Consider the following 475,000-nt stretch of genomic DNA (forward strand, 5'->3'; position numbering starts at 1 on the left):
CCCAACAGATGGGCAGTGGGGAGCCTCTCAGGGGACCCTGCTAGGAGAGCCAGACACATGGGAGAAAGAAACCAAGGACCCTAACTGGTCTCCTGGACCAGGCTGAAGCAGGCAGGGTACCTGAGACCTCTTTCTCCTTGGCTGTGGCCAAGCCGAACTTCTCAGCCCTATGACAGTCCTAAGGAAGCCAGCTCTAAAGCTCCCCACCCTTCCTCAGCAAATCTCTGCTTCTCTCTGGTGGCAGCCACAGGAGGGTCCAGCATCAGAAGGTCCTGGCTGGAGACTCAATGGCTTCCAGGTGTGGGGGAGGCCCAGCTGGCAGGGCAGGTGTGGGGAGGGCCCAGCAGCTGTGGGGTATCTGGAAGGCATTTGAGCGTCTAATGAGCGCGGGATCTAATTAAAATGTTGGAGGAGGAATAAGTGTCCACACCATGTGGCACAGGAAGTGTAGCGGGGGCTGCCTGAACAGCAGGGTTCTGTGGGAGGGGCACCTGGCTAAAGAGCTGGGGTCAGCCCCTAGTCCTTCCCCTCCAGCCATGCCTCCAGTAGGTGCTAAAGGGCAGAGACTTCCAGGCCAGACACCGGCCTTCCTGGCTGTCCTGCTAGCCACTTCCTGGACAGATGTGTAGGCAAGTGGGTCCCACACTCTGCTGAACCCTCGAGAGCAATAGCAGGGGCTGGGGTACCCTTATTGGACTGTGACCCAGAATTCAACAGCTTCTAAACAAGATCTCCAATGTAAGCTCTTCCCCAAAGCCAGGGTGTTTCTGAGGGCGGGAGATGAGCCATCGTGGATCTTCTTCAACTTGACACCCCCCTGGACTCTGTAAAAGTGAGTTTGGCAAGACATCCGCCAACACTGCTGTCACATGAGGTCACTGGGAGCTTGATCACCCCTCCAGCAACTTGCGATCAGCAAGGCTGTAAGAATGCCCCTCTGTCTTGGTACTCTCTTCTGTTCCCATCACGCGCTGTGTCAACTCTGGTTCAGCAGACACTGGCCTCCGCATGTCTGATCTAGGCTCAAATGTGCCTCCCACACTTGGCTCCCCCTGCAGTGTCCTTGGCAGTGCCCTCAGGCCCAGAGCTTTTCTGTGAAGGGATCAGGATGCCAGAGGATGGGAAGAGGGTCTGCTAGCCCTCTAGTGCCCTACCCACCAGACCCGCTGCCCTGCCACCCCACAACCCCCCAGCTCTGTCTCTCTGCCCTGCCCCCTCCCATCTGCTCCCAATAACAAAGCTTTGTCTCCCAGCATGCCCTGCCCCTCCCAGTCCCTGTGGGAGGACAGGGAGGCGAGACACCCCCATGCTGGTCCCTGACTAGGGTGTTAATGAGAACCAGCTTTCCACCCAGCTGTGGGCTCAGTCCTGTGAAGGCAGTTTCCTTTCTCTGGCCTTAACCTTGTTCCTTCAAGTGTCTCCCCACATGCTGGGATTGGGGTGAGTAGCAGGTGAGGGGAAGAGGGAAGAGAAGGGAAAGGAGAAGGAAGCTGGACTGGAAGCCCGTGTGAATGGAGGATACAAAGGAAGCCTCTGAGGGGGTCCTTAAGCTGGGGGAGCCCTTCAAGGTCAACAGAAGTCAGACCCACAGCCCTAGGAGCAGTTCAAGGAGAGCTGGGCACTGGGTACCCTTACTCACACAAGCATACACAGGCCTCTTCATGTTAGCCTCAGTGGCTGGCTGTCTCACATTTGTTCCCCTGGGCCTGAGCAGTTCAAGAGCTCCCCATCACTCCCCATGATGAGCCTTCCTAGGGACTGCATCCTCCAGCAGGACTGACCACCCTCCTCTGAAGGTCACAAGGACACCTGCTGGCTCAGCCCCATCCTCTCTGCTTCCTGCTGCCCACACTTAACTCACCTTCTGCTGACCCAGTGAGTAACCTCATGTCCTCACAAGCAGGGCAGTCCAGAGAGGCAAGTGTCAGGTCTGTTGCCTGCCTGCCCACTTAACCATGCAGGCCTAGGCAATTTTCTTGGAGTCTCTGGCCTCAGGGGTCCCAGTAGATGAGGTATGGTGCCGCTCTCCCCACATGCAAGGTGCACCCAAGAACTGCTTCTCACAGGATAAGAACGATGAGTATTTTAGTGGGGCTGCAGAGGTTGGACCCCTAAAGCCAGAAGCCAGGGTGAAGGAGAGGACTCTGCCTTGCCCTGAGGGGATGTCACCGAGACCATAAAGCTTTAAACATGGTCAGGGATTGCCCCATTCTCACTACCCAGGAATGAGAGAGTTGACACAGGCCTACATTTCTTGGGCAGGATTTTTTATCGGTGGTACTGTTCAGTTTTTGCTACTGGGATGTATTCCCTATCTCTGCCTGACCCCAAAGTTGCAGCCCAGGGCATCAGCCAAGGACAATTATTGGCCCTGGTGCATGCCTTTGTCCACCCCTACTTTATTAATGTTGGACACATGACCCACCACTCCAGCAGACACAGGGATGTGCACAACACAGGTCCCGCCCTGGGTTCTGGCTGAAGGATACTATCTGCTTAGAGCAGGAGTCCTAAGAGACTGAGACCATTAGTTCTACTTCCTTGGACGGAAACTGACACTCCGCTAACATATACTGTTGTTTTAAGCACCACACTGAGCCCTGGCTTCTCTCGACCGACATCCCTCCAGCCCTCCTCCTCAGCAGCCAGACTGGTGAAAAATACCATAGGTTCACCCCACTGGTGTCCAGTCCGCACTCTAAGCCCTGTGCCCTAAATAAAGCTCTCCCCACACACTTACGAGCTCCACCATTCCATCCTGTGGCCTCTCACTGACTTCGCAGGGGTAGAAGGTTGTGGGCTGGCTGAGGAAGGCAGCGAGCTGCTCACAGCCCTGGCCAACACAGATGTGGATGGCCTCTGACCATAACGCAGTATGTTCTTTCCAGACCACCTGGAAAAAGGGTGCTCCCTCAAGATTCTGGCCAGCATTCTCACGGTGAAAGGATTGTGGGAAGCTTCCCCAAAGCCTGGTTGCCTCTGGCATGAGCACCAGCCAGCTGAGTGCCTCAGCCAGCCAAAGAGAAGGAGAGTCAGGAGGCATCCACACAGCCCATCCTCCAGTTCCATGCAGAGGCCTCCAGAGTGGAACACACACACCCACGCAGGAAGACTGGCTTCAGAACACCTAAATCCACCACTTCTTGTGGTCAGCTTATCAGTGGGTGGGGCAGCCCCTCATCTACCCGACAGACCTCTCACTATTTCCACTCTTGGGGTTTACCTCACCAGAAAGACTCTTCAGAGGACTCAGAAGGAATGGCACTGGCAGGAATGACCAGCAGGAGTCCTCTCAGAGCCTTTGGCAGCTCAGCTCTTAGCTTGTCATCTCCTGGAAGCCTCCTGTGTTGAGGCCCCTGGTACTTAAGGGTTCAGATGGGGCTGCTCCCATCCCGCCTGCCTTCCTTGGGCAGGCTGCCAATCAGAGCCTAGCTCTGAAGACCCCGGCACCACACTGCAGGGGAGGCCAAGGAAGGCCAGCAGGGGCTCTATCCTGAGACTTGCTGTGTTCCCCACCTTTGCCTTGACCCTGGCTATAGGCTGCTCTGCCTTTCTAGGACGGCCGGTGTTGAGCATCCAAGTACATTAAGAGTCTCCCGGTTGTCCCAGCACTGCTCCCTGTCCAGGCTGTCCCTGGTAAGGGCAACATGGCTGCTTTCCTCTCTTCTATCTTCTTCCCTTCCTGCCAGGCCTCACCGAAGCTCTTTCTTCCAGCTCCTAGGGGAGCCAAGCCTGCTGAGACTTCCCACCACACAAGCACCTATCTAGCCATTTGTCTTAAGGGTCCCCGGCATCCTACTGCATGCAGGCTCACTGAGAGCTCTGTCCTTCGTCAGAATACACATTCTCTGAGGAAAATACCCATGTCTTATTTCTGTTGAGATGCCCAGTTCTGAGAGCTGCGTGTGGCTGCCTTCAGATAGAGGGTCCTTTAGGATCCAGGAGGAAGCCTCATGCCACCCAGGGATTCATAGGAGATATGGCTCTGTCTTCCCACCAATGCAGATTTATTCAAAGGGCTATCATGCCTTTATCTCCAACCTAGAGGTTCTATCTACCCTATCAGACCCAGGATTCTGCAGAAGCAAAGTCTGCCTCCTCCATCAGACTATAGCTATGTAAGTCACAAAGTCTAGGACAAAATAAAATGTAAGGGCTTTTATTAAAGATGGTTATAGCTGAGTGTAGAGAGAGCATGGGATCCCAGCCTACTTTTCAAAGCATAAACCCATGAAGGCCCACACGCCTCCCAGTGGGATAGAAGTTGGCGTCCCAAGCAACAGGCAGACCACAGAGCAAAGAGAATGGTCAGAGACCTGGAAGTGAGCAGAGGCAGGACACCCAGGGTCACCTTCCTGAACAACGAGGCATTCATGAACAGCCTGGCTCCCGGCAAGGCAAGCTGTCATGCTAGGCCCAGCCCTGCAATCTGTGCTCTGTGTTCTGAGCCCAGCACTGGCTGGTACTCAAGTGGGAGAAAGTTGATGCTGCTGAGGTAACTGCGTGGAAACATCTATTTTTACCCTGACAGACAAGGAACGGGTCAGAGTACAGTGAGTTGTGGAACAGCCAGCACAGGGCCTAGAGAGGGCCTAGGCGGGAGCAGCCGTGATAACGTGAGGGTTGTAGGGGCACAGGCCAGAGCAGCCATCCAGGCAGCCTACTTCACCACAGTGCGCTGGTCCTGCTAGGACCCAGCAAAGACATCCCAGGGGCTGACCCTAGCAGGGTCACTGGTGTTTCTTTCCCCAGCTAAGGCTCTCTGACACACACACTGGTCCTTGCTGTGTGGGCAGGGTCAGTCTGGACCAGAATTGGAGACACATGAAACTCTGTCCACCATTTCTAGTTACAGACCAGCTCCTCTTTCTTCTTCCCTGAGGATGCTATGGGTATTAAAATTTAGGGAAGATCCCACTGACCTCACAGGACCTGCTCAGGGTCCCTGTTTGGGTAGCCTTTAAGTGAGAAGCTGGGAGAGAATTGCAAAGCCACCTCTCCTTGCCTCCAGCAGCCAGCAAGGCCCCCACCTGTCCCCACAGTACATAGAACACTCTGTGCCTAGGTGCTTATGTTACATAAGCCCAGCCACACTCACCAAGACCATTTGTGGCTCTCCCTGACTAATAAAAAAGCAAATGCCTCCTCCAGCCGGGCTCCTTGCCACCAACCTCTATTCTTCCTGACTTCTGGCTTCCTTCGGTCCCCTTGCCAGCATAAGACCACTCACCTCTGCCTGCCCTGCTGAGAGGGAGGGAGGGAGGGAGGGAGGAGGAGGGAGGAGGAGGAGGAGGGAGGAGCCAGGCTACCAACCCTTTCAGGATGGAAGCCAAGAGAGAGTGAGGCCCAGTGACCCACTCCGTGTGGCCTTCAGGAGCCCTGGGCGGTAGAGGAGGATGCCTGCCTTCCCATGGTCGGTTTGCATCACTCTGGGAAGGCCTTCTCTTCAAAGGACACGCTCTACTCAGAGGTTCTGCCCCCCCCCATCACTTGCCTCATCTACCACATACTTAGCATCTAAACATTTCTGTGTGATTCTGAACCTGTGACACTTAGCAAATTTAACCCAGATCCAAGCTCCCCTTCTCCCTTCCTGTCAAGGGTCCCCTTCCCTTTAATCCACCCTTTAAGATAGGAAGGTGGGGTCAGAGATCCTGGAGACAGGAACACCATGGAGGGTGGCACTGAGCATAAGAGGAGGGAGACAGAGAAGATAACTGTCCATCAACTCCTAGCTTGGATTCTGTCCTATACAGTCATTCACCTCATTGTCCCTAAGACTAGGGCCCTTCTGGTGAGGCAGTGGACAACCTGTACCACCTTATAGGGGAGTCCTTCTGGCTTCAGAGGGAGAAGGGGGAAGAACTGGGCTTTCCAGGAAAGCACTCACTCTTTATAGGGCTTCTGAAGAGCCTTGGGGCTATCCCCTAACAAGCCCAGCCTGTTCTCTGCGGCCCAGCCATTTGATTTTCTATCATAAACCACAGAGCTCTGAATTTCCATGGGAGAGAAGGGCCTGGCCCCTGCCCCCACCTTTCATCTAGGGTAGGGGGCTGCAGACAGATTTTATACTTTGAGTTAATGAGGGTCAGGCAGGACACCCACAGACAGGAGAGGAAGGGGAGGTGGAGGGCTACAAGGGCTCTGGACGGGGTGGGGGTGTTGAACAATTAGTCATAAAAATCCCTTGCAGACGTGCACACTCACATTCACACGGGTTGCGTCATGCAGGCTTCCCGGGTCCTGCAGTGGAGTCACATTAAAGCTGGGAAGGGGTCCTGGGTATAATGGTTTACACCTGTCCAACCAGGGCTCAGGAGGGGCACCTGGGCTATCTATATATGAGGGTCTAGGCCTGTATTCCCCGCAGACATCTTCTGACCGCTCCAAATGGACTAGTGACCATAGAGAAGGGTGGCTCACAGGAAGAGCAAGAACGCGAGGAGAGCCATCGTGGACAGGATGGTGGTGGTGCAGAGGAGAAGAGCCTGCAGAGAAAGCCCCAGAACAAAGGCAAACACCTGCCTCTCACAGCCTGTCAGGGCATGGTGGAAATCCCCACATCGTGCGATTGACTCAGGGCTAGCCCACAGGACAAGAAGCAGGAAAGAGACAGGTAGGGCCTGTTAGGGGCTGTGATAGGTACATCAGGGCCAGCACATCACACTTCTTAATTTTCTGCCCAAAGGGGGTGAGGCAGTATGTTTGGGGGTGGGGGTGAGTCCTGGTTTCTCCGGGCTATGAGATTTGACCAGCTTACAGTGACCAGCATCCTAAAGGGCCTATGATGTAGCATGTGTATGTTCACATGGGCGTGTATGAACAGGTATGGAAGCCGAGGTTGACATTCACTATCTTTCTCAACCACTTTCCACCTTGCCTTTAGAGACAGAGTCTCTCTCTGAATCTGGAATTCAGTGATTGGCTAGACCGGCTGAGTAATGGGCTCCAACCATCCTCCTGTCTGCCTCCCTGCTCCAGCCCTGAGTGCTGGGATTACAAGTGCTTACTGCCGTGCCTGACTTTTACACTGGGATCCAAACTTAGGTTCTTATGATTGTACAGCAAGCACCTTCTCAGCTGAGCCATCTCACCAGCCCCTGCTTTCGTTAATTTGTATCCCCTGTAGGTAGCACTAGGCTTCAGAGACATGTTCAAACACAATGTATAATGTGTTTTGACCATGTTCCCCTCTACCCTCCCCCACCCTCTTTTTTCTGCAGTCCCATTGGTCTCCTATATCTACTATTCAGTGTCACTTTCGCATTATGTATACACATGATTCAATATAAAATCCAGAAAGAACAAATGAGAGAAAACATGAAGCCCTTGTCTTTCTGAGTCTGACGTAATTTGCTTAATATGACTGTCTCTGGTTGCATCCATAAATGGATAAAAATGGCATAAATTCATTCATTATGACCAAATAAAATTGTGAAAATGTACTGCTAATTTTTTTTTGAGACAGGGTTTCTCTGTGTAATGGAGCCCTGACTATCCTGGAGTTGCTTTGTAGACCAGGCTAGCCTGAACTCATAAAGATCCACCTGCCTCTGCTGGGCTTAAAAGTGTGTACCACTATGTTGCCACACCCACTTAAGTATTTAATAAAGCAACTTTCAGGGGAAAACATGGCCCCCCCCAGCACACCCTACCCCACGAAGCCCACACTAGCCTTAAACTCAAAACTTTCTGTCTCTGACACCAGAACATGGGGTTGCAGGTGGGTGCCGCCATAGCAGGCTTGCTACCATGTACTTGATATATGAAAAGTTTAGAATTACGTGCCAGCCGGGTTCTCTCTAGCTGCCCTTTGCTAGCTGTTTTCTCAAAGTTCTATAATGAACATATATTGCTTTTATAATAAGACAAAAACCAATAAAAACTATTTTTAAAAATAAGATAAATGATCCCTTTGCCCATCTGGAAAGAGTATGTTGTCCAAATCCCTGTTGAGAGTTAGGAGTAGGCAGTGAAGAACATCAACTTCTAAAGCGCCTCCCAGAGCCCAGGCTGGGTTCCAGGCAGTCAGGTATGGGAAAGGAGACAGCCAAGGGCCTCTGTGCCCACGTCCCCAGTCTAGCCTATGGTAGATCAGGGCATCCACACCAGTCACAGCAAAGACTAAGCCAGCAGAAACTCCCTCTCTGACTGAACTGGTTACTTTGTGCATTGCTGAGACAAAGTATCTAACAGGAATATCTCAGGGGAGGGTTGATTTTAGCTCACTGCTCAGGGGCACAAGTCCATCTCTGTGGGGAAGTCATAGCAGCCCAGCGGGAGCCTGGGGCAGCCGGTCACATTGCTTCGACATCAGGAAGGGGAGAGGTGAAAGTGTCCAGATCTCTTCCTTCTTATTCAGTCTGAGACCCCAGGACATTGAATGGTATGTCACACTCAGGATGGGTCTTCCTACCTCAGTGAACGGAATCTAGACAATTCCTCATAGGCTTAGCCAAAGATCTGTTCCCACAGTGATTAACCCCATCGAGTTAACGATCAAGACCAATGGGTCACACGGGCCCAGAAGTTTAAGGTGAGTCACAGAAGAGACAGAGGCCATCACCCATGCCTATTCTTTCCTTGGGTTCTTTGGACATGCTGTGGCCTCTGCTGCGTAGACTCACCCCAGTTTTACGTGGCTACCTCTCATTTCAGTCTCCCCTCTGTAAAGGGCAGACACTTTAACATCTCCCCTCCCTTCATTTTTAGAGCCATTCAGTCAGTGGCCACCTGAAGTCCTCATTCTCAGGCACCATGACCAGAGGCTAGACCTCACTCAGGCAAGTCTCCCATGTTTAACTCCTAGCCAGAGCGTGGCAGCCACTCCATAAACATTGTCAAGTAAAAGCAAACACTGCCTATTTCATGGGGCCAGTGCCACTTCTGCACAGTGGGTCCCTGCCTCCCACTTCTACCCCCCAGCAGAGCTCTAGGAGCATCTGGGAGCCACGGTATGAAAGCGGCTGAGGCACCACACAGGGGCCGGTTCCTTTACGTGTGCTTCTGAGACATCTCCAAGTTTAACATTTGTCATCTGAAAACTGGGGCTCAAAACAGCTCCTTCAAAACTGGGTGTGGAGGCACAAGGCTGTGATCTCTGCCCTTAGGCAGCAGAGACAGGAGTTCCGGAGGATCAAGGACATCTTCAGCCACATAGTGAGTTTGAAGCTAACTCATTGGGCTAGAGATCTTGTCTCTGAAACAACTAATTAAAACAATGGCCAATGCCAATTAAGTAGTCGATGTGCCTAGTGCAGTGCTGGCTCAAGGGAGCCAAGGCTCCTTCTAAGACCTCCTGCCTTGCAGGGAAACTGCCCTTCAGCTTCAGCCTCACCCCTAGATAAAACAGCTCTGCAGGTGAAGGAGGCTGGGTTTCTGGAAGCTCACTGGCCTCTTCTCTTTGCTGAGGTTGCCCACCTCACACAGACAGAAGAGAGGGGGATAGAAGGTGGAGCTGGCCTTCTCTTAGCACTGGGACTAAGGGCTGTTGCAGCTACCGGATACTCACACACTCCCTGGATCACAGCCTCTATTCCTCCACTCTCCCCTCCTCCCGTCCTCCATGTTTGGAAATGTCCCTCAGGCGCTGGTCTCATTCTTGGGGCAATCACCCTCAAGGGGTGAGGCCAAATTTAAGGGCAAGGCCCCCAAGTCCCTACCTCAATCTGCAGAGGAACTTACGAGACCTCCCCAGCACGAACTCTACTCGAGTTGAGGTCACCAAGTCCGCTCCTCCCTCACATTCCTTTCTCCGAACTTTGCTGTCTCTAATGATCACACAAAACCTACACTCTCTCCACTCACAAAAACGATTTCCACCACAAACTCCATTGTTATGAAGAGACATCATGACCAAGGCAACTCATAAAAGAAAACATTTAATTGGTTCAGTCCATTATCATCATGGTGGGAAGCATGGCGGCGTGCAGGCAGACAGTGCTGAATGTTCTACGTCTTGATCTGAAGGCAGTCAGGTGAGAGTCTTGTGCAGGCAACCAAGAGGAAGGGCTCTCCTGCCCTGGGCAATGCTTGAGCAGGAGGAGCTCTCAAAGTCTGCCTCCACAGTGACACACTTATTCCAACAAAGCCACACCTCCTAATAGGGCCATTTCCCATGGGCCAATCATATTCTAACTACATACTTGCTCTGAGCCAGCCACGGCCGTTCTCATCACATTGTTTGGTCCAGTCCGGAAGATTTCACATGTCTGTCTGCTGGAGAGGGAATGCAGCCACCTGATGGGTGCACTCCTATCCTAGTCTAAGGAAGGCATGAACACAACACAGCAAGGGGATCCTCAAAGACAGTTTGACCTCTGAGGGACACTCTTGTGCTAAGAAGCTTCCCCAGACCTGTCTACAGACCTTGGTTTAGAGGAATCTAAAGACAATCAGACTCTCCTCAGCCCACTCAGGGATGCCCATGGAAAGCTCTGCAGAGATAATATAAACCATCTAAGAGACCCACGTTTTCCTCCCTGGTGGGTGAGCACATGAGCACTGAGGCCTCCCTGGACCCTGGGGCCCCTTAGCCTGTCTCTGCCACTCCCACACCTCCCCCATGCCTCCAGGCCAGCGTGTATGAGCTGACTGGGGAACTAGGGAATGTCTGCCACTCTTTCCTGGATCTGGGACAACAAGGGGGGGGGGGATGAGGAAGTAGATCCAGAAGGGTCCCCTGCCCCACCCCATTTTCCAGACCCAGCCACGTACTTCCTTGTCCCCTCATTTCAGTAGCTGGCAAGGAGTAGTAATTGAATTTGCAGCTGAGCTGAGAATGAAGAAAGCAAGCGCTTTACATGTCTGGGATTAATTTATCCCCGATGACGGCCACATCCATGCACTACTCTTTTCTCTGCACTTCCAGCATGTGCTCTGGCTGACAGTGGGAAACATACGTGCACGCACACTCAGAGAGAAAGCACACTCAGGCTGCCTGTCCCTCTTCTGTGTGCCCATGGCTGTCTGTGGCCAGGTCTAAGGTAAGAGGACCAGGTTGTGAGCAGACATAGCCGGGTCCACAAGTGAGTCTGTCTACATCAGCGGTTCTCAAGCTCCCTAACGCTGAGGCCCTCACATTGTGGTGACCCCTCAGCCACAAAAGTATTTGATGCTATTTCATAACTGTGATTTTGCTACTGTCATGAGTTGTAATGTAAATATCTGTGCTTTCTGATGGTCTTAGGGGATCCCTGTGAGAGTCCATTTGGCCCCAAAGGGGTCACAACCCACAGGATGAGAACTACTGGTCTACAGGCTCTGCAGCACATTTGAGGCCAGATGGTAGATGAAACTCAAGTGTCGGGAGGCGCCCTTGCTCCTTATCCACATCTAGCACTTCCTGGCACCTGCATCACCTACCCCCCAAGAGAGGACCACCATCATTCCCAAGGGCTGTTGGTTGGAGACACAGAATACTGTGTCTGGGGTTCTAGACACCCCAACTTTAACCTCCATACCTCAAAAGCTCTATGACCAGCTAGTGAATCTGCCAGCTAGTGAGCTCTGGCCCTGGGAGAACTGTGCCACACTGCTCTGGGTTGGGTCCCTGCAGTACTATGCTCTCGCAAAGTGGATACCAGTGGGGGTGCTCCCAAGCCACCCATCCCCAGTGGCTATGTTCCTAAGCCAGCTAGCTGTATCTTCACTTCTGGGTAGGTCCAAGAGGGTGCTGTCCCTGAAGAGTGCTGTCCTTTCTTACTCCCTTTGCCTGAGGCATCTTTGATCCCTTCCTCGTCTTCTCTGGCAATAGCCTGGTAGAGAGAACCAAGCAGGTCAGGGTGAGAGTGATATAGAAAGCATTTAGTCTCACTGTATGAGTCTAAATTTAGATTCACTGTGTGAATGGTGTGTGTGTGTGTGTGTGTGTGTGTGTGTGTGTGTGTGTGTGTGTACGTGTGTGTGTGTACCTGCGTGTATGGTTCTGTTCTAAGGGTTGGGGGAACAGACTTATTCATGTGAATGATTTCCTTCTAGACTTTGGCCTTTTACCATTTGTTCTTGGTCAAACTTGAAAAGTGATCTTTCGAAAGTTCCCAGGATTTCCGCAAATGCTGAAGCAGCAGGGAAGCAGTTTCCTCTCTAGGCCTAAGCCAGGCAAGAGCACAAGTGGGTCCAAGGCTAGCAGGAGAATGAGGGTTGGGGCAGCTCCTTCCTTCTCCTAGAGCAGAACCTGCCTCCCTTCCCCCCTACACCCACAGAGAGATAGACACAGACAGACAGACAGACACAGAGAGAGAGAGACAGAGACAGAGACAGAGAGACAGACACAGACACAGAGAGATAGACACAGAGAAACAGACAGACACACACACACAGAGAAAGAGAGAGAGAGACAGAGATAGAAACAGACACAGAGAGAGACACACAGAGAGAGAAAGAAACAGACACAGAGAAAGACAGACAGAGAGAGAGACAGAGACAGACAGACAGACACAGACGGGAGAGAGCTCAAAGGAAGAAAGTGGAGACCTAGGGAAGCCCTGGACCTACAGCCAGCTGGTTAGAGAAGCTGGGTGCCAGGCCAGTCTGGCTGAGCCTGGGCCTGCACAGGGCATGCCCCTGGCTTTCTCCTTTTCTCCCATATTATGAGTAAGTGGAGAGGGCAGAGTGGAGCAGCTCTGCCCACCAGCAGGACAAGCCACCTGAGGATAGCTCCAGCTTGCAGGCATTTGGACTCCCTCTGGCATGCTGTCACTGTCCCTTTGCCTGTCTGCCTCTGCCTCTCTCAGTTTCTGCCCACATTTACCTCAGTTGCCAGCTGTATGTGTGGTGGGGCACCCCGGAGCAAAGGCAAGGAAATGAAATGAACCCAGAGGCTGGGTCACAGGAAAGAGCTGGTGTAGGCACAATTTCCCCCAGAGAACAAGTCAGGAAAGTCACCACCATATCTTCAGTACCTCTCTGTAAGGAGGGAACTGGTGATCCAGGTGAACCTTTGCAACACCCTGGCTGTCACCAGCTCCCAGGCAGGGGCACTCACCTGGCTCCTCTGGAAATCCCATAATCCCACATTTATGAAACACATGAAGAGAGGATTGAGACAAACGTGAGGTTCCTAGAGTCGGGGCACACAGGGGAGGGGCAGAGCAATCACTCTGTGTATGTAGTGCTTTCCTGGTCTGCCCCCCTTCCTGTCTGCCCAGCCAGGACTGTCACACCAGACTAGAAGGAAGAAAACAATGTGTGTTTCAATGCTTACCTATGTGCAGTATGTGCATCTGCTTCTCTGTGTCTGTGTGATGTGCATTCACATGGGCACACGTTTGTATGTACATGTGTCTGCAAGAACAATGTTTTGCATATAACCTTTTGTGTATATTTGCATATATACGTTTGTGTGTGAATACATTTGTATGTATGTATGTATGTGGATACAAATGTGTTTCACATTTGTAGGGAGTGTACCCATCTGCATGTCTATGTATATGCATGTGTGGTGTTTTTTGTGTTTGTATATGTGTTTGTGCATGAGTTTAAGTATATATTTGTGTCTATATGATTTTGCTAATGTATGTGCAATTATGAGTTTATGTAGGTATGCTTGTGTGTCTATATGTGTAGAATCTCTCTTGAAAATCTTTAGAAATAGCTGAAGCAGAATTGAGTTTTGGGGATACAAGAGGCCATACCTTTGACTGAGCTGGTTTTAAAAGTGAGAATTTTCCCCCCTCACTTGGGTCCCAGAATGGTCTCTAATGCAGTAGACAGACAGAATTTCAGAACATAAAGTCCTCTTGAGTGGGTTCTGAGGGCCTGGCTGTTGAGAGGACTTGAGTCAGCCCTGAGCGAAATCCCTTCCATGAAAGGAGAACCCATTGCAAACCAAGACGTGCATCCAGCCCTGGAGACATGTCAGGGATCAACACACTCCAGCCATCTCAGGGCAGCACTGAGGAGCTCAGAACCAGGCTGCACAGAGCAGCAGGGGCAGGGGGAGGTGAGTCTTACTCCCTTCTGGGGCAGTAAGGGACGCTCAGTGGAACTGGATGCCAAGGGCGGGGAGTAGAGGACTAAGAGGATACAGCAAAAGCCAGGGCTCTGGGCTTCAGGGGGGCTGGCGGCTGGACATGTGAGTGAGGCCCTGACACTGGGCTGAGAAGATGTGTAATGCTGAGTATGTGTATCTTGTGAAACAGGGCTTTCATACACTTCCACATGCAACCTCAGGCCTGAGCGGTGGACATAGAGCAGAATGGGAACCTTGGTCAGCACCATGCAGGGGAAAGTAAGAGCGTAGGAGCGCCCACCACCTCCCTCTGGGTATAAGGAATCTCTTCTGACTTCCTTTCTGTCACTGTGACAAAACACTCTGATGAAAAAGAAACATAGAGGAGAAATGGGTTTACTTGGCTTACACTCTCAGGTCAGAGCCCATCACTGAGGGCTCTTGGGGCAGGGACTAAAGCAGAAAGCACGGGAAAATGGCACTTCCTGGCTCACAGGCTGGCTTATACTCAGCTAGTTTTCTTACACAGCTGAAGACCACCTGCTCGGGGAGTGTCCCTGTCCTTGATGAGCTCCTGTATCAATTGACAGTCGAGACAATCCCCCACAGGCCAAGCTAATTAAGATGATTACTCAGTTGAGACTCTTTGGGGTGATTTTAGGTTGTGTCAAGTCAACAGTTCCACTAAGACCTCATCTCAGAGAGAAGCTGGGCTATGCAGGCTTGTTGTATCAGTCACTCTAGTCAAGAAAAGTCAGAGAGGTTGCTTTGGACGTCTCAGTGGGAGAACAGAAGCCATAAAGGACCCTGGGGACATCCTAGACTCTCAGGGAAGCCAGGCCAGAAAGAGGAAGATGCTGTGGGTGCTGTAGACGCTCTGGACAAAAAGCCTGGGGAACCCTAAGCTCTGAGAGCCAGGAAAGGTGGCAGAGGCCTGGGTAGGGTAAGGCATGAATTCCTTGCATGAATTGGCAGGAAAGGTAACACTTCCTGAAGTATGACTTGTGTTACCAGGAAGCTACTATAAAATCTACTGATTTTGATTAGAATAAAACACTTGGTTACATTTGTGGGGAAAGTGTTATAATAAACAGTCTATATGATATGAACTGGGAAGATGGCACAGTGAGTAAAGACCCTGCCACATGAACACAAGGATCTGAGTTCAGAGCTCCATGGGAAAGCAGAGATAGGCAGGTCCCTGGAGCTGCCGCTCACTGGCTAGCTAGCCCAGCCAATCAGAGAGCTCCGGGTTCCGTGAGCAACCCTGTCTCAAGTAAAGAAAAAGAAAAAAAAAGGAGGAAAGAAGGAAGGAAGGAAGGAAGGGAGGGGGAGGGAGGGAAGGAAGGAATGAGGGAGAGAAAGAGGGCAGGAGGGAGGGAAGGAAGGAAGGAAGGAAGGAAGGAAGGAAGGAAGGAAGGAAGGAAGGAAGGCAGGGGAGAGGAGAGGGGTTACCCTCTGGCTGTATGTCCACACACTCCCACAGCAAGCTCATGGTGTTGTACCCACACACCTTATTCAGGGTGGTGGGAGAGTCTCAGGTCTCAGAGAGTGAGTGGAACTCTGCAGCCAGGAAACACAACCAACAGGGGCTTGAGTTGTAGGGAACTGTGCCCTGCATCTGGCCTAGAGCCAGGCAGCTAAGGCCTTGGCTCCTTCCCCTCCATTCTGCCATCCTCCCTGGGTCAGTTCACTTCCCTGTCCAGCCCAGTTCAGTCACAGGGCACAGCCACTGATGCCATCACTCCACTTCCCACAGGAGCAAGAGCATAAAAATGAAGGGGTGTGTGTGTGTGTGTGTGTGTGTGTGTGTGCATGTATGTGCATGTGTGTGTCTGTGCATGTGTGTGTGTTTGTGTATATGTGTCTGTGTTTGTATGTACATGTATGTGTGTGTCTGTATGTGTGTGTTTGTGTGTATATGTGCGTGCATGTGTGTGCATGTGTTTGTGCGTATGTATGTGCATGTATGTGTGTGTCTGTGTATGTGTGTGTTTGTGCATGTATGTGTGTATGTGTATGTATGTGCCTATGTATGTATGTGTATGTATGTGCATGTGTGTGTGTCAGTGTGTTTGTGTGTGTATGTATGTGCATGTATGTGTGTGTCAGTGTATGTGTGTGTGTTTGTGCATGTATGTGTGTATGTGCACGTGTGTGCCTATGTATGTGTGTGTATGTATGTGCATGTGTGTGTGTTTTATTTGGTAGAAATACATTTACTTGGTTCTAGAAATGCCCAGGCCTCCTTCATCTCCACAGCACCAACGCTTTCCCTAATTACAATGCTTCTTCCCAAAGCTCCCGTAGTCAAGGACAGTGGCTTTAGTTTGACTTTTCTGATCTTAACAGGTAAACAAGGAAGGATGAAGTGAGGGTACAGAGAAGAGGCTTTCTAGAACTTTCTATAAGGGGAGGAGACAGAGCCCAGCTGCAGATACCTGGATGTATTTGAATCCACTTTCGATTCAAAAGTGATTGGATAAAAGTCCCACTGTCTGCTGGTGACAAAACCTGACAGTATAAGGTGGCTTGGGACTTGTCTGCCATGCCACAGTGCCAGAACCTCAGGCCATCGGTGGATTGCCCTGATTCTATTCATCCCCGAGGTCCTGGGGCAGGCACCGTACCAGCCCAGCCTCTGTATGGCGTGCCCTGCTCTCCCCACAGCAGTTCAAGCCATCTGTGCCATATTCAGACCTGCCATGGAGCAGGATGAGGAAGGAAGAGCACCCTGGCTGAGAACCTGTGCCTGAGCCTGTCTGTGTGGGGACCCCATTTCCTGAGAGGCTCTGTCTTTGTAAACCTTTCCTCTTTCTCCTTCCCTTTTGTCTCATGATAGCCCTTCCCTCGATGTGCTGCGCCTCCTTCTCCAAGTGCAGGGCTTATCCTATAAAACCTCCCTCCTTGCCCTGCACCACCCCGTATATGACCTCTTATATGCACAAGTGAGTGAGTTACCTTTGACTTCTGATTACTGAGCCAGCCTCAGGACCAGCCTTCAGACGCCCGCTGCCCAGCATCCTGCTTCGCCTCTGTGACCTCAGGCCACACTGAAACTGGGGTCAGCTCCAGCAGGGCAGTCTTCCAGGGTGGTTACTTATTAGCTGCTCCTCTGTCCCTACAGAATTCTCATCTCCCAGAAAAAAACCTAGACTAGAATTATTTTTTAAAAAACACAGGGCTCTGACCAAAGTCAGCCAGTCTTTGCACTCTCCTGTGTTCTCTTGTTCTCTAAAGTTCAGTCTCCTTCATATGTTAGGGTCTTCATACGTTCTTTCTGGTCCATCCCTCTGTCTCTCTGTGTCTGTGTCCCCACCCCACCCCCTGCCGTGTGTGTGTGTGTGTGTGTGTGTGTGTGTGTGTGTGTGTGTGTGTTCGCTCATGTGCATATGCGAGTGCTGGGAACAACTTCCTGTTGGTCAAGGACACAGTTCAGAACATTGTGCCCCAAAGAAGGCCTCCCACCCTCCCAGTCCTGTAGAAGCCATGTTCGACTCACTGGGGACAGCTGTGGAGCCCACCCTAGGCCTGCCACATGAAGCATCTCAATATCATACAAGTTGGCCAGACATTGCCCCCTGGCCATCCATGCCACAGTCCCATTCTCACGTTTGAGGTTTGCTTAGTGGCTAGTGTTGTCTCAGGAAGCTGCTTCAAGCTTAATTCTAGCTACAGGGATGAGTGTAACGGAAAACAACCCAAGAAGGGCTGAGTAGAGAAAGATCACAAGTCCTTAGGTGTGAAGCTGGATCAATCCTTGCCCGAAGCCAGTCCTTTGGTCTGTTTCTATGTTGTTTCTATTTCAATGAAATCGTTGAGTGCTTTTTACTCGTCTGAGTAGATTTCCTATTACCTATCAACCAGAATAGAAAAACAGTGTTCACAGTAGCCCTCCTGGTGCTTTCAAAGCAACCAGGAGATTGCAGGGGTTTCTCTTACATTCTAGCTCCTAGGGAAAACATAGACTTCCTTCCTTCCTTCCTTCCTTCCTTCCTTCCTTCCTTCCTTCCTTCCTTCCTTCCTTCCTTCCTTTCCAAGCTAACATTTTCCGTCTACAGAAACCAGCTGTACTCCACTGTATCTTCCACTGTGTCTCTGATTCTTCCTCGCTTCCTCCTCCCTATCTTCAGAAATCCTAGGGCATCCCACCAAGAAAGTTCCCTGACTCCTCCTGAGGCTGGGCAATCCCTGCTTCCTCCAAAGGCTACCGTTGGACACAGCATAGACCCAACAAGGCTCCCTCATTGGGTGGGAACCTTCCGAAGAGCTTGCAGCCCCGCCCCTGCTCTGCTTTCTGGGTGAGGTGTGCTCCTGCCTCCTGGACTCAGACAGCAAGCCTTCCCCGTCTGGCTGCCACGTCCTCTTGGCCCAACATGAAGCAAGACGAACTGGGTACCAGCTCCAGAGTGTCAATCAGGTGGTGCCTCAGCCTGAATCCCACAGCCCTGGGAGGGAGGAGATAATGGAGAGGCTGAGGGGGAGAATTCCTCCAGGGCCCAGGGACCTGGGCCAGGGGAACCAGCTCACAGTAGGAAATAAGAGAAGCCTCCTGGTGACAGGGAAGAGACAGCCAGCACTCCAGGCCCTGAGGCAGAGGCCTCTCTTTTGGAAGCCTCAGAGCAGAGTCTTCCAGCTCTGCGTTTTCTGAGTGCAGTCCTGCTGCTTCTGAGGATTAAGTCTGGTTCCCGCAGGAAATTTCAGAGCAAGGCTGAGGCCAAGCTTCAGACCACAAGGAAAAGGTGTCTTGATTCAGCCAGATATTTAAAGCAGGGTACAAAGGCAGAGCAGAGGGATTGCAGAACTGTGTGTGACAAGGTCAAAGCCACAAGTCAGGCCATCCTCCCAGTCTGAGGCTCTTACCTGAACAGGATAACCTTCCCAGAAAGGAAGGTGGAGGTTCGAGTTGGGAACAGGGAGAAGGTGGTCACTGGGCCTGATATCAAGCCTCAAAGCCTCCTGCTTCTGCCTCCAAACACAGGCCCAGAAATGACAGCACCCCCACCAGCACCTGATCTCCCCAGACAACCCCCTCCCACCCACACAGACTCTCACTCAGGGACTGGAGACACATAGTGATATATTCTCTGGTTCTGTCTGCTTTATACTGAGATAGTCAAGCGTTTATCCAGAGGAGAGTTGGGTTAGGGGAGAAAGAGAAGATGAAAACGGTGTGATCCCAAGAACTCCGTGGACATGCGCAAGACCACCAGGCCCCAGAGCAATGGAGGAGCAGCTAGTCCTGGGCCAGGAGGCAGCCTGCGCCCCCTTCTCCACAGCAGATGTCTTCATCTAAAGGGCTTTACCAGCTTCATGGCAGCATAGTTCTAGGAGGAAGAGACACGGATGGAGACACATGGTAAGCCCTTCGGGGAAAGCGTGGTGGGAGTAAAGCTGTAGGTAGGAGGTTGGGCTCCTGGGTCCTGCTACCTCCCAGCCCACGGCAGGGGCCACACTCTATCGTAATGACATTCCTTATCCATCAAGCAAAGCTAAGCTGGCCCTGTCCTTTTCCATGGCTCCTAGCCCCCTACTGTCATACCCACAAACAGGAGACCCAGGGCTAACCCATCAGCAAGCCTCTGTTCAGAAAGACAGAGAGCGGGGTGTTGATATATAGGACAACCCATAATGGGATCCAGCATCAGAGACAAGTCACCCTCCACAAAGCCCTCACTGCTGCAGGCCTGACAGAAGCCTCCCCTCCCCACCACTCCCCCCAAACACCATGAAAACACACAACACAACACAGGGCTCCTAATTGGGACAGTATGTTCTCTAGCGCCGGCCTGGAAACAAAGCCGGCCCTCCTTCCCGGCCAAATCGCTTCTGCCGCCCCAACCTGGCCCTGCTCCCAGCAGGCTCAGAGGGGCCAGAGGAGTCAGAAGGGCCCCCCTCACTCCTCCTATGGGGACAGTGGGGGTGGTCCAACCAAGGCTGGAGCAACTTGGGTACTCCTCGCTGGCCAGAGTAGGCCCTCTGCCCCACCTGGCTCAAAGCAGGTGAACTGACAGGCCCAGGGACAAGACACCAAGCGACTAGAAACTTGGATAGACAGAGATGGGATTCTAGGCTGTAGCCAGGCCTGCAAGCAGAAGGTGTGCAGCCTAATCCTGCTGGCCTCTGGAGCCTGAAGGCCTGGCCTGGATCCACCTGTGCTCTGTGCTGCTCTGGGAGGTCAGTACATAAAGAAGACACCCTAGGAAAATGGGAAGGATGTAACTTAGCCACTGGAGCCAGGCACCAGAGGAGACTCTCTGCTCACTCAGTTCCAAAAGTGCTCTTCAGCCGTCTCAGGAACACAACAGTCCCCAGTCTGGAAGGGACCGGCCTTTCTTCCAGTCACAGCCCTGAGACTTAGGACAGCCATTCGTGGGCCTCACAGAGCTGGGCCCAGCTGGGCAGGGACTGGGTAAGCTCTGAAACAGCCATGGTGACTGGTACTTGGGACATGCGCCTGCCCTCTAGGCCCTTAAATAAGGGACTCTGTTTAACATGTGGCAGTTTGAGAGGACAAACAGAGCCTGACCTGAGCCCCTCAGAAGTCAGTGGAGCCCATGTTCCTAGATTCAAGAGCAATGCTCTGTCTCCTACAACAGCAGGTTACTCCATCCTTACAGGGAGAAAGGGCAGCGTCCTGCTGAGTCAGCTTAGAACTCTTGTGTCCTAGAATCTTCCTAGTGACACTGAGGCTGATGGTCCCTGGGCCATCCCTGGAGGACCAGAGTGCATACCGGCCCTGCTTTCTAACTGTCAACCACAGTCTTCAGTGGCCTTAGGGTATCTCCTCACACCTTCTCCCTTGTGGCTCCAAGGCCCTCCCCTCCTGGGCACTGACACCTACTTACTCAAGCCACCCCATTCTCTGAGTAGAAGCTGATCATACCACCTGAGAGAAGGTGACCTAAGCCAGGCCAGAAGCACAGGCTGTCCCTACCTGAGTTTCCACTACCTTAGATGGTCCAACCACCAGGCACCAATCCAAGGTCACCTTTGGCAGCTTGGCCCATAGGGAATTATGCTTGTAAGACTATGTCACCCGCAACCCACAGGAGACTTGACCCTGATGCTGTATTTATTGTCCTCATTTCCTTAATGTCCCCTTACACGGCACAAACTTCAGTCCTCAAAGCCTGGACCCACTCAGGACCCAAACCAGTCTGGCCAGTTGACTTCAGCTCCCTGACAGCATTGCAAAGGGAGTAAGGTGACCACAGCCAGTGTACAATGCTCAGCCTGTAACCATAGCCATCAGCCATGCTATTATAGGCTTTCCTGACACTGTGGCCGTAAAGACAGCTGGTGCCTGAACAGCCAAACTGGGAAGTCCTTTCTGCTGGTACTCAAGGTTTGATGTCATGCAGGATGATCTGTGGCCATGACTTTGCCTCCTCGTGGAGGCAAGATACACTGACCAGGCAGCCCAGTGCTTGGCTCTCAGTGGAAGGGGCCTTTCTACCCATCTCTTCCTCCTGTGAGAAGTCCCAGAGCACACAGTATACCTGAGGATGATTTTCCAAGCAGCTTCTCTAGTCTGAGGTGGTGACCAGGATGCTGCATGGTTCTCAGTGACAACCATATCAAGCCATGGTCATGAATCACACATGGATGCTGTGCAGTCTACCACAAGTCCCTTCCCCTCTCTGAGCCTGATGTGGCTGTGAAGTGTTGATGGTAAAAGTTTGTGGGCTGGAGATTTGGCTCAGCAGTGAAGAGAACTGCAAATTCTGTTCCCAATATTCATGTCAGGAAACTCATGGCTACCTCTAACTGGAGCTCCAAGAGAGCCAATGATGCCCTCTTTTGGCCTTCATGGGCGTCTGCACACAGGTGGCACACATTCACATAAAACACACACGTACACATTCATAAAAATAAATCTTCAGAAAGAAGGAAAGGAAGGAAGGAAGGAAGGAAGGGGAAGGAAGGAAGGAAGGGAAGGGAAGGGAAGGGAAGGAAGGAAGGAAGGAAGGAAGGAAGGAAGGAAGGAAGGAAGGAAGGGAAGGAAGAAAGGGAAGGAAGGAAGAAAAGAAAGAAAGAAAAGAAAGGAAAGAAAGAAAGAAAGAAAGAAAGAAAGAAAGAAAGAAAGAAAGAAAGAAAGAAAGGTTTTCCCCATTTAAAAATACCACAAAAAAGATAGCCCAACAGTACTTCAACACTTTAAAGTATCAAGAGACCCTGGAGGGCTAGGCATTTTCAAGGGCCTTTAGGAGCTGTGAAAGCCAGAAGCAGGGACAAAGAACAGAGGCTGTCCCACAGGCAGAACCAGAGAGCCAAAGACCCAGCTCACCCCTGGTGGCCTGACTGTCTCTTTGTCAGATGCTAATTGACTTCTTATCAGATAAAAGGAACCCCAAGTATGCAGTCTACCACTGAGGGGCTCCTGGGCCAGCCCCTGTTCATTCCTACTTTCTCTAAGCCCCCACACTACCAAGGGCCTAAGAGGACCTAGCAGATGCTGTTCCCTGCTCCATCACCTCACCTCATACCTTCCCTTCCACCACCACTATCCCTTGTACAGCTCTATTCCACCCTTCAACAGGCTCCTAGGCCACTCTAGCTAGGCTCAATTGTGCGAATTTCCTCCAAACTTATCTTGTTAAGGCTTGGGAAGCAAACAAAATTTACAAGTCTCAGGATGCTCCTGAAATTTACATGATTTAAGTCTCTCCAAGAAGAGAGTCTCCAAGCAGAGCAGCTTCCTGTGCAAGTCATGCAGAAAGCTCCAGGGCTGCAGTTTCTGCGAGTTTCCAGCCATGCCGGAGTGGGCTTTTCAGGGGTGCAGCAACTGCTATTGAGTCTAACCAGTGACATGGCTGCCACCAGGTTCTTAGAGCATATGAAAAGGAAGGGACTTCCCCAGGGCAGCGTCTCCCCACATAGGCCTGCTCACCGGGAAGGCATAGACAAAGACACCCAGGAAGAGCAGGAGGATGAAGAGGATGATGAAGAGGATGATGGCACACCGGAATCGTCGCCACAAGATGAACTTCATGGTCTTGTATGGTGAGGTGAACCACAGGAAAGAGGTGTCAGGGCGCCTGGAAGTAAGATCCCAGGGGTCAGCTGAGCACCTCTGTAGAACTGATCCCTCCAGACACTGCTTCCAGGCCCTCAGCCCCTCCTCCCAGAGCCCCTGACTAGGTGACGCTTGCCTGCACCACCTGCATTCTTGGTGCTGTTGAGCTCCATCTTCAGGACCCCTTCCTCATGGCCCTCTCTCCTTCTGAACCCATACTCAGTCACAGGTGACATGCTTGGGAGTGGGGCTGAGCTTCCGGGATGCCTTGTCTTGGTGACTGAGGATACACTGGTCCCCTGATAAACCAGGCAGATTGCTCCTCTAGTAACACCACAACTCAAAGAACACAGAGGGTGTTGTGTCTCGATCACAGTCATCTTTAACATCTACTAGCTAGCCCTGGGGCTTGGGACTTCCAGATCCCAACAGCCTGGGACAAAGTTGCCTCTCCACATTCTCTAACCCCACATCCTGAGGACAGCATCCTGATAAAGGGGGGCACCTAGGATCACTTTTAAGAGCACCAAGGTGGGTGGAGCCAAACACGGCCTTGAACTGAGTCCCAAAAGCATCTGCAGCAACTGTCCAGGAAGCTGGAGAACTTCAGATCCCCTCTCCTATTTCTTAGCTAGAATGACCGCATTTCCCATCAGTGAGCCAGTCTCATCTGTGAAATGGAGGTAACTTCCCAGCAGGGAGGAGTCCAGGACCCTGGACACCAATGCAGTATAATTTGCTTGATGCAAAACCCACAGGGAACCACTTCTATGAGGCCTACTTCTGTCTGCTTTGTTTGTTTTTGTGTTTTGGATTTTGAGACAGTGTCTTGCTATGGAACCCAGGTTGGCCTGGACCCCACTATTCTCCTGCCTCAGCCTCTCAACTGCCAGGAAAACAGACCTGCACCCTGTGCCTGGCTTTGCACCTGCCTCATGAATTAGTTGAAGAGCCCAGTGTCCACTGAGTCTGTGCCCATGGTCTGTGTCTCTTAAACCACGAAGACTATGCAACCTCTTTAAAGCTGTACCGGATGCCTCGTAAATGGCTGTGGCCTGCTTCCGACAGTCAACTAACCTGGGATCTTCTAGCTTCGGATTCATGTTGGGTTCATCCCGACCCTGGCCAGCAGGCCGCTCCTCATGTTCACTTTCTGCAACGATCTCCAAGGTCATTTCCAGCTTCCCCTGTGAACATCAATGGAGCCTGATTGGGGCCTTTAGCCAGTGACAAAGAGCAGAGCCAGGCCAGGACAAACAGAAAGGCTACATTGTTATTTTTATTTTCATTTTTTAATTGCAGGGTTGTGGTGAACCATCCAGAGTGATGGTTCAGCAGTTAAGAGTGCTTACCACCATTGGAGAGGAACCTGGTTGAATTCCCCAGAAAGATGGACATTCACTATCACCAAACATACACATCAAATAAAATAAGCACGTACCATACTTAGCCTCAATTGCCTACATGACACAAATCGGCAGAGAGATTCAGTTGAGGAATTGCCTAGACAAGATGGCCCTGTGAGCATAGCTGTGCATTATTTTCTTAATCGTCTATTGACACGGGCAATGCTGGCCCTGGGCAGGTGGCCCTGGGTTGTATAAGAAAGTTAGCTGAGCAAGCCAGGAGAGGCAAGTAAGCAGCACCCTTCCATGGCCACTGCTATGGTTCCTGTCCCTGAGTTCCTGGCTGTAGTTCTGCTTTGGCTCCCCTCCGTGATGGGCTGGGACCTGTAAGCCAAGTAAACAAATCCTTTCCTCCTCGAGCTGAACTTGCTCCTGGTGTTCTATGGTAGCAACAGAAAAAGCAACTATGACAGTGTATGCTTCTAAAACATTGGGTTGTAGTAATCACAGAAGCACTCAGACATTACAGAACTATAATGGAGAAGTCACCTGTATTCTATATGTAGACAGGTGTTCCCAGTGCTATTTATCTATCTATTATTTGTTTGTTTGTTTGTTTCAAATCATTTTAACCTTCCTAATGTTTTATTTATCTTATCTTATTAATATATCTTTAATTGAGTGACAGAGTGTGAGCGTGTGTGCTCATGCACATGCAGGCAGGTGCACAGGTGACTGAGGAAGCCAGGAGAGGACGTTGGATCCCCCTTGAGCTAGAGTCACAGGCTACCTGTGAGCCAACCAGTGTAGGTGCTGGGAACTGAACTGGGGTCCGTAGAAAAGGACCAAGCCATCCCTGCAGCCCCATTCCCAATACTCATCGGAGCTGCGAGTGTGTGAGGCGTGGCACTGTGTGTGCAGCTCCATAGCGTTGCACTGGGGAGGCGTCTCATGACACAATTGCATATCACTCAAAGCTTCGTTTCCAACAATCGCGAAGCAGCCTGTGGTTGGTTGACCATAATTGATTCAGTGCCTACTTATTTTGGGTTATTTTATGTTGTTTCCAGCTCTTTAGAATGAGTAAATAATAACGCAGCAAACATCTCAGAACCTAGATTTTTAATTTTATCTGGTTATGTCTTGAGACCAGAGTTTAGAAGTGGGACCAAGGGCAGAGACCAAGGGCATAGACGTTGTTAAATCCTGCGCTGCACGGTACCTAATTGCTTCCCCACTCGCTGAAACAAACCCTGCAACCCCAGCAGAGGGGACCGAGGTTTGTCTCCTGAAACTTTACCAGCACGAACATTTCTAACTTTCTGAGGTTTTTTTTTTTTTAAGTTAATTTGATAGATCAAAAGCGTTTTTTAAAATAGTTATTCAGTTCCTAGGAACGGAACTCTCTTCTGTAATGAGTCACTATCTGTGCATGTACCTTGCTGGTTTTCCCTCTGGGATGTGTTTCTTATTGGTTATGACAACCAGGATATTTTACTTCAAGGGCCACTTGAGGGCTGGCCCAACTACTCTTTCTAAGGAACCAGAGAGGGATCAACTTCCTCCCTAGGGCTGCTTTGGACTTCAGGGAAGGACTGTTCATCCTGGTCCTCTGGCCACCCCTCCCTCACCTGCCAAAGCAGAGCTCTTGTCCGGCAAGAATGATCCCTGAGAAAGTGCTGCGTGAACAGGAGAGACATGGCCTCTGTCCACCCAGCAGGAAGCCCCCGTCATATGGACAGTATCCTTACTCTGTAAGGCCATTTGTTTGACTTTACAGGTCTCTCTATAATAGGAGCCTGGAGAAAGAAAGGCTGGAATAGGAACAGGGGAAACATATTGGAAAATAGAGACAGAGAAGAGGGCCTTGGAGAGGCCTCAGTCAGGAAAGTGCTTATCACACAAGCCTTTGGGCCTCAGATAGAGCCTCAAAACCCACAGAGAAACCCAGAGACAGTGATGCACGTGAAATTCCAGGACTTAGGAAGCAGAGACAGACAGTGGCCGTCTGGCCAGACAGCTAGCCTGAGTGAGCCGGAAGCCAATGAGAGAACCTATCTCGAAAATCAAAGTAGAAGGCACCCGAGGATGACTTGAGCATGCGTATGTGTGTCCCTAGGTTCCATGGAAGAGACAGCCCATGCCCTCCACTGAGCTAGAGAGAACAGACTCACCGCCAGGATCTTCTTCTCGCCCTCCTCTGTCACACAAGGCCACCATCCTTTCACTGTCTTCTGCTCAAAAAGGGACACAAACCATTCTGGGTGGAAGGTGTCATCCAGCTGGTCCAAGGAGCACTTCTCAGCCGTCTTGGCTGGCTTGGGCATTCGGTTGAGATCCAGCTGCAGGGAGCCTGTGGCAGAGTGATGCTCTTAGAGGATGCGGCAATCCCTGTTCATTTAGGGCCACTCTGGGTAGGCAGATTTGAGAGCTCACTGCCACTCTTCAGCTTGTACTCATGGGTTAGCCAAGGGTCAGTGTCATCAGCCTCCCAGCTCCTGTCTACTGCCTCTTGCTCTCTCTATAGCTCCCACCATACATCCATTCATAAGTGTGTGATCTACCCATTCTGTTTCCTCACGCCGAGTACAGATGCCCACTTCTGCAATACAAACCCTCCATACGCCCATCCATTCATTGGCATAATAACTTTTATCATGGTAAAAATACACACACACACCTACACTTTATGAATCTGTATATTATATATTACACATATATCCATATACATACATACATATATATATATATATATATATATATATATATATATATATATACACACACACACATATATACCATTTGTTGGTGGGCATAAGTCACCCCCCACTCTGTGATGACTGCAGACATCTGCAGGGGGCAGCAGGGGGTGGGGGTGAATACTGGCATACATGAGCCAATTTCTCTGTTTCTCTTTCAAGATATGAAAAGTGTGATTAGAAAACATAGTCTAGGGTGAAGAAGAGAATCTGAGGTAGTCCAAAGGCAGTATTTATTAATAGTTAAGCTTCCTTAAAACAAAACAAAACAAAAAACTCAATAAAACCTGTTTATCACTTTGAATGTTGTTTTCTCAGTAAAAATGAAATTTTCTTTCGAAATAAATTTTCTAAAGCCTCATTTGTAAAGGATAGGTTGATGTCAAAAAATTTTAAAAACATTTAATTTCATGCAAAATTTAAAGGCAGGGTCTGGAGAGAGTGACTCATTGGTTACAACCATGTATTACGCTTGCTTAGGATCCTCCCAACACCCATGTTGGCCAACTCACAACCACCTATAATCCTATTTCCAGAGGAAGCAGATGCCTCTGAACCCCACGGGCACCTACGCTCGTGTGTATGGAACCTACAGAGACACTTATAATATTAAAAAACTAAATATTTTTAAAAACTAAGAAACTTAAAATGGTAGAAAGTATATGCAATGTACCCTGTAGCCTTAATACATAAAAATCTCTGAAGAGCAAAAATTTTAAAAATGAACACATCCCGAAACCATGAAAAGGAATCGCCGGCAGCGGGTGTTGGATAACTCATACAATGAATCACACACAACCTTCTGTGACTCTAGTTACAAGGGATCTGATGCCCTCTTCTGGCCTCTGTGAGCACTGGCCATGGACATGGTACACATACATGCAGACAAAATACTCATATGTGTAACATAAAAACAAACCTTCAATTAAAAAAATTCACCACTCTGAGCAAGTCTAGGGTCAAGAGCTGTGTAACCACAGATTCCCCTAATTCTAGAGCATTTCCCATACTTAGAGGGAAACCTATCTTTCTTTCTATTAGACACTGCCTCCCCATGTGTCCCATTAATCTACTCTTCCCTGTTTGGGGTGTGTGTGTGTGTGTGTGTGTGTGTGTGTGTGTGTGTGTGTGTGTATCCCTGTAAAGGACAGAAGTCAACCTTGGAATTGTTCTTCCAGTGCTGATCATCTTGTTTTCTTTGAGACAGTCTTTCACTGGCCTGGACCTGGCCATGTAGACTAGGCTGGCTGACTAATGAGTATCAAGATTCCCGTCTTATCTCCCAAGCTCTGAGACCACAAGTAAATGCCACCACATCTGGCTATTGCCTTGGATGTAGGCTTGGTTTGTTTTGTTTTAAAACGTAAGTTTTGGGCTTGAAGCCAGGTCTGCGTGCTCAGACACCAGGCGCTTTCCTGACAAAGCCACCTCCACGGCCCTCTCTAGATCTGTCAGGTGTGGGCACCTCCACAGCCCTCTCTAGATCTGTCAGGTATGGGCACCTCCACAGCCCTCTTTAGATCTGTCAGGTATGGGCACCTCCACAGCCCTCTTTAGATCTGTCAGGTATGGGCACCTCCACAGCCCTCTTTAGATCTGTCAGGTATGGGCATCCCACAGATGTGGGCTTGTGTAGTGCTTGTCTTTCCTCTGCTGGCTTCTGTCACTTAGCATGTTTTCAAGGTCGACCAGATGGAGTCAAGAGCAGCACCTCTTCCTTTCTTTGTATGTATGAACAATATCCCATGTGTGGACGGCCTGTGTATCAGCCCTAATTTTCCTACTTTACTAAGGGTAAGACTGTTTCCCCCTCAGCACTCCCTGCTGCACACATACAATGCCCTCCTTGTCTTCCCTCCTACCCAGCAGCCCAGCTCTCCATGCCCCCGTATGGCTTCTCAGGCTCAGTTCTGTTCATTAGGATAGTCCCTGGGGCACAAAGATAAGAAGTGACCTGATCCCCACCATTTTGGACTCTGTCTTGCTAGACTGTTATAATTTGGGAACTTCCTGTTAGAAATGAGGCCAGGCAGCTGTGAGGGCCAGCATAACCCTTCCCTGGCTTCTGCCTATGTCCCCATTCTTCTTGAGTCCCACTATTTCACATGACTCATGGATCACCTCTGCTGAAGACCCGCTCCAGGACCGCCCTGATCTCTTTAACTTGCTCTGTTTTATGCTTCACTTATGCTGAGGGCCCAGTGACCCTGAACGTCTCCTTAGAAGCTCAGAATGATAGACATGAGGCTTACCCAGAAAGTCATCAAAGGAGAACTTGTCATTGTCCCAAATCTGGAAGACCACACGTGCTGGGATCTTGCTCTCTGTCTTGTCGAGTCTCCAGAAAGCATCCTGACCCAGGGGAAGGAAGATCAGAGAAGCAAGGTTAGAAAGGTTTGTCCAAGGCTGCAAACAGGAAAGCCCCTCTAGCCTGTAAGGCTACAAGGAAGAGGCCATGGATCAGTGTATCGCTGATGGTCAAACCCAAGTCAGGTCCTATCAGGAAGACTAGAAGTTGCTTGGCACTGTTCAGGGGTGTGATGGCTGGTTTTCATGGCAACTTGCCACAACTGAGAATCACCTGAAATGGAAGCCTGTAGTTGAGGAACTACTGTCTAGATGAGGTTGGCCTGTGGGCGTGTCTGTTGGGAGTTATCTTAATTGTTCATTGATATAGGAAGGACCCAGTCCACTGTGGGTGGCACCACTTCCTAAGCTGAGTCCTGAACTGTCTTCCAACAACCTAAGAGAGAGGCAAACTTTCATCTGAGAAATCAAAGCACACAGAGTGTCCAAGGGTACAGAATACAGAGTAGCAAGTGGAGATTCAAACCCAGATGGTCAGGTCCCAGGGTCCTGCTCTCAGTCCTAAAGTGAGCTTAGCACATGTGGTCCCTGGGACATGTGGGCTGACAGAGATCACCAGGCTGCAACCCCAGCTGTCACTGGAAGGAAGCAAGGCACACCACTCTAGAAGCTGGCACTGAGGCAGGTCCCTAGATCCTCCTTCTCACTTCTCCGGCCCACCTCCAGCCCCAGAGCCTGCAAAGATGTTTCCCTTTCCTGCTGGAGAGAAGGGCAGTCCCCTTCATGGTGTGTCTCCCCTAGCCCACAGGTCAGCCCCTTCTGAAACCAGGCTATCTTGGAGGTGTATGGGTGAGTTTGCCTATAGGTCTAACCACTCTCAACTTGAGGGAAAACCACTGGAGTTCTCTGTTCACTGTGGCTCTACCTGAGCAGGTGGCATGTATAGGAAATACCTTGTGGGGCCAACCTGAGGCCTGGACCCATATCTCCTGGTACAACTGTGGTGTGAGAGCTGGGTAGCCCAATTAACCACAGAAGTGTCTGGCTCCAATGCCATGGAGATGGTTGATTCTTCACTGTTAACTTGGCAATATTTAGAATAACCTAGGAAACACACCTAAAAGGGTGTCTGGGAGGGTGTTGCCAGCAAGGCTAAACAGAGGGAAACCCCACCCTCATTGCAGGAGACATCATGCCATGGACTGGGTTCTTAGAATGAATAAATATATAGGGAGAAATTAGAACAGGTAAGTGCTAGCGTTCCCCCACTCCCTGCTTCCTGTCCTGTGGAGATATTAGCAGTCACCTCACATTCCCCATGTGACTATGGAGTTCCAGCACTGTGCCTTCCCACCACGGTGGACTGTGTCCCTTTAAACCAGGAGCCAAGAAAAACCTTCCATCCCTTACATTTCTACCTGGTACTGAGTCACAGCAGCTACAACAAACAGTACTCGTTAAACCTGCCACAAACACCCTGGCTGCCACAGTTACAAACACATCACCAAGCTTCCTGAGGGGAGAGCATGGCCACTGTCTTCAAAGGGTGGCCATCACGCACAGCCCCATAGCCTAGGTTTCAGCCTGCATTGAAGGAAAGCAGCCCGAGGCTGGCCCAGCCACCCCTCTCTGTGGCTCAGCTGCCTGCCCCAGCCTCCTGCAGGTGCCTGCTTCCTCTAAGCAGCTTTTACAGCCTGCTCCAGGCTGCCTGCAGGGCCGCCAGCAGCCCCCATTCCTCAGCAGGCTGGTTTATGGGCTCAGTAATGAGCCCAAGGTTCAAACAGCCCCTGGTGGGAGCAGCTGGTCAGGGGCTCAGCCTGGGGAATGAGCCCCCCAGGTCCCAGGCGCTCATTATGCTCCCGGCCTGGGCCCTTTTACTAGCTGTTTATTTGCAGGGTGGGGGCCTGCCTGCATGGCTGGGCCCAGTGGGTGTGCTGGGCTCCAGGTGGGGAACAAGGCTGAAGAACCAACGGTGGTTCAAAAAGGGGGATGAAAGGAAACCTTGTACTTTATGACAGTCTCGTCTGGTTAATGGGGTCCCTGGAGGGCCTCCCTGCCTGCCAGGAGCCCCAAACCTCATGGCAGAGGGCTGCCTCTGCAGCAGACAGAGCCTGGGAACCCACAGCCTTTGCAGCCCCTGCTCTCAGCTACCCCATCCTGCCCTTCAGACCAGCGAGTCAGAGCCCACTGCGGGCAGGCTCCACCTGCCTCTCAGGACCCAACCCCTAGGAGTTCCTACTAACCCTGCTAACTCATAGCTGTATCTGCTTGATCCCGCCCTCCTGCCCAAAGCCGTCCTTTGCCTGGGGATGTCTTCTCTTCTTCCCCAGATGTGTGTCACCTTACTCCCCTGTACCCTACACGCCCTTTGTGGACTCTTCCTTCTTCTACCAGGCCAACCACTCTCTTTGCCTGTAACCTCAACAAGTCATTCTGTTTGGACCCCACCCTAACCCCAACACAAGCCACCCAGCTTACTATGGGTGCCAGAGCAGTGCTGCCCCAGTTAATAACCAGCACCTGCAACCGGACTCTCAGAGCTGCCAGGTGAAAATTCTCAGCTACCAACTACCATTCCCTCACCCTGCCCCTCCTCCACTCCCTGTGTATGTGCCACATGTGTGTATTGGGGGTGTGCATGGAGCATGTGTGCATGGGCATGTGTGCATGAAGCATGTGTGCATGGGCATGTGTGCATGGGTATGTTGCATGGATATGTGTTCATGGATGTGTGTGCATGGGTGTGTGTACATGAAGCATTGTGCATGGGCATGTGTGCATAGGTGTGTGTACATGCATGTGTGCATGGGCATGTGTGCATGGGCATGGGTGTATAGGTGTGTGTACATGGGTGTGTGTGCATGGATGTGTGTGCACGGGTGTGTGTGCATGGATGTGTGTGCATGGGTGTGTGTGCATGGGTGTATGTACATGGATGTGTGTACATGGGTGTGTGTGCATAGGTGCATGTGCATGGGCATGTGTATATGGGCATGTGTGCATGGGTATGTGTGCATATGTGCCTGTCTCTCATCATCATTAGAGTTCCTCCCCATTCTCCCATCTACCTCAAATCACTTGTCATAGTGATCTTCTTCCTTCACCCAAGGAAACAGGAAGTCCCTGCACCAGACATGCCTGGCCATGTCCCCCATTGATGTAAAAATGCTGTGGCCCCTCCCATTCAAGCAACCAACATGTATCTCTGCTTCAATTTCCCCACCCAGGCCTACCCTCTTTCTAGGGCTCACTGAGCCCTGGAGATGATACTCTGCCCCTAGCCTCACCCTCCCTGCCGTGGCTAAGGAGAGATGCTTTTGCATTTGATGAGGCCTCTCAGATAGGCACTGTATCCACTTATTAGGAAAATAGGCTTATAATAGACAAACCTGGAGGAAAGGCAAGATCAAAGCTTATAGAGAATCTAGGCACTGCTGGTACTATATACAACTTGGCCACTAAGTTTGGCTTTCTTTTCTGGTGGGCCCTACTGCCATCTCTGGGTGGGAAAATCTACCCTTTAACCCTAATAAAGTTATATTTTTCCCTTTGACGGATCCTGGGTGTTTGGTGGGACACTCTGGTTTCTCCGACGTTCAGATGAGCCTGTGTGTTGGGCACAGAGATGAGATGAAGAGAATTCAGAGGGTAAGGAAGCCAAGCGCATTTTGACTTCCCTTCAAGGTGAAGCCACACTACAACCTAGAGAGAGGTGTCACCGAGGCTGTGATGCTGGATACATGAGCTGCCTCTGGATAGAAACCAGACCCATAGGACCTAATCCCATTCCGGGATGTACTCTGGGAGCAGGGGAACACCTCTGAGTAGCCGTTAGTGTCAGGAAGGAAGAAGGGCATTGAAAGCATCGTTGGGCCTTCCTGGAACCAGCATAGTTGGAGACCCACACCCATTTATTCTGCTCTGCTGGCCTCAGAGGGTAACCAGGTGTGGGGAAGATGCTGCCACCCTTGGACTTTGACCATTTCCAGCCTGCAGAGACTAACGCTCAGACGAGACCTAAACTTGGAACTGCTAAGAATCCAAGTACCGCCTCTACACCCAACCCCAGGCTAGGCCTGTCCTCAGGAGTACAGAACTGTCTCAATCCTCTGCCTCTGCAATGGCTATGCTGGGTCTCAAGATTCTTCTGCCTCAGACTCCAGGTCCTTCCATGCTGCTAGGTGTGTTTGGGGGATGGTAATATAGGCCGTGGCATCAGGTCTTGCACTTGGCTATGCAGTAGATGTGTGCTGTGTAGTTACGGATCATCCTGGAAGGTAGAGACACTGGCCACAGTAATACTAGCAGAAAAGGAAAAAGAAGTAGGATGCAGAGATGGTGGTGATGACCCTGTGGGTAACAGAGAAAAGGGTCACAGCTGCAGGAATAGAGAGAGAATGTCACAGTACCAGCTGTAGTGCTAAAGGTAGGGGGATCACATTAGGAATGTGACGCCCTAGAGCCTGGCACCCTGGGGCCAAGGGCCACTCACCTTCTTGGCAACAGCACAGACTTGCTCAGCGGGCAGATAGTCGAAGGGAAACACGAACCTCCAGTTGAAGTTGCCCTCCCCGCCCAGGGAGCGGTAGTGCACATCTGTCTTCTGTTTGTGTTCTTCGAATCCCACCATCCAACTGGCCACACATAAAAGAGATCAGTCCTCATTAGTTCAGAGGCCACAGACTACAGGACATTTCCCACATGCACCACCAGATGGACAACCTGTACTTGGACCAGTGAAGAGTTGTGGAGGTGAAGGAACTTGGTAAGGGCATTCCAAGGAAACCCCACCACATACCACAGAGTGGGACAATCTAAAGCCTCAGCTGGTCCCCAAGAGCATCCTAGTCCTTGCCACTTTAGCTCAAAGAAATTTGAGGAAAATGAGTCCCCAAAGGTGAAGACTCCACCCGGAGTCCCTCCTTGGAAGGTGTCTTCTCCACCTCCACGCCACAGCTCTGCCTGAGAGAACATCCTATCCCCCAACCTGTGGGAGCTAGGGAGGTGGCAGGAGCTGGTCCAGGTGGAAAACGACGATCACCTACCCTTTCACATAGATGTCACTCATCTTCTCCCCCGTGAGGCTGAGGTCATCCAAGATCACATCTTTTGTGTTCCAAATAATACAACGCAGAAAAAACCTGGCGAAGGGAAATTACTTGTATCTGCATAGATATTCCAGTAAAGGACATGACGTCCCCAGCTGACAGGCCAACTCATCCAAGGAGTTCTTCTTGGACACTTAGCCAGACTCAAACAAGCTGTGTCCCAAGATTCCAGTGGCCTGAAATCTGTTCAGTAGGCATACTCTTCCCCCTCTCCCACAGTTGCTATAACCCTACGGCCTGGGCCCAGCTAGAGCCTGTGACCAAGCCTGTTTGCTACCTTCGAGCTTTCCGTGGGGTGATGTTGAAGGGAGGTCCAGGCCGGCCCAGCACCTTTGGAAATATGTCAATCCACATCTGTAGCTTCCCCTGTAAAGACACAAGCAGTTCATTCATGTTCTATGCACACGCACACACACTGACACGCACACCTCATTGCATCCATAGTATCTTTACACCTGCCCAGAGTACACACCTGGGGACCAGGCCAAAGGAGATGAAACTCAGACCTGCCTGCTTGCCCACCAGAAAGAGGCTCAGCACTCAGGAATGGAGGAAGCCTAAATAGACCGATGTAGGACCCACTACAGAGGTACCCAGGCAGAATGGTGCCACAGAGGGCCAGGGAGCTGGGGTTTAATCATAAGGACTCAGATCTCTTTGACAGAAGTCACTTTCCCTGTCCTCTGGCCCCTGTAAACCCTAGGGAGACCTCTCTCTCTCTCTCTCTCTCTCTCTCTCTCTCTCTCTCTCTCTCTCTCTCTCTCTCTCTCAAAATCCAAGAACCAAAGTACCTTACATTCAGTAAGATCTGTAAGAGGATTTAACCTGGGCTGCTTTGCGGGGTTTGCAGGGGCTGGAACCCAGCCTAAGAAAGTGCCTGTTTCTCTCAAAGGCACCCTCAGAGCTTCCCCTGGCTTTTGTCCCCTCCCCCATCCTGCTAAGTCTGCTTCCTCCAACCAGCCTAGCTTGGCTGCCAGTCTTAAGCTTGCTGCCTGTGCTTGCCTGTCTCCCTAAAGGGAAGCCCCACAGCCTTCCTAACTACTCTCTGTGGGTCTCTACCATTGTGGAGTGCCTGGATCTAGTCTGAGCCCTCAACTGGAGCTCAGTATAGGATGACCTTCTGGGACTAAACCAGTAACGATGGCAGAGACAGAGGAACCCTTAGGTCAGGCTGAAATGGAAAGGCCCAGGCAAGTCAGAAGCCAGGCCTACGTGCACCTAAGGCAAGAACTGTCTTTGGCTTCTCTGGCAGTAAGGGCTAGGCCCCGAGAGCCCATGTGCACCACGCTATAAAGACATGAGCCATGGGGGGAGGGGTGACCATGAGGAGGTGGCTCCCCTAAGACGACTCTCCAGCCCAGGGGCAAGGACTTACCTGCTCAATATCTGGCTGCAGAGGACTGTACAGAGGCCGAGACTCCACATGCTCAGGGACCAAGCCTTGTTGTTGAAGGACATGCAGGGCTAAGCGTTCCTCCACCGGGCCCAGGTGTGGGTTTGGGAGTCTGCCAGCCTCTGCCCCAGGGGAGGAAGTGGATGAGGATGTGAGAGACAAGATACCAGGGCTGCCTTCCTCTGAAGGTTACGTAGAACTCTCCAGAGGGAGTCTTTCCTCACCACAGACCATCCCACGGGTGCACTGTGCTGGTCCTTAGGCCTCAATTGCTATGAGGGAAACATCAATGCCTACAGACTCCAGGCCCCGAGTACAGATTCCCTGTTACCGTCCTTTCTTACCAAGCCTCTCCTGGGAAATTCTTCCTTTCCATCCACACTAACCTTCCTCGTTGGCAAAGCCCACTTATCCCTCTGTTCTTAACTACTCCCAACTCGGAGCCCCAGCAACCCCTGTCCACAAATGTGGCGTCTTAGTGTGGCCAGAGGGACGACCTGGCCCACATTAGCTGTTCTATGAATGGCAGCAGCTACACCGAGAAATCACAGTGAACACATCCATAGGGGACCCATAGGCCATGCACGGCTCACATAAATGTGAGCATGTCTGTCCCCTAGAAGGGCCCTAGCAGCTGGGTATCGCCACCATCCCCATTTCACAGACATGGACCTGCACAGGCCCTACACCAGGGTACCCGGGCAGCAAGGTGGACACATGCTTCTTCTGCTCCTGCCTCTTGTGGGACAAGCTCCTCCACTGCCAGGAGATGACTTGGAGACAGGTAGCATGGAGACAGGTAGCATGGCTGGGAGGAAACCCACTCACCTGGGTACCGGGTCACTGTTCTTTTGAGCCAAGCACACTGTCAATATGATGTGTGCTGCAGAGCCAGGAGTGTGGCCTGCACCCAGCTGGCTGGTAGCTTCGGGCAGGTCATTAAGTACCCCTAGCCCCAACAGCTTCATATATAAGATGAGGCAGATGCTGGACCTCAGGATTTAATGACCTAGAGCCCCTGTGCTAAAGTTGCTAGCAGAGCAGCGGGTGCCCCCGGAGGAAATGAGACTCCCCCCTCAACCAGATGCACATTCTTAATGGCTGAGCCTGGCTCAAGCCCTGGGAGAGTCAGGAACACAGACCAAGGAGGAGGGGATGGGGCCCAGGCATCAAAGCCGTCATTTCCTTTTATAACCTCAGCACCAGCCCTGACATCAAACATCTTTGCAACAAGCAGGAGGCGCAGGACCAGCTGGGCCTGTAAACACCTCAGGGAGTTGGAACTGCTCTGGGTGGGCGATGTGGGAGTGTGGGCACCTCAGACACATGGAGAGCATGTGCCAGGGCATCTCAGCTACTACACTGGGCAGAGCCAAGGGCGGGGATGGGGTGTGGCAAGGCTGTTAGCTGCCCCCTGGATGCTTACGTGCAGGGGGTTGGAAGTGTTCTCCAAGGTCAAGCAAGGAGGTTAGCACATCTCAGTGAGAGGAGCTCCTCAGGATGGATATACTACAAACTCCAACCAAAGTCTCACCACCAAAGCCAAAAGAAGACAGGCCCCTGACCTCAACCTGCTGCATGGGTGCCTGAACGCTTCCCTTCTACTGTAGTTTGCTTCCTTTTGATGTGATAAAGCACTCTGGCCAAAAGCAACACGGCAGAGGAAAAGGCTGATTTGGCTTACACCTCCAGGTTATAATCTATCATGGAGGGGCAGTCAGCGCAGGAACTGTACAGAAACCACAGAGGTTTCTGCTTATTGGTTCACTCACCAGCTCAAGCCGGCTTGCTTGCTTTCACAGCCCAGGTCCACCTATCTAGACGTGGTGCCGCCCACAGTGGGCTGATCCCTCACACATCAATCGAGACAATCTCCATTGACATCCCATAGACCAACCTGATCTAGACGATTCTTAATTGAGGCTCCTCTCAGATCACTCTGGGCCATGACAAGTTGGCGATCAAGGCTAAAAGACATCCTTGGATGACCTCACCATGGTTCTGGACAGAGTTCTGATTCTGGCCCCACCCTGACCTCTGACCCACAAACAGGTACTCCTTTACTCTGCTGATGGGGGGCTGTGTGCACCCAGGCCTTTAGGATGAGCCCTCCATGGATTGGGGCCAAAGGGCAGCTCACCTATCTCCTGGATGGTGTATTCCTTATCCTGAAACGTCACTCGGTCCGTCCGGTACACGGGGGCCTTGACCCTGTGCTGCTGGCAGAAGAGGTGGAGGAGCTGGGAAGGGCGGAGTTGATCTCTCCACTGATTTGGTCCAGAGCTGAGAACCAAGTACAAGACTAAGATGAGACACCCCAAGGTCACAGAGTGAGGGGTTTTCAGGAGCTTTTGTACCCCAACACTCACACAGCATTGCCCACACGCCACTGTCACAGCCGGTGCCCTGTCTGAAAGCTCAGCATCCCCATTTCACTGATGAGGGAACAGAGTCCCAAAGAGCAAAGGAGTGAAGCACGCATGAAACTGGAACTCAAACTCCACACGCAATTGCCCCTGGCAGCCGCAGGACTCCCTCAGACCCCGCTGAAGCTTAGTTTTATACTGTCTTCTCCTCTCCTTCTTTCTGTCCTCCCCCTTCTCTCCTTCCAGGTACCCAGTGCCCTGTAGACCTCAGGGTGTGTCCCAAGAGACTGAAGCCAGGCATGGTGGTGCACACCTTTAATCTCACACTCAGGGGGCAAAGGTAGGTGGATCTCTAAGTCCAAGGCCAGCCTGGTCTACAGAGTGAGTTCTGGGACAGCCAGGGATACACTGTGACCCTGTCTCAAACGGGGGGGGGGGACAAGCTTCTGTCTCCTCATCTGTGGAGGGGAAATAACTGGGCTCCACATTAGGCTCTAGGGGAGAACACCTGGGCTGGCCCCTAGTGCTAAGAATCAGGGTAACCGACTGGCCATTGGGAAGCAGCCAGCTCTGGGCACTTACACACAGTAAATCTGTGGGAGCCCACAGCCAACCTTGGACACTTACACACAGTAGGTCTGTGGAAGGCCACAGCGAGCCCCAAACTTGGACACTTACACACAGTAGGTCTGTGGGAGCCCACAGCCAACCTTGGACACTTACACACAGTAGGTCTGTGGAAGGCCACAGCGAGCCCCAAACTTGGACAGCAGCCTATTCTCCAGATCAATGACTGTCTCCCCAATCTTCTCATCCTTGGAGAGCAGGTCATAGTCATAGAGAGTGATCTTCAAGTCCTTCTCCAGAGGTAGAGTGCAGGTGAGTTCAAACATCCTGCAGGAGGGCCGGTGGTGTCAAGGACACTGCAAACCCGATGGCATCCACCCAGTGGGGAGTCAAGGGGCAGGAGGGTAAGGGCAGGGGATTGAAAGCTGTCCTAGGGAGGTAACCCTCCTTGGGTCTCCTGTTATTCCTAGTACAACCCACCCACAGTGCAGCTGTATTGGGCATGCCTCTATGTATCCTACCCCTTGTCTGTCTGTCTGTCCATCTGTCTGTCTCTATTTCTGTCTCCCTCTCCCCCTCCCTCCCCCTCCCTATCCCTCTTTCCTCCCCCTCTGTGTGTGTGTGTGTGTGTGTGTGTGTGTGTGTGTGTGTGTGTGTGTGTGTGTGTGTGTGAGCATTATGAAATCTGAGCTGACTATCTGGTTCATGCACCCCATAACGAATAGACAGTGACATGGAGCACAACTTTGACATCTGTTTCTACCATGGCACCAGGAGACAGAGATATAAAACTCTGCTACTGAGGGTATGGCTGGGACCTACTTTCAGGAACTCCTTTGGACAGCTTCCAAGATGGAATAGAAGGCTTATGGGAAGGGTTCTTGGGAACGAGCTCCTGTGAAGTCTACACACAGGTGAGCATGTGCACTCATGTGTGTGCTCACACCCACACCAACAGACACAGACACCCTCCACATAACTACAAGCCCTGTACCAGCTGTCAGAGCTCATCAAACCTCTTCCACCTACCGTCCCTCATCTCCTAACCATGGTGGAAAACTGATTCTGGCTGGAACTCTCACCAAAGTCTAAAGGCAAAGTGACCTCAACTTAGCAAAGAGAGGCCAGCCAACGAATGCAACGTGTCACTTGCTACATGGGGAGACCAGGATTCCACAGATGCTAGAGAAACAACAGCCAAAGGCCTCCCTCACCCCAAAACACTCATGATCAAACAGAACCCAGAAGTTACCCACAAACCACAGCACTTAGCCCTCTTCCATGGCTCTGAGTCGTGTGCCCTGGCCGTCGTGGTCTACCTTCATCCCCTAGATGCCTACCACAGAAGCATGTGGGACACTAAGAGAGTGACTGTTGGTGACTTGGCATCTGGGATAGATGGGGACAGTAAGGGACACTGGTGGAAAATGGGTAAGTCCTCATAAACTCTCTCAACGACAACGTCCTCCTTTGGACAAATGTACCAGTCAGTTAAGTCAGTGGAAAGTGGGATGAGGCACTGATGGGAAATCTCTGCTATAAGAAGTGCATATTCTCAGTGCTCGTGTAGGCCTCTAGTCTTTGAGGTAACTGTTTCTGTGCTTAGCAAGAAGCTCCCGATAGGGTTCAATCCTGCACTCACAGACATAAAAGATCCAAGATCAAATTCTGCCCAAGGAAATAGACACTTCCCAAGTGATGGCAACCACATCTGTGAGTTGTCCATGGCAGCCCCTCTGCCCAAGGTGCTTCCCACTTACTTTCCAAATACAGGCTCCAAGGTGCAAGGGATGTAGTTATCCTGGTCACTCACTGATTTCTTCCCTATAGAGATTTTGATGTAAGGGTCGCACTGGAAGATACAGAAATGCACAAGTAAAACCACTGGGTCAAGGTGTCTTTGGGGCCTTCTGGCTTCCAATGGCCATCAGCCATCAGGGAGCTGTGATACAGATTGTCCTGTCAGGCCAGAGCCCATCTCCAAACCACACCGCGCTATAACATACCACACTGCACCACATAACATAACATCCTAACATACCTTATCATACAGACCTCTCAGCATACCTCACCCTGTCACACATTATGGTTAGACATGTCTTCTAGCCTCATCCCTAGCAGTGTGAAGGGCACCCGAGTGCCCTGGCACACAAGGAAAGCTAGATGTTGCTGGAGCCCTTCCCTCACACATACAGGACCATATTATTCCTTGGCCAGGTTGGGATCCTCTTTATTTTTAAGTGCCTTATTTCCAAAGGTGAAAGGAGACAGACAGGGCCACATTTTGCCCACCTAGAATAGCCTGGGCCTGTCTTCTGGAGGTCACCTCTAAGCAGCAGCGGACTTCCCACCAGCCTGCAAGGGTATAGCATGATAGAGAAACAAGGGCTACCACCGTGCATTGAAGGCTTCAAGAGCACAAGCCAGAGTCAGCGCCGTGTCCTGGAGGCCATCTGTGCCGTCCAGGCTAAGCAGAAATCGGCAGTGCCCTTAGGAGCACACAGCTCGTTGCTGCAAGGCAGGGCCATGGTGGGTTATGGGACACCAAACTTCTACCCTCAGCCTTGGGGACACATATGGGGCCTAAACCTATCGAAGGGGACAAGGAAGTGTCCAGGCTTATACCTCTAAACTCCAACTGCCCACGCCTGCCCCATTGTTCTCCCTCCCTTTCCAACTCTCCTGTATGCCAACTCTTCTCATTTAGCCCTCCCTCCTCCATTTCTGGCCAGAACTAAGCTCTTTCTCTTGCTTTAGACATGAAATTTAAGGGAAGATCTAAAACTCAGTGATTCAGGTAAATGATATTTTATTATAGTATTTTGTGAGCAGGAGAGATGGCTCAGAAGTCAAAAATTGTCTGCTCTTCCAGAGGACCTAGTTTCTAATCCCAGCACCCGCATAACAGCTCACAACTGTCTCTAACTCCAGTTCCAGAGGATCCAATGATACATTCTTCTGGCCTCTGTGGACACCAGGCACGTATGTGGTCCATACACACAAAATACCCATACACATAAAATAATAATAAAAATATTTTTTTACAAAATCAGTACCAACAGACCACTCTTGTCAGCAGAGCAGGCCTCCCTCGTTACCCACATAAGTCAGCAGTTCTGTGCCTCCTCCTGGTACTTCTTCCCATTTCAACCTTACCAGGCTCAGCCTGAACCTCTGCCCCACTTTACCATGTGCCATAGCCCAGTTCTACCTGATAGTTGAACAATCAGCTTACAGACCTCCATCTATGCTCCAGGCCCCCTTTAAAGTCCAGCTTTTTCCCAACCTACAAACATTCATGTGCCCATAAGACCTCTTTTCCTTCCTTCCTTCCTTCCTTTCTTCCTTCCTTCCTTCCTCTCTTCCTTCCTTCCTTCCTTCAAGGCCACCCCATTTTTCCAGAAGCCCAAAACACAAATCCCCCAGCTCCCACTCAGCACTACAAATGTCTTTGGGTCCCCTGGTTTACTTGTCCTCCTGGGGACAGAAACTCTGTCTGCCTTCTGCAAGACAGGCTCACCACGGTTCTCAGAGGATCAAGGGCTCCAAGAATATTTACCTTGCCATTGGGGTCCTTGGGCTGTAAGCCAAATGCTCGGATGATGTAAATCCGGACCAAGCATTCCTGGGGACCCTGAGCAGCCAGCTGATGGAATTGTCTCGGGGGCATAGGGATGGCTGGATCTTCTGGGAGGGGATAAATTTTGAAGAGACCCTAAAGAAATGGAGACTCGATTTTTATTTCTGTCACCATGGTCAATAACACAGTAACCAACATGGCCATCCCTCTCATTTCTGAGCACCATCACCATGAAGACCATGTAGTCTCACAAACCGTCCCACACCACCATCCAATTCTGCATCAGCCACAAGGTCACCCCCCAAGGACAGCAACAGCAGTACCATGGTCCCTGTTGCCACACCCCCTTTCTTGTTCAGCTATTGCTGAACCCTCACAGCCATAGGCCAAGCCAGAGACAGACCTTAAATTCTCCGATGACAGACGGATCTTCTGTGTCCTCCTGAGTCTTGCCCCGGTAGAGCTTGAAGGTATTACAAAAGTCGGACAGGCCTCCAAAAGCCTCCACATTCTCCAGCTGTGTGTCATAGACCTGTTATGGGGATGAGAGAAAGCTCAAGAGAGAGATAGTAGGGGGACAGAACCAGAAGAACGAGAGAGAAACAAGGCAGTGTAAGGGAAAGGGGGGAACAGAGGAGGAAATGGTGCATTTGACAGGCTCAAAAATTAACAGAGGGACAAAAGCAAACAGAAGGGTGGGGTTGGAGGGTGGAGGAGGGAAGAAAAGAGAGAAAGAAATGGAAAGAAAACCCCAGGGAAGGCAGAGAGGGAAGACATCTATTAGTCTATTAGGGTGTGAGGTTTCAGATTAATCAAAATTTCAAGTTATCTGACACTCACAAAAGTGAACATTTTTAAGGGATTAAACCTTAATCCCTTAAAAGGCAGGGCAGGGGTGGTGCATGCCTTTAATCACACTACTCAGAAGGTAGAGGCAGGCATATATGTCCATGAGTTCCAGGACAGCCAGGGCTACACAGAGAAACCCTGTCCCAAACAAACAAACAAACAAAACAAACAAAACCCTACTATTTGGTCTCAGACTTCACTGCTTAATTGACTTCCAGTCTCCTATAATTAGCATGAGTTCTTAAGGCTAAAAATGGCTGCTTTGGCTCTAAGTTCGAAGTCTAGTGTTGTATTGCTGCCTCCTGAATGCTCAACAAAGTTGAGTTTATTTCCTTCTCTGGTCAAATTTTGTGTTTTGTTTGTTTGTTAAGTGCAAGCTGGGTGACAATAGTGTACGCCTTCAATCCCGCACTGGGGAGGCAGAGAGGCAGGGGAATCTTCGTGAGTTTGAGGCCAGCTTGATCTACATTGGGAATTTCCAGGCCAGCCAGGTCTCTACAAGGAAGGAAAGAAGGGGAGGGAGGAGCAGCAGTAGAAGAAAAACGTAATGAACATCGCATGTATTGATAAGACAGATTGGGTCTAAGGTTGACGTACAGTTTAGATTCAGATAGTCATGTGACTTTCTAGTTTCATGTTTGCTTTCCTAAAATTTCTTCGTGGTGCACTCCCCCACCTCATCCCAATTCTCCTTCTCCTTCTCCTTCTCCTCCTCCTCCTCTTCTTCCTCTTCCTCCTCCTCCTCTTCCTCCTCCTCTTCCTCCTCTTCCTCTTCCCCGTTCCCCAGTTTTAGGTAAAATTCTCCTTCCCAGTACCATACATTCAAGTGTTGTTTCAGAATGATAACATTTGACTAAATGACTACGTGTTTCTCTGTTTACCTCGATACTGTTTGCTTAGAATCTACTCACATAATTTTCCATCTTGACCAAAGATCTGCCAACTCCATTTATTCTACAACAGGACAGTTACTGTGCCTGAGCCTCTCCCCTTTCTAACTTCTATCATTGCTACTCTCTACATCTTCAGTGAGAATGATGTCTACATGGTCTTGTTAACCTTAACCTCGCATGTCTTCAGTTCCAGGGGACAATGTGGACACAACTTCCTCCGCTGTGCTCTTTCCAAGTCCCAGTTGGTTGGCCCTGGGATCCATGTGTGGGAGGTGCTGAACCTCTTCACCAGTTGGCTCTTCCCAAGCACTTGACAGACAGCATGGCTGACCGTGAGATCCATCCCCTGTGGGTCACTGACAATCCTGTGTGCACTGTCTCGGGGTCTCTGGCCTTTTACAGTCACTGAAGTCACCTTGATGTGTTTTCTATTTTAAATGGCTTTGGTATTTTTGGGTGCGCGGGAACAATAGGTATGACTACCTAAAGAACTCCTTCTCATCTTTGATGTATAATAGTCCTAGTCTAGACTATGTCTGAAGCTGACCAATCTGGGTCAACTGTCCTCACTCACAATGGACCTTTCAAACCATATATTCATTCACTGTTTCAGAATGGTGAAATCTGACTAAATGATTCAATGCTTCTCTGTCTAATTTCACTGTCTGGGTGTCATCCTCAAAGACTCTGATCATAGCAGTGTCTGGTCTCCTGTCCCTGGCTAATATGTCTGTCACTTTCTCTGTATTCCTCAGGACTTTTTCTCCCTGTTTTCTTTTCCTCATATCTATGCCCAAATGTGTGCTCTGTGTGGTCATTCTGTCCTGCCTACATTTTCAAGATTATGCTTTCTTCTCTCCTGACAGAGTCCTTCCAGTGCATGGACCTTGTCCATTCTTGGCTTCCTTCCTTCCTTCATGCTTCACATTCTGAAATTTCCCTTCTAAAACGTTCACAGCAAAACCTTTCTTTTCCTCTGCTCCCAGGGAAAGACAGGTCTGGTAGGCACGTGTCCTCTTTTACTGGTTTGATTTCTACTTTCTCTTCTCTTTTTCCACTTTGTAGTTTTGGATTAATGCTATTCAATTACATTTACTAACCACTAAGTGAGTTGGCTTTCCCCAGCCTGGCTATTTCCTTCCTTCCCACTATGGAGGCGCATGGCCTCCTACAGACATGGCTCCTCTATGGCGCTCCACCTTCCCAGCTCCAGTGAATCAAATCAGGCTTAGGCTTCTGTAGTCAGCTTGACCTGCCTCCAAAGCTTCTGCAGCTCTGGAAACAAGGGCTACACTCTTTACTTCACGTTGCAAGCACTTTGTTCCGAAACTATTATGAAAACTTCCAAGTAATAGGAAAGTAAAGAGAGACAGCAGCAGACACCACCATCACACCACCCCTCTCCCCGTGCATCCACCTCCTGTCTGACACAGTTACCAACATTCTCCCATTTGATAGAACAGCTTCACCGGACTTTGTGAGCGCCCCAGTCCCCACCGGCTACCATCATCCTTCATGTCCTGTGGCCTCTGCCCAATCTCAATTGTCCTTGAGCAGCCCTTACTTATATTTTGGAGTCTGTGGCTTTTATTTGTTTCCAGCTTTCCTGAAAAATGGATTTTGTGGGTTTGAATGATTTCCAAGAGAAAAGGGGAGAAATGCTGACTTATGCAGCCGTGCTCATACTGGGAGTGCGAATGAAATACTTTGTAGATTTCCAACTGGATGGACTTTTTGTTTAAATTTATTAATTTCTCAATTTATTGCACTTTAATATGTCCTGACTGACTTCTGTCCTGGGTAACTTATTACCTAATTTGAGATCAGGCTCTGTAAATGTTCTCTGAGCATGAGGAAGAAAATGTATTCTTTATTTTTCATTACTTTTGCCTTCCCTCTTTTATCATTTTTGTTCCCCGTTCCAAGGCTGCAAACTCATGGTTATGTTGAGCTGCAACCTAACTAGTGTAGCTTTAGAAAGCCTTCGCTTGGCTCTATTAGTTACTAGTATCTATTGTCTGTTGGCCAAAGGGGTAGCAGCATTCAGATTTCCTCTTCCACCTTAATGTCTGTCATTTTGAGATGCTACTTTGTTTCCGTATTCCTAACTGGTTTCCCCCTGAGCATTTCAAAGTTCTGGGAGTCTTTACTTGGGAAAGACATCTTCAATTAAAGAAAAAAAAAAAAGCACTGTTTTGTTCTTTGCTTTTTACTTTAAATTCTACCAGATTCCTCTTTATTTACACTTACCTGATTATGTCTACCAAAATGCTGCTTCCTGAAATGCTTAGGTTTTTTTTTTCCATTCTGTTCTTTTTTATAAAGACTCTTTTAGGAGAGTACAGTGAATTTTGACTCTTAATGTAGATAGAAGTCTTTATCTCTCAGCATGAGAATTTGATCCATTCTTGTTCATTAGGAAAGCTAATATGGTCTCCACTTTTCCTGTGTTCTTTCTGGTTTCTGATTTTAACGCATTTCTGCTGTGCACTACAATTCCTTTACTTTGCTACTTAGGCTCTGAGCTTTCACCCCCTCGATAGTGATTGCAGGGTACAGGTGGGTGCGCGGGGACAGGGTGGTGTCTGTTGCCGTCGCCCTCCACCTCTGTGTCCTCCTCGCTCCTGCATACCATAAGCCGGTGCTGTTGGTAGTGGCGATTTTCCTCCATTTGCTGATATTAAAGGACCAGCATTCCTTCCAGGTCTAGTTTTCCCCCAGAAATAGTTTGGATGCCTTTGTTCTGGACGAGCCTCCGCTCACTTGGCAGCTGTTGGAGACCTCCTCGGAGAGGTCAAGCCGGAGGCCAAGTGCCAGCTCTGTATCCGGCATCCTCCTGAGGAACGAGGGGCTGGGGCCTCTGGCCACCCTGGCAGATACCCTCACCCTTGCCTCTTCTGTCACATTTCTTGGCATGGCCACAGTACCACATGCCAGACCTTAGTGGCCAAACCTTCTTCCTGGTGTGCAAATAGTTCTGTCCGTCTGCCCAGCCTCATACACCCAACCACAGAGCCAGAAGTGCTTGCTGCCTGAGGTGCTGCTGGGCTCCTGCAGCTTCCAGGAAGGCCAGCCAGGACATCGGGTACAGCACACCAGGCAGACTCCAGTGGACCGGAGGCTCATGGCCACTTTGTAAAACTACCCCAAGAGTCCCCACCCAGGGGACTCCGAAGGCAGAGGGCCCAGCCCACCCCACCCCAACTAGCTGAATCTTTTCCCAGTCCGGCCTCTTGACAACACCCCCATCTCCTAGCCTGTGCCCTGTGCTTGAAGAAGCCATGAAGAAGCTCTGGGGTACAAACTCACTCTCATTTACAGTCCAAGAGAGATGCTATAAATCATACGATTGTACTCAAGTCTCAGATAAAAAGAAATAATTCAGGTAAGTGTGTCCCATCCCATATTTAACCATAGTCAACATTAAAAAAAAATTATATATTGTATCTGACACTGGATGTAACTGGCCACCCTACAGTGGAGGCCACATAACACCTTGGGGAACAATTTTTTGAGTCATCTTTAACTATCTTTCTAAAAACTAATCTACCTTGAAAAGATATAATTATATTTGTAGAGTTTTCTCAAAATACCAGAAATTGGAGGACACATCTCTGTTTTTATCCACAGAAACAAAGTTTAGCTTCTTAATTATTGTGGGGGTCAAAGCTTGGAGGTCAGAGGTATATTCTCAATTGGACTTTACATTTGATGTCACTACAGAGTCTCTACTGCAGAATTGTTTCCCAAAACCCCACAAATCAAGAGAAGGGTACCACAAACCCCTCAGCACCACCATGGTCACAAACATCCCATGATTCTCCATTTCAGATTCTTCACTCTGAAAATCTGTGGAAGGAAGCCCTTACTTGCCTTTTTGTGTGGGGAGAGAAAGTTGAAGCGGCATTTTAAACCAAAAACTAAACATTACTTCACCTATAAGTGCTTCAACATTTTCTCCCTTTTCAGTCTTTTTAGATTTATTTATATGTAGTGTGCAAGCGCGTGCGCGTGTGCGTGTGTTTGTGTGTGTGTGTGTGTGGTGTGTGTGTGTGTGGTGAGTGTGTATACACACTCATGCACTCATGCCACAGGACACACATGGACTTCTTTCTATGCTGTGGGCCCAGGGTCAGCCTTGGTGGTAACCTCTTTGACCCATGAGCCATCTCATGACGTGTTCTATTTCTCTCTCACCCCTTGCTACCAAGGTCCCCACAAATGCTGACCAGCCCTCTACAGAGCTCCTGCCACAGGCATTGCTATAGTATTGTCAGGCTCAGGCTCACGGAAACATCTCTGTCTCTCCCACTATAGCCCCTGACGCTCATCCTGAACCTGACAGCTGCTAGTGCTGGGGGTGCATTCTGGAGAGAGGTCTTACCTTCAGGGTGTCAAAATCCTTCTCCAGGTAGGAACCACACTTTTCCCTCTCCCCGATAGAAGCAAAGAATTTGCTCCACCAGTCAATGAACTCCTCCTCCTGAGCAAAGAGAAAGACAGAAAGGGTTTAGGAGATCATCTGCCAACCAAAGCCTTCTGAGTAGGATTTTCCCTCTTAAGGCTTCAGGCTGACCTGGATCCCAAGACTTGCCTGCAAGTAATTATGATTAGGAGGTGAGTTCCAGGACAGCCAGGGCTGTTACAAAAAAAAACCCTGTCTTAAAAAAAAAAAAAAAAAAAAGCAAACAAACAGGGCTGGAGAGATGGCTCAGTGGTTAAGAGCACTGACTGCTCTTCCAGAATCCTGGGTTCAAATCCCAGCTACCACATGGTGGCTCACAACCATCTGTAATGGGATCCCATGCCCTCTTCTGGTGTCTGAAGACAGCTACAGGGTATGCAGATAAATAAAAATAAAAATAAATAACTCTTTAAAAAAAAACAGCAGGGGGCATGGAAAACAGGAAGCCAGAAACCTCTGCTTCTCTGGGGCAAAGGTCACGCGGACATTTTTTAATGGTACTGAGCAGTTAAGGCTCAGGCCTTGCTCCACGTCTCCTCCTGCTTCCCATCAGGCACTCAGGCCTCTCTTGTCTTTCTGTGAAGCAGGCAAAACCACAGTGGCATCCCAGGGATAACTGGCTGAGGCCCAGGATCTGCAGAGTTCTCTGCAGGGAAGATGTCAAGAATACATTGCCTAGATAAGGTAGATCCAGGGTAGCTCAAGAGCCAGTCCACCACTCCGCTTGCTGCAGTGGGAACCAGAACATAGACTTCTCAAGGTGGAATCCACCTCGAAGGTCGGCAAGCATTTGCTACATGACTTCATTCATGAGACTCTGTTAAGTGTGGGGAGCTAGGCTGGCAGGCAGGGAGCTGTGACAACTCACTCTGCCCTTTCTGTCCTTCATCAGTCATATTCCCCGGGGAGGGGCCCACTGCCTGCCCCACAAACCTCCATCCGCACCTTCCAGCTCAGCTCTTGCTTCAGGCCCTCCCCGGCTGTGTCCTACGATGGGCCTCTCAGAGAATCAGCAAGTGCCCCAAGGGTCTGCCCCAGAAACCTGCCTCTCCTGATTGAAACCCATCCAGTCTAGTGAGCTAAGAGAAAGATGTACATGGAGAACATTCTGGAACCATGATGGAAAGTTGAGTAGCACATTTCCCAGAAGCTGCATTCATCTATGCGGTGAACTGAGCCTCTATCGTTAAACATGAAAATGCTTGGTTCTCCTCTAAGCCAAACCCCTTGAGTTCCCTCCTTTGAATGAGCCAGGCCAAGGGCCCAAGAAGGCAGTGAGGATCCCAGGGCACCCAGAAGTCTGTCCTGGAAGTTCGGTCCTAGTGACCCCAGTGCTACCCTAGACAGCAGAGGATGAGTGTCAGCATGGGGCTGTCACTTACCAGGAGGATCTTCTGCAGCCATGAAAGAGAAAACACGGTCAGACGGAAGAAAGTGCAAGGAGGCAGAACTTCAGGACTTAGAATGCACCAGAAGACAAAGGCACAGAGCGATAGGAAGAATGCTGTAGTGTGCACACGTGTACACTCGAGTGCACATGCACAACGCATGCACACGGGTGCACTCAGACTCTCACTGAACACACACAATGACCAGCACACAGGAGACAACGTTTATACGGTCACATCTGATGGAGACAGACGTGCTGAACCATCCATGTACTCCTCAGAAACCACAGAGAACATTCAGGAACACAGAGACAAGCACCCTGATTTAGGTACGAGAGGTTGGAATGGAACCCTGTTCCTAAAGCTCATTTTCTTTCCCACCTATTCCAGGTTCGTAAAATTTTGACTTAAGTCAGGCAGGACAGGCAGCCAAACAGTATCTTTTGTACAAAGCAAAGACAGAAACACAAGAATTGTAGAAAAGAGAGTATGTGTTTCTCTATCTTTAAACACACACGCACATACACACGCACGCACACACGCACACACGCATGCACACACACGGTAGGGGTGGAGAAGCTAGGAGACAGAGGGTAATAATACCAACAGTAGTGACACCCAAGTAGACAGGCTTTGTGAAAACTGAAGACAGGAAGTATACCTTCATTTCTGGCAATTCTTGCAGCACTTAGGAGGGAAAAGGCCAAAAGCAGAGCTCAATAAAAACTCAGAAATAAACTCATGGTGGTCACCTCTCTGACCATCCAATAAAGCTTAAAGTTAATAAGAAACGATAAAATGAAAATCCCAGGCTGTTAGACATTTAAAGACACGTTCTTACAACCCCACCGAGGCAGAGAAAGCCAAGACTAAATCCAAGACACCCAGGTTGCAGACAGACCCTTATGCATGGGAAACTCGGGCTGAAATGCTCTCACTTCTGTACAAAAAGGATGAAAATAAATAACCTGATAATTTATGAAATGGGGGAAAGCAGGAAAATTGTTAAGTAAAACATAAAAAATTGAAAGTACAGCTATGAGGGATGAGCTATCAGACAGGGGGATGTCACCATTAATAATTAACCCTTCACAAAGGAGATGTGCATTCACCAAACTAATGTCAAGGAGTAGATGCATGCTGGCAACTGGAAAGGTGAAATAAAAAGACATTATGGGGAAGAATGAAGTGGGCCTAAATCCATGACAAAATCCTGAAAAATCCAGAAAGAAAAAGGAGATTTTCTAGAAAAATATGAATGCCAGCATCAATGCAAAAATAATAGGAAACAGGAAAAGTTTGGTGGCTCCGAAAGTGAGTGCAGTTTCAAAAAATACCTTCCAAGGAAGCTATCAAGCCAGGAGGGCTGTCTTTTGGAAGAAAGTTCTACCAGTCTTTAAAGAATAAATTATTCTTTGCTGCACAGCACAGAAGAAGAAAGAGAGGGAAAAAATTTCCCATTCATTTTAGGAAACAAGGCCTGACAGAGAAGTGCAGAGGCGGGAAGGAGAGGAGAGAGGTATGAATAACTCATTCCTGAGCCCACATACAAAGACTCCCAGTGAGCAGGCTGCCCCAGCAGGCCTGGTGAGTCCCTCTGGGTCATTCTAGAACATGAGAATGTCTCACTGGAGATGGCTAACGGTCCTGAGTCAGGGAAGCTGGTGTAATTCCAGCCTTCTAGAGACTGAAGCAGAAGCATTCCCACCGCTGTGATGACAACCTGGGCTACATGAGAGCCTGGCTCAGGGGAAAACAGAACTCAGGGGGTGGAGTGATGGTTCAAAGGTGAGGAGCCCTTGCTGCTCTTGAAGATGACCCTGGTTGGGTTCCCATCACCCACACATTAGCTTACAACCATTTATAATACTATTTCCTGGGTATCTACCGCCCTCTTCTGGCCTCTTCAGGCACTGCAAACATGTGGTGCACATGCAGACATCCAGGCAAACACTCATATACATAAAAAATAAATAAATCTTTCTAAAATAATATGTAATAAAACATGAATTATATGACCTTGTTTTAGCGTAAAGACCAAACACAAAATATTCAAAGTTATTGCTTCTGAATGAACAGACTATAAGTATTTTTGTTTATTTCTTATGTGCTTTTGTGGAACACACAAAGAATTTTGACTTTTGTTGCTGTTGTTGTTGTTGTTGTGTAGAAATATTCCTTGCATAACTTTTTGAAAATTGTTTTTGAGAGCTTTTTAGATGTTTTTTAGTGTGTGTGTGTGTGTGTGTGTGTGTGTGTGAGAGAGAGAGAGAGAGAGAGAGAGAGAGAGAGAGAGAGAGAGAGAGAGATGTTCAAGGCAACATTGCTAAGTTGGTTCTCTCCTTCCACCTCTACCTACATAGGTTACAGTTCCCCAGGACGGTGCATCAAGTGCTTTACCACTGAGCCATCTCACTGACCCCCCACAAAACACTGTTTTCAACTGATATAAAGAATAGTAGTGGACTGGAGAGATGGCTCAGAGGTTAAGAGCACTGACTGCTCTTCCAGAGGTCCTGAGTTCAAATCCCAGCAACCACAAGGTGGCTCACAACCATCTGTAATGGGATCTGATGCCCTCTCTGGTGTGTCTGAAGACAGCTACAGTGTAATCATATAACTAAAATAAGTACATCTTTAAAAAAAAAAAAAAAAAAAGAATAGTAGCGTGCTTCCAAAGACACTATGGAGACTGGGAGGAGAACACTGGGCAGGATGGGAGGAAGTGTGCACAAATCACATATCTGATAAGAAACTGTATCTAGAGTTTGTAGAGAACTCACACAGCTCAATGATTTTTTTAATACAAAAGTGGGCAAAGAGGGCTGGAGAGATGGTTCAGCAGTTAAAATTTTCAGACAACAACCAGGCAGGTGTTAAATGCCTTTAATCCCAGCACTCGGGAGGCTGAATTGGAGGCCAGCCTGGTCTACAGAGTGAGTTTCAGGAAAGCCAGGGCTACACAGAGAAACTCTGTCTCAGGAAAAAACTACTCTTGCAGAGAACTCAGGTCCAGACCCCAACCCGTGCATGGTCCCTCAGAACCACCTGTGACTCCAGCTCCAGGGAATGAATTCGGTGCCTTCCTCTGATCTCCAAAGACTGTTACAAATAATATAGATGCTGCACACGAGTTCACACAGAGATACGTAAATAAAACAATAAAATAAATCTTTAGAAGTGGGCGATGGTCTTAAGGTCACATCCCTCCAGGAAAAACACACAGCAGCCAATCAGAAATAAAAACATGGCCACTGTCCACTCTGTTACCAGGGAAATGCAAACCAAAGCCACAATGAGAAACAGATAACACACTGGGGTGGCGGTCCCCATAGACATGGGTAAGACAGAGCCGGTGGGGATGGGAGAAGCTGGCAAGAATGTAAAACATGGCAGTCACTGTGGAACGCCCTCGCCATCCTGAGAAGTGGCAAGCAGTGCATTCCATGGGACGCCATTCTGCTCCCGGGACACATCCTGGAGACATGGAGAGGACACAAAAACGTGGACTTGAAAGCTCAGTGCAAACTTTTTCATAATGGCCGCCGGGTGGGCATGACCCAAAAGCCTGTCTCCTGAAGAATGTTAGCTGCACAACGTATGGCAACAAAAAGAAATGAAAGACTGATGCATGCTGCAGCCTGGACTGAACCCTGAAAACGTGCTAAGCAAAAGAAGCTAATCGCCAAAGCCCACACGGTGCAGGATCTCATCTGTGTGAAACGGAACCCAAAAGTAGAGCAGTGGCTGCCAGAGCTGGAGACGGTTGGAGGCCTCAAGGAGCCGGTGTCTTTCCTGCAGTGAGCAAAGTATTCTAAAATGGACTGTGGGGACGACTGTACAGCTCTTTTAGTACACAGGGGGAAGGAGATGGGGACTCACCGAGCTGTACACTTTACGTAAGGGCTTGTGTTGACACAGGCATCTCAACAAAGCTGTTAGAAAAAGGACAACTGACCAACCACAAGCTTAGAAGCTCACACTAAAGACAAAAGTAAAAATCACAAGGACTTGTTCTAAGCAAGGAAGAACTGGGCAGCGTGAGACCTGACAGCTGGCTCAGTGGCTATAGGTGCTGTCCTGGACCTCACTATAACTCCCTAAGTTCAATTCCCAAAACCGCATGAAAAGCCAATAGAGTGGTGGGTGTCTGCAAACACAGCCGTCCAATGGAGAGGTGGGAGACAAGAGACAGGAGAATGACTCCTTGGACTGGCTAGCCAGCCTAGAGCTCACAGTGAGGCAGAAACAAGAGAGATTCTGATTCAGCAAGGTGAAGAGCAGGAAACGACTCCAAAGGTTGTCCTTTGACCTCCACGTATATGCTTCAGTACTCATGTGTCATGCTACACACGTGCACACACATTTTAAGAATTAAAATGGACATTGTTAATGAACAAGGAGTTGTCTAAAGCTTGCTGCATGGTCAGCTTTTTCTTAAGAACAACTTTTTGCTCATTTTGCTTTGTTGTGTTTGAGACAGGACCACTCCATGTAGCCCTGACTGTCCTGGACCTCACTATGACCAGGATAGCCTTGAACTCACAGAGATCTGCCTGCCTCTGCCTCTCCAGAGCCAGGATTAAAGGGATATGCTACCGGGCTCAGCAAGACCATCTTTTGTTGCTGTTACTGTTGTTGTTTTGAGACAGAATCCCATGTCTAGTAGGCTGACCGTAAACTTGCTATGGACCAGAAGTTAACCTGGAACCCCTGAGGTCCTCTGAGAATGCCCACATCAGTTATCCAACCCCCTTCTCTTCCATGGGTGCTCCTCTGGTCCTACATCCTTAAATAAAGTGGACACTAGTGGGTCACACGGGCCTAAATGACTCCTCCAACATCCAGCTGCCTGGCATTCACCTGCCAGCGAATCACTAATAAGCCTCTTTAATGATCTGTCATGTCCAGTTATCAGTAGGCCACTGGCTCCTCCTGTAAAAGAGCCACGTCCCTCCTTCCAGGTGCTCACAAAGCTTTAGACTTCTCTCTCCATGCCCACAGGCACCCCTCAGCATCTCTCAGACCCACCTCTAGGGCATATTTAGAATCTGCCGTTCCCCACCCCCATCCCATTGCTGCTTCTCTGGTCCAGCCTTGTCCCCTCATACTGGTGTCTACTGGCCTCCCATCTCTCCTCTCACTGCCCTGTCTCTAAATCCACTCTGACCACCACAGCCCCATAATCTGTGAATGGATCCTGACACTCTCAGTGCAAAGCCTTCAGATGTCTTATCATAGAAGCTAAGAAAGATAAAGCCTTTCCAAGAAGCTGACAGGACTCAGAGCCTACAGCTCTCTCACTCCCATCTTCTGCCCTCTTACCAGCTCATCCTCTTTGAGCCATACTAGTCTTCTTTGTCCTAGGCTGTTCTAGCACTCTCTTGTCTTTCTCTGCAAGAACCTCTATCAACCTGAGAAGAGGAATCAGCAATGTCTACCACCTCCTCAGAAGACCCCAACTACAAACCAAAGTATGTTTCCATAGGAATTCGCCCTGCGGAGCCAGCAATTACTGGGATTACTCACAGAGCAAGAGTGGGAGGCTAATCCATATCCAGAAGCATGGGTGACCTCAAAGCAGTCACACTACAAAGTCGTCACCCAGTGTGGATGATGACTTCCTCGTGGCCACATAGCCCTTTCCACTAAACTTCATCAACGTATATACTCTAGCACCTCTCAAGACCCCCACAAATTGTGTAATTAGGGTTCCGAGGATTGTGTTCTACAATGTGGATGCATGACCACTTCCTTCCCCTTCAAGCCTCCAATGCATTCTCTTCTGTCCTCTCTGTTTCAAACTACAGCTTCCTCCCTGCAATTTCTACCCCATTCAAACCCCTTTGTCTACACAGCAGTAATCCCCATCAGACATTAGCCAGACCTAACTTAGGTCTTTATTGTTGGATGTCTTCTCCTTGAGGACAGAGTCCCATAACCTGTGATCACATGATCAATCTCAATTCTTAGATCAGGCCCTGGTCATAACTTGTATCTCGGCAAATATTTGACAGGTATATGAATTCTCAGACATCGGTGGGAGCAAGTGACAATCTTTGGTTTCAAGTACCCAAGAACAGATAATGTGGTATCAAATTAATTTAAGGGTCTGGAGATGTGGCTCTGTTGATACAGTGCTTGCTTGGTTCTGCATGAAGGTTTAGGTTTGCCCCCCAGCACTGAACAAACCAGGTATGGTGCTGCACACCTGTAATCCCAGCAGTTGGGAGGCCAAGGAAGGAGGATCAGGAGCTCAAGATTATCCTCAGTTCCATAGTGAGTTTGAAGCTAGCCTGGGATCTATGAGACCTATCTCAAAAACAACAGTAAAAATAGGTTTAAGGAAGCATTTTGTCTGGCCAGCTCTTCCCCATCAAATAAGATGGGCATGCGGAGGGGGGGTGGGGAGCAGAAGCAAGAACCAGAGAGGTGTGGTGGTTTCAGACGAGCCATCCTAACTCCAGATTCCTCCTCCATGAACTACAGGACTGGGAATATATAGCTAGACAGATGTCCCCAGAGGGACTGTACCAGGGCACTGGACAGGGAGCTGCATGGATAGAATAAAAGAGTCTTTGACACTTCTTGTAGACCTCAGAGTGGCAAGGGACATTAAAGTGTCATACATTCCACACCTAAACCTGCAGGTTAAGAGAAGAGGGAGAATCGGGTGAGAGGGAAAAAAAGAGAGAGAGAGAGAGAGAGAGAGAGAGAGAGAGAGAGAGAGAGAGAGAGAGAGAGACCTGACCAGACTATGGGGCACTAAGAGTAGATGTCAGCAAACACAATCTGATCCATGAGTCCCAAAGTCAGAGTCCAGAGACGCCAGGGTGGACTTGCACTGGGAACCAGGCCACCCTCCCTGGAGAAATAACAACATTAAGGAAGTCCAAACCAGAATTTAGCCACCACCCCCCACTCTAGGGTGTGGAGAGGAATAGTAAGCCCAAAGTGACTAAGTTTAAACCTAAAATGCCTAAGATTACCAGGGATTTTCTGCCATTAGGAAAAAATGAGAGCTCAAAGGGGGATTAAGTTGACTTACAGAAAATAAAGTGATATTTTTAACACACATTCATGGCCATGGCTTGAAAATATCATTCCTGCCATTACCCCAACCTGGCTTCTGATGGAGTCATCCTAAGCCCACTTCTCCCTTCACCGGCAAAGGAAGTTCCACGATAAGTTAGCACATCCTTGAGACGAGCCTTGCAGGTCTCAGCCAGATGTCCTCACCCACACCCCCAGGAGCTGAGTCTCCAAACACCCCTCCCCTAAAGAGAGGGAACTCGACCCGGGCCCTCCAGCCAAGTGTGTCTTTGACCTCGTCTGGTAGTAGCCAAGCGCACCAACCTAGGACCAGAGCAAAGAGGAGCAGAAACGCAAAGACTGGCTCTAAAGCATCATCTGAAGCTCGAGGCAGAAGTCTGGCCATGGCCTCAGGGTTTTCCCAGGCCCAAAGCTCAAGGCCGTTCATCTTTCCACCAGCCAGAAAAGTCGGTCTGATCCAGGCACAGACTGAAGTCTCTTGCATCTCAAGTATTAGTCAACCTTCAGTTGTGGAGCAAACACAGCCAGTCTAACAGGCACCCTAATCCTCCGAGACCTGAGTCAGCACGGCGAAGTCCAAACACACACTCCCCATCATCACCCCAGGGCAGTGCCTGACACCTCTCATGGCCATAGAGAGAAAAACTGGCTGCGAAAATCCGAACTCTCCTTGGATGGTCAAGAAGTGGGAACTGGGGCAGAACCCTGGATACTAGGGATGGCACCCAGAGTCTTGCACATGCTAAGTGCCCTAGTACTGAACCACACCTCCTCACACACCTTTCAGGCTCTCACTAAGTTGCCCAGGCTACTCTAGAATTCTCGATGCGGATACCTCAAGCTCCCAAGTGGCTGGACTGACAGGCTTGTGCCTACGGCCGCAGCTCATGGACAGAGCTTCTCTCCCCAGGAAATCCACTTGGATCAAAGAGAAAAGCTATTGGCCCAGCTCACTCACCTCCGAGGCTATAAAGTAAATCTGAAGGTCACTATGTAGAAGCACATAACCTCTTCTCAGTGAAGCAAAGGGCTGCCGTTTATGAGCTTAAGTGAACATCCCAGAGTCCAGAGAGAGCTATTCCTCTTAGAGAAATGGATTCCAGTCAACCGGACAACAGGGAAGTGTGAGGCTCTGTGTTGATGTCTGAGAAATACTATGAGCCTGGTGTTGGTTACCATGGTAACTGTTACTGTTGCCAGGGCCAACACCCTCGGCGTTGATACCCAATTTTGCTAACTCAGGTTATCTATGACATCTTCATAGCTCAAATGATGACAGGGTGTCAATTAATTTCCTGAGGTTCAAAGAATACAAAACAAAAAAAAAAAAATGTGCTCCTGACCCAGAAGCACAAACACACATGTAACATACGTGTCCTCCTTAGGCTGACAGCCTAGATATGACTTCAAATCTACCTCACCCCGTGCACACTAAACCACTCAATACCCCCCAAACCACAGACAGATGGTACCAATGACTCAGAAGAATTCTACACGCTCACGGCAAATATCAAGTAAAAGGCTGGGTTTCTAGCCTCTTCCTGACACTTCCTGGATAGTAGCCTTCTTGTCTGTAGAAAGGTTGCAACATCATACACCCTGCCTTTAAGCTGAATCAGTGGAGGGTGGGAAAAGGAAAGCCTTTAGCTCAAGAGCTGAATTGCTTTTGGAGGCCCAGGAAATATGCACGCATGCGCTTCAGCAGAGACAGGACCTGGCCACCTGTCAGTCTCTGATAGACATGGCCCCACATGAGCGTTCTGAGGAACCCAGGATTTCTGACCATATCCCTATGAGATTACAGGGTACTGGACTTGCTAAGCACATAAGTATGGCTCAGTAGGGAGCCCGGGCTCACTATGCACCCACATACACACTCTTTAGCTTGTTTTTATTTTGAGACATGGGCCCCACATGGATCAGGGGCCTTCATGGAACTCAGGCTGCTGGCCACACGAGTAAGGGGCTGGAGGGAATCAAGGCGGCCGGCCACACCAGTGAGAAAGCTGAGGGTACCTGGCTGCCGGCCACGTGGGTGAGGGATCAGGGAGAAGTTGGGTTTCTGGCCACATGCGTGAAGAGTCTGAGGAAACCGAGGTTTCTGGACACATGGGCGAGGGGGCTGAGGGAACTGGGCTGTTAGCCATTTCCAGACTCAGAAGAGTAAATTGGGCATTTGGCCTACAACTTGGCTCCCTGAGGGTATCATGCAGAACGCCTGAGAGAATGGAATCTATTCAGTGGGCTTCGAGAAAGAAGATTCCAGATGAGTCTTCAATCCTCTGAAGAAAGCAATGTAACATCTCTAATTTGGAATCTGTGATGGTTCCAGAAGGGCCTGGGGGACGTGGGAGCTTACCTAACCTTCATTCTGCTTATGGGTACAGTTTTGCTTAACAAGAGTTCCAGCGATCTACTTAAGAGAAAAACTATTTTTTGAAGGCCTTCCCGGGACTGCAGAAGCATCCGTCAAACTACAGACACTAATATTAGCCATCTTAAATTCAATTTAAAAGGGATTTGGGGGGAGCTTGCTCTGTGCCAAAGTCAACCCACTTTCTAGTTACCGTGTGCGTTTTCATACGCAAAATCACGTTAACTTTTCAAATCTTTGTCGAACTTGTTACTCGTTCTGATTTCCTCGGCTCCTGTAGAGCTGTGCCAGAGACAAGAGGTGAGGGATGAGGCTTCACCAAGAGCTCCCGAAGGAACCTTGTGTTCAGAACAAAGGGCTGCATAATTTCCAAGAGCCCAGGCTAGGGACTAGGCTATTTGCAGGATGAAGAAGGATAAGAAGGCATTATGCTAAATACTGGTGTACATTTTCTGGCCAGTTGGTTGTCAGGGAAAGATGCGGACATCCCCTTATGAGGGAGAAGAACCGTTTTCTATTGAGGGCATGTAGGTCCTTCATGCCAGGGGAAATACCCCTTTGGGGAAAAGGGTGTTAGCACAGTGAGAGCCGGCTGGAAGGAGCTAGGGCCGCCTCCTCCCTGATGGGGGCCTGGAGTCTGCCAGACGTTTCACCCCAGGCTGTCCCCCCTGCAGTGTGCATCGAGGGAGGAGGGGTGCACCCCCGAGGAGACCACAGGAATGCCAAGCAGGGGAAAGGCGCCCCGAGCCAAGGGCTCCGGCAACCAGGATCCAATATCGGTGGGTGACTCCAGCCCCCGTAACAGGAGAGACCGTAAAGTATGTGCTGGGCTTCCCAACCCGCACACACAGCAAATAACCAATTACTCCAAATAGCTAACAGATTGCGGCTCCGACTTCCCTCCCCTGGCCCCCACCCCACCCATGCCTTCACTTGTCATTTGATGGGCGATTTGTATTTGCTCAGAGAAAATGAGAGAATGAGTCACAAGGAAGACCCAAATGACACCAAGAACAGGCATCAAACACCTAAACAGAACTCATGGGATTAAGGAGAGCAGGCTGCATCTGGACCATGGACAAAGGAGATATGGTTAATGGCAGGAGACTTTCAAATGTCTGTAGTGGCCTGCAACTCCAATACCATGAGTACATGTCCTTAGGAAATCTACATCTATCTTCCTAAGCTGATAGCTATGGGAATAAGGTAAATACCATGAAGGTGGGGGCTGGAGACATGGCCAACCAGAAAAGGACTTGTCTTGCAAGCATGAAGATCTGAGTCCAGTCCCTAGAACCCATGTAAGAGGCTGGGCATGGTAGGGTGTCGGTAGTGTGCACACACACACACACACACACACACACACACACACACACACACACACACACGCTAAACATGGTTAAAGTTGGCTCTCAATGTCAGAGGCATGGCCTTGTAGCTTGCAGCTCGGAGACAAACTGTGGAAATGCTCCTTGCTTGTGAGCGACGCCCCGTAACTGATTGCTTTGGTCAGAAAACTTCTACTTCAAAGTCGTGGGATAAATGGCTGTCGAGACTCATGAAGCACAATAAGGGATTCTCTCCACACTTGGAATAGAGGGAATAAATGCAGGATGTCCCTGGAGAAAGCGAACTTGATCGAAACGAGTGCTAGGTCAGGACAAGGACAGGCAAACATCACCTCAATAGGAAAGAATGTCCTCTCTGGGAGGACTTGCTGCTGAGTGAGAAGAATGTGGGGATAGAGAATGAGAGAAGCAAGTGAGCTATTCTGAAAGAGTTGGGAACGAACTAGGCCTTGAATACTGATCGTGTTTATACACGCATCATCAGGCAAGCGAGGCTCCAAGCAATAAAGCTGTCCCCACTTTTGAAGATAGATGTGCCTGTCATTCTTGGTCAGCTACCATTAAATTTCTGCCTACGCCTACACACAAGTTGTCTTTCTACTTGCTGACCCTACAGGGAGGCCATGAGCTAGACCAATGTCCAGAGTCTGCTGATCCAAAAGCCATTGTTCTCTCTGCAAATGCAAGTGGCATTCATCATATAGATGCTTGAACACTACACACTTTAGAGTCTACTTGACTAACACGGGGAGTTTCCCCGAGTAAGATCCCCACCCAGACGGCCTAGTGCAGGTCAATCTGCTTCAGTGGGAACCTCTTCCCCTAAAGTGCATTACGAGGACCTGTGGCTCCGACTGTGCTTGATACAGCTGGCAACATGGTGAACACGGTAGTCTCCAATTCACAGAAAAGCCCATGGTAGGTGCTTAGAGTTCTGGGTTCCTCCTCATTTCTCCCAGGCTGTTAGACTCCCAACTGGCAAAGTAAAAGTCTAGCAACGCTAAACATCTCCTTCTTTCTTGGATCTGAGACGGCTCTTTATAAAAGTCTGTGCATTCATAGGCAGAACTTGCCTTAGGTTCTCGCTTGACAAGCAAGAATCCCCACCCCGCCAAGGCTAAGCAAATGGCAGGACCTTTTTGACCCTTGGGGGTCAAAAGAAGGAAACAATCTGAGGGAGAAAAAAAATGCAGAAGAAAACAAATGGCTTTGTTGGAAGATGGGAGAAGATACCACAGACAGGAAGTCAGAGCGAGGAGTCCTGAAGGAGATAATAGCCTGCTTGGGGGAAAACAGGACTGTCAGACTTAAAACTGAAACAGATTTCAATTTCCAACTAAAGGACAGGGTAGACAACACCAACAGGCCTCTCTGAAACCTGGGGCCACTCTGGAGATGACGAGGGTGTGAGGAAAATCTTCCAAGGCAAACAAGAAAGGAAGAATCTGGAAACGTGAAGAGCCAAACGCATACTGACTATGGGACCCCAAAAGCCACGGCTGAACATTTAGTTTTAAGTGAATCTGGGTTTGTAGTGTCTCCAGACTTCTGGTAAAAGTAAACACACATCGTCTCTGGAAGAATGTGACTTCCATCCAGGCCTCAAAGAATTCTCAGATAAAGTTCCAAAGAGCATGAGTTCACAATCGAAAAATAGTGAACACATGAGGAACAGACACCGCAAGCCAGCGCCAGTGGGGATCAACCCGCTGCAGAAGCAGACCCGTGAGAACAGAAGGCAGAAGTGTCAGAAACAACATGTGAACCAAAGGGCTCTCCAGGAAACAAAAGACAGACCGAGATTCAAAACTAAACAGGCTGAAGAAGAAATAACATCCAAAAATAAAAAATGTAAGCCTTGGATGACAAACTTAGCAAACTGGGTTAAATATCAGATCAGAAACGAAGAACATTGAGCAAACCTAGGACGCATCGTCAGGAATCAGCCTAAGGATAATACCAAGAAACGAGCATCAGTGCTGGGAAGATGGCTCAGCGGTTAGAAACTCACACTGAGGACTCCAGTTCAGTTTCCAGCACGCAATAACCCAGACCTCCCAAATCAGGGGGTCCAGTCCCTCTGGCCTTCTTAGGCACCTGCACTGCCATGCACATAACACATACCGAAACATATATAACATATATAAAAAAATACATTAAATCATTTTTTAAAGGAGTGAACCCTCTTCTTTTTTTTTTAGATTTATTTATTTTATTTATATGTTAGTACACTGTAGTTCTCTTCAGACACTTCAGAAGAGAGCATCCCATTACAGATGGTTGTGAGCCACCATGTGACTGCTGGGAATTGAACTCAGGACCTCTGGAAGAACAGTGCTCTTAACTGCTGAGCCATCTCTCCAGCCCCAATAAATCATTTTTTAAAAACGAATTCCCAGGGCTGGGGAGATGCTCAGCAGTTAACGCTTGCTGCTATGCCAGGGGAACCAAGTTTGGTTCCCAGCACACACATGAGATGCCTATAACTCCAGTGCCCACTCTATTGGCCTATGTGGGCACTTGCTTGCATGCAGACACACATGCACGCACATACATAAGTAATTTTAAATAACTTTTTAAAAAAGAAGAAATTAACAGAGTAAACCCCAGTTTCTGCCAGACCCCTGGGTGATCACAAACTGAAGAAGCTTAGGCCCTTATCCATGATTATGCACAATTTGCATATAACCTACACACACCCCTGCATGTTGTCCATCACCTCTAGATTACTCGTGATACTCAGGGTGAGGCAAATGCCACATAAACCATTATTACACCGCACTGAGTGGGGGAAACGCCTCTGTGTGTTTGCATGGCAAAGTCATTTCTTAAGTATTTTCAACCTTTGTTATTTGTACCTGTGAACGCAGACGCCACAGATAAAGTATTGGATGTAACATGCAAATTCATTTGGCATGGAGGATCGAAACGGCCGGTGGTGTGTCCCCTCAGAGCTGCAGAGGGAATGTTGGGAAGAATAGAAATAGCATTTGAAGAGATGACAACTGAGGACTACCCAAAACCAACGAAAATGGAAACATCTTCAGAGTTAGAATGACAGGGTCGCAGCTGACGCCAGTCATGGTGTTGACAGAAATAATGTCAGGGAAATGGAGTCTTCAAAACGGGGTGAAATAAAAGCATCTTCAGACAATTAGAAAGTGGAAAAGCCCAAAAATAAACTGACTCCCACATAAGAATTGCAACAGATTCTACTTAAAGAAAAAGTAAAATAGGAGGGCAGAGGCTGCCACACGGAGGGACGGTAAATGTGAACTTGGCTACGAGACAGCTGATTATGCAATAAAGAAAAAGCAAGCTAAAGTGCAACTTACAGGATGGAACTAAAATGCCCCCACGAAGCAGTGAAACTACTGAGAGAGCAGTCGAAGTCCGGAGTCAGACTCTGGAAGAAGCTGTACACGGGAACTACATTTAGACCTTGCTACGTCAGAGATGCACACTACTATTAAGATAAAGTGGGTGTGGTGCACACTTATAATCCCTTTATTCAGGAGGCTGTGGCAGGAAGATCTCAAGCTAGGGCTAGCCTGGGTCACCTAGGGATAGCCTGTCCCAAAAAATAAATAGAAAGAACTCTACACCAGTCACTAAAGGAATAAAAGTGACACACGACGTGACAAGGGCAAGTGAGAGGGGACGTGAAAGGAGGCTTCTTACATATTGAGAGAGAAAGAGAAGGGGGGGAGTGTGTGTCTGTCTGTCTGTCTGTGTGTCTATCTGTCTCTCTGTCCATCTGTCCATCCTGGAAATGTCACTCATTTGTAGAGTGCCTGTTTGGCTTGGTCAAGGCCCTAAATTCAATCCTCAATACCATGGGAGAGAGGAATGGATGAATGTAGATGAATGGAGGAGGTGGGGGATAAAGCCAATTCAAAAACAGAGAATCCAAGAAGTTTGGTGATACAATTCTTTACTCCCAGCTTTTAGGAAGCAGAGGCATGTAACTGTGAGCTTGAAGCCAACCAGGTCAGCCAGGCCTATAGCCTTGTGTGCTGTGTACAGTAAACCTTGTGTGAAAAGAAAAAGCACCAAGTGCTCTTGGGATCCAAGTTAAGTTCAGGTGGCTCACAACCTCTGTAACTACAGCTTCTGGAGATCAGACGCCCTCTGCTGGCCTTCATAGGCACCTGCAGGTGTGTGCACGTACATACACACACACACACACACACAGGTGGCAGAGAGGAGGAGGGGAAGGGGGAGAGGGGGAAGCAAAACTAAGTAATCCAAGTTTGAATATCACATTAACAAAGTGTTCTAAGTGGATCTGTGGCCTGTAAAACGCATTTGAAGAATACACATTCTTCAGGCTTCCACAAGACAGTTATAAAAACGGACCTTTTTCTGGGCTATAAAGGTCATTTCTAAGTATTATTACACGCAGACTCTGGACCCTAGGAGAGCTAAGCCAAGCCAGTATCAACAAAAACAACAGGAAGATAACTTAAAATATAATTTAGGGACTTCCAAAGTATTTTTAGACAACTCAGGTGTCAAAATGAAATAACAGAAATACGAAAATATTCAGAACAGAAAAATGGCAAAAATACAGCTTGCCAAGTCCTGTGGGAAGCATAACACAATAGTTAACAGAGAGTTTTATAGCTTTCAATGTTTACATAGAGGTTAAAAATATAATAAACACCCCCAAACGGGAGGAAGGAAATAATAATAACAGTAAACTAATCAGCTACGAAACAAGGAATCAAAACAGAAGAGCGGCTGGGAAATTAATTCTTTGAAAATGATGAAAACAATCTGACAAAGTCTGACTAGAATAATAAAATCCTGAAAATGAAGGAGACACGGGTAGATGGAGGAGGAAAAAAAAACTAGAAAAATCACCCAAAAAATGTTATGCCAATATTTGGGGAGGGAATGGATACATTCCTATAAAATATAAATCACTAAAAGTGACTCACCTAGAAGGAGAAAATCTCAAAGGTCCTATAAAGATTCTTAAAATTACAGCAGCAATTTAAAATATCCCAAGCAGAAGGCCGGGCCTAGACAGCTTTACAAGTGGGTTTGTCAAACACAGGCAAATGGTGACGCCAGGCTCGCTCTGTCTTCTTAGAAGACAGTGAAAGCTCATTGTCACCCAGGCTTTATGTGGTGACTGCTACCTAGAGGCTAAGACCTGGAAGGCAATAAAAGGAGACGTTCCAAGCTGTTATCGATCCCCAAAACTGGTGCAAAAAGAAATCCTGGCAGAGCACATGCCTTAAGTCTCAGCACTCAGGAGGAAGAAACAGGCGGGTCTCTGTGAGTCCAGGATATGGAAGGGATACAGCCAGGGCTATGTAAGAAAAAGAAAGAAGGACGACGGACAGACAGACAGACCTAAATCTCTGCAAATGGAATTTGGCAAGGGAGGAAACACAAATGTCTTGACCATGTTGGTTTGTTTCGGAACTGAGAGAAAAGGAAAGCAAGTGAAAGTGAGTGAATCACATTAATAGATGGAAGGAGAAAAGTCACATGACCATGAAAAAAATCACATGACCAGTTCATGCGATACGCAAAAAGCCTTCAGTGAAACAGCATTCCGGATAACACGCACATTGCTCACCTCGTAAGTTTCATACTCCCTGATGAGCCAAAAATATTCATTTTTTTAAAAAATAAGAACAGAAATAATACTTTCAAAAATGAATCGCATAACACATCCAACTATAGGCCTAGCCAGTACAATAAGGCAAGGAAGAAAACAATAAAGATTAAAAAAGGCAGAACGGATCAATCACAAGTTATGTAACTGCCTAAGTGAGACTTGAATCAGTAGGATGAATGAGAGTCCTAGGAAAGGTTTTGGAAACCAGACCAGCATAAGCGAGTACTGATTGTCACACACAAGTCACAGCTAACTGGAAATGCACCTCTAAAGAACAAGGAACAGAACCAGCCGAGATGGTCATTGGCGGATGAATCGGTAATGCAAATGTGGTTCATCTGCACAGTAGCGTTTTATTCAGCTAGCTATAAAAAAAAAAAAAATCACAACACTTGCAGGAAAGAGGACAGATCAGAAACATACAACACCAAGCAAGCTTCAGAGAAACAAGAACCGCATGTTCTCCCTCATATGCAGATCTAGCCCATAATGCATGGGAGTGCATGGGAGCACACGTGAGCACACACTCGAGCACACACGTGAGCACACACACACAGTGGGTCGGGCCTAGAGATTAAGAAGTAGTCGACCCATCAGAGAAAGAACTGAAGAGCTTGAAGGGGCCGAGACCCTTATGAACAACAATGCCAAGCAACCAGAGCTTCCAGTGACTAAGTCACTACCTAAAGACTATACATGGACTGACCCTGGACTCTGACCTCATAGGTAGCAATGAATATCCTAGTAAGATCACCAGTGGAAGGGGAAGCCCTTGGTCCTGCTAAGACTGAACCCCCAGTGAACATGATTGTTGGGGGGAGGGCGGCAATGGGGGGAGGATGGGGAGGGAAACACCCATAAAGAAGGGGAGGAGGAAGGATTAGGCGGATGTTTGCCCGGAAACCGGGAAAGTGAATAACATTCGAAATGTAAATAAGAAATACTCAAGTTAATAAAAAAAATAAAATAATAAAAAAAGAAGAAGTCAACCCTCATGTTGCAGTGACCACTCAATGACAGAGGCAGGGGGTTGGCAGTGGAGGATACACTGGGAGCTAGTGCAACTCCGGCATCGAAGCCTAGTCAAGACAGTGCAGGGTAACACGCAGAAACTCAGTATCCGCAAGTCTAACTCAGATGATATGATAGAACGTCTCTTTCCAAATGTCCCCTTGACCCAGATAGATAAATGCCGGAGCCACCTATAGCTGCTCTCCCACACCCTCGGCAGCACCCAGCAAGCAAGCTGCGCTTGTGACCATAGTCAGATGTGTCTGCATCCAACCTCCTCGTGCCAGCTGCACTCATAACGTAATGACATAAACATGACAAGAACTATAACATTTGAATTTAATACTTTCAGCTTTCTTTAAGTACAAACAAAATGGCACAAAAACGGCAGTCAGATCTTAAATTTTCAAAGGACTTTACACTCAGATGTTGACACACCATTCCATTCTTCTCAAACATTAATAAATAAAAGGCTTCTTCACAGATAGTGCATGCTGGCTGTGGTTTTAAGTGAAAAGAGGGCATTTGGCACATCCAGATCCAAAGGGAGCTTGGCTTGTGTCACTAGACTGGGAGATGGGCATACACAATCGTGGGGAACCTGCATGTCAGTGTTCGATGTGAGGAGCAGTAATGACCCAGTCTCTCCCACCTTCCCCACAGCCAGCTGACCACCTGTTTGGGTTAGAGAGGAAGGTTTCAGCCTTAGTGAGCTATGGACCCTTGACAGACTGAGAGACCTGGGCTTACCCTAAGAACATGGGACAGTGATGCTTTATATTGTCAGAAATAATGTAAAGGAAAGTATCATCTTGGTAGACACCAAATGACACCGATAAGATTGAATCTATACCTACTATGCCTTTGTGTGTGGGGAGGGACAGGTCATACACACATGTATGTGTGAGTATGCCAGCCATGTGCTCATGTGAAGGCTGAAGAAAGACATCATGTCCTGCTCTACCTCTCTGTACCTTGACACAGGATCTCTCACTGAAGCTGGAGCTAAGACAGTCTCCAGACAACCTGAGGGAGCCTGCCTTCTCTGCTTACCACACCCTCCACACAGGTTATAGGCTCCCATGGCTGCACCTGGATTTTTATGAGGGCGCTGAGGATTTGAACTTGGATCCTCGAGCTTGTGCAGCAAGCACTCTTATCCACTGAGCCATCTCCCCAGTCCTCATCAAAATTTTAAGCTATTAAAAAATCTATCAGTGGGGTTGGGGATTTAGCTCAGTGGTAGAGCGCTTGCCTAGCAAGCTCAAGGCCCTGGCTTCAGTCCTCAGCTCCGAAAAAAAAAAAAATCTATCAGTAAAAGACAAAATCTTGACAAAGCCAAGGCTATCGGTATGAAGCAGCTTGTTGTCACCACTATTACAAGAAAATAATAAACAATTCTCATTACTTAATTAATCACCAAATAACTTTGCTCAATGGCACCTCTACTGTCAAGTATTACTCTGAAGTGAGTAATAATAAAATCCCAGCTATGAGGAATAAAGCCATGCTTGTTTGAAAAGTCTTACCCATCTAGAAGTTTTCTTAATGAGGGTTAAGGAAAGGGGCTTAATAGTGAGACAGTCGCACTGTGGCTGTAAGAGCACTGCTTCCTGAGCACTGTGGCTGTAAGAGCACTGCTTCCTGAACTAGGGCTGTAGCTCAGAGGTACAGTGCTTCGTGCACAAGGCCCTGGGTTTAATTCCTGGCATGGAAGAGAGAGAAAGGGGGAGAAAGAGAGGGCAAAAGAAAGAAGAGTAGAGGAGGGAGGCAAGGAGAGGAAAGGAGAGGGGAAGGGAGGGGGCAGGAGGGGAGGGGGTATTTCCTAGTAAAAATTATAATAATAAAAAAAGAGGTATTCCACTGATAATAGTAACAAAGGCTACGAAGCACCTAGGAATAAATTAAGTGGCTGGACCTATAGACAGGGAACAAAGCCCAGCGACAAAAAGGGGGACAGTGGTGGGAATTAGTAAATCAAATGTTGAGTATGTAGTACTTTGAGATGCCCTGTGCTACACTCAGCCATGCTTTCCTTTTTCATCTTTATTAAATTGGGTATTTCTTATTTACATTTTAAATGTTATTCCCTTTCCCGGTTTCCAGGCTAACATCCCCCTAACTCCTCTCCCTCCCCTTCTCTATGGGTGTTCCTCTCCCCATCCTCCCCCCATTACCGCCTTCCCCTCAACAATCACGTTCACAGGGGGTTCAGTCTTGGCAGGACCCAGGGCTTCCCCTTCCACTGGTGCTCTTACTAGGCTATTCATTGCTACCTAGGAGGTCAGAGCCCAGGGTCAGTCCATGTATAGTCTTTGGGTAGTTCAGCCATGCTTTTAAAAATAGTGGGAGAGCATTTGCAGCTTCTCTTTGAGCGCTGTAATGCATATCGTAAGAAAAGACAAAGATTCCAACATTGTAAAACGCAAAGTCTAAACAAGTACAAAACAGTACAAAGTCTAAACAGCTTTGGCATCGAATGGAGATGCTGGTACTGTTTTCTGTATGTTCGCAAAAGGTAATTCAGAGAGAAGCCTGAACCCGGTAGATGAGCAGACAGAAAGTAGCCCTCTAGGTACCTTGGTGCTGGCATTGTCCCAACCATCTGGACTCAGAATATATCAGGACCCACCGGGAGTCCTCAGCCACACCCACACTCATGTGGGAGGAACAGAGAAGGCTAGCCTGCTGCCACGTGAAGAGCCTCCTTAGGCCCAGGTCCCAGAGGGCAGAGTTGACACTAGGGACCTGCCTGCTTCCTCTGGCCCTAGCAGCCACACTCAACCCCAACCCACACAGGTAACCAGGACTGCAGTAAGGTTCAGGAGGGCAGGAGACTAGTCAGAGCCAGAGATTTCTAGGTTTGCACCCCAGAGCTTCCTCCCACCCCTCCAAGACCGCACCAGGATCAGGAAGGTCTCCTCTCCTCTCTCCCCTTCGTCCTTATTCCCAGATATGCAAAGAAAATTGAGCCAACAAATAGCGAGCAATACATACATGAGGACTGGACGGAGAAGGCATCAGGTTAGTGGGGCCCAAGCTTGACAGCCCATCTGCAAGCTACAAATTAAACATGCCAGTTAGCGACAGAATTCAAGACTGAGCGCTGAGGAGCTGTGAGAGGGGAGGTTGGCCAGTTCTAAGGGAGTAGGGTTCTCCCTCCCTCCCGCCCTCTCCAGGCACCCTCTGCACCAGTTGTGGGAAGAGTGTGCTATCCCCAGTTGGACATGCCTGGCTCCATGACCTTGGACCATTTCTGTGACCTTGAATAGTTCCAAAACCTCCCAGAATCACAGTGACCCAGAGCAACGGTGAGTGGTAAGGCAGAGTTTGAATGCTGCTGTTTTATTTTACAGCCTTTGCTGCCACACTCGAAGGTGCCACCCACTCAGCTGCTCTTTCTGCCTTTCTCAAATCTTTCCAGCCCCACCATCCCTCCATTTGCACCCTCTGTCACTAACATGCCCATACCTACTGGGCAGGGTAGCCAAAAAGGGGCAAAGCCCTCAGCTCCCATCTCCCAGAAGCAGGGGACCACATGGCTCCCCGGGCCTACACAAAGAAGCTGAAGGAGTCTCAGTACAACCTTGCCGCCTGTCCTATGGTTCCCTACCATAAATCTTCACTTGGCATCTCGAGGACTGTAATTTGATGTCTTATAGGAGAGCCTCGGACATGCTTAAAAGCCAAGGCAATGAGAGGATAGGGCTTAGGTGGGTGAACATCAGAATAGCAGGAGGATAAAGCTGGACAGGGGGCAGAGAAAAAAGGAACTGCAGATGAGACGGGAGAGGGAGAGGAGAGGAGAGGGAGAGGGAGAGGGAGAGGGAGAGGGAGGAGAGGGAGAGGGAGAGGAGAGAGCAGAAACAGGCCCTGCAACAAGGTATATGGGAGGTGAGACCGGAAAAGCCAGGGAGCACTGGGGACCCACAGCCACCAACCTCCCTCCCTCTTCAGTGATCCAAAGGCTCCAAAAAGACCCTGAAGAAGGTGACTCTCAGGCCAGACTGCCTTCCTGTATGAAGGAAAAGCTTGGGGGCAGAAGTGTAGGAGAAGCCCTGTTGAGACCTGAAGTGGACTTTAGATGCTTCTTTTCCTACTGTAGAGGAAGCATTACTGAAGAGCTCCAGAGCCCAAGTCTAGGAAGGCAGGCAGGTTAAATGGCAAGCTGCCACCAGCCAGGGCTGCTAGCCAATCCTAGGTACAGCAAAACCTTCTAGAAGACTGGTGCATGCCACCAGCAGACCCCAGTTGGCCAAAGATGGCCCTGTCCCTCCCCTTCTTGCCCTGACCCTTCAGAGATCTCGGCGTTATTTTGAAATTGTTCCTTTTTAGAAAAGGTGAGAGGGGGACAGGCAGGTCACCAGAGCAAAAGGAACACATGTGGCTAAACATAGCGCCAAAGCCCTGTGCAGCTGCAGAAATTACACGTTCCCCTGAGGCTGTGGCCATAATTTGCTGCTCCAATTCTGGGACTATGTTTCCACCTTCATGGCAGCCTGAAGACTATAAGTGGAGCAGTGAGCTCCAAATTAGCCTGAGCCTGAGAGCTGCCCACACCTCAGCCCACCATGGGAGAGAAGGTCCTCGCCACCTTCTCAGGGATCCTCCATGCCACCCTCCAGGTGTATTCTCAGTAATGCACATACCACACAAGTGCACACACATAGTGCCTTACCACATGCATACACACACACACACACACACACACACACACACACACCACTGACATATTAACATACATCTACACTAAGCATACATACTACCAAACCACATGCAAACACACCACCTTACCACATGTATACACCACTTCATCACACACATACCAACCTCACCACATGTATACACATACTACCTCACTTCATCTCACACATGCATACATCACCTCACCACATACATGCTACTTCGTCACATACACACACACACACAGCCTTACCACATATACACCTCATTAATGCACACATATACACATACCACCTCACCACACACACATCTTATGTGTGTGTGTGTACATACCACACCCCCAGCTACCAATCTAAAAACCTGCAATGGAATACACACACACACACACACACACACACACACACACAACTTTGCTATGTAAACACATATATTATCTCCCCCAGATGGTATGTTCCTTCCAGATGGTATATTTAGCAAGAATAGAGCCCAGGCCTCTTCCATCAAATCAAGCTGGTGCCTCCTCCTCTTCCTCCTCCTCCTCCTCCTCCTCCTCCTCTTCTTCCTCCTCCTCCTCCTCTCCTCCTCCTCCTCCTCCTCCTCCTCCTCCTCCTCCTCCTCCTCCTCCTCCTCCTCCTCCTCCACCACCACCACCAGCACCACCAGCGCCTTTCTCCTCCCATCTTCTAACCTAGGCAAGGCCAGCCTCACCTATGTGTCACATCTCCAGGAGCCCAGCTCCTCGCACCCACCTCTCTGTCCACTGCTCCAGAGTGTCCATGTGCTCACACAGAGCACAGGCCTAGGTCTGATTCTTGCTTAGGCCCAGCCCTGGTCTGCTTATGTCAGGGCCAGGAGGCAGTCTAGCCTTGGCCTCTTCACGCTCTATCTCTGGCTGTGCTTGTAGCCAACAGGACTAAAACAGTCCCTCCTTATCTAAGCCTGTGGACACTGAAGGTGGCACACAGAGAGCTCCAACCTTGTTGGGAAGCTCTGCACATAGTTGTAGCTTAGACGGGCTGTGAAGGGGGCAGAAAATAGGAGCCGGGGGTTGGGACTCTCTTAGCTACAAATACCCATCAACGAAGACAGCAAAACACAAACTAATACTGACATCATTGTAGAGCCGTCTCCAATTTTCACTCAGGTTTTCCTTAGGAGACATTCTTCCTCAGATTCATGCAATGGACAAGTTTTCTGACTATTCATTCATTCATTCATACATACATACACACGTACACACATACACACATACATACACCTATACACCCATCTGTTCACATATCCATCCATCTACCTACCTATCTATCCAGCCACCCATCTGTTCACCAATCCTTCTACCTGTCCATGCAGGCACCTACCCACCCATTAACTTACTTACCTATTCATACATCTACTCATCGATCCATCCACCCATACATATTTCTATGCACTCATCCACTTACCCATCTACCCACCCATCTGTTCACCATCCACATATCCATTCATTCATCCTCTCATTGGCTCATCCATCCCTTATTTTATCTACCCACCTGTCTATCTCTATTCATCCATCCGTCTATCCATCTATCTAGCCATCCATCTATGCATCCATTCATTCATCCACCCACTGGCCATCTAGACAGATTCTCATTGAATACATCCTCTAAATCAGGTCCTGGTTGCTGTCCTGCATTTAGTCCAGAGAAGATGCTGAGAGCCAGAGAGACATGCAGGATCTAGAGCTGATGTGGGAGCCAAGATCCTTCCAGAGAAGTGAGACCAAGTTGAGTCTCAAATAATGAACTGAGCAAGAGAACAGGAACAAAGACAGTCTCAGCAGACCGAATGCAGGTGAGTATTAGAAGCTGAGAGATAGGGGTTGGGGCTTCTGGCAACTTCTGAGCATCTGTGAAAACACAGAGCAAGACTTCCTGCCTCCACAGTAGCATGGCTTCTGGAAGTAGCAAGAAGATGGGAGACTGAGAAAGAGGCAGAAAATGGTACTCAGTATCTCCAGGAAAAGCCTCAGAGCTAAGCTCTGGGGAACTTGAGGCCATCTCAGCACTCAGCTTTGCTCTCATGTGCAAGGCTAAGATTTAATAGGTGGCTTGCTGAATGTCACCTATCCCCCCATCCATCTATCCATCCATCTATCCATCCATCTACCCAACCATCCACCACCTACCTATCCACTGCAGTCTGAGGACAGGAACCATCATACAGGCTGGGAGGCTCTGCCTCAGGTACCCTGAAGTTCTAAGAGCACCCAAGACATTAGGTGTGTGAGTCTGCAGGCACAGTCACAGAGGAAGGTAATATCCTGAACAAGTTCAAAGCCAGTCTTCATAGTGGGGCTTTTTTGCCTCTCTTGAGGTAAGTATGGGGTGGGACGCAGAACATCCAAGCCCAAGACAGGAATGCTACTCCCTTCAGTAAAATATGTCATAGGCTTCTTAACATTTGCCTTCGTATGTCATGTGGTCTCCAGCAGGCCCTAGGTTGCAGAGTGCCCAGCAAAAGGATGACTGACTACCTGCCCCTCCCTCAAACCCTCCTTCTTGGTCCTAGAAGTGGGGATAAGAAAGATATACTATGGTCCTAAACACAAGCTGCTCTCTCTAAGCTACCTCCAAGGCACCGCCAAACATGAGATCAGGGACTAATCTTCCCTCAAATAAGAGACACTCTCTTCCATCTCCCTTCTCACTGAGGGATCTGAGGCAGAAAGCCTTCAATGTAACCACAAGGTAGATGTTCCATTTTCCACATGTTTCTAGAAAAAAAGTTTAGATCTAAGGACTACGCAACTCTTCCCCCATCACAATGAAAACTCCCACTTATGACCTTCCATCAAACAGCACCCAGCCACCAGGGTATAGAGGGGTGAGTGTAATGGCTTTATCATAGCAAAGAGTAGGGGAGGAGCTAGAGGAGATGAGGAAGGGAAATAAAGGCTAGCTTGCTGGGCATGGGGCACAAGGGAGCTGACATCCCATTTATCCTACCTGGACAGGAATGAGAGGCTCCTTGTCATCAATGTCAATGAGCACGTCTTCCCCAGGGCTGAGTAAGCTCACGTCATCTGCAGGAAGAGCAAGTCCACACCCATGAGAGACTCAGCCAGGAGACTGTCACTAAACTCCACAATCTCACCTCCCCTCACACTGGAAGAGGTGTTTCTGTCCCCAGCCCTTCTCTTTCCTGATTCTATCTCTCCCATCTTCCCACATCCCCCTCCCATTCCCTTCCCTCTACTTCTTTCCCCCATTTTGAACCATGCTTCCCACCCACTAGTAGGAGGTCACTTGGTCCAAGTATGCCAACCTGAGGAAAAAATGACCCCTAGCTTTGGGCCAGCTTAGCAAAGGCTACTTTCCAGCTCCTTACCTGGGCCACCTTGCGGGGATGGACTCTCTGCTGAGTACGGGTCACACAAGAAGTTCTCCAGGGAGCGAATGGTGCACTGACCCACAACTGGCCTACGGCCAAACTGGCGATTATCAATGACCTTGACCACAATAGGGGGACAGTAGAGGTCCTCTCTGGGTAACATCTGGGCAGAGGAGAAGAGGGAAACTCTAAATATGAGCCCCAGCTCATTTCTGGGAATTCTCAGGGGAAGGAGTAAGGGAGAGAGTTCTCATAGGCAGGACCAAGGAGCAGAGAGTGACTCTGAACCCACAAGAGAGTCCACAAGAGTCCAAAATCCAAAGGTGGCCAGCAGCCCAGATGCTGGCCAGTGGGACAGAAGCCACACACCTTTCTGTCTGCCCTCAGCTGCTATGTGTCAAAGCTGGTTTTCCCATAGCTTTACCTCCAAACACACCCAGGTCAGCCTCAAGTCTGAGTAAGTCTATTTTCTCTGAACCTGTACTGCCTGGGAAGGGGGAAGGTGGGAGGGGGGGTGGGCTGCAGTTCAACATTTCTTACAGACAGTCCCCCCCAAGTGGATACTCAGGAGTTGGCTTGCAGACCTAGATTCTTCTCCCCCACCCCAAAAGCACTTTGAACACAACTTGAAATAATTTATATGCACTCCTTCAGTGGCGTCTTGGCTGCGCCAAGAGAAGGCTCCCGTTGACAGCCACTGGGCCTGGAATTTCTAGTGTGCTTTCATCTTGCAAACCATTTTCCTTTTCTCAGACTTGACTTACACCGGCCACTGGGCCCCAGCAGCCCAGGGAGCTGAAGAGGGCTGAGGAGTGAGGACTAGAGGGTTAAGAGGTGGAAAACTCATGGTTCAGAACTTAGGACTGGGGGCGGGGCTAGGGACTAAAGGTCTGAAAACTGGGAGGCCAGATTGGGAGTCCAGCGCCAATTGCAGATGACTGGGAGTGGTGGGGGTTGGGGGGCAGTGACTGGGAGGGGCCAGGGACTGGGGCCTGAGAACTGGGGGCTGGGGTTGGAAGCTGGGGCCTGAGAGGTCAGAAGCTAGAAGACCAGCGAGGACAGGGGCAAGGGGTGAGAGACCCTTGACTGAGACCACAATGGGGACGGGGTCAGATTTGAGGGCTATGGGGGATGGGAGCTGAGTAACCAGGTGCTAGGACCCTGAGAGTTGCAGAGTAGCCTGAGAAAAGGGAGGCTGGGGCTGAAAACCTGGTAGCTGTCCAGAAAGGTTTGGAGCCAGGGCTGGGAACTGGGAGACAAGGGTAAGAACTAAGGGGCCGGGCACTGAGGACATGGGGATGAACATTAAGGGATCAGAGGCAAGAAGAGGACTCAAGCCTGGGAGCTATGGCTGGAGATTAAGGACTGCAGTATCAAAAGCTGAAAAGCCAAGGGCTTGGGGCAGGGGGTTGATGGTTGAAAACCCACTGGCTACAAGACTAGGGCTCAGGGGCCAGAGTCTGGAGGTTTGGGGGCTGAAAGCTGAGAACTTGGGGAGCAATGAGAGCTAGGGGTTTGAAGGCCAGGGCCTGAAAGTTTGGGCTAAAGAAAAGGAAACTGAAAGCTGAGATGGAGCTGACAGCTGGGGGCCCAGTGGCTGGGGATGGAGGCTGAGGAACAAGAACTGGGCAGCTGGGGACTAGAGGTTGAAGTTTCCCTCAGGGCTCAAGGTAAGAGAGAACCAGGCAGGGGAAGAATGGCTGGAGGTCAGCCCTGGAGGGTCCCAGGAGAAGCCTGGCAGTGAAAGCCTTCCCCTAAGGAGACTACTGAGAATGGCTTCTGCGGGCCCAGAGTCAGGCAAAAGGGCAAGGTACCCATGTGTGCTGCACACAGGACAAGGGACTTCAATGAGGCAAGAAGTGATTCCTCTATCCATAGGAAAGTGGAGTGTAGAGATATCTCACACACACACACACACACACACACACACACACACACACACACACACACACACCTGGGCCCTTCTGGGTGCTGGAGCTGAACCCCAGGGGTGCTGGGATCACGAGGTCACTCTACCCCTCAGGACTCTGGAAGGGAACAGTGAGGAGGTAAGGCTCACCACTTCCATGAACAGAGTACAGACGTCAAAGTTGGGGTTCTTCCGAAGGTTTCTGATGACACAGGACTGCACTGTCTGCCCACCACACTCCACCACGAGGCTAGGGGAAGACACGCTGGCCATCTGATAGCTCTTTATGTTCCGAAGGCCCCAGGCCAGGATCTAGGGGCAGAGGAAGGGGAGAGAGAGCCGCTGAGCAAGTCTGAGGCAGGAAGTGGGAAGACCAGGCTGGCGGCTCCTGTCCCACAGTCAGGTTCACCTCACCTCGATGGCTGTACGCTGGAGAGCTGGCTTGATGTTCTGGGGAACCATGTAGATGTTGGCCTCCCTTTGAGGTGGTGGGTAAGGCAAGTCTGTGTCCTCCGTCTGCAGGGGACAGCAAGTGGAAAAAAGACCACAGTGTTGGGGAAGGCCAAGTCAGTGGAATAAGAACGGACAGGCAGGCAAAAAGTAACGGCATGCATTGAGAGACACAGGGAGGGAGGAGGTCAGAGCTGGAGGTGGGCAAACGGGTAGTAGAAATGAGGGTGCAGGATTAGCCTCGGCGGGGTGCCATCCTGTCCAGGATCAGAATGAACACATCTTTGCACAAGGGCAAGTCAGTCCTCCTACAACACAGGCTCCAGAACACCACAGAGCTACTAGTTATGTGTTCCTGTCTTCGGCACACACGTGTGTGCTCCTATGAATGCATTCATGCTGGCATAAGCATGCACTCCCTCCCGCTCCATCCTGCCCCATCTACTTCAGTCTCTCAGTCACTTCCCCCCAACTCTGGCTCTCCTGCCCCCAACCCCAGCTGAGACGCACCCTGGTTTCCACCCAGACGTCCTCCAACCCCCAACCCCACAGCCACATCTGTATCCCACAAGAACAGAGCATCGTCACAGGAAGCCAGGAAGAACAGAGCAATGGCCAATGAGACACAGGGATGTGTGGCCGCTATCCTTATATGACATGGAGGCGCCATTACCAGCACAGACCAGGGGGGTGTGAGGCGTATGGCTGCTACTGGCCTGCTCAGGGGTTCCAAAAAAGAGTCGGGCAGGAATCACCGAGAGCTTATGTGGGGAGCAGAACAAGGCAATAGGGAGAAGTGTGATCGTAGGTTTGGGAACTCAGAGCATGGTGGCTTTGGGTGTGAACTCGAGCTCTGCCACTCACTAGGTGAGGAAGGCTATCCCTCCTTTCTCTCACTCAGCTCCTCAGCATGGGCTGTCATTAGCAGAGGTTAATCTCTAGCCAGACACTAGCGTGAGAGCTGAGAAGTCTGCACCACACAACCAGAAGAGTGTCCGCAGCACGGAAATGCTCACTCGCTGCACTACAAGGCCAATTAGAGTAAAGCGCCCTTTTCTCAAGACTTTTGACTCCATGCGTCTTATAAGTTTATTAGGTCAAGACGCTTCACTGCCACCTAGTGGGAAACCTTTAGAATGAACACGAATGCAGGTTGTACTAGAAACTGTCCCTCCTTGGATATACCACCACTGTGCGTTGCCCATACAGCACGTCCACACATGGAAGTCTTGATGTTACGACTATCAGCAGACGGGCTGTGCTTTAATAAGCATTGCAATCACCTGACTTACTCCCCAACAGTCTCGTTTCGGAAAGAACGTCAAATCGACAGACATTTGCTAACAGAGACAAGAGCCACAGGAACGGAGAAAAAGGACCAGCCTCCTCCAGCCTACATCAGACGTCACAGCACCTCCAGCCACCTCCTGCCCGGTGGTCCACTAACAATGCCACATCGCCCAGAGTCACGGTAATGAGGACCTCGGGTCCAGGAGCAGAGAGCCTTGGACTCCACTGCCAGCTCTGTTCCTTCCTAGCTGTGTGGGCAGGTTACTCAGCAGCAGTGACTCAGTGTCCTCATAAAGACAGGGAACAACAATACGCTGAACAAAGTCACTCTGAGGATTAAACGAGGAGATGAACAAGAGGAGTCTCTGGCAGCAGACAGCACTCAGAGAGTGGTGTGACTGTAATTACGGCTGCCATTGCTGTTGGCACCATGGGTTTCACCACCAAGTTCCTATTGTTCTTCCAAGGGTCACTTGAGGAGCGCCTCACAGAACAACGTTGGCTTTGTAACTGCCCTTAAATCACCAGGACGGAGGTAGAAGCCGACTAGTTTACTCCGAGCACACACAGAAGGTGACATGGTCATAGGAAGAGTGACAGTCAGAGCTGCCTCTGTGCCCACCACACAGCCCAAGACAGATGCCCCCAGAGACCCTGTGCAACCACCATAGAAGCTGGCTGTTAACAGAGCCCCGGGTGGCACTATGACACCAGCCAGGAGCTGCAGGTGGCTATGCAGCAGGGTGGCCTATTTTAAGGGCCAAGCTTTCTGTGGTGTATTCTTTAGCCTCTAATGGCTGATGCCCAACCTGCTGTGGGACCAAGGCCAAAAGGTAGGGGGTGGCAACAGAAGTGTTAGCCTCTAAGCTTTGCCAAAGGAGGAGGCAGAACAATCTTCCTCCCTCAGCTACCATTTCTTTGATAATCACCAAAGAAAGCCATAAGCTAGCTGTGGGCTAGGCTCCGCCTTCCCTCCTAGCTCCCCAGAGCATTGTAGTGATGTCATCCTCCGTAAGGCCTGAGAACCAGACTCGCCACAATGGGAGCTCACGTCTCGAGCAGGATGGAGGCAAGGAGGCCCAGGCAGGTTAAGTGCTAGGACAGTACCGTCTGGAGTAGGCCCTGCAGGAAGAAGGCAGGAGCGCACAGCTGAGGAGCCAGCCCAGTGGAGGCAGGAGGGAGAGAAGCAGAGACAGAGGTTAGAAGACACCCAGGGACCCCCTTCCTTAGTGTGAGGACACCACTCTCATCCCTATTCTGTCCTCGGGCCTCCCATAACATCCCTGCCCGATGCCATTTGGCTGCAGATGCTCCAGATCCCGCTCCTGATTGCCTTCTCTGCCCAGCTTGTCAGACACCATCCAGGTCCAGTCCTTCAGTACAGTGCTGTGTCATGAGCGCCACACTACCCAGAGCTGGGTACATGGAACTACGATTGTGTTCTCCAGGTCCCTGACCCCATCTCACCCCAACCTTCCAGTCCTTCACTCTTCCTTCCATATCTGCCTTTCCACCAGAGTTCTCTCTCCATCACCCCACTGTTTCTCTGAGTCCTCTCCCCTGCTTCCATCATCATCATCATCGCCGCCGCCATCGCCCTTCCTCCTCCTCCTCCTCCTCCTCCTCCTCCTCCTCCTCCTCCTCCTCCTCCCTGCCCTCTGCCTTTGCTCCAGCACCTCTTCCCTGGAAACTTCTCTCCCAAGTCAAGGTCGGCAGCCCAAGGTCACTTGTAGAGTCTCACCTCTCCCATCCCTTGTCAACACTTGCCAGCTAAACTTGGTGTCTCTTCTAAAGCCACCTACTCAGTTCCCTCTTCCTCTCAAGGATGAACCTGCCAGGCCTCCTCCACCCCTTCCTCTCTGAGCCCTGAAGAGCCATCTTTTCTCGGAGGCATTCTGTCCCTCATGACCTCCCTAAGCCCACAGCCCCCTTCCTAGCATCTTTCTATTCAGTTGGCCCAAGCCTCCTGGTGGCCTCTGACACTTGTCCACGGTAACAGTTTTATCCATCTCCCCCACACCTGCTCCCTTTAATGTCATCGCATACATCAACCCCAGCATCCACATCTATATATCACCCCAGCATCCACCACAACAGCCGGGGCCACCCTTGGCTTCCCCTTCCTGCCTTACTATGTCTTATTGGTTACCAAGTACTGCTGGCCCTGTCCCTAAATCTCTATCCTGTGTGTTCTCTTTTCTACCCCTCCCCTCCCTCAACTTCTCCCCTCTCTCTTCCTTCCACCCACCCCCCCATCCATATGTTTCCTTTCTCCTGCCCCGATGTCCAATGACCCACTCTGTGGTCTCTTTGCTTCTAGTTCCGCACACACCCTCAGCTAACAAAGCCTCTGTGGGCATGAAGTTAGGATATGTCACTCAAGGGACCCTGTCCTCAAGATACTTGAAAAGCCTGAAGAGGCCCCCCCCCAAGACCTCTCATCTTCCAGCCACTGTTGATGTCTCTCACCCTCAGGATTCCCAAAGAGTGACTAGCCACCTCTGGAATATTGCCCCTCTCTTTAACCTTAGGACTCAGCACTCACTATCCATCTGTCTGGAATACAGTCTGTCCCTCTTCATCTGGCCACTTCCTGCTGGGACTTTACATCATTTAAATTTTCCTCGGTGACCTAAGTTTATTATGTTGCAGTGTCTCCATGGCCTCCCATATCCTCTGTCCACCCCAACCTTCATCACACTGAATGACACAGCAATTACCCTGAGCCATTTCTCTGTCTGTCACTGTCCCTAGCCAACCAGCAACCCTGAATAAGCAATGATACCAGGAGTGAGGGAGGGATTAAGCAGATAGGAGGAGTTAACAAAGTGACTTTCTTTGACTATATTGCCACCTGCTCTGCCACCACCACCACCACCATCATCATCATCATCGTCGTCATCATCATCAGGTAGGTCCTCTCTGGGCCCTTGCTAGGTGTGCCTACTCATGGCTGAGGCAGCTCCCTTCACCACCTTCTAGAACCTGGTACAGTCTTCAGGGCCTAACTCACCTTCCCCCCAATTCCTCCAAACACTCCAGAAACTTCTTATAGCCTTGCTTTCTGACATCTGTTATACCTAAATGATTCCTATAACACAAACACACACACACACACACACACACACACACACACACACACACACACACACACACATGCACACAGTTCTAATGAACCTATTCATCCTTTGTTTATCTCGCTCCAGGTAAAAGTGAACCTATTGCCCGCTTCTATGCCTCAATTTCTTCCTGGTTCTGCCTACCTAGGGGACCCAAAGCTGTCTCTCCAGGACAGTATGAGTATTGTGACACTTATCAGAACATGACAACCTGTCTCCACCACCAGGAAGGGAGGGCCAGACTGCAAAAGCAAGCAAAATGTCTGATTGGCTGCCTCACGGGTGACAGGGACTGAGGAGTCCAGGCCCCAAGGACAAGGCGATAATACCATAAACCTGGGCAGAGACAGCCATATTAACCCAACTCCTGTGCCTGCCCTGGAAGCAGAATGAACCTGGGACCACCTACTAGTGGGTGTTCACAGGTGGGCAAGGTGTCGATCAAGCCAACTCAGACCCAGATAACCAGGATCAGCTGAGGGTTTCCTCAAGCCACTTTAGATTCTTCTCAATCCATTATCCCCCATGGCCAATTCAGCACAGATTGCTGAAGCCCCAGATACACTCCCAGTCCTAGGTGACAGCACACTAGACCATGTTCCTTTCCAGGGCAGTGCAGGTGTTGACAACCCTCTGCAGCCAACTAGACTGCCCTGTCCCCAGTAGCCCTCAGACTCCCACCTCACCCAAGAAGGACACATTCTGGTTCCTTGGGGAGCTGCAGGCAGGGGCCAGCCAGGCAGCGGGAGGCTCCATTGTCTGTCGGCCCCACCCAGCTCATTAGGAACAACATGCTGGTCTAATTACACTACCCAGGAAAATAGTGTTTCAAATTAAGGCCTTGGGGGAGGAGGAGAGGGATGGGGGGCACTGGGCTTATTTTCCTGATTGCAAAACACCAAATGTTTCCCTTCTAGTGGATGCTGGGGTGCAGGAATGAAACCGGGGTAAGTCTCAGTGTAAGCTGCATACCCTGCCACCTCCAAGATTTGGAAAGGTGTCGAAGGGTAACTAGTTGGCCCACCATTTTGTTACTACAAGGAGCCAAAAAGCATATGCAGCGCTCTACCAAGGTATCCCTTACCTCCGAGCAGAAGAGAAGAGGGACAACTAGCAATGTCCCTTGAACAGTCAAATCCTCCAGCCGCTGGATAAGGTCTTCCTCTATACATGTTCCCAGTCTAGAGTCCCACTAGCAAGAAACCCCAACACCTCGCCTGCCATGTGTGTGTACGCGTGCATGCGTTCTCGTTAACATGCGCCCATGCGCACTGCCAGTTCTCGGGAAATCTAAAATTGCAGTCTCTTTGAACTCATTCCCCTTGGCAGCCTGAATTGTCTTTGTTCTCCAGACCAAAAAAAAAAAAAAAAAAAAAAAAGGGAGGGGGGAGGGAGAAGAGGACTCAGAAGAGGTGGGGGTGGGGGAGATGAGCCAAGTTGGGCACAGCGGAAGGGTGAGACAAGAAGGGGGTAAGAAGCTTAAAAAAAGAGGGAGAGCAAAGGCCAAAAGACACCTGGCACACAAGGCAGCCTGGCTTCCCACCTGGAACTCACAGAGCGGTGATCCCCTGCAGAGAGCCTGGGAGAGGGGCTATTGCTGTTACTGCAATGTCCCTAAACCCCACAGCTGCTCCAACCCAAGGCACTGCTTCCAAAACATTCCTGACCCTCCCTTGCTTCAGATACTAGTTCAGTGTCTCCTCTTCCAGGGTTGCCATCTTCCCTCCTGCTTCAGAAGCCACTCACATCGACAGCCAACCCCATGCCTCACTTAAAGGCCTTCATAGCCTCAAGGGCATGTGTGGCTCCCCCCTACCTCACTGTGCTAGCAGTAACGCGCCTGGACCTAACCACTCTGCTGCTGCCTCTCTATTCCTCCCGGCCTGTCTCCCACCCGACCCCCACAACAGCTGTCTCAGAGGCCTCCCCACCAGTCTCTCTTCTAAGGCCTGACTTTACAGCCTCTGCTCTGGAGGCCAGCACCCCCATCACACCTCTACTTCTGTTCTGCTCCCAGACTCACGGGAGAGTGAGCCCAATGTGCACAGGGATAGGACTGGGAGGTTGGAGAAAGTTAACAGGGGGCACAAGCAGGTGCTGGACCACTACACAGAAAAGACAGAAAACCTCTGCTGGGTCAGCAGGCTTCCTGCAGGAGCAGAACGGCATGGGGAGTGACCTGCCTCCTCTCTGCCTCAGGGGAACCTTAAAACTGAATAAGTCCCAAGCTCTTGTCAGGAGACTCAGCCTTCAGTCAGGGGAAGTGTGTTGAGCTCAGGGCTGAGGGTTGCACTGTCAATGCTCTGGGACAAAGAACATCACAAGTCATCTCATAGGATGGGTGTCCTTGGGCCTCGAACCCTTTGGACCTGCTGGGCTAGCCCTGTCTGTGTCCAGCAGACTCCTAAGGATCATTCTCCCCTGGCCCTGCTGACCACAGGACGCCTCAGCAGGGGACCTTGCCAACCACTTTGCTCAGCCCTTCAGGGCCTGGCCTTAGCTGCAATTTTGATTTGCTTCCTGACAGCCAGGCCACAGCCGCATCCTTGCCCTGAGTCCGAGCCCTGGCTATTCCATATGGCACATCCGGTCATGAAGGACTGAGTCTGTCATAACTCATCCCTAGGCTGGGTCCTCTTCAGCACAGGCTGTGGGTTTTGGCTTGGGTTCTATGTTGCCTTCCAAATCGGCAGTCTCTCCGCATGGCCGCCAGAAGCAGGAGGCCGCCTGTCAGGCGCGAAGAGGGCCAGCAGCTGGCAGGCCCCCACCTCTGCCTGGGAGTGAAAGGAAGTGAGGGAATGGGGTGGGGTGGGGGGGACTACAATCCCACATCCTGACTGATCCTGCGCTTCAAGTCCAAATTGCACCGAAAATGTCAAGTGGTATCCGCTCTCAACCCAGCCCAGGGAGTCCCTGACTCCCCAACTGGAGGACATGGACAGCCTTTTCCTGCTCAGCCTCCACCCAGAGCTCTCCTTCCCGTCCATCTCCATACTGTACCTAGGCCCCCTGTACCAGAGACGTGTGCCTCCCACTTCTTCAGGGCTTTGTCAAAGTCTCCTAATACTGTGTCTACCACCAGAAAGGTTCCCTTGGCTACTCTGGCACCTGCCCAACATTTTATTCTTGAAAATATGCCATCTGCTACTCAACCAGACAAAACTCAGCATTGCCGTTCAAGTGATCTGTATATATGTCTGGACTACTAAGAGAGTATCAAGACCCTGGGGCTAGAGTCACCTCACAGGACGGACCTTAGCTGGCTGTGGCTCCATTCCAAGCCAAAGGACTAAAATCTAAATCAGCTACCCTATAGCACAAGCTTGGAAGTTTGGCTTCTACCACCCTCCTTCCGGATCTACCGCCACCCTTCCACCCCATCCTTGGGTTCAGCTTACCTCATCCAAAATCCTTGAAGTTTCGTGCATCTGTGATGGGCCACATCCGGGAAACAGCGGGAGAGCCGAGGGAGCAAAGGGTCTCCATTAGTATCCAGAAGCACTGGCTGAGACAGAGATGGCTCCCACAGAAAGCCCTCCCGCCAAGGGTGAGCACGCTGGCTACCTCACCACACCCTCCCATATGATAAGGGACAATGGACTATGAGAAAGTCAGATCCTCTCCAGAAGTGACAGGAGGGAGAACATCAGACGGGAGGTGGGAGGGACCTGGGACTCTGTGTAGCAGCCCCTGGAAGAGTGTCAGGTAAAGCTGTGGAATTGAACTAGGGACTTGGGGACCCACAGAAAGTCACTTGGAATCCGCAGGACTAGCAGAACTGAGAGCCCTTCTCTGACAGGACATGGGGGAAGATTGGCAGGAAAAGATGGGAAGAAGCAAGAGTGTGGGAGGGGCTTGTGTGGTGACAACCATCCAGACCCTGTGTGTCCCAACAGCCCAAGCAGCTCCAGCTGAGCCCGGTCTAACATGGAACAAGGAAGGAAATAAACCTGAGACCCAACAGAGGTTTTTCTACTGGGACTTCCAGAGGCAGGAAGAGGACCAAGGAGGCATTGCCAGCAGAGAGGACATGGTCACATGAGCTAAGCCAATGGGGCTAACTGAAATTCTCTAAGCATCAGAAACGCCATGGGCTGGGTGAAGTGTGGCCACTGGACCTCTACCCTCAGACGGATGGAAGTGGATGCAGAAATTGGCATTTCTAACAATACTGGGCTGCTCTCACTTTCTTGTCATGGCCTGGGCCCGGGATCCTCAACCTAGGCTGCATGTTAAGGGCTTTAGATGGTATTGGGAAGCCCTGAGCCTGGGTCACACCCCCAGAGGCTGTGGTGAAACTTGCACTCTGATGAACATTAAATCCATCATGGTGAGTCTAATGCCCAGTCCAGCCTAGAGACCCTAGATAGAAGGCTCTGAGCTCTCTGCGGTCTGGAACTCGTGATACTCAGCTCCCTCCAGGCAGGTGGTACCCATGCTGGTCGTGGAGCCACTGAGTAAGATGAGGACTTCTAAGACGTGAACTCTAGATTCACAACGGGCACAACTCTGCCTGCCCTGGGGTCACACTGAGCCATCTTCTACCTGAAGGCGCTTCCTGGCGGGCCAAGGCAGGACCTGATAACTGGCCCTGTAAATGCAGAAGGGTCTGCAAACACAGGGAGGCTGGAAACACAGAAACAAGACTTACCTCAAAGCCAGGGATGTGATGGATGGCTGGCTAGAGAAGAGAGAAGACGGTGTCAATCACGTGCACCCATCCCAGCCCCTCATCTTCCCTCATTTCCACACCCACAGCCTGCGTCAAGTAGCAGACAAGCCAGGGATATGGGATGCCCCAAGCTAACGGGCAGTAGTCTGTGTCCTCCAGACACCCAGAGATGCTGTCAGAGCAGTCAACAAACAAGGTTCACATGGAATCCACAGCAAACCCAAAGACAGCACTCAAAACAGCCTGGTGTTTTTGAGTGTGGCCCTGGTTACAAGATCCAGAGCCAGGATCCTGCCCTTACTTGCTCCCAGCACCCATTCACTACACATGAAGCCCCTTGCCCCAACTATACGGGCTCCAGGAAAACACATGGGGAGTGACCCAGGAAGGAAAACTGCAGTCATCCCTGAAGCCAACAGTCTACCCTCAGATGGACTCTGATCTGTGAAGATCAGAGAGGACGAACAGTGTACGTGTTAGTCTGAGGTCTCACTTCAGTTCCTACTGAGTTCAGCATGTGGACAGCCCCGCCACCCTTGGCCTGTGCCCTAGCTGGGCCTCCCAGGCCTGGATGGTGGCCAGCCTTACCTTCTCTCTCTGGATAAGCTCGAACGCTGCCAGCAGCTCTCCGGCAGGCTGGCTGCCCCTGGTCAGTGGAAACCAGGCCAGGCGGGGCATCCGTTCCAGGCTTGGCTGACAAATACAGCGGCCCATGAACTCGTCAGCGCCCTAGACCCGTGTGAGAAAAGAAGAGTCCGCGTCTTCCTTCACCCTCCTAAGAGACTAGGCCTGCATGCCACCTCCTGGACTAGGGAGGGGGCCCCGGAAGTCAGGGCAGCCTCTTGTGCGGAGGGCAAGCACTGCCCTCTTGGCGGGAACTTTGAGGACAAGATGTTAGCAGCCTCAAGCCGCAGCACTAGGATGGGATTCCTGCAAGAATTGGGAAGTCCTTCTACATGTCCAACTAGTAGTCCCCATGCTTTTGCTTAATCCATCTCTGAGGTCATCAGAGACCAGGGAGAAACAGGCTGCCTAGCCTTCCTTAACAACCTCATTTGACATGTCAAGGGTTCTCATATCACTTAACTGTTTCACCCCTAACTTCTCCATTTTTCGGATTTAAAAAAAAGGGGGGGGGATCTTGCTTACCAAAGTGAATCTTACTAAAATGATGTCTTTACCTCTAAGTCTTGAACCAGGATTCGTCCTTCACTTCAGCTGCCCATAAGACAGCGTCCAACCCCCAGCCACTGTATTATCTGTTCTTCCTCCTCCCCTGCAGCCCCTCGGCCTTGCCCAACTCTTGCTCCCATGCCTTTGTGGTGGTGCCCACCTCTCCCCACCTCAGGAACAGTAGACAGACTACCCATAGCTCACAGGGCAATCGGCAGAGCCAGGCCTCAGACAGATGGTGCTGTGGGCATCACAAGCCCTCAGCTCTTGCCCAGGGGAGGAGTTGGGAGATAGCCCTGACTGTTCTCATGCTCCAGGAGGGCCTCTTCTCCATGAGCTATCCTGGAATGGGTACCAGCGCCAGCACTCTCCCCACACTAATGACAATGCAGAATTGTCATTCAGAGTAGAGAGTAGTCACAGCACTGGGAAGGGTCTGGGACTCTCAGGGCCAGGTGTGGCCCCCTTAGCTGCTTAGTCCTGCAGAGAGTTGGGGCTGACAAGACAGCAGGGATCGGGATAATGGTTATTCTACAATCACAGTGGGCACAACTTCATCTCATCCCTGGAACCACGACTACCCCAGGATAGACCACTTGCCTCCCTCATAGCCTAGCAAGCATGAGAAGGGCAGCTTGAAGCAACATTTCCAGAAGATTCTTCTCAATGAGTCTTTGTGGCTAGCCAGCCAGGGACACCAAAGAGGACCCTGCCTGAGTAGGGAGCAGCAGTGAGATAGAGGGAGAGGCACAGTTCAGAAGACATTTCTAGAAAACATTGCCATGGTGTGGTGTGGGTGAGCAGGCCTCCAAAAAGCTCTGGCTCAGCCTGGGAACCTACCAGCTTGCCTTGCACCAGATCAGTGCCTTCCCTCCTCCTGCTGCCCCCACAAGCACCAGGACCCACATGCTTCCTTCCCCTTATGGGGGAAGTCATTCCCCAGTGACACCATCCAGTCACTCTCTATCCTTGAGCTCAGTTTTCTCAAGAGCTCCCAGGTCAGAATCCCCAAATCAGACCCACACTGCCCATTGCCAGCCTCTGTCATCATTGGGTGGGGGGCACCTTACACAGCATCACCTTCCCCCTCACCCCTGGCTGCAATGCCTTCTCAGGACCGATGATATGTAGTCATGGCGACTCTTACTGGAAACATCTTCCAACCACTCCCCCTTGCCACTGCTCCGCTTACCATACCTGGCCTTGTCCCCAGTCCACTTTTTCTGGTACCACATGGCCTCCCTTACTTAAAGCAGCATTCTGCCCCCAACCCCCCAGCTTGTCTCATTCTTCCTCTTCCTCCTCCAGCAGCCCCCACATTTGATAGGATGTCCACATGGCTTCGGGACTTTGTCTTCAGCACAGCTTGCCCTGATATTTTGCACAGTACTGCCTGGAGCATAAGCTACCTTGTTTTGTTTTGCTTTTAAGCGAGGTAACCCAGGTTACCCTCACATTTGACAGGTAGCCAAAGAGGACCTTGAACTTGTGATCCTCCTGCTCTACCTCCTAAATGCTGAGGTTACAGGTCTGTGCCACTACGACCAGTTTATGCACTGCTGGGGCTTTGTCCATGCTAAGCAAGGACTCGACCAGTTCTGTTCCATACACAGCACACACCCGTTTCTGTTACTTCAACAGAATTTAAAACTCATTTTCCCCATTGGCACAACTGCATTTCAAGTGCTTTCCAGTCACATGAGGCTAGCAGCTCCCAGACAGCACAGCCAGAGCACCATGAAGAGGTCCTGCCTGTACCCCAGGATCATATAGTGCTCCAGATACTTTGTCTCAACCTGGGGGTGTCTTCACATTCCGAGTGCCTCTGGTCCCACCTAGACAGCAAACTTCAGGCAAGGGGCCACTCAGCCCAGTTCAGCAAAGTGCTTGATTAGTAATTGTGTGGAGAAAGGACAGGATAGAGCCGGAGAAATGCTAACTGCCGATCCACAACTCTGAGTGCTTTCAGGGTCTCTCTGTTTGATTAGCCATGTCTTCCAAGGGTCATGGGACATGGGCCAGCCATCTATTCTCAGCTCCTCTACAATCGTTTCAGTCAGGGGGAAGGCCACCGGTCTACTAAGGCTGGGGGACCCAACACTCATAGCACAGCATTCCCCAGGGTCCTGGAGATGGACAGCAAAGGGGAGAAGTAGCAGGTGAGCATACTCACATAGGTGTCATGGTCATACAGCTCCACCACAATGCTGGGTGGCTGCTCGGCGACACTGGCCGGCTCGCCAAAGATCTCTATCTCATAGAAGATGAGGGTTTGATCCCAGGTGGGGTTCAGGGTGTTCTTCTCCACCACCGTCTTCTGGCTTTGATGCAGGAAGGAGACAATGGCATAGGGATCTGGGTGGGGCAGGTGAGGAAAAAGATAAGACTCGGCTGGTAGTTCGGGAGTTCTACAGCCTCAAGGCCAGAGCATGGTTGTGGCTGCCATTCTGGAATAATAAGACGCAGGCCAGATGCCATTTCTGAGGCCAGCTACAGCCATGCAGAGATGGAGACGGCCTGAAATGTCAAACCTTTCCTTTCCCATTCCTATCTGGCCCCAGTGGGGAGGTGTACCAGAGAAAGTGGGTTCCTGAATGGCCCATTCAAAGCTTGTTATCCAACAAGCATTTCCAGAGTGCCTCTGCATGCCACACTAGGGACTGGGAGCTGGGGACACAACTGAAACAAAACACAACCAGCGACAATTGAACGAGAACATGGAAGGATAGATGCAAAGGGCAGGAAGTGTGTTCGTGGCAGATCTGGATTATTTGAAGAGGGAGGAGGGCAGAGGTATGAAGTTTAGGGTCCCTAAGATGCCATTGGTCAGACAGGACCAGTTTCTTTCTTCAGCAGTTCACCCCAGTTGCCACCCCGAGAACAGACAGGGGACGCACGCGTGATAGCATGGACCAGTGATGAGGCTAAGGAACCGTTACAGGCAGAACTGACACCATCTCAGGTGGATACAGAGTCAAGAGCTGCCAGGCGTTGCATGGTGTGAGCTCCTGGCTGACCCAAAATTCCTGAGCATCCTGCCAGCCCCAACGGCCTGGGATCCAGCCAGTCATTTTCTCTGCCTTATCCAAAGGCAAGTCGGTATGACTGGAGCAGATTCTAGAATGGTGGCCCTCAAATGTGAAGGCACCATGGAATCACCTACAATGTTTTCACAGTTCTCTTGCATGTGTGATGCAGCAGAATTGGGTAGGGTCTTTCTAGCAAGTCCCAGGCAACATTGTGGGAAAACAGCATGAGGTCTATGGGATGTGTGAGCATTGGGAAAGGGTCAGAGGGCTTGAGGGTATCAGTTTAGGCTCCTGTTCATTGCAGATGACAATCGCTTAGGGCATGTGAACAGAGAGCTTGAGCTGGGTCTGAGGAGACCAAGCACCAGGCCCTAACACAGCTGATACCTTCATCCCCAGCCCTTTCCAAAATGCCAAGCCCCCAGGCCAGCCCCAACACAGTCATTAACTTCCTATGTGACCAAAGAGAGCTCCAGTGGCCTCAAAAGGCTCAGAACTGTCAAAACGGGGAGACTGGGAATTGGGCCAGGCTTTCTGGCTATAAGGAAACCGAGAGACAAACCAAAAGCCTCTGCACGAGAGGTGACAGAGAGCGGGGCTGGCACCGAGTGACTATAGAAGCTGGAGGAAGGTGAGGCAACAGTGGAGCTTCCTTCCTCTCAGGGGAGACAGAAGGTCTGACGCTGTGACTCCTCTCGGGAGCCAGATGTAAGATGAGGGCATCTAGATCACAGTTGGAAGCGCTAGGCACCTGTGGCAGAGCCACACTGGATACGCTGATGGGCACTGAACCTGAGCCCAGCCTGCTAGCTCAGGAACTGAGGGGCAGTAGAACTGTGGAGGGCATCCCCTGGGATACTGGCTTTGAACCTGACTCTGTGGTTGGAAGAGGGTGATGGGACGTCCTTAGCGGAGAGAGAGAGACTTCCCCGGGGGAGTGCCTCCCTGGCATAGGTCTCCCACACTCACACACAGGTCCTGGCAGGCTGGCCCCAAGCCCTCTTCCTTCTGCCCCTGGCAAGGCCTGGCGGCGTCTGTGCGTTTAATGAAACCGTCTGGCTGTGATACCATCAGCTCCAAGCTCGGCAGAGAACCTCTCCCAGTTCCAGTAAGGGAAGGAGGGCGCGTTCCGATAAATAAAACCATATTAGAGAGCAGGCGAAAAGGCCTCTTTTGTTCCCACCCCCCACCCCCCTATGCTCCCCAACGCTTTATTTTTATAAGCGTGCGGGCCCCAGACCGACCGCGTTTACACAAAGGTCACAATTGCACATTGTAGCGGCCACGCTCGTTGTATTGCTGTTGGCACACCCCCCCACGCTGGCCTCCTAGCAGGCTGGTTCTTTCCAGCAGCTCCGGCAGCTCAGGCAATGAGCTCAGGGCTGGGGGGACAGAGAGGGCGCAGCTCACAAACAAAACTCACCCAGACCCACACGCATGCACCCCACCCACCCATGGGAGGGACAAGGACAACAAAAGCATTGTAAAGAACAGGCCTGGAGGCCTTGAGCCTCAGACACTGGGCTACTGTGTGCCCAGGGCCCAGCCTCCACTACCACCCCCTCCCGCCCATCTCCCCATTCCCACCCCTGCAAAAGACATAAGCAGCAGCAAGGTGGCCAGATCACAGACACATCCTTTGTCAGGAGGTAGGGTCAGAGGGGAAGGGTCAGAGGGGCCGGGTCCCCATGTTCAGAATCCAATCAGACTGAAGGCTGCAGGACCCAAAAGCTACAACAACCCCCACCCCTGCCAAAGATGGGCGAGTTTGAGCAGAGTTCTCTGAGGACCACATGCTGCCTTTGGAAGGATCCAGACATAGCCACTCGAGGATACCACCGGCTTCTCTCAGGAACCTGTCACCAAGCCCCAAACAGGACAGTTTTTGTATGGGGTCCAGAGCTTTGCACCAGGTGTTGGGCCAGGTCTGCTGGTCAGACCTTCCTGGGGCGGCTGACACTTACATCCCCATCAGCCAGCCAGAGTACCAGAGCAGAGACTGTGAGTGATGGACGGAGTACCCCTCTGCCACAGATGGTGCCTGACGTCCTAAGTGGCTGGGGTTGGCCTGAGTCCTAGTCAGGTCCTCTATGCCAACCTCATAGGAAAGGAAGGGGGTGTACCCCAGAAATCAAGACAATGCAAGTTCAAATTTGCCAGAGCCATGTTGCTACTACAAAATCGGAAAGGACGGGTGCGATGGTGCTGGCCTGTGATCCTAGGATACTGCAGACAGGGGAATTGGGAGTTCGAGGCCATCTTTAGCCACACAGTGAGTTCCAGACCAGTCTGGGCAACAGAAATCCCTATCGCAAGATAAAATAAAATTTTAAAAAATAAATTAAAATAAGATTAAAAATGTTTAAAAGTATAAAACTCGGTGTTGGCAAGCAGTGGGTAAAGTGAGTTCTTCCTTACTGGGAGCTACATAGACCCTTTAGGAAGCAGATGGGCAAGGTGCCCTGAAAACATAAAACTGTAGCCTTTTCCTCACATTCCTGGGCATCTGCTAACACACCCCTCATTCGGTACTCATGGCTGCTACATGGTAGCAATGGGCAAGGTAGCTCAGTGGCCAGGATGCAGATGGAGGAGACACCAACCAAGCTTTTGAATATGACTCCTGGGTGAGGACGGTCACTGCCCACATCAAGAGTGACCCAGTTTAAGCAGGGGACATTTAAGAGTGGGGGTCAGTGTCACCTGGCTGCACAAATGCCAGCCATGCACAGGCAAAGCAGCTAACGTGGGCGGCAGGGTGAAGCCAGCACCAGAGCCAGCCAGGGTTCTGCTCTGGGCAGATAGCAAAGAGGCCTAGACCAGATTGCTGAGCAATCTGGCTTGAGTCCCTCATGCCCCGGGTTCTTGGGAAGGCCTTGAGGAGTGCTGAACAGGTTAGACAGCTCCTCCTCCTGCTGCTGCCTAGCCCCTGCTGCGCATTGTAAAGCCTGGATCCCTTCCCGGTCTCTTTCCCAGGGACCCTTTCTAAGTGAAGCGTTTCACAGGCCTCCAATGCAGTCTGGAAAACCCCTTCCCATGCCTGTCGGGCGGATGCCTCACCTCCCCACCCCGCCCCACCAGAGCCAACCTGAACAAAGGGCCTGGTTTAGAAGAGGGAGGGCCAAGCAGCATCCAGACATCAGAAGTCCAAGAGCAGGGAGTCCCTAAAGACGTCCAAATTCAGGAGTCCCTTGGCACGGGTGAGCTGAGGTTCAACAGACCCCACTGTGACCTGTCCTAGAGGAATACCTCTCAGAACCACATTACTGCAGCTTCACTAGACCACAGGCCTCAGAGAGATGTGGACTTCATAAGGAGATCCTCTCAGCTCATAGGTCACTACATCATGTAGCATCTGGCCTAAGGGCCAGCTCTCTTTAACTGGGTTAGCCAAGGAATACTCCTTTGATTCCACTGACCTGTGAGGCCTTCAAAGACTTTACATAGTAAACATATCCAGGCTCCCAGAATGTTGTAAGACAACCTTTCCCAAAGATCCTCTGTATGGAGTAGCAGCTGTCAGCAGAGCCAAGGCTCCACCCAACACAGAAGTTCTCAGTGGAGATGGGGCAAAGCAGACAGCTTCTATCCTTCAATAGCATGGGTGTATACAGAGCTAGAAACATGTAGGCTTGGACTGTGTTGGGAGATGTCATGGTGCCATCACTTTGAAGGGTCAGGCAAGATGGAGCCAGGAACAGAGCTGATCATGCTTTCAGCTCGGAGCAAAGCATGTCGACATCAGAGAGGTCAACAGGGATTAGATGCATCATATCTTATACATTCTCTGTCTGATCTCTCCTGCACACACACACACACACACACATGACTCCAGCACACTCCGCAAACACCTTCCATGGGTCTGGAGAGTGGATGTGGCAAGCCCCACCGAAAAATAGTCCTTCCTCAGGCTGCCTGAACAGAAACAGCCCACCAGCGTCTCCTCCAAACTCGGCATCCACGGGCTGCTGGTGGGAAGCAGAAGATTGCTAGGCCCTGGACAGCTCTAGGCAACTGAAAGGTGCTCCCAGCAGGAGCAGTCACAGCTGAACCCTACCCTGGCCTCAGACAGTCAAACACCAGTTTCCTCCGAAATGCCAGCCAGTGGCTGGCATAGCACTGAGCAGCCAGCCGTCACAAGGTCAGTTCCCGGGGAGAAATCGCTTTGGTTTAGGGTTTGGGAGTGAAAATAAACACTCGGAGTTTTATGGGCTCCCCCGTGTTGGCTGCTGTTTTCCTTTCCAGCTGCTGCTCAATCGAGCCTTTCATTCAGAAGCCTCTGAGGAAGCCCTGGGCAGCACCCTCAAAGCTCAAGGGACGTTTATCTGGGTGGAAAGTATGACGTCTCCCAGACCAGTGCCTGCTGACCCCACTGCATGATCCACATGCGGAGCTCTGGTTCCCTGGGCTGCCATCCTGGGGGAGCTCCTGCCCCTCGGAGTCCTTAACCAGCTCAGTTCATAGAGGACAACTGGCCTTCCACCCTCACCCACAGACCCCCACTAAAAGGAAAAGGCTGGGCTGGGAATAAGCCCATGTCAGAATCCTAGACACAGCCACTGTAGAAGTCTAACTGCCCCCATCCTGTTAATGTCCTTGTACAGGGGGCTGTCAGGACCCAAAGCCCAGAAGGGAAGGACTCCAGCCATGGTGGTGCTTAGCTGAGTGGGGCTGGAGAGCAGGTCATTGGGAGCACAGGAACCTGGACATGAACTACAGTGGCCAGGAGGAAGGAAAGCAAAGTTGGGCTTGGAAGGGCAGGCATGTGGCTACAAGCAACACAGCCACTCTGACTAGAAGGCCACTCTCCGGGAGCCCAATTCTCCTTAGCCACAGGTAGGTTCTTACAGGGGAACAACCTTGGACTTATTTCCCAACTCTATCATCTGTCAGCTATTTCAACTCGAGCAATTTACAGAACCCACCTGAGCCTGTATTTCCTTACCCATAAAATAAGGAGTTAGGACACCTAGCTGCCAGTATCTGCCTAGGTACACATGGGGAGGAGCTTATGTAAATGTCTCTTCCTTAGGTGTATGGTGCTGAAGGTTCACAGCAGGGAAACAAGGCATCTCCTGAGTGAGCTCCCAGCTGATGGGAAGATTACAGCAGACGAACCATAACCAAGAGCCATAGTGGATAGGGGCTCAGAAAAATGCACTGGAGTGTCAGGGCTGGGGTGATCAGCTCAGTTCAGGGCAGTCAGGGAGGTGTGATCTGGGTCTGAAACTGAAATTGAGGAAGAACTGCTTTCCAGGCTGAGAAAACACTAAATGCACATGCAGGGGGTTGGCAATTGTGGATCAAGGCTGGTGGGGGCAGGGCTACTGGATGAAAGGTACAGAGATGACACAGTCACCCCATCCCAGAGGCTTGTCTGACAAGGGCCAATGTGGCAGGTTCATCTGTCAGGACCTATGCTTCAGAACCAGAGAGCAGTAAGTGCGGTTATGTCTAGGGCAGTATGGAAGGAAGCAAAGTGAGCAGGGAACCGAGAAGGAGCAGGGCCAATACGCTGCTGAAGCCAGAGTGCACGGCGCTGTATGTGAAGTCTTCTATATAAGACCCCAGGCCAGGCGGGCAAGAGCTGAGTCTAGGAGTATCAGGGCCTGGGAGCTGGACCTAAGATGGGTCTGGGAGGGTAGGGGCCTAAGGAAACTGGGTCTTCACCGAGTGACCTGAACAGAGAAAGACACTGCTAGCAATCCAACAAAGAATGGCCCCTGGGAAGGAAGGGACAGTCAGCCAAGGCAAATCCTGCTACAATCTCACATGAGGAGCAGCAGGCCTGAGACCAGGAGGCATTGGGACCTGAAACAGTATCCGGCACTCAGAGAAGACAGCCACTCAAGGATCCTGCTAGAGACGGCAAACGCTCTCCGCCCTCCCCTGGGATCCTGGATCCTCTCCTCCTCCCACCTACCAGAGAAGGAGTCTTTGTCCATGGCGGGCAGGTCCCGGGCCTGGTACAGGTAGCAACGCAGATGGTAGCGGTTCCCATCTTCACTCAGGAGGAAAGAGAGATGTCATGTGATGAGTAGGGTTGCTAAGGGCTGGAGCTACAGGAAGAGGAGGGTCTGCCCCAGGAAGGGCAGCAGGCTCTGGCTGTTGTCCTCTCCATGTTCCACATATGGAATATGAAACATATTGTTCATACAGTCCATGTTGTCATACGGAGAGGACAGCAGCCATTGTGAAGAGTGAGCCTCCTCTCGTTAGGAAGACAGATGCCAGCTCAGAGGCAGTGCTTTGCATCCTTTGAGGCTACCCAATCCCAGGGAGAGAGACAGGGAAGGAGGGAGGGCGAGACCAGACTCATGATTACAGGAACTTGAATGCACACCTCCCATCTCTAACACACAGATATGAATGCTCACATGCACATGGGCACACATGCCATAAGACCCAACTGGCTTGAAAGCACACAAAGTCAGGTCTCTAGAGCCTCAACGCGCTCTCTCTCTCTCTCTCTCTCTCTCTCTCTCTCTCTCCCTCTCTCCCCCACTCCCCTCCTCCCCCCTCTCTCCCTCCCCCCTTTCTCTCCCTTGACTATGGAATCCCACTCCCAAGTGTGAGGTCATGCATATACCCATCAGATGCCACCCACCAAACGTCACTTACAGTCAAAGATGCATGAGATTGTGGGTCTGTTAACGCCAAAGCTCAGGGTAGACACAGACATGGAATCTTCACTCTTGTCATCCACCATGCCACCCTGGAGACACAAAGTTTATCAGGGAACACTAGAAAACTGACCCTGGATCCCTGCTCCCAGCAACCCCTGGATGCCAGTCTTCTGGACAGACACATCTCCAAGCCAGAACCTGTTGTGGGTCCGAATCTTTCAGAGGCTCTTAGACCTGAGGGGCAGCGTCCTTCTGCTCAGACCCAGTGATTTGTCCCATCTCTCCCTTGACACCAAGGCCTGCTGCCCTTAACCCAGCCCTGGGCTTCAGGCAGGCCATGGTCCCCAAAGCTGCCCTTAGCAGACCTCAGAACAAGGTCTTTCCATCTTCTGTCCTTGCAAAGGAACCATACTACACACGCAGGAGGGGCATTTCCTCTGCTATGCACCTGAGTCCTGCTGCAGCTGCATGGGCTCTGGCTCCCACCGCAGGCCTCCTCCCTGCAGACAGGAGAGGAGCACAGTGGCACCCCTCCACTTCCTTTGGCCACAGTTTCATCACGGCTCTAAAACTGAATGACTTGAGTTCTGATGCTGCCTGTCACTAACTGTTCCTCTAACTTCAGACAAGTTGTTTAACTTCTCTGAATCATTGTTTGTATATCAGAGGTAATTATACAGTGTCCAGCTCAGAAAGTTGCTGTGTCTATAAAAGAGAGATGAGTAGTTCTTAGGAAACTGCCTGGCACCCAGTACATGCTCAAAGGTTAACAATCCCAGTGTTCACACAATCCCAATCTTAATAAAATAAGGCACAGAAATGAGGCTGAAGGGATGGATGTCAGTAACTATGCACTACACACACACACTCACACACACACACACACACGCATGCACACACACTCACACACACACTCACACACCCATTCCTATGTGTTCAGAGTGGCTACAAATGTGACTTAGTTAAGTGCTTGCCTCACATGCATGAAGATGTGAATTTAATAATCAGAATCCATGTAAAAATGCCAGATGTGGTAGCCCGCACCTGTAACCCCAATGCTGGGGAGGCAAAGACAGGCAGCCTAACCTAATTGCAAGCCCCAGGCTAATGAAAAACTGTCTTAAAAAACAAGATAGGTGGCTTCTGTAGAACCTGCTGCCTGAGGTTGATTTCCAGAGTACGCGAACTCAAGAATACGTGTGTGCGCGCACAGACAGACAGACAGACACACACACACACACACACACACACACACACACGGTATACACTGCATGTACCACACACACCACTCCCACACATACACATACCACCTCAACACACACCACATACACCACTACCACACATATACTATCCAACACATCACACACCTACCACCCCAACACACATATGACTCCCACACACACACACACACACACACACACACACACACACACACACACACACATTAAGAAAGTGCTGGACGTAGTGTCACACTCCTTTAGTTTCTGCACTTGGAAGGCAGAGACAGGTGGATCTCTGAGATCAAGGATGGGCTGGTGCACATAGTAAGCTCCAGACCAGTGCCTTCCTGGTGCCTTTGAGAAATGTAGCCTATTGTTCGCATGCTCTCTCTGTATTTATGTCTCTGTCTGTCTGTCTACCTGTCTCTCTCACACAGAGAAAGAGAGAGATGGGGAAGGGAAGGAGAGAGAGGGGAAGAGACAGAGAGGGGTAAAGGAGGAAGGGAAGGAGGGAAGGAGGGAGGAAGGAGAGAGGGAGGGGAAGGGGTAATGAATGTCTTTATAAACCCTGGCCACTGACTCTCCCAGGGGGTCTGGATGTCACCCTAAACAGACCCCATTAATGTCTCAGAGCAGGAGAGAAATCCCTCCCTCCTGAATGTCTGTGACACTGAATTGGGGCTTTAGGGTAGGGACATCCTAACACCAGCACCTCACTTATATCCAAACATCAGGTGTACCCTGAGACCCCTTTGTCACCTCATAGATACCATCCATTCTAAAACACAGCCTTCCAGTACCCTCATGCACCCTAAAGGGATCTCACAGGTCTCACAGATGGTCTTGCTCCTTTCCATGACATTGATGTGTGATATGCTGGTTAATATCCCAAATATTCTGATCAAGGCTGGCTGGTGTGGGCTCCAGGTGGGTACCACAATAACCAGGCACCTCCAACCGTGCTTGGCACAACAAGGCCTCAGGAACATTCACTGAGCTGGTGGATCTAACCCAGGACAAGGCCTGCCCTATCTGAAAGTATCTTTCTCCAGAAGAAAGACTAGGGCTAAACCAATTCTCAGGGATAAGCTGAGGAAAGGAGCCCAGAGAGACGACACCTACATCAGCATGTGAAAGGAGGCCTGGTAATGTTGGTACCAGTCAGTCAATTGGCCACTCCCCACCTTCTCCACCATCCCTGTGTAGTAATCAAATCCAGGGACCATCCCCAAAGCTGGACCCTGGAACTTTCAAGGTAGAAGACAGAAACCAGGGTTCAAACAAAGGAAGCCCCCAGAGAATGCAGAACAAAGACTGAAACGAGCAGCCACATCTCAAAAGCAGAAACCAGGGCAAAGTTTCATGTTCTAATTGGTGGTGTTCACTGCCACGCCATGTGTAGTTACAGTGAAGCAGGAGGACCAGCCCTGGGCCTGGAGTTCCCAGAGTGGATAGAGGAAAGGTGGCCGGCATGGCTGACGGCAAGTGCCTGAAACCCTGGTTCTCATCTGTGGACATGTGAACGATCTGCACTGGGCTAGCCCAGTGGTAAGGCTGCTGACACCCTAAACATGTTGGACACACCCTTGTCACCTAGCTAGATATCAGTAGCATCCCCTTAGTTACGACTGCCAAGATGTCTCCAGACACTGTCAGGTGTCACCTAAGGGAAGAACATTCATAAAAACTGGATGACCCACAGCCCTCAGCACCTGCTCCTCAGTGTGTCTATTTAACTATGTCACTCCTCAGTCCTGTGGTAAGCAATTCCTCACCCAAAGCCCCACTTCTTCCCCTCTAGTTTTCTTAAATGTCTTACATCTACCTTCCTCCTTCTGTCACAAGGCTTTGCACAGGCTGTCCTTACCACAGCACACCCTTTCTGTCTGCTATATTAACTTTAGCTCTTCCCTCAGCTAGGTCATTGCAAAGCACGGGCACTTTTTGTCTGCCTGTTTGTCAGCAGCTTGCTACTTCTCCAGTTTGTCTCCTGAAGGGAACCAGGAAAGGCATGCACAGACAACCTTGATATCACACACACACACACACACACACACACACACACACACACACACACACACACATACATACACACACACACACACACACACACACACACCACAGAGTCATATCCCTGACCCAGAGGTGGCTCCAGTAAAGAATTCCCTTACCCTGGGCAATATGGGCAGTTCAGGGACCAAAGATCTCAGACAGGGGGAAGTTAATGGTGTGGATAGCAATGTTCCCCTCACCTCAGGAGGCCAGGGTCTGACTCTGCCACAGGAGGAACCCCCAGGATGCCTTGGTAACCAACAGGCTGCTCTGTATGTCAGAAGGGCAGAGCAGGAGTTTTGTGGCTTCCCTCTTGGGAAAATTTCCTGCAACAGGTATGGTGTGATCATGGAGCAAAGGAGGGGTGAGGTGGCAGGTGGAAAAAACCGGAGTGGGGATGCCTAGTGTCATTCTGTGAACAGCCAGGTGTCATGGGATGCCGCCGCTGGCTGGGGTCTCTGCCCATCCACCCCTCACCCACTCCTGCCCAGCCTTGTTGGCCTAGGGCATTGGGTTTCCCACAGTCACATTCTTCACTCCATAGCTCATGCGGAGACTCCCAGGCTGGGGCTGGCAGCCATGCCGTCTGTGGCCACACACTGTGTCCTAGGGCAAGCTGTAGATGGGATCCTGTGGCTCCCTCAGTGGGGGACTGGGCGGCCTCCAACCCACTGCTGCCCGGCAGGAGGCCATGGATCCCTGAAGGAGCCCGAGGCAGGAAGGAATAGAAAGTGGGCCTCCGAGATGCTATGGAGTGCCCCCAAATGTCCCCAAAGCTGAAGCCAGCCAAGCCTAGTTGGGCCTGCCCAGTACTGACCTCCAAATCCTTCAACAAAAAGGAGGTGGGCAGCCTCTGGGTGCCTTACAAAAGGGGCCCCTCTTTCATCCAGATGAGGTGGGGACCTAGAAAAGGCCCAACAGCATGTTTGAGGTTCTTTGAGAGCTATACGCCACCCACCAGGAAGGTTGCTCCAGTCTCAAAGGGGAGCTCTGAATGGCCCATATTCCAGGGGACCCTATCAGCACCCATTTGGGGAGGTAGGAGGAAGACAGTGAGGAAAAGGTGAGCAGAATAATCACAAGCTTAGAAGTCTGGGGACAGTGCCTCCGATGCCACACCGTGGCTTGGGGGAGGAATCAGCAAGATTCCTGGAATCCTCCCTGCACTGGCCAGGTCAAGCAGAGAGCCATAGCCTAGCACAAGTGGGCTCCCTTTTCCTTCTTCCAGGGAAGATCACTCCACCACAGGACAGGAAGAGGCAAGAGGAGCCTGGTGTCCGGGCCACTGGGAAAGATTACTAGCGGGAACTCAGCATCACCCGTCGTTCCGTTCTGTTCCTACAAATAGGGCTGGAGAGCCCAGGGCGGTAAGTGCGGGAGCTGCTGCATAGCCACAGAGTAGAGCATAGACTCGGGTCTCTGTGAGGCCATTATTTAGGCAGACGAGCAAACTGTCTTCACTTACAACTCAAGAAAAGGTATTTCAAAGCAGAGGCGGTAGCACAAGCCTATAGCCCTGGCACTTAGGATCCTGTGGCATGAGAGAGCAAGAAGTTCTAGGGCAGCCTGAGTTATAGAGTGAGTTCTAGGACAGCCTAGGTTATCGTGAGACACTGTCTAAAAAAGAAAAAAAAGAAGAGAAGAGAAGAGAAGAGAAGAGAAGAGAAAAGAAAAGAAAAGAAAAGAAAAGAAAAGAAAAGAAAAGAAAAGAACCCACACACATCTGGGAAATGCCCCACATGCTCCAAGCCTGAACTGGGGACTCTGTCTGGGCCTCATCTGGAGAGCTGGCAGTTGGCTGGCACAACCCTCAGATGACCCTCCAGATCTCTGACCGTCAGCAGCTCTGCAGGGGCGTCGGGGTAACAGAAATGGGCAGCTTTCTTTGGTGCCCATCTATAATCAGTTCAACTGAAACAAATTGTCTTCAAACTGGGTTCCTAATGGAGCCTGCCTCCTAGGGCTGGTTAGACATCATCTCTAAACAAAGTCGGTGGCCACAGACGCCTGTGGTGCATGACAGGACATGAACGACCCCCCACAAGCAGCCAGGCTGTTCACACCTTCACCACGGTGGGCTGTGCAGGGTCTATCACAGATGGGCCTATCACCCATCAGGGCACAATGTAGTGACAGGCCATCCAGGGCTGACATTGGCTCTGTGCCAACAGAGGTTGATTTGCCAAAACAGGTCACAGGCCAGATTCGGCTGGTGGCCCACAGTGTGTTGGCCCTGTTCTATTCTTATTTTGCAATGCCATTGTCTTCTCTGTCTGATGGGTGAGAAAACCAAGATTTAAGAGGGGCTCATCTGAAGTTAAACAGTTGATTGTCTATCAAGACCAAGGTTTCTCTCCCAGAAACCATCCGCTCAGAGCATCTAAGCAACGTTCTGGATAACTACAGAGGGCTGCATGCCAGGCTGGGGCCAGAAGTCATACCCAGGACCCAGGGCACCATCCTGGCTGCCCCACACGAGCCCCACACAAGACAGCAGGCCAGACCAAGGCAAGAAAGCCCTTTAAAAGAGGGAGTGGACTGGAGACCTCCCTTCCCAATCCGGTTTTAAGTAGAATAACAGGCAAGGGTGCAACCCCATTTAATTCGCAGCTGGAACCAGGGTTTGGAATCAGCCGCTAAAGTCTTCACTGAAGTCTTTGCAAAACTACCGCCAGAGAGAGAGAGAGAGAGAGAGAGAGAGAGAGAGAGAGAGAGAGAGAGAGAGAGAGAGAGAGATCTATGGAGCCGGGAAGGCACCAGGCAACCTGGAGAGTGCACAGTGCCACGTGTGGGCTGATTCAGGCTGAGTCTCCTTCCTCCGTGCGCATGTGCAGGCTGCAGAGCCATCCAGGGCAGGTTCTTTCCTGTGCCAGCTCCCTCAAGAATTTCAACAAGTGTCTGTCCCACTTTGCCTGGAAGTGCCCTGACTCTTCACATCTGTTTTCTTAGAATGACTGTTAATAATGCCCCGGGCCAGTCTTTTTTTTTTTTAAATTAGGACTAGAAGAGCATAGACCCTCAGGTGTGACATCATACTCAGCGCTCCAACTGCGCAGGCACACACGCTCCGAGTCCTAGCAACGTAAAACCCAGGATGGAGCAAGACAGGGCCCATGCATTTAGGGGAATTATCAAACTGTCCTCTCCAGCAGGCAAACAGGAGGCATAGAAGACCTCTGTCTGAATGGGGTACCAGCCCTCAAGCCCCATGTCAGAGGCTAGCACAATGTCAGGTAGGGAACAAGCGCTTGTTTCAGATGGTCAAGAGCCCATAGGCTCTGGGGATAGGGCTCAATGGGTGGGATGCTTGGCTAGCATGAGCAAGGCCCTGGGTTCAAGCTACAGCACTGTGCAAAACCATAATGGGCAGTGCACACCTGTAATCCCAACCTTGAAGCGGTGGGGAAGATCAGAAGTTCTAGGTCACCCTAGGCTACATAGTGAGATCCAGATCAATCTGGGATACATGAAACCTTATCTCAAGAAAGAAACCTGGGGGCCGATATACAAAGTAGTCCTCCAAGAAGTCAGTCACCTCCTGCCATAGCTACTCAGGAGACAAATCTCTGAAGGATGCCTTGCTCAGGGGGAACAGATCTGAGAACTTGACTGGGGGTACAGCATGGCTTCATCCAGATTCAGAGACGGCCCCACCCTGGCTAAACCACATGAGACCCCATTTCTGGCCAGCTCAAGTATTGAGTTACTTCCCACTGGCACTGGCACTAGGCTTTCCTCGCCCCCCCCCCGCCGCCAGCCCTTACAACTCACAGCTGCCCTTCCCTGCCAATGGCCCAGGGTGGTGACACCTATCTCTAAGGGTTCTCATGACTTTGGTCTCAGCCAACCTACTGCAGACACTGCAGGCTTCCTGGGTGGCAGCTTCCCTGGGTGGTAAGATGGATTTATCACATCTGGCTGCCCAAAGGAACTGAGTTGCCTGTCTGACTTAGTATCCTCTCTGGGAGCAAGGATAACCAAGGATGCTAGCCTAGCCAAGTGCCAGCCTTCTGATGCTTCAGATCCTTTCTGTCTAGGGCCACCCCAAAGCACCCTGGGCAGAGGGTGGTGCGGTGTTGGGGGGGGGGGGGAGACCAGTGAAAGTGAAGATGAACATAGCAGTTGGTGGTCTAGCCAAGAGTCAGAAAGTGCCTGAGGAGGGGAAAGGGCAGCTGTCTGCCCTAGATAGGTTCTGGAACAGATGCAGATCTATTTCTTCTGTAGTAACATGCAGGGCTCAAAGAGCCATCTATAATGACATCACCAAACCATAGCTGCACCAGCAGTGTGACAGGAACTGCACTTCCTTATTCTGGTTACTTTAGAGAAGAATTTAAAGAGTCACGTGTGGAGAGTTGCCCCCAACTCTAAAATGAGCTAATGTCAGCATACAAGGCAACACGTAAACCTACAGTAATTCTTTCTTAGGGACTTGGATGTCCTAGAGGAGTAGATAATGCCAAGGGCCTGACACTAGAATTTAACCATCATACAGACACATGTGCAGGCATCAGAACTGCCAAAGGGCAGGAGAACACACACACACACACACACACACACACACACACACACACACACACACACACACACACGGGGGTACGGTGGGGGGGAGGGAGAAAGATGCATTCAACTTCCCAAGACTCCTGCAGCTCCAAGGCTCACATGCACCTTTGACCATGGAAGTCTTTCTCAGCTCTAGAAGGCACCAGCTGTCTCCTCCCTCCCTCCTAGCCAGGCTGCCTCTGAGGCTCAGGAAGTTTGCCCCTCTTTGCAAGGCCAAGTGCAGAGGCAGGGCTTGGAAAAATCCTTGTGCCCAGAGGGCAGGCCTAGGGCAAGGGCGACAGGACAGATTCCGTGAGCTCATCCTCAGCAGCCGTCACCAGAGTTCCCAGAGAGGCCGGTGGCGTCAGGAGGGGGGGTGACTGGGTGGGAGCCGGGTGGTGGTGGTTGTGGCGGCAGCAAGGGGTGTGGGGTAAGGAGGAGGCTGATGGAACGCGCTATAATAGCAGCTTTGTACTCGGATTCCCAGCTCCCTGGGAACGCCAGGAAGATTATGAAACCCGGTGTCTTTGGGAATGCCAGGATATTAGCTGGAAAAAGAATAATACGAAAATAAAATAATGCTCGGGATGGAGACAGCAGACGCTTAGCAGACTGAGCCAGGGCCTCCCGCTCTGAGGAGGGAGCCAGGCTTGGCCCCTGCTGCTGGTGCTAACGAGCAGACAGGGCCTGCCTTCCAAAGAGACGATTTCCAGAGGGAGCTGGCAGACCAGGCCCAGCCCTGCTGAGGATGCACAGGCCAGGGGAGGGGTAGTAGAAAGCAAGGCATAACCAGGCCTGGTCCTGGAGCCCAGACATTCAAACCCATCAGATTCCCAAGAGGTTCCCTTAACCCTACCCACAGTCCTTCCCTGACTCTTTCAAGATCTCTATAACCTTCCCCAAACGCCCTCCCCTCAGCATGGTCACTCTGGAATAACTATAGAATAGCAAAGATACAGAAGGCAGCAGGTTTATTCACGCTCACACGTAAGTATCTCTCTTTCAGACCTAAATCACACAGGAGCTCCTCACGGACCAAGCTACTAGCACTGGATCCACCAAAGGGCAGCAGAACAAGCTATCTTATCCTGTCCCACCATTCATGACTCTGGTCATCCACCCAGCCTCTCTCAGAAAAGCATCCAAGCGGAGGCCATTGCATGCTATTTTCTGTTCTTGTTACTCAAAGATGGCCCTGGATCCAGCAGCAACAGCAGCAGCAGCAGCAGCAGCAGCAGCAGCAGCAGCAGCAGCCCTTAGGACCTTGTTAGATGCAGAGATTCTGGGTACCCCACCCAGACACTGCATGAGAGCCGGCATTGTAACCAGTCCTCAGTTGACTTCTATGCTCATTAGCCTGCACAGTCACTGCTAACCTTCCAGGGCCGCTGAGATACAATCTCTTCCATGAGTGATATAACAGAGTCCCTGAGGCATGGGGGTAGAAGCAACAGGATCCAGAGCACCCCTGAAGCCTGTCACCCTATCACACTTACACCAAGTTCAGGGCAGACATCAGGGACCAGCAGTGGTGTCCTGGTAACTGGTGTCCTGAGACACAGAACGAGCGTGACTTCTGGTCCCTGGGCCAAGACACCGGAATGCTCCAGGGCAAGTCCAGTAAGCTTAGAGATGGAGGCCTGGCCCGGTCCTCTGACCAGACTAGAAGCATGTGAAGGTGACTGCAGAAAGGGAGTGTGGTATGGGGCATGTGGGATATGATCGTGAGCATGAGTGCTCACGTCTCCTAAGTGTGTGGGGCTGAAGGGATTCCATGTGCACAGTTACAAAGTGATTCAGGCAGTAACTACCAAAAAGGGTAATGGCTGTCCAGACACTGAGCTCCTAAGGACACTGCAGAACTCCATGTGACACACCATAGCAATCAGATTATCTCCCTCAGATTCTCCTGCAGTCACGTCCCCAGAGATGCAGAGGGATTCCTGGGGCTGGTTCCTTCCACGTGTCATAAGCTGATCACAAATGAATTGAAATCCACCAACCCTCCCATGTCTGTCAGTTTGACATGTGACTTCAGTGATTCTCCCACATGTTCCTCTATAAACGACAGACTAGTCAACGCCTCTGCTTCTGGGAAATCCCATGACCACCCTGCCCCAGTCCTCCGGTCATTACCTCAACAATCTTGGGCCCACATCTCCTAACCTTGCTTGACTTCCTTCACCTAGCTCCACCCTGCTTTGGTACCTGCCTTCATGTGCACATCTCTGGGTACCTTTAGCCATGGGCCCCATCCCTCCCAGCTGACGCTCAACTCCAGCTCCTCCTAGTTCTCTGCCCTGGTGGCCTGTCAGGTAGCCACTACATCTGCTTTCCCCAACCAGCTACACCGAATGTCAGACTTGCCAGAGCAGCAGTGAACTCATAGCACACTGGGCTCACCCTGTGGCCTGGCACCCTTGGCTCCCTTCCCATCTAACATTACTGAGCCTCTGACACCCCTGCGTGTCCCTCTGCCATTCCCGATACCACCTTGGTCCTTGGGTTCCTTCTTCATGGGGTTGCCTCATCCCTGGATCTTCTGACAGGATATTATCTCCCTCGATTACTTTCCATAGCCACTTTACTAATGGTCCCCAATCCCTATGCTCAACATTACCCCAGCTCCCTGGTGCCCATAAGAGTCCTGGACCTGCCCTCCAGAACTCTCTACTCACCATTATTTCTGGCTCCTTTTCCTTTTCAGAACGTTCTCTATTGAACCTACCAATGCTGCCAATCACAGAGCCCAAGTGTGGTCACCCAGAACCTCCCACCTGCCGTCGCAGGCCCAGGGCCCAGCACAGACACCCAACCAGCTCAGGCCATTCACTTGCCAGAGTTGAGCTAGTCTGGGCCTACCATATGGGAGGAAGGCAGCATGACTTTGCCTGGCTGTGGCCATTAGGATGTGGCATGTCTTCTGCCACCGGTGTCATTGTTGCTACCAAGAAAGCCAGCCCTGAAAACCTCAATTTCCTGCCGCCTAATACCTGGCCCCACTCCAGCACTTTTCAGCTAAGTGAGGCCCAAAGCCCGAAGCCCCCTTGCTCATCAGCCCATAAGAATGGAGTCTCTCTGTAGAACCCACGCTACTCACTGAGCCGTCTCCCCAGCCTACTTGGAATGAATCTTCTCCCTTCGGTGATTGCCCAGCCTTCCTCAAGCTCTTCCTCCTCTACTTCCAGCCTCAGCCACAGGACCATCCCAAGACCCTGCCAAGTGCCCAAACCAGGCCACCACAGGACAAGACAGCCGCCACAGCCTGCTTCATGGAAACCACAGATCTATCTCGTCTGTTCCTGTCCTAGCTGACAGCCGTTTAGTGGCTGAGAGCTCGCCGAGGATTGTACTTCTCTCCCTGCAGTACTATGGTGGAGGGCCTCTCTGGCCAGCTTTTGGGGGCCACCACTGGCTGCCACCTCCTTCTCTGCTTCCATGCATCACATCCCAGACCCACCCCACTAGACTCTCACAGGCCTTACAGCTGCCCTGACCCACAGATACGCACATACACATTGATGCAGACAGCCTTGTGTACAGAGGCTAATAGGGCCTGCTTCCCACGTTCACACCCCAGAGCACTCACAAAGAATGCACACATAATGCCGGCTGTATGTCAGAAGTTCAATCAAGCCTTTCAGCCTGTCTCGGTGAGTCTCTAGTCCAGCAGAACAGAGAGCAGAGGACGGGCTGTGTACCACCATCTCTTCCTGGTCCCCGTCACCCAGATCTTGAGTAACTGGAGCCAACCTCAGTACTACTAACTATGGAAACGCCGCAGGGGACAGGGAGCCCTCCAAGATTTCCCTTTCACAGGTACATTGCTTCCCCTAAACCCTAGCAAGTCTCTGCCTGGGGAGAACTGTGTCCAGCCAAGGATACACCAGGGTCACCAGACCTCTCTGGTCCCTCCCAGACTTCTCCCATCTATCCCAGCCCATCTCTGCAGGAAGCTCCAAGTCCCCCGGGCTTTGCTGTCTGGGTGAGCCACTCAGAGGCCCAGGCCTCCTGCCTCTCTGCACTCATCCTCACACTCAGAGTACCAGTGGATCTTCCAGTGTCAGGAAAGAGGCTCTCTTATTTAAGGAAGACACCCAAAAGGCTGTTCACCCTCCCCACACGCCACCCCACGGGGACCAAAGCCAGGATGGCTGGCCAATGTTACTCCTAAAAGCCATGACCCTGGAGGCTACATGCCTGTCCCACATCACCCTTGGAAAGGCATGCTATACCCCACCCAAGCCCAGCCAGATGCAACCCAATGTACCAGGGCCCCCTCAAGGGCAAACACTGCTGCAGGTCCCGTCTTCTCCAGTGGCTCCATGCGGCGGCGCCAGCGGCGGCGGCGAAAGGCATCTGTCTTGCGGTACTCCAGGTGGAACTTCCAGCCAAAGAGAGAGGCGTATTCCCAGCCCTCGCCCTCAGCCTCTGCCTGCCTGTGCTGCAGGAGAAAGGAGGCAGTTAAGAGGGAGAGACAGGGCAGGATTCCAAGAGGTAAGCCTGGAAGAGCCACCTGGAAGAAGGTGGCTTTGAGCAGCCTTGAGTAGGAAACCCAAGAGGGAAAGGAGGCTCCTAGGCCACAAGGTAGCCAAGGAGGCCAGTGGGGAAGGTAGACAGCAGCTGGGCTAGACACTGGCTTCTTTGGGGCTGTTTATTTGAACAAGAGGTGGACTGCCCAGATCCAAGCTGTCTTTCTCATTTCCTTCTTATCCTTCACAACCCAGCTTCTAAACACAGAAATGGGTCTACAGTTCAGAGGCACAATGTAGAGCCCGCGTCCTAAACTCAGACTACTTCTCACCAGGATGTGGACCTAGGCCAACTGTGAGGGGCACCTGCCTATCCTCTAAAGGGATCCCTTCCCACAGGAAGCCTGGAAATGCCTGGCCCTGGGCCCTGTGAGAGAGTGCCGTAACACTGCTGTTAGATATCAGCTCAGTCTGGGCCCCTAAGCAAAGCCCACACCTCTAACAACTGGATGTCCTCCACGGGGAGAAACAGCTGTCAGCTTGGTCCACAGCAGCTCGACCAGCACACTTACCTCTCCTCAGACCTCAGAGATCCCTCTCAAAAGCCTCTACTAAAGCTGGCTCTCCTAAAGACTACACTTAGAGAGGAAGAGGCCTGGTTCTGCTACCAAAACCCAAATCTGTTCTTAGGAACGGAGAGCAGATGCCAAGAGGATCCAAGGAAGGCAGGTGCTGAGTCTGGGTTGAGCATAGGCATCCCCAAACTCTGGGACAACCTGACTCTGGCCATGTGTGCTCACAAGGAAGTACTGTGTGCCTGTCCTGTGTTCCATGGCATGTCCCAGGTAAACATTGATGGCTCTTACTTGGTCCTCTGCAAGCCAACACGTTCACACTGTGGCCTATCCCCAGCAGACAGAAGTGTGGGCTCAGGACACAGCCCATCATAGTAAACCACCTCCCCGTGGAGACGTGTGTGTCACAGGATATCCCTCCAGACGGTAGCCAATGGCGAACAACTCAGATGGTGTAGACCCCACCCCCTGCCTCCAGGTGAGGTATCTGTGAGGTTCAAAGGCCCCTGCCAGGCCACAACCTTGCTTGCTATAGCGTAGCCTCCATGCTATGGAGTCCACCTCTAGGAAGCCAAAATCTAAGGCAGTTCCTTTGACGTCCTTGAGCCTCGTGGGACTGTAAGTGAAGGCTGCGGTAAATTCCACAGCACTCATAGCTACTCTATGCGTTGTGGGCATCCGTGAGTACCATGTGTGACCTGGGGAGCCTGGTATGACCTACATGTTTTGAGTGTGGTCTGTGTTGTAGGGGTGTGACCTGTGTGCAGAGTGTGAGCCCTATTTTCAGTGTGAAGTGTACATATGCTAAATTGATCCAGGTGTGACCTGTCGATGAATTCACCGGGTCTTACGGTGTTTTGAATGGGAAAGTCCCCCAGAAATTTGAATACTTGGTCCCCGGCTGATGGCACTGTTTGGGGAGGTTTAGGTGGTATAGCCTTGCTACAGAAACTGCGTCTCCGGGAGTGGGCTTCGAAATTTAAATCCCCGGCCACTTCCAGTTCTCTCTCTGCTTCGTGCTTATGTTTCAAGGTATGAGCTCTGGGCTTCCTTCCAGCTGCCGTGCCTACGAAGTGCGGCTATGCCTCTCAAATCTGCTAGACTCTCACCCTCTGGAACTGTAAGGCCAAATGAGCCCCTTTTCTGTGTTGCCTTGGTCATAATGCTTCAACCCAGCAACATATCTACATAACTATAACTCACGCAGGTCTATAGTGCGTGCCACAAGCACACTCACATGATTGTTAATGCGTCCAGGTCTACCCCATGGCCTCCTCCCTCTGGAAGCCCCACTCCATCACCTCCCATTGTCTTACCTTCTTCAGCGCCTCCATCTGGCTGAGGTCCCTCCTGCGCAGTCGGACCCAGCGTCGCCGCCTGTGAGTGTAATACATCTTCTCAACAGGGACCCAGTGTTTGGGCTTTCGGTCTGGGGGTATGGTGATGCTGTACTCCCAGCCTAGGAGGTGGGGTAAAACATGTCAGTCACTGTCAGCAAATCTCCATCGCTTCTCAGCCACCTCTCTTTGTGGAGCACACTCAGATCCTGAGCAGCTAAAACCTCTGGGCCTAACTGATAGCTTGAAGCAGAGGTGCGTTCAGCAAGTTTCCCGGGTGAATTAGCCCACTGAACGCTGGGCATCTGCCTGGGGCCTTCAGCTGTCTCACTGGCATGCAAGGGGTGGGATGGGCCCCCAGGTTCTATGTTCCCACCTTGTTCATCGACAGCCCGATTGAGGTCTGTGGACCATTCTTCATCTTCCCACTTCCAACCCAGCGGGCATTCAATATCGTCCTTCGGAAGCACCTTCTCCCCATTCTAGAGACGCAATAGGCAAGCGTGAGGAGATAGAAGGGGCACCCATGTCATTCAAAGTCAACATTCTCCTGGAGCACAGAGCAATCGTCTCAGCAAGTAGGGGCAGGAGAGAAAACACCCAGCTTTTTGAGTCACAGGCTCTTCATGGGACCCAACACCCAGGACCCCAGAAAGAGCATACACTGCCCACCTGCAGCAACCCCTTACCACGTCGGTGTAGTTGTCACTCATGTAGATCCACTGGCCTCCAGGTAGCCGAGTCTGGTTCTCAAACACCTCCTCCACGAAGCTCAGATGACCGGCGTCAGCATCATGGAGCAGGCTATGGGGGGAGGGGGGGATGGGGAGTAACAGGGTCACCCCACTGTCCTCTACCTCCAGGATGGCACCAAACTTCAGTCCACCTGCACTGTCAACCTCGCTTTGACACAGGCGGAGGGGTAGTGCAGAGAAACTGGAGCAGGGAATGGAAAGAACTCCCAGAACAGGAAGAGATGGTCACAAGCCACAAAAAAGTGCCACCCGAGATACAAGAAGAAAAGAGGGACCAATAGGAGACACCAAAGCCCAGTGGATAGCACTAAGAAAATGTCATCAAGCCATACATTGAAAACTTAATGCTTGATTCTGTGTTATACTTCAAGCTTAAGCAAAAGTTGCTGGATGTCACTCAACTATAAAAGAGAGAATGGAGTGACATTCCATTATCAGGGGGTAAGGGAGCTGGATCAGGAAGCGTCATGTATGTGCAATGGCAGGGCATCGTTATATCATGGAGGACAAGGCACATGACTTGGTGCCAACTCCAAGGTATGCTCAATAATAAAGGACTCTGGGGTTGGGGATTTAGCTCAGTGGTAGAGCGCTTGCCTAGCAAGCTCGAGGCCCTGGGTTCGGTCCCCAGCTCCGAAAAAAAGAAAAAGAAAAAAAAAATAATAAAGGACTCCGTGCAAACATGCGAACATGGCTGTGTGCACGCATGCACACGGCGGGTGCAGGTTTGTGGAGGGAAGGCTATGCACACATACTATGGTGTGCACGCGGAGGTGAGGGGACAATCCTGGGTGTCAGTCCTCACCACCCATCTGTTTGAGTCAAGGTCTCTTGGTTGTTTACTGCTCAGTATGCCAGGCCAGTTGGCCCAAAGACCTCAGGGATTCTCCTGTCCCTGCTCTCATCTCCTCATAGGAGGGCTATAGACAGGCACTACAGACAGGCACTACACTGGGCTTTATCATGGGTTCTAAGGAACTAAGCTCCCCAAGTCCTCACTTTAGTGTCAAGTGCTCTGCCACCTGAACCATCCCCAGACACAGTGCTTTATTTCTGAGTGTTTGAGCTATTCCTGGTAAGCCTCAGCCACAGGAGGGTGCAAACCGCAGTCTCCGTGACCAGCAATGAGCAGGCAGAAGGATTCACTGGGATCAAGACTTGGGAAGAAGGACTGGGCAGAAGCGGGAGCAATGGTTGGGCATCCTGGCCTAGCCCTCCACACCCTGGGACTACCACTCACGTCTTCTCTGGACACACGAACCAGTCTCCTGCCCAGGCCCAGCCAGCTGAGGGGCGGAAGCTATCCTTCGGTAGTTTGATCTTGCCTGTGACGTCAGAAAACTTGGGGTAGGTGAGGCCCGTCGTGCCCCAGTTCCCGACCAGCGCCAGCTTTGTCTGGTTCTCATACTGCAGACCAAGGAAGGAGGAGAGGTGAGGGGGTCGCACACCTTTAGAACCCACGGGCCAGTAGGCTGGCAGGTACTCACCGTTTCGGCAAAGACAGAGAGCTTCCCCTCTGCAAACTGATTGAATTCCTTCTCATCCACAGAGAGTCCAAACCAGAGCTTGATCCGGATCTGCACGGGCATCCGGGCCCCAGGCACGCCTTCCATAGGATACTGGGATCAAAAAGACACAAACACACACAGCCCCTAAGGTCTGGGCATACCAACGCAACACCCAGTCAGCTTACTCTATTAGGGGACCACACCAATGCCATAGAAGTTTTCCTCCCCTAGAGTCCTGTTCATCAGAAAAGACAATAGCAGCCATGTAGGAGTTCTCTACAGATGGGTCATGCCTACAACAGGGTCTCTGATATCCCCTCTCCCCTCCACCTTCTTACATCTGTCATTGCAGGGAACTCTTTTATTACTGTGGAAAAGGCTCATCTTTGCAAGGTCCAGTAGGGCACCCGAGAGCCATCCGAGAAGCGGCTCGTTGTAACCAGGGAAATGGAGTTTTCGTTATTTGATGTTAACCAATTTCAATAGCTCTGTGTGACCGCTGCGCTGGACAGCACCATCCTAGTAACTGCCGAGCCCCGGGACAGGAGCAAGTAAAGCCACTTCGTTTCATTCTCAGTGCTTCACGCTCTGGCGAGACGCGAGCACTGCCTGCAATGTCACCACAATTTCAAGTGCTTATCAGCACGTTAACCACTCTTCGCTGTTCAGCTGGTTTTTATCCCGAAGGCCTCAGAAGCTCTGCCAAGTGGAATAACCACAACAACCCAACATTTAAAAACACATATATGTTCCCTACGATTACTTCACCGTTCGACTAAAACCAAAGGTCAGATTCGGCCTCGGGGAGCAGAGTTCCGCCCTCTTGAAATGACACCCTGTCCCCTAGCAGAGACAGAGTGGTGAGAGATACCTCACTGAATGAGAGAGCAGAGGGGAGTCTGGGTGGGTTCAAAAGAGGCTGAGAAGCCAGGGTGTGGGTTCCCAAGCTGGTGGGGAAGCCTGGACCCCTGGAGGTAGGTAGAGCCTATGTGGAGAGAAGGCTTGGGAAGTGGTATAGACCATTGCTGGCTGACCCTCTCCCGTTCCTCATGTCCACCTCCTCTCAGTTGTCCCTTGAAGAAATGTGGAGACATTTCTTACCCCGGAACTCCCTGTGGTCTTCACTTCAGCCGTCTCCTCCCTCAGGGTGGCTAGCTGTCCTTTTCCCTCCAAGCCACCAGCCCTTGGGACATGGCAGGAATTCCTGCCCCCCCCTTCCTCCACCTCGGGCTCCCCACCACCAGCCTCCCCCAGACGGGGCCAGCCTGCCCAACCCAAAATAGCAACAGCAAATAAAGAAATGTCTAGTTTGGGGCTCCTCTCCTCTGCTAGTGCTCACTTTTTCCAGCCTGGGTTTAAGTTAAGGAACACCAGTGTTTGCTTGGTCTCTGCCCGCTGCCAACATTTTTGTAACGCTTGCTCAGGAGCTACTGGCAGGCTCATGAACTCCGTGGGGAAGACTTCGAGAAACAATTCTATATCCTTTTTTTCCCCACTTCACTTGGAATCAGGGAACATTTTCAGCTCACATTCTCCTGGAGGCTTCAGGGCCAAGAGGTCAGGATGGAGGTAGAAATGCCCTAGAGCCTACCAGCCCATTCCCACACTGTCTCCCCCTCCACACGCCACATACACAAGGGAAGGGGCAGCATATGAGAGCAATGGGGGTACAGAACCCGAGGTTAGTATCAAAGAATGTCCCTCAGATTGTCTGGGAGCAGGTGGGAAATTCATGAGGTTGTGGTTCCTACCCAACACACACACACACACACACACACACACACACACACACACACACACACACCTTCCCCTCTAAAGACCAACGTCCCAGTATACCAATTATCTCAGTCTTGGCTGTCTGAGTTAAGGTTATCATTGCTGTGATGAAACACCATGACCAAAAGCAACTTGGAGAGGGAAGGGTTTATTTAGCTCACACTTGAATATTGTTCATCATTGAAGGAGGTCGGGAACTCAAACAGAGCAGGAACCTGAAGGCTGATACAGAGGCCATGGAGGGGGTGCTACTTACTGGTTTGTTCCTCATGGCTTACTTAGCCTGCTTTCTTATAGCACCCAGGACCACCAGCTCAGGGGTGGCGCCATCTACAATGGGCTGGGCCCTCCCCATCAATCACTGATTAAGAAAATGTACTACAGGCTTGCCTACAACCCAATCCAATGGAGGCATTTTTAAAACTAAAGTTCACTCCTCTCAAATGACTTTAGTTTGTGTCAAGTTGACATAAAACTATCCGGCACACTAGCCTAGGATGGATCTCCAAGTGCGCCATATGTAGAGCAAGGGGCAGCCCCAAAAGGAAGTAGAGAGCAGAGGGAGAAAGGAACCAGTATCCACTGACCGCCTAGTCCACCAAGTCCTACCAGCATTGTCTAATTCAGTCCTCAACTGAATCAGTAAGGTGGGCAGCCTCATTCTCATTTAAAAGGTGGGAAGAAAGTAGACTATTCAGAGAGCTTTGGTGAGCTCCCCAAGGCCAGACAGAACTCCAACCAGCATTGACAATCCATGCATGCAGACCGAGCAGCTGAAACCAACCCTCTCTTCCTACCCTAAGGGGCAAGAAGAACGGCTGGACAACAACACAACAACAACAACAACAATAACAACAACAACAACAACAACAACAACAACGGCTCTGCTCAGAAGAGTCAAGGCTGAGATGTGGTCAATGATGACCTCCTGGAAGCTTGGAGGCATGAGGTAAGAAGGGAACAGCTGCAAGAAAGGCTTTGGGGAAATGGTCTGGGATGGAGACAAGGCTGAGGAGGCATTGATGGCAGAGCCATTAGGAGCAACTAGAAGCCAACAGCTGGCTTCCTGGCCACTAAGAATAGCAGTATACAGAGAAGGCATCTCTTGAAGTGCACACTGTGCTCTGATCATCTGGCCACAGCCATGACCAAAGCCACTCTGTATCCTAATGTTTGCCCAGAGAAAAAGATGGGGAGCCCCCCCACAAGCACCCACTCACTTTCCCTTCATCAGTAGTAGCTAAGGTCACTGGGGAAGGGCTGGAGGCCATCTCAGAAGCCAGGAAGGATTCTTGAAAGAGACCAGCCCCAGTAAGCAATAGGCTTGGATACACACTTAAACATACACAAGCGCACACACAGAGCCCTTAATTTGCTACTCTTTCTACTACTTCCTCTTCTTCCTTCTCTTCCTCCTCCTCTTCTTTTCTTCTTTTTTTTTCCTTCTTCTTCTAACTGCATCTTATGCCCAGGATGTTCTGAAACTCATTGTATAGCCAAGGATGATCTTGAACTCCTGGTCCTCCTGCCTCTACTCCCCAAATGCTAGGATTACAGGCAAGTGCCATTGCACTTTGCTTTTCTAGTTTATTCCAGCCACACATTCCGGCACCCACCAGCAAGCTTCCTAGACTCACTGCATGGGATCTGGAGAGTTTGGAGGGAACTGAAGAAAAGGAAAGTTATTTCACTCAAATACTCCTTCCAGAACAGGACTGGATGGGGGATCAGGGGAAGCTGAAGAAAGGTCTTGTGTTGAGAAAATCCTACGGGGACCCCAGCAGAGAAAACACTCACTTTCAGGAAGATGGTCTGCAGATTCCCACAGCTCCTGCCGCAGTGGCTGGGGCCCCGCCGGGAGAAGAGGACTTCATGGGCAGGCACCCGTTGGTAGGCCACACGCTTGTCACCCTGCAGCATCCAGATGATGATATCTGGCAGGCTGTTCTGGGGCTGGAGAGAGGGTGGCATCAAGGTGGGGATGGTGACATGTACAGAGTCATGTCTGATCTCTGACTCAAAGGCCACCAAGGTCTGGTCTCACTCAGCCAGCTCCCATCCCACACTGCCCACTCAGGGCCCTGCCTTTGGCCCGCTGCTTGGAGAGGAGTCCCCACCAATGTCTCTGAGATGCCCATGCATTTCTGGGAAGACGCTCCTATACAGAACAGGGAAGATGTAGTCTGCTAGATGTTCCTCCCTCTTCCTCCTGCTGACCCTAGGACCCTAAGGTCTGCAGGCTTAGAGGAGTAGATGCCACCCCAACAGGGGTTCCTCGCCACCTTCCCAGGGCTTTTCAGAGAGACTATGAGACCTAGAGCCACATACTACCACAGGGTAAACATTTGGTCTACATTCCAAGAGGCAGGAAGGCTGAAGAAAGGCCCCACGGGATTCACTACCTCCTCAGCCAGGGCACGGAGATGCAGAAGCCAGTCCTCGGCCTGCTCCAGGGCAGTGGAGAGCTCACTGTGGCCAAGCTTCAAGGCCAGGGCAGCTTCTTTGATCTGGCTCAGGTGACGGGAGCGGAGGCGGAACAGGTACTGATCAAGGTGGGTGGCAGAAGGTATTTCATGGATGTCACACAGGGGCTGGCTATGAGAGAGAGGCGGAATGTGCTTGTTCACCGGGGCTCCACACAACACAGAGGCAGGTGCATGTGTACATAAATATGTGCATGTATAGGGACTCTACCCACTGCCGGCCTGCTGGGTGCTCACCTCAGTGTGGCCTGCCTGCTCCAGAAAGCCTTCCTCACACACGCCCTCTGGCCCTCCTACTCCTGCTCTGAAACGTGCCTCCTTTTGGGATAACCCTCAACCTCCAGTCTAGTGGGTTCCTTTGTATGAGTATTCCCCATCCCATCCCACCTCACCCCACCCCACTGACTGCAAGCTCTCCGAGGACCTAGAGGGTCTCTTTCCTGTCCCCTTGTGTAGTCTAGGACAGAGGCCAGAGGCTAAGTTGTCCCACACTAAAATAAATCCCTTCTGTGTTGGGCGCACACTCTCTCCAAGAAGGAAATTTATGGACCCCTGACTAGCTACTGCAGACGCTGTGGGGAGGCCAGCAGCCATGAATACAGAAGCATACACCCTGGCTGCCCGGAGTCGGCCCTCCCAGAATCCTGAGCTTTGGAAAGCCTTCTGAGCACAGCTAGGGTACCGGCGGCCTTCAAATAACAGTGCTGAAGCCCAAGTGAGGAGTTAAGTTAAACTCCATCATGTGTGGGGTCAAACATCTCTGATCCCAGACTCATTACACAGGGGCTCTCTAAAAGCTCCGCAGATAGAGGCTCCACAGCATCCCAGGACTGGATGTGCACACCCAAGGGAAATGCTAGAAAAGAATAGGCGACCTCCAGTTCTCCCTCCCCAAGCAGGACCCTCCAGCTGGCCCAGCCCTTGCCCTCAAACAGGACATTCGTCAACGCTGAGCCAGGTCTGCTCTGCGCTGCAGCCCCCGCCCCCTCCCCGCAGCGTCTGGACTCCGGGCTCCCGGCTGATTTATTTTTTCTGCCAATTTCCCCGAGCTATGCAGAACCAATTACCGCCGGAGCGCCGCGGCACCGCTCTGGCAGGCCCTCGGCGCGCTGCGTCTTTCCTGTTATTTTTTTTAATTGAATTTTTAGGGTGGGGGGAGCGGGTGCGCGAGCTCCATCTCGGGGAAACTTAAGCCCCGGGGCCCGTCTCAGGTCACGTACTGCACACCCTGTGGTAATATAATATTTACTGCCCCGAGGGTGCCGCGGACGGCAGCCCCGGGCCGCCGGCAGCAGCGGGCGGAGGCCGTGCATGGTGGGTGAGGGGCCCTGGCGCACAGTGGAGCCGAGGGCTGGAGAAGCCCAGCCAAGGTCAGAAACTACAGAGGACCCTCCAGCAGACCACCCAACCAAGACTCCCCAAGAAAAGTTCTCATTAGTCAAGGATGCCCTGGCTCTTTCTCATCCCCCAGAAAGGTCCAATACTGGGGTACAGAAAGGGAGTCTGAAGAGAAAACTGCACCCCAAGCCCTCCCTACGAAAGAAGGTGGGCCATAGCCACAGGGCTCATTAACACCAGGGAGCAGATCTATGGGTGAATGGATCACGGGCCAGTCCCTTGGAGAATGAGCTGGCCAAAGAGATGACCATCCCCCAATTTGCTCTCTCATGAGGAAAAACTGAGGCAGCCTGCCATTCCCCACAGGAGCAGGCTTGGAATGTTTCCCAGAAAGAAGTGGCCCTGATCTGCACCTGCAGGGCTGACAGGAACTTTGCTGTGCAGAATGCTAGGAAGGGCTTTGTAGCTGCTGGAAGGGCATGGTGGCAGAAAGTAATACACAGAGGCAAGCGGTGCACGATGGGATGGGGAGAGTCCAGCGAGCCAGCAATGACTCAGAAGGGATGAGGGTTACTAGGCATCCTGTGGGAAATACAGTCCTCTCCAGGGAAAGAAGGAGAGGGGGAAGGGGGAAAGAAGGAAAGAAGAAGGAGGAGGAGGAAGAGGAGGAGGAGAGGAGGAGGAGGAGGAGAAAAGGAGGGAGGGAGGGATGGAGGGAAGGAAGGAAAAAAGAAAAGAGGGAGAGAGGGAAGGGGAGGGAGGGGAGGGGGGAGGGGGGAAGGAAGGAAAGAAGACAGAGAAAGGGGGAGGGAGGGAGGAAAGGAAGAAGGAAGGGGGAGGGAGGAAAGGAAGGAGGAAGGGAGGGGAGGGAAGGAAGGAAGGAGGGAGGGGAGGGAAGGAAGGAGGGAGGGAGAGAGGGAGGGAGGAAAGGAGGAAGAGAGGGAAGGAAGGAAGGAGGGAGGGGAGGGAAGGAAGGATGGAAGAAGGGAGAGGGAGGGAGGGAAGGAAGAAGGAAGGGAAAGAAGGAAGGAGGGAGGGAGGGAAGGAAGAAAGGAAGAAGGGAGGGAAAGAAGGAAGGAGGGAGACTGGGCTGGGGAGGGGAGAGGAAATGAAGGCTGTGAGAGCTGCTAGGTTCTGTGCTGTGACCTCCTTAGGTGGTGAAGCCATTCATTCAAGAGGAGACAGGAGATGGTGATGGTGTGTATGGGGGCATGTGTGGCCTTAGACACAGCCTGGCCCAGGCCATACGGATGGACACATGGAGAGGAGACCCAGTGAGCTCAGAGTTAGAGAACAGGGCTTTGGTACTTTGGTGGTGGTGTCGGGAGCAGGAGAGGAGGGCGCCTCAGGGTGAGCTAGGGAAGGGTTCTAGCTGGAGACAATAAGGCTGATAGCAGGTAGTCAGCCATGGCCGGCCATGACACCTGCTTATGCTGATGCCTCAGGCAACATGGTGGCAGCCTCAGGTGGTGCTTGGAGAGATGGATCTGAAGTCCCTTCTCTAAAGATCCTGTCATATCTCCTGAGAGAATAACCCATTCCCACTCCCGGCTCCTATCCTAGGATTGATGCCCCACAGAGGCCTGGGCATCCTCCTGCCCCAGGACAGTGACAGAAAAGCCTGGCTTGACAGAGTGTTTCAGATACACCCTCCCTAAGATTTGCCAGGGTCCTACCAGCCTCATAGACTTGCCTATTCCACCCCACGATTGCCAGAAGCAGTACTGCAGAAATCCATTTTCTGCCAGCCACTGTCCAGAAGTGGCATCACTGGGCACTGGGCACAGCAGCCTTTCTGTAGACACACCCAAGGCATAGGATGCTGAGAAGACGCCTCACCCTGCAGCTCCTGCAAGCCGATTGTGCCCTGCGTGCCCCTCCAGCACCACAGTCCCTCCACATCCAGTCCAAGAGCATTTCCTGATACCTCATCGCATGGCTCCCACTCTGCTTCCCTCCTGCTAAGCCTCTCAGGGAGTAGCCCCAAAGCCTACCCAGCTGCTGCAGCCATAGCTACAGAATCATCCTAAGCCTTTCCAAGGGCCCCTAGTCCTGACAGAGTAGCAGAGGGATATTCTTCCACATACTTCACATGTGGGTCTGGGTGTGTCAATCAGTCTCTGTGTGCCTCAGTTTCCTTATTCAGCCCTCTGAGAATGGTATGGTCAGAGTTTTATGCTTGGTGACTAGAACACACACAAACTCCCCACCTAGAGTCTGTCACAAACTCTGTACTGCCCTCGGTTCCCTCCACATCCCCCAGCTGCCTGAATCTTTGATCACTTCACAGCCCTGTGTTTCCTCTTTTATCCTGAAGCCACGGCAAGCTTCTGACCCAGGAGTCTCCCTCCTCAGCATACCCAAGACTCAGCTCTCCTTGGCTGAGCCCCTAAAGCCTGCCTAGCTAGGAATCAACTGTCCTTGGTAGCCCTGAAGATAGCAGGCATTTTAGGGCTACCTGCCTTGGTCTGGGAAATATCTCCTCCACTTCCGACATTAACATTTCCACCAGGCACCCTTGGGAAGATTGCCTGCGTCCTGCTGTCTGCCTTGGCTAGGGCTGAGCCTGATTTCAGGAAGGTATGGGGAATGAAGGAATGACTTACTTAGGGTGGGGCAGAGGCGGGGGCAGAGTCATTCATTAAGGATCACTTCCTAACCAGGGTGTGCAAGCACTTATTCACCAGTTCCACTAGTCTCTCATGGTGAGGGCATTTCTCTGATGCCCTTCAATGGTGCTCTCCAGCTAGCCTGAGAAAGGAGAAGATAGGGTTGGGGAAGATGGCTACCTTCATACTGAACCCCAGAGAGGGCAGGAGAGTGGCTATGACCAAGTTCATTCTACAGCTCAGAAACCAGGACCCTCCAAGGCAGAGCTACTGAAAGCCAGCAGACAGCAGTGAGGGGAAGGTTTCCTGCTTCCTTGCATTTGTCCTTGCAGTAATCACAAGCCTCCTGACGGTGCCAGTCCTTTGTTGATTAGATATTATTAAGGAGTCATTCTTCATGCCAAGTTCAACTTCAAAGCTTCCATCGCAACACTACCCCTAGCCCTCCTGGGTGTGGAGGAGATGTTGAGGTGAGCCCCCTCCACTGACCCGCACTCCCTTTCCTCCTCACTCCCAGGCCTCCTTTTCCAGAAGCTGACAATCATCCGTGTGCAGTGAAAGCCTAAACAGAAACCATGGTCCCCGACAACATGGCCTTGGGGGAAGGAGGGGTGCCCCCACCCCAGCTTCTCCTGGAGATTCCATCAGGGAGCTATGAGGTCGGGGATCAGACACACAATGCTTCCCATTCAGGTGAGCCGGTCGCCCAGCCCACAGCTGCTGCTGCTGCTACAGAGAGATTTATGACCTGTTCTAAACGTCACCTTTTCAACTCCCGGTGCAGGCTCCACCACCTCTGGGCTCAGCACTGGCCAGACTGCTGGCCAAGCGTGGCTGGGAGACGTGCTTCTGCTCACCACCACACACGAACACTCCTGAGGAGACAGCCTTGGCTGAGCCAGGACAGGCATTTGAAGGTGCCAAGTACCCCCTACCTGCAGTCTGCAAGGAGCTCATCTGTCAACTGAGCCACCAGGGCTTCCACATCCTCAGAGGAACACTGTGCCTTCAGAGCCAGGTGGACTTGCTCCAGGTTAGCTTCCTGAGGAACGAGAAACCCTAGGTCAGGAGTATCACCACAGAGTGGGACCCAACCCCCAGGCCCTGTCACTCAGCCAGAAAGGAATAGATAGTAGGAGCAGAAAACGGCAAAGCCACACTCAATCTGCCAACAAGGTCCTGGCTCCAGAACCTTCCCGGATGCCCCAACTCTCAAGCCAGATCTCCAGGCTCGCACATGGACACGAGGCGGTCCTTTGCTAACTGGAGATTCTTCACAGCCTGAATGCATCCTCTCCCACTTGCCACCCCAATGCCAGGCCTGATTCCCCCACAAGGGACATCACTGGTCAGTTTTCTGGAATCACCCGCACTGCCAGATCCAGATCTAGCCAGTCTCCCCCAGCAGCCATGAAGCCACCAAAGGGCATGAAGACCAGACTCCCAGAGCTGGCTCTCTTGGAGTTTCATCTGATCCCCTTTTCTGAGGTCTTGTCCTAGGGCAAGGTCCTGGGCTGGAAGGTCAACCTCAGAATACCTGTCAGCTGCCTCAATCTCCTTAGTAGCCCTCTCCACGAGTCAGGGCATGTGATGTGTGCTCCACCCTGGGGGCAAACCCTAGGAAGACAACTCAGCCCTAGCTCCCTGGGAATTGTGGGTAGGATAATGTGGAGCCCAGAGGACGGCGATTTTGCAGTCTCAACTCCAAGTTCTCCCACAGGCGTTAGCTGCCCACCACCACCAGCCGCCAATTTCAAAGTCACCACCCCTTCCTTGCCTTTCTGCTTCCCTTCCTGCTGCGCTCATCAGCCGTCCCTAGGTCTCTCCAGCCCTTCGCCCGCCCCTGTGCTGTCCCTCATTCCTACGTAGCCACACTTTTCCCACCCGGGTGATGCTCCCTGGAAGGAAGCCTGAACTAGCCAGAGCCAGCCAGCAGCTTCCCAGCAGCCTTCTCCCCTCCCTTGTGTGCCCTTTCAAGGTTCTCCTGCATGCCCTGTCTAAACATAAGGCAGCCTAAAGGGGCTCCCGGAAGCCTCTCCTCACTCCCAAAGCAGAATATCCCTCACATTCAAACACTCCGCCCCTCTCCTCAGGTTCCCAGCTTTGGACCCCAGGTCGTTTCTCTCAGGGCACCTCATCTCCCCAAGACAAGTGTACCAAGGCCTGGTGCCTGAGTTCCACAAGCTCCTCAGAACGCCATTTTCCTCCCAAGACCATCTCACCCTCCCCTGAGTCCTTGCCACAATAAGCTAGATGGTGGTCCTCCTCTCCCGCATTCCCCAAGGCCCCCATGGTGTCCTCTTGATGCCCCTTAGCAGGTCTCTCCTCCATACTCCGCACCTCTCCCTCAGCAGCCATGAAGGCCCCCTGGATCTATGTTTGGAGCCCTAGCTTCTGCCCAATGGCTGCTGGCTGGAAGTTTCTGGCACAACTAGAGAACGCCAAGCATACCCTGACACTTGAGTTTTATCTCTCAACCCTCTGTCTGTCAGTCTTTCCCACATGCACCTGGGGCATCCCCAGCACCCTTGAGGCCCCATCTCTGCAAGTCTGCAGACCCTCCGGGCACCGTGTCGGGACAGGATCCCACTCACCAGCCGGTCAGCGATCCTGAGGAGCTGGTTCTGAGTCTCGACTCGATGGCTGATGTCTTCCCAGTATGAGGACAGGACTACCACAGGCTTCACGTTGCCCCAGGGCAAGTAATAGTAGTGGCATCCTGCGGGGAGGGGAGCAGGACCGGACCTGAGCACCGGGCAGAGGTCCGGGGCACTGAGCACCACTCTGCAGAGCACAGAACTCAGGCCATGGAGCTTTCAGAACTGGCCCAGCTTGAGAGAGGACTCAAGACAGGAGACAGACCCTGTTCTGCTTTCTCCTTAAGTGCTTGTGGTCTGACTGGCAGTATCCAAACAAGGTGTCTGAGCACACTTGGGGGCTGGGGGTTGGGGGGGGTGCAGAGCTGACAGAATGTCTCTGGAAGACCCAAGCTCACATCGCTAAGGTCTCCAAGCCAAGCCCCCAGGCCCCATGGGTTAACAGCAATAGCTCAGGACCAAGGCCACCACAGAACACTGATGATCAGGCCTGCAGGAATCCAAACTGTGGGTACAGTGCCCCCCCAAAGAGGAGTATGAGGGACAATACAAGAATTACAGGAGAGGAACACCCCCACGAGGTTTGCTGTGGTTTCCACAGGAGGCAAGGGTGGACATTTACCCTATACCCAGGTCCCTTCCAGCCTCACCCACCATCAAAGACTGCCCGGCTGTATTGGGTGGTAGAGGCCAACGGCAGGCAGGTGGTGTCAAACTTGTTTCCGTAGTTCCCAATGCTGACCTCGAACTGGATGGCATCATCCACATCCTGCAGCATTGTGGCTGAGTAGAAGGCAGCAAAGAGGGAATATTTGCGCCTCCGCAGGTACTTCTGCAGGCAGAGTGAGCAGGCCAGAGATCACAGGAGGAGACAAACAAGACCCCCAGCAGTGTGGATCCCATAGACCGCAGACCTTCGCCATCACCAGAGCCCAGAAACTCCTTCTGGCTGGGCAGAGAGTGACAGATGGTCCAAGGAGCAACCTCCAGACTTGGTTACTGAATGAACAGACTCTTTCCAGGTCCGGGCACATTCGCTCCTATTTCCTAATACAATCCGCTCCTCCAAGGTCAGGCTGCTCCGTAATCCAAACCAGCATCAATGGCACCACCATGTCCACAGAGCAGAGTCTCCCGCAGTGTCCCTCAGGGCATCCTACACCTCTCTGCCCCTTAAAGGGGCTGAAAACTCTCAGTGATCACGCCCTACCCCCTGCCCTAACGTATACACACACACACACACACACACACACACACACACACACACACACACACATGCATACATCAGGCAGCCCTGCAGTCTGCATAGGCAGCCTCAGCCATATGCTCATAATGTGTAGCTCAAGTTGGCCCCTCCAGGCCCAAGGCACAGGGCTGAACCAATGTAAAACATTCGCATATCTTGACATGAAACAACACAATTTTGCTATAGTCCCCTCTTCGGAAAGCTGGGGGAAGGAACTGAACAGGTGAGGTTTGGCTCATGCGAACGGTGTGATGTAACACTTACTGAGCCCCTACTGTATGCACACTTCAAGTCTCATCTTACCACCATCTCCAAAGGTGACTACAGACAGGGGAAATGAGGCATCTGGCAGATGGGAGGGCCAGCAATGGATACCAGAAGTAGCTAAACACAGTGTTCAAATGCTCCTGGAGACCAGGCATGGCTCTGCTATTTCTGGGGCCTTAGAGTCTTCATCTGTAAATTGGGTTAACAACAGCCACCTTGCAGCTGGATTTGAAGACGTCAGTGGTGAATGGTGTCTCACTGACCTCACTGTTAGCTGCATCAAGTTCTGAGGTTCTATAATACTTTCATTTATCTCCTTTAAACCTCAGAGCATCCCTGGGGTGGGATATTACACTATTCTCCCTTATAACTGATACGCAAGGGCCCGAGCAGTGCCACTGTAGTAAATGCGAGTCAGAACTAAAGAAGACCTCTACCATGGGACTTAGCTCCCTTGTTCCTGTTCCCAAGCCAACTCTCTCCCAGAGTATGTCCTCACCTCCACTCTCAAGATGTCATCAGCAGGAAGGTCTTCCACCTTCTGTTCACTGTGCTCCACCAGTTTGGTCTCCAGGGACAATAGAACCCTGCCCCTATATGCCACACCTTCTCCCTGCAAGAGAAAGTCACAGTCACAAGCAAAGGGGTAAGAGGGCAGGAAAACACATGACAACATAATATAATTCACCCCCCTACAGACTGGGTGAATCCAATCCTTGGGCCCTGTCCAAGGGCACGAAAGCTGAGGGAGATAGACCTGGATGTCTTGGAGTGCAGACAGTGAACAGGTCCAACTGGCCCAGGAGAAAGAAGCCAGAAGGCCAAACAGAAGGGAGTGCTCTGAGAGGGCTGTTCAGGGCTCACAAGGCTCCTGGAATATCATCAGGGCCCACGTGCTGACAGGCCAGGCTAGAGGCCCTTAGAGGCTCTGTGTGGCTGCTCACCTTTCCTGTGTTGAGCTCCACATAAGGATCTGGGAAGCCCGTGAACTCTCGGGGACTGCCGTAGAGGTTCACATAGCAGGGCCCAAAAGTGGGGAGGAAGCCCAGGTTGTCATCCACTGGAAGATACAAGAAGGTATCAGAGAGGTGGCCCTGTGGATCCTTTCAGGGTTCAACCTATCCACCTTCAGATGGGATCCCATCTGTATCCCTCAGATTCCCCCATATGTATCATATGTGGCCCCTGTACATGTATAACTAATAATACACTAGCAATGACTAGAATCAACTCCCCTCTGTTCCTGAGTCCTCGGCATGCTGAAATGAGACTATTTCCACTATCTTCTTAGTCCCATTTGACAGATGAGGAAACTGAGTCTCAGAGATGTAGTCGAGCATGGGATAGCAAGATGCAGCACACTTAGCTGGCCACACACAAGCTGGAGCTCAGACCATGGGGAAGGGCGAACAGAGGTAGTTTCAGAGCCACGTGACCAGAGAAGCCATGTCCCAGGGATCCTCCCTCCTCACACACACATTTGTTGGAGAAGTTGGAAAATGGATAGAGGGTCATCATCACCTCTTCTGGCGTATGTTCTCTTGACAGTGCCACAGCTGCCCTTCCTGGGACAGGACCTAACAGGCTAAACTCTGAAACCCTACAAAGGCAGGGCATTCAGAACACTCAAGGGAGAACCATCACCAGGGCCATCTGGGTGTCTCTGTCCACATAAGGCGAAGCCAGGGCAGGCACAGGGAAAGCAGCCTCCACACAGACCTGAGACCTGCTCAGCCAGATATGAGGCTGTCTAACCTAAGCCATGCTGCTGAGACAGTGCAGGGGCGAGCGGGAGTCAGGGGCAGCCAGAGCTACCCCGCCTATCACCTTTCCACACGCTTCCTCCTCCAGACCCCAGTGCAGACAGGACTTGGCTTTGGGAAGCAAGGAGGTGGCGGGGAGCCTTGGAATGATCAGACTCAGGCAGGGGACTGCTACTAACTGCTTGTGTCAGTCATCACGGTTATGATTTATCTCACGAATTATGCTTCAAGCATTTCTCATTCTCCTGGCCACCTCCGGATCCCCAAGATGCCTCACAACCCCCCTGGCCCACTACGCCCCCCATGTGGGAAGCATCAGCCAAGGCAATGATCTTAGGAAGGGTCTGGGAGAACTAGAGGAAACGTTGGCCTTAAAGTACCACAAGTAATTCGTATCAGTTACCCAGTGGCTGCGACTCAGAGACCTGGCTGTGGCTCAGTCCCCTTCATGCAAGTCAGAAAATTCCCCTCCAGCAGAAACCCCAATGTCCCATCCCCTCGTGGATCCCTAGGTGACAGCAACGTACGGTCAGTGGCTGGACTCTTGAGTACACCTGCAGGCTCTTCTGAAGCATAAAGAAATGGAAGAGGGGTTAGGATGGGTGTGGCTGGGTGGAGAATGGTTACATGAACAGGAGTCGGGATGGAGAGCTGGCAGACAGGCTCTGAGAGTGTACAACAAAGGAAGGCACACACCCTGCCCCCCAACTCCAACCAGACAGCCCTCCGCACCTCTGGGACCCGAACCTCCATTCAATATACTCAAGAAACAACACCCAGGAGAAAATGTACTTTTTCTTCATTATACACAGGTAGATTAGGAGGAATGACGCAGAGAAAGAAACAAAAGGGGGGACCGCAAAAGAGCCATTGTGGACAAGAGAATACCCTGGGCTCCAAACCCAAACATCAGATTGACACTTGGGGCCCGCACACCGAGCCAAGGCCATTTAAGGCACAACATCTCCACCTAGTGGGTACTTCTAGTATTGCTGCAGACGGCAACACTATTTTCTCAACTGAGCCACCTGGGTCTGGTTCCTACCACCAGCCTCTCTTCCAGGGAAGTTAAGAGACAAATGCTAGCATAGGCACATGGACCTATACATGCACATTCATTCATTAAAATAAATGTCGTAAGAATAGTCTAGCCATTTTTTCTCGTAGATTCATGGTGGTTGCTAGGAACGGCCAGAGGATATCCAATGAGCAGTCTACAGGTCACACACAGCCCATAATGGCAGGTCTTGCTCCAGTGACACTCAGAATAAATATGTGTATTCTCTTATAGCCCTCAGGATGTGGCTTGGACAGCCTAGATGTAATGTGGCCCAAGACAATTCTTCATCCATTGTGGCCCAGAGAATCCAGGTTGGACAGCTCTGGAAGGCTCACAAAAGCCACAAATATGGTAGTCTAGAGGTAAAGATGGGGATAGAGGATTGAGGCCAAAGACCTAAAGAGGGCAAGGCCCTGGGCTGCCCTTCAGATCTCTGCAGCCAAGTCTCGGCCCCCAGTGCTAGCTGGCAGGAATCAGTGTGGCTGAGAGTGTACCTTGTGAAGATTTTCCTATCTACAGGAGCTGAGCTGGGCCCTAGCACAGGAGAGTTCTCAGCCTGGAAGACTGACAGGCACAGCTGTGGTCCCCAGATTCTACTTTAGGCTCCTCCCAAATGACGCTTAGCAGGAGGAGCCTGCTATCTTGGACTAATGAAAGCAGAGACATAGATGGGACCCCGGTGTACTTCTTGCCAGCCGGAGTCCCACCAGCAAGCTCGCCACCTGCTGGTAGTGGCTGGAATTGCACGGGCCTCCTTGTTCATTTGTACATTCACTCGTTCATTTAGGAGCCATAAGCAGATATGACCGTAGGCATGGGCATGCTGACGTCTTGGGCCGATGCTTCCCAACTTGAGAACAGGTCACAAGTCTCTGATGCCGAGGTTCACCCCAGGTTCTCGCCCCTGTGTCTGCAGACAGCTCATAAAGTCAAGGGCAGGGAGAGCAAAGAAGCCACCCAACACAAAGCCGCTATTTAGTCCTGGCCGTCTTTCTGCCAAAACACAAGTGTTTCGCTGTGTTTTCCCTGGGCCTGGAGAGCTGGGCCCAAGGAAGCCCCAAGCCCCAGATGAACACGCCTAGCTCTTTACTGTGAGAGTGAAGCCCAGCTCCCTCACCTGGAGGAACTGGAAGGGACAGAGCAGGCTGCCAGCCACAAGTCACAGCTCAGCAGGCAGTCCCTGGGGACACGAGTGTACCCTGGAGAGGCCAAGCCATTACCTCCAGCCATCCTTGCCAGCTCCCAAGACTCGGCAGAGCCCCAAGCCCACGGCTTTGGCTGCCTGACACCCGCCCGGGCAGGAGGGAAAAGGGGAGACTGCTGGGAAATTCACTGTCATCCACAATCCAAAGACAACTCTGGTTTCCTCAGTGCTGAGGCACAATGTCCATATGGGTGAAGGCCTCACAGATGCCTGCAAGTATTCACAGGGCCCACGAGCTCCCTACCTTTCAAAAGAACGGCCACATCTAAGAGGACATACTCCTTTAAAAAAAAAAAAAGTCTTCCCTTAATGCATTGTGCACGGGGTCTGAAGGATATCTCCGTATTCCCAGGCAAACTGTGGCTTAAGAGGTTAGTGTTAGGTCTTGTCCTTTCTGGGGACAAAAACAAGACCACAAAAACAAAACTCCAAGCGGAGCCAAATCTTCAGGACCTCAAGGCAGAAAGAAGTGGTTTCAATTGATTGGGTTGTTGTTGTTGTTGTTGTTGTTGTTGTTGTTGTTGTTGTTGCTGTTGTTGTTGTTGCTGCTGCTGCTGCTGCTGCTGCTGCTGTTGTTTTGAGATAGTCTCAGCCCCACAGCTGTTTTACTCACTATATAAACAGGGTGCCCTCAAACTTGTGATCCCTTTGCCTCTACCATTCAAGTGCTGGGCTGCCAGACACCACACCCTGTTTACATGGTGCTGGACGTGGAACCCAGGGCTTCTTCACGCTGGGCAAGCTCTCTACCATAGTGCTTAGAACACATAGAACAGTTTGTGTTGTGTTCTGGGAGAAGCAAGAAAATAAAGTAGTATGGCTTCCCAGAACAATGAGAAGAAATACAAAAGAGGGGGAGAAATATGGCAGGGATATGTTCCAAGCAAGGGCTTTCAGGCTAGGGAAAGAAACTTAGCCAAAGGCAAAGGAAGTGACAACCTTCAGACCAGACAGCTGTGTCCACCTGAGAAAGGACCCATCTCTACAGGAAGGGACCTCAGAGAACCCAGGAAGCCCCAAAGATAAAGTCCCAGTTTGATCAATAAATTTAGTTCCATTGTCATATTGATCTAGCTATTTTGCTGCGCATTCCAGAAGTCATTAGCTGGTTGCAAGAATAATCTGTGGTCCAGCCCTTGACTCCATCCCTGAGCAAACTGGGTTGCTCGTGACTTGAGCGCCATCTAGTGACCATAGAGACAACTTTCTCAACTCATTAAAACCAGGGTGCTAAGAAGCAGGATATATGGCACAGTGGTGGGGTGTTTGCCAAGCATGTCCAAGGCCATAAATTTAATTTCCAGTACAATAAGTAAGTGAGCAAATAAATAAATTATAAAAGAAATAACTATGTAATAAAAAGAGTGCATCAAAAATAAAGGGCGATGGGGCTGGGGGAAAGCCTGAACTCGCATCAGATGACTGAGTACAGAGACCAGTGTGCCATATCAGAAACCTCCCCCAAAACACACTCAAAATGCCATACTGTGCCTTGACTGTCAGAGAGGGTACCCAGTCTGAAAACTGAAACAAAACTCGTTACATACAGATTAGCCACAGCTGCCTCAGGGTTACTCACATAAGATGCTGTCCCTGGCTCTCGATGCTACCTGTATGTGCAACACAGCAGTTCACCAACCCCCCTGAGCAGCTCACTGTGGGGAGGGGGTACACTCTGGGACAGGGTCCTCACTCCTGGCAGGGAAAGACACCCCATAGTAGCATACCTTCCAGAAGTATGTCTGTACGTGCTGGACTGCTCAAAGTCTCGTTGATGGGCTCGGAATGGCAGATCAATGACTAAGGGGATCAGCAGATAAGTCTCTGGTGTGTATTTGAGATTTTCTGTAACCAGAAGCCTTTGAGGTTGGGGATATAACTCAGCTGGTAGAGTACCTGCCTAGCATGCGCGAAAGCCTGTGTTCAATTTCCCATACTACATAAATCAGGCATGATAGCACATGTCTGTAATCCCAGCACTTGAGGGAGTGGAGACAGGGGGATCAAAAGTTGAAGGTCATTCTAGGCTTGATCTCACACAATAAGATCATGGACAGTTTGAAATACAAGAGATCCTACCTTTAAAAAAAAAAGTAAAACACGAAAAACAAAAACAAAAACAAAACAAAACTCCTCCAAATGTGCAACATATACCTTTAATCCAGACACTTGAACCACAAGCAGGCAGAGTTCTATGAGTTCAAGGCCAGGCTACCTTCCTCCAACCACTGTACACCAGACACCAGAAAAGCTGCAAGTTCTAGGCCAGCCAGGGCTACTTAGTGTTACTCTGACTCAAAAATATATTTTATTTCAAAACATGTCTCAGAGGAGTTAAAAAGAGGGGATGAGAGATCAGTAGGGATGAGGCACATGAACCAGCAAAGCGCGGAGGGGCAGAGATACAGAGACACCCCACACTCTCTATGCAGACACCGCTACAGAGCATGCATCAATAGGAAGTGAATGGCATTGGGGGGTGGGTATCAAGTGGGCTTTGCTAAGCATGAAAGCCTCCATCTTGGAGGGGTACACACATTCGTAAAGTTCAGGAGAGCCTCCACCTGAGTGCCACAAGAAATAGTTTGGGGTTCTTAAGTTCGGGCAAGTTTGGGGATAACTTCTGTGGGGAGATGGACCAGAGCTGAGAGGACCAGAACTAATGCAGGGGGAAAAAAAGATCAGGGCACCCACTGAAGGTGAGGTGCATGAACACCAGACACCAGCGGAGCTGGGGTAATCCACCCGGTCCCTAAGAGAAAGATGAGAAGCCCCACTTTGTAGAGAGGAGACTGAGTAACCCTCTGATTATAAAGAACTTAAGCCCCGGCTGGCTGCGAAGCCAGGGTTCTCAACACTACCCCATCCTGCCTTCAGCTGTTCGGGGCAGAGAATAAGAGTCGTTCAACTGAAGATGCTTATCTCAGATAAAATTCAAGCAAGAATCTAGAGAAGGGGTCCTAGCTAACCATAGGCTTCCAGCACAATGGTGGCCACCCAGCAAAATCACGGCGTCTCTGTCTGAGTGAGCACACTCAGCGGTGTTCACGCAACAGGAGCACCCAACAAGCTGTTTCTTGTAAGTTACACAGAAATTCTGCATGACCAGCACCTTCTAGATTCATTCAGCATCTAGTCAGATTCCCACACAGGAAACCGATCGGACATTTCTCAGCAAATACATCAAAACAAATTCAAAGTGCGTTACGCATTGAAGGGGGAAATAGGTTTTAAGGATAAATCTGACTAAGGTTGGAGGGTTGCTTGCACAGAGCTCTGGGTTCCTTCAGGGGCATCACGTAAACCAGGTATGATGGTGCACACTTGTGTCCCAGCACTTCAGCTCTCGAAAGGTGGCAGCAGAGACAGAGAACACTGGGAAGGAGGCACGGGAGCCACCAAATCTGCAGAGCGGCAGAGACTTACAATGCCCTGCCCTACACACAAAGCTCTGGGATCAAAGTTCAAGGCCACCCTTGCAAACATAACAAGTTCAAGGCCAGTCTGGACTACAGAAGACTCCGACTCAAAACAAGGGGGAAAAAAAGTTTAAATAAAACCTAGATGTTTGCCAAATATTTATACGTGGCCTGTAAGAGGGAAACCATATTTTTGTTATTTAATAAGAAAAATTTAAAAAACATAAGCTAGTTAGAAAACTTGAGAAGGAAATAGTAAAAAAAAGAAAGCTGAAACAGAGCTAAGGAATCCAGAACTGAAATCCCCAATAAGGATTTTTTGTTTTAGAGGCTGAGAGGCTAATTGAGGGGAAAAGAAGAAAATTCAAACATAATAAAGAAGAAAGAAACAGCACAGGTAGAAGAAAGTGCCTAAATTCTAGAAGTCACCGTGAGAAACGCTGTACACGTATTTTAAAGCCTCAACATAAGGGATGTTTTTCTAGGAAAATATAAATTATCAAAATTGACAAAAGCAAGAAATAACAACCTAAAAATAGCAATGATCACAGGAGAAGCTGAAAAGTTTATAAAGAGCCATCAGTGAGTACACCCACTCAGAAAGGGCACCAGGCCCACGTGGTTTTATGGGTGAATTATTTCAAACCCTCAAAAGACTATATTCTATGTTATACAAACTGTTCCCAGATGTTAGAAGACTTTAAATCTTTCCGATTAATTTTACAGAGCCGGCATAACCATTTACCAAAAGCAAGCAGTAAGAAGAAGACCAAGAAGACAGAAAACCAAGGGCTGAGCTCGAGACACTGCCTGAGTTCAGGAAGTTCAGAAAGACAGCATTTGGAGATGTCAGAAACAGATCAGCCAATGCGCACTGCTGACATCACTGAAGATCAGTTTTGAGGAAGCGATGGTGGTGCACGGTCTTACTCACTAAGGAGGAGATTAACAGGTTGGGCAGCATGTAAATTTAATTTTCATCTCTCAGAAAGTATTCACGTATGACTGACAAATTACGAGCAAGCTCAAAGTTAATGCCCATGGTCATAGAGAATAGCAAGAAAAAGACAAACAGCATCAGAAATACATCCTAGAAGAATGTATTTGTAGCAAAATAACTATATATATATTATATATAATATTGTAATCATATATATAACATATAACATACACACCTATGTATACAAAGTTCTGTTATTGTTTTCAGAGTTTGGTTTGATTTGGTTGGTTTGATCTTCAGGGTGAGGGTCTCTTGCAGCCCAGGCTGCCATCTAATTCACCTTGTCACTGAGGAAGCTCTACCTGCGTCTACACACGTCCCAAGTGCTGGGCTTACAGGGTGCAGCACCAGCCCACCTCCAGTATTGTCTTAGCCATGTAGGATCAGTGTCATATCAATTGAAGGGAAGTCTCTGAGCATAACGTAGTTCAAACTCTGGATGGATGACGTCAGTACTGAGAGGAAGCCTTCAAGTGCCAGAATCCTTGGACAGCTTTGACTTTAGACCTACATGTGAGAGGGCACTCACGAGCTGGGTACAGCACAGGGGTCGAGCACTTGCCTAGCATCTGAGGCACTGAGCTTTATCCCCAACAGCACAAATCTGTTTTTACTTTTTTTATTTATTTTACTTTATTTTGTGTTTTCTTGCATGTATGTATGGACACCAAGTGCATGCAGGCACCCTCAAAGGTCGGAAGGCGGTGTCAGAACCCCTGGAACTGGAGTTACAGACAGTTGTGAGAATTCTAATGTGGGTGCTGGGAACTGAACCCTGGCCCTCTGCAAAAGCAGAGGATGCTCTTAACATCTCTGCCATCTTTCCAGCCCTGTGCTGTTGTTGTTGCTGCTGTTGTTGCTGTTGTTGCTGTTGCTATTGCTGTAACTATGCACAACATGAAACTTAGCTATAAAAAGCATTCATTGCAAAGTTGTTTATAAGAAAGAAACCACTCTGGAAATCAGTCTGGAGGTTCCTCAGAAAATTGGACATAGTACTACCTGACGACCCAGCTATACCTCTCTTGGGCATATACCCAAAAGATGCTCCAACATACAACAAAGATACATGCTCCACTATGTTCATAGCAGTCTTATTTATAATAGCCAGAAGCTGGAAAGAACCCAGATGCCCTTCAACAGAGGAATGGATACAGAAAATTTGGTACATCTACACAATGGAGTACTACTCAGCTATCAAAAACAATGACTTTATGAAATTCATAGGCAAATGGATTGAACTAGAAATATCATCCTAAGTGAGATAACCCAATCACAGAAAAACACACATGGTATGCACTCACTGATAAGTGGATATTAGCTCAAAAGCTCGAATTACCCAAGATACAATCCACAGACCACATGAAATGCAAGAAGGATGATCACACGTGGATGCTTCACTCCTTCTTAATAGGGAAAACAAAAATATTCATAGGAGGGGATATGGAGGCAAAGTTTGGAGCAGAGACTAAAGGAATGGCCATTCAGAGCCTGCCCCACCTGGGTATACAGCCTATATATATACAGCCACCAAAACTAGATAATATTGATGAAGCCAAGAAGTGCATGCTGACAGGAACCAGATATAGATGTCTCCTAAGAGGCACAGTCAGAGCATGTCCATATAGAGGCGAATGCTAGCAGCAAACCACTGAACTGAGAACAGGATCCCTGATGGAGGAGTTAGAGAAAGGATTGAAAGAGCTGAAGGGGCTTCCAACCCCATAAGAACTACAATGCCAACCAACCAGAGCTCCCACGGACTAAGCCACTACCCAAAGAGTACACATGGTCTGACCCTGGGCTCCAACCTCATAGGTAGCAATGAATAGCCTAGTAAGAGCACCAGTGGAAGGGGAAGCCCTTGGTCCTGCCAAGGTTGGACCCCCAGTGTAGGGGAATGTTGGGTGTAGGGCAGGAAGGGGGGTGGATGGGGAGGGGAACACCCTTATAGAAGAAGGGGAGGGAGATGGAATAGGGGGCTTATGTCCAGGAAACCTGGAAAGGGAATAACATTCAAAATGTAAATAAAAAAATCCAATAAAAGAAAAAAAAGTAAATGGTAAGGCAACTAGGTGTTGTCACAGAAGTTTGCAACTCCAACTTTTGTTTTCTTCAGTAAACTCATTTTAAAAACTCAAAAAAAAGAGAAAGAAAGAAAAAGAAAGAAACATCAGAAGATCAACTAGCTCATTTGACTGTGTTTACTCACAATGAAATATATATTTATCACAATTGTATCCTAAAAGATAGGGGGTGTAACTCAGTTTGTAGACTCAGTTAGAATCTACAAGGCCCTGGGTTCAATCCCCAGTACTTCCAAAAAACGGCGTACTAGAAAAATACTTAATCATAAGACCTAAGTCTAATATTGCCAAGTGACAAGAAGCAATGACCAAACAACTCATTTTAGTGGGTATAGGTGTGTATCATACGTGTGTGTGTGCATGTGCGCATGTGCGTGTGTGTATCATATGTGCCTGTGTGCATGTGCGCATGTGCGCATGTGTGTGTGCGCGCGTGCGTGTTCGTGTGTGTGTGCGCGCGCGCGCGTTTGTGTGTGTGTGTGTGTGTGTGTGTGTGTGTGCATGTGCGAGTGCGTCTCAGATGGCTTGGGATCTGGTCTTGCCTGCAGTGACGGATTTAAGGGTAGCTCATAGGTAAATATCATGGTCCTCTTTCAGGTCAGTAGTTAATGGGTTACATTCTACTAAACCAACAAAATCCATTGCGAAATAGGAATCACTGGGGCACTCAGGGTCAGGGTGGAGCCCAGCACAGAGTGCCCTACCCGCTACCCCTAGGACTATCCAGTATGTACCCACCATTCAGTGTGCAGCACTAAGTATCTGTGAGTGAGTTCTCACTGGAATCTCCCTGAGCCTTCGGGCTCTCAGACCTTGAGGTATACGACAGAGTGAGGAGGGACGGGGCAAGCCAGGGACCGGTGGGACATACCTTCTATTTCTCCTCCAGTGGCAGAGATTTTCGACATACCCAAGTAGGTAGTGGCCACGGTGTCATTGTGAGTGAGGCGGTCCCTAGAACAAGGATGGGAAGAGGGCATGAACATTAGAGGCAGACACAGAACACAGGCAGAAGTGACCTTCGTGACAGATTTGCTAGGGGTCCAGTCCTCTGCTGAGGCCTGGGAAGCTCATGGGAGAAGAGACTAGAAAGGGAGTGAGCGTGCTTAGGACACGTCAAGGGGCAGCTTGTTCATCCCGACGCCTTGTACTCTGTATCTGTGGACTTGCATGGGCCACATCCCAGGTTGACAGGGAGGAGCAGGAGGCTGCTGAGAAAGAGCAGTCTCCAGACCCAAAAGGTTCTGGGAGCCCAAGAAATGCCTAGATGCAGAGGAGTTCCGGGAAGCTATCTCCGAGGTCTCGGCCTCGGCAGGGGCCAGTGCTGGTGTGCCGTGCCTGGTACGGAGACTTCCGCTGTGCCAAAGCACGTTCAACCCTTATCCCACGGGAGCTGCACAGCTGATTAGGGACCAAGGACCCTTTAACATCGCCATGGACTGAGGGAACAGCAGCAGAGGCATGCAGGCCCCGTCAGCAGGGAGGGAGGAGCAGAGCCAGGTGTGGCAGTGCATGCCTGAGAGGATTCCAGGGCTCACCCGCCAGCCGGCCAGCCGGTGTAGCCTAAATCACAGGCTGCGGGATCAATAAGAGACCTTATCTCAAAAAAGAAGGTAAAGTTGAGGATTTGATACCTGGCCTCCACATGCAGGTGTACACATATGCACGCATATACCACACACACGCATGCGCAAACACACACATATACACATCTCACAGACAGTTCTGAGGCAAGATACTCACTCCTGGTATGGAATCCAGGGCCTTAACCACCCCTACCCACCCCCTCCTCTGGATAATAGACCCAGGATTCTCCACCTGTGGTTCTAACCCCAGAGCATATATGGCCGTGTCTGGAAACATTTTTGTATGAGGCGAGAAGGCTCCAGCCTTCCAGAGAGCAGAAGCCAGAGGCAATGAACAACTTTTGACTCAAGAGTCAGATCCACAGTCAAGACCTCTGTCCCAGAGGTCTGCAGTGCCAGCTTGGGCAGGCCCTGGGCCCCTCAGGAAGGTTCTCTAGCTCACCCCCTATCCCTTTTCTTAGTTTTCCCCAGGGCTTCCTCCCCACTGTGAGCACTTTGACCATAGCAGACTCATCCAGCACCATTCCCAAAGATGGGGCATGCTGACTTCATAGTCCTTTAACCCTAACCCCACAAGACACCCCAGTCTCTCTCTTCCTTCCTCTTCAGATTTCCCAGGAAAGGGAGGAAGTTAGACGTTTGACGTTTCCCTTGGGACAGGGACGGCATGAGGAAGAGTGAGTGGCCTGGCACTCCGGGTCCAAGTCATGGTTTCTGGTGAGCTGAATCATGAGGAAACTTCCGGAGGTGAGCCTGACACCACACACCCTTCTCTTGGCTTCTTCTTACACTGACGGGAATTGAACCCAATGCCTCAAAGATGCTAAGCAAGCTGGAGGTATTTTTAAAACATTGTTGGGGGTTGGGGAGATGGCTCAGTGGTTAAGAGCACTGATTGTTCTACCAGAGGTCCTGAGTTCAATTCCCAGAAACCACATTGTGGCTCACAACCATCTGTAATAAGATCTGATGCCCTCTTCTGGTGTGTCTGAAGACAAGAGACAGTGTACTCACATGCATAAAATAAGTAAATATATATTTTTAAAAAAATTGTTAAGCCCACTCCTTTAGAGGGGGCTGGGCTTCTGACTTCTGGCCTTGTCTAAACAGAAAGGAGAGTAAGGGTGGGTGGGGCTTGTTGTTTCCATGGAGATGGGTTTTGAAAGCTTTTTTTTTTTAAAACATCTGTGTGTGTTTGCCTGAACAAGTTTATGATGTAGGTACCCACAGAGGCAAAAAGAAAAAAAAAGGTGTTGAATCTTCTGGAACTGGAGTTACCGGCAATCATGAGTTGCACATAGTGGGTGCTGGGAACGGAACCCTAGTCCTTTGCAAGAGCAGTAAGTACTCTTAACCACCAAGCCATCTCTTCAGCCCCGAGGGATTTGTTTTTCAGTGAAAAAGGAATTCTTAAAGACTTGAATGAAAGCATAAGTTACAGGGCCACATGGGCTGTGTCATGTCTAAGATTCAGGTGACAGGAGATGCTCCTCTGTGTGTTCTAAGAAGAAGGACTTTCTGGACAGAAACTTCCAGCAGTGGCATGCTTTCCGGCCAAGAGCTGGGTTTGGGGGTTTAGGGCTTTTGGAAAACAGTGAGTCCCAAAATAGACTCACAATAAAAGTGCCACTTCAACCCAAGCCAGAGACGCAGCCACCAGATTCCGTAATGTGTTTGGATTGTACAGTATGCGATAGCTTTGACACGGCTCCAAGGGAGCCAGGCCAGGCACAGCCGCAATCCAAGGGGCTAACCGCACCCACACACATCCACACAGATGTATGCACGCACACACATGCACACTGGGGTGTCCCAGTTGACACAGCACAGTCATTTCCAGCCGACACGCAGAGATGGCTCTGGGAATGCAAAGTGTACCTTTCCACCAAACCGCTTCCCCTTCCCCGAGGCTCGTACCAGCTGTGGCGGACCTCAGGACCTCTCCCTGCCCCCTGCCCACACTTCTCTCCCTCTAATTCTCTCAATCTGTTTTCTTTAGGCCCGGGGAACTGGCACACACTTTAATGGCTCTGTGGCCTGGGGTTTTTCCCCTGGTCTCTCATTATCCTCCTAGTTGGGGGTGCCATGGGCCTGCAACCAAAGGAGAATGGCCATGGAGCCACATGACCAGCACTTCTGGGGGCAGGAAAAGGACAGCTTGCTCTTGGTGGAAAGCCTAATGTTCCAGAGCTCTCGGAGCTTAGGCCCTGATGTCCCCTCAAGTGTGAGAAAGGCCACCACCTCTCTGCTGCTTTGAGAGACATATGGCCGGGCAAAGAGCACCAGCTCCAGCTGGCATTCACATTGGTCCTCTGAGCTGTCACTGCACATTTGGCCTTTCCTCCCTGTCGCCTCTGTGAAGTAGTCCCACGCCGCCTTGTCAAGGGTCAGGGAAACTCATATGTGTGGAAAGTGCTCACTGGACACAGCCCTGGCCTGCAAGTTGGTGTTCACCACGTGGTAAGATTCTAAAACACTCACGGGCTACTGTCCTGACCTGCTTGACACACCTGCAATGATGACCTCTGTTCAGGAAATATAACCCCCATTTCCAGCTTGGGGGGGGCTCTTCTTTCATTCTGTCTTAAAGGGACACAGCAACCGGCTTAGCTTCCACACCTTGCATGTGGCCCTTACCAATGACAAATCAAAGCAACTCCTCAGGACGCCTCCAAGATGGGCTCCTCACTGCCTCCTGGCTGTGCTCTTCTTACCTCTGTCAGCACAGCATCTCAGCTCCAGGTTGCCCCATAACTGCCCACAGCCCTCATATCCTGCCTTGATACATGCACCCTCTGTCACCTCGGCAGCTTGAGTGCAGGAAAATAGGCCCGAGGACCTTGGAGACACCCTTCAAGCACCCAGAACTCACCAGTCCATGACACGAATCCTCATTTTTTCACACATAGAGGGAAACTAGGGAAGGAAAGGAGCTAGGTGAGAACAGAGCTCTTAAGAAAGCAACCCCCTCACTGGGCAGAAGTCAAGGATGCCAGCAGGATTCAGGGACCAAGAAGTGTTGCGTCCTCCGAGGGACCACTCACCATCGCAGGCAATGTGATGTTCTGGTTCCACTGAGGGTTAGCAGTCTTCTCCAGGATCTTGCTGCAAAGCTAGGAGACACAAAAGATTGGGGCATGGAACGCTATGTGGAATCTGAGCTTTGTGGTAACCATATAACCCAGAAGCCATCCTCTGCCATGCTGGCTGCTCTTAGAGCTGAGCCTGAAACCCTAGGTCTCAGGGCCACAAAGAGCAAGCTCAGATGCTGGGAGTCTCTGCAGAGACAAGGCTCAATGGAAGATAAGATCCAGAATGGGGTGGCTAGTGCAAATGCACAGCCCCATTGCCCTAAACCCACAGCTGTAGATGGAGGCACCCCAACCCTAACTCCCATTAAGGCCAGGTGCCCAGGCCCACAAACCAGTACCCGCATAGAATTCAGTGGAGATACTGGGGAGGAGGGGGATGTACATGTAGGACCACTCACCCCACATGAACAAGACCCTACATTCAATTCCCAGTAGGTCAAAAGAAGGGAAGGGAAGATTGGAGGAAGGGAAGGAGGGAGGGAGGGAGGGAAGGAGGGAGAAAGAGAGGGAAAGAGGGAAGGAGGGAGAGAAAGAGGGAAGGTGGAAGGAAGGAAGGAAGGAAGGAAGGAAGGAAGGAAGGAAGGAAGGAAGGAAGGAAGCTTTGAAGCCACAGCTTCCCTCGGACAAGAGCTGCCTGAAGGCTTCTTACAAACAAGAAACAGACCAAGAATGGAAAGTGTTCTAAGCCGAGGGCCCCATGTTGTATCCATGAAGCCCCAGGACAGCCTATACCCACAAGCATGGAAGAAGGCAAAGAGTCAGTTTCCAGGGCTGGGGAAACGACTTCATGAGTAAATCCTTGCCACAGAAGCATGGAGACTCAAGTTCTACATTCAGAAAACCACGAAGAAGCCAGGCGTGGTGGCACACGCTTGTATCATGGCTCCCAGGAGGATCCCTAGGGCTCCCTGGCCAGGCAGTCTAACCAGTTCCAGGTTCAGTGGGGATCCTGTCTCAGAAAATAAGGTGAAAGACTGGGAGGTCGTGGTGCACACCTTTAATCCCAGCACTCAGGAGGCAGAGGCAGGTGGAGCTCTGTGAGTTCTAGGCCAGTCTGGTCTACATAGCAAGCTCCATGACTGCCAGAGCTACATAATAGAGAGACTCCATCTTGAAAATAAATAAATAAACAAACAAATAAATAAATAAATAAATAAAGTGAAGCATTACTGAGGGTGACCCCAGCACGCACACACACACACACACACACACACACACACACACGCATGTGCAAGAGCTTGAGCACGAATGGACACACACATACACACAGAGAGAGAAATAAGACAATTTTAAGAGACTCAGCCTTGATTATGCAGTTTCTGGAAGGCAGATGAGTCCACCCCTAACAATAGTGAACAGGCTTCTCCTGTAGGCCTGTCCCGTGCTAAGCCAGAGTTTTATTAAGTGCATTATCCTAATAATGAGCATTTGAATTAGATCCAGAACTTCATCCCAGCTTCGTCTCTGCTCCCGACCATCCAGTTTCAACACCCATTCTCATTTCCCCTCCTCCCTGTAGAAAGAGCCCTGCCAAAGACTGCCAGGTGGGGCAGAAGACGGTGTTAGCAGAGAAAAGGGGGTTGGGTGGGAGAGCAGCAGGGAGGCTGGCATTGCAGGGGTGCAGCCACCATTGTTTGGGAGCATGTGAAGGGCTGGAGCAGGAGTAGGCCAAAGAGTTTCTACTCCCACCCAGATCTATAAATGCTCTATAGCCCAACACCCACTGTCAGCAAGGCAGCAGGGAAACCACACTCTTGATGTTGCTAGTGAAGGAAAATTAAATAGTTTGACTCCTATGAGGAGGGAGCAAGGACTACCAAACTTAGAAAGTCATATTCCTTTTTACCTGGCAGTCCTTCCCCAGATATTCTCTACAGAAATACCTGTATGACCAGAGTGACATTGTTTACCACAGGATGGCTAGAGCTAGCAAGGATCTGGAACAAGCCAGGTATCCACCAACAAACGATGGGTTAAAGAAAGTATTGTCCAGCCACAGTAGCTTGCAGCTTCAAAGAAGAGGAGACCCTGTGCGTACAGAAGTGAAGCAAGCTCTGGGTTGTGCCACAGGGTAGAAAAGTAAGGGCAGAGAAGTGAGCACTGTGTGCAAATGCTTGAACTGGAATGGTAGACGCCGAGAATCCACAGTCCTGCTTGCTGACACATACATAAGGAAACCAAAACATTATAAGGAAAATTGACTTGCAAGGGAAGACAGGAGAAGATTGTTGAGCAGGGACCAGAGCAGATAGATAGATGGGTGGGTGGGTGGGTGGATGGATGGAGGGATGGATGGATGGATGGATGAATGGATAGATGGATGGATGGATGGATAAGATGGATGGATGGATAGATAGATAGACAGACAGACAGACAGATAGATAGATAGATAGATAGATAGATAGGTAGATAGATAGGTAGATAGATAGATAGTAGATAGTAGATAGATAGATAGATAGATAGATAGATAGATAGATAGATAGATAGTAGATAGATAGTAGATAGTAGATAGATAGGCAGATAGATGATTAGATAGATAGGCAGATAGATGATTAGATAGATAGGCAGATAGATGGATAGATAGATAGATAGATAGATAGATAGATAGATAGATAGATAGATAGATAGATAGATAGATAGATAGGTCAACCACGGATAGTAGTTGCATGCAGTATGAACCTAAAATTAAATGAAAACATTATTATAAAATAGAAGGAATTGTTCTAGCATCTACAGAGAGGAGGTTCTGCCAACACAGCTTCTTGCTTCAACCTCTATCAAGAGAGTCCATGACCTCTAACCTAATAATCCTGGTTCTAGAAGTTTTTCTATGGAAAGCAGCACATGGACAAAGATTTCTGTATGCTGACTGAGTTAGAAAGAAAAAAGCTGAAATCACATCCATCCACATAATAGGATACACTTTGTTGTGTATTTGTCTAATGGGGTAGCAAGCTGGGCTGTGCATTAACCTGAGGAAATGCTAGATAGTACAGGCTGTCCCAAGCTGCTCACAGAGTGATTCTCATTACTCATGGCCTCTACCGAGTCACGTCGAACAATGAATCAGCGTCATCATCTAAAGGAAATGGGCAAGGTCATTACCGTCCGCCCATCACATTTTTCTCTGAGATCTCACAGAACCCGCTTCTGCAGGGCTCTGCTGCAGCACCCCTGGCTTAACACACATCGCTGACTCCCCGACACCAGGCTCACCGCCCACAGCACTTCTGACTTAAGCTCACACAGCACCGTTTCACACTTGGGGAACAGACAGGCTGTCATCATGACCCTAACAAAAGGCAGGAAGTACCCCTCCGTAAAACCGATCAAGGAAAAGCCTGGAGTATAGCTCAGGAACTGAGATGCCAAGGCTCCGTGCTGCCCCACCCTTTAGCCAGATTACAGTCACAGAGCTGTGAAGGGGAAATGAGAGCCACGGAGAAGACAGACGAAACAAGCTTTGCTGGGCACAAGGACACTTCTTTTTTCTTTTTCTTCATTTTTTTATATTCTTTAAATTTTACAATAAATGGGTCTCATTCTTGGATTCAAAAAGTCTAAAGCATCTATCCTGCCCTGAAGTACACCCCTTTCCTTGTCCTGGACACAGTGTGCACACACGTACCTCCTGTAGCCACTGTGTTGTTGGATATATCTTGAGTAACAGTGCCCCCAAGTGTTCATAAGCAAAAGCGCAGAAACATCCAAGTGAGGCTAGGCAGACACTGGCCAGGCCCTAGGGCTCTCCAGATGTTAAGTAGGTGTAAAGAGAAAACAAAATAAAATAAACAGAGAGCTAGAGCCAGAGAGGGGGATGGGTAGAATGGAGTGAGAGTTGGGGAAGACATGACAGGATGAGGACAGGGCTCAGGGCAGAAAAGAAGACAGAGGCCTAAGGACCATCCCAGCTCACTCCTCAGCCCCACCCTCTCAAGCAGGACCAAGGGGTGGCTTAAGCTTAATCTCTCAAGTCACCTCCTCTAGACGCCGGTGCTGTAGGAAAATCTCCAAGGCCAGATGAGGGTGTCAGAGAAGTGAAGACCCAGAGCAACCTCAGGTGTGGGCGCTGGCGGGATGCAGGGGACAGTGGGTGTGGGCGCTGGCGGGATGCAGGGGACAGTGGGGCCACAGTGCACTCGCCTGTGATGGCGTCAGTTAGGTTTGGTTGTTTTTATCACAGCTCTAGCGTGCTTCAGTAGTGGCTTCACCATCTCCCAACACAACTTTCCACGGCTCAGGGAGCATTGCAGGAGAGGTGGAAAGACGAAGAACCAGAAGAACGGGGATTTTGCTTCTGTCTTCTAGAAGAGTCAGGAGCCACACCCGTGCAGTCTCACCAATATGGCTGTCTGAACAAGACCTGAATAAGGGCAGCACCACTATGCTAAGATGGGAAGGGGAAAGCCGTGAGTCCTCAACCCTAGGCAAAGAACCACAGGCAACTAAGGAATGCTGAGATTGGATTAATAGTTTTCCCGGGGAAGAGCATAGATTTGCTATCCCAAATCGAGGCCATGAATTTGAAAGAGGGGTGAGGGGAAGGGAAAAGAAAGGGAGAAAATGATGTAATTATAGTATAATCCTAAAATGTTTTAAAATATTTTTAAGTCCAAAGAGAGCTGGGAAGATGGCTCGGAAGGAAAAGAGGGCTCTCTGAACGATTGTAAGACCCTGAGTTAAAATCCCCAGCACTGAAAGCACCTATGACCCTGCAGAGTCCCTGGGCTCACGACTACCAGCCTTTCAGGGAGAGAGCCTGTCTGTCACAGCTCTACTCCTGTGACAGAGTGAACGGGATACCCAACATCTTCCTCCAGCCTCTGTGCATGTTTAAGGATGGGACACACACACACACTCATTCATACATTCAAAAACAAATTAAGAATGTTTAAATTAAATAGAGGGCTAGAAATGAGAAAATGAGCACTGTGTAACCCCAAGCAGTGTCATATTCAGGCAGAAGTCAGTGGACACTCAGTGTATTGGGTCACAAGACACATTGAACATCCTCAGGAAATCATGATGTCATCCAGGGAGTAGCTGCCGATTGTGAAGGGAATCATTTACTTTTATAACGGTTAGGGCAGAAGGTAGAGAATCAACCAAGGGGGAAGGGGACACCTGGTGTTGGGTCATGTTGCAACACAACATGGGGAACATGGTCAGTGGTAAGCTCCAGGCAAAATCCTCTGAATGTAACAGCCCCCATTCAGTGCCCAGGAAATATGGGAGCCAAAGAAGTAAGGAAATACCAGAGAAAACAACCCAAGAACTCAGGAATTTGGACAAATGACCTAGGTTCTCCAAAAGTCCTGAGACAGAGAAAGGCGATGAAGAGACTCCTGTGTGAGCCTGGGAGGAAACTGCAGTGGTTTGGGGGACACAGTAGCTAGCAAATGCTGGTCCTTGGGGAAATTTGAGGTTGAGAGCAGACTCATGTTGGATGTGAAAGAGGAGAGAGTAAATGCAGGCCCACATACTCCTCCTTGGATGATGGCATCTTTAAGATGGACACTCCTCTGAAAAAGACACCTGAGGAGAAAGTTGCTCCAAAGAGCCACAGGTAGAGCAGGACTGAGGCATGAGGAAGTCTGATGGGGAAGAGAAGAGTCAGAGCCAAAGAGAGCTGTGTGGAGTCCCTTGCAGCTAGGCAGCTAGCACCTGGGGTGGCCATGGCTACAGGAGAGAACCTTTGACACATACAAATAAAATGCTGGGGGTGTGGGTTGGGGGACCGAAATTAACGTGGACAGGAACCACTACCCTACCCTATGCTAGGCAGGAAGGTGAGCTGCAAAGAGGGAGAGATGACAAAGTGACCCCTTGGATGAGCAACAGGTGCCTCTGTGTGTGTGTGTCTGCCTTCTGCCACAACTGTGTAAAAATAATTATTAAGCTCCTCACATTTTGAAGGAAATGGTTTCCCTGTCTTAACAGAGGAATGGAAAAGGGAATATTGTGCCTGCCCACTGGAGTTCTGTGCAACCATAAAGAAAATGAAACCGGGACTGGAGAGATGGCTCAGCGGTTAAGAGCACTGACTGCTCTTCCAGAGGTCCTGAGTTCAATTCCCAGCAACCACATGGTGGCTCACAACCATCTGTAATAGGATCTGATGCCCTCCTCTGGTGTGTCTGAAGACAGCTACAGTGTACTTACATATAATAAATAAATAAATCTTAAAAAAAAAAAAAAAGAAAGAAAAGAAAAGAAAATGAAACCATACATTCAATGGTGGAAATGGTGTGGCCAGACAGGTGAAATTAGCCAGCCTCACTCAGAAAGCCAAGCCATGTGTTATGTTCAAGTTTTAAAATGTGTGTGTGTGTGTGTGCGTGTGTGTGTGTGTGTGTGTGTGTGTGTGTGTGTGTATGTGAGCGTGTGTGTGTGAGCGTGTGTGTGCGAGTGCGCGCGCGCTTTTCAGGTGGGGGTGCGTAAAGTCGGGGGCCGACAAGCTGACTCACAACATAAAGACGTTTGACTCGATTACCTGGTAAACCTTTTCCATTCTCAGAACCCACAGTGGAAGAAGAGAGCCGACTCTCCACAAAGATGTCTTTGATTTCACACACACACACACACACACACACACACACAAACACACACCATGGCATGCCTGCCCCATACACACATCATACACATAAATAATTTTTTTACAGACCAGACAACCTGAGTTCAACCAAAAAAAAAAAAAGAGAGAGAGAACTAACTCCCATAAGTTACCCTATGACCTCCACATGTACTCCGTGGTTGTACCCATCCTAGCAACACATACACATGAATTAGTTTAATCTCTTGTTTCGGGTTTTATGCATCTCACCTCTTGTCCCACAGTATTGTTTAATACTCCCCAGTACTCCCCCTACCCACTTCCCACCCCTCCTCCCTATCCAGTCACAACTACTTCCAGACTGGGCATCTGGGTATGCCTGTCCATTTTCAGGTGTAGCACCCCAGACAGCCAACCTGAGTATGTTGCTTCCAGAGGCCCCTCTATGTGCACTCCTGCCAGGGGTTCCCCGCTCTGTATGGACCCTCCCCCCCATGACCTTCTCCCTCCGCCAACCCCCTCCCTGATGCCTGCTCCTCACCATTTTCCCAGCAAAGCTGACTTCCACAAAGGGGTCCACCAGGTTCTTCTTGTTGCTATCAAAGCCAAAGATTTGCTTGACGTTGTCCATCACAGCATCGTCCACTGGGGAAGATACATGCCTGTCACTGCTTGCCAATGTCCCCTCTACACCTGACTATTCCCATGATACACTGGTCATTGCCTGCCTGCTGTCTCTGCTCCAGAATCAGTTGCCTTGTGTCATACCTGTCTCTGGCCTCCTCCTAAACCCTCCAGACCCCTCTGTCTCTCACGCCAGCCTCTATAGCTCTCCAGACCCAACTGTCCCTGCATCTCCAGGCAGTATCACGACTACAAAAGTAGCATGCCATGGTCCCTCATGAGGGAGTTAGCTCGGGCTCTCCACGAAGAAGGGACTCAGAACAGCAGCTAAGAGTCATTGCCCCTCCCCATACACATACATCTGCCACTGCCCCCTCACATCCCAAGCTTAGGGCCTGTCCACGTGTGGGACCGATCCAAACTCCATACCATTAAGAGCAGCAAGCATCCAGAAAACGTGCCTGGTGGCATTCCCTTAATACCGTGGGCACGGTGATCCACCTGTAGGTGATCCCGTAAGCCAGTCTTGCTTTAAATAGAAAATCAGAGAGGCCCAGCATACAGTCTAAGATTTTCCATTCCCATAAGACTGCCAGACCAGGCTAGGGGAAGCTGGAGCAGAGCCGTGGGGCAGTCATTGTCCTCAAGACTCCTTCATCTATCTAAGTTACCTCCATGTGTTACTTTCCATTAAAATCCGATTGCTCTGCTGAGGGTGGCACTCATTGTGGAGAGCAAGCATGGGGCACCAGAAAAAGGGAAAAAAAAGTCCCTGGATGTTTTTCTGCTGTTGCTGGGAAGGGCGGTATCAAATAAAGGCTTGCAACAACAGCCAGACGCAGAAAATGGGCACTGACAGCACTAACAGACCCTTGAGTGGGTGGGGGGAGGGGAACCCACATCAAAAAGAGGAAAGGAATGAGCAGGGGTGGTCCCTGGGAACAAAAGCACTGAGAAAAGGTCTAGGCCAGGCCTCTCCCTCTCCCCCTTTCCCTCCCCCTTCTCCCTAGTGGCTGGAGGCCCAGGGTCCATGCTTTCAACAGCCTAGCAAGAGACTCTTGTAAGCATCCAGAAGGGGGCGCCACACTCACTCTGTGGTAAGTCCTCAGCCCGGAAGAGCTTCAGGCAAAAATGGGCACCACGAAGGGCCACACCAGTGGGCCTAAGCAGGTTGCCTTCAATGTCCTCTTTGTCTTCAGAAGGGTCTTTCTTGTCCAGCTGCAAAGAAAACACATGGGATTCCTCACCAGTCCCTCATTGGAAGGGTGTGTCCTGAACTCTGGCACCTGCAGCAGCTTGGTCCCTCACTTGGTTAAACTCTCAATGGAGCAGTGTGGACAAGGGGACACACATTCCCTAGCTACATGGAGGATCACCTCCAACAGTGAAAATCTTATCTGGCCCAGCATTCATCCAAGCCAACCAATCTGGTGGGGTCCCCTTTCCCATAAGTTCCCCATTCACCCCCCACCCCCATTAGAAACTAGCATGGTAGTTGAGGGGATCTAAGCTTGACAGTCAATCTTTAGGGACATGTCCCCACACACAAGTATTAGCATAGTGACTCCAGAGTCAGAGTCAGAATGGTGCCAACGGGTGAGAGGCACCTCTGCTAAGATAGACCGAGGCCCTGATCCACAGAGCTCACTCTTCCAGAAAGAACAGGCCTCTTTGCACATGAAGGCAGTACCACTGTGTAATCATAAACACAGTGTCCGACACCACAGGAACGAACACACAAGCCATCTAGTGGCTTCTTGGGGCAGGAGAGCAGTGGAAGGTCAGGAGAGAGTGAGGTCATGCTGGTCGTGTTACTCCTTAGCAAGCTTAACAGAAAGAGCTTACTCAGCCTGTACCCCAAGGGGAACCCCACTTCTGCATCTGCAGCAAGACATTCGATCCCAGCACATTCAGGAGCAAGTGTCCTGAGACAGTCAGAAGCCCTTCATCTCCTCTAATTCCATGTCTACAAGGAGATGAGCGTGTGAGGGAGGAGAGAGCCCAATAGAAGAGTGGGGCTGGCTGTGTGGTTCCAGGGAAGGAGAAGGAAGCTGGAGGACAAAACCAGGGAGATGAAGAAGGGATGGCGGCACATGGTGGAAGAGAGAGGCACAAGCAACAGGGGAAGAGAGAGGTACCTGAGGAACCTCTTCCTAATGTCAGGTGTACGCTGCCATCTCCATTTCCAGAAGTATTTCCAGACTAGCCCAGGCTCCTTGGCAACCTTCAAGAGGCTGAGCTATCCTCCACCCATCTCCCTTCCTTCTTCCCTCCCGTCCTCAGTGTCAGGATGCTTGACCACTTCACTTCTGCCTCCTGCCACTCCTGACCTGCCTGCCTGCCACTCCTGCACCGCCCACGGGCTGCCTCTTGGGTTACAGCTACAAAGTGTTTCGACAAAACGGTCTAAGCACAAGTCGTCAGCACCTTGATGTGGCAGCCTGTATGTGCTACTGCGGTGGTGCTTGGCTTTAATCCCAGCACTTGGGAAGCAAAGGCAGGTGAATCTCTGTGAGTTCAAGGCCAGCCTGGTCTACAGAGGGAGTTTGAGGACAGCCGGATTACACAGAGAGACTCAGGCTGGTTAAAAAACAAAAAAACAAACAAACAAACAAACAAACAAATCCCCAAATCCCTGATTCTTTCTCTTGCAGCCCCACCATCCCAGCGTAGAATTTCGTGTGCTTTGTTTGTTATTCATATTTTCTGCTTGTTATGCAGTTCTCATAATTACTACATACCCCATTAAGACAAGAAAACACCAAGCTAGGGGGTTTATATGGAGTTACACTAGGTACTGAGAGGAGGGCACTCACGGGAGCTTCGTCTCCAGGCCCCAGCACACACAGGCTGGCTTTGAGGTAGCCTCTGGCCCCTGCAGAGAAGTCATCGGGATCGGAGAGCAGCAGCCACTTCCGGAGATAAGCGTGTCCTGCAGGAGAGAGAGGAAGGTCAGATCTACAGACAGGAGCTTAGGGTGGACCCTTTAAGGTGAGACAGAAAACCTAGCAACCAGGCAAAGGAAGCAGGTTTAAACCTCGTGGATGTATGGAGCCCACTGGACACCCCTGTTCCTTAGCAGAGCCAATTTCCTGAAGTATGGAAGACTGACAATCACGCCATCCATGACTACTGATATTGGACAATGAGTAAAAAGTACTCTGAAGATTTGTGTGTCAGAGAAGGATTAGCAGAAACTTCTAAAAGAGGTGATAAGAGCCTAACTCGGGCCCATTTTTCCACTTCCTTAGTAAATCGCCCAGACCACAGCAAGGGAAAGTCACTCCTAAAGTGACTCAGAAGGAGCACGGCTCCAGCTACCCTGGCCATTCCTCCCACAATAATCATCCCTGAAGAAGCACCTGACAGTGTGCCTGGGGATTTGCTTTGCATGGAAGGAAGAGCCCTGCCTTCTCTTCCAAGTGTAGACCCCACCTCCAAGTTCTAATGCACCAAGAAGAAAAAAGGAGTCCACCCCCCACCCCACATGAGTGCCTCCAAGAATGTCAGGCTGTGGCCAAGGGGTTACGAACTCACGGGGCTCTCTGTACACGGTGCCCACATCCATCTGAAATAGAGAGGAAACACAGTCAAACAAAGGATTTTTGGTTTCCTGAGACCCTCCTCTACTCTGCCAAGAGCTGTTTTCTCTGCACCTGGTGTGTGTGTGTGTGTGTGTGTGTGTGTGTGTGTGTGTGTGTGTGTGTGTGTGTGTGTGTGTGTGTGTGTGTGTGTGTGTGTGTCCTTACTCCAGATAAACATCTCTTTTCAACTGCTAAAACAAACAAATAAATAAGCAAAACAAAGCATTCGTATCAATAAGTACAGACTACGTACAGGTCAAACACCCATATACATAAAATGAAAATAAATATTTAAGAGACTAAGATATCTACCGAGTGGCTGAATGGATAGCCACATAGTACCCCTTGACATACTTTTTAAGATTTATTTGCTTTTGTTATCTGTGCACGAGTGTTTGGCTTGATGTTTGCCTGTGACCCACGAATGTGCCTTGTGCTTGTAGAGCTCAGAAGAAGGTGTCAGGTCCCCTGGTACGGCACTGTAAAAAGCTGTAAGTCGCCATGTAGATGCTAGACACTAAACCCAGATCCTCTGGAAGAGCAGCAAGTGCTTTTAACCACTGAGCCCTCCCTCTAGCCCTGGTTTTACAGTTTGTAAGATATACTCAATCCACCCTGCGGTCTCAGGACTCAGTAATTTAGAAGTGGGGCATTTATCCATTCCCCACTTCTGGCCACCAGGAAAAGTAAGCAGGTCAGAGCACCTCTCCTGGGTGCACCTCTCCTGGGTGTATATCAGAACTCCACGGGGTTGGGGATTTAGCTCAGTGGTAGAGTGCTTGCCTAGGCAGCGCAAGGCCCTGGGTTCGGTCCCCAGTCCGGGGGGGAAAAAAAAAAAAAGAACTCCACCCACGCCCACAGAGACGATGCCTTCAGGGAGCAGAGCACCACCTCACAGGATGTGGTGGTTTGAATGAGAATGGCCCCCATAGGTGCATATATTTGAATACTTGGTCCGCAGCTGGTGGAATTGCTTGGGAAGGTGTGGCTTTGTGGAAAGAGGTGTGTCACTGGAGGTGCGATTTGAGGTTTCAAAACCTCAGGCCATTCCCTGTCTCTGCCTCACGCTCATGAATCGGATGTAAGGGTCTCAGCCACAGCTACAGCGCCATGCCTGCCTGCTGCCTGCCTGCCTGCCTGCCTGCCTGCTGCCTGCCTGCCTGCTGCCTGCCTGCCTGCTGCCTGCCTGCTGCCTGCCTGCCTGCCTGCCTGCCTGCTGCCTGCCTGCCTGCCTGCCCTGCTGCCTGCCTGCCTGCCTGCCTGCTGCCTGCCTGCCTGCCTGCCTGCCTGCCTGCCTGCCTGCCTGCCCCGCCTGCCTGCCTGCCTGCCTGCCTGCTGCCTGCCTGCCTGCTGCCTGCCTGCCTGCCTGCTGCCTGCCTGCTACCATGCTTCCCACCATGATGGTCATGGAACAGCCCTCTGGAACTGTGAGCCCCAAGTTAAATGCTTTCTTTTATAAGTTGCCTTGGGGGGCTGGAGAGATGGCTCAGTGGTTAAGAGCACTGACTGCTCTTCCAGAGGTCCTGAGTTCAAATCCCAGCAACCACATGGTGGCTCACAACCATCTGTAATGGGATCCGATGCCCTCTTCTGGTGCATCTGAAGACAGAGACAATGTAATTAATATATAACAAATAAATCTTTAAAAAAAAAAAAATAAGTTGCCTTGGTCACACAGTCTTATCACAGCAATAAAAACTAACCAAGACATACAAGATAGCCAAAAATGAGTAAGGACCGCTTCCCTTCCAGAGTACACAGGCAGAGAGAAATGTAAAGAGAGATTTTGATTCACTCTAGTGGAAACAAGGATAAGTTCACTCCCTCTCTTTCTGTCATACCCTGACTCTGGGAAATGAGAAAGTATAAGTACTTTCTCCTGCTCGTTTTCTCAGAAAGGAACTAAGCTTGAAGCTGTGGGGTGCCATTCAAGGACCCAGGCTCCACCTTCAAAAGGTGAACATGGAGGAAAGCCAGAGGTGTGTAGGAGCCTGACCTCGGAGGGAACCAAGCTTCAGGATGTCAAACAACCTGTCTGTCGTAGAGGCCAAAGTTTTGTGGATTTTTGTTCCCTCTGAATAAAGAAAACTAACTTACGTTGATGGCCACTCTAATCGTCATAGGAACCCAGGAGAGACCCAGTGCCGGGGTTGGGGGTGGAGGTGCTCTCCAGCCTCTGCCCTGACTATAGGCATGTGGTGGGAAACGTGTGCCCTGCCCACGTTGGCTTCCGTCTGTCTAGTCCCAGAGATCGCCTATGACACACAACCCGTCCTGGCAAACTCAACAGTAAAAGTGAGCCCAGATATTTCTCTGTACATCCAGAATGCAGGAGGCCAAGACAGCAGGACCACCATAAATTTGAGGCCAGCCTGAACTATAAGATAAGAATTCTGACTGCAGTAGATAATAATTGCTTTATTTTTCTACTGTTGGTGAGAGGTTTCCCGAGTTGGGAGATTTTATGGAGTTTTTAGGGAGATGGAGTGAAATTAGATTTTCCGGGGCATTCCCTGCCCCCACCCGGAAGGGGAAGTGAGAAGTAACTACTTCCAAGTAAACAAACAATTACCCGGAACTCGCCAAGGAGGGCATCTGTCCTGAGGGAGCGTGAGTCCACCACCTGAAAGGAAAGACCATCTTCCCATGACAACAGCCAACAGCTGGCACCGTCTCCATTCCAGAGATGGCGCTAAGCAATGTCTCACCTCACAGAACCCTGCGAATAGATGCTAACATGGTGCCCACCTCACAAGCAAGGGGACAAAGGCACAGGGAGATCACACAGCATGTGCAGAATCACACGGGCACACAACAGAGGTGGGACCCACACATCTACTGCACACCCATTCCCAGCAGCCGAGAGCAATCTGAGGCCTCAGGGCATTTTTCTGCCACTGGCTGGCAGAGTTGCTGTGAGTCCTTCAGTCACCCAGAGTCAAGTTTCAACCCACCTCTCTCTCGCAGACACATACACAGGCTTACAGACACCATGGCAGACATATCTGTGTCTATCACCTCCCACATGACTAGCATGCGTACCCATGACCCACGGAGAACACCTGAGACATACCGTGATGAAGATGGGCTCATCAAACAGTTCCAAGGGAGAGTCAAATACGTTGAAGAAAAGAGTCTGTTGATCCAGAATGGGGAAGGGGGAGAAAAAATCAGTGTCTCTGACCCATAGGCTAGGTGGAGGGGCATGGCCACCCACCAGGGTTGAGGAGAGTGGTGGAGTTCAGTTGCCCAGTGACAAAGTCTAGGGATCTAACAAGATGAGCCGTCCCATCTCTGCCTCACAGAGGTTAGCATTTCAAAGACAAGGATTCGGAGATTTCTGGGAGCGGGGCTCTCCAAGTCCTCTGATAATCTACACTGGTCTTGGCTCACAATGCAAAGTTGGTGCCCCAAGAGCACACCCTTGGATCAATGTCCTGGTATCTACCCTCTTGAGAATCATTCTCAGGGGCTATCAATGTCCTTCCTGATGCCTGAAGCCACTCACCTCATTGAAAAATGGGCTATTTCCCTTCTGGATTCGAGTCCGCTTGGTCTGCCCAGCAGCTGTGACCTTGACCACAGGCTTGATGTTCACCCCAGGCAGTTGACGCCCCTCAATCACCTGGACTCTGATCTGAAACCCAAGAGAAGGGATAAGCTAATGGACAGGACACCTGCTGGCCCCAAGTCTCAGAAACTCCAAAACCATCTCACTGACGACTTTAGGGAGAAGTATGAAAAGAGACTAGAAAGAGTACTACAAAAACAAACTTACATTTCCCATCGAGCTCCCCCTTGCATCTAGAAAATTCCACAGCTTCCCAGAAGACCTGTTTCACCTGCATAAAATCTTCCAGGATAAGGACAAATCCAGCCCTGCCTTCCTTTAGAACAGACCCCATTGAGACCTCTTTAACACCCACTCTGTTATTGTTACTGATTTTCTAAATAAGTAACTCTGTAGCTAGACTGGCCTGTCATTCACTAGGTAGCCCAGGCTGGCCTCAAACTTGGGTAATCTTTCTTCTTCCACTGTTGGACACAGTTCCTCAGACTCTGGCCGTTGATTCAGCAGCTCTGAGTAGGGGCAGAGATCTACTTTTCTAATGACCTTGGCTGGGCATGATGGCCATTCAGGCCTAATTCCAGCACTTTAGAAATAGAGCTGGAGGATCAGGAGTTCAATGTCATCCTCAGCTATATAGTGAGTTTGAGGCCAGCCTGAGTACAAGACCCAGTCTCAAAAACAAAACAAACAAAAAACACAAACAGGGCCAGGGAGACGGTAGAAGAGAATGAGCAGAAAGTTGTCCCCCAGCCTCTGTACACATGCTGTGGCACATACATGCACTACACGCAGAAACATCACCTATGAACATAAATGTAATTTTAAAATGTTTTAAACAATAGGCCAGCAAGGTGACTCTGTGGGGAAAAGCACTTGCTGCCGAGTTCGACAATCTGAGTTTATACCCCAGGATCTACATGGTGGGGAAAAAAGAGCCAACTCCCACAAGTTTTCCTCTGACCTCCACACAGTGATCTCTCACAGTGAGTGGCACTTGTACACCCCATGCTACACACACAATAAATAGTCACTGGTTTTTAGAAAAGCTCAGAGGACCCTGCTGCTGCTGCTGCAGTCCCTAGAGAGCAAGGAGCTCTCTAGGACAAAGGCCAGTTACTACAAGGAAGGAGATGTAGGGCCAGGTTGCTCCATTCATTGTTTAAACAGCAGACCCCTTGGGACTGACTAGGCAGACGCATGCTTTGAGATCCCAAAACACAAACTTTCAGTTCAGCTGTCAGGGTCCAGGGCAGCCTAGCTTCCCCATGGGAGGCCTCCTGAACGCCTGAGGCTCACAACGCAGCCAGGCACAACACTAGTAACTGCTGACGAACTCTAGGGACAGTCCCCACTGTCACCTGGAAGTCCTGTGGCTTGTCTGACAGCAGCTTTCTAGGCGGAGCAGAGCTTCTTTTCCTTTTCCCCCCTGGATAGTGGGGAGGAGGATGGGAAGGTGGCTTCTTGGGCGTCATTGGTCCCCCTGGGCCGACAGCAACACTGGGATCTGGGAAGAGCTCAGCTTCATCTCCAGTCAGGCCCTGGTCTTCCGTGTCTTCCTCTCCTCCTGTGTCTGTGGGCACAGGTCCCTCTTGAGCACTGTGTGCCTTTGGTCCTGCCCTGAGGTCTCAGTCCAGCAGGGAGAGGATCAAAGAGCATGCATGCTGCAGTACCACGCCCTAGGCCTGCCCACCCATCCCAAGATGGTTGGAATCAAAGAGGGGCAGCTGCCACAGCTGGCCCTTGAAGACAGTCAATAGTCAGTTAGTCAGCAAGAAGAAGACAGGATGGCCCTGACCCACCCACCCCAGCCCTAACAGACAGGTCCTTCTGGCCACCTTGCCAAGTGAGACAGTTACAGGTGGTGGGATCTGGCTGCATCTCACCCGTGGGGACTGGCCACTTCTTCCCAGAATATCTCGTGTCCATGGTGCTGTCACTGAGCAGGGACCAAGTCTCAGCCCGGCTCTGTCCCCCACCTGGCATGCATCAGGGCAGAGCCCAAGTGGGGAGGGGTGGGAGGGAACTGGGATGAGCGAAGCCCACCTTCCCCAGGCCCACCCTCACCTCCGATATCCACACAGCCTGGGTACCATGCTCAGAGGCGACCGTTCCTTCCCATTGCCGACCAGCAGAGCTGGGAGCCTCCTTTTGTTGGTCAAGCTCAGAGCATGTGGGGACCTCTGCCCACTCTCCCTCCCCAGCAGCCTTTCCTCCCTGAGCCTAGCTTAGCTATCTCTCCCCAGCTCAGGATTCCCATCTCCAGGGCTGGATGTGCTGAGCCAACAACGCTTCCCTCAGCCTCCCTCTCCACAGAAACCCACACGGAGCTGGCCAACAAGACAGGCTTACCCAGGGAGGGCAAGGGCTTCTCAAGATTTGACAACTTGGTTCTCTCCCCCACACCACCCCCGCCACACCTCCTTCACCGAAAGGTAAACTCAGAAATCTCCCCCTAAGCAAATGCACTGTCCTGCCTCAGCGGCTTTCTACCCAGACGGCCTAGCGGCCAAGCCACCGATCCTTAGCACCACCAGCAAGTCGGCCTCCTCGGCCTGCACCTTCACTCAACAAGCCTAGCAGAAGCCTGAGGCCGGCACAGGGCATAGTCTACCCACTGTCTGCTCACTTCATGTATGGCCATCCCTGTGCCCAGAATGACCAGCCCAAAGCCATACAGCTACTCAGTGTCAAAGGCAAGATGGAAACTCCCAACTTTGGCTCAAAACTCTTTTACCCGGGTAGGAGGTGGGACGGGGCAGGGCGAGTAGCTCTTTTGTTACATTGTATCACTGCTTAGGGAAGCACTAAGCCTCAGCTCACACACTAGTCTCCACAGCTAGGAAACAGAGAGTACAGTTGGACCCCACCCTTCTCAGACATCTGGGATTCAGGGACCTTCATTAGGGAGCCATCTCCATGTCTTCTTTTCTACCCACCCACAATTTCTGTCCCCACACTGGCGCTTTCTTAACCCCAGGAATAAGGAGACATGATGGCCATCTTCCAGGGACGGTGCCCTATTAAGACATGGGGGGGGCTCCTCACCAGCCACCAGGTCCATGTCAGGCAGTGTTGGAGATGGTGCCAGGGAAGCGGGTGGTGGGAACAAGGGCGCAGCTCCTGGGGGCGGTGTGTAGGACACCTGCAGGACCAGAGAGGCCTAGAAGAGATGAGTTGGTAACAGGTAAGTATAAAGGAGAGACAACACCTTCCCTGTAGTGTCCTTTCCGGCCTCCCATCCCTCTCCAAGGCATTTGGCTCTGACAGGGTCAGGGCTACAGGAGGCTGTAGTGAAGCCACCCAGGAACCTGAAAGCACAGCCAGGCAGGTACTGGTGCATTGTCTTGGGTCAGGTGTCCCCATTCAGGAGCTGTGTGACACTGGACAAGTCGTGTAATCTCACTCAAGCTGTTTCCTGCTTGTTAAAGGGAGGTCACCAGGGCGACAGGTCTCATGAGGCTGAAATTGGGTGAGGGATGCCATCTCTCTGACAGGATTTGTCTAGTTCTTAGAGGAAGTCCCTCAACTTTTCTTCTGGCCAAGCCGCACGCCATGCAGACAGTTCAGCTTGGTTCTGCTCTAGCTGCACTTACACCTGAGAAGCCTGTGGGAGCCACTCATCTTCCCCTCCCCCCTCCTGGAAGCCCTGCCGCTACCACATCTTCACACAAGAGGGAGACAATGGTCACACTTTTCACCTTTTCTCATGGGCAGGGAAGGCTGCCTGGGGTCACACTTCACCTCCTCCCTGGCAACTCCACTTTCCAGAGGAGAGGAGGATCTGAGTCCAAGAGAAGCCAGAAGCTCAAGGGACTCCAGTCTGGCAGCTGAGGCCGTCAGAGGCCTGGCTGAGTCTTTCCCAGGGTCAAAGGAAGACTTTTTGGAAAAGCCCAAGTAAAAGCAGAGTGTGCTGGTAGATGCCTGCAATACCAGGACTTGAGAGGGGGAGCTGCAGAGCCAAGAGTCCAAGGTCATCCTCCGAGACTGTAAGGAGTTCAAACCCAGCCTGTATATACAAGAATTTATCTCTCACCTTCCCACCCACCCCAGATCCAAATGATAAGTGCTCCATTGTACAAAACCTCTTTCAATGGTATCGCCCAGGAGACAAGCCTTAGGCACGCCTGGGAGGGGGAATTGCCACTCTGGGCATGTCTGAGATGGACTAGGTTAAGTTGACTCAGTGCAAAGACACACTCTAAAAGTGGACGGCACCGTTCAATGAGATTGTGTCCAAGAAAGAAAAAAAAAAGCTGAGCACAGTATCCACCCATCTCTGCTTCTTGTGGATTTTGTTGTGAGCAGCAGGGGCTGTTGTGCCCTGAGGAACTGCCTCTTTACCAAGCCCTTCTTCCCTTACGTTGCTTTTCCTCAGAGTCATTTATCACAGCACCAGGAAAAGAAACTAAGACAACCCCAGGAGGAAAAATGTCACAGAGAAAAACAATGTCAGTGTCCTTCTGCTCTTCTTCCTGTGTGGATATAATCCCCTTTCTAAGATTTATTCTGTTTTACTTTATATGTACAGCTGTTTGCCTGTGTGTGTGTCTGTGCCTCTGTGTGTTCAGTGCCCACAGAAGGGGACATTGGAATCCCGGGACTGGAGTTACGATGCACATGAGTTGCCACGTGGGTACAAGGCTCCCTGGGAGAGCAGACAGTGCTCTTAACCACTGAGCCATCTCTCCAGTCCCTCCACCTTCATCTTTTAAACAAGTTGTTAGCTCAGTACTAGCCAGCAAGCATTTTCCATAGTTTAGGCAAATCCTTTACAAATGTTTGCTAACAATCTTCATCTGAGTGACCGAGCAGGAAGTGCTGGCCATACCAGCAGAGACATCAGTAATGAGGGGGGTATTCTGACTCCTGGGGCAAACCCTGCCCTGGGGTTGAGAAGCTGCCAGCTCCCACTGTATCTCAGACTTGTATCCTGCAGACTGGGGACCAAGGAGGGAAAACAGACTAACAAAGGCAGGACCTACCACAATTCAGGCTCAGAACACTGAGGAAGGAGCCCAGAGGCAACTGGCACCTCTTTAATACCCCACTCAAGGATTGGCTGTAAATGGCCCTGCGTGACTAGAAGCTACCACCAGGTGTCGACACTTGAGCAGTGAGTATTAAAATTGTCAGTTGGTAATCTGAAGGGAACAGGCTTCCTAGTCAGGCCCCAAAGCCCTCCCTCCCTCCTATGACTGATGAACCACTGGGGCGCTTTGGAGAAATAACTAATTATACAAGATAAGCCTGGACTTTTTGTTCCAGGAAAGTCTACATAAATTACAGAAACACATCAAAGGGACAAGAAGGAGCTGAAGAAATGGCTCAGAGGTTAAGAGCCCTCACCGATCTTCCAGAAGACTAGGGTTCAGGTCCCAGTAACATGCATGAAGCCCTGAGTTCAATCCGCAGCAGCACATAAACCAGGTATGGTGGCACATGCCTATATTACCACGGCAGCAGTAGGGTGGACACAGGCAAACCCCTGAAGCCCTTAGTCAGCCAGCTGCATCCATGCTCTCCAGATTCAGCAAGAGACCCTGACTCAAAATGTCAGATGGAGAGCGATGGAGGAAAATATTTCAGCCTCAACCTGGCCTCCATTGCTATGTGCAGACACATAAGAACAAGTAGATACAACACACACACACACACACACACACACACAATGATGCATCCAGGAGGTCTGTGTACAGCACACACACACCACACACACACACACACACACACACACACACACACACACACACAACTGACGAGCCTCTAGGAGGTCTGTGTACAGCACACACACACACCACACACACACACACACATACACACACACACATACACACACACATACACACAGACACATACAGACACACAGACACATACACACACACATCACACACAGACACATACACACACACACACTCCACACACACACAAACATACACACAGACACACACACACACCACACACACACACACACACACACACACACACACACACACACACACACACACACACACACCACACACACACATACACAACTGACGAGCCTCTAGGAGGACTGTGTACAACACACACACACACACACACACACACACACACAATACTAAATGAGCCTCCAGAAGGTCTGTGGCTGGATGATTTCTATGTTGAGATTGCTTTCATCCCTTTGAAAACGATGCTACGGAGACGGTCTTTAACTCAAAGTACACACTCTGGCATCCAGGGTGATGGCTAGGCAATGGTACCATGGCCTCAAGTGGCCCAGGACACAGAGTGGTTTGGACTACACTTAGAAGCTTCCCTTTCCCACTCTCTGACAGAATCTTTATGTTGCTCTGTATTCTATGCTGGCCTTGATTTCACTAAATCTTCTAGGCTGGCCTCAAATTCATAGAGTGATCCTCCTGCTTCAGGCTCCCAAGTGCTGGAATTACAGGTATAAACCATCAAACCCAGCTTCTTTGTAGTTGTTGTTGGTGGTGGTGGTGGTGGTGGTGGTGGTGATGATGATGATAGTGATGTGTGTGTGCATATGAATGTGCACATGCATGCATGCATGCATGCGTGCGTGCATGCGTGTCTGTGTGTGTGTGTAGGTCAAAGTCAATCTAAAGTATCATGCCTTCAGATCCATCAATCTTGTTTCTTAAGACAGTCTCTCATTGGCCTGGGGTTCACCCACTAGGCTAACAGGTCAGTAAGCCCCAGGGATCCACTGTCCCCATGCTGGAGTTACTGTCACGTAGCACCTATCTTATTCAATGTTGGTGTGGGGATCGGAACTCAGGACCTCGAGATTGCAAGGCAACCATTTTACTGACTGTGCCAGCCCTGCGTCTACACTTAAATCATTTCAAGATAAAAAAATCCGAGACACCTTCTAGCCCAGCACTGGGGAGACAGAGGCAGGCAGATTTCTTTGAGTTTGAGGCCAGCCTGATCTACATATTGAATTCCAGATCAGCCGGGGCTACATAGAGAGACCACAGCTACATAGGGACACCCCTCCCCCCATGGTGGGGGTGGGATAAAAAAGTGGTGAAGGAAGATTGCCTCTGCTATTGCCATAGGCTCTGAACTCAGTAGAGGTAAACAAAGCCTACACCTCACGCTGGCTCCAGGGTCAGGCCTGGTGCAAAATGAAATATAAAGGTATTTATTAAAATGTAGAATTTCAAGACAGTAGCAGCAGAGAATTAAATCAAGCTCAGGGCCCTTTGGAGCCATGCCTGGGAGGGACGCCTGCTTGGGCCAGATCAGACCAGCTCACATCCGACAATCCTGCCTGATGTATTTTGCTTGTCCACTCTTCCATTAATTTAAGCATTCATTTTAAAAATTAGATATTGCACAACTGCTGAAGGCTAACAGTGCTAGAGATGCTGGGGATGTCCCCCCAGAAGCAAAAGGCTTCTGTAGAGCAGCACAGGTCCCAACAGGAACCCCCAGCTCAGAGGTTCTTTCCACCTACCTATGCTGTCCTGGGACTGAAGGGAGACACAAGTAAGCCTGTTCCTGAACCTGCAGGAAGTGAGGACTGAATCCCAGGCAGAGGGGAGGGGGATACCCACTCCTGCACTCCTTGCCTCTCCCCACCTCTGTGTAGACCTGGCTGGTGGCTCACTGAGCAGGGCCCAGCCCTCCTCTCCCATTCACCACATTCTGACTCTCATGGATTCATTTTAGAGTCACTGTGAAGAACTGTCAGGTTCCACAGGCAGCCCAAGGTCTCAGGGCCATGGAGAGGACGCAGAGGGTTCCCAGCAGCGGGTTCCCAGCAGCGGGTTCCCAGCTAGTGAGTAGGAAGCGCAAACAGAATACAGAAGCCAGGCCAAGGACAGGGAATACCGGTGATTTCCAGTCCTCCTCAGCCCAGTTCTCAGGAACCAGGCTGAAAGGTTCCATCCCAGGGCACAGTGAGTTTGTGGGGAGCAAATACAGAAAACATCAGTACCACAGACGCCGGAGGTTGGAGTAAAGAAGCATGGATGTCTTGGCAGGAAGTGAGACCCTTTGGTTGAAGGCTATAGGGAAGAGGCCGCTTCAACCTGGGGAGTAACAGGAAAGCACCAGACAGGTCTCCTCACTCCAAGAACTGCTCCGACAAAACACTTGATATCGGTAGCAACTCTGGAGCGCCAGGCTGCAGAGCAAACTAGGAGTCTCCTCAGGGTCCCGGAAGAGTCAACTGCAAATGCCACTGTAAGCCTCCTAGACTAGGTAAGCGTTGGCTGACTGCAGAGCTCAAACAGGAGGCAAGAGGTGACACAGGAGGTGACTGAGACCAGTTGAGAAAAGCAACCCTAGATGCTCTCTTTTCCCAGTGAGGACCCATTCAGCCAAGCCCAAATTAATCCCAACTTCACTTTCCTAACCAAAGGCCCAAATACACACACACACACACACACACACACACACACACACACACACACACACACACACACACACACAACCTGTCTATGAGGGCTGAAATCCCACAACACTGCAGACTTCACTGGGAAGAAGTATGTCGGGACCAGCAACAGCCCTGTGCGTCCTGTCTTGTAGGCAGACCCAGAATTCTAGTGACCAGGAAGAAAGAACCCTGAAGGGTATATTTAGACCACTAAAAATAACAGGAGGCTAGCAAGGAGGATTGAGAATGGGTTGTATGGACTAGGAGAGCATGGGAAAGCTGGGGGAGGGGCTAGACAGACAAGAGAGGAAAAGGAAGGGGTCCTGACTGGCCCCAGGTGGGCAGGGGAGAGTTGTCTGCCTCCCTCCCCTGGCGACCTGTGACCCAAATGACTCAGATATTCCCTATCTGGAGAATGGAGCTGGCAGTGAAGAAGGGCAGTCTGCCAGGCAGACTAAGGAAGCCAGTCAAGGCTGACTAGAACACAGGACAGGAGGTGACCAAGTGGGCTAGACTCAGAAGTAGCCAAGTAGGGGCGTGGCAGGCTTCACAGAGCCCTGCAGGTCCCAACCATGAATCTCTTCTAGCACCCTAACCCATAGCCAAGGATAGCCAAGCTTGGCTCCCAGGAGCTGGCCCCTGGCATAAGAAACAGGGTCCCAAAGAAAAGTTGGCTATGGGCAGAAAAGTCCAGACATTTACCCCTGTGGGTTGCTGCTTGGAGTCCAGCAGAGGTGCGTTGAAGCTGGCGGATAGGCTGGGGGTGGCAAGGACCTCCTGGAGTGGGATCTTGGCTTCTCCCAGGAACCTGAGAAGACAGAGACATCCAATGGTGAGAACCAGCCTAATGTGCCTGGCTCTTCTCTTACCTCCTCCACCACCCAGTTAGAGTCCATCTACCTAGGACCATCAGTTCCTTCAGAGTTCTCTAAGGTTTCCCTGCACTCATGGTACCATGAATGCCATGTACCATGAAACGGTTTCCATAGTAACACATTCCCATGTAAGATGGTTCCCATAGTAACATGTACCCATGTGAGATGGTCCCATAGTAACATATTCCCATGTAAGATGGTTCCCATGGTAACATGTTTCTATGTAAGATGGTTCCCATGGTAATATGTTCCCATGTAAGTTCATCCCCATAGTAGCATGTACTCATGTGAGATGGTCTCATGGTAGCATGCACCCATGTAAGATAGTTCCCATGGGACCATCTTAGGGAGAAGAGAGAGATCAGAGACCTTTCCTTCCCCAAGTTCAACCTTAACCGCTTTCTATCCAGTCTTAGAGGCCTAGCCATGCTGCTGCCATGTGGAGGGGCATAATCTCATCAGAAAGATTATTTACTTACATACTTATTTACTTAGAGACAGGATCACATGTTGCCCAGGCTACTTCAAACTGGCTATGTAACTGAGGATAATCTTGAACTTGTGACTCTCCTGCCTTTATCTCCCAAGTGCTGGGATTACAGGTGTCCCCCCACCACACCCTATTTATACAGTGCTGGAGATCAAGTCCAGGGCTTCATGCATACTTTACAAAGCACCCCCTCAACTGAGCCACACCCCTAGTGCTGCCATCAGATCTTAACAATGAACCATGCCAGCATCACCAGAAGACAGAGGTGCTTTCTTCGTTTTACACCTTTGGTGCCCCCATGCCTCAGCTGGCTGCAACCCACATCACAGAGTGTCTACATGAGTTTCCCGGGAAGCACAGCTCCAATTACAAATCAGATGCAAGGACCCTTCCTGTCCTCGGACCCAGGGAGAAAACAAATGTTGGTCTAGGAGACAGACCCCTTCATCAGACATCCAGCACACATACCTGAGACCACACTTGTCACTGACTGAAGAGACCAGGTCTTGGGAAAGTGGACCACTGGCCGGATGGCCAAGGAAGGCCTTTCAAAGGATCCAGAGGAGTAAGTCCTGTCCTGTGGGTCCTAAACCACACACCATGCACTCTGTGTCTCTGTGGTGGCAGCAAGTGGCCTGTGTCACCTGAACCCTGTCAGTGGAGTCTGCCTCAGCCTTTGCTTGCTCCCTGGGAACCAGGCTGAGGATAGCCATCAGAGCACAAGTCCTCATTGGTCATAGCTGTTCCTATGGGGACACATTGCCATGGCTTGTTTCTCCTAATGAACAAAACTAACCCAGTATCGGAGACGATCCTCGCCCTGGTCTCTGTAACAGTGGTCTGCACATGCATGGGTTCAAATGGACCCGTGGAATAGAACTTCAACCTTGACCTAATGAATTGGGTTTACAAACACTACTCCAGTAAGACACCACCTCATCTCCACTAGGATGGTGCTAAAAACTAGGAGGACTTCTGAGGTCAGACTGAATGCATTATGAAAAGACTATGAGCCTATAGGGACAAGAGTTAGAAGGCTCTGGCTTAAGAGGGGTATGTGTCAGTGTCAGGTTGACAGGGATGGACTTGCAATGGTTAGTGTTGATTGACAACTTAACACCATCCAGAGTCATTCAGTAGACATACCTAGGAGTAGATCTGTGAGGACATTTCTAGACTGAGTTAATTGAAAAAGGTCTTGAAGAGCCACTGCAAATGTAGGTGATTTCATCCCAAGGGTTGGGGTCCTGCTACACAAAAAGGGAAAAGTGAGCTGAGCACCATCGTCGATGTCCCTCTGCTTCCTCACTATGAATGCAATGTGAGCATCCTCACGCTGCTGAACCATGACTTCCTGCCATGACGGACTGTGTACCCTCAAACCAAGAGCCAACACAAATCTTTCTTTCCTTAAGTTGTTTTTGTCAGGCATTTTGTCATAGCAACAATAAAAGAAACTAAAAAGAAACTTATGAAGAAGTAGGAAGAGAGAGAAGAAAAGAGGAGGGGGATATGGAGAAATTGGAATCCCACAGAGCACGCTGCTGGTCAGAATGGAGGGGATACTACAGGAACATTAAACGTAGACAGGCAATCCAATCTTCAGTCCCACTTCTGACTCCAGACATCTACACAACAGGTTCAAGCAGCAAATCCTCAAACGTCAGAAGACGAGAGGGGCTCAGTGTCCATTGATAGGGAAATTGCCTAGCATGCACAAAGCCCTGGGTTCCACCCCTAGCATCACATAAACCAGGCATGGTTGCTAATACTTACAACCCTAGTAATCAGAGTGCAGGCAGGAGAATCAGGAGCTCAAAGTTATACTCAGTTACAGAGTAAATCTGGGGCCAGCCTGGGATACCCAAAACATTGTCTTTAAAAGGCTAAAGATAGTGGAGTGGGGTTGGAGCTAGAGAAATGGCTCAGAGATTAAGAGCTCTGGTTGCTCTACCAGAAGACCTGGGTTCAAGTTTGTTTTTTGTTTTTTTTTTTGGAAGAGGGAAAAGGTCTAAAGATGGATGGGTGCAATGATTGAACAGAAAATATGCACTTAAAATTGTTAAAATCCAATGTTCCTCCTGAGAATGACACCAGGGTGGACTTCTACATCCCACCCATAAGTGCACACATGTGCATGCTCCTCCTCCCCACGTATACATTAAATAAATTAATTAAAAACAAATAAACAACTTATAAACTTATTAAACTCTACAATAAAATACATCTATTTACACCCTCTTGAGGCAGTCAGGTTCTCAGTCACCTTACAGTTTCCCTTGCTAGAAAGACAATAAGCACTATGTGCTTAAATGTATACTTGTGTGCATATTTGTATGTTTGTATAAGTATGTATTGTATGTGTATTTGTGGGTACATGTTTGTATGTGGATGTATGTATGCACGTGTGTGCATCTGTGTTTGTGTGTATGTGTGTATATACATATATATGTATGTATGTATGTTCGTGTGTGTGTGTGTGTGCGTGTGTGTGCATGTGCATGTGTGTTGCAGAAGACAACTGTATTGTTGGTCCTCACCTCCCACCTCATTTGAGGCAGGGTCTCTTTACTGTTTTTCTGCTCCATACTTCATGCCAACTACCTCTCATACTCCTGGGGATTCTGCTGCCTCTCCCTCCCATGTTCCTGTAGGAGAGCTAAAATCACAGATGCCCCAAATAAGGATCTATCCTTTATGTGGATGTTGATGATTTGAACTCAGGTCTTCACACTAACACAGCACATGCTTTTACCACTGAGCCATCCTCCAGCCCTTCTCTTTCATTTATTTTGTTTTGTTTTGTTTTGTTTTGTTTGAGACAGGGTCTCATTGTATGGTCCTAGCTATCCAGGAACTCTGCAGACCAGACTGGCCTTGAACTCACAAAGATCTGCTTGCTTCTCCCTCCCGAATTCTGGGATTAAAGGTGTGCATTGTCACACCTGGCTTGGCATTTATTTCTTTAAAGAAGAGCAAAGGAAGGTTATTACAGGGTTTTTAAGTCCCACGAAGGTCAAGACTTCTAGAATGTGGGCTTCTCTGTCCCCTAGCACCGACAGGAAGCTTTGCACTATGGTTTCCTAAGCAGGGGCTCTTGTCTAAAGACTGTCAAGGGAATAGTCCCCAGTATTGTGAACAGAGTGTCCTCAAACAGGATTCCCTGTGACATAAGAGATCAGAGTCTTTATGGGAATCCTTGGCAGCAGACCAGAGCGATTGGATCAAAAACCTACCCCATGGAGTGAGGGCAGTGTCTGCAATTGAGGCTTCTGGCCTTGGCAGCAGATAGGCCAGGCTCAACAGAAGAATGGTAACAACAGACGGCAGTCTAGTGGACCAAATAGCTCAGTGTGGCTGAAGCTGGTCTGAGGAGCCCTGGCCAGAGGCCCAGAGTAAAGGTGGACCACCTGAGCCTGGTTCGCTGGCAAACCGTCCCAGACAGCAGGGAGAATTCCAGGAAGTGGGGTGGTGAACAATGGCAGGAAATGCAGAAGGAAGGGCTGGCTCCACCTCTGCCAGCCCTAGCCCTTCCGGCTGCCCCCAGAGCTGCCGAGGAGTGACTGTTATTTCCTCCCTGACACTTCTGTGGGGGCTGTCGAATGTGTCCCCACAGGGACGAGGACTAGTCCCTGCAAGTTACTAGGTTGTCCTATGTCCTGAGGGAAAAGGACTGGAGGCCACCTGTCCAAAGACCCACGGGCAAGGCTGTGGTGACACATTTGGAAGAGTCACAGAGACAGAGCCTCCTGTACGGGTGAGGGATGTAGAAGTACGGCTCAGCAGGAAAGGACAAATTGCAGAGACTTAAGGAGGTGGGCTAATGAGGTCTGAGGCTCCATCACTGAGTTGTGGAGAAAGCCACAAATTCATCCTTTTCAATCTGCAAAGTAAATAGGACATTAAAGCCCCTCCCCAAACTCCCTTCCCCTGTCTTGCGAGAACCCTGGTCTGACCCATCTGAAGACAGACACTGAAATACAAGCTCTGGGGTAAGGTGTCTGCTAAGCTTGGCTCTTTGGACAGTCAGTGGTCTGGCAGGTGCCCTGTGGCATCAACAAGAGTCCAGTGAATCAAGGAGGGACCTGGAACCCTGCAAGGGCCAAGGCTGTGGGAGCCAGCAGAGTATGGCAGAGCCTAGCCATCAGGGTATGGCAGACCCTATCAAGCCAGAAGCAGCCCCGTGGGCCTGCCCCCACCTCAACACCACAGACCCTCCCAGCTTTCCTCCTCTGGTCATTTCTCTTAGCTTTATTGTTTCAGAACCACAGGATCATGGGAACAGAAACATGGGGGCTTAAAGAGACTCTGCCATCCCAAAAGAAAGAGAAGGCAGGAATGGGCATCGCTGAGGGAGAGCAGCTGAGACTGGACAGGACACACATTTCCCCCCAGGAAGAGAGAGTTCATTCCCTAACTCATCTGCGCATGTCAATGCCCTGTCAGACGGATGCGCGTGGGAGCCTCCAGGCCTAGGCTTGTGCAGTATGTGTGAAGGCGGAGGGCACGGGGCTAAGTTTATGCTAATGAAGTCTGAAAAGATGGAAACAATTTTGTTTAAAAAACACTCAGTCTTACTACATCATTGTTTGTAAGAACAAAGCACAAAAGCAACCCAGCTGTCTGCCGCCCAAGACCGTGTTAGATACAGCACAGCACCTCTGCGCTATGAAATTCTGCTATGAAATAATACATGTCTACCGAAAGCTCTCAAGACTTGGTCAAGCGCTAAGACAAAGTCTAGATCATACTATCTACTGCCTAAGAAAAGGGGAAAGCTCGAGACCATCTTGGTGATGGAGCAATAAAGGCTGTGGAATCATCTACGCCACGCTAAGGCCAGTGGAATGAAAACTCAGGACTGCGTTAACGGAGAACCATACGGAGGTTCCTCAAGAAACTAAAACTGGATCTGTCATAGCACCCAGCTTCACGTTTCTAGGTCTAGACCTCCAGTGAAATGCCAGCGTGCAAAAGACGTGCTTGATGTACTTGTTTGCAAAGAACTAAGCATGGACCCCACCTAGGTGCCCATCTGTTGGTGAATGCATAATTATGTGGTGTCTACACACATACGTTCTGGAATATTAGGCTACATTAATGGAATGCTACTCAGCCATGAAGGTTAATACTCTCATTCCCTAACTCATCTGCACCTCATGTCAGCAGAACGGATGCACCCGGGGAATACTATGTTAAGCGAGATAGAGGCAGACAAGTTTTGAATATTCCCTTTCATATGTGGGTGTTCCACGATTGATTGTGGGAGGCCGGAGAGATGACTCATCCGTTAAGAGCACTTGCTGCTTTTGCAGAGGACCTAGGTTTGGTCTCCCAGCACCCACATCATGGTTAACCACTGTTCATAACTCCAGCTCCAGGAACTGAGGTACTTTCTTTTAGTCTCCATAGGCTTGGTACCCGTGCAGGGCATATATACACATGCAGGCAAAATGCCCACACATCCAAAATAGTCTTTTAAATTGATTCTGAGCCTATGCTGAGAGGGCAACATGCTTGCCTAGCATGCTGGTTGCCCTGAGTTTGATCTCCTGCACCATACAAACTAGATATGGTGGTACAGACCTGTAATCCCATCACTTGGGAGGTACAAGCAGGGGATCTGGAGCTCAAGGTCATCTTTGGCAAAAATGAAAAAAGGACTGGAATGTATAAGAGTGATTACTAGTAGCATGATGGGGGTGGGGTGCTGGGTGAGGCAGCCTGGATAGCAGGTACTTAAACACACGTGGATGTAATAAGTCCATAGCACAGGAGGGCTTTCGAAGAGAGGGGCTTGAAGGCAAGATAAGGAGGGGGCACTGTTCATCGCCTCAGTGTGGTGGATCAAAATACCACACTGGACTCCGCAAACATGTGTAATTATAGCGGGTCAGTGGTGGGAAGGGTACAGCTCATTAATTTAATCTAATTCAACTCAAAACAAAGCAAAAACCCTGCAAAACCCTTAGTCTGAACTGTATTCACCCAGCTTTTGTTTTCTGGTGACTTTCGTTTTGCTTTGTTTTATTTGAGTTAAGGTCTTATTATGTAGCTCAAACAGACCCTGAACTCATGATCCTCCTGCTTTAGCCTCCTCAGGGCTGGTATTTCAGGCACAAGCTATGTCTGCTCAGTGCTTTCCTGTGTTCTGATGCTCTAACATCCAGAGCCTTGTTGACCTGGAGCACTGACCCTCCCAGTTAGCCAGTCCCTGGAGACGGTAAGGAAGGTCCCCGCAGCAGGCAGGGCGTAGCCTGGAGTTTGGCTAGCTGAGTAAATTCTGCTACTGATTCCCGCCTGCTTGCCCTTTTGATGTCCTCTACAGGTTCTCAATTATGAAATAAATGGCTTTGAGGCTCCGATGAGGTCTGACCTCTGAAGGGAGAATAAGGATAAATCTCAAAAGTCCATGCAGGATAGACTACGAGCATGGCTCAGTTGGCAAAGCGGTGCTGCCCAGGCATCAGGACAGAACCTGAGTTTGATCCTCAGTATCCACGTAAGAAACCAGGCATGGTGGTATTCTCCCGTACCAGCGGGGCAAAGCTTGCTGGACAGTCAGTGTAGCCAATATGAGGGGCCCCTGTCTCAAAGAACAAGGTGAAAAAATGCCTAAGGTTTAATACCCCAAATTACCCTCAGACTTACACATACACCCGCGACACAGGGAGACTGTGGCCCAGCAATGGGAGACTTCAACAAAACAGCCTGGTTACGGAATGGCTTCTTCCTCCCTCCAGAACATCTTCCATGATAGAGACATGGAAGCAAAGGACCAGAGCCAGGGTGAGCTCCCCCACCCCCACCCTGGGTGGACAAAGCACAGTTGGTGCTCAGAACTGACACCCCACTGTGACTTCAAGAGTGTGGTGGGGGTAGATAAGCTCCCATGGGCCAGTTGGACACAAGCGGAAGGAGTGCTGGAGACCAGTCTGCAGCATCCTGGGGAGGTTGATCAGGGAAGACGCTCCACAGGTGCTGGGTGAGGTAGACATCCTGAGGAGAAGCACATTTACCCAGAGCACAGCTTTAACCCTGAGAGGAAGAATGCACAGCAATGCACAGTGGGAAATAAGCCCCAGGTCAGGCCACGGAGAGCCGCATGCATACCCAGGGAGACGCCCGTTTCCCCAGAACCTAAGACAACCACAGCACCTCAGCAGCATACAGTGATCTAATCCTGAGCAAGCATCGACGATTTCCAATGGAGGGAAAGTGAAGAGCGGGCTTCATTCCCAGTAATGCCAGTGCCAGTGTCAGTGGACCTGAGGCCCTCGTCTGATCTCTGTGGGCACCAGGCCCACAGACGGATAGAGAGATAAATGTAGACAAACACCCAAACACACAAAATATATGGACTTTTAAAGTAAAGACGTTTTAAATGAAAATGAACTGTCCTGAGAGATAAAGAGGGTGGGATTAAAGGAGGCTAGGCTAGCAGCCCCTGCCAGCACACACCCACAAGACCAGCCCTCGGGGGATGGAGGCAAGAAGACTGGGGCCTCAAGGTCAGCCCCAGCTACCCTGCAAGCAGGCCATCCTGAGCCAAGTGAGATTCTCTTAAAAAATCCAACAAACAAACAAACAAAATCTAGAAAGCTAAAAAAACATCACTCGATATGAGACTCTAGATTGGATCTGGTTCTGGGGGAGGGGCGGGCACTGTTTGGAAAAGCATTCTTCATCAGTTAATAGGATAATATAAAGCGTAGATTCCATCCATCAAGTTCATCCATATAACAGATCTACTGAAGCTAATATGTGCCTGGCTATGGAAAGAAATAGCCCTCGTCTTAAGAAATCTGCCCTGGAATATTTAGGGTCAGACAACTGTGAAGATTATGACTTACCTTCAAATAGGAAGAAGAAGAGGGAGGGAGGGAGGGAGGGAGGGAGGGAAGGAGGGAGGGAGGCATAGTAAGAGAAAATGAGAATCAACAGAAGTAGAAAGCAGGTAATACTAGTAATACTAGGACGGTCACTATGGGTCAGTTTCATATATATATATATATATATATATATATATATATATATATCACATTTCAATCTCCAGTGACTTGGTTGCATCCTGTCTTCATGAGTCAGCGCCCCTCTCCATCCTGGGGTGCACACACACACACACACACACACACACACACGCACACACACACACACACACACACACACACACTCACTCCAGGGAAGAAACACTCATGATCTGAGCCTCCTGGGCCCTGAACTATATTTGCCTGGCAGGGAAAGGCAGGAAATGAGAGGTGGTATGACCTTCCCCAGTCCCCTGAACCCTCCTGGCCTCAGGCAGCTTCCTTCCGGGATCTGACTCCCTAGAGGCTGTCCAGAGGTTACTCTAAATAGTTTTCCACTTCAGTCCAGAGAAAGACAAAAGAAATATTACCCTGAAGTCCAGGGATGTCCTGGACAGAATCCAAGGCAAAATATAGTTTTTAAAGTCCTTGAAAATGTGCCCAGCACCTTTTCGAGCCCACAGAGAACAATGGAATGGTGCACTGTAAGTATTTGGGCCCCAGACTGCCTCCTGGGAAGTCCAGAAATCAGCCTGCACAATAGAGGCTGATCCTACTATGCCTGCTCTTCCCAACCCTACATCAGCACCCTGAAGTTCTGCCTTCCAAAATACCTTCCTGAGTACCCCTATCTGAGAGAGAATGCCCTAAGCTCCTGAAAAGGCCCTCCATGCTCCGAATGGACCAAGAGCTTCAATCACTAGTAAGAGCCCAAGTGTACAGAGTTAGGATGAAGCCGGAAGAGGAGGCCACGGAAACTAAAATCTCATGCAGACAATCACTCCACGATCCCACCACTTCTGAGGCAGAGGATAACAGAGGTCAAGGCCAGCCTGGGCTACAAAGAAAGACATTGTCTAGACAGACAGACAGACAGACAGACAGACAGACAGACAGATAAGCCAGCCAGTTGTGGTGGTCTGCAATCCCAGCATTCAGGTGAAGCAAGAGGATCAGGAATTTGAGACTAGCCTGGGCTACATAGCTACGCTCTGTCTCAATAATATATATATTATTATATATTGATTGATATATGATACATAGATGGATAGACAGACAGATGATAGGTAGGTAGGTAGATAGATAGATAGACAGACAGACATACAGACAGACAGACAGATGATACATAGGTGGATGGATGGATGGACAGATGGACAGACAGATGATAGATAGATAGATAGATAGATAGATAGATAGATAGATAGATAGATAGATAGATAGGAAGTAAGGATAAATTCACAGAAGAATAAAAACAGAGAGGGCAATAATCATACGAATAGTCCTGAACTGTCAGCCACAGAAACACAAGTTATCATATATCTCCTCCTGACTGCCACACTGCCAAAAGGAAAAAGATTGGCACCCACCTCCCCTAACACTGTTGGCAGACATAAGTTTAATTATTTTTGAAAAGGAACTTGGAAGAGTCTCCAAGCTTCTTTGTGCAAAGGTACATGTGTGTGCATGTCTGTGTGTTGCGGAGAGGGTGCACGCGTGTTTACCCTATGTGCTCAGGAGCCTTTGCCTTGGACTCAGAGATCGATCCAACTGTGTCTGCCTTCCCTGGGCTAGATTAGGTGTATGTCGCCACATCTGAATCTTTTTATGGGTTCTGGGCATCAAGCTTAGGATCTATCCTCGGGATGGAGCAGCAAACAGTCCCCAGCCCTCCAAACATCTTAAATGCACATTCTCTTTATTCCAACAAACCCACTTCTAGGGATCAATACAAAAAAAAAAAAAAAACAGTCAAGCAAATAAACAAAAACCAACCATCCCCACAAAACAAAACAACAAAAGACAAACTTTGACACATTAAAACATTGGAATTGGAATAAAATTGTTCACTGGATAATCAGTTGAAACAAGAAATTGGGAGGAACCCAAACTCCAGGCAGTAAGGGTAGGGTAAGACAGATACGGAGCGCACAGTAACAGATTTCCTAGTAAAGAGCCCGTGGTTATCTCTATCACTGTGTGGTAAGGCAGCTTAATAGAGGTGTTTCCACGTCAGAATAACACATGAAAACTGAGAAATGATCTTACGTACTGAGGGGTGACACAAAAGAAGGTGTGTGTGTGTGTGTGTTAGAGGGGGAGAGAGGGGAGAGAGAGAGAGGAGGGGGGAGAAAGGGGGGAGAGAGAGAACATGTTCCATGCTCCATAGTTCAGGAAGTGGAACAGAATCTAAACCAAGTTGCTAATGATAAATGTCATGGGAACGAGGGAAGAATTGGATGAATGAAAGAATTGTCACTTTCCTCTTACGCCTCCTTAGTAATAGAGCTTGTGTATATATACACACACACAGACACAGAGAGAGACACACACACACACACACATGCACAGGCACACAAGTATGCTCAGAAACATACGTGCATACACACATACAAACATACACCCACATATACGCATACGCACGTTTGTGGAGGTTTTAAAGTTTATGATATATGCATATATATCCTTATGTGTATAAATATTCATGTTTGACATTCCTCAGGACACCTTGGTTTTTGTGGCAGGGTTTCTCACTAGGACCTGGGACTCATTAATTAGGTAGGGCTGGCTGGCCATAGTACACACCCATCTCTTGTGCCCCAGCACTGGATTAGAGGCATATACCTACACCCAGCTTTTACATGAGCTCTGGGGACTGAACTCGGCCACACGCTACGTTATCTCAGTAGTCAATTTCTTTTAATGAAAGAGCATGTATGTGTTTATGTAAGGAACATATGAAGGCATGCGGAGCATGCTCATGTACTGTGGGACTGATGTATGTGCATCCGTGTGCATCCCACTATGGCCAGGGGCCCCTGTACTTAACCTCCTCAGTGTTTACATCCATGGGCTTTTGACAGACACTGTCATTCAGGGAGCAGCACACAGGTTATGTTATTCCAGTGTCCCAATGGGAAAACAGTTTGAGGGCTCCAGGTCCCAGACGGAACTAGGCTGGGACTCACTGCTAATAATGGAGTTAAAGTTCTTTTCTTCTTTCATACTCTCTCTCTCTCTCTCTCTCTCTCTCTCTCTCTCTCTCTCTCTGTGTGTGTGTGTCTGTTTCTGTATGTGTGTGTGTGCATGTGTGCGTGCGTGTGTTCTCTTAAAAAATACAGACAAAACAAAACAATAACGATAAAAAAAAAAGAAATATACACACACAAAACCACAAAACCACAAAAATCAAAATAAGCAAGCAAAAGACTGAAAAGAAAAAAAGACAAGAAAAATAGCCAAGAAAAGCAAAATAAGACAAAAGGTCTACAAGAATATTATAAAATTCATTTTGTGTTGCCCAACTACTCCTGGGCCTGGAGCCTGTCCTGGAAAGTGGCCAAGGTACCAGTGAGACCCCATTGAAGAAAACTGACTTTTTCCTTGCCAGCAGTTCAGTTGCAGGGAGCCTGTTGGTTAGGAGATGGAGTCAGAAGTTTGTTTGTTTTGTTTTTTTTTTCTCCTTAATCTTTACGGTTCAGGGCTGAGACCTGGTTCAGGTGTTTAAGAGACAGCCAGGGTTGGAACAATGTAACAATCTAGAGCTGTCTGTCTGTTACAAGAAGCCACTAATCTCTGGGAGCTGCTTCCATTTAAACACTAAACTGAAATAAAGAACTGGGTGTGGCGCTGCACACCTGAATGCTCAACATTCAGAAAACAGAAGAGGCAAGTCCAGGAGCTCCAGGCCTCCCCGGGCCTGGGGAGGGAGAGGGAGGGAGAGGGAGGAGAAAGAGAGGAACCAAGCAACGGACTTGTGAGCAGAGGTGCAGGAATGCCGGTTATGCAGGATGAAGGAAGCCTTGAGGGATTCTAGATGCAGATAGAAGGAAACAGAGCCTCTGGATTGGTAGAGGGAGCAAAGGTGAGAGAGGAAGAGAGAGAGACTGGGAGACAGAAGCCCCACTTATGAGTAAGAGTTACCTGGTTGGAAGAAGGTCCCAAGAGGACAATGGTGAACTCACAGAAGATAGCCAGGAATCCCAGGCTGTGGCTGCAACAAGACCCCTCAGGATTTTGCTGACAGCAGAGGACTCAGAGCAACAGGACAACAACAGTCACCATCCACTCAGGACCAGGCTGTGTGGCTGGCCAGTGTTGAGGAGGTGTTCTGTAGAAACAGTCACTGAACTTGTCTTAGTTACTTTTCTACTGCTGAAGAGCCACCATGACCAAGGCAACTTGTAGAAGGAAGTGTTTAAGCTGGGCCTTATGGTCTAGAAGGTCGGAGTCCATGACCATCATGGTGGGAAGTATGGTAGCAGGCAGGCATGGTGCTAGAGCAGAAGCTGAGAGCTCACATCTCAATCAATAAGCAGGAGGCAGAGAGAGCTAACTGGGAATGGTGTGGGCTTGTGAGACATCAAAGCCCACCTCCAGTGGCTCGCCCTGGCCACATCCCTAATGCTTCCCAAAGAGTTCCACCAACTGGGGACCAATTATTTAAATATATGAGCCTGGGGGGGTGCGTCTTCACTCAGACTGTACGGAATTACAAAAAGTTTTTGTCTTTCCAATTTTTTTTTAAAACCACAACTCTTTTAAAGATTACATATATATACGCCACCATGTGGTTGCTGGGAATTGAACTCAGGACCTCTGGAAGAACAGTCAGTGTCCTTCCACTGAACCACCCCGTCTTTCCAATTTTTAATGTCACATGGCTTCCCTGGACACTGCTTAGTATGTTTCCTATTTTTGCCTTGGGATTTTGAATTCTGTTTTTCTTTCTTCACTGTATGTGTGTGTGCTCATGTGTGGGTGTGGGTGTGGGTGTAGATGTGGGTGCCCTGGCTGGGGGTTGGGGGGTTGGGAGGGAAGGCCAGAGGTCGATTTCTTCACTCATTCTCTCACTGAACATGGGGCTCCCTGTTTCACCTAGATTGGCTAGCTGGTGAGTAGCAGAGAGTCAGAGCCCTATCTCTGTGCCCCCAGCACTGGCATTGCAATTGTGGGCTGTCACGCCCAGATTTTATATGGGTTCTGGAGAGCTAATACAACCTCATGCTTGCACAGCAAGAACTCAGTCAGTGGAGCCATCTCCATAGCCTTCTTTCCTTCTTTTTAATTCTATTCTTATACAAGCTTGTGAGTATGGATTACAGCATTCAGGCATTACAGGATTACCATGCAGGGACCCTGTCCCCTTTGCCGCTTTAAATAGGGTCACCCCATTTAAGCTAGCTGTTGTGAAGACCAAGGACCTGCTTGCTCTGATCATTCCCTCACAGAATAGGGTGTTTGGGTAGCTCTGTCCTTTCGCAGGTATTTATGAATGTGGGCTTAAACTTAAACTCGGTCTATTACAGTTTAATTCTTAAATTGCCAGAACTGCTAAATTAAGGTAAATGCTTGGAAAACTTAAAAAAAAAAAAATCACATTGGAGTATCTGTAAGACAGAAAGCTCTGTGGAGTGAACTGGCTATTCTGGGTGGGGAGGTTTGAGGAACTACTTTCCCAGTATGCTGGCCTACAGTGACCTGCTCACACGGAAGCCACTGAACCAGAGTTCACCAACAGGGACTAGTGGTAAAAACATATGACCCCTCTACAAAACATACGACCCACAGAGCTGTACCCTAGAGGTCCAGCCAGGCCCCAAACTAACCAAAATCGTCAAAACTATGTCCACAGTCCCTGCTGCCTCTGGGGTCTCAGACACCTCCCACAGCTCCTAGGAAAGGGCTGAATACGGTAAGGAAAATGAAACCTGCATTTCCTCGTGGCCTGCAGTGCCCAGCCTGTCTACCTTTGCCTCACTAAACTCTCAACTTCTGCGTCATCAGAGGAACTGAGCTCTGCAGAGCTCCCAGAGCCCAGCTGCTGGGGGCCTTGGGAGCCTCAGGAACGCAGAGATAACAGAGCTAGGAAAATAACATAAATACCTGCCCTCCAGCCACACACAGCTCCAGCATGGCCTTTGGGAACATCACCAGTCTGATCTTTGAGCCTCTGTTTCCTGCCTGTGAGGACAGCAACAGCATCTGCTAGTGAAAGATCGCCTCATAGACCGGGCTCCACAGCACCAGAAACCTAGCTAAGCTAGGTGAGGTGCCAGCTGGGGGTTTCTCTATTGCTACTGCTACCCTGGACTGGCCCTGAGGCTCCATTCCCAACCAGGCTGTGCCTAGCACAACTCTGAATTCCCACAAGAACTCACTGCCCTCCACTCCCACACCTGGAACTACTTTCCCCTCCAAAACCTGGCCCTGGGTAAGTGAAGGCCCTTCTCCAAAAAGCCTTCTCAGACTGCCCCATGTCCAGAGCTGTCCCTTTATGGACTACTGGTCCACCTTCAAACTCTCTGAGGTGCCTGCCTCTCCACAAAGGCCACAGCTTTTATTTTATTGCTGTTGTTGTTGTTGAGTACTGTGTGTACGTATGAAGGGAAGATACCACGTGTCCCCTGGTCAGGCCCTTACCGAGTGAGCCAGCTCTTAACAGCTGTGGGCCACAGCTTCTTATACCTTGGGTTAGATATTATCTCGTGACGTAATATGGGCATTGCAAAAACACTTAGCAATGGTAAAAATTTCTAAACCCAGCCAGTTGTGGTGGGGCACATCTTTAAATCTGGCACCCTGGAGGCAGAGGCAGGCAGATCTGTGTGTGAAATCAAGGCTAGCCTGGTCTACATAGTGAGTTCTAGAACAGCCAGGTCTATGTAGAGAAACTCTATCGGAAGGAAGGAAGGAAGGAAGGAAGGAAGGAAGGAAAAGAAAGGAGAGAAGAATGGAAGAAAGGAAAGAAGGAAAAGAATGAAAAGGTTTCTAAGCCCACCTTGACCAAAAAATAATTTAAAATAAAAGAGATAGTGGCAGTGCTCACCCTATCCCCTCCAGAGACCCCCTTCACTACAGCTTTGGCTCTGAGCACATAACACACATACCTTGCACCATGCGTGCCATCGTGCCAAGCTAAACTCACAAACTCTGCCTCAAACATCTGGGCTGAGGTTCAAGACTACTGTGTGCTAGGGATGCCAGGGCTGTTTAAATGTACGTACAGACTCCTGGTCTTGTAGAAAACGTTAATATTTCCTATTACTTCCTCACTCTCACGCCTCAGCATGCAAGTGCGGTGGAGCATCCACCAGAGACCGCTCAGACACGGGGTCTTTATTAGCCGGCGGCCGCCACACTGGGTGTCTAGGATCCCAGGGTAGCACCAAGCCTTTCTCAGGTTGAGAAAGGAAGCTTTTAAGTACAGAAACCATGATCTGAGCTGGGCCGCAGTGGCGTGTGCCTTTAGTCCCAGCACGTGGGAGGCAGAGGGAGGTGAATATCTGAACTCGAGGCCAGTTTGGCCTACTTCTGTTAACAGAACAGTTAGCCAGAGGCAGAACTACAGAAGGCAAAAGGCAGGGTTAGTCCATTTCGAGACTTTCCCAGAGCTGTGGACTCTGCTGGACTAGGTCTTTGCTTTCCTCTCGGCTGGTGCTGCTGTCCAATGCTGAGGTTCACAGTCGGATTGTCACTTCCATCATGGAGTCGGCTGTGCTAAGGTCTGCCCTGTTACAGTAAGTGCCGGGTCAGTACATCTTTAGATGGCGGTATGCTCATGCTTCGTTCTAATAACTGCAGCTTGGGTTGCTGACTTGAACTTCATCTTTAAGATGTTTGATTTTGATTTAAGATTAGGACAGAATTTCCTACAGTTTCTAAAGTGGCCTCAGACATCCTTCTGTCATTTCACACTGTGTACTTAAGTGAAATAAAATTCTCCATGTTGATGGTTCTAAAATCAAATTGTAGAACAACTCTGCAAACTGATGTTCTCTATTGTGCAGTTATCAAATCTCAGCCCAGCCTTAATGATCCAGGTAAAACTAATACACGTCCACTTCAGGAGGCAAACTTCCTTCCATCTTCAATAAATGGAAAATTACATGTAAAACACTAAAAATAAAAATGCAAAAAAAATTCTTTTTCGATCTCACTGTGTAGCTCTGGCTAGCCTGGAACTTGCTGTATAGACCAGGCTGGATTCCTACTCACAGAGCTCTGCCTGCCTTTGCCTCTGCCCCCCAAGTGCTGAGATTAAAGACCCCTATGTTTAGTTAAAGTAAGTTCCTTTATGAATTATTATCAACAAATATTTGATTTACCTACTTTTATATACTTATATGCCCAAAGTCATGTATAATTTTCAGAGGCAAAAGAGGGTCATAACTAGAGATGCACCAGTGCCCTCAGGCACAAACTGGCTCTCCACCCTACAGTGCCACTTGAGAGGCACAGGGACAAAGCCCTGTCCTTCCTCAGGGATGCCAGACCACATACCCAGGACCAGCCTGAACCACAAGGAAGCAGTAAGGGCTCAGTTTCTTACTCCAAGCTTTTAAGACTTCAACCTTGGCAGGTTTCAAAGCCTGAGCACCTCCTGGCTTCCTGATCCTCCCACCCCTTCCCAGCTTCCCCCAGTCCAGGTTCACATAACCAAGACTCCCTGCCTCAGATACAGCTGACCCAGTTCCCAAACAAAGGCTCCCCTGTGGGCAGGTCTGTGTGCAGCCGCCCGTGCTCCTCAGGCCAGATTTCAGTGAATAGCACCACGCCCTTGAGCCCACCCAACACAGCTGCACCCTGCTGTACCCGCCAGGGACCACTGACCCCCTCTCTCCTTATCTAAGTTCTCTAAGTTCGGTCACTATAGATCCTCCTAGGCTATGTCTCATGGCCACAACACCCACATCCAACTGGCCCATTGAGCTTTAGAGGTCTCATCCACCATTATTTACAAGGTTCGGATCACCCACAACAAAGAAACAGCCCATCACCTGCCTTTGCCAGAAAGATTTTGCTTCTGAGGATTCTCTATTTATCAACCCAACCAAAGTCTAGACACGCACAGAGAGAGAGAGAGAGAGAGAGAGAGAGAGAGAGAGACAGAGACAGAGACAGAGACAGAGACAGACAGAGAGAGACAGAGAGAGACAGAGAGAGACAGAGAGAGAGACAGAGACAGAGACAGAGAGAGACAGAGAGAGACAGAGAGACGGACAGGTGGACAGACGGACAGAGACAGAGAGACAGAGAGCAGACTAGTCAGCCTGCTCCCTGATGTTACTGTTCTGGCTTCAGCATCACAGTTCTTACCTTAGGTTCTGCTTCTTTCATGCAGCCCTCCTCGACTGCTCCCTGCCAGCTGCCGCTTCTCTTTGTGTACCCCCCTCCTGGAGTGTGTGTATAGCCACCCTCACCAGTTAGGAAAAGGCAAGGAGTATCCCCTCCCAAAGAGAGGCTACAGAGAGAGATAGGGAACCTGCTCCTACCAGTTCCCCATACAAAAAAAAAAAAAACCAAAAAAACAAAAAACTCCTGGACACTTGATCCTAGCACACCTCCCCTCCCCTGCAGCTTGTGCAGCTCTCAAGAGCACTGACAGTCAAGTTCCTTAGGCTACAGAAAGATTTTTGTCCCAGCATCCACCGCTGGACTAGGCCTGTGAACAGCAATCTTCAGAAAGTGTGAAACAAAGAATTAGACCTCAGTAGCTCTGATTCCAGGGTCCAAATTCATCAAAACTCACCTGTACCTTTAAGTTATGAGGTCTCTCTTGGGCCCACTCACCTGTTTCTCCCCATCGTCTCATGGTCCTTGACCACCACGAGAAGTTCTGAGCTCTGGTCTAGAGGAATACCTTTGAGGTCCCACTCAAAGCCCTGGAAAAGAAAAGAAGGCAATTTAGCCTGTGGCCCCAGGACACTGAGCAGACATCCAGAATGGTTCTAAGATATGAGCATATAGATTGGTAGGTAGGCTGGAGGATAAATGAATGGAATGATGGATGGATGGATGGATGGATGGATGGATGGATGGATGGATGGATGGATGGATGGATGGATGAGGGAGTAGGTGGGTGAGTGGATGGATGGGTGGGTGGATGAATGAGTGATTAGATGAATAAATGGATGGATGGGTGGGTGGATGAATGAGTGGGTGGGTGGGTGGATGGTTGGAGTGGATAATGGATGTTGTACTGGTTAGTTTTATATCAACTTGACACAAGCTAAAGTAATTGGAGAGGAAGGAGCCTTGATTTAAAAATGTCTCCATGAGATCTGGCTGTAGAAAAGCCTGTAGGGCATTTTATTAATTAGTGACTGATGTGGGAGGGCCCAGACCATTGTGGGTGGGGCCACTGGTAGTCCTGGGTTCTATAAGACAGCAGGCTGAGCAAGTCAGTAGCAGCACTCACTCCTCCTTAACCTCTGCGTCAGCTCCTGCCTCTAGGTTCCTGCCCTTAATGAATTCTGACTTCCTTCGATGATGAACAGCGATGTGGAATTATATACCAAATAAATCCTTTCCTCCCCAAGTTGTTTTTGGTGTTTCATCTCAGCGACAGTAACCCTGATTAGTTACTAGTCACTAGCTACTAGTAACTATAGTTGCATAGATGAGTGAGTGTGTAGATGGTTGTGTGGGTGAGTGAATTAGTAGGTGAGTAGATAGAAGGGCAGATGACAGAGTATGGGTGGAATGGAGGGAGGATGAATGGCTGGATACTTGGATAAGTGGGTAGGTGGTTGGATGCATGGATGGGTGGACACTTGGATAAAGGGTAGATAGCTAAGTGAGTATGGATGATAGGTGGGTAGATGGATGGGTAAGTACATGGATAGATAGATGGATGGATAGGTAAGTGGATAGATTAGTGAATAGGTGGGTGTGTGAGTGGATGGACAGATTGATGGATCTGTCTGTGGGTAGGTGCATGAATGGGTGAATGGATGGGTGGGTGAAAGGGTGGATAGATGAATAAAGAATAGATAGGGGGGTTGGGGATTTGGCTCAGTGGTAGAGCTCTTGCCTAGCAAGCGCAAGGCCCTGGGTTTGGTCCCCAGCTCAAAAAAAAAAAGAATAGATAGTTGGGTGGATGTGTGGTTGTGTGGAAAGATTGGTTGTGTTTGTGGGTGGGTAGATGCTTGGATGGGTGGGAAGGTAGATATATGAATGGGATGGATGGATGGATGGATGGATGGATGGATGGATGGATGGATGGATACCAGAATTCCAGAGCTTTGGAGGTGAGGGTAAGAACTAGAGACAACAAAAAGAAGAGGAAGCCACACTGCAGTGGCCTCCCCTCCCAACTCGTCCCAGAACACCAGAACAAAAGCACAACAAAAAAAGTGCCAGGAGATCCCTCAGGGTCCTCACACACCAAGATCATATGGTCATCCAAAAGCTAGATCCCTGGTGGTCAGGAGGCATAAGGGGTAAGTTAAGGAAGGCCAGCCGGAGGCCGCTCAACCCCCCTAGAGCAAACATGCACCCTGCAGTCTGACTCTTGTTCTTAACCCTGCTTCAGATGGACCTCATAGAAGCCACATCTACAGAAAGCTCCTGAGGGGACAGAACAATGGGAGGACTTGGTTAATGAGGGAGTACTATGGAGTGAGGTAGCTTTGGTCTGTGAGAGGAGATCAGGCAGGCAAGGGAGAGTTGAACATCAGAGAAAAACAAAACAAAACAAAACAAGCATCTGTCCTGTTAGCATACGCTGTGGGGCAGGGTCTCAGGATGGAGCTGGACCCCTACCCTTCTGAGAAAGCTGCGTCAGCCCCCGCAGAGGCAGAAGGGACAGAGAGAGGAGGGAAAAGAAACTGATGCGTGTACCTCATTCCACACGGGGTTCACACTGTTCTTGATGACTTTGGTTCTCTTCTTTACCCCTGCGGGAGACAAGGAAGACAAGAGTGGATACTCATTGCACTGGGCCCATCCACCCTGCTGGGCTCGCTGCAGAGACCTCCCTCTGGACTCAGCTCCAAAGGAGAGTGCACAAAACCAGCCTGGCCTTTGAACCCTACCAGGAATGCCCAATGGCTGCCATTCTTCTCTCTTGGCTTTGGGGGCCACAAAACAACAATGTGACCAGAAGAATGTTTTTTGAAAGAAAATGTCCAACCATGAGGTGGTGGTGTGTGCCTTTAATCCGAGTACCTGGGAAGCAAACTGGTGAACTTCTGTGAGTTTAAGGCTAGTTTGGTCTTTAGAGAGTTCCAAGTCAGTCAGAAAACTGTTTCAAAGAAGAGGAAGAAGAGAAAGTGATGGTGGTGGTGGATGAGGAAGAAGAGAAGGAAGTGAAAAGGAGAGGGAGGAATAAGGGGAGGGGGAAGGATGAAAAGGAGGAGATAGTAGAGAAAGAAAAGAAAATGTTGGAGCCAACTCCTCGTTAGTTGTGCCATCTTGGCCATTGTCTTTCCTCCCCGTTTTTCTCACAGCTCCGCCATCCCCAACACCACCCTGTGCTGCAGGTTAACCCAGGCCCTACCATATTAGGCAAGCACTCTACCAATTTGCTGCATCTCCAGCTTCTTTCTGACTTTTCCGACCTCTTGTGAAAATGAACCCTTCCTTGGGGCTGGGGATGTAGCTCAGTTGGCAGAGTGTTTACCTAGTATGCACAAGGCCCTGAGCTTAACCCCAAGCTCAGCACACAGTAGGTATGGTGGTGTTTACTTAGTATGCACAAGGCCCTGAGCTTAACCCCAAGCTCAGCACACAGTAGGTGTGGTGGTGCACTAATGCTCAGGAGATGGAGGCAGGAGCATGGGCAGTTCAAGGTCATCCTTAGCTTATATGGTGAGTTTGAGGCTAGCCTGGGCTACCTGGGAGACTGTCTCAAACAGTACCTCTATGTATAATGTTATTGTATTTACATAAAGTTCCCTAAGCAAGCAAATCCATAGATTTGGGGTTTCCAGGGGTAAAGTATGGAGAAGGTAAACTGGGAGTGATTGATAGCTATGAGTTTGGGGGACAATGTTCTTGAATTAGACCATAATTGATGTTCAATATTTAACCCCAAACCACCTAGCGCCCACTTTCTTTGTCCTGTGACTCTAAGAATTGCACTCAGAGTTGTCCTAATGTTAGGTGAGTGCCCTATTTGTGGGGCTACAACAGAGCCACATCCCCAGCCTGTTTTTCTATTGTTCTTTATTTTGAGATAACTCCCTCTAGAATTTTAGATCCTCCTGCCTCAGCTTCTCATTACAGATCTATGCCACCAGGCCCTTTAACCTCCATTGGTTAAAATGATGGATTTGATTGTTTGCCTTCCACTCTGAGACCTAGAAAGGGTTTATGGGGAAACAAGCAGACCTAGATAATCCTATCTGAATCATGAAGCTGAAGGAAAGCAGGTGGCTTCAGGGTAGACAACTAGAAGAACTAACACTGTGACATCTGAGAACTGACCCATGTGATCATAGGAGGCAGGCAGCTGCGGCAATTACGGAGCAGGGACCACTAAGGTCTGGACGCCTATTCCTAGTGCAGTGGGTGACTGAGCCTTGAAGGAAAGACGGCATAGAAGATGCCCAGGGAGAACTGCTTTTAGGGATGGACACTAGACTATATAAGCAGGCTGTGTTCATACCAAAGTTGAACCTGACTTGCAACCCTAGTCTCTACTGGGGCAGGCAGGTCTGCTCCTCTCTCAGAGTGATCCCCAGAAAGAAGTCACAGTGGGTTGATAGCGTCAGAGTGAGCCCCACCAAGCGGTCCCACAAAAGCATCTGGAACTACAGAGAAGAGCAGCTCTGGAGGGAAGGGCCATAGGAACTGATGAAGCTAGGCGTGGCCACTCTGCTCAGACAGGTGCATGGACCGCTACACCTGCTCCAGGTGTAGCAGAAACAGTGTCTGACTGCACAACAGTGGGAGGGAAGGGGTCAGCCAGTCAAGGAACCCTGGCCTCAGTCAGGTCTTCAGTCCTTCCTGCATAAACACACAGATTCTCTATTCAGAAGCCTGTGGTCTCCACCAGACGGCATGGACCAAGAAAGCTCCGCTAACACCTCGAGTGTCTCCTGGAGCTGGAGCCCTGTATCCTCCAGAGTTGAGCTGTGTCTGGGCTTAGCCAGGTTCCTAGTTGTTTAGCCTGCTCTTAAACCGGGAAAGGGGATAACATTTGCGATGTAAACTTTGAGATATTTTTGTTCAATCTCAAGTTTCCGGGTCCCAGAATGTCATTCTTCTAAGTAACAGAGGATTTAAAAGCTGAAACTGAAGCAGTTAAACTATTATTCAGTAATCAAGTTAGCTGAGCAAGACTGCCATCCCAGTACTCTGGAGGCTGAAGCAGAAAAATCAGTTCTAGACAGCCTGAGCTTGTCTCAAAGCAAAACTGATAAGCAATCTAAAATAATGGTAACGCTCCTCCATTGTTGGTGGGATTGCAAGCTGGTACAGCCACTCTGGAAGTCAGTCTGGAGGTTCCTCAGAAAATTGGACATAGAATTACCTGAGGACCCAGCTATACCACTCCTGGGCATACACCCAAAGATGCCCCAACATATTACAAGAACACGTGCTCCACTATGTTCATAGCAGCCTTATTTATAATAGCCAGAAGCTGGAAAGAACCCAGATGCCCTTCAACAGAGGAATGGATACAGAAAATGTGGTACATCTACACAATGGAATATTACTCAGCTATCAAAAACAATGAATTCATGAAATTCACAGGCAAATGGATTGAACCAGAAAATATCAATCATAGAAAAACACATATGAGGGTTGGGGATTTAGCTCAGTGGTAGAGCGCTTGCCTAGCAAGCACAAGGCCCTGGGTTTGGTGCCCAGCTCCAAAAAAAAAACAAAACAAAACAAAACAAAAAACCACATATGGTATGCACTCACTGATAAGTGAATATTAGTCCAAAAGCTCGAATTGCCTAAGATACAATCCAGAGACCACATGAAACTAAAGAAGACAGACAACTAAAGTGTGGATGCTTCAGTCCTTTTTAAAAGGGGGAACAAAAATATTCATAGGAGGAGATATGGAGACAAAGTTTGGAATAGAGACTGAAGGAATGGCCATTCAGAGCCTGCCCCACCTAGGGATTCAGCCCATATACACACAGCCATCAAACCCAGACAACATTGCTGATGCCAAGAAGTGCATACCTGATATAGCTGTCTCCTGAGAGGCTCAGCCAGAACATGACAAATACTGAGGCGAATGCTAGCAGCCAACCATTGAACTGAGAACAGTGTCCCAATTGGAGGAGTTAGAGAAAGGATTGAAGGAACTGAAGGGGCTTGCAACCCCGTAAGAACAACAATACCAACCAACCAGAGCTCCCAGAGACTAAACCATTACCCAAAGAGTACACATGGCACGGCTCCATGTGTATAGCAGAGGATGGCTTTGTTGGGCACCAATGGGAGGAGAAGACCTTGGTACCACCAAGGCTGGACTCCCCCAGTGTACAGGAATATTAGGGTGGGAAGGCAGGAAGGGGTGGATCGATGGATGGGAGAACATCCTCATAGAAGGAGAAAGGAGGATGGGATAGGAGGTTTATAGAGAGAAAACTAGGAAAGGGGATAACATTTGCAATGTAAATTTTTAAAATACAATAAAAAAATGTTTAAAAAAAAAAAAAAAAAAGGAAGACCAAAGTGTGGATACTTCAGTCCTTCTTAGAGGGGGAAACACAGGAGGAAATATGGAGACAAAGTGTGGAGCAGAGACTGAAGGAAAGGAAAAAAATTAAAATATCTCAGTGGTAGAGCGCTTGCCTAGGAAGCGCAAGGTCCTGGGTTGGTCCCCAGCTCCAAAAAAAAAAAAAAAAAACCAAAAAAGAAAAAACATAAAATAATGGTAAAGAGCTGGAGCGATTGCTCAGCAGTTCAAAGCATGAACTGCTCTTTCCGAGGACCTAAGTTCTGTTCCCAGCACCCACATCAGGCAGCTCACAACCACCTGTAACTCCAGCTGCAGAGGATAGGATGCCCCCTTCTGGTCATTAAGCACAACTGCATTCACATGCATGTACTCCCATACAGACACACACTGGAGAAACATGTAATCAAAATAAATGAAAATAATAAGAATAAAAATAAATACTTAATAAGAAGCCCAATACGCATTAGCATCAGTGGTATATTTATGTGGAAGATAACTTGCAATACAAGGAAAAACTGAAAGTGTGACTTTTGCATTTTTGCAAACCTCTGTAATGCTTGGCAGATCTACTCCTGTATACATTGTATGTATACATTGATGGTTTGTTTTGGTTAATATCTGTGGAGGAAATCCAGCCAGGTAGGCAGCTGGAAGTAAAGGAGGAAAATGTTTTAGTGAACTCGCAGGTGATTATAAACAATCCTTGAAATTACATGTGTACTCAACAGATGGTAGGTCTTAAACTTTTTTGAAAAGTTGCAATGTATATCCTAAAATTAGATAAATAAACATCTCTGCTTTGTTACATTACACTTAGTTATTGTGTCTCGCTCTTTGAAATCAATCTCTTACCTACTCATGATTCTGTAACGGCTACATTTGAAAATTTTGATGCAAGGAGTTAAACAGATCTTCCAAATGTTGATGTATTTCTTATATAATAACCCCCAATTTATTCATAGCGCCATCAGTCTCATCAGAAAAAAACTACAGAATGGGAAGCTGAGAGAGATAGGTTTTCTAAAATTTCATCTTATCTTTGCTTGAAAATCATTCTTCCAAATTGTCAACTAATGATAAATGTTAGGCACTATCCGTGAACGGGGCAGGCTGGCTCAGTCACAAAACTGCCCAAATCCCCAGGCTAAACAACCAATTTGCCAGTCTCTCCTTCCATTAAAATAATATCTTGTGAACATAACTAACCAATGGCTGGTGTCGCTTGCGTCTTAGTTAGACTTTCTATACCTAAAACGCCATGACCAAAAGCAGTTTGGGGAGGAAGGGTTTACCAGCCCACAGCTCTCGGGTCACATTCCATCACTGAGGGAAGTCAGGTCAGGCACCTGGAGGCAGGACCTACAGCAGAGACCATGGAGGAGCACTGCTTGCTGGCTTGCTTCCTGGGGCTTGCTCATTCTACTTCCTAATCCAGCCAGGATCATCTGTCCAGGGGTGTCACCACCCTCAGGGAGCCAGGCCCTCCCACATCAACCACTAATGAAGAAAATGCACTCTCAGACTTGCCAACCTTGTCCATCTGTTGAAGGCATTTTCTGAATTAATATTACCTTCCCAGCTATGTTCAGGTTTGTGTCAATCTGATGAAAGCCAAGCAGGACAGTTTATAATGCAAGTGGCCATGTCACGCTCTGCTTGCTTTCCCATAGTCACCACTTGTAGGGTATGAAAAATGTCCTAAACAACCGTTCTACTTCATGTCACAAGACATGATAGTGTGTAAAATTATGAACCATTATTAAAATATATACACGTCTATTTATATTGTGTGTATTTGAAGATTAAGGGCCTCCTTTAATGCTGCTCTGAGTACACGGACATAAAGAATGCAGCAGGTAAGGCTGGAGCGATGGCTCAGCAGTGAAGAGACCTGGCTACTCTTGTGAACGACCGGAATTCAGGTCCCAACACCCACATGGCAGCCACAGACATTTTTAACTCCAGTTCCAGGTCATCCAAAACCCTCATTGGCTCTGAAGGCACCAAACACATGTGTGGCACTCTTCCATACATGCAGGCAAAGAGTCATTCACACACGAACAACTATCGAAGAAACCAGGGGGATACCCTAGATAGATGTGAGCATCCGAACCTGGAGTAATGTCAAGGAATCGCAGAGGTAGCTTCCCCTGAGTGCAATCAACAAGACCAGTGCCAACTCGGTGACAAGGGTGAACTGTTTAACATGACAGCGGATATTGTTCTGACCTTGCCAATTGATTCCAAGAGTCTTGGAAAATTCATTAAGATTTCAGCCTCAAAGGGGGGGGGGCAGGCAGCAGGTGGTGGTTCACACCTTTAATCCCAACATTTGGGAGGCAGAGACAGGAGAAGCTCTGAGTTCAAAACTAGCCTGGTGTACAGAGCAAGTTCCAGGACAGCCAGGGCTACACAGAGAAACCCTGTTTTGAAAAAAAAAGAGGGGTTGGGGATTTGGCTCAGTGGGAGGGGGCTTGCCTAGGAAGCGCAAGGTCCTGGGTTCGGTCCCCAGCCCCAAAAAAAAGAAAAAAAAAAAAGAAAAAAAGAAAATGTCAGCCTCACTTTGCTCATTTGTAAGACCACAATAACAACTCTACAATAATTAAATAAGGCTGCATATATGGGGTACCCGCTGCCCTCAGCTCATAAAGTTACTTTCCCCCCTTCCCCACCCTCCCCTCCATGGCTATTCTAATGCACCTATCCAAGTCTGTGAACTGTCTAGTGACCTCCTATTGGTCACCCCTCAGACGAACTTCCTGGGTGCCCTGTCTTCCCTGAGGATGACAGAGATAGCTGCTCTGTCTGAGGCTCCCAAGACAGCTGGGACCCCAGCCTGGGACAGCATCTCACAGTGTGCTTCTCTATCCATATGGTGGACCAATGATTAAGCTGTGGTTTTCTTTTTCAGAGAACAGCCACTACACCTCTGTCATATTAGCAACCCTTGTTCGTAATGAATGTCCTAGTAACTGGGCATTAGCAAACAGACCCTTTTCTTCCTGAAGTTGCTGTGAGTGAACTTCCTCACTAGGGAATAGAAGCACTGTTTTTGAGTTCACCATAAACTTTCTTACTGGCATGGGATAGTTCGGGTAAATGGAGAGATCAAAGAAGGCACCACGGGGCCAGAGATATGATGGAAAGGGCACCAGTTGTCTTCTCAGTGTTGGCCCAGGCCTGCCTGCATAAACTGCTGTGTCTCTTCTCTGATTCCGTGATGCTATGGCTTCCAAGGGAGCGGTACAGTTCTTGAAGTCACTTGATAAGGACCCCTGGAGGCTATGAAGATGGTTCAGGGCAAAGAACTTGTCACACAAGCCTAAAGACACGTGTTTGACTCTGCAGCATCCATGGGGAAAGGCTGGATACAGTAATGTCAATCCCAGCACCCCTACCAGGAGATGGATGGTGGACACAGAAGAATTGTCAGATGCTCATAGGCAGGTAGCCTGGTATATGTAACAGTAGACGAGATAGACCCTGTCCCAAACAAGGTGGCATGTGAAGACTGACACCTGGGCTGTCCTCTGACATCTACATGCATGTGGCCTTGTGGTCTTAAAGATCTGGGCACCTTCTAGGCCTCAGCTGCCCAGCAGTGCACTGACCTATGTCCACTGTAGGGTTTTGATGAGACAGGAGATGAAGGATAAGTATCCATTCCCCTCCCCTATCACAAATCTGCTTCCTGTGGTTCCAGAAGTAACATGGAACATTCCACATACTGCCCTTCTTGAATGGCCTACTAGAAAACTCATTTCCTGGTGCTCTCTGCTAACATAATTAGGCAATATTCCTGACAGCCCTGGGCTAAGTGCCTTTCTAAGCACTTTCTACTTCCTGTACTCCCCGAAGATGAAGACTACAGAGGACCACAGTGGAATGTTATTAAGTCTTGACTACAAGGAGGGTAAGCCCAGACAATCCTGGTGAGCTTGGGAGGAGCCACTTATGGGACTACAACTCCAAAGAAGAACAAAGGAAAGGAGACACTGAGGCTCAACAATAACATGCTTGCTGCCCAAGCAGAAGGACTTGAGTTCTACACATAGAAAAAGCCAGATATGGTAGCTTGTGCTTGTAAACTTAGTGCTAGGGAGACAGAGACAGATTTCCCTAGGCCTCCTGGCCAGCCAGCCAAACAGAATAGGTGAGTTCTAGGTTCTAGTGCAAGAGACCCTGTCTCAAAAAACTAGGTGAACGGTTCCTGAGGAACGTTACGAAAGGCTGACCTACAACCTACACGTGTGTCTGTGTGTGTTTGTGATTGTGTTTGTATGAGTAACATACATAGAAATGCAAACTTTTGTTTAAAAGGAAAGGAACGTCCAGTTCATCCTGTGACTTACAGGCACCTAAATAAGAGAAGGCACCTTGACAATCGCATGCCTGGTCATTGACTCTGGCCTTGGGAAATGTGTCCTTTCATCTAGCAATCTCCAAAGTGCACAGGGATCCTGCTGTGGGGATAGTGGTGGGGGGCCCCATAGATGCTCTGTAGATGTGCTCAGTACTCACCATAACTGTAGGGAAGCCTGGGTTTCATTCATTCACTGCATAGCTCTGCTAATACACACACACACACACACACACACACACGAAGGAAGGGAGGAAGGAAGGAAGGAAGGAAGGAAGGAAGGAAGGAAGAGAAGAGGAAGAAAGAAGAAGGAAGGAAGGGAAGGGAAGGAGGGAGGGAGGGAGGGAGGAGGGAGGGGAGGGAGGGAGGGGGAATGACTCTGAGTGCAGGGAACCTGGATCAATCAGGATCACAGAAGCAGAGGAAGAACGTAGCTGCCAGGGCTGGGGACAAGGAAGTGGAAGTACTTCCTTAGTCTGGAAGGTATACAATCGCACAACTGCCTGGTAGGGTTTCTTTGTTTTGTCAGGGCTTAGTTTTTGTTTGTGGGTAGAACTCGCATTTCTTTTTTAGGAGAGTGCATGCTAAGGAAGACACTGGGAACTGACTTTGGTAAGCACACACTATCCACCTGAGCTATACTCCTAGACCCATGGATATACTTAATAATACCACCTGACTTTGAACTCAGAGATCAGCCTGCCTCTGCCCCTGAATGCTGGGATTAAGAAATATGTTTCTCTCTAGAACCCCACCTAGAGAGAAAGTCAGGGATATAGGCCATGAATATATTTAATACCACCAAAATTGTTTAATTAGTTATTTAATTAATTTAATTCAAATTTTCGAGACAGGGTTTCTCTGTGTAACAGAGCGCCCTGGTTGTTCTGGACTTGCTTTGTAGGTCAGGCTGGCTTTGAACTCACAGAGAGATTAAAGAGGTATGTCACTACTCCAAGCCTTTAATATCACCAGATTTAACACTTAAAATGGTTAAAATGGCTGTATGGTGCTACACGCCTTTAATTCCAGCACTAAGGAGCCAGAGGCAGTGGATCTCTGTGAATGAGAGTCCAGTCTGATCTACAAAGCAAGTTCCCGGAAAGCCAAGGCTGTTAAACAGAAAAACCCTGTCTTGAAAAACATAATAAAACAAAACAAAACAAAAATTGGTTAAGATTGGTGTGGTGGTTTGAATAGGTATGGCTCTCATAGACTCGTGTTTTGGAATGCTTGGCCCATAGGGTGTGGCTTTACTGGAGTAGGTGTGGCCTTGTTGGAGGGAGTGTGTCACTGTGGAAGCAGCGTTTGAGGTCTTATATATGCTCAAGTTACGCCCAGTGTGACAGACGGTCTCCTTGTTGCCTGTGTATTAGGATATAGGACTCTCAGTTTCTTCTCCAGCACCATGTCTGCCTGCACACTGCCCTGCTTCCTGCCATGGTGATACTGGACTAAACCTCTAACACCGTAAGCCAGCCACAATTAAATGTTTTCTTTTATAAGAATTCCATGGTTATGTTATCTCTTTGCAGCTCTAAAATCCGAAAACAGATCTTAAATTAAGCCAGGTATGATATCACACACCTATAATCCCAGAATTTAGGGAGCAGAGACAGAGGGATTACTGTAAATTCAGAACTATCCTGAGTTGGAAACAGCCAAATCTACCTAGCTAAACCTTGTCCCCACCTCCCCCCAAAAATGAGGAAGAGATAAACTTTATAGAATACGTATCTTATCACAATCTCTCTAAAGTCCGTGGGGAAGATGGTGAGGATGGAAGCAGTAGGCCTGGGACCACAGGCCAGTGTCAGGGTGGAGAGAGGGAGGGAGAAGTAAAGGTTCTGACCAAGAGAACGCATGGGTAGCTACTGAGAACCCCACCTAGAGAGAAAGTCAAGACCAGCAAGGACAGGAAGACTGTATTGATTTATATTTACTGTCAAACTGACAAGGTCTAGAATCACCGTGGATACAAATTTCTGGACCTGTCCTAGTATTTTCTGGATTAGACGGATCAAAGAAGACCTACCCTAGCTGCCCAACTGAATGAAAAGGAGACTGCTAGTTCAACATTTTATCTCTCTCTCTCTACTTCCTAATTTCTAACACAGTATGGCCAACCACCTCAAGACCTTGTGGCCACGACTTCTCTGCTGTGGTAGATTGTAGCCTCAAGTAGTGAGCTGAAACTTCCTTAAATTGCCACTTCAAGGGAGGGTCATGGCTGCTGTTTCCCCTGGTCAGGTGACAGAACTTTGTGGCTCAGAAGCTGCAGAGGAGCCTCTCGATTCATCTCACGAGTATCTGCTTGGGCTTGCTACACGTCACAAGTCAAAGAAATCCTAAGAATCCCAGGATCGGTAGACCACTGACAATAGAGGCGAGAAAGGTAACCCTGACCTGATGAGGAACAGCCATCGCCTGTCTACAGACTCAGGCCTTGGCATCATTGGAAGACCTGTATATGTCTGTCACGGCTCTTGCCATCTTCAATCTCCCTCATGGGTCTAACCATACAGCTCAGGAAAGAGGTGGCCAGGAAGAACACTGGGTGATGGTTACCATGGCTGCCATGGAGTGCACTCAGAGAGAGATGCTCTTCAAAGTAAGATGTCCACTTGGAACTGAAGATATTTTTATACACAATGTCTTGTTGTTGCTTCTTCAAGACAGCCTCTTATAGTCCAGGCTGGCCTTGAACCCTTGAGCTCCTGCTGCCTCTGCTCTCCACTTACAAACAAGGGGCTTGGTGGTTAAGAGCCTTGGTTGCTCTTTCAGAGGACATGGGTTTGATTCTTAGTACCCAAGCAATGACTCACAACATCTTTTACTCCAGATCCAGAAGAGCCAACGTCTACCTCTGGCCTCCAGGAAAACCAGACACGCATATGACTGACGAACATATTTTCAGGGGAAACACACATAAACAGTTTTTAAATGAAACGCCCGTGACAAAATGTTATTGTTCTTAATATGTAAAGAGTACTTGTAACTAACTTAAAAAACAAATACCACCCACCTCCAAAGGAGCAAAGCAAAACTCAGTAAGAAATAAATGTTGGGCTGGAGAGATGGCTCAGTGATTAAGAGCACTGGCTGCTCTTCCAGAGGTCCTGAGTTCAATCCCCAACAACCACATGGTGGCTCACAACCATCTGTGATGGGATCTGATGCCCTCTTCTGGTGTGTCTGAAGACAGATACAGTGTACTCATATAAATAAAAATTTTTTTTAAATTTAAAAAAAAGAAAGAAATGTTAATATTTAATCTTGAAATGGCATTAACACTACTTCTAAAACAGGATCTCAGGTAATGCAAACTAACTTTCAACTCTCCATGTAACCTAGAATGCCCTGGAACTTCTGATCCTCCTGCCTCTCCCTCCTAATACCTAGGATTATAAAACCACCACTCCTGGTTTTATGTAGTGATGGGTATTGGAACCCCACACGTCATACACACTAGGCAAGCACTTCACCACCTAAGTTATATCCCCCAGCTCAACAATTACTATTTGAACTTCAAGAGATAGTTAGAGATTTGCAGATATTAAAAAGATAAGCCCTCAAACATGGCTGATAGAAGGTAGTGATGGTATAGACTTTCAGAAGGGCAAGTGGGAAACTCAGCAAAGCTTCAGATGTGACCACAGCAACACTGCCTCTGGAACTCACCCAAAGAAAGTAGGTAAGCATGTAGGCAAAGATCACCCATTGGGATAGTCCTCAGGTTGACGGTAGAATTTAAGAATTGGCTATAAATATTTTAATGTGATAAAGAGCCAGGCATGGTAAAAAAAAAAAATGCCTGTAATACCAGCAAATGGGAAACTGAGACAGAAGACTCATAAGAGTTCAAGGACAGCCTGGGCTACATAGCAAGACCCTATCTCAAAAAAGAAGAAGAAGAAGAAGAAGAAGAAGAAGAAGAAGAAGAGGAGGAGGAGGAGGAGGAGGAGGAGGAGGAGGAGGAGGAGGAGGAGGAGGAGGAGGAGGAGGAGGAGGAGGAGGAGGAGGAGGAGGAGGAGGAGGAGGGGAGGGGAGGGGAGGGGGGAGGGGAGGGGAGGGAGGGGAGGGAGGGGAGGGGGAGGAGGAGATGATCTACTAAATGCTAATCAGAAGAGAATTGGTTGAATTAATTATTGCATATCCACCAAATAAAACACTCCACATAGGCTGGAGATATGGCTCAGTGGTTAAGAGCACTGACTGCTCTTCCAAAGCTCCTTCAATTGCTTCAGTTGCTGGGAAGAGTTCAATTCCCAGCAACCACATGGTGGCTCACAACCACCTGTAATGGGATCCGATGCCCTCTTCTGGTGTGCCTGAAGACAGCTGCAGTGTACTCACATACATAAAATAAATAATAATTCTTTAAAAAAAGAAAACAGTCCACAGACTTTCTGAAGAGCTATGTAGAAGAATAAGTATCAACAGAAAATACTCTTGGCTTATTTCTTTTGTTTTTTAATTACTTATTTTTTTAATTGAAGATGGAGTTGAGGGGGCGGTGACTGGAGAGATGGCTCAGTGGTTAAGAGAGCTGACTGCTCTCACATAGGACCCAGGTTCAATACCCAGCACTCACTCACATGGCAGCTCATACTGTCAGTAACTCCAGTTCCAGGGCATCCGACACCCTCACACAGATATACATGCAGGCAAAACGCCAATGCACATGAAATATAAATGAATAAAACAGGTGTTTTTATACAATATATTTTGCCTACGGTTTTCACTACCCCCAACCCCTCCGGATCCTCCACACTTCCCCGCCCACCTGTCCTGGCTAGGTTATGTCAGGTTAATAGAAGCTAGAGTTGTCCGCAAGGAGGAAACTTAATAAAAATGCCTCCATAAGATCCAGCTGTAGGGCATTTTCTTAATTAGAGATTGATGTGGGAGGGTCCAACCCATGATGGATAGTGCCATTCTTGGGCTGGTGGTCCTGGACTCTATAAGGAAGCAGGCTGAACAAGCCATGATGAGTAAGCCAGTAAGCAGCACTCCTCCATGACCTCTGCACCAGCTCCTGCCTCCAGGTGCCTGCCCTGTTTGAGTTCCTGTCCTGACTTCCTTCAGTGATGGGCTACAACTTGGAAATGTAACCCTTTCCTTCCCAACTTGCCTTTCGTCATAGTATTTCACCACAGCAACAAAAGCACTAAGATGCTACCCAAATCCACAGCCTTTTTCTCTCTCCCTCGTTATAAAATAAACAGGAATTTAAAAAAGTAAAATACAATACAGTGAACAAACCAGATAGAATAAGGCAAAACAAATAGGATAAAAAGAGCCAAAGAAAACACACAAGAAACACATAAAGACACAGACACTCACACTCACATACATAGAAATCTCATAAAAACACAAAACTGGAAACCACAGGTTTCCTGAGGAACCAAATCACCTCAGTGGCCTTCCTGCCCTTCTTCCCTGACAGGTGAGGCAGACTGGGGACAGATGGTCCTGTAAGACCCCCAGGATCCTGCCTGGGCAACAGAGGGGATACAGTTGCCTAGAGGGAACCCAATCAATAACCAAGAGAGGGGTAGGGAAGGGGAACAAGGCCTCCTGGGTTTAGCCAGGAATTCACCAGGGCTGTGGCAAATCCAGGGGCGTTTGAACTCCAAAGGAGCAGGGGAGTGATTTTTTTTGTCCTCGGATGCATCTCCAGCATCTAGGATGGCAAAGGGTACATAATATGTGCTCAACAAATGTTTGGTCAACGAAAAAAACACATGAATAGAGGGATATAAATAATTGCATTACAGGATGGAAAACGGTCAGGGCAGAAGAGAGACATCAAACGCTGTATTAAAGGAAGCTGCAACCACTCCTCACACAAATGATGGTCACAAAAGGTCTGTGCGGGCACAGCTACTCACAGCAACCCTGGCTGAGTAATTAATCAGTGAATACAAGAACAAGGACATGACTAACATTAATTAATAGTCTGTATAATGGCCTCAGATGGGGAAGCCAGAGAGCTCGGAGTCCGATCTCCCAAAGCCCAGAATCTATTTCTGGAGGCAGGTCCTGAAATTACATCTGAAGATGGAATGCCCAGGCAACAACTGCAGGGCGAGGCCAGTCCAGGCCCACATACCTCGGCTACACTCTGGAGACAAGCACAGCACCTGGCATAGGCCACTTTCTCAGCAAGCAGGCCACAGTCCCTCTGCGACTCACTGCTTATCAACCCTGACTGCGCCTGGTCAGGAACTGACCCGGGGGCCGGTGAGCTTTGGGCAATGGCTCTAGGTCTTTCCACCATCCTGGTGTACTGTAGATGGAGAGCCCCAAACTGGGTGCTTCATAAACCCTGGGTCTGATTCTAACAGCCAGGCATCAACTCAACCGCACACTCCATGAACAAGCATGCTTATTTTATCCCTGGGGTCAACTCCATCTCCGAAATGGCTTGCACCCATCAGATACATGTTAGTAGGTGATCATAGATCACCCCCTGAAAGTTCTTGGGTGGCATACTCTGCAAGTGACTCTTGCAGAATGAAGACCATACCCAAACTGAAGGAGGCTAGGGGCCAGAAGTAGAAAGTCATATCTTGCTCAAAAGAGGACATTCCAGTGAATTGTCAAGGAGTCCTGGCATCTGATGAAGGGCTGGGGAGATGTGCTAGCAGACCCAACAAGGTTCTGCTGCAGCTAGATGGGGGCCTACTGAAAACCAGGGGACTCTTGAGAGCCTTCTTGGAGATAGTGGCAGTACAGACCCTGAGGTTAACACTCATCTCTGCTGGAGCCATTACATGCTATCAATAAACAGCAAGGCTTCAAACGAGTGGGAAGGACCACAGGTGGGCATAGTCAGGATACCTGAACTAGGGCAACAGCCAACCAGGGCCTCGACAGCTCTGGCTACCTATCTGAAGCAAGAGCAGAGCCCATTCTCAGTGTGAGAAGTTTTATCTGGTGATTTGTTCTGGTTTGGTTTAGGCAAGGGACAAAGAACAAAGACCAAGGGCTTCTCTTCTTCATTCATGTTGGAAGAATGCTCTAACAGTGGCCCAGGATCCTGATAAAGGAAAGTGGTTGCCTAGCAAGCAGAAGGACCAAAGCTCAATGTTAAAATAAACAAACAAACACAGCCTAGCTGTGGCGCTATATTTTTGTAAGCCCAGCACTGAGGGGAGGCGGAGTCAAGTAAAATCCTAGGGCTCAATGGCCAGCCAGTTTCATTGACTTGGGAAATTCTAAGCCAATGAGATGTCTCAGAATCTCTCCCACCTCCCCCCCCCAAAAAAAAAGGAAAAGAAAGAAAGAAAGGAAGAAAGGAAGAAAAGGAAATAGCACCTTCGATCAGAGGTTATCCTCCAACCTCCTATACATGTATGTACACATATGTATACACACACCACTGAGGTATACCCAACTGCCCCAACAATTTCAGTATACTGAAAGTCTGGGCAACCTCTGAGAGACAGGGTCAGGAGGGAAAGAAGAAAGAACCTTGTCTGAAAGTTACCTGGACATCAAGAACACCTCGGCAAGCCTAATCAATGGAAACACCACGGTGGCCTAAGATATTTCAAATCACACTTAGCAAAAGAATCAGCCTGTTAGTCACCTATAACCAAGAATAAACAATCTGGAGCTCGATTTGTTCCCTGCATTGTTCATCTCTCATATTATTTGGGAGTGGAGGCTGCATGTAGAGTGGACAAAACCTTGGGTCAATGGTCTCCCCACTGTTGTCACAAAGGTTAACACTTTTTGTGACAAGCCCTCAGTTTCTCTACATGTGACTATCTTTTTAAAAGTCTTTCCCACAGAGCCCCAGAGTATAGATCCTGATGACAGGAAGCCCTCTCTCCTCTCCTTATTTATCTTTCTCTGCAGAACTGGGGTCCTGACTCACCGCTATTGTTCCTTCTCTCATTTTGACAGGTCCTTCCTCTTCCCCTTCCCCTCCTGAGACACCCCTCCCTCGGGAATCTGCCTGAAGCCATGGTGAAGGAGCCTGATATGTAGAGGAAGGAGCAATCTCAATGGAGAAACCCTTTCTGGTCTGAGCAGCACATAGTCTAAGACTCAGCTCCTTGAATTTGGAAAACATCCCACATCCCAGACAGCCCTCAGACTTCCTGAGTCAAAGCCACAGCCATAGTATTCAGTTCCTCTTCCTTCTGGCTGAGATTTTGGCCATTCAAACGGACAGTGTTCAGTCACCATTCATGGATAGATGGATGGGACATAACTTTCAAAGAGCATACTAAAACGCTCACAAACCAGTTATGTGGCCCTGATTACACGTGTCTTCCAACCCACCCTCTGTGCCCAGTACTCAGGAAGTACCAGCCTTTCTTCCTTCTAGGTACCCACTTAGGAAAGCACTAACTCCTGGCCTAGCACAGTACTTCCAATTTTCTTAAGCTCTGTAGCATTTGCAGTTATGTTTCCTCGCTGTCATCCCCGGGCAGGATTTCTGGTCTGATCTGGCTTCACAGACCCCGAAGCTGGATGTAGAGAAACGGATGGTGCCCAAGCGTGAATGAAGTGGCTTCAGGGCTCTCACCTCGAAAAATCAGGCTGGCAACAGGGTCACTGCGCCGGTCCTTCTTCACATTGGGGAGGTTGCTGGCCCTTGCCAGCAGGCAGCAGAGCATGGCTCTGCAGCCCAGGCGCGCGGGGCAGAGAGGGAGTAGAAGCTCAGGACTCAGTCACTACTACCCGGCCAGAATTCAGATCCAGGATGGTGCCAAGAGAGCAGTTAACTCCGCTGCGCCTCCGCGGAGACTTGATCAGCCTAGAATGCGAGGCTGCGCGTGGGACAAGGTACACCCATGGGGCGGATCCTCCCTTCCAGCCCGGCCTGGGTCCGCCCTCAGGGCGGTGGCTGGGGAGGAGCAAGAATGAGACCAGGCACTGGTGTCTTGTTCTGAGGGTCTCCTGGAAAGGAAACGCTGCTGCGAGGCACTGGAAGAATGTCCAAGGCAAGGACAGGGCAGAGTCATCGCCTGGGGCAGCACGGGTCCAAAGAGTCTGGCACTAAACGCCGAAGGAGTGTGCACTGTGTGCCCAGTGACCCAGGCGCAGCTCCTAGTGGGCTGCTACGGGGATCTCCCGGTAACACCTAGAGTTGTCGAGGTCTAACTCGAATCATGCTATGTTGCCAGTCGTTACCCATTCGATACCTGCAGTTCTCCACTACAACAATCTCTGCACTCTTCACGCTTAATAGTGGAGAAAGTTGCTTAAGTCATGAGCCTTAAGTCATCCCAGTCCCGAGCACGTTTCTGTGTGTTGTTTGATCCTCTAACAGCTTAGAAAGATGCTCCCCATCAGGACCTTAGCCTCTCTTCCCAACCCCCACCCCCACACACTTCAGCAGGTAAGTGGAGGTGGGGGTGTGTATGGTCCCTACCCTTTTCATCTTGAGGGACACAGCACTTTCTGAGGGGATATCCTGCTCCTGCACCCCGTGTTTCTTGTCAGGGATGACAATCAATGCTTAGCAGTCAGACTGTAATTCTCAAGTTCCCAGGTCTCCCTCTCTCTTGACAGCACACACGTGCTGGGGACCGTACCATTCAGCCCAAATCCCAACCACATGCTCTTTTTTTCTTTCCTTTTTTTTTTTTCAATACTTTTTTGAAAGAGCCTTCAAACTTTCTGTCTCCATATTCTCCTCTCCTGAACCACCCAGTCATGTTTCCAAATCTAATCACACCTCTAAAACGACAGATCCTATGGGCTCTGGTTGAAAATATGACCACGAGAAGAAAAAGAAGAGGAAGAGGAAGAGGAGGAGGAAGAGGAGGAGGGAGGGGAGGAGGAGAAGGAGGAGAAAAGAAGAAAATAAAAAGATGCTTATGGAGCAAGTTCTCCATAAATAATTATTAATAAAAGAAATGGTTTAGGCCAGGCAGTGGTGGCACACACCTTTAATCCCAGCACTTAGGAGGTAGAGGCCAGTCAGGTCTACAGAACCAGTTCCAGAACAGCCAAGGCTACACAGAGAAATCCTATCTTGGGGGAAAAAAATGGTTTAAAAAACAGACCCGGGGTTGGGGATTTAGCTCAGTGGTAGAGCGTTTGCCTAGCAAGCGCAAGGCCCTGGGTTCGGTCCCCAGCTCTGAAAAAAAAGAAAAAAGAAAAAAAAAAAAAACAGACCCTTCTCTGCTTTCTTTGTCACCACCCTGGTTGAAGCCACTGTTTGTTTTTGCCTATGCTACAGTGCCCGACTCATTCCAGTCTCTGGTCTTCTGCCTCTGCCCTTGCTGCCACCTCCACCCTGCCATATTCTCTGCCCAGCAGCACCTGTATCACTCCATCACTCAAAAGCTTCCCACAGCTCCCACCTCACTAAAGTAGAGAACGAAGCCCCTAGAGCCCTCTAACCTGGCCCACCCTTCCTCAGGTTTATGGTCCTCCTCGGGCTCCTCAAACACTCCAGGGCAGCACCCTTTGGGTTCCGATGAGCTGTTCTCTCTGACTGTAGTGTTTACTCCTGCCCTTCCTTGGCAGATCCTCTCTAGAAGCACCTCCTTTGGCTACCAATTTAACCTGCAACACATGCCCTCTCTCCTCTTTCATGATCTGTCATGGTTTGTTGGTTGTTTGTTGTCATATAACCCGGGCAAGCCTTGAGCACTCTTCGTAGGCAAAGAATGACCTTGAACTTCTGATCTTTTTGCCACTCCTTCCTCAGTGTCCAGATTGTATTTCTTTCCTACGTTTTCCATTAGAATATTGGGTGGTCTCTGAGAAATTAGGGGAGTTTTGTTTAGCGACTGTAGCCTTTGTAACACCTGAAACAGGGTTCTGCACACAGCACAGACAAATGTCTTCTAAACAGTTCACCGAGAGGACATTGAACTCCACGCTCCGCATTGGTCACTTCTAGCTGATGATGCTCCACGTCAGGCAACACAGACAGCAGATGGCAGCAGTTACATATCTAGGCACTGTGGGACATGCTCTCAAGAAGAGAAAGGCCCCTAAAAGAGCCAGCAATTCCCACTGGGTGCTGCATGATGAAAGGATGTGGGGGTTGGGGATTTAGCTCAGTGGTAGAGCGCTTGCCTAGCAAGCGCAAGGCCCTGGGTTTGATCCTCAGCTCCAGGAAAACAAAAAGAAAAAAAGAAAAAAGAAAAAGAAAAAGAAAGGATGTGTAGGAAGGAGAATCTAGAATCTTCTCCGGCGGCTAGGACCCTCTCTTACTCTCCCTGACTCTACTCCTCTCCCTTGGTACCCACTTCTCTCCTAGCAGAACCGTTGTAGATTGCTGTCTGTCTTTTCTGCCCCCTCAAAAGGGGTGCCTGTACTCAGGTGAGGTCGGGTGGAATCTTAATTAGTAAGGTAAGGCAGCCTGTGATTGGGCAGTGGAAGAAGGCGGAGCTGAACATTTTAGAGAGGGGACAGAGAGAGACAGACAGACAGAAATGGAGACAGAGATGGAAGAGACAAAGAGGGACCCGGAGAAGAAGATGATGAGCCGGAACCATGTGGTCCTAGGAGTCATAAGTAGCTGGGGATACCATAGATAGACGACTGAGTGATGTATGGTACATTTGTCCGATCTAGGTGGGCAGCTGGCATTCATATCAATTGAGTTTTACGTTCTTTGTGTGTATTTTGGGGTGGAGGATTTGCTGATATAAATCTGTCTGGTAAACTACAAACCTCTGGAGTTGTCATTTTATGGGGCACATAAAACCTAGCTGATTAGGTGCACATCTTTGGCTCCATGCTGGACCCTGCTCTGTCTCCTGTTGATGGCAGAGTTGTCATGGGCCTGCATCCTAAGTTGTTCTTGTGCGACCACAGACTTATACGTCCTACACCAAGAAACACAACTGCCACTCCTGCTTCCTGTAAACAAGGTAGCATAGAGCCAATTGCCAATGAGACCCAAATGTTCAGGGACCCTGGACAGCAGAGAGGAGAAAGCAGTGAATCAGCCTGCTTCAGGGTAACGCTTTGGGGGTGGACAGTGTCCATGCATATTCAGAACTCAAAGTCATAGTCAAGTGAGTGACTGATCACTTTAGAACTGTCATTTAAGTCTACTTGAGCCTAGAATGTTGGTTAATTGTAATTTAGGTTACTCTTCTGAATACTTATGGTGTCAGTACTTGGGTGTCCCAGGTTCCTGATGCCTCCTACTGACATCTGCCTGCTCACTGACAGCATTTCCTAACTGACCATGCCATAGTCACCCCAGCCACATACGGTCCATTACTCATATTGCAGTCATGAGATCTTCAAGCATAGTTGGGGTCATTTCCCTGATGAAGATCCCTCAAGGGCCTCCTCGTCCCCTGGGATAAAGCCTGCATTCCTTTTCTCTGCCAGAGGTTAAGCCCACTCAGGCTTTTAACCGCAGAGTTCCAATTCCAGAGAATTTTCAGTTTCTCATACAGCCCAAGCTCCCCTCCAGATTGGAAATCTACTTGTTGCTGCTCTCCGGCTACCTCTGCAACACCACCTCCATCCACCCCTGGGGTCTCAGTTCCTAGGGAAGAAGGCCCTGACCTTCCTCTAGGTTGGGTCATTCCGGGAAGTAAACACGTCAGCAGAGACACTGCTCCTTAGTGCTCATGGCAATTGTAAGGAAGGCCTAGCTGCGAAATTGCTTGCTCATTGTTAGAGACCAGGACTGGCTCAGTGCCCTGGTATTCCCAGTGTGTAGGTCAGGGCTGGCCTGGAGTTGAGGCAGTGGACACTGCCCAGGGCTCTCCGACATGGGCTCCACCTCCTGAGGCACTCACTGCTTTTTGGAGAAGGCAGCATTGCCCCCTAGGGGAAATTTTAGATATTGTGAGCTTTATCTTTCTTTTTTTTTTTTTTTTTTTTTTTTTGACTCCCAAATTTGTCCCCACCTCCTCTGCAAGCCCTAACATGCATGTGCATGCACACAATCTCTACTCCTGGCCCCATTCCAGGCCAACATAGTCCGCATTGGAAATCTGCAAGAGATATGTCTAATATTTTCAGAGACTATTCCAAAGGGCTTTAGCAAACCCTTGGCCGGTGTCCAAGAAACAGGGACTCCATATACCTTTCCATAAACCAGAAAAGCAACAGCTGTTGACCCAAACCCTGAGCACATCCTGAGGCCTTTTCCCATCTGAACCTCCAGGTTCTTCCTGGTCTTACTTTTGTTCATTACTCAGACCTTTCCTTCTTCCCCTAAACACACTTGTAGACTTCAGAATGGGGCCTAGAAACTCAATGGGGCCTCCTCTCAAGGGAATTTGTCTCACTGATAAAGCCTTAACAGAGCTATGGAAGTAACTTAAAGTGCTTGCTGTGAAAGCATGAAGAGAGGAGTTCCAGCCCCAGAACTGGTGTTTAAAAGCCAGGTATGGTAGATCACATTTGTAATCCCAGTACTAGAAGGCAGGCTTGACTTTTTATTCATGAATATGTACCCATATACATATATACAGAATTAAGCTGAAATGGAGAATGAGGCTTACCCTCCATATCTGTTCTTCTTTCTTCTACTGATATCTCCTACAGTTTTACCTGGCACTTGGTATCCAACTTGAAAACTATATTTCCTGGACTCCCTTGCAGCTAGATTTGAGATCAATGAGCTAGAAGGAGGAAGTATGTATGTAATTGTCCATGTGTCTTTATGGAGAAAACGTGTGTTTCTCCAGTACCTTTTCCTTCTTTTAGTTATTGTGAAAGTGAATTATGATGCTGTGCTATCACAAACCATACTCCCTGGAGAGAACAGAGCAAGAACCAGGATGATCTTGGACCACCTGATGCATCAGGAGCTTTTGAACTAGGATGCCAATAAGTCAATGATTACCATGGTTTATCATGGAGGCATCAGAGGTCTCACAATAGTGGTATGCATGGATCTGCATCTACAGAGAGAGCAAACTATTCACCAGTAGGAAGGTAAGAGGGTCATCCGGAAGTCCAATGGGAATGAGATCAATTGTGAAGCAGTTTGTAGTACTCCAGGTAGGGTTTCTGTTTGTTTGTTTGTTTGTTTGTTTGTTTTGCTGAGACTTCATGTTTCCAGACTGATAGAGGTAAGAAAAAAGGAAATTAAAAGTCTTCATTGGCTTTAATGATGTCACCACTCACTGGTGATGATGAATAAGGGAATATGCTATCCTGTAGGTGACACTGTGCATCAGAGAATACACTGGTGTTCCAAAGAGATGTATTGTGGAACAATATGATGTTTCATAGCAAAATTGTGCCCAAGTTAAGCCATGGAAGATTTCTCATACCAATCTCCCCTTATAGCTTCCTTTGAAAAAGCAGAGAATCTGATTTTTTACCACACCTGGCTTTTTAACATGGACCCCGTTTAAGATAAATCTAACACCTGTGTATAGATAGATTGGGAGTGCATGACCCCACTTACCCAGTGAGCACATGTCTTTTTCTCTATAGCCTATCCTAGGTGGCAACACTGGCCACAAGACACAGGAACATTTATAGTCCTGTTCTCTATAATCTGGTAGCCATATTGCCTAACCATGAATAAAGACTGAACACATTCTCATAAGGTCTGGAGTTTTGTTTCCCCAGGACCTAAAACCAAACACTTTGAGGCAAAGACCTTGACTTCTGCTCAGTGACACCACTCTTCAGAGGGATGCTCTGCATGAGTTTGCAGAATTCCTTTAAGACACATTTGCCAGTCCCTAAACCCCCATGTATCCCCTCTGATACCTTCACCTCTCTCTGGATGCCCCAATCTAGTTACTACCTTCTTGTTGCTAAGGATGTAAACACTCATGTAGTCCAACTACAGCCATAATCATGTGACCTCCAGGAAGCGCCTGCTATGGTGGAAATGGTGCAGGCTCCTGGCTGGCCACCTTTTCCTCATGGGGTGACTGATTTAGCATCTGTGAAAACAAGAGGATGACACTCTGCAAAGGTGTTGCCTTCAGCACAGTGCTGATCCCCCTCCAAGGGAGTCATGTGACAGATGTAAGCTTCCTCCCCACCAGCTAGGACTTCCTCTAAGAGACAAAGGTGGATAGAAGCCAGCAGGCAAGCAGTGAGAAAGGGAGAGCACGGGGAAGGGAAGGTCGGAGAAGGGTTAAAGGCTCCAGTTGGGGGGTGGGGTGGGGTGGGTCTCTACAGAGCATTCAGAGAAGCATAGCAGCATCATGAGGCCATGGCCTGCCATTGGGCAGGCAGACAGTGCCTCAGTTCAGAAGGGCTGATGAAGGAATGGCAGACAGAGGAGACAAGGGTCGCTACAGACTGGCAAACAGATACCAGCCATGAAGCTGGTTTTGTCAGTTTGAGAGGTCATTGGACAGACAAACGGAGCCAATGATAGAACTAATTTAGTTGAAAAAAATACTGAAAGTTTTCTTAGGTTAGTACAATAGTGACTTGATATATTACATGGTAATTATAATAGTAATTATAGATAATAACTATAGTTAACATGCGTTCATTTTCGCTAGTTTGTTGAGACAGTCTTATGTAGCCCAGGTCAACCTGGAGCTCTGTGTACTTGATGATGACGTTGAGTTTCTGATCCTCCTGCCTCCGTCTCCCAAGTGCTAAGATCACACCTATGCATCTCCCAACCTGCCTTTATGCAGAGGGAGAGAATAAACCCATCGTCCCTTCCTATTAGGCAAACATTCTTCCAACCAAGCTATATTCCCAGCCCTATAGTTAAAAAGTATTGGAGCTGTTGAAAGTGCTTTGTCTGGTCTGCAGCACTTCACCGTGGAGGGAACTCAGACACAGAGGAGTTGAGTGGCTTGTCCAAGGACACACAGCTGAAATGTGGCAGAGCTGGAATGTAAAGCTCAAGATTCCAAATCCTAAGTAAGCAGTTTATGTGTAGGAAGCTGGAGATCTCGGCCGCTCCTCCTCCTTCTCTCCTCTTCCTTCCCTCCCTCTCTCAACAGTTTTATGACACACCAGGTTGTGACCAAGGCTGCCAGTTGTCTGCATTCCTTTGTCCCCTTCTCAGCTTTTATTCCATTAAAAAAACAAAAAGGCCCACAGTGACGTCACTGCCCCCTCCCCTAGAGGCCCTGCTATAATCATGTCATCCTGAGAGACGTATGACCCTTCATCCTGGGCCTAGGGTATCAGATCCTAAGCATGTACCCTCCACAGGTTTGTGAGAACTCTGTGGTAAGGGCTGGGATACCGGAAAATCATACTAAATAGTATCTAATTGGCCCATCAGACACGGAGAAGGTGATTCAAGGCAGAAGCTTTCTGAGATGAGAAGGCACCCTCAAGGCCACACGGCAAGAGCCGAGGCCCTCAGGACCTAGGTGAGTAAGGAGTAAAAGCCGTGTGTGTGATGTGTCAAGGAGTCAGGGTGGTGTGTATATAAATAAACTTGCAGATAGGCACCAGAGCCTGAATTCCCCCTTCTGCCTGAGTCAGACCTAAAGCTAGAAGAAGAGAGAGTAAAGCTGGTGCAGAGGTGGCTAGATCCAGGATGCCTGGGCATGAAACCCCAAATCCAGTCCTTACTGGAGCAAAGGTCAGGCTTGTCACTGTTATCTTTGTGCCTCGGTTTCCCCTTCTGTAAAGTGGGACGATGAGAGTTGCTACCAGCTGTGCTTGCTATTGGACTAGGATGCAGCTTGTGTTACATGTTCTACTCAGAAGCATGCCAGGTATAATAAGTGTGGGTCTTCTGCATAGGATTTTTGTGGCCTTTTACAGAAACAGTTTCTGGAAATGATGTATTGCTTATGTTTAGCCAATGCCCACTCCCCTTCCTTGTGATAAAGACATTTTAAGGAGTCAGAACTGGGTAGTGGTAGTAGGCACCTTTAATCCCAGCACTGAAGAGGCAGAGGCAGGTGAATCTCTGTGAGTTTGTAGCCATCCTGGTCTACACAGTGAGTTCCAGGACAGCCAGGGCTCCACAGAGAAACCCTGTCTTGAAGCAGAAGTTAGACCCCTCCACCTTTGGGTTATTTGTCCTATCCTGTGCTCCTTACAACCCTATGTTCCCTCTCCTAGACTCAGCCCTCCACTGGGCAGGCACCCAGCCTGGTTGGTGTGGGTGGCACATGGCATGCATTCCATGTATCCTTTCTTACCCATGGGCCCCTGGGAATTCTCTGACAAGTGTACCACCTTGGCAAAGCCCCTTGGCAAAAATCTCTCTGGGCTGAATCTTAGTGAAGAGGATAATACCCTTGCCTTTTGACCTTATAGACCTGACTGAATTTATTTTCTCACAGAGGATCGTGACCATGTCACCGGGAAGGCAGGTTTAGGTCAGCCAGGGAAAGTAGGCTTCCCAGAAGGGCGTTTCGCATTTCTCTGTTCCGGGCCAGAGCCTGTTCTGTAATCATTCACCAGCCTGGCCCTGACTGAGAAGGGTAGAAGAGTGAGTGAGCTTAAACACTGCAAGGCACCCAAATTTAGACATGGTTAAGAGTTTGGCTAATGCAGGACGTGGAAGGTGGCCAGGGCCTGGGGGAGGGGAAAGACTGCATTCTCCACTGCCTGACAATGACATCCTGGGTTATGAGTTCCAGACAGCCTGCTTCTCAGGTTGAGAGCACAGACAATATACTTCCTTTCTATACAGTGAGCTCTGGGCTCCAGGAAAGGGGAACATACCCAGAGGAGCCAGGCAGCAGCAAACAGGAGGACTATGGATTCCCCCACCCCCACCCCCACCCCAAACCCCACCCCATCCCACCCCTCCTGGTGAGGTGGAGGGAAGACTCCAGACAGGTCCCTGGGGCTAAATGAAGACTGTAACTACTAGCTGTGCTTCTGGTGAGCTAGAAAGCACTCCCATTCATTATCCTCTCCAACCCCCACCCCACCACCACCACATACACACAAACCCCAGCCTTTCTCCTGAGCCTGCCCTGGGGGAGGGGTGGACAGGAGAAGGAGCATGCAATGAACCTTTGCAGAGAAGGGGGGAGGTAAGGGGAAGCTGGAAGGAAATCAGGGGCTGGCGGGGCACTAGGAGAGACAACAGCCCTGAGAATGGAATCAGCTCTAGACCACACACTGCCCTTCCAAGACGCTGAGCGCAGAGGTGTGACTTTACAAAGCCTGTTCAGGCTTCCAGGCAGAGAATGAGGAAGGGGCACAGGAACTAGCTTAACACCCAAGGAGCTTGGCTGGTCTCTCAGGATGGTATCCTCCCTTCCGTCAGCCAGGGAGCAAAAGTGGAGGAGCTAGAGCACCAGGGATAGCCTTTTGAACAGTCGTTCTGAGCCTTCCCAGTGCTGTGACCCTTCTATATAATCCCTCGTGTAATGACCCCTATCCAGAAAAGTATTTCGTTGCTACTTCATAACTGAAAATTTACTACTGTTATGAATCCTAATGTAAACATCCGGTGTACAGGACATCTGATATGGGACTCTTGTAAAAGGGTCATCAGACCCCAAAGGGATTTTAACCCACTGGTTGAAAAACACATAGTCCAGAGCCCTTAGCCAGGCAGCTAACCCAGGCCATTGGTTGGCCTGCCCAGAGCTGAGGATACAAAGTAAACATGAAAATCTCCTCCCCCAAACACATGGGAAGATGTCCTTGTCCTGTCTGCTGGAAACACACTGATAAAGCTCATTTCCAAGGCTTCTATGGGAAGCTGGTGGACCAAGAGGAAGCTGGTGAGGAGTAGGAGAAACACACAGACAAGGTGCTCCAAGTTCTTCACTTCCTTCTCTTAGTGCAGGCGGCTTTCCAGGTTGCTCACCCTGGGTCTCTGTCCAAATCCCACACTGAGCACTGGGTGCTCCCAACACGCCTGTGTGTGCCAAGCTTGCCTCAAGCCTTCAGATGTCCCGTGGAGTGCAGGGTGTGCACACGCCTGCTAGTTCATGTGCATACTTCATGACACCAAAAAGGGATGACTCTGGATGGTCAGGGATTGACAGCTGTTCTAATCTCCTGGGCCAGGTATGAAGGGAAAAGAGGACTAGCCGGGAAGGAAGGCAGAGAAACATATAGAGTGGGTAGTGAAATTGGGCCCAAACCCTTGCCCTCTACTCTTGATCCAGGTTATGTCTCAAAGCTGGAAGACAAACTGTGAAGATCCCAGTCCTGGTCTGGTTCTGGGTTGGGGAAGGGTTGTTCTGGGAAAGCAAACATAGCCAAAGAAAAGCACAAGCACAGCTCTGCAAAGCTTGCTGTGGAAAGTCAAGGACTGAAGAGGAAGGAGCTGGCGGCCTAGCATTAGGGGACCCCAGTCTAAGAAAGCCTAAATACCACCCCAACAGGTGTTATTCTATTGAGAGTAACAGAGACTCCAAAAGATTGTTAATGGTGACAGCTAAACTTCTCCCACCATTGGGGTGTGTGTGTGTGTGTGTGTGTGTGTGTGTGTGTGTGTGAGAGAGAGAGAGAGAGAGAGAGAGAGAGAGAGAGAGAGAGAGAGAGAGAGAGAGAATAGGATTCCCAGAGGCGTGGCTATGCTTGCTTCAGTGGCAGCCAGTCTGCTAGCCTAGCTTCTGATAGTGAGCAAAGGCCCCAGGGAAGTTAAAAATAGGCAAAGGCCAGGGCCTTCCGGGGAGAGGAGCTGAGACCTGCTACACAGGGTTTGTGCAGCCAAGAGTGGAAAGACATCTTTTAAGGGATCCAGAGGAAAGGAGTAGTAGCCCTGCCCTCACCCGGTCCAGCTGAAGCGCAGTTGGGCCACTTCTATCTCACAGCCTCAGTTTCCCCTGTGGTGCCCCACCCCTCTCCTCTGTGTCATATCAATATCCAACATTAGTCTGACATTGCTAGGGAGTCTTTTTCCTGGCTTTCAAGAACTCCCCGGCGGTCGTACCTGCAAACACCGCGGAGCAGTAAGCATCGCTGATGTCGGAGTCCGGGGTGTGGACATTCTCTGCAAAGAGAATGAAGACTCGCAGCATCGCGAAACTGGAGGGGCAGGGTCAAGGCGCAGGCGGAGGGGCCCCCTCAGGAGGGAGGCCGACTTGGATGAATGGCTGCCGGCTCACAGGTGTTGTCCTGAAGAGGAACAGGCTAGTCCAGGCGGCCCCAGTGGGCTAGGCTAGGACCCCGCCTCCGGACGGCCTCACCCTGCTAGTCAGAGTGCGTTGCGAGGAGAACAGGGGCTTCTGTTCATTTCCCACCCCCGCAGTTGTACTCCAGCTCCATGGAACTGTAATTCAATGCCCCGCCACCAGCTTTCCCAATGACACGGCACTTTGCATTAGACCCTGAGCTGCGGACTGGGCGGTGGCCGCAATGGCCTGAAGAAAGACGAGGGCTTCAGGCACGCAGTGCAGCCCAAATCTCGCTCCCGGACAGAAGAAAGTTGGGCTCCACCCCTGACCTTCCACCTCTCGCCAGGAGCTGTGATTTGCTTGGCTACGCTTGGCTCTTGCAGTGGCCACGGGGACGTGATAGCTCCTCAGAAGCCGGTCAGACAGCCCCAGGGAGGAAGAGAGATCCAGGACTTAGAGCTGGGAGCAAAAGCACCTCTGGCGCTTTCGCTGAGAGCTCAGAATTTCATTGGTGAACAGCGGCTTTAAAAAAGTTTGCCTCCTTTCCCGACTGTAAAAGTAACAAATGCTTTAACCCAGTGGCTCTCAACCTTCCTAATGCTGCGATCCTTTAATACTAATAATATAATTAATAATAATAATCCTCATGTTGTGGTGACCCCCAATCATAAAATTATTTTCATTGCTACTTCATAACTGTAATTTTGCTACTGTTATGAATTGTAAACATCTGATAAACAAGTTATATGATATTCGACCACTGTGGAATGATTGCCCCCCCTTCAAAGGGGTCAGGACCCACAGGTTCAGAAGCACTTTTACACAAAGGAAGATAGACGTTTTACCTATGGTTCTTTAAAACAAAACAAAACTGTGTTAAAATAGGATTCAGATATTTACCAATCCAGGCTCCCCTCTGAACTTGTGACATGTAAGTGACAATTTTCATGGACTACTTGAGTCAAAGGATCTGTGCCATGTCTTACTGCCTCATCTAACTTTTCCCTTGTATCATTACAATTTCGTCCCAAACAGTATTGGAGAGATGAAACAGCTCAGTTGTTACGAGCACTTGCTGCTCTTGTAAGAGAACTTGGGTTTGATTCCCAGAACCTATCTGCTGTACCCCAAAGTATTGAAGTTCAGTTGGGGGGCCGGATGCGTCTTATGGGCCCTTCTGGCACTGCATGCACATACACATGCTGGCAGAACACCCATACATATAAAATAAGTCTAAAAACACAACATTTTCAAGACCAGTGAGATAGTTCATCGGGTAAATATATACCTGCTAGCAAACCTGAGTCCAGTTTCTAAGACCAATATGGTGGAAGGAAAGACAGGGCTCAGCCAGTTCTCTGACCTCCACAGGTCAGTCTTTCTCCCTCTCCTCCTCCCCTCCCCCATTCTCTCATTTGTTGTTTTGTTTGCTTCTAGTACTCATTCCTGAGCTGCTTTTCTACACCTGACCAGATCCATCCTCCCACCAGCTCATCTGTGACTCATCTTCTAAGGATGGCCACTGGGGTGAGCCATCAGCTGTCAGTAGAACCTTCCCGGCAGTGCATCAGTGTGGTCAACAAACCAAGGCAGAAGAGCCAATCAACTATAGTTGACTGATTGGGCTCCCAACTGTGACTTGATTGTGACAATGAAATTTCCTGTGCCCACTGAGGGCCCTTCTGATTTTCTTTGCCTCTAACACAATATATGATTGTGGGGAAGAGCAAAGTGAGAGTTGGGAATGTAATAATTTATACAAGGGGTATGACTCAAGTCTCAAGTCCAGCACTGTGCTGGATGATGGGGTACAAGCAGAAGTGATACAGTCCCTGTTATGTGTCCAATTGCACTCCTGCCCGAGGATTGATATCTCAAAAACTTAACCCCTAGTACTTTTGTCTTTGACACAGGGTATCATGTATTTCTGGATGGCCTCAAATTAATCAAGTAACCAAGGGAGGTGATTAAGTCAAAATGAGGCCATTGCAGTGAGCTCTAATCTAAGTGGTTTTTTCTTTCTTAAGATTTGCTTTTTGGGCTGGAGAGATGGCTCAGTGGTTAAGAGCACCGACTGCTCTTCCAGAGGTCCTGAGTTCAAATCACAAATCCCAACAACCACATGGTGGCTCACAACCATCTGTAATGAGATCCGGTGCCCTCTTCTGGTGTATCTGAAGACAGCTACAGTGTACATATATAAAATACATAAATAAATTAAAAAAAAAAGATTTGCTTTTAATTTTAAGTGTGTGTGTGTGTGTGTGTGTGTGTGTGTGTGTGTGTGTGTGTGTGTTACATACACACAGATGCCCAAGGAGGCCATAAGAGGGTATCAGATTCCCTGAGGCTGGAAATACAGGAGTCAGTTCTCTGCCTCTACCATGTGGATTCACATGCCATCAAGCTTAGTGTAAAAAAGCACCTTTGTCCTATGAACCATTTTGTTGGCCCCTTAGTCTATTTTTGAAGAAGTACAGCTTGACTCTGCAGATGCTCAATGTAACATGAACTGACATGATGGAGTAGCTAAAACTGGATCTGAGAGACATTCAACTAGCTGCCTCAAATACAGTGTGTCTTACTTTTCTACCGCTGTGACAATTTATATGAGTTCATTGGTGGCTTACATTTTCAGCAGGTAAGTATACAGCAGGCAGACACGGTGCTGGAGCTAGAGCAATAGCTTGAGAGCCGGTCTGGATCCACAGAAAAAGCTAACTGGGAATGGTATTGGCATTTGAAACAGCAGAATCTACACACCTCCTCGACAAGGCCACACCTCCTAATCTTGCCCAAACAGTTCCACCAGCTGGGAACCAAGCATTCAAACATATAGTCCTATGGGGGACGTTCAAACCAGCACAGCATGACTAAAGAAATTTGAAAAGAATTGTAAGACATCCTCAACTCCTCTACTTTATACAGCAGGCATTATTCAAACTTCCTACTCAGTCTAACTTTATTCCCCAGTATATAGGATTTGCTTAATGTTTTCTTTCTAAAAAGAAACACCACATTCTCTGAAACTACTCAAGTTAAACAGAAAAGATTGTTTTGTGAATTTGGAGGGAGCATACATTATGGGCTATTTTTATTCTTAAATTATTTAACTCTCTCTCTCTCTCTCTCTGTGTGTGTGTGTGTGTGTGTGTGTGTGTGTGTGTGTGTGTATGTGTTACAGCACATATGTTAAGATAGGAGGACAACTTCCAGGAATCAGTTCTTTTTCTCTATTATGTGGACCCTTCTAAGTCATTGATCCTGGGTTCCAGTTTTTATTCCTTCTTGCCCATGAGTGCAGAGGTGGTCCTCGGAGAAGTTATCTGCCATTTCTGGCTCTCACTTTTCGCCCTAACCTTCATAAACACCCTTTCCAACACCTTAATGAATGGAAACTTCTGTCTCTCTTCTGAAGCTTCAGGTCCAGGGTTTCCTTGTCACTGTGTAGGGGTACCCATGCACAGAGAAGGAGATGATCTATCCTAAGATTTGAATTCAATTCCTTGAGGAACTTTAGGAAGTCAGTGGTGGACACTACTTGACAGCAAAAGGTTAGCCTTTTCCTGATGGGAGTTGGATATCACAGTTGTGATCTTGTTGGCTGAATCCCATCCATTTCCTAAGTTGAGGCCTCTCAACCTCTTGCTTTCAGTTCCCAAGCTTGGTTTCCATGGCTTCAGCCAGCAATCCCAACAATACTGTTTTTGTGAGTCCTTGCACACTTTGCTTAGGGTGAGAAAACACTTCTATTTTTTGATGTACTTTGGTTATGAAAGTCAAGACGTACCAAGCAAGCTGGTATTCAATATTTCTATTTTCTCTCCTTTGGAGTTATTAGAATAAAGGCAGAAGTGAAGAGGGTGGGAAGTATGGAGCTTAAGAGTGGTGATGGAGCCCACAAAACTCTCCAGAGGAGGCATGCCTGTCTGTATGACCAGGATTTTTGTGGATTGAGGGTTTATCTAGGAAATGAAAAAAAATAACTATCCCATTTCCACATTAGGCTAGAGAGAGTATACTGAACAATTTAATTTCCTACCCCATAACCCTGTAGAGGCAAGAAGGTGATCTCCTTCCTCTCCTCACCATAAAGGGTCATAGTAGACACCCCTATCCCAAAGACTAGGTTAACAAGAGAAGAACACAACTTTATTTGATCATAGTTTGATACAAGAGACTTCAAAACAAAGACCAAAATCAGGTTTGATCCAAACCTATTTTAATGTTTGAATTCAATGATACATTAACAGCTGTGTAGAGATGGGATTGAATTGTGTAAATGTGATGAAATATTTGATACAAGCAGTTTAAGCAAAGGTGAAGAAGGCTGGAGAGATGGCTTAGCAGTTGTGGGCACTTGTTCTTGTAGAGAGTAGACCTGTGTTTGATTTCCAAAACCAACATGGCAGCTCACAACTGTCCAAAACTCCAGTTCCAGGGGATCCAATATTTTCTTACCTCTGCAGTCATAAGGAACAGATGTGGTACACAGACATACACATAATTTTTTTTTAACTGGAAAGGGTGGATGTTCATTTTTTATTACATTTATTTGTTGTGGTTATGTGGGTATGAATTCCCTTGGCACCCCTGTGGAGGTCACAAGACAATTCAGGAGTCAGTTCTCTCAGGAAGGATTTGGCTCACAGTTTTGGAGGTTAGTCCACTATGGTGAGGAGGGTGCACCACAATAGAGCAACTCACATCTGGTCCTCTGCTTATGAGATGGTACTGTCCACTTACAGGGCAGATCTTGGGTCCATCAGTTAATCGTCCCTGTACATCAGTCACCTGCACATATGATTTACTTTCTAGGTACATGTCAATTCAATCAAGTTGATAGGATTAACCACCACAAACAGTAAGAGCATAATATAATTCTGAGAGACTATAGGGCAACACCCAGGAAGGCCTGCTCACTCAGGTTCCTCTCATCTGTTCTATATCACATTCCTCCCTGTAGCCCTTTCTTTTTTTTTTTTTTTTTTTTTTTTTTTTTTTTTTTTTTTTTGGAGCTGGGGACCGAACCCAGGGCCTTGCGCTTGCTAGGCAAGCGCTCTACCACTGAGCTAAATCCCCAACCCCCCTGTAGCCCTTTCTAAACATTCTTTTTTTTTTTTTTCCAGAGCTGGGAACCGAACCCAGGGCCTTGCACTTGCTAGGCAAGCGCTCTACCACTGAGCTAAATCCCCAACCCCGCTGTAGCCCTTTCTAAAATGAGAGTCTTACAACTGTCTATAAAAGTAGGCCAGGGAATTTAAAATTTTATTTAAAACTTAATTTTAGTGTGTGGATGTGTTTGTGGGGGGCAGGTATGAACATACAACAGTGCACAGGTAGAGGCTAGAGGACAATTTTGTGGAGTCTGTTCTCTCCTTCCACTTTTATTTGAGCTCTGGGGATTGAACTCCTGTCACCAGGCTTACACAGCATTTGCCTTTACCTGCTCAGCCATCTCACCAGCCCCAAAGAGTTACTCTATGATTAGGTCTATGGTAGTTTTCTCATTCTATGATGAAAGTAACTTAAGAGTTATGTAGTGGTTTGAATAAGAATGACCATCATAGGTTCATATATTTGAGTACTTGGTTCCCATTGGTGGAACCATTTGGGAAGGATTAGGAGGTGTGGCCTAGTTGGAGGTGTGTCACTGGGGATGGATTGAGGTTTCAAAAATGATTGCAAAACAGAAAGGATAGGAAGATTAAAGTGATCTTTTAGGGCTTTATGATTGGCTTTGTGGAGGAGGGGTTCTTATTTCTTTGACCTACATTGGAGAAGAGGAAGTCATATGGCTTGTCTTAGAGAAGAGTGTGAGGTGAAAGACAGGAAGATAGAAGGTGCTCACTTGTGCACCATTAAGATTTTTAGAGCTGGCAAGATAGTTCAACACATAAAAGTGCTTACTGTGCAAACCTGGTGATCTGAATTAAATCCCCAAAATCTATGGTGAAAGGTGAGAATCAACTCCCCCAAATTGTCATCTGACATCCATACTCACATCAAAATGCATACACAGAGAAGGGGGGGGAGAAGAGGGAAGTGGTGGGGGAGAATGGGAGGGAGATGCATTTATTTCCAGCACTTGGGAGGCAAAAGCAGAGACCTCTGAGTTTGAGGCCAGCCTGGTCTACAGAACAAGTTCCAGGGCAGCCAGAGCTACACAGAGAAACCCTGTCTCGAAAAACCAAACCAAACAAATCAAACCATAAAACAAATAAAAAAAGATCTTTGCCAAAGATTTTGCAATATTTACTTTGATATACAGCTTTTTAAGTTAGCATGCAAGAACAAGGTTTTCTTACGGCATTTTCACACTAAGCCATCCTGTGTCATTCGTTCTTCTCTCCTTGGTCCTCTCTCATGCCCACTCTGTCTGGTTCTCTTCTTTTTTAAGTCACATGTATCACATTACCTTCTCCTCTTCTGCCTCAAAATTTCTTCCTCCTCTTTTACATTTGTTCAATTCTTAAATCTCTTCCTGGAGTTAACAGTTTCAGGTTTTCCTTTGGGAGAGAAAATTAACAGAGCTCCCAAGTTGACCATTTTAAAAGACAGTCCAAATCAAGGCTAATCATTTTCACTCATATGAATTCAAGACTTCTAGGACCATGTGCCCTGGTCTGTAATAAGAATAAGATATACTAGGAGAAGAGAGGAAGGTATATACAATAATACCAGATGGATCCCTGTTAACACAGGATCACAGATATTTTGTTTCTCTAGAGTTTTAGTTTACCCATTTGTAAGGTAGTATAGTTGTGATGAAGATAGTGAGAATAAATTATAAAGTACTATTTTAGGCTCACCCAAAATTAGGACTGTTTTACTTCTTCTGCCTATATGGGATTTTTTTTTTTTCAGCTTTGGTTGTTGTTGCTGACCATAGTAGGTGCAGAAAAAACGAGTGTGTTCAGAATTGAGTGTGGTAAGAACCTCTGTTCTGAAAGGACTCATGATCCCTTACCAAGTAGAGAGAAGGTTCTCTGTTGAGCTGTGAGAGCACAGCTCTAGGACTAAGACACTAAGTGGGTCACTATATATGCACAGGTTTTGAACTTATTCCAGAGGCTGTGTCTCTAGATAAGATGAAGCTTCCCCTCACACACATACATATACCAATCACCAATTCATATACACTCTGTGGTAGTAATGTGTATCAATTGCACAGACACATACACATATGAATGGTTACATGTGAAAAATTAGACTAAAGAATGTCTTGATAGCTTGTAAGCATTATCTAGTTTCTATGTAGTTAGTTCTAGGAAAGGTAAGTGCTTGGGTAAGTAGACAAAGATCTACCTTTTGAGGGTGGGCAGGCACCATACTGTTAAAGGTCTATGCAGAACAAAAAGGGGAAGGCCAATGTATTCTCTTCATGAGCTTACATATCCACCCTTTCCTCCAGCCTTCAGTAGCCCTTTCTCCAGGCCTTTGGATATTAGCTCTCTTGCTTCTTCAGTTTGGAAGTAGCATGTTGTAAGACTTCTTGGACTCATAATAGTGCAAATCAACTTCTAGAATAACTGTTTATTATCTCTCAGTTGCTTTCTCCACATCCCATTGGTACTTTTTCCTCCAGAATACCAAATATCACACAGGGAAATCTTCTAAGGATGAAGGTAGGAGGCAAAGTTGATAATGAGGGTCCAAACTTATTTTCCTCAAAGTGGTATTATCCCACTTGATGGAAGAGGCCATGTCATCCTATAACAAACCAACTTTAACAAATATAAAGAAATGTTTCAGGTCCCAGTAGTGAGAGGTCAGGTACAGGTGCTAACTAGGCCCCTTGCTAAGATGCAGAATAAGGGCACAGAGAGAACGGATGTGGTTGAAGAGCTTACATATGGCTGTTAGGCTGTGTCCCTGAGCACAGACGAACCAGCGAGCTTTCTAAAATTCATATACCAAAGACTCTGTTTGACTGCTGGAGATACACAACCAGAAAGGCCTAGTGAGCATCTCAAGAGGAGGAACAAGTGAGGACACTTTTGCCCCTCCTTGGCTAAAAGTTAAGGCTTTGGAATAGAAAAGGTACTAAAGACTGTAAATAGCTGGGCACTGTGATGTGCACACCTGCACTAAGCCTCAGGAGTTGAATGAGGCAGGATTTAAAAAAAAAAAAAAGTACTTTATCACGACAGCAGGAAAGATGCCTTGAAATGGTCTCAGGAGTCTTTCGATTCAACCTCAATGCAAAAGTTAAAATTCCATTACCTTGGTATTCTCATGAAGCTGGCCTGACAGGCATGCAGAATGTTAAGAATTTACAGGGTCATAGAGGCTTCTGCCCAGACTTCAAAGGATAGCCCAGAAGGCAGCCAACAGTTGGAAGGGCTGTTTAATTCCTGTAGGATTTTCTCAAGGAAGGTGCAAGGAGGTGAAACTCGAGAAACAGCAGGAACTGCAGAAATGTGGAAATACCAGGCATGAAACGCCTAAGGCCACAGGGAGCAAGCAGCACTACCCTACAAGACAAGGTGTATGGACCATGACTAGCAGGGCCAAGGTCATGGGACCGACCAAGATTTTTGGTACTTACGTCATGTCACTGTGTTTCCAAATACCTGACATGTGGCTATAGGAATTAATGTTTGCTTGCTGAGTTTTGGACCTGTTTGAGACTTAGCCTTCCTTGCTAATCACCCACTTTTTCCCTCTTGGATTGTTTTCCCTGTGCCACTGTGTAAAGAATGTAACTACTTGATTTTAGTAGCTTAATAAGTATTTGCCATCTGTCAGAGATGACTCTGAGCCCTTGGAGGACTATTGAAATGAACTAAATACACAATGCATTAGGATGAACATGACCCTATAAGGGCCCAGGAGGAGAGCGTTATATTTGAGTATGAAATGTTTCCACAGGCTCTTATTTTGAAAACTTAAGTCACAAAAAATAACAAACAAAAAAGGAATAAGACTGATCACTTACTCACGTGTGCTCACATCACTTGCCTTAGGAGAACTGAGTGGGGATCTGTGTTATGACCTTGAGTCTCCAGAACTATGAGCTAATATGTCTATTTTCTTTATAAGGCAGCCAGACTCAGGAGACTTTTTATAACAGAAATATATAATGCAGCTTTTCATTTTTTGTTTTTACTATCAAGTTGCCAGAGTATTGCTCCATTTTATATGCACATCAGCATAAGTAAGAGTAATCTAGGAGCTCAACAGTTAAGAACACTGGCTGCTCTATCAGAGAACCTGCTTTGTTCCCAGAATTTATATAGTGGTTCATAACCATCCTTAACTTCAGTTCCAGGGGATTAGCTGACGCTTTTGGCATCTGTGGTGCCAGGCAAAGTACATGAATGCAAATATATACTGGAATACGAAGAATGATTTAGTTTCTCCATTCATTGTCAGCACTTTTTTCTTATCAATAATTTATTCTCACAGGTGTGTAAGGATAGGTCACCATGGGTTTGCTTAATTTTTTATTTTTTTTAAGATTTATTATTTATTATATATAAGTACACTGTAGTTGTCTTCAGAAACCAGAAGAGGGCATCAGATCGCATTACAGATGGTTGTGAGCCACCATGTGGTTGCTGGAAATTGGACTCAGGACCTCTGGAAGAGCAGTCAGTGCTCTTAACCCCTGAGCCATCTCTCCAGCCCTTAATGTTTTGTTTTGTTTTTTTTTTTTTTTTTTTTGTTTCAGAGCTGGGGACTGAACCCAGGGCCTTGCGCTTCCTAGGCAAGGGCTCTACCACTGAGCTAAATCCCCAACCCCCCTTAATGTTTTTTACATTGTTTTTTTATGCATACGTTTTCCAGCCTGTATTGATTCCCAGGAACTGAAGTTAAAGACAAGCTGTGAGCCACTATGTAAGTGGGTGACAGAGCAAAGACCGAGTCATCCGTAAGAACAGCAAATACTCATAGCCACAGTGCCATTTCTCCAGACTAGTACAGTTTTTTCAATGACTAACAATATTGTTTAGTGTTAATTTATATATCCACCTTTGCAAACTGTATGTCTGATGATTGCTAATATGCCACTTAAAAGTATTGTTTTAAAACCCACCCCTTTGGATTTTTGACTGATCTGAAACTCACTGGGCAGACCAGGCTGGCCTGCTCAGCCTCTATAGTGTTGGGATTAATGGTGTCACCTTGTGGGGAAGACTATATATATATTCTAACCTTTGTTAGAATTTATATTAACTCTAGAGAGCATTTTGTTTCATTAACTTTTCTATTGTTCGCCTAATTTCACTACTTAACTATTTTGCTTCCTTTGGGTTTAGTTTGCTCTATTTTCTAGCTACCCCCACCCACTTTGTACTGGAACCTTAAGGTAGGTGCTTACCTAGTTATTTTGGGATCTCTTTTCTCATTTAAGCATTTCACTATTGGCATGGGCTATTTGTGTGTGATCTAATCGTCAAATGTTTAGTAGTTGTTTGTTATTCTGCTGCAGGTTTCTAGTTTTAACTCTACTACACCCCAAGAACATGATTTATATCAGCGTTCCTCAGGCACTTGAAAAGAATGTGCATTTTAAAACACATTGTGTTGTGTGAAATGTGCTATAAATACCCATTAGATATTGTTAATTGGTAGAGTTGCTTTTGGTATAGACCTGAATTTATTACATGCAACTTCTAAAAGCTTATGGTACTGTAACCTGGCTTTACTTTGAGGCCCCTCTTTAACAGTTATTTCTTCCTTTTGTGTTTAACTCTTCATATCTAAGCTACCCAGAGAGCACTTAGCACAAGCTATATAGTCATGCAGTGCTTCATGCTCACGTTCTCAAGTAAGTCTCTCAGAAGGACAAAGCATGTTTTATAGACAGATGGTCAATCAATATGCACACTCACATACACACTTCTAAGTTCAGCACTTACCTCAGAAACCTAAACAGAGATGTTGTACACCGTTTTCGTTATGAAGATTTAAGTAACTCAGAGCTAAGAAGTAACTACAAAGCTCTGGATGTCCTAGAACTCACTGTGGAGCCCAAGCTGGACTTGAATACAGAGATCTGCCTGCCTCTACCTCCTTGACTGCTGGGTTTATAGGTATGTGCCACCATGCCCAACCTCCCTTTTCTGTTTTGAGATAATATTTCTCTATGTATTATTTACCAAGCTTGCCTGGAAATTTATAGTCAAGATGGGCTTGCAATTAACAATCTTTCTGCCTTAGCCTCTAAGTGACAAGATCACAGATTTGTGTCAACACCCCAGCATGCAAATAATTCCAATAAAACCTCCCCTTAAAAAAGAAAAAAACTTTAAAATTTTCCCAAAACGTAGCCCTCTCCCAAAGAAAATGATAAAATTAACAAAGAAAGTTACCTGATTCCAAGAAAGGTAATATAAATTGAACAGGAAAAACATAGACATTTAAAAATATACTAATATACTTTTAAAGTCAGTTCAGAGGAATTGAAATATTTTATAAAATCGTTAACACAAGATTTAAAAATGTAATCATGGTAAGTGAAACTAAATATAATTTTGGATTTATCTAGATGGTGGTAAAACTACTACAACTCCCAGTGAAAAGTGCATATACATTGACTGACAAGGTAGATAATTTAGCCCTGGTACAGTGTATTTCTGGCCGTGATGCCTAAAGCAACATCAAAGTAAACAATCTGACGGGCTGTCTATCATCCCACAGTTCCTAAACTGTAATTCTTTTTGTCTGTTTGAGTCAGGGACCTACTATGTAGCCATGACTGGCTTGGAACTTGCTTATGTAGACCAGGTTGGCTTTAAGCTCAAAAAAGATCCACCTGCCTCTGCCTCCATAGTAATAATTTATAAACAGTAGATTGTTCCAGAAATTTGAGAATTATAACATCAGAATTTAAATGGCTCCAAGCTGAGGAACAAGTCTCACTAAAGTCAGGGAGGGAGGGAAAGAAAGAGGGGAGAGAAATCAGGTATTTTTCTGACTCTGATGAGGCACACAGCACTGTCCATAGCAGTTTTAACAGACAGAAGCAATCAAATTATAAGGTCTCTAGGACCAGGGATGTGCTGTAAACTTGGTTTAATGCTTGCATTATGGGTTCCCTTGTCTAGGAAACCCAAAGTCCTACCCATTTCCCTGCAGGCGCCCACCAGGCAATTAGAGTATGTGATGGTTTGCATATGCTTAGCCCAGGGAGTGGCACTATTAGGTGTGGCCTTGTTGGAGGAAGTGTGTCCTCTGGGAGTGGGCTTGGAGACCCTCCTCCTAGCTGCCTGAGGATGCTCAGGTTATTCCTGGCTTCCTTTGTAGAACTCAGTTCCTCTTGCACCATGCCTGCCTGGATTCTGCAATGCTGCCATGTTCCCGCCAAATGGTAATGGACTGAACCTCTGAACCTATAAGCCAGCCCCAATTAAATGTTGTCTTTTATAAAACTTACATTGGTCATGGTGTCTGTTCACAGCAATAAGACCCTAGCTAAGACAGGGTGGATTATGCAACTAGTGCTACGGGGATTGGAGCTCAGAACAAAGCACCAGTCTGACACATAAAGGGCCCTGGGTTTCCTGTGCGAAAGAGCCTGAGGAAAAGGCAAAACCAAAACCAATAAACATATAGAACTTCCAATTTATAAACTGACAACATACAACTGGTCTGCAATCAATAAAATCTAGATCAAGTGAAATACTTCTCAAACTATGTATTAGATTATTTTTTTCAACTGCAGATGAGTACTTTTCCAAAACATACAAAAATAAAATATAAATATCTAGACAAAACACCGAATCCAATAAAACCCCTAGTTTACCAAAGAAATTACAAAAAAATATATTTCATATGTTTATATTACATATAATCCTGGATGGGAAGTGGTGGCAATCACCTTTAACCCTAGCACTTAGGAGGCAGAGGCAGGTTGATCTCAATGAGTTCAAGGCCAGAGGGGTCTACTTGAGGAGTCTACAGATCAAGTTCCAGAAAAGACAGGGCTATGCAGAGAAACCCTGTCTTAAAGAACAAAACATTTAAGCCAGGCACTCAACTAAGTGCCTCATGTGTATGTATTAGGCAAATGTCCTATCTCTGAATCAAATGCAGCCCTGAAAAACTATTAATAATTATATAAAGGCCCACCATACAATCACAATGTATAGAACTTATTTGGATTTGGGTTCAGACATAGCTTTAAAAAGAATAATGTATGCATCTGTAACCTGGGAGGGTAAAGAAACAAGAGGATCCCTCTGTTTGTTAGCCAGTCAGTCTAGCTAAGATAGAAAGCTTTGGGTTTAATGAAAGAACAATCTCAAAAATTAAGGTGGAGGGGGCAGAGACTGCTCTAACAGAGAAAGCAGGTTTGATTCCCACACCCACACGGCAGCTCACAATGCCTGTTACTCTGGCTCCAGGGGATCTAATACCTTCTTCTGGCCTCTGGGGCCATCAAGGCATGCTTGTCATGCAGATGCATTTTTTTTTTCAAAAGGCAAGTTTCTGTAACATTCATTAACAGAGAATGAAGTAAAAATCTAAAATTTTATAGCAAGATGGCTCAGTTAATAAGGGGTACCTCTGGGGGCTGGGGATTTAGCTCAGTGGTAGAGCGCTTGCCTAGGAAGCACAAGGCCCTGGGTTGGGTCCCCAGCTCGAAAAAAAAAAAAAAGAAAAAAAAAAAAAATAAGGGTACCTGCTGCCAAGCCTGATGACATGGATTTCATTCCTAGAACCCACATGTAAGCCATGATACTAACGCACGCACGCACGCACGCACGCACGCACATGCATGCACACAAGAATAAAAGTACTTCTTATAAAGGCCAAGGTGAATGTGGCCTACTTTTGCTTTAATGTCTACTGGTAAAATGACAGAAACTTCTACAAAGTGAGCATCAATCTAAAGTCAACTCTCCACCAGTAAGCAGAATCTGTTATGAACATGTACTTCACAGCAGCAAGATTAAAGAAAGGTAAACATACTTCTGAAAACATCAAGAACACTTTTATTAAAAAAAAAAAAAAACTCAATAAAAATCTGCTGCTACGAGAGTCTCACAAGGGAAAATTATTTGTGACACAATTGTCATTATTGGTCATTGGAATGAAACAACCCCTTATCACTTTCATGCTTTAGCAGTTCCTTTTACACTAACTTTCAAATCCTGACACATTAAGAAAGTAGCCTTTTCCCAGATAATTAAAAGGAAATAAGACTTTCCTACTAGGTGCTAAGAATAAGGACCAACACTGACCCAGACAATGTCTAGGCTGATGAAATCTAAAGCTTCCTTGGTTGCAAATATTGGCCTATTTTTCTCCTACTATTTAGAATCTTTTCTTGTTACTTCTTTTTTTTTTTTTAAAGATTTATTCATTTATTATATATAAGTACACTGTAGCTGTCTTCAGATACACCAGAAGAGGGCATCGGATCTCTTTACAGATGGTTGTGAGCCACCATGTGGTTGTTGGGAATTGACCTCTGGAAGAGTAGTCGGGTGCTCTTAACCGCTGAGCCATCTCTGCAGCCCTTCTTGTTACTTCTTAACTCCAAGAGCCTTGACAGGCACAAGCCAACATTTTCCCCTTCACTTCCCTAGTTAGTTGCCTGTATTCTGTAATGTATCGTGGGCTGAACAGAGTATGCAATTAGTTTGAATGGCAGAGGAAAACAAAAGGTAGTATAATCTTCACTTTAAAAACATTTAAAAAGTATTCTAGCATAATTTTATGTGTATAGGTATTCTCTGTCTCTCTCTCTCTCTCTCTGTGTGTGTGTGTGTGTGTGTGTGTGTGTGTGTGTGTGTGTGTGTGTGTGTGTGTGTGTCTGTGTCTGTGTCTGTGTAGTACCACAAGCATTCCTGGCACCATGAAGACCAAAAAAGGATGTCAGATTTTCTGCAACTGGCGTTAAGATGATTGTGGGCCACCATGTAGGTGGCTAAATATCAAACATATATATATATATATAAAAGCAGCCGGTGCTCTTAACCTCTGAGCCATTACTCAAGCCCCAGAACTTCACTTTCTGTTGGCTGTATAGCAGAACCTTCTGTGCTGTGGTGGGCTGCACCTAAAGTGAGATTTTCTGAGTTGCCGCTTCTTTCTATTATTAGTTATACAGAAATGCCGAGGGGTCAGAAATGAAACCTACTTAAGTTAGCAGATATGTCTGAAGTATTGACTGATCAGGAAGGATGGGGTCTAGCCTCTATTTAGAAAACATTCAGTTATTTTTTTTTTTTGAGGCTTTTCCAACTTCTTACACACTAAATTATTTAGATGTCTTAAAATCATATTTGGAAATCCATAAAAAGTAGAAACTGCTCTGTATATCTAAACTAGTACTTCCATGATCTGGCAGGTCCTTTCTACAAACAGATAAAAAATAAAGCTTTCCTAACACATATAAAAGTTAAGCAATATTTCACTCAAACTTACCTTGGCCAAACATGATGTTATCTCATTATGCAGAAAAATTGAGCACGTAAGAATCAGACCTATATACATGAATAGCTGAGACAAAGTAACACATCATGCTATTACTTCCAGTAACACATGGACTGCCAAATACTCTACATCCCGGGGATGCAAAGAAGAGCCTTGCCTGTATCCAGAGGCAAGCAAACCTTTACAAATCAATACAAACACAACAGTGTTGAAATATACAGTAGGAACATTTATTTTAACACTTCTAAAAGGTATTTCCATGCCTGATGATTTGATATAAAAATCAAACCCATCATATTTTCCCATCAGTTTCTCTACATCAAGGGCAATCAGAAATTTGTACAACATGAATATGTTTCTGAAACAAAAATTACAAATTAAATGATAACAAAAATACACAAATCAACTGGACCCTAAATGAATCTCTACTGAGTTCTTCCCTCCTCTCCTCCATCACCTAGAGCTTCTTTCTTCAGTCTCATTCTGCTCCTTTTCCTTCCTTTGCTTGGCCATGAACTTCTGTTAAAAGCAATTTCAATATGAAACATTTGTTAGATGTTGTTTGCTATGTATGCAATCCTAAGAGTATTTCATTATATTTATTTTAATTTAAAATTTAAATTTAAAGCAGTATCTTCATTACATTCATTCCTTGCCCTAATAATCCTTCTGATATTCCATGATATGCCAGGCATTATGCTTGGGGCTTGGGACTTAGTAGTAGATAAGAAAAATAATGCATTTGTCCAAGTGCTTATCCTATAAAGAAGGAACCAAAGAAAAGCAAAACGGAAATCACTGTAGGTGGTGGTAATTAATATACCAAATATAACCAGAACAAAGCAGTAGTGTAGGGTATAACCTAGTGTTAGAAGTCCTTGCTGAGCCTGTCCTTATTCTTGGGTTAAATCCCTAGCACCACAAAATTAAAATATTAACAAAGAAATTATGTAAAGTTGATCTTTTTGTGGATGTAAGATCAAGTTTGCTTTCTTTTCCTTAATTTTGGTTTTATGGGACAGGTTATTCTATGTAGTCCTGGCTGTCCTGAATTCACTATATAGATCAGGCTATCTTTAAACTAAAGAGATCTGCCTGCCTTTGCCCGCCAAGTGCTGAAACTGGAGGCTTGTGCCACCCCAGGTGGGTTTTGGAGCTTGGTTTTTGTTTTTTGTTTTTTTTTTGAGCAAAGGCCGTTCTTAGTAGTTAATATTTGAGTAGAGACCAAAAGACAGGAAAGGATTAGTAATTAAAGGAATGGCATAATGACATCTGAGGTGTCAGGTACAAGGAAGGAAACGAGTAACAAGACAGAGGTAAAGACACAGACCAGGCAGGTTATGCAGTATCACAGAGAACCAGTCAGTATGTATATTACTCCAAGTGTGATAATATGAAGCAGTTGCAAGATTTTAACTAATTTCTTTCTTTTTAAAGCAAAGTTCCCTGATTAGCCTTCAACTCTATGAGTAGATTATTCTCAAACTCAAAATATTCACCTGCCTCTGCCACCAGAGTAACAGGATTAAAGGTGTATGACACCACATCTGGCCTCAGTCAAAAGACTTCAAATGGGAAAAAAAGCAAGATATAATAGGTTAAAAGCATAAGGAGAATAGTAAATTTAATAAAATGTGTGATGGAGGGGTTAGACATAGAAGTAAACAAATCTGGGTGAAACTCTAGGTTCAAGGTCTGTTACTAACTAGCTTGGTTTTAAAAGTTCAATACACAGAATGTATGAAACAGCCTCAGACAATCAGGAGCAGAACTACTGCTTCAGCCATGGCTAAAGTAACTCTCTAGAGCAGCACCTTCTCAGAACATACATAACAAAAAAGAAACTAACATTTTTCTTCTAACTAGAAATTGAGAAATACTAACATGTACAGGCATTTGCAACAGAACATTAGGATAAGCGGAGTCTTATAAAGGAGGTCTACAAGACACTACTGGCTTACACAGTCTGTTCTAGACAATGATATTGCTCTAGGAGAAAGATAAGGGCTAGAGACCACAGTAACATACAGTGACACAGAAAAACAGGGACTTTTCAACTTAGGAGCAATGAACTGGGATAAATACTCAAGTTCTCACAAAAAGTATATACTTTAGGCAGACTCATTTTAAATCAAAAGATGGTGACAACACTTGAAGATTTGTATGTGTTACCTCTGTATTTTGTTTGTGACGTGTGCTCTTGCAGTGATTTGCCATTGCTTTTTCACCTGAGTAGAAGAGGGAGCAAATTGGGCAGAAAAATCCAGCCTTCGGAACAAGAAAGTCTAAATCTAGAAGACAGGAAGAAAGAGACAGAGAAATCCATCAACAGTGTGTCAATCAATCACTTTATCCAAATCTGGCAAGCACACTTAACACATAGTACACCCCCCCACACACACACAGAGTACATACTGCTGTATACTTAGAACAGCAATGAAGCCATAAAACATGGATTTATTTTATTTGAAGATCTTGAACCTAGGACACTCTACTACTAAGCTCTATCTCCTAGCAGTTCAAAACATGCATCTTTATTCCAGAATCTCCAGAGAAGCCACAATGCTAATGGCTTCGATTGTAGGTTAAAGAATGAGAGAGTAGTTGGGGATTTAGCTCAGTGGTAGAGCACTTGCCTAGCAAGAGCAAGGCCCTGGGTTCAGTCCCCAGCTCTGAAAAAAAAAAAAAAAAAAAAAAAAGAATGAGAGACTAGAAAACAAACATCTCAAAAACACCCTGTTAATGGTTAAAGATGGAAAAGCTGCACAATGCTGGGCTGCTAAACAAGTAAAAACCCTTCAATTCAGCATAGTGGTTACAAGCAAAGTTTCCTATTAGTAACTAGAGTTTTTGCTTGGGGACATATAACCCAGTTTTTACCATAGCAGCAAACAGTACAACAAGAAAAAAAGCATAAAAAAAAAAAAAGCATAAAAAGTAGGATTAAATAAAAAATACCCTAGATAAGTTGTATTCAGGAACACCAGGCAAGGTTAACCTGCTCACTTTTGACTTCACAGGTATTAAAAAGCAAATGTCATTTTTTACTTTACCTCCAGAGACATCAGATGTCACTGATTTGCCTATAGAAGAGTCTTCAATCTTCCTGCGTTTTTCATCAGGTTCTAAATCCTTTAGTTCAGCTTCATCAACTAAAGTCATTAAAAGTTCAAGGAAAAACATGAAGTTATTTAAAATAGATTTGTCAAATTAACATTAGATATTTTCTAAATTTCAAAACTAATTTAAAATTCATTGAACTTTGAATATGCCTTAGTTAATGATTCCCTGATCCGAGAAGCAAATATAGATATATTCAATGGATGTAGGAGAAATAAGGCTAAAACCTATGTAAAATTTTATTGGTATAGCTTCAGAAAAGATAAGGGTGACAATCAGTATTATTTTTAGTTAAATTAGGAAACAGCGAGTCTCATGATATCTTTGTAATCTTCACATCATTGTGAAATACATTGTATTTGCTCCCACACAATAGTCTTGTTTTCATGCTATATATTTGTGTGTATGCGTGTGTGTATATATATATATGTATATATATATACACACATACATACACACATACATATATATACACATATATATATCTATATATGATCTAAATTCTGCACGAAACACTGTCCTTTCCTCAACCCTGTCACTTTCTTGTTCTCCCTTTCTTTTAGCCCTCACAGTCCTCTTCTATTTTTTTTTCCTTGATGTGTGTGACTAAATTCATCCTGAATCTGGCATGGGAACAGGTCTCAGGAGTCACAGTTTCTATGGCAGCCTTCTGGGACAGTGCATGCCATCATTAGGACAGGCACTGAATTTGACACAGCTACACACAGTCCTCCTTTTAAGAGTCAAGTTCTGTAGCCTTGGCAAGAGTTAATTTTAATTTGGATATTCCAAATTGGAGGGAAAGTATGAGATCAATGGAAATAAGCACAAGGAAAGAGTAATTCTGTCCTAAAGTTGTTCCTACCCAGAAACTTTAATCTTACCCATCAAATCTTAAAAGTCTATTGAGGGCGTATACATCCTTTCCTTGACTTGATGGTCAAACAACTCATTCTTTCTGCTTCTGATCTCTTATTTTCTTTACTAATGTAATAAATTTTAACTTATTTATTACTTTATCTGCTCCTGCCACTCCAAAGGCACATGTGCTTTAATAATGGACTGATTACACACTACAGTATTATATTATATAAAAGCTATATAATAATTAAGAGTAGACTAAAATAAATCATTTAAGTTTAAAATTGAGTTGCAAATGACTTTCTGAAGCTATTAGGTCTTTTGAGGAAATTAATAGAAAAACAATTATTAAAAGAACCATAAATCTTTGACAAAAAAACGAAACAAAAATACTAAGGAACTCACATTAGGAGCTACTGGTACAATACAACTATTAACTACAGCTTAGTGTAAAATTTTGTTATAGAAAAGGGATACCAATTTGGTCATGAGACATGATAAACAGTAACAAACAATGCCAAGAACTCAAGACTAAAATAAGAGGGGAAACATTTTAAAAATGTCTGGATCAGTGCTTCTCAACCTTCCTAATGCTCTGACCCTTGAATACAGTTCCTCCTGTTGTGATGACCCCAACCATAAAATTTTGTTGCTATTTCATAACTATAATCTTGCTACTGTTATGAATCAGAACCTAAATATTTTTTGGAGACAGAGGTATGTATACCACAGGGGTAGTGACCCACAGGTGAAAACCACTACTCTAGATGCTGTATTTTGTTGCTAGGGGGTATTCCAAAGGCAACACTGACTTTTGTCCCTTAATGACAGAAAGTTTAGTGTAGTTTATGTGTAAGGAGTCGATAAAGGTAAAACTCAAGGTGGCCATCAGAGAAGATTCATTCTCTTTGGTAAATAGAGAAGAAAGTAGTGAGGAGTTAGCTAGGTAATAGAAAAGGAAATGTTATCATCATTGGTTAGCAAATAAAATAAAAAGGTATGGAGGATGCAAGGAAGATAGAGGGATCAGATTCAAAGAACTTTTCCTCCAACCAGAGGGTAAAGACGGACTACAACGAAGATGGTGAAGGGACACTGTCATACTGGAAGAGGCTTCCTTTACCATTCCTAATCAACAAACCCTTTGAAATCAGGAATTACCTTAGCACTTTACTGCCAACAAAAGGAAGGATATTGGATATAATGACATATTAAATACAATGACAAGTTATCTGTTGGTGACAATGTTTATAATCCTTATTTGTATCAACTTAAATATTATTAATGCTGTTTAAGCATTCTGTTTAATTTATTGGCTGGATGCCTGGAAGCAACTGTAAGTAACAGATAGATTTGTTCTAGTGTCACTGTTCCAAAACCTCTCTAAATTATGAAGAAAGAAGTTTACAGGGCTCTTCTATGCCTGCCTGATGCCTTTCTAGTTTCTAGCTGGTTATACGTGAAAGCTCCATCATGATCTCATGCTGTGTGTTTTTTTTCCCCACCCAAATAGCCCCTTTACCTCCTTCACTCATTTGGAAGGCCTCTTCGCCTTTTGCTGCTTCTGCCACTTTTTGTGAGAGTGATGCTTTCCCAAGTCTAACTCTCTTCAATGGTGTTTTAGCTTTAAAAAGAAAGCCTAATTTATTGCTTCATTAACAGTATTTAAATTGCTTTAAATTTAACATATTAAACTAACTAGAGATTCTAATATTTTTTTGCAAAAAAACAAAAAACAAAAAACAAAAAAACCTTACATTTGGGGAGATTGACTTTTTGTTTCTGAGACTTTCTTATGTCTCTAAAGCTGAGTGCTAGATTTCGGGCATGTGCCAGCACACATGGCAAGGAAATAGTACTAAATAAAAATCTATGTTAAAAAGCAGTTTAGTTAGAATAACATCTCATGTTTTTCCTTTTGTGTTTTGAACAATTATTCCTTTCACGGGATGGCTTTATACTTTCCCTGGCCAATCCAAGGAGATATTCCTGATATTCCATTCTTACTTTAGTTAAAAATTTCAAGGTTTTCTTTCATTTAAAACAAAAACAAAAACAAAGACAGGGTTTCTCTGTGTAACAGCCCTGGCTGTCCTGAAACTGCTCTACAGACCAGGCTGGCCTTGAACTCAAGAGATCTGCCTGCCTCTGCCTCCTAAGTGCTGAGATTAAAGGTCCACACTACCACTACCTGGCTTACTTTTTTTTTTAACCTTTACAAAGTAAACATTTATTAACACATGAAATAGTTTCAATTATAACATCTAAGGAAACAAAATAAACTACTATTTGAATTCCCTCTCACCAAGGTGACTTTATTCTGTAATATAGTATGTCAACTGGGTTCAAAGTTTTCTAAATGGAAATTAATTTTGTCCTGCAAGCAAGCAAGCTGCTCTATTATTCTATACCATCAAAATCATTGTGCCATGTGTGGTGACTCTCACCTGTAATCTTGGCACTTGGGAAGCAAGAATATTCTGAGTTCAATTCTGTATTTTGAGTTCTAGGCCAACATGGGCTACAGAGTCAGACCTCATCTCAAAAGACCAAAATCTGCCAGGTGTGGTTATTCACATCTTTAATTCCAGTACACAAGAAGCAGAAACAGAGATAGCTGATCTCTGTGAGTTCAAAGCTGCCTGGTTCACAAACAGATTTCCAGGTCAGAAAGGTTCACACAGTGAGAACCTGTCTTTACAAAAAAAGCTGAACAACACCTCCATGATTTTTCCTCCTGCTTTTTCTAAACCTCAATTTAAGCCACAAGTGGGAGGCACCGTAATGTGAACACTGTTCACTTTAAAAACTCGTTCCCCCAATCCATAATACAATCTATTCACTGAAGCTCTACACTGGCTGCTTCACTTTGTCTCCCGGTTTTGACATCCTTTCTTGAGGTTTAACAACTTGGTATAACCTGTGCTCTGTAAACTAAATGTGTGCAACCCGTACCTGTTTCTGTGGAAAGCCTGAGTGGTTGTCACTGCCAGCTTACAGAAAACCAACAGCATGACATTATTCCCACTGTGGCACTGTGTTACCACCAGTTTTAAATATAATCTCATGAAACAGAAAAGAAATGAACACTTTCAAGTATCTACCTGCCAAATGTCTTTCAGTCATGGTTTTCAGATCTTTCTGTGTAACAGTCTCACTTCCTGGACCTACTTGGGAGAAGGGATCAAGTTTTGTCTTCTTTGGGTCCACAGCTCTCCTCTTTCTAGTTCCTTTTTTATCTGTACGGTGGTCAATTTTGCCTTGTGCTAACTCAACTTTTGAATCATTGTCTCCATCCTCTTCATCTCCAACTTCATCCACAGTAACAAAATTCAGTTCTTCTTTAAGGTTGTTAAAATCAGCCAGAGAGTCTTCATCTTCTTCAGTTACTTCATCCAAAGTCATTAAATGAAAATCACTGCTATCATCCTGTATTTCATCTACAGTAACTAAAGTAGAAGGGTCTTCAGGCATCTGGGAAGAAATGAACCCAATAGAATCCCTTTTATCTCTTTTAGCATTCAAAGTAGCAAAGGTTATGTCTGCTGACTCTTCTACTTCTCCAATTTCATCAACAGTTACCAAGCGTTCCTGTTGAAGATCTCGCTCTTCAGCCATGGACAGGACAGTAACATCTTTAGGTCCACTGTGGGGAATGCAATCATCTTGGTCAATTAGTTCATCTAAGGTAAGAAGGGAGTTAGAATTTTTTACCATTTCTTCCATATTGAGCTCTTCTTCATCAATGACTTCATCCACAGTGACTAGAGCTTGCGCAGTTGAATCTTCTTCCTCCCCTATTTCATCTAATGTTACAAAGGACAATTCTCCCTCAACACTGTGAGGAACAGAAGTTTTCCCCTTTTTCTTTTTTAAGTTAAGTTCAGGGGAAGGAGAGATTTTGAGGGCTTCCTTTCTTTTTCCTTTTAATGGATTCTGCTTGGCTTGAGAAGGATTTACTTCTTCTATGACTTCATCCACAGTAACAAATTCATCCAAATTAAATGTAAATAATGGTTCCTGTTAGAGAGTTAAGAATCAGCACTGTCAACTATGACTGACCACTGGCTAGTCACAGTAAACTAATATGCAGATCATCTGTGAGAATTTCACTGTAAAGACATTCCCTGATACTAAAACAAAATTAATGTTTTATCTTAAAAAGGTTCCAAAGTGATAAGGCTAGAAAGATGGCTAAGTGGGTAAAAGTGCCTGGCACCAAGTGCACTGGAGTTTAATACCCAGGTCTAATGGTAAAAAGAGAGAAGTCCTCTAACCTCCGTGTATGTAAGAGTATATACATTCAAGAATATACACACACAGCACACAATTAATTTTAAAAGTAATAATTTATACTTTAAAACTACATTTCAAACACTTATCAAAACAACTGTCATACAAAGAATCTACTCTTCCATATGTTAAGTATCTAGCAAATGTTAACTTACTAGACACCTAAAAGTATCTCAAAAATAAAAAGTTTACTATATTAATTAATTTACATGTATTTTTTAACTCATATAATACTAAGGAAGTTTGAAGTTCATATTGATAAAACTCTGAGACGATTACTAAAACTTAATAGCTAATATAATTGTATTTGAAAACATTATTTTAAAATTGGTACCATAGTAAAGAAATTTCTAACAGGTTTTTGGCATTTAATATGCTGTCAATGAACCACAGCTAGCACACAGAGTATATAAAACTATTTGGTCTACCACAGCAACAGCACCAAAGAATTAGTGGAAAGCATTTCATTCCTATATACCTTTCACTCTCTTAAAACCCACATTACATTAACTATGAAAAGGTGAGGGCAAGTGTATTAAGACAGATGGGTACTGCTGTGGAAGAATGTATATAGAGAATGCAGATAGTCTCATTTTACCTCTTTCGATTTGGAACTTCTATCAGTAGTACTTTTAGAATTCTTAGTGTTCTGCAAAGCCAATGCCTAAAATATTAAGAAATACAGAAAAAAAGAATTTATACCCAGGTTATTACTGTTCTTTAAGAAAAAAGAAAAAACTTAATTAGCAAATGGTCAATTATGCAAACAGTTTTAACAAATATACCAAACTAAATCAATAATCATTTAATGGTATATGAAGTCTCTAAAAGCTATAGCTAAATTCAGTTTCTAAGATCTTTTTTCCTCTTTGCCCACAATATCTAAGTTTAGGCAATTAGTGAACTGATAAAAGAAGTTTTAATTTCAGAGGAACAAGAATGCCAATGATCATCCTAGGAGCTACTACAGACCCATCCTTTAAAGCAGTTATTGTTCGGACCAAAGTTTAATTCAGCTACATTTGTGACCATGTAATACTTTCCAAGTGTGTGAGTAAATGGGAACTTTGAGCTCAATACTCTAAATGTCTACCAGCTTTTTTATCAATGGAACTGTTTTAGACAGGGAATTGGGAGCTTGGGGCTAGAGTGAAGAGATGAAAACATGAACCAAAACTACACTTCCTACTTTAAAGTTACAGCGCTATGCACTTCAAAGGTACACCGAGCCATTCTTCTACTCTCCTCACCTTATTGTTGCTGTCATCCCGTTTCATGATGGGAGGTTTAGTCTCTGTTTCCTGAGACTGTTTTGTTATGTCCTTGTAATCCACTTTAGAATCCTTGCACTGAAGGGCTGAGATCCTTCCACTGCACCCTCTGTTAACACCAATCTGAGTGGGTTTGGATTTACTGTTGCTTTCTGCCAAGCCTGATCTGGTATTTTTAAGCAGACCAAATTCCTTGGCTGAAACTTTCTTTTCAGCATTTATTTGCTCTCTAAGCACAGGTTTTGGAAAGATGTTCTGACTTTCAGTTTTTGAAGGTGTACTTTTTGCTTTAGGAGAAGAGACCACAGTAGCCTTGATGCTTGACTTACTACTGTACACACTTGATACAGTCAGCACACTAGTTTTACCAGTTTCATCAGGCTTACTGCTCTGCTCCACTCCTTTAGTTGGGTCTGCCTTGATTACAGCACTTTCAATTGGCTTTTCTCTTATGGCTGCAATAATCTTCTCCAGTTTTTCTGCAAATATGTTAGCTTCACTCTCCTCAGCCTTCTCCATTTTCACTTGTAAATCCATTCTGGTCTCTGTAGTACTAAATTCATTTTCCTCCTTTTCATCCACACTACCTTTTTCAGTAATATCCTTTTTGCTCACAGACTTCTCATCTTCGAAACCTCCTTGTACTTGGGTCACAATACAAGCAGATGGCAGTACTTCTGAAACAGTTTCATGTTTATCCACTTCAGCTATGGCTTCTACCATAGGCTGTGCACTTCCAGAAAATATATCTTCTGTTTCAGATGGAGACTCTTCTAGAATTCCCTTGATGTTCCTTTCTTCTATGAAGACACTGTCGGATCCTGGTAATTCTGTTTCAAGGTTTGTAACTTCCGCCTCTTCCTTTTCAAAGTCACTGGCGTACATCTGCTGCTTTAAAGCAGACTCATCTATATTTTCACTGAATAACTCAATATTGGCTGGAGTGGATGCTACAAGAGGAATTTCTATGCTGACCTCTGCTCCTTGAGCTTCAAGTTCTAGTGTTTGAATTGCAAAGTCAGACTCACACAAGGCTTGTTTGGGTTCTTCCTTACCAAGTTCTTCCTGATGCACTGAAGGTTCTGTTCCAATATTGGAAGTGGTTTCTTCTTCAACCTCACTAGGTTTAACAGAGGGACTATCAGCTGCTGTTTGTACCTCACTTTCATCAACAGGACTGTTTTTCAAGTCAGGGCTAAAAGTATTTAAAAACAAACAAAAAAGAACACAAAACAAACAAAAATCAAACTATGATGAGAATTCAATCATTGTAAATAACCTTGTTGATGCCAACTGTACAGGTTTCCTAATGCACAAATGATAAGCACTGGGAAATCCAGCCAATCAGCATTAAAGTGGCCAAGATGTTCTGATGGAAATACACAAGGTGAACAATATAGAGAGCTTCTATCTTTTTAATTCAAAGGAAACAACAGAAAAACTAGGAGTGTTAATATCTTCCTTTTACTTGTGTGAGTTAACAATTTTTCACTCCTGCTTCAGGTTTGTACCTAAAAAGACTGAACAAAAATTTGAGACATCTCAGATTATTATTAGCCCTTTACTCATGACACAGGTAGCTAAACAAAGTGTGTACAGTTTTACAATAAAGTTAGTGACCATACATGTAAACTTAAAATGGATACTGAACTTCCGTAAAAACAACATGAAACTGGCATGGAGAGAAATGCCATTTAACCATTTTATCTCCTTTTTGAATGCAAAAGACCTACTTTAAATTTTCTAAAAAAAAAATGTATTTATGAATGATAACATTTAAAAGAAACCTTTCTTTAGAATCATCTAGGTAACTTTTGAAGATTTAAAATTCTAAGTAAAACTGTTAGAACCACCTAAATATAACATACACTCTTACTATAAACAAACCACTCATTTAGTTATCATATATTTTGATTATCTAGATAAACTAAAGAAAATGCATGGCTAATTGTATATAAAAGGATCATGTCTAACACAGTCATGTAATTTTGTTACAAATGGAAAGTTAGAGAAAGACACCAGAAAGGGATCAAACATTATAATATAGTTAGTATTATTAACTCTTTGTTTCCAAGGAGAGGATAAACTGTCATTTCTGACATGCTTTTCAGAAGATGGCCACATGTGCTTTACTTGACAATACTAGATAATGTCTATCTCTGTCATAAGATGCTATTTTTATTTCAGAGATTTCAAAAAGGTGCTATATGCCCTGGCCAGGGTCTAATTGTTAAATTAAATAAATTGGTTCCCCCAGAAGAATAACCGGAAGTTTAAAATAAACATACTGTTCCCTGTGAAGCATAAGAAGTTTAAGATGAACATCTAGGAACCGTAGGTCTTAATAACAATATATAGTAATTTCTGTATGAGCTATTTAGTATATTCAAGTGCTCCCATCTTAAATTATTGCTATTTCTAACACCGAAGATACCAAGGGCTGATATTAGGTATTCAAAACTCTTGGAACTAGAGTAGAATCTGTGGTCAAGCACAAATATGACGAAAAAACAACTGTGACATTCAGAGTTACATGGATATTCCTCAAAGTACAAGCATTTTGAAATTACAAGATTCATATCTATAATAAAGAATAAACTCAAATTCCTGCCTCATTAGTGAGCTATATATTGATCCTAACGATTTATAAATTGAACTATATAGAAACATTTATAAGTCTGAACAAACATGAAGACTTTTTAAATATCATCTGAAAGATATAACAAGGCTTTCTCGATTACCATATTTAAAATGTTTAAAAAGTTACCATTTACATTAAGAAAACTACACAATTCCAAACATGAAACACAGGTCTGTTAGTAAAGATAGCTCAGTTACATATTTTGCTTCTGTGACGGTCATTTTAAAGTTTATATTTATTTGTGTGTGTGTGTTTGTGTGCGTGCACACGCACACGCGCCTGTGTGAATCTATGTACACTGTGTAAGCACATGAATCTTTGGAGGTCAGAAGAAGGCACTGAACATTTGGAGCTAGAACTGCACAAAGTTGTGAGCCTCCATGTGGCTGCGAGAAATTGAACTTAGGTTCTCCCAAAGAACAACAAGTACTCTTACTGTTAAGATGTCTCTCCAGCACTTAAAGACTGTGTAAATCTTTCAGAATTATAGTGTTTTCTTAGACATTATTTTAAAAGTGAGTATCTGTTCATTAGCTATAATGAAGGAAAGTTTCAATGTTAATGATCAATTTAGTTTGGAATACCAGTGAGATGTCAAATAAATGACAATATTAAGACCAGAGTTAAAAGAACAGTTTTGTTTGCTTGTATTTGTTTTTAAGGAAATGAAAGGAAAACAGTCACATTCAGAGTAACAGCATGAAAAAAATTCCAGAAAGGCAACCAATTAGTATACGGTGATCCTACTTCCCAACCTTACCAATTAAGAATTTCCCAAAAAGGAATACTATAAAAGCTAGACATGAGGGTAGAAGATGACACCATAATGCACACATCTCAAGACAGTTTAGAATAAGATTTAACAGAGAAAAGTAATTGCAAAGTTTCACCAGGTATTCCCCAATATTATTTTAAAAAAGGGAAATTTCATCTAGCATCCTTATTTAAAGTCATAATCAAATGACACATAAATAGGATATATTTAGGGAGGATTAATGAAGGATAATTTAAGTTACTATTAAACTATAAATATAAAATTTCCTCAAAGCAATCTGTGATTAGAATTCACATTAATTAGAAACAAAAAAATTATGCTTTAAGGTAAATGGGCAACCATATTTACTTCTAAAAGACTCTATTTAAAACAAATAACACCAGTACAGTTTTTTGGTTTTTTGGTTTTTGTTTTGGTTTTTGGGGGGAGGGTGTTATAGGTTTACTCCAAAAGTAATGTTAAATACTCTAGCCATACCCCACATTTTTCTCTCTGTAATACATGTCAGAAAAAAATGAAATTGGAAGCACTTTTAAAAACAACAATTTAAGAAGACTAGAAACTATCTGTAAACATATCAATATTGAGTTTCTAAGAGGAAAGCAAAACCAATAAAAAGACAATAACCCACTGTTTCTGATAAAAACAAGTTTTTTGCAGATTAAAAAATTACAAAACAGAATACACAAAAATAAATTTTGGGGGAAATCTATTTCTTACTACCAATAGAGCAAAACTGTAGGTCTGCCCATACGACCACGTATGACATTGTAATTATTAAGCTTTCTACGGACTTTCACATGACTATTATTGGTTGAGGGTAAACTTTCTTTTAAAAAGATATGTGGTGACACACAGTAACCTCAAATGGGGCTTATGAGTTACCAATGTATTTTAATATGCTCATGATCATTTTAACAACCCCAAATAGTCCGATTTTATAAAAAACTAGTTAATGAGAAGAATTTTATAAGACATTGTAAAGTATCAAATAATTACTTTTCTATTTAAACATTTTCAAATTATTAAACTTATAAGATTTTTAAAAACAGACTAATAAATAGTAAACATCATAGCTAAAACAAATGTTTTTGTTGGTAGTTTGAAGAGATTGAAAATCAGGCTTCATTTGTGGATACGAAGTAGTAAATTTTGGACAAATACTCCCATTCTATACTTTCAAACAGTCTTAAATTGTACCAACTTAAAAAAATACACTGGGGGTTGGGGATTTAGCTCAGTGGTAGAGCGCTTGCCTAGCAAGCTCAAGGCCCTGGGTTCGGTCCCCAGCTCCAAAAAAAAGAAAAGAAAGAAAAAAAAAATACACTGAACATTCTATTTTTATTTTAAGCTAATGAAATTTTAAGATCGAAAATATAAAACTGTATTTAGCTATTTTGGAACAGAACAATCTAGTGAAGGGCATATCATACCTATCACAGATTGAACTGCTCCAGATGGTTTACAAAGCATAAAGAATCAATATTTTTATACCAGTTTCTCTAAATAGTCAATAAACACCTGAATGAGTTTAAATATAGCCATCAACCAAAACAATCCCAAGGGCCAAACAGAACCCAAAAGTAAAAGGACAACAAGCTTACACATAACCAACAGGAACAGTCAGGTAGGAACTTTCAGTACATAATAGTTACTCTAAGATCCAGAAATACTTAAACAATACACAAAAATCAAGAAGAAAAAAACCTTAAAGCAACATACCTTTCTTTTCCAAGTTCTGGATCATTCTTCTTTTGAACCTATAATATAATTCACATTTTATTAGAGGTTATTCTAGTGGATCTTTAGTATTTAATAAAATACAGATAATAAAAGTAAAAAGAAGTAGAAAACGTTAGTTTTCTGTGTCTAAACAATCTAGATATTCCAAAAAAATTTTTTTCTTATTAAAACCTGCTGCTACACTACAGAGTAAGTCCAATTACCAATTTATGAGATATTGACAGATATGACAAACCTTTATAAAATCTAAAAGTCTGAAAGCACATCTTTTACTTAGAAGGAAACCAATAAACATGACATAAACACATTCCTTGTAGATTTGGTTTTAAAGATTTGTATTTATAAGGAAAACTTAAAAGTGTTCCACTAAATTGGGCATAGTTCAGGCCTATAACCCTAGCTACTTGGAAGGTGTGTGAATTCAGGAACTTAAGACCAGCCTGGGCAACTTAAGGCAAATCTTCAAAGCAATATGGAGTAGTGGGGCTGATGGCTAGGTTAAAAAATTATTTGTCATGCAAGTACAAGGATGTTGATTCATACTCCCAGCACAAATCTGAAAAAACTGGGGAGCAGTAACATGCTTATAATCTCAGTGCTGAGTGGATGGGGGGAACAGAGATAGTAAGACTCCTGGGTCATGTTGTCTAACTTGTCAGTCTAACTCCAACAGTGAGCTCTAGCTCAGTGAGACAATTTATGTCAAAAAGTAAGCTGGAAAAGCAATTGAGGAAGAAACTCAGTATCTACCTCTAGCCTCTACACAGATGTATACACATAAATGCACACCTACAAATGCTACAGCAATAATCCTTTTAAATATTATGAGTGTCCCACCCCTCCCCAAAGCAATGTAATGGAGGACCAAAATGAAGGGCTCAATGAGCTGTCTAAAAAAATGAAAACTAATATGTTTAAAAAGGTTGCAGGGACACTAGGAAGGTAGGAGTCAACGTGGAAGAAGTTAAGAGAAGAAATAATGCAGATGTAATCAAAACACATTTATGAAATTCAAAAGGATTAACAATAGCCTTTAGATTTAAAAAAAATAATCACTTCAATGATTTTCACAGTAGGACTATTGAAGCCTCTTTAAAACTCTTAAAACTTTGTGTTATTATATTCAAGGGAAAAGAACAGTGTGAGAGAACAACCTGAATGAGAATGCAACCCAGGAACTGAACTCAGGTGGACTGAACTCAAGTGGTCAGGTTTGGGAATAATAAGTAATAAATTTCCTTTATTCAAGAACCTTGCTGGCCCAGAAATTCTCCCATCACCAGAAATATACTAAGGTCTTTGTCATTGCCTGTCTGCATAAAAATATCTTCTTCCTATATTTATACAGTTTTCTTCCTATTTCCTTCAAGTCGTCCAAATGATTCTTCTGCAGGGGGTTATAACTTACCATTTTAATATATAGAATTCCCCATTCATTTGTGTCTGTCCCTTTATGTGGGGAGTTGGGTGGGTTGAGGCAGGATTTCATGTAGTCTAGGCAAACCCTGAACTAATACTATCCCCTTGTAAGTGTTGGAACACCAGGTATGTGTCACCTTATCTGACTTTTTAATCCTTTTTATCTTTTTTTTTAAAGATTTATTTATTTATTATATATAAGTACACTATAGCTGTCTTCAGACACACCAGAGGAGGGCATCAGATCTCATTACAGATGGCTGTGAGCCACCACGTGGTTGCTGGGATTTGAACTCAGGACCTCTGGAAGAGCAGTCTGTGCTCTTAACCGCTGAGCCGTCTCTCCAGCCCTAATCCTTTTTATCTTGACTTGTCTTCAAAGTACTTTTTATCCTCTGATATTTTATTACTTGATATCTCACACACACTCTCACACACACACACACACACACACACACACACACACACACACACACAGAGATCTTTCCTTAGTTAATGCAAGAATTTAGAAAGATTAGCAAAAAGCACAGATATTAAGTATAAGTCTCTATTATTTATCTCTGCTACTGAAACACAATGAAACCATTAAAAAAACACAATCTAAATTGGATTGAATTTAATTTTGTTTTGTTTTTTGTTTTTCAAGCCAGTTTCTCTGTGTAGTCCTGTCTGTCATGGAATTTGCTCTATAATAAGGCCTGCCTCTGACTCCCAAGTACTACGTGTATCACCAAACTCACCCTGATTTCTTTTAAAGATGTATTTATATTACTTTTCTACTTATATTCTATTATACAGTCATGTAAACTAAGAACATGTAAGATTTTTCTTATTTAATACATCTTCTAATAAACATAATAAAACACAATTTTTTTTTCCTTCCAGAAAGCAATAATGGATCAATAGCACCTGCTTCTACAGAAACTCATAGTAGTTCTACCAAGTCTCTTTTTCTTTTTTTCCTGAGAAAAGGTTTCTCTGTGTAGCACTGGCTATCCTGGAACTTGATCTGTAGACCAGGCTGGCTTCTAACTCAGAGATCCACCTGCCTCTGCCTTCTGAGTGCTGGTTTAAAGGCGTGAGCCACCAACGTCTCCACCCAGTTTATACAAAGTCTCTTTACAAGTCAGTATCCCAACGAAGCTACAAATTTCAAAATTACTAATTTATATCATGTATTGTTCTCATAATAATCAAAACTGTAAGAGATTAAAACAATTTTTAAAATAACCAAAATAATGAAGTATCTAAACTCAGGAGAAGTCTGATCACTATCTGAGACTATTCTTGAGATCACACTCATGATGTATCTTGAGCTTTCATAAAATTCCTTTATGCCTTCTCAATTTCTTACAAATTTTTTGTAGAAGAGGAGGAGACAGAAAGGTGGAGACAGGAGAGAGGAGAGGGTGAGAAGCCATGGCAGGTGATGTTAAGATTCTGCTCTGTGTATTTACAGGTTGTTATTAATGTTCCTAAGGGATGGATGGTACCGGGCTTTGTATGATTAAGTGGGCAATTATATCTTATCAACTGGATCTAAGATTATCGTGTTGTGTGTTCTTTTATCTGACAGTTTGAGTGTAGGAAAGTGTGCAGCTGGGATGTGTTTCCGCCAAGCTATCTAGCAGATATCTTGGGGCACCACGGTGCAGGACCTAGGGGGTAAAAGACAACCCATACTTTTTTATTCTTACATTTTTACAACAACAGATGGCGAACCAAGGTGATGGGCAAGAATCCACTAGTAATCCTAAGAGAAAGTTTTTATTTTCTAAGACGAGGCCAGCACCATGTTAATTAAGTCATGTGATATCTTAAGCACGGGAATTCAAACAAGAAACGGGGAAGCCACCTGGGCTGGCAGGCTGTAGGTCTCCTATTGTGTGATAAGTGATGGCAGCTCAGAGAGTTAGAGATTAAAAGCTGCTTTTTAAAGAAAGTTGTTTAGAAAGTCTTTCAGGATACTCAAATTCTTTTTAACGTAGGCTCCATGGGAATTTTGGGTTGAAATCCTAGTTAGACAAGCTACTTCTTAATTACAGGTATTATTAAAAGGTGATTGCGTTTGTTTTTTTTAGAAAGAAGAGAGTAAAGAGATTACCTGAATCAGGTGGGGATTTTCATCCATGGTTCAGAACTTAGATAGGGAAAAATTAGTCACTACCTCCAAGTAGAGAATTGTGATTGAATGTCTGTAACACCAGGGAGAGTGAATGCAGGCATATATTGTAGAAGTTATTGAGGTTAAAGAAAAATCTGTGGCTCCGGGTACAGACCTTAACAGATGGATATATTTTGGGCTAAAGTCCTGAGTTTTAAGTTGCTTATTGGTTTTAGAATTGATAGAAGGTGTTTAGGTTTGTTTTAAGGAGAGTAAAGAGATTACCCAAATCACGTGGTGATTTTCATCTATGGTTCGGAACTTAGGGAAAAACTGGTCACAAACTCCAAGTAGAGAGTTGTGATAAATGTCTGTAACACCAAGGAGAGTGAATGCAGACATATATTATAGAAGTTATTAAGGTTAAATAAAAATCTGTGGCTCCGGGTTGGGGATTTAGCTCAGTGGTAGAGTGCTTGCCTAGGAAGCATAAGGCCCTGGTTGGTCCCCAGCTCGGGACGAAAAATCTGTGGCTCGGGTAGAGAGCTTAACAGACTGAGATATTTTGGGCAAAAGTCCTGATTTGATATGTTGTTTATTGATATTGGAATTGATAGAAGGTATTTGGTTTGTTTTATGAATTACCCCACTAAAGGCCATATGGCTCGTTGATGCCGGCTAGCGAGGGTTTGTGGTTACTTCTGATTATTTACCACAACAGGAAGCTCGAATTCTCTTAACGTGGGCTCCGCGGGAATTTTGGGTTCATTTCCTGATATCATAGAGTACAAAAGCCTATCAGGCTCATTGTTTAGCTTACTTCCTTTTTAAAAAATGGTTTAGTCTTCATGATGGGTGTGACTTTGAGTTTTATGGTTATATTATTACTCTGAGAGAGAATGCAATATACAAGCTTTTCTGATTTCAGACTAAGGAACACAGTATTTTGGGAGAAAGATTTTGTCTTTGTGCTTTGTGCTTTGTGATTAGGTAGACCGCCTGAAAAATTTATTCAGAAGAATCAAACAAATAGATATCTCAATTCTAAACTTTTGTCTTGAGAGTTGTATTTTACAGAGTCTGCCTACTTGGAATCCTGGTCTCAAGGACTTTCAGCCGGGTCCAGTCAGGACACATCGGCTACAGCATTTGCTTCATTCTTCCTACCCCCTAACCTCCAAGGATATCTCAACACCCATGTACAGCTTGAAGAAGTTATAGAGGAGTCATCACCCCAATTCCCTGGACTTTGGGGGGCTGAAAGTGGTTATTCTAAAGTTGTTTTTATGAGGAATTTAAAACTGCTTGTAATTTGACAGGGAGGAATTAGTTAGATTGAATTGTACAGTCATAATCTCATTTGATAACTAAGCTAAAATCATAACTTTGCTTTGATATAGAATTTATTTGTTAAAAGTTCAAAAGTACAAGGTTTAGAGCCAGTCCCTCTATTAATGTCATTACAAACTTCTGAGTTGATTATACATGTGAGTTAAGGGCCAAATAGCAAACATATTGCTGACTTTGTGAGAGAACTTTCAAGATATTATTAAGATATAAAGACAACAGTCCAGATTGTCTTATATACATAGATGGTTTTCAAAAACGTCAGAAATCCACAAAATTTGAGATTTAAAGTAATTTATCTTTTGTTGAGACATATCTGTTCCTAACAGTTCCCCTTTGGCAGATTTAATGAAGAATTTGAACATCTCTACCTCCAGATGAGTCAATACTTTGTGGCTAGGCAGCCACTGTACAAAACTGCCTGTTTCATCTGCAGACTAATACTGTCCAGAGAATGACAAATTATACAGAATAGTTGACTGATAAACCCTACAAAGACAGGGTGATCAGCCCTTCAAAATCTGCATTTCAAGAGTCTGTCCGTTGATTTTGGGCCAGAAGGCTGATGACTTGCGCTCACATGTTGCTAACAGGGGACTGTGCTAGTGGAGATTTGTCTCTACAACCTCTCAGTTTTGGAAGCCGTGTTAGGCTTCCTTTGTGTATAGATATTTGGTCATTCACAGATTTCTAACGGGGTTGAAGACATTATAGTCTCATAGCCTATCAGGCTGTTTAACTCTAAATATACATATTTTATTGGATAGTTATCAGATAGTATATAAGCTAGCCAAGATATAATACAGATTTTAAGCTTTTCTTAAGCTGGAATGGATAACGAAATGTTCTGTTTAACTGATAGAGTGTTGGACTGGGTGTTAGATATATTTTATGCTCTTAATTACAAAATGATAATAGTTGTGCTCAGCTTATATTTGAGAGAAAAGTTTTTTTTTTTAATTAGACAAAAAGGGTAAAATGTAGGATGATGTCACAGGTGAGGCAGGCACAAGATAGAAGGAGGCCTGTCATTGGGAGAAGGAAGGATGGGCGGGAGAGAAGTTTGAAGGAAGAGGAGGAGACTGGAGGAAAAAGGAAGAGACAGGAGAGAGGAGAGGGTGAGAAGCCATGGCAGGTGATGTTAAGATTCTGCTCTGTGTATTTACAGGTTGTTATTAATGTTCCTAAGGGATGGATGGTACCAGGCTTTGTATGTTTAAGTGGGCAGTTATATCTTATCAATTGGATCTAAAAAAATTTTTTTTATAGATTTATTTTATGTATATGAGTGTTTTGCCTAAATGTATGAGTCTGTACCATGTGTGTTCCTAGTGCCCACTGAGGTCAAAGGCAGCCCTACACTCCCTGGAATTTGATTACAGATGGTTGTGAGTCACTCGGATGCTAGATACCAAACCTGGGTGCTCTGTAAGAACAGCCAATGCTCTTGACTGCTGAACCATTTTTCCAGCCCAACCTTTTGAACTTCTAAAAAGAACAAAAGCTGATTTAAAAACAACAACAACAACAAAAAACCACTTACCTCTGAGTCCATCTTTGGAGATAACGTGCAGCTCAACACATGGTCACCTATGTTTTGTGGATTTTGTTTCAGAAAATTGTACATTGACAGAGCAGATTCAGGACTTTCTAATTGAAGAATCACCTTTAGAAAGTATGAATTTAAAAATTACAAGTAGAATTAGGATGTCATCTAACAAATTACACTTTTTAATATACACCCAGAAGAACTGAAACCAGGGACCCAAAACATTTATTTACTCACTTACATTTCAAGGAATATTAGGCACAACAGTTAAAAAAGATGTCTACCAACTGATGAATAAATTTTAAAAATATAGACTAAGTACGCAATAGAATGCTGTTTAGTCTTAAAAAAGAAACTGATATATGCCAGGTCAATGAGCCTGGAACACACGCCAAGTAAAGTAAACAACTGCAAAACAGGAAATACAATTAAAATTCCTGATGGCATCAGATGTTATTTTTATTTTTAGAAACAGACACAAGGTGCCAGTTGAATGGTCTGGATGTTAAAGAGTTATTGTTTAATGAACAAGAAGTGAGAGTTTGAGAAAACAGGAAAAGGTATAGAATTGTATGGTGGTGCGATAGTTGCACAAAGTATGTCCAATGCAGCTGAACTGACAACTAAGGTTTAAATGGTAAATACATAATTTAAAAATGCATTAAAAATACTAAGCAAAACAAAGGGATATTAAAACTCCTTTCTTTCAAACAGAAGACTAGTGTCTGGGGCTGGAAAGAGGGCTCAGGAGTTAGTGCTCTTCCAGAAGACCTGAGTTTAGTTCCCAGTACCCACACTGAGTGGCTCATTAACTTTTGGTAACCCCAGCTCCAGGGAATCTGACACCCTTTTCTATCCTCGTACACACAAAGACACAGGCACACATGGCAATACACACAAATCCATAAAAATTAGAACATATACACCCCAACCCCTCAACCAACAAAACAAACAAGCAAACAAACAAACAAAACCCCAAGGCCATACAAACAACCAAAACCCCATACAGGACTAATGTGCAAAGTTTTAGAGTTCAGATTGCTTATGTGGCACCTGTGCGCTGTCTTTCCATCCTATGCCATGCCTTATCTAGAGTACCAGACAGGCTCTATTTATCAAAGAAAATCAGTAGCTGCCTGTTACTTAATCGGCTTATAAGGCACATTTGGTCACTACTATACCATCGCATCATTTGCAACATACTTATAAGATAAATTATTATTATTTTGTTATTACGAAGTAGTTTTGATACAAAGTATTGCCTTTTAAAATAATATACTACTGACAAAAAAAAAATTTTTTTAGATAGGAGTATCACCCGCTAGCCCAGAGATTCAGGGGGAAGAAACAATACTGTAGAAAGTTAAATATTAGCATGGGCTATACAAGAGAACACTGACCCCATAAAAGAAAACTAATTATAATAGATATATAGCTGCAATACATACTAAATATAGAAGGCAGGTTAAATATAAAAAATCAACAATTTTAGTTTGAAATTTTAAGTACAGAAGCCAAATCATGAAATAAAATTGACAAGTAGATCAAAATCAGTGTTTTACAGTTAGAAGGAGGTTTTTAAAAAACCGATGTAACATGCCCTTCACTTTATGAGGGTAAAAAAGCTTTGCCATGGTTATATAACTAATGTATGTAGCACTCTGGTAAGACATGCTCCTTTGCTCTCTCTGTGAATCTTATTTCTCTTTAAAAACTAAAGAGAGACCTTTTCTTTTTTTGAATTACAGTCCAAAAAAATTGTTCTAATGTATTATAATGGTTGAATAATGTTTACAGACGCTTCTACTCAAAAGACAAGTTAGAAGCTGCAGACTGTAACATGCATACAGGCTTTAATTACCTTGTTTCTGTTACTCATGAACACATAGCGATCCACTTTCCCAAACTGATGTCCAACACAAAGCACACACTGAAGTCCGTCTTCAGGTAAATTGTCAAGATGTACAAATCGGTTGTAAATTTCATCAATATTTGCCTGTATTTTATTGGAGTTTTTTTTAAATAATGTAGAAAAAAAGGATAAAAATTAAACCATAATTCACTGATTAGCATTAATTTAACACTACAGTGGTCTTCCCATTCCCAGTGTGGGGATTAAACCTAGAGCATCATGTGGCCCAGAAAAGACCTTTATATCTGATTCATAAATAAGAGAATCTCTTATAAACCTCGACTGTCAATTAATAAAGACAATGGCCAATAAGCTGAGGTGTAGGAAATAAGAGGGAGCCAGAGAAACACATGGACTGAGGAAACTGACATAAACCAACAGGTAAATAAAGGAAGAAGACGGCCAAAACTAAAGAGGGGTAACTAATCAAGCACTAAACATAGGAAAATAGTTTAACTAGTTTATTAAGTTAAGAGCTAGTCAGGGAATGAGCCAAAGCTTATGGCCTAGGCATTTAGTAATAAAGGGATCTGTATTTCCTCTATGCTCATTAAAAAAATCCTCAAATATCACCTATATGGCTACTATAATGCATTTCAGTGTATAAAAAAATGTTTGTATCAAGGACTATGGTACCCTTTTTCCATTTTTACCAAGAGCCATCTGATATCTTAGTCAACTTTACTTCTTAAAAAGAAAAAAAACCCTTTCAAATAAACCAGTCAACAAAAGCATTTAAATGTGAAACTTACCTCCGGGTCACTTTCTTGAATCAAAGTTGTAAAGAGAGCTTCCTAGAAAGCCAAACATTCAAAAGTAAAAGGTAAAAGCTCTGACTCATCCACAAGCTACTACTCAATCATAATCTGATACACAAAGAGCCACACAGATAGGTGTTATCCAGTCTTCCATAAAATCAGGTAGCATAAGTCCTACTCCTTTAAAATATAGTTCTTGGGGTTGGGGATTTAGCTCAGTGGCAGAGCACTTGCCTAGCAAGCGCAAGGCCCTGAGTTTGGTCCCCAGCTCCGAAAAAAGAATAAAAAAAAAAATTATTTAAAATATAGTTCTTAAACCTTTTCTCTTTGATACTACTGACACGTATAACAATCCAACTATTGCCAACAGGTTAGGATGACTATCAGGAAAAGGTTTCCTAAATTTTCATTTCTCCCAGCTTCTATGAGATTCTATCTCCTTTTAGGATGTACGGACACCGAAATGTTTTTTTGCATCAGTCAAAGCTGAATTTGAACAGATTTGACTTTCATGTTGGGATCATGGCTTTGTGGTCAAAGTACCTGAAGGAAGCAAAACACACAGTAGCATAAGGAGTGATTCTAGGACTTTGGCAGCTTTAAAAGACTAAACAATGAGGAACAGGGAACAAGCTTCATATGCCTAAAACACAGAAGGTTTATTGATTGACTAAGTCTGACAAATGAGGAGGAAAAATTAAAGACAATTGCCAATATTCTGCTTTGATTGTCGGCCAAAGTGGCAGTCAAGAACAATTTCCTTTATTTAATTTTTTTTTTATGTAGGATTCTGTCTTGGCTCAGTGGTCAGAAAAAGGAGACTTTTACAGCTTGAAAACACTGTGACTCTCCCCCCACCCCCCAATAAACTAGATAATAAAAAATAAATTTGATCTTAAAATTTAGTAAAATCTAGGAATAATGATGGTTTACGTCTATTACTTACCTCATCTTTTAAATCTACATCCTCAGGAGCCATGCTTATGGAGAGTTGATTTCCATCCATGCATATTGGGAAGCACGTGTAAAACTTTACCATAGAATCTGCAGATTTTTTGTTTATTTCTATATATGCCTTTAAATATAAAAATTATAAAAATTAAAAATTGATTCTTTCTTAGAGTTAAAGGACTTATAGCAAAGTCCACAGGCTAAAATTAACATAACAATAAGCAGGAAATAAGTGAATCTATATGCAATATTAAAAAGAGAAGCAAAACACATTATAAAACTGATACTGAAAAAGCCTTGTCTATTTAGCTGTGTTTTATTTCTTTGAGACAGGGTTTCTCTGTGTAACAGCCAAACAGAGGTCCTCCTATGCCTCCATGTGCTGGGATTAAAGGTGGTGCCACCATGCCCACCGATTGTTTATTTTTAACACAGGGTTTTATTCCAGACCCTGGGACACTGGAATTAAAACCAGGAACTATTTCAATGCAATAAAAAGTCTTATGTTTTGCATTCACAACAGTACTTAGCATAAGCAAACATTTTTGTTTTATTATTTTTTAAATATTTAAGATATTTAAATAAGTCCTTAGCTTTAAATTACTTGTCATTTTTTTTTTTTTTTCGGAGCTGGGGACTGAACCCAGGGCCTTGTGGTTGCTAGGCAAGCGCTCTACCACTGAGCCAAATCCCCAACCCCTAAATTACTTGTCATAAGTGGTGTAATGGTATTTCTAGTTACTGTGCCTGGGACAACTATATGCCCTTCATCCAGTGAGTCCACACTATATTACCTGGCCATTAGTGATTTAATGATCATTTGTTATCAACTTGTGCAGCAACCTGTGTTCAAGGACCCTTTATTTTAATCATGGCCACAAAGTACAATAACAGTGATGCTAACAATTATAACCACCAAGGAGAAGCCCTCAAAGGTACTTCCTGTAAATGAAAAAGCAAAAGTGATCAGCATAACAGACTGAGGAAAAAAAATGCATGGAGCCTGTATGAGTACTCAGTGAGTAAAGATTCTTGTGGCCAAGCTTAACCACCACAATTCAATTGCCCTCTGGCTTGCATGCATATACTGTAGTACATACATGGTCACATATTAAACACAAATAAATATATCTCAAAAACAAAAAGAAAAATTATATGCTGATTTTGGTAAAAAAAAATTATGGTAAGAAAAAAAAATCCTTGAGATTATAAAGTTGAGGAAAGAAATGTGTGCTAGCTTTGCATTAGTCCTTTAAACTGCCACAATTAAAGTATGTGGGACAGAAATGCTTCATTATCAAGAAAGAGATGTTAAATCTGTGTATGCATGAAATATGAAGAATACCGAATACCTAGGGTTCAGTACCTCTCAACTTCAAACATACACAGGGGTCTTGAAACACAATTCTCATAGACAAGGGGAAACAACTAGTAGGAAAGTCTGGTATTTATCTATATAATTTTAGAAAAGTATTTTATCTCCAAGTATTTAATAATTCTACTCAATACTAAACAAATCTGGGCAGATAATACCTTGGTTTGCTGGCTTAGATTTTTAGACATATCTAGTAGATATTTATTACATGTTTTGGTATTACAATATAAACTTATCAATTTGAATTCTTTTTAAAAGCTCAAAATTTCTCATTTTACTTTATCATATGAAACAATTGTGCAGCAAAATAATACAGTGCTTTCTATTTTTTTCTTCCTTTAAACATTACAAATAACCTGTATTTAAAATAAGCTTTAGGGGGCTGGAGAGATGGCTCAGTGGTTAAGAGTACAGGCTGCTCTTACAGAAGATCCAGTTTTGATTCCCAATACCCACACAATAGCTCACAGCCTCCTTTAACTCCTGTTGCAGAGAATCTGATGCATTCTGCTGACCTCCAAAAGGACCAGGCACACATGTGACAAACAACCATACATGAAAGCAAAACATTCATACAATAACAATAAAGGCATAAAACTATAAAAAGAAAGCTATGATCCATATCCTATGTTTCCCCTCTTTTAAAGTGTGTACAATTCAGTAGTCTACATAGAGAGCTGTGTAACCATTACACTTAATTTAAAACTGCATATAACTCACCTTGTATTCGCCACTGTTCTGTAAACACACTAGCTGATGGTCCTGATCCATGTATCCCACTACTTTAAAAAATTGAGTGACTGCCAACTTGGCTGGGTCATAAGACTTCCACTGCCCAAAGAGTAATACTTTTAGATTCTTTCCAGAAATCTCCCCTCCTGTAAGGTTATTACAGCACCTCCCACAGTTGTTTATTAACAAGAAATTTTGTTGAGCTATTTTTAAAACAATAGTTTTATATTATCTATGTGTATGTATGTGTGCTTGTATGAGTTTAAGTGCACCGTATGAAGAATACAGGATCCCATATGGGTTAGAAAGGGTATTTATTGTATCTTTTGGAACTGGATAGGTAGCTGCCAATATTTATTAATCTTTCTGTTGTCCTACTAGTGATATTTAATAGGCATTAAACAGTTTCTAGACTCAAATTGATGTCAAAATAAAAATAAATCCTAAAAAAAATTAAATAGTGTGTATGGGGGTCTTGCTGCATGTGCAACACACATGCCCTTGGAGATCAGAAGAGGGCATCAGATCCACTAGGACTGTAGCTATAGGCTGTTGTGAGCTGTCTTGTAGATGCTAGGTATCAAGCCTGGGTCCTCTGGAAGAGACGCTCGAACACTTAACTGCTAAGTTACCACCCCAGCTTTCCAAATAAATTGTAAAAAGAAAAAGAAAAGCAAACAATCAAACCAAAACCAATTATACTTAATTAGGACAATACTGAAGTAGAAGATACTTAAGTTTTTCATTTCAAGTCCCTTAGTTAGGCTAGGGCTATACTTCAGCAGTAAAGCATGTACCTAGCCCTACGTCCAATTCCCAACACCCCACCCCGACCCCTGAGATAGATAGGAAAGAAGAGTGGAGGGAAAGAGGGAGATTGAGACTGGCTGATTATAAAGCCAGGCTGGGATAGAGGACCATGAGTTTAAAGCCAGTACAAGTAAAACCCTGTTTCAAAATCACAACACAACACATAAAAAGGTTGGGTTTTTTTTTCTTTTTCTTTAAATCACTTGCTTAAAAAGAGATTTTCAGATAATCCCTAAAATTTTTTAGTATTTTTTAAATTTTAGTGTTATCAAAATACTGATAATATAAAGTTATCATAAATTCTTACCTTTTTATGAGATGATAAAACCAAAATATCCTTCAAAGCACCAAATGGTTTTGCTAAGTTGTAAATTTCTTCTGTAGAATATCCTTTATTAGGCAAATTAGAAATAAAAACTACACTCATTTCCTCCATTTCCTTCAAAACAAATTAAGAAAGTGATTACTATTTCCTACTGGAAGAAAAGCCAAATACATCAGGAGACTGATAAGATCTCAAATTAATGGTGGTTTTTTTTTTTTTTTTGAATGAGAAAGGCCCCATAAGGCTTATACATTTGAATGTTTGATATCGAAGGTGAGGTGTGTCCTTATTGGAGTGGTTGTGATCCTGTTGGAGGGGTTAATGCCAGGTCCATTTTTAGTCTCTCTGCTTCCTGTTTGTGGTGGTAGGGGTGGGAGTGCGTGCATGCCTGCCAACTGCCATCCTTCCTAACCTGATGAAAACAGACTAGCCTCTGAAACTGTAAGCAAGCCCCCCAGTTAAATACTTTCCTTTGTAAGTTGACTGGTCATAATGTCTCAGTCACAGCAATAGAACAGTAACTTAGACACCCTTAGAACTTGAAAATTTACAATTTTCAATTACATAGAATTACAGACATACCATTTCTCATCTAGTCCAGGTCATCAGTCTCCTTTTGGCTTACTGTTTTCAAATAGAAATTCGTATCCCCCTATCTCTGACCACAGCTCCTTCCTTCACATATGCTGTGCCTTACAATGCCATATGTAGATCTAACATCTAAACCAGTGTCTTCTCATCTTCCTGAACATCAATCTCTCCGAGGCAGTATTTTTTAAGTTCATCTATTCCCTTTATGATCCTTATACCAACAAGTAAGCATTTTTCTGCTTTATTTTGTTCTACAGCTATTTATTCTCTAAATTGATTTTCTCATTACACTCGCTTTTCCTTTTGTAGAAATTGGGAAAATTCCAGAGCCTCTATGGTAAACTTGGCATATTTTGACTGTAGGGGGTAGAAAGGAAAACAAAACAAAAAAACCTGTGTGATGGTTTTTATATGCTTGGCCCAGAGAGTGGCACTATTTAGAGGTGTGGCCTTGTTGGAATAGGTGTATCACTATGGGCATGGGCTTTAAAACCCTACTCCTAGCTGCCTAGAGGTCAGTCTTCCAGTAGCTACCTCAGATGAAGATGTTGAACCCTCAGCTCCTCCTGCACCATGCCTGCCTGGATGCTGCTATGCTCCTGTCTTGATGATAAAGAACTGACTCTCTGAACCTGTAAGCCAGACAGACCCAATTAAATGTTGTCCTTATAGGAGTTGCCTTGGTCATGGTGTCTGTTCATAGCAGTAAAACCCTAACTAAAACAACCTACAAAAAGCCAGAGCTTTAAAAAAAACAAGTGACTAACAACCAGCCTCTCATGTTTGTTTATATATGGCTCCTTCTAAAGAGCTTTATGGGAATGCTGTACCACACTGACCCCATTACACCAGTGCTTTAAAATACTTTTGTGTATTTCTTTTTAAAGATTTATTTATTATATATAAGTACACTGTAGCTGTCTTCAGACACACCAGAACAGGGCATTGGATCACATTACAGATGGTTGTGAGTCACCATGTGGTTGCTGGGATTTGAACTCAGGACCTCTGGAGGAGCAGGCAGTACCCTTAACCACTGAGCCATCTCTCTAGCCCTAAAATACTTTTCTTAAACTAAGACATCCTATTCGGTGATTTCTTACTCAGTGGATTATTAAATAAAAATGAATTAGGGCAAAGCATATGAGCAACCTTAAATTCTAACAATTGAAATCTAGATGAATGAAATTTTAATATACTGTTAAATATAAGAAAATAAAGTGAAATTTGTGCCCTTCAAATAAATAATCACTTGTTTCTCTAAAAAAAAATGCAGTACAAACAATAAGCCTTGGTAATCAAAATATTCACAGATCTCACATTTTAAGGCTAGAAAAAAATGAAATGTCAAAAAGGATTATTAGAAACTGTCTCAGCTAGTGATGTACTTGCAAAACATGTACAAAACCCTACATTTTAAGCCAATGAAAGAATAAACTGAGTAAATAATAAACACACTTCAGTAATAACCACACTAAAAAAGTTGAAGCAGGAAATGAAAGTTCCAGGTCTCTCCTTGCAACATAGCATGTTCAAGCTCAGTCCAGGATACAAAGAAAGCCTATCTCAAACAAATATCACCTAATGAAACAAAACGAAACAAATTTCCAATGTGTACAGGTTCTAGTTTTTTCAGTTCCAAAATAGTTATCTGTTCCAAACTAAATTTGCCTTAACATGTTCTCAGAGGAAAGTAACCTTCATAAACACATATACATTTATTCAAGGTTTTTAAACCAACATCATATCTAAGGAGTTTAAAAATGACTAAAATATTTTGCCATGCCAAAAAGTGAATATAGTTGCTTTAAGAATTCTATGTAAATAAAATAAAAAAACTGACCTTGCTCACTGGTTCATTTTCTGTGGCCTCCAAAGTACCTTAATACCCCAAAAAAAAAAAAAAAAAAAAAAACAATAAAAAACACAATTTTTTAAAAGTTCACGCAATCTTCAAGGTTCCCCTTTATTCCACAGTAAGTTAAATAAGTTATCTGGACATATGTGACTGACAAATGGGTAAGAAACAGTAGGAAAGAAGTATAAGAGGAACACCAAATCTTCCCTCTTTTATTGAAAAATGATTTAGTTTCTACTTCTTCCAGTTGCTTCCCACATCCCCCACTCTCCCATCCAGATTCACTCCCTTTCGGTCTCTCATTAGAAAGCCAGCTTCTAACATATAACAACAAAATGCTAGCAAAATAAAATATAGTAAGGTAAAACAAAAATATATGCAAGTTTGTACAAGGCAAAGAAACAGCTGAAAATCACAATGTACACTCGGAAGACACTGGTGTACACTCATGCAGGCCATGTGCTTCCTGCTTCAGTCTCAGTCCACAGGAGCTCTGCTCAGTTGAGTTTAGAGGGCCTTGTTTTCCTAGGATACCAGCCTTTAAGTACACTGTAATGATAACTTCGGAATTTTGGTTTCCTCACACACCCATACCCAGAAAGACAGACAGACAGACAGACAGAGACAGAGACAGACATTGTAAGAATATGTTTTCATTTTAATCAAAGGTGTGGGAGATGAGGCTGTTTCAGACTGTCCACAGCAGCTGACTATGATTGGCCTCATGCTCTAGCAGGGGCATGATTTTGCCAGCTGCAGATAATTTCTGCTGCTGTGTGAACTCCGTTTGGAATTGTGGGGATTTTTTTAGAGGGTATATAAATGCTAGGGTCCCAAGAGGCAGAGTGGACTGCTGGTTGGTTATTGTTTGAGGCTTGTTAAACTATCATGCACAAAGAAGAAATAAGAAGAAATTGAATATCCTGACAGTGAAGATGAGGAGATCAAACTTGTCCAAAGAAACTTGACCCCCACTAAATTACCAGGTGGTAGTCTAAGGACAACATCAATGCCTTTCTGGCCTCTGACTTTTATTCAGGGATCTTTCCTTTTCTTTCTATCCTTTTATCTCTCTTATGTAGTGTTAGGGGTCGAAAGGGTGAAAAAAGGGTGGAAGAAAAAACCCACAAAGAAGCACTAGCTACAATACATCTTGGATATAGTGACAAGAGTATAAACTGAATCCTAATTTGACTTAAGATTTTACCCCAGTACTAGAAAAATATACACATGTATCTCTTTTCTTAAAAGTACTTTCTTTCAATTTTAAATATAAAGCACAAAATAAAATTTCTACTGGCCTACCTGAAGTAGTTTCCTCAGCACTCTTTCCAGTGGCTTTGTCTTCTCTACTAGCCTTGACTTCAGAGTTTGCTGCATAAAACAGACTACTTTAATTTTCAAGAAAATAATACTATAATTAAACTAATGAATCTGAACTGGAATCTAAGCTAGTAATTTCATCACTTTAGATTCTCAAATGCTAATGAAACGTCTTTGAAAAACAAAATAATCCCTTTGAGGCTGTGTGGTTCTATGTGTGCAAACATACATGTGCATATGTGTCATACATATGAGAGTCAGAGGACAACATATCCACGGCTATCTCCATTGCTCTCAAACCTTAATTTTTTGAGATAGGGTCTTACTAACTGACCCTAGAAATAGACATTCAGCAAAGTTGGCTGGCTAATGAACTCCAGAATTTGCCTATGTTGTCTGTCCCCACCCCAACCCAGCACTGGGATTACAGGTGTGTGCTATGCCTGGCTTTTATGTGGGTTGCTGGGAGCCAAATACAAGTTTTCATGCTTGCATACTCAACAACATTTTAATAACTGAGATATCTCACAGGCCTTTAGGAATTTTAAAGAAAATTTTCAAAATATATCTTGAATATAAAGCAAGAGAATCCAAAAAAAAAAAAAAACCACTGAGTGATAGCACATGGTTACCTGATACAGTCACGGGTTTATTGGAGTCTTTGTTTTTGATATTCCCAGACTTTTTAGCTTCTAGAGACTTCTTTCCAGATTTTGCTTTTAAAAGTAGAATTAAACCATTACTCTAAGATTAAAAGCCTACTCGTTTTGCATATTTCATCTTAATATATCAGAAATAAATAGCTCAACCTTATCTGAAAAGCAATTTATTACATATTTATGTTCAAATTTTTATAAGTAATATTAAAACCAAATTTAAGTTGAAACATTTTTTGTTGGTCTTAAATTAGTCCCAAGTTTAATTCTTATTCTCATGTGAAATAAAGAATTAAAAATATGTATTTTGAAATGTCTACAAAAGCTTCTTGATATTCAGTATTAGAAAAGATACTATTAATAGGACTATGCTAATGTCAATGTACAACATTTATGTTAAAAAGTGTTTTCTTTATCAGGGAAAGTAATCTGTTTTAAATTAACAAGCATCAAATTAACTGTTTAAGCTGTGGAAAGGAGAATGAAATAACAATTAGAACAAGAGCAAAAGAGGGAAGATTAAACCATTTAAAGGGGACAATGACAGAGAAACCTATGAACATATTACTGCTGATCCATATAGTCATATACTTGCATATATAGTATATAACCATAATATATACTGCTACAGAATATAGACTGGTACAGAAATGTATTTTTTGTTAAAGAACATAGTACCAACAAATAAAAAATCCTATATTGTAAAATTTAAATACTGAAGACTGCTAAATTCTTCAATGTGTTATCAGATACTAGAAATTATTGAATAAATTCTAAACTTGCTTTCAATAATGTATTCATTAAATTCATAAAATAAATTTAATAAGCCTCTCTCCCTCAGTTGTCTTACCTGTTTTGATAGAAGCTTTACCTTTCGCAGCTACCGTAACCACAGATTTTACAGAACCCGCTGATTTCCCTAAATCACAAAAGCTATAGTCAAAACTGTTTTTATTTGATACAAAACTAGTATCAATCTCCAAAGAACCTCATTAAAAAACGACATAAGAATAACAATATTTTATTCAAAACATAAAATGGTATCATAATTTGGAACCTCTAGCTATAATTTCTTTAAGAGAGAGATATTGGTTACTAGAAAGTAGGATAGTTAAATATATCTCCCTGAATGAATCAGCTAAAAACTAAAATACAATGGGTGAGGACACAAAGCAATCTCATGTGTTCACTGGTTCCAAAAGCAACTATACAAAGGCTCTCAATGTATGATTCTCTGGGTCACAGTTCATGAAATGCATTTAAAAATACATGAAGGTCACATAAAGACTGTTCACATAAGCTCAATGTTTATTTTTTACTGTGTCTAATTTACAAATTAAACTTTATCATAGCCAGGTGTGGCACACCCCTTTAATCCCAACACTCAACAAGCCAGAGGCAGGCTGATCTCTTCAGTTTGAGACTAGCCCTGGGCTACTTAGGAGTTCCAAGCCATCCTGGGAAACATAGTAAGACCCTGTCTCAAAATCTTAATATATATATATTTGGACTTTTTCAATATCAGACATTTACTGTATGTCTTAAAATATATGAATGTATCCCTGTCCATAATTGATAAATTATGCACCAATCCCTAAGAGTTCAGCACTTAACTAGTCAATTGCTAGCAATTTACAAGTTTGCTATTCTGGATAAACTGAACCTCAGTAAGCCTCAGTAAACCTCAGTAAGTTAAGAGATTTCTTTACGTATACATGTTATCATGGACAAATCACTTTACCACTTAGATGAGGACTCGAGAAACTTAAGGAAATAATGCCCAGCTAGCATTTATCCCCAGCAGTTAATGGATGGCTAGCAGTTTTAGTTCCCAACCTAATGACTCCCACAAACTTTAAATAAAATTGTTTGTTAAATAAATGAAATTTCAAAACGTTTCCTAAAACTTTATGATGACCTCAGAAGACCACTTTAGACTACATGAAAATTCCAAATCTGCCAGTTACAATGGCATTTCCCTTTTTAACACAAAGACAATTTAATATACTACTCTTTATCCTGAATATCTCTAATATAACCGGTACTTAGCAAAAATAGGAAGAAAAGGAGAATAGTGGAATGCACCAGGGTAAAGGGAAAGAAATTTTATTACTTAAAAACCCACTACAGTAAGCCAGGCATGGTGGTACACACCTGTAATTCTAGCACTCAGGAGGTTGAAGCAGGAGGATCAAGATTCAAGATCAACCTCAACTACATGGCAAGTTCAGGGCCCATTTGGGATACATGGGATGCGGTTTCAAACAACAAAAAAGAACTATAGCTTATAAAAATTGTATGTGCATTATCCAGACAACTATATAATATAAAAATCAGTCATGAATGAAAGAGGAAGGAAAAAACTATGATATTCATTCCCTAAAATGCTTCTCTAGTTATCTTCGATAATATCAGAGTACTCTATATTAAATTTTATTCTGACAACTAAATAACTATAGTTCTCAAAGATTAATATATATTACTGAATATATACTTTATCTTATGAAACACATGCCTATGTAGTTCTTCAGCAATTTAGTAACTAAAATCCTAATAAAAATAAACCATTAGGACACGCAGTGTAGTTCAGTAGAAGAGGCACCTGCCTAGAACACATAAAACCGACATACCTGCAGATTTGTTCACCTTGACTGTAGATGACTTTATTTGTCCAGATTTGGCTAAAATAATGAAAAAAAAAAAAAGTATTTCTATAGCACATTACAAATAACATTCAGATTTAGGTAAGAGCCAACCTTGGAGTAATTTTCAAAGAGCATTGTAGCCTCCATTCCCTTTTGTCCTGGGAGTTATTACTTTAAAAAATTCATAGATGTAGACTTGACCAAGTCAAAATGCATACTTTTAGGTTTGGGGGTGTCTCAGTTAATGTACTTGCTCATGCAATATGAGGATTTGAGTTAGATTCCTAAAAAAAAAAAAAATCATATAAAAAGTCTGAGTATGGCAGCCCACACACATAATCCCAGCATTGGGGACTAAGTTAACTGGTGAGCTCAAAGTCAACAAGTGACACTGTCTCAAAGGAGGAGGACAGTACTTCTGAGAATAAAAGTGAAATTGTCAAGAGTCCACAAACATCAATTTTTAATTCCTTCTTTCATTTAGTAAAATTTATTAATATTGAACTTTCCATCAGAAAGATTGTACAAATAGTTTCATTAATATTAATTGATAGTTAAGTGGCCTCTATTTCCATACTAGAAAAGTTTTATCAAGTCATCAGCCTGTCCTGGTAGGAAAAGATACCATCTTTTACTCTGAATGGAAGTCTACGATTCATTCACCTTTTCTTTAATTATGGAGAAGTATATAAATTTTCATGATTAAAAGTCTCCTGAAAGCCAAGTGTAGTAGCTCACAACTTTAAATCTCTGCACAAGGGAAGCAGAGGCAAGAGGGTCTCTGTGAGCTTGAGGTCAACCTGGTCTACAAAGTGAGTTCTACGGTAGGCAAGGCTGTGTAGAAAGATCACTGTTTGGGACTTCACTATTTAAGGCTCAGTAAGTATCTTCCTAACATTATTTTGCAAGAAGTTTTTAGTAAACTGACAAAATACATTCATTTGAGCGAGTTTTAAAAGCTAAAGTCTGGGGAGTTGGCTTAGTGGATAGTGTTTGCCTTTACAAACATAAGGACCGGAGTTCACATTCCAGGATCCATGTAAAGTTAAATGCAGTAGCATTAATCTGTAACCCCAACATGCCTAAGGCAAACTGGTAGAAAGAGACAGAAGAATCCTAAGACAGTTAAGGATCAGCTACTCTGAAACACACAAACAGTGAACAATAAGAGATCCTGACAAGTGGAAAGCAAGGACGGACATCTGAGGACGTCTATTGACCTCTACACACAAAGATTACAACTTACCAGTAGAAGCTGAAGTGACATTTTCAATGACTTTTGAAGCATCTGTCTCTTTTCTATTTAAAAGGAAAAAAAATTAGAAAACACAAAAAACTAGTTTTAAGTTCTATAAATGTCTAAAACTGAAATGTTTGTGAATATTTAAATTCATAATTTTATAATTATGTTTAAAGATACAGCCTTAAAAATTAAACGTGGACACATTAATTTTTCATATGAAAACATGAATTCACTTACTTTAAAGCAGATGCAGATTTCTTAAGATCTAAAGGTTTCTTCTTCATTTCTTTGTTCTAAGAAAATATATTTACAAAAAAAAATTAGCTTTCTCCAATTAGAAAAGGCAGTTTAGACAACATAGAAATATGCAAAGTTCAACAATGAAAACATACAAAATCTTCCTCCTCTGAAGTATAAATGCCTATTACCCTTTCCTGTTTATACTTTCTTTGTGAACACAACGTTTTAGTCACTACAAGAGCTTCAGATGGGCCTCTGATTCTGTCCTCCCTTTCCATATGCCCATATTCTTTCAACAGCATAAAATGAGATTGAACTTGCCACTGTACTCTTAGAACTTTTCATCAGACCCAAGGAAATATCAGTACAGTATTTCCACCTATATGTGTGATGTGCCCTCAAAGAGCTCTAATAGATCAAACTAGGCACAGGATGAAACCAGAAGTATATAGTTTTTCCCTACACATATATATCTATAATAGCTGAATGTTTAAATTAGGTACAATAAAACATTAATGATAGTAAAAGAACATAATAAACCGTGATTATAGTTACATGGTTTGGTCTCTCAAAACATCATACCATCCTTTTCACTTCAGAGAAGTATCTCAGGCTGGAGAGATGGCTCGGTGGTTAAAGAGCAATGACTGCTCTTCCAAAGGACCTGAGTTCAATTCCCAGCAACCATGTGGTGGCTCACAACCATCTACAATGAGATCTGATGCCCTCTTCTGGTATGTCTGAACACAGTGACAGTGCACTCACATACATGGAATAAATAAATCAATCTTAAAAAAAAAAAAAAAGTGGGTTGGGGATTTAGCTCAGTGGTAGAGCGCTTGCCTAGCAAGCGCAAGGCCCTGGGTTCAGTCCCCAGCTCCGAAAAAAAAAAAAAAGTATCTCATGGTTTCTTTGGCATGCATATGCATACATATATATATACACACACACACACACACACTGACCATCAACATACACCCTAAGAACAAGGTTGAGCAAAGTAAGAATTACTTGAATAAAAGCAAAATAGGATTTTGGAAGGGTGGTGCATGCCTTTAATCCCAGCACTCACAGGAGGCAGGGGACAGGAGGCAGGAAGCAGAGGTGGGCTGATTTCTGTGAACTGAAGGCCAGACTGGTCTACACTGGAACTTATGAGACTTATGTTTTAGTCTCATTATGTTTAACATGATGAAATCCTATCTGTAAAGGTACAAGACGGTGTCATACAAGCTTCCAAAGGAAAGAAGCAACCAACAGTTAGTTCTACTGAGGTATGATGCCCATGAACCACAATAATAAACAGCCTGGCACAATAACCCTAAGAGTGCAGTAGTGCATGCATTTCTATGCAGTAACTAACAGTTCTCCAACTGGACATAGACGCATTCCACAAGAGAGAAACCATGCCTAATGCCGAGTACTGGAAACCTAACCAACTACTCTGAGTTAGTGACGGTCACTGATCTTCAACAGCATAATCCCTAACAACAATCTAAACATCTGCCCTTCTACCCTCAATCCCTCATCAAGGAAACTTCATTTTGCAGCAAGACCATTACAGAAAACCACAACCAATCAAAATGTAGAATCGTGAAGCTAAATCCCAATGGGGAAATCTATAAACATTCCCCAAGCTAAGGACTGGAGAACATATCAGAAGAGGAAGTGGAAGGAAAAATTCTAAGAGTTAGAAGAACAGGGAGCTTGCTGTGAGATTATGTTGTCTAGTAAGGTCAGAAGCTACACTCAGAAAGTTTCACGAGCATTACACTAATAGACATGCTCAAGTGGAGGCTTGGGAGGTGTGCTCACAAGATCACATCCTTACACAAGGAACTATAGGCAACTAAGGAATGCTGAGAGTGGAAGAAATAGTCTTCTCTGGAAAGAGTACACCAACTGGTTATCCAATACCAATACCTGAAACACAGATGAGTAACATTGGCTGGTTTTGTGTGTCAATTTGACACAAAAGAGCCTCCCTTGAGGAAATACCTCCATGAGATCCCGCTTTAAGGCATTTTCTAAATTAGTGATCAAGGGTGGGAGGGCCCACTGTGGGTGGTGCCATCCCTGAGTTGGTAGTCCTGGGTTCTAAGAGAAAGCAAGCTGAGCAAGCCAGGGGAAGCAACCTAGTAAGCAGCACTCCTCCATAGCTTTTGCATCAGCTCCTGCCTACAGGTTCCTACCCTGTGTGAGTTCCTGTCCTGACTTCCTTTGGTGATGAACCCTACTATGGAAGTGTAAACCCTTTCCTCCCCAACTTGCTTCTGACTCATGATGTTCTGTGCAGGAATACAAACCATGACTAAGACAAACATTATACAGACTGAGCAGGGTATATGTAGGGATATATATGTATATACATATATGGATATACCTGCAGTGAAAGAAAAAAGTGGGCATGAATTGGAGACAGCAAGGGGTTTGAAGGGAAGAAAGAAATTATGTAACTATATTGTAATCTAAAAAAATGAAAACAAGAGTTTTCAACAGTCAATAGAAACCAGAGACCATTACTGAGTAACTGAAGGGCAGGTATACACATCACGCATATACTAGACAGTTAGCAGGATAAAGCCAGAGAGTTGTGGATTTCTTCACGCTATTCAATCGGAAACATATGGAATATCTATTTCAGAATTTTCCATAATACTTTTATACAAAAGCAGACCCAGTGAAACTACAGAAAATGATATTCAAAATAAAAGAGTACAAATAATGAACTCTTAAGAGTTTATATTATATAAATCACTAATTTGGGTAAACAAGATGGACTAGTAGGTAAAGGTACTTGCTGAACAAATCCAACTAATTTGATGTTCAGATTCTAGGGAGAAAAAAAGAGAACCAATTCCTAAGAACTGTTGGTTGTCCTCCATATGTACACTACAGTACGCATGTGCCTGTATCTGTATGTTTTTCAGACACACAAAACGATAAGTAAAATTTAAATTTACAAAATAAAATTTGGGGCTCAGTGGTCACTGGCTGCTCTTCTAGAAGATGTAAGTTTGATGCCCAGCACCCACATGGCAGTTCACAACTGTTTGTAACTCCAGTTGCAGAGGATCTGATAGCCTCCTGTGACTCCCAAGTGCAGCAGGTATGGACACGGTGCACATACATACAAAGAGCAACCAATAAAATAAAAAGTAATACACACACAATTGTTAAAGAGCACAAAATGTAAATAAATAGAATGACAAATTGTATTTCTGAATAGATGTAATGTAAAATCATCAATATAAGCAAGTCAAATCTCAGTATTTATTAGAGACACTAAATGAATGATAAAATTAGCTCCCGATTAAACGAAAATGGGACATTATGAAAGACTCACTGGCTAAGAGAACTAACTCACTGCCAACCCTGAAGCCTAAGTTTGAACCTCAGAATCCACAAAATAAGAAAGGACTGAACCCCACAAGTTGTTTTTTATCTTCACGCATGTGTTGTTTACACGTACAAACGCACTCAAACAGACTTATTAACATCAATTTAAATAGAAAACAAAGAAAAAGAACTCTACCAGAAAAACAAGGAATTATAACAATTGAAAACTATATAGTAATACCATTCAATAACTCTATTTATGCAAAAGAATAATTTCAAACAGATCTATGCATGTAGAGTAGTTTGTACACAAGCAGCTTTCAAACTGTTGAGAAAGGAGAGGTTTTGGGTTTAGGTCCCTACCTGTTTTGGAAATAATACTGACCCCAACCAGATTATACATTTTATAATATATTTATTATATATTATAACATAAATAATATATTATTTATATAATATAAATATTATTATAATATTTATAATATTTATAATATTTATAATATTATAATATAATAAATATTATAATATTGATATAAATATAATAATATTATATAATTCATATATATATTTATGAATTATATAATATAATTATATATATAATTTTATATATATAATATTATATATATAATTTTATATATATTATATAATATTATATATTATTTATATAATATTATATATATAATTTTAGGAATTTGAGGTCAGTCTGGCCTATATAGTGACTCCCTTCAAATCAACAAAAATACCAATAGAAAGTGGAAAAGATATAGACAACTCAACAAAGGAGGTTTAACATAGATAACTAATAATTATTTTTAAAATAATACAGCATATTTCCACTAGATTTCTGAATTGAAGAAATTCATAAATACAAAATGGTGGCCAATAAAAGTCATGAGGAGTTAATATAATATAATTATATAATATTATATAATATAATATTATAATATAATATAATTATATATATAATTATATAATATTATATAATTCATATTGATATATATATATCAATAATATAAATATAATATTTATAATATTTATAAATATTATTATAATATAATATTTATATGTATATATGTATAATTTTTTAACAGCAAGAAAACAGACTATATTTTTGGCCCTGAACTAGAGATGATCTTATAAAACATGACAAATGAGAAAAGCAAAATCCACATTAGAAAATATAAATGCATCGCTTCTCGGCCTTTTGGCTAAGATCAAGTGTAGAAAATATAAATGCATTCAAGCATATGGAAATGAAAAATATTCTTTACATTTATCTTATTTATTGCGCACCTTCTTATTTATGAGTGTTCTATAATAGAAGTGTAGTATTCACAGAACCACCTCCACAGGCTGGTTGCTGCTCTCCTTTTACCACGTGGTTAGGTCATCAGAGTCAGTGGCAAGTGCCTTACTTCACTGAGCCATCAATCATACTGGCTCATTTCTAGTATATGGAAATTTAAAATATTTTATAGATATATATTCATATATATTTTTATATTGCTTAGATATATATGAAGCAACATACCAAAGACAATGCTTTCTACATTGTCAGAATTCCAAGATTACAGAATACTAAGTTAGTATGAAGGATAGAACAACACCTATAAATGCATTCATATGAAGATAAAAATACCATAGAAAGCTGCATGTAATGGTTCATGCCTATATTACAGCAGGGAAGCTGAAGCAGGGTTAGGAATTTGAGGTCAGTCTGGCCTATATAGTGACTCCCTTCAAATCAACAAAAATACCAATAGAAAGTGGAAAAGATATAGACAACTCAACAAAGGAGGTTTAACATAGATAACTAATAATTATTTTTAAAATAATACAGCATATTTCCACTAGATTTCTGAATTGAAGAAATTCATAAATACAAAATGGTGGCCAATAAAAGTCATGAGGAGTTAACTAAAGTCTTGCTTTTGGAAAGAAAAAAAAAAAAAGGAATAATTCAAGTATCTATAAGGAACTGTCAAGATAAACATAATCACAACATAAAAGTCACAAAAAATTAGAAAAGACTCAATCACTTTTAAGATTAAATTAATACTGATTAAGGAATTATATATTAATGAATCTCTAAAGAAGGCATTCTATAGCAAATAAAAAGGTAAACTGTCAAACATATATAACCAAAGCAAAACTTACTGGAAATTTCTTTCTTTCTTTCTAAAGATTTTTATTTATTTTACGTATGTGAGTACACTGTAGAGTAAGTACACTGTAGCTGTCTTCAGAAACACCAGAAGAAGGTTTTGGATACATTACAAATGGTTGTGAGCCAACATGTGGTTGCTGGGAATTTAACTCAGAACCTCTGGAAGAACAGTCGGAGCTCTTAACCACTGAGCCATCTCTCTAGACCCCTGAAAATTTCTAAATAATTCTATAGATATTATCTATGGACATTACAACATAGGAAATGGTCTAGAAAAACTAAACTCAAATATTGGTATGTCTAAAAAAACAAAAGGCTTCAGTGAACATGTGGATGTAAAGTTCAAAACCTGTAAGCATAATTATGGTTTCATAAACAAAGGATGGGCAGAAGAGAAAGTTTAAGAACTGGAGCAAAGTAGTTATGGGGACTTCTACGGTGCCGTCAATATTCTACTTGGCAACCCAGGTGGCCGTTTCAGCGTCTGTTACCCTGGTACTTACTATACTGCCTTGTCTGCTGTTCATCACTTAACATTATACTAGTTGTGGTGGTACATACGTAGACAAATAAAAAAGGTTTTAATTCTTTGGACTAAGATTTATGTACTTTTTTTTTTTCCTGATCTGGGGACCAAACCCAGGGCCTCAAGCGCTCTACCGCTGAGCTAAATCCCCAACCCCTTATGTACTTTTCTACATGTATCCCTTACATTTAAAAAGTTAAAGTAACAAAAACATCTAAATTCAATTTACCTGTGGCTTTTTCTTTCCTGGAACACATACTTTCACACTTTTCCCTTTTATCACAAGAGGCATTGTTTCAATGTACTTCATGATTGAAGTAACTGCTTTTTTAAACTCCATCTCCAAGTAAGCCTAAAATAAAATTTGTGTGTGAATGAAAAATCTATTTTAAAAGCATTGATTTTATTTATATTCATTCTTTTTATGACAGTCTCATCCAGGCTGGCCTTGCTTTGCTATGTAGTCAACGCTGTCCTTCAAATTTTGACCCTCCTGTCGCTACCATCCATGTGCCACCTCACTAGACTTATGGTTCTGCATTTTAAAATAGACTTAATGCTCTCTGTGGAACATAAGAACTGGTGCTTTTATCATTTTGTTTTGCTAACTTATAATATGATCTTAAGGATGTTTCTCATACGATATATAATTTAAATAAGTTCTACGTCATTACCAAGATAAGAGTCCATAGCAGGCTCCTGGGACAGGAAGAAATGGGAAGGCATGGCTAATTTGGAGGAGAGCCAAGATCTAGTCTAGTTTACTTTGAGTCTGGTTTTTTGTTTTGTTTTTTTTTTTATAAGCAAGTTTTTAAAAATATATATTATTTCACTAAGGTTTGGAACTACCAAACAAATGTTACTTATTTCTACTGAACGTTCATCCATATTAAGCAAATAATATTTTTAAGTGATAAGAAATGAGGAAAGGAGCTAGAGAGATGGTTCAGTAGTTAAAAGCATTGGGTACTTTTCCAGAACTCTTATGGTCGCTGCAGCACCAGGCAGGTATGTGGTCTACAGACTACATGTAGATAATACACCCATATACATAAACTTAAAAAATGTGGAATAAATTATAGACTTTTAGTTTCCATAAAACCCTGTAGGATATATTCTGGGTTGGTCAGTTTTATCTAGTGAAACTATAGACTTGGTTTTGATCTACAGATATCACATCTAAGATGATCACCATAGTCTTTTCTTACCCACTCCCTTCCCTGAATCCTTCATCTGCTGAGCAAGCCTCTCTTTTATATTGTATTTCATTTCTTTTCTGGTTTGTGACCCACTGTATTTAATTGAAATCGCATGCATGACCATAAGCCTGATATGCATGCGTAATTTGTATTTTTGAGCTGAGGACCATATCCAGAGCCTAGCAAGCACTCTATCATGAGATAAATGCCAACCTCAAAATATTTAAAGCCTCTTGCTTTAAGGCAACTATCATGTCTTCACTTTGCCTTAACTCACACTAGTCTATTATCCTTAGTCTAGGGTTGGTCCCTAATTCTCAAACTTTATCATGAATATAACATGCATGTAAACAATACAAACTGTACAAAAAAGATTTATTTTCTAACTTTCACCTTTATTTTTAGAATTTTTAGAAGCATAGCAATGCTTCCTTATTTATATATCCATACCTACTTCTACAGCACAAAGGCAAAATAACTGTGATCCTATGACCAGCCTATGAAACCTTAAGTATTTATCATCTGGCACTTTATTATGTAAATAAGTCAATTCCCTGGAACCTTGTTCATTCCTGGGTACTCTTCCTGTCAATACAAATACTATGAATAGTTAATTATGACACACAGATAGCACAAAGCAGCTAGGATATCAACAATAGCAACAAGTCTGCATGAATTTTCACAACTGACTAAATGACTCACCTCATTTCTACAAGGAACAAGGAGGACATCACTAATTTTCCCAAACGGCTGAAATGCTTTTCTAATATCTTCTTCAGTAAAGCCATCCTCTGGAAGTTCAGACACAAGAAGAATTGAGTTGGAACTCAAAGATTGATCTTTCCGTGGCTGATTTTGGAATGAAAAAAAATTAAAAAGAAAGCACATAAGCCATAAGGTACAGTAGTCATAACTTCACATATAATTTCTACTATTCAATTTAATACTTTTATGGATCTCTTTTGGATAGTACATTTCTGTTTCATTCTCCATTCCAGTAATTCAAGGGATGGTAACAGAACATGTAAGAACTCATACAGGCCAGGTACACACTGCTAATGCATTGTAACAAGACACTGTCTTTAAAAAGAATCGAGGGCAAGTTGCTTGTCAGCACTGCCCCAAGACTAGGCCAGTGTGGCAGAGCAGACAGCTATGAGTTCAGAAAGGTGAGTAAGTCATCATCTGTAACTCATATAATAAAGGTGTTGACTGTTCCATTTTCATTTCAAAAACAAACAACAGGGTTGGGGATTTAGCTCAGTGGTAGAGCGCTTGCCAGCTCCAGGGGGGGGGGGGGACCAACAACAAAAGAAACCAGGCATAGTGACACATGCCTTTAATTTCAGCATCCAGGAGGCAGAGGCAGGTAGACTTCTTGTGAGTTCCAGGACAGCCTAATCTACATAGTGAGTTTCAGGACAGTCAGAGATACGTAATAAAGAGACTCCGTTTCAAAATAAACAATAGAAAGGAATCTGGCTATACATAATACCAAGTTTACCAAAAATCAACTAAAAAAGGAAAAGTTTTTGAAAATCCTATCAACAGAAGTCCTGAAACAAAATCTTGTCAGATTAAAAATTTTCCCTATATTCAATATTCCTAATAATCTTCAAACTTTTGTAATTATATATTGTTTTAAGGTTAACCAAAATTTAACCTTTTGGAACACAGAATATAATTGTCGAAAGTCTTCAGTGTATTTAGACAATATCAAAAGTACATATTATAAAATATTAGGCCTACCAGAATTATACAAATGACACTTTAGATGTTATTTAACAGTAATTCAACAAAATATGAGTATGCCAGTATAGTAACAAGTAGGTTATAATCAAAATACACCAGTAAATCAGCACTGAAAAACAAACACTACTACACTGAAAGCAGACAGAAAATCATCAATTCTTAACTTCAAGCTGATAAAAATTAAGGTTCATTAATACTGGTTGTGCTAAATTCTCCAGCCACACAGCTCCTGAAGCTAACCAAACTCTTCATAAATATATCACAGCATAAGCTTTTGTTCTGAGATAATGTCTGTTAAGAAGCTTTAGCCTGCCTAACTACACTACAAGAATATGCACTACCCTAACTAAAACTTTTTTGGGCACATCAAACACTAACCATCTGGGATTCCTAAGCTACAAGAGTGAATTATTGGGCTTTTATTACTCATAAGGAAAAAACCTGTCTCACATCCAAGCAATTTAATAAATATTGATTACAAATTATAGGAACTGTGACCCCAAAGACCCAATTTTTTTTCTATTTGTCATAGTAACAAACGCAGGTACACTGAACTAATCCACAAAAGAATTACTAACCTTTCGCTGGACCAAGGCACCTTTACCAGACACCTGTTTACCTTCAGGTAAAGTGTCATCTTCAAGATTCTTAGACTTGTGTGCAGAATGTCCTCCTAAATGTGAGTCACTCTTTACAGAGCTTATAGATTTCGTGGATGGTTTCGTTCCACTCGTAAGTTTAGGCTTTTGTGCTGGTGAGAGCCCTTTATCAACTGCTTCAACATGTTTCTGTTTAGTAACTTCTGTCCCATGTACAGACCGTTGTCCTCCATCTTCTAATGCCTTTTTTCTATCTGGTTAGAAAAAAATACATATATTCATACATACAAATTAAAATGAACTAAATGGCATGTAGCCTTTTTATGACAACACAGCACTGCTATCTACTGGGATTTTTGGAGAGAAGGGTCATTTTATCCCAAAGAATACTCGTTATTTATTCAAGCATTTATTAAGCACATATTTATTTAATGATAAATTATTTTACAAGACTATGTTCATAAAACCATACAATCTAGAAAAATTAAAAAAATAAAACTTAAAAGACCATTTCAAAACACTGTGAGTAACATGAGTAAGATTAGAGATCAATACTGGTTGTGCTCAGTATGCAGCTCACTCACTGTATGTAAGCATGCACACGGGCACGCACGAACACGCAGTTCTCAGTCTACAGCCTCTCATCTTCCATCTTTCTATGCAGTGGCTCCTTTGTTCAGTGATCTTTCCTTATGTCAACAGTCCTCAAAATTTTGGCTATAGGGTCTCTTAATAATCAAGATCCTAGAGCTTATTTATTTTATTTAACACATCAGAAGTTAAAATAGAATTTTAAAACTGCTAACTAATTTAATAATACTTCCATATTAATACTTTTATGAAAATTAACTACTAGCAATAGCATGAGATGATTAATATCATTCCACATTTTCTTAAGCATGTTAGCACTGAGCTTGAAAGTTAACTTTTTTTTAAGCTCTGCTCTGTATCTAATTCACTATGTGTGTGCTATATGCATACTTTTAGCTCGAAGTATAAAGAAAATGAACCCAAACACAGATTTGTTTTTGGAAAAGGGAAAAAAGAGCTTACACAACTCTGAAAAGACCTATAGACCCCTATTAGGGACTTAGGGTCTTGGACAATCCCGAGATTAGTCAGCTTACACATTTTAGTTATTCCCATTTCCATTCAATTTCTTTAAATATACTGAATACAGTTAAAGACATGTGTAAAGCACAACCTTAACATCAACAATGGTTTCTTTCATTATAGGCCATGTATATATGTATGTATGCATGCATGTATGCATGTACATATTTTGGTATATGAGTGACTTTTAGAAGTCACTATATAATCATTAAATAATTAGGAAATAATTGTTCAAAGTATGAAGTTAGCCTCAAATTTATTTTATGTAGTTGAAAATAACCTTGAACTCTCAATCCTCTACCTCAGCCTTCCAATTTGCTGGAATTACAGGTGTATACCATCCAGCTTATCTTCAGTCCTTGTTTTTTAAAATGGATGCTGTTGAATTAAACTTTCCATATATCTACCAAAGTTACAAGAATAACAGACTCTCAAGTGTGATTCCAATTTTATATAGCAACTTTAAAATTTAATAAAAATACAATAGCTCATTTCCAAAACTCAAACAAAATGACACATTAGGATTATCAGTGTACCTGATCTCACTGATCTTCTTGATGTCCTTTCTGGACTAACTGACCGATAGGACTTCGGACTTCTTCTAATGAGATTTCGACTACGATATGGAGAACGGGACCTGGATCTGGATCTAGATCTGGATCTATATTTAGAAATGAAACGGTGGCAAATTCTTGGACTTCGACTCCTTGGTCTATAGATATAACGAACGGGACTTCGAGATCGACGGACTCTGTGACCTGAGCTTGATCTCCTAGAATGTCTGGGACTGGGGGAATGAGAACGTCTTCTTGGAGTTTCATTTTCTTTCCTATTGCTCTCATTTCTACAGAGTAGAAAACAGAAACAAGACTCAGCAATTTAATGTTGATTTAAACTGTATTAAATGACAGGTAATTTTTTAAACAAACACTTATTTTTATTTATGAGTGTGTATACCATTGTAAGCGTGTACAAGCCTGAGTATGTGCCCAGGTTCCCATGGAGGTATCAGATTCTTTAGAGCTGGAATTATATATTGTTGTAAGCCACCCCACATAGATGCTAGGAGCTGAATTCATGTCCCCTATAAGAGCAGTAAGTACTCTGAACCTTTGGGCAATCTTTCCAGACCTTTTTTTTTTTTTTTTTTTTTTTTTTTTTTTTTTGGTTTTTTTTTTCGGAGCTGGGGACCGAACCCAGGGCCTTGCGCTTCCTAGGCAAGCGCCTACCACTGAGCTAAATCCCCAGCCCCTTTTCCAGACCTTTCATTGTGTTTGTTTTTGTTTTAGAGAAAAGCTCTCACTATGAAGCCCAGGCTAACTCTGAACTTGTGACAATCCTCAATCTGAGTCTCCTAAATGCTGGGATTACAGGTGTTAGACACCATGCCTGGCTCAATAGTAGTTTATTTAAAACAGTCTACTGGGCTGACAAAACAGCTGGGTGTGTGGAGTTGCTTGCACAACCTAATAACCTGAGTTTGATCACCAGACCCATTAAGTTTACAAGAGAAAACCAACTCTAGAATGTTGTCCTCTGACATCCACAAGCAACATGGCACATGGGCATGTATATACACATGCATACATGAACAAACAAACGCACACACAGAGAATGAATGAATGAATGAATGAAATGCATCCACTGTTATGAGCACAGAAAAAAGCAATCCAAACAGATGAATAACCTTCAGTTTGCTTAGAACCTTTTCCTTTCTAATTTATATTAGAGTATTTTAATCTTCTTAGATTTTTCTCTGTATCAGTTATTTTCTAACTATTTTAAGTTATGTAAAGAAATTAGGAATTATTTATATAAACGGTTTTTTAATAAATTCTCAAGAGTCTATGACATCCAAACATATTTCACTGACTTCTGAACATATCTATATAGACCCTAAAGGAACTCAAAACTAAATAGAGCTTTCAAGGTATAATTAAGTTCCCACAAACACAAAATGGTAATAGGATCAAAACAAAATATTAAGACTAAAGAAAGTGAAACCCATAGAAGAAAACGCATTTAAGCTGGAATAAAAAGATCTATCAACTTTTAGATTTTCCAACTGTTTAAAAATAAACACAATAGCAGAGTGTTGTGGTGTTATGTCTTTAATTCCAGCATTTGAGATGCAGAAGTAGATGGATCTCTCTGAGTTCAAGACCAGCCAGTTCTATATACAGAGTTCCAAGCTAGCCAGACTCTATCTACAACAAAATACAAAACCAAACATGATAAAAATAGTACAATTTCAAAAATTTTTTAAAAATTTCCTGTTTACTTTTAAATGGAAATAAAGTTGTAATAATTAATATTGCTAAAAAATATTACCTTCTAGATGGGAGGATCTCAGGATTCCAATCAGGGTATCTATTTGAAAAATAAACACCATTAACAACAGTTCAAAAAACAAAAAACTTCAATTCATCTTTAACTGAAATGTGTTAAAACTGTTCAATCTTAAATTTGTATGGTGATGTAAGAACTTGTAATATAAATATTTCTTGAGGATAACATTTTATATATAATCCACTATATAATAAAGGTATATATGCTAGTAGATACATCAGAGAACCATTCATTAAGACCTCAATTTTTTAAAAGTCAAATAAATAGGATAAACAAAAGTGTTTCATGGTACAAAATGTAAGTCTAGGTAGTGGTAAACAGAAAGTAGAGAAAATAAATGATAGGCATGGTGGTGCATACCTGGTTTCCCAGGACATGGAAGGTAGAAACAAAAGAATTGAGGGTCTTCGCCTACATCAGCCTTTCTCAACCTGTGGGTCGAGACCCCTTTGGGAGGTCAAATAACCCTTTTACAGGAGTCATATCAGGTATTTACATTACAATTCAGAACAGTAGCAAAATTATAGATATCAAATATCAACAAAAATAATTTTATGGTTACAGTCACCACACTATGAGGAACTATTAAAAAGTAACAACATTAGGAAGGTTGAGAACCACTGGTCTACATGGTAAGTCAGAGACCAGCTCAACTATGGATCATGTGAGATATGGGCTGAAAAGATAGCTTAGTCTATAAAGGACTTGCTATACAAAACAGAAGACCAGAGTTTGAGTTCCAAACTCATGTAAAAAGCTTGGCACTAAAACCGTGTGCTTGAATCTCAATGCAGTAGAAGTAGAGACATGCCATTAACTTGGGCTCATAAGTCAGCCAGCCTAACATAATGATGAACCCCAGGTCTCAGTGAAAGATCCTATCTCAAGAAAGTAGGGGGGGGGGGTTGGGAATTTGGCTCAGTGGTAGAGCGCTTGCCTAGGAAGCGCAAGGTCCTGGGTTCGGTCCCCAGCCCCGGAAAAAGAAAAAAAAAAAAAAGAAAGTAGGTGGAAGATCAAAACATCCAACACTGACCTATGGCCAATAGAAGCCCCACCACCACCACCATCACCACACACTCAAACAGAAAGTGGGGAGCAGGGAGAGAGAGAAAAGGACACTTTACAAAACAGTATATAGAGGAAGGCTGAAAAGAAGGTTTAGCAAGGTTAAAAGGGTATTCGCTTGAAGAGGAGCACTCATATCTAGTTTGAGGAGGAACTTATATTTCTGGCATCATAGACACCTACATTCATATGCACATACCCATAAACTGACACAATATTCATAGACATAAGTTAAAAACAAACCACTAGGGGACATTACCATTTTCATACTTTCTATTGAAACACACAGAACACAGTATTATATCAAACTCTAAGTTATATCCAGCAGCACTTGGAAAAATATATCAAAGAAAGAGGAATTGAAAGAAAATATGGCATTTTAAAGAAGCCCTTTAAAAACTTGATCTGGACATTAGAGAGGCAAAGGCAGACATTACCTCTATAGGTTCAAAACCATCTAATTTACATAAATAAGTTCCAGACCAACCAGGTTACTGTCTGAAATGAAAGAAAGAAGGATAGCACAAAGGGAAGGGAGGGGAGGGGAGAAGGGAGAGGAGAGGAGGGAATATATTAGCAGGCCTGGACTTGGTTAAAGCTCACATGGTAGAACAAAGAACCTGGAGGCAAACTCCATATGATCCCACTCCAGGCACTGGTTGCTGTAGCACAGAAATAACAGACAATAAAAAGGAGACAACCTAGAAAGTTTCATTTAAAACAGTGATTTTCGGGTTGGGTATTTAGCTCAGGTGGTAGAGTGCTTGCCTAGCAAGCACAAGGTCATGGGTTCGGTCCCCAGCACCGAAAAATAGAAAAGAAAAAAAAAAAAAAAAAAAAAAAGTGATTTTCAATCTTCCTAATGCTGCAATCCTTTAATACAATTCCTCATGTTGTGGTGACCCAACCATAAAATTTTTATTGTCACTTCATAACTGCAATTTTGCTACTGTTATGAGTTTATATAAATATCTGTGTTTTGCAATGTTTTAAGCATACAGGTTGAAAACCACTACCTTAGAAGGAGTAAATTAGGAAGGGTCCTGGAATCAGGTTATAAGCTTACATAAAAAAAAAAACTAAGTGGCAGATGATCAACAAATTATTTTTCAAAAAAGTAAATCAAGCCAAAACCCTTGGAAAAGGTAAAGCAGTTTCCTGTTGCTGTTTTTGTATTCTTCAGATGTTGTTAAAAAGCTAACCCAACAACACTCTGAATTTCCTTTTCCCTTACCTGCCCACCATTCAAAAAAATGAAATAAGTTGCGTATCTGCTTTCCCACATCCCTAGAAAGAAATCAGCAATAGGTCTAACCCTCACCCGTCAAACCAACTAGTAGAAAATGACCAACAAGAAGCCAGGCATATGCATCATATATGAATATTTGTGACAGAACATTCAATCTGAACTTATTAAGGAACAACACAAAAGTAGAGAATGAATATAAGACAGTCTACACATTTTTATAAAAAGGGTCAACATTGTGAAAGCACCCATGAAGGAAACAAAGAGGGAGGGAAGTCTTTCTAGACGAAGAAATTGCAATACATGAGTTTTGGCAGAATCCTGAATGTGGGATACAGATGGGTACTCTCAGTAACACTTGTAAAGGCTCTGAGTCAGGTTTGTATATTAGAAGATTGTGGAATTAGTGTTTATGTTCTTAATGTGGTGTGTTGTGACTGAAAATTTTCCTTATTCTTAGAAGACAAATGTTAAATTTGAATAAATGAACTAACTAAATGTTAACAAGTACATTCCATACCAACTTCTCTGTGACTTGAAATTTTTTCATATTAAAATACTAAAGAGAAAAAAAAAGAACAAAGGGCCATGAGCTACATGAACTAATTGTATTAAATATTTGGTGTAGGGAAACTGTCTCCCTGTGTCTCCGTTTCCTCATTTGGATGAAATTAGCAATAATATATCATGGGCGATAATAAGATTAAATCAAGCATATATTATAAAGCATTCAGTATATCTGTGTTTAATAATAAAATTATGGCACAATGTCTTTTTCCCCCTCAGGCTAACCAGCTACTCCTTGTTCTATATATAATCCAGAAAAAGCTAGAAAAGACAGAGGAAGAAAACATAAGCCTTAAGGACTAAAGACACTGAGTATGTATCCATGTGGACTACATATAGTACATACACATAATGGAACTCAATGCAGCTTAGGAGAACAAAGAATGAAGATGACAATTTATTTAAGTAGGTAAATATGTTGCAGCTGAGGAGAAACCATGAGAAAAAATTACAGGAGAATACAACCCGCATAAGGTAGAGTGATAAAGCACTAAAAGAGGAAGGCTTTCAAGTAGTTGAAAAAAATCAAGGTCCTATGTGCACAAGGGAAAAGCTCTCTACACAGAACACTTTAATGGGGATATACATGGGGAGGAGAGATGGGAAAATTAAACAAAATTAAGTGCACACCCATGCTATTTGTTCTTGTAAATTAATGCCATTTCATGTATCTAGATCATGATACTAGCATTAATAACTATTACAGCAAATAACTCACTCTGGAGGGACTGATTCTGTTTCAGTGGTAGCAAGACATACTTAATTCTAGCAATAAATTGCCTTTTTACATTTACCTCCTATGGAGGTGACCAATCCCAGTTTCTACTTTTTTCTTCCTTTCTATGCTTTTTCTTTTGGGGAGGAGGGGTACAGGGGTGCAGGAGGGGTGTTGGGGATGGTTGAGACAGGATTTCTGTCCTGGAACTCCCTCTGGGGTAGGTTCGAACTTATAAAGATCCAACTGCCTGTGCCTGTGCTGTGATTAAAGGCATGAACCACCACCACCAGGCTTCAAGCCTCTACTCTTAAGTCTACATGATTCATAGGGGTTTTCTTGCTCTCAATAGCAGGAACGGTGGGTATGTACCACTAAAGCTGTGTATCTTATAACTACAGCCACTATAAAACCAGTCTAAACAAAGACAATGAGTCTTTAAACAAGTTACTGGGAAAAAGAAAAACAAGGTAAAGAAAAGGGAAGTGGGGCATATAATTCCAGAATTGAAGAGGTTGAGGCAGGAAGAACAAGAAAGTTCAAGTCCACCCTGAACTACACAATGAGACCCTGAACTTAAAAAAAAAAAAAAAAGAAAAGAAAAGAAAGAAAATCACAGAATAACTCCTGAAAAATACCAGCTCTATATGGAGTTCACCAAAGTCTAAAACTACAGGAACTATCTACTATTCAGAGCAAGGCCAAGAAATGGCAATAATTGGGGTTGGGGATTTAGCTCAGTGGTAGAGCGCTTGCCTAGGGAAGGCGCAAGGCCCTGGGTTCGGTCCCCAGCTCGAAAAAAGAACCAAAAAAAAAAAAAAAAAAAAAAAAGAAATGGCAATAATCTTCACACTTAGTTTTATTTGACTTAAAATTTAGCTGTTCTTGAAATTAGAGCTACTCACTGCAACTTCCAAGTCAGATGAACTAATTCTCTTCCTTTAAGAATAACTGTGATCCACCAGGGAAAAGCTCTGTACACAGAACACTTTAAAGGGGATATACTCACTCCTTAGGAGGGACTGATTCTGTCTGTTTCAGTGGTAGCAAGGAATACTCAATTCTAGCAATAAATTACCTTTTTACATTTACCTCCTATGGAGGTTACCCATCCCAGCTCTCTGACCCAAATCCCATGGAGGAGAGAGCTGAACTCTCAGAAGTGCGGACAATCCTGAGAGCTCAGAGGATACAACTACTTATGCTCACATCCTTGACCCAAGAGAAACCTGTCTAGTGCCCTCTGGACACAGGAACCTAGGAGCAGTCAGGGGTAGGAACCTTCCAGTTTCTGCCTACACCCAGAGCTGAAAGCCAGTCGCCAGGAGTGCTGACACACCTGAGAGCAAAGGTAAGACCAACTCTTCTGCTCCAAGCTAGCTGCCTGGAGGCTTCAGGACACACAAACCCAAGAGCAGCTCTCTGTTCCCAGATCCAGCTGAAAGGAAACAGGTCTATAGACAGGCTTACAGAAGGGTCAGGAGACAGCAAGACAAGCTAACACCAGTGACAACCTGATGATGAGAAGCAAGCGCAGGAACCTAAACAACAGAAACCAAGACTACTACTTCTCATCATCAGAGCCCAGTTCTCCAACTAAAGCAAATACTGGACATCCAAACATACCGGAAAAGCAAGATTTGGATTTAAAAATCACATCTCATGATGAAGATAGAGGACTTTAAGAAGAACATAAATAACTCCCTTAAAGAAATACAGGACAACATAGGTAAACAAGTAGAAGCCCTTAAAGAGGAAACACAAAAATCCCTGAAAGAATTAAAGAAAAACACAACCAAACAGGTGAAGGAATTGAACAAAACTACCCAGGAATTAAAAATGGAAGTAGAAACAATAAAGAAATCTCAAAGGGAGACAACCCTGGAGATAGAAAACCTAGGAAAGAGATTAGGAGTCATAGACACAAGCATCACCAACAGAATACAAGAGATAGAAGAGAGAATCTCAGGGGCATTGACTCAACCATCAAAGATAATGTAAAACGCAAAAAGCTGCTAGCCCAAAACATCTAAGAAATCCAGGATACAATGAGAAGATCAAACCTAAGGATAATAGGTATAGAAGAAAGTGAAGACTCCCAACCTAAAGGGTCAGAAAATATCTTCAACCAAATTTCAGAAGAAAACTTCCCTAACCTAAAGAAGGAGATGCCCATAAACATACAAGAAGCCTTCAGAACTCCAAATAGATTGGACCACAAGAGAAATTCCTCCCATCACATAATAGTTAAAACACCAAATGCACAAAACAAAGAAAGAATATTAAAAGCAGTAAGGGAAAAGGGTCAAGTAACATATAAAGACAGAACTATCAGAATTACACCAGACTTCTCAACAGAGACTATGAAATCCAGAAGATCCTGGGCAGATGTCATACAGACCCTAAGAGAACACAAATACCAGCCCAGGCTACTATATCCAGCAAAACTCTCAATTAACATAGATGGAGAAACCAAGATATTCCATGACAAAACCAAAATTACACAGTATCTTTCCACAAATCCAGCCCTACAAAGGATAATAAATGAAAAACTCCAACACAAGGAGGGAAACTACACCCTAGAAAAAGCAAGAAAGTAATCTCCTTACAACAAAATCAAAAGAGAGCAATACAAACATAATTCCACTTCTAACAACGAAAATAACAGGAAACAACAATCACTATTCCTTAATATCTCTTAACATCGACGGACTCAATTCCTCAATAAAAAGACATAGACTAACAGACTGGATACGGAAAGAGAACCCAGCATTTTGCTGGATACAAGAAACACACCTCAGGGACAAAGACAGACACTACCTCAGAGTAAAAGGCTGGAGAACAATTTTCCAAGCAAATGGTCCCAAGAAACAAGCTGGAGTAGCCATTCTAATATCAAACAAAATTGACTTTCAATCAAAAGTTATCAAAAAAAGATAAGGAAGGGCACTTCATATTCATCAAAGGAAAAATCCACCAAGATGAACTGAGAACAGGAAACTCCTGTTGGGGTAGTTAGAGAAAGAACTGAAGGAGCTGAAGGGGCTTGCAACCCTATAAAAACAACAATACCAACCAGGGACTAAACCACTACCCAAAGAGTACACATGGACATGCCCATGTCTCCAGAAGTGTATGTAGCAGAAGATTGCCTTGTTGGGGACCAATGGGAGGAGATGCCCTTGGTTCTGCCAAGGCTGGACCTCCCCTTCCCCCTACTGTAGGGGAATGTCATGGCAGTGAGGCAGGAAGGGGGGTGGTTGGGGAAGGGGACACCCTTATAGAAGGGGGAGGAGGATGGGACAGAGGACTTATGGACAGAAAACCAGTTAAGGGAATAACATTTGAAATGTAAATAAAAAATATCCAATTAAAAAAAAAGGAATAACTGTGGATGCTGGAGAGCTAACTAGTAGTTAAGGGCACTTGTTGCTCTTACAGATGCCTTGGCTTCAGGTGTCAGCATCCATGCAGTGACTCACAAACCATTCATAACTCCAGTTTCAGGGGGATTTGACAACTTTTGACCTCTGAAGTAACCAGGAATGCTTGTGGTGGCATAAACATACATGCAGACAATACTCACACACATAAAATAAGTAAACAATCTAAATTCTTTTTCAAAAGAATATTTTGAGTTAGGTTTATGACTTTATACTTGAAGAATCCTGAATAATCTCAAAACCCAAGAGAATATCAAGCTGGTGACTAGAACTATTTAACAATGTTAGGGAAACAATTTAACTTTGTTATTCAAAGGGAAAGAGGATAAGACAGTTAAGATTATAAATTCCAGGGTTGGGGATTTAGCTCAGCGGTAGAGCACTTGCCTAGCAAGCGCAAGGCCCTGGGTTCGGTCCCCAGCTCCGGAAAAAAGAAAAAAAAAAAGATTATAAATTCCATGTCTATGACGATCAGGAAAACCCTCCCAAATACCTCACTTAAAGAAAAGAGCTGATCAGGTTCTCCTTAAGCTTCATTCTAAAAACAGGACCTAGAGCAGAGAAAATCTTATACTGGAAATTAAATACTGGCATATGGTCTGAGTTATGTTTAAATTATGTAACCTTTGAAAAATGGCCCAAGATAATGGAAAAGAATGGTATCTGTTCTCAACCATTCTAGGAAAGGTAAACAAGACAAGGAAAATCAATTAAAAAGATTTCTATAATTATCTACTAGGGTTTAAGTTAGAATGGAGTCAGTAAAAGATCACATGAAGCTCTCCTTTTGAAAAGCTAAACATACTTCTCTAAGATTACTATTTTAAATAACCAATAGCTTTAAAAGTATTTAACAAATTATCACGCCTGTAAAAAAAAAGGGAAGAAAATGTTCTTACTGTTGACGTAACTGCCGACAGCTCTCAATATGGGTGGAAGTATTTTGATGCTGAATCCAGTCCTGTTGTAAAAAAAGAGAAGGCTGAATTAAAACAATCCTCACAATGACATATAAATTAGACTTTTTTAAATGACAAAGAGTATTTGAGAAATTTACAAATCTAACCATAAATAGCATTTAGATATAACAGAATTTACACAAAAATTAAAGTACTCCAGACAAATACATTTAACCCCATACTGTGTTGAACCCATTTAACAAATATTAATATAAATATTTCTTGAATCAAGAATCAAAACATTCATTTTGAAATGCACATAAATTATATTTAGATTTGAAGAAAAGCGTAAGTTAACAAATAACACCTCAAATATAAAAATACTTCAAAAACCACCAGAATTCTATCAAGTAGTCCGATGGCTTCCTTCTCTAAGGTCAATCAAGCAAATGACACTAAGCACCAAAACATGTGAGCTAAAAAGCTAGTGGCATTCCAAACAAAATACTCATTATACTGGGGAAAAGATTGGTAAAATAGTAAAACCTGCCACTGATCAAATCTAATTTCAAGATTTAAAGGAAAGTAACACCATTTCAAAGACATGATATTCCCTTACATATATACACACAGCTTTATAATTAACAAAACAAATGCTTTCTTATACACTGTTTACAAATAAATGTCCTAAAATTACAATCTATAACAATAATTAGCTCCTAGAAGATGTGTTTGATTAAGAGAGGAAAAAGAAGGGAGGGCAGGCAATACAGTTTTTTAATATAATAGTCTCAAGGTGAAACAATGAATTAATTAGTTCACACCATCAAGTCTATCAGTGCTTCATTGTTCCTCCAGCAGTTGGAAAGGGAAAAAAGAAGACAAAAACCAATCCTCACTAAACAGCTTTGTGTTAAACTTTCTGAGAAAAACTTCTTCATTCCCATTTCAAAAACACTTTAATTTGTATCATTCCTGAAGACAAAGCCTCCACAATTAAACTATGGTTAACTTTAATTCTGAATTCTCCCTTGGCAAGAACTACCTGAATGTCAAGCTACTTCCAACACAGTGTATATATATAAAAGCTTTGGCCAACTCAAGGATTTCATTAAACTTCTTAAATTAATTGTACACTGTGAAAACAAAATGTCTGCTACCCTCCTTAGTGATACAACCAGGAAGCTAAAAGAAACCAGCAATCAAGAATCCATAGCAGTGCCCAACCCATGTCTTTGATATAAATGAGGTATTGTTTTTACCAAACAGACACACTGGCAGGCAGGAAATTAGGCATGATTTATTTGCACCATAAAATGTTTTATTTGAATAGTTACCAACATTTAAAATCCAGATTACACCCCCAAATCTCATTTTCAGCTTCACTTTAAACACATACAAAGAAATGATAATAATAATGAATATGCTTCTTTGTCACATCTATGTAAGCTGAAGGTGGTCACTGCCCTGATCATTCTAATTCAATTCACACATGCACACTGATACCCAAAGCTCAGTAAATATAACCATGCAACCCCAATTTCAAGGCTTCATAATGACAGTACTCAGATATCTGCTCAAAAGCACCACTACTTCTATAGGAAAAAATAATTACCTGAGAAGCAAGGATGGTGCAAGAACTATAGACTTGGGCTGGCTCTGAACCAAACTATGAAAACACTGACTCCTATCAAAGCTTGCTCTTTATCCTCCTCTGATTAGCTTCAAAAAAAATTTTTTTAAATAAAAAAATAAATAAAAAGTTTGTTTCCAATGTTGCCAGAGTTCAATCCTAACCTGGACCCACATGATGAAAGGAGATAGCCTGACTCTCACAATATTTTGACCTCCACAGACTCACTATGGACGCATGTGCCCACACTAACAAACACACAAAATATATAAATAAGTAGATAAATTGGGGAATTTTTTGACTCAAGTTATTTCAATCAGAAGGGCATAAGAAATCAAGTTAAGTTCCTTTAAAACCTGAACCCCAGTTTCTAAGAAAACACATTCTACATTCTATTATTACACTTTCACATTACATCTCAGGCTATAGTTTGAAAGACTCAAAAATAGAAAGCAAGGATATTGTAGGATTTACTTGGTAAGAAAAAGTCTGAAATTAGAAATTCACAATTACAGGCTACATATTTCTAATGTCACAAATATACAAATACACAAGGCAATAAAATATATCATGGAAACAAGAGGCAACTTGTACATCTAAATCCACATTCACATGCTAACACTGTCCATCAATCTATGAGGAATTCTATAATTAGATGAGCCCCAATCTGTTATGCTGATTAAAAAGACTGGGAGTAAAGCATGTGCATACATGTACAATGTATGTTAACTCACAGTATACAAGACAAGCTATGGCAAGCTTATGGAAGTCAGATGACAACCTTGGAGTCAGTCCTCACCTTCCACCTTGAGACAGTCTCTGCTGTTTTGTCACTGCATACACCAAGCTAGGTGGCCTGCAAGCTTCCGAAGTTTTTGGTCTCTATTTATCCATCTCCCAATATGAGTGCTAGGATTGCTGTAGATGTTCATGCTGTCGGGTTTTGACATGGATCCTGAGGATTTGAACTCAGGTCCTCACACTTGTGTGGCAAGTGCTTTTACTCACTGAGCCATCTCCACAATCTAAAAGAGGTGTGTTTTTTAATGACTAAATGATTTTCCTCTGCTCTCAAAATTTTATTCTATCTTATTAATGCAGGCTTTTCCACCTTAGACTTGAATATCTAGGGAACGCTTCCAGTTAAGTGGCCCACCCCATATCCTTTCTTCCTATTCCTCTACATTGAAATCTCCCTGAAACACTTTCAATGTGTCGCTTCATATACCAAAAATTTAATTAGCTCCCCAATGTCTTCCACCTGAAACTAAATTGACAACAGCTTTTCAAGGCCCTGCACATTTATTTCTAGTATGTTCTTCACTGCATCCTACCACAAGGCCTTCTCTTTTAAGAACCTTTGCCTTTGCAAATGCTGTAGTTCCCATCTGGAATGCCACTTCCTCTTTAGATAGGCATATTTAACCCTTTCAGCATTCAAAACTGTCTTCAAACTATTCCAAACAACTTAGTACAACTATAACTACCACTCTCTCAGTCTTATCTAACTAGGCTATAAAAGACTTCTGATACTAAGAGTATATGTACGTTTTTCTTTTTCATCACGAATTGCTAGCCAATCTACAGGTATTGTAAAGCTGGACTGACCACTACAAATCTGAAATCAATGTAGAAATAATAAAAATCTTTCCCTTGTGGCATGTACAAATGGTTAAATATCACCAAACTATTTGTTTCTAACTTTTAAAATTTCATCAGGTATGTGGTTTTTTTTTTCATTGATGAGACTGTATAAATTGCTTTACAAAACAATTTGATTTTATACAGTTCTTTATTTCTGTCTGCACCAACATCTACTGAACAATCACACACAAAACTAAATCGGTAAATATACTAAAAATATTGTACTTTCTACAATACAAAATATCAATAAAAACACAAGTTCTTTAAGATGTATTTTCTTCAACTCATTAAGACAGTTCAAAATATATGGGAGAGTTAGTGGTATGCCCAGTTAAAATAACAAAGAGCACCCAATACTCTGTCCAGAGCTACTTATAAATTACAAAACTCAATGAATAAATTATTCTGAGATTTTTTCTGAGTGACAAGTGACATCTATTCCCTTTGGTGGAATAAGGCAACTACTACTGTATTAAAATTCAACATACTTTTCTATGGACAGATTGCTGCTTTCTGATTGAACCCAGGGCCTGGTATGTGTTAAACATGTGCCCTACCCCTGAACTACACGCTCAGCCCAGAATGATGTTTTCTCTTGCTAAAGTTAACCTAAGACAAAAGCAACCAATTCAGGTTTTAGATCACTGACTGAAAACTGATAAATGAATACAAAGACAATAAAATGGCAGTATTTGCAGGGAAAAAAAAATAACAAAAGAACCAAAACCTACACATTTGTAAACCTCTTCAAGCTACCTAGCCAATTCCAGGCTAAACTTTTAAATCAAAGCTTCTTAAGGTACATTCACTCCTCCCTACCATCCTTACTATAAACTGCATTAGTAAACAAAAGAATCAGTGGTTGCTATACATATATGTTAAAAAAGGGGAAATGTGGTAGTTCCTCAAATTTACCAATAGTTACTATCAAACAGCATACACTACATAATACTATTCTTGAGCATCTGTGCAAAATTTTCCTTCTGTCTACACTAACCACGAAGGTACCTTAAACATATATTCTGGATGTTCCTCTCTGAATTTCCAGCATTTTACTCTATTTTCTGAGCCCACAGTTGGTTCCATAATCATAATCATCTTTACATCCTGAATCATTATATGAAATTATTTTCTGTCTCAAGAAACACTAAAAAAAATCACTGGTCTATACAAAAATCAGAAACACTTAAAGCAACATTAAGATCTTTATCTTAGAACAGGTATGTGCAAGGCTGGAAGATATATTAGTCTTCAAAAGTGTATATTACAAATGAGTTTTATATTTTTATTCTAATAAATCTTAAACATACTTTTTCATGTAACAGTGTTGTGAGTTCACAATTTATTAAATAAATTGGATGCTATATAAGTGGGATAACTAAAAGTTCAAAATAAAGGCAAACTATACAGTATGCCAAGTAACGTGATGTAGAAAGCCAAACATTCATTTCAGTACTAAGGTTACTTACGATTACAAGTAGGTGCTGGGGTTGCACTTTGTTAACGCTTTGTTAACAGCAGCATACGTAACAGATTTTAGAGAAAACCGGGGCACTGAGCATCATTGTACAGCAATCTTTTAAAAACACTCACCTTCAAATGACTACATTCTACGTTACACAGAGAACACAAATGTGGAAATATTCTTGGAGATGCTGCATAATAATCATTCATCATAGAAGGGGTTGGCAGTCTCTTCATTTTCTGGGCACCAGCTTGTGTAAACTTTGGTAGCCACGAAGCTTTCACAATCCCAAAGGGAGACCGAATAGGCAAGTCAGCCTCTGTTTGGTAACTCTTTTTACTTCCTCTAGGTCCACCATGTGTATCAGCTGAACTGATCACAGACTTCTGTGGGATCCGCTCTTGTTGGCTTAAAGCTGAAATTAATTCAGATGAAAAGGGTGGCTGGTTCATAGATGGACGATTCAGAGACTGGCTTGTTGTCTGGCTAACTGTTTGGCTAATAGACTGGCTGATGGATTTTACAGGTTCAAGGACTGACTGTCCTGAAATGTGTAAGCCTGACATCTTGGTTCCACTCTCAACTGGGAAAAAAGACTGACTGGAGGACTCACCAGGGAAGTCCATCTGACGAAATACATCTTCACCAGGAAACACAGAATTACATATCACATTTGGAGTAGAAACAGTTGCAGAAATGCTCTGCTGAGACTGAAATTCATTCTTGACTTCATCAGTTGGAATTTCAGGATCATAAATACGTACTTCAAGTGGATCTTCTGTATAACCATATTTGCTTGCATGCCCATAATCAATCACATTACTTGAAACTGTTTCATTACTAAGTGTTTCCTTATTTCTGCTGTGAGAAGGTAAATTAGGTAATCGGCGGCCCATTTTTCGCATTCTTATATCCCTCAATATTAATGGCATATTTTCAGGAGTTAGCTGTTCATCGGGATAACGACTAAGTTCTTCTAGGTCTTCATTTGATAATCCAAAACTTGCTAAAATACTTGAAGCACTTTCTTTTGTATAGCGGCTCTGTACTTTAGGACTCTGCTCTGTAACCTGGGTTACAGAACTCTGTTTCACTTCTACTGGTGGAGTTATATGAGGCTCATCATCCCATCGACTACCGTGAGGCTTCCCCTTCTTTTGTTGTGCTTCAGGAAAATCCAATTTCTCTTTGGTTAATCTTGGATCAGTTCGATGTTGAGTTACCTGAACATTCATTCTCTGTGGTCCCATGTTCTGATAAGATCCGTGGCCAGGAAATCTGTGTGGAATTCCACGGGCTCTCCCTGCTGGGTAAAATCTTGGAAGACCCATAGATCCAGGCCTCACAAATGGTCCTGGAGGCCTCATCCCAGGAGGATTAGGTGCTCGTGGCCTTTGAAGTGGAAAGGTCCCTCGAGGATTAAACCTGGGTCTCGACATGGCTACTTTCAAGAATGCCTGATTTAATAAAGTATAAGGTGGTGTTGAACCATGTGAGGCAACGGCATTCAGCTGCTGAAGCGCCAACTGAGTCTTAATCTGAGCAAAGTGCAAAGGAGATGGGCCCAACAGAAGTGGGTTTGCAATGCCCAGGCTCAAGGAATTCACAAGTGGTGCGAAATTTTCCAAGAATAACACAAAGCTGAAAGTTAAAACACAAATATTAGATCATTTTAACTCAAACTACTTCATGAAGTGGGTTCTACAGCCAGAGTAAAACATTTTGAAATCAAGCCATGATATAATTTTGCACTGCATATACTTTTAGAGTAAGGGCTTACAAAGATTTAAAATTTCCTCTAAAACTTTCTCTTCTTTTCTGAATCCAGAACACAAACCCCAAACCTCAAGCCAGAGTTCATGTACATTGCAGAGCAGTACTGGGTGCTGTCCTAGGTGCTGAGATGTAATTCACAAGTCCTTTTACATTATCTTGAAAAAAACTGAGGATTTATTTTTGTGCTTTTATACTGGAAAAAAAAAGACGAAGGAATTAAGATTCTTAGATATGAACACACACTCACCACATGTGTGGTCAGACATGAACAATGAAAGAACTGTAATTAAAGTTTTATTTAGAACCATTTTTTAAAGACACATTCTTCCTTGGAATCAGCCTTCACATCTACTAAATTCCATATGGCAATTAAACTACACTTATATCCCTGTTATGGAACAGTTGTTTCTGGTAAAGAAAAATGTGTCACCAGGAATCTAATTACAAAGTCTTTAACAAAGCAGGTGGTGCTGGGGCGTGGAACTCCTTATAATATACAACATAACATGGTAACAAAACCAGTTGGGGTTTGTTGTTGTTGTTGTTCTTCTTCTTCTTTCCATTGTTGAGAATACATACAAAATACACAGGTAACAATGATTAACTTTATGGACAACATCCATATTGTAGTTGCTGTCCTAAATACTTTACATGAATTTAGTCGTTTAGTTCTCACAAGTCCCAGAAATACACATAGTTTTACACTGAGAGATTAAGTAACACATAGGCATGTGAGGCTGGGATTTGCATTCAGATCAAATTCAGACTCAATTTAGCCCCACAATTGATGCTTACAACCATTTAACAGATGCAAACAACACTATCCTGCAAGTTCCAGACATTAATTTTTCTAAAGGCGATTACCAAACAACTCCTCACATTGCTACACTACCAAAACAACTTCAAAGAGAGTAGTTCAGCTCTCATTCAGGACCAAGGACAGCAGCCATGGAGGCGGCTTCTCTCTTCATGCATTTAAAGATTTACTTTATTTTAAAATATATTCGTGTGTTTAATTAAATACATGCAAGCATGACTGCATGGGGAAGCTAAAGGCATCAGATTCCCTGAACTAGTTATAAGGGTTTGTGAGTTGCCCAACATGGATGTTAGAAAAACCTGAATCTCCAAGTTAGACAGAGCCATCACCAGAGTAGAATGAAATTTTGTTTTCTATTTATGTATATGCAATTAGAAGAGGATTTATTTCTTCTTCTATTATTATTATTATTGTTATTATTATTATTATTATTATTATTATTATTATTATTATTATTATATTTTTTAAAACAAGGGTTTCTGTGTATTCCTGTCTGTCTTGGAACTCACTCTGTAAATCAGCCTGACCTGGAACTCACTGAGATCCGCCTTCTGAGTGCCTGGATTAAAGGCATACAATACCACCACCCAGCTCATCAAATTTTATTTTTAGACAGATTTATTTATGTGTATATGTGTATGCCTCTATGCATATGACTGCAGGTGCCCAAGGAGGGCAGAAGACGTCAGATCTGCTGGAACTGCAGGTAGATATGAGTTATCCAGCATGGCTACTGTAAACTAAACTCAGATAATCTAAGAGCAGCAAGTGCCCTTAACCACTAAGCAAAAAAAAAAAAAAAATCTCTCCAGCCAACAAAGTACTATTATTAAATTATTTGAAGAACAAATATCCAGGGTCTCCAGCTACTCTAGCCCCAGCCTATTTGCTGTTTTCAACTAACATTTTAATCTCTACTTAATACTTTTCGTAACAGAGTATTTAATGGTAAATCATTTGAACTGTCTTATTTTGATGAATAGCAATCTTAAGTTCTTTTCAATGTCCTTTAAGAAAACATATTATTCTGAAACCAAATTTTATATATCTGGTTAAGAACACTGACTGTTCTTTCAGAAGTCCTGAGTTCAATTCTCAGCAACCACATGGTGGCTCACAACCATCTGTAATGGGATCTGATGCCCTCTTTTGGTGTGTCTGAAGACAGCTACAGTGTACTCATATACACTAAATAAACAATTAAAAAATATTTTAAAAAGGAAACTAGTAGCAATGTCAGTGAGAAAGCTCGGTAACTAAGGCACTTGCTGCCAAGCCTTACAATTTATGTTTAATCCCCAGAGCCTACAGGGTAGAAGGAGAGAGCTAACTCCTAAATGTTATCTTCTGACCTCCGCACAGACCCAATAACAGAAATTGGTTTCTTAACACAAGCATGAAGAAATGGCTTGACAGATTTAAAAAAAAAAAAAATATTGCCATTAGATCCCATTAAGTCTTTCTGAGATGTCCATTTCCATGGAAAAACCAAGAACTGCCTATTATTTTGATATCTTTCTGTGTAAATATCAATAAATCTGAAATTTCTTAGTATTTAGATCATCAAAAGTTAGCCAGCTAAATCATGATGCCTCCACTGCATTGATTATGAAAGAATTTACATTAACTCCACCCTTAGGGCAGTGAGATTGCTCAGTGGTAAAGGTGCTTGTCATACAAACCTAATAACCTGAATTTGACCCTCAAAATCCATATAAAAGTAGAAATAGAGAAAACTAATTTCATAAAGCGGGCCACTGGCCTCTACCTGAATAATTTGGCAGACACACACACACACACACACACACACACACACACACACACACACAAAATGGGCATATATACACACATACATATATACATACATACTAATACATTAAAATTTTAAAACCTTACACTTCAGACTTTATAAAGTCTCATGGTTTGCAATACTACTTAATACTCATTTCATTTTACATATACAAAATCCCGGAAACCAAAGCATACCCAATTTAAAGATTAATCCTTAGAACACAGCTAGAAAGTAACTACATCTCAATAGAACCTACATCCCTGCTCTCACTATTCTTTTCATGCTGCATTCTAGATATATACAGTAAATTTATCTTATAGCTTTTTTCTAATTTTTTAAAAATGTTTACTCTTCACCAAAACCAAAAAAAAAGAAAGAAAAACAAGCAAACAAACCAACAAACAAAAAACCATCCTATAAACAAAACTCAAAAGTTTTCTATGAATTCATCACATTCTTTTATAGGTCTAGTCCTTCTATACTATTGTATGCTGCTCTGTTAGAACACAATTGCAAAATATATCAATTAACTTTGGCACTTAGGGACACAGCTAAGACAATAGTCAGTTAGAACAACAGTCCAATTGTTCATTGATTCACAAAAATAACATGCATTCTGTGCTTTTCTTCCATCTGTTGCTATCTCCTACCATGCAGATAAATCCATTCAGCCAACTCTGACATCTGACAACTTACTGACATTGGTTCTATTATGCTGTGTCTCACAAAAGAGATAACAGTCACAATTTATGTGTCACAGTGTGGCTTGGATAAGCTCCACTTTAGATGCCAAACTACCAAAATGTGTCATTCTTATAGAACTAGTCAAGCAAACACAATCAGAAGCACTAACCGGCATCATTAAAAGTAGCATTAACTTTCCTGATACTTGAAGGCTTCAGATCTAACATTTAAAAACCAAAGATGGGGGCTAGAAATAATCGTGGCTGTTAAGAGCATTTGCTGCTCTCTTCCTAAGGACCCAGGTTTGGTTCCTAGCACCCATATGAGATAGGTCACAAACATAACTCTATCTTCAAAGGATCTCATGGCCTCTTCGGCAGCTTCAGGCATCTGCACATACACATATGCACTCGCGCACACAGACACACACACACACACACACACACACACACATCCTTAAAAGATTTTAAACCAAAGATCAATTGCTACTATGCAATGCTAGGGACAAATCACCAAAAGACCACATATTAACCACCTCACTAGCAGTAATCTAATAGTTATTATTGCCAGGAAAACAGCTTTTTGAAAAAATACATAACAACAGATAACTTTATTTTTTAGGAATATATTCTACATAAATAAATGCATCTCCACCGCATAGCATTAATTTGATTATAAAAGATGTTCTCCTGAACACAGGAAGATAGTCTCACCTATCTTGCCATCCTTAAACATATTAGAGTTGGGAAAAATGGATCAGTAAGTATGGACCACCTGGGTTTGATTCCCAAAGCTGGGTATAGTTTTGAACTGGGGAGAGAGAAGCAGACAGATCTTTGGGGGCTCACTGGCCGATCAGCCTAGCCTACTTGTTAAGTTCAAGAACACTAAGAGACAAGGTCTCCAAAAAGGAAAAGACTGGGCTGGAGAGATGACTTAAGCATGTTAAGAGGGCTTATTGCACTACACTAACATAAGGATCCGAGTACAAATTGCCTCAAATTCACAGAAAAAGTGGGGCAGCCCAGTCAGTGCTTCAGGAGATAGAGACAACAGTATCACTGGAACTTGCTGGCCACTAGCTTACCTCTAGGTCCAGTGAGATTCCACTTTACAGTAGAAATAAGATACAGAGTGAAAAAATAAATAGGACACAAAAAGGTAGATAGTACCTAAAGAACATCCAAGGTATTCTCTGACTTCCATACAAACATGCATATGTGCACAAACATACAGACACACAAATAAATGGGTTAACTCAAGAGGAACTACTAGATCCAAGCTGGAATAAAGAAATCATCCCGTTGGGATTTAGCTCAGTGGTAGGCGCTTGCCTAGGAAGCGCAAGGCCCTGGGTTTGGTCCCCAGCTCGAAAAAAAAAAAGAACCAAAAAAAAAAAAAAAAAAAAAAAGAAATCATCCCAGGGAGTAGTTAGTCATAATTACAAATGAGAAAAGAGGTGAATGTTTACAAAACTCAGATACTGTTAAGAACTCTATTTACCACCTTACTAAGAAAGCACAAGCACTAAAACAAAACAAAGCCACAATACAGGAAAGTAAGTAAGTCCAAAGGTAAACAAAACTGAAGGTTTAGATGTCCACCTCCATGTGTTTCTGAGTTGCAACTCTTATCCTTGTCCAACCTTGTGGTTATATTCTTCTCTCAAGTAGGATATAGGCCAAAAATTGTTTCCATCTGCCTAAAGCAGATTCCAACATCTTAAAATAAGAATACTTAATTAAGGGGGCTGGAGAAATGGCTCTGTGGTTAAGAGCCCCGACTGCTCTTCCAGAGGTCCTGAGTTCAATTCCCAGCAACCACATGGTGGCTCACAACCATCTGTAATCAGATTTGATGCCCTCTTCTGGTGTGTCTGAAGACAGCTACAATGTACTCACCATATATAGAGAATAAATAAAATCTTTAAAAAAAATAATTATTGTGCCTTAAACTGTCAAAAACCATAAGATACATAAGTGCATATAGAGCATGGTTTTCAACCTATGGGCCCTTGCATATTAGATATTAATAATTGACAACAGTGGCAAAATTATAGTTATAAAGTAGCAATAAAAATAATTTTGGGAGGTCATTACAACATGAAGAACTGTACTAAATGGTCACTGCATTAGGAAGGTTGAGAAGCATTGATATAAAGTATCTTTTCTTTTAAGGGGGGCATTACTCATGGCTACAAAACACAAGAGTAACAGTAGAGAAAACCAGTTATTTATAAAAGGCAATGGTTTAAAAACACTAATAAGACATGGGAACATTTCAAGTAGGACATCATTTGTATGGTTTTGTCCTTGGGAGGCACGTGAAATTAAATCAATGAGGACAGAAAGGGAAGAAATATCTTTATCTAAACTAAAAGGAAACTGGTATAACCATAATTTACACGAACAATCACAATCCACTTAAGAAGGAAAAGAAAATTCATGCAAATAAGATATAAATCTAGGGCTGGAGAGATGGCTCAGTGGTAAAGAGCAATGACTGCTCTTCCAGAGGTCTTGAGTTCAATTCCCAGAAACCACATGGTGGCTCACAACCATCTGTAATGGATCCGATGCCCTCTTCTAGTGTGTCTGAAGACAGCTACAGTGTACTCATATATAATAAATAAATACATTTTTTAAAAAGATATAAATCTACTATTCAATTTAAATATGCTCAGTTTTGGGAGAGCTGAAGGAAAGAGAACAAAGTTGTATTGTTTTCAGTGATATGAAAGAAACAATTCCTCTATCACTAGATATGGAAACAGTTTATTATTATTGAATTGAACAAATAAATATTTTCATGGTGTTGGGAGTCAGAGCTCTTGTTGTAGAAGACAAGACATACAAATAGAAAATAGAAGGAAGAAATAATGAACTGAATAGTAATAAAGTACAAAATACTGACATCTGTACAATAAATTAACTGATGAAGAGAAAGCAAAGCTCTTCTTGAGTGCAGAGCACCAAAATGGAGAGGAAAGGTAGAATAAAAAAAAGTCATCAGTTTTAAACTATCGGTAAAGAATATCTTAAACAAGAAAGCAAGTGTTATACTCAGAATGCCGGGGTGATATCTTCTATGTCTTCAAATGTCTCTCCACAGCAAACTATTTAACCAACATATGATGAAACAGCATCACCCATGAAGGGCTGATGGACATATGCAGTCAGATCTTACACATATAGTCACTATGTTTAATTAAGAATACCAGACAAGGGGTTGGGGATTTAGCTCAGTGGTAGAGCGCTTGCCTAGGAAGCGCAAGGCCCTGGGTTCGGTCCCCAGCTCCGAAAAAAAAAAAAAAAAAAGAATACCAGACAACTAGGAAATAGTATATATATATAAAAAAAATAGTATATGAAAACATTCCAGATTAAGCAAGTATAAAGATACATGACAACTACATACGGTGTCTGGTCCTAGACACATCTTAAATTTCAGGGGGAGAAAAAAAAGTCTATAGAGAGCACTAATGAGTGAAGCAACAAACAAGAATACAATCTAAAGAATTTTATCAGTTAAATTTACTGATATTGGTAATTGTACTATTAAAAAAAGATCTTATCCCTATAATACACATGCTAAATATTTAGATATAAAGGAGCACAATGTACAAAATTCATAGTCAAATAGTGACCGAGAAGAGAAAATTCATTTTCCTGTCACTCAAGAGTTTAAGTTCACACAATATTAATGATTCAACATTTTATGACCAACACTCGACTATATAACTTCTTAATTGTATCTTAGGTCAAAAGATTACAAACAAATAAAACAAAAGACAGAAAACTTCCAATATAATCAAGAGCATTAGCTGTAAAATTCTATTTAGCCCTCTTTTTTCTACATCATGTACTCTTCCTAACAACTATTAGTCGGCCAATTACAAAACTCCCAATAATCTAATCTTTGGGGAAATTTCCACTGATTTGAACATACCCACCCAGGCTAGGAGGAGTGCCAATACTGACTTCATACAAAGCTAGTTTACTCCCCTAAGGAAAACTTAACACTATCAACTAACTTTAGAGAGGCAGCACAGAAAACTGCCTAAAAGTCTAGACCCTGAAAAAAGAATTTTGACCCTATATTCAGTGTTTTGGTTCTAATTCTGCTGTTTATTAACAATGTGGCCTTAAGCAAGCAAAGTGTGATTTGAAATGGAAATTTTAAAAAATATTTAAGGATGTCTCAACAAATAAGAGCCCTTGCTCCTCTCACAGAGGATCCAGGTTTGGTTCCCAGTACCCAAATGGTGGCTCGGAACTGTCAGTAACTGCTATTCCAGGAATCCAATACTCTTTTCTGGTCCCCTCAAGCACTGCATACATAGATCACAAACATACATTCAAGCATTCGTATGCATAAATAAAAATTTAAAACCCTCAAGAATATTCTGTGATAGTTAATTAAAATTACAACTCCTGGCATGCAACAGGCACTCAACATTTAGGTAAGTAAACAAAATATTTTTAAACAGATAGGTGTTCTTTTATTAAACTTTTACTAAGATAGTTAACTCCTGAAAGCACTGTGTTGGAAACAGTACTTGTACATGTCTACCTTTCTCTCAGTAGTTCCTAAACTGAGATCTAGAAGTTCCTGAGTAATTTTAAAACACATTTTAAGGAGATGAGGGGGTGTGGGTGTCATGGAGATCTGAGGAAAACTTGGAGCAAAGTGTGTCATCTCTTTCTATGGTGGGTTCTGGAGATCAAAGTTGTCATTTTGCAGCAAGCCACTGTGCCCACTAAGTACATATTTAAAGTTGCGTCAAAGTGCATAGATTCAAATGTTGATGAAGTAAGGCATTACTTATCAATTATTTAACATTTATGAAACAAAGTATTTCCTGGATAAAATAAAAAGCAGCCGAGGAACTTATAAATGAACTTAAGGGATATATCAAACAATTACAATAATAAACTATACCAGGTACAAATCTTATTTGGATCTTGGCTTCAATAAATTTAATATCTGCATGTATGGTAAAGGGGGAAATTTCAATAGTCTGAATAGCCAGTTATTAAGAAATTTTTATTAACGACTTAATTTTAAAAAATTTAATCTGGTAAACAAGCATTTGGAAAGTTGAAGCAGACGGACTTACGAGCCAGTCTGAGCTACCTTGCTACCCTGTTTTCAAATACAAAAATAAAATTAAAAAAAAAAAAAAAGGCAATTTTCACTAAGAACAGACAATTTTAAAAACTACTTAAAAGTTTAATTTTAAAAAGTATGAAAATAAAAATATAAAGACAATTTAGGACTAGAACATGAACAGAGTTTGATTTCAAAAGAATGAGAAATAATCAAAATATTTACATCCCAAGTAATCACTATGCTCATACATGCACCTTGAAGCTATTGCTATGTTCCCTACCCTGTCAATCCAAAACTTATTATTCTTGATTCTCATAGAAACAATATGGCTATGAGTTTTAATTCTACACATCACCTTCTCTCACAATTCTTTTCACTATTCTTTTCTGATTGTCTATATATTTTCCTTCCATTTTTATTTTCAACCACAAACAATGGAACAAATTTAGAATAATAAAAACAATAAAAGGTTGGATATAAATGAGGGCTTATTAACTTTAGTCACAGCAAATGTTTTATTTGCTAATCTATTAACATCAACATTTCAATATTCATTAGTCCACTGTATTACTAGGTGCCTATTTTAGAAGCACTGTTTCTTAGTGTATTATAACATTTCATTAAGAAACTGGATACTTATTCAAACTGTCATCAATGTCAAGGCACAGTGAAATAAGCATGAGAACCCACCCAGGCTCTTGCACCTATGGGCTGAGTTCATACATTTAATATTGGAGCATCCAATACATACACCAGTCACTCAGACACGAAGACTAACGTAATTATTTAGTTGCTACAAAGCAGGGGTCATGCCTGTAATCCTAGCACTTGGAGTTATCATCCTATTTCTGCCTCCAAATGCAAGGCCACCCTGATCTAATCAACACAATGAGTTCTAGGCTAGTCTGCTACCTAGCAAGATTTTGTAAATAATCAATAAACTATTACACTAAATTCTGGTTAAATGCAATAAAAGTCATATATAAAATTTATAGATGCAAGACATTTTCAAGTTTGATAGTTTTCAATTCTGTTAATCTAAATTCCATTTTTTAGTTAAAAGGAAGTATCCATAGGCTACAATTTTCTATTAGAAGATGTTACCGGGGTTGGGGATTTAGCTTAGTGGTAGAGCGCTTGCCTAGGGAAAGCAAAGGCCCTGGGTTCGGTCCCCAGCACCGAAAAAAAAAACCAAAAAAAAAAAAAAAAAAAAAAGAAGAAGATGTTACCTAGTCAAGTTAAATTTTGAAACAAGTAAAACTTGAAATAAATAATTAAGAAACATCTATCTGCTGAAGGATAGGAGCATTCCATACTGGATCTCAGTATACTAAAAGAAAGTTCAAACAAGTAGCGAAGTTTACAAATAACATAAACTTTCACAAAGACTAAAACAACTGAAGTCTCACACATAATAATAGTAAGAGAACAATGGATTTAAATCCATAACTTCTGGTCCCAAAACCTATTCTCTGTCCATTAGACTCATCATTTTTATTACATAAAAATCAAAATTCAGAGATCTTAAGACATTCTTACAAATCCAGAAAATGATGACTGTGAGAACCTTTTTTAGAACTAGAATTTATGGTAAAAGCACACTCCATCACAACAAATGCAAAAAACTGCAATGTATCCAATGTACAAGGTAATATATGTCATATAAATACATTTGAAAATCAGTTAATCAAAACAAATGAAGGACATTTTTGTGATTTCTTTCAACTGTTTTGTCTTTACCCATTGGTTCCAACACAATGACAAGGCGGGGAATAGCCTAGGATATTTTAGTATATTACATTTTGGATTCCACAAATATGAAAGTACACACTACAGAATATGGAAATATAAAAGACAAATTTTGTAAAGCAGAATGCAGCATAAGCCCATTTTGGTTAAGTGTATAATCAATAATATTTTGAAAATATGTAATTAAAAAAAGAAAATATGTAATAAACAACCTTATTTTCCTGTGTTAACGTCCTTATATTAATATTTCTTGTAATCTTTTTCCAGTCTGTCATTTTAAATTTATAAACTTAAGCAGTAAACGCAACTCCTTTGAAAAACAAGTTAACCCTTCATACACAAAATGACAAGAGAGAGAATTTTGTGTACGAACAATTTCAAAACTGGGTAGGAAAAAGATGACTTCACATGGTCGGGTGGATGCTGGTAAGAAGCTTTTCTTCAGAACTTTTCACATTGAGTGTTCCTTCTAGAATTCCCAAACTGCCAAGGGTAATTTTAATATTAAATAGCTCGAGGCTACGATCATTGTCAAGCTCAAAGATTTTGTAATACTGAGACTCCCTCATAGGCAATTACTTCAAACAACAAAGGACGTCTGAAACATCCTCGGGGATGAGAGTCAGTGGTACAGACCTCCCTGCTCTTTAACAAAACAGGCCCAAGTTAGGAACCACACCAACAGAAGCAAATATCCCCACATCGGTGTTCTCGACTCCTCTAAGAATGTGGAAGTGTCACCGCCATTTTCGACGACATCCCAGGACCAACAATCTCGACTTCGGTGCTCACTGGGGCGCTTAGCCCACAACACCCCGCACACCCCACTCCCAGCCCCCTGCAGGGACGCTCTTCCAGCCCGGCTAAGGGCGCACGCGGCCCACAGGTCTCCGAAAGGCGCTCGGGCACGCGGCAGCCTCCCCGCTAGCTGTCAGGCCTGAGAGGCAGACCCGCGGCGCTGAGGAAGGGGCGGCAGGGATTCCCGGAGGACGCCACCCGCTCCTCCGCAAGCGGCGGCATTAGGCGGCTGCGCCGAGCGGCACTGCGGCGCAACGGCGCGGTCAGCGAGTGACAAGGGGAACAGGCCACGGCCGAGGCCCACCCGGGGTCCCTCAGCTCCGCCCGCCCCACCGCCGCCATCTTGTACGCAGCGGCTGCGACACATACAATAGTCGACCGCGACCTCACAGGGACGGCTCGGGGCCTGCGCTCAGGGCCTCCGCCTTCCAGTCCCCGGCTCCCCGCAAGGCAGCGGCCCTACCTATGCCTACCGACTAACAGCTGGATCCCATCCGTGCCCCACACAGTTTAGCACTCGGCCTCCAGTCACAGCGACGAAGCAGCTACCGCCTCCATGGGGCTACACGCATGCGCATCTTCGCCTAAAGCCCTCGTCCGCTCACCGCGCCTGCGTGCCTCAGGCTCAGCGTTCTCTGAAGACTCTGTCAGGGGCAAGGCCGCACTCTTCCAGAAGGGGGCGATCGCCAGCTGTGGCTGGCCCCACACCTGCAGTAGTCTGGGTAGCATCACTCAGGTTTTAGAACCTGCAAACTATGCTGGTCTTGTTTGTCCTCCTCTTTCATGAAGCCTTCTTTGATTACTATTTCCTCAGTATCACAAAGTTATATTCACATAGCACTTATTTGCAATATGGTACTCGCGCCTTTACTGCTCACCCCCCCACACACACACACACACTTTTTCAAGAAAAGTCTGGAACACCCTATGTAGCTCTAGGCTGGTTTTGAACTCACATAGCTCCTACCTGCTTCTGCCTTTCAACTGCTGGAATTATAGGCATAATTCTTATCTCCCACCTCTTAAATGGGAAATTAGGCTGCGCTGTGTTGGCATAGGCAAGAGGCAGGCAGGTATCTGTGAAAGAAGCCAGCCTGGTCTAGAGAGGATGTTCCAGGAAAACCAAAGCTACACAGAGAATCCCTGTTTCAAAAAACAAAAAGATAGATAGGTAGATAGATAGATAGATAGATAGATAGATAGATAGACAGACAGACAGATAGATAGAATAATAAAATGGGAAAATAGAATGGAATACAAGTTTAAGTCAAAGGACTAATATTGAAAATCCTTTTGTCATTTCACTATCCAAGAAAAAAAAAAAAAAAACCTGGGTGGTAAACGTCTATAATCCTGATTAATTTTACCCATGAAAAACAATGGGTTAAGACAATTTTAAAACTGTTTTCCTCATTGTTCTATCTTCTCAAGTAGACTCAGTTATGCCAATATAAACAGATCAATCAAAATTAAAGGACCATCTCCTTTGATGAAATTCTTAGGAGGCCAGTGGTATGGGGCTTCCGAGGTGAAAGATAAGCTATTGCACCTGGATCCTCCCACTACCAAGAAAGAAGCACAATGTTTAGTGGGTCTATTTGGATTCTGGAATTAACTACAATCCAGAAAGGGGTTGTAATGCTGCAGCTGTCCACTTCTTGGTGGTGCTGACATAATGTGTAGAACTGCCAGTAAACCAGGTCCTAGTCTTCTCTCCCTCAGTCTCAACAGATCATAGGGAACACTCTTAAGGCTATATATGCTTGGCAGCAGACAGCTAGCTCAATTGGTCCAGCCTCATGCATTGTTCCAGCCAGGGCTTCAGTTATGCTCTGCAATTTCCCATCACATGGAGACTAGACAGAAAGCAACTGATTAAGCTAGCTAAATGATAAAGCAAGTGTCTTAGAGCCCCAAAAGATGCCTTCGCCCCCAGACAGCCAGAAGCAGTTTTAAGAGAACAATGGCTTCACTCCCAAGAGGTGGAGTAGGTGGGTTTTTGGTCATCCCATGGGCGATAGAAGTTTGTCATCATTAAAGGGGGTTGGTCCAAGTTGTAAATGGTCTTGATTAAGAAAGAATAAAATAAGGGCTGGGGATTTAGCTCAGTGGTAGAGCGCTTACCTAGGAAGCGCAAGGCCCTGGGTTCGGTCCCCAGCTCCAAAAAAAAAAAAAAAAAAAAAAGAAAGAATAAAATATAGGAGGTTAGATTCAAGGCTCTCCTCTCTTTCCCTTTATCCTTCTTTCTCTCCTATCTAGTGTTAGGAGGGAAGGGGGGAGGGGATGAAAAGAAAAAAGGGGGGATATAGGAATAATAGGATAAAGGGGTAGATTACTGAATCTACTTTTAAAATAAAGACCATCAACAAGCTAAATATTTAGATTGGCATGGAGTTTTATATATTGGTAGAAATTTAAGATTCTATTTCACTATATAATGTATTGCGTATATGTCTGACTCCTCTTTTAGGTATTTTACCATTGTGACTCATTTTAAAATGTGATGTAAAGTCCTCTAGTCCTTAAAACCTACTATTACAAACTATTTAGGATAACTAAGAAATGTAAGTTAGTAGTCAGTCAAACTTGTTTAAGATAGATGGTATTTAAACACTTCAGAGACCTGTAGAATATGGCATTTAAGATGCTTTATTAATAAAAAGCTTTTTGTGACGAGACACGTCTGTGCCTGGCAGCAATCTAATAATACTTGCAAGAAGACAAATAGCATCAAAGAACCTCTATATGGAATTTGCTTCAAATGTGCCAAAGCCAGACACCAGGCGAAAAACCTGCCCTTGCCTTAACTGTTGACAGCATACTGTCCAAAACTTAAACAAGAAAGACACAGAGGGGGCTGGAGAGATGGCTCAGCGGTTAAAAGCACCGACTGCTCTTCCAGAGGTCCTGAGTTCAATTCCCAACAACCACATGGTGGCTCACAACCATCTGTAGTGGGATCCGATGCCCTCTTCTGGTGTGTCTGAAGACAGCTACAGTGTACTTACATATAATAAATGAATAAACCTTTAAAAAAAAGAAAGAAAGAGAGAGAGAAAGAAAAAAAGAAAGAAAGAAAGACACAGAGGAAGACGACTGCAGAACTTTGCCAAGACAAGGTAGGCCAATCCTCATAATTCCTAATTTATAAAAGTCTGTAGCCATATTCTGGGCCAGTAGGCCAAAGATGTACACTCAAATGCTGCAGAAGAAGTTTGGGGGACTGACCAGGCAGCCAGCAGTCTCTGTCATTTCTATAATTTTAGAAGCTGCTTCTCTGTAATTCCTGTTTACTCAGGTAATATATATACTTCTCAGGTCTCTGATGGGATTGAAGACTACACAGTTATAGTCAGACATTATGCTTAAGTTGTTTAGGATTTAAGAAAATGTTATAAGGTCTACAATGAAGTCTTTAGGTTGATAAATCCAAGTTAACAATAGAAAGTGATTTAGGTGTAGAACTTTTGAACCTGCCAAGATAGAATGGATAATAGAGTGCGTATTCCGAGGCTGACAAATACATATTGACTGGACATTGTGAATGTAATTCTTACTTAATAGTTCTCATAATAGTTCTTATTCTGTATAGTTTATTGTTGTTAAAGAAAGAACCTTTTATTATAGTAAATGGGGGAGATCTTGGGAGATTCTTTTTGTAAGCTATTTCTCTGTCGTTCACCTACCTAAGGCATTCTCTGATTGGCTTTAATAAAAACTCTGATAGCCAATAGCTAGGCAGAAAGTGGACTGTGGGAGAAAGGGATGATGGAAAAAAAGAGATGAGAAGAAGGGATTCAGTGAGTGGATGCTGTGGTTGATGGACATAAACATAAACAGAGAATAGACCAGGTCATGGTGGGATGTACACAGAATTAATCAGGTTAGAGGAACTGGGAGGTAGCCCAAAGTTAAATACCTAAGCTTTTAAAATATGTAAGAGTCTCCCCCCCATAAGCTCATATATTTGAATTCTTAGTCCTCAGGGAGTGAAGCTCTTTGATAGAAATAGAAGGATTAGGAAGTGTAGCCTTGGTTTCAAAAGCCCGATCTAGGTCCATTGTCACTCTCTCTGCCTGAAGATCTGAATGTATCTCCCCCTGGCTGCTGCCATGCTCCCTGACACCCTCCTCCCTGTGGTCATGGTCACTGCCATAATAATAATGGACTAAGCCTCTGAAACTGTAGGTAAGCCCTCGATCAGTTAAATGCATTCTTTTATAAGAGTTTCCTTGGTCATTGTCTTAGTCAGGGTTTCTATTCCTGCACAAACATCATGACCAAGAAGCAAGTCAGGGAGAAAAGGGTTTATTCAGCTTACTTCCATGCTGTTTCATCACCAAAGGAAGTCAGGATTGGAACTCAAGCAGGTCAGGAAGCAGGAGCTGATGCAGAGGCCATGGAGGGATATTTCTTACTGGCTTGCTTCTCCTGGCTTGCTCAGTTTGCTTTCTTATAGAACCCAAGACCACCAGCCCAGGGACAGCACCACCCGAAATGAGCTTGGTCCTCCCACCTTGACCACTAGTTGAGAAAATGCCTTACAACGGGTCTCATGAAGGCATTTCCACAACAGAGGCTTCTTTTCTGTGATAACTCCAGCTTGTGTCAAGTTGACACACAAAACTAGCCAGTACAGCCATTGTGTCTCTTCACAGCAATAGAACAGTAACTAAGAAAACCTAGAAGAATAAATATCCAAAAATCATATAAAAGTCTCTAGATATTTCTAAATTTTTATTTAAAACCGTCTCAGGTACCTTTGTCAGTTCAACACAGCCTTAAATCATCCGAGAGCCTCAGATGAGAAATTGTCTAATAACTAATAGGTTGAAAAGTGTATACGGATACACACGTGTATATGTATGTGTATATCTGTGTGCATTTATATGTCTGTGTGAGTCAGAGGGTGGAGAGTGTTGTACACATGAATGCAGATGCCCAAGAAAGCAAGAGTCATCATAGTCTACCAGAACTAGAGTTACAGGCAAGAGTAAGCTGCCTGACACAAGTACAGGGAACTAAACTAGGAACTGTTTTTATTATGATTGGTGTTGGAGGGCCCAGCCCACTATAAACAGTGTCATCCCTGGACAGGTGACCCTGGACAACATAAGAAAGCTAGCTAAGCCCATGGGCAAGCCAGCAGGCAGTGTCGCTCGTGTTACTCCGTGGTTCCTTTCTACAAGTTCATGCCTTCAAGCTTCTGCTTTGACATCTCTCAAAGATGAATTGTGACCTGAAAGTAGAAACTTAATAAACCCTTTCTTACCCAAGTTGCTTTTGATCACATTGTTCGATCAGAGCAATAGAATGCAAAGTAGAACGCCATAACAATTTTCTTGTCTTGGCACTTAAACGTTTAATCAATCTAACATTTTTTATTTTATTTATTTTTTTTTTTTCGGAGCTGGGGACCGAACCCAGGGCTTTGCGCTTCCTAGGCAAGCGCTCTAACCACTGAGCTAAATCCCCAACCCCTTAACATTTTTAAAAAAAAAAAAAAAATAAGATCTAACTTTACGTTCTTACAAATGAATAAAGTCAGTCACAAAAATTTCAAGTGCTAATCCTTTTGCCATAACTGACATTTATCTTCCCCTTTAACATAAATAGATGACAGGGGCCAGTGAAATGTTTAGCTGGTAAAGGAACCAGCTGCCAATTATGATGACCTGGGGTTGATCCCTAGAACCATATAACGGAAGGAGCAGACTGACTCAAGCAAATTCTAACCTTCATACATGTATGTATATGGTACCATGCAAATTCATGTGCATGTGCACAAATACACATACCCTTGCTAAAATAAACAAGTAAATATATGGTTTGGTTTTGGTTTTGGTTTTGCTTTCTTTTCACAAAACTTACAAAAACTATCTAGTTCCTGAATGCCGAGTTCACAGAACTAATGTGGATTAATGATGTACCTGTTGTACTGTCATTTGGTCATCCATTTACTAATCCACTAAACATGTATCACACATATCTTTAGTTACGTTCATATTATGAATTGTGACATCCAAAAATCTTGGATAAGGAGAAATTATATTTCCTAGGACTACCTAGGACTAGCAAATTCATAGAAAGAAGCTTTTAAAGGCATACTGATAATCCATAGCCATCTCCTTCATAGGTCCCAACTCTCCAGAAAGTCATATTCCTCAGCCTAGATCAATCATCCCAAGGTCAGAGACCAGGCATCCAAAGTCACCTATCTAACGAGGAGCCCAGCCTAAGCTGTTCACCCTGCATTCCTCACCCTTGCCTCTCCCTTCATCACTCCCCTGTCTACCACAGGACTGACTTAGGTGCTTCTCTCCACACATCATACTTCCTATCTCTAAGACTTATGTGTCTGGTAAATTCTGTTTCCTGGGCCTCACCTCCATGGCTATTCTTGGGACAGCATCTGACTTCTTATAAGAGAGCACAGGACAAAATGCCACCATAGGGAGTGATGTTGAACAATTCTTGGCATCAACAAGTCAGTGGCAAATCAAAAGGTAACACTAAGTCCTGCAGTCAGGGCACATGAGACCTAGTACAAGAAGATAGGCATATCTTTGACAGGTATATGGCCAAAGAAATGCTGGAAACAAAAACAAGATCCAGAAATAGAGAAAAAGGGAGGCTATAAGCTGTCAACTGAAGTAAGACAGTCAAGGATTACATTGCTGAGGAAGAAACATTTGAGCAGGGAACTGACTGGGAGGTATGAATACATAGCATAGACATATGAGAGGAAAAATGGTCAAACAGAAAGTTGTGAGAAGAAAGCACACATTGGGGGGCCAGTCACAGCTTGAGTAAGGGAATACAGGAGGTGGGTGAATAGAGTAAGTATGCCAGGAATGCCATAACAAAGTACCACACACTGGGTAGCTTAGCAAGCATCAGTCATAAACCACAAAACATTTTTTGTCAACAATATGTTGCAGGATATTTAATCACATTGAGAAACCCAAGATTGTGCTATTTAATGGAAAAAATAACTTCTTAGTTGTGGTGTGGCTCAACCTTAGCACACACCTTTAATCCAAGAGCTTTCTGCTTGAATACTGTAAACAAGATTAAATAAAATCGACCATAGGCCAAGAGACTGAACAAGCAGCCAGTTGACAGGAAGTGAACATCGGATTATTAAGACAAAACAGAGTAAGAAGGAGTTGGGGGAATGGAGAGAGACGCACAGGAAGTAGAAGGGAGGGGCATTAAATCGAAAAGTTTTTTTGAGATAGCATGAGAAAGGAGCATTCCTTCTGGAACGTCGGATGAGGAAGGTCAGCTGTGTATTTTCTCTGCTTCTCTGAGCTTGTAGGCTTTCATCTTGGCATCTGGCCCCCAAGTCTTCATTGGTAAAATTGAACAATTGAGATTTTGTTAGAAAACAACAACAGGGGCTGGAGAGATGGCTCAGCCGTTAAAGGCTAGGCTCACAACCAAAAATATAAGAAAACAACAACAGTAAGCCATGCGTGTGGCACCAGAACTGAAAGGTAATTGTCTTTGGGTTTCTATTGCTGTGAAGAGATACCGTGATCATGGCAACTCTTATTTAAAAAAGAAACAAAAAAAAAAAAAAACAAGCAAGCAATTGCAAGAAAAATCAAATAAAGAACCCCATTTAATCGGGGCCTGATTACAGTTCAGAGGTTTAGCCCATTATCATCAATGCTGGGAAGCATAACGGCACACAGGCAAACATGGTGCTGGAAAAGGAGCTGCGAGCTCTACACCTGAGTCAGCAGGCAGCAGAAAAAGAGACACTGGGCCTGTCATGAGTATCTGAAACCTCAAAACTCACAAGCAGTGACACACTTCTTCCGCTAGACCAGACCTCCTACCAGCCCCACTCCCTAGGACCCTACGGGGACCATTTTCATTCAAATCACCAAAGTAGTTATAACAACGTCAAGGACACATGATTTGTATCTGTAGTATACACCTACGGTACAAACAACCTATAACTCTACTAGCCATTTAATAGTATGCAAACTTATGTACAACACACGAGTAGCAACGATAATTGGTGATGAACGTTGTTTGATATACTTACTGCTATTATTATACTTATACTTTGCTGCTATTATTTTATTTCTCTTTTATTTTTCAGACTGGGTTTCATCTGTAGTTCAGATAGGGCTCAAATTCATAACCCTCGGTCTCCCAGTGTTGGGATTGCAGGCATGTATCTCCATTGTTAGCTCTGTGACCATTCTTTAGAATACACCCAACTTACAAAAAAGCTTACCGTCTGACAACATGCCATGACACATCAGCAGCAGTCTTCTATTTATTTAGCATTTCTCATGTGTCTAGCAGGCACTTAAGTCAACTGACTGATACTATCTAGTTTTGTGTAAATGTATCCTGTGTTTTGCAGTGATGACATTTCTCAGAAATTTCCTGTTATTAAGCAATGCATGACTGTATCTTGCTTAGTTCTGGAGGTCAAGGTGTCAATGGGTTCCTCTGAGGCCTTAGTCTTTGGTTCTCACTATTTTTTTTCACATGGCCTCTTCTCCATTCACAGCATCCCTAGTATCCCTTCTTCCTCTCACAAGGCCACTGATAACATTGATTTAGAGCCCCGTCTTTATTAATTCACTTATCTTTAAGCCCTTTTGCAAAAGCTTCTAAGTGTAGCAACTTTCTAGAGAGCACTGGAGTTGACTTCAACACATGAATACAGGTGAGTATGGAAGTAGATAAGAGCACAACTCAATTATACCACAGGCTACTGTGAGGGCTTTAGCAATGAAAGGTTCAAGGCGAAGAAGTAACACAGCTGAACCAATATTATGTGAGTATTTACTCTATGTAAGTATAGTATTCTATGCACTGCAAGACAGGGCAACACAAAATAAAGTCCTTACCCTCAAAGAATTCACCTTCAGTGGTATGAAATAATAAACAAATATATAATGTCATGATATAAAATATAGATAATTTTCCATTTCCAAAAGAAATTGGGAAATAATGAACAGAGAGTTAAGGAATCTTTTATATGGGGGCTCAAGGAAGCCCTCTCTGAGGAGGCTGCGTCTGAGAAGAGATATAAAGGAAGCCATGCAGACATCTAGAAAAAGAGTTTTGGAACTAGAGAAGCATTGAGTGCCAAGGCGCAGTCTATGGGAGTCAGTAGGAAGCCGGGTCAGTTGAAAAAGAGTGATGGAGAGGAAAGAGGAGGTGGGACCCTGTGGCACAGGGAACACTTGACCTTATAGGACACTTGCGATAAATAGACTTTGAATGAAACACTGGAATCACAAGTCATCTCTCTACCTCACTTTATCCTCTAAACTCATTGGAGTTCAGTTTTCTAATATGTAAAGATGAAAGGAGGGAAAATGGGATTAGTTTATTCTTAAAATTTGAATCTGAAAATCTTATGGAAACTAAAAGATGGTCATAAAGACTTATGTCAAAAGAAAAATGTTTTCCCACAGACTCATATCCACGATAATCCCAGTTTTTATGCTTCCTTAAAAACTTCTTCACTAAGTCCTTATTTCCACCTAAAACTGCCAGTAATCTCTGCTGTGCGTGGGATGTGAAGTGCACCTGTCCTAGTTAGCTTCAACTGTCACTACAGCAATGTCACTACAAACAAAACTGTCACTACAATTTAGGTTAATGACCTAAAAGTCTCAGGTGGACTGAGAAGCTCTGAACAGGAAAGCTGACTTCACTGATAAAATCTGTGAGCTCTCAGGTTCCTGCGCACTTCTACTAACCTCTCTGAAGTGGTTACTCGTTGTGGTTTGCCCTGAAGTTATCTGTATTTTGATGCTAATTCCACTGCCCCAAGGACAGCCAGAACCACCTCCCCATTGAATTTGTAAAGTACAGGTGAAGGGCAGGTACAGGATAGAAGGAAGCCTGTCATTGGAGGAGAAGGAAGGATGGGCTGAAGAGAAGTTTGAAGGAGGAGGAGGAGACTAGGAGAGAGAGGAAGAGACAAGACAGAGGAGAGAGAGAGGGGAGAATCCATGGCTGGTGATGTTAAGATTCTGCTCTGTGTATTTACAGGTTGTTATTAATGTTCTCAAGGGATGGATGGTACCAGGCTTTGTATGTTTAAGTGGGCAATTATATCTTACCAATTGGGTCAAAGATTATTGTGTTGTGTGTTCTTTTATGTGAGGGTTTGAGTGTAGGAAAGTGTGCGGCTGGGATGTGTTTCCACCAAGATATCTAGCAGATATCTTGGGACACCTATTACTTTTTTATTTTTATATTTTTACAACAACAGTTACCTACCTCTGAGACTGGAGGGGAACTGACCTGCAGAAGAATCTTCTACAAGTCCCCCTTTTGCCTTATTTACATAAAATAACCAAGCACCCCTCTGTCCGACTCCATGTCTTGTGTGTACACTCTCCACTTCTGCAGAGAGACTGTGGATCTTTAGTTGTTTTGATTAAAAAACAATTCTGCTTCTGGAGATTCGGGTCTGATTTTTTATTTCCACTTCATCTCCATCCATCACAATTTAACAGACACAGCCAAGACTCACCTGTGAAGAGTCTCAATTAAAGAATTTCTCACATCATACTGGCTCATTGGCATGTCTGTGGGGAGCTGTCATTATTGTTAATTGATGCCATATATTAAATGAGGTTGGCTGCAACATTCCATGGACAAGTATTCCTTGACTGTATAAGAAAGCTAGCTAAGCATGACCCTGCAAATGAGCCTTCAAACATCTCTTCTCCACAGTTTACGTGTACTTCCTTGGTTGGGAGTTCCTTGGTTACAAGTAATACTGTGTGGATTATCAAGCAGGCCTGCATTGAGCTCCTGCCTTCACTTCCCTCAGTGATAGACTGATCTGTAAGTGCAAGCTAAATAAACCCTTCCCTCTCCTAAGCTGCTTTTGGTTAGAGTATTTTATCACTGCAACAGAAAGGAAAGAATGATGTCCCAAAAGGCTCAAGTCGTCTCCAGCTACAATAGGCAACAATAATAAATCCTTCCTAACTTACATTGTATTTCTCAGGCATTCTGTTACAGAGAAAGAACACTAATATATACATGCATGCATAGATAGATAGATAGATAGATAGATAGATAGATAGATAGATAGATGTAAAGAAAAAATGCTCCCTAAAACTCCTTCTTCGAACTCCACAACTCCCCAATCTAGTCTTTTATCTGCCCTGCTTTCCAATTAGTGTGGTGGTTTGAATAGGTATGGCCCACAAAGATTCCTGTGTTTGAATGCTTGGCCATAAGGAGTGACACTATTAGAAGATATGGTCTTGTTAGAAGTGTGTCACTGTGGCGGCTGGGCTTTGAGGTCTTAAATGCTCAAGCTATGCCCAGTGTGAAACATATCCAGTCTCTTCCTTGCTGCCTGTGGATCAAGATGTAGAACTCTCAGCTCCTTCTCCAGCTCCATGTCTACCTGGACACTGAATTGCTTTCCACCATGATGATGTGGAACATTGAACCGTGCCAGAAAACTTGGTAAGGTTGAGTGAGTTCAGAGTCCCTGGCACACAGGCGCCCACCTGAGATGGTAGGCCACTACCAGCTCCCTACCAGATTCCTGGCCTAGAATACTTGCCACACTTAACCACATAGGAAGCATTACTGTGGTCACATAGCCCAGGACTCTATGCTAATAAGGTATTTAGAGGCCCTGAGGGTTTGTCCAATAAGCTAGGACATTCCTCGCTGAAAAAGTATTTAATCTCTGGTCCACCCTGAGGTGGTGGTATGCACCCATTTTCCACAATGAACAATCAATAAATAGTTTGGAACCAACTGTGGGGAGCATGGAGAAGGCCTTTGCCTACAGAGCTGAGCTGCCTAAGCCTCCCACAGAAAGCTCCTCTGTGCTTCACTAAGCTAAGGACCTCCACCGATGAGCCAAGCCGGAGTGCCCCTCACCCTGGCCTCTTTGCAGGTTCGGGGACCCCCAACTCCATTCCCAACTCCCTGTGACCCAGCAGTGTGTCGGTATGTCCAGGAATTTGGAGGCCCACGGCTGGTCTCCTCACTGTGGGCCTGTGGACCCCAGCCCTTCAGTACTGACTCCATGTGGTTTCCAGCAGCTACTGGATGCCCAGGAGCTTGGGTACCCCAGCTTCGGACTCCTACATCCTAGGCTGCGTTTTCCCAACCTCTGAGTAGTGTATTGGCACTTTGCTTGAGGCCAACATCCAGCCGAGGCTGTGCAGGGTAAATGCAGTCACACTCAGTGTTTAGTTTGCCCAGCACCCCAGCAGCTGGGCGAAACAGGGACCCACATTTGGTGCCTATCCAGCTGACACATACCCCAGCTGGCAACCCACACAGAACCACATATGAACTCTGGATTAATCCAGGACTGTGAGTAACCCCTGGCACTAGCCTCAAAGAGCCAGGTCTGTCCCAATCAAGCCCTAACTAATTCTTCAAATGCTAACAGATTGAGTTGACATCCTGAAAGCAGCAGTATAAGAAACAGCAAAGAATTACCTGGTGAAATTGGTCCTAAATTCTTGACTCATGGAAACAGTCTATTAGTGACTTTTCTATAGCTGTGATGGTTAAATGTCACACTCAAGACAAAGAGCTGAGGTGACTAACATCAAAATGGAACTAGCCTCCAGGTTCTCCCAGCATCCCTCAGTCCCTACCAGTTACAGGGTGTAGCTCACACACTATGCCCTCTACCCTGACCTTTCCAGCCCAGGGGCTGGCTGGCCCTTCCCCTAAAGGCTCTTTCCTATATAATCCAGACATTTTGGTTATCTGCCCCTTTTGTATTTTGGCCTCCTGGCTGCTGCACCCAGTTGCCTGCCCCCTCTTGCCCACATGGTCCAGTTCAGCACTGTCAAGTCCACTCTAGACTACCCAAAATATCCCTTCCTGTATTAGTCATGGTTCTCTAGAGTCACAGAACTATGAATTGTTTCTCTATATTGAGGAAATTTATTGTGATAACTTACAGTCTGCAGTCCAACTTACCCAACAATGGGCAGCTGTGGATGTCCAAGAATCTAGTACTTGCTCTAGTACTAGCCACAAGGCTAGTTGTTTCAGCTGGTCTTCTATTTAATCTAGAATCCTGAAGAAGTAGGTTCCAACAGATGTGCTGGCAAGTAAGTGCAAGCAATTGAAGAATTGAGTGTTTCTTCTTTCAATGTCCTTATGTGGGTATCCAGCAGAAGGTGTGGCCCAGGTTAAAGGTGTGTACCACCACACCTGGATCTGGAACTTGCTTTGTCCTTGGCTGACCTTGAACTCAGTGATCTCCTTGCCTCCTGGGAGTAAAGGCCTGTACTACCTTGCCTGTGCCTAAGCTTTTCAAGGGCACTATGCCTCAAGATCTCCATGCCAAGACCCAGGTCAGAAACTTGTGTCTTCCAGCCTCAAGATCTGGATCACAGGTGAGCCCTCCAATTCTAGGTTGTAGTTCATTCCAGATAAAGTCAAGTTGACAACCAGAAATAGCCATTACACCTCCTCTGCCTACATTCTCCATTTTATCTACAATAAACTTCCTCTTTCACCATACCTAAGAGCAGTCATGTCCTTTCCTCTCCTTTTTCTTTTTTCATTCATCTGATGCTAAAACCCAGGAGTGGCTTAAATAAGTTCCCTCCCCAAGAAATGTGGACTCTCCAAACCAAGCTGCTGATCTGATTCTCCTAAGGTATATAATGATCATTTGTTTGATTCTAAGTTCCCCTCTTCAGCAGCTTCTCCCCTCTGCCTTAACTAACAATCTTTCTCTCCTCACCTACTCAGCAAGTGTCCTCTCTTCCTGCTATGGCTTTTTGAGCCACCTACCACATGAGCAGCCACCTCCTACATCCGTTTCGGCTGCACACCATGTGGGCACTTCCCTATTACCATCCTCTGGGCCCCATGTGAGTAGTTCCACTTACTAAAACACTTGCACCTCTCTAGCTGTTTTCTCCTCTAACCACTTGTCTCTCTCCTACTGGATAGCACTATAGAGCCCCCTGCTTTGTCTTTTATTACAAAAGCCACACCCATGTGCCTAGAAGCTTCCTCTTACCCAACCAGATTCTCATCATATAGAAAGGGATGTCTTGGGCTGGAGAGATGGCTCAGAGGTTAAGAGCATTGGCTGCTCTTCCAGAGGTCCTGAGTTCAATTCCCAGCAACCACATGGTGGCTCACAACCATCTGTAATGGGATCTGGTGCCCTCTTCTGGTGCATAGGTGTACATGCAGGCAGAATGCTGTATACATAATAAATAAATCTTTAAAAAAAAAAGAATTGAAAGGGATGTCTCGGGCTGGAGAGATGGCTCAGCGGTTAAGAGCACTGACTGCTCTTCCAGAGGTCCTGAATTCAATTCCCAGCAACCACATGGTGGCTCACAACTATCTGTGAAGAGATCCGATGCCCTCTTCTGGTGTATCTGAAGACAGCTACAGTGTACTCGTAGAAATAAAATAAATCTTAGAAAGAAAGAAAGAAAGAAAGAAAGAAAGAAAGAAAGAAAGAAGGAAGGAAGGAAGGAAGGAAGGAAGGAAGGAAGGAAGGAAGGAAGGAAGGAAGGTCTCTCTGTGATTTAGGACACTTCTTTCAAGCAAGTCTCTCAGTCGGCTTGGGATTGCTTCAGACTGAAGTGCTTGTTACCAGGACAAGTTACCCGCTGCGCTCTATCATGGCTCCACAGCCCCTTCCTGGAACTTCCTCACCTCGCGCTAGGATCTGCCTATGTGCTCCAGGGTCTGAAACTCTTTCCTTGCCCTATTCCCATTGGAGCTACCTGCTCTATCTCTTCTTGTACCCTCTAGAACCCATACAAGTTTCTTTGCCTCCCACTGGGAGCTGCCTGCCAAGCCTCAAGCTTTTCTATGTCCTTGTGGCTTCTACAATATTAAGGCCTTCCCTCAGGTAGAGTTCCTGCCTATTCCTCTTGTCCATCAATGGCTACACTGTTCTCTGTCACTTAGGGTTAGTAGCTGCCTAACCCTCCTATGGCAGAATTCTTTTTGGTGACCCTTCTTCCTTGTCTTCCTGGACTCAATTCTTTCTCATACTCATTTTCTTAAAGCCTCACTGTCTTTCTGAAAATGACTTTGCCTCTGTGTAGCTTGATGACCAAGGATAGGAAACTTGAGTTCCAAATCCTTACAGATCATTAATCACTTCTGCCACTGTACAGCAAATAAATGATCCTAAAGTCTCTTATCTCTAAGGTTTTACAACTCCCCACTTTTAAATCTTTATCTCTAAGATTTCTCTGTGTTTTATTGTCAGGAAATCTTTTAAGACTATTGTGTAGGGGTGGAGAGATGGCTCAGCGGTTAAGAGCACCAACTGCTCTTCCAGAGGTCCTGAGTTCAAGTCCCAGCAACCACATGGTGGCTCACAACCATCTGTAAAGAGATCTGATGCCCTCTTCTGGTGTGTCTGAGGACAGCTACAGTGTACCTATACATAATAAATGAATAAATCTTAAAAAAAAAAAAAAAAGGGGGGTTGGGATTTAGCTCAGTGGTGGAGTCGCTTGCCTAGGAAGCGCAAGGCCCTGGGTTCGGTCCCCAGCTCCGAAAAAAGAACCAAAAAAAAAAAAGACTATTGTGTATGTAAACACTCTATCTCAAATCAAATCAAAGTGACAAAGTGATTTGTCACTTTGCTGGTTGTGGCTAAAGGATCTACAAAATCTGTAAAAAAATTTGGCTTTAAACTTATTTTAAAAAAAAGGTTTATGGTTAAAACCTATACATAGGAGTTTTAATTTGCTACAACACCCTATATATGTTGTTCAACTCTGCTTTAGAGTCTATATGTAACTTGGATTCAACTCTCATTTAAAAAATAGATCTACTAGGAAAACATGTTTTAGGGCTGGAGAGATGGCTCAGCGGTTAAGAGCACCTGACTGCTCTTCCAGAGGTCATGAGTTCAATTCCCAGCAACCACATGGTGGCTCACAACCATCTGTAAAGAGATCCGATGCCCTCTTCTGGTGTGTCTGAAGACAGCTACAGTGTACTTATATATAATAAATAAATAAATCTTAAAAAAAAAAAAAGAAAATGCTGGAAAACATGTTTTAAAGAGCAACCATGTGACTTGTCTCTATCGTGGCTAAGGACCGCATCAAAATGTAAGCAGCCACATGACTGGCTTCCATCTTTACTGAGGTTAAGGAATACATGTCCTGTGACTTCATCATCTTTTTTTTTTTTTTTTTCCCCCGGAGCTGGGGACCGAACCCAGGGCCTAGTGCTTCCTGTGACTTCATCATTTTTTTTTTTTTTTTTTTTTTTTTAAAGATTTATTTATTTATTTTATATATAAATACACTGTAGCTGTCTTCAGATACACCAGAAGAGGGCATCCGATCTCTTTACAGATGGTTGTGAGCCACCATGTGGTTGCTGGGAATTGAACTCAGGACCTCTGGAAGAGCAGTCGGGTGCTCTTAACCACTGAGCCATCTCTCCAGCCCAGTGACTTCATCATCTTAAGATGACTACACGGTATACAGCAATTACAAAACTTAGTCCTACTAAGCACTTAGTTCATCCTTTTATCATCTTTTAGACTAAGGAAGCAACAACAATTCTCCAAAATATTTTAGATTAGTATAAATTTTTATATGATGATAAAAATTTAAGGTTATATTTGATACAACATAACCGCATGTGTGATTCAACTCTGATTAACAATATACTCTCTATAGTGATAAAAAAAATTTTAAGGTTATAAAGGTCTATTTAGATTAACAAAAGTTGACTTAGAGATTTACACCTAAGAATTTATGCCTTTGTTAATTGGTCAACACCAAACTTCTAGAAAATTTAGATAAGTAACAAAATATGTTTGATAAATAAGATACGTTTGATTATTTAAAGCTAAACCCAACAAAGATAAAACTGCAAAATACTAATCTTGTAAAAGCAACTAACTTTTTATAAACTGTTAAAGATGATTAAGACACGCAAGCTAATAGTCACCTTATAAATGATCAAATTCTTTAACGTATTCAGAACTATCTTATAGTCATGCTACTTACTAATGTAATTAATTACAGGAAAAGCTTTAATCTCCTCCAAAGAAGATGATAGGCTTGGAAGAACACCTTCTGGAGCTTGCTTTAAATGTAGCAAAGCTGGACACTGGGTGAAAAACTGTTGTTCACCTCACCTACTGCCAGGACTCTGTGCAAACTGTATACAAGCAGGACACTGGGGAGTTGGTTGCCCTGCTTTGCCTAGACAAGGTAGGCTGGTCCTACTCCACAGGAAGTTTCTTGGATCTTCTGGGCCTGGAGGCTGAAGACTGACACCACCCTGGGACCTCTGCCATCAACAACCACAGAGGAAGCTAGGGTGACTGTCCGGATAGCCAGTACAGTTCTGTCATTGTAATAGAAACTGCTTGGTCTGTACTTTTGGCTTACTCTGGTGAAATACATCCTTCTCCGAGCTCTGATGGCGTTGACAACCAGCTCAGTGATAGCTCTGTAGTTTGACAGCAGCAACCAAGGCTTCAGCTGCCTTCTCAGTGCTTTCTATGTGTAAACATCAGGCCAGAAGCCTCACTTTCCTAGAGCTACTACTAGGTCTAGACACAGTTTACCTTGCTACCAGATCCAAAAACAAGATATGCTCACAAAACAGATTTCAACGTAACTTTTTACTATTCCTTTATTTAAAAGGAACTCACTTTACAATGACTGTTTTCAGAAATCAGCTACTTGTGTCTCATGGTGAATGGTTGGATAGAAAAAGAAGGTGTAAAGTTTACTTAAGGTCCAAGGATGAGAAGGCTTAAGTTGTGAGGATCTAAGAAAATGAGGGCCTAAGAAGGTGATTTAGGATGTGTGATTGCAAGTAATAAAGATCTGAGGATGGGAAAGTGTTAAGTTTTTCGTTTTTTGGGTTTTTTTAAAAGATTTTTATTTATCTATTATATGTAAGTGTACTGTAGCTGTCTTCAGACACGCCAGAAGAGGGCATCAGATCTCATTACAGTCAGTTGTGAGCCACCATGTGGTTGCTGGGAATTGAACTCAGGACCTCTGGAAGAGCAGTCAGTGCTCTTAACCGCTGAGCCATCTCTCCAGCCCCGCGTTAAGTTTTAAAAAGAAAGTTGACTTAAGGTACGGAAAAATTAAAAATGTTTCATATTTCTTTCCCTCGCTATGCTACTATTATACTAAGACTTCAAAAGCTCAGTTTGAACATTCATCAGTGGAGTTCTGAGAAGCTATTAACCTGGCTCTGGTAAGCACTGAGTACTCACAACCTCAACATTTTATATTCCCTTTGGTTGTCTTCTAAGTATAAACTTAAAAGTGTTTGTTAGAAACATCTGTCTAACCTATATACTGTCTTCTGGATAGAGAAAAGAGTGTTAAGGATTTTAATCAAAATCATTTTTGGGTCCCCAACAATGATGTCCCAATGTTAGCAGGAAGTACTTATAGATTATGTTACCCCCTATCATTATCAACAAAAAGCTAAGATGTTAAGTTTCAAACCCAAGACAAAGGATTCAGGTGCCTATTTAGCATATCAAAATGGACCGGGCCTCCAAATTCTGCTAGCATCCCTCAGTCCCTACCTGTTATAAGGCAAACTCATATATCACCAACCCCCTCTTCCCTGAACTCTCCAGCGCAGAGGCTGGGCTGTCCATCCCACAGGGGCTCTTCCCTAAAGAATCCAGACACTTTGATTATCTGCCCCTTTTGTACCTTTGGCCTCCTAGTTGTTGCACCTGACTCCTATCTCTCCCTTCTTCCTTGCCCTCCTCCCCTTTTCACGTGGTCCAACTCAGTCTCGTCATCTCCTCTATAGACCCTCCCCATGTTCCTGCTTTAATAAACTTTCTCTTCCACCATACCTAGGAACAGTCATGTCCTTTTTTTCTTTCTTTCTTTTTTTAATTTTAATTAAAACTTAATTCTTTTTTTCCTTTTTTTTTTTTTTTTTTTTTTTTTTTGAGCTGGGGACCGAACCCAGGGCCTTGCGCTTGCTAGACTTAATTCTTTTTTTAATTGGACTTTTTATTTTACATTTCAAATGTTATCTCCTTTCCCAGTTTCCTGTCCATAAACCCACTATCCTATCCCACATTCCCCTTCTTCCATGCGGGTGTTCCCCCACTCATCCACCTACTCCTTCCCGCCTCCCCACCCTGACAGTCCTTTACACTGGGGGTTCCAGCCTGGGCAGGACCACGGGCTTCTCCTCCCATTGGTGCCCAACAAGGCCATCCTCTGCTGCACATGCAGCTGGAGCCATGGGTCTGTCCATGTGTACTCTTTGGATGGTGGTTTAGTCCCTGAGAGCTCTGGTTGGTTGGTATTGTTGTTCTTATGGGGTTGCAAATCCCTTCAGCTCCTTCAATCCTTTCTTTAACTTCTCCAACTGGGACCCCATTCTCAGTTCAATGGTTGGCTGATAGCATCCACCTCTGTATTTGTCATGCTCTGGCTGCGCCTCTCGGGAGACAGCTATACCAGGCTCCTGTCAGCATGCACTTCTTGGCATCAGCAATATTGTCTGGGTTTGGTGGCTGTGTGTATATGGGCTAGATCCCTAGGTGGGGCAGGCTCTGGATGGCCTTTCCTTCAGTCTCTGCTCCAAAATTTGTCTCCATATTTCCTCCTATGCATATTTTTGTTCCCCCTTTTAAGAAGGACTGAAGCATCCACATTTTGGTCATTCTTCTTCTTGACTTTCATGTGGTCTGTGGATTGTATCTTGGGTAATCTGAGTTTTGGGGCTAATGTCCACTTATCAGTGAGTACATATCATGTGTGTTTTTTTGTGATTGGGTTACCTCACTCAGGATGATATTTTCTAGTTCCATCCATTTGCCTAAGAATTCATGATGTCATTGTTTTTAATAGCTGAGTAGTACTCCATTCAATAACCATGTGACAGGCAATATTAGGCTATCTTGAAGTCTCCACCATAAAAATTATTCCATTACCTTTATATTTAGCCTCAGGCAAGTCCATAAAACATGGGTAGAAAGTTGCCACTCTTCTCCCAAAATGTCACCAAATCATTCTCTAGATCAATTGCTAATATCATTGCCCACATGAAGCCATTTGCCTTGGGCTTCTCAGTCTGTGTGGCTCTCACAACTGTCTACCAAGCTCCCACTGAACAGCGTTCAACCAGTCAGTATTCTAGTCCAAAGTTTTTTATGTTATTCTAAAAGAGAGCCTGGTTAGCTCTGTCACAGCAGGAGCCCATTCCCTGGTACCAATGCCTACATGAGTTACATTTTTTTAAGTCAGGGTCTCTGACTAGACTGGAACTTGCTATGTAAACCAGACTCTCCTCAAACTCAGAAATCCATCTGCCTCTGCCTCTGCCTCTGCCTCTGCCTCTGAAGTGCTGCGACTAAACCCATGCACCACCATGCCCGGCACTCAGTAAATTTTCTATTGTTGTGATAAAACACCATAACCAAGACAGCTTACAAAAGGATGGGTTTATTGTGCTTCTGGTTCCTGAGGGGTGAGAATCCATCTATGCTGACACAGCAGGGAAGCTTAGCAGTAGGGAGGCATAGTGCTCAGATGGAGCTGAATGCTCACTTTTAAAAATTAACTTATTGACTCATGTCCATCCCAATTGCTACCCCCCTTCTTAGTCTCCCCTGAAACCTCACATGTTAAACCACAAGCATAAAACAAACACAGAAAACTGGAATGGCAGTGGCTTTTGAAACCTTAAAGTCTGCCTTCAGTGACATACTTCCTCTCTCAAGGCCTCGTCTCCTAAACCTACCCAGATAGTTCCACCAAATGAGGGCCAAGTATTTAAATGCCGGAGACTATGAAAGACATACCATTCAAACGATCAAAAATGGTAAGAATGAAAACATGTACACAGTTGTTACTGTCAAGTACCTGTTTATAAAGTGGTACTGTATAAACAAATATTCTTATCTGAATTTGAGGGATCCTCTTCATTAAAATCATGATTCAGAAGCATGACATCAACCATAAAGCAAAAAAGCTGTTTATTTAAGTACTAATTCAAGCAGCATTAATAGTTTCCTCAAGCATAAAATGAGATTATTCTATGCTACAAGATTGTTATCTGTCTCCTGCCCTGACAACCGTGTGTGGAGTTCACATACAGCCTAAGAAAAGCAATTCAAGGGGTTGGGGATTTAGCTCAGTGGTAGAGCGCTTGCCTAGGAAGCGCAAGGCCCTGGGTTCGGTCCCCAGCTCTGGAAAAAAAGAACAAAAAAAAAAAAAAAAAAAAAAAAAAGAAAAGCAATTCAAGACAGAGGCCCACTTTGGAGAATGAATTATTGTGGTGGTTTAAATGAGAATGGCCCCCATAGGCTCATAGGGAACGGCATTATAGAAGGTGTGCCCTGTTGGAGTAAGTATAGGTACTAAGACAAAAGTGGGTACCAGGGACTGAGGCACTGCTGTGATTGGCCTCACTATGTTGATGCCTGAAGGATTATGGAACACTTCGGGACTTTGAACTAGAAAATGACTAGACTCTAGTGGGGCTTAATGGGCCATCTAAAGTATAAACATGGTTAGAGCCACACCAGGGTATTTTAAATTCTTTGGGACTATTGAACCACTATTGGTGTTTCCCTAGTTTCTTTTTTTTTTTTTTTAAAGATTTATTCATTTATTATGTATAGGTACACTGTAGCTGTCTTCAGACACACCAGAAGAGGGCATCAGATCTCATTACAGATGGTTGTGAGCCACCATGTGGTTGCTGGGAATTGAACTCAGGACCTCTGGAAGAGCAGTCAGTGCTCTTAACCACTGAGCCATCTCTCCAGTCCGTTTCCCTAGTTTCTTTCTCAGCCTTTTTATCCTTTGAGTACCGATTTGTTTGAGTTAATTTTATTACCAGCCACTTTGCTGAAGTTGTTTATCAGCTGTAGGAGTTCTCTGGTGGAATTTTTGGGGTCACTTAAGTATACTATCATACCATCTGTAAATAGTGATATTTTGACTTCTTCCTTTCCAATTTGTATCTCTTTGACCTCCTTTTGTTGTCTAATTGCTCTGGCTAGGACTTCAAGTACTATATTGAATAGGTAGTGAGAGAATGGGTAACCTTGTCTAGTCCCTGATTTTAGTGAGATTGCTTCAAGTTTCTCTCCATTTAGTTTGATGTTGGCTACTGGTTTGCTGTATGTTGCTTTTATTATGTTTAGGTATGCACCTTAAATTCCTGATCTCTCCAATACTTTTATTATGAAGGGGTGTTGAATTTTGTCAAATGCTTTCTCCACAAATGAAAGATCTGTATGACTTTAAGTCTCTGAAGAAAGAAATTGAAGAAGATCTCAGAAGATGGAAAGATCTCCCATGCTCATGGATTGGCAGGATTAATATAGTAAAAATGGCCATCTTGGGCTGGAGAGATGGCTCACTGGTTAAGAGCACTGACTGCTTTTCCAGAGGTTCTGAGTTTAAATCCCAGCAACCACATGGTGGCTCACAACCATCTGTAATGAGATCTGATGCCCTCTTCCGGTGTGTCTGAAGACAGCTACAGTGTACTTATATATAAATAAATAAATCTTTAAAAAAAAATGGCCATCTTGCCAAAAACAATCTATAGATTCAATGCAATCCCCATCAAAATTCCAACTCAACTTCATAGAGAAAGAGCAATTGGCAAATTCATTTGGAAAGGTAAAAAACCCCAGGATAGAGAAACTATTCTCAACAAATAAAAGAACTTCTGGGTGAATCACCATCTCTGACCTCAAGTTGTACTACAGAGCAATCGTGATAAAAACTGTATGGTATTGGTACAGAGATGGGCAGGTAGATCAATAAAATAGATTTGAAGACCCAGAAATGAACCTATGGTCACTTGATCTTTAACAAAGGAGCTAAAACCATCCAATGGAAAAAAGATAGCATTTTCAACAAATGGTGCTGGTTCAACTGGAGGTCAGCATGTAGAAGAATGCACATTGACTCATTCTTACCTCCTTGTACAAAGCTCAAGTTCAAGTGGACCAAGGACCTCCACATAAAGACAGATACAGTGACACTAATAGAAGAGAAATTGGGGAAGAGCCTCAAACACATGGGCACAGGTAAAATTTTCCTGAACAGAACACCAATGGCTTATGCTCTAAGATCAAGAATCAACAAATAGGATCTTATAAAACTGCAAAGTTTCTGTAAGGTAAAGGACACTGTCAACAGGACAAAACAGCAACCAACAGATCGGGAAAAGATCTTTACCAATCCTACATCCAATAGAGGACTAATATCCAATATATACAAAGAACTCAAGAAGTTAGACTCCAGAGAATCAAATCATCCTATTTAAAAATGGGGTTCAGAGCTAAACAAAGAATTCTTAACTGAGGAATACCAAATGTCTGAGAAGTACCTAAAGAAATGTTCAGCATTAGGCATCAGGGAAATAAATGCAAATCAAAACAACCCTGAGATGCCACCTCACACCAGTCAGAATGGCTAAGATAAAAAACTCAGGTGACAGTAGAAACTGGTGAGGATGTGGAGAAATAGGAACACTCCTCCATTGTTGGTGGGATTGCAAGCTGGTACAACCACTCTGGAAAACAGTCTGGTAGTTCCTCAGAAAATTGGACATAGTACTACCTGAGTAGTACTATGTCCATTCCTGGGAATACAACCAAAAGACACATGCTCCACTATTTTATAGAAACCTTATTTATAATAGCCAGAAGCTGGAAAGAACCCAGATGTTCCTCAACAGAGGAATGGATACAGAAAATGTGGTACATTTACACAATGGAGTACTACTCAGCTATTAAAAGCAATGACTATGGGGCTGGGGACTTAGCTCAGTGGTAGAGCGCTTACCTAGGAAGCGCAAGGCCCTGGGTTCGGTCCCCAGCTCCGAAAAAAAGAACCAAAAAAAAAAAAAACAATGACTATATAAAAGTCTTAGGCAAATGGAACTAGAAAATATCATCCTGAGTGAGGTAATCCCGTCACAAAAGAACACACATGGTATGCACTCACTGTTAAGTGGATATTAGTCCAAAAACATGGAATACCTAAGAAAAAATTTACAGATCATATGAAGCTCAAGAAGAAGAAGACCAAAATGTGGATGCTTCATTCCTTCTTAGAAGGGAGAACAAAATACTCACAGGAAGAAATACAGGGACAAAGAGTGGAGCAGGGACTGAAGAAAAGGTCGTCCAGAGACTGCCCTACCTGGGATCCATCCCATATGCAGCCACCAAACCCAGTCACTATGCCAAGAAGTGTTTGCTGACAGGAGCCAGATATGGGTGTCCCAAGAGGCTCTGCCAGACCCCTACAGATACAGAAGAGGATGCTTGCAGCCAACCTTTGAACTGAACAAGGGGGCCTCAATGGAAGAGTTAGAAAAAAGACTGAAGGAATCGAAGGGGTTTGCAACACCATAAGAAGAGCAACAGTCTCAACCAACCAGAGCTCCAGGGACTAAACCACCAACAAATGAATACAGATGGAGGGACCAATGGCTACAGTCACATATGTAGCAGAGGATGGCATTGTCCGGCATCAACAGGAGAAGCCCTTGGTCCTATGAAGGCTCATTTCCCCAGCGTAGGGGAATGCCAGGGTGTTGAGGTGGGAGTGGGTGGGTGGGAGAGGGAGCATCCTCATAGGAGCAGGGGGAGAGGGAAACAGGTATGGGAGAGGAAGAAAACGGAATAACATTTAAAATGTAAATACATAAAATATCCAAGAAAAATAAAATAAATAGAAATAAAGAAAATGAGGGGTGGGACTCCATATTATTATCCACAATGATGAAATATTTATGTTACTATCAACAGTTCCAGGGCTTAAAAATAAATACATACATACATACATACATACATACATACATGCATGCATACATACAGTAGAAGCATGGAAGACAGTGGTGCTAAGGGTGCTAAGGGCCTGGCTCAAGAGGTTTCAAAAGAGAAAATGATGAGTATGTGGCCTAGAAACCATTCTTAAGATATTTTTGTGAAGCATGAGGCTGCTGCCCTTGGTCACACACACACACACACACACACACACACACACACACACACACACAAACCTGCCTAAGGCTAAATTGAAGAATTCTGGATTAACTGCTTTAACAGAGGACACGTCCAAACATTCCAGCCTTGCCTCTGTTGTGTGGCTATTAGTGGGCAGTCTTATGCAGATCTATAATGAAAGGGGCAAGCTATACCAGGACAAGAACAAAAGGAAGTGTAAACTGATTAAAGAAAAGCCTGGTGCTAAATGGAATAAGGAGAGTGGTGACCTCAGAGCCAAGATCCCACACTGCCAAGCATGGAGGCCTAGAGATGCCATTGTATGAAGCTGTGAAGGGGAATCCTGGATTGCCTTGGAGATGCCTGAGCCAGGAGATACTCGCTGAGGAAAGCCGCTAACAGGGAGTGAGACCAGCCCAAGAGAAAAACTGTGCTTTAGTCAATAAAGCTGAAAGGAATTAGAGACCTGAAGAGCACTTTGACATTAGATATGAAGACACAGAGTTTGGAGTTTGCCCAGCCGGGTTTTCATCTTATTTTAGTCCCATAGTTCCTTAGCATGGTCCCTTTCCTCCTTTTCGAATGCTAATTCTTCGACACTGTATTTTGGCAGTACGCAAATTCAAAGCAAGCCTGGGCTGCATTACAGACTTAGTTAAAGGCCTGCCCAGATAATTGTGTGAGCCCATGTCTCAAACATTATGGAAGGCTAGGCATGTAGCTCAGCGGTAGGAAGAGCATGTCTCTGACAGATTCAAAGCCCTTGGGTTTAATCCCAAGCACTGCAAAAAACAAAGCAAACCGCTCTGCTGAGGAGACTGCTTCATCCTCCAGGGGTCCTGGCTTTGCTAAAGTTTCCTACTCCATAGGAGCCTGTCCTACTGTGAACTATTCCACTCCTGGGACTTCCACTAACCAGATCCAAGCAGGAGACCGATCCAGCACCTACCACCAATCTCTTCTGGAGGGATGGGTTTCACCCTGCCTACTACTACTCTACGATGGTGCTTGTGGACATTGCTATCTACATGACAATCGGGACTCAGTGTTGAGTTGGAAGCTGGTCCAGAGAGACCTGCACATGAGCAGCACTATCTCATGTGAGATGGGGGTCCATGCCGGACTCTGAAAGCAAAAATTTCTGCAAAACTAAATTAAGAAAGGACAGAGTCCCCCCTGTTTAAGTTGGACATAGGCAAATGCAATTCAACAATGAACTGGTTGATAGGATTCACATCAGGACAAAAGGTTGATAAACTGAAGTCATTTAGGAAATAAACAGGGAAAAGCCCATTTCAAAGAAATAGAAGTAGTTGGGTTGGGGATTTAGCTCAGTGGTAGAGCGCTTGCCTAGGAAGCGCAAGGCCCTGGGTTCGGTCCCCAGAAAAAAAAAAAAAAAAAAAAAAAAAAGTAGCACTCAGATTTACTACTGATTAAGGGTGCACTCACTCTACAGAGCCTTCTGGAAATGTATCTGGCCTGATGTAGTAAATGTGCGGCTAGCATTTGAGCCTAAAAATTGAAGACCTAGATAGTCATTTAAATGCTCAGACTGGTAGTAGTGCCACTGAACAACCTCTTGGTCCTGTATACCAGGCAAAATGCAAAGCACTGAGCATGCAATGGGGGAGAAGCCAGTGTGTTTGCCTTCAGTATGTATCAGGCTACGTGCAAACACCAAGAAGCAAGCTCTCAGAAACGTTTATATTGCCTTGACAGGGAAATTTTGTGTCTGGGTTTTTCCTAGTATATTATTTTTACCGTATTTTATAAAAATATTGGTCTGTGGGCTGGGGAAATAGCTCCTAGTGCTTGCTGTTCAAACCTGAGGACTTGACTTCAATCTCCAGTACCTTCAGGAAAAAAAAAAAGTACGTAAATAAGTAAAAGCTAGACATCGCAGCATGCACTTGTAATCCCGGCTCTCAGCACTGTGGAGGCAAAGACAGGGGCATCCCCTGCATTTTCTAGTCAGGCAGCCTAGCCTGAATGGGCAAGTCACAGGCTAGTGAGAGGCTCTCAAAAAACATGGTCAACAACTCCCAAGAAATAGCAGTAAAAGTTGTTATCTGTCTCCCACACATACCACATGCACTCACACGCAAGTGCATAAATACATACCAGCATGCACACATTTGTCTGGACTGGCATTTTTTAAAAACCTGGTCCTTTTCCGTGATACTTTCAGGCAGTGCTATAGAGCAGTTATAAGACAGGGGGTCTGATTGGATGCAAGGAGAGAAATTGATCAGACCAAAGACAAAAAACACAGGCTGAGATGTTGGCTATGAGGACACTTAAGAAACGGAATAACCAACTACTCAGGAAGAAATGTAGTCTGATTTTGGTAGACAGCATCTGCAGGGAGAATGAAGGCTGTATGAAGGATACTTCCTCAGCTTATGGCTTACTTAGTAGATAGATGGTTGAGCCATTTTTTTTTGGATAGGCTGTTAGTTTGAGGAAGATCCATTAGCACTGTCTTGCTCGGGTAGAGAGAAGCTGAAGTGCCTTTGACACAAGCAAGCCCAAATGTACAGAAGCTCTTTGATACACAGTCCAGGGCTCAGCAGAAGTAAGCTTGAGGTGACAGTTTGTAAGTCACTGGTTTGTTTCGAATAGTTGATGGCTGTCAGCCATTGATGAAAATACTAGGGAGAAACTACTGAGCTGATACAGAGGCCCAGTGCAGTGTTCAGGCGATACTTAGTAACAGTTGATTTGCAGAGACAATAGAGGACAAGCCTCAGACTGTCTCATAGCTATCTAGTAAGATATTAACATTTTAGACTTGTAAGGTAACAAATGAGGTTTAAAATATGTGCATTATTTTCTCATTTTCAAACACAAGTTATATAAATATAATTCTACATTGGAAAGTCCATATAAAATATCTGGTGTTAATAGACGGAAAGAGTGAGGGGATTTCCTGTCCCCATTCTTTTCATTTCTACTTCCTCATTCTTTTCACAGATCATATTTTTTCCTTATGGTAAAATCAAGATTTTTTTAAAATTTCCTAAAACTTATGTGAATTTTCTGAAGTCTAGAGTTCTTAGATTAAAAAGAAAGAGAGAGAGAGGATGCCAATACGTTACTCATGCTAGTTTTTAACATGTGAACTCAAGTGCTCTGCTCACGTCAGCCTTCCAAAAGTAGGCGCCACAGGCACATGCCAGTGAACCTGGCAAGATTTTAAATTTTATCAGAAATTCATAAAGCATAGTGAGTAAGAACCCTCAAATTATGACTAAAGTTTGCCAGAGTCACCTAAGGATTCTTTGAAAACGTAACCTCTCAGGCATGCTAAAGTTGAATGTGCTTCTAGCCTTGTCTCTATCTCAACAACACACTAGCTATAGAAAATTATGATTTATAAAAATGTAAAAAGCATAAAAGGTACTATAGTGGAGAATACATATCTAAGAACAGCATATCCTTAACACACCTTACTAAGGGCTATTCCCTCATAAAACCATCAGTAAAATAAAAGTGACTCATCCGGCACCAACGTCTCCTCTTTGTCTCTGCTTCCCATCTCCTGTCTGGAGCCTTCACATTTCACACCCACCTGATCCGGTGTGATCTCAGATTGACTCTTAGTTCTAACTGCTGCAGATGCTGGTTCCCAGTCAGGTTACATTTTGAGGATCTAGGCAACATGATTTCAGACCCTATTCAGCCTACTGCACCTATTTCTATCTGTGCTTTTGTTCTCGCTGACGTTTTACAGTATGAGGGTGGACCTACCTAATGAAGTAAAGAAGGGGAAAAAAAAGGTGTAAAGATCAGAAATAAGATTACCACTCTGCAGATGACAGCGTGACTGATAGGCTATTTCTCTGCCGGTGAAATGAACCAGTTCAAGTCAAAATAGATTGTAGTAAAGGCCGGTTTATTGGGAAGCTGCTCTCAGGTGAATCACTGGCCCCAAGGATTGAGGCCAGGGGAGTTGCCATGGAGATGGGGTAGGGAGAGAAAGACAGAAAGGGCGAATACAGAGAGAAGAGGGGAGAAAGACCAAATATCTGGATTATATAGGAAGAAGCCTAAACTTAACCTATAGATGCTCAACTATAATTGATAATATAATCTAATTAAGTATCTTTTAAAAAAAGATTTATTTATTTTATGTATATGAGTACATTGTGGCAGTCTTCAGACATACCAGAAGAGGGCACTGGTTCCCATTACAGATGGTTGTGAACCACCATGTGATTGCTGGGAATTGAGCTAAGGACCTCTGGAAGAGCAGTCAGTGCTCTTAACCACTGAGCATCTCTCCAGCCCAAGTATCTTAATATAAGATTAAATCACAGCTGTCAAGATGTCTCAGTGCGTAAAGGAACCTGCTTCCAAGCCTAACAATCTGATTGGATTCAAACGTGGAAGAAGAGAACTGACTCCCGGTAGTTGCTCTTAACTGTGTAGCCAGCTCTCCATCCCTAACAATTTCTTATATAACACTCAAGACAAACATGAAGGAATATTAATAAACTTGACCATTTAGAAGTAAAACAAAACTTATAGAATGTAATGAAAATTGTTACATTATGCCATAAAGGATAATATGACTTCATAAAGAACACCTACAATGCAATAAGAAAATATGAAACAGCCCATTAGAAAAATGGACAAAGAATCTGAGTAGGTATCTTATGGCCAAGGACATAAAAATGGCCAAGAAAAATATAATCTACTTCATTAGTGATCAAGAAAAGCAAATGGAATCTCAATGAAAATCACTCAGTAAATTCAACAAATGCTTACTGAAGTAGGCTATGGGCGTCCTACTTGCTCTAAGTTCTAGGTATAGCAATGGGCTGGACTTGTAAACTCCCCATTACCACAGCTTTCCTCTGTGGTGAACGTGCACTGGGGAAAAGCAAAGAAGGTAGGGTTAAGGAAAGGGGGAAGAAGCATGGGGTTTTTAAAGGGTTGAACAAAGAAGGACTCAGACAACCCGAGAAGTTGAGAGAACAAACAATGGGAGTCTATAGATTTATGCTGGTTAATTTTCGTCAAAGCTAAGATCACCTGAGAAGAGGGACCCTCAACTCAGAAAATGTCTCCATCAGTGGCCAGTGGCACATTTCCTTGATAGATGTTTGATGTTGAAGAGGGCTAGTCCTGACCACGTGGTGCTGGGTTGTATAAGAAAGCAGACAGCTGGGGTTGGGGATTTAGCTCAGTGGTAGAGTGCTTGCCTAGCAAGTGCAAGGCCCTGGGTTCAGTTCCCAGCTCCGGAAAAAAGAAAAAAAAAAAAAAAGAAAGAAAGCAGACAGCTGTCATGGAGGAGCAAGCCAGTAAACAGCATTCGTTCCCCCATGGCCTCTGTTTCAGTTCTTACCTTCTGGTTCCTGCCCTGGTTGAGTTCCTGCCTTAGTTTTTCTCAGTAGCAGACTGTGACTGGGAAGTATAAGTCACATAAAACCCCTTTCTCACCAAGTTTCTTTTGCTTAGTGTTTTATCACAGCCACAGAAACAAACTAGGACAAGAACCTGTAGGCAGAAGAAAAACTAAGTGCAAAGGTCATAAGGAAATTTCAAGAAGCCAGAAAAACTGAAGCAGAAATACTACACTGCACAAGCCAAATAAGAGTCAAAGAGCAGATGTTGATAAAGACTGTAACAGTAACTCTTGTAAGATACTGGTACAAAGGTACAAGTGTAACAATCCCCTTACAAAACACTTTTGGTCTTTGCAACATCACTAGATATTGCAACATCACTGTTCTAGATAGATCTTCCAGAAAAAAATGTCAATATGTCTCAGGACACAGGTACAAATGTTCATGACAGCAGTCCTGGTTAAACTCTATGGGTCACAAAACAAAAACAAAGGGGCCAGGTGTCTTAGTTATGGCTTCTATTGATGAGGTGAAACACCACAACCAAAAAGCAGCTTGGAGAGAAAGGGGTCTATTTGGCTTATATTTCCTTATCAATGTTCATCACTGAAGGAAGTCAGGACAGGAACTCAGGAACCTGGAGACAGGAGCTGATGCACAGGCTGTTGAGGGATGCTGCTTACTGGGTTGTTCCTCATGGCTTGCTCAGCTTACCTTCTTATATCACCCAGGACCGCTGGCACAGAGAGAGCACCACCCACAATGGGCTGGGCTCTCTCCCATCAGTCACTGAAGACCATGCCCTACAGGTTTGCCTACAGGTTGATCTTATGGAGTTACTTTCTTTCTTTCTCCCTTCCTTCCTTTCTTTCCTTCTCCCTTCCTTCCTTCCTTTCTTTGAAATTTATTTATTTTAAATTTTATTTCTATGAGTACACTGAAGCTGTCTTCAGACACACCAGAAGAGGGCATCAGATCTCATTACAGATGGTTGTGAGTCACCATGTGGCTGCTGGGAATTGAACTCGGGACCTCTGGAAGAACAGGCAGTGTTCTTAACCGCTGGGCCATCTCTATAGCCCAGGATGTATTTTTTTTTTTTTTTTAAATTGAGGTTCCCTCCCCTCAGATGACTTTAGTTTGTGTCAAGTTGACATAAAACTATCTGTCATGCCAGGTGTGGTGGCACACAGAGGCAAGCTGACCTCTGTGAGTTCCAGGTCACCCATGGTTACACAGTGAGATCTTGTTTCAAAACAAACAAGTAGACAAACAACACTCCCTCCCCCACAAGAAAGAAATGAAAGTGAGAGGGAGGCATAAAGGGAGGAGTGGGAGGTTGAAGGGAAGGTGTTACCGGATCGTTGATTATTGTGCATAGAAAACCTAATTGTTAGCAACATATAAAAGCTTAAATGGATGTCAGAAGCAGTTAGGTGTGTCCTGAAGAGATACAGTTTGTGTGTGCTTCTAAAAGCCTACATAGATAAGGATCCTAAACAATGGCAAGTTCCTGCCTAGCTTAAGGCAAGTTGCTGGGGAGAAGTTTTGTGGTCTTTGCTCTATGGCCCAAGGCAAAGTCAGCTGGGTGGTCTAGAGCTACCTTAACATAAAGGTGAAACACACACACACACACACACACACACACACACACACACACACACACACACACCATGATGGTTCAGCCTATCAAGGGTGTAGAGGGGGAGCTAGAGACTTCCTTTATAGCAATTGGACCTTGAATAGGTACTTCGTTTTGGCTCTCTTCATGGAAGGAGCTCTGGTAAGAGATAGAGATTTTCTCTTTGGGTTTTCAGGAACAACAGAGAAGCAGTGGGCAGGACACAGGTAAAACAGTATTCTAGGAAAGAGAGCTAAGGAGCCTTCTTGGGTTTGGAGGAGCTCAAGGGAAAGGTAGACTAACTCGGTAGAATGACACAGGTAGAAAGCAATTTCTAAAGCACTGGCAGTTCAAGACTGAACCCCCAGTGAACGTGATTGTTGGGGGGAGGGCAGTAATGGGGGAAGGATAGGGAGGGGAACACCCATAAAAAAGGGTAGGGGTAGGGGTTAGGGGATGTTGGCCCAGAAACCGGGAAAGGGAATAACAATTGAAATGTAAATAAGAAATACCCAAGTTAATAAAGATGGAGAGAAAAAAAAAAAAGAGCTGGCAGTTTAGTTGTAGAGTCAGGCTTGTAGATATATATTTCGTATATAGTTAAGAAAATAAAGTTACCTCCTGAACTAGCAGGTTTTTGCCTCAGTTTACGACTCCCTCCTGTGTCTTTATTGGTATAAATATTAGTTAATTTAAATGGTAGCATAATGCAGAAAGGGGAATAGAAAGGTATATAAAAAGGGTGAGTGTGGTCAAATACATTAGATAGGTGTATAAAACTGTCAGGATAAGTTTCATTTAAAAAAAAAAAAAAAAGTCAGTTTTGGTGGCACAGGCCAGTAAGATTTGCTAAAGGAAGTAGAGGCCGGTGAATGAGTTCGAGGCCAGCCTGGTCTACAAAGTGAGTTCCAGGACAGCAAGAAGTACCCAGGGAAACCCTGTGTACAAAAAGATGTTCCTAACAACTCTGGCTTTAATGGCAATGTCAAAAGCTTTCTTGATTTAGTACCATTTTCCTAGGACAGAGTAATAGCAACCTAGATGATATAATCACATATTACTAGAGAGCAGTCAAACCAAATGCATTCTAGCTGAACCCATCTAAGTGGATTAACTAAACAGTTACCGGGAGCCAAGCACGATCAGGGATGTTCTGCTCATTATATGGTCCCTATCTCCAGGAAAATTAAGCCAGTTACAGCCTCCAGCCTTGGGACACCTAGCTAGTTGTCTGTTCTTCTCAGTGTATAACTGCAATTTATGGTTTAGGACTATAGGGAGGGCGGTGGCAGTGATGGATCGGTCCTGGGTGACCTTCCTGCCTGCTTGTCTTTGTAAGCCGCTGTTTTTTGAAATAAAGTTTGAGAGCTTGATCAGAACACAGACCTGCTCTCCTTCTTTGTGCCTCCTGTCCCCCATTCTTTCACCCCCTCCCAGGTCTCCTCTGAACCCCCACAGGCTGGGGCAAACAGTCACAGTGTGGGGCAAGAGAAATGGCTCAGTGGCTAAGAGCACTTGCTGCTTTGGAGCAGAGAAACCACATGGCAGCTCACAATCATTTGTAACTCCAGTTCCCTGGGAACAAACAACCTTTCTGGCTTCTATGGACACCAGCTACATATGGTACATACATGTAGGCAAACACTCACCTATATAAAATAAAATAAAACCTTCATATCACCACACCCTGCTTGGATTTATGTGTGTTTGTGTATCTGTTGGTATGCGCCCACTGGCCAGAGGTCAATCTTGGTCATCCTCAAGGGCCATCCACCTTGTTTTTTGAGATAGGGACTTCCACTGGTCAGGAGCTCACCAATTTTGTTGGGACCGTCATCAAGTCCAAGGATCTGCCTGTCCCTCCCTCTCCTTAACGCTGGGTTTATAAGGGTGCACCACCCTACTCAGCCTTTTTATCTGGGCCCAGGCTCAAACTCCAATCCTCATGCTTTGCATGGCAAGCACTTCACTAAGCTATTTCCTCAAGCCCCTAAACTTAATTTTTCACATTAAAAAAAAAAAGGCCATAGTGTCTGTGTAAGGAAGGTGTCAGAGGACAGTTTGTGAGACTGGGTTCTCTCTTTCCACCATGTAGGTCCTAGGAACTGAACTCAGGTCATTGTCAAGATTGGCAGTAAGTGCCTTACTTAACCCAATGAGCTATCTCACTGACCCTAGATTTTTTTTTTCTTAAGACAGAGTCTTAAGACCGAGTAAGCCTGACCTAGAACTGTATAGACCAGGCTAGCCTCAAATTCAACAGAGATCTATTCTTGGAATTTCCAACCCCAGTAAGCCCATATAAACATGCAATCTATTATAATTATAAGTTGTTTATTATATTATAATTATTTCAAGTTATAAGCTTAGATTGGGCAGATGTAATACTATATTAACTTACTTCCCAGCTCTAAGACCCCTTGTTACTTATGCTTTTTCTTGGCCCTGTAGTTCTGTTCTATCATGGCTTTTTCCTCTTCCTTTTAAATCCTCTCTCCTTTCCCTCTCGATGTCTTCTCCCTGCTCCCACTCTCAAACACCACTCTCCCCACCCCCACCTCCCCACCTTCCCACCTCCCCACCCCTCCACCCCCACCCCCCACTCTGCTCTAGCCTTTGTTTACCAGTTTGAACTGAGATCCCCTAAGTAAGTGATCAACTGCTGTGGGGGAGGGGAGCAGCCCTCTTAAGGAATCTGAATTAACATCAGAATACAAACAGCATCAGGACCGCCCACAACTGAGGTCTGCCTACCTTAGTGTCCCACACTGGGATTAAAGACCCAGCCCTAAACTTCGTTTTTTAATCATGGAAAATCCTGAGTAGTTCACTCATCTGGTTAATAGATCAAATTGAGGTAACTCCATCATGAATAAAGAAAAACAACAAAAAAAAATTGAAATTTTAATTCCATAGAATTACATCTCATGTGCAATCTAGGATTGTTCGAAGTCCATTCACTCTTAGACTCATCTAATCCCAAGAATAATACAGAATAAGAGGCACTACTGCAGCCTCTATTCTACAGACAGAAATGAGACACAAAGGTGAGTAGTTCACTAAATACCACACAGTAACTTGTGGGCTAACAAGCAGGAAGCCCCTGGAATCCACTCCTTACCACTGCTTTGCACACCTTCCCTAGCTTATGAAGTTCTTTTAAGATTTATTTCAAAAATCATGGGGTAGGGGATTTAGCTCAGTGGTAGAGCGCTTGCCTAGGAAGCGCAAGGCCCTGGGTTCAGTCCCCAGCTCCGAAAAAAAAAAAAATGAAAAAAAAATCATTTATTTATCGAAATTATAATTGCATCATTCCCCCTCCTTTTCTTTCCTTCAAGGCCTCCCATGTACCCTTCTTTGGGTGCCTGCATGAGTTTTTGTGTACCACATGCACGCAGAAATTTAAGGAAGCCAGAAGAGTTGCCTTCTCTGGAGCTATAGTTACTTACTGGTGACTGTGAGCTTCTATATAAGTGCTGAGAAACAGATTCTGCAAGAGCACTAAGCATTCTTAACTGCCCAGCCACTCTTCAGCCCTGCTGGCAGGGGGTAGGGGCTACGGAGACTGAGAGAGCAAAGAGCGACCGAAGCTGTACTGACGTCTGCTAGAACCCGAGACAGACCTCAAATTCACTCAGCAGTATTGCTCTTTGATCGTGTTAATTGCCTTGAAAGGGGTTATGCCTTGCAAAAACTGGCCAGAGCAAGCATCGGGACTTATCCATAAATTCCGAAAGGGACATTCTTAAACTTTTACTTTCATCAGGGCAACGCGAGATCTTTTCCAAGTCTACTTTTAAAAAGTATTTGAGTTCTGTCGCCACCTTGTGGTGCTTTGTTGTAGTACTGAACTGAAAACATCACAGAATCTAGGGAAGAAGTCAAAGACGATTGATTTTTTTTTTTTTTTTCGGAGTTGGGGACCGAACCCAGGGCCTTGCGGTTGCTAGGCAAGCGCTCTACCACTGAGCCAAATCCCCAACTCCGACGATTGATTTTAAAACTTATGTTTTATCTGCTTTTTATAATTTTGGTCACTTTCTATTGGCATGTGAACTTATCTACATCATTTTAAAAAGCAAAATGAGGGGTTGGGGATTTAGCTCAGCGGTAGATCGCTTGCCTAGCGAGCGCAAGGCCCTGGGTTTGGTCCCCAGCTCCGAAAAAAAGAAAAAATAAATAAAAAATAAAAAGCAAAATGATAGAACTGGACAGGTTAGTCTATTATTGAAATACTAGGCCAAGAATGGCTACTCCAGGCTCCTTAGAGGCCTGTGTGACTTTTCTGTTACTGTCTGAAGACAGTTCTTTTTGTGGGGGGATTAGAGGGGTGTGTGTGCAAACAAAGACCAGAAAGAGGATGACACATCCACAGGAAGTGAGGCTACATGCAGTTGTGAACCACTTTCTGGGAAATGAACTCTCTTGAAGACAAATCCATCTCTCTAACCCCTAAAGATCCAGCAGTATGTAACACACACACACACACACACACACACACACACACACAATGTGTGTGTACACATATACACACATATATACATATGTACACATATACATACATACAAACATACATGTATACACACACACACACACACACACACATAATACATACTTATTGTGTAGCCCTGGATAACCTGGAACTTGCTGTCTATAAACCAGGCGGGCCTTGAAGTGATAAGGGATACATGCACCTGCCTCAGCCTCCTGGGTGTTGAGATTATAGGACTATGCTACCACTACACATTTTTTCTTGCTTTATTTTATTTTTTACATTTTATTTTAGTTACAACATTTCTCCATTCCCTTTCCTCTCCTATACATATTTTTAGTAGAGTATCTTCTATTTATCCTTGGAAAGCTCTGCATGTGCATACAATGTATCTTGATTCTATCTACCACAAACTCCCTCCTTCCACTCCCACTAAACAGCACTAAAAGCCCCCCTCCCATTTTCCTGTCCCTTTTTGCCCTTAGCAACCACTGAGTCCAAATAGTGCTTCCTGATGGAATGACTGCCGGCCGATGTTGTTGACTTGATCTTGTGCAGATAACCAAAGCTTCAGTGAGTCCATGACACTGTGGCCTTGTCTCATCCAAAGACAACATTTTACAGCAGAGTTCCCACCCTTTTCTGGTCCTTACTTTCTTCTCTACCACTCTTCTACAATGTTTCTAGAGTCTTGATTGAGTTGTTACAAATGTCTCATTTAAGGCTGAGCACTCTGATTCTCAGCACTCTAACAAGTTAGTCCTCTCTCTTATGCTATATGGTTGTCTGTCTTTTCTTCCTTCCTTCTTTTCTTTTCTTTTTGGATTTTCAATACAGGGTTTCTCTGTGTAGCCCCTGGCTATCCTGGAACTCACTCTGTAGATCAGGCTGGCCTCAAACTCACAGAGATTTGCCTGCCTCTGCCTCCCTAGTGCTAGAATTAAAAGCATACACCACTACCACCCATCCTATATGTATCCTATATGGTTACATTTTCAATGTTCTTTTATTATTTCTATAAAAATTCTGTTATTGAACACACTAATTTATTGCTCTATTGTTAATTATTAATTTTTCCACTAATGCAACTGTCTTGTCTCACCACCTGGGCATATTTTCCTTTCTGTTTTTTTGTTTGTTTTTTGTTTTTTGTCTTTTCTTTCTCCTTCTATGCCTTGTTGCATAGATGAAAACTTACTCTAGAGATTTAGGGAAGCCATGAATGAGTTAAGTCCTGAGTGAAGTTTGCTGTGGACATTGGCACAGCCATGTCAAGGATCCTATAGCCTAGGATTCAAAGGAATGGCAAAGCCTTCCTCAGGGGACCAAGGGTTAGTGTTGACAGTGTGAGCAGAAAATATCCAGCATAGCTTCTCCTACCCTAGGATATTTACAGCCTGAAAACTGTTCCCCACAGAGACCACTCCTGTCTAGATTAGCTGAACCTGCCTCCTTGATGCAGCTGTATACCATAAATCTGTCTCCGTGTTTATCTGTGTGTAATGACCCATCTCCTGTTCAGTAGTGTGCAATGAACCCATGTCTCTGTTAAACTCCATATAATAAACATGCTGAGCTTCCAAGGTGCTGCAGTATCTCTATCAGAGCCCACCACACAATCCTAGCTTTTCTGTGTGTACATGTGTCCATCTGTCTGTCTTTTCTTCACTGTTTCACCACCATAGTCAGGACTATCCCTGGAGTCATTGCAAAGGACATGATAACTTCGTACACCATTCTTAATTGTGATCTCATAGGAAAACCATCCAGGCTGGGAAGATAACTTAGTCAGTAAAGCACTTTCCTTGCAAGCTTGAGGAGCAGAATTCAGTCTCTAGAACCTACATTTAAAAGCCATGTGTACACTTATAATCTCAGCAATGGGGAGGCAGAGACTGGAGGATCCCGGGAGCTCTGTGGCCAGCCAGTCTAACCTAGTCAGTGAGCTTTCTCCAAAGGACAGATACTATTGCTAGGGGTGGCCATGTTCTGAGAATGATACCCAAGGTTGTTCTCTAGCCTACACACACACACACACACACACACACACACACACACACACACACACACACACACACAAAATGAAAAGCATCACATATTATGCCATGAGTATAATGTTAGCTGCAGGTTGCATGTGTTCGTGTGTGTGAGTGCATCTTAAGTTGAAAAGGTACTCTCTTCCTATTGTTTGACTCAGGCCCAAATTTGAAATTTGTATATTTTTCTAGCTTTCCTATCACCATGTACTAACTTTATAACTTCTAGGGGAAAACATCCAATCATCCTAATGCAATAAAAATCATTTAATTACATTTTTCATCTTTTTAAAATAAAAATACTGAATAAAGCTAGGAACAAAACCAGACTGTCTCAGTATAATGAAGGCCATACATGAAAAGCTCACAGTTAGTATGTCACCCAAAGATGTAAGACAGTAACAAAAAAAGTATGTTCACAACTGCCACTTCTATTCTACATAGGAAGTGAAGGTCTAGTCAGAGTAGTAGGCAAAACAAATAAATAAATAGCATCCAAATCATAAATAAAAAAGTATTCCTAAATGACAGGATACAGTATACTAGATCCTAAAGATCACACCCCACTCCTACCCCACTCCCCCACATGCAATACTTACCTGTGGAATTAATAAACTCAATAATCTTGAAAGATTTAAAAAACAACCAACACACAAATCACCTATGTTCCTATACACTAAATATAAGGAATTTGAAAAGAATTAAGAAAACAATGACTTTGCTTTGTGGCTCACTCACTAGGAAGCAGGGGCAGGGGCAGGGGCAAGGGCAGGGGCAGGGGCAGGGGCAAGGGCAGGGGCAGAGGCATGTGCATCTCTGAGTTTGAAACCAGCTGCTTATACAGAGCTCGTTCCAGAACAGACAGGACTGCACAAAAAAACCCTCAAAAAAAAAAAAAAAAAAAGGAAACAGAATAAAAAGGAAAGAAAACAGTATCTTTATAGCAGCATCAGAAATAATACTTCTAGGAATAAACTTCAGCCATGACCTCAAAGAGATGTACACTGAAAATCACAAAACATTATTGAGAGAAATCAAAGACACAAATAAAAGGAAAGAAACCCCATGTTCACAGGTTAGAGGATGGAACATGGTTAAATGGCAATTCTACTCCCAGCAGGCTACACAGTTAATGCAATCCCTTTCAAGACCTATTTGCTTCAACATTTTACACATTGACTTGCCCAGTATCATATATCATGGGAACCACCTTCTTTTCTTTGATCTCTTGAAGAATCTTCAATGAGAATGTTAGAGCTTCAAGAAACATCTTCCTAGGGTGTGTTTAACCATGAACGGATCAGTTGAGGCACCAGTCCTCACTGCATTATTATTATTTTTTTAAATACACTAATTTTGCTGCAGCACTGACATTCTGAGGCAGATGTCTGCAGTCTGTGAGAAGCTGCCTTGTCTCCCTCTCCCTGGCGGTACTACCCTTTCCCTGGCTCAAATGCAGCTAAGGCTCTTCCTTCTCAATTGCTCACTGTGTGTTGTGTTGTCTTGTCATAAAAGTGCAGACAGGAGCCTAGCATAACTATCTCCTGAGAGGCTTCATACAGCAGCCGAGGAAACAGATGCAGAGACCCACAGCCAGACATCAGGTGGAATTCTGGGAGTGTTGTGGGAGAGGGAGATAGGATTGGACTGAGGGAGCCTGAGGGGTCAAGGACACCATAAAGAAGACCTACAGAGTCAACTAACCTGGGCCCACGAGGGCTGCCAGAGACCAAACCACCAACCAGAGAGCGTGCGGGGGCCGGACCCAAGCCACCTACACATTTGTAGCAGATGGGCAGCTTGATCTTCATGTGGGCCCCCTAACAATTGGAGAAGGGCTGTCTCTGACTCTGTTGCCTGTCACTGATCCCCTTCCCCTAGCTGGGCTGTCCTGTATGGCCTCTGTGAGAGAGGACATGTGTGCTTAGTCCTGCTGTGACTTAATATCCCAGGGAAGGGCAGTACCCAAGGGGAGGGAGTAATGGGAGGAGGATTTGTGAGGGTGGGACTAGGAAGCAGGGAGAGGCTGTGATTAAATTAATGAAAAACTTGGCCTTTTCCTTGCTCATGTTTGATCTTTCTCTGGATAGGAACAGTGCAATTTCCATCCCTCTGCTTTTTCTGTTCGCTGGAGACAGGGTCTCACTAGAGGTGGAACTGCTAGATCACATGGTGATCCTATGCTTAGTGCTCAACTAAGAATAAAAATGGCAGAAATGTAATGATAGTAATTAAAATAATGTGATCATCACATTTTCATAGACATCTACATTGGTTAGGGTTTTTTTCTAGAGTAATAAGAAGAGGAATCCCCATCAGATAGGCCTGCAGGAGTCCTGTGGAGCATTTTCTTGATTGGTGTGAAAGGGCAAGCACACTGTGGGCAGTGCCATCCCTGGGCAGGTAGTCCTGGGGTATATAAGAAAGCAGGCTGATCTAGCCATTCAGAGAACACCAATAAACAGTGCTCCTCCATATTGTCTGCTTCACATTTCTGCTTCCAAGTTCCTGCTTTGAGTTCTTTGACTTCCCCCGATGATGGACTGTTACAAATCCTTTTCTTCCCAATTTGTTTTGGTTATGGAGTTTTATTACAGCAATAGAAAGCAAACTAAGACAACATCTTACCCAAGAATATAGTTATGATTCTGCTCTGCCTCCCACCAATGATAAGGGTCATAATATAAAAACATCTGTAGGGCTGGAGAGATGGCTCAGCGGTTAAGAGCACTGTCTGCTCATCCAGAGGTCATGAATTCAATTCCCAGCAACCACATGGTGGCTCACAACCATCTATAATGAGATTTGGTGCCCTCTTCTGGCCTGCACGTGTACATGCAGGTGCAACGCTGTATACATAATAAATAAATCCAAAAAAAAAAAAAAAAAAAAAAAAAAAAAAAAAAAAAAAAATTCTGTAGGAGCCACAACAGTAAACTGCATGGCTAAAATGACCAAGATAAAAAGAAAACCCAGAAATCTGAAATCATGAAGGATGGTTCAGGCATGTCAGAGAACCAAGCATTTATTATCACAGTCCCTAAATCTGAAATTGAAAAAAATTAAAATTAAAAAATCAGGCTGGCCATAGTGGCTCATTCCTATAATCCCAGCACTGTGGAGTCTGTGGCAAGAGGGTCACCTATTATACAAGGTCATCCTGGGCTGTGAATTCCAGGCCAGCCAGAAGAACAATGTGAGATCCTGTCTCAAAAAAAAAAAAGAAACAAAACAGCAATCAGGAGTACTTACTCCGTTTTTCTCACAGTTCCTAATATCCTTGACCTAAAACCCAAAACTTGATATAACTTCCCTTGTGCCAAGATGTCGATGTGCCTCCTGTAGAGTTACATGCAATAGATAATACAGAATGAAGCACTAGAGTAAAGAACTAAGTTTTCGTTTTTTATTTTTTGTTTTGTTTTGTTTTGTTTTGTTTTTTTAAACGGAGTTTCTGCCAGTTGCTGTAGCTGGTACAGTGGGTGAAAGCAATTGCTATTTAAGCCTAACTCCCTGAATTTGATCCCAGCATTCTTAGAGGGAAGTGGGAGTCAGAGACAGGAGAAGCGGGAGCCTGAAGTCTAGCTAAGCTATACAGTATAACAGTAGAAGAGAGATCCTGTCTCAAACAAAGTGAAAGAGCGAAACCTCACTTGTCATGCATGCCTACACACACACACACACACACACACACACACACACACACACACACACACACCACACTTCATTTTTTTAACTCAAGTTTCATGTGAGAAAGGAACACAGATACTTTTTGTTCAAACAAAGATAAACGCTTTACCAGTTAATTTTTTAAATTATGAAATGGTTTCAAAATATATCTGTAGAGTTCTGATGCTTTGTTGTGGGTTTGGGTAAGAAATGTCCCACATGGGTTCATATGTTTGAACAATTAGTCACCAGTTGTTGGTACTGTTTGGCAAGATTACAGACCTCGGGGTTGGGGATTTAGCTCAGTGGTAGAGCGCTTGCCTAGGAAGCGCAAGGCCCCTGGGTTCGGGTCCCCAGCTCCGGAAAAAAAAAAAGAACAAAAAAAAAAAAAAAAAAAAAGATTACAGACCTCTAGAAGGTAGAGGCTTGCTGGAGAAAGTACATTACAGGGGAGAGGATTTGAGGTTTTAGAGCCTGCTCCTACTTCCTGCTGTTTTTTGCCTCCTGAGTGTGGACACAAGATAGCCAGCTTTCTGTCTCTGCTACCATGGCCCCACCAATGCCTTCCTGCCATGGTGGGCTGTATCCCCCTAGAACTATAAGCCAAAAACTCTTTGAACCTTCAGTTGCTTTTGTCACAGCAACAGAGAAGGATCTATTACATGTTCCAGTGACAATATTTACTCTTGGTACCTTCACCTGTAGAGTTACATGAAGTGTAGAATACGGAATGCACTCACACATTGTTATTCAGAATGCTGGTTCATTATCATGATGTGTACAATCAGGGAGCCTGCTTTGGAATTCGTTCTTAAATCCTACCATTAAGAATAAAGTTAAAGTTGTGATTTTCACTTCTGGGAACCATTGTCAACGTACATAAAAATGACCTATATTATTTCTTATTAAAACACTTTGCGGGGTTGGGGATTTAGCTCAGTGGTAGAGCGCTGGCCTAGCAAGCGCGAGGCCCTGGGTTTGGTCCCCAGCTCCGAAAAAAAAGAAAAAACAAAAAACAAAAAAACAAACAAACAAAAAAAAACCCAAAAAAACCACTTTGCTTAAATACTTTTTATTAGAAATGAGAAAACTGGGGTTGGGGATTTGGCTCAAGGCCCTGGGTTCGGTCCCCAGCTATGAAAAAAAAAAAAAAAGAAATGAGAAAACTGGTTCATGTAAATACGGTACTCATTATGAATATTCCTTCAAAGAAATATTTGCAGTATTTAGGTGGGCTGTAATGGAAATGAAACACAACAGAGCTGCAAGCCAATCATTAGAGGTAAACTGAGGCAAAGAATGTTCAAATGTGTTTGGACAACTGCACGTGGTCCCTGTGTGGAAGAGCTCATGTGACAGACCTGACACTTCAACCTTTAGAAAGGATGGTTGCAAGGTCAGCCCTTGGCTGATATCTAGGAACTCAGATTTCTGGAAGGCTTCCACAATTCCCTAAGGAAGAAGGATGGCCCACTGCACCTAAACAGTATAAATAATATAGTTTGTATGAAACACCTGCTTTCCAGGAGTCCAGAACTCAGATACGCACTACACCAGTGCCTACAGCACACTGCAGCCCCCAACAGAAACCTCACGCAGATATTTTGTCAAACCTATAATTGTACCCTGTGGAACTGCACGGAAGAAGGACTTTTGGAGCTTGTACCTTGGTGTTTGTTTGTTTGTTGGTTTTTTGTTTTGTTTTGTTTTGTTTTTTGCTTTCATTTTTCTACATGGTTTCTCTGTGTAACCTGGAAATCCCTATGTAGACCAGGCTGGCCTTGAACTCAGAAATCTACCTATCTCTGCTTCCTGAATGTTGCCCTGCTACCCCATAGATGTGCCTTGTTTTTTGAAGACTTCATTCTATGAATCTTTTCCTTTTGCCACATTTCCTCCATGTCCTTTTACTGTTAAACATCCTAGCTGAGAACAGGAGTGTATTAAAGTCCCACGAGTCCTCTTATGACGCTGAACACCAAGATAGTCATGGGGATTCTACCGTATTCCATTCAGTGGGTCTGCTCCCAATATTTTATACTGCATTCAGAGAAAATGGAACTTCAAAGAGTTAAATGGACTTCAATTGACAGAAACAAAGAAATAGAAGAAAAACTAGAATCAAAAAAATTAATACAGTCTGATTCTCCATACCCCTTTAAAAAGGAGGTAATGTGGGGCTGGAGAGATGACTCAGTGGTTAAGAACATTGTTCTTCCAGAGGTCCAGAGTTCAATTCCCAGCATCCACATGGCAGCTCACAACCATCTATAATGGGATCTGATGCCCTCTTCTGGTGTGTCTGAAGACAGTGACAGTGTACTCCCATACTCACATAAAAATAAATAAATCTTAAAAAAAAAAAAAAAAAAAAAAAAAAAAAGGAGGTAGTGTAATAGCAGCTCAGAAGAGGCAGGGACAGGAAAATCCATAACTTGTGTTAGAAAGGCACCTCATCAGTGAGCCCCAATTCCAGTGAGAGAACCTGTCTCAGAAAACAAGGTGACAGCTCCTGAAGAACAACAGAGGTTGACTTATGGCCTACACACACACACACACACACACACACACACACACACACACACACACTCACCTGTACACATATGTGCACTCATAGACACTTGAACACACAAAATTTTTAAGACATACAGAGATTAAAAAAACTGATCTTTTCTTGGAAATAACTGGACTAAATGCTTCACCAAAATAAGTAAACTAGGACTAGTGATTCAGCTCAGTATTTGCTACACAACCTGATAGTCTGAGCGCAGTCCCCAGATCCCACAGTAGAAGAGAAATGATTCCCAAGTTATTCTCTGACCTTCACTTGTGTGTGCATACAGAAGCACAAAAGAATAATAACTAACTTTTTTTTTCACATGAGTAAACCAGCCAGATGTGGTAGTGCAGGCCTTTAATCCCAGCAATCAGGAAGCAGTGACAAGTGCACCTCTGTGAGTTCGAGGCCAACCTGGTCAACATAGTGAGTTCCAGCTCAGCTAGGAATCCACAGGGAAACCCTGTTTAAAGCAAAACAGGATCTAACAGGAATTATACCAGGAAAGATCACATGAACAACCCAGGACTCAGGCTGGAGAGTAGTTAAATATATTTATGGGGCTGGAGAGATGGCTCAGTGGTTAAGAGCACTGGCTGCTCATCTAGAGTACCCGGGGTTCAATTCTCAGCATCCACATGGCAGCTCACAGCTCCATGTTCCAGGGGATCCTCACACCAATGTACATAAAATAAAATAAATAGCATTCGCCGTCCTTACAGAAGAACAGAGCTACCTGCACCCATTGGCAGCTCCCAGTGGTCTGTAGCTCCAGTTCCAGGAGATCTGACACCCTTTCTGGCTAGTGTGGACACTGCATGCATATGATGCATTTATATAAATGCAGATAAGACACTCGTACAGATAAAGTAAAAATAACTAAATCATAAAAAAGAAAGACTCAGAACCGTGTTGCGCCTCAAACCCTGACAACATTGTTGTCTAGTCTTTTCATTCTCACTTCCATTTGGATTTCAGTTTTTATTTCCCAGAGCTCTGATGGTTTCCTTCCCTGCTGCTCTTGTGTGCGAATCTATTTCCTTGCCTCTTTAAAGATATTGGTCTTGAAAGAGCAGACGAGAGTGTAGAGATGAGAGACATGAAGCAGACTTTTTAAAAATGAGACTGACAGAGCCCTGCATCGTCTGGCCTATTTGATGGCATTAAAACATTTAGAGGAAGGACTCAAAGAATGACGGAAAGATAAATAAAAGCAGCCTCGTTTGGCTTAAAGTAGCCATATTTACCCACATAATAATAGAACAGCTAAATAAGCTTCTCTTCTCACCAAACCCCGAACCTCTGGTGGCACTAACGCTTCAATGGAGAAAAACTGAAATCTTAATAAGGCCTATTGGGCTTCCACCCACTCACCCTAAAATGGCATGTTCCATACTAATAGCATTCTAAAATAAAAAGCTGAGCATGTAGCTGTGGGTGAAACCAAGCAGAAGCAACTGTACTACTAATGATGATGATCCTTGGAAAAGAAGGGGTGGACGCATTAGTGCCCTAGGTAGCCTTATTCTCACCTTCACACAGCTTACAGCCTTCTGACACAGGAGAGCCTCAACTGAGGAACTGCCTAGATCAGACTGGTCAGTGGGCATGTCTGTGGAGGATTATCTTGATTATTAATCGATGTGAGAGGACCCAGCTAACTGAGGGTGGTATCATCCCCAGGTAGGTGGTCTGCGTTACACGTAAAGGCTAACTATGCATTGCGCTTTGACAGCATTGTTCCCTCAGGGTTCCCGCCTAGAGCTCCTGCTCTGACTTCCTTCAGTGAGAGACCAAGACCTACAAGTGTAAGCCAAATAATCCCTTTCCTCCCCAAGTTATTTTTGGTCAGAGTATTTATCATAAGAACAATAAGGGTTGGGGATTTAGCTCAGTGGTAGAGCGCTTGCCTAGGAAGCAAAGGCCCTGGGTTCGGTCCCCAACTCCGGAAAAAAAAAAAAAAAAAAAAAGAACAATAAGGAAGCTAGAACAACTAGGTATTTTTAGATTTTTTGCACTATTTCTTTAATGAAAGATGATACATTACCAAAAATAAAAGAGCTCAAAATTACTATTTAGTAAACAAAAGTGCAAATGTTCCATTCCAATGATTACCTTGACATTTAGAATTGTTTTAGATGAGGTACAGCATACTCTACCATTCTACAAATCATAGTACACTTTTAAAAAATAGTCAACTTAATATATGTTTTTTAAAACATGTTTTTAAATTTTATGTATATTGGTTGAGGATATCAAATGCCCTGGAACTGGAGATAGACAGTTCTGGGCTGCCATGTGGATGCTGGGACTTGAACAGTTATTATTATAACATTCTCCTTCTCTCTCTCCATACACACACACACACACACACACACACACACACACACACACACACACACACACACAGAGTCTCACAATAGTTAGTTCTGGCTGTTCTGAACTCACTATGGAGACCAGGGTATCCTTGAATTTAGAGATCTGCCTGCATCTGCTTCCTAAGTGCTGGGATTAAAGGCATGCACCACCACTGCCTGAAAAGCATTTGACTTTTTTGTTTTGTTTTTCAAGACAGAGTGTCTCTGGCTGTCCTGGAACTAGCTCTCTGTAGACCAGACTGGCTTTGAACACAGAGATCTGCCTGTCTCTGTCTCCTACGTGCTAGGATTAAAGGTATGTGCCACCACACCAGGCTAAAATAAAAATCAAGTCTATTTAGACTTATTTCTTTTATATGTGTTTTGCCTGAATGTGTATGTGCAACATGTGCCTGCCTGGTAAGTGCAGAGGCCAAAAGAGAGCATCAGGTCCCTGAGACTGGAGTTACAGATGGTTGTGAGCCAATGTGGTGGATGCCAGGAACCAAAACCAAAATTTTCCCGAAAGCAACAAGTACTCTGAACTTCTGAGTCATCTCTCCAGTCCTATGTTCTTTAAATTATTCTATTGCCATAAAGCATTATTAAGCTTTTCCATTCTCAGAAGCTACAATAAGGAATAATACATTTTATAACCTCCCTTCTTAAAATATACTTAACTCTAAAAGAAAGATACTAAAAAGTTTTGACAAGTAGGGACAGCAAATCGATCTTTAAGCCTATGGCAAAGCAAAATGAACAGAAGATATAAATTCGAGGGTGTCTCAGTTATTGCTCTATTGCTGTGAAGAGACACCATGACCAAGACAACTTAATGAGAGCATTGTGGGCTTGCTCGCAGTTTCATGGTCAGTCCATTGTTCTCAGGGTGGGAAGCGAACAGGCATGGAGCTAGAGCAGCGGCTCCCAGAGCTTTACATTCTGATTGGCAAACAGCAGGCCGAGATAAAGAGGCTGGGGCTTGTGTGGGCTTTTGAAACCTCAAAGCCCACTCCCAGCGACACCCCTCTTCCAGCAAGACCACAGCCCGTCCAGCAAGGCCACACCTCCTAAACAGTTCACCAACTTGGGATAAGCATGCAAGTATATGACCCTACGGAAGCCATTCTCATTTAAACCACTCCAAAGTGCTAGCAAATTCTCTGTAACAGTGTTGGTTTTGAAAAGGTGCATTCGAAGTTTTTCCTACTTACCAAATAAAATTAGTGTTTGTACATTCTTGTCCTCAAGTAAGAACAATCTCTAATATACACTCCTTTTAAAAGTCAGTAATACTATCATCGTTTAAAGACTTCAGATTAAGTTGCAGCACACGAGCACGCACGCACGCACACACACAAAACCAAACCAAACCCAGCAATTAAAACCACCTAGTGCCACCACTCCTTTTCACTCAAACCAACCCTGGGGCTGAGAAAGGGCAAGGCAGATGAAACAATGTCACAAGAACTTGACTCAAAAAGTTGGCACCAAGAAGGATGACATAACACCAAAGCGTTTCTCCACAATGCTTGTCATTCACACACACACACACACACACACACACACACACACACACACACACACACACACACACACACACATTACCAGGGAGTGCAAAGGGCAAAAGTGATTCCGGGCAGGTCCCTACAGAAAACCAAAGGAGATTCCCGCCAGAAGGATGAATCCCTGGGACTGACGATTCCTCTTAGTGCCAATTCCTCTTAGTGCCCCCAATGCCTGCATGAAAACAGTGTCCCTTGTGACTCATGGGACATGCCAGTCGCTGCCCTGATTAGCTGGGCTGCTGCCTCCTATGCCGAGCTGTGGGTTGACTACTCCAACTGCCAGGTGCCGCCCACTTTCCCTCCGCTAAGGGGGGCGCTGTTAAACATTTTCTGAATCTAAGCCTGGGTGTCAGTGGGTGAAAATCACACAAATGGAAGAAATACAGCCTTTCAAGAACGTCCCAAATGCTGTGCAAGGCTCCTTTCATTTTTCCCATTCTTCAATATGTATGGTGGGCTTTTTTTTTCTTGTTTGTTTTTTGTTTTTAAGTGCTGAGGATGAAACTCAGGGGGCTCTGCACAGAAGGTAAGCGCTCCACCCCTGAGCTTCCACAGCAGCCCCTCCCCCAACTTCTGATGCCAGAAGCCTCTTACTAACCAAATAAGAAAGCTCGAAAGTTACTCTTTGATGGAGGAATGTATCGGTCTTGCATTCGAACGTCTACAGTCTTGACATCAAAAACTATTTTAAGATGAGCCACAGCAAGTTATGCAAGTGTCATTTTTGAAAAAGATCAAGCTTTTCAAAGCTGAGCTCATCCCAGCCATTTCGCTGCACCGACGCTGAGCGGCCAGCCCTCCACCTATCCTCTCAGGGGTCTCCGTCATGTATGCTCCTTCGCAGAACCCAGGGCTTCGCGCTGAGCCTGTCCAAAGTGGCCAGGGACTGTGGCCGCATATGTGGCCAAGGGCCTGTGCAGCATAGGGGCTGGTGTCGCCAAGGGCGCAAGCCCAGGCGTCCCGCGCCTTTAACTGACAGCCAGCCACTTCCCACACGCCCAGCGCTCAACGAGCGCAGGAGCCAGGGAGTGACTGACAGCCACAGGGGACTTGGCGGCCCGCCCCTTGAAACCTCAGCGCGGGCGTCTAGGGGCACCTGGGACAAGGGAAGCGCTCACCGCCTCAGGGAGTCCGACACCTGCAAGGCCCCGGAGGCCCCGGACTTGGGGCTCGACGCCGCTGCCGGAACACCAGCCCCGGGCATCGCCGACCTGCACAGCTCTGAGCTCCTCCCTCACCTCGTTCGCCTCTGCCGTGTCCCCAGGCGTTGAGCTCCGTGCAGGGTCCCGCCCACCAACAAGCCAGCCAATAGGAGACGAGCGCGGGAATCCGGGGGCGGGGTCTGACCAGCCGATCCCCCCCCCCCCGCCCTGGTCACTCAAAGCTCAGCGAAGCCTCAGTGAGAATTCAGGCTGGAGCTGACAGCAGAGGGGAAAGGTCTCTATCGCCAGAGACATGCTTCTGATCTGGAGGGCTCTTCCCTGTTTAAACCAAATAGGTCTTGGTTGAATGATGGTTAATAGTCAACCTGACAGGATCTAGAATCACCCAGAAGACAAACCTCTGGGCACATCTGTGAGATAAGGTAAGTGGAGGTAGTAAGACCCATCCTGACTGTGCGCAGCACCATCTCAAGGGCTGGAAGGCCCTGGATTGACTAAGAAGAACACGACTCAGTTCGAGTGAGGATGCAATAACCATTCTCTCATGCTCCTGCTGTCTTGATTTCCTCCATGACCTTCAAACTGGGTCAAACTAAGTACTTCCATAACTTGTTTTTGTCGGCCATTTGTTATTTTTAAAAGATTTGTTTTTATATGTGTGCTTGCTTGCATGTATGTGCCCACAATCACGTCTTTATGTAATATAGCAATTGTCGACATCTCTGCTGCTCGTTATCTTTGCTTATTTTTCTCTTTTAGTTCGGTATGGTTTAGGACTGTAAAGTCCCTCTTAAAGCTCATGTAACAACAGTTGGTCATGTTAGAAACTTTCCCAAATAGTGCACGCTTGGAGATGGAGGTCATCAGTACCTCGCCCTCCAAAGGTACGCAGGCTCACCTTCTGCCTTTACATTTAGAGTTGCAATGTGGTGAATTGCTTCAGCCGTGGCAGCCGGTCTCACCACAGACACAAAGGCGGCCAGAGCGAGTGGACATGGTTGGAAAGTTCTGAAATCATGAGTCAAAATAAGCGGGGTTGGGATTTAGCTCAGTGGAAGAACGCTTGCCTAGTAAGTGCAAGGCCCTGGGTTTGGTCCTCAGCTCCAGAAAAAGAAAAAGAAAAAAAAAAAAAAGACAAACTAACAAATAAATCTTTCCACTTTGACTTTTCACGAGTCTTTTGTCGCAGAAACAGAAATCTGACACACAAACATACACATGCCAATTTATTATTTATCTTTTAACTTTTTTTAATTAAATGTATTTGCTTTTGTGTGTTTGCACACACATCCACATGTGCACAGGCATTTGTGCAGAGATCAACTTGTTAGGGTCGGTTTTGACCATGCTGGACAGGTTGTAAGGCATCTCACCGTCCTCATGCTTTTGTTTTGTTTTCCTGATTTAATTCTTATTTTGGAGGGAGAGCACACATCAGGTGTAGGTTCTCATGTATGTGTGTGTAGGTGTGTGGGAGCTAGAGGTCAACTTTGGGTATCATCTTAAGAGACTGACCACCTAATTTTTTGATACAGGTTCTCTCACCAGACCTGGGGCTTGCTGATTCACCGAGACTGACTGGCCAGCAAGCCCTAGCTAGAGAGCCTCCAGTTTCTGCCTCCCCAGCACCAAGCAAGAAACAAGTCTTGGCCACAATGTCCAGCTTTTTAAATGGGTGCTCTGGGTCAAATTCAGGTCCTTTTGATCCATATCCTCCTGTTGGCATGGCAAGCACTTTACTGTGACCTATTGTCCCAGCCTACAATATATCATCTCTTTATGTAGTATACTATCTATTGACCTTTTAAAAATGCAGATTATATATGTGTTTATGAAGTGTGTGTATAAAAATTAGTCCATTGTGAATAAATTGTCTTTTACCCACCATACCTTTTGGCTTAATTAGTTTGGCTACATTTTGGGAAATGACTGTATTCATTTTCATGTAGTTACACTAAATGATTTTAAAATGTTTTTAGAGGTTTTTGTTTCTTTAATCTTTCTTAGAAAGTCTGTCATGGTTATTTAAAAAATAGGACACAAAGTTGGCATAGGGTAGAAAGATGGTGTATCGATCTGGGTGGGGTTGGGAGGAGTTTGGAGGGAATATGATCAAAATACATTCTATGCATGTATTATATTCTCAAAGAATTAATTAAAAATATTTAAAAGTCTATCATTAACCCTGAGGTTTAGAAAAAGTCTACTATGGTTAATTTCCCAATAATTAATAATGTATATTATCTATAACAGAAATAATATATGACATGACAAAAGGTAAATCATAACTTATTCTTTAGAGAAGATGTATAAATGCCAACAAGCATGTAAAATATGCCTAGGTATTAATAGCTGCTAATGGCTTAGGTATGAGATGTACCCTATACGTCCTCAAATATCGAAGCACTGTTTCAGAGGAGGGACATTGGGGAAGTGATTGACTCATGATGGCTCTACCTTCATTGAAAGACTTAAAACACTGATAGATTCAAAGTCTGAATAGTCAGGAAGTGGTACAGCTATGGAAGAGGGTCTGAGTTAGAAGCACTGGGTTCCTGAGGACCTTTTTAAAAGTTGTCTTCCTGTGGTCCCTTCCTGCTTCTTTTCTGTTTCCAAGCCACTGAGGGGAAGACTCTCCTGCTGCTGTGGTGTGCTGCCAAAGCCATGGAGGCCAGCAGCCGTGGACTGAGGCTTCTGGAACCACAGACCAAAACAAATCTGTCCTCTTTTGAATTGTCTGTCAGGTTTTTTACAGTGACAGAAAGAAAGAAAGAAAGAAAAAAAGAAAGAAAGAAAGAAAGAAAGAAAGAAAGAAAGGAAAGAAGAAAGAAAGAAAGAAAAGAAGTCAAAACAGTAGCCATCAAGCAAATGCAAATCAAAACCACATCACCATATTAATATTTTCTTATATATTAATAAAAAGATAGTGATTTTATATAGTATATTTAATTTAGAAAAATATTGCAGCAAGTGTCAGGTGTTATGGACTGAATTGTGTCCTCTAACATTTAATACTGAAGCTTTAACCATCCTAATTTAAGAGAGGCGATTAAGGTTAAATGTCATCATAAGGGCAAGTCCCAACCCAGTGTGACAGTTGTCCTTATGAGAGGAGGAAGAGATAGGTATATGTGCAATGACGCGGGGCTCAGCAGAGAGATGCAAACCTGTAAACCGATCTCTGGAGAGGCTGAGACTGAAAGACCGTCACAAGTTTGAGGCCATGCCAGTTCTATAGGGAGACGGTTACTAAAACAAACAAACAAAACTCCATGCCACAGGGAGAAGACATCATCTGCTGATAACCATCTTGAATTTCTACCCTCTAGACCCGTGAGAAAATAAAAGTTCTGGTCTTTAATCAGCTCAGTCTGCGGTATTTTGTTCTGATAGTTCTAGCCAGCGAACACAGTATGTATGTGAAGAAACTGGAACTAATGCTCACTGTTATACACAAATAGTAAAAAAACGTAAGGTGGGAGACTACTTTGGACGACAGTGTAGTCACTCTAGTCCAGTCAAAGAGTTATGAGACGACCCAGCCCTGGCACGCTTACATACATACAAAACGCAGGCAGCACATGCCCCACAAAAACTGAGGAGTGAAGCAGGATTATTTATAATGGAGAAAAGGTGATGATGGCTCACATACCCATCAACTAGTACATAGGTAAAACAACGAAATACATCTACATGGTTATTCAATAATGGCAAGGGCTGACGAACAGACATGCCGCAGCATGGGTGAACCTCCAGAGCGTCATGCTGTTAAGTCTTTTGGTTAAAAATCACGTGTTGGGGGCTGGGGATTTAGCTCAGCGGTAGAGCGCTTACCTAGGAAGCGCAAGGCCCTGGGTTCGGTCCCCAGCTCCAAAAAAAAGAACCAAAAAAAAAAAAAAAATCACGTGTTGTAGAATTCCACTTATAAGACACATCAAAACAGACCCAATTATAAAAAACAGAAAAATTAGTAGTTATTTAAGACTAAAAAGGAAGAGAATTGGTAAGAATTAAGACTTACTACAAGGGTTTTTTTTTTTTTTTTTTATTTAGGGGGAATGATGAATAACTGTTTTACAATTGACTGAGGTGTTAACTGCACATCTCCAAATATACAGAGATTCAATCAAGTACTTCAGTGGAAGAACTGTATGTAGGTGAGCTGTAGCTCCATGAAGGTGTGAAAACAAACCGTCTGGATCAAAGAGTTTACAGAAGAACAAACCCAAAGAGATAAACCTTGGAGGAAGTTTTAGCCTTACTGCAATGCTAACTGAAAGTTATAAAAAGAGACCATCGATGAAGCTAGGAAAAAATGGATAAATATATGCTCATAGAACGATTTAGCAGAGTAACCATTTTTGAAGAATGCTGTATCAAGGAACAAGCCTGGTGAAATTACTCACTTTCTCCTGATCTATATTGGGAATACACCTACTCGAAATAATCCAAACGAAAGAAAATTACTTTCAGACACTGCCTATGGCCGCAGCATTTGTGATGGGAAGCAAGCTCAAGCTGGAAACCACCTGCATATTTAATAACTGGGAGGATATGTATTAAACTAGTCATCATGGAGTCCGTTCATTAATGAAGTATACATAAAATAATAAGCATGCATGAATTAGTTCGGAAATGTAAATGAGTGTACACTTATGTAATGAGGGGGAATTTTAGTGACATAATAAATACCTGTATTCCTCTTATGGGCAAACACTGTCTTTGGGAAAATGGCAAGCCACTCTGGGGGAAAGGAAACCATGCCAGTATGTGTAAGGGAAGTCCTAGCAAGATAAGAGAGACTTACCTGCATGAAAACTCTGGGGAGGATTTATCATTGGTTTTAGATATAAGACATAGGATGAGGAAGAAGGGGATTAGAGCCCTGAGTAAAATGAGAAGTCTGGGTATGCACCAAGTGAAGGGCTAATAGGAAATTGTTGGTGATAGAATGGGGAAACTGGGGCTGGAGAGATGGCTCAGTGGTTAAGAGCACCGACTGCTCTTCCTGAGGTCCTGAGTTCAAATCCCAGCAACCACATGGTGGCTCACAACCATCTGTAATGAGATCTGATGCCCTCTTCTGGTGTGTCTGAAGGCAGCTACAGTGTACTCATACAATAAAATAAAATCTTAAAAAATATATTTAAAAAAAAAAAAAGAATGGGGAAACTGACTTTTAAAAGAGACAGGGTTAGTATATCAATTTAAAAGTTATCTCCCGGGGTTGGGGATTTAGCTCAGTGGTAGAGCGCTTGCCTAGCAAGCGCAAGGCCCTGGGTTCGGTCCCCAGCTCCGAAAAAAAAAAATAAATAAAAGTTATCTCCCTAATGTTAAAATCTCAGTGAAGGGCTGGAGAGATGGCTCAGCGGTTAAGAGCACTGACTGCTCTTCCGGAGGTCCTGAGTTCAAATCCCAGCAACCATATGGTGGCTCACAACCATCTGTAATGAGATCTGGTGCGTCTGCAGATAGCTACAGTGTACTTATAATAAATAAATAAATCTTTAAAAAAAAAAAATCTCAGTGAAGCTTTGTGTGAATGGGATTTTTTTTTTAAATTGGATATTTTTTATTTACATTTCAAATGTTCTTCCCTTTCCCAGTTTCCCATCCATAAGCCCCTTGTCCCATCCCCCTCCCCTTCTTCTATAAGGGTGTCCCCCTCCCTATCCACCCCTACCCACCTCCCCACCCTGTCATTCCCCTACACTGAGGGTTCCAGCCTGGGCAGGACTCAGGGCTTCTCCTCCCCTTGGTGTGTGTCCATGCAGCTCGACCCATGGGTCTGTCCATGTGCAGTCTTTGGGTAGTAGTTTAGTCCCTGGGAGCTCTGGTTGGTTGGTATTATTGTTCTTATGGGGTTGCAAGCCCCTTCAGCTCCTTCAAGGGATTTTTTTAAAAAAAAAGAAAATGAAAAAGAAACTGAACTTGAAGCCATTGGAACCATAAAAAGACACCTCACATGAAACAAGCTCAGGTAGTGTCTTAGTTAGGGGATTACTGCTATGAACAGACACTGTGACCAAGGCAACTCTTACAAAGACAACATTTAATTGGGGCTGGCTTACAGGTTCAGAGGTTCAGTCCATTATCATCAAGGCAGGAGTATATGGCAGCATTCAGGAAGGCATGCAGAAGGTGTAGAAGAAGCTGAGAGTTCTACATCTTGTTCTGAAAGAAGCTAGGAGAAGACTGATGTCCAGGCAGCTAGGATGAGGGTCTTAAAGCCTATATACCACAATAACACACTTCCTCCAACAGGGCCACACCTCCTAACAGTGTCACTCCCCAGGGCAAGCATATTCAAAGCACCACATGTAGAAAGGCTGGAAGAATGCGGTGGGGGCTCAGAGCACCCTTGTAAGACTATTTGGAGGATCAGAAGTTCAGGGTCATTCTTGGCTGAATGAGTTTGGGGATAGCTGGACTACATGAGGCCCTGGCCTCTCCCCAACAAAAAAAGAGAAGACTCCTATAAATTACTAGTAATTGGGGGCTGGAGAAATGGCTCAGCATTTCAAAGTATACCCACATTTGGCAGCTCACAACCATCTCTAACTCCAGTTCCAGGAGATCTAATTACTTTTTCTGACCTCTTTGAGCACCCATATACATTAGTACATATTAATACACACGCATATACATACTCATACATAGACCTTAAAAATAAGCATTGGTAATCATGGGGAAGGATGTGGATACTCATGTTGGATTTTTTGAATGAGTTCAGTTAGACTGCAAGAGGAGATGCTGTAGCTGAACCTTGCATTGCATTAAGATATGAAAACTGCATGAAATAGATGTATTTCAAGTTTGTCCATCTTAAATATATGGCTTTTGTATCCTATTTTGACAATATTGCTCACCATCTGTTGACTAACAACACAGGAATAAACTTACAGAACACAAAATCCAGTGTAAGTACAAGGTCAAGAATACTCTGAGAAAGAGAAATGGAGATGAATGTGTGAGATGGAAAACCTTTTTCCACCCTCTCTCAGTTTAAAAGAGTTTTAGTTAGGCCGGACAAATCGAACAGCCTCAGTACATTGGGCTCTCTGCAGAAGTGCTATCAGAGCGATATCAACTGCTCCATAAGGCTGGCCTGTGAGAAAAGTTCAAAAGAATAAGTGTGCAGATGGCACCGTTAGGGAGCGTCTTCAAGTTCTTAATTACCGGACTTCAGAAGTCATGACTGCACTCACTTAGACAGAGGAAGGTCACTAACCAGCCCTGATTTAGAGACGGCAGGTTGGGTGGCACAGGGCCTAGAAGTGATTTTCCCAAGGTTAGAAAGCAAGCCAGAGGGTGAGCTGAAAATAGCCGCAGAGCTCACACTCCCATGCAGGCTATACGATAACGTGTACTGTCAGCACAGAATGGAGGAGTGAATGTCCTGGCAAGGTTAGCACATTTCTGTGGCTGAAGGAGACTTGCTCAACCATCACAAATGCTGCTTAACATCAACAAATCACTTGCCTTTTTTTATTAACAATAATCTCCTGGACATTTAATTGAAAGTTTCAGGAATAACAAACTTCCTCTCTGATTATTAAAAAAAAAAAAAAAAAAAAAGGACAGAGTCACTCCATCATACCTCTGGAAGGCTTAAAACTCCACCTTTGACTCTCACCTTTTATAAAGACTAAACAATCTTCAAACAGTGACTCTTCAGATCTGTTTTAACAGCAACCTCGTAGGGTCTTGCAGGTGTGTCTAAATACTTTTGCAAATTCAGAATTTTCTGGAGACTTAGGCACTCACCAGGGACTTCTTGTAAGTTTCTTTACTGAACTTACAGACCTGAAACATTGAAGGACAGTCTAAAAGGTTTCGCAAGGCAGGCACGAGGTTATGTCTCCAGGCACCCCAGCCGTGGAGATTGCTTATCTAGCTCCTATGCTCAGAGCTGCAGACGTGTTAGGGAAACAACGGAATGCGAGCCCACTGGTAGACCCATCCTCTCCGGGACAGTCTCATGCAGTGCAGCGATCCTGTCAACACAAAGTGGTTTTAGAAGTGAGGGCAATCCCATCTTACTTCTCATTGAGGATTCTCTCTGATGGTGGCTGTGTAAGGTGGACCATACTTTCTGGCCAACCCTAAGTGGGAATATTAGCCTAGACTCCGGACTCCAGAATGCTTATTCCCTTTCCTTTATCTAAAGAGTCACGCGGTCACGGACTCTGCCCAGTTCTTTTCAACTGTACTTTCTGCAAGACCCTGGACAGAGAAAAAGTTAAGTGTAGGGTTGGGGATTTAGCTCAGTGGTAGAGCGCTTGCCTAGCAAGCACAAGGCCCTGGGTTCGGTCCCCAGCTCCGAGAAAAAAAAAAAAAAAAAAAGTTACGTGTACTGTAGAAGGTAATGTGTTCATTAACTGCTCGTGAGCTCTTACTTATCTGGCTGAGGCCAAGCCTTCTCACAGCATAACATGGTACCTGAAAAGCAAGACCCGGCTACCTGGACAAAAAGCATGCAAGCGACTACATTTTTTAGGGGGTGTCAGGGAGTAATTTTTTGGATAGCAAGAACTAATTTGAAGGGATAAAATATTCCTTGCAGAGTTACTGTGGGATTTAGGACACACATGGAGATGCTGTAGATCACCGTGAAGTATTTACAGGGTACAGATAAGCTTATCTTGTGGCTCAGAATCTGGTAGAAATTATTTGTAAAGAAAATATTTTTAGCCTGGCGGTGATAGCACACACCTTTAGTCCCAGCCCTCGGGAGTTAGAAGCAGTTCCAGGATAGCCAAGGCTACACAGAGAAACCGTACCTCAAAACAAAAACGAAAAAAGAAGAAAATACATTTAGTTCTTAACTAAGCCCTGAGGAGTATAAGAGATGGAGACATGAGAAGTAGGGACCATGTTCCTCACTCGGTCCCATTAGATAATCTGACTCTGATAGAAAAGAACTTTCCAGGAGGGGTCGGGAGAGAGAAGGAGAAGGAGGAGAGAGAGAGAGAGAGAGAGAGAGAGAGAGAGAGAGAGAGAGAGAGAGAGAGTAGCAGCTTTGTAAAACTGAACAAGAAATGCTGAATGAGGCCCCAAGTTACAAAGTTTGACAGGACAGTAAAAACAGACTTATTCTCCCACATAGGCTAAGTCTGAAGTGTAACTATTGCCATGTTTGTGGTTGGAGAACAAGAAAGAGGCCACAGGGGAAGGAGCCCGAGTGTAGTTGATTCTGCGTAGCTCCTAAGAGGGAAAGCTAAAGTCAAATGTCACTGTCAGTCAGCATGATAGGTTAATGGTGTCTTAAAACTATGCAGTTTTGATAGGTAAAGAAAGGTAGACATTCTAAACTAAGCGTAAAGCACAGTGAAGAACCAGAACAATGGGGCTGGCAGTGTATGAAGGAGCTTACGTCCATGACTCACAACCCCAGGACTGGCATGGGAAAAGGAGAAAACTGACTTTCACAAGTTGTCATCTGATTTACACACACACACACACACACACACACACACACAGAGGGGGCGGGGGAGGGAGACAGACAATAAATAAGTAATTAAAATAATAAAATCTAATAAAATTATTTGAAGATATTTAGAACAATGAAAAGAAAAGGTGGTCTTAGGTTAACTAAACAAGGGCATGGAAACTGGCCAATTCTTCCAGGTCTGATTCAGTCCCCAGAGTAATGATTCTCAAAATTCTTAGCGTTAATTTCTTCTGTGCCTTTAAAATTGGGCTGGGGTTATAGCTTACTTAGTAGAGTATGAAGCACTAGGCTCAAAGCCCCAGGACTCCACAAGCAGAGTGTGGTGGCATAGGCTTGTACTCCTAGCACGTGGGCAGTGGAGGCAGGAGAATCAGAAACTCAAGGTCATCCTTGGCTACATAGTGAGTTCATAGCCAGCCTGTGCTTCATGAGACCCTGTCTAAAACAGGTAGATAATGTCTTTCAAATATTTATCACATTCAAATTTTTAAAAATTAAAATCCAAACGTTTAGTTTTGATTTGTCTAACAGAAACAGGTCTGTTACCTGTGCCGTGCACGGCCAGCTCCCTGACCCTAGTTGCCCTTGGGGGTTGGAGGTGTGGTAGCTAGGAGTGAACCCCTCCCCCACCCCCCAGCAAGCACCTCTAAATGCTGCTGCAAGCTCCTGTAATACCCCTCACCCACGCCCCATTGTTCCCAAGAAAGTGTATCTTTTAAACAGTAGTTCCCGATTGGCTGGCATTGTCTGTGCCAGCAATCATGGGTCTCTCAGGCAGTCCTCAATTAGGTCCTCCTGCAAAAGAGACCTTTGCAGCTGACATTTTATTAAAAAAACAACTATAACTTTGAAACCACACACAAAACTACATGAAGAGTAAATTTAAAATCACATACACACACACACACACACACACACACACACACACACACCCCTCTTCCTCATTATTAAGACTAGCTGGATTCTCTACCTAGTTTCTGTTGCAATATCATTCATCATACTGCCAGTAAAAAGCCTCACTACATACTTCGAAAAGGAGAGAGTGGAAAGGCTAATCATGCCTTTGTAATTTAAATTCATTTACCACTCAGACTCCAGGAAAGACCCTTGTGGAACCCCAGGATCCCCAGATCACGCGCCGGACATTGCTGCTAACAGGAATACCAAGGGGAAACCAGAATGTCCAGGCGTCCTGGTAATGCGATAGCTTAGTAATACTGTCCTACGTGCTCTCCTAAGCACTTACAATGTTCCTTCAGAAACGAGGAAGCCAAAGCCAGAGAAGTGACTTCCCAATTTTATACAGCAAGTCAGCAGCCTGACTCCAAAGGACCACTCTGCTTCCCTGCCACCCTAAGGGACAAAGGCCTGCAGTACAGGGAACAAAGGCCCAAGTCATCCTGTTGGCCCGCCCCTTCTCCACCCTCTCCCTGCCTTTTCAGAGGTCAATGCTCTTTTCTCTCCCTGCCTAGTTTGCGAACTCATGTTTCTTTTCACTATGGAGTAAGTCCTTGTCCACTGCCTGTTGTCCATTCTTCCCACCACTCCATAGAAACTGCTCTCTCCAGAGGCAACAGTGGCATTACAATGATGGGATTCAATGCTGCTTTTCAGTCCTCATCTTCCTTGCTTCTGGAGACAAGAGATATTGACTACCGTCATTTTATTAACAATTTAATTTAAAAAAATTCCACCAAAAAAAACAAAAAAGAAAAAAAAAAAAATAAAATTAAAAAAAAAAAAAAAAAATAAAAAAATAAAAAAATAAAAAAAAAAAAAACAAAAAAAAAAAACAAAAAAAAAAAAAAAAGGAAAGAAAAACTCCACCTATGCAGTATCTTTTCAGGAAAGCTTTTACTGGGGTGGTCTCTTTGGCCTCTCTGCCCATTTCTGTCCCTGGACCTTTCTTGCTTCTCATTCTGTGTCTTCTTCCATAATCACACTATTTCTATCCATGACTTTAATTATTGGGTACATACATACTATTGACATCAGAAAATGCTATTTATAGACCAACCAAGTTCTGTCATGTGCTCAGATGATGCCTAGTCATTTCCTTGGTACCCTAAAGATTGAATTATTTATCATCCAATTGGGTAGGAAAATATGAAAAGGATGACAAAGGAACCCGGAAATATCAGAGATAATCCATGACCTCTTCTTTCCATACTTTCTCTCTTTGGCTACACATGGACACAGATGGAATTATTATTCACGATGTTCATATTTGAAAAGACGTCTTTGCATGCTATTGTATCTAGACTATCATTTGCGTGCCTGTTACACACATGTATATACCACGTGTATATCCATGTGCCTGTATTTTTGTGTATGTGTACATACAGAGGCAAGAGGACAACTTCGGGTATATTCCTCAAACATTCTCCGCCTTCATTATTAAGACAGGTTCTCTTACTGAATCTGGAACTCACTGATTCAGCTAGGAACAAGAACTGTCTCCACCTCCCCAGTACTGGGTGGACAGGATGTACCTTCAGGCCTGGGTTTTTTTATGCTTTTTTTTTTTTTTTTTTTGTTTTGTTTTGTTTTTTTTTTGAGTTGGGCTTAAATTCAGGCCCTTATGCTGACACGGCAAGTACTTTACACAACTAAGCTAGTTTCTCATCCCCAGAAAGGACATTTTTTTTTTTTTTTGTTTGCAATTTTCTTTTGCTTTCCTTGGGGAGCATATATACAAGTGAAAGCCAGACTGTCAGGTGTCTTCTTTCTCTCTCTCTCTCTCTCTCTCTCTCTCTCTCTCTCTCTCTCTCTCTCTCCCCTCCCTCCTCTCCCCCTTCTCTCTCTTCCTTTCTCTCTCTTTTTGAGACAGGGTCTCTCTGTGTAGTTACATCTGCCCTGCAACTCACTATATGGACCAGGCTGGCCTTGAACTCACAGAGCTCCTCCTACCCCTGCTTCCCATGTGCTGGGATTAAAGGAGTTAATCACCACATTCGACTTCCACCACCTTTTGTGACAACCTCTCATTGAACATAGCATTCAGTCAGCGAGGCTGGTTGGCCAGTGCCCACCAGGATCCACTTGTCCCCACCCTTCGTGTGCTAAGATTATAGAAGTGAGTTGCAACCATTCCTGGCTTTTGTGCTGGGATCCAACTCGGGTCCAGCATTTTATTGACTGAGACAACTCTCCAGACCCAGGTGTAGGTCGATGTCTATATGTAGACATTATGAGGACTGGCACAAGTTAGGTTAAGGCCATGATGGGACAGCAAAAAATAAGGCAGGGACAAAGCTTTTGTAAGGCGGGAAGGGGAAGGAGAGAAGAATCAAGATGGAGATAGAGAAGGATGACCCAGATCTGGGTGGTCCTGAATTGCCACAATAGTTGGAATGGATTTCTGTAGGCAAATTTATTTTATCCAGATGAGTGGTTTGTATTCTTATCAATTGGTTGTGAGTTCATTGTGAGAATGTATTGTGGATTGAGAATTTAACATATAAATCTGATTGATAAATTACAGTTTGATGAGTCTTGATTTCACCGGGTAGTTGGGAGTTTAACTACCAGGGGGCAGTTCTTGGGAATGTGAGCAGAATTCGTGGCAGGGAGCTGTGATAGGCCAACCCATGCTGGACTTCTAGAGCCCTGATTTTACCGCGTAACTGGAACCGGAGAGTTCACAGCTAGCAGAGCGTCGCTGGGAGAGATACTAATCAGAGATAAATTATGGTTAGTTCCATTGGTGCCACGGGTGCCAGAACTAACACTAGAGACCAGCGTGGCAAGGTGCCATGCTGGAATGGCCCGCAGACCGCCTGGGTCAGAGAGTATTTGGGGGCAATGTGGAGCCACTGAGATAAATCAGCGATCATTCCTATGCCCCAACGAAGCCCGAACTAGTGAGAGAGTGATGGCCCAGATCAGATAGAGCCCACGGAGTGGTACACGTGGGAACTGGTCGCACCACTTTCTTACCACAACACCCAGGGAAGAACATTTCTTACCTTATGTGTAGTGCCTTCACACAATGTCCATGCAGAGAGCACTGTTAGTTCCTTGCCTGCTAGGCTGCCTTCATTCCGGCCTGTTTGAAAGAGGCAGCCCATTGGTTCTTGTGACCTCCCCTAGTTGGGTGGAGATTTGGCTAAAGCTGGATTACATTCTTAGCTCAGACACTCATCTCCCTTGGTTTCGATAAAGGAACTGGAAAACAGTATTGCGTTTGATATTTTCAAGGGGAGGAGGTAGATGTAGAATCTTGTTATGTAGTCCAGCCTGACTTTAAACTGACTAAGCCCCTGCCTGCCTCAGCCTTCCAAGGACTAGGATTACAAGCATGTACCACCCTACCCCATTTGTTAAATGCAGGTATAGATTGTTCCAAATCATTGTATAAGAACGATTGCTAACCATAGTTCATTCCATTCCTGTATGTGTGCTCTCTGTACCCCATGGAATTGGAAAGCCCCTGTGACTCAACTTACATTTTTAACCCTTCCCCATATTGTGTGCCCTTCAAGAACAAGATCCACGGCTCATTCACTCATGAGTCCCACAGCACAGGTTCAGCAGCATGGGAACGGCAATCATGAAGTAATTGTTGAAGGAAGCTGTTTTGTGACCAAACACACATCTACTACTCACCTCAGATAGGGAAGCCAGGACAGACCAAAGAACAGACACCATCAAAGTCCAATTTGGTGAACCAATGAGTTTTATTGTTATTTACAGGAACATGGGTAAGGGGTTACTTATAGTACCAGAAATGATGCAAAGACAGCTGCATCACCAAAGCATGGGTGACAGCTCACAAAGCTGAGAACCTGGAGCACACTGCACAGCCTGCAAGTCAACCCACTGAGAGCAGGCGACTTAACACATGGGAGGGTGTCCTCTCCAGGTGCCTCAGTTGGAGTCTTCTTTGCAGCTCAGCATCTCTTCATCTGAATAGGACTCTCAGTTGTTACTGCTTTCTCTGACAGGAAAGGGCCTAGTAAATCCGCTCAGTTTCAGGGACTTCCTGAAAGCTATTTTGAATTGTTTACCTTCCTGCTTAAGGATCTTCCCTACTGGGATGGAATGTTTCAATCTCCAAACTGGTATACAATAAAATAATTGAATGGCTAGGGCAGATTGACTCAGGTCTGAGCCCTTGGAGACCCACAAACCAGGGTTCTTATTTCTCTTTTACACTTAACTTTTCCCTGTCCTATATAGTTAAGACTAATAGTTATGTTATTTACTGGGAAAATAACAAATTAGAGTCCCTGCCAATCCTGTTTCTCCAGACACTGAAATCATAGTTCTATCTCTTCCTCCCAACCTCTCTCCCTCTCTCCCTCACAAAGAATCTAGTGGTATCTCAGTCCACAAGACGAGGTGTTTCAGCTGGCCTTCTGTATAAGGTGGAATCTCAAAGGACCAGGTTCCAACAGATGTGTTGGCAAGTAAGTGCAAGCAGGGAAAGAAGAAGAAAGCCTTCCTTCTTCCAATGTCCTTATGTAGGCCTCCAACAGAGGTGTGGCCCAGATTAAAAGTGTGTACTCCCATTCCTGGATTTTGAACTTACTCTGTCCAAGGCTGGCCTTGAACTCAGAAATCTGCTTGTCTCAATCTCCTGGGATTAAAGGCATGTACCACCTTACACGGGCCTAAGTTTTTTTATTGCCGCTACACCTCAAGATCCGGATCAAAAGCATGTGTCATCGAGTGTCCAGATCTGCATCAGAAGCCTGCATTTTTCCAGGCTCAAGATCTGGAGCACAGGTGAGTCCTCCATTTCTGGATTCTCCAGTTCATTGCAGATGTAGTCAAGTTGACAACCAGGAATAACCACCACAGGGATATCTTGTCAGTCTTCCCTTCCTGTCACACTCATTACTTTCTCCTTGAATGAACAGCTCCCCACTGTGGCTTGCCTCACCCTGAGCTCAGAATCAGTGGAACCCACCATGCTGAACTGAAGTCTCTGAAATTATAAACCAAAACATGTCTTTCCTTTAAGTTCTTTTGCCAGGTAGTTTGCCAAGGCATGAAAAGCAAGCAACTCAGCCTCTTCGTGCACCTTTATCATCTACACATCAAGCCTTCCTCTCCAGAAGTCACCACCATTTGACTTCAGACCTGGTCTCTCAGTCACCTCGGTTTAGAAGATGACATCGTTTGTCCATCTGAATTCTGCCCACCACTCACGGTGGTGATGAGAAGAGCATCTCGTCCAAAGGCTCACACAGTGCCTCCCACTGATGCCGTGCCTCTCGGAGTCCTCATTGTGTGGCTTGTGCTCCACAGGCCTCTTTAATCTGAGCACTCGCACAAGCCCTTGGATGCTGCAGCAGTGAGACCTCAGCAGCTCATTCCAAGCCGCCTGATGAGCTTGTGGATCAGAGCTGAAAGAATGTTAAACACAAGTATTGCTCAGTTTGGTTTTCTTCCTTCCTAAAAACTGATAGCATTCTGTTCCCACAATAATCTAGCTTTTATCAGCTTTTGACTCAACTCTGTCATCACTTGAGGCTCTGTTCCTACTCCTTTTTTTTTTTTTTTTTTTTTTTTTTTTTTTGGAGCTGGGGACTGAACCCAGGGCCTTGCGCTTGCTCTACCACTGAGCTAAATCCCCAACCCCATGTTCCTACTTCTTAAGCTTTCTGAATGAACTTTGTTTTCTCAGCTCGATCATCAAGTGTTTAAAGACTATACATGGTGTTAACTACTCTGGTACTTCAGGACCTGTATCAGCCCTGTTAGGTTAGGGCAGAATACAATAGCAAACCACACCGGCATCTTATCCCAGAAACCTAAATGCAAGAGGTTGTTACCATCTGTACATCCATATGACGTATAGGGACACTCGTTTACTCAGGACATCCAGACTCTTGGAGACTCTGCATCAACGCCTGCTAGAAATGGCTGTGTTAGATATATGCTGGCCATGATGGCTCATCCCCATAGTCCAAACACAAGAGAGACAACAGGTGGGGTTGCAACAAGTTTTAGGCCAACCTGGTCTAAATAGTGCTTTCCAGTCTAGCCAAGGCTACAAAGTAAGGTCCTGTGTCAAGAAATTAATTAATTATTAGGTAATTAATTAAACACCTCCACAGAAAGAATATAAATTTCTAATTACATTTTATGTCTAGGCTTAACTTCAAGGAAGTAGGAACTACTGTTAAGTACAAAGTGGGCCTCCAAAATGGCAGTGTTACTGACAATGTCCTAAATGACAAACTAGGCTCAGTTCAGGCTAGACTCTGAATAAAGAGAAAGATTGCTATCTAAACTAAGCATTCGTCAGGAGCCTTGTGAAGTGAGTTTCTGTTTGTTAGGAAAACTGTTACTTTCCTTAGCTGCCCCCTACAGCCAACTGCTTCCAGCAAGGGCATCTAATTCCTGATTGACTCAAGCCAGTAACAAAGTCCCAGGCTATTCCAGCACACATGCACGCACGAGCACACACACACACGCACACACACACAGAGGGACACACACACACACACACACACACACACAGAGGGACACACACACACACACACACACACACACACTGACCCTACCTGCTCTCCTTAAAATTAGCAAGGCTCTCCCATTTCCACTGTTTTTTTCTGTCTCATGAAAGAATTTGGCAATTTGGTTCCTCAATAAACCTTTCTTTCTACCCACAGAGTAGTTTAGTCCAGTGGTTTCACTGCACCCTTGCTTACAAAACCACTTACTAGGAATAGGAAAACCACTGGGGGGGTTGTCTGAATGACAGGCACAATAAGGCATGACTCATGTGACCCACATCAAGGTCCTTTCCAGTGTCCTGGTCCTCTCTGCCACTCCCTCCATGTTCTTAGAAGGTGTTCTAGTTGGTTTTCTGTTGCTCTGATGAAACACTCTGACCAAAAGCAATTTAGGGAAGAATAGGATTTATTTGGTTTACACTTTCACAATCTATCATCTGGAGAAGTCAGGGCATGAGCCGAAGCAGCAACCACAGGGAAATGTTGCTTGCTGGCATTATTCTCAAGGCTCATGATCGTCTTTACAATAGCTTTGGGGGTGTCAGTTTTTGAGACAAGGTGTCTCTGGCTGTCCTAGAACTCACTCTGCAGACCAGGCTGGCTGTCTCAAACTCACAGAGATTCCCCTGCCTCTTCTTTTTGTGAATTGGGACTAAGGGTATGAACCACCACTGACCCGATTTAGCTAGCTTTCTTTTCTTTTCTTTTTTTTTTTTTTTCTTCTTTTTTCTTTTTTTCGGAGCTGGGGACTGAACCCAGGGCCTTGCGCTCGCTAGGCAAGCGCTCTACCGCTGAGCTAAATCCCCAACCCCTTTAGCTAGCTTTCTTATACAGCCTAGGACCACCACTTGCACAGGGAAGAGTGCTGCCCCACAGTGGATTGGGTATCTATCAATAATCTCGCACATCTATCAATAATCAAGAGTCCCTTATAGACATACCTGTAGGCCAACTAGATTCAGGCAATTTCTCAACCAAGGCTTTCTTCCCAGATGACTCTGGGCTATGTCAAGTTGACAGTTAAAGTTAAGTAGGACAAAAGGAGATTTCATTCTCCACATCTGTGTGTACATTTCACATTGTCTCAGCACCCTGGCTGCTGTTCTTCCCCTTGAGTAACTCTCTGTGTATGATCTCTTTTCTAGCCTTTGGTGATGATCTCAGCCCTCTGGTCCCAGGTCACAGAAACTTGAGAGAAAAGTATTTTTTCTTATAGGCCACGCCTGGAGCCCTTCAAAGCAAAATTAAGTCTTTTATAACCACACTGTAATGGAAGATACCTAGAGACTCAGAGTCCCCGACTTGTAAGTAGAGGACAGATTCCAGGGCTGTGTCCAAGAGTGGGTGCTAAGGCTGGAGTGATCCTGCCAAACCTATCTATCATGGTAAGTAATGAGATCTCAAAACAAGGTCAGGGAGCCGGAAACATGAGAGTGAATACTGGCAGGGAAGGCTCTGCAGATAGAAACTCTGTAACCATCCCCCAGAGTCAACCTTGGGATTTTCTATGGAACTGTGTATTAGGCCAAAGTAATACCTAAGAATCATTTTTAAAATCAGTTGGCTTTAAATAGTGAAAAATCTTCTCCATTGAGGCAACTTTTTCAACATTTTTTAGCTGCTTCTTTTGATGATAGATAGGTAGGTAAAGAGATAGATATAAGTAGATAGATGATAGATATTAGGTAGAGGATAGGTAGATTATAAATAGATGTTAGTTAAACATAATAGATATGTAATATATAAATATATAGAGGATAGATACATAAATGATTAGTAGATCAATAGATGATTGATTGGTTGACAGATGATTAACAGGTAGATTATAGGTAGATGATAAATGATAAGTACATAGATAATGATAATAGACATAGATGATAGATACATAGATATCTTCACATATTCATAACATGCTTATATATTTATTGTTGCAGTTGGCTTGGTTTTAAGGTACCTAATTTATCTCTTGCCTTTCTGCAATGAACTATGGAAAATCAGCTCTGACGGCTCTCACCACACACTCACCTCCTCTCTATCTCTCCATGTGGGTACTCCTAAGTTTTGTTGTGTTCAATATGGACAAGATCACAAGATGTAAACATTGCTACAGAGCACAACGATGAAGAACTCTGGACCTAGATGTTTCCTGTCGCCTTTTGAAGGATTCCCATGCAGAGATGCCACATACTGGTCATGAGAAACCATGCGGGCTTAACATCCAAGGTAGGGCACGCTGAGCTGGAGAGATGATCCTGAGTTGCTGAGGAGAGGGGTCAGCAGCATCACAAGACTCCTTTCCAGAGGAAGGAAGAAGAACCAGTCAGAGCTAGGAAGACAGGACAGATATCAGAAGGAGATAAATCACTGCATTTCTGACCTTGAAGATGGGGGAAGAGGGTACAACCCAAGGACTACGAGCTCAGCCCTAGAGCAGCAGTTCTCAATCTGTGGGTCATGACTCCTTTGGGGGCCAAACAACCCTTTCATAGAGGTAGTCTAAGACCACGGGAAATCACAGATATTTACATTATGATTCATAACAGTAGCAAAATGAAGTTATGAAATAGCAAGGAGAATAACTTTATGGTTGGGGGTCACCACAGCATGAGGAACTGTATTAAGGGGTCACAGCACTGGGAAGGTTAAGAACTGCTACTCTGGGGGTTGGGGATTTAGCTCAGTGGTAGAGCACTTGCCTAGCAAGCACAAGGCCCTGGGTTCGGTCCCCAGCTCCGGAAAAAAAAAAAAAAAAAGAACTGCTACTCTGCTTTAGAGGGCAGATGAACTGAGTTCTCCCTGAGAGCCTCTAGAAGGTGCTCAAACCTGCCAGTGCCTTCACTTCAGCACTTGGAACATTCCAGAAGTGGGAGAAGTAGCTCAGTGGTGAGTGCCTGCCCAGCATGTATGTTTGAGTCCCGACACTAAACTAAACAACTCCAAAATTGTATCGTGGCTTTCTGCCTCTTAAACCTGTACATGTGTGTTTTTAAAAGTAATTCAGCTCTCTTACTTCTCTCTTGCTCTTTGTTCTTCTCTGTTCTTGCTCCTTTCCCCTTCCCAGCACGTGCCCATAGCTGGCCACCTTTCCTCTCCTCTCCTCTTCTTCCCTCACTAAACCTCTCCATGTGGAAAAAATAAATAAAAGTAATTTGGTGGAGTAAAAAGAAATTGGTACACTGTGGGCTCTCTGGCAGGTGTATACCTTCAGCCTCTGTGCTAAAGATTCCTTTCTTGCAAAATAAATTGATACGAGCAATAAATGAATTCAACGTTTAGAACCGAGGACAGGCGAGGGGCATGGGCCTGTAGTTTCAGCACTCAGGCAGAGCAGGAAGATAGGAATGAATTGAAGGTCAACCTTATCTATGTAATGAGTTGCAGACCAGCCAGCGCTACATAGAGAGAACCTCCTCTCTGAGAGATAAAGCAAGATCCTTCAAGGCCCTTGAGAGATTGCTCAGTGGCTAGGAGGACTGGCTGCTGTTGTAGAGGACCTGGGTTTGATTCCACAAACCTGTATGGCAGCTCACAGTCTATTATAACTCCAATTCTAGGACACGCATTACACATACATGCATGCACAACTCAATCATACACATGAAGTAAAAAAAGTTAAATATTTTTAAAAGAAAGGTAGTTTCTATCCCGATTCTTCCCAATGTCACACATCACACTACAGAGAATTAAAAATAAATTTAAAAAATAAAGGGCCCATGACAGGTAAATCCCCAAGACCCAATTTGTCTGTGAATGTCTTTATCCCACTCTCATGCTGCCTAGAATTAGATTTGTAGCTCAGAAGAATCAACCCTCAGAGTTTTAAAAGTATTCCCTCACTAGTTTCTATCTTCTTGTTTTGGCTTTAAAAAGCGTGGTATGGCTATGTTCTGGTTCCTGGTTTATTTTATTTTTATTGATATTTTTAAAAAGAGAGTCTTGCTGTATAGCCCTGGCTAGCTTGGGACTTAGTAAGTAACGACACTTGCCACTGCTGTGGAATGCTGAGGTTACAAGCATGTGCTGCAGTGCCCAGCCTGGTTTATTTTTGTATGTATGTATTTGTGTGGGTGTGTGCACATGTATTCAGGTATGCATCACATGTGGAGGCTGTAGATTGGTATCAGGTGTTTTTCTCCGTCTCTCTCCAATGTTTTTTTGGGTTTTGTTTTGTTTTGTTTTGAGATAGTGCCTCTAACCAAATCTGGAGTTTACTGGTTCAGCTAGACTGACTGGCCAGCCAGTCAGCTCCAGGGTTTCTCCTATCCCTCCCTCCCAAGGGCTGGGATTAGAGATACACACTGCCATGCCTGGTTTTTTTACACAGGCTCTAGGGATCTGAACTCAGGTGTAGCAAGCACTTTATGGGAGGAACCATTTTCCCAGCCTACCTGGTTCATCTTTATGTGACTATTTCCTCTCTGGATGTTTATTAAATCTTTGTCTCCTGCTTTACAGAGCTTTGACTTGAGGTGGAGCAGTGAAGACTCTGACCCTTCTTGCTCCCAAACGAACCAGAAGTGCTCCCTGGAGTGGCCTAATCCTCCCTCCTTTAGAGATTGCAAGCCCCAACATAGCAGTGAAAATCCTTGCCAAGTTTCCAGATGAGCACAATTGAACCTGAAGGCAGTCCCACAGTCTGTCTCCTTGGGCACTGGTCATCTGCCTGGGAGCCTTAGACACAGGAGCTGTCACGGGGTTTATAGTACATGTCTCCATGCCTCCTGCTTTGTGTGTAATTTCATCAGTATGGTATCTGAGTCCACTGCTCCTCTGTGGGGACACAGAGTGCCTCCAGCTGCATGATCTGTCTCAGCCTGGCTGGTCCCTAAGTGGGGATTTTACAGCACTCATTCTGTTGCTGTGAAGATGTAATGAGATTATCCAAATTTTGTGCTCAAAGTCATAGTTGGCTTATAGTTAAAACTGGTCCGGTATTGATCATTACTAATACAGGCCTTCTCCACTCAAAATGTGTTGTTTTTGTTGTTTTTTTGTTTTGTTTGTTTTACTTTGGGAGACGCAGTCTCACTAGGTAGCCTACGATGGGCTTGAACTCAGGAGCCTCCTTTCTCCCGAGTGATGGACTTGTAGTCATGCGCCACCACACTGGGCTTCGTGTTGGGTTCATTTTAATAAGAGACTCGGGTTGTTTCAGCTACACTACAAGATCTGCCTTCATTATCACTTTACCCTCCCCATTGGAAACTACTTTCTCCTGGAACATTTTTCATAATGCCTCTCATGTCTTCTGTGTATGTTTCTCTTTTTATTTCACTCCATGAGACCTTTAATCAACTCTTTTCCAGCTCTACATCCATTTCCCTCGTTTTAGTTAACCATTTGTTCATAAATATTCCATTTTCTAGATTTTCTTGCAGCTAGATTTGCCATGTAACCTAAGTTCTGAGTGGCCAATGAAAATGCAAATGCTGGGTGAAACATAGCTCTTGAAGTCACACACACACACACACACACACACACACACACACTTTTTTTTTTTTTTTGAGACAGGACTTTACCTGGCTTTGAACTCACTCACTATTCAGCCTAGGATGACTTCAAAGTTCTGACCTCATCTTTACCTCACAACTGAGGATGTGCAGATTACACGTCTGGTCTATGTAGGTCTAGAGGTTAGTCAAGCACTCTATTGACTAGGCTGCACTCCCTGTCTCTCAAAGTACAAAGCCAGGAGTTGTGGTATACAACCTTAATGCCAGCACTTGGGAGGCAGAGACAGGTGGATCTCTGTCAGTTCTGGGCCAGCCTGGTCTACATAGCAGTTCCAGATTAAGGCTACCTAGTAAGAGGAGGCATAGGTTTCTTGTCCCTGCCGATGTGTAGAATGAGGGAGTCTGCTCTCCTCCTTTCAACTGTTAGGGTAAAATAATGCTTCAGATTCTGAGGAAGTTTTTAATTTTCTAGAACTGTTTGGTATTTTCTGAATATTTCTCATTTGAGAGCTTCATTTGTTGTATAAAGTTTTGTCTCATCTTTTCATTGTTTCTTTTGGAGCCAGTACCTCATCTTGCTGTACAAACCAGGCTGGCTTTGAACTTGTGATCCTCCTATCACAAGCTTTTCAGTGCTGGGTTTACAGGTGTGACCCACCATGGCTAGGCTGTCACCATTTGTCTCTGTCTCCACAGAGCTCATTTTTGTCTGTTTATCTGTGCTTACCTTGTCTTTCTGGTGATTGGCTTTCCTCAATTATCTGTCTGTCTTTAACTGTGTATATTAAAAGATGAGGTACTTAAGGCTGTGGCATGGTTCGTTAGGAGAGCACCTTCTTAGCATGCATGAAACTGGGTTTAATCTCTAACGCTGAAAACAAACAAACAAACAAACAAACAAACAAAGCAGGCATGATAAAAGGAAGTCTCCATAAAGGGGATTGCTAACCCACTGATCTCTCTGTGGGGAGTAAGGTAGCAGCACCCTTACATTTACTGGAAATCTCCAAATACCCGATTTCCAGCTCTCTTATGTTGGTTAGTCAGTCCCTCTGTAGGAAGACTCTGGGGGTAGAATCACGACTGCTTAGACTTGTCAGTGGACCAGTGACTTGTAGAACATCAAAAAGAAGTGTGATATGGGTTAGAGAGATGGCTTAGTGGCTAAGAATGCTTGCTGCTCTTACAGAGGTCCCAGGTTTGTTTCTAACACACACACACACACACACACACACACACACACGAACACACACACGCACATGCACACCATGTGGCTCACAGTCGAGTGTAACTCTAGTTTTATGGAATGATGCCTTTTTTTTGGCCCTAAGGACACCTGCATGCATGTGGAGCACATGGATATGTTCAGTTCATTCCCTAAACACGTATAATTTTAAAATAAACCTTTATTTTTCAAGTGTATTTAAAAATCCCTCCAGGATTGGCAACCTGAGTGGTAGTCGTCCTTCTGTTTTGAACATGCATAAGTAGAAGAAAAAAGTCAATGGCCTCTCCCTGGGACCACACAGCAGAGTCACACACCCTTAAAGACGTACTGCAAGGCTCCGTGGTGGCTGCGCTGCTCCCAGTGGGCCTCTGTTCGTATCAATTCACCTCTTGAGTGGCTTTGATTTTTCTTCCAGTAACCGTGCTGGGTCGTGCCTGCCCCTCTCCCTCCATAAGTGTGGACGTGTGCTCTCATGCTCGTGTGTTCCTATAATCCAGAGAGATTCTGGATTCTCCATGATAATTTGAGTCTTCATCTGGCTCAGCTGTACCACTGATACACTGTCCCCAAAAACTCCGATTCATCCTGTCACAGACACTTGCCACATCAATGCTCTCTGTGCCACTAGTCACCTTAGCTAAGCTGTGCAAACAGTCTAGATGCCCATTGACAGAGAAATGGATAAAGCAAATGCGATATTTATACACAGTGGACCCCACTCCCCCACCCCCCCACCCCCGCTGTGAAAGAGAATGAAATTGTTTCATTTGTAAGAAAGTGGGTGGAATGGGAGATCATCATATTAAACAAATAAGGTCAATCGCAGGAAGGCAAATTTCATATACTCTCTCTAATATGTGGTTCCTAGATTTTTATATAAACACATAAAATCATGTAGGTATGTATGCCACGAAAGTAGATGCAAAGCTGCCCTAGAGGACACAGGGGACGATCTAGAGAGAGGATTGGCCAAGAAGAAGGCCGGGGGAGGGGGACTAGGGACTATGCCAAACACACAGTACATGCTTGTATGACAATATCTCATGTAATACAGTATTATGTACAATGAATATACATATATATGTATGTATATTACATATATGTATGTAATACAGAAGAAAAGCTTGTCTCCACAGCAGGCTTCCCATGCCCCTGACGGCTTCTTCCTGGGGTGCTTGTAGGTACTGCTAAGAAAGGAGGGCTTAAGCGATCTGAGACTCCTTGGGTCCTCACAATCAGAAATACTTCTTAAACATTAAAAGAATTGTGAGTTTGAGGACAACCTGGGGGTGTGTAGTTAGACTCTGTCTCAAAAGCTGAAAAAAAGGAAAAAAGGGAGTGAAGGAAAGAAGAACGGAAGGGAAGATCAGGGCACAGTGGCACACACCTTAAATTCTAGCACTCACGAGGCAGAGGCAGGCGGATCTCTGAGTTCAAGGTTAACCTGGCTTACAGAATGAATGCCAGGACAGCTGGGGCTTCAGGAAGAAATCTTCTTTTGAAAAACAAAAGGAAACGAAATGAATTTTTTTTTTTTTTTTTTTTTTTTTTTTTTTTCCGAGCTGGGGACCGAACCCAGGGCCTTGCGCTTGCTAGGCAAGTGCTCTACCACTGAGCTAAATCCCCAACCCCTATGAAATGAATTTCTATGAGTCGGAAAAACCTGATTCCGAAGCCAGCAAAGGATTTAAATGAGAATGTCCATCGTGGGTCTGAGCAATGCATCCAGCCCCTGGTATTACATCTTAAAGGGAGTGGCCTACTGATACGTGAACTGGGAAGGCTCTGAACTACAAAAAGAACAAAAGGACAAACCCAGTGCGATTTCAATAATAGGAGATTCTCCCGTAGTGCTTGCGTTTACAGAAATGAAAAGTAGAATTGAAACAACAAGCATAAGGGGTTGGGGATTTGCTCAGTGGTAGAGCGCTTGCCTAGAAGCGCAAGGTCCTGGGTTCAATCTCCCAGCCCCAAAAAAAAAAAAAAAAAAAAAAAAAAAAAAAGAGAAACAAAAAAAAAAAGAAACAACAAGCATAAAGCTGGCTCAGTAACCTGAGACCTAGGGCTTTGCACACACCCCTCTTCTAACAATGCACCTAGAAACACAGCCTCTTCAGCTGCGTCAATCTGCAGGCACTCTTACTCAAACAATGAAAGATGTCTTGAGGAAGCCACTCCTCCCTAGCAGCTCTTGAAAGCTCCCTCCTTTGATGTCAGTTTCCTTCCCAGCATATTGAAATATGTAGTACAGGAGACAGGGGCTAATCCAGCCTGAATTACTTTGGGGTAAATTTTAAATAAGGCAAACTATATTGTGAGTGAACTTTGAAGAGAAAACCCCTTGTGATGACTGTTCTCTGACTGTCCTGGAACTCACTCTGTACACCAGGCTGGCCTTAGAGATCTGCCTGCCTCTGCCTCCCAAGTGCTGGGATTAAAGCCATGTGCCATCACAGCCTCGGTATGAGGGATTTTCTTAATCAGATTATCTGAATCAGAAAGACTCACCCTAAATCTGGGCCATACATTCTAGTGGCAGCCCAGATAAAAGGACAGGGAATAAGACAGCTCCCTTTTGCCTGCTTGCCCTCACTCTTACTGACAGTATCTATCCTGGTGATTCAGCACTCCTTCATCAGTATCAGAACCAGCATCTTTAGGATTCCAGTACGGAATGATGACCAGCAGCTCTCCAGGAATCCTCTCGGACTCTAGCACCAGATTTGGACTCATGAGGCATCCAGCCTTGTGGATTGAACAACTCACCGGTTCTTGGCCTCTCCAGTGTAAGACAGTCATTGTTGGACTACCTGGGCCACATCCTATAAACCAGTCTAATAAATATCATCAGCAGCTTCTTCTTCTTCTTCTTCTTCTTCTTCTTCTTCTTCTTCTTCTTCTTCTTCTTCTTCTTCTTCTTCTTCTCCTTCTCCTCCTCCTTCTCTCTCTCTCTCTCTCTCTCTCTCTCTCTCTCTCTCTCTGTTTCTATCTCTGTTCTGTTCCTTTAGAGAATTCTAATATACACCTATTTACCTTCTTATGCTTATGCATAGCTAGGCATGCGATGAAAATGAGATGCATCGTGGGAAAGAACGTACGCAGTAAGCAAATGCATATATAATCCAAACAGAGACCTTCACATTTTATACTCTTTTTTTTTTGGTTCTTTTTTTTTTTTGGAGCTGGGGACCAAACCCAGGGCCTTGCGCTTCCTAGACAAGCGCTCTACCACTGAGCTAAATCCCCAACCCCCACATTTTATACTCTTGAGTAACCAGTTCTTTCTCTTTTAGACCCCATAAAGGAAGGCTGGGGACAATAGCCCCATCTTGTGTACCCTAACTCAAGGAGCTTACTGCTCATGCAACGTATCTGTACAGTCTCTTTGCTTTTTGAATAAAGTCTCTTTGGCTCTTGGCAATGTATACATGGTTTCTCAATTCTTTTAATAAGACACCAAGAACCTGGAAACACCCAGTCTTGACAGTGACACTAAATAACAGACTTATGATTGACAGGAGCTGGTAGGAGACAATGGTGAGAGATTACTATTTAATGGGTCCAGAATTTTAGTCAGAGCTGATGAAAACATTTTTCAATGAATGATTGTGATGGTTGCTGTGCATCCATCATATGAACACCAAGTCTCATTGAACAGCAAGCATACTTAAGATGGGAGCCCAGTGTGACAGCACATGACTTGAGTCCCAACAATGGGAAAGCAGAGGCAGGCAGATCTCTGTGAGTTCAAGGCCAGCATGGTCTACAGAGTGATTTCCAGGTCAGCCACCGTTATATAGAGAGATCCTGTCTGAAAATAATAGATAGTAGGAGCTGGAGGTGGCTTAAATGGACTTGACGATTAAGAGCAAATAGTGCCCTTATAGAAGACAAGAGTTCAGTTTCCAGAATCCATATCTGGAGGCTCAGAACAACTTTTTTTTTTTTTTTTTTTTTTTTTTTTTTTTTCGAGCTGGGGATCGAACCCAGGGCCTTGCGCTTCCTAGGGCAAGCGCCTACCACTGAGCTAAATCCCCAACCCCTTCTTTTTTTTTTTTTTTTAAAGATTTATTCATTTATTATATTTAAGTACACTGTAGCTGTCTTCAGACACACCAGAAGAGGGCATCGGATCTCTTCACAGATGGTTGTGAGCCACCATGTGGTTGCTGGGAATTGAACTCATGACCTCTGGAAGAACAGTCAGGTGTTCTTAACCGCTGAGCCATCTCTCCAGCCCCTCAGAACAACTTCTAACTCCAGCTCTAGAGACTCTGATGCCCTCTTCTAGCCTCCATAGGTAACATACCCACATGTACATAAACACATGCACACACACACACACACACACACACACACACACACACACACAATTAGAAAAGAATCTTTGAAAAGGGAGCTAAGCCAGTAGCTTTCATGAACCCATGAAAACAGAGGGCCAACCTACAGGACCTGTTCTAGTTTGCTTCCTATTGCTGTTGTGACCAAAACCAATTAAGTCTCACCCTAGAGGTGTTGCAGGTGTGGCTACTGTGTCACATGTGCATTAGTGGGTGTCAGAGAGGAGAGGGGCTATGTCTGTGCTCAGTGTTCTGACCTGTGAACATACTGATTAGTAGCCTAACGCTCCATGAAAAAAGCAAGCCTTTGACTGTAGGCTTAGATTTTTTTCAAACCTACTTTATTTAGGATTCTTAGACACATGCAATGAAGCACAGAGAAGAGAGGCAGAACGGGAGACTCGGAGGTAATAAAGAACAGCTGGATGGGAAAAGCCAGTGATGCCACCTGGGACCATGATGGCATCCTGGCCAGTGCTGCCACTGGGGACCAGAGCTGGGTCGATAGCCCTGAAGCAGCAGGGGTTTGTTACCACCAAAGGCCAGACTGAAGTCCACAGTCTGGGTGCTACATGGGGATATGTTGATGTCTGAGGACTGTGCAGAACTGTCCCCATTCCTGAAGTGAGCACCAAAGGAGCTAGCCATGGAGGCCTGAGAGGAAGAGAACTGACCCCAGTCCTATTAAGCTACAGAACTCTAGAAATCAGTTCCACACACTGCCCAGGAAGCACAGTAGAGCTGGCCCTAGCTGTGGAAGTTAGGGGTGAGGGAGCCAGCTCTTGATGGTGTGAAAATGAAAGAGCTGGTCCCACTACTTGTCTGATGCGTGCCCTTTGCTATCTATGGCGGGAGAGCTGGCCCTTTCTCTCATCTTCTGCAGCACTCAAGAGAGCAGACCCTTCACCTCACTTGGGCAAGATAGTAGAGCTGGCCCTGAATGTAGGGGGTTTCTGATGGAGTGGGTCTTGAGGGCATGAGGGTGGGAGAGCCAGCTTGCCTCGTCTGCTGTGCAGTGGAGTTGGTGAGGGAGAGATCACCTCCCCTCCCTCTCTTGTAGCAGGTGGGAGAGCTAGTCCTGCCAGGGTCATGAGAGCAGGAGAATTGTCCCTGTCCCTTACCTGCTGCAGCACTAAAGAGAGTGGGTCCTGAACATCACGTGGGCAACACACTACAGCTGGCTCTGGGCATGGTGGGTGCAGGTGAGCAGGCCCCAAAAGCATGAGTGTAGGAGAGCCATCCATCCCCGCCTCTTGTCTGCAGTACTGTGGCAGGAGAGAACTGGCTCCAGGGTCACAAGAGTGGGAGAATTGTCCCCACTCCTCACTAAGGCTCAGGAGAATAGCCTTGCACCTTGCCTGGGCCAGAGGGCTTGATAGTAGGAGAGCCATTGCAGGCCCTGCATCTCACCTAGACAACACAGTAGAGCTGGCTCTGTTGGCAGGGACTCCTATGAGCCAGCCCTGAGGGCATGTGAATGGGGTAGCTGACTCTGATTCTCGTTGGCTGTGGTATTGGATGGGCCCACCCTAGTGGTGTGGGTACAGGAGAGCTGGCAGGCTCAGATAACTCTCAGGCTCAGATCTAGTGCTTTAAATGGGTCCATCTCAACATCTACCCAACTGATGAACTGCTGGAGTCCAAAAAGAGGATGGTCCTACAGATCCGAAACTATAGGCTCTCTATGACTCCAGGCAACAACAGGATGTCTGAGAGAAATCCTAGTGAGGCTCCAATATTGAGGCCTTGTACCAGACCAACAATTCATTATAATGAACATTTGCAAGCAAAGATTTGTGGCAGAAGAAACTTAAGCAGAAACTATAGAAGAATAAAATACTGCTTACTATTTCACTTACAGGCTCATGCTCATTTAGCTTTCTTATACAGCCCAGAATTACTTGCTTAGGGAATGGTGCTGCCCACAGTAGGCTGGGCTCTCCCATGTCAATTAACAATTAATATGATTCCCCACAGACATGCCCACAGGTGTGTTTGTTTTTGGCAATTCCTCAATTCGCAGGTGACTTTAGGCTGTCGAGTTGACAGTTAAAGCTAACTAGGGCAGGAACTGAGTATGCATGGATTTGGGTATCTACAGATGGGAGTTTCAGAACCATCAAATGAAGGTTTAAACTTGAGTAGGCAATCTTCAACGGAATGTAAACCTCCGTAACCACACAGCTTCAGAACTAATGAGGCCACATAGGAGAGATTCTGGAGATGTGCACCTTAGTGGCTCGTTCCCAGTCACCACTTCTGCACTTAATTTGTGCCTCTCTGTTCAATGTTGTCTTCAGAGGGTTCATAAATTAACCATTCCACTTAAAATAGCCATTTCCTGGCCATTCAGTAACTCTGCCTTTTCTTTGTTAGCACTTGTTGACACTTGAATAATATTGGGTCACTTCTTTGCTACCAGTCAGAGCTCTTGCACACAATCCACGTTATCTTCATTCGTTTGGCTGAATTATTAACATAGAGCCTGAAATGCTGTAGATGCTGCTAACATTTACTCAATCATTGAATTTACTTAAGTATGTATTTACTATTAAGTATGAGTTTAACATATTATATATACATATATTATATGAAATGCATTCATTTAGAGTGGTATTTGGGGGTTTGAGTATTTTCCAAATTTCTGTTCATATGTGTGTTTACTGCACATGTGCACGTGAACCATATGTGTGTCTGGTGCCTAAGGTCAGAAGAGGCCATCAGATCCTATGGAACTGGAGTTATAGACTATTGTTAACCATCCTGTGGTAACCAAACCTGGGTTCTGTGCAAGAGCAACCTTTGGGCCATCTCCTAGGGTAGTCATTTTGAAAAGTGGTACAATTTATGTAGACAGAAAACCCTGGTTGAGGTAGAAGAGCCAGACTTTGGGGTCAGATCATCTTTTGTTTATCCTGTTTTCCTGGTTACCAAGTTAGAATTTCTACTAGACAGTTGTAAATGTGATTCTAGGTGGATACAAAATGGAGTCAGATACAGTTATTAAGACTCAGATCCTAGGGCCTGGAGAGATGGGTCAGCCATTAAGAGAACATACTGCTTCTGAAAGGACTCCTACTCAGTTTGCAGCACCCACCTTAGGAGCTCACAACTGCCCATAACTCCAGCTCTTATAGGCTCCTTTTTTTAAAAAAGCAAAGCACAGAAAAGAGCCCATCTCCTATGGGCTGCAGATGGTGAAGTAGTTAAAAGCACTTGCTGCTCTTGCAGAGGACCTGAATTTGTCCCAGCATTAGGAAGCTCACAATTACCTATAACTTTAATTCCAAGGAAATCCAATGCCTTTGGCCTCCATGGGCATCTGTACTCATGCTTACCTACACAGGTACACACATAAACACACATTAAACACACACACACACACACACACACACACACACACACAGACAGAGGAATTTGGGCCTTCAAGAAGCTCAGAGGGTAAAGGCACCTACTACTGAGCCTAGCCATTAGAGGTTGATCCACAGCACGTACATGGTCAAGGGAGATAACAGATTTCTATAAGGTGTCCTCTGACTTCCTCACATTACCACATGAATAAACAAACAAATGTGTACAATTTAAAAAAATCCATCCATTAGAAGTAGATTGGTTGAGAAAAAGAATGGGTGATAGACCTGGAGTACATAAGGGACCAATTATGGGAGAATATCCTTTAGGAGAGAGGAGGAAAGGTTAATGTTAGATGATGAATTTATCCAAGTATCTTCATTACTTGAAAATATCCAAATATCTTTATCTACTCCTTTACTAAACCTACATGTTGTGTTGTGGTTGTAATTAGCACAGTGGGTGGGAGGAGAGAGTTGTATGAGGAGTTTCTTTTTTTAAATTCCACTTTAATAAAAAGATCTGTGTGCACGAGTGTTTTAACTGCAAGTCTGTATGTGATGAATACCTTGGAGGCCAGGAGAGGGCATCTGATTCCCCGGAGCAGGAGCTAACTGGTGGTTGTAAGCCACCATGTGCTGCTGAAAACTGATGTCTTCTGCATTAGCAGCAAATGCTCTTAACTGTTGATCCACCACCAATATTCTATTTTCGTTTTTTGGACATAACTTAAGGTTTGGATATTGTCTTAGTCAGGGTTTCTCTCCCTGCACAAACATCATGACCAAGAAACAAGTTGGGGAGGAAAGGATTTATTCAGCTTACACTTCTGTATGGCTGTACATCACGAAAGGAAGTCAGGACTGGAACTCAAGGGGGTCAAGGAAGCAGGAGCTGATGCAGAGGTCATGGAGGGGTGGTACTTACTGGATTGCTTCCTGTGGCTTGCTCAGCTTGCTTTTCTTTTTTTTTTTTTTTTTTTTTTTTTTTTTTTTTTTCTTTTTTTTCGGAGCTGGGGACCAACCCAGGGCCTTGCAGTTTGCTAGGCAAGCGCTCTACCACTGAGCCAAATCCCCAACCCCTCAGCTTGTTTTTCTACAGAACCCAGGACTACCAGCCCAGGGATGGCACCACCATCAATAGGCCCTCCCACCCTTGATCACTAATTGAGAAAATGTCTTACAGCCGCATCTCATAGAGGCATTTCCTCAAGGGAGACTCCTTTCTCTACGATAACTGTAACTTATGTCAAGTTGACACATTAAACCGAATGGACAGAACAAATCTCTCTCTCTCTCTCTCTCTCTCTCTCTCTCTCTCTCTCTCTCTCTCTCTCTCTCTCTGTGCGTGCGTGCGTGCGTGCGTGCGTGTGTGTGTGTGTGTGTGTGTGTGTGCCTTGTTTTTCTGAGACTTGGTCGCACAATGATTTCAGGCTGGCCCCGAGGAATTTGCGATTCTCCTGCCTCAGTCTCGAGCCTGCTGGAACTGAAGAAGTCAAGTTTGTTTCTAAAAACGTGGAAGTGTCCATTTCTGTTCTTCCAAACTCTTAAATAGTCCCACATTTTAACCTCGCGACTTAACACAAACAAATTCCCGCTCTCAAAACTCATCTCTAGCTAGTGGACAGCTGAGGAAATCCCTGAGTCTGACTCTTTCATAGTGACCTAGACAAGTGAGACTGGCTTCCAGCTTAGCCAATGGACGAAGCCGGAGCAGAAGCCGTTGTAAACAAACCCGGAGTCGTCGCGCTCCGGCTCCTCCCCCAGATGGGGGGGTGATTCATCCCTAGGATGGAAATCTAGGCGTGACCAATGCTTCTTCAACCAATCAGAGATGGGAATCTCCAATGAGGGCGGAGCCAATGGACAGACGTTAAGACCAATCACAAGCTGGAACTTCTGAAAGAGCTGGGCGGGCATTGTTTCACATTTAGACCAATCAAAACGAGGTAAGTGAGCGGCATTCTCTGCTGTCCAATAGATGAATGGGGCGTTGTCCGGCAGCCAATGACTGGCGCTAGGGGGCGGGGCGAGACGCGCGTGTGAGGCCAAGGTACCTCGAGCGTTTGTGCGCCGTGGCTCGCGCTCTCAGGAGGCGGCGCTGTGCTGTGGTACAGACCTCGGGGCGGCGTTGTCCGCGCGGCCAGGTGGGTTCAAGCGTCCGGGCTGGGTCCTCTGGCCATCCGGGGACGCACACAGCCCCACTCCTCTCGGGCTGCCCGGGAGTGCGCAGAGCCCCTCTCCCCGCGGGCTGTCCGAGAGCGCGCAAAGCTCCTTCCCGGCGCGGCCCGGGCCCAGGCCGTCCGACGCTCCGGCGCTCGCGGGCCAGCTCCTCTCACCTCATTCTTTTTCACCATCCTTGCTATGACCTGCCGACTCCGGCCGCCTCTCCTCTCTCTTGCCTTCCGAAAGGTTCACCCTCAACCTCGGCATTTGAGCCCCATTTTCCCTGGAAACTAACATCTCTCACTTTGCTTTTTGTAGGCACCTGGGAGGGTGAAGGCGAGAGGCAGATGACGACGCTGAACACAGGCTCTACAAGGTTCGGAACTGCAATGGGCTTGCTTAATCTATCTCTGCCTCCCCTTACATGCCATTTAATCACTCTCTTCTAGAATCTTTGTCCTCATAAAGTGCTTTTGCTCAAAACTGCTGAAAATGCAGGTGAAAAGGCTTGCCAGCAGCAACCAATTTGAAATCTGTTACGTGGATGGAACGGGATTCTGACACAGCTTAGAGCACTAATTTACACTCTAAGGAGGGGCCTGGTTATCCGGACGCCCATAAGATACGGGACATATGTGATTATCACACACAACCTCTGAGAGAATTACAACAGCTCAGAGGCTACCTTCAGCATTGTCTTTACAGAGAATTTGTTTGTGCCTCATAGTATGGTAGTGTTTGGCTTCCTGTGGTGGTTCTAGCCATATGTTTCTAGATGGTCTTTCACACCGTCTCACACCCAAATAAAAATATGCCAGACATTTCCTGCGAATAAATTAACTCATCACTGGTCGTTTTAACTGAGATTTTAGAAATTGAGGAATATTAGACAATAGGGGTTTTATTTTGGAAGCTAGAGGAAATTGAGTCCAAATTGAATAAGAGTCTAGTACTTTGGGCCGAAAGGGAGGGAGAATAAGAATATATATGTGCCCAAAACTGCATCGTTCTCATGTTATCATTTTCATGACTATATCTGAAATTGTTTTTCTTAGTTCTCAAAAAAGGAAAAGTAAATTGTAGTTTAGCATCAGGTTGACTGTTGTGGATTTGATAAGCTTTGCTTTACTAATATCCAACTTGTAGCACATAACATATAGTTCCTTGTGTTTTGCTGTGGTAAGATTTTTTTTTTCCATCGTAGTAGAGAAAGAAGTCTGTTAGAGGGAATTAAAAGCAGCTTTCACTGTTAGGTGACAGCATTGCCTCATAGGCCATATGTTTGAGCCATATTAGTGAATCACACTGGAAAGAACGGGATCTTGAAACTCTTGTGATTTATGTCAGTTATAGCAGTTGTCAAAGTCATGGGCAAGCTACAGATCTCTGAGTTGCTCACTGTGGTAAGTTGGCATTTGAAGATCAAATGTACCTACCATGTCTTTGATAAATCTGTGCTTAGTGGTTACTTGGTTAGAAATTTAGAAGATGGTAGCTTGTACTTCCTCCCCTTGGTCTTAAAGTTTAGTAGAGGAGAAACCTATAAGCCAGGGATTAAACTCACAGAGAGTTCTGTAGTTTAGGGTGTAGGACACAAGAGAAACCCTTTCCTCCATGTTCAAACCTCAGCGCCTTCCTCCAGACCTCCTCAAGTGCATTTCCTTAACCTTTGTGTCTTATATAGATCATAGTCTTACATCCTGAAAACCACTTATGTGAGATTTTGTTCCCTATGTTTTACACAACAGAAAATGATTTTCACAGGTGTGATTTTCCCACTAACAGGTGCCAGAGTTAAAACACAAACTCTGTCCATTTAACACCAAAACTAGAACTTAGTAGGAAACTACCCACTATTGCTCTGTCCTCTGGCATCTGTGAGCACCAAACCAAGAAGGTCCAACTTATTCCACCTTAGCTTAGGACAAGGGCAAAGAGCAAGTATGCTGCTATCAATATGCGTGACTTCGTTTTCTTTTTTGTGACAGATACCTGACAAAAACAGCTTAAGGAAAGGAGTTCAAAGATTGAAGGGTCTATCATTGCAGTAGGAGCTGGGGTCCCATTGCATCCACAGTCAGGAAGTAAAGAGAGATGAATGCTCAGCTCACCACATGCACTCAAATGTACCAGCTTCTGATGCTGCTCACAATCTGGGTGGGTTGGGTTATCTCTCCTCCATTAAGCTTTATGTCATACCTAGAGGCATGGTGATTTCCATGGTGATTCTAAATCTAGTCAAGATAGCAATGAAAATTAACTATCATACCAAGAATGACTTCAGAGGTACCACAAGTATTAGTTTGGGGGTTAATATGCAAATTTTAGCAAGAAAGAAGATTTGCATCTGAGAATTGTACTTGCGAATGATCCCTAGTCCTCATTTCATGGTCCTTCTTTCCTCCAAATTCATCTCGGATAGTCTTTTAGTGTATTGGGGAATTTGTTCACTTCTTCATTCATTCTACTGTACTCTACTTTAGATGATAGCAAATGAGCTAGAGATTAAGATCCTGCCCTCTTGTATTTGAGCCAGAAAGATAGACAATTAGGACTCGAGTGGGTGAAATTAGAATTATCTCATCTGAGTTGACACTAAGTGTACTCTTTCTTGATTCAAGACCCATTTCTGCTTTTACAGTTCCTGATGTTGTGGTGATCCCCCCACCCCCGACAAAACTATTCTGTTGCTACTTTATAACTACAGTTTTGCAATTGTTATGAATCATAATGTAAGTACCTGATCTTTGATATTTGACCCTGTTCGACCTCCAAAAGGGTCATGACCCACAGGTTGAGAATCATTAGTTTAGAGCAACAGTTGGTAATATTTAAGATAGGTTTTTAGTCCTGAGTACCCACTTTCTCATGCTTTGTCTATCTAACATTTATATCTTCCAAAGAAGACTTAAAACTACCATATCTTTAATCTTTTTTTTTTTTTTTGGAGCTGGGGACCGAACCCAGGGCCTTGCGCTTGCTAGGCAAGCGCTCTACCACTGAGCTAAATCCCCAACCCTATCTTTAATCTTCTAAAACAGTAGATTCCTATTAGGCAGAATTTTGAGTCAAGCCAGGTTCTTGGTGCTTAATCTCCAAGTTTAACCTATATATTGTCTTTAGCTGAGGTACTGAGTCCTGGTCTGGTCTCACATGAACAAAGAAAAGGGGTTGGTCTCATGTCTTTTCTGTCTCATATACTAGTATATTTGAATAGGATTCTGGAGACAGTAGGCTTCTGTGTAGACACCTATCTTACAAGATAATAGATACTGTCAGATAGAGCATCTAGCAAAATGGTTGACACATGTCAAATATTCACTATATCTTTCTCCTGGTGCTGTATCTGGTTGTGGTAGAACTACTTGTTCATATGGCTCTCTTCCTGAGTATACTGAGCTCCATGACAACAGGCTTCACAGTCCCATCCCTCTACCTTTGATTCTTAGTTGAGAACCTGATACATAGCAACTATTCACAGGTATCTGATCTGGGACTTCTCAACTCCTCCTGAAAGGCTTTCCAGATATTATGCAAATAGGTTTCCCCTCATACTCAGCCACCTGTCCCAATCCTTTCTTCTTCAGCACACAGACCATCTTTCTTCCTCTGTTACTTCATAGAGTACCATGGTTTACTTCTGTGGTTAACATTGTACTGTAACAAACAGTAATGATGAACACAGTCACACACCCAGTTCATGCTTATACACCCTTGATGAGGCCTCTACAATCACTCAGATTGGATTCCCAACTAGTCACGTTTAGTAGGCTGAAAGCGCCATTCCTAATTTTTTTTTAATTTATTTGTTTATTATATATAAGTACACTGTAGCTGTCTTCAGACACACCAGAAGAGGGCATCAGATCCCATTACAGATGGTTGTGAGCCACCATGTGGTTGCTGGGAATTGAACTCAGGACTTCTGGAAGAGCAGTCAGTGCTCTTAACCACTGAGCCATCTCTCCAGCACCCCCAATTCCTAATTCTTATTATATACAGTAACACAAAGCAAGACTTCTTTGGATGAAGCCAGTATACCCTTATGGGATGTATATTTATCTCATTAAAATGACTAAACTCCAAACATTAACCTATTTCTCAACATACACAGCAGGTATAAAATAAAAACTACTGTGTGAGGAAGGTGTCTCTATGCAGCGCTCTATAGGTTCCCATTGTTTTGTCTCTTAATTTGTGTGTGTGGGAAGCCCAGTGGTGTCGCACTCCTTTATTTACAGCACTTGGAAAGAGAAGCAGACAAATCTCTCTTGTGTTTGAGGACAGCCTGGTATACAGACAGGACAGCCAGGTATATAGAAAAACCCTAATTGGGGTGGGAGTGGGGAGTAGAAAACCAATTCAAGCAAAGTAGGACCCACTCATCTGCATGTCTGTACAGCACCTCTATGTGCTTGAAGAGCACATCCTAGAAAACTCCCCTCAGCAATCTGCATGTCACTGCATTTTACTCCTATCTCTTACTTTTCATTACATGGTAAATCAGTTGTTGGTCTGTCTGTCTCTGCTGTGTGAGCTCTATTTATAGTGAGTTTCATATTTTCAGCACTTAAAACAGTGAATGATGCATGGGAGATTCATAGTGGTGAGTGAGTAAACGACTTCACTGTGTTACACACTGAAGAACTTAATATCTGCATTAATAAATTGTTATAGAGGGGGTTGGGGATATTTAGCTCAGTGGTAGAGCTCTTGCCTAGCAAGCGCAAGGCCCTGGGTTCGGTCCCCAGCTCCGAAAAAAAAAAAAAAGAAAGAAAATAAATTGTTATAGACCCCTCAGCACCAACCAGAGTTTACATGTTTTTGTTTGTGTTTGTTCATTTGTTTTGAGATAATGGCATGTGGCCCAGGTTGGCCTGGAACTCTGTGTAACCAACATGCTAGGATTACAGGTGCATGTCAGTACACTCAGCTACAGATAATTTTTAGATTTTTATTGTTTGCTAGAGGAACTGTGTGAACTGAGGCATCAATTGCAGGATGTCAGGGTGAGGAGAAGAGGAGCTCTGGAAGCCAAATCTCTATATAGAGGAGTTCTGCTTCAGTGAGCTTTTCTGGCTTGTCAGTTCTCTAATGTCTGTTTTCCTTTTCTCAATCTCTCTTTTCAAACTGAGCAGCTAGGTTTTGAACCAGCATTTGGACAAGATGTTCATTTTGTTCCCTCATCCCAGAGAAAAGTTTGGGTGGGGAAAGGGAAAGGAGAATTAGATTGTAGGCTAGCCACTGTTTTAAAGTCTGGCAACACATCAGAAACAACCCAGGCATTTTCTAAAAAACAATCTAGGTTTCTTGGGCTTCTCTAAACTGTCTTGAGTTGTAATCCCTTAGTGTGGAGCCTCAGAGATTATGTGTTTAGAAACTTCAGTATTTATGTATGTGTGCCTGTGTATGTATTTGTGGATCAGAGGTCAGTGTTGAATGTCTTTTTGAGACAGGTAACTCACCACATCTGTGTCTCATTGATTCGGCTAGATTACCTAGGTGGTGAGCTTCTGGGGATCTTCCTGTTTCTGCCTCTCCAGTCTTGGGGTTACTGGTATTTTACCTAACTCAGGTCCTCATAATCAAGCACTTTGCTGACAGCCATCTCTTTAAACCAGTGACCTAAAGTCATTTTATATAAATATCTTGGTGCTAAGTCTTGGATCAAATTAGTGCTGGTCTGTTGTGGATTTTCATCAGTCTGTAGAATAAGAAAATTAACCATATGGAAGGTGAATCTGTAGAGGCTCTTAAGCCTGTAAGGCCAGATGAGACTCAGTTCTGAACCATGTCCTTTTTGTTGTATATGATACTCTGAAGCTTCTAGGGCATCACTATTAGACATATTCATACTTCTGAACAAATAGGAATATTTGCACCAAGTGGGTAAATGAAGGTACTACATCAGTTGAGGTCAAATTTTACTACCAACTAAGTCCTGACATGAAATATGAAATACATGGGATAAAAATTAAGTTTTTATAGCTTTTGGGATATTAGAATTTCTTATAAGAAACATTCTGAAACTATTAGCAAGCTTCATTTTCTTTACCTTTTACTTCCTGGCCATTTGTAGTATTTGAGAAAAATCAGTTTGTTTTCATAGCTTTTCTGAAACTAAACAGGTAGTAATTAAGAGCATGGACTTATTAGGTGAGGTAATACATGCAATTAATTCCAGATGCCCAGGAGGCTGGGGCAGAAAATGGCAAGTTTTCAGCCAACCTGAACAACTTAATAATACCCTATCCAAAAAATAAAACAAGCCAAGTATGGTGGTACCTTCTTTTTTTAATTCCTGTACTTGGGAGGCAAAGGCAGGCACATCTCATTCAAGGCCAGCCTGATCTACATAAGTGAGATCCAGGTTAGCCAGGATTACCCAGTGAGACTCTTAGAATTAAAAAAAAAAAAAAAAAAAAATAAAATAAAAGGAAAGGAGCAGCAGTATAGCTCATTAGTAAGACACTTGCTTCCAGCATGGGCTTCAGGAAGGAAATACGTAAGCTAAAGTCAGGTACTTCCATAGGTGAAGTAACACCTCAGGCCAGATTCACTGCTCAGTGACGCTGGATAGCAGAGGGCTTTCCAGAAGAGCCTGTGAGAGGAGAACAACCAGCAAATACTTGGAAGAGCTGATACTTTAATCTGGATTTTGGGTGGTTCACTTGTTTTGTTGTTTGTTTGTTTGTTTCCCTACATAAGTTATCCATAGAGGGCTTCTCTTTCTAAAAGGTCAGCATAGTGGTTCTCAACCTTCCTAAGTGCTGTGACCCTTTAATACAATTTCTCATGTTGTGGTGACCCTCCACCTTAAAATTATTTCATTGCTACTTCATAACTCCAATTTTGCTACTGTTACAAATTGTATTGTACGTATCTGATATGCAGGATGTCTTCTTTTTTTTTTTTTTTTTTTCGGAGCTGGGGACCGAACCCAGGGCCTTGCGCTTGCTAGGCAAGCGCCTACCGCTGAGCTAAATCCCCAACCCGCAGGATGTCTTATATGTGAACATCTCCTCTCCCCTCAAAGATGCTGGACTTACAGGCTGAAAATCTTTGGTCTAGTGGAACTTGGTTTAAATGCTTTCTCACTTCATGATGGCTTTAGTTCTGTTCTTACAGTTTACACATTCCAAGGCTCAAGCAGTTTTTCGAAAAGTCCTGAAGTGTAGTCCACATTCCACGACTGAAGCCTTTCCCTCTCTTAAAACCTGTCCATCCCTGATTGATTTTGTCTTCCCTGTCCTGTAGCACAGGGACACACTCTTTCTGGGAGAGCAATTCTGTCCTGACCTTGGCCTGCTGGACAGTAGTTAACTTTGAAAGTTTGTCCCACTTGAAATATGGCTCTTGCCAGTGAACTTTATTATATATGTTATCTACTATGTTCAGTCTCATTATAATGTATTTAGGCTCTCTTCTCCCCTCTTAGCTATGATACATTTTTTTTTTTTTTTTACTCAAAATCATATCAAATACAGTGGTCATTTGAGTGAATTTGTTGGTCTTGGTAGTGAAGAATTCAGATGATTTGAGTTCAGATGATTCCACTGTGGTAGCTTTTGTGTTTGGCCTTCAACTCACAGGAGAAGATCATTAGCCACTCATGTCATTGAGGGCTAACTAGTAACAAAAACACATAAACATTTTCTAGAAGTCAGTTTTAAGTAACTAAGCCTGTCAGAAACATATTGTAGTGGAGAGACATCAGTGTTGGTCATCAGCAAAATGATGACCCTTGAAAGGCACAGATGCCCTTCTACCTAAGAAGGGAGATTTAGAATACTGGTAACATCTGAGAAATGTCAGTCAGAAAATCTTCTACTGAGGCCCAGGAGGTGGCTACACAGATGCATGCTAGAAACTCACTCTCAGGAAACCATCACTGGTATAAGAAAACTATTTTTTTTTTTTTGTTTTACATTTAAAAAATGACATTGTTTTATTTTCCCTGTCAGGCGTGGGCTGCATGTGTGGTAGGTGTGGTGGGCTCAGTGCAGGTGTGGATGGGAGAAGGAGTGGAGGAGGCGATGACTTCGTGGCTGGAAGGGAATGGAGAGGGTTAGATACGCTTCTGGGAAGTCCGGAGGAAGGACTCATGGCATGCTATAGCTAAGCCGCCAATAAGGTTGAGAAACTCTTGGAAATCTAGCTGCCCATCGCTGTTGAGGTCCAGCTTCTTCATCATGCGGTCGAGGACACCGGGGTCCTTCTGGTTCTTCATGAAGGCGGCCAGCTCTGTGTTCATGAAGGAAAGGAACTCAGTTTTGGAGAGATGACAGCTATTTCCATCCTTCCCACTGTACTGGAAAACAGCAATCAGGGACTCGATGCATCTCTCAGTCTCTGTAGGCGTTTTTGCCAAGTTGAGGAGCGAGGCCCAGCTGCGACTGAGGCTGACGGTTGCTGGGACAGGAGTGGCCGAAAACTATTTTTAATACAAATAATTTGAGTCCTATTTTCTCAAGTGTGTGGTCAGGTGTCAAATGGAGATGATTACAGGGAGATCCTTGACAGAAATTATTCAGACTTCTAGAGTGGGGAAGATCCTTAGCAGAGATGTATTCAAACTTCCATTGTGTCATTTGAGACAATTTTGCTTTTGTTATCAGTTGAAACAGAGATTTGGTGAGAAAATAATTTACATGTAACAATTGCCTTTTTAAAAAATTAGTCTTCATTAAAACAACATCATTTTACACAAGAGTATATTTCATTTTGAATCTAAGCTGAAGAAGTCAGAGTCCCTCTGCTGACCCCTGTTTGATGTTTGATGTTTTTCTGGAAAGATGATTGACTGCCTTCAACTAGAGAAAAATTGAAGGCTAGATACAATCTTTTTTTTTTTTTTTTTTTCTTTTTTTTTTTCGAGCTGGGGACCCGAACCTTGGGCCTTGCGCTTGCTGGCAGCGTTCTACCACTGAGCTAAATCCCAAGCCCGGCTAGGTACAATCTTAAGATTAAATATTAGTTAAGTCTTTTGGTTCTACCTTTGGAAGTGCTTTTAAGTGCATTATGGAGCCTATTTTTGTATATAATTAGTAGGATAATGTCACAGTATCTTTGGGCTATTGTTTATAAAAGTCTGTAACAGTTAATAGGCATTAAGTTAAAAATAAAATAGCCAGTTGTGGTAGTGCACACCTTAAACCACACTCTAGAGGCTGGGACAGATGGATCTCTGTGAGTGGTCTGGTCTACAAAGTGAGTTCCAGGACAGCCAGGGCTATATGTATAGTGGAACCCAACCTTAAATAAAGATGAATGAATAAACAAACAGCTGAATGGATGACAAAGAAAGAATGAATAAAGAAATAGATGTCTGATTGTGCAGCTATAATAAATATCTTTGACTGGATATTTACAAAGAACAGAAGTTTTATTTCCTTGTAGCTCTGTATGTTAGGATCAAGGCAGTGACCGGCTTGCTTTTCTGGTGAGGCCGTTTTGCTTACAGAATGGCATATTTCATCTTCTCTGCTGTCACCAGGTATAAGGCAAAAGCATGAGAGAGCCAGATACTGTTTGAAAGCTTTTAATCCTAAGCCTCATCCCTTCCTCAAAAGGATGCTCTTTCTTACTGCTATTATGTGGTAAGTCAGCTCCTGAATTTTGGATGAACTACATTCATATCATAGCAATAATAAATTAATAGATATTATAAAAGAAATGACTAAATTAATAAAATTAGGAAATATTTAGTAAGTTGGATAAGGCTTCTTAGCTGTGAATTCCCATGATGGTGTGTGCACTTATAGGCTTATTGTACAAGCACATATGTGCACATACAGAGGCCAGAGGTCAACATTAGATATCTATTGTTCTCTGCCTTATTTTTTAAAACATCATTTTTCACTGAATCCAGAGCTCCTTGATATCTCAAGACTGGCTTGCCAGCCCGCCCAGGGATCCTTTTCTCTTATATCTATGCCCAGCCTTGAGATTATAGATACATACCACTGTATCTGGCTTTTTTACATAGGTGGTAGAGAAGGATTCAGGCTCTTTGTGCTTACACAGCAAGTACTGTACTCACTGAGTATCTCCCCAGCACTTAGCTGTGGGTTGTTGTTTGTTTCAAAGATTTCCTTAGATGTTAGTTTGAAGAATGCCAATGTGGGAACTGCTGTTGTAGAAATTTTACTCTAGATTTTCTATTCCACACAGAGTTTTACCACTATATTAAGGGAATGGCCTGTAGTCTATTCTACAGTCCCTCTATAAGAATGATCTATGGCAAATTAACAAGCAAAAATGACAGTGTTGGCTTAGACCTGACAAAGCAGAATTGGAAGGGGTGCTGGGGGAGCCTTGTAGAAATGCTTTCAAGTGATATGTTCCTTACTAAGAACTATGGACCAGAAGGATGTGCTTTCTCAATGCTTGTCAAATGCTTTTTAATTCTGTATGTTTTGTGTTCTTGGCTCTGGTCCAGGAACCTGCCTTAAACTCGTGTTTGTGATTCTTCCTTCCCAGATGGACTGTATCAGTCTGTCACTGTGGGGTGCACTGTAACATCAGCAAAGAAGTTATGTTTCATTTACACCATCTTTCTAATCTGGGAGTCTTTAATTTAAAAGCTGCCTTTATAATTCATCTTTGTTTTTTGTTGTATTTTACTCTTAGGAATCACTTAAGTGATTTTTCTCAGTTTCTTGACATTCTCATCCATTAGTAATTCTTTTGTTATTTGGGGGTGTTGTTGTTTTACTTTGATTTGATTTTTAAGGGAGCAGTCAGGGTATTTCTGTATATATCAAGGTAACCTGAAATTGGCAACCCTTCTATCTCACCTTTCCTGGTGTTAGTAAGTTTTTAAAAGTTGGTGTGTGTTGGTGTGTGTGTGTGTGTGTGTGTGTGTGTGTGTGTGTGTGTGTGTGTGTGTGTGTGTGTGTTTTACTACTATAGGGCTTCTCACATGACAGGAAATGGATCTGTCACTAAACTATATTTCCAGGTCCTATTTATACTTAAAATTATTTTAAACACAAAACTCATTAAGTTACTCACTCTGATCTTGATGTCACTATAGTACTATAGTTCAGTTAGGCCTTGACTTTCAATCCTCTGTCTCAGCTTTCTGAGTAGCTGGAATTACAGGCCAATACCTCAGACCTAGCTTTGTCAACTTATAATTAGAGGACAGTTGTGTTTCCTGTGTTTTTGACAAGCACATCAAAAGTGTGTTTGGAAGTGTTTTGTACTAGGTAGAGGGTAACCAGTGGAGTGTTTGTGTCTGTGGTCAGAAAAGGAAAGCCTGATAGGATGGTTCTGTATTTGTTTTCCGCCGAAGTCTGTGCATCCTCTCATAAAAATGGAAATGTGGAAGATAAGATCATTTTAATTAGGGGATATCTGGGACTTGGTTTTTCAATCTCTGCACATTGGTTCATTTTAAAATGAGCCACTCTTCCTGCTTTTATCTTGCCTGGGCCCCTTCCAAATGATGAGTTTGTAGTATGTGTAAAGAAATACTGTCAAATATGAAGAGAGAAATATTCATAGTATGAAGTAAAATATGGCACATAAAACAAGTTCTCCATAAAAGGCTCATGAAGTTGAGTGTTACTATTGTTTGTTTGAGACAGTGTCTCTTTTTGTAGCAAAGAATAGCTTCAGACTCTGATCTTCCTGACTCCACAATGCTAAGGTAACTGTGTAAACCATCACACCAGGCTATAATTTTTTTTTCTTTCTTTAGTACTATAGATCTAACCCTATATAGTATGTGTCTTCCAGCACCTGACAAGATGAAGTAGGTGAATTTCAAGTTCAAGGCCAGCTTGGACTACATATAGTAAGACCCTGTCTCAAAAACAAAACAAAACAAAAAAAAAAACCATGTGTATGGAAATGACCCCGCGCAAATAATTAGGAGAAACCAAAAGGTAACCAGGAAGTTGGAGTTTGATAAGGTGGTTTGGCAGCTGTGTAGTAACAATACTGCCACAGGTTGGAGTGTCTCATATGGTTCTGTAGGAGATGATCTCCCTCTATATGCTCTTCCTCTTCTGATTACGTGCTCATCATGCCATCATTGGTTACCAGGATGAATCCCAGGCATTTGGACTTTAGATCACAGGAACATCTTATTCAAAAATAACAATTGGGCCAAGCATCGTGGTACAGATCTTTAATCCTAGCGTGGACTGGTGGATCTCTGTGAGGGCAAGCCAGCCTGGACGGTGGGAGCCATGGTGAGACCCTGAATGATGATGATGATGATGATGGTGGTGGTGGTGGTGGTGGTGGTGGTGGTGGTGGTGGTGGTGGTGGTGGTGGTGGTGGTAGTGGTGGTAGTAGTAGTAGTAGTAGTAGTAGTAGTAGTAGTAGTAACAGTAATAGTCTATCCTCCTCCCCTCCCAAGACCTAGACTATCCTTTATTTCTTTCTCAACTAGAGCCTTCTGCAGTCACTCAAACATGCACTGACCGTACCAGCATAAAGATAAAAGCTTCTGCTAACCTCTTGTCCCTCTAGGTCCCACAAAGGCCTGCTACTTCCTTTGGAATCGGTTTGTCCCACTCCTCCTTTGTTTTCATGGAGAGAGCTCTCATTCTGATCTTAAGTAGCCTCCATGTTTCTTTCTGCCCTCGGTAGAAACAGAAACTTCTCAGCTCCTTTTGTTGTTATTGTTGTTTGTTTGTTTGTTTGTTTGTTTGTTTTTTAAATTTTCTAGGTATGGTTTTAACTGTGTAGCCTTGGCTGCCCTGGAACTAGCTCATAGACTAGGCTGGCCTTGAACTCACAGAGACCTCTCTGCATCTGCTTCCCATGTTCTGGGTTTAAAGGCATGCACCCGTTCAGCTGCTTCTTATTCAACCTTTCAATAGTCTTCAACATCCATAAACACTTAACTGGATGTGTATTAGTATCTTACAGCAGCTATAACAAAATCTCTATAAACTGGTGGCTTAAAATTGATTCACAGGGGCTGGAGAATGTCTCAGCCAAGTAAGAACACAGACTGTTCTTCCAGAGGTCCCGAATTCAATTCCCAGCAACCACATGGTGGCTTACAATCATCTGTAATAGGATCCAGTGCCCTCTTCTAGTGTGTCTGAAGACAGCGACAGTGTACTCATACACATAAATTGAATAAATAAATCTTTTTAAAAAAACAAAAACAAAACTTATTCACAGTTCTGGAGGCTTGTAATCTTCCAAAGCAATGTATCTGAGACCCACAATCCTTAATGGCTCCAGGGAAGGCTCTGTCCTTGCCTCTTTCAGCTTCTGTGGGTATTGGCCCTTTTTAAAAGAGATGTCACTCTGGGCTCTGCCTCCCTGGTTACATTACCTCCCCTTTCCTGTCTATACTCACCCCTCTTGTGTTTCTTTTATAGTAACATTTATTAATGTTCACTTGGATAATTCCAGATGGTCTTTGTCTCGGGGACCTTCATTTAATTACATCTACAAAGTCCCTTTTTAAAAATAAAATAATAATTACTGATTCTAGACTAGCATTTGGACATATCTTGATGAGGATGGGGGTTAGGGGGAGGTGCTCACTTATCTGAGTGCACTGGATTTATCTCATCTCAGCTTCATTTTCATGTTGTCTTCCTCCACCTGATTCCTTCAGGTCCTGGCACACATCAGAGCTGGGTCCTCTTTCCATCTGTTTTGCTCTTTCCCTCCATAGTGTCATTAATTACCATTTATACAAATGACTACTCCACCTGTCTGTGTTTAGCCAGGCTTCCTTCTGTTCTTGCTGTGTGTAGCCAAGCCTCTTAACATCAGCACTTGAGTGGTTCAGAGGCCTTGCAGATTTATCATGTCCACACATGAGCTTAGCTGTTTCTCCCACCCGCCACTAACACCCAAGAAAGGTTTGCTCTTCTCAAAGTTCTGTAGCCAGTGAACAACTACCATCCTCCTGGATCCTTGGCAGTTCCCTAGTTCAACCCAGAAAGCCTCTTTTCCTTTCACTGCCACCATCCTAACTCAGCAACGCTGGGTGAGTCTCCTCAGTGATGTGCCCTCAGCTCTTATCCAGTTCCTACACAGCAAAACAAAATTTGAACCATTTTGCTTTGTTTCTGAGAATTCCTTACAATGGCTTCTTTGGTTTTAAGATAAAGCTCGAAGTATTTCTTGTGGTCTTAGATCCTGTAAGTTCTGGCCATGTTTACCTTCCCATCTTGTCTTTCTTCTCATCCTCCTGTGTGCACAGCTATCTTTTTTGAGTTTCCAAAAGTTCTCTCCATGATGAATCTTTGAACATGTTTTTCCCTGCTTTTACTCATTGCTAACTAACTTACATCCCTAGGTATAAGTGAAATTGCCCACTCCTAGATTAGATTGCCCCCACCTTGAGAGTTCATATAGTCTTTTTATTTTCCCTTTTATGGCACAAACTATAGTAATTCTGTTTTTTTTGTTTGTTTTGTTTTAGTGAGTATTGCTACAGGCTGGCCTGGAGCTGGTAATCTTCTTCTTCCTCCTGGGTGCTGGAATTAAGGCATGTTCTACCACACCTGACTCATAATTATTCTTATTTATTAATTTTTCTCTTGAGAGCACATATGTGCCACCAGGGCAAGAGCTGTGTATATTGTCAAGACAGTAGCCTAAGTAGACTCAGATTTTAATGAATGAATAAGTTAATAACCTGAGTTGCTAAGATGTCATTTAAAGGGGTATATTTGGAATAAATTTAGCAAGAGAGACAGACAGACAAGGTCTCACTGTGCATCTCTGGAATTTGCTATGTAGAACAGGCTAATCTTGAACTGGCATAGATCTGCCTTCTCTGCCCCCATTCCCAAGGCATGTACCACTATGCCAGCTCAAAATAAAATTTAGCTAGCCAGCCTGAATGGAGTAATGAAACTAGAAAGTAGAATAACTTGTGAGTGCGCCAGTATGTCCGCATGCGTACACTTTGACATGGGCTCCATGCAGCCCGGGCTGGCTACATTTTCCATGTAGCCAAAGATTATGTTATACTCCTAATTCTCCTGTCTCTCTCCTGAATGCCAAGTTTACAATTTTGTTTTATGTGATGCCAGGTATTAAATCCAGGACTTTGTTAGAAAATACAGTTGCTTTTATTAACTCTTCAGTACACTTTGTTAATAATAATTTGCTCAAAAATACTAAATATTCATAATGGAAAAATTGTAACCATGGGCACAATGCAGATTATAGCTTCTAAAAGGCCAGGAATGGTACTCAGTGGAGCATTTGCCTGGCAAGCAAGATGCCCTGGGTTTGATTCAATAGTTCCCACATTATAGGGGTGTGTGTATGTGTGTGTGTGTGTGTGTGTGTGTGTGTGTGCGTGCGTGTGCGTGCGTGCATGCGCGTGCATGCATGTGCGTGCGTTCGTAAACTAAATTTGGTTCAGAGAACAGTCAGGTTTGTGTGTGTTGATCTGAGAGTTAATCATGTTCAGAGTGTTGAACTGGCAAAGCATATATTTTTAAACATTAAGAGTCCTGAGGCACGGTAAGGCTGGAAACTGGGACCTCTTTTTTAAACTCTTGACTGTAGTCATTCCGGTGTTTCATGAGTGCAGAAGTCATTCAGGTCTTGTACAACCTCTGTGCTACCTCCTGTGGACAGGGTTGCATACCCTGAATTTACTGTGCTTTCCTGGCATTAGCCATAATGACATTTGCCATTGTCAGCATGTTTCCTGTTAGTGGTTTGAATGTAAAGTGTCTTCCAAAAAGCTCATGTGTTGAAGAATTGGTCTCCAACTGTTGTCACTATTGAGGTAATTAGATCACCAGGATACTAACTTCATCGGGGAATTCATCTGTTGTTGATTTCATTGATCATTGAACATAAGGACTTTGAGGAAGTCAGTCACTAGAAGTGACGTCTCTGTTTCCTGATGCTGTGAGGTGGAGCAGTTTTCTACTATGCCCTTCTGCTGTGATTTTTTTTTTTTTTACTGTGGCACAGGCCTAAGAATAGTGAAGCCAACTGGCAATGGATTAAAATCGTGAGCCAAAATAAACCTTTCCTCTTCTAAAATGTTTGTCAAATATTTTGTCAAGACATCAAAACTGAAAGAATAATTTTCAAATTGTTCTTGGATATCTGTCGTGCAGTCTAGATGCAGGCTAGACCTAAAATCTGTCTCGTGTTAAGTCTGATCTTGGAGCACTCCTTGAACACTTTCCTACTTCACACTTACATGTTACCACATTGCTACTTAAGAATTAAAACAGCAGATATATACTCTGTGGTGAGGAATCTAGGAGTCCAGTCCTGTCTTCTTCCTGATAGTCTCGTGAAGTTGCAGGCAGGCTGTCAGCAGAGGCTGTGCTTGACAAAGCTTGAGTGTGGGAGGATGTTCTTCCAAGCTTACACACAATTGGCTCGCTCCCCTGTCAGAGGGCAGCTCTGTTGTGGCTGACTGACATCGTGGCAGATACTCTTACTCTTAGTCTGGTTTATGAAACTGAACATTTTCTTTATCACTGACAGCCATGGGCATATTTTTTTCTTCATCCCCACTACGTTAGACTTTCCTCAGAATGTGTCTTGCTGTGAGAAAGGGTCCTGTTAAACAGTGCAGACTGACGAAATGGAATATCCAGGAACAGCTCATTGTTAATATCCAGGAGCATCTGGGTGGTAAGCTGGGGAAGCACTGTGGACAGAACAGACATGAAACTGGGAGCTTGGGAATCAGGAATATTAAGAATAGTAACCTCATATCACCACATATCTTCCCCACCCCTTAACATCTATGCTTCCCAAACTGCAATCTCCAGCAGAATCTCCTGTTTCCTAAATGAAGTTAGGGACACATTAAGGTACCGGTTCACACTCACCCACAGAATCTCCTGTTTCCTAAATGAAGTTAGGGACACATTAAGGTACCGGTTCACACTCACCCAACAGTGTGATTCTTTGTTTTGTTTTTCTTTTTTTCGGAGCTGGGGACCAAACCCAGGGCCTTGCGCCTGCTAGGCAAGCGCTCTACCACTGAGCTAAATCCCCAACCCCCAACAGTGTGATTCTTAAACTAACCTATAACACAGAAAGGTAGCTTAACTCCTCAGTCAGGCCCTCCCTGGTGAGAAACCTCTTTTTTTTTTTCCTTTTTTTTTTTCCGGAGCTGGGGACCGAACCCAGGGCCTTGCACCTGCTAGGCAAGCGCTCTACCAGTGAGCTAAATCCCCAACCCCATGAGAAACCTCTTAAATTGCAATTGAGGGCAGCTGGTAGCTCTGCGGTCAGGGACACACCCATCAAACATAAGACCCTTGGTTCACTCTCCAGCTCTGAAAAAAAAAATTGTTGGATGGATTATGTCTAGTCATTCAGAATATAGATGTGAGAGTACTTTGTTTTTAAAGCCTGTACAGTTATATGGTCATATTATACAACTATATAGATTGCTGCTGTTTAGAAAAGCCAACTTTGTATTTAGTGGAAGCCGCAGATTGGATGTAAAGTACAGCCTTAGTAGTCAGCACTGAGAACTGCAAAATCTTTTCTCTCTGTGTGTTTTTTTCCTCAAGATTTATATTCAGTTCTATAACAAGATACTAAAAGAAAAGCAAATTCAGCATCTATTACTGTGTGTTTACAGTACAGATCACTTCTATGATCTCAAAATGTGTGTGCCTAAGCAGTCTGTTCTGCACAGAAGCCAGCTGGGCAGTTTAATTCTGACATTGTCTACTTAGAGATAGCATCAGGTCCCGCAGACTGAGAGCTCAGTCTCAACATAAATTCAGACACCAGTTGAAATTTGTAGACCTTTGAAACTTTTGACCACATGGCTGTCATTTGGGGTTTCTGTCACATCCATCCTTGGGTTTAGCTTGCTGGTCAGCTCACAACTCAGGGGAATACTGTTTACAAGTTTAGTTTAAAGAATATTTTGTAGGAAATAAATACCACTGAGTTTCGTGCTACATGCCTGTAATCCTAGCATCTGGGAGGCAGAGGCAAAGGATCGCACTGAGGTAAAGATCGGCCTGGTCCACATAGCCAGTTTCAGACCAACCAGGGATACATAATGAGACTCCTATTACAAAAGTAAAGAAGACAACAACAAAGGGACAGATAGCCAGACAGAAATTGGTCAGATGAGGTTGGGAAATATCTTGTTTCCAGGAATTTCCATTCCTGTGGAGCTTGAGTCACCCCCTCCCAGCTCATGAATGAGTTCACTTTCCTACAAGCTTCCTGTGTTCAGCTGTGTAGAAATGCTCCAAACCCACTTCTTTGAGTTCTTTATGAAGGCTTCATTATAAAAGCATAATTGAAACAGGATGACTGACCCTATAATAGTGTGACCAGATGGAAAGGGTGTGGTCTAATGCTATAAGACTGCATAGGAAACCCCAGCAGGGCCTGTCTATCCAGATTCTTCTTGGACTCTGCACAACAATCTGTCCTCCCAGCTATGGGGCAGGGCCTCTGTTGAAATGGGGTTTTATGATCAATACACAAATTCAGAGAATTTGTTTCTGGCAAGTCAGAGGCAGAAAGATGGGGGAAACTCAGAATATATCTTTGTTTTCAATTACTTGTCTAGGGGAAAAGAAGTTTTAGTTTTTATGGCCTTCTGGGAGGAGAAGGGGCAGAGGGAGATTCCTGAGATCTAACGCCCCTCAGCATTACAGGAGGCTGTCCAGGGCTGGGATGCAGCTCAGTGGCAAAGTGCTTGCCTACATGTGCAAGGCCCTGGGTTCCATCCCCAGCACTAGAGAATGAAGATAAAGGACTGCCTTCCACCCTTATTGATAAGAAGCCAAAATGAACCAAAAAAGGCTGTGGTTCTGTGAGCCAGAAACCATGGATGAGACCTAAGATGGGCCGGTCTTAAAATCAAAAGCCAACGTACCCACGTGGTGCTTGGTTTCCATTCCAACTCTCATGAACAAGTGTGTCCTGCAGTTTACTGTGTTTTGTCTTGCTCTACACCAGAGAGTATTCCTTCGCTCCCTTCCTTTTCATCCTTACAGTTGTATGGACAGGATTTCTTTATTCATTTTGGACAAAGGTAGAGAGTTTCAGAAAACTGAACTCTGTTTCTCTGGATTGTTTCCGAATTGGTGGACAGGAGTAACTGCCCATTATAAACAGCTACCACTAAGGCCTTGAGAAGACAGCCCAGCACAACCTGCTGCACAACAAGGCCTAGTTCCTGTGGGGTCTCTGTGCCTAGGAATACCATCTCATTTTATATAGGTGCATTGGCATTCAAAGCAGGCTTCTGTCTTCATACATTGCATATGGAAGGATCAGCAGTACTAAGCCGGATTTCCCCTCCTGTGGGAGCAATTGAAAATAGACTGTGATTTCTTCTGTCTCTGTCTGTCTGCAGTATGCTAAACACATGTATTGCTTGCTTTTTTTTTTTTTTTTTTTTTTTTTTTCAGAGCTGGGGACTGAACACAGGGCCTTGCACTTCCTAGGCAAGTGCTCTACCATTGAGCTAAATCCCTAACCCCAGTATTGCCTGCTTTTGATATGCTACTTACATATCTGTTTAAAATGAAGTCATGGGGAATGGGCAAAGTCTCATTATGGCACAGTCTGACCTGGAGCTCACAATAAGCCTCCTGCCTCAGCCTCTAGAGTACTGGTATTGCAGTCATGAGGTACCATAGATGTCCTAATATGAAATTCTCTTAGAACTCTTGAGCTGTTTTTTTTTTTTTGTTTTTTTTTTTTGTTTTTTTTTTGCAGTACTAGAGGTTGTACCCAAGACCTGGCATGCACTGAGATAAGTTCCCAGCACATTTGTTTGTGACAGATTTTCCCTGGATAAACTCCAGCTTGCAGGTGTCTGAAGATGACCTTGAACTGCTGATCCTCCTACCTCCACCTCCCAAGAGTAAAAGCCTTTGCTATCATAAGTGTTCTCAAAGCATAGATAACTTTCAGGTGTGTTGCCTAGATGGCAACAAGAGAAAAATAATTCGTTAAAGGAGACTTAAGTCCCAGCAGCCAGAGGGGTAGAGTGGAGATGAGAGAGCAAGACTAAGCCCAGTTGGCACACGAATGGCAGTGTGTGTAGACTTTGGCTTTGTTTCTTTTTTAAAATACTTATTTTTATGCATATGGGTGTTTCCCCTGCATCCACATTTGCACCACAGCCGTGGCTGGTGCCCACAGAGGCCAGAAGAGGGTGCCAGATCTCTCAGAACTTGAGAGTTAACAGGTTGTAAGCCATTGTGTGGTTGTTGGGAAGTGAACCCAGGTCTATTGAAAGAGCAACAAATGCTCTTAACTGTGGAGCCATCTCTCCAGCCCCCTGTTTTGTTTCTCAAAAGTAGAGAATCTGATTGGAAGAAGAAAATGTATGCAGAGGAACTGAAACAGTGAATACTGTTAATGGTGTGCTCCTAAGGCACAGCAGCTTAGAGGGGGAAGAGAGGAGTAATAACTGTAGAAAGAGACATAAATGATATAAAAATACCAGACTGAATTTACAATTGCTGTGATGTTTATATTGATGGCCATTGTGGTGAGATCTAGCTAGAATTATCTAGGAGGTCAATCTCTGAACATGTCAGTGTGGGAGTTTCTAGATTAGAAGTGCATAGCACAATCCCATGGGTTAGGATTCAAGACTGAATAAGAAGGTGTTGTTGTAAAAATATAAAAAATAAAGTATGGTGGTCTTTTACCCCACTTGGTCCGCACCACAGTGCCCCAAGATACCTGCTAGATATCTTGGCGGAAACACATCCCAACTCCGAGGCAGCCCAGTGTCTCCTGCCACCGCACACTTTCCTACACTCAAACCGTCACATAAAAGAACACACAACACAATAATCTTTGACCCAATTGATAAGATATAATTGCCCACTTAATCATACAAAGCCCGGTGCCATCCATCCCTTAAGAACATTAATAACAACCTGTAAATACACAGAGCGGAATCTTAACATCAGCCTCCATTGTCCTGCCATGGCTTCTCCCCTTCTCCTCCTTTCCGTTCCAGTCTCCTCCTCTTCCTTCAAACTTCTCTCCTGCCAATCCTTCCTTCCTTCTCCAATGACAGGCCTCCTTCTATCTTGTACCTGCCCCTCACCTGTATTTTACAAATTCAATGGGGAGAAGGTTCTGGTGAAGTCACCTGATTCCTGAGTAAGTGACTAGGTAACTGTCCTTGGGGCAGTAGAATTAGCATCAAAATACAGATAACTCCAGGGCAAACCACTGCAAGAAGGGAAGCTGAGCAGCTAGCATTCATTACTGTCTGCTTCCTGACTCTAGAGCCTTGTAAATGCTTCTCAAATACTTGTCACCATGCCTTCCCCACAACGGACTGTGCCTTGAAACCATGAGCCAAAACACCCTTCCTTAAGCTGCTGTTTTCAAGATTTTGGTTCTAGTAGAACTAATAAAGTAACTGATGTAGAAGCCAAAAAAAACCCAGTTATAGACATATGAACCTATGCTGGAGACAAACCACTGCACTATTTAAATTCACCCATGTTTGCCTTTAAATAAGGACAGCTAAGGGCTGGTGAGATGGCTTAGTGAGTAAATTGTATAAAATTATTTGTCTTCCTTCTACCACGTGGGATCCATGAATAATATAACTCAGTCATCAGTCTTAGCAGTAAGTACATTTACCCTCTGAGCCATCTCACCAGGGTGGCAACAAATTAAGAACTTCAAATAAATATAACCAAAAATGTAGTGGCTGTGTTTCTGGCAGATAGTCTAAGAAAATCAATAAGATGATCAGAAAGATGGACAGAGACTCTTCCAGACTATGTCACATAGAGACACTGGACTCAGTTCCCAAGACAGGTTTTCATGCTGATAAGAAACATCATGCCATCCTAGTAGGGAGAAGGGAACAGGGGAATGTATGTATATAGCTGCACAGATCAGGAGTTAGGGCTAGGAAGGCTTTGTGCATGTGTTGCTCATTGTTCTTAACTGTAGGTGGTTGAACAGCTGGTGAACTTTTTTGATTTTGCTTAGCAATATGGTGATTTTTTTTTTTTGTAGTCTCCAACCTCACCTCTCATGAATTCTGTTATTTTTTTTAAAATACATTTTAAAGAGAAACAGAACTTTATACCCAGAATGAAGAGTAGGTGCTTTTTCATTATCAATGCATCTGTAGGGGGCTGGAACGATGGCTCAGCTGTTAGGAGCACCTGCTTCTCTTGCACAGGACGCTAGTGTTGGGTTCAGTTCCCAGTACAGACCTTAAGGCAGTTCACAATTACATAGAACCCAGCTCCAAGTGGTCTGCTGCCCTCTTCTGGCCTCTGAGCACCCTCACGCATGGCATACACTCATATAGATACAACATGCATAAATAAAAATCTATTTTTCAGAAGAATATACTTCTTCTTCCTGTCTAAATGGTAAGGAAGCTGATCTGCAGTAGGTTCTAGGACTTTTAGGAATTTGGCATAGGATACTCCTTCCACATCATTTGGCTTTTTTTTTAGAAAAAAATAAGCTTAAACAGTTTTTCATATTCCCTTTTGTTTTTGTTTGTTTGTTTGAGACAGGTTTCACAATAGCCAGCTAACCTGAAACTTGAGGCAGTCTTCCTGTTTTGACCTCTGAGGCCTGAGATGACAGGTGTGAGGCCACCATGTCCCACTCCTCTCAATTCTTTTTTTTTTTTTTTTGGTTCTTTTTTTTTGGAGCTGGGAACCCAGGGCCTTGTGCTTCCTAGGCAAGCGCTCTACCACTGAGCTAAATCCCCAACCCCTCTCCTCTCAATTCTTAAAAGAACTGTACATCTGTGTGGTTGGTAACTATGTAGATGTGAGGATGCCTTAACAGTTGCAGACTAACAGTTGTGTTCATGTAAAGTAATTAATTCTGTCCCTGTTAGCTTCCAAATGAATGAGACTGGAACCATAACTTATTTATTTAGCTTTGGCATAATTGCTGGGGGAATATCCCTAATCTATTTTTTCTAGCCCTAGACTTAGTCTCCAGGTGGTGCTCCCAAGTACTTGTTGTCTGAGTCTCACCTGAGTTACTTCTGCTCCAGCAGCCGACCCTGGGGAGGCAGTTCACTCGGGCATGTGCTCCTGGTCTGTCATTCTAATGGAGACTTCCTGATCCGTCTTCTTCCTTCTTCACTCTCCTCTCCTTTCTCCTGCTTCCTCATAATCCCTACCTTTGACCCTCAGCCCAAAAACTAATCTCTGCCTCCTTTTCTGTTCTTCCCAGTATTTGGCTGTAGCCACTTTATTTTAACCAATAGTTTTAAATTGGGGTTTACATAGTATCACTTAGTAACTGAGGAACATCTGCTCATTGGGGCCATCCAGATCTTGGGACCAGTACTTAGCATTTGACTACATAGCAGCACCAAATCAACATACAACATTTTCATTCAAGTCATCAGCCTACAACTTGAGAAGCTTCTGAAAGGAACTGGGTGTTTTAAAGTCATATTTTCTCAGTCCTTTATTTTTTGCTTTTTTAAAAATATCTATTTAGAATCTCCATAATGAACGGATCCAGTGTGGCAAGTACATCACCCAGTGTGAAATGCAAAGAGGACCAAGGGTTAAATGGACATGAGGAGAAAGAAAACCCTTTTGCAGAATACATGTGGATGGAAAATGAAGAGGATTTCAACAGACAGGTAGGCAAAGGCAGAAGACAGTCACCATCTCAGTGACCTACTGTGATCTTTTTGCTGTACTTATAGATAAAGTGTTAATAAAGTCCCAACACACTCAGAAATTCAGGAGTTCCAGGCCTTAGCAGCCCAAGGTTTATAACTCAAATTAGAGTCTATAGCTCTGTGTTCTGAGCCAAGGGCTTAACCTTCTAAATCTTCATAAATCCTCATGGAACTGTAGTCTCTCCCTCCCTCTTCCCCTCCGCCATCTGTGTGTCTCTGTCTTTCCTATACTTCCACCTAACCATTGATTACATTGCTGTAGTCAGCATAAAAGTGTTGCTCATGGTAAATTATATGGTAAAAGTGTTTTCCCTGGAAAAATGCTTCTTTATGAAATCAAGTTTGAGTAAAATAATTAATAATACACAATTCATGAAAAATATGTGATATTTGAAAACCTACTCAGGAAGAAAACAGCTTCTCTAGCTGGAGCATCAGCTATCCAGCAGAAAGCATGCACCCAGTGGAAGTCAAAGCAGTACAGCTGACTGGAAGGCACCCCACAGGAGTGGCGGATCCTCGCTCACAGGAAGGATGGTGATCCTTCACTGTCTCTGCTGCTTGTGTGGAGTTTTTCCCTGTCCTCTCATCTGCTCATTGTCTACTACAACACTTTACTGACATGCTCTTGCCCTCTTGTGTATCTCATTCTGGAAAGTCATATTAAAATTGATAAGACAAGAAGATACTTTATCTAGGTTTCCAGGCAGGCTACAGGTTCTTTACCCTAAGATTCAACTCAGATTTCATGGGGCCTGTGAGATGGCTCAGTTGACAAAGGCAATTGCTACAATGCTTTACAAACCTGAGTTTAATCTCCGTGACCCACACACTGAAAAGAGAACAAACCCCTACAAGTTGTCATCTGACCTCCACAATAAATAAGTAAATAAACATAATAAAACCTTTTAAGTCTATAGTCCCTAATCCTAGTGTTGCCATTGGTTCGAGCAGAAGGTACACATTCACATGCACTTATGCATGACTTCTTCAGTTTCTGCCTCTGGACGCTGAGATTACAGGTACACACGTAAAACATGAATGCTGAGGCTCCAAACTCAGGCCTTCATGTTTGTGTTGTGCCATAAGCACTTCACCTACTGAGCCATTTCCCCAGCCCCATTATTGATCTTGTGTGTGTGTGTGTGTGTGTGTGTGTGTGTGTGTGTGTGTGTGTGTGTGTGTCGGGGGAGCGGTGTTCTTTGAAAGATGGTCATGGTGGTGCATGCCTGTAATCTCAACACTTGCAAGGTAGGAGCTCAGGAGTTCAAGGATTTGTCTCAAAAAAAGAAAAGAAAAAGATGAACAAGTATGAGGCTTGTAGAACCAGATTGGAATGTCATCTTGAGGAGAAAACTGCTAGATCCTAAACAAGGAAATACCATTTGAGATCTCAGCAAGCAATATATGATGGTATGTACTACAGAGTCAACAAGAACAGTTGGAGGTCAGCTTCTTCGCATTGAGTTTGAGTCCATCCACAGATACATGAGACCCTGACTCAGACAACAAATGTGATCTCAGGAAGTGTAACTCAAGGAGCTGAAGAGATAACTCGACAATTAAGAGTGCTTGGTTTCGGGGTTGGGGATTTAGCTCATTGGTAGAGCGCTTGCCTAGGAAGCACAAGGCCCCAAGGTTCTGTCCCCAGCCCGAAAAAAAAAGAATCAAAAAAAAAAAAAAAAAAAAAGTGCTTGGTTTCCAGCACCTAAATGGCAGCCCACAACCATGTGTAACTCCAGCTGCAGTGTATCCAGTGCTTTTCTTCTGGCCTTCTTATTTACCTGCACCAGTGTGCACTTACTCCGCCTCCCAGTTAAAGATAATACAATATTTTAGAAGGATAACTCGGGAAAGGGAAGAATTCTTGTAAGAAACACATTAGTTATATTTGTGAATGAGTTATATTCATACTCCGATAATTTTAATATTAAAGAGAAAAGGGACTCAGTTCTGCTAAGCAGGAGGCAAACAGCAATTCTCTGCAACTTGGAGGTGTTGCCAGTGGCAAGGCATGACATAGAGTGTCGGGAGAGGAAACTGCTCAGTTGTTGCTAGGGGTTTTTTACATTCACGTTCTCTGACTGGGGGATTTTTTTCTTAAGCTCCTATCATTTCCCGGTGAGCAGGAAGTAATTCTCATTCATGCCTCAGAGTTGACGCTCAGGATCTTTTGTTTGTTTTTCTTTTTTCTTTTTTATGTTCTTAGTGCTAATTTCCCAACTCTTATGCAAAGAAAATGCTATAATAAGAGAAATATGTACATGGCAAGGTCCTAAATGAAACAGCTATGGTAAAATATTTGAGCAAGGAAATAAGTAAGAGAAAGGAGAGCAGAAATGTGGCAGCTTATAGCTCTTGTCCTAAGACCTGGTAGGCTGAGACAGGATGGTCAGTGTGAGTTCATAAATATCAGACATTTCAAACACAAAGCTATGACTTAAAAATACTTTATTGAAATTATTTAAAAATTTATGAGATTTAAAAATATTTTGGCAATTATTAATTTAATTTGCTCTTCTTAGGTTGTGTAGTAGAACATGCCTATGATCCCAGCACTTTGGAGGGTCAGAAGTTCAAGGCCAGCTTTAGCTACAAGAGAGTTCAAGGCCACCTTGTGATATATGAAACTTTGTCTAAAAAAGAAAATTAAACTAGCAAGCTCAAGGCCCTGGGTTCGGTCCCCAGCTCCGGAAAAAAAAAAAAAATTAAAATTTGTTATTAGTAAATTTTTCTGAGCCTATGATTCACAACTGAGTGATTGTTGTTGATGTTTGATCTATCTTGTGGAGTCAATGAGCTGGGAACTATTACCCAGCAGGAAGTGGAAAAGAGGTTTGGCAAGTGTGGAGTGGCTCATGAAGTCACCGAAATCTACTGAGTAAACACTATCTGCAAAAGATTGAAAAATACTAGATCTCTTTGCTTCAGTTTGTAACAATGTTTAAGAAGTACAGAGTAATTTAAATATTCAGTGTTCTTGTTTTGAGAGGCTACTATACTGTGACATACATTTCTGGTGATGCGCCAGAAAGTATCCTTTGAATCTAAGATTCTCAAAGTATTTTTCTGCCTTGGCGTTCTTATTATTAGAAAAGTAAATCAAGAGCTAATGTTTTTTATTAAGTTTCAGAATACTAGTTGCAGACCAGTTACATACTTTGTCTTTTGCATGTTCCCTGTAAAGTAGAGAATTTAGGAATTTTATTTTGTTTTTTGAATCAGGGTCTCACTATGTGGCCCTGGCTGGTCTAGAACATAGACTAGGCTGGCCTTGAATTTACAGAGACCCACCTGTCTCTGCTTCCGGAGTGCTGGAATAACAGGTGCCACAAAGTCTGGCTAGAAAGAAAGTTTTTAACAAGGTCAAGGAAAGAATGCAAGCTCTAAAAAGATTCTTCCACACCACCATAAAAATAGAGAATAAAAAAATAAGAACAAGAATCAAAAGTAACAATAAAAAGTGTCCCATAAAGATCTGTGAAGACCTCAAGTTTCTGCCATTTTGAATAACTAATATCATGTTTTCTTTATGGTTTCTGTGATTCCATGACCAAAAGCAACTTGGAGAAAAGGGTTTATTTTAACTTACAGTTCTATAGGGATACAGTCAGCCCATCATATCTGAGAAGGCATGGCAACAAACAGGCATTACAACAGGAGCAAGAAGCTGGGTGATCACATGTTATCTAATAATTGGAAGCAGAGAGAACAAGACATTGGGTAAGGCTGTAAATCTCAAAGCCTGCCTCCAGTGACATACTTTCTCCATCACGGCTTCACCCCGCATACAGGTTCTGTGATGTCCCTAAACAGCACCACCAACTAGGGACCAAGTATGCAGAAACATGAACCAATTGGGAATGTTTCTCATTTAAACCACAGTAGTCATTAGAAGCATCATTAGCTCCTGCTCATCTGGAGGGAAGGGCTGAGGACTCTGGAAGATCATCCTCTGGGACAGCACCTCTGAGCTTTCCCCTTTGTTGGCAGGTGGAGGAAGAGCTGCAGGAGCAAGACTTCTTGGACCGATGCTTCCAGGAGATGCTGGATGAAGAGGACCAGGACTGGTTCATCCCAGCACGAGACCTGCCTCAGGCTGTGGGACACTTACAGCAGCAGTTAAATGGACTATCAGTTGGTGACAGTCATGAATCTGAAGACATTTTGGTAAGAGCCTTTACTAGTTCCACCTGTAACATCCTGAAAAGAATATGGTATTTAAAGGCATAGATGCTCTGTGTGGTTCTATAACCTACATCAAGTCTCTGGAGCCTATGAGTTGCCATGCCTTCAACCCCTTAAATGACCCCCAAGCTCTGTGAAACTGTAGTCATCAGCTTTCATTTACCTGATGCTCTACACTGGGGATAAAGGTTAGAAGGGCTCCAGTAGACTACTTGATACTGTTTTTCTCGACTGTCTGTATCTATGTACTCTCTCTTTCTCTGCTAGGAAAGCTGTTTCTATTAGAAGGAACATACCCGGCAGGCCAGTTTGCATGTCAGTTAAATCAGGGAAGTGAGTTCCTTGCCTTGTTTTGATGTGGCACTTTGAGTACTATTCAAAGAGTTATGTTCCTATATAGCTTGTAAGTGGCTGTGCCCTGCAGTGAGCCAAGACTTAGGCTGTTTACAAGTGCACCAACCGGCACAGAAAAATGAGGAAAACAGGTTCTGATATCCAAGCTAGCTTTGAGAATTATTTTTTTTTACCATGTTCAGTGGCTTGAAGTGCTATTTGGAATGAATATTATTTATACATTCAGGGATATCCTGTAATGAAATGGAACACATGAAGGAAGAGCCTCTGAGAACAATTCAGTTATAGCCTAGGGTATTACTACTCTTCCTTCTTTCAGACACTGGGTTCAGTCCTCAGAACTTCAAAAACAAATGATTTTTTTAATCCCTGTCCCTTTCCTCCTCCCTCTCTCTCTACCTGCAGGACTGGAGAGTTGAGTCTTGTATATGCTAGACATGTACTCCATCAATTAGTTACATCTCTAGCTTAGAAGTAAGTTTTAAAGTGCACTTTAACATGAAAACACAAAGACAGCCATTAGTATGGGAAGGGAGATCACAGACATCCACTTGCCTCTGCCTCCTAAGTACTGTGATTAAAGGTGTGTACCACCCAAGGCGTGTACCACCATGCCTGGCATGTTTTCTCTTGGTTCTTATTTCAGAGCAAAAGTAACCTGAATCCAGATGCCAAGGAGTTTATTCCAGGAGTGAAGTACTGAGCTGTTGGAAGCTTCCAGAAGGACTTGTCTTGTCCCCGTACCTGGGGCCAGCAATGCACAAAAAGGCGGAGCTGAAGGGGGGTGGCAAGGGTGTGCAGCCAGGGTGGGTTGGGTTGGGAAGGTGGCTTAACTGGATATTGTGACTGAGTAACTAATGTGCGAGGTACTACTCTCCAAGCCTGAGCATGGCTCTTCTCTTGTGCTGACTTGCTCAGAGCAGTTTCCAATTTTACTTTATTTTTGATGAGCTCTTTGGAGTTAAGGAACTGCAGTTGTTTTTCCCTTGTAAGGAATGTTGTCTGCATTTTAGCAAAATAAGCTGACCAAGAAAAACAGTATTTAAGAAATAATTTTCCCTGCTGTGTACCTACCAGGAGCAGGGTACCTGGAGAGTTTAAGGAGTTTGCAGCTGGGTAGTAGAGGGAAAAACAGGAGATACAAACCAGATACAGCACTCAGCTCCCCTTCCCCTGACATTTCCATGATGAACTGGGATACCAGTGGCCCATAAAGCTCTTGTCTCCTGTCCTGAACTCAAGAGAAAACAGATTTGAAAGTTCTTGGATGAATGTAACTTTGGATGGATGTGAGTTGTACGTCAGGAAAGCAGGGCTTGATGGTGACTCATTTAGTGACTGCTGTCCTGTCCTCAGTATGTAGCTGTTGTCACTGCTGTCCTGTCCTCAGTGTGTAGCTGTTGTCACTCATTTGGGTTGCTTTGCCTTCATGATCTTCATAGGGGCTGCTTCTGGCTCCTTTCCCCCCTCAGCTTTAAAAGACACTATTAGTCAAAGTCTGAGATGGGCCTTTAGCTATGTTAATTACATCTTGAATCTTTTTGGACAGTTTTGTTTTCCTAAGTCCCTTCAGTATCTGATTCTTATGATGTCTTAATTCCCTTAAATTTTCTGCCTTTTTTTTTTTTTTTCTCAAGGAAATACATGTTTCCAGACACTAGCAAGCTGCTTAGTTCAGTTTGGGTGTTTCTTATGCCTTCCAGAGTGATTCCCAGAAACTGAGCTGCTGCGCGGCCCCACCCAAGTGCACAAGACCGGGCTTTCTGTGTACATGAAGCTGTTTCTAGGTGTTACTGCTCCCACAGACCAGCCTCTCTAGTTTCCTCATGGTCCTGTCTGGTGCACTCTTAGTTCTACTTGTCACTCACTAAGGTTTTTGTTGATACTCTGTGGAACTGAATCTTACCAGGAGCTGCTGCTATGAGTAGAGGTGAGGTGGTAGTGTCTGAGGGTGAAAGAACAAGTGTCGTGTCCTGATCATACTCCAAGGACAAGGGACTTGGGAGGATTGATAGTGCTGTGACTTCTGTGTGGCTATCACTGTGCTGTATGATAGGTCTGGAAAGATCATGCAGCTTCCAGTAGTCCGTCAGATCAGCATGTAGATATGGGCAGAGACTGGAAGGAAAGGACTGCGGTCTGGGAAGTTGTTCCCCTTTTCAGATGGACTGGTTTGCTGAGTTTCCATTTTGTCTTGGTGCCATGGATAGAACCCAGAGTCTCACTTGTGCCAGGTTAGTCCTACCCTTTAGCTGTTCTCAACCCTCCCTTGATTTGAGCACAGCCCCAGCAGTTAAAAAAGTCCCTCTTTTTCCTGTTTGAGTCTCATAAGATGGCATCTTGTGAAAGTGGCCTCCCACTCATGTCACATCTTAGAGAGCAGCTCAGGGAACTTGTATCAATTCCCAAAGCCTCGCCATCAAGAGAGAATGGAACTAGGAACTCCTTCTGAAAGGACTTTATTCCTGCTTAAGCTTTTAGCTTGGCTTGTCACCTCTTATAAGAAGAAAGGGAGGGTATGGGTAGGACATTCAAAAAGACTCTCTTGTAGTCTCCATGAGATCAAAATTTATCAGGATTGCAGGAAGATCCTTGAGAATCTTTGTCTCCATAGTGCACCTTTCTCTGAGTACCTGTCTGGGAAGCTTATGCAAGCCTGAGGTGTCTTTGTTCCATCCTTAAGTTTTGCTCTTTGGAAGCTAAGCTGCTAGGAGTGGTCCAAGAGGCCTGCCTCCCTCTTGCTGTGCTGGCTCTTTTATTTGGATGTCATTCTCTAGCCTGGTTTCAGGGGTGTGTGCTGTTGGGTATACCTGGAATTCAAGGGCTGGTGTGTTGAGTCCACCTCAGAGGCAAGGTACTGTAGGCTTGGGATGTAGCCAATGAACTGGTTCTTAGTAATTTATGGAATGACTTATTCCTGTGACCCAACTCTTCTACCGTCCAATGTTGTGAGGAAGCACAATTGTACCCTAGACTTCAGACTCAGCCCCAATTATGAGTTTTAGGTTGTTTTTGGAATTCTCAAACTCAAATTGCTATATAAATTCTTATACAGCAATAGAAAGCATTCTAAATAGTTGCTAGTCTGGCTGGTCACAGTATCCATTTATTAGAGACTGAGTTCTGTGATTATTTGACCTTATTAACTTGGGGGGGGTGCCTCTTCATGAATTTTGGACTGCATCAGAAATCTGAGGTAGCCAAAGCCTTGGTACTGTAGCTCAGGGTCAGGGACCAGTTTCTATCTGTAGTGTACCTGATTTGAGGTTATCATATAAACAAGCCAGAAGATACTCAGAAGATTGGGTCTTTTTTATTGAACCCAGGCCCTCACATGTGCTATGCAAGCACTACACCAAGCTGTATTCCAGGCCTGTTAAAGGCTGAGACTGGGGTACCATTCCTATTTCCAAAGTCACATGACCTATGATTGCTTCATTAAGATTGTAAGGTTAACCATGGCTTAAAAATAAATGGTTTTGGGGTTGGGAATTTAGCTCAGTGGTAGAGCGCTTGCCTAGGAAGCTTAAGGCCCTGGTTCGTCCCCAGCTCCAAAAAAAAAAAAAAAAAAAAAAAAAAAAAAAAAAAAAATAAATGGTTTTGTGAACTAAGTATTTTCCAGGTTATTGTTATGTCAAGGTTTTGTTTTTAGAGAGACGAAGGTGTGGTTAAACAGCCCTGAGTTATCACCAACACTCTCAAGGAGCTGGGAAAGAGGGGAAGCCAGAGTAGACCTCTTGATTGGGACTGTGGCAATGAGCATGTGACTGCCTGGCCTTCTGAGTTTGTCCCCTATTGCCAGAGGGGACAGGCCTCTTCAGTAAAGGTCTTGATTTACAGGATGCCAAGGATGGGAACTCAGGAGTCTGACAAATTTTACTAGAAGTACCTACCTGATGGAAAAGCACAGCCCAGCCATTCTCCTCTGGGAAAACGGGTAAAGAGCATCCGTTTGCTAAGCAGAGAGAGTAGGATGCCGATATGTGAAGCAGGGACCCTGACCGATTGTGTCCACGATTGCCATGAGACTTGTTGCTCCTAGGATTGTCAGTGCTGAGATGGCTGAGAAGTGGGTATGAGCACCCACTAAAGCCCATCCTGCTACCCTGAGGGTGTCACCAGACAGCAGTTACAATCTGGAAGGTGAGGTTTTTTTCCTCCCACACAGCACTATGGGTGGTAATAGGAGCAGAGTAGGAATCTATTCAAGCAAACAATAAAGCTGACTGCATACTACCTGGCCTCTCTCTGTCACCTAACCCACTGCTGGACCCAGAACATTAGACTAGGACATTAGACACTGCTTTCTTCAGAGTATCAAGCTTAGAAGCCACACTTCCTGTCTTTGGGGAACAGGAGGGAATTCAAGGACACATATTATCTTTTCTTTTTTAATGTAAAAACCTCCCTACATTTTATTACTTATAATTTAAATGGAAGATTTGCTGAGCTCTTCTCCCCAAATTTAATTTTTTTTTCTTTAAAATGAATAAACATTCTAGGCTACTTAATGCTCTAAAGAAAAAAACTTGGAAGTTCTTAGGATCAAACTCAGAACCTCACACAGCTAGGCAAGCATTCTACCACTGAGGTTAATATCTTAACCCTAGGTAAGGTTATTAAAAAATACTTGTTTTGAGTCAGTCTTCTGGTGGTCTGGACTAGACTTGAACCTCTGATCCCTTACTTCGGCCTCTCCGTGCTGACATTGTAGGTGTGGCTCACCAGGCTGTCCTAATACCTTAAGATATAATGTATAAATATAATATTTAACCTGAGGACTAAATGGAAGATTTCATGCATGGCTGAGAAAGTGTTCCAATAGCAAACTGCGTCCCTTGAGTATAAAATATATTTCCTATAAAGCAGTAAATGTCTCATTCCTCAAACACACATATGGAGAATTTTGTCCTGTTGATTGTGATCCTTCAAAAAACAGCCAGATTGGGGTTGGGGATTTAGCTCAGTGGTAGAGCTCTTGCCTAGGAAGCGCAAGGCCCTGGGTTCGGTCCCCAGCTCCGAAAAAAAAGAACCAAAAAAAACAAACAAACAAACAAAAAAAAAACAGCCAGATGTGGTGGTACACAGGTACACATCCTTAATCCCAGGACTTGGGAGGCAGAGATAGGCAGAACACTAGTTTGAGGCCAACATAAGAGTTCTGACCAGCCAGGTCTATATAGCAAGACTCCGTCTATAAATAAGTTAATAAAAATAAACTAATGCTCGAAAAGTGGAAACAGGGCCTTCAAAACAAAACACAGCTTTGAGCTAGGGTAGTTGTTCACTAATGAACCTATAAAGCCTACCATATAAATCATGAGACTTACTGTCCAAGTCACTGAGTTTAGGAACTTTCTTCAGTGTTGGAACAACCACCATATTCATCTTTCTCAGTAAGCTCTTTCACATCAGGGCCCTGATATGGCTAATGCATTTTTTCTGGATGTCTCATGTCAGAGTTAAACACTTGGTGGTCTCTTTAATTTGGCTGGGTTTTTTGTTATTTGGGTTTGCGAGTGTGGGGGGGGTTGGTTTGGGCTTTTGTTTTGTCTTGGGTTTTTTTTCTTTTCTTTTTTTTTTTTTTTTAAGGCGTTCTTTCACTGTGGAGCAGTTTCCTGCTAAGTATTCTCAACATTTTGTCAGAGTCCCTTAAGCATGGCTCTCCACCTCCACTTTGGCTAAGTACACACAGGACTTAGGAGATGCTGTGCCTCTTAGGAACCTCAGCCAGTACTGCTTCCTGTGAACCTCTGTCTGCTGCAGGCCAGAAGTGCCTGAGGCCTATTTAGTAACAAGCACAACTTATGAAATCATCAGTGTTGAGATTGCTGAACTTTCTAATCATGTCTGTGGGTACTAAGAGCTGTACACATGCTGGACACATGAGGGTAAGAAGGTAAGGTGGAGGCGCACACAGGAGGAAGAGGACCAAAGTGGAGAAGGCAGAGCCAGTAGATCACATGATGATGCTCCAGCTGCCTGACGACTCCAGTAAACATAGGCCCAGACTCTGGACTTTGGTTCCTGTTGCAAGTGTTTAAAAGCTTGTTGCTCCAGGAACTGGTATTTTTTAAAAGGCTGGAGAGATGGCTCAGTAATTAAGAGCACTGGCTACTCTTAATAGGTTCCTGGCTCCATTCCTAGTATCCACATTGAGGCTACAACCACCTGAAACTTCAGTCCCAGACAGAGGATCTGATTTTTCTCAGCACACACACAGTACACTTGGAGGCAAAATATCCATCTTTTTTTTTTTTTTTTTTTTTTCGAGCTGGGGACCAACCCAGGGCCTTGTGCTTGCTAGGCAAGCGCTCTACCACTGAGCTAAATCCCCAACCCCGAGGCAAAATATCCAAACATAAAATTTGCAAAGACAAAAACAAAAAAAACCCTAAAAGAACATGTCCCTAAAACCACAAAAATTGAAAAAAGTTACATAAAAATTTTTGCTCTATAAATCAAATGGCAGCTGTTTTAAAAACTCACACTTGCTGAGGTGGCACCTTCCTGGCTATGCCTTATGGACACTTGTGTGTTGGAGACAGGGGGAAAAACCCAGAGGTTAAAACACTAGCATTGTTGCACATCCATACCAGGTTAATCAATCAGCTGCCAGCAGGATCTGGGAATAAAGAAGAAACCTGTCTCTGGGCAGGAGTATTTCCTGGAAGGATTCACTCCAGAGGAAAGACTCTTCTCCACCAGGGCTGGCAGCAATGGCTGCCCAGATATAAAGGTCTAAGAGAGAAGTGCCCCACTATAACCAGAGCCAGGTGAGGAGCAGTCAGAAGTAGGCAGGCCACTGAGTTAAGCAGTGCCTACTTGGCCCTCAGGGATTCATCTGCACAAGAAAAAAAAAAATGCCCCGTGTACCTACAGCTAGCAAATACAATTAAGTCAAAATTGAGACTAGGATTGTACTGTCTCCCAAATCCTATTGGGAACCTTGGGAGAGGGTATGATAGATCTCGGGTCAGTCCCTAGGAGGTGGGCATAGACACACTTAGTTCTGTCGTGAGGAATCATAACTGCCAAGAGGAAACTTGGGTCCCAGCTTCAGACAGCCAAAGCATATAGTGTAGAAATGGGAAGGGCTGGGCTATTATGTGCCTAAGAGCCTGGTGGGTGCTTGCAAGCACCTGGAGTGGGTCTTTAAACTGAGAGCTTGCTAGGTCAGCCCACTGGAGGTGCTGAGGACATGTACAGCAATGTGTTGAGGATAACACCCTGCTGGGGAGGGAGTAAAGTGCATTTATTTTCTTATGTGTTTTTAAAAAAGAGAAATCTCCCAACACTCAGTGTTGGCTGAATGGGAAGAGGGGCAGCCCCTAGAAGGTATAGGAATAGAAGGCAGTGGCATTGACGCTGTAGTCCATGGGAAGGTGGTGTCCAATGTGCCTGGCCCCCAGGCTGGCCCCTCCCAGTGCAGAAGAGTGCCGCAACTTCATCAGGGTGAAACTGGAGAAGGAGTTCTGTGCCTGTTGCTCTCGGCCCTGCGTCAGTGCCAGGAGAAAGCCTGGAGGGAAGAATGCAGAGAAGACCAGCTTCAGTGCAGATGCCAAGCCATACGCCAACCATCACAGAAGCACCAGGATGCTATGGGTCCTGGAACCTGCAGCCCAAAGGCACCTGCATTCCTCAACTCTGGAGCTTGCAACACCCACAACTTCATGGTGCAAGAATCTAGTGGAGACCCTTGAGCTATTTTAGAGAATCTAATGGAAACCCTACAACAGGCTGAACTAAGACTGTCAAGCTAAATTTCTGGCCAGAATGGTGACTAAGAGTGCAACCATAAGTTATTACACTGGTCTGAGCTTTAAGGGGATGAAGAGATGGCTCCATGGTTAAGGACATTTGCTGCTCTTCAGAGAACAAGGGTTCAGTACCCAGCACCCACATGGTGGCTCACAATCATCTGTAACTCAAGTTCCAGAGGATCTCACACCCTTTTCTGCCTCCGTGGGCACTGCATGCCCATATGCACAGACATATATGTTGACAAAAACATCCACGTAAAGGTAAACCTTAAAAAGTGATTAATGTCATTTGGAATAGAATATCTTTTCAGGGGCTCAAAAGCTGGAGCTATAGTGGAGCACAGGCTTAGCAAGCACACACCCCAGGAGGAAGTCACAGGGCTTGGAATAACAGAAAGGCCCCCTTAACCTTCTTTTCCATTTGCATCCTTTGTCTTCACCCATACCCACCCAGACTTACCTTCCTTCAGTAGCTCCCAGCTCTTCCACACTGAGCCCACACACAGAATGGGGAGGCCAAGCTCCCCTTGGAACAAAACCTGGGAAAACAGAAAATGGTTCACTGCAGGCTGACCTTAACCCTTCTCGCCAGTGTCAAACAGAAGGTGGACCCGAGGGGGGAAAAAGGCAAGAAAACATGAGTCATGAAAGGCAAGGAAGAGAAGAAAGGAATAGTTAGATAGAAGGATGTAGAAACTAGAAGACAGCACCGTATGAAGCCAGTTTCTACATATACAGAGGTACCAAAGCACATAGAATTTGATGGGACAGTCTCACCACCCTAGGCTCAGACCTCATTCAGACCCCCTTTGTGTCCTGCATCAACTCACCGGGTCAATCTCTGGCAATACTGCCACAACGTGTCTGCCCAGCATCTCCCCAGCCTTTCTGAAGATGAACCTGGAAAGAGGGTCTCCCTGCTGTGCACCTGGGGCAGGAAAGAGAAAGGGGCTGGAGACTCCAGGAAGCAGCCTACTTTAGCCACTCTTCCTGAGGTAAGGCAGCAAGCACAGGCCAGGTTAATGTTAGGATGGGTGCCCACATTGGTAAGCAAGCCTCTTCCCACCATTCCAGTACCTCTCCTTCCAGTGCCAATGCTAGTAGTAGAACTAGAGTCCAGTGAACTATTAAATCATGTTACTGCATTTGTCCCCAAGAGCTATCACCTCTGTGGACAAGGTACCCTATCTGAGGCAACTCCTGACGCTCAGCCCCGTGCTGCTGTCCAGCCTCACCCAGCCTGGTGTTTTGAACCTCAGTACAGAAATAAAACATGTAAGCTGCCCTGGCCTAAGGAATCCAAGTTAAAAAGGAGCAAGTTGGGGTTGAGGATTTAGCTCAGTGGTAGAGCGCTTGCCTAGCAAGCGCAGCCTGGGTTCAGTCCTCAGCTCCAAAAAAAAAAAAAGGAGCAAGTCTCACAAGATGCCAACATGCAGGCTCCTCCCAAAGCCAAAATGAGCTGCCTGAGCTTCCCAACCCCTGCTTCTGTGAATTTATCCAAAGGACAGTGGGTTCTCAAACCCCGGCATGCAGACTACACCAGCCACATGGCCACCAGGGAGAGAAACACAGGAATCTAGAGCTGTCTAAGTCTTGGCCCTATCTATCACACCAAATTGAGCCACAGACTCCAGGTTACCTATTGAGACAGCCACCAGCACACAGGCCAGCCTTAATTGCTTAACTGTGTTATACCGTCCCATTAGACATGCTTTTGGGGAACCAAGTTACATACAAGCCAGCACCTACAGTACCTTCTGCAATTTTCTGACAAAATCCAGCAAACTTGGACTTATCAAAGTCCCTATACAAGTGAGTGAGGATTCCTAGCCGATCTGGCACCTGAGAAACGGAGGAGACACAAGAGTCAATAGAAAATCCCTGGTCTGTCACCCAGAGTGGCCTTCCTAGAGTGACTACTGAAATGACCACAATAATTGGGGGTTTGCTTTTTGAGACGCTCTTCTGTGTAGCCTTAGCTGTCCTGGGGCTCAGACAGCTGCCTTCCAGCTAAAGGCGTGGGCCCACTGCCAGGCCTTTTCTTCTTTGTGAGCTTTAAAACGTAAGGAAACTTGAGATTTCTCAGCTGAGTAGTTTTCCTCAAGATCAAATTCATTGAAAAGATTGCTTCAGTTAAAGAGCAGGGCTCCCATGCAGTCTGTTCAAAGTAGCAGACCAAAGGTTCTGGGAAGTGATGCAACCAGGAGATTGATTCATCTCCCAAACCGTCCTCTTCTACCACCAACCTAACACGTGTGACCTTCTGAGTCCCCAAGAACAGAGATTCTCCTGAGTACATTTTAGTGAGAATGAGATAAATGTCAGCATCTACAGAAACTACTGTTTTAATATTTTTTCTCATTTGGCTTTGCTTAAATGTTTGCAAAAATGACTAAAATTCCTAAGGTGAAGTGGCAGTCACACTGGTTTGCACGCACTGCCCACCCTAGATCCTGTTCTGACCTACACTTCACCCTGCTGTTCTGACCCACTTGGAGACCTTTATCCTCCTCCCCTGCAGCCTCTCCATCAGAGACTCCAGTGTCCTTCACGAGGTGTATGTGACTGTATGGTAGGACGTACCTGGAAGTAGTTGAACATGGCCTGCTTGACATGGCCAATATCATGAGGAGCTGCCTCCAGGTTGTCAATGGAGTCAAACACAATTTTCACAGCTCGGTGTGCAATCCAGTAGGCTGCCAGGAGCAGAAGGCGAAGAAGACAGCCAATCCCAGAGGCAGTCTCCTCACCGAGAAAGGCTCTCAGCTCAAGACCAGTTAGAAGTCACTGATCAGTCGGTCAGTGGTTCCCAGTAGGGGAAGGAGGCTTTTGACCAACTGTTTGACAGACCCAGACAAGGGAAAGCTGTAGGAAGACTGAATAAGTGAACTTGTCATGCTGGCTCCCATTCAAAGTCAAGGGTGGTGAGCTGTCACACAGTCACCAAAGAAATGTATACATGCTGCCCCAAAAGTAGTGTGAGTGAGAAGTGTTTCCAGACCCCAGACCCCTTTCCCATTAGCAGGGAGTTTCTGGGCAGCTAGGGCCTTAACCTTCAGTTTCAATTTTTTTCTTGGGTCTCCAAAAATCAACAGAGGTAGGCCACACCACCATGCCATGACGTATTCCCTAGTCAGGAGAGGCTACTAAGGAGCAAGATGGTATCTTTATGATTCTCCCAATATCCTGTACTCTGCAACAGGTTTAGGAGCTATTTAGGGATTCCTGTTTAGGTTTAGGAACCAAGAAGGTAGGCCCTGTGTGTACTCACCTGATCCCTCGTCTCCCATCATGTGGCCCCAGCCACCACAGCCACTCTCAGAGCCATCAGGGTTGATAAGCCTACAGTTGGAGCCTGTTCCAGAGATGAGCACAATCCCACCTGGGAAGAGGGCACGGGGGCTCAGTGTGGCCAAGGGCACGAATAGAGCAGCAGCTTCCCACTGCGAAAAATAGGACAGAAACCAACCCCACAGTGGAGGAATCACCACCCAACCTCCTAGAACAAATAGCCCACTTGCTTCCTGTCTAGGGGATAGAGGACGAACAAGTCTGCATCAATTCAAGAGAACATGGCTCCCAGCCAGCCAAGACTCAAATGATCTTGGCTTTACTGAGTACCTAATGCCAGAGATTATGGCAGACCCTGTTCTTACAGTGACTATTAGCACCATAAATCATATAGATGTCGACCCTCCACTCCTGCATGAGGAAAGTAAAGCCCTCCCACAACTTTTCAAAGATGGGAAAACTGTCAAACCAGAGCATAGGCCAGTTTCATTTTTGAGATGATCTCATAAGGTAGCCCTGGCTGACCTAGGACTTATTTATGTAGAACAGGCTGGCCTTGAACTTTCAGTAATCTGCCTGCCTCTGTCTCCTGAGCATTAGAGTAAAGGTGTGCACTGACAGGCCTGTGAGACTCAGTTATATACCAGCACACTAAGATATCACAGAGTCCCACACTTTCTACTCAGTAACACCAGCTTCTGCCCCACAGAGATTCCACTCCCTTGCTTCACATGCACTTTTCCTGCCCCTCTTCCTCCTCTGTCCCTTTGTCCTTGCTCTAGCAAGGGCATTATTATGCCCAGGAAAGGGTAGCTGGGAGAGAATAACAACTGCTGCCTTCCAGATGTTAGTAAGGTAAGTTTTGCCAGCCATAGGAAAGGGGCTTTCCCCAGAAGAGAGCTCATTCTCAACCTCACTCCTCCCTTCACATCCTCACCATCCGGTGTAGCTGTAGCGATGGAACCTGCTGCATCAGTAGTGATGAAGTAACTTTCACTCAGGTAGGGAAATCGGTCCCTCAACTCCTCCATCAGGAGCCTCACTGCATCCTCCTGCTCCCCACCACTCAGGGACAAGCCCTAGGCCACAAGGGAGAAAGAAAAGCTGAACAAGGAAAGGAGGAAACAGCCCCAGACCAGCTCTCTTCTAACACCCATCTGGTCATACTTGGCTCACCCAATCTAGCCCCTTCACCCACAGTAAGCCCTTAGGAGGTCAATCCTGCAGGAACAGCCTAGCCTAGGAAAGGGTGGAGGAAAGAAGACAAAAGAACAAGGTGAGGGGATACGAAGGAAACAGCTTGGCTTCACATACATGGGGTCTGCTATGCCTGTATAGCTCCCTTGCTATAAGTTAAGTGGGCAGAGCCACAGCAACCTGGGAGGGAAAAGAGCTAACATTTACAGAGCCCTTCAGGCTCCAGGGTGCTCGAATCACATTATCTCAGTTTCCTGACAACCTTAGTACCTGCATTTGCAAGAAGAGGAAACAGGCTTAGAGAAGGTGACTGATTTAAGGGCCACTAAGTTGAGTGGCAAAGCTGAGATTCAAATCAAGGTCTCTGGAGCCTTATCCTCTTAAAATACACTCTCAGCTTATAGATTATTGCTGAAACCACAAAAATGGACAAGAGCAAAGGCTCTGGCCCTAGAGACATTTTCTCTAGTCATGAAGCTCACCTAGTTATACTGGCCACCTGCTGATGGCCCAGGCTCCAGCTGACTCACCAGGCTTCGAAGGGGTACCAGAGGATCCACTCCAGCCTTCCGTTTAGCCCTGTCCACCATCTCATTGATCCTCTCCACACAGGTACCTGTGCCGATCAGCTGGCCCCAAGAGGGAAGGAGGAGTTAGAAAGGCTTGCAGGATCTCTGCTGCCCCTATCAGCTACTAAGAGGCCCAGCCACCACCTCTATAGGAGTTGAACGTTACATGAAGGCCAAGTTCTCTGGTCCCCAAAGGATGGATTTTTTTACCCAGTGATTTGTGCTCAGTCCATCTGCTTCTGCCAGGATCTGCCCATCCTCAGAAAGTAAAAGGACTTTGGACCGTGTGCCTCCCCTAGAAAACACAAGAGGGCACTCAGTCCTGATAGAACTCCAGACAGAGCCAAGCTTGCATAGTAGTCTCTTACAAGAGTCTAGGGCAAAGACAGCTTCAGCAAACTCAGCCTCTACTCCTAAAGCTACCTGTTTAGTGCCTGCTACACTCTGCTCGTATTGCCTGGTACCTACTTCCTCTGCAAGATCCCACTTACTATCACCGGGACTTTGCAATTTGTCTCATGTAGGGCTTCTCCATACATTAGTAAGCCCCTAATTAGCAAAGACTGTTCTGAATCAAGAGTGTATTAAATTGTTTAGCTTCTCATTATGAGTTCCACTGGCTCCAACCTATCTTCCTAACCTATACAGAGCATGGCCGAAATGACTTATGGAAAATATATCTGAGGGAAAAAGCAGACCTCTAACAACAGGTAAGGGCTACTTTGAGGTCCTATCTTCTGACACCAGGGTCTTCAAGACACCTGTAAGAAATGATCACCAGACAGGAAACTCATACTGCCTTCAGCAACTAAACCCTCCTGAGTTAAATCCCTGGGGTAAGTGGTAGTTTAGAAGAAGGGTGATACGTGGTGGGATGATGTCCTACTGATCAATACTTCTTGTAATAGACAATAAAGACTTGATCCAACTCAAAGAGTACATCAAGTTCCAAGGGGATATTAATGCATGAGACAGCAGACTAAAAATCCAAATTAACTTCTTGACAAACTAAGAAAACTCAGTTCTACCTTCCATATGACTGTAACAAGGCTAAGTGCAAACTCCTACACTGTGCTGAGGGTTTTTCCTTGTAAGGTGTCACAAATAAAGCCAGAAGTCATTCACTTTAGCAATTCATGGGAAGGAGACTTTCGGGTAAATCAGCAGTGAGCGACTATGATACCAAGTCTCCCTATCATGTCCTGATTTGACACACCCAGATCCACAAAATGCTTGTCATGCGCAGGGTACCGGATAAACCACCATCTTGCTCACCCTACATATGTGGCAACTGAAGCCCAGAGAGGGCAGACGTCTCACCCAAAGCCATGCTTAGTAGAGATACTTCCCAAAGTCAAACAGACCAGCTTCTGAGCAGGAGAATATAGGAACCAAGGCCTTTGGGACCAACAGCAGTGGAGGGTCCCGAGCACCAAGACAAGACAGTGCTCTGGTGACAGCTTCTTAACTCCCGGGTTCCCTTGGGCATAAATCTCAGTCTCGGCTTCCGTCTCTTTCCCACGTCCACCCGCGACCAGCAACTTTCCACCTGAACCCCCAGCTCTGCACAACTCTCCAGGTTAACACAAGAGCCCTGTGGCAGAAAGGTGGTAGCCTGGAGGGGCGTGGTCGCGCCATGGAGCACAAAGGCACCAAGCAAGGTGTGGACCGCCGCCCCCTGACCCGCCGCTCCCGAACGGACAGCCTCCGGCCGGTCCAGCGCTCACCCTTCCACGCCACCATAAAGTGCGGCCATACTACCGTCACCACCGCAGGTCTCGCCGTAGCAAGCCCGACCCTAGGCGGGACTTCGCACCCGCCCACGCGGGCACCGCCCCTGTCATGTGATGACGACACGCATGCGTAGGGTGTGGATGCTACATCCTCTCTCGCCCTGGCTGTCGCGCCCAGACATCTTCTCCGGCTTCTTCCAGTCCGCTGTTCAAGTGCCGGCTTCCCGCGGAGGCGGAACCCAACTGAGGCTCCTGAGAGGGTGTGTGAAGGAACCGAAGGCTGCCAAGGGCCCGCCGGAAGCAGCTGGCAGCCGCGCGCTTAGTTGTGGGATGCGCACGCGCAGACGCTTGTGGAGGCAAGCTTAGAGTCTGGCGGAAATGTCTTGAGGACCTGGGCGGGAACCAAGGTCCAGACCACACCGCACTCTACCCCATCCTACCCTACCCTAGTTTATGAACACGCACTCTGCACTGTGCTGAGTATGTTGAGCGGTACGCAGTGAGGCCCCAGGCTTCTGTCAACTGAGGTTTGTGTGGTAGTCAGGAGTCCAGGTGAGGATAAAGTCAGGCAAGTGCTCTCTCCCAAGTGATCTGAGCCCAACTCTATTCTTTTTGTACAGTATCTCGTCTCTATAACCCAGACTGGCATGGAATGCAATGCTGGCTCAGCATACTAAAAGCTGGCACTCACAGATCATATTTCACCTTCTGGCCACCACCTGCTACTCTAATCTAAAATGCTCAGTTGAACGGAAGAAGGAAGAGAGGAAAATACAGTTAGGACCTGTGTGACTCCTGTGTGCCTTCTCAGGTCCCAGGTTGTTCCAGGCCCACTTGGAAGCAGCTTCGATAGCCAGGAGGACTGTCTGCTGCTCTTAACATTCTTTGAGACTTCAGAGTAGTCTCCATGTGTGCCTCTATCTAACCTCGGACCTCTGCCTGCCTCCTGTGGTGAGATCTTGAACTGGGATCCTCTTTCCCTGTCAGCTGATTGGGTCCAGTTGTGTTTTGACGTGAACAGTTGGGAAGGTGGGCACACAGGGTTTTATATATCCCAAAGTAACCTCAAAATCTGGCTGAGGATGACCTTAAACTTCTGATTGTCCTGCCCCACCTCCCCAGTGCTAGGGTGTTTTGGTGTAGGCGTGCCTTTTAAGGTTCCGGAGTGAGTGAACTCTTTACCTCCTTTCTTACTTATTTGAGTCAGTAAAGCACTGAATAATTCAAGAATAGAAACAATATTATTGCCTGACACAGAAACTAGAGAGAAGTGAAACATTTCCATTCATAGTACATCAAACTTCTTCCAACAACATTTTTAGAATTAAAGCTAATTCCATAGAATCTAACCAAACAGAAGATTTGGCAGAAATGTGATGTTGTAGGTGAATTCTGATGGAAAATTTCCCTTTTGCACTGGTGTAATGAGCCTTGGAACCTATTTGTGACAGTGCCAATGTGCTTTTGTACTGTTGTTAGGATCTGTAATGAGGTCTCAAGTCACCAGGGCTGGCCCTACTCTCCTGGGGTATCTGAGGCTGGCTGTCCTTGAATCCCAGTCATTCTGTTTCCACCCCCTAAATGCTAGGATTATTTAAAAAGGAATATAAGAGAGAAAGTTTGGTTCAAAGGCAAAATTGACTTCTGAATTTGATTTTGGATGAGAATTACTATAATTGCTGCCAGTTCTCACCTTCGGAATGAAGATGAGAAACCTCAGGGCCATGACATGGCTCAGAGGGTGATAGTACTTGTTGTTCTTGCTAAGGACTGGAGGTGACTTCTCAGGACCTACATGAGGTGGCTCAAACCCTGCAGCTCCAGCCCCAGGGGATTCAACTTTGTCTTATGGCCTCCTCACTAATGCACTCACACATCATTCAACATAAAAAAAAGATTACTAACCCTCAGAGATCCAATCAAATAGAGCTAGCTCATGTGCCCCCGGCTACCTCCCTATGTAGACAAGAAGGACTTTGAACCTCATATCCTCCTCCCTCAGCTTCCCAAGGGCTGGGATTACAGGTAATCACCACCATGCCTGGTTTATGTAATGCTGGTAACTGACCCCAGGGTTTTGTATGTTGTAGACCACCTACCTACCAACTGAACTACAACCCCATCCCAGTAGCAAAATTTGCTTATACCCACATGTACTGTTATGCACTTTCAAAACGCACAGGCTAGTGTACATTTTTCCTTTCTGCTGAGTGCTGGCTGCTTGCTGTTGATATGGGAAAGTTCATGAATCCTGGGAAAGTGATGCTGGTCCTAGCTGGATGCTACTCCGGACACAAAGCTGTCGTTGTGAAGAACATTGATGATGGCACCTCCGACCACTCTCACAGCCGTGTCCTGGTGGTTGGAACTGACCTCTATTCCCGAAAAGTGACAGCTGCCATGGGCAAGAAGAAAATCTCCAAGAGATCCAAGATGGAGTCCTTTGTGAACTTTATAATTACAGCCACCTCATGCCCACAAGGTACTCTGTGGATATCCCTGTGGACAAAACAAGAATGTGTTCAGAAACCCAGCATTGAAATGCAAGGCTGGGCAGGAGGCCAAGGTCAAGTTTAAGGAGCCATACAAGACAGGGAAGAACAAATGGTTTTTCCAGAAGCTTGCTTTTAGGTATTTTTCTGTCATTAAAAATTTTAAAAAAGGGGGTTTGGGGATTTAGCTCAGTGGTAGAGCGCTTGCCTAGCAAGCGCAAGGCCCTGGGTTCAGTCCCCAGCTCTGAAAAAAATAAAAAATAAAAAAAAAAAAAGAAATGCACAAGCTTAGTAATAAAACATAGATCAAATATTAACTTTTATATGAATTCCATATTAGAATTCATAAAACATTTGGTTAATTTAGTGAGTTAATTTTTCATATGATTCGAATTGGTTTTGCCAGTCTTTAGCTTTTAAGTTTGGAACATGTAAGTCACACGTGTGACTCAGCTTTGTGACTTACATTATGTTCCAGTGGCTGTTCTGGGTCTTCTGACCATCTTGACCAGATTGTTTTAAAGTCACTGTTTTGCCCATTTTTATGAAATATATACTAGCTGTTTAACTTAAAATAATACATGGGGGGTTGGGGATTTAGCTCAGTGGTAGAGCGCTTGCCTAGCAAGTGCAAGGCCCTGGGTTCGGTCCCCAGCTCCGGAAAAAAAAAATAATAATACATGGATTAAAAGACTGATAAGAACACTCCCCATTGCACATAATTCCTTTGTGGCTTTGTTTTGTTGATGGTACTGGGGTTTAAACCTAGAGCTTTGCATATGCTAGACAAGTGTACCACAAAGTTACATCCCCAGTCCATGCTCACAACTCTTTAAGGCTTCTTTTGTGCCTTTGTTTATCATGCTAAAAACTGAGGAATTACAAGAGCTTCTAGACATATTACAAGGAGGAAGAGTGAGCTGTGAAATCCAAGCAATTAGCCTCAGTTTGCTCAAATGCTAGAGGCTTGTTATGTGAATGGTTACAAGCTGAGGAAATAAAGATGCTGCAGTGGAAGGTGTTTGCTTGCTTTTAAGTGGCTTTGTAAAGGTCTACTGCCCTTCTGCCCTCAGTTTGCAACATCTCGGCAGCTGTTCCCACAATACTCACAAGATTGGTGATGTTCTAGAAAGGATCTGCAAACCACAGCTGTTGTCTTCTCTCCTCTGTCCCTGTGACTCCCAGGAGGTCTTCACTGTAGAAGAGGCAGGATAAGGGAGGGTGGGAAGAGGGACAGTGGAAAATACCTCCAATGCCAAATTCAATCACATCGAGGGAACAGAGGATGCCAGCCCCAAGGTCCTTAGCAGATTACATTGATCTAGTTGGTGGGGTGTGGTCATATCTGTTGTTATGCAGTGCTGTTTCCAGTGTTAACCTCACTACTGGACAATGCTGTATGAAAGTGCCAAGAGACTGTAAGATAGTGCCATGACAAGAGCCATGGAAATGATAAAATAGGAAGAGAGCAAATTGGTTTTCACACTAATAAAAGATGTGAGAAGGGGGAAAAAGGCAAAACTGTGAACTGAGGAAACAGAGCTGGACGTGAGGCCCTGGAGGTCTCATTAGGATCTCACTGTGAAGGTTTCCAGTACAAGTGTGGTCGCAGCTCTATATTCTAGAAAAGTCTGGTAGGTTCCACAGAGCAGGACAAATGGGAGGGAGAAGCTTGAAGCAAGGGGACACTTAGAAGGCAAAAGATAAGCAAGGAAATTAGGAGGTGGAGCAGAGAACAGGAGCCACAGAAGAGTTCCAGGCTGGGCTCATGCTGACCCTCTGCTATGGGGTATAGGAAAGAAGGCCTGGAGCACAGCCCTTCCATTACTGTAGCAGTAGGCTTCTCCCTCTTCTCCCTGGTAACTACAAAACAAAGGAGGGTAGGGCTAATCCCCGGAGGACAAGACTGGAGCAAGCACATCAGGAAGAACAGGCCTAGTTTGGCTCATAGTTCAAGAGTACAGTACCTCATGGGCTGGGCTGGAGTGTAAGGCAGCTAATCACATTACATCACTGTTGTAAGAGCGAACCAAAGGCAGAGAACTTCTCAACTACCCACACTCCTCCCACTGAGGCCCCAGTCAGAACCTTTCTATTCGTTTGTTTCTGTTCGGTTTCGACTGAACCATCAGTTGCCGGGGAGCCATTCTGGACAAGAAGGTGATTGTTGGAGGGCCAAGGCCTCAGGAAAATGGACAAAGGTGGGCCTGCACAGGGGATATAAGGAGAGCACCCTTCCACTCCTTCCTCTAGATCCTGTTTTCTGTCACAGCCTGTTCTGGCTTGGCGATGACTTTCAGCTCTCCAGACCCAGAACATGGGCTAGACCAGACCCAGAGATATGTTACCTGATCTTGTGTTATTTTTATTGTATGAGGACAGGGTCTCATATATTCCAGGCTGACCTCCAACTTGCTGCATTGTAGCCAAGAATGCTCTTTTACCCCTAACCCTCCTGTATCCACAAATGCTGGGATTGCGAGATCTGCCAGCATACCTTGTTTAAGTGGGGCTAGGAAGCCAAGGATTCATGCATTCAAGGAAAAGCACTCTACCAAATGAGCTACCTCCTCAGACCGCCTCTTGTGTACTTTCCATCAGATACAAAGAGAAGTCACTGGATTTCAGAGATCCATGTTGTTGTTGGCCCAGTGTGGTTTGTTGTTTGTGTATGTTAAGATCTACTCACCCATATTCCTGGCTGGGATACTAGGGAAAGAAAGGCAGGAGAGGCATGCTGTAGCCCACATCTGCCCTGACTGCAGGCTCCTTGTGAGAGCAGATGTGGCAAGAACAGCGTGGGCTGCAAGACAGGCAAGGGCAACACAGAAGACTTCCTGGAGGAGGTGGGATTTGAGGCTGTCTTGGAGACAGGGTGCTATTCTAATCCCAAATAAGAAGAGATTCAGATCCTTAAAAGGTTTGGACTCTTGTGGCCATGGTTGTATATGGGTATAATCCTGATCTTCCGGGGACAAAGACAAAAATATGGAGAGTTTGAGACTAACTTGGACTACATAGTGAGATCTGGTTTCAGAGATTCATGAAGAAGCCAGGTGTTTAGTCCCAACACTAAGGAGGCAAAGTCAGGCAGATCTCTGTGAGCTCCAGGCCAGCTACATAATGAGATCTTGCCCCAGTGCAAACAAATAAAAACAACCATAAAGACACCCCACAAAACAAAACCATAAAAAAAGAAAAAAAATTAGGCTTAGGCTCTGGCAAACTCTGCAAGGGTACACATTGCATTCTTGAGGTTTGAAAAGTGGGAGTGGGGGGGACCCCTCTACCGAGTCTCCAGGCCTTGATGTCTCCTGTGGCCCAGGTTATGTACACCTGAAAACCATGTGGAAAGAGTCAGCACCCACAGAGGATCCTAGCCCTGGTTGAGGAAAAGCCATTTCCCTTTCCCAGGAGCTCTAAGATATCAGAGATGGGAGGGGATGGGACTCAGCTGTTTCTACCCTGAAGTCAGTCACTGCAAGTCCCTGGACACGGGTCAGCAGACATCATAACATCCAGTTTAGAGACCTTGCTACTGAGTCTCAGCCGAGATGGACCTACATTTCCTCGTCTGATAGTCCAGGCCCCTGCCCTCTCTTCCTGCTCCCTGGCCGGCATGTGCTCTTTAGAGAAACACTGAAGAGAAGCCAGAACTCAGGTTTTCCAGCCCCTGGGTTAGCTTACGCACAGGTGCCCAGGCTTGGCCCTTCTCGATGTGATCGCAGTGCCCACCCAGAGCCAGAACTATGTGCTGAGTTTTCTCGTCTGCCTCTCTAGATGGAGTGTATGCACGGGGGTATGGGTGCGTAGATTGCCTAGTCTGTCCCACGCGGCCAGGCATGTGCGGTTCAGTGACTGGCTGAGGCCTAAGCAGAAGGGACAGCAGTGCCTTTCCTGAGACAAGTGGGAAGAAAGTATCAGCCACGGCTGACCGAGCTGTGACCCAGGGCCCAACACAGAGCCAATTAGCAGTCACCACCATGGTGGCAGGCTTGCCACAGTTTCCACAGGAGGCCCCCATGTGCGGCTAGAGTGTCAGGCCGAGTTAGCACCAGGAGGCTGAGTGGAGCCCAGCTGCCTAGATGGAGGGCCATGGGTGATAACACTCCCACTGGGCTCTGGTGGGGGTGGGAGGCAAGCCAGAGAAACCTGCAAATAGGCAAGCCTCCACTCACAAATGCATGTGCCAGCATGTTGCTGGATGTATGTTTGTGCACATGCTTGCACGGCTGTGGCCTAGCCACGCCTTTGTGTATCCAGTTAGCTCATCCAGTGTGTGCCTGCTGTGTACACCCAGAAGCCTAGTATTAAGCAGTCCACAGTCCTTGTCCTTGTGGAGCTGGAGGTCCAGCTGGATAGGTGGGAAATGATTAGGCATCCACTGTGTACTCTACTGTGAAAAAGTAGATCTGGAGGCAGATGTGGCTTGCTCCTTAGCTGCTGTCCTCAAGGTAGGCCTTTCTGAGGAAAAGATGAGAGGAGCTGGAAGGGGATGGAAACTGGAGCTGGAGTACAGGGGCACAGCATCAGTATGGACCTACTTTCCCAGTCCTGATTCGAGGTCCAGCTTGGGCCCTTTCCCTTAGCCTAGCCACACAGCCAGGTACACGGGACCCTCTTTACTTATGGGTATGCTCAGCTGTACAACCCTAGATGAGTGTACTTGGTATCCACGGGTGCCTAGGAGAAGGAATTAGAGCCCTCAAAACCTAGTGTGACCTTGGAACCCTAGCCTAAGGCTAATCTTGAAGCTGCCTTCTTGTGGTCAGAGGCAAGGATGCCCTTGGGAACTGAGATGCATAGTACCTGTTGGCAGAAGGAACACGGGGCAGGTTCTCTCAGCCCAGACTTTTACTCCTCACTGTCTCCTGTTTTCAAGGGCTCTGAGCTCTAGCATGTCCTACAAAGCTAGCTTTTAACCTTGAACTCCATCTCCCAAGATACATAGTCCCAGACACAGAGCCCACAGGAAAGAACTAGGTTGGCCTATTTAGGTGGCCTTAACAAAAGTTGGGTGGCAACAAAGAAAGCAAAGTGGCATTGTTGTAGAAAACTCCATGCCAAACCAGTAGAGCTCTCCTCCCTTCAACTAAAGAAGTGTGTGACATTATTCCTGGGGAGATATGAACAGGCACTTACCCCAGACAGGAAGCAATAACTGACCAAAATGCTGATACCATCAAAGTCCAACTTTGAACCAATGAGTTTTGTGGGGTCATAGGTGTATGGGTGACAGGTTAATTCAGGAATATGGTCAACTGAAGGTAGATAAGTGACTGAAAGCTACTCCAGTATGGCTGACAACTCACAAAATGGAGCCTTAGAACTCTTTATGCCTTTCAGGGAGCTCTACAAGGGAGTCTCCAGCAGCCTTATTGCTTTATACAACCTTTGAGAGGAAGAGGCCTGTGCATCTGATCAGTTTCAGGGACTTCCTGAGACTCACAGGTTGCTTAGTTCCTGAGTTTTAAGACACTCCTGTTAGAGGCTCTTCAGTCTCAGGAACTTTCCTCCAGGGTGGAATGTTTCAGCTTAGAGGGTGTTACTGCAACAAGAAGAATAGCTTGGATGTCCCGAGGATGTTAGGTGGGAGACCCACAGCTGTGTGTCTGTCTGGGTCCTGTTTCTATGGGTGGGCCCATATATTTATGTTTGATTCAGGCCAAACTGGAGTCATCCTGCCAGCCTCTGAATATGAGCATGTCCCATGCACCTTTGCACTGTTGGCCTTTGCCCTGTCCACTGTAGGAACCTCTCTGTGTCTGAGCTTTTCTGGGAGACTGAAGAAATATCTGCATGTCTCCAGGTTTGTCATTCAGCTGTCAGCCTCTGAAATCTATAAAACTCTCTTCCCCAGCTGAGCCAGAGGCTCTCAAAGAGTAAACTGCAGGCTCCACCGTCACCTGGGCCACAGATGGTCACAGCAAGTAGACGCAAGCAGTCTCCCAAGATGCTACTCTGTGATGTAGGTCAGTGCATTTACACACACACACACACACACACACACACACACACACACACACATACACACACACTCCAGTCCCTGTTTCTCTCTTGTTGGCCTCCCACCCTGAGGTGCAAGGAGGGTGGTGATGAGAGGTGAGAAGAAAATAGTAACACCCTCCAGTGCAGTGCAAACTGAATTTCCTGGGGGTAAAGGAGGTGACAAAAAGAAAAGAAAACAAAACAAAATTAAAAACCCAAAGAAACACTTGTGTCAAAGAATCTCTAAGATTGGTTGAGTGAGTAGAATGTCCACAGTTGTGGAGAGTCGGAATGTTGCAAATCTGGAGCCAACTTATCTTTAACCTTCTTAGTGATCATATATCGGCCACCTCTGTGTATGACCTGACATCCTGTGACTATCAGGGAAAGTCCTTTCTAGAACGCAAAACACATCTTTAGCTCCCACAAACCCGAAGTCTAAGAAGTCATCAGACGACAGACGTCTGTCCATGAGAGAGGTTTTGCTGCTTCTTCGTGACCCGCCATCCTGCTGTTTCCACTAAAGTGTTTTTGTAGTTTCTCAGTGTTATGTTATCATAAAAACTGCACCAAACTCTCCACCTTGGACTACGGTATTTACGGGGAACCTGAACCTGTGTCCCTAAGCTGGAGTCACTCATATTTGGCTCAGAATAAAATCAGCCCCTCCCCTCTTTGAGATGACAGCTGTATTTTTGCATCCACAGTACAGACTTCTGAGTGTCTCCCTCCAGGCTAATGTGGGATCTGGTCAAGCTGTGGATGAGCAGACATGGGCCTCCCACATGGAGTAGAAACTCCTGGAAAGTTGCTTCAGAGCACAGTTGCTTCAGAGCAAGTAGCCAAGAGGGTGCATCAGTGAGTTGTGGTGCAAACAGGAAGCCAGGAGGAAAAGCGGTTGCCAGCTTGGCTGGAGGTGTGGACAGGATCTTCAGACTCCAGGCTGGGGAAGCTCCAGGCGGCTGCCTTTGCTGGAGAGAGGCTGGGATCATGAAAAGCATGGCTGGCCACATCCAGGCCCCGCCAAGGTGAACTATCACCTCGGCAAAGGTGCAGTGAGGAGCAGACACAGGAAGGCTGGGGGACTCAAGTCTCCAGAACACTCTGTGTCTTTGTTCCTAAGGCAGCAGCTCCCTTCCAGGTGCCTTGTGGAAACTGAACAAATGTCTGAGTGTCACCAGGTTTGTCATTCAGCTGTCAGCCTCTGAAATCTGTAAAACTCTCTTCCCCAGCTGAGCCAGAGGCTCTCAAAGAGTAAACTGCAGGCTCCACCGTCACCTGGGCCACAGATGGCCACAAGAAGAAGACGCAAGCAGTCTCCCAAGATGCTACTCTGTGATGTAGTTCAGTGCACATGCACACACATACATGCACACGCACAGGCACACACACTGTCCAGTCCCTGTTTCTCTCCCGTTGGCCTCCCACCATGAGGGAATGAGGATCTGAACATCTGCTCATGATGGACATATCTGGGAGGGCCAGGAGTCGTCAAGAGTCTGAAACAGCAGGGATGAACTCTGGAGTTCAAACTAAGGTGTTGTAGGAGAGACAGAAACTTCGTCCTTCCTGCAAGAGGCAGGTGTGGGAAGCAGCTGGAAGAGGAAGGCCTGGGAACTGTAACCTGAGGGCCCAGATCACACCCACGAGCAACCTCTCCCAGAACCAGCCTTTTCATTAATGTCTTCTCAGCACAGATATCTCCACGTGGATAGGATAGTTATCACGGACCTGGCAGGCTGCCAGCATGGTAGGTCAGTATATACAGGTCAGTCTGGCGTCTCTCAGACACCTTTTCCTGCTGTAGGAGAGAGAATATATTCCTTGGTAAGCTTTAGTCAAGGATCCACCCCTCCAAAAGGATGACATGACCTGGCAGGATATGGCTTCCAGAGCTAGCCCATAGGCAGATGGCTTATGCCTTATCCCACTTTGCAGGGTCCTGTATAGTTGGAGGCATGGTTATAAACTCCCTCCCATGACCTTCTCAGGAGATATTTGAGCTGTATATTAAAGAACAAATAGGAATTTCCCAGATGTAGAGGCAGGCAAGTAGTACTGGGAAGGGCTGGTGAGCCTGTAGCTGAGGCAGAAGCTTTCTAACCCTGTAGAAAGAGGATACCTCCCGGCTCTCTCCTCTCTGTCTAAATGGGAAGGGAGCACCGAGACAAGGTGGGTGTGATGGCTAGTTTAATGTCAACTAGACACAAGCTAGAGTAACTTGAAAGGAGGAAATTTCAGGTGAGAAAATGCCTAGAGAGATGACTCAGTGGTTAAGAGTACTGACTGCTCTTCCAGAGGTCCTGGGTTCAAATCCCAGCAACCACATGGTGGCTCACAACCATCTGTAATGGGATCTGATGCCCTCTTCCAGTGTGTCTGAAGACAGCTACGGTGTACTCATATACAAAAATAAATAAATCTTTTTTAAAAAAATCTGTCTGTAAAGCATTGTCTTAATTAGTCATAGATGTGGGAAGACCCAGCTGGATGGTGGTTCTGGGTTCAATAACAAAGCAAGCTGAAGAAGCCAGGAGGAGCAAGCCAGTCAGCAGCATCCTTCCATGCCTTCTGCATCAGCTCCTGCCTCCAGGTTTCTGTCCTGTTCGAGTTCCTGTCTGGTTGCTTTCAATGATGGACTACAATGTGGAAGTGCAAGGCAAATAAACCCTTTCCTCTCCAACTTGCTTCTGGTCATGATGTTTCATCTAAGCCTAACTAAGACGAGAGCAATTGCATACGGGGACATCCTAACTGTGTGCTTTGGCTTCGACGAGCATCTTGCTTCCTCTTGCCAACCCAGTTGCTCTGCAATCAGATTTCCATATGCTAATGAAAAAGCCATTTGTGTTCATTTTGTATCATCATCATCATCATCATCATCATCATCATCATCATCATCATCATCATCATCATCATCATTAAATGGGGAGGGGCTGGAGTGATGGCTCAGAGGTTAAGAGCACTAGCTGTTCTTCCAGGAGACCTGAGATTGGTTCCCAGCATCTACATAATGGCTCACAATGGTCTGTAACTCCAGTTCCAGGATATCTAACACCCTCTTCTGGCCTTTTTGGACACTGCAGGCCTATGGTATACAAACATATTCAGGCAAACACTCATAGACATAAAACAAAAACAAATAAAATTTTTAAAAATAAATAAAAGGAAAACAAAGATGGAGGCCGTGGAGATTGTTCAGTCAGTAAAACGCTGGCTTCGCAAGCATGAGAACCTGAGTTCGACCCTAGAACCCACATGAAAAAGCCAAGCATGGCGGTTTGTGGTTGTAGCATTAATGCTTGGGAGACAAAGACAGGTAAGGCCATGGGACTCACTCGCTGGCCAGACCAATGAGCCTCTGACATCAGTGAGAGATCCTGTATCAAAACCAAACATAAACAACAGAACAACCTAAAAACAAACAAAAAACCGAAACAAGGAACAATACCATTGTGGCCTCCACATTCACAAGCACAGTGTGCATACACACTCGTGTGCATGCACACATGCCAGCACACAGAGTAGGAACAAGGTCTCTCTGTGTGTCCCTGACTCACTTGAATCTATGTAGCTGAGCTGGCTGCACACTTGTAATGGTTCTCTGGTCTCTACTTCCAAATGCGTGGTTACAGGTATGCACTGCTTGGCCTGGTCTTGCATGTTGCTTTAAAGCAGGACACACTGCTGATGCCAACAAGAGATAATTTCTTAGAAATAAAAGAAGGGGGCATTCAGGCTCAGCACCCCAGCAACATGCCTGCTTCCTTTTTGATGAGTACCGGATTCTGATCCTTCCCATCGTACACATGTACACCTGGCTGAATGATGTGTGGGCACGATATGCTGTGCTGGCCCAGAAACTGCAAGAAGAGGCATGGGAGGGAGGGAGGAGTGTGAGGGAGGAGTGTGAGGGAGGGAGGAGTGTGAGGGAGGGGTGTGAGAGAGGAGTGTGAGGAGGAGTACATTTCCTTTGAGGAGTTTCAGAGATGGTGATATGTATACATGTGGAAGAAGACTCCAGAGACTGACTGACTGACTCTCTCTCTCTCTCTCTCTCTCTCTCTCTCTCTCTCTCTCTCTCTCTGTGTGTGTGTGTGTGTGTGTGTGTGATATTCAAAGAGAGCCATTCCAAAGCACTGTATTACTGTATTTATTTCGGTGGTTATTAATGTGACTGGAGCAGGCATGGTGGCACACATTTCTTGTCCCAGCACCCAGGAGCCAAAGAAAGGTGGATCTCTGTGAGTTCAAAGCCAGCTTGATCTACCTAAAAAGTAAGTTAGAGGCCAGCCAGGGCTATACAGTGAGACCCTGTCTTTTTTTTCCTTTAAGAAGGAGGAGGAGGAAGAGAGAAAGAGGAGGAAGAAGAAGAGAAAAAAGAAGAGGAGGAGGAGTTCTGGAGAGATGATTCAGTTGTTAAGAGCACTTGCTATTCTTTCAGATGATCTGGGTTCAGTTCCCAGTACTTGTGTGATGGTTTGTGTATGCTTTGCCCAGGGAGTGGCCCTGTTAGGAGGTATGGCCTTGTTGGAGTAGGTGTGTCACTGTGGGCTTGGGCTTAAGACCCTCACCCTAGCTACCTGGAAGTCAGTATTCTGCTAGCAGCCTTCAGATGAAGATGTAGAACTCTCAGCTCCTCCTGCACCATGCCTGCCTGATGCTGCCATGTCCCCGCCTTGATGATAATGGACTGAACCTCTGAACCTGTAAGCTAGCCCCAATTAAATGCTGTCCTTATAAGAGTTGCCTTGCTCATGGTGTCTGTTCACAGCAGTAAAACCCTAACTAAAACAACCTGCATGGTAGCTTACAACTGTCTGTAACTCCATTTCCAAGCAATCCAATGCTTTCTTCTGACTTCCACATGCACTCATGTGGTGAACACATATACATGAAGCCAGAACACCTAAGACTATAGCATAAATAAATTCTTAAAACTTTTTTTAAAGAAGAAAAACAATATGACTGTGCCTGGTGGTGCACTCTTGTGATCTCAGCACACAGGAGGCTGGAGGGTCAGCAATTCAAGGTCACATACAGTTATATGCTGTGCTGAATATAATATAATGAATTTGAGGCCAGCCTGGGGTACAAGCATCTCTGTCAAAGAAATGAAAGACAAAAGAAAGAAAGAAAGAAAGAAAGAAAGAAAGAAAGAAAGAAAGAAAGAAAGAAAGAGGGGAGAGGGGGGAGGAAGGAAGGAAGGAAGGAAGGAGGGAAGGAAGGAGGAAGATGAGGACCGGTAGAAGGAAGACTAGGGTCTAGGTTAACCACCTTGTCCCTGTTTACTGATGACTTTCACAGTTTAAGCACTGAAAGTCTGATTTCCTGAGGACACTATGGTGGGTCAACATGCCTAGTTTCTCTGTGCTTCAGCTCCTTCTGCTGTAGAAGGGTTTAAGGGAACACCATCATTGTAAGAGGGTTGTGTGTGTGGTCAGGAGAGGATGAAAACAGCCCTGGAGCATGCAGGATACACAGATAGAGCTTTCTCTATACAGTTTCAGTGGGTCAAAACTGGGCCTATCTACTTAGGACAAGGAGGGGTTTCCTCACAGACCTCATGTCGTCAGCAGTATGTCATGTGTGGACTGACTCTGGACAGCACTAGAAAGGCAGAAGGCAGACTTGCAAGGTCTCCATCCTCCACTCTGCTACACTCCCTCTTCTTTCTCTTCATGAGAAAGGATCCAACCCTTTTCTTCTCAGTCTGAGTTCCTTCCTGTCAGGGAGATGCCTGGAGCTGCTTGAATTAAGGGGAATGGCTCTGCTAGCCTGACTGGGGAGGTTTCCTCGAGAGGAGTGCTCTATGCCTGTACCAGCCGGGCTGTCCCCACCAATGATGTGCCTCTCTGTCTCTGTCTCTCTGTCTCTGTCTCCCTGTCTCTGTTTCTCTCTGTTTCTCTCTGTCTCTGTCTGTCTCTGTCTCTGTCTGTCTCTGTCTCTGTCTGTCTCTGTCTCTGTCTGTCTCTGTCTCTCTCTGTCTCTGTCTCTCTCTGTCTCTGTCTCTCTCTCTGTCTCTTTCTCTCTCTCTCTCTCTCTCTCTCTAATAGAAAAGTGTACAATGTCCTAAAGTCAGTTACAGGCCAGAGGGTAGAGCAAGAGAAACCAGCTAACAGTTTTAGGCAGCAGACAAAACTCCCAAGAGGACGACCACTAGGGTACCATCCCCTTATAGGACACCTTCCTCCAGTCCCTAAAATGTGCCCAATCTTAATTTAGCCTTTCTTTCCCAAGGTTTTCTTTCCTTTAAAAGTTTTTATTGCATTTGTGTGTGTGTGTGTGTGTGTGTGTGTGTGTGTGTGTGTGTGTGTGTGTGTGTGTACTCATGTGAGCACATGCTAAAGTGCACATGGAGAGGTTAGAGGACAACTTGTGTGGATTTGTTCCTTCTTTTCACCATGTGGATCCCAAGGATCAAATTGATCCAACTCAGGTCATTGGTCTTGGCAGTGAGTGCCTGTACCCACTGAATCATCTCACCAGCACCCAGGTTCTCATGATCAAATATCTGGGGTAGCCATCCTAGCAAGAGAGAAGATCTCAAGACATACTTCTGCCCCTCACTTTGGCCATCAGAGTCCTGAGACAACAGACTCCAAAAAAAAAAAAAAAAAAAAAAAAAAAAAAAAAAAAAAAAAAAAAAGGTTTTCTTGGAAGAATCTCACACTTGGAAGGGAAATGGCTGAAACTGATGCCGACCAGAGTGGGAGCTTGTCGCCCAGAAAGCGACTTCACACAGTTCTGACAGCCTGCCAGACCACCTTGCAGGCAAGATCGGAGCTGAGACAGTGAAGAAGGCTCAGTGATGGTGGACCACACTTTCTCCAGAGCTACTTAGCAATTGCCCTCCACTGAAACGTAAACCTCATGTCTGTCTGCTGAGAGAGGGACTTGTGGGTTGTTGGGCCTCACCATTTTGTTCCCCTTCCCACACAGGATAAGTCTCCTTTCTCTGCTGCTCACTGGTACTTGCCTCCTCGGTCGGCATACCGAGGACAGTGGTCAAGTCTGGCTTGTTAGAGAGGCTGGAGAGAGCCCAGGCTGTGGCTCTAAGACCTCTGAAAACACAGACAGATGTTTCTAACCGCCACCTAGTTCTCAGCTAGTGCCTGAGGGGAAGTGGTCCTGTCTTCCTGGCTTTGGGCTGTAATGGTCTCACAAACTCATTTCAGAGATCTCTCAGTCTCCAGAACTTTCCTTTAGCAACATGTTAGGGTCTGATCCTCCCCTGCCAGGTTCTTGTCTCTCCCCCTCAAATCCTGTGCACTTGTCTTAGTCACTTTTCTTCCTCAGGGATAAGACACTATGAGACAGCTTATAGAAGGAAGAGTTTATCAGGGGCCTACAGTTTCAGAGGACCAGTCCATGACCACCATGGCAGGGAGCAATGCAAGAGACAGACATGGCTCTGGATAGTAGCCAAGAGCTTGCATCTGGAGGCAGAGAAAGCTAACTGGGAATGACATGGGCTTTTTAAACTTCAAAGCCCACCCCCAGTGACACACCTCCTCCAATTTGGCTACACCCCCCAATCCTTCCTAAATATTTCTACCAACTGGGGACTGCACATTTAAATATATAAGCCTGCGTGGCCATTCGTTTTGAAGCCAACACAGTGCCCCTGCACATAGTTCTGTTGGACCTGGCACATTAGAAGACAGCACTTGAACAATGATCTAGAAGCTTTGAGTACATTTCACTAGAAAGTCCTTCAGTTCATGGCTCTGACATGTGACGGGGACAGAGGTAACTTGGACCATCTGTATGCACCACGCAGAGGTCAAAGCTTTCCTAGTTTGCTCTTTATCTCCTTCTGGGATTGTGCTCTGGTAAATTTACCACAGGATACCAAACAATAGTGTGCTCACTGCATAGACCATCACAGGGAGAACTTGTCCCTTAGGAGGTCAGCACTATCTGAGACAACGTCTATTAGAAATATGGTGCGTATTTGTCATGGAGTACAGTAGAGCACATCTACTTATGGCTCTCACCACCCCATGCTGCTTCTGAGAGTCCTGGAGAGCTGACAGTCTCTCAGGCATGTGAGGAAAGAAGAGCCTGGTCTCCCCCCACCTCCCATCTCCATCCCCACTGATGGAGTCTGGCAAGATTGGGAAGTAGAAGTCCATGCTGAAATGAATCCTGTCCACAAATGTATGCAATGTGTGTGTGGTGGGTGCTATCAGGCTTCCCTGGCTGCCCTTCACTGCAAGACTGGCAGGAAAAAAAATCTCTGTCCCCCAAAACTCCTTTCAAGAGGTGAGGAAACCACTCCTCACTGTTGTTCTCTGCTGCACCTCTGATTGCCACTAGAGGGCAGAAGGCGACAGCTCCAACATAGGGAGGGGTTTGCTATCAGGATGATGACTCTATAACCCCAGCTTTCTTAATAAAGTGGAATCTAGTCCCAAGCAGGGTGGATCACTGGCACCACAGCTCAACGTTAATGTCCTTTGTCTTAGATCCAGTGGATGTGTGTGTCTGTAAGAATGTCACAAGTTGAGTTATTAAAGGCACAGTGTAAGGAAACAGACTGTGAGAACTGTGAGAGGTATCCTTACAAGGATAAAGCCAGAGAGGGGAAATGAAGCCTGAAACCGAGGCAGGACCCAGTCCCTGGGCTGAAAGGCAGGTCAGCTGGCCAAGGAAAACCACATTGTTTCTGGAGCCAAGCTGCCCAGATTCAAACCCTGGCTCCTCTGGGTACAAGGATTTGGGTCTTCTGTGGATTTGATGGGAACTGAAGCTCTCTGTGTCTTAATTTTTTGTCTGGGGGACAGAGACAGCAAGGGCACCATCCCCTGCCCTAGATGTGATGCTAACTGGGTCAGCTCATCTGAATCACTTAGGGCCACGTCTGCCGCAGAGTTGGAACTGCCAGCGCTTGGCATCTTCTGACCTTAATCTTAGCCAAAAGGCCAAGAAATCGTTTGGCAGTGATTTCCAAGGAAGAGACGTAGATGGGGCTGAGCTATCTACCATCTTCCCTCCACATGTCCGTCACAAATGTGAGATGAGTAAAGGTGAAGGCGTGGGCATAACCTTGGAATGAGGACATCTGCGGGGAAGATTCTGCTCATGACTAAGTCAACATCTGCCTTGAATCTCTCAGTCTTTTACTCTTGAAATGAATCCTTGACATTTAACGCTCCCCTTCCTTTATCCCTTACCCCCTCAAATGGAGACTTGGGCCTCTTTGCTTTGATCCTTGATCAGCTTGGTTCCCAGGGCTCCAGAGTCCTATGGTATGAAGTTGGACTGGATGAAGCAAAAAACAAAACAAAACAAAACAAAAACAAACAAAAAACCAAAAGTCCACCAAAAAACCAAAACCCCAAACCAAACCAAAACCTCCATTTTGTTTCTTCCTGCTTGCCTTTCTTGCCATCAATGGAAATTCAGATCCATGACCTGGCTGCCTAGGTCAGCTTGGGCTCTAACACAGGGGAAATGGCAGCTCCTGGCTGGTGTACCAGTTCCAGCAGGCACAGTGAAACGTGGGCGCACTCAGCTTTCAGGGGCCCCAGATTCCTTTCTCTTCTGTTCTGAAAACAGAGCAGAGAACACATCTACATTTTCTCCCCCATGAAGCATTTTTATTCATTTAAGCAATTTTATTTTATTTTTATGGTTTATTTTGAGACAGGGCCTCACTATGTAGCCCTGGCTAGCCTGGAACTTTTATGTAAACAAGGCTGGCCTCAGGCTCACAGAGACCCACCAGCTTCTGTTTCCCAAGTGCTGGGACTAACAGCATGCACTACCGTGTGTGGCCCATTTACTTTTGATTATGTATTTGTGGGTCTGCCTTCGGAGGAGTATGTGTGCTGAGTATAGGTTTCCAATGGAGGCAGAAACATCAGGTCCACCTGGACCTGGATTCACAAGTGTTCATAAACTACCTGACATGCACACTGGGAAATGAAGTTGGGTCCTCTGTAAGAGCAACATGTGATCTTACCCACTGAACCATTTCTCTAGCCCTATTCCTTTTTTAATTTTGTTTAAGAACAAGCATTTACTTTATGAATCAAGAAACATGATTGTTTGTGATATGGTGGCACATACCTGTTGGCGTCTAGGAATTGCCACACAAACCACTCAGACACTGATCTTGGTCAACTATGGATAGTTTGCTGAATGCCACACCCCAAGACTGATCAATCAGGGAGACAATTCAGGTTCAGGAGCCAAACTATGACCTCAAGTTAAGCTCCTACAGGGTTTTAAAACCCCAATCCTCAAACATCTGTGTCATGTTATTTCACCATGTTATTTCAGGATCTAGGGATAGGGAGATTTCTTAGGAACATGTCTGTGTTATACACTTGTCCTGCTCCTATTGGCTGGGGCATTCAATGGCGGCAGGGGGCTTGCCTTGTCTCATATTCATGTCTTAACTGGTCTACCAGGAAGGGACTTGTTTTGACTAAAATTCATATCTTAACTTGTCGATCAGGACGTCAGTTGCCCAAGTACATGTCTCTTTCTTCCAGTTAGGAAGTCAGTTCCCTGGGAGGTCTTAGGAACTTAAACTTTGCTTGACCTCTACTCAAAATGGAGGTCTTATTTTAAATAGTGTCTTATATCTCTGATGTTGGAGTTCATCCCAGGGGCAACTTATAAAAGCAAATACTATAAAAGTTTATACGTAGGTGAAGAAAGTGTTGTTGGGTGGTCAGTTCAGGTCCACACTTATTGTGAGTAACATACAAAGCGGTTCTATTGACTTCTATCATGATCGGTTTCCCTGGGCACAGAACATAACAATATGTAATCAATCTTGGCATTAGAGAGTTTCCTAGTAACAGCAGAAACATATGGGAAAGTTTCCTTATAACGGCAGGCTGGCCAGGTAACAGTTACCAAGGACTTAATATTTTACCTAGTCCCTAACTTATAATACCCATGATTCCAGCCCTCAGTAGGTTGAAGCAAGAGGATAAGCATCTCAATGTCATCTTAAGGCTACATAGTGTCTTCAAGACCAGCCTGGGCCACATAAGACTGTTTCAAAAAAGAAAAGACCTTAGCCTAGTGTTTCTACACCTTTAATCCCAGGACTTGGGATAAAGCAGAGGCAGGCTGATCTCTGTGAGTTCAAGGTTAACCTGCTTAAATAGCAGGTTCCAGGTCTACAGAAAGACCTGTAATCAAAAAACAAATCAAAAGTTTTATTTCGCCCAAACATGGTGGCACACATCTGAAGTCCTACCAGTTGAGAGCTGGAGATGGGAAGGTTGACAGTTCAAGGCCAGCCTGAGCTATGAGACCCTTCCTGAAAATGACAAACAAGAAGAGCTAAGAGACACATTGACACTCGAAGCTTGTCTGTGTCAGCCACTAGGTGGTGCTCTCTCAGATGATTGCCTACAGTGTCGCAAGTGCAGTCAGTGCTTAGCGGTTGCTTTAGTCCCCACGCAAAAGTGCAGACTTGTATTGCAAAAGACCTCAGCCCAGAGGGAGAGTTAGGGCTGACGGCATCTAGGATTCCGAACTATGCGGCTTCCTAGAGTGTGACCTGAGATAAGGTAATCTTCCTCTCACAGAAAACTAGGATCCAGGGCTGTACGGAGCCGACTTGAGCCAGTATTGGTCCCAGTCAATCTGGTTTCTGTGTAGGCGCTCCGTACCGGGTGCAGCGCGATTTTTGATCCTCCGAGCCGGTTAGCGGCGCTCGCGGGCTTGGCGGGGTCGCAGGAGCGGCGGCGCTCCACCCCGCTCTTCTCGGCGTCCCCGGGGCGGGGACAGCACGGCAGCGGCCGCTCAGTGTCGCGGGAGCCGGACCGCGCAGGCCCGTCCCGGCGGCCCGGGGGGCGCCATGTGGTTCATGTACGTGCTGAGCTGGCTGTCGCTGTTCATCCAGGTGGCATTCATCACTCTGGCCGTCGGTGAGAGCGCTGACCCGGGCCGCGCGCGCCCCGGTGCCCCGAGCCGCTAACCGCTGCTGCTTTTTGCAGCTGGGCGCTGACGACCCCGAGTTGGTCCTACTGGACCTCCGCCGAACCTTCTGGAGGGGATGTTTGGTTCCGGAGACGCATCCTTGCTCTCGGAGCCCTGGGCTCCCCACTCTGCCTGTCCCCTCCGGCTGGGGCAGCGGGGAGGCCCCTGCCTGTCTCTCACCCGGCTGTTTGCTAGTGTACAGCACTCGGCCTGTAAACTAAGTGTTCTGCAGGTGTTGGTTGACTGAGTGGAGTTTAAGGTTCCTGGAACAGAGGTTAACTTTATGCTGTACGGTCAGCATAAAGTCTTTCTACAGTTGTCTTGGCAAAGTTCTACTTGTGCAGTTGAGGACATCCCAGGGGTGCTTTGGCTTGTTCCCGACTTCCTGGAGTCTGGGGAGGCTTGGTAGGGGAATACGGGATAAGCAGGCTGATGGGAGTGCCCCTGACTGATCTCTTCCTGTTTGTCCCCTCCTGTGACCTCCCCTCTCCTACCTAGCGGCTGGACTGTACTACCTTGCAGAGCTGATTGAAGAGTACACGGTGGCCACCAGCAGAATCATCAAATACATGATCTGGGTAAGAGGCCGCTTTTCCCTGGAGTCATCCGGGGCTTGCTTGCCCTACATCAGAAGCAGGAAGTGGGGATTGTTTGGGCTGGAACTGTTTTGGTGCTGAGAACCAGGTTCTGAGGGTGTCCCTCTTCCCCCAACCCTGCAATCTGCACTCCTGGGTCCAGATCACCCCTGACCCTCCAGCCTCAGGTGGCATTGTTTCACAACCTACTGCCACTCCTTAAGGTGACAGTGCAGATATTTCAATGACAGGTACCCACAGCTTTGCTTTCGTGTGGCTTTCCCCCACTATATCCACTGTCCCAACACCAGTTCCCCAATCCCAGTCCAGGCTCAGACGTATAGGGACAGTAAGGACAGTTTGTAATGCTTTCTTATTGCCTTCTCTCTAATCAGTGTGATTTGTTTTAAGGGAGCATGCCTGACCCTTTCTCTTGCTTCATGGGAGGCTTCTTTTCCAGAAGACTTGCTCCCTGTCCCTGTTAGGGAGGCTGTAGGTAGGTTTCCTTCAGCAGCTGTGAGGAAGGCTGAGGTGGCCGTGGGAGTGCCTTTGGACAGAGAAGTTCACCTTTCACTAGCCTAATATCTGCAATTACTTTCAGTCTGAACATAGCCTGGGGTTGTAGATTGTGGTAAAGACAGGGCCACAGGCAGTTCATTGGCTCAGTCTGTGGGTGTGGTTGGTATAGCAAGTAGACCTTTCATCACAGACTGCCTGCTGGGTTCATTACTGAATTGTGTAATTGATTCAGTAGATCATGCTTAGCATTCAAGAAAGCTATGAAACAGAGGATGGCGGGGGGGGGGGGCATGGCATGCATGTGGCCTTGGGTTAGATCTCAGCTCCAGCTCCAGAAACAATAACAGAAAAGACTAGAGCAGACAAATTGAGTTTGTGCTCTGTCACATGTGTGGCTGTGTGTTTGGTGCTGTGTAAAATGTTTTTGCTCACTTTGGATCACTGTCAATAATGTTTTAGAAGTGACCTTCAGAGACACCACCTTTGAGAGCTGAGTGTGGTTTCTGTGAACCAAGAACACCAAAGTGTATCTGTAATGCTGTGCAGAGCAGGCAGGGGCTGACAGAGGAGGCCAGAAGGTTCCCTGAGCCAGTGCCTCTGCCTATTTCAGTTCTCCACAGCAGTGCTGATCGGCCTCTACGTCTTTGAGCGCTTCCCCACCAGCATGATTGGCGTGGGCCTTTTCACCAACCTCGTCTACTTTGGCCTTCTCCAGACCTTCCCCTTCATCATGCTGACATCACCTAACTTCATCCTGTCATGCGGTGAGAGGGGGCAAGCAGGGAGGACTTGACGGGACTAGATGCGGGCGCTGTATCCCAGACACTGACCTGTTGGGGATACTGAGGAGGGGAGCAGCTGATAAGCTGCTGAGGTTTGCAGGAGGCCACACTGCTTGGGAAAAAAAAATGGCTTCTCATTCCTGAGGACCCTAGAACCTGTCTCTGCCTAGGGCCTAGTCCTCATCAGTGGAAGGGCCCCAGCCAGGAAGACCTTACCAAAGAGTCAAGTTAGAAGGAAGGCTTAGGAAGAGAAAGCACACTATTTCCTGTCCCTAGAAGGCCATTTCTCATCCCTGAGCAACTGTGTTAGATCCAGTTGGTTCATGCGGTGGTCACAGATGTACACAGATGTTTGTGAGGAAGGTTCTAGAAAGTGGTTGGCCACAGACACTGTTTTTCCTTGCAGTAGACTGGGTGGAGATGGCAGGTTGTGTGGGGAGTGCTTTAGAGTTGTTTCTGAGTCTAGGGGAAAACCTGAATGTTATCCATAGAAGGGTAGATTGTTAAGATTTTGGGGCATGTCAATATCAGGTGCGATTTTACCTCAGAATCTCTTCAGCAGGAGTTTGTTCAGCACCAGGCCCCCTGTAGGTCTTCCAACGAGCAGTTCTGGCCACCATAAGGCTCCTCTGGCTTCTTATGTCACTCCCTTGAAAGTTTTTCTGAGGTACCTTATGGGTACCAGGTGCTATCTATGGCTTAGTGTCCCTTAGCCTTGTGCATGGCATGGCGGAGTGCCATCTTCATGGTAAAGGGCAGAAATGAGGCATGTAGTTGTGAGGTAGGTATGGGGAAACATGGTCTTTCTGGTGCCTGCCCTTCATCCTGCCATGGAGGCAGGTAGGGCTTTGTACCTCTGCACAGCCGTCTCCTTACTTGCTCTTTTTCATGAACGTGTACACACTGGGGAAGAGTGTATGGGACCAGAGCACAGCAGTTTTCCCCATTCTAGATTTCCAAGGGGCGCTGAGAATCTCCATCTGAGGAGGAGGCCTTCTCCCTGCTGTACAGTGTGGAGCGGAATCCACCGTGGTGTGTGCTCTGCTGGCCCATGACCTCTTCTCGAACCTTGCTCTTGGGAGAGAAATGGCATGATCATGGATTATATGTACACAAACCCTTCTTTTTATAACATGCTACAATGTTCCAGTCTACCTTCTGATGCTGTTCCTGCTGCCCTCTGTAGTGAGAAAGTTGGGGCTGAGCACCTATTCTTAACAGATGGGGACTGAGGTCTAGGCAGTGCCCTTGGCCCAGAGCCATGCTGTGAGTTGGGATAGAATCAAGATGAAACCCAGGGCTCCAATTTCAGGGGCCTCCTGGGTTTGGTGAGCACACTGTGACCAGACTCTCCATCCCCACAGGGCTAGTGGTGGTGAACCATTACCTGGCATTTCAGTTTTTTGCGGAAGAATATTATCCTTTCTCTGAGGTAAGAAGTGCCCAGTCTCTAGTACATATTCATTGTGGCAGGGATGGGAGACAAAAGGGACTTACGTGATCTGCTTTGTGACTGAAGCTGTGAGCCAAAGCGGAGCCCATTCAGGAACTGTGGTTTATTTTATGTATGTGAGTACACGGTCGCTGTCTTCAGACACACCAGAAGAGGGCATTGGAACCCATTATAGATGGTTGTGAGCTACCATGTAGTTGCTGGGATTTGAACTCAGGACTTCTGGAAGAGTAATCAGTGCTCTTAACTGCTGAGCCATCTCTCCAGCTCGTTATTTTTAGACGATGATGATGATGATGATGATGATGATGATGATGATGATGATGACGATGACGATGATAGAAGGTAGAGTGTCTGAAGAAGAGAAGGGATCCCTTTGGTGAGATGGGAGGACACTGCTCTTCCCCAGTGTATCCCTTTGGGTGCCTCACTAGGGTCATCTTAGTCTGGAAGGGGCAACAGGCTGGCCTGCGTGAGCCAGACCTCACAAGGCAGGACTCCTGGCTCCAGCTCCATCAGCACCTCCCCAGGATTCCTTCTACTTGAAGTCCCCCACCCCCATCCTCCGAGAACAGTGTCACTTTGGGGAAGGACTGCATTCGTACAGCTGTACTTTCCCTCCCCTCACAGTCTAAGTGTCAGAGAGTCCTGGTCCCTGAGTGCTTGCCCCTGCAGGGATAGGGTGGGCCTTTGGGACACCCCTGGGGCTCTCCCTTCTCAGTCTCTCCTGTCACCAGGTCCTGGCCTACTTCACATTCTGCCTGTGGATAATCCCGTTTGCTTTCTTCGTGTCACTCTCGGCTGGGGAGAATGTCCTGCCCTCCACCATGCAGCCAGGCGGTGAGGAAGGGCTTCTTAAGTCAGGTGGGGGGACTGGCACCAGCCCTGAGAGAACTGCATACATGTGCACATGCATGCGCATGCATGCTCACCTCCCTGCCTATGTTTCTGCAGATGACGTGGTCTCCAATTACTTCACCAAAGGCAAGCGAGGCAAGCGCTTAGGCATCCTGGTTGTCTTCTCCTTCATCAAAGAGGCCATCCTACCCAGTCGGCAGAAGATATACTGACCCTTTGGGGAGGGCATGTGGGGGGCAAGACCAATAGAGCCAGGCCCCTGGGACTCTGGGCTAATAGTGCTGGGGCGCCTGGAGGGCGTCTTCTGCCAGCCCAGGTTTCCCTCCCCTCTGTTCTGAAGCCCCATCCCCACCCTCCTCAGGAGGCTTGAATGCTGCCAGGGGCACCAGAGAGGGTAGCAGAGCCTGCTATGCCAGGAGGCTATGTCCCCAGCCCTCCCCTCTCCAGAGTTGGGTCTGGTCAGATGGGGCAGGCAGGGAAGCGTCTATGAAGGTAGGGAACTGACAGCAAGTTCTCAGGCAGGTGACCATAGGGAGGAGCTGAAGATCGGCACTTCCAGAAAAAGTGCATTTTGCTGTTGAATTGTGGGCCTTGTCCAATGCTGATTCCCTTTTGAATAAAGATTCTAGGCGGCACTGTTTGCCTTAACACCCCAGGAGTTCATCTTCTCTGCCTGCTAACCTTCTGCCTAGACTGGGCTAGCCTGCGCTAGGGACTCCTCTTCTGCCTCTTGCCCTTCTGAAGGGATTCTCGTGCCCCTAAGTGGGAAGGGAACAGAGACGAGAATGAGTGAGCAAAGGCAGATTTTCTGAGGCTTCTCCTTCTTTCCGTGTCTCCTCCCTGAGACTGTGATAGTCCAGAGTGGGGGAGGGGGTAGAAAGTTTATGGCTGGGTTAGAGATGCAGACCGTCTACATAATATCCTATTTATGTCTTCCTTTGAGAAAAAGGAGAGATTTCTTGGTAAATTCTATCTCAGGCTCAATATAAAAATAAGCATTGGCTTCTAGGCAGCCTAGGCTGTGGCCTGTTTCTTGAGAAATGGGGCTGGGAAAGGCTGCCACTCAGAGCACACAGGCCTCACACTCACCTGCGCTTCTGGCTCCTGGAGGGACTTGAGCTCTGTCTTCTAAGAAGGTGGGCCTCATCCCGGGCACAGACCAGCATCTGTTGACCTTGCACTCCAGCTACATACAGTGCCTTGCAGGGGCTCACAGTCCATGGAGTGAAGGCCCCTCCCCTGACCATACCTCACAGTGAGTCTGGCAGGTGCCAAGATAGACAAAGCCTGGGGAAGGCCCCAGCTGGTGAACATCTTCTTTCTCATGCATCCATCATCACATTGGCTCTTGCATTTTTGTCAAGTCTTGGCCTGCCGTTCCTTGAATTTGTCTTGCAGCTACAGGTGAGATGGCCAAACCAATTTCTGCCACTCAGCTGGGTAAGGGACATAGGCTGCTGCCCGCCGTGGGCTCAGGCTGGCCCACTTGTTTTGCTGTTCAGTTTATCTTTGTTCAGACGGCTTTCCCAGGCCAACCCTGGTAGGCTCATCACGCATCACCTGCTGGGCCTTGGTGGAGCGGGAGGGGGCGGCACAGCTGATGGTCTGCTTCTTGACTCACGTTTCTCAGTACTGGTGTGACTGTTGTCCCTTTACCTCTGTCCTTTCAGTCTCTGTTATATAGGCTTCTTTCTTGCCCTGTGCACACAGGGGCTCCTTGGCTGTCTTGTGGATGTCCTCAGGAAGTGCAGCTGTGCTAGTGGCTTTAGGGATGCTGTGGAGGAAGCCAGGGCCAGCCTTCAGTCCCAGCTACTTCTTAACCACAGTTCTGCTGCCTTCTGGGCACAGAGACAGTTTGAGCTCAGCATCCACTCCGTTCACCTGCTCTTTGACACCTGTCTCTGGTCTCGATGGCTCAGGAGCCAGGCCGGGTACTGCTTTCTCTTTCTGCCCTATGCCTAACTGATCTGCTCTCTGTATTTGAGTCACCCTACTGTCATCTCTCACCTCATTTGTTTTGACAGTTTCCTGTATTTATCCTTTGACCAGCTGGGGTTCTTTCTGAAATGCACAGTTGGCTGAGTCTTTTCTGCCCACCAACTCTCCCCAGCTCTCCACTGCCCTTAGGATAAAGTCCAGACTCCTTAGTGTGGTGTATGAGGCTCCTGGGTCCCTATTAGCTTCATCACTCAGCCTCCTGTATGCAGAGACTATGGCTCTAGCTGCTTTGATTCCCTTCCTTCCACTTACTTTGCCACTTTTCCTCGGAGATTTTATTCCTTCCAAGGAGCCTCGAATGTCCCCTCTCCTTCCCTAACCCCAGCTACCACACAGATCCTTCTAGGCCTGCGATATGGTCTGCCCTGCTCCCCTACTAGACTGGAAGCTCCTCGAGGGCAGGGAAAGCCCTTGGGGTTTTTATTATCTACTACCTGATTTTGGCGCCTGGCCCGAGGAAGGCACTCAATAAATGTTTTGTTTAAAGAGTGAGCTCTAGTGTGTGACCAGGGCACATGGGGTCCAGGAGAGGTTTTCAATCAAAGCCACAGGTCTTCCTCTCTTGGCAGAAGTGCCCAGCCTCCTGGAACTGCGCTTCACACACCCCAGTGGGGCCATGAGCAAGGAGCATGGCCAGAGAAACCAGCTGTTCCCCATCGCCAGTCAGGGTCTGCAGCAGACAGGAGGGACATGTGGCAGAATTCCTAGGAGTATCCTGTCCTAGAAGCCTTGTCCCTGGGTGTGCTAGGGTAGGTTAAGGTACCTGAGGACCAGGGTGTTACTTTTGTATTGCTGTGTCCCTGGACATTACCAGCCCTCTACTCTGAACCTTGTGCTCTGTCCAGATGTGCATATCCCAGGGAGCCAGGCAATTTCTCTATAGAGAAAAGGGAGCGGTGAGATGTGTGCTTTCGGGAAGAGGGATAGTTAGGAATGGCTTCTGCCCTTGGGAATGAACACCCTACCACATTTCTAACCACAATACAATTCTTAACACTTTCTCCTTTACCACAGCTTCCAGAACAACTTTATGTGAGAACTTGCTCGGAGGGTGAGGCCTCTCAAGTCTGACAAGCTTCCAGGGAAGCTAGGAAGGGTTCATCAAATGTGTCACGTAGGCTCATGGCCATTGTTTTTGTACAAGTATCTCCCAAGTGCCGTTTCTGGGGCACTTTGAGTATGTCACGTGCATAGAAGCCCTGGGGCACTTTCATCCTGTAGGGTCGAGTCCCTGGGTACAGCACCCGGATCATCACCTCAAAAGGCAGCTGGGGTACAGGTTTCACCAACTGACAGTCCACTGTGCGCAGGCATGCACCCCCAAGTTTATTTTGAGTCATCTCCAGGTATCTGCAGAAGTCATGCTCCTTACAGGGTTCTGGGTGCACACCCAGGCGTATACCCTGTGGGTGGCCAATATCTGTGATCCGGGGCCTGGCAGGGTTAGGACTACAATTCCATATCTTGGGCCGACTGATTTTGCTCTGCTTGTAGATGGGCTTGGGTGGCACCGTGGGTGAGGGCAAGCTTTTCAGCTGAGCTTCTATAGATGGATACTGGAAGCTTTTAATAATCTGGTGTTCTAAACTCTTGGAGGCCAATGACCAAGGTTGGACACTAGCATTTTGCTTGGAGACAGCAGAGCCCAGGGTCCGGGCCAGCACCTTGCTTTGGAGCCACTTTCTGAAAAGATCCTCTCTCATAATTTGCTGTTTTTTCTGCAACAATGAAGGGCACAGGGCAATGGCTCTCATGGGCAGGAGACCCTGTGGCTAGCACCCTGGGAAACCTCAGGCCTAGTCTCCCTGCTGCCTTAGGTAAGCCTCGTTTTGATGGAGGAGGCATCTCTTGTTCTGACTGAGCTCCCAGGCTACAAAGGAGGCAAAGACTTTCGTAGTAGACCTCCAGCTTGAGGACAGACAGACAACCTCAGCTTGGCAGAGAGACGGTACCACTTCCCCCAGAGGTAGCCCCAACCTCAATGGAGAAAGTCCTGCTCTCTGATTTGCCCCCAGAATGGATGAAGGGCTAGGAGGCCTGGATTGGATGGAAGTAATGATGCTGGACAGGTTTCTGGGAAGTGACCTTGAGGAGGACAGTGGCTGGCTGCCAGATTGGGTGGTCGGGACTTAGCCAGAGTTCTATCTTTACCACTGCTCGCACTGAACTCCTGCGTGTGGGGAAATGTCCCTGCCCTATTATCTCTGTGTCTCACTCCCACACAGTTGCTAAGTAATCAGGTGCTTTGGAGATTGACCCAGCTCCAGAGGCAGGTTCTGATTAGATTAAGCCTGGAGCCCTAATTCCTCAGCCTTGCGCTGCCCCAAGTCAGGCAGCATCTGGCTTCCTTTTTGTCCTAGCCAATGGAAGAGGAGTGGTCGTGGGATCCCATGGAGGCCAACAAGAGGATCCTGAGTGGAGGTCTGTGGGGGCTGCTGAGCAGGGTTGGGGTCAACAGAACCTGATAGCTGGAAAGGCTGGGTAACACAGACTAGAGAAGCACAGCTGGAGCAACCGGAAGAGTTCAGCCATGGCCGGCCCTGGGGACATATGCCTGTGAGGCAGAGGCCAGCCTGGTCTACAGAATGAGTTCCAGGACAGCCAGGACTACACAGAAACCCTGTCTCAAAAAACAAAACAAAGAATCCAAGCCTTAATTTTCCTGTTTCGTTTTAGTGTTTTATGCTCCATGATTATCTGCTAAACTCTTGCCCCGTCACTGGTCTGGACCCTGGTCAAACCTCTAGTCAGTCAGTCTTCCCGCAACTTATACCTGATTCCCAAATTGGCTGTTTTCTGCCTCCACAATGCTCCAGTGTGCCCCATGTATTCCTCACAGTGATTCTGTCTGTGCGTTAGTCATTACCTACTTCAGATGGATAGATGCCTGTCAGTATTCAGAGATACCTCTTGGCATCACTTTGAGTACCCTCCTGGACCTTCCCCACATAACCTACCTCTCCCTAGCACCTAAGTTCCTTGAGTGGAGGACCACGCTTTGCTGGCCTTTGGGACCTAGCAGAAGCTTAGTGTACAGTGAGGTTAGGGCATCTGTTAGAAGGCTTTTTAAAATGAGTAGGAACTCCAACGTTAGGAAGTGTCCAGTTCCATTAGAGATCCTTATCCTAGAGGGTCAGTGCCTAACAAGGACTCTGAATACCCCATAATTCAGGCTGCATTTGCTTTCTGGCACAGGACAGGACTTTTGGCCTAAAGGGATGCTTTCTAAGGGAGGATTTTGCGGGAGCAGGGGTTACTTCTGAGAAGGGAGGGTTCCAGCTGCTCCTCTCACCATGGCAGGAAGGCCCTAGTTTGGCAGCAGAACCCAGCCCTGGGGGAACTCCCCCTTACTTGAAACTCAGTCAGGTAGCGATACTCCATAATGGTCAGCTTCTTCTTCAAAGTCTTCAGTCTCTCCATCTCTCGGGCAAAGACCATCTTATCATGTTTCCACATGGCATCCTTCAAGAACCTGGCACCAAGGTGAGGCTGTGTCAGGTGATAGTACCTGGGCTTCCCTTGAGGAGGTGCTGAGGCCCAGTGGGATGGGAGGGATTGCCAGAGCAGAGAAGAGTAAGGCACCCCCATCCCACTGCCCAGGGGTCCCTGGAGAGAGGAGAGAAAACTGTCCAATGGATTTGGACCTTGGCTGAAGAACAGGGGGAGGGCAAAGGCAAGGAAGGGGGCAATGTCCAATCTAAAGGAGGAGAGGTCAGGCAAAACTCATGCTGACAATATCCTGCTTGGGGCCTCTTTCCCAGACTTTACCCATCTGCCACCTGGCTTCCTCAACCCTCCCCCCTTTAGAGGTTCAGCCTGGGGGAAAGACCTTGCAAGAGGAAGTGGGAGCTGGTATGATTGTCACAGGCTCACCGGGCACAGGTACGGTGGTTCCACAGTCTGCAGTAGTCAATGGGCTTGAAGCCTATGGCATCTTGGGCGTGCACATTGGCTCCATTCTGCACCAGCAGCTTAATACATCCCAGAATGCCACTGACAGAAGCCAGGTGCAGGGGTGTGGAGCCGTTACATGTCTGCCTGTGAGGTATACCATGGGTAAAGGGCAAAAGGGAAGGGTAAAGGCATTAGACAGGCAGGCAAGCCAACTTCCAAAGGCCCACTCTGTCACAACCATGGTGGACATAACCTAATCTTCTTGGGGCTTCATGTCTCTCTTCTCTAGGAGGAGGGACAGACTCTATGAGCAGTAACATCTAACTATAGGATGTGTTTGGTTATGACAGAATGCCCTAATGTGTGTGGTGTGCGTATGTGTATGCATATTCACATGTGTGTATGTGCGCATATGGATATATGGGTTGCTTCAGAGTCGCCAATCTCAGAGACTGTTGTCTTATTTTTGAGACAGGTCTCTTGTAGTACAGGCTGATTTGGAATTTGTAATGTAGCCAAAGATGATCTTGAATCCCTGATCCTCCTGTCTCCGTCTCCCAAGTGCTGAGTGTACAGAGAGACATATACTACCAAGTCTGGCTCCCTCTAGGCTTTGGGCAAAGCAAGGTTAGCTCACTTGGTCCACGAGTTGAGGTTAATTTTAATGTGTGTGGTGTGCGTATGTGTATATGCATATTCACATGTGTGTATGCGTGCATATGGATATATACACAACTGTGTGGAGGCCAGAGGTTGGCAATGTGGTATTTTCCTCCATCTTCCTCTACCTTATATGTAGAGACCGGGCCTCTCACTTGAACTCGGAGCATGCTGAATCAGCTAATCTAAGCTAGTCCTCTTGCTGGGGGATTTCCTATCTCTGGCTCCCATGGAATTACATGGAGCTCCTAGAATTACAGGAGGTCAATGCTGAATATTTGAACACAGTTCCTTGCACTTGCACAATGAGTGCTTTATCCACTGAACCTATAATTAAATGTTACAATTAAATGTCACCTCCTGGGGCTGTGGATGCACTTCCCCTGACAGAATGCTTGCCTAGCATACTCGAAGCCCTGGGTTCAATCCCCAGCACAGTATCAATCCAGGCATGATGATTCTAGCACTTGTGAGGCAGAGGCATGAGAATCAGGAGTTCAAGATCCTCCTTGGCTATCATAGCCAGTTTGAGGGTAGCCTGGACTACATAAGACACGTTAAAAAATGATGAAGAAAGAAGGAAAAGCTACCTTCTTAGAGGCCATTGCTTCTTATAAAAAGATCTTTCTCCAGTGCTTCCCCCTTGTTCCCTTCATAGCCGAGCTCTCGGAATTGTGGTCATTCGTTCATGTATTTGATTAGCAAACTGTCCAGTCACTAGAAAGTCAGTTCTGTGAGGACAGGGGTTGGTTCCCTGTGTTCATGGCTATGTTCCTGGCTTGGGTATGGTATTTGTTAAAACATAGTGAATGCTTGGTAAGGACTCTGGGTGAACAAAGCAGTCTCTGGTATGCATTTTCCTTGCGGGAGAGATGGCTCAGTGGTCAAGAGAATGTAGTAGTCTTGCAGAAGACCTGAGATTGGCCTCTAGCACACAAACGCCTGTCACTCCGACTACTTTATCACAAAAGCCATGTAGGACAAACACATCATCCTCCCAACCTCAGTTGAAGACAACCAGTTCCCAAACTTAGCATCAAACTAGAAACACCCAGAGACCGTCAAGGTTTCCTAAGCCCACAGTGGTATCTGTGAGGCCCCATTATGTGCACACCTGAATGTGGGAACCAACAACGGAGGCTCAGAGGCAGAGTGATTTGCCCACAGACCCAGTTTGCCTGAGCTAAGATTCTGTGAATGGGGTCTGCCCTCTCTGCATGCCCAGTCTCTTAAGAACCAGGACACTACATGCTCCCCCTGACTGCTTTCTCCAGGCAGGAACCCCTCATCCTGTCCTGCAAGGCTCCACCTGCATGGAGACACAGTGTCCCAAGTGTCTTTCCGTACAGCAGGCTGGACTCACGAGTTGATGGCTGCCCCTTTCTTGAGCAGGTAGTCAACGCAGGGGAGAATGTCCGACCTGTTGTTTTTATGGATGACTAGGTGCAGGGGCGTCTGGCCTTTATTGGTGGGCAGGTCCACAGGATATTTGTACTCCTCTATCAAGACCTTAAGACAGGAAAGCTGGCATTTCTGGGCTGCGAAGTGGATGGCTGTGAACCCCTGAGGAGTGGAGAGCGCAGGGAAAGGCTCAGCAGGGTGGAGGCAGAGCTCACAACCCCGCCTTCTGTCTTGGGTTTGTCCTCCGCATTCCCTGTGTCCCTGAGAGGTGCTCACAGCCCTTATCCCCCTACCTCTCTGCTTCCAAATGGGCCTACTATGAGTGGATAATTAGGACCACAACATAGAAAAGGCCACTTTGGAGCTTCCCAGCGTTAGTTCATCGAATGGCATCTCTATGGGTAGTACTTGATTGGGTGTTGGGAAAATTCACTCTGCCTCCATGCTGCAAGCTTTACCTTGTCGTCGACTACGACCTCCTTGCGTTCCGGATTCACACAGAACCGAAGCCAATCCACATTGCCCACCGAGGCAGCGAAAAACTCGGAGTAGGTCGCGATCACTTTTTGGTTCCACGATTCGGAGGTACTAGGATCGACCAGACCAGGGTGAGCGGGAAGACTGAGAACGGCCCCGGACTTCTACACCGCCCGCCAGCCGGCGCACCCGCCCACCTGATCTGCGAGGATTCGGGGTCGCTGCTAGGAACCTTCGAGTTGTGTTCTGCCTGCAGTGTGCTTCCCTGTGCAGAGGGGCGGGACTGCTCTTTTCTCCCCTGTTGCCCTCTGGAATCCAAGGCCCCAGTTCTTCGGGGAGTGGTGCGGCTCCTGGGGGGTGTAGCGGCATTAGACCGACGCCTCAAGTGGCGTCGTCGCACTCGACCCGCCCCCGTTCCCGCCTCCGGGGCAGAGCCTTTGCCATCCGCGGCCCCAGCCAGGACTCAAGGAAGGGACGAAGTTTGCAATCCTGGGAACTCTGCCCCCCGGGCTTAGCCTCTATTGGAATCACAGAGATGAAACGGAAAGGGCAACTGGTAAATGAATTGTCTCCATCTCTGCTCATAGAAAGCAGGGCTCGGCGCCAAGTGAACAAGCAGCGCGTTTGTATTTGAAATCATTAACTAGCTCCCTCTGCGATTCCAAATACTAAATTATGACGTTCTCCTCAGAGCAACAGAATAATGGACAGCAGGTATGTCACACAGGTTGCCCAAAGCAGAGCAACTCTACTATGCTTCTTTTCCTGGGAATGGGAGGATAGTGAGTTCCAAGGTAGCCTGGGTGCGCTACACAGCCAGCTCTTATCTCAGAAAGGTGCCAGGTATGATGGTGTACGCCTGCAGCTCTGCACTCTAGAGTTTACATTGTTAGAACCCAGTAGACAGTAGGAGGCAAGGCCCGGTTGGGAGAAGTGGGTCACTGTCCTGTGCTTTTGAAGGATATGTGTGCCCTGGGAAAACTGAAGGAGAAAGGGTATTCTAAGATCTTCAGAGATCTTACAAACTAGAGATTCTCGGTGGTGGAGGGGTGGCCCAGAGGTTAAAAGCTGATCTTTCCAAGGAGCGAGGTTAGTTGCCAACACCCAACATTATTTTATTTAAATCCAAAAAAATAATAAAATGTTTTCAAGAACAGCTTTTCCTGAAGCAGTGTGGGTCCTTAACTCACACTGAGTTGTGAGTCGGGATTTGGGAGAGGTGCAAAGCGACCCAGAAGTAAAATGTTGTGTCTTAGCTAGAAGGTGAACTATTTCCAACAGATGTTACTATTATTTATCCCATGATCTAAGGACACCTGCAGGGGGAAGGGAAGCCAGCCAATCAGCCATGGGGAAGCTCATCCATGGAGGGAAAACTCGATCTGGACCTCCAGCCGACCACCTCAGCAGTCAGTTTCCGCAGATGTTTGACAGCTCCCACACACTGCCGTGCCTTTGCTCTGGATGGTGCTTTCGGTTGTCTCCGACATGTTTTGAAATCCAGCTTTGATGGATGTCTGTCTGCTGCTTTTGTCTGTCTGTCATTTGCTGCTTTCTCTTTTGCCTGCTGTTCAATGAATAAACTCTCACATTGGAAACTAAGGTATGGCTGATGACCCTCATTTGCTGAACTGTAAAGAACACTGGAATTGGCACTCTATCTGGGCGTCTTACAAACTAACGAATCATAGCCTTTCATGTTGCAAGTGGGGTTTAGCAACTGACTTTGCAGTAGAACAAAGTAAGGTCAAATCTTGAGGATTGTCTGGTGACTAGGACCATGGGAGGGGGAGGACAACTGCTGCTTCTGGAGGTGCTCATAGATGTTGTTATCTGCACCTGGAATCTTTTATAGTCTTATTTTCTTTTAATTTTTTATTTAGGCATTTTTCGAGTGGGTTCTCATGTAGCCCATGCTGGATTTGAACTTGCTTTGTAACCAAGGCGCCTGACCTTCCTGCATCATAGTCTTCATGCCATATCCTAATCACCCTGGCATGAGGAGACAGACACAAAATACTTATACCAATAGGTTCAGATTAATCAATGTGATGGGGATCAACTCATTGGTATTTGACAAAATCCCTTGGGTGATATTTCCATGCACCCAGGTTAGGAACTACTTCAAGGTGGTTCTGCCTTATATTCTTTCTGAAGAGAAAAGAGGACTTCTGGGAAAGGAGGGTCACCAGAATGGAACAAGAAGGTAGGGGAGTTGGGCAGAGGTGTCAGAAGGGACGGATGCTCTTAATGGAAGACTTTAGCCAGACCCATGCAGCACGAGAGGTAAAAAGCAGACAATTGACCAAGAGAAATATCAGAATCGCACCTGGAGGGTAGTGGCAATAGCAGGGCCCCAGAGTCATTTGCAAGGGAGATAGGAGGCTGGGTGAGGAAGCAGTGCTCACAGAGTGCACAGGACCCAGAAAGGTACTGTCCCCAGTATGCAAGTCTTGCTGTCCCCCACCATCCTGTGATCTCAAGGTCCTTCTGAAGCCTAAGCTAGTTTGAATTGGGTTTCTGTCACTTTCGGGATAGCTGAATAGGTAAAAGGCTGTCTGTTAAATCTTCATGGGCTACACTGACCAGAAGTAGATAGTGGCCTTGGAATGAGCTGTGTGGGTAGCACTGTGACACCCAAGGGGCAGTGGGAGTTATCTCTGAACTGTTGGGGAGCAGCAGATAAGTGACAGTGAGGAGCTATCCTTGGACTGCAGGCATGGCTTGTCAGAGGAGGGCATACCCACATGGTCGAGGCCTGGGTGCTCACCGGCACTTCCCCTCTGTGGCTGAGCATGTGCTTCTATAAGAATGATTCTAAAAGGCAGCCAGTCCACTGGACCAGGCATGGCAGTGCACATCTGCAGTCCCAGCAGTCCAGGGGTAGAGGCAGAAGATTGCACCAAGTTTGAGGCCAGCCTGGTCTACACAGTGAGTTCCAGGGCTACATGGGGAAAACTTTCAAAACTAAAAATTAAAAATAAGCAAAGAAAAGAGCATTACCCTAAGTCATATAAAAATAAGAAAATAGTCATGAAAATCAAAATATAAGTAACGAGAGGAAACCTCAGAGCCATCAGAGCCATTCCTAGCCCCACCCCTATTTCAGTGCAATCGGAGAAGCTCCAAAATGGGCGTGTGTGGCTGAGAAAGTGGGGATTCGTCTCCCCTCAGTTCTGAAATATATGAACTGGAAGAGCAAGATGCCAGTTTGCCTCTTCCTCCTTCTGTCACCAGCTCCAAGCCACAGACTGGGAGCTACGTGGAAAAGCTAAGTGTCCTTTTCCCCCAAGTCTTCACAAATAGGGTAGATATTCCTCTCAAAGGTTAGGAGAAAGGCCTTGAGTTCTGATTGCTCAGAAACTTTTTTTTTAAAAAGCAGGATGTTACTGAGAAAAGTGGTCCATTCACCCACAGCAGGGGCTTGGGGGTTATACCTAGTCAATCTGAGGGACTTGAGAGTTTTAAAGATCCCTATCAAAGGAAATTATTGGTTTTTCTAAGTGTGGAGAAGTTCAAATCCTGGATATTTGGGTAGTAAATGGTTAAAAAAAAAAAAAAAAAGGTAGTAGGCCAACTGGTTTACTAGAGGAGCCCCTGGAGAGACCGCATACAAGAGTCTTCCTAGGCCAGAATACACATCAGTCAGGTCTTTGATAAAAATGGCCTCTGCCGGTTACTCCCCAGAGGCATCTTGGGAAATAGAACAAGAGGCTGGGAATTAGGGAGAGCTAGAAGCTTGGTGTAATATCAGCAGAGGCAGAGGGTTAAACAGAGATCAGACAGACAGTCAAAAAGGATTTTATTTAAACCCCCACCCTCCCAGAGTGACTGTGTGTGCAGGGCTGTTTCCAGAAGTAGGTACATTGAGGCTTTAAGAGAGGGGAAAGACATTGCTAAAATCACCCATGTGAGGCACCAACATATAAGCAACAAAACAAAGTCCCAGAGAGAGGGTTTGGGTAGGTCAGAGTTGCTAGCACACATACTGAAAATAAGCAGTTTTCAGAAGAAAAAGTGTGAGATGAACTAAGAAGTAGGCAACCATAACCCCCAAACTAGAAACAAACAAACCTGGGCAAATGCCAACTGAGAAGTCTGGACAGCAGACTTACAAAGTAGTCCTTATACATGTGTTCCCAGAGCTAAAGGAAACTACAGAGGGAAGGGTGGGAGAATATCTTATATCAAAGACAGCACATTAATGCAGAGTGTTAGTGAAAGAGAACAAAGTGAACGTTCTAGAATTGGAAGTCACACTGAGAACTGGAGCAAGGGCCCAGCGGGAGATGTGAAAATGCACGGCAAAGATGGCTCAGCAGTTCTTAGGCACTGGCTGTTCCTACTGGGGACCCAGAACCCACAGGGCAGCTCGTAACCACCTGTAACTGCAGTTCCAGGAGACATGGAGAGGAGAGAGGCAGCCTGGAAATCTGGGGGTTAGAATACTCCTCTCCCCCTCTCTGAGACAGACCCTCTCACTATGCAGCTCTAGCTGGCTGAGAACCCACCTGCCTCTACTTCCTGGTGCTGGGACCAAAAGTGTGTGCTGCCGCGTGCAGCTGACTCCCCAGCCCAACGGTCGCTTGTGTGTGTGCACATGTGCAAGTCAGAAGCTAAGATTTGGGAGGTGCTCTTCTCCTTTCACCATATCACCATACTCAGGTAGTCGGGTAGCCGGGCTTTGTGGCAAGTGATTTTAATGGCTGGGCCATCTTAGTTCTATTTTGGAGGGCTAGGAACCCACCCCTAGACTGTGTGTGTAGTAGGCAAGTGCTTTACTAATGAGCCCCAGCCCTTTCGTATTTTACATTTTTGTATTTTTTGAAATAGGGTTTCATGTAGCCCAGGCTGGCCTCAAATTCACTATGTAGTGGAGGATAACCTTGAATTTCTGGTCCTCCTGCTTCCACTTTCCAAGAACTGGGATTATAGTTACATGTAGTCATGCCTGGTCTGTGCAGTGCAGGGACGGGGACCCAGGGTTTCCTGAATGCTGAATACTCAGCCACATCAGCTCAGCTCTCATTTTAACAGAAATACTTCCCTAAGTGGAATTCTGTTAGGGTACTAATTCAACTGAGTTTTCCTGACTTTTCCCTTTTTCTTTTCTTTCTTTCTTTCTGTCTGTCTGTCTGTCTGTCTTTTATTTTATTTTTCTCCTTTCTTTCTTTCTTTCTTTCTTTCTTTCTTTCTTTCTTTCTTTCTTTTCTTTCTTTCTTTTCTTTCTTTCTTTTTTTGACAGAGTTTGGCTACTTAGTCCTGACTAACTTTGAACTCACAGAGATCTGTCTGCCTGACATCCTGAGTACTGGGATTAAAACCATGCTCCATTGTGCCCAACTAGAGTTTCCTTTGTAAATACTTTGTAAATACATGATGTAATCTGCACCTTCAACAATCAACTATTCCCACTCTTGTTTTCACCAGAGATAAATTCGTTTGTTACTGTTTTGTTTTCCATTTCAGTTACATCTTTGGAGGCGGGGCTTCTAAAATAAAAACATAGGCCCCAGGTGGAGTTCCGTAGTAAGAGCGCCTGCTTAATATTCTGGATGATGCCCTCCCCCGCTTCCATTCTCAACAAGCCCCTAAAGAAAAAAGCCCACCCACCCACCTACACCACTCCTGTCTAGAAAGAAGGCTGCGGCTGGGGGTTGCTTTAGAGCGCCGTGTCGGATGCGGGGTCCTGCTGCGCCCCCTGGCGAGAGTAGAACTCGTCCGTCACGCTCTGCGGAATGCGCTTCAGCATCTCTTTAGGAAAGATGCGCAGCAGTTTCCAGCCCAGGTCCAGCGACTCGAACACTGTGCGGTTCTCGTAGGGACCTGGGGACCACGAAGGACCGTAAGGACCTCTGGCCCAGAAGGAAAGGGCTAGGCGGTCCCGGCTCCGGACCCAGCTGTGCCCCACCTTGGTTGATGAAATTCTTCTCGAACTTCTGCAGGAACTCCAGGTAGAGCAGGTCCTCGGAGGTGAGCGCCTCCTCCCCCACCACCGCTTTCATGGCCTGCACGTCCTTCCCGATGGCGTAGCAGGCGTACTACGGAAGAGCAGTGGTCAGCGTGGGCTCACCACCGCTGTAGGCTGAGCACCCCTTGCTAGAGACCAGCTTTGTCTGGACAGGAACTTCTTGTCCAGGTGGGGCTCAGAACTTCAGCTTCTAAATCGGGGTTATCTTCATCCACTGCCCCTCTCCTTACCAGCTGGTTGGAGACATCTCCGTGGTCCTTTCTGGTCATGCCCTCGCCTATGGCCGACTTCATCAGTCGTGAGAGGGAAGGGAGCACATTGATGGGTGGGTAGACCTGGGAGCACAAGAGAGTGACAAATAACGGGACAGACAGACGCTCTCCTTCCATACACCTGTTCCTCCACACCCTTCTCAGGACACTCCTACTCATCCTGCAGACAACTGAGCAAGCAGAGCAGCCACACTACACCTGCTTAGCTCCAGTAGATTCTAGGCCTCCGTACCAAGTGAGAGAGCCTGAGGTTTGTCTGTATATGTGAATCCATGCAGGAAGGAAGCTGGAGCTAGGGGTAATGGGGTGAAATTAGCCAACAAAACACTCTTTTAAAAAACATTTGATTATTTGCACAAACAAGTAGTATCTTAGAAGCATCTGTGTGTATATGTGTGTGTGCATGTGCGTTTATGTGTGTGCAGGTGTGTGTATTCATGTGTATTTGTGTGTGAGTGTTTTGAGACAGGGTCTCTTCTGGGCTCAAACTTGCTTTGTAACTAAAGATAGCTTTGAACTTCTGATCTTCCTGCCTCCACCTCCCTAGCCCTAGGATTCCAGGCTTATGCTGGGATTGCAGGCTGAGTTGTTGCTTGGTTTATGCAATGCTGGGATTGGAACCCAGGGCCTCCTACATGCTAGGCAGGCTCTTAAGCAATTGAGCTACACCCCCAGCCCTATTACCTCTATTTCGTGTCACCAAAGCAAATAATTGTAACAGAAAAAGAAGTGTTTTCTATTTGATGACTTTCATATGCTTCATATGTGCTAGTGTATCCACCCCCTCCCCCCAGTACATTGGTGTGATACGTAAACATGGGCGCAGAGGATTAGGGGCATATTCTCAAGGCCAAGGGGGCTACCCTGAGGCTAGCTGTGAAGCACAGGCTCCCCCACGACCTAGCTCCGGACGCTGTAACTTTGGGCCAGCCTCTCGTCCTTCTTGCACAGGAGTGATACATGACTTCAGTGTCTTGGTGGCAAGGAAGCAGATGTGGAGGGAAAGGGGTGGATATTTGGAGGGAACAGTACCTGCCGGTTATGTAGCTGTCTGTCCACATAAATCTGTCCCTCTGTGATGAAGCCAGTCAGGTCTGGGATGGGGTGGGTGATATCTACAAGCAAATAGCCTGCCCTCAGTGTGTGGGGACTGGGTGGGTTCACATCTACTGGGGACACTGAGTTCTGCTTTAATCATGGGAGTGATGGGGTGGCTGGTGGGAAAGGAGGGGGGACTCTGGAGGGCAGGGATGCTGAGGCTACCGTCATTAGGCATAGTGAGAATGGGGATCTGGGTGATGGAGCCACCCCGGCCCTCCACACGGCCGGCTCGCTCATAGATGGTGGCCAAGTCTGTGTACATATATCCGGGGAAGCCACGACGGCCTGGCACTTCCTCTCGGGCAGCTGAGACCTGCAGCACACATAACAATGGGTATGTCAGGAGATGAAAGACTAGATTCAGGAGGAGAGATTAGGAGGCTGGACTGGGGTGGGGGGAAGAAGAGGAATGGCCAGCCTGTGACTGAGCCCTGGGAATCACTGATGAATGTGGGAGAGACAGGGAGGAGGTGGTTTGAATCTGACGCCTTTAGCCAGCTTACCTCCCGCAAAGCCTCCGCATAGGAGCTCATGTCAGTCAGTATGACCAGCACATGCTTCTCACACTGGTAGGCAAGGAACTCAGCTGTGGTCAGTGCCAGACGTGGGGTGATGATCCGCTCAATCCTGGAAGCCAAGCATGGCAGTGCTCAGGGAGCATGGAGGCCCAGGCCTGGGTTCCATGATACCCATGAACTGAATGTTCTCAAGAACAATGGTTCTCAAGAGTGGATGTTTTCTGGCAATACAGATGCTCCCTTTCCTACTGTCCAGGATGAGCCCCCCTCCCTCAAGTCCCTTTCCTACTAGAAGTTCTCCTAGCGTACTTCCTGTATTTAACTGGCCACTTTCAGTTCGGAGGCTGTGGTCCTGTGGACCTCTCCTTAGCAATGCCGTCTCAGCCTTCAGAGTTCTGTTACTTACGTAATATGCAGGATAGTCTATTAGGTTTCTAATTTCATCCGTGTGAACCCTAGATTTAAAACTCCACCTTCGAAACTTTCAAAATAGAGCATTTCTTAAATATTGGAACCTGCCTATAGAGGTGATTCAGGCATGAGGTTCTCTGACTGGAATAGCACACAGATGCAGAAAGCAAAGGGGCAAGTAGGGTCCTGGTCTGGCTTCCTAGCCACCCCCAGGTTGCAATTTCCATATCTGTACAACCAAGAGTTATTCTCAAAGCTCTGGCCCATGGCTGTCGTTCTGGGGTGTCCTGAACCCCCAGTATCCCAGGTCTAGAAAAGAGGTAGGTCCCAAAGGCAGTCCGAGCTTAGAAGCACTCACGTAGGGTCATTGGCCAAATTCAGGAAGAGACAGACATTCCCCATGGTTCCATTCTGCTCGAAATCTGACTTGAAGAACCTGGCTGTCTCCATGTTCACCTAGACACATAGCCAGGAGAGCTATAGGTCCAGGCCACATGGCCAAGGGCAGGGCTTAGTTATGTCCAGCTTTTCTCAGCAAATCTTGGGGACTGACCAGCTTAACAGTCATGGGGCCACAGGTGAATAGTCACTGAGGTGGCCCTAGGGCTCAAGAAGGACTCACCAGGTCCCCCCACTGCAAATATCTGCCTCTTCTCACACCCAGCTTCTTCTTGTCCTTCCCTTGGCTAGTTACCTCCCCACACAGCTTGTCAGCCTCCCATTGAACCCTCTGAGGATTGAACCCATGATATCCCCTTCCAGAAGCTATCTTGTCTCTGTAGATCCTCTGGGCTCCTTCCCTAGGTCAAGTATGGCCCATCTTATAGCAGCAATGGCCCTCAAGGGTCACCCTGCCCTGGTCACTGAGTCCTTCTCTGTCCATTTGGTCAGGCTGAACTTTTGGGGCTTTTCAGGATGCAGGACTGGGTGTCCCTCATCAGAATAGGCTGTGTCAGGGCCAAGGCAGGAGTGGCTGCTTCTCACAGCTTCCAGAACTTGCCTCCAGCCTTCCTTACCCCCATGGCTGCAAAGACAATGGCGAAGTTGTCTTCATGATAATCCAGCACAGCCTTGGATTTCTTCACCAGCCCAGCTTGGCGGCAGATCTGGGCTGCAATCTGAGAGAGGATGGGTCAGGGGGGAGACTGTCAGGGCCAGAGCCCCTTGTGTGGCTTGCCTGAGCGTCATGGAGGAGGACAGACTGTTAGAGACTTTGGATGGGGAGAGTCCAAGCCCAGAGAGCAAGGAACTGCCCTGAATCCTGCAGTCTTTCCCCGGGTTGGGGATGGTCTGTTCTTTTGGCTGTGAAGGCGTTGAAGGCACCTGTGACAGGGAGCAGGGCCGAGACTAAAGGATAGTCTTGGTGTGAATTCAGGCAGTTTAGCTTCAGGGCCTGCACCTCCTCAGCCTGCTGGACGAACATGTGTGACCATGCCAGCCCTCTGTCCCAAACCAAGACATGTTGGGGAGGGAGACTCTTGAAAGAGAGCTAGCATAGTCAGGAATGGTGAGGAAGGGCTATCTAGAAACCGTGTCACACCATTGGCTCTGAGAGGACCACATGGCTCCTGTCTGGTGGCGTAGTCAGGCAAACACTACTAGTACAAGGACTGAGTACAGGCTGCAGCTCAGCCGAGCTGTTTTTTTACAGTGGAGTCTACTTGGGCTCTCTGAAGTGAGCAGTCCATTCACTAGGGACAGCATGCAGCCTTTCCCTGAAGCAATGTGTGACTGTGTGTTGGGAGTGTCTCTTGTGCAGCCCTGACCTCCAGTGGCCAGGAAGCACCAGCAGGGTAGATACTTACACTGCATGGCACAGAAGTGCTCAGTACTCGCCTGGAAGCCCAGGCCTCGGATTGTCCCTGGTCCTTACCTCATTGTGGGGGAGCCCAGCTGCAGAGAAGATGGGAATCTTCTGGCCACGGGCGATGCTGTTCATGACATCGATGGGGGAGATTCCCGTCTGGATCATCTCCTCAGGGTAGATTCGGTCATGGGGATTGATTGGCTGGCCTGGGGGAGTGATCATGGAGCCAGGTTCAGGCTCAAGCCCATCTCTGTACCACCAGCCCCCAAGGTGTCTGTCGGCCAACCTTAACAGCAGCCTCTGCAACAGTGGAACTGCGCTCTGTGGGCACAGTGGCACCCAGGCACAAGTGTCACGCCCGGTTCTCTTGTGCATATTGCATATTAGATGCAGTTTAAAAATGAAATTTCCTTTCATCTGAATAGTGCCAGGGGTAGCTTCAAGTTCAAGCATGGGTCCAATGCTATCTTAGATTGTATTTCCTAGCACCTTAGAAGCATGTGGCAGGTGGTGAGGACCTTAGCTAGACAGCCCTTCTCAACACTGAAGCACCTGACTGGTGTTCAGAGAACCAGAGGGTGGTTCAAAGTCTAGGTGTGAACAGACTGTGCTTTGCCACTAGCTTGGTATGTGGCCTGGTTAAATGAGGGGGCTCCACAGGCCCCCATTACTCTCTCAGAAAACTAATGGGCTGAGGTTGGGGGAGTCAGGAAGGTCTCCTTAAGAATAGTTAGGGTCCCCAGAAGAGCTGTCTCTGCTGTGCCCACTTCCTGCCCCAGCTCCTGGGAGAGAGCTTATGAAACTGAAGGCCACAGAGAATAGCTGGAGGTGCTGTGCACTGACAGAATGGAGTGCCAGGGGCAGTTTGGGGACTCTATGGTGTATCTGAGGACAGAGGGGCCTTTACTGATCTGCCTGTGGGTTAGCATTACTTGGCCTGGATCTGTGCAGGACTTCCAAGAGTAGGTGGCAGAAAGAATGGCTTGGATCAGACAGTTGCTGGGGCTGTGCCCTCAAAGCCATGTGCAGCCTCCACTCTCTTACCATTAATGTCCAGAAAGTCCTCTGCCATGACAGCAGGTCCTTTGTCAATGGGTTTGCCAGAGCCATTGAAAATCCGACCTGGGAGGGACAAGGGGTGTAGGTAGATGTTCATGCTCCCAGCATCTGCAAGGCCACGAGCTCCCCATACCCCTTCAGAATCTCTCTACCCTGTACTCTCCCCCTCCTGAGTCCCCAGCTACTACACACAAGGCATTTTGGAGTCATCCTGTCCACTGACCTGGGCCCAGGTTGATCACTTATCAGAGAACCAGGCTCAGCCATCCCTTTCAACCTGCACCTGCAATGATTTAGCCTCACCCTCTCATCATGCAGCCCGGTCTATATGCTGGTCCCTGCACTAGGGATGGGAGCTAGAGAGAGAAAGTATAGCCCCGGCCTCAGAGAGCACATAGGAAACATTCAAGTACAGGCACTGCGGGGCTTTGCCGGAGAAGCCAGGAAGACCGAGGTGCGCACAGCCTGCCACTCTCACCCAGCATGTCCTCTGACACTGGAGTCCGCAGGATGTCGCCTGTGAATTCACATGTGGTCTTCTGGGAATCAATCCCTGAGGTCCCCTCAAACACCTGTGAGTTAGACACCGCTGCTGAGTGGCTTGCTGGAAAGAGTGGGGCTTCCCACTGTAGGCACTCAGTGCGCAGCTCCGAGCAGGGGAATCGGTCCTTCTTCCCTCCAAGACTTGTAAGATAGCACGGGAACTGCGAGTTTGTTCTTAGAATTGGCACACTTACCTGAACAATGGCTTTGGTCCCAGCCACTTCAAGCACTTGGCCACTCCTCTGAGTACCATCAGGGAGGGTAAAGTTGACAATCTCAGCGTACTGGGCAAACTGTTAGGGAGAAGAGTCACCCAGGGTGAAGCCAGGTCACCTCCCTGTTTCTCCTCCTTC

At 45.4% G+C, this 475,000-nt stretch overlaps 8 protein-coding genes, 3 non-coding genes and 1 pseudogene across 33 annotated transcripts in view; 5 read left to right on the plus strand and 7 right to left on the minus strand.

Annotated features, from left to right (window-relative positions):
* Nucleotides 1-19,014: 19,014 nt before the first annotated feature.
* Nucleotides 19,015-213,670, minus strand: Dysf (dysferlin). Of its 15 annotated transcripts, none has more exons than XM_032906215.1 (56): nt 213,378-213,670; nt 185,457-185,512; nt 183,405-183,496; nt 165,145-165,250; nt 159,099-159,213; nt 157,412-157,623; nt 155,991-156,119; nt 155,556-155,618; nt 155,055-155,105; nt 152,436-152,466; nt 151,715-151,830; nt 149,990-150,116; nt 148,816-148,919; nt 141,674-141,742; nt 141,502-141,545; nt 137,915-137,997; nt 128,801-128,839; nt 127,455-127,570; nt 127,010-127,123; nt 125,652-125,829; nt 124,995-125,119; nt 123,336-123,442; nt 118,373-118,565; nt 117,768-117,923; nt 114,174-114,305; nt 113,927-114,093; nt 112,621-112,735; nt 112,308-112,413; nt 111,911-112,053; nt 109,818-109,991; nt 97,729-97,822; nt 97,031-97,108; nt 90,252-90,433; nt 87,494-87,634; nt 86,885-86,914; nt 85,632-85,661; nt 77,789-77,890; nt 77,525-77,686; nt 75,463-75,628; nt 75,081-75,157; nt 70,411-70,473; nt 48,523-48,621; nt 42,800-42,928; nt 42,376-42,531; nt 40,577-40,668; nt 38,973-39,143; nt 38,024-38,166; nt 35,866-36,005; nt 34,768-34,856; nt 34,428-34,523; nt 33,875-34,016; nt 29,328-29,427; nt 26,491-26,669; nt 24,048-24,157; nt 22,845-22,992; nt 19,015-19,278 (listed from the first exon to the last, which is right to left on the minus strand). In XM_032906215.1, the coding sequence occupies exons 1-56, from the start codon at nt 213,463-213,465 to the stop codon at nt 19,240-19,242; spliced, it is 6,309 nt and encodes a 2,102-aa protein (XP_032762106.1). In that variant the 5' UTR covers nt 213,466-213,670; the 3' UTR covers nt 19,015-19,239. The 15 variants fall into 15 exon arrangements, with proteins under 15 accessions (XP_032762106.1, XP_032762103.1, XP_032762105.1 ...); XM_032906212.1 differs by lacking the exon at nt 128,801-128,839 and adding an exon at nt 157,937-158,029; XM_032906214.1 differs by lacking the exon at nt 70,411-70,473 and adding an exon at nt 157,937-158,029.
* Nucleotides 213,671-229,162: 15,492 nt separating this feature from the next.
* Znf638 (zinc finger protein 638) lies at nt 229,163-304,532 on the minus strand. Of its 7 annotated transcripts, none has more exons than XM_032906229.1 (28): nt 304,422-304,532; nt 291,346-292,858; nt 286,476-286,537; nt 278,523-278,561; nt 276,728-277,035; nt 275,058-275,332; nt 273,430-273,576; nt 271,758-271,880; nt 265,494-265,549; nt 265,260-265,312; nt 263,999-264,049; nt 262,219-262,287; nt 261,345-261,428; nt 260,695-260,763; nt 259,375-259,412; nt 256,923-257,054; nt 253,694-253,822; nt 252,742-252,783; nt 251,939-252,073; nt 250,072-250,194; nt 243,638-243,675; nt 238,479-239,694; nt 237,827-237,892; nt 236,040-236,955; nt 234,458-234,559; nt 232,008-232,106; nt 231,127-231,245; nt 229,163-229,473 (listed from the first exon to the last, which is right to left on the minus strand). In XM_032906229.1, the coding sequence occupies exons 2-28, from the start codon at nt 292,654-292,656 to the stop codon at nt 229,408-229,410; spliced, it is 5,868 nt and encodes a 1,955-aa protein (XP_032762120.1). In that variant the 5' UTR covers nt 292,657-292,858; nt 304,422-304,532; the 3' UTR covers nt 229,163-229,407. The 7 variants fall into 7 exon arrangements, with proteins under 7 accessions (XP_032762120.1, XP_032762121.1, XP_032762122.1 ...); XM_032906230.1 differs by having other exon boundaries at nt 304,412-304,522; XM_032906231.1 differs by lacking the exon at nt 262,219-262,287.
* Nucleotides 232,669-232,797, minus strand: LOC116904680. Its single transcript, XR_004388378.1, has one exon. It is a non-coding gene; the product is annotated as a small nucleolar RNA SNORA5 (small nucleolar RNA).
* LOC116904793 lies at nt 270,024-270,215 on the plus strand. Its single transcript, XR_004388455.1, has one exon. It is a non-coding gene; the product is annotated as a U2 spliceosomal RNA (small nuclear RNA).
* Nucleotides 304,533-380,025: 75,493 nt separating the features above from the next.
* Nucleotides 380,026-416,731, plus strand: Paip2b (poly(A) binding protein interacting protein 2B). Its single transcript, XM_032907230.1, has 7 exons — nt 380,026-380,134; nt 382,819-382,890; nt 387,060-387,185; nt 387,523-387,580; nt 410,632-410,779; nt 414,815-414,991; nt 416,010-416,731. Exons 1-7 carry the CDS (start codon nt 380,026-380,028, stop codon nt 416,064-416,066), a joined length of 747 nt encoding a protein of 248 aa, XP_032763121.1. The 3' UTR covers nt 416,067-416,731.
* Nucleotides 381,848-381,976, plus strand: LOC116904709. Its single transcript, XR_004388404.1, has one exon. It is a non-coding gene; the product is annotated as a small nucleolar RNA SNORA17 (small nucleolar RNA).
* Nucleotides 395,127-402,146, minus strand: LOC116903599 (protein S100-A11-like). The gene is made up of 2 exons (XM_032906241.1): nt 402,101-402,146; nt 395,127-395,616 (listed from the first exon to the last, which is right to left on the minus strand). Exons 1-2 carry the CDS (start codon nt 402,144-402,146, stop codon nt 395,273-395,275), a joined length of 390 nt encoding a protein of 129 aa, XP_032762132.1. The 3' UTR covers nt 395,127-395,272.
* Nucleotides 416,732-422,579: 5,848 nt separating the features above from the next.
* Nucleotides 422,580-430,196, minus strand: Nagk (N-acetylglucosamine kinase). Of its 2 annotated transcripts, XM_032906236.1 has the most exons (10): nt 429,911-430,189; nt 428,394-428,478; nt 428,145-428,243; nt 427,355-427,496; nt 426,398-426,508; nt 425,710-425,822; nt 424,881-424,968; nt 423,957-424,054; nt 423,587-423,665; nt 422,580-422,882 (listed from the first exon to the last, which is right to left on the minus strand). In XM_032906236.1, the coding sequence occupies exons 1-10, from the start codon at nt 429,937-429,939 to the stop codon at nt 422,695-422,697; spliced, it is 1,032 nt and encodes a 343-aa protein (XP_032762127.1). In that variant the 5' UTR covers nt 429,940-430,189; the 3' UTR covers nt 422,580-422,694. The 2 variants fall into 2 exon arrangements, with proteins under 2 accessions (XP_032762127.1, XP_032762128.1); XM_032906237.1 differs by lacking the exon at nt 423,957-424,054 and having other exon boundaries at nt 422,598-422,882; nt 429,911-430,196.
* A 1,635-nt stretch (nt 430,197-431,831) lies between these two features.
* On the plus strand, nt 431,832-439,190 carry LOC116904323 (annotated as a pseudogene).
* Nucleotides 439,191-450,147: 10,957 nt separating this feature from the next.
* Nucleotides 450,148-457,025, plus strand: Tex261 (testis expressed 261). 2 transcript variants are annotated; one of them, XM_032906238.1, is made up of 6 exons: nt 450,148-450,296; nt 450,847-450,926; nt 452,053-452,206; nt 453,589-453,656; nt 454,415-454,541; nt 454,632-457,025. In XM_032906238.1, exons 1-6 carry the CDS (start codon nt 450,227-450,229, stop codon nt 454,745-454,747), a joined length of 615 nt encoding a protein of 204 aa, XP_032762129.1. In that variant the 5' UTR covers nt 450,148-450,226; the 3' UTR covers nt 454,748-457,025. The 2 variants fall into 2 exon arrangements, with proteins under 2 accessions (XP_032762129.1, XP_032762131.1); XM_032906240.1 differs by having other exon boundaries at nt 454,415-454,517.
* A 536-nt stretch (nt 457,026-457,561) lies between these two features.
* On the minus strand, nt 457,562-464,455 carry Ankrd53 (ankyrin repeat domain 53). The gene is given in 7 exon segments (XM_032907231.1): nt 457,562-458,251; nt 459,885-460,005; nt 460,407-460,571; nt 462,451-462,650; nt 462,947-463,076; nt 463,163-463,427; nt 464,419-464,455. Coding segments are annotated over 7 exon segments (1,608 nt in total).
* Nucleotides 464,456-468,627: 4,172 nt separating this feature from the next.
* The window catches only part of Atp6v1b1 (ATPase H+ transporting V1 subunit B1), a 17,603-nt gene continuing 11,230 nt past the window's right edge, over nt 468,628-475,000 (minus strand). Inside the window, exons 3-14 of the mRNA XM_032905096.1 lie at nt 474,842-474,940; nt 474,583-474,676; nt 474,090-474,167; nt 473,112-473,251; nt 472,255-472,356; nt 471,597-471,694; nt 470,813-470,936; nt 470,472-470,622; nt 470,241-470,323; nt 469,167-469,271; nt 468,877-469,006; nt 468,628-468,791 (exon numbers count right to left, since the gene is read on the minus strand). Coding sequence (XP_032760987.1) covers nt 468,628-468,791; nt 468,877-469,006; nt 469,167-469,271; nt 470,241-470,323; nt 470,472-470,622; nt 470,813-470,936; nt 471,597-471,694; nt 472,255-472,356; nt 473,112-473,251; nt 474,090-474,167; nt 474,583-474,676; nt 474,842-474,940 — 1,368 coding nt within the window. The remainder of the gene's footprint in view (nt 468,792-468,876; nt 469,007-469,166; nt 469,272-470,240; nt 470,324-470,471; nt 470,623-470,812; nt 470,937-471,596; nt 471,695-472,254; nt 472,357-473,111; nt 473,252-474,089; nt 474,168-474,582; nt 474,677-474,841; nt 474,941-475,000) is intronic.

The sequence above is a fragment of the Rattus rattus genome, chromosome 6 (assembly GCF_011064425.1).
Source record: "Rattus rattus isolate New Zealand chromosome 6, Rrattus_CSIRO_v1, whole genome shotgun sequence".
Lineage (NCBI taxonomy): Eukaryota > Metazoa > Chordata > Mammalia > Rodentia > Muridae > Rattus > Rattus rattus.

Excerpts from the sequence above, each read along its gene's own strand:
- Dysf (XM_032906213.1), bottom strand. The coding sequence starts at position 202,260 with ATGCTCTGCTGCCTGCTGGCAAGGGCCAGCAACCTCCCCAATGTGAAG. Across the intron at positions 141,743-148,815 it reads TCAGCTTTGCTGGGAAAATG|CTTTGCAGCAAGATCCTGGA; the intron begins GTGAGGAGCAGG and ends TGTGTCTCCTAG. Across the intron at positions 75,158-75,462 it reads ATCCCCGCAAGGTGGCCCAG|ATGACGTGAGCTTACTCAGC; the intron begins GTAAGGAGCTGG and ends CTCTTCCTGCAG.
- Nagk (XM_032906236.1), bottom strand. The coding sequence starts at position 429,939 with ATGGCCGCACTTTATGGTGGCGTGGAAGG. Across the intron at positions 428,479-429,910 it reads CTTTATGGTGGCGTGGAAGG|GGGAGGCACACGGTCCAAAG; the intron begins GTGAGCGCTGGA and ends TGTGTTTTCTAG. Across the intron at positions 426,509-427,354 it reads CGCTACAGCTACACCGGATG|GTGGGATTGTGCTCATCTCT; the intron begins GTGAGGATGTGA and ends CCCTCTTCCCAG.
- Paip2b (XM_032907230.1), top strand. The coding sequence starts at position 380,026 with ATGACCAGCAGCTCTCCAGGAATCCTCTCGGACTCTAGCACCAGATTT. Across the intron at positions 380,135-382,818 it reads CGGTTCTTGGCCTCTCCAGT|CACTAAAGAGAGTGGGTCCT; the intron begins GTAAGACAGTCA and ends TACCTGCTGCAG. Across the intron at positions 387,186-387,522 it reads GGCGTTGTCCGCGCGGCCAG|GCACCTGGGAGGGTGAAGGC; the intron begins GTGGGTTCAAGC and ends TGCTTTTTGTAG.
- Tex261 (XM_032906238.1), top strand. The coding sequence starts at position 450,227 with ATGTGGTTCATGTACGTGCTGAGCTGGCTGTCGCTGTTCATCCAGGTG. Across the intron at positions 450,297-450,846 it reads ATTCATCACTCTGGCCGTCG|CGGCTGGACTGTACTACCTT; the intron begins GTGAGAGCGCTG and ends TCTCCTACCTAG. Across the intron at positions 454,542-454,631 it reads GGAAGGGCTTCTTAAGTCAG|ATGACGTGGTCTCCAATTAC; the intron begins GTGGGGGGACTG and ends ATGTTTCTGCAG.
- LOC116903599 (XM_032906241.1), bottom strand. The coding sequence starts at position 402,146 with ATGGAAAATGTAGCCAGCCCGGGCTGCATGGAGCCCATGTCAAAGT. Across the intron at positions 395,617-402,100 it reads CATGGAGCCCATGTCAAAGT|CAACCGTCAGCCTCAGTCGC; the intron begins GTACGCATGCGG and ends CTCCTGTCCCAG.
- Znf638 (XM_032906229.1), bottom strand. The coding sequence starts at position 292,656 with ATGTCGAGACCCAGGTTTAATCCTCGAGGGACCTTTCCACTTCAAAGG. Across the intron at positions 265,313-265,493 it reads AAATCTGCATCTGCTTTAAA|AAAAGAGACAGATGCTTCAA; the intron begins GTAAGTGAATTC and ends CCTTTTAAATAG. Across the intron at positions 252,074-252,741 it reads TTCAAGAAAGTGACCCGGAG|GCAAATATTGATGAAATTTA; the intron begins GTAAGTTTCACA and ends AATAAAATACAG.